The sequence below is a fragment of the Ambystoma mexicanum genome, chromosome 3q (genome assembly GCF_040938575.1).
Source record: "Ambystoma mexicanum isolate Mex_15411 chromosome 3q, UKY_AmexF1_1, whole genome shotgun sequence".
Classification (NCBI taxonomy): domain Eukaryota; kingdom Metazoa; phylum Chordata; class Amphibia; order Caudata; family Ambystomatidae; genus Ambystoma; species Ambystoma mexicanum.
In genome coordinates this window covers 880638220-881214935 of record NC_090926.1, presented here as the reverse complement: position 1 = coordinate 881214935, position 576716 = coordinate 880638220, and the positions used below count along the sequence as shown (strand labels likewise).

At 47.1% G+C, this 576716-nt stretch overlaps 1 protein-coding gene and 1 non-coding gene across 8 annotated transcripts; both read left to right on the top strand.

Annotated features, from left to right (window-relative positions):
- The first annotated feature begins 142304 nt into the window (after positions 1-142304).
- LOC138448132 (5.8S ribosomal RNA) lies at positions 142305-142455 on the top strand. Its single transcript, XR_011259991.1, has one exon. It is a non-coding gene; the product is annotated as a 5.8S ribosomal RNA (ribosomal RNA).
- A 37743-nt stretch (positions 142456-180198) lies between these two features.
- POLG2 (DNA polymerase gamma 2, accessory subunit) lies at positions 180199-547901 on the top strand. Of its 7 annotated transcripts, XM_069655005.1 has the most exons (11): positions 180199-180313; positions 216050-216663; positions 241783-241881; positions 316019-316148; positions 316315-316420; positions 355839-356012; positions 356805-356942; positions 439402-439482; positions 439737-439837; positions 544916-545009; positions 547698-547901. In XM_069655005.1, exons 2-11 carry the CDS (start codon positions 216165-216167, stop codon positions 547701-547703), a joined length of 1428 nt encoding a protein of 475 aa, XP_069511106.1. In that variant the 5' UTR covers positions 180199-180313; positions 216050-216164; the 3' UTR covers positions 547704-547901. The 7 variants fall into 7 exon arrangements, 6 of the variants coding, with proteins under 6 accessions (XP_069511106.1, XP_069511105.1, XP_069511108.1 ...); XM_069655004.1 differs by lacking the exon at positions 544916-545009; XM_069655007.1 differs by lacking the exon at positions 544916-545009 and having other exon boundaries at positions 439737-439864.
- Positions 547902-576716: the final 28815 nt, after the last annotated feature.

The window sequence follows — 576716 nt, the reverse complement described above, 5'->3', positions numbered from 1 at the left end:
GTCTTTACTGTTGCCACCATGAGTTCCTTACATTCACTCATAAAAGCTCTGAAGATGCAGAAGGACACAAAGAAAGATGTCCAGTCATGCATTCTCCTGCCACCTCACACTGGTTGATTTTGGTACTTACTGCCACGGTAGGTCCACAATGCAGCTGGAAGACTGTGTGGCCCCCAGAGCAAAACGTCGTCATACACAGCCAATGACAGGGCTATGGTGTCCGATGTTATCCCAACCGCCTCATCTCCCCTGCGTCTAGCTATTCGGAACTGATTATACATCTTATTGACTTACTGGCGTACGTTTCAAGACCTACTGATCGATTCCATTCACCTCGACTGACTGGCTGCACCCATCTGAGTTACTAAGACTGCTACTAACAGTCTTGTGTTTTGTACTTCCGTACTGTGCATTTTCTACCCTAGACATGGCCCGACACAATTTATACAGATTACCAAATGAATGACAAAACCACAGAACACCGCCCAAACCCTTTCATCTTGCCCCGTCTGTCCTCGAAACTACATAAAAATAAATTTCCTGTGTAAATCCAAAGGAGAAGCACACTTACTGTTAGCCTCCATCTGACTACCCCAATGGAGATTTAGAGCGAACACCTGCCTGTGGGATGAGGTGCCGCAGTGTGCAGAGGGAAGCAGCCTTTAACTCGGGCTCGGGCCGGGCCATTACCACCCGTTCCAGACCTGTGGGAAGTGTGCTTATGACTATTAGCACCCCAAGTTTGCAATCCAAAACCCGGGGTGCTTAGATCAATGTATTTTGTTTCAATGAATGGGACACCTTTCTTAAAATGGCCACCATGGATCAGGAAGGCATGGCTCCATATGGAGCTCCTCTTCCATTTCCATGCTGGCCAGGAGGGATACGGAGCAGCACCAGCGGAGGCTGAGGCTGAAGTAATAAGGTAACTGGGGCTGGGAGGGACTGGAAATTGAAAGGGGGGCAGAGGGGGAGAGGACGGGGGAGGCAGCCATTTGGTTGCTTGGAACACAGTCTTGCATCGGTAGATTCAGCCCGCAATCCAAGCAACCTGATTGGTTGGATCCCCTGCCCCAGGTGCTAATAAGCGGTCAATTCCCACTTGTGGTACCAACAGGTCCAGGTAACAGCACCAGATTGTGGAAGAAAATGGAGCCCACACTATAAAACGTGGAAGGATAGCAAGGAACAGTGACAGTTTAATACATTTCAATGAAATTCAAAATCCGTAAGCATGTTCCCTTCTAACCCTCGACACTGCAACCTACCCAGTACTCCTCAAATCACACTTTTCATACTGTTTTAAGATCGGACAAATGAACTTATCACAATGCCCTCATTTGGCCTCAAAGGAGTTATCAGTCCTGGGAAGATGCGGTCTCTTGATTCAAACACACGCTTGTCCATCTTTGCTTTCCACTTCAGCTGTTATTTCCTATGCATTTGTCCAACACTTGACATCCTGTACTTTTGCATCTGGTCAGAGTCCCATCATTATTCAACATAACGTTACCACTGTTCCACCTTGCACCGCCCTTTGGTGCCGAGACCTAGCAGAGTCTGCACTTTTCATTGCGCTTCATGGCTGTGGCCTTATAATATTTCCTGTTAAGTTAACAGCTTTATTTATGACTAGTCTTGATACTAAAGTGAAGTAGAAACATTAAACGAAGGAATGATTTTATAATTTCACACAATACATGGCTGTGCAATTAGGTTTTAGAGCCGGGTGCTTGGAAACACATAGCTGATAGAGGGGGTGCAACTCCTTAGAAAATGACATCAACAACATACTGATATCAATCACATATTTCCATTCGGGCCCAGGTAAGCGCTGGTGTCTCCGACGCCTCTGCCCCCACATGCCACCATTTTGGGGCTGCGCGACCCTCACTGCCTCGGCATTCATGCGGCTGCTTCCCCTTGCTTTTGTCCCGCATCCCATGGGCCCTGATTTGAAATCTCCAGCTACATGCCGGTGAGGGCATAACCCTGGGCATTTTGGATTCCTGGGCCATTTCCATCCTGGCCCAGGTAAGCGCTGGTGTCTCTGACGCCCCTGCCCCCACATGCCACCATTTTGGGGCTGTGCGACACTCACTGCCTCGGTATTCATGAGGCTGCTTCCCCTTGCTTCGGTCCCGCCTCCCATGGGCCCTGATTGGCCATCTCCAGCTACATGCCGGAGAGGGCATAACCATGGGCATTTTGGCTTACTGGGCCATTTCCATCCTGACTCAGGTAATCACTGGTGTCTCCAACGCCCCTGCCCCACATGCCACCATTTTAGGGATGTGTGGCCCTCACTGCCTCGGTATTCATGTGGCTGCTTCCCCTTGCTTTTGTCCCACCTCCCATGGGCCCTGATTGGACAACCTCATCCATATCCTGGACCTGAACTGGGCAGACCTCTGCCCGGCAGCCCCAGCGGCTAAGGTTCTCCTAGGCAAAGGGCGGCTCCAACAGATGCGGCTCCAGGAGGTGTCCGCAGGTGTCCGCAGGGGAAGCCAGTGAATCCGGCCGTCAACCAGCAGCAACCATCAAAGTAAGTGTGTCATGGGTGGGGAGTCGAGCAATTGCTCTACTCCAGAAAGCCCTGCCACTCTAAATTAACCTACATCTGAACTGTGAATGCTAACATATGCCACACTTAGATGGAGTTGTAAATGTCAGCATGTGCCACACCTGGATATAATCATGAACATTAGCCTGTGTCCACTCTAGATGGAATTGTGCAAGTTAGTAAGTGCCACACTTAGATAGAATTATGGAAATAAGCCTGCACCGAACCCAGACAGAATTGTAAATGATAGCAAATACCACATTTAGGTAGAATTGTGAACATTAGCCTGTGTCTCATCTAGATAGAATTGTGAATGTTACCCAACACAACATTTAGATAGAATTGTCCATGTTAGCAAGTGCCACACTTAGATAGAATTGTGGAAATTAGTCTGCGACGGACCTGGCCAGAATTGTGAATGACAGCAAGTGCCACCCTTAAATAGAATGGTGCATGTTAGCCGGCGTCGCATCTAGACAAGATTGTGAATGGTGGCCAGTGCCACATCTAGATAGAATAGCGAATAGTAACCATTGCCACATTTAGAATGCATTGGGAATATTACCAATGCCACATTTAAATGTTAGCATGTCCCACACCTAGATGGAATCTTAGACATTAGCATGCGTCGCATCCAGATAGGATTGTGAATATCAGCATGGTCCACACGTAGATAGAAAGGCGATTCTTACCATGCCCCACACTTAGTTAGAAACGTGAATGTTACCTATGCCAATTAACAAACACACTAACAACTTCATCCCTCTGCATACACCTCTCAAACTCTAACCAAACACAACCACAAGCCTATAAACACAACAATCCACACAAACCTCACTACACTGCAACAACAAAACAAACCACACATAGACTTGCACAACTGTACACAACGGCTACCGACCGGAAAACACCCCAAGTCCAGCCAACAGGTGTTAACCGGGTTGAGATTGCCAACAGCACATCACTGCTCTCTGGCACTTTTCCAGCCTATTCCCACTAACTCACCCCCCCCCCGTCCCCTTCCCCTTTTTCAGAGGTGGTGATAGTGTACAGTACAAATATCCTTTACCATTAACATACGTGGAATGCGTGTTCAAAAAAAATTTTTCTGGGTAAAGTGGAGACCACACTCTGAACAGCCATCGAGGAGTCACCATAGCATACAGACCCGTATCTCAATCCTTCTGCATAGCCCCACCAAGACACTCTTGGAGTGCCCTCATACAAACCTCCATACATTGAAAGTCCAGAACCCAGCCTGTAAAACCCCATTCATACCTTTTTCCTAATATCTAGTCTGATCACTTTGAAAAACCCCAAGACCGTGTTCAAAGCCGCTCTCAAATACCAGTTCAAAGCCTCAGCCAGCTGCATCTACAAAGACATACATAGAATACTCGACACAGCCAGGAATTAGCCAATTTGATCGAAAATCTTTGATCGAATGATTCATTTGATCGTTTTTAAGAGGTACACATTGACCTTCTGTTCATTTTTTCGATTTACAGTATACGACCATCACTTAGCATATTTACCTTGCTATGCTGGTTCTTCACTTTTTCAGACTTCTTTTATTTTACTTCTATATTTACTCATTATTAACTAATAAATGTGCGGGAAACAAAATGTAAGTAACTCCACCATAAACCCCTTTTTCATTATGCTTATAATACCGTACAAGGAGCAGGTTGCAGGGGTGTCCCCCGTTCCCCTGTGCGGTATAATGTGTTCGGGGACTGCGGGGTGCCCCCGTTTCTATTAGAAGGATTGCAGGGTATAGATGTCCAGGGATTCATTCAAATAAGTTGTGGCATAGCGAGCAAACGTTCCTCTCCGTGGCGAAGGGGACATACAGAATAAATGGGGTAATGGCGCCCTCGTGTGGAATTTGTCTTTTTGACACGCTCAATGATTTACTGTTTTACCATGTATGTACAAACGGTGACTTCGAGCAATTCAATTTCGGTCAGGTCACCACAACAAATCGTACGCACTAACAACCCAAATCCACAGCCTCACTCAGACTCCGTCTTTTCAGCCCTTTCCAGACCCCACTCGGCAAAATTCCAATCCATACAAAATCCAGGCTAAAAAAGCTGAAGTCACCCGAGACACCCTACCACCAAACACACCTACCATGTCAATATCTACCGCCCATACATTTGAATTCACCCCCGTTTCCACCACCGAAACTATAATAATCCTTAACAGTTTGAAGCCTTCCAAGGTGATATCTGCCCTGCCACCATCATTAAAGACTGCGTCAATGAGCGTGTGCCCTTCATCGTAACCTTGATCAATAAATTCCTTCTCCTATAGCAAAGTGCCAGATAACCTGAAAGAAGCCTAGGCACTCCGATTGCTCAAAAAACCAACATTGGACCCAAATGTTCCCACCAACTACCGGCCTATCACTACGGTTCCCTTCCTCCTGAAAATGCTTGACAAAGTAGTCTACTTACAGATACAAAAACTCCTAGAATCTAATAATCTCCTAGGCCTCCGCCAGTCTGGTTTCTGCCCTGGCCACGGAGCTGAAGCAGCACTTCTAGACCTCAAAATCCAAATTGACCAAATAAAAGACAAAGGGGACTTATCGATTCTCCTTCTACTCAACCTATCGACAGCATTCGACTTAGTTAACCACAATGTACTATGTCAACACCTCGCATTAGCTGCTCACTTCTCGACCAAGGCTATAGAGTGGATTGAATCATTGCTCTCTAATCCCCACAATGAGAGTTTTCTCAACTTCAGCAGCAGCCGCACCAGCCCCAGTCACCTACGGAGTGCCCCAGAGTCACGTGTCTTGCCAACACTGTATAAACGTATTCACCAAGCCACTATTTGACCTCCTACACATACTGGGTGTCACGTATACTAGCTACGCGGTTGACACACAAATACTCTTACCAATCACATGAACCTATGACACCGACTCCAACCTACGAATAAAATCTGCCTTACAATTCAATCCTGGATGGAGCAACATGAGCTCTTTCTGAACGATGATAAAACTGAACTCCTCATCATCGGTAGCCAATCTACACTGAATAACCTACCCCAACCATACAAATCGTTCAATATCGACAGCAACATCATCACGGTAGCTAAGGATGTAAAAACCCTAGAGCCCTGATTCATGGAAGTGTTTTATAATGGCGCAATCCTGTAGGAAAACGTTCCATGAATCAGGTACTAGGTGTTTACATTGACTCTTCACTCGCCCTAACAAGGCAAGTTAACTCCATAGCCTCTTCAGCAGCCTATACCTCCAAATTGATCAGAGCCAGCAGACCCTTCCTATCCACGGACAATTCCCTCACCCTTGCCAGAGCACTCATCCTATCAAGAATAGATTATTGTAACTCCCTCTTTGCTGGCTCCAACGCACAAAACATAAACAAGTTACAAATAGTTCAAAGCAATGCTTCAGAACCGCACTTCACATCCTTAAAAAGGAACACATCTCAGCCAGATGCAACATCCATTGGCTTCCGGTCCGAGATCATATCAAATTGAAAATCCTCTCACTAACGCACAAATGCCTCTCTAACAGCGCCCCGGCATACCTTGCTAGTCAAATCTCTAAAACCCATTCCATCAGACTCATCCGCTCAGCTCACGCTGACCATGTCGCCATCCCCAAGTTCAGATGACAAAAAGCGGGCGGCTCCAGCTTCCTGGTGAGTGCAGCCAAACATTGGAATTCCATGCCCCAGCCTTTGAGAACAGACCCATCACTATGGTCCTTTCGCAAAGGCCTCAAAACGTTGCTCTTCACCCAAGATCACAAATAACCTAAGGTTGGTTGCATCACAAGTAACTAATAGTTGATATCTATGCTAATCTATCTGTAATCTGTGTAATCTCTGCAAGCTATTATGTATGCAATTGACTCATGCAATGTCTGCAACCTTTTTCCGCTACCTGTAACTAACATAAACTACCAATATAATTTGTATTCTATTACCAGTGGGACCTAATTATTATTTTTTTATTTTTTTTTATTTACTTGATTCAATTGTGATACAATTTTTACACGTCACTTTCATCAAGTTCCATTAAAAAAACATTAAAGCAATAAGGGAGGGCTGATTATGTAGGTCAAGCGTCCCTAGTTTTTCTCAGAAATAGTCCAAAATAAAGTGTCTATAGTACTGGATCCTTGAGCTGAAAAACCAGTACCGTTGAAGAGAGCAAAATCAACAGAGGCATGGATAGACAAATACATATGGAATAACACAAGGAATTACAATACAAGCATTTCTCCGGCTGTCTGACGACCTTCCCCCCTGCTCATGCCGTCTGATTTGTTCTTTCTAGCTCGTATTCACCTCGTTTGTGAAGCTCCATGTTTATCAAAAACAGTGCCACTGCAATCACAGAAGTTTTTTCCACTCCCATTAAACTGTGCCACCAGTCTTCTTCGTTACAGATATGGTGATATTTTAAGAGGTGACCTATATGGATGTTCCTTGTTTTGTTCAGACCTGTCCAAGATAATAGCAAATGTCTAACTGTTTCCACTTGTTCCGCTTTATTGCAGAATCAACACTTACTAGTAAGCGAAATACCTCTAATGGCCCTGATTTCGTTGGTCAAAAAGAGGTTCAAACGTGCCCTCATAAAGGTGTTTCGTAAGATTTTGTTGGGAAGTATGCCGGAAGTTCATGTATTCTCTTCGCTATTGGTGGTACGTGGGACGTCAGTTTATTTCTAGATGCCATAGATATAGTCGGTATCCAGTCCCATTCCTTCAGTTTTTTCTTTACCTTAATTGGACATTGCTTGAGGTCTTCTCCCGTGCAGTTTATCTCGTCTAATTTGGTCTGGTTTCTATGTGCCCTGTCGGTTAGTGTTTTGTTCTTTTTTTCCTTCAATTTCAGTATTGATAATGTCAAAGATTTTGATACGGTCGACTAGAATTGTTTTTCTATATAGCATCAATCTGATTCTGTTTACTGTTGTTTGAAATGCGAGTAAACTTAGCTCTCTGCTTATTGCTGCCATTGGAGTTGACATTGGGAGTCCGAACACTCGACGCCAGAAGTAGCCTTCCTGTCTCAACCAGGTTTCCTCCGGGATCTTTGACATTGCTTCTGACCCATATGTCACGGTGGGAACAACCTTTGCCTTATAAAATTGAATGATCGGTATCATAGAGAATTGACCAAATTTATTAGCAATTGCTCTTGCTTGAGCTGATAATTTCTTGACTTTTTCAGGGAGACAGACTTACATTTGGGATTCCCGTAGGCTATTATTCAAAATCACCCCCAGATATTTAAATTATTTTACGCGTTCGATTTTTGAACCTTCCAAATACCACTGGAGTTTTTCAGTTTTCCTTGTTGATTTTCCAAACGTCATGACTTTTGTTTTCTTTTTGTTGATTTCTAAGTTGTTTCTTGTGATGTATTCCACCAAGTTGTTTAGCTGGCGTTGGAGACCAGTCGCTGTTTGATCTAATAAGATAAAGTCGTCCGCATAGAGAAGGCGTGTGACTTTGACCGCTCCTATTGCCAGAGGAAAAGATCTGACATCAGCTTCAGAATCCTGGAAATCCCATAAGTATGAGTTGCAGAGGGTAGGGGCGAGTGGACACCCCTGTTTTACCCCTCTTGCTGTTTGAATTACCTTAGACAGTGTGCCCGCTTGTTTCAAATGTACTCTCATTGATGTGTTTCTGTGTAGCGATTTTATTGGCTCCAGGATCTCGACGGGGCAATTCCTGTCTGAATGTTTTTCCCACAGAATTTCACGGTTGACCTGGTCAAATGCTTGGGCCAGGTCAACAAATGCCACAAAGATCCTGGGGCTGCCATCCATTATCCTTCCCTTCAAGGTGCTTAAAAGGAGGATGTTTGCCGTAGTTCCAGCGTCCTTTACAAAGCCAGACTGGAAAGGATCTGCACACCCAGTTGATCTAGCCCACGAATGAAAGCGATCCAACATTAATGAACCAAAAACCTTTCCAGTAACGCTATTGGGCTGAATTTCTTGCATTTTCTCTTGGGACGCTTTTATTAATTGGCACCACCGTTGACGTTGTCCACGATGTTGGGATGGTCCTTGTTTCCATACATTTCTTGATAACCTCGTGGATGAAGGTGGCCCATTCCCGTGGGTGCTCTTTAAGGTCTGCATTGGGGATTCCATCTGGGCCGGGGGCCGTTGAGGTGTTTAGTTTTGAGATTTTCTCCCTGATTAGTTCCACATTACGAGGCACATCCCAAGTGGTCTGGCTTATCTCTCTGCAGAGAGAGATATTCACACTTGGTTTTTGGAAGAGAGCTGAAAAATGCTCGACCCAGTCTTTTTCACCTACATTGTTCTGCAGTGAGTTGTTAGTGTCTTTTGCTGTTGTTTTTAATCAGGGACCAAAATTCCCTCGATTTCCTGCCACAAATCACTCGTAGCATTTCTTCGGCATCTGTCCGATACATTCATGCTCGCTGGGATCTCAGCCAGTTTTTATGTTTTCAAAGCTACATTGGCCATTTCTATATGTTCCGCGTTATTGGTTTTTGCTGCCAATAATTTTGCTGTTCTTAATTTTCTCCTTTCAGCAACCAATAATTTATCATACTGGTGACGGTTTGATTTAGATGTGACGTTGTTCCATTTTCTTCTTTTTGTTTGATATATAGTTAGAAGTGGTTGATATTCAATGTTCCCGGTGACAGTTTCATCATTGTTTGTAGTTGTAGTTGAGATGTATGTAGATGTTACATTTTTGATAGCACTTGCGGTTAAACTTAAACGAGTTCCGCCACTACAGTCCTCTACTGCTGCTGTCATTTTACTTCTTATCTCGCGCCTTGTGTTCCACTTCATTGTTAACAAATGATGGTCACTGTCTTTAGTCCAACCTACTTTGAATCTAAGATAAGAGGGAGGAATTTTCTGGATACAAATACATAGGCCCTCATTACGACCCTGGCGGAAAGTAACTGACATGACCGCCATAGCGTAAATAGCGTTTCCGCCACTGCACGATGGAGGAAAGTGCGGCTAATTCTGACCCATCGGGCACGAGCATTACGCCATGGCGGAAGTGCAAAGTCCGCGATGGCGGAAATGACCCCAAAACGCCCCTTACCGCCGTCGTACGTCGCCCTAGGTGCAATTCCGCCACCCATTTTACCGGTCACCGTAATGAGCGGTCAGCGCAAAATACGGTCACCGTAAATATACGGAAACGGAAGTAAAAACATGGGGCCGGAACGGGAAACAGCACGCCGTACACCTATAAAACCAGAATCCCAACACAACCATTAAAATCCGACCCTGAGACACATCCCAACCCGTTAGCCACCCCAGTTAAAAAAATAAATATGGGAAAAGTTGCTAAAAAAGCGTGCGACCGCAAGCGGCAGGTCCACTTCTCCCACGAGGAACTCACCGTGCTCACAGAGACCCTCCAGGAGAACGCTGCCGTCGTCTTCTCGACGCAAATGACCAGGACGGCACTTGCGAACAAGAAGGCCATATGGGCGCTGGTGGCACAGCGGGTAAGTGCGGTGGGGACCGCACCCCGCAACCCACAGCAATGCAGAAAGCGATGGGACGACCTACGGATACGCGTCCGGAGCATACTCTCTGCCAACCGGAACATTGCCACAGCTACCGGGGGAGGATCGGAATCACCCATCAAGTTGACCCCCTGGGAAGAAATCTGTGCCTCCACCATCGGAATGGAGAGCATAGAGGGAGTCGGAGGGATGGAGAAAGGAGTGCAGACATCAGAAGAATCAGGTAGGTGGCCCAAATAAAACTATGGCAAATCCCCAATTACCAACCATGTGAAGTACCATGTGTCCCCATAGTGCAATAGAAACACATGTTCAGGAGAACGACCACATACAATGCCATGACAGCGCCCCTTAAAAGTCAGATCAAACAACTAAATATTCAAAAAACCAAAAAACACACCCTACATGTGCAGCATGCACACCCTAACTGCAGACTGCAAAATAACTGCATCCCCAATGCACACAAAAATGAGACCACCTCCAAGGCCCTGACCCAAATCACCCCCAGGTACCACCCCAATGCATGTGATACAATTGCCATTACAATCCCCACAGACCCATGAATAACGCTCGCCCTCCTTTACTCCACCACAGGGTCCGATTCCAACGACGAGCTTCAGGACACCCCTACCAGCACACCTGCAAAGAGGGCCAAGACCAACGGCCAAAGACCCTCCACCTCAGCTGCACGGATCAAGGCACGGCAGCTGCACAAATCGAGTGGCAGCACACTGGAGGGGACATCAACAGGCACCCCAGCACCCAGCATGTCCACAACAGCAGCACCACAGGTCCCCCCAATGGATGCCACAGAAGGCACTGCTTCTGGTGGCAGCAGCACCATAGGTGAAACTGCTTTCATGCCAGCATGCTCCGACACAGAAAACGGTGCTGTAGATGTAGGATCCATCCATGACCTGTCCCAATCCCCCTGTATGTTTCATCCCGTACACCATGAGGACACCACGCAGGGGCACCCACAAGACGACGACTGGCCAACCCCAACAAGGCCTGTTGCAAGGCAACATGAGGCGTCCAGCCCCTCTGTGACACCACCGCAAATGGGCATGGCCCAGCAGAGGCAACAGTCCCTCGAGCAGATGATAGTGCAACAGCAGCAAATGGCCACGCTCCTCAAGGAGCATGCTGATGAATGTGGGGGTTCTAAGGCAGCCATTGAAACATCTACTGAGACACTTAGGGCAGAAATCGAGCGAAGTACAGAGACACTAAGGGCACAAATGGAGAGAAGTACCGAGAGCCTGAGGGGTGAACTGCATGCGACGTCCAAAGACGTATGTGGTGAACTTGCCGCTGTGCGCCGTGTGCTCACTGAGCTCTCACAAACCCTTAGGGACATGCATGGACGTGAGCAGGCAGAGACATCATCCGTTGCAAGTTCCGTCCAGGGCAGCCCCCAACGTAGATCTGGGAGGACCCGGCGCTCCACAGGCAGGGGTGCCCCTGATACCCGGAGAGGGGGCTTGCAATAGCGTCTGCCCACTGACAATGAGCGTCATTGGACACTGGTGTTCGGGGGGGAGGTAGGAGGGTGGAGGGGGTGTGTTGGGCTTCTTTGGGTGGCGGGTCGATTGGGTGTGTAATGTCTTCTCACATCTGCAATACAAATCTTCATATTCATCCTATGAGATGTGTGGACATTGATCTCTGTGTACGAGGCCTATCCTGGCGTACAGTCCATATTGTGCATGTCCCAGACACACACAGTGCCACAAGTCCCGTGTCCATGTAACAGCCACCAGGCGTGAGTGCTAGAAGCATGCATCTATGAGATTCTGCCGTAATTCACGGGCCTCCTGTGCCTCGCGGACCCCTTGAGGTGCTGCCACATCCCCACCCTCATCATGACCATCTTCAGGTGCTAGCAGTTCTGCGTCGGGGGGCATGGCCACATTCCTACGTACGCACATGTTGTGTAGCATGACACATGCCATGACCATCTTTGCCACCCTCTCATGGCGGTACAGGAGTGCCCCGCCAGACCTGCTGAGGCAGCGGAAACAAGCCTTCAGTAGGCCGAATGCCTGTTCTATGACCACACGGGTACGTGAGTGGGCATGGTTGTAGTCCTCCTCATGCTGGTCCTGTGGGTTCCGGATTGGTGTAAGGAGCCATTTCTTCAGTGGATACCCGCAATCACCTGTATGTGGACAAGAAAGGATGTTTGTGGAATGTCATTGCTACGTACGCACCCCCCCCCCTTCCTGCCAGGTCATTCACGCATCACCTACCCCACATACTCATGCATTAAATGAGACTCACCGAGTAGCCAGGATCGGCGCCCTGCGTGTCGCTCCATGTAGTGTGGTATTCTAGAGTTCCGCAAGACCATAGAATCATGTGTTGATCCCGGAAATCGGGCAGAACAATGTGTAAAGATCCTGTTGGAGTCACACACCATTTGCACATTGATAGAATGATATTGTTTCCGGTTGCGGTACTGGGCCTCCATGGCATGTGGGACAACCAATTCCACATGGGTGCAGTCGATGGCACCAATGCAACCCGGTATGCCGCTAAGTGCATGGAATCCCACTTTTGTGTTTGTTAGCTCCTGCTCCGAGCGTGGTAAAGTGATGTAGTCGTCTGAGTGCTTCAAGAGGGCATCAAGCACTTGGAATAGTGTCTGTGAGAATAGTGGCTGTGAAATGCCATGCAACTGTCCGACTGTGTGCTGGTAGGTGCCTGTGGCCAGGAAGTGGAGTACAGACACCACCTTCAGTAGGGGTGGGATGGCGGTTGGGCTATCTATCATGCTGACAAGGTCAGCGTGTGTCATGTCGACAATGGCGGTTATGGTGTCCCGGTCCAAACGGTAGAGGGTGTGGATCTGCTCAGCTGTGAGGTTGAACGGATTAGCTCGGAGGCGTGGGATTGCGGGCTGCCTGCGTGGTGGTAGTGGCTGTGCTGGTGGGGCTTGCTGGCCATGCCTTGCCCTCCTCCTCCTCCTCCTGCGTCTCCTCTGTGCGGCCGGTTGTTGCAGTCGTTGGCGTTCGTCTTCCTCTTGAAGTTGGAGTACTTGCAGTGCAATCAGGTCCCCCAGGCCCAACATCGCTAGTCCTGCCGGTAGCATTCTGGAGTGGGTGTGGTTGTGGGAGGGGTTTGGGTATGCAATTTATGTGTTTTCAGGCTGTATAGCCTTCACCTGTGGTGATTCATTCCACCTGTGTCAGCTGCAATGCCTTTCGTGCGAGCACGTCCCGCACACGACGCTGCAATTCGACGCATGGCATCTTGCATTTGCAATCATGTTCTTAATCCCGATGGCTGTGGAATATTGGTTTATATGTTAATTCTGCTATGGTCCCATTGTTGCACATACTATATTTGCATTCGCGAGCAGACTTGTGAAGGGTCAGTGGAATGTAGTGCTCGATCAACGGTGGACCCTCATGCAGTACTGTACCGACGTCCTCCGGCGGCGGGGAGTCCCATCAGTGATTGAGGCCAGTTACCATTTTCACACACAGCCGCACTGCATAGATGTATTTGTGAATACAAGCGTTCACAGATGCCTTTTCAACGTGATGTTGCAAATGAGGAATTCGAAGGACAGCGCTTTCGGTTTTCAACTAGCGGCGTGGAGACGCCCACAGGTCTGACTGGAAATGTAACGTTCTATTGTTGAATGTCCTTGGGACAGGGCCCATGACGGGAATGCAATGATTGATATGGTCTGAATGGGATGCGCCATGGCGTAGTGGACGATAAGGCAGGACGTTCCCAAATACATGTGACTTCACTACACAAGGAATCCGGGCAGGAGCACAGTGGATTTTGAAGGCTGCATTACGCACAGACTCTATGGAAATTTCGAATGTTATGTGAGTGAATATTCAGGCGTTTTCATTACGGGATGAGGGAATGATGAATGGATGCATGGAAAGATGATTTAATTGGGAGTGTGCCATGTACATGGCTATTTGGAATCTGTCCCCTTCCCCTGGGCTATGTGATGCAAGGCTGCCATAGTGGGACCATCGTCTGTCTGCCCTTGTTGAACCCTCCCTGTCTCGACGCGCCTTCAATCACTTGTGTCTATGCACGTTGATGATCCCATCTGATGGATCCTGTTCTGACAGGCGCATGCACACAGACACTCGTTTGGAATAGTGTATTCACCTCGATTTGTGTCGTAATGATTCGCAAGTGATTTTTGGGTGCAATTGATCCTTATGAGTGGGCTAGCATGCATATGGTTGTAGGTTTGGTGTGTTGAATGAAGTGAGTAATGCATATGGAGTTCGGATGCCCATACTATCATTTTTTTCTTTTGGGTGACAGGTATCTCCTCCCCTTCTGCCGCTGCCATTTGTACGCCACTCCTGCAGATGGCTTCTACAGTCGACACCTGCAGCTTTGAGTTAATCAGTGGAGCACCATTACGATCTTATGGGACGATCGCCAATGGCCCACATGCCCTTACGCAGTACTAGTGGCTAGGTGCAGCATACCTAGCTTCCAGCTGGACTAGTGCCTACTTCATGGGACGGCCCTGCGGTCATAGGCGCTTCCATGTTGCCTTTTTGGACGTTGATGTAGCCCCTGTGTGCCATGAAGGTACAGGGCGTCACACATGGGGAAGCTGGTCATTTATTGCGGATGCAGCCCACAGTAATGCTGATAATTTGTGATTTTATGTTCTAATGGCTGTATGGGCTTGGTGATTTTGATGTGCATTAAATTTATATTCAGATATTTACCGTGTAGCGTTATTCTTTGCTAGTAATGTGGCATATTCCGATTTGTGGCGCGATGTATTGTGAGGTGTTCTGCATTGGGTTCCGGCTTCTGGGTACAGTTGTGTGGTACGTCCTTATGCTGATGGTTGGTTTGACTACTGGCATGTGTACAGGGCTGGTGCAGTCTCCCTCAGGTTACTGCTTTGGATGTTGATTTGCACTGGTGGCAAGCGATGGGGGACTGTAGTTGTTTTGTGTCATGGAATTTTCTGTTCGTTTTGGTGTACTTGCACCTTCAGATGCCTGTGCTGCATCAGTACGGCAATGGTGTGTTGCCAATTGTGGATGGCCACTCACAGGGCACTTGGGGCCCCTGCATGCATTTGTTCGTTGGCATGCATGGGTGACTTGTACATTTCGCTGGTTGCATGGTGTGACTGCATTGCGCCTACGAGGAGTTGTGCAATGTGGCCAGGGAGTGGAGTACAGGCACTCAGTAGGGCCATTACGGTTGGTTCGCGATGCCGTAGTTCTCGCCATGGCGGAATGGTACTTTCCGCCATGCTTGATGGCGTTAGGTGAATGTCCGCTGGGGTCAGCATTCGCGTACCGTTGCGCCATGGCGGATATTGCGGTTTTGCAGGGCGCGCGTGCGCGTACTTGGTGCAGTTAGCGTTGGCGTTCGCTACGGTGTCGCTAATGGCATCGTACTTTACGGTGACGGGTCATGATCGCAACGGGCGGTATTCGATGGCGGTATTACATTTCCGCCATCGTTTTTCGTATTCCGCCAGGGTCGTAATGAGGGCCATAGTCTTTTACAGCTTTGTGACTCTCTCTCTCCCAAGTGGGTACTGAGTCCGGGTCCTTCTCCCATATCGTGTGGAGATTATGTAGATCACGAGATGCCATCAGTGATGACCACAAAGTGCCTCTCACTGCTGTAGGTGTCATATTTTTGCAGTTGTCTAGACTCCCCAGAGATTCGAACAGGTCACATTCAGGTCCCCACACAGTACTATATGCTTCAGTTGAAAATCTATGTATCTTTCATCCATTATATTCTCTGCCATTTCCAAGTATTTCTTATTACTCATGGCTAAAGGGTTTCAGTATGTATTGATTATTATCATGGTATCTCCCTGATCGGCCTTTTCTTGAGACTCTTCAGGTCTCCAATTTAGTAATGGCGCTTGAAAGAACAGGTTTGAAACCAGGGTCTGGACGTGGTGGAAATCACTGCCAGATCGTATCGCTGTTAACAGTCCTGATGATGGTCGTCCTTTCAAGCCTTTTGAGGCTGGTGAAATAAAAATGTCATAACCAATCCAAGGAAGGTTTTTCAGTAAGCCATGTCTCTTGGAGACATAGGAGGTCGAAATCACCTAGGCTGACATCACTAGACGTCAATAAATGGCTAAAGCCTCTTGTGTTCCAAGAACCCATGGTTATTAGCTGTTGCACCAGGTGTTGACCTTCCCCCTCCACCTTGTTTTCCTGGTAGTTTTTGGCAGCTCTGAATGGCTATCTTCTGACTCCGTTTACTAAGGCTTCTGAAATCCATGCCCATTTTTGATGGTCTGAATTTGCAATCCTTTATCAGGAATGTTACTTTGTCTGTTTTGATAAGTTAAGTTTGCGTCTGGTTTAAAGGCCACTGTTAATTTTGGGAGCTGACCTTTTGGCTCACGGCCAATGTTCAGCGGGTCTTGGAAGGTCTTGTTTTCCCCTCTCTTCCTTCTCCATGGATCGTCCTTGAGAGGCCGTAGAGATGAGAGGCAGTCCACGTTTTCCTGCTCTTCCTGATTTCTGAGTTTTTTGCTCGCATGTTGTGACAGCTTTCCTTTCTCGTCTTTGGATTTTCATTTTGTCACATTTTTTGGGATGAAGGGATGGTGAAGATATATTCTATCCAATCTCTCCCTTGATCCGAACTCTACGATTTTTACATCTTCTGAGCGAATCTGCTGCAGATTAGGGATACAGTGGAAGAGAGTCATGATGTTTTTTCTGTTTAGGATTGTCTCTTCTTGTTTGTTCGCTATTTGCTCTAACTTAAAATTACGCTTGCTCTTGATCTTTAGGCTATAAGGGACACAACGCCCCTTTTGAGGCTCCTCTGTTTCATTCAGTCTCGAAGCTCACTCCGATATTCTCGGTCTATCATTTCGAAGCGTAAACTTCTCTCTCTTATTTTGTTTCGTGGTCGAGATGTTTCCAGTAGGCCCGTTGCACCTTCTTCTCTCGGGACTTCTACTCAGCGTGGACTGGTTTGACTTCTTCCTGAATACTCTAGACTTTACTGGGTAGGCTTCATTCGTTCTTTCCCCTGCCAATGCTTTATCACTCAGCCCCTGCTCATGGGTTCTTCTTTCCTTTGCCAGTTTTTTGTACCTATTGGCCAAGGTCAAAAACACAGGTGAGTTCATTTTATTAAAAGGTTGGTGGTTTCCCCCCTGATGGTAGGGCGGTCAGTTCAGATTCTGACACTTCCACTGAGTATTGAGTTAAATACATTAAGTCTATACTCTCTTCCCATTCTTCTATAATTATCAGGGGTGTATTTAATTTTTCTGAGCCCTGATATTTGGATGAAACATCCAAAGCTATGGGAATAGTTGTTACTGCCATTTTCCCTGGAGCAGGAGTAGGATTTGTAACTTTTGTCTTTTCACTCTCTTGTGCCGTTGATTATCGTTACGAGTCTTGTGTATGTCTGTTTATTGCACCTTGTTTTGGAGAACATTGGATAGGTATCTCTATCACTTTGAATGCTGTTTCCATCTTGCTTAGTTAAGTGAGATAGAGAATTTGTACTTGCTGCTTATTCCTTAATTTCCAAAACAATGCAGCCATTATGGGGTTTTCTTGGTCTATTTGAGAAGAGGTTCACGCCCTCCCGTGATATACTTCTTGTAGATTTTTCCAATTGTTTCTCTATTACAGGGTCCTTGTTTATTTTAAGTCCAGACATTATTTCACCGTTAACATTGCAAGCATCATCAAGTTGTGAAATATTCATCATGCGAGGTCTAAGATATTTATTAGACTCTGATGCTGTCTGAGTACCGTTTGTCGAAGTACCCGCTACTCTTGGTGCTTTCGTTACTTGTAGAGTTTCAAGGTCCGGCACTTCTGGTGTAGCCTGTTTACCTATATCCTGTACAGTCCCCTTTTTAGCATCTAGGGCTGTGATGTACCCTTCCAAGTATATCAGCTTGGTAGGCATCATGGCAGCCAGCGTAGTATGGTTCTTCAAGGTATCGTTTAAGGCCTCATATAGTTTACGGGACGGGGCCAATGCATTCGTTACTGCTGACATGATGGCAAAGAGATCTGATTTTTTGGTTGGAGTCTCTTTGCTACTGGGTTGAGATGTAGCTGTAGATCTTCTATTTAAGGTTGGGGATAGTACCAGTAATTGTTAGTTTAGAGGAAGGTGAACGTTGTTAATGTTGGAGGCCAAGTGCTCCTCTGAGGGACTCATTTGTTCATCATTTCGCAATGTTGACTGATTGATTATTGCATCTAGTGTCACCATGGCTGGACCTCTATTATTCCGTAATTCGGCGACCAGTTCCTTGCTTACTGGATTCGTTGCACAGACTGGTACTCCCATGTTGATCGGGGAGAAACCCTCTGTAGGAATAATGAGGTCTTCCTGAATAGCCTGAGCAGAGTTGGGGAAAGACAAAATGTCCCTCATCAGCTTTGGACTGTGTTGGAAATTGTTCTTCGACTTGTGATGAATGTCTTCTGTGATGTTTTCAGCTGCTTGTAGCGGGGGTAAAAAGTAATTATTCTGCGTTTCGAGATGATTTCCCCAAAACTTAGTTAATACAGATCCTCTGGTTATGGTTTTGTCCTGGTCGTTGAGTCGATCCAAGCTCCTAGGTTCTGTAGACATCTTCAGTACGGGATAGATACCAGACCAGGTAAAACCCTGTTTTTCAGGTGTCTCTTGATTAGGTCGGATATGCACTTCTTCCAGGATCTCCATGTCCGAAAGTTTGGCTAGGTTCACCCGGGCGAGCTTATCATTTTTTGGGAAAAAGTTTGTTAGTGAGCCTGCACTATAAGAGCTCATCGTTTTCTGAGAGGTGATCTTTCTGTATGTCCTAATTTTTTCATGCACTGTTGCTTCTTTGGGCGCTTGTTTGATCAGTATGTTTTTCTTTTGGATGGTTTTTGATTTAGGTGCACCCTTACCTTTCCCAATTTTTTGCAAAACCTTTGCATTGCCCATCCCCTTTGCATGAAAACGCTTCAATGGGGTTACCTTTTACCCCCTTTGGGTATTCACTTCCCAGATCTTTTGAATTCATGGGGTTGCACAAGTCCTGGAGGGAGTCGCTTAAACCCTCAATATCAACGCTGCAGTTCATCGTTGATACTTGGGTGTCCCTCGTCACATCTTCTGTTTGTAATAAGTCAGGAGAATTCAAACAGAGGGCTGGGCTCATCAAGTCTTTCTGTGAGGTGTTGCATATATTTCAATTTGGACCTGTATCGATGGTAACCTCATGTCACTATTTTTCAACGTCCATTTGCCCCACATTACGTTCTGTTTGCTTTGGTGTTATTTCAAGTGCATTTTTTGCTCCAATGTCCACGTGCAAGTATTTCAGGTCTTCTGTAACTATTTGAGAGGCCTCCATCCCTACATTATTATCAGCGGTTTGTGTAGAGGAGTAATGCTCGAGACTCGTCCCGCACTATGATGGGAGTAATTCCTCCAGTTCGTCTCCAACACCCCCCACCATCTCCTTGGTTACTGCAGGGAGAAGTTTGCTCCTGGAGGGGGAGGCGGGGCCAGCATGTCACCGGCAAGCCAGCTCCGCGGAACTTCCCACCGTCATGGACTGCCCCACCTTGGACACCAAGACCGCCCTCCTCGCCCCCCTCGGCCACATCGACATCCAAACAACTCTTCCCTCTGGGCACTTCAAAGAAGTCTGGTAAGTTTTTGCTAGTGTTGCTTTTCATTGAGAGCTCGGTCTGGGAAAGCGTGAGGCATGTGGGCAGAGAGGCAGGCGCATGTAAGGGGGCGAGACTGTTTGACCAGAGTTAATTTCTCTCCTACCTGGTTCGGAGTCTTCCCTTGTCCTCCTTCAAACACACCAGCAATCACCAGGAAACACTGTAGCCGAGAAGGACTGCCGCAGACTCCAACTCAGCAACCAACTCTGCAGCCGCTCCACGGCAGAAAGGAGTTTTTAAAGGGTCTCCTCCTTTACAATGTAGAAATGGTGGATAGACTTCAAACACACCAGGAATCACCAGGAAACACTGTAGCAGGGTTGAAAGGATTCCTGCAGACTGCAACTCGGCAGCCAACTCCACCTAATTATGTAATGACCTCCACTGCTGCAAGTAACCACTGTAACCAACTTCTTAAGCAAATAGCGCCTAGATTTCTCTGGGTTATTGTAGTGATAAACAGTACCAGCACCTCCCTGGGATCCAGCCCTTTGTGCAAAGTAAATCACTCCTAATTACCTTCCCACACAAATAAGGTTTAAGAAGCACGATGAACTCAGTCTGGAAAAAAGCCAATCACACAGAATATGATGCTTGCATTTATTATCTACAATGACTAATGAAAACTAAGCAGCAATTTATTATAATGTGGAAATAGAGAGTGCAAGCTATATAATGCCAATTATCAATCACAGATGAATATGCAATTATTTGGTCTTACGCTCCTAATGAAATGTAGATGAAGGTACGATCTGATCACACCCAGGACCCTCGCCGCTACAGGTGCCCGGCACTCCTCAGCAGAGGAGGGGAGGACTGGCCAAGCCCTCACAGTCCTACACCAGAGCGGGGATGTGATGTTAGGAGCCTCGGCCCAGATAGCGCACAGCTGGTCGTCCAGGCACTGTCCTTGATACGCGCGTCTTCCCAACAGTCCAGGATGAGTCCCCCCTCCCAGGTCCAAGTATAGTTCTCTTATTAGGAGCTGCACGTCAATCATCATGACGTGTCAGCTCTTCGAGAAGCTTCTAGGCTCTCCCCTCCTGGCAGTAAACATGTTTTTTGCTTGGAAAGTTACAAGACTGGAAACAGCCAGCCTTGGCTCCCAGGCTTCGGGCACTGTGTTTTGCATTCTTGCCTTATCAGTGCACCTGACTCGCAGAGCGAAGACGAGCAAAGCTATGCCTGACTCCCAAGGGCTGCACAGAGCCTCTTGTGCTAGGATGTTTTATGTCTTCAGAAAAGGCCTTTGCAATTAACCCCTTGCAAGCATGCGGGCTCACCCAGTTCGAGAGTCCTGGTTGATGTCAGCATTTTCCTCCACGCTTCGAATAGGCTCTAGTACACACAAGATAGCTCAGTGGGTTAGTGCAAATGCAGGTTACTGCAAGCGCCTAGCAGCTTATCACGACATTCCACCCCTTTCGAAGTGAGGCCTGAAAATGCTGACTCAGTTCCATGATCTGGAAGCATGCACAGTGTGCTGTAGGCCAATTAAGCGTTTCTCTAGCACAGTCATTCTAGTATAAAGGAAAGACCTTCTGCGCAAGAGCCCAATGAAGACGATAAGTATGAATATTAGGGAAATCAGCAACCACAGCAATGGGTGCAGTATTATATTAAGCAGTTTAGTGGAGGAGGGAGACCATCCAGTGAATATATCCCACCAGTGGTGAGTAGTAACAGATTGCAGATGGTCAGCAGTTTTGATTAATTGGTTTCTGTCTATTATTAGCTTGTACTCTGCAGAAATAGCTGAGGTAGCTAGCGTCTGGAAATCTTTCCAAGCAGTTTGAGCAAACTGTCTAATAGCTTGAAGCCGGGCAGTAATCACTCCATAGGATAGAGTCCAGTTAAGCAAATGCGTGAGCTCAGCATGCAGAGTAGTGTGAGACCACTGGGTTAAAGAATATAGGGTATGAGTAACAATGTCTAGGATAGTCACAACTTGATCTACGCAAAATACTTGAGGATTCCCTAATAACCTATAATTGTTAATAAGCAAGGAATGATTAGTAACTACGCAAGCTGTATGCTGATCTATTTGAAAGATGTCAGTCCCATTTATGTGGTATTGCATCCAGGTGCACTCCCCTGCTACGGGGTCCGGAACCCTCCCAGTTAGGGGACACACCCACCCCTGATCCCAGGGCATGCAGGTGTGACTGTGGATGGTGTTGTTTTGGCTGTCTAACCATTCCCCTCGTATTTGCGGAACCCACAAGGAACCATTGATTTTCATAGGCAATACTATAAAAGGGCACCATATTTCTAGAGCATAAGCGGTCCTACTAACTTGCATTAACGCATGGCAGGTGTTATTCATGCAATCAAAAGCAAGCGGCTTAATCCATATGTTTGCTGGTAACTGTAGCTCTGTGTGCCAGTGGGTTGAAGATAGTCGCCCCCATTCGGAGCGGAAAGCCAACACCTGCTGATTTAGCAAAGTTTGCCATAAAATACATCGTGTGTCTTTAGCAGTTTTGTTGATCTGCCCTATGGCAGAGAAAATGTCTTCATAGCTGAAATTCTGCCATTTCCAATGGTTGCCAATACTTGTAGCAGTGTTGCGCAGGGTAGGACTTATCAATGGGCCCCACTGAGCCAGAAGTTTTATAGCGCCGCTGGCATCAGAACCCATAGTGGCTAACTTGTTGCGCACAGTTTCTATGTCAAAAGCATTTAAAGCCCCCGTTCCCACTCCCGCTGCACCCGCAATCAATGAATCTAAACCCCTAGTTACGCGCAATTTGGTGATGGGCCATAGAAATTGACTCCATTTATAGCAGCTTGGTAGTACTAAGGAGACATTGCCCCGTGACAAGTCTATGTCTAAGTGTACCTCTGAAATAATGGAAGCGTGCATCACATGTCTGCAATTTAAATGTTGTCTTACTACTGGAAAATCTAGCATGCTGCCTGTCTCCACTTTATGTGATTTGAAAAACACCATCCTCCAAGTGGGATGCCTACCATGTACAATATTGGTTTTTGATACAAACACCATACTACCATCTGGTAGAGGCTGTTTCAACGTACAATTGTATAAAAGGCATTTGGTTAAGTTATAGTCCAAAAATTCTTGGCGAGTACACTCATTGCAGTTCTTGGGGCAAAAGAAACATGAAACATCAAACAGATTATTTGATCCATTCACTGAAACTTTCGGACCTAAGATCTCGTAGGCGCCAGTCATATGAGTTAGTGACAAAAGGTGTCCGACAATGTGCCAATCTAGAACTCTTGCAGTTCCATGTGGATACTCATTTGTAACGCTTTTCTCACAGGTTACGGTGCGGTTGTAGTTATCACGCAGGACTGGAGCATCAGGTGTAGTGCATGCGATTCTCAGAGTCCATGTAGTGTCTTGCAATAACCCACTCTTTACAGAGAAAGCGTTGGTTTGGCAGGCCAGGAGCACCCACAGCAAGGCAAGTCCCATCCCCTTCATACTGCTCTACGTTTGTGGTGTGAGCCTAGTAGTGGGAATATAAACAGGCACATCAGAATTATGCAAAAGTACAACATAAGTACTTCCAACACCTTGACTTAGCACTTCCCCAGCCTCAGGCTTTTTGTTAGGATGGTGCACCCACACCTTTTTTCCTGTACTACCGAAGCCTCCTTCCCCCCTCAATGTAGTGTCTGGAGATTGCTTGCTTTCTACTACTAGGGGGACAACTGCTTGTTCACAAATCAATTGTGCAATTCGGTCATATTTGGTTAATGGTACTGCAGATGCACCAGCATTATGTAAAAGTACCGAAACAGTCCCTCTATAATCAGGATCAATCACACCTCCCAATATGCCAATGCCTTGTTTTGCCAGGCTGGATCGTGCAGCAATGCGTCCATAAGTGCCAGCCGGCAATTTGATGCCAATACCCAGCGAGATGGATTTGGTTTGCCCCGCCGGTATAACATCATCTTCACAGGTAGATAGATCAAGTCCAATGCTGCCTGCAGTGGCTTGCACAGGCAGCTTAGCTTCTTTGTCGGTTTTCCACACAACAAGAGTCTTTGTTGATTCCACTTTCTCACTTGTCAGTCTCACAAAGGGTGTCTGGCGATTTCCCAGTGGACGATTGTTCAGTTCAAACAGTGCATGTGCCAGATGTTTGGACCACCCCTTGAGAGTGTGAGTCTTAGTCAGCTTCTTTATTTGTTGCTTGAGCAGCCCATTGCTACGTTCCACCAGAGCAGAGGATTCTGGGTATCGGCTGATGTGCAGTGTCCACTTTATGCCCTGCTCTAGTGCCCAGTCTTGCACATTGTGTCCAGCAAAATGGCTGCCTTGGTCTGATTGGATTTCATCTGGGATGCCATAGTGTCTGATGAGGTATTCCATGCCTTGCAAGGTAGCCCGTTGATATGCATGGGCGGCTGGATAAGCTAATAACAGTCCAGAGTATGTGTCTACCATGGTCAACACATAATGCTTTCCATTTTCGGGCGGTAAAGGGCCAATGTAGTCAACTTGCCATACGCTAGCAGCTTTTTCACCTCTTCTCAAAGGGCCTTGAGGCTTCCTCTCCAGAGGGTAGTGCTTCCCTTTACTGCACACGGAACATTGGGAGGCAGCTTGTCTGGCTTGATCCATGGTAATGGGCAATTGTCTCTTTTTTGCCCATTGATAAGTTCCTGTTTGCCCTAGATGCCCTGAGGTTTGGTGTGCCCAATCCGCCATCCCTTGCAGCACCTCAGCTTCTTGCGGTGTTGTCACTGGGCGAATCTTTGCCATTTGGTCCACTTCATTGTTGAACAGGGCAGCCAGTGAGGTGTCAGGGGGCATGTGTGCATCGACATGCCCAATGCAGATTTTGCACCTCTCACCTTTGCACCACATCTCTTCCCAGATGTCTGGCCCTCCCCAGATCGGCGTGTTCTTGATCTGCCAACCATCTCTTCTCCATGCCGGTGCCCAATGTGTCAGGCCTTGATATGTGGCCCAACTGTCTGTGTATATGTATGCAGTCTCGGCTTCCTTCACCTGTTCAATCACGGAGGCCACTGCTTGCAGTTCAGCATACTGACTTGATCCTCCCACACCTTCTCTCATTAGCAGTGTTTCTCGATGGGGCTGGAATGCGACAGCTTGCCAGTGTCTTTGCCCTTTATCATACTTTGCCGTGCCGTCCGTGAACCATGCAGACTTTTGTTCTTCTTCTGTCAATGTATCATAGGCGGGTGCGACTTTGAAGGGAGATTCTGGCAACGCCACAGGGGTGTTTGGTCCAGGCATCGCTTCCAGATCTACCGCCTCCAGCATTTGTTCTTGCAGTCTGGAAACCCCTGTGCGGCCAGCTTTCGCACGTTGCTGTAAATACCATTTCCATTTGACATGAGTGGCGTCTTGTGCTCTGCCACTTTTCCCATTTGCAGCAGTGTCATGCACCCAGCCCATGATTGGAATTTCTGTGCAAATTGTCACTGGTTGCTCGCCTGTGATTCTTTCAGTTTCAACTAGAGCCCAGTACACTGCAGCAACTTGTTTCTCAAACGGAGTGTATCTTGTCATAGGATCTGTGAGTTTCCTTGACCAGAACCCCTGTGGCACTCTTTTATGTCCTTGCTTTTGCCACAAGCTCCACACAGCCACGTCATTGTAGACAAGAATTTCCAATTCAAAAGGATCAGTTTTTGTCAGGGGCCCCAGCGTGATGTAATTTTGCAATGCGTCTTTAGCCTGTTGGAAGGAAGTTGCTCTAGGCCCCATGTAAAGTCATGTTTCTTTCTGGTGACTTTGTAAATGGGTTTCAGTATCAGGCTTAAATGAGGTGTGTGATTTCTCCAAAACCCCATTAACCCAATGAATCTTTGTGCCTCTTTTTTATCTGCTGGTGGAGCCATCTGCTGAACCATATCAATTACCGGGTCGGGAATTTTCTTAACTGACCCAGACCAGATTGCACCTAGAAATTTCACCTCTTGAGCAGGCCCCTGTACCTTTTTGGGATTTATGGCCCACCCCCGATTTTGCATGTGTGTGATCAACTTTTCAGCAGCATTTTCTACATGTTCTTTCTCAACACTGGTCAGCATGATGTCATCAATGTAATGAGCAATAAATACATTATCCAATTGCACCATCTTTAAGTCTCTGGCAATCAATCCATGACACAGAGTGGGACTATGCACATACCCCTGGGGCAATTTAGTAAAGGTAAATTGTCTGTCTCCCCAAGTGATAGCAAATTGGTCTTGTGATTCAGTGTCAATATCAATGGAGAAAAATGCATTGGCCAGGTCAAGGACCACATGCCATTCACCCACTTCTCTCGTAAGGTTTTCAATCAGGGTGATGATGTCTGGCACCGCCGCAGCTAAGGGCGGCACCTTCTTGTTCAAAATGCGGTAATCAATTGTCAGACGCCATGCCCCATCCGGGCGGCGGACAGGCCAGATCGGCGAGTTGAATGGACTGACTGCCGGCCTCATTATGCCAGCTTTCACCAATGACTCAATAGTTTCACCAATCTCTTTATGTCCTCCTGGCAACCGGTACTGTTTCACACACACTGGGTCAGCAGGAGGAGGTAAATGCAAGGGGGACCATTTGGCATGCCCAACCACAACGGGGTTAATAACTCTCACATGGATTTTTCGATTGCCAAAAACAAATTCGCCTAAATCTGTAGTCACACTTTTGCCCAACAACACATCCATGCCAAGGATGTACTCCGGTATATCTGCAATCAAAACATTTGCTGTGAAAGGCAATCCCTCGCCAATTGACATTTTTACATTAAAGGCTTTTGCAACAGTTTCTGCTCCCCCATAACCATTGACCAATACTCTGGGACCAGACAATTTACTGGGATTGCCATTCAGAATGGTTACCTCAGCTCCTGTGTCTAATAGAGCCAAAACATGTTTTACTTTCTCATCCAAGTACAAGGTAAGTGGCACAAAAGGGCGTCTGTCTCTGGGACTAGTTCTCTTTATTAACCGTACCTCAAAGACAGAGCCAGCCCTTCAATCAAAAATGGGGTCTGGGACCTCCCACTTGTTCTTTGCCAAATCAGGGTAACCTTTTGCTCGCACTTTGGGCTTTAACACCTCCTCTTCAGAGGGTGCAGAGGGCTTAGTTTTTTCCCGTCCCTGTCTTTTAATTGTTTTCCATTTCTCCAGCAGCTCAGATGTGGGTTTACCATCTATCTCTTCCCTTGGAATTCCTGCTTTTAGCAGGTCCACCCACATTTGTTTGCGTGTGATCTCAACAGTATCAGCTTTCTCTTTAGACTTTACATTTTTACCACGCTTTTTTCCTGAATCATTGTTTGCAGCCACTAGACGCGCTGCTTTGCGTACATCCAGCCCTTCTAGTTGCCCTAACAGAAGTGCCACTTCACCAATGGCTTTGCCCTGCGCTGGACCAAGCAATGAAAGCAATGCGCCCTTCATGTGACTCGGTGCATTTCTTAACAAACGTGCGCGCATGCCAGCTGTAAACAACTCCATGTCAGGCCCTGCAAAATTTGCACTGTAAAGTGCACACTGCAAACCCATCTCTCTAAGCTGGTTTGTTGCTTCAGTTAGTGACTGCCAACAGCCCCAACTCTCTTCCATATCCATTGGACTCCCATACAGATTCATTAGGGCAGTCTGAAGCCAATTAAACAAGGAATGAGAACCTTGCTGTCCGAACGCACCGCGCACTATCTGTCCCAACATCACATTAGTAGTGAGTGAACCCATCTTTAACAGTTCCTCTGGGGTTAAGAAGATACTATCGGCACCCGTGTCCCAGATGCGAAGGAACCAAGTCAAAAGTGCTTCACCTAGCTTCTGTCTAAATAACTTAGCAATCTCTAAAAGCTCTGTCTGTGTATAATCACGGACAATCCTTGTATTTTGAATATTTGCACCGCCAGCTTGGCCTTTTGATTTGTTAGTGATTAACGGCCGTGCTGGATAAACACATTTCTTTGGAGCACATTCCAGCTCCTCTTCATCAGACCAATTTAATTCAGCAAGTCTAATTTCAACAGACTCATTCCAGTCATGTGCTTGCTCAGTTTCACTATCACTGACTTCACCCGACCATAAATTTGGGTCCCAGTTATCTTTCCTAATTAGCGCGCGAATCCTTATCTTTGACGGATTGCCCCGCCGCTGTCTGCGCTTGTGTGTGGCTACACGCACAGCTAAAGAGGCACACCTGTCCTCCATCTGATCAGCCCGTTTAACGGACGATTCAAGGGTCTCTCTCATAATAATTTGTTGCTCTTGGAGCAGGGATATCTCGTCTGTTAATTTACGAATCTGAGCATCTTTAAGCAATTCATTCTCATGCACCTTTCTGAGCGCCTGCAGGAATAACCAGCCTATGTTTCCTGCTGCCTTTAGCTCCTTTCTGCATTTCTCAAGCGGTAAACTCTCCAAGCACTTACTAATTACCGCCGGGGAAACATCATTTTCAAGCATGTCCCATGCCCTCGGTGCCGAGTACCGATGCAAAATATCTGCCACACCCGACCAAGCATTTGATGCCGGCCATCCTGGAATGTGACAGAGTGCACTATCTTCCCCATTGCATTCATCTTTTGCATGTTTTTTCCAGAAGGGCATCGTGCTCGTAAACCCTGCTCACAGCGCCAAATGTAGTGATAAACAGTACCCGCACCTCCCTGGGATCCAGCCCTTTGTGCAAAGTAAATCACTCCTAATTACCTTCCCACACAAATAAGGTTTAAGAAGCACGATGAACTCAGTCTGGAAAAAAGCCAATCACACAGAATATGATGCTTGCATTTATTATCTACAATGACTAATGAAAACTAAGCAGCAATTTATAATAATGTGGAAATAGAGAGTGCAAGCTATATAATGCCAATTATCAATCACAGATGAATATGCAATTATTTGGTCTTACGCTCCTAATGAAATGTAGATGAAGGTACGATCTGATCACACCCAGGACCCTCGCCGCTACAGGTGCCCGGCACTCCTCAGCAGAGGAGGGGAGGACTGGCCAAGCCCCCACAGTCCTACACCAGAGCGGGGATGTGATGTTAGGAGCCTCGGCCCAGAAAGCGCACAGCTGGTCGTCCAGGCACTGTCCTTGATACGCGCGTCTTCCCAACAGTCCAGGATGAGTCCCCCCTCCCAGGTCCAAGTATAGTTCTCTTATTAGGAGCTGCACGTCAATCATCATGACGTGTCAGCTCTTCGAGAAGCTTCTAGGCTCTCCCCTCCTGGCAGTAAACATGTTTTTTGCTTGGAAAGTTACAAGACTGGAAACAGCCAGCCTTGGCTCCCAGGCTTCGGGCACTGTGTTTTGCATTCTTGCCTTATCAGTGCACCTGACTCGCAGAGCGAAGACGAGCAAAGCTATGCCTGACTCCCAAGGGCTGCACAGAGCCTCTTGTGCTAGGATGTTTTATGTCTTCAGAAAAGGCCTTTGCAATTAACCCCTTGCAAGCATGCAGGCTCACCCAGTTCGAGAGTCCTGGTTGATGTCAGCATTTTCCTCCACGCTTCGAATAGGCTCTAGTACACACAAGATAGCTCAGTGGGTTAGTGCAAATGCAGGTTACTGCAAGCGCCTAGCAGCTTATCACGACATTCCACCCCTTTCGAAGTGAGGCCTGAAAATGCTGACTCAGTTCCATGATCTGGAAGCATGCACAGTGTGCTGTAGGCCAATTAAGCGTTTCTCTAGCACAGTCATTCTAGTATAAAGGAAAGACCTTCTGCGCAAGAGCCCAATGAAGACGATAAGTATGAATATTAGGGAAATCAGCAACCACAGCAATGGGTGCAGTATTATATTAAGCAGTTTAGTGGAGGAGGGAGACCATCCAGTGAATATATCCCACCAGTGGTGAGTAGTAACAGATTGCAGATGGTCAGCAGTTTTGATTAATTGGTTTCTGTCTATTATTAGCTTGTACTCTGCAGAAATAGCTGAGGTAGCTAGCGTCTGGAAATCTTTCCAAGCAGTTTGAGCAAACTGTCTAATAGCTTGAAGCCGGGCAGTAATCACCCCATAGGATAGAGTCCAGTTAAGCAAATGCGTGAGCTCAGCATGCAGAGTAGTGTGAGACCACTGGGTTAAAGAATATAGGGTATGAGTAACAATGTCTAGGATAGTCACAACTTGATCTACGCAAAATACTTGAGGATTCCCTAATAACCTATAATTGTTAATAAGCAAGGAATGATTAGTAACTACGCAAGCTGTATGCTGATCTATTTGAAAGATGTCAGTCCCATTTATGTGGTATTGCATCCAGGTGCACTCCCCTGCTACGGGGTCCGGAACCCTCCCAGTTAGGGGACACACCCACCCCTGATCCCAGGGCATGCAGGTGTGACTGTGGATGGTGTTGTTTTGGCTGTCTAACCATTCCCCTCGTATTTGCGGAACCCACAAGGAACCATTGATTTTCATAGGCAATACTATAAAAGGGCACCATATTTCTAGAGCATAAGCGGTCCTACTAACTTGCATTAACGCATGGCAGGTGTTATTCATGCAATCAAAAGCAAGCGGCTTAATCCATATGTTTGCTGGTAACTGTAGCTCTGTGTGCCAGTGGGTTGAAGATAGTCGCCCCCATTCGGAGCGGAAAGCCAACACCTGCTGATTTAGCAAAGTTTGCCATAAAATACATTGTGTGTCTTTAGCAGTTTTGTTGATCTGCCCTATGGCAGAGAAAATGTCTTCATAGCTGAAATTCTGCCATTTCCAATGGTTGCCAATACTTGTAGCAGTGTTGCGCAGGGTAGGACTTATCAATGGGCCCCACTGAGCCAGAAGTTTTATAGCGCCGCTGGCATCAGAACCCATAGTGGCTAACTTGTTGCGCACAGTTTCTATGTCAAAAGCATTTAAAGCCCCCGTTCCCACTCCCGCTGCACCCGCAATCAATGAATCTAAACCCCTAGTTACGCGCAATTTGGTGATGGGCCATAGAAATTGACTCCATTTATAGCAGCTTGGTAGTACTAAGGAGACATTGCCCCGTGACAAGTCTATGTCTAAGTGTACCTCTGAAATAATGGAAGCGTGCATCACATGTCTGCAATTTAAATGTTGTCTTACTACTGGAAAATCTAGCATGCTGCCTGTCTCCACTTTATGTGATTTGAAAAACACCATCCTCCAAGTGGGATGCCTACCATGTACAATATTGGTTTTTGATACAAACACCATACTACCATCTGGTAGAGGCTGTTTCAACGTACAATTGTATAAAAGGCATTTGGTTAAGTTATAGTCCAAAAATTCTTGGCGAGTACACTCATTGCAGTTCTTGGGGCAAAAGAAACATGAAACATCAAACAGATTATTTGATCCATTCACTGAAACTTTCGGACCTAAGATCTCGTAGGCGCCAGTCATATGAGTTAGTGACAAAAGGTGTCCGACAATGTGCCAATCTAGAACTCTTGCAGTTCCATGTGGATACTCATTTGTAACGCTTTTCTCACAGGTTACGGTGCGGTTGTAGTTATCACGCAGGACTGGAGCATCAGGTGTAGTGCATGCGATTCTCAGAGTCCATGTAGTGTCTTGCAATAACCCACTCTTTACAGAGAAAGCGTTGGTTTGGCAGGCCAGGAGCACCCACAGCAAGGCAAGTCCCATCCCCTTCATACTGCTCTACGTTTGTGGTGTGAGCCTAGTAGTGGGAATATAAACAGGCACATCAGAATTATGCAAAAGTACAACATAAGTACTTCCAACACCTTGACTTAGCACTTCCCCAGCCTCAGGCTTTTTGTTAGGATGGTGCACCCACACCTTTTTTCCTGTACTACCGAAGCCTCCTTCCCCCCTCAATGTAGTGTCTGGAGATTGCTTGCTTTCTACTACTAGGGGGACAACTGCTTGTTCACAAATCAATTGTGCAATTCGGTCATATTTGGTTAATGGTACTGCAGATGCACCAGCATTATGTAAAAGTACCGAAACAGTCCCTCTATAATCAGGATCAATCACACCTCCCAATATGCCAATGCCTTGTTTTGCCAGGCTGGATCGTGCAGCAATGCGTCCATAAGTGCCAGCCGGCAATTTGATGCCAATACCCAGCGAGATGGATTTGGTTTGCCCCGCCGGTATAACATCATCTTCACAGGTAGATAGATCAAGTCCAATGCTGCCTGCAGTGGCTTGCACAGGCAGCTTAGCTTCTTTGTCGGTTTTCCACACAACAAGAGTCTTTGTTGATTCCACTTTCTCACTTGTCAGTCTCACAAAGGGTGTCTGGCGATTTCCCAGTGGACGATTGTTCAGTTCAAACAGTGCATGTGCCAGATGTTTGGACCACCCCTTGAGAGTGTGAGTCTTAGTCAGCTTCTTTATTTGTTGCTTGAGCAGCCCATTGCTACGTTCCACCAGAGCAGAGGATTCTGGGTATCGGCTGATGTGCAGTGTCCACTTTATGCCCTGCTCTAGTGCCCAGTCTTGCACATTGTGTCCAGCAAAATGGCTGCCTTGGTCTGATTGGATTTCATCTGGGATGCCATAGTGTCTGATGAGGTATTCCATGCCTTGCAAGGTAGCCCGTTGATATGCATGGGCGGCTGGATAAGCTAATAACAGTCCAGAGTATGTGTCTACCATGGTCAACACATAATGCTTTCCATTTTCGGGCGGTAAAGGGCCAATGTAGTCAACTTGCCATACGCTAGCAGCTTTTTCACCTCTTCTCAAAGGGCCTTGAGGCTTCCTCTCCAGAGGGTAGTGCTTCACTTTACTGCACACGGAACATTGGGAGGCAGCTTGTCTGGCTTGATCCATGGTAATGGGCAATTGTCTCTTTTTTGCCCATTGATAAGTTCCTGTTTGCCCTAGATGCCCTGAGGTTTGGTGTGCCCAATCCGCCATCCCTTGCAGCACCTCAGCTTCTTGCGGTGTTGTCACTGGGCGAATCTTTGCCATTTGGTCCACTTCATTGTTGAACAGGGCAGCCAGTGAGGTGTCAGGGGGCATGTGTGCATCGACATGCCCAATGCAGATTTTGCACCTCTCACCTTTGCACCACATCTCTTCCCAGATGTCTGGCCCTCCCCAGATCGGCGTGTTCTTGATCTGCCAACCATCTCTTCTCCATGCCGGTGCCCAATGTGTCAGGCCTTGATATGTGGCCCAACTGTCTGTGTATATGTATGCAGTCTCGGCTTCCTTCACCTGTTCAATCACGGAGGCCACTGCTTGCAGTTCAGCATACTGACTTGATCCTCCCACACCTTCTCTCATTAGCAGTGTTTCTCGATGGGGCTGGAATGCGACAGCTTGCCAGTGTCTTTGCCCTTTATCATACTTTGCCGTGCCGTCCGTGAACCATGCAGACTTTTGTTCTTCTTCTGTCAATGTATCATAGGCGGGTGCGACTTTGAAGGGAGATTCTGGCAACGCCACAGGGGTGTTTGGTCCAGGCATCGCTTCCAGATCTACCGCCTCCAGCATTTGTTCTTGCAGTCTGGAAACCCCTGTGCGGCCAGCTTTCGCACGTTGCTGTAAATACCATTTCCATTTGACATGAGTGGCGTCTTGTGCTCTGCCACTTTTCCCATTTGCAGCAGTGTCATGCACCCAGCCCATGATTGGAATTTCTGTGCAAATTGTCACTGGTTGCTCGCCTGTGATTCTTTCAGTTTCAACTAGAGCCCAGTACACTGCAGCAACTTGTTTCTCAAACGGAGTGTATCTTGTCATAGGATCTGTGAGTTTCCTTGACCAGAACCCCTGTGGCACTCTTTTATGTCCTTGCTTTTGCCACAAGCTCCACACAGCCACGTCATTGTAGACAAGAATTTCCAATTCAAAAGGATCAGTTTTTGTCAGGGGCCCCAGCGTGATGTAATTTTGCAATGCGTCTTTAGCCTGTTGGAAGGAAGTTGCTCTAGGCCCCATGTAAAGTCATGTTTCTTTCTGGTGACTTTGTAAATGGGTTTCAGTATCAGGCTTAAATGAGGTGTGTGATTTCTCCAAAACCCCATTAACCCAATGAATCTTTGTGCCTCTTTTTTATCTGCTGGTGGAGCCATCTGCTGAACCATATCAATTACCGGGTCGGGAATTTTCTTAACTGACCCAGACCAGATTGCACCTAGAAATTTCACCTCTTGAGCAGGCCCCTGTACCTTTTTGGGATTTATGGCCCACCCCCGATTTTGCATGTGTGTGATCAACTTTTCAGCAGCATTTTCTACATGTTCTTTCTCAACACTGGTCAGCATGATGTCATCAATGTAATGAGCAATAAATACATTATCCAATTGCACCATCTTTAAGTCTCTGGCAATCAATCCATGACACAGAGTGGGACTATGCACATACCCCTGGGGCAATTTAGTAAAGGTAAATTGTCTGTCTCCCCAAGTGATAGCAAATTGGTCTTGTGATTCAGTGTCAATATCAATGGAGAAAAATGCATTGGCCAGGTCAAGGACCACATGCCATTCACCCACTTCTCTCGTAAGGTTTTCAATCAGGGTGATGATGTCTGGCACCGCCGCAGCTAAGGGCGGCACCTTCTTGTTCAAAATGCGGTAATCAATTGTCAGACGCCATGCCCCATCCGGGCGGCGGACAGGCCAGATCGGCGAGTTGAATGGACTGACTGCCGGCCTCATTATGCCAGCTTTCACCAATGACTCAATAGTTTCACCAATCTCTTTATGTCCTCCTGGCAACCGGTACTGTTTCACACACACTGGGTCAGCAGGAGGAGGTAAATGCAAGGGGGACCATTTGGCATGCCCAACCACAACGGGGTTAATAACTCTCACATGGATTTTTCGATTGCCAAAAACAAATTCGCCTAAATCTGTAGTCACACTTTTGCCCAACAACACATCCATGCCAAGGATGTACTCCGGTATATCTGCAATCAAAACATTTGCTGTGAAAGGCAATCCCTCGCCAATTGACATTTTTACATTAAAGGCTTTTGCAACAGTTTCTGCTCCCCCATAACCATTGACCAATACTCTGGGACCAGACAATTTACTGGGATTGCCATTCAGAATGGTTACCTCAGCTCCTGTGTCTAATAGAGCCAAAACATGTTTTACTTTCTCATCCAAGTACAAGGTAAGTGGCACAAAAGGGCGTCTGTCTCTGGGACTAGTTCTCTTTATTAACCGTACCTCAAAGACAGAGCCAGCCCTTCAATCAAAAATGGGGTCTGGGACCTCCCACTTGTTCTTTGCCAAATCAGGGTAACCTTTTGCTCGCACTTTGGGCTTTAACACCTCCTCTTCAGAGGGTGCAGAGGGCTTAGTTTTTTCCCGTCCCTGTCTTTTAATTGTTTTCCATTTCTCCAGCAGCTCAGATGTGGGTTTACCATCTATCTCTTCCCTTGGAATTCCTGCTTTTAGCAGGTCCACCCACATTTGTTTGCGTGTGATCTCAACAGTATCAGCTTTCTCTTTAGACTTTACATTTTTACCACGCTTTTTTCCTGAATCATTGTTTGCAGCCACTAGACGCGCTGCTTTGCGTACATCCAGCCCTTCTAGTTGCCCTAACAGAAGTGCCACTTCACCAATGGCTTTGCCCTGCGCTGGACCAAGCAATGAAAGCAATGCGCCCTTCATGTGACTCGGTGCATTTCTTAACAAACGTGCGCGCATGCCAGCTGTAAACAACTCCATGTCAGGCCCTGCAAAATTTGCACTGTAAAGTGCACACTGCAAACCCATCTCTCTAAGCTGGTTTGTTGCTTCAGTTAGTGACTGCCAACAGCCCCAACTCTCTTCCATATCCATTGGACTCCCATACAGATTCATTAGGGCAGTCTGAAGCCAATTAAACAAGGAATGAGAACCTTGCTGTCCGAACGCACCGCGCACTATCTGTCCCAACATCACATTAGTAGTGAGTGAACCCATCTTTAACAGTTCCTCTGGGGTTAAGAAGATACTATCGGCACCCGTGTCCCAGATGCGAAGGAACCAAGTCAAAAGTGCTTCACCTAGCTTCTGTCTAAATAACTTAGCAATCTCTAAAAGCTCTGTCTGTGTATAATCACGGACAATCCTTGTATTTTGAATATTTGCACCGCCAGCTTGGCCTTTTGATTTGTTAGTGATTAACGGCCGTGCTGGATAAACACATTTCTTTGGAGCACATTCCAGCTCCTCTTCATCAGACCAATTTAATTCAGCAAGTCTAATTTCAACAGACTCATTCCAGTCATGTGCTTGCTCAGTTTCACTATCACTGACTTCACCCGACCATAAATTTGGGTCCCAGTTATCTTTCCTAATTAGCGCGCGAATCCTTATCTTTGACGGATTGCCCCGCCGCTGTCTGCGCTTGTGTGTGGCTACACGCACAGCTAAAGAGGCACACCTGTCCTCCATCTGATCAGCCCGTTTAACGGACGATTCAAGGGTCTCTCTCATAATAATTTGTTGCTCTTGGAGCAGGGATATCTCGTCTGTTAATTTACGAATCTGAGCATCTTTAAGCAATTCATTCTCATGCACCTTTCTGAGCGCCTGCAGGAATAACCAGCCTATGTTTCCTGCTGCCTTTAGCTCCTTTCTGCATTTCTCAAGCGGTAAACTCTCCAAGCACTTACTAATTACCGCCGGGGAAACATCATTTTCAAGCATGTCCCATGCCCTCGGTGCCGAGTACCGATGCAAAATATCTGCCACACCCGACCAAGCATTTGATGCCGGCCATCCTGGAATGTGACAGAGTGCACTATCTTCCCCATTGCATTCATCTTTTGCATGTTTTTTCCAGAAGGGCATCGTGCTCGTAAACCCTGCTCACAGCGCCAAATGTAGTGATAAACAGTACCCGCACCTCCCTGGGATCCAGCCCTTTGTGCAAAGTAAATCACTCCTAATTACCTTCCCACACAAATAAGGTTTAAGAAGCACGATGAACTCAGTCTGGAAAAAAGCCAATCACACAGAATATGATGCTTGCATTTATTATCTACAATGACTAATGAAAACTAAGCAGCAATTTATAATAATGTGGAAATAGAGAGTGCAAGCTATATAATGCCAATTATCAATCACAGATGAATATGCAATTATTTGGTCTTACGCTCCTAATGAAATGTAGATGAAGGTACGATCTGATCACACCCAGGACCCTCGCCGCTACAGGTGCCCGGCACTCCTCAGCAGAGGAGGGGAGGACTGGCCAAGCCCCCACAGTCCTACACCAGAGCGGGGATGTGATGTTAGGAGCCTCGGCCCAGAAAGCGCACAGCTGGTCGTCCAGGCACTGTCCTTGATACGCGCGTCTTCCCAACAGTCCAGGATGAGTCCCCCCTCCCAGGTCCAAGTATAGTTCTCTTATTAGGAGCTGCACGTCAATCATCATGACGTGTCAGCTCTTCGAGAAGCTTCTAGGCTCTCCCCTCCTGGCAGTAAACATGTTTTTTGCTTGGAAAGTTACAAGACTGGAAACAGCCAGCCTTGGCTCCCAGGCTTCGGGCACTGTGTTTTGCATTCTTGCCTTATCAGTGCACCTGACTCGCAGAGCGAAGACGAGCAAAGCTATGCCTGACTCCCAAGGGCTGCACAGAGCCTCTTGTGCTAGGATGTTTTATGTCTTCAGAAAAGGCCTTTGCAATTAACCCCTTGCAAGCATGCAGGCTCACCCAGTTCGAGAGTCCTGGTTGATGTCAGCATTTTCCTCCACGCTTCGAATAGGCTCTAGTACACACAAGATAGCTCAGTGGGTTAGTGCAAATGCAGGTTACTGCAAGCGCCTAGCAGCTTATCACGACAGTTATGCGCGCTATATAAATGACAAAATAAATAAATACTACATGTTTGCCTTGCACTAATCATACATTTTTCTAAACCCTCAGCCGCAATCAATTTTTCAATCAAAATCCAAACGGCCTCTAAAAATGGTACATCCAGGCACCCCTTCAAAAAAGGCCCACCCAAACCGCCTCAACAAAATTTCCATAGCCCCCAGAAAGGTCCTATCCAGGCCATTTCCACAAACTCGCATCCAGAGCCCGAAACAATTTCCACTGAATCTACATGGGCACCTCCAGATCCCTCATTTTACAAAGCCCAGTTCAGTTTCTTTGAAAAGCCTCATTCCGACCTATCAATAAAACCCCATTCAAAAATACTCCATCAAGGTCTAATATTATCCTCTGAAATACAGAGCCTCTTCCAAAATGTATAATTCAATTCTAAGACCCCTCTACAAAACCCCCGTTCTGAAAGACCTCTTAAAAGGACCAATCCTGGTGTCCTCTACAAATTCCTACCCAGAACACCTTTAAAAGATTCCAATTATTCAAAAATACACTTGTCGAGGCATCAGGTGAGGTTGTAGGTTACTTTATTTAGGTCTTTAGGTATAACAGTTTAAGAAACAGTGAAGGACAGGAGTTTAAATTATAAATCTAAGCAGGAGTTACTGAGCCCACTGGCTCCCACCACCCTGGCTAAATCATTCTAACTGCCAAGGCTGGAACACACACCTTCACATGAACACAGGTAAACATTCCAAGCATTCTGGAACATTCTCTCAGTGACATCAGGGCATGGCGTCATCAGACACAGCTAAAGGATCTAACAGACATCTCCTCTTCATCCACCTAAAACAGCCAGATCAAAAAAGGAACAATCTAATACCTCTCCCTCTCTTGTAAAAGACACAAACGTGTACGCCCTGGAGATAAACGCAACAGATACAGGGTCTTCACACTCACACAGAGGAATGAAGACAGCATACTGACAGTCACAGAAAAATAATAGTGACAACACTTTGCTGCTCTGGAGGAAAGATCCTGTTATACAACACCAAGACGTCCTGGTCTGCTAGCCAACCAGACTAGACCCACTACATTCAAGCTTCAAGTAGCTAGACGACATGCATAGCAAGCTGCTAACGAAAAATGCAGCAAAAGGTGCTAAGGGATTGTCAGGGTGACAGTACGCAGGCGTGATACTCAGCAGGAACCAATAGCCATGTGGTGATGCGCAAATAAACACACACAAAAACACAACTTAAACTGGGCATTAATTATTAAGAGGGCCCGGCATACTCTGACATTGAAGTATCCATAAAGGCAAGCATTCCCAAAGTGAGAATTGCCAAGGCACATTCAAATCACGAATCTCATAATCAGTTAAAAAAAATACACCACCAAAAGTAATGGTTGAGAAAGGAGTGAGCCCCGTGTGAAAGTCCTCAACTTAAGGCGTAGACACCACCACAGGATAAGAAAATAATTATATCCTGAGAGAACACAACATACAAGAAAGATGCACGGGTAAAGCAGAAGTGTGAACATCATCGTTGACAGTCATGCCAGAATCAATAAGCACATTCACATTTAAAATTACAGAATTGCAAAGCAAATCCCAGGTGAAGAAGGCATCCCAACCTACACCAGAACGTGTTGAAATGTGATTCCGGAGGCGTCCCACCCTGCATCAGTAAGATTCAGCATACATGCATGTTCAAGGACATCATGCAAGTTACTAAATCACAGCCATTAGATGAAATTGCAGACATTGTGGGAAATAAGCACCAATGAAATGGTCAAAAATGTAGGAAAGTAAACATAACTGGGTAGTCGCCATAGAAGAACCGTTCTCCATAGCAGAACCATTATGAATAAAAAAAATCAATAATGGGCCTCATTACGAGGTGGGCAGCGGTGCCGGTAATCCCTTACCACCCTACTACGAGTTCCCTTTGCGGGTCCTTCCTTAACGCCTGTTTTTTTCAGGCGTTAAGGACGGGACTTGCAAAGGGACTCTAGAGCTAATAACGGTACCGCAATTTGCGGTACCGTTATTAGCGCCTTCCCCATTCCCATTGAACCCTATGTGGGCTCAAATGGGAATGGGGAATGGCCCTGGTGAATGGGGAATTACCGGTCCTGCGAACCTTGGAATGGAGCGGTAATTGCTCCATTCACCAGGGCGGAGTCGGAACGAGTTTGGAGGCAGCCATGGCGCTAATAGCGCATGGCTACCTCCAACCTCGTAATGAGGCCCAATGTATGTAAGATTTGAACACAGCTAATAATTTCAGCCATACCATTGGACAGGAATAAAGCTAAAAGTCCTAAAATGGAACAGCCTTTGTAATGCTGTAGCTGCAGTAGGTAAGCGTTCTGAAAAGGTTAGAGCTGCTACTGCGATGCACACATCAGCATGTCAGACAGGCACCACCAAACAGCATAGTTTGGTGAATACAATTCTAACACAGTGCCTAGAGTCGCTCATAAACTGGTTACTCTGTGACCCTCAAATTACTTATACGAGCAGCCCAACGCCTAACCATTTCTGTCAAACATGGCACGTTTCTAAAAAATCTAATGTACTCGAGTGATGGAGCGCTCCCAAGGGCAACATCACAGCGCTGCAAGTGGCAAAAGTCAAACAAAAACATGGATTCCCAGAACGGTTGAACACATGTGGAAACGACACAAACAGTACGATATAAACGTTCAAAGTCGCATTTAAACGGTTGCTGTCAAACATGCCAAAAGGTAACAAATAGAATTGTCTGGAGTGTTAAAGTGCACCCACCAGCATGAAAATACAGGGCTGGACTCCCACAGTTTAAGGGTTTATGGTCTTTCCATGGAAATGTAACCATCGAAAAGAAAATCCATCGCAACAAAACCAACGAAAAAACATTCATCGAAATTACATTTTTGCAATTAAAAGCGCATATCCGTCAAAACCTTTCCATCGACAATATGGAGAAGTTCGATGGAACCCTAACCCTAAAATCCATCGAAATTCATTCAATGAATATGCTTTTTGATGGAAAAGCGTTTCAATGAATACATTTCAATGGATAGTAATTCGATGGTAATTAATTCAATGAAAAGACCCGACACCGAATCTCACAAAGGAATCCTGGAAATGACACCGTAGTGACGAATGTCCCATCGTGGAAGACATCATGAGTCCAGGGAGAGGGGGGAATGCCCAGCGTAAATAAACACATGCACGTTCTGATCCCAGCAAAGCGTACTATGAATGGAACTGCCGCCGAGTTAGGAAACCTCGACAAACCTACATCCTTCCACCATCCAAAAACACCCCTACAAAGTCAACTACACCCCTTTATTAAAAGTATTTTGACTCCTCTACAAGGACCAACCAACCTACCCCCTTTATAAACACCACTTCCCCCTTTACAAAGCGCCACAATGCACTGGGTTCGCAGTTAAATCCACAGATCTCTTTATAGGCACAGGACACAATCACAAAATGCGACCTGACTTACTGCAAATCAGCCCTCTGCACAAGATTACAATAACAGCAGCTCTCTGCACAAGACTACAATAACAGCAGCCCTCTGCACAAGACTACAATAACAGCGGCCCTCTGCACAAGACTACAATAACAGCAGCCCTCTGCACAAGACTACAATAACAGCAGCTCTCTGCACAAGACTACAATAACAGCAGCCCTCTGCACAAGACTACAATAACAGCAGCCCTCTGCACAAGACTACAATAACAGCAGCCCTCTGCACAAGACAAATTCACCACTCTACACAGGATGACAAGACATTTGCCCTATGCACAGTTAACCCAACTCCCTCCCGCGCACATGACCACAAAAAATCTGCCAATCTGCATAGGACAAATTATTTATTTTGTATTTATCTATTTGTAATGCGCCAGCAGCCCGCAGGTATCGGGGCGCCAACAATAACATAGACAGAACACAAAGAGACAGGACAAGGAGACCTAAAAAAACATACTGAGTAGGGGCGAAATTCACTTGAAAAGAAAAGGTTTGAGTGCAGGTGGCAATGTGTTCCAAAAGGAGGCCGCTTTGACAGGAAAAGATCTGCCTAGGCCTTTGTACGTTAGCTTTTGGGCCCTGAATTAGACATTGGGTGGAAGAGTGGAGGCTTCTAGAGGGCTGGTACAGGGGTACCAATGGTTTGAGATATTCCAGAGTTGAGCCGTACAGGCAACGATCTACCATGATCCCTACTTTAAAAATGGACACGTTCCTGAATGGGTAGCCAGTGGAGTTTTCTTCTATGGTCTGATATGTGGATTCTTCTGTGAATTTTTTTAACAGTTTAAAGTTGGTGATTGAGGCTCCATATAATAGCTTGTTACAGTAGTCCAGTCTGGCCAAGATGGTGGCTTGGTCGATAATAGCGTAGTTCTTCTCTGTAATATAGGGTTGAATAGTTTTAAGTACCCGTAGAAGGTAGTTGCAAGTTTGGTTAATGTATTTTAAATGAGCGTCTGCATTTAGGGATGCCTCTAGTTAGACCCCCAAGGTTTATACCTTTTATTTGGAAACTGCTATATTCTGGACTAAGTTTGTCTCGGGCCTGTTGGGAGCCAAAGGTAAGAAGCTCCGTCTTGCTGCCGTTCAGACACAGCCAATTCTCTGATATCCAGCTTTCAATTTGGCAGTAGATGTTGGACAAGGTGGTCGAGTCTTTGGCGGGATCACCACAGAGTTCTATGACCATTTGGGTGTCGTCGGCATAGTTTGTAAAAAATGCACCCAAATCATCAATAAGCGTGCAGAGCAATCTAATGTAGGGATTGAAAAGTACAGGCGAGATGGAAGTGCCCTGAGACACCCCACAGTTGATAGGGGCAGAGGGAGAGAATGGCTGAGTACTCAGGTCCCTTGGGTATTATGGTTATCTGCTTCTTGTGTATGGGGGTACGGCTCTGGACTATTATCATTTTGTTCCTGGCATTGGTGATTTAGGCGTCGAAGGCTACTTGGACTGTGGCGCAGTCTAAGATGGAAGGTAAGAAAGAAGTCTGAGTTACCTTAGGTTTTTTGAGTAGCTTTCCTGTAGAGTTGGAGGACTGCTGATTTGAGGATTAAAGAAGTTCCTTTTGGTGTCTAGAATTAGTAGTTTGTATACTTTATCAATCTCCTTCCACGCTTTCCTGGTGACCTCTGAAGGATGTTTTAGGCAGAGATTCTACGGCCCGTTTTTGTTTTTTCAGAGCCCCTAGTTCTGGGGTGAACCAGGTTTGGTGGCCCGGATTTCCCTAACTAATTTGGTTTTGAGGGGGGCCGTTAGATCCAGCATCTCAGTTAATGAGTTGGAGAATGAGGACACCCTTTTGTCCACTTGGCCATAAATGAGTGTCTTGGTCATGATGGCATCCAGACAGAGCTTGAGATCTTGGAGGAGCACCTTTTTGAAGTTCCGATCAATGACTATTTTCATTTGGTTATTTGGCTTGTGTAAGGGGTCTAGGGATTGAATGGTAAAATTGATGACATAATGATCTGACCATATGCAGGGGGTGGTCTGGTTGATGTTAACAATAAACTTTATTGTCACAATCCAGTATGTTATTTTTGGCAGTGGTTGGTTTGCTGTTTTGGACTTCATGGTCAATGGATAAAGGGCAGATTCTAGTTTGATTTCTTCTTTATCCAAATGATTTCCTCTCCTGCGGTTCTAGTCCCCTAAAACGAGAGTAGCAGAGTTAGGGCTGGAAAGACTGTTTAGTAGTTTGGTGATTTCTTCATTGAAATCGGGCATTAACTTAGGTGGTCTGTAGACTAATACAATATTAATGCTGTTATGGTTGGTCGGGGTCATTTTAACATGTAGGATTTCGCAACCCGGACATGTAACTCAGGCCGAAAATAAACCTGGTTCTGTATTGGCAATAATTGCCACCCCGTCACCATAGCGATTGGTGCGATTTGCACAGAAAAAAGAAAAGCCTGTAAGGAACAGCCAAGCTGATTGAGTGACCACTTGTGTCCTGAATCAATTTTTCTGTGATACATAAAATATCAAGGTTACTACACACTACCAGATCATGATGATCACAGGCGTGTTTATTTAGAGATGTTGTGTTCAAAAGTGCAAATTTTAATTTGGTCACCTTTTTCGGGGGGTGGAGGTTTTTGATTCCCTTACAGTGTGTGCAGGAGGGACCCCAGCCGGCCCATAGGACTGGGGTTTTCCCAAACAGCACTTTAAGATGGAATAGCAGCACTCGTGAGATGGATGGGGGATGCAGATTAGTACTCAAGCATCAAATCAATAATGACAACTCAATGGTTTGGCAAAGGGAGTCTGTTTAATGACAAGTACAAAAAACAGGGAGTTATGAACATCAGCGGTTGCTAGATCTTCCTTCTCGCTTCAACTCCGATGAACTTCACAAAAATCTCATCCTTTATACTAAAAACTCATCATCGCTGACGTGAAACGCTAAAAATGTTGCATGCAATTCTATTGGTTATAGGAAGGTAACTTTACTATAGGTACTATATCTGTATATGGTAACGGGGAGAGGGGATTGGATAGACAATGTCAGGTGGGGCAACTAAGCCCTTCCTTCAAAATGGCTACTGTAAACGTCACTAAAAGTACGACGTATCATTAGTTCTACAGACTATAGGATCCTAGATTACTTGGTACATTGTGATTGGGTTGATACCACGTCACCTTGTACTTTTCCACTTTACTTAGCAGCATGCAGAATGGTTGGCCAGGTGCAGGGTGCCCGTCAGCTCCCCTAGCCTCCCACCTCTTTGATAGACGCTTCCCACGCCTCATCAACTTCCTTTCCGCTCCTGCTGTCCCCCCTCCTCTGTCCTCGGCTACCTTGCCTCCACCCTCCCTCCCTGCACCCTCTCGTGCTCCTTCTTCACCTCCGCAGGGCGTACCTCTGATCTGTACCCCTCCCCGGAAGTCCTTCAAGGTTGGCAACCGTCTCCACATTGCCACTCTTAACTCTCGCTCTGCCATCAAACATTCCTCTGATATCTGTCGCCTTCCTGAGGAACTGGACCTTGACATCCTCGGTCTCACTGAGACATGGTTCACGGCCAGCTCTGTCACCAGCTTTGACACACTCCTACCTGACGGTTACAAGATCCTCTCCGTGCCCAGGCCCAACCGTGCTGGTGGGGGTGTGGCCCTTATCTTCCCTGAGTGGATTCATGCCACTGTCACTCCTACGCAGACCTACTCCTCTTTTGAATGCCTTGTCTGCCGACTCTCTCTCTCTCCTAGCCATTCCCTTACCCTGGCTACTATCTATAGGCCACCTGGTCAAATGTCCTCCTTCCTCAATGAGTGGGCGGACCTCTCCTCCTCACTCCTGTCCTCAACCACTCAAATCCTCTTTCTTGGAGACTTCAACATCCACCTGGATGCCTCCTGTCCCCCGTCTGGACTCTTTCGCGACCTCTGTGACTCTGTCTCACTCTCTATTCTCCCGTCTGGGCCGACTCATTCTGCAGGGCACACCCTCAATGCTCTGATCTCTTCTGACCTTCCCCTCTCCGTCCCTCTCTCCACTCCTCTCTCCTGGAGTGATCACTTTCTCCTATCCTCCCACCTCACCTTCCCTACCCCACAGACAAAGCCACCCTCATCACTGCCACCCTCCTTCTCGGTCATCCGACCCATGAAGCGCATGTCAGTTGAGGCTTTCGCTGCCACCTTCTCGCCCCCCACCCCCTTCAGCTGACTCCCACCCTGCACAGCCCTCTCCACGCTCCACTCAGCTATATCTGATACTCTTGATATCTTTGCCCCTGCCATGAGAATCCGCCTGAAGCCCAAAGCCAAATGTAACTCCTGGTATGACTCGGATCTCGTCACCCTAAAACGCAAATGCAGGGTGGCAGAGAGGAAATGGCGTGCTTCATGTTCATCCTCTGACAAACTGGCCTTCCGCCTGCTCCAAAGGCACTACCGGCTCTCCGTTCTCACCAAGAAGAGAGCCCTTATCCAAGCCCACATATCTGCGGCATCTAACAATTTGGCCAAACTCTTTAAAATCTGCAAGGAGCTGGTCAACCCTGCTGCAGTCTCTACCTCTCCTGTCCACTCCCAGGCCCTCTGCACGGCACTGGCCTCTCACTTCATCTCTAAAACTCAGGACATCCTGTCCTCACTCTCCTCCTATCACCTCCCTCTATCCCCTGCTCTTCCTCTGGCCCTTCTGCAGCCACCCCTCCTCTCTCCTTCTCTGCCTTTCCCCTTTTCTCTGCTGTCGAGGTTTCCAGACAAGTCCGATCTATGAAAGTCTCGTCAAAACAGGTTCACACCTGTTTCTCCAAAACTATCAAGGACCACATCGACTCCCTGGCTCCTGCCCTGGCTGACTTTTGCAACCACTCCTTTGCCTCTGGAGTCTTCCCATCCCCCCTTAAGCACTCCCTTGTGCACCCTCTTCTTATGAAACCCTCTTCCGACCCCTCCTGCCCGGCTAACTATCGCCCAATCTCCATCACTCCCTTCCTGGGCAAGCTCCTGGAGAAACTGGCCATCTCCCAGCTTAATCAACATGCTGAATCTGTTGGTAGTCTTCATGACCATCAGTCTGGCTTCAGAGCTGCCAGAAGCACGGAAACGGCTCTCCTGAACATCCGTGAGGACCTGCTCTCGAACCTTGACTCCAACACTCCGTGTGTTCTCATTTTGCTCGATCTCTCTTCTGCCTTTGATACTGTCAACCATGCCATCCTGCTCAACCGTCTCCATGATAACCTGGGTATCACCGGTCAGGCTCTAGCGTGGCTGACCTCTTTCCTCTCCAATTGACCCTCCCAAGTCCAACTGGGATCCTTCCTCTCTGACATCTTTGTCTCTACCTGTGGTGTCCCCCAGGGTCTAACCTCTCTCCCTGGCTTTTCAACCAGTATCTGGCACTCCTTACCCACCGCATCGCCGCTCTCTGCCCCAACTTTCAGTGCTATGCGGATGATACCCAGTTCATTTTCAGGCTACCCTCGGCCTCCTCCTCTACTTCCCTCATCGCTGACTGTCTGTCTGCTATCCAAGAATGGTGTGCCGCCAATGACCTCTGCCTTAATGCCAGTAAGACTGAGATTCTACTCATCGGCACACCCACTCCCTCCTTCCCTGCAGCTCTCTGGCCAGCCTCTCTTGGCCCTCTTCCTGCTCCTACCTGCAAGGCAAAAAACCTTGGGGTCATATTCAACTCCACACTATCCTTCTCTCCTCACATATCTGACGTCTCTAAGAAGTCACACTACCAACTGCACCTCCTCAGAGGTAGTCCCTCTGCAACTTATCCAGAAAAGGACTGCAAGACTTGTCCTTGGCCTCAAGCCCAGGGACCGTATCTCTCCAGGACTGAAATCTCTACACCGGCTCCCAGTGGCTGTGAGGATTAAGTTCAAAACCCTCTGCATTGCCTACAAGGCCTTCTGGGGATCAAGGACTAAATACCTTTAACTCTCTCTTCCTAAATATCTTCCTTCTCGAGCTCTTCGCTCATCTGCCTCCATCTCCCTCAGGGTCAGCCGCTTCTCCAAGCAACGAGTCGGGGTTAGATCTCTCTCTGCGGCAGGGGCCTCCTTCTGGAACAGCCTTCCAGTCCAGTCCCGTCTGGACTCTTTCGCGACCTCTGTGACTCTGTCTCACTCTCTATTCTCCCGTCTGGGCCGACTCATTCTGCAGGGCACACCCTCAATGCTCTGATCTCTTCTGACCTTCCCCTCTCCGTCCCTCTCTCCACTCCTCTCTCCTGGAGTGATCACTTTCTCCTATCCTCCCACCTCACCTTCCCTACCCCACAGACAAAGCCACCCTCATCACTGCCACCCTCCTTCTCGGTCATCCGACCCATGAAGCGCATGTCAGTTGAGGCTTTCGCTGCCACCTTCTCGCCCCCCACCCCCTTCAGCTGACTCCCACCCTGACACAGCCCTCTCCACGCTCCACTCAGCTATATCTGATACTCTTGATATCTTTGCCCCTGCCATGAGAATCCGCCTGAAGCCCAAAGCCAAATGTAACTCCTGGTATGACTCGGATCTCGTCACCCTAAAACGCAAATGCAGGGTGGCAGAGAGGAAATGGCGTGCTTCATGTTCATCCTCTGACAAACTGGCCTTCCGCCTGCTCCAAAGGCACTACCGGCTCTCCGTTCTCACCAAGAAGAGAGCCCTTATCCAAGCCCACATATCTGCGGCATCTAACAATTTGGCCAAACTCTTTAAAATCTGCAAGGAGCTGGTCAACCCTGCTGCAGTCTCTACCTCTCCTGTCCACTCCCAGGCCCTCTGCACGGCACTGGCCTCTCACTTCATCTCTAAAACTCAGGGCATCCTGTCCTCACTCTCCTCCTATCACCTCCCTCTATCCCCTGCTCTTCCTCTGGCCCTTCTGCAGCCACCCCTCCTCTCTCCTTCTCTGCCTTTCCCCTTTTCTCTGCTGTCGAGGTTTCCAGACAAGTCCGATCTATGAAAGTCTCGTCAAAACAGGTTCACACCTGTTTCTCCAAAACTATCAAGGACCACATCGACTCCCTGGCTCCTGCCCTGGCTGACTTTTGCAACCACTCCTTTGCCTCTGGAGTCTTCCCATCCCCCCTTAAGCACTCCCTTGTGCACCCTCTTCTTAAGAAACCCTCTTCCGACCCCTCCTGCCCGGCTAACTATCGCCCAATCTCCATCACTCCCTTCCTGGGCAAGCTCCTGGAGAAACTGGCCATCTCCCAGCTTAATCAACATGCTGAATCTGTTGGTAGTCTTCATGACCATCAGTCTGGCTTCAGAGCTGCCAGAAGCATGGAAACGGCTCTCCTGAACATCCGTGAGGACCTGCTCTTGAACCTTGACTCCAACACTCCGTGTGTTCTCATTTTGCTCGATCTCTCTTCTGCCTTTGATACTGTCAACCATGCCATCCTGCTCAACCGTCTCCATGATAACCTGGGTATCACCGGTCAGGCTCTAGCGTGGCTGACCTCTTTCCTCTCCAATCGACCCTCCCAAGTCCAACTGGGGTCCTTCCTCTCTGACATCTTTTTCTCTACCTGTGGTGTCCCCCAGGGTCTAACCTCTCTCCCTGGCTTTTCAACCAGTATCTGGCACTCCTTACCCACCGCATCGCCGCTCTCTGCCCCAACTTTCAGTGCTATGCGGATGATACCCAGTTCATTTTCAGGCTACCCTCGGCCTCCTCCTCTACTTCCCTCATCGCTGACTGTCTGTCTGCTATCCAAGAATGGTGTGCCGCCAATGACCTCTGCCTTAATGCCAGTAAGACTGAGATTCTACTCATCGGCACACCCACTCCCTCCTTCCCTGCAGCTCTCTGGCCAGCCTCTCTTGGCCCTCTTCCTGCTCCTACCTGCAAGGCAAAAAACCTTGGGGTCATATTCAACTCCACACTATCCTTCTCTCCTCACATATCTGACGTCTCTAAGAAGTCACACTACCAACTGCACCTCCTCAGAGGTAGTCCCTCTGCAACTTATCCAGAAAAGGACTGCAAGACTTGTCCTTGGCCTCAAGCCCAGGGACCGTATCTCTCCAGGACTGAAATCTCTACACCGGCTCCCAGTGGCTGTGAGGATTAAGTTCAAAACCCTCTGCATTGCCTACAAGGCCTTCTGGGGCCCAAGGACTAAATACCTTTAACTCTCTCTTCCTAAATATCTTCCTTCTCGAGCTCTTCGCTCATCTGCCTCCATCTCCCTCAGGGTCAGCCGCTTCTTCAAGCAACAAGTCGGGGTTAGATCTCTCTCTGCGGCAGGGGCCTCCCTCTGGAACAGCCTTCCTGCCTCTCTGAAACTTGAGGAGAACCATCTCTGGTTCCGGAAGCACCTCAAAACCTTCCTCTTTGCTTCTGCTTTCTCTCCCCCTCTCCCCTGCTAATTATTGAACTAAAACTGCACTGAATCTGCAACTGTGCCACTCTCACCGATCTCGATCCTTGGCCCAGCCACTCTACACTTGCACTGTTTCCCTGTCAACCCCAGCACTGCAGAACTGTCTCTGTATCCCTACAGCCCCCTTCCCAGCACTTGTCTGCACTTACCTTGCACTTGCCACCAGCTGGCCCTATTATTTATCTATTATTCTACCCTGTACTGCACTTTTCCCCCCTCCCTTTTCCCCATGCACTTTTTCCCCTTCCCCCTACCCATGCACTTGCGCGATCTGAATGACACCTGGCCTAGTAGGATCGTTGTCTGTCTTCCCTCTGTTCCCCACTCCCTGCCTCGTCGCGCCTTGAAACACTTGTGTATAGGCGCGTTACAAATGCCAAATCATATCATATCATATCATGCCAACCAGTATCACCATCCATCATTGACCCACTGGCCATGTGTCAATTAGTTTCTAATGTGTAGGCCTCGATGCTGCCTCTCTGTCTGGGAGAACTCGGATATCTGTGTATGGCACAAGGCTGCACGTAGGTGTGAAGGCCCCAACTATTCTTGCTTGGCAGGTGACGTGTTTTAGGCACTGTGAAATCGTCTCCGTCTCCATGTAATTTGTGTATTTGATTTTAGCTTTCTGTCCACCAAATGCCTTCTGCTGCTTATCTCGACTCCTTTGAACAGGATACTCCGCTCTTGGCGTCATAAATTGTACCAGCCTGTGTCAGCTAAGATGACCTTGGTTTCTTTGCACGGGTCTCATGCATCTGAGTTTCGTTTCTGTCTTTGGCTTTCGATTCCCGTGTTTGAGGGCTTTCGCTCCTGGGGCCTCTAGTAACTTGTGGTTGGTTCTGCCCTTTTGCAAAGTGGACACATACGTCATATAAAGTGCTCCTTTTGAGGTAGATATGTGTATGTGGCGCTTGCCGCATTATAAATTTCTACTAAGCATAGCAAGCCGCATGATTTCCTCAGCTTTCTTGCATCTCCAAGCATATGTACACGTGTAAACTGGTTGCATATCTTCATCGCTCTTATGGCATAAGCTTCTTATGCTTGATATTGTCCTAACTTCAACTCAAGATGTCGCTTATCAATGGTGTTTCGTCTCTTTTCGTCATTCACAGGACGTCGTTTTCTTTATCTGAGAATCAGTCTGAGTTCTTGTGACGTCACCATTCATCTTCTTTTAGGACTTTCTTGGCCTCTTCAGGGACTGTACTCAGACAATCTTCATTCCCTTTCATTTGTTGATATGGTTTCCTCAATGGGTACTTTACTGTCCATGTTTTCTTTGGTGTCGGTACTTCAATAGGTGCTGTCGGTCTGATCTGTACCGGGCAGAGCCCCACTGCGGCTCTCTGCTGGTTTATTTGCTCATTGTACGTCACTTATCTTGGGGTGAACGTTCCTGGCACTTCAAAATGTGCGCTTTTAGTGCGGGTCGTGCTTGGGACCTCCACTACACTCCCCCCTCTGGGCGATTCATCGACCACTTTCACTTTTCCCTTGGTATCCACCTTTTCTCCATCTTCTGCATTTCATTTCACTTCATCGTCTGGGTCTATACATGACAGCCTGAAGAAATGTCTCTTTGGGGTCCATATTTTTATCACTCCCTTCAAGCTTCCTGCTGTTCTCACATGTTCATTTTTGTTCCATGTCATAAGTTGACATTGTCCATTTGGGCTGCAATAAATCCATTTCCCCACATAATTTCTATGTGTCCTTGGATATCCAAACTTCGTTCCTTCTGGTGCGTGAATGCTAGCTTTTACAAAGTCTCTTATTTCTTCAATAGTCAGGTCTTTGGGTTTCCAGTCTGACTCAACATCAATCATGATCTTCATCCCTATGGCTTTTTTCTCCGTTTTCTGGCATTGAGAGATTATTATCTTGATAACACAAAAACCGAGCAATATCATCACTAGCACGACTCCTAGGAATTTGAATGCGTCTGCCGCCATCCATTGTGGAACCCATGAAAACAGTGATCCAAACCAACTGTCATCATCTACTTCATCGGTTTCATCAATCATTTGATTCTGTAGTTTCGTCAGCATACCTATGGGTTCTGTTAGAGTTCCGTTTTCTTCATCATGAGAAGGTATAAATGTGCAATATGTTTCTCCGATTTTTGCACAAACTCCTCCATCCATGGCTGTGACCATGTCAAGGACGTATCGGTTCTGAAGAGTCATTAGTCGAATCACCCTTAATTCTTTCTTGATCACGTTGAATCCCTTTATGGTTGTATTGATTGTCTGTAGTAATTCCCATATGGTTATTTGTAACCATTTAATATTTGCTCCAACTTGGATTCTCAGCATGAAGATTGTCGTGAACACTGACAAGGTCTGACTGAACAGCCTGTGTTCATATGGAATTGTGTCAAAATCTTTTATTGATTTGGCACAGAAATAATTTTCTCTTTTCATTCTGCTTCTTACTTCTACAGATCTCTTCTTCCTCAGGTGAGCATTTGCTTTCAGGAAACTCTCAGTGTTCAAATCACAGCGCTGGACCATGGACATTTATTAATGTGCATATACCTCCCCAGTTTTTCGGCAGTCTTACATATGCTTTGGATCCACATTCCCAATAATGATCCATGGCCACTGCAGTACCGTGTACCATTCCTGGAGCGTCAAAGATTCATCCACAGTTCAGATTTTCTCCCGGTTTTCTTGTACCATTGTTTTTGAAGCACAGTTCCGGATTCTCCAATGGCACTATTTGTAGGGGTCCTCCTCTGTCTTCGACCCATGTCAATAGTTTTGCAAGTTTCGGCCATAATGGCGTGCATATCTTCTGCACATTTTCAATTGCTTCTTTGTAGGCTCCGGTGACCATCCATGCTCTGCAGATCACTACTCCTTTCTCCCATCCATCTGGTGAAAGCACTGTTCCCTATATTTGCATTTGGCCTCTGTTCTCCCATTTCTGGCCTCTTCTGCAGATTTTCCTTTGACATCAAGTTTTTTATTCACTTCCCATCTAATGCCAGCTCTTTTCACTCCTGGCTTCTCATATCTGATCATATGATTTCTCGTATGGACTCTGTTTCTTGTTTTTATATCTTGTATGTATTCATCTTCATCTGGATCTGTCTTTTCAGTTGCCCATTTAAGGGAAGCACCGCATAAATTGACCTCTTGTCTTGCACATTGCTACGTGTGATAGACAGTGTGCTATCTGGATGTCAATTTCTACAGCTACAAAGATCTTTCATGTGTTGGTACCATATGTTGTTTCCCAAATGTGCTGTGCTATCCAGGTAATCGTTTAGTTCACTGTCATCTCCTTGTATGCTTCTCTTGATTCTCAAGGTTTTCATGTAGTTTGCTATCATCATATCTTTAATACCATCCATGTAGCTTCTTTTCACTGGGGGATTCGCAGGCACTTCTATCCATGGTTCAGGCCTCTTCATCTGTACCAATGAGGTAGGCGAAAGTCTTGCAATTCTTTCCCTGATCTCCTGTCTTTCCCTGGCTCTGGTTATGAATGGCCAAATTGATTCTGCCACTATCTCTGCACGTGATAGTTTTGCGGGACTTGTGCTTGTTCTCTTCATTGGATCAGGTGTGTTTGTCAATGCTGTCTCTGTTGGTTCATTCTTCAGCTCTCTTTGTCTTTTTAAAAGTTCAGCTTTTCCCCTTTGTCTTTTCTCTTCACTTGTGGGGTAGCTTCTCAAAGTTGGTTGCCCTAACTTCTCCCCTTCTTTGGCCTGTGGTTCTGTAGTTATTGAAATTAGATCTGGTGTATGTGTTCTCGTCGTTTGCATGCGTGTGGTTGTCAGTAACCTGTTTTCATTCACATTTTGTGTGTGTGTCATTGCTACTCACATCCGTCAAAAGTTCACTCACTCCATTGTGAGACATTCTAGGGACTGGAATGACTACATAGCATCTGGGTGCCTTTGTGGGCTTCCTGTGTACATCATTAGGTGTGTGCATCATTAGGTGGGTGCACTGGACTCTGAACACATTGTCTATCAATAGAAAATGTAGTTCTAATCTTCAGTGACAATAAAACAATGATGAATATAATGCATAAGTACATGATACCCTTATAGGATAGCCTGCAACATTTACTTCTGGAAAAATAAGGTTGTCTCTCCCCCTGGGTGAGAATACAGCTGCTATTTTGATTTCTCATCTCGAACATTTTAAGGAAAAAGGCTAACGCTTTAATACAATCTTAGGCAATATTATTTCTGGATACTGCTGGTTCCTCTTGCGGGTTGCATGTACGGAAACATTTGCCCCTCTTGCCTGGACACTGGATTGTCTGTTATCTCTGGATACAGTTCTTTTTCTCTATGTATGAGGAAATGTCAAAATCGGGTAATGCGGTCAACACGTCTCTTTTACTGTGCATGTTCAAAGTACACAAGTTCCCAGTTGATGCCTCTTATTTGCTTCATCCCAGACAACATGTTGCGTCCTTGTCTGTGTAATAAGAGTGAGGTCTCTGGCAACACTTTTTCGATCTTCCGGAAACTTTGGTGGAGATTGGAGAGCTTAATTTGCACTACAATACCATGCAGGAGCATGCTTAGCTGGGTAGATTTTGCTGGGTCTCTGATGAATGTGAGGACGTCAACAGTGGCAGGTCTCCCTACAAGTTCTGAAAATTCCTCAATTAGGCGAAAGAAGACATTGTTTGTCAATCTGCTATCTTCTGGTGACAGGGACATTCACCTAGCCTTTGCTGAATTCTGGAACAGTTCGGTACTCACTGTGAGTAGCTTAAACGATCTAGGTTGATGTGGAGAGTGACCTGGATGATGATGCCATTCAAGATTATGCTCAAGCGTTCTGTGTTTGCCGGATCTCAAAGAAATGTTAATACATCAGTGTGTCTTCCGACAAAGTTTGGGTGCTCTTCAACTAGACGAAAAAATATCACGTTAATGAATGTATTTGCTTCTTCTTCTGCTTGGCACTTTTGTTTTTTTCCTCTCTGTATTCTGGAAGTCAAAAGAACTGCTCGGCGATCACAGTGAGCAGCCTTCTTAATATCTTGTGGTTTTCAGGATCTTGCAGAAATTCGGGGATGCTAGTGAGCCTTCCCACTAGTGATGGGTGTGACCTCAAGACTAGGTGAAAGTAGTTCAAAACGTCTTTAGTGATGCCACGATTGTGGGATGCCATTTGTGAGTCCAAACAATGTTTCTGTCTTGAACGAGTCTGGATATTGTATTTTCTTCCAACTCGTGTGTCTGCGATTGGGATTTGACATATTCTTTTCTCATCAAGGCTTCAGTGTGCCTCAGTCTAAAGTTCAAAGTCAATGACCTACGTTGTGGCTTGCATATGCACTTCTCTCCTTCACCCTGCAACTAGGATCCACAGAGTGTCCGTATTTTGTATGTCCTTATCCTCTTCTCTTTTTGCTCAGAGGGATGTCCATTTTTAAGCCACAAATTTGCACAAAAGTTCTTTGTCTTTGCTTTGGTGCTGGTCATGCGTCCTTCTTCCTCGTCATGGATCTCGTCTGCAGGCGCTGTGGTTCTTCCCCGTTGTCTATAGTCTCTTCACGGTGGGGTGCAGGCAGGGGTATTTCTCCGACGTAAGGCTTGATTTCACACAGGAACCTCCAAGCTCTTCTTCCTTGTAGCTTGACTGCAGATGGAGTGACGTCTTCAATTGTGAACGGTCAGTTGAACCTTGGCTCGTCCCACTTTTTTCTTGTGTGATTCCTCACCAGGACTGTGTCTCCAGGGAAGATTGAAGGAACACAGACTCTGAGCTGTGTCTGCAATAGCATCTCCTTCTGTGCTGCCCTGCACCCTTTTCGTCGTCACTGCATCTGGCCTGCAATTACAGTAAGACAAGATGTCATGCAGTTCTAGTAATTTTGCATTTCAGACGCTAAGATTTCACTTGTCGGCTGAGCATCACACGTAGCTCTGCCTCGAGGTGTCAGGGGAGTGCACATCCTTCTTCCTGTTGCTATTTCGTCCGGCGTAAGGTGATGGTCAGAACCAGGTTGGTTTCTGAGTGCATACAGTGCCAGTGGAAGTCAGTGCAGCCATCCTTTCTTTAGTGTAAACTTCAACATGGCTATCCTTTGCTTTAACAAGCCGTTGAGCCTCTCACATATCCCATTACTTTGTGGATGATACGCCGATGAGAACTTGTGCTTTATAGCAACCAACAAGCTAATCTGTTCAAAAACTTTGTTGACAAAGTGAGCCCCATTATTTGATCTCATGACTTCACATACTCCCCACCTGGGAAATACCTCCCTCACTAGAAATTTGGCCGCACAGGTAGAGTCTGGGTGTGTACATGGACCTGCTTCTACCCATCTAGAGAATGGACACACCACAACAATTAGATACCTGTACCCATTACATACTTGAATCATATTGATGTAATCGACATGCAAGTGCTGAAAAGGTCCATTGGGCCTTGGGATGACTCCTCTAATTACTTTTAGTGTGTGCCCAGCGGTGAACTGCTGGCACATCATACAGTTCATCATAAAAAATGCAACATGCTCTGCTAAATTCGATATAAACCAGTCTTCAGCAAGCGTTGCCGCAAGATTCTCTTTTGTTATGTGTTCTGGATAGTGTAACGGCTCCAGTGCTCATTTTAACAGGGCTATAGCCATTACTGATTTACCAGTGCTGTCTTGTCACCACAAGCTTTCTGAGGGGTTTAAAGAACACCCTCGCTGCTTCCAGAGTTTCTTCTCTTCCTGTGGTACCTCCCCTTGCAGTTCAATTAACTGGGTTTGTCCCATGTTATTATATCTCTCGGGTTCATTTCGTGCAACAATCATCTTTTCGTTTACATCAGTTATTTCTACGTCCATTATGCGTTCACCCTTGGACGCCATACGCTTGGCCTCTGCGTCTGCTGCTTGATTTCCTCGTGAGATCAAATCTGTCCCCTTCATGTGGGTGGCACATTTCACAACGGTTATGTTGACTGGGAACTGTAGTGCCTTGATGAGCCTGTCCAATAAGGCTGTGTGCTGCACTGGTGTGCCGTCTGCTCGGAGGTAGCCCCTCCTCTTCCAGCACGCTAGGCCTGCATGCACTGTTGATGCAACATAGGCGGAATCACTGTACACCGTCACTTCCTGGTCTGTGTGATTCTCAATCGCTAGTATCAACGCCAATAACTCTGCAGCCTGTGCTGAATAGTGAGATGGTAATCGTGCACTAAGGAGCAGTTGAAACTCTCCATTTGCTGTGTGCTTCATCATAGCGGCGCCTGTATATCTTTGCCCATCATTTTGATCGATTCTCGAGGAACCATCACAGACAATTTCTCCTCCTGCCGATGCATTTTCTTTCACTCTGGGAATCTTATAATAAAATTCTACATAGTTCGCGCAGTCATGTATTGGCTCTCCTTCATTGACTGGCTCTGCTATAAACATAGCAGGGTTCACCATCTTGCATCGAACAATCTTAATCGACAGATTCAATATGATCACTTCATAAGAAGAAGCTCTCTGAGATGTCAACGTGCCCTTTGGCTTCTCTAGAATGGCAAATAGCGTGTGCTCAACGTACAAAGTCATTGAGCATTCGATCACAATGGTTGTCGCTTTGTCTATGGCGAACGCTGCAGCAGCTAAACTGTTCACACGGGAAGTGGTCTCTCATCACTGGGTCCAAATTCCCACTGTATTATGGCAGGGGTTTGTACCCCAATGTGGTTCTCTGTGTGAGTACTGCCGTCATGATGCTGCCATTCATGTGTGGGAACAGGTAGAATTACTATGCATAGTTGGGAATCCCTAAAGCTGGTTCCTTGCAAGTGGCTTTCTTGAGGTCAGTAAACCCTTCCTCCATGGTCTCGGACCACACCATTTTTTTCTTTCATTACCTGTGCCTTCTTTAGGGCCTGTAACAAGGGCTTGGTATATGAGCTGTTGTCGAAGACCCACGCTCTGACATAATTGCAAAGACCTTGAAAGCTCGGCATCTGTTTTATCGTGTGTGGCTTGGCTATGTTCAGTATGGCTTCGGCCCTTTTCAGGTTAACTCTTTTCCCCTCGTGTGAGATCAGCTGGTCTATATACAACACTTCTTGCTGACAATATTTTAACTTTTCTTTGTCCACTTTATATCCTTCCTCAGCCATTATAGTCAATAGCTGAATAGAATAGTGTCTGCACTTTTCCTCTGTGGTGCTGCAAATTAAGATGTCATCTACATATTGCAACACAACACTCTCTAATGCGATATTGCTTAAATCCATCTGTAGGACTCTATTGAAAATTGAGGGAGACTCACAGTACCCCTGGGGTAACCTCGTGCTTTTCAGACACATCTGTCTGAAAGTAAATGAAAGTAAATGATGTCAGATCTTGTGAGTCTCGGTGCAATGGGATTGAGAAAAACGCATTTTTCAAGTCAATCACCATGAAATATTTTGCCTCAACAGGTATATCACATAGATTTGTGGCCGGGTTCGGGACTAAAGGGAACTCGGCCTCTAGAATATCGTTTATTCGGCGTAGATCTTGAATTAGCCTCCTAGGCCCACCCTTCGATTACTTGACAGGATAAACTCTGGTATTGCATGACGACTCTGACATCACTAAGATGCCCTGTTCCATCATAGCCGAAATGGTCTTGAAAATTCCCTCATCTGCCTCCCTAGACATGGGATACCGTTGTACCTTTGGTAAAATAGCTCCTGGCTTCAGTTTAATTTTGACTTCTACTCCTTTCAATAGACCTACGTCATAGGGGCCTGTGGTATAATGGGATAGCTCTTATGGCTGTGTGTCCTGCGTATGCTCTAATTATCTCGCATACGTTCAAATAGTGCATTCCTGGACTCGCGCATACTATGCCCTTCTCCGTGAACGAAATTGTCATGTTTAACTTTGTCATTAAGTCTCGTCCCAATGTTTACTGGGGTTTTCCTTGAATATAACAGTCGCACATTCATGTCACATTCTCCTGTAGAGACTGGAAGTGTGTCTGTAAAAGGAACACGACTTGTTGCTTCTGTGAAGCCCCCAGTGTTTATAGCATCACCGGACAAGGAAAACCTCACGAGCGCGTGTGACACCCGTGTCAACTAAGAAAGAATATTCTTTATCCCCTATAACAACATCCACCCTTGGTTCCTGGTGAGGGTCAGGTGTCACTGATAGGATAGAACACATCAGTTTCCCAGTGAGCTGTCCTAGTCCATATACAATCTTGTCCCATTTTGCGTGAATGGTCTTCCCCCATCACCAGTGTTAACTCTTATCCCATCGTTCACAGCCTGACCTATACTTGTTTGTGACATTTACATTGGTGACTGTTTGGACTGTCCCTGTGGACAATTTATCAAATTCTGGGGTTGTGAGCCTTGCTGTGCTCCTGCCGTTTGCAGTTGCATTGTGTGATTTTGCGCAACTCCATTTCCTCCCCGTTGTACTAACACAGGTGGATTCACCATACCTGCTCTGGTTCCTTGGTCATTTTGCACCATGCGTGGACTTCTGCATGTGCGTGCTAGGTGCCCGGTCATCCTACACACCCAACACATTGGCGGTGGTCTGATCATTTGCCCATTTGACATATCCCGACTTCCGTTTTGCATGTTTTGGAAACCTCTCTGATTACTCTGCCATCCTCTTCCTCGAAAGCCTCCCTCTCTGGGGTAAAACCCATTATTGCCCTGATTACCCTGCTGTTGATTATTGGCCTGCTGCATATTTGACCCGTCTGTGTTAGTTATCATTGCCCCTTCAATGGCATATTTTGACAATTTCTTCTGCGCTAACTTCACCTCTTCACCTTTTCGTGTAGCCTCTTTTTTACGATTCTTCTCTTGCAGCAGCCTACAATAGTGTGCTATAGTCAACTGTATTTCAGATCACGGTTTGGCCTCGATTCCTACTAATTTCCTGAGCTGCTTCTGTACCTGATCTGGCAGCCCTTGGCAAAATATATGGTAGAACACGGGTATAGATTTCCCCCAAGATTCCTGTGTTTCAAGTACCCACTCGTCTTGTAAATTCTTAATGTAAAGCAAGGGGTCTCTGACTCCCCCATTTGCCGTGATATAGCTCCCATGTCAGACGTATCCGGATATAGGGATCATAATGCTTTCCATACTGCAGCTCTGCAATTGTTAAACGGTGCTCCGTCATGAGCGGTATTAACTGTAGTCACACCAGAGTAACCTGCGCGTGTCCACACATAATCAGCTATATCACCAAGTGTGGCGATTAAAAGACCCTTGATATCCCCTATAGCTAACATGTTCCCTCCCGTCATTTTTTCTAACTCATGTATCCATTTTCCAGCTCCAAAAGTCAGCATTGGAAGTTTGTTTTTCAGGTTTTCCCGATCCATGTGTGGCCATGGAATACACTGCGGTCTCGCTCCTCCTTTCTCGAGCAACGGAAATTGGGAGGCATAGTCCTCTCTCTCTTCTCTCTTTGTTTTTCTATCTACTGAGGGAGTGATATTCTCGCATCGCCGCCTACCTGGTAATGTCCTCAGTCGGCTCCCATAGGGTGGTGGAGACAGCCCCATCTGACGGTACAATATTTCTTCGCGTCGACCTGCCTTTGTGGCTGATTCCGATACCCTCGGTGCAGACACACTAGAATTCAACCATCTTATCTCCTTTCCCCTTGAGAAGTGTCTTTCGCGTCTTCTCTCGTCTTCCTTTTCCTCATATACCTCTCTTTCTGCGTCTGACATTATCTGTGCCCAACTTGTGCAACTTCTCGCATACTCCTTGTTCTTACTGATTTCCAACCTATCTAGTGATAGCTCTCTATTCTTACTATTTAGGGAGATGTCCTCAGCATCATAAAGCTGAGTGCTCTCCAGGCGCTCGTCCTCCCCTCCCCTTGGGGTACTTGTTCTAGCCCCATTTCATCATATATTCTATTGATCGTTTCTCCAATGCTTCTGGTGTCGAAGTCATCCTCAATATTTGCCCTAGACATGCCTGGTACTGTATCGTACTCAGGAAAGAATACTTGGATATCTTCCCACTCTACTACTGGATCAGGTTTTTGAACCTCTCTTTCCAGATATTGAAGATTGCGTGCTGTCTGTCTTCACTTACGTTCTATGTCGTCATTGAATTCTCTAAGCTTCCTCGTTTCTTCTCTGACTCTATCCTCTTCCTCTTTCTTTGCATTTCTACGTTCATTTGCCCTTCATATTTCCTCATCCCTTCGTCTCTTTATTCTTATCTCCTGTATCTTTTGCTCATCTTCTATTCACCTTCGTTCCTGTCAGTCTTGATCATTAGATGCTCTCTGTTTATGATCTTGTTGTCTTCCTTGCTCTTCGCAATATAAATGCTCTCCTCTCTGCCTATCTTTTCTCCCAAGTTGTTTGTCTCTCAATCCTTTTTCCTGTTCCTTCTCCGTTCTCTGTACATCGTCTAACTTCTCTTTTCGATATGCGACATCAATGCTTTTACTATTAAGTTTCAATAGAATCTGACCTCCCATCCATTCGTTCTGTGCGAATGCTATCTCATCAGTTCTATCCTCATTTCCTTTCCATCTCTTGCCTTCTCTCTCTGTAATCGGGAGATGTACTTGTTTGTACCTGGTCTTTCCTCTCATTTTAGCGTCTCTCTTTGTCCCTTGGGACCTTGGAGGCGATATCTCTACCTCTGTCTTTGTCTGGGCTTTCGTCACTACTTTGCGTAGGTGACTCATATGCCGGGTTGCTGTACCACGTGGCTGCTTTAAGCTCTCTTAGCAGGTATAATCCTTCATCCTTACTGACTTCGATTTTTGTTTCAGACGGGGCAGGATGCGCGGAAGGCGTCTCACCCCCCTCTGTACATACGGTAAGTATCCAATCTAACGGTGGCTCCTCCTCCTTATCCTCTTGGTACATCTTCCAAAGATGTAAACTAGCTAGGCGTGTGTAGTGATACACAAAATTGCAAATTTGCCAATCAGGGCTTTAGATGACAGCATTAGCCACTGAAAGCCAATAGTTTATTCAAAGTATGTGCCAAAAATGCTGACAGTAGTCTGTTGTAGCACCTCCGTTACGCAGTAGTGAGCTACAAGGAATATGCAGACCTAGTAGGAGTGGTAGGTCACATTATGTATTGTAGATAGACAGGAAGGGCGAAGGCCCCAGTTCTGTAGCTAATAGACATTATTGGAGTGTTTGGAACATTATGGCACCTATATAGCGCTTAGAAAGCCAATCTTAAGCGCTATGAACACTAAGCTATGAGTGCATGCCTTTTAGAGATTGCTCACATAGGGTTAATTCATCTCGACTTCTCTTAGAATATTCTGCCTTTCTAACTGTAGCCATGCAATGTTTCGTAAACTAATCTTCTTTCTCTGGGAAGACACTGATAAGACATTCCTGAGCTTTCACGCAGATGGGCTCCAAGCAGGGAGGGGCACAGAAAAGGAGCACAGTGGAAATTCACAGAGTTGGGTTTTTCCATGAGCAAGCCTATATTTTGCACAGGGAAAGTTCTGGAACTGTGCGTCATGGACTGACAGCACGAGATTATAAAAATGCATGCCTACATGACTCAGGTGGGAGATCGATATGTGGACTTGGTTCGAGCAAAATCGAGTGTCCGGAACCTGCTGCTCTGTCGGCACTCTGCAGCGCTGTCCTCTGAGCGGGGCTTGCTACAGCTAGCTTAGGAGGGCCAGGGTCTCCCAGTGCTGATTGAAGGGGCGTAACACTATGTTTCTCTATATTTTGTATTTCTCTAAGTTTTGTGTTTTGTAATCTTCTCTAACTTGAATCCCAAGATGTTGCTGAAATTCACTGTTTAGAATAAATGCTAAAACTTTTTGAAGGTGTCATTTGTCACTAGCATGAGTTCACTGCACAGCACAATAGAACCTGTATTTTCGGCTGAATTGGCTAATTTTTGCTCTCAAGGGCTGGTCCCGAGGAAGATTTTCCCCATTTCAAGACAGCGTGTATCTAACTTTTTACCTTTGTATGTGGCGTGCAAATATGTCATCATGTGCTGTAGGACCGCTCTAGACAGCGATCCACCCTGGGGCCACGGCATAAACATTTTGTTTGCGGTTCCTTTAACCCATTCCGCACTGTAATTTTTCAGATTGGGTGCATGTTTTGGCAACTGTTTGCACAGGTGTACTAATGGAGTCATATCCGCCATGCTTAAATCTGTTCCCCTTTCCTTCATATAACACTTGTTATGCCCTTCTGTTTCTTTAAACAACTCCAATAATATGAGCGAGCACCAATCATCGCAAGCTCCAAACCCGTTTTTTCCACAAAAATTATGCTTCCTTCTTCAACCAACAAATATCAATTCGTATTCCACAACATCTCAGTTACTCAATCGAGTAATTTATTATGCTCGTTCCTTAAAGGAAAAATGTCATCCTATGACGTCACAACACAAAACAAATAAAACAGACATTAACGGACTAGACAAACTCCAGCTGGCTACACAGATTTCTGCCCCCAATCTTACCCCGACATGGGGTGTAAGCCCATCCCTTTCACAGCGTCTTAAACCCCTGTGGTCTCCTATTTATTCAGGACTATGGATGCCAGCTTCATCTAACCGCTATATAAAGCGTAGGAATGTGGGCGTATCCTTTCTCTTCTCGGGTGTCCTCCCCGGTATTCCCCTTTTTTCTCAGGTATCCTCCTGGTATCCCCCATTTCTTAGGTGTCCTCCCCGGTATTCTTATCCACTACTTGGTCACCCCTTGAGTCTCTATTTCCTTCTGCCTTTGTCACCGCCTCTCCTGCCGTTCACCCGCTCAGCTGCCCATAGAAGTGGGAAGGGGTTTGTAGGGGAAAGTACAGGTCCCTTCAGGCCTTCAGATGCAGGTTTTGCTCTTTACTAACCACTATCTACAGGGACCTTCACGGTCTACTTAGCTGGATGACAAAGGACTTGTGATATTGCTGAGGACCTAGGGTTACTTTATGTCGACGGTCAGTGGGTGTCTTATCTAATCGATAACCATCAATCTCTGCTACCAAGTGTGCAGGAGGTACCCCAGCCGACCCATAGGACTGGGGTTTTCCGAAACAGCACTTTAAGATGGAATAGCAGCACCCGTAAAATGGATGGGGATGCAGATTCGTACTCAAGCATCAAATCAATAATGACAACTCAATGGTTTGGCAAAGGGAGTCTGTTTAATGTCAAGTACAAAAAACGGGGCGTTATGAACATCAGCGGTTGCTAGATCTTCCTTCTCTCTGATGAACTTCACAAAAATCACATCCTTAATACTAAAATTGGATTGGATAGACAATGTCAGGTGGGGCAACTAAGCCCTTCCTTCAAAATGGCTACTGTAAACATCACTAAAAGTACAACGTCTCATTGGTTCTACAGACTATAGGATCCTAGATTACTTGGTACATTGTGATTGGGTTGATACCACGTCACCTTGTACTTTTCCACTTTGCTTAGCCGCATGCAGAATGGTCGGCTAGGTGCAGGGTGCCCGTCAGCTCCCCTAGCCTCCCACCAACCAGTACCACCATCCATCACTGACCCACTGGCCATGTGTCAATTAGTTTCTAGTTTGTAGGCCTCGATGCTGCCTCTCTGTCTGGGAGAACTCAGATATCTGTGTATGCCTCAAGGCTGCGCATAGGTGTGAAGGCCCCAACTCTTCTTGCTTGGCAGGTCACGTGTTTTAGGCACTCTGAAATCGTCTCCGTCTCCATGTAATTTGTGTATTTGATTTTAGCTTATTGTCCACCAAATGCCTTCTGCTGCTTATCTCGACTCCTTTGAACAGGATACTCCGCTCTTGGCGTCATAAATTGTACCAGCCTGTGTCAGCTAAAATGACCTTGGTTTCTTTGCACAGGTCTCATGCATCTGAGTTTCGTTTCTGTCTTTGACTTTTGATTCCCGTGTTTGAGGGCCTTCGCTCCTGGGGCCTCTAGTAACTTGCGGTTGGTTCTGCCCTTTTGCAAAGTGGACATATACGTCATATAAAGTGCTCCTTTTGAGGTAGATGTGTGTATGTGGTGCTTGCCGCACTATAAGTTTCTACTAAGCATAGCAAGCCACACGATTTCCTCAGGTTTCTTGCGTTTCCAAGCATATGTACACATGTAAACTGGTTGCATATCTTCATCACTCTTATGGCATAAGCTTCTTATACTTGACATCGTCCTTTTAACTTCAACTCAGGATGTCGCTTATCCATGGTGTTTTGCCTCTTCTTGTCATTCACAGGTCATGGTTTTCTTTATCTGAGAGTCAGTCCCAGTTCTTGTGACGTCACCATTCATCTTCTTTTAGGATTTTCTTGGCCTCTTCAGGGACTGTACTCAGGCGATCTTCATTCCATTTTTTTGTTGATATGGTTTCTTCAATGGGTACTTTACTGTCCATGTTTTCTTTGGTGTCGGTACTTCAATAGGTGCTGTCGGTCTGATCGGTACCAGGCAGAGCCCCAGTACGGCTCTCTGCTGGTTTATTTGCTCATTGTACATCACGTATCTCGACGTGAACGTTCCTAGCACTTCAAAACGGGCGCTTTGAGTGCGGGTCGTGCTTGGGACCTCCTCTACAAGTGTTTGTTGATTTGGTGGGTCTGAGCGGAACACATTCTTTGATCATCGATGTGTCTGGGGAGGGAGGGGAGCGAGTCTGTGGCTGTATCTCAAGCCAAGCTTATGTCATTTGTGCAAAGTGTTTTGCGTGTCAGTGCAGATTCGTGATTTCGAAGGCCTAGTATCCGGTACACCAGGTAGATCAACTGGAGATCTTAGTTTCAAATTCAGATGGGTTAGAGGCATTAAAACTTCTTCTTTGGTTGTATGCATTAGAGTAATTGAGAGAGAGGGCTTTGGGAGACTGTCCAGTTTAGTCAATTTCAGTTTGTTTACGAGTGCTAACCGGTTGGCTCGTAATGCTGCGACCGATAAAGGTTCTCTTGGGGTATAACCCATTTTAGCTACACAGGCGTCTGAAAGGAAATGCTGCAAAGGTAACATTGGGGCAAGGAATCCTATCAGCACTTACTGTCAGTGTTATTAACACTGAGACGCTGAGCACGTCGATGACCGGTGAAGACCGGGTTGGAGCTGAAGCGCCTGATGTATCAGTAAGTAGTGCCCAGTGTCACTTGGGAAACGTAGTTCCTTGAGCGGAGCATAATGCTCTCAGTTTTCGAAGATAGTCAGGTTCGAATTTAGGTGTGAGGAGCTAGGGGTGAGAGTGCTTTTTCTCTCTGCCTGGTGCAAACACCAAAACAAATGCTGAGCACGGCAGCTGCTCTGCAAAAGGCACGCTCGCCGGCAGCAGCAAACAAAGTCGAATCTCAGTACTTCAACAAGTTAATTCAATTTCAAACAATATCACACGTGTGCAATCACATCTGAAATGGCCCAAACTATCCATCTGTACAGAACATATCCCACCCCACCTGCACAAGGCAAACCACCGAATAACACCTCTGCACAGGACATTCCCACCCCCCTCTTTACAAAGGAACAATGCCAAACCCTATCTGCAAAAGACAACTTCGACTGTGCACATGTCAAACCCCTAAAAGTCCTCCTCTGTGCAGGACAACAAACAGCCCCACTCTCCTCAACTCTGTGTGCAGAACTAATAGCCAAATCTGCCCATATGCAAAAGACAAATATCCGCTCTCTTATTTATTTATTTATTGTTCTCTTATTAGGCGCTTATACAATTAGCAAAACTGTTTCAAAGCGTCCCCAGGGGGGACAGGGGAAGGTAATACAGCAAGTATAAATAATTGCATTAATAGTGCACAAAGAATGAGCAAAACGGGAGGGAGAGATAAACCTACTATGCCTTGCGAGTGTTCAGAACGTGCAAGGGTGGGGGGGGGAATAAGGTGCTTAGAAGCTCATGGTGAAGTGCTCAAGGTAAGTGCTAAGAGGAGAAGAACGCAAGTGCATAACGTAAGTGCAACCACACATGGGTACGGTGAGCCCAAGTAAGTGCAACAGATGAGAGCAGCTGAGATGAGGGATGTGGGGGCTCAAGGCCCTGAGGACATGTAAGGGCCCTGCACATCAGTCATGCTGCTGTGAGATTAGCAGGGAAGAGAGGAGGAGAAGGAAGAGGTAAAGAGAAAGGTCTTGAGGTTTTTTTTGGAACAAAAGGAAGTCTTGCTCAAGACACAGAGGGAGAGGGAGGCTGTTCCATAGGAGGGAGCCAGCCGAGGAAAGTGATCGCCCACCAGCTCTCGGTTTAGAAAAGCGCCTAACCCGCAGGGAGTTGGTGCCAAAGCAATGGAAAAGTCTAGAAGGAGAGTATTTGGTCAGGAAGCGTTGAAGATCGAGTGGTCCCGGGCCCCACTCCAGATTGCCTTATGATTGATACAGAGGGATTTGAATTTAATCTGAGCTGAGACCGGGAGCAAGTGAAGACTTTGTAGAGCAGGAGAGATGCGGTCGCTTGGCTTAAGGTCAAGGATAAGTCTTGCTGCCCTATTCTGGATTAGCTGGAGGGGTCGCAGGGTGGAGGAAGGAAGATTGAGGAGACTATTGCAGTAGTCTAGCCTGGAGAGAACCAGAGCACGGGTAACATTGAGTCTCTGGGGAAAGGTGAGGAAGGAAGAGTTGAAAGTGGGACATCTTGACAATGAAGTAAAGGGAAGTGTCAAAGATGACGCCATATTCCTAGCTAAAGTGGAGGGGGCAGAGAGTGCAGGGAAGAAGTAGGGTGCAGCGGACCCAATAAGGAGAATCTCAGTTATGCTGGCATTGAGGCAAAGGTCATTGGCAGTGCACCAGGACTGGATGGCAGAGAGGCAATCAGAGATGAAGGAGGGTGCAACAGCGTCTGAGGGAAGTTTAAAGAAAAGTTGTGTATCATCAGCGTAGCACTGGAAGTTGGGGGAGAAGGAGAAAATGAGTCGTGCCTGCAGAGAAATGTATATGTTAAAGAGTGAGGGTGAAAGAGTGGAGCCCTGGGGGGACGCCACAGGTAGCGGGGGAGGAAGGGGAGGAGAAAGGGCCCAGAATGCTTTTGGAAGAATGGTCAGTTAGGAGGGAGGTAAGCCAGTAGGGTGTCATGCAGCCTTTTTATGAGGATGGAATGATTCACTGTGTCAAATGCAGGAGAGAGATCAAGAAGGATGAGGACAGCAGGGGAATTGGAGTACAGAGATGCAAGCAGTTCTTCACGGGTGTTCAGAAGAGCAGTTTCCGTGCCTCTAGATGCTAGGAATCCAGACTGGTGGTCATGTAGACCGCCAACAAATTCGGTATGAGAGTTGAGTTGGGGAAGGGCCAGCTTCTCAAGCAGTTTTCCCAGGAAGGGGGTGATGGAGCTGGGGCGGTAGTGGGCTGGGCAGGAAGGGTCATCAGAGGGTTTTTATAAGGAGGGGTTGCACAAGGGTTTGCTTGAGAGAAGATTGAAAAGAACCAGTGGCAAATGAGTGGTTGCAGAGATCAGCTAGAGAAGGGGCGAGAGAGGCGATATTATCCTCAATGGTTCTGGAAAATCAAGGAGAAACCTGTTTGGACGAGACCTTCATGGAGTTGACAACTCTGGTGACTTCTTCAGGGTAGATAGGAGTGAAGGAGGGGAAGGAGGAAGGAGGCGGGTGAATGGTAGGGAGATGGAGGGTTGGGTTGGGAGAGTGCGTGGCAAGGCTGTTCAGTATGTCCTGGGTTTTAGAAGTGAAGTGAATAGCGAGTGCATTGCAGAAGACCTGGGAGGGAGTAGGGGCAGAAGATGCTGAGGATGGTTTGGCAAGTTCCCTGCAGATTTTGAAGAGTCAAGCCATGTTGTTGGATGCTTTGGACACTCGTGCCTGAATGCGGGCTCCTCTTTCGGCATGGGTGGAGAGTCTGTAGTGTTTCTGGATCAGGCTGCAGGCCAGTGTGTCAGAGGGTGAGGCCTGAAATGTGCCACCTCCATTCGGCAGTTCTGCAATTACGTTTTTGGTCTGTAAGATCGGAGTCGTACGAGGTGTTACGTTTGGTGGCAGGTTTCAAGTGGATCCTCATGACTGGGGCAAGGATGTCAAGGTTGTTGGTGATAGACAGATAGAGGTTGCTGAGGGCAGAGTCAGCGGAAATGTCTATGTTGGGTGGGCAAGGGGGCATGTAGGTGGAAGAGAGGGCATCAGCTGACAAACGTTTCATCGGACGGATGTTCGTGAACAAGGTTGTCAGAGCTTTATTAGGAGTTGTCACAGGGCCAAAGGGACCCAAATGGGAGGAGAGGAGAGTGTGGTCAGACCAGGAGAGAAGGGTGACCAGAGAAGAGAGATTGAAGTTGGAGTGGATGATGCCATCTAACGGCCGACCAACAGTATGGGTAGGGCCAGAGGGAAGAATAGAGAGGGATAGGGAGTAACAGAGGTCAGTGAAGAGGTTGGATGCTGTGCAAGGGGAGTCTACGTAAATGTTGAGGTCCCCTAGTAGCAGCAGGTTGGAGGCAGTAGAGAGTAGGGAGGAACAGAAGTCTGCCCACTCAGATAGTAAAAGACAAGGAGTGCCAGGAGGTCTATAGATGGTAGCAATGGCCAAGGTGGAGGAAGGAGAGATGATGAATTTGCACACTAGGCTCGCAAAGGATGAATAGTACTGAGTGGGTAGGACGGAAGAAGGAATCCACTCGTGGAAGATTAAGGCAACTCCACCGCCAGCACAGTGGGGTCGAGGTTTAGAGGTGATCTTATAGCCGTCTGGGAGGAGTGAGGCAAAGGAAGTAACTGAGCTGGTGTTGAACCAAGTTTCTGTGAGTATTTCCAGTTCAGTGTCTTAAAGGAGAAGGCAGATGTTCACAGAATGTTTTAGGGCCGACCGTGAGTTGAGGGTTGCCAGATGGAGACGATCGCTGCCTTTGAATGTTTTTTGAGGTGAAGTGTTGCAGCGTGGGGCATCCATCTGTAGAGTAGGAGTAGATGTAGTAGAAGGGGCAAGGGCAGGTGAAGGAAGGAAGTTGATGAGAAAAAGCAGGAGTCGGTCAAATAGGAGGAGGTTGGCCTGAGGGCCTTGAATCAGGACTGTGCCAGTAATGTAAACATTGATACAGCAGCGAGACGGGAAGAAGCCTGCAAGGAGGACTTCCCACTTGGTGCCGCCATTAATGGAAGTTGATGAATAAAGTGGGAGAGTGGCAGTGAGGTGAGAGGTCCACAGGTCAAGAGATGGGACAGAAAAGAGGATGTCAGAGAAGATTTCTCTAGAGGATGCACGGACATAGGTGTCTCCAATTGGGAGGCCCGGGTTAGCACCGAGGATGTCTTTCCAATGCTGTTTTCTTCCAGATTTAGTGAGAGAGGGGGGATATGTGTTGGTGTAGCAGTAGGTGAAGATGGAAAGGGCCATCTTAGAGCGAGGGAGGACGAGAGAGGCAGAGAGAAAGTGAGAGGAGAGGTGGGGGTGAGTATGCTGCAAAGCACAGTCCTGAAATGGATCCACTTGGCACAGTAAGCCAATGCGTATAAGGTGTGAGATCAAACAAGTAGGATGGGACACAGCAGCATTTTCACACACAAGCAGTTTCAATGCAGGAAGGGGACACATCTAAAACGATTTTCTAACACACAGGCAGTTTCAATTCAGGAAGGAGGCACAACTAAAAACGAATTTTCTAACACACAAGTAGTTTCAATGAAGGAAGGGGAAAGAGCTAAAAACGATGCCTAATGGCAAATAAACAAATATTCCCTCTACTCAGGACAAATCGTTCCTCTACAGTAGGGTGGCCAACTGTCCAGTTTTAGTGGCGCTTTCCTAAATTTATGGGCAGTTTCCCACGTCCCATGACAAGCCTGTCCAGTACGGGGGAAAGTCCCGACTTTGTTTGTCTGCTGCAGGAACAAAAGCATTGTCAGTGCTTGGAGCGCACACTTTTGTGTGATATTTCTCCATGTAGTCTGTGAAAAAGCTTAACATCTTGCTTTGTGTCAGCAGATGATGCAAATGGGAGCGATTAGGCGCTGATCGCCAGGGTAAATCAGCAAGTGGGGTGTGACAGAATGGCATCGGTTGAGAGTAGGATTGCCTGAGCTTTTTTGTTTTTTTACGAACATAAAATCATGCAGGCATTTCTGTTTCTGAAAGGGAGGACTGCTAACCATACCACACCTCCCTCATGTCAAAATTGTAGTGAACCCATGTGCCTTGCTTTAACCACTCTACCGTCATCTACAGTGGCAGTGAGCAGGTTTAAAGGTCATTTGTGCATCTGTGACAGCTACTTGGACATAAAGGCATGCCTGGGAGAGGTAGCATTTTAACTGTCTGCATCTCTGATCTAAATTCACATTATTGAGGAATCTAGACAGTCTGGTGGCATGTAAATCTTTACGTATATGCTGTGTCTGGTTTGGAGGGGTTGCAGGGTGGAGGAAGGAAGATTGAGGAGACTATTGCAGTAGTCTAGCCTGGAGAGAACCAGAGCACGGGTAACATTGAGTCTCTGGGGAAAGGTGAGGAAGGAAGAGTTGAAAGTGGGACTTCTTGACAATGAAGTAAAGGGAAGTGTCAACGATGATGCCATATTCCTAGCTAAAGTGGAGGGGGCAGAGAGTGCAGGGAAGAAGTAGGGTGCAGCGGACCCAATAAGGAGAATCTCAGTTATTCTGGCATTGAGGCAAAGGTCACACTTTTGTGTGATATTTCTCCATGTAGTCTGTGAAAAAGCTTAACATCTTGCTTTGTGTCAGCAGATGATGCAAATGGGAGCGATTAGGCGCTGATCGCCAGGGTAAATCAGCAAGTGGGGTGTGACAGAATGGCATCGGTTGAGAGTAGGATTGCCTGAGCGTTTTTGTTTTTTTACGAACATAAAATCATGCAGGCATTTCTGTTTCTGAAAGGGAGGACTGCTAACCATACCACACCTCCCTCATGTCAAAATTGTAGTGAACCCATGTGCCTTGCTTTAACCACTCTACCGGCATCTACAGTGGCAGTGAGCAGGTTTAAAGGTCATTTGTGCATCTGTGACAGCTACTTGGACATAAAGGCATGCCTGGGAGATGTAGCATTTTAACTGTCTGCATCTCTGATCTAAATTCACATTATTGAGGAATCTAGACAGTCTGGTGGCATGTAAATCTTTACATATATGCTGTGTCTGGTTTGGCATAGTGACTGCTAGAGTCACAACATTATAGTCACAGCAATTTGATATCACACCAATGTTAGTTCTGTGAGCAGGGATTAACTTTGACAGGTTTTTAAACATATTGGTATCTAGACTGCAGATGCCTCAGCTGCAGCCTGGCAATGTCTAACAATATCCAGGATGCTGCTCCTTTGACTCTTCCTTTGTAAGCTATATGACCTACAAACCCTTTCTGGTACATCTTTCTTATTTAAGGTATAAGGGAGCTGACCTAACAGTCCCCTTGAAGTTGTAACAACTTCTGAACCCAACATCGGTTTTATCAAGGGGTCCTTAAGAAGGATTCCCTTAGATCTAGAAGGGCCTCCATGGTTCCTCACCACCTCTCTTCTAAGAGCAGGTTGGGTCACAGGCATCCTGGTTGGAGGGTCAGAGGTCAAGCCAAGTACAGGCTTCCTCTTCTTCTGAGATCGGGTTTTACCTGGTGGAGGAGTTTCTTTCCTAACACTAGGTTTTCCTTTGGAATCTTCAGTAGAAGAGTCCACAGCCTTAAGGTTTTTAGGCTTTGGCCTATTGTTCCTGGATTACCACCAGCTTTGAGAATTACCAGTTCTCACAGGCCTAGAGAGGGGTCCAATCTGTCTATCAACCTCTTCCTCAGAAGCAGGGGGAGTCAAGGACTTTATAATTGGATGGTCAATGGTGGAGCTTGGTTGGGGCTCCCATATCCCTAACATTCTAGCCTCAGATTTTCCTGTGTTAGAGGTCAACTTACTAACATCTGGGCTTTCAGTGGGGGTCCCAGTAGAGGTTCCCACAGGCTCAGAGGGGTCTCTTAAGGCTGCCTCTCTAGCCAATTTAGTTTGGTCCTGTGTCTCCTTACTTGGAGGCCTGGGGGTACTGGATACTACTCCTAGAATTTTTAGATCATTCCCCAACAGGACTCTCCCTGTCAGAGATGCTCAGGTTCTAGGCGCAGGAGCGACGCTGTACCAACCACCCCCTCAATGGTTTTAGTGCCTGCAAGACAGAGCTTACACAGGCCTCTTTAACCAGAGCGGGGAAGGAGGGTTAGGGTCTCGATGATTGGATAGGTAGAGGGAGTTATAGGAATACCGGATAGAGGGTTGGGAAGGAGTTATGGATAGGACTGGGGATTTTAGGGTAAACGATGTCTGCACACTTTCCTCAAACTGGCTGATGGAACTGCCGTAGCACCTCTACATGTAAAGGTGCTGCCACCCTCACCAGATCCCTGAACAGAGATGAAGGTGCTCCCTGAGCCTTACAGCAACATACTCTAATTAGCAACAAACAATTGTTGACATTAGTCCTTTTACATTTTCATGAACACAGTCACATGCACTAGCACACTTAGCTTTGCTTTGGTCTTTAAAGTCCTGTCCTGCAAGGCTGTCAAGTCCTGTGCCACGTCCTTGCAGTCCGAGATTCAGGTTCGAGTCGGATTCAAACTAAAAGAAAACAGAGGACAAGCATTAGCGTTTTGTCTTTCGTTCTGCTGAACACACACTCTCTCTCAATCACTCTCAACACGCATCCAGCGTTCGTAAAATAAACAATCCAGGAATCTAGGAGTGCGCTGCCGCACGTGGCTTTATCAAGCTCCAATGGAACTTTCTGCCCCGAACACGGTCTTCCCTCAGACCGGGTGTCGGAATGCGGCCTTTCCTCAGACCGGGTTCCCCAAGCTAGTGCTTCTTTATCTCACGCGCCCTTCCGGCGCTTTTCCCAACGATTAATGCACCCAAAACATGCTCAGTTTAGCAACACAACTTTCCCGTTAAATCCGCCCACTTAGCTTTTGCGTGGTGCGCAGGGGCTCAGAAAGGGGTCGGGATATGCCCCCTGCGCTTTCCCCAAGATTCCAAACTCTCCCTGGGATAAGCGGCACTTATCTTGTGTCTGCGAGGGGCCGGATCGTGGTTCCTGTGGGCGTTGGCCCCTCGCGTATGGATTCCGGGGAGCTGCTGGGCTCACGTCCTCTCTCCTCGGCGTCTCGAGCACAAGCCCCGTGCCTTGGAGCTTGCGCATGCGCATTCGCCGCGCGCCACACCCAGCGCGGCTTCCTATTGGCTCGCGGGCCCGCGAAGCCTGCTGGGAATTGTAGTTCCGGCGGGCTGAATACTGGATCAGTCTGCAGAAAGGGCACAACAGCCCTTTAAAGTATGGAAACCCTTTGGGTCCGGGTTTCTTCATGGTCCCTGGCCCCACAGTCCCAATAGTACCGGGCCTTGGGCCAGTCTTACCCCTGACAGCACTCCCCCTCCCACGGAAGGCAGGTCCCCCAGGTTTTTCAGGGTAGTTTTTGTGGAAGGTGCGCAGCAATCGTGGGGCATGTACATGGTATGAGGGTTCCCAGGAGCGGTCTTCAGGTCCGTACCCCACCCAGTCGATTAAGTAATAGACTTGGCCATTCTTTTTTTTAGAGTTCAGAATTCCCCGGACTTCATATTCTGGCTCCCCCTGTACAAGTACCGGGGGTGTTTTTTGAGTGTGTACCCCAGGCGGGGCTGGTTTCAACAATGACGTATGGAAAGTTGGGTGGATTTTCATCTGAGGGGGCAGGGCCAGTCGGACCGCTACTGGGTTGATTACTTTTTCAATGCTGAATGGGCCTAGATAGCGAGGTTGTAACTTTTTGGGTCCCTCTAATCGTAAATTACGAGTGGACAACCATACCAAATCGTTTTTATGGTATACAGGGCTAGCACGTCGATGTTTATCGGCGTAAGTTTTGTACATTTTTTTGGCTTTTACGAGATTGTCCTGCACCTCCTTCCAAACCTGCTCCATTCCGATCCGTTGTCCTGCTAATGTAGGCAGTGCCGCTTCTGTTGTAGGGACGGATGAAGGTAATATCCGTGGATGTCTTCCGTACAAGCAGAAGAACGGGGATCGTTTTGTGGAAGAATGAACAGCATTATTATATGCCATTTCTGCTAGCCAAGTATGTTGAACCCATGTTGTCTCCCGTCCTGCGGCTAAGCAACGCAGGAACTGTTCAAGCCCCTGGTTCACACGTTCGGTTTGGCCGTCCGTCTCGGGATGATATCCCGAGGATAACCGAACTTCCATACCAATGATGTTACAAAATTCACGCCAGAACCTGGAGGTGAACTGTGGGCCCCTATCTGTGATTATACGGCAGGGAAGCCCATGTAGCCGAACCACGTTTTGCAGGAATAATTCAGCGATTTCTTTAGCTGTTGGAACCCCTTTACAGGGGATGAAATGGGCCATTTTTGAAAAGGCATCCACTACCACCAGTATGGAGGTAAACCCCTGCACTTGTGGAAATTCTACTATTAGGTCCATGGTTACTGTATGCCAAGGAGTAGTTGGTGTTGGCAGGGGGCGTAGGAGGCCTGCCGGTTTCTGGTGATCGGCTTTGTTCCGAGCGCATACTGCACACTGTCCTACATATTGTTGGACATCAAGCCGCCACTTTGGCCACCAAAAATGTCTCCCCACCAGTTCTAGAGTTTTTGTCTTACCGGGATGACCCGCTAGGGAGGAATCGTGACACCAAGACATCGCCTGTTCTTGTAGCTGGGGCGTAGGCAAGTACAATGATTGCCCATGATATGGGAGCCCGTCCAGAATGGTGTGCTGTGGGTCTTGCTTGCACCATTGGTGAAGATCATGCACAGAAAGTTCTTTTTGAATGCTTTCAAAGATGCTGGTAGTTAAACCCAGTATGTGCTTCGGAGAGACTATTGGCCGAGACGCGATTTTTATTTCCTCAGAGACCTTATCAGGATAGCGGGACAAAATGTCAGCTTTCCGATTGTTTGTTCCTGGTCTGTATGTGATTATAAAATCAAATTCTGCGAAATATTGGGCCCAACGCAATTGACGTGGACTCAAGGTCTTGGCAGTCCTAATAAACTGAAGATTGCGATGGTCTGTAATAACCGTCACTGTGTGACGTGCCCCCATTAAGTAGTGCCGCCACTCGCCAAAGGCTGCCTTTATGGCCAATAGTTCCCTGTCTGCGATGATGTAATTGACTTCTGCTGGAAGCAGTTTCCTTGAATAATAGGCCACTGGGTGTAAAAGCCCCGTCTGAGGATCACGTTGGGACAGAACAGCTCCCAGCGCATGGCTGGAAGCGTCCGTTTCCACCACAAATGGTTGGGACAAGTCCGGATGTCTCAATACCGGTGCATCGGTAAAGGCCTTCTTGAGCCGTTGAAAACCCTGCTCAGCCAAGGCGTCCCAAATAAACGGGCAGCCCTTACGAAGAAGTCTTGTGATTGGTGTTACCAACTCAGAGAAATTCTTGACGAACCGTCTGTAGAAGTTTGCAAACCCTAGAAAGGATTGTACGTCTTTGACATTGGTTGGCGGGGGCCAATCAAGAATGGCCTTCACCTTTTTAGTATCCATTTGTACGCCTGTCGGAGTAAGGTAGTACCCCAAGAATTCCACGGTAGTACGGTGGAATTCACATTTCTCGAGTTTGGCATATAGATGGTATTCCCTTAACTTTTGTAAAACAGCGCGTACATGCTGAACATGATCTTCTAGGCTATGGGAATAAATGAGGATGTCATCGATGTACACGACGGCACAGACGTCTAAATATTCCCGAAGAACCTCATCTAGGAAATGCTGAAAGGCAGCAGGTGCGTTACAGAGACCAAATGGCATAACCTGATATTCATACAATCCGAATTTTGTTCGGAAGGCGGTTTTCCACTCGTCACCTTCGCGCACCCGCACAAGATGGTATGCCCCACGAAGATCCAGCTTAGTATAGATAACCGCGTCCCTAACCTGATCTAGAAGGACGGGAATGAGTGGAAGTGGGTAACGGTTTTTGATGGTTATCCGATTCACCCCGCGGTAATCTATGCAGGTCCTGAGTTCTCCGGACTTCTTCGGTACGAAGAACAAGGGAGAAGATACTGGAGAGTTAGAATGTCTAATAAAGCCATTTTGCAAGTTGGCTGTAATATATTCTCGAAGGTGTTCGTTTTCAGCCTCGGTCAAGGCATATATACGGCTGCACGGTAAGGTTGCCCCAGGCTCAAGATCGATCCGGCAATCAAATGGCCGATGTGGGGGCAGAGTTTCAGCGGCTTTCTTATTGAAAACATCTATAAAGTCTGAGTACTCTGTGGGTAGTTCTTCTAAACGCACTTCCGGCTGGACATTAGTAATGCCTGCGAGTTGAATAGCCGCAGCCACCGGCTGTTTACAATGCTCCCGACAATAAGGAGAGGAAAGGTTTATCAAACCGGAGGTCCAGCAAATCTGAGGATCGTGTTTTCTCAACCAGGGTAACCCTAAGATAAGGCCGAACTGCGGGGCAGCAATTAAGTCAAAGGCAATGTATTCCCAATGCCCAATACCACAACTCAGGGTCACTAAATGAGTGTTATGTGTGATGGGTCCCGAGCATAGAGGTGTACCATCTACCGCGCGTACGGGCTCAGGTTTTGCCTTTTGTTGGATAGGAATACCCAACCTGGCCGCAAACTGGATATCTATAAAATTACCCGTTGCCCCCGAGTCAATCAACATGGTGACCTCTTTTGATAGACCCTGAAAACCAAGACACCCCCTTACCGAAATGTGTGGGGCAAAGTTGGGACTACCTTCTATTGGGGCCCTGCAATGAGTCAGGCTCGACCGGATGACCCCCACTACCGACGAGCCGAGGCATTTCCCTGAGTCTTGGGCTTTGTGGGGCATTCGCGAACAAAGTGTCCGGACTTCCCACAGTACATGCATACACCATCCTTTCTCCTCCGTTCTTTTTCTTCTTTTGATAGGGGACCGCGAACCGACCCAATTTGCATCGGCTCGTCTCCATCTGACTTGTCCATTGACCCTCGTGCCCCTTTAAATTGGTCAAACCTGGCTACTGGACGGGTCTCTCCTTTTTTCCTATCCCCCCGTCGCTCCGCTTGACGATGATCCAATCGCATCGCCAAATCGATCATATCCGAGCATTCCCGGGGTTGGGGGTCAACCTGAGCTATAAGATCTTTCAAATCATCCCTCAATCCCTGATAAAATAGGGACATGCATTTGTCGCGTGGCCATTCGGCTTCGGCTATCAATCGATTGAACTGAGTGACATAGGTCACTAGTTCCTTATTTCCCTGCCTCAATGTCAGCAACTCCCGATCCTTACACAGGGTAGCAGCCCTACGATTGAATATTTTCTCAAATTCACAGAGAAACTCGTCCCAATCATAAAGGATAGTATTGTCCTTTTGGACTAAAGGATTCGCCCATGCTGCTGCATCTCCTGTGAGATAGGAGATAACAAAAGCAGTCCTAGACTGATTGGATCGAAATGCTGTTGGTTTCGTAAGGAAATGGAGGCGGCATTGCGTAATAAAGGTGGTGAATTTTTGCGTATCTCCTGCATAACGCTCAGGTGGAGCCAAAGGGATCAGGGGCTCTGGGGTGACTTGAACCTGTACTGGTGCGTGACTCGGCAAAGGTGCTGTTTGTGCGGCCAAACTTCGTACCTGCGCTGACAACGTGGCATAGTCCTGTCTGGACGCCGCTAGCTCGCTTTGCAGGTCCTGCAACACCTTGGCAATCTCTTCCATTTTGATAATGGGGGGGTGGCTACACCACTCAGGTGCCTGAATATACGTGGGCTTGTGCTTCTGTCAGAGATGCTCAGGTCCTAGGCGCAGGAGCGACGCTGTACCAACCACCCCCTCAATGGTTTTAGTGCCTGCAAGACAGAGCTTACACAGGCCTCTTTAACCAGAGCGGGGAAGGAGGGTTAGGGTCTCGATGATTGGATAGGTAGAGGGAGTTATAGGAATACCGGATAGAGGGTTGGGAAGGAGTTATGGATAGGACTGGGGATTTTAGGGTAAACGATGTCTGCACACTTTCCTCAAACTGGCTGATGGAACTGCCGTAGCACCTCTACATGTAAAGGTGCTGCCACCCTCACCAGATCCCTGAACAGAGATGAAGGTGCTCCCTGAGCCTTACAGCAACATACTCTAATTAGCAACAAACAATTGTTGACATTAGTCCTTTTACATTTTCATGAACACAGTCACATGCACTAGCACACTTAGCTTTGCTTTGGTCTTTAAAGTCCTGTCCTGCAAGGCTGTCAAGTCCTGTGCCACGTCCTTGCAGTCCGAGATTCAGGTTCGAGTCGGATTCAAACTAAAAGAAAACAGAGGACAAGCATTAGCGTTTTGTCTTTCGTTCTGCTGAACACACACTCTCTCTCAATCACTCTCAACACGCATCCAGCGTTCGTAAAATAAACAATCCAGGAATCTAGGAGTGCGCTGCCGCACGTGGCTTTATCAAGCTCCAATGGAACTTTCTGCCCCGAACACGGTCTTCCCTCAGACCGGGTGTCGGAACGCGGCCTTTCCTCAGACCGGGTTCCCCAAGCTAGTGCTTCTTTATCTCACGCGCCCTTCCGGCGCTTTTCCCAACGATTAATGCACCCAAAACATGCTCAGTTTAGCAACACAACTTTCCCGTTAAATCCGCCCACTTAGCTTTTGCGTGGTGCGCAGGGGCTCAGAAAGGGGTCGGGATATGCCCCCTGCGCTTTCCCCAAGATTCCAAACTCTCCCTGGGATAAGCGGCACTTATCTTGTGTCTGCGAGGGGCCGGATCGTGGTTCCTGTGGGCGTTGGCCCCTCGCGTATGGATTCCGGGGAGCTGCTGGGCTCACGTCCTCTCTCCTCGGCGTCTCGAGCACAAGCCCCGTGCCTTGGAGCTTGCGCATGCGCATTCGCCGCGCGCCACACACAGCGCGGCTTCCTATTGGCTCGCGGGCCCGCGAAGCCTGCTGGGAATTGTAGTTCCGGCGGGCTGAATACTGGATCAGTCTGCAGAAAGGGCACAACAGCCCTTTAAAGTATGGAAACCCTTTGGGTCCGGGTTTCTTCATGGTCCCTGGCCCCACAGTCCCAATAGTACCGGGCCTTGGGCCAGTCTTACCCCTGACACTCCCAGGCACCTCAGTCTGAACACTGATAGGAATCCTCCCCACTGTCATGTTATTGCACTGAATGAGGGCTGGTAGAATAAGAACCAACAGGACAGGACCTCCATAAAATTTAGTGGGACCTTTGGGTGCCTTAGCAACATCCTCAGGCTTGAAAAAGCTTTCATCCACTTCTGTTCTGCTGGCTCCAGTGTCTCTCCTGGCAGGAGTATCCTGGCAATTGACAAGAACACTGTCCATGTCATATACTTTAGAGTTATCAGGAAGGGAGTCATACACAGCCCTATTCTGTTTGCTAACCAGACCCATGCACTTTAAGGATACAGCTTCTTGAAGACCCAAGGGTGCTTCAGCAAATAATTCATAATGGGCACTAGCCATTTGTACTTCTTCCTGTGGGGAGAAGGCTAAGGAGGCTATGCTGATCCCTGCAGGTTTACCCTTGCATCTGAGCTCACCCTTTACATAGTCACTAGACCCACAAACATAGCATTTTCCAAATGCTCTTAGGAATGGGGGTTTCTCCTGACCTACCTCTGGTTGGGCCCCAGAGGGTTCACTAGCCCTATTTGGTTTCCCAGGTGGCTTACCCAGGCTATTTTGTTGTTTGTGGCCCTCTTTGGGATGGGAGGTATTAGAATTCTCTTGGTTCTCTTTTGGTGGCTGCTTTCCCTCATCCTTCTTCTGAGTTGCCCCAGATTCTTTGTGAGTAGCCCTGTTGGCAAACCACAAATCAGCAGCCTTGCCTAAATTCCTAGGATCCATTTCCTTAGAATCAGCCAAGTGCTGTCTGCGCTCAGGAGAGCAGGCATCATAAATAGACTCAAACATAACAAGATTTCTCATTCCCTCATAAGTGTTAACTCTGTAACCCGTAATCCAACCATCTCATCTAAGTGTTTCAAACATTCACACACCCAGGTAGCCCAAGGGGTACCATCATGCTTTTTGAGGGTCCTAAACCTCTTAAGGTACTGGGAAGGGGTCTTCCCAAATCTAGCAATTATAGCTGGCTTCACACATTCATAGTCCATCCTATCCACCTCCCCCCACTCCATTACCACATCAGATGCAACAGGGGGAGCCTAGAGAATTACCAGGGAAGCAACTGATTCCTTGTGATTTCCTGGAGCCCATGATTGTACTCAAACATAGCTAACCAATCTAACACATCCAACTTAGGTTCATACATACCCACAATCTCTTTAGGCATCCGGGGTCTCTTTGGACTGAAAGATCTAGAGGATCCGGGGAGAGAAGAATTTTCCACAGACAATATCTTCATATCTAACTCATGATTGAGCTCCATTTCTCTGAGACTTAGTTCTTGGTGCTTCTATTCAGATTGGGCACTAATTCTTTTGAATTCAAGTTCAAGCCTCATTTTTTTCTAGCGAGATAAACTCAGGACTTAATGTGGGACCTGACAATGGTCCAGTAGACAAAGCTTGAGGCCTTTGAGCAGGCAGAGGGCCACAGGGGGTTATATTGTCAACCTCCTCTTCCTCATCCACCTCAACAATAACATTATCATCCTCAATATGTTCTACAGTTGCTGGAAGAGTGGGCACTACAGCCCCACTCTCCAGACTTTGTTTTTCGAACAGTCTTTCAATCAACTCTGATTTCTTTGCTTTGACAGGAAGACTTATCTGTCTGCAGAGATCCCTTAAATAATCAGCGGTATTTATAAGGAGGGTCTCCTGGCTATAGCTTTCCATATTTGACTTTTGTTTTAAAATAAACTTTTAGTGATTGTTAAGCTTTGTGGTTAGTTGAACCAAGGTACTAGCAGCACTCATGTAAACTCAATACTTTATCCTCACTGCTGTACACCAGTGTTAGGCAGAATCCTATGCAGTTCCTGTTAGGGAGAATTCTCTTATAAGGCTAATTTCCCAAACCTAGTGAGTCCCCCTTGATTTTTGGGGTTTGTTTTTTTCTCCTGCTAAGAGCGAGACTCTTTTACTCCCGCTCTTAGACATGATTTGAGGTATGTCTCTGACTTGTTATGTGCTTATGGGCTATGGGGTTTTCTTTTTACTCCATAGGGTATCATCTATTTTTTGTGTATGTGTTACACAGCACCCTCAGTGCAGTAACACAGGGGTGTCATAGTGACCCCCAAACATAGATTCCATACCCTGGGACTGACTATTGTCTCCCAGGGCATGCAAAGTCACCATTGACTTTACTAGTCCTAAATTGTGAACAGAACCAGTACAAACCATCATATTGTGGAAGTACTGGAAGGGGTTAATTATATTGCCCCTGGGTCTGTTTGCAAGGGGGCACTGTCCAGTCCCCCCTTGTCGAGTTTCTGGTTGGTGGCAGTGGTTACCATGCAAAATATTCCACCAGAATATTTCCTATGGGATTTTCCCATTGATTTTAAACACACCACTTTTTGGTGCAATGTTAAAGATACCGCCGGTTTATTTATTTAATATTAAATCCACGGTTGGGTCTTTTTGCCAGAACTCTTTTCTAAAATGGCGTTCGTGTCCGTCTCTGTAACTCTGACCAAGGTTGAGCCCTTTGTTCCAGTTTTTGGCGGGCTTCTCCACAGAAGCCCTCCAAATGGTGCCACTCGGTCTGGGTTCCACAGGATGTGTGGGGAGGGCAATTGGCACCCTGGACTGCGTTGCCTTAGCAACTCAAGTCACACTCTATTCTGATTGGCCCAGCGTGTGTGAATGAAAGATAGGCTGTTGAATGGGGTTTTTTCTGCATAAAAGCAGGGCTTTTGGGACTGGAACTTCAGAAGTCGCCACAGGACCTAAGAATCCAAAGAGGGAAGAAGCTGAGCCATCTGCAACGACGACACCACCGGTGAAGCTCCGCTGCAACTAACTCACCACTTTCACAACGACAAGAGAAGATCTTCTGCTGGACGAGTCTTCTTCCTTTGAGCTGGTGGATCAACCAGTTTGCCCCTTTCGCCTTCCAAAGATGTCTCTTGGTCGAATCGCCTGTGCCAAGCACCCCGGCGACCGGATAGCCAAGCTTCGCCACTTTGACCGCGAATAAAAGGAACGCACCTTTTACCGACGAACTCCGCGGCTGGTCTCTTCCCTGGGCAGTGCAATGACTACAAGGTTCACCCTCGACGAGATCTTCTCTTCCCCTGGTCGAATCCACGACTTGTATCCACTGCCAGGAACAACTGCCGCCACTGGAGCTTCCTCTCTCTTTAAGGTACTGTGTTCCACCTGCCCTCCCTTTCTTCGGATTGCTAAAGGTGACCCTTGGCTTTCCAACTGGGTTGGCTCCAGACCTTCTAACTTTACTTCTCGAATCACCCCAACCTCTTTTGAACATTCTGCAAAGACTTTTAGTGTATTTTAAACCGTGTGATCCTGGGCACATTTCGCTTTGCTCCATTTAAAGTGGGCCTGGCCTATGAACTTTGGCTCTACAGTGTATACTGCCTTCACTGACTTGCTTTGGACTTACAAAAGTGTTGTGAACTTTTTTATTTTCATGCTCTGCCTTTTTCTCCCCCTTTAACCTAATTATTGGAGTACCATCGAAGTTACGCGCTCACCTCTGTTTTGACAAAAAGTGGTGATTTAACTTAGACTTGTCTAATAATTGCTAGGGGAGGTGTAAATACTTTTCTGATTGTGTTTTGAACTTTCTTTGACTTATAGTGCTAGTGTGTTTTCTAAAGTGTGTGTTAAATAAATAAATATATACTTTTGATACAAAGCTCTAGTCAGCGTTTGCTTGTTCCACTGTGTTTTTAGCCCTATTGTGCATACTCTATATACTGCCTTACTCTTCTTGAGAGAAGTCTGACTGCTCAGCCACAGCTACCAGGTAAATCTGGGTGGTACAGACTGCTACCAATTGGGTTTACTGCTTACTCCTGTAGTCTTAATCTTTTTGCAGTGGTCCCCAAGGGAACTGCACAGGATTCTGCCTAACAGTTCCCTTAGGGAGCACCACAGAAGATTAGAACTACAGGTATATGCAATAAATCCCCTTTGGTATCAGTCTGTACCACACAGATTTAGTTGGTAGCTGTGGCTGAGCAGTCAGACTTATCTCAAGAGGGAGATGAGCAGTATTCATGATTTACACAATAGGACCACAGTGCTATGGAAAAAGGAAACACTGACCAAAGCTTTGTATCAAAAAGAAGATATATATTTATTTTACACACTCTTAGTTCTTCACACAAATCACTATTATTAAAGCAAGTTGAAACAGTCAAGAAAAGTATACACAACTCCCTATTAAATTGTAGACAAGTTTGAGCAAGAGTGAAAACTGAGCAAAATGGCACAGTGTAATACAAGCAGAAATGGCACTCTAACAATTTCTTCAGAGGGAGGGAAAGGTCAAGTTATACAGGGTTAGACTCCTAAACGCACCAGCAACACTTCCCAATTGGATTGTGAACAAGTTAGGCAAGGTAGTACTTTAGCATAAGCAATACTTAGGTGAAAACCAAGCAAAATGGCACTCCAACAATATATAAAGGGGAAGGAAAGGTGGTTATAAGAGATTAGGTGCACCAACACATTTCTTGATGAAAAGCAATCTAGAGAAGGCAGTTGTAACTGAATTAACTAGAGTCAATAGACCTGTGCCAGAGTCAATGGTACAAGGCAAAGTGCCCAGGATCAAACGGTTCTAGTAGCTGCAGTCAAGTCTTTGTTTAACGGTTGAAAAGGAGGGGGCAGAAGGTAAAAAGACAATGTTAGGTGATAGGGACGGCCCGCCCAGAAGGTAAGTAAAGGATTTAAAAAGCAGTACCCAATGAAACGGGAGGCCTGGCGGAACAATGTACCTTAAAAGTGGAAGAGGCTGCTGTGGTAGTTCCTGGCAGTTCCTGCAGTTCGGGAGATCCAGCAGAGGAAGAGAGGCTCTCATCATGGAGGAAGGTTCGAGTCACTGCACTGCCCAGGGAAGAAGCCTAACGCGGTGATGCCAAAACGGAATAAAAGGTACGCTCCTTTAAATCGCGGTCGTGGTGGACGGGTGCCTGGCTATCCAGTCTCCTAGGGCTTGGCACTGGCGATTCGACCACGGCAGGTCCTGGAAGGCGACTGGTGAACTGGTTGGCCCCACCAGCTGAAGGGAAGAAGGTTCTTGCAGGTAAAGATCTTCTCTTGTCGTTGGAGAAAAGTGGTGAGGATCTGCAGCAGGGCTTCACCGGTGGTTCAGTTGTGGCAGATGTCTTTGGCTTCTCTCCTCTTCGGATTTCTCAGTTCCAGTGGCGACGTCCATCTTCCAGTCCGCAGGGCCCTGCTTCTATGCAGAAAACCCCCCATTCATACAGCCTAGCTGTCACTCATACAGTGGGGTGGCTATCCTGGCGGGATAACCCCCCAGCCTATTAGGGTACAGTGCGACTTGGGTTGCTTGGGCAAACCTGCCCAGGGTGCCTATTCCCCCTCCCACACATTCCGTCTACCCCAGACTCACTGGCGCCTAAAGGAGGGCTTCTGTCCAGAAGCCCGCCAAAAGGACAAACAAAGGGCCCCGAACTCGGTTTGGATTACAGAGAGCGACACGAGAAAGAAATATTATTAAAGATCTGGCAAAAAAAAAAATACCAGAGTAAAATTAATATTACAATAACCCAGCAGTACGTTAGAGGCTGTCAGTAAAAGTGGTAACCTTGAACAATGGGAAAATCCCATAGGAAAATATTTGCGGTCGAATTTTTATGGTAGTAGCCACTGCCACCAGCCAGAAACTTGGAGAGAGGGATTGGACATTACCCTCTCGAAAATGAACACCAGGGAAAAACTATTAACCCATCCCAGTACCTCCATAGTAAGATGGGTTGTACTGGTTTTGTTCATAATTATTGACTAGCAAAGTCAATGGTAACTTTACATGCCTTGCGAGACAGTAGTCAGTCCCAGGGTATGGAGTCTATGTTTGGGGGTCACTGACACCCCTGTGTTACTGCACTCAGGGTTCTGTGTAACACACATGTAAAAAGATGATACCTAGGGAGTGAGAAAAACTCTATAGCCCATAAGCACAAAAATAGCCTGAAACACACATCATACATATGCCTAAGTGTGGGAAAATGAGTCTCACTCTTAGCAGGAGTAAAACAAATAAACCCTGGAAATCCAGCAAAGCTGCTGGGGGACTCTATAGGTAAGGGAAATTAGCCTTTGAAGAGAATTCTCTCTAACACCCCATCAGCGGACACAATCAGTTGGCAAATGCAAGTGCAGGCTCTTGGTCATTGCCACAACTCATCACCAGTTCTTAAGGAAGTGAACCAGGACACAGCCAGTATGTGTGACTTCTTTATTTCCTTTTAGTTCATCTTAATGCATTAACGACTCGCTCTGTCCTCATCCTCGCACAAGCCACTGTGCTATTTGCCTTGCATTCTCTTCTAGTGTTCTCTTTTCTCATTCCACACGGTTAACATTCCTTTCGTGAGGAGGCCCCCTTTCATCTAGAGTACTTTATTCCTTTCCTTTGTCCACTTTCCTTATTCTAATAATACTCGTCTTGGGTTGTATTGCTCAATGTGAATGGTTCAGTCAGTCCCCCTGTAGTGCTCCAGGACACACTTAAATGGCTCCTCACGACACTCTTCTATATGAGCATGGGTTGACCCTCCTAGGATTGACGACACACTGGCCCAACTAGGCATGACGATTTCTTTGCTCTCCTGGACAGAATGATCATGTGTCTGTCCTGGGCTTGAAGACACACTGACGCTCCTGGGGCTTGAAGACAGAGGTCAGAAACTGATGTGATGCATCGGCAGGTCCAAAAACCGAAGAGAGGCACCACTCACCTTGGTGTTGAGAGTCAAACTACGGTCAAGTTGGTTTACTCAGGGTACTGCGCTCCTCTTCACCTTTCCACTACCTCGCTCTGCTTTTGACTTCTCCTATGGGATAGTGATTAGGTTACGATGTACAACCAGGCGCCAGCTAGCATGCTTCTTACCCGACACAGGCCTTCTTCCACGGTATTTACCTTATTTTCAGGACCCACCTTCTGCACTTCTTCCTTCCTTCACTTCCCTTTTCTTCCTCCATGGGTAGCCCTCCTCTTTGTACAGCCATTTTGTGTGTACCTTTCAAACTGTTCTCCAAGTAATTTCCTCCTTCCTCTTGTGTCCCCCCCTTCCTAGATTTTCCCCTCTTCATGCTGCTCTCCACATTGCCTTCTTTTCATCCTTCTTAGCCTTCCTCTCCCTTCACCCTTCTACCACCCAACTCTCTTTAGGTCTTACTTTCCTTCCACTCCTTTCGCCTTCCTTCTTCCTGACCTCTTTTACTCTGCTCTTTACTGCAAAACTTGTTTCCAAACTCCAATACTCAGACTTCAACCCAAGCCTCCCTTTATAGTCCTGCCTCTTTTGAAACTGAAAAAGGAAGGGTGTTAATGAATGTACCCAAGTCCTTGTGTGGACGTGACAAAGGGATTGGCTCTTCTGAGTAACTCATCACCTTGTCAGATCTAGTGGTTTGGATCAATTATTAATCGTCAGCTACCAACTTGAAGTCAAGCAGCACTGTCATGGTAGCTGCCTGACCTGACCATGGTGCCTCCTGCAGGTAGCTGCACATAACTCTGCCAACCTTGAACCCATTAACCTGCCATCTTCATTGCATACTCTCAAGCTCAAGTATGTCTTTTTCACAGTCCATGCTGCAGACTGGGTAGTTAAAAGTACTTTTAGTTGTATCAAAGGCGATACCCACAGACCTTTTGGCATTCTAATGCAGAGTTGTTCCTTCTTCCAAACTCTACCAGGTCTTGAATTACAGACTGGTACCTGGCAAAGGAGAAAGTGGACAGGGTAGACAGCTTGGGAATACCATATATACTGGCTATTACCTTTCTGAAGGTACGGGGCCCGGGTCTCGTCGCTCCATTCGCACATGTCCACCAAGAAACATGGTCACAGTTCTATCCTTTTTTTATGCTTTCACTCATTTCATTGTTGTACTCAATATGCAATTCATTTAATTGACAGTTTCATATTTTCAGTCATTTATATTCCATGAAAGTATTTATATTGTTAAATTAGAACTTATTTTCATGTATTATATTACTTGCGTTATCAGTTCATGGTCCTTACATAATCATATTCAAGATTTATTATAACCATTTAATTGGACCAACATGTAAGATATCTTATCCATTGGCATCATTATGGATCTGTGCGTTCTAATTGAAACTGAACTAGTTGCATTTTTTCCCAAATGTTTTTCACCAAATGTAATTTTATTTCAGAATGTGGGGTAGTCAACCTTACACCATCCGCCCTCCTCCTCACCCCTTAACCAAACCAATATTACCTGACCCCAACTCACCATCTCCCTTTTGGTGGTAAAAACAAATTGTGGGGCCAAGCGGTGGGGAGGGAGGGGATTTCAACCAGTTGGGAATCAAAGAAAATACATAAACCCATAATTATACGGTTTACTGGTGTTACGTTCACTAATATTCTTAATAAAAACCCACACAACTTCAAAAAAGAAAAACAAACAGTAACTTAAAGAAATCAGACAATTGGGTAATGGAAGTGTTTTTATTATAAGTATTTACACTGTAAAGTAACAAATGCATGCGCAGACTGGATACATACTTTACATTTGGCAATTGCCTTTTAAAAACCAAAGTTCGAATTGGTGGAGCCATATGGAGTGCATCTGCTTTACCTCAGGGGATCGGAAGAAAAAGAAGCATAAGAGTAACATTTGCAGAAAAGCTGTTCTCAGAACTGCACAGGAAAAGATGCAAGAATTTGATAACTGAAAAATGTTAACTTTATTATTGCAAATGTTCACAATCTTTTATGAAAACATTTCCTTTAAGGGATCAACAGCTAACACAACTTCACTCCTTCAGCAGGGGCACGCTGATACACAGTGCCTGAGGTTTGTGGTGTGAGGCGATGAAACTATCAATTTATAAATTATTTGCTTTGAATAATGGTGCTGTAGCGTGAACAAGTACGGGTAAACTATAAACAACTAAAGATCTCAAAGTTAAAAATGTCACTTGAACTATGGATTTATATGATACAGAGTAAAATAACATGAAAAGCAACTCACACTGCCTACAATTAAAAATGTGATTAGAGTGCACTCAGAAACAAAACCTTACTCTTTGACCACTTCCGATGTTTAGGACACCTCCCACCCGACCTAACCAGCATAGCGAATGGTGAGGCATACAGTTTTTCACTGTAGAGACACCTTTACTCTTAGTCCAAAGACACTTTCCTCTATAATCTTGGGATGTTCCACAGAATGGCATCAGAGCTTGTTGCCATGCTCATCAGTCTCATACACCTCTTAATAAAGAGCGTTAGTAATTGGCAATAAGCTACTATTTTCCAAAAAATGATCTTTTACATAGGTTTTCTGCCCTGAGGAAGACAAGACACTGAGCTCATTGTCAAAACTAGCCAGTCCCTTGTCTATATGATGGATAGAAAGGGATTGTAGTCAGAGTGAAGGCTACAAGATTTAATATGGTTTTAGCTAGTTGGCACTCAGCACTTTTTGAATGGCACTTGGCAGGGCACCTTTTCAAACATGGGGCACTTGACACTTTTCTGAAGGGCACATGGCACTTTTTGAATCTGCTATACTCTTGGCACTTTAGACAGGCATTTCCAATATTCACAATTTGCCTTGGTGAAGTAATAGGGTTCAGCATTGATTTTTCTATAACGCATGTTGCCCTCATCACTTTTATATGGATGTATATGCAAGTACAAGGTAGTTATGTCAGTATTGAACAGGCATTTATGTGTTTTGACAAGTAGTCTTGTGTTTATGAGGAGCTCTACGTTAGGTATGCAGTTAGTGTTTTGGAACAGGTCATTGTGAGCAGGGACAAATGAGTGGTATGTATTTCTACATTACCTTGCACCTGCATATATTTTGCTGCCATTACATGCATAGCGCTTTTATGCATTTATTTTTGTCCACAAATAGGTCACTTATTTATGCTCCACACAGTATCTGAAGTATTGAGGAAAAGGACTAAATCTCAAAGTAAATTAATCTATTTTTCAGCAACATTTATGGCTGATTCAATAAAGCTACTAATGTTTATTTAGCAAATTAGTGAGACCATACCCACAAAATTCTTTGTGTATTGAGTTTTGTTACTACGCAGCACACACTGAAATTTTGCAGAAATTGGTAGTGCCATTTCTTTTTTGATGTGGAAGGCAGAAACCACCTTTGGCCGTAAATTGGGGTGCATTCCGAGAACCACCCTTTCCCTGTAGAAGATAATAGAAGATTGTTCTGCACAGAACACTTGAAGCTCAGTTATCCGGCAATCCTAGGTGACAGCAGACAAAAAGGCCACCTTTGTCAACAACCAGCAACAATTAGCAGTTCAAACTGTTTTCACACAAGCGCTGACAGAACCACATTGAGATCCCATTGGTTGTGCAGTATTCTCCTTGAAAGGTAATCTCTGTAGACTGTTAAAATGTCTCCAAATTATTTGATTTGCTAATGACAGCGTCCACAGTTAGCTGTTCTGATATGGCACTATTGCTGCCAAATTGTTATACACGAGACTACAGACACACCACTTTCCACTAATTGTGTGCTGAAGGAGTTATCATCCCGGCTTGCCTGTAGTGTGTTTTTGTCACTCCCTAAACACCAGTGGGAAAAACACCTCCTTTTACTTGCATACTGTGACCTGGTGGAATCCTTCCTAGTGACCCTAATGCTCCCTATGTTCTTTTGAGAGGGTCCCAGGTTACTGTCACCAAGGTCCTGTAACGATTCTTTAGATGGCGCAACTTTGCCCCAAGGGGGGGGACTCTTTCCAGGAGGCTAGGGAGGCGGGGCCACTAAACTATAGTCCCCCTAGGGGTGATAACATGGGAGGGAGGACCTCATAGGGAGGAACTCCTCACCTGGGGATAAGGATGAGAATTTGGGATACGGTACCATTAACTGCAATTACAAGGGGTGATAACACCAACTCTTCCTTACACATGATCAAATCAGAGACAATGTATTACTGTAATGTGTCATACAGTCTCCCTGTAATAAGGACTGAGAAGAAGAAACCAAGAACACTACGGTCAAGCAGGAAGTATTCAACCAGTTGCTCTCAATCGGACTGACGGTACGCTAGGGCAGTCCCAGTTACTTAAGACAAACAGTAAAGAAGGATTAGGAAAACCACCTCCAGAGAGAGCTACCTCTGGGAGTAGAGTCTGACAAGTGAGGATGCCACCAAAAAGCCTGCGAGTTGTGAGCAGGGTGTTCTGAGGCTGTAGCAAGACAGTCGTCTAAAGGGCTGCAGTTGAACCAAGGGACGCAAGGGAAGCGTCTCATCCATCTGTGGAGAGCCAGCAAACCTGAAGTCGAAGGTCAGTGCGGATGGTGGCGTGGCCTGCAGTGGCTGGATCATGCGATCCAAGTATGACACCCTGACCATCAGAACTTGCCTACGGAACAGCCGCACAGGAGATTGCATTGGAAGTACATGAAGCTGTGGTGGTTTAGAGACCTGGTTCGGTCCGAAACTTGTGCCCTGACCACCAGTCATAACAGACCGGAAAGTCAAGCAGGCCGAAGAAGAGAGTGACAAACCACAAAGTCGAGCAGACAGGAAGAGAGTGACAGGCCACAAAGTTTCGCCAGCCGAAGATCGAACCCACTACCTCTAGTGAAACATGTGAAGAATTCCCTGAGAGAAGGTAAAGAGAACAGTGATAAGTCCAGGAGGGGGCTGGGACAATTATGAACTGAAAAAAGACAGAAGTAAACCATTTTGTGAAGCAATTCCCTGGTCAGTTCCATAAGACTGTGGTATTGAGTAGTTGAGAAAGACTCAATAAGCCTCTCCTGTGCCAGTGGGGCCAAGCTGAAAGACAGTTCAAGAGAACAAACCATTGGAGGGAATCAAACACATTGATGAAGGATTTAAAGCTAAAGTATACTTAATAGGAATCTGTAAGCTGGACATTAGGTAGATGGGGCCATTCTACTCTAGTCTGGTTGCTTTCCTTCATATTTCCTGACAACCTATTTGCTCTGTCTGAACCTTTGCACACAGGTTCACAAGGTGTAATTGAATATCCCTCATGAGAGCCATTCTCCTCATGGATGGGTAAAAGGCATGCACATAGTCTGGTTGCTTCCCTCCATTTACCCTGCATTTCCCGACAACCTATTTGCTCTGTTTGAGCCTTTGAACACATTCTCACAAGGTTCAATTGTAGATCTGTAACGCTTACTTTGTCTATGCAGGAGTGCAAGTTGCCTGAAAACTCTTTGGGCTGCAAATGCCGGATAGAAAGGGTTCACCCTGTGTCAACGAGAGATAAAAGAATATGGAATGATTCTAATGAGAACTTAAAGCTCCAAGGGGGCTCCACCCACCCTGCTGTGAGTCCTTACAATATTCTGGGTGCCTGCTTCCTTTCTCACCTGCGATTCTGTTTTGGGGAGCTCTCCGTCCTGCTATCGTGCAAGGGTGAGTTGATATTGTGGCAAGACTTCTCCAGAATAAAGATTGCTGAGGAGCCTCTGAAGTGGTAAGGATCTTGAAGTTCTGAGCCTTGCTGTAATATTATTTTGTGTGGAAGTCTCTGGGGACAATAGTGTCTGAGGGATGGATTCTCTTGTAAAATGTCTAATCTCTCTCTTTTTGCAGGTTTGACGAGAAAAAAAACGTCAAACGTGAAGATTTGCAGGTGTCTTTAATGAACACCTCGAAGTCTTGTCTTTTCCTGAGGGTAGGGTGCGCGCGTAGCGTGGAAGGTGCACGGTGAAGCTGGACTTTGCTGCGTGGCCGGGTCTTGGGAAACTCAGAACAAATATGTTCTTCGAAGAATGCAGTAAGCGCGTAGTTTTTTATTTTCGCGCGTTCTGTGATTCAAATGTCTCTGACCAAAAAAATACTGTGTCTTGCAGGTTAACGGAATGTTGCAGGTTGAAGAAGAACGTAGTGGTCTGTGACACGGAACTCTGAGAAGAGCTCAGCTTACTTGAAAGCTGCTGATGTGATAATTCTTATCAGGTGCGTAGAATCTTTGGTCTGTGAAACTTTCCAGTAACTCGATAAGTTCATAACATTACTTTTCTTTGTTTTGACAGGTCCGTGAACAGAGCGCCGGTAAGCATTGCACCGCTATCAGTGGAACCAACGCAAAGTGCGAGCTAAGGCGCGGGTGGGACTTACATAGTGCTCCTATACAAACTACTAGTTCCTTCATGCTACTCTGTCCGCGACCCACAAGGCGGCCATCTTAGAGGAAACCTTCTACCATTGAAGCTCTTGGGGGCCCACTGTGGATTCTAACACTGATGAATGGGAGGAATGCCTGGCACACCATGCTACTAACCATCTAGTCCCCGCAGGTCTACACAATGAACCCTTTGGTAGCCTACATAAATGGTTCCAGACCCTTGACCCTAGAGGTGATCATGACAATATCCCTCGTGTGCTAGGTTATGTTACCAATACTTGTAAACTGCAGAATAAACCCAAAGGCATCTTGGCACTAGCTAGCGCAACAAGGATGGAAAAAGCTAGAAAAGATAGTTCTCAGTGGCATGTAGAGCACAGGGAAAAGAATTCCAGAGCTGGCCCTTCGGCATCGGTCGCCAAAACGAGTGGCCTAGAATCAGGGGACAGAAACAAGGCAGGCATTGACCAAGCGGAGTGTCCGAGCAGGAATGTACAGACAGAATTTGGCCTGTAGATATTCTGCCCAAGTTCCATAAAAGGCATGATGAACTTCACATAAGGCCTTGAACTGAATGCATTTGGGCACGGGTAGCCAATGAAGATGGCACAGAACCGGTGTAACGTGAGCACATCTAGGTGTGGAAGTGGCTTCAGTGTTCTGCAGCACTTGAAGGAACCATACTAGGTAGACAGATGTGCCAGAAACAGGGCGTTGCAGTAGTCCAAACCTTACTAAGGGTTGTCAGTTGAAGGTAGCTCCTTTGACATACTGCACTCATCCGAGATTCCGCAGCCAGAGCTGCTGATATCTTTATCCCCAAAATCCTCCACTAGTGGAACAGGAGATGGAGAAGGGCCCAAGGAAGATGGCCAAAACGAGAGGGTCCAAAAGGCAGTAGAGGAAGGAGGGCCCACCACCAACACCTCTGTTTTTCCCCCATTCAACTTGAGCCAGTTATTACACAGCCATGCATCCACAGCTTTGAGGCAGGCAGTGAATCTGGTTTCTATCTCGACAAGAAAAAGATCTAAACGGACCAGAATCTGTGTCATCAGCTAAGAGTAACAATGGAAGCCATGAGAGCAGATATGCTTGGCAAGAGGCTGCATGTACATGTTATAACACAACTGGGAAGATGGTGGAACCCTGAGGGACTGCACATGTCAAGGCAGTGGGCACAGAGTGAAAAGGAGGGAGGGGATAAAGACCGTTAGATCAGAGAGAAACAAGAAAAAAGAGCCGTACCAGAAAAGCTGGCCCAGTCAAGATGGTAGACGGTATCAAAGGTGGCAGATAAGTCAAGTAAAGCACCAACGCCATACGAGTCATGCAGCCGACCCAGATTGTCAACGGAGACCAGCACGCCCTCAGTGCCGCATTCTGGACAAAAAGCGGATTGCGAAGCGTGGAAGAAAGATTAAACCAGAAAGGAACACAGGAGATGGCAGGCCAAAGCTTCAAGATGCTTCGTAAGAAATTGATGAAGCAAAATGGGATGAAAATTTGCACGGGTCAGAGGGTCAAAAGAAGGCTTTTTCAAAAGTGGAACAGCCAATATGTGTTTGAGAGAAGCTAAGATCTGTCCAAACAGCATGTGTGACCAGAGAACCAATCAGGGAAAGACAGTCCTTCAAGAGAGTAAAAGGATCTAAAGTGGATGCCGATTTCAATTTATACATAGCCACTGTGATTTCCTCGGAAGTAAAAGACCAGCAATGACCAGAAAGATGTATAGTAGCCACTACCCAGCGAGAGGCCAAGGAACAGAGTCCTGAGGATTTGTTTTCTATTTTCTTGAATTTTGAGATTGGGACCAGTGAATAGGATGAGATGGAACCATAGATAGAGGAACCGTAAATAGAGAATACACTGAGGATTTGTTTTCTATTTTCTTGAATTTTGAGATTGGGACCAGTGAATAGGATGAGATGGAACCATAGATAGAGGAACCGTAGATAGAGAATACACCATTTTTAAAAAAGGTCTTTGGGCTAGTTATTAGAGTGGTCCACGCGATAGGAGCAGCGGGATCATAATTTGAGCGCCATTTGCGTTCGACTTGCCTGCGTTGGAGACGAAGTGCATGAAGGTAATCTGTAAACCAGGACTCTGAAACCAGAGCTTTAGGTTTATGTGTTTTTAGAGGGGCAAGAAGGTCAGCGGTCAGAGTCTGTGCTAGAGCAAGGGTATTCTAATCAGGAGTCACAGAGCAACAAACTTCCAGCTGAGTCGAATCATCACAGGTTAGAAGATGCCAATTCCGGCAAGGAGTAAGGCGAGGCTTAGATACAGACTTAGAAGGGACCAGTTTTCAAGAGAATGGGATAATGTAGTGGTCTGACCAGGGGACAGGGAGTGCAGAGTAAACATGAACATCAGATTTAGAAGCAAATAAAAGATCCAGTGTGTTACCCAATCAATGAGTAGGGCCACTTACCAGCTGTGCAAAGGCCAGTTAATTCATGGCTGAAATAGATCCAAGACACTTAATGCCAGCAGGATCATTAACTTTAAGATTACAATCACCAGCAAGAAGAGGAAGGCATGCCAAAGTTGTAAATCGGCCGCTAATTCTAGAAAAGAGTCACACAAAGTAGAGTCTGGCCCTGGAGGACGATAAAACAAAAAAAGTAATGGACAGGGTGGAGGAAATAGTTAAGCAGGAAACAGTGCCACAATTTGAATATTATGATTAAGAGTCAAGTCCCAGTAAAATGAGAATTAAAAATAATATCTACTCCGTCACAAGGGAAGGGCGAACTACAGTCCACATGGAGAATGCTAACCTTGGTGGGCAAGAGCTGAACAATGGCAGGACCAGAAGACTCACAGTTTCAGTGACACACAAAATCAAGAAGATGGTCACGTAGTATAAGGTGGCAATGGTCGGCGTGTGCAAAGAGTGAGCGGGCATTGGAAAAAAACATTTCAAAGAATCAGAGGGAGAAGGAAGAATAGATATCCTCACTAGCAGGAGAGAAACCCATAGGAAAATGAGTCGAAGATGGGGCGAGTTGTGAAGGCTGTTAACGCAGCAGGAGTAAGAACATTGGCAGAGGTTTCCCAAGGCGAAATAACAGGTGATGCAGGCACATACTGCCTGCCTTTAGTGTGGCTTCGGTTTCTTCGTAATGTCATGTGCAACATCACAAAGGTGTGCGAGTCCATCAAGTCCAAGAGACGTTGACATTTTATTGCTGCAAAGTGTGTACTGCTCAAAAAACACCTGTAGTGTCGATATTGCTTCCGTCAGAAGGCACAGAGCAAAAGACAGCAGGACGACAAGATGACAGTTTCACTACTTGAGGAGTAGTGGATGCACAAATTGGCCAATTTTCCAGGCAAGCATGGATCCCCTGGAATAACAGTTGGTAGATCACAGCATCAGTCACCTATGTAACCACGCTCGGTGTCGAATTTAGGCCGAATTAAAGGACCAAGTGCTGATAGTCTGTGTATTGTGAAAATTGGAAATGTAGACATTTTCTGTGGGCCTCCAAATAGGTTTGTGCATGTACGCATCCAAGTCCAGATAGCAAAACCACACTCACTAGATGAGGGATGTCAAGATTTGGCCCAGGGTAACCATCTTGAACCTTTCGGCTAGGATTGGTGGAGGTTTGAGGGATAGAGGATGGTCCTCCAACCCAACATGTCCTTCTAGAGCAGAGCAAAAAGAAGGAAATAAAATTAATACATTTTTTAAAACACGTGAAATAGCTGTTTGGTGGGATTAGACATACCAATACCATCTCTATTGCATCCAACTTCAAGAGTTTCTCAAGTCCATCTTCCAGATTTGATTAACATTCTTGAAGGGGGTAGGGTGGTGAAGATGGTATCAGCGTGTCCAATGGGCCAATCGGATTGTCCCCCACAACCCCTGTGCTGAAAAGTAGAGGGATACCTGTACACCCACTGGAATTGCATGCTGCTTGGACTGTTGGGAGTGGGAGAGGAGGGGCTGTCAATCGTGTGCTTGTCAAACTGGCTCGACATGGTGCTGAAGAGCATTTTTCCTGTCCAAGGTATTTTTTACTTGGAGGTTCTGAGCTTTAGCTTGGTCTCCCCCGACATTGAAACCGTGCCAGGAACCCACCAAAACGCGATGAGGTCCTAGGGTCTCTCAGCTGTTCCAGTGCTTCAGGTTTAGAGCAGGCTAAAAGGCTTCTAGCCGTGAGAGAGTGGGCTTTCTCTTTAGTAAGCTCTTCAGTCCTCCAGTGAAAAAAAATCAGGCAATCTGAGGGCAATGCCTTGACCTTTTCCTGCACTTCTGGTAAGAGCTTACTGCTCCCGAGCCAGGCAACTGTGACAATCCAGGCCCGATCGAATTCCTCTCGCTGGGGTGTCTACGTGCCCGCGGCTGACTCCGGAGTGTCAGGGGCAACCATACTAGCCTCCCGAATACCTGAAAAGAACTGTTGCTGCCGGTTATCATTTTGATTGGATGCAAACTTACATCTCTCTACATAGATTATTGCACGCTGCTAGTATGGTGTCAGAGTTTGCCTGCCTTTGATGTGCGCTGTACAGGTAAATATTTGTGTCATCCGTGTCAAGGGCATTCTCCTCCCAGCATGAAAGGATAAGAGAGGGGGTGCCAGACCATGATAGACCTGCAACAGAGCAGCCGAAACATAGCCGAGTATGGCAGTGGATTGGTGCCAATACACAGAGTTTTGGAAGGAGTCAGTAAAGGGCATCCAATGCCTTACTTATGGGACGGACATTGCAAGGCTTCAGGCAGTGTTGCTTTGCCTCAGCAAGAATATCGGCTGTTGAGGAACCCCAGTTTTTTCTGGCCCCTTTGTGGGGAGCTCAGCCAAAACCCTGGTCTAAGGCATGGCCTTGGGTATGGGTAGTTTGAGAAACTTCATGATGTCACCTACTTTCTTGTGGAATGCACGGATTGACTGAGGCATGCCATCATGTCCCTCTTCAAGGTCAGCAGAGTCTGGCAGTTCAGTGGGCTGTTGTTCTTGGGGATCCAACAGCCTTGTTAGGTCTGGCTGTCCAGTGTGGACCGGCTGTCTGGAAGGGCCAGCTATAGGTGAATTAGTGGGCATTTTCCGTAGTCCCATTTATGAGTCATGCTGGGAGGTGCCGAGGTGGTTGGTACTGTTGGTGTAATGGTAATATTCTCTTGCACTGAAACTTGTGGAGAATCTGGCCCTTTGGCCATTGTGTGTCCTTCCTGCATGGTTTCCCCATCCTCTTTACATGCATGCATGCATGCGCAATGCCGTTTTAGCAGAATTAGGGGATTCCTCTGGCTCCTCTCCCAGCAACTCCACCAACAGGAGACAAGTGTCAGTCCCATTTGGTTTGGGTCTTGGCCAGGGCTTTAAGTGGGGTAAGAAATCGAGGGGGGGCCCTCATTTGGGGGCGTGGCTTGCGGGGGCGTGGCCTAAAACTTACGCAAATCGTAAGGTATGCACACACATATATATGCATGTTATATATCTGTGTGCGTACCTTACTATGGTTTGTGTACTTTGCAAGCCATCTTTTCTAAACATAGAAATATGTATTTCTATGTTTAGAAAAGATGGCTTGCAAAGTACACAAACCATAGTAAGGTACGCACACAGGTATATAACATGCATATATATGTGTGTGTGCATACCTTACGGTTTGCCTACTTTTCAGGCCATTTTTTTAAAAAACATTTCGGTTTTTATAAAAGATGGCTTTGAAAGTACACAATTCAAGCCATCTTTTATAAAGCTTTGACTACGGAGAAAATTGTCCGTCGGCAAAGCTTTATAAAAGATGGCTTGAATTGTGTACTTTTCAAGCCTTCTTTCATAAACCTCGAAAAATGTCAAGGAATCCCCAGGTTCGCCGAGGGTTAAAGACGCCTCGGCGACCTGGGGAAACAAAGGGACAGTAACTGCCTCTGGTGACCCCTCGCGCGAGAGGTCACCAGAGGCAGTTACTATGATTTACAGAAGTGGAAGCCAGGCACAGCATCGCTGTGGTTGGCTGCCACTTCTGTCAGATCGCCTGACTTCATGGCAGGCGCATCTCCCGTCGCGGCTGCCGCCGCGACGGGATAATGCATCCCGCCAATGTTGCGTGTGGTGGGACGGGGGCCCCGGCAGGGCCCCGGCTCAGTCCCACTTTTTGGAGACTGCCGGGGTCCGGCCCCGGCAGGCCCCGGCCCACTTAAAGCCCTGGTCTTGGCACACCCAATCCACCCAAGGCTCCCACTGAGCCCTCCCATGTGCACACACAAAGCAGATTAATTTATTTTTGTGTTACCTGTGTCTTTCTGTGGCATTTATGCAGGTAGCTTAGTCACGATGACCAACCTTGACACTGCAATGGGTGTGCCTTCCCCTCCTGGGATCCAAGTAGTGGCAGCGGTGGCTGGTGTGCCAGTGAAAGCTAGTAGTGTCGTCTCCTCTGTACCTCTGCTGCTTAGTTTGGGGTCCGTGGAGCGTGCTGCCTCCCATGTGCGTACTCCTCAGAACCGGCCTGCAAACCTTTTCCAGGAACACAGTCCTGTATAGTGGTGCCGGGGGCGCAGGAAATATGCAACCCCTCCCACGCATGTCAAACCCCCAGCAGGGTGTCCCCCACATGAGATACCCCTGAGAAGACGTTTCCTTACCTTTCCTTGGCTTTTAAAGTGGCAGTCTTCTACTTCTCACAGAGGTGGCTCTCCAACACCTCCCACCGTGAAAGCCTCCGAATGTGAGTGTGTTCCGAGAGTGCACCACACAACAGGAGTGCCTGGTGTGTGACCACCCTAAAATGCGGGTCAACAGAAGAAAAGCTCCATGGACAACCCAAAGTGCAGGGAAGAAGAAAAAGAGAACGTATGTGCAACTTGCCGCCACTGTAGCGGTTGGTTCCGTCCCGTCCGACGAAGAGAAAGGGACTGATGGATGGGTGCCATGCGTAGGGGAGGTGTGCGCAGAGGTGTAGTCGGGGTGCACTGTGCTGGTGCTAGCATACAATTCTCAGTATGGACATCGCAGAAACAGTCTCTGGCTCCACCACCTTTCCGTGGGACATCTGAAGAGAGTGAAGGAAAGGGGACTGGACTAAGAGTATGGAAGTCGAAGTTAAAAACAGAAGAGCTGCAGGTTGCAAACCCCTGCCCTGGGCAAATCGCTTAAGTCAAGACCTAATGAAATAAAAGTTAAAGTAGAGCCAATTTTACTTTATGGATTGGATCTGTGTTTGATGGACCTTGGTCCCTTGTTGAATAAAATTCAAGGTAAAGTGTGGAAATCTGTGTTGGGGCTTCCAGGTTATCTCCCAAACGCCATTCTAATGCACAAACTTGGCCTCCATTCCTTTTGCAGAAAGATCGTAATGGCAAATGCTAAGCAACTTTATTTGGATGGTCTCTCCTCCTCTCAATTATTTATATGAGGACCTCCACGCAATGCTAATTGCCGATCACCCTGCATCAATTTCTATTTTCCATGCACCATGAACAAGGTCATCCTTTCTCTCAATCTAACAAAGCAGGATATCATTGAACGTCCAGGGCTTGTGAAAAAACGATTTTTCTTGAATGCCTGGGCTAGCAACTCCGATCTCATTGCGGGGTATGGCACATTTACTAACTATGCTTGTGAAAAAACGATTTTTCTTGAATGCCTGGGCTAGCAACTGCGATCTCATTGCGGGGTATGGCACATTTACTAACTATGCTTGTGAAAAAATGATTTTTCTTGAATTGCCTGAGCTAGCAACTCCGATCTCATTGTGGGTTATGGCACATTTACTAACTATGCCAATTTTAGACATGCGCAGAAGCCTCGAAATCTTTATCTCTTGTGCTTTCCAGGCAATAAAGCCAGGGCCGCTTATATGAGATTTCGACTTGATCTAATTCATACGGGCTCTCGGATTGGCAAATGGCAAGATGGCGCATGTGATCTTGGGCATTCATGTCGGTTTTAACTCAAATGAAACAAACTCTTCAGCATCTGTTTCTTTATTGCCCATTTTTTTAAAAAGAGAGAATCACATATCTTGGTGCCTATATGGGAAATGCCTCTAATCTCACCTGTCATGCTGTCTGGGCACGTTGCATGTGGGGTAGCACAAACTCATTAATACTTTCCACGTAGCGTCTTGTGGGGAAGATATAAGTTTGTCTGAAAGAAAGAAATGTAGGGTTAGTAGATGCAAATACCTGAGCGCTAGCAGGAGTAATGGTGTTTGGCACCATATTTGGGAAAGGTTCCTGTGTAGGGTGTTAATTGTTGCCAACTTCTTAGCTGCTTAATCAAAACATGGAAATTGTATACCCAATGATTCTAGGTAGCTTTTAGCTAGTTTAACTTCTCATCTCACCTGTGACTGCCTTGACTGGATAACATTGATGGAATGCATCCTCTCTATATTGTTTTTTGAGGGGTTTAAAAAGTTTAACGCATTAACTATCTGTGGTATTACTCACTTCATGCTAGTAATTGGAGTATTTACGTTTAGTGTGTAGTATCTCCTGTTCTATATCTTCTACTGTCTGGCACAGTCATGACTGAATATACTGAGCGTCGGGCGGTTTACGCCGTGTAAAAGTTGTTACGGTGCAAAATGATTGGACCTATGGGAATTCTATGTGCTCGCTTCGAATGTCTTAGTTTGGGCGTCGATATGATTTTCATCATATGTTCATGAAGCAGCAGGTTGAATTGTGAAATGAATTTTATGTAATTTTATTGGTTGAACTATGCAATTCATTTAATGTATTTTTGTGTTGGATCCAAATGTGAAATGTATCCATGCTAGTAATTGGTGATACATTTAATGTATTCATTTTAAAAAGTGTTGGTAATTCCACTGTTTAAAAAATTGCAATTTCTGGAAAAAACAACATTTATATTTTTATATTCTTTTGACGTGTATTTGTAAAGGTGTAATTAATTTTATATTTTTTCCACCAAAAAAAATTAAAAATTAAAAATATAAGGAAAAATATGTCAATGCGTGGGCCACCTCTACACCTATGGAGCGAAGAAAAGTGTAAGGAAGCCAGCAAATGCAGAATAGAAACAGCAAAACAGATATGTAATCTCAAACCTCACAACAACAAACCTTTAAAAAGAATACCACCGGCCATGTGCCTTTAATTTGTATTTATTTGAAGAACAGGGATGTCATCTTCGATGAGAAATTACTTACAATAACACATTAACAGATGGTGGAGGCATTCCCACGAAGTGTGCCTGTACAATAAGCGGTGAGTCAGTTTAGGAGGGTGTAACAATAGTGGGACATATAGCAGGGACAACACAAAGCAAACATAAAAAATATTTATATACAAGAAAGGGGACTTACAAAGGTGTATTAACCTAAGGGGGTAAGTGCTTTAAACTAAAGAGGAGTACTATTTAAATTCACACAATGCAGTACAGAAAAGCAAATTGGCCCTTTAGCAAGCACTGAACTCAACCGAAGGAAGAAACTTAGAAAGAGTCACAAATAAAAGAATAGATCACAAGACTCTAATAGCTAGGAAGAAAGCTGTGTTTAACTAAGCTCCCTGGGTGTCCCCTTTCGATGCAGCTAATACACATAAAGGAAAAGAAGTTTGGTATATTGTATGTTCTGGGGTAAGACCAGAGAGTGATTGCATAACCAACAAAATTCCCTCCCTCACGCTCCCCCCACGTCTGGCATAACTACTTCCAGTCTTTGTATTATACAGAGGATTTCTCCTCCATGCCTCAACAGGAAGCCCTCGAGAGACATAGGCAGGAGACAAAGAGGTATTTATCGGCACAAACGATAGCTTGGTTTTCTCTACTTCTCAAGTTGAGAGGGCAATCTGCTCACAACATTCTGGCCAACCCCCCAATCCTGATTTGATCCCATCGAACCATTTTAAGAGCAATGTGGAAATGTGGTTCCCTTTTTTAAACAAAGCTTTTAAATGAGGTTGTCAGTACACACTGCCCCCCCTCCCCTAAACACCACATAGTTGGAGGGGGTGCAATTACAATAACAATAAACAAAAAGGGTGACCGCGAACTATAGACAGATTTTTCCAATTGACTTTCTGGTTAAAATATATTGTAAAATTCTGTTGTATCGACTTGAAGAATGGACAGACTTAATATAGTCTCAATAGCCTTGGCAGGATTTCACAAAGGGGCCACTATAATAGAACATGCCTTTCCAATGTTATCTAATTCTGCAAAGGTTCATGCAATTGAAGTCCCAAGCGCTCGCTTCTATAGACTTGCAGACGGATTTTGACACCGTCCCAGGAAGGTTACTGTGGCAGATTTTGGAAGAGCTCCAGGTAGCCACTAATCTGTCTTCCAATCAATAGGCTCAGGCACCAAAAACATAAGCAACACAATTGCTGTTCTCAAAGTCCGATTTGAAAGCCATTACACGACTATGGTATCAAAAGCCACAAGGAAGCAGTTTTAAAAATGTAATATATTACTAAACACCTGGTCAAAACAGGTCACAGGTGTGTGACGAATCGAGCAACATAGTCACCAATTCTCTGGAGACGAGCTCCTCTAACGTGGCCAGGGAAAGGCAGAAGCTACCTGACTGACCATAGGGGTGGCAATCTGCGGGAGGACCATGCGGGGGGAAAAACTGCAGAGTGACAAGAAAGTACTGGACTGAAATAATCTTGCAGCCATCATTTCTAATTACATCCAGGTACCTTTACAACAAACCTATATGCTTATTGTAATGTAGATGAAGAACATCCAGGTATTCCCAGTCAATCCTCTTATATGCCCCCCACCCGCCTTTTAGTACTGAAACAAGGAAGAGGGAGGGAGCAATGAAGATGACCAGAAGCAGTAAGCGAATGCTGCAGTCTGATCCTTGGAAATTGTTCAGCAATGCCAGGAAGTTTAAAGCTGACAGACAATTGAGAGAGAGGCAGAGACTGAGTTGTTTGGTAACTTGTTCTGACTATGGTCAGACGAGCAAACCGTAAGAAGCAGCATTGAGGCTACCCCTGTACAGCGTGCAGAGAAGACGGAATGAACGAAGCTCAACGCTTGGGAGGCTACAGCAGTGGGAACTGTGCACAGCAGAGGAAGGCAAAGCGAGGGATAATTAGCTAATGGGACTCACACAGCGCCAGCAAACCGAAGAGGACGAGGGCAGAGACGGACAGATGTGAGAAACACCAAAGCAGCCGTTATGCCCAGGGAAAGCAGGTGGGTAACCAGGGCACCTGAAAGAGTATAAAGTGAAGCCTTTGAGGAAACTGAAACATTTGTGAACGATAACCGGTTGATGACCCAATGCCTCAAAAGAGAAATCAATGTGAATGCGAATAGTATTGGAAAAAAAGGGCAGAGACCCAATGTTTGAAAGAAGAGTGACTATTGAAACGGACTCTGCTAAGCAGAGTTAGTGACCCGGTATTGGACAAATATTATTTCATGGATTAGAGGAAAAGTGATTAAAGAATGAAAAAGCCCTGGCAGGTTAGTGAACCAGGCAAGCCGTGAGTCTGGGACTCACATCCAAGAAAGAGAAATAAAGAGACTCACTAATGTGATACCATGACAGCAGAGTAAACCAGGAGTGGGAAGAGAAACAAACAACTTTGGGGAATAGTGGATTGATATTCATACAAGAGTAAACCAGGAGTGTGAAATTGTGAGAAACGAATATTAAAAAGGAAAGAATCATACACGGGCCCCAGGATAGAAGATTGGCGGCACGATTTACATAAATGGGCTTTAGCTGAAACAGCAGTATAGAGGCGAGTGGTGCACCCTAATTGATCAGGAACTGAGGAGGGCATTGCGTCTTGGAATACACAGACACAGACCTCGTTTGCCCCCAAGGACACCCATCCTGAACCTGTATGCTCGCATGTGGTAGCACTCGTGTGAATATAAATACACAAGCACCTTAGTAGGAACGTACACACTCTCACAGCTCTAGGGATAAAGGCAAATGCAGTTAAACAGGGAGAAGAGGGAGGGAAAGTTGTGGGAAATGTCTAGATAGGCTCTACAGTATGGTTCGTCAACCTTATTATAAGCGCATATAAAATTGGATTGCGCCTACACAGTTGTAAATGTGATGGTAACAATTACTGACAAAATACAATGTTTTTAAAAAAAGAATAAAAATGAGAAAAAAAAGAAAAAACATATACCCCTTCTTAGAGGATTGTTAAGTAAGTGGCAAACACACTGGTAGGAGAGTATACCAGGAGTATAAAGAAGAATAACAATGGAAAAAGGGAGATCCATGACCCATTAAAGTCAATGGAAATATATAGGATGGACATTGCTGAACATTGGAGAAAACTGTTTAGAGGCTCAAGGGAAGGTTCATGCCCCTGAAAACAATCATAAGTATAGCTCAGTGGCAACATGCACGTCTCGGAAGCACGACGACGCAGAGCAACACGCTCGTTATAAAAAAAAATTATAATCGTGAACTGTGATAAAGCACACTTTCAATTACTAGAAGAAAGCCAAGGGAAGCGAGACCCCTTGTCTGGTGGAAATTTATTCTTCTGTTCTACACCATAAATACTTCTGTTTTTGGAACCCTGGGGGGAAAAGGCTAAAGTGTATAGCTCGCAAAAAATCCCCTTGTATTGAGTTTAGAGTTTAAGGGTCATAATATAAAGCCATCACATGGCAAAGGTAAGCTGTAACAAAGTCTATTCAGTTACAGGAAAGCAAACCCCTCACAAGACCTTCACCTCCAATTTCAAGGCTAAACTGACAGCCTTGGAATCCTGGGCTTCGTTCACGCTCCAACACTCCACACGAGAGCTCCAGCTATGACACCCCTCACATTCCACACTAGGCCACCAAAGCGTTTACAACAGGTCAGTTTAGGGTTTGGACACAGGATGAAGGAGGCTCTTTTGTTTAATATCCTAACACAGACTTAGTTTAGTTGTAGCAGGGAAACCCCTCTTAAGAGTTTAGGGCTAGAAAGGATTTACCCCAACCTTCTTATTATTTTGTTGAATAAAAGTTTATAACCAATATCTAAAATGCCACTCTGAGTCTTTTCTTGACCCCTTACAGGAGTCTTTTGTGACAGGAGGCCAGGTCATGGGTCTCTGGTAACTATGGATGGTTGCCCTGGAGGCATGCATCCAGATAAGTGTTGTACCAGGCCTTTTCATGAAAATCTTGTAAATACGACAGCTTTATTATTTTCCTGCGTACATTTACGCACAAGTTTAGAGCAGAGAGCAGTGCAAAGGTCAGGTTGCTTGACAGAAATCAGAAAGCTTCTTTTGGTTTTTATCTACATGAATGTAAGTGCAAGCCATTGAGAAAAGCCTCTGAAACAAAATGTATTTTTCCGAAGCCTTTAAAAAAAAAAAAAGAAACTGCACACTGTGATAAAAGGAATTGTTTCTTTCCGTTCAGCTTCTGCTGTGCTCTGGGTAGATGCTCATGAAGTAAACAGAAGCATTGTGCATATTTATTTTCCTAGCATTTTAGGACTATATAATTAATAAGATGAAAAACTAAATTGCAGCTGAGAATTAATCTTTTGTAACAAATTATGCTTTTTTTGGCAGTGATAGCAAACCAGTATTGCACAGAGTTCCTGTGCTGTGTGCATAATCATGTGGAGGCAGATAATGTTTAGACTTATACTTTAATGTACACTCTAATTTTAAAAAGTGTGTAAAATGATGACTATGCACAGTCTAGTTTTCATCCATTCAACCTTGCAGTCAATGGGGTACATTACTATAAATAGTCAGTGGCAGAAGAGTCTCTGCTCAAGGGTGAGTGATTATCATTACACCAATCACAGGTGTTATAGCCTCTCAAATCTTCAAGATTACAATAAAAAAATATAAAACCTCACCCTCCAGGAAGTGCAAGCGCTGTCAAAAACAAACAAAGTTACATTTGTAATTGAAATAAAAATTCTGCAAAACCTGTCCATGTGATAATCTAGATGGGTTTTTAACTTTATGCAGCGCTTCATACATGGTTCGTCCAACAACTAGGCACTGTGATTATTATACCTCAGTTGATACTCAGTTTACCGACCTCTGAAGGTTGTTAACCAATAAGATAGCTCAGCCAGTTGAGCGCTCGTTGCCGCAATCTGTGCGTAATCTGTAGGTTACAGGTTTGAATCCCGCCAAGGCCAACTCAGCCTTTTATCCTTCCGAGGTCGATAAAGTAGTATCAACTTCGGTCTAGTGATAAAATATTTTCTATGTACAGTGCTTTGCCAAAAGCACTATATAAAAAACAATTTGACCATGAGATTAGCTATAGAATTTAGAATGGAGTGCACTGTTGTATCATAACATTGGCATACCATTAGGTAGTAATAGCTCCTGGAAAGGAGGACTTTCATTAAACACCGAAAGCCAATTCTGCTATCGAACCTCAAAACACACAATACAATTCATGTTTGCTTTACTATGCAATTGGCTAGGTTTTTGTGTTTTCAATATTTAAATATATACAGGAGAGGTCAAATGACCAGACCTTGCAGAAATAATGAAAGGTGTATTCTGTCAAAGTTCATAAAGCTGCTGCATGGTAATGACTTCCATACAGTTTGATCAGACGTCGGCTGGATGTCACATTTTACTCTCTTGCAAAAAGTAATTTTTACTCTCTTGAAATCACATTAACTCTCAAGTTTAAAAATGGGGTGCAAAATACTCCCACCTCAAAATCTTATCTGGAGCACTGCCTGGAGGTGGTACACCAAGAATACCTCAGTGATTTGAAATGCGGCTCCCCACCAATTGCAAACAGACACATGAAGGAATTGTAGATCCAACAAGTGCCAGTTAGTGGGGAACTCCAATCCCTTTGCCAACTCCGGTGCTCCCAATTTCGCAGTCAATATCCCATTTATAACCTAGGGAGGAGTATAAAAGTATTTATAACAAGAAATGGTGTGGGAGTTAAGAGTAGGTTGGCAATACGGCAGAAGAGCAGGAATTGAGGGAAGGCAGAGCAGAAAGACGGGAAAGGGCGGAGTGGGGAATAAGAGGGGAGAGAAGGGAGAACATGAAGAGGTGAAATGAAGGGAGGTGAAATGAGAAGAGAAAGGGAAACCGAGGGAGGAGAGTGAGAAGAGAAAGGTGAAAAACTGGCGGGAGAAAAAAGAGTGAAAGAACATCTAAAGGGAGCGAGAGAGTAGAGATGGAGAACAACACTTAAATGAGGGAGAGAGTGCAAGGGTAAAAAGGAGAAAGTATCAAAATGAGTAGGGAAAAAGACAAGAAAATACATGGAAGGGCCATAAGAGAGACAAAGTGAGGAGAGGATGCAAGAAACTTCCTGGAGGTAGAAGAGGAGCAGGACAGGTGGGTGGAACACATGGAGTGGTAAAAGAGAGTGAACAGGTGGGAAAAGGACATAGGAGGAAATTAGGAGGAGGAAAAGTGAAGGAGGGAAAACAGGATGCCGAGATCAGGCCAAGTCTATGTTAAGTAACTGACAGCTCTCATACTAAGGCTCTTCAGGGGCAATGTAGCCCAGCGAGGAGGTGACAAAATACTACCCTCTGAGGTTCCATCTTCATGTAAGAGTCTAATGCCTGAGCCTGGTCAAGATAACCTAAGGCACCTGGGTGGTGGTACCATGAAGCAGTAAATCCCAGGAGATCAACTTGACAATGAAAGATCTCATGAGGCCAAGAAAGATCACAGCAGTATCCTGACAAAAAGATCTCATTGGTTAAAAAGATTTCACAAAAGTTACTGGAAACACTTGAAACATCATAGGATCTGTGACGGTTTAAAGCACACAGGGCGACAGACCTTATCCGGACTAGACTGCGTCAAATAAGAGAATAGAGGAACCACATGAAACGTCACTATTTTTATTTTACTCCCAAACTCTTACGGTTTCTTTAGTTGAGTCCACCTTTTATTTTATTGCATACAGAGACCTCCAGAGGCCTTACTCTTTCCTTGTTTCTGCAGTGATAGAATTAAACACACAAGCAAATCAGGAAACCAGTTTTGCGTATTCTGTTAATCCCTTGGCCATTACAGTACTCACCTTTCCCTCAAAGGGGAAAAAAGGGGTTTAGTGATCTGGAAAAGCAGGGCATTCTTTGAGTGGAGGACACACAATACATGGCCAATACAGTAGTCCGCCATCTCTCAAAATGGAGAACAAAGGTTCAGTGGTATGCTACAGCACAGTATTTTGAGTGGAGGATACACACAATTATTGGTTTAGATTCTAAGCGTTAACTGCAAGGGTGTCTGTTCCAGGTAGGAAGTCCACTACAGAGGTCAAAAGAAGAATAGAGAAATGCATCACCCAATAGTAGTTGAACTATTGTAAACAGACTTCCTTCTATCATTTATTTCAACACGGAAAGCAAAGCGTGCAACAACTTATAGCTAGTATTAATTGAAACAATGAGATATTTGCACATCACAAAAGTGACTGACAGTCAAAATTGTGCATTGTCTACTAAACACAATGGGCCTCATTACGAACCTGGCGCTAAGTGAAAAACGATGGCGGTAAATGGTTACCGCCATCGTTTTCCGCCAGGTCCGATCATGACCCGTGACCGTTAACTACGATGCCATTAGCGGCATCGTAGTTAACGCTGGCGCTAACTGCGCTAAGGGTGCGCGCACGCGACCGCCCACACCGTACTTAGCGCCATGGCGGAAAGGTATGCAAATGCCGACCCAAGCGGACATGCACCTAACGCCATCACCCAGCCCGTTAAGTACCTTACCGCCATGGTGCAAATAACGCCATCGCGAACCAACCGTAAAGGGCCATGTTAAGTGAATGCAGCTGCCACAGGTGCACAGAAACAGCACAGGTGAAGGCAATACAGACTCAGGGAAGTACAAAAAGAGCACACCCCACCCCTTCCCACACCCAGTCACACTCCACAATGATGCCAATACGACTAGCAATGTTGGGGCTGGAGGACCTGATAGCAATGCATGTGCTACAACAGCAACAACAACAACAGGCAGCACAGAGGAGACGCAGGAGGAGAAGGAGGGCAAGGCAGGCCCAGCAAGCCCCACCAGCACAGCCAGTGCCACCACGCAGGCAGCCCCCAATCCCACGCATCAGAGCCAATCCATTCAACCTCACTGCTGAGCAGATCCACACCCTGTACCGTTTGGACCGGGACACCATCACCGCCATCGTAGACATGACACACAACGACATCGTCAGCATGATAGAAAGTCCAACCGCCATCCCCCCCTACTGAAGGTAGTGTCTGTACTCCACTTCCTGGCCACAGGCACCTACCAGCACACAGTGGGGCACCTGCATGGCATTTCACAACCATTATTCTCACGAACACTCATCCAAGTGCTCGATGCCCTACTCAAGCACACAGACGACCACATCTCATTGCCACGGACTGCCCAGGAGATTGCAAACACCAAAGTGGGTTTCCATGCACTAGCCGGCATACCCGGTTGCATTGGTGCCATCGACTGCACCCATGTGGAATTGGTGGTTCCACGTGCCATGGAGGTACCGTACCGCAACCGGAAACAGTTCCACTCAATCAACGTGCAAATGGTCTGTGACTCCAACAAGATCATCACACATTGTTGTGCCCGATTCCCCGGATCAACCCATGATTCAATGGTCCTGAGGAACTCCACAATACCACGCTACATGGAGCGACATGCAGGCCCAAGATCCTGGCTACTCGGTGAGTCCAATGTCATGGAAGTGGGCAGGTGAATGACGTACCGATGCATACTCCACCTGGCAGAAACGGGGGGGGGATGATGCATACTCCACCTGGCAGAAAGGGGGGGGGGATGATGCATACTCCACCTGGCAGAAAGGGGGGGGGATGATGCATACTCCACCTGGCAGAAAGGGGGGGGGATGATGCATACTCCACCTGGCAGAAAGGGGGGGGGTGATGCATACTCCACCTGGCAGAAAGGGGGGGGGATGATGCATACTCCACCTGGCAGAAAGGGGGGGGATGATGCATACTCCACCTGGCAGAAAGGGGGGGGGTGATGCATACTCCACCTGGCAGAAAGGGGGGGGGATGATGCATACTCCACCTGGCAGAAAGGGGGGGGGGTGATGCATACTCCACCTGGCTGTGAGTAACACAGAGAACGGAGACAGAGGATGGGCACTCACAATGCACACAACCCCTCTGCATACATTGGGTGATGGCATGCAAAACAGGCCATGGGAGCCATGAGAGCCATGAGCATATACTGGTTGCATTGTGTGAAATCAATCAGTGCATGTAGAAGTGAGCCAAAGTAACAGTTGGATGCGAGCCATGGTGGAACATCATGTTCCTGATCAGACAACATGACTGACACATACATTCTCGCCTACATACAGGTGATGCAGGCTATCCCCTGAAGAGGTGGCTCCTTACACCAGTCCGGAACCCGCAGAACCAGCACGAGGAGGACTTCAACCGTGCACATACACGTACTCGTGTGGTCATAGAGCAGACATTCGGCCTATTGAAGGCACGGTTCCGAAGCCTCAGCAGGTCTGGTGGCGCACTCCTGTATGGCCATGAGAAGGTGGCAAAGATCGTCATGGCATGTGTCATGCTACACAATATGTGCGTCAGACGGAATGTGCCCCTGCCCCCTGACGCAGAACTGCAACCACCTGACGATGAGGATGAGGATGAGGAGGGTGCAGATGGGGCGGCACCCCATGGAGGAGGCGATGCACAGGAGGGGCGTGCAATGCGCCAAAGTATCATCGACCACTGCTTCTAGCACACACGGCTGGTGTTTATCACAAAGGGGGGGGGGTTGATGCATACTCCACCTGGCTGTGAGTAACACAGAGAACGGAGACAGAGGATGAGACTGCACTTGGGGCACTGTGTGTCTCTGGGACATGCACACTGTGGACTGTACACCAATAAAGCACACATACGCAATGAAAATGTCCACACATTACTTTTTTTGAAAGAAAAAAGTGCATTGAAACTATGAAATGTCGTGTCACACCCCCTCCCACCTCCCCCCTGCACACCCCAACACAGCCCCTCCCACCTCCCCCCTGCACACCCCAACACACCCCCTCCCACCTCCCCCCTGCACACCCCAACACACCCCCTCCCACCTCCCCCTGCACACCCCAACACACCCCCTCCCACCTCCCCCCTGCACACCCCAACACACCCCCTCCCACCTCCCCCCTGCACACCCCAACACACCCCCTCTAGGTGTCAACAGATGCCTGTGACAGTGGCCACAGGCTGTTACAAGCCCCCTCTCCCGGCCCCCGGGGCACCCCTGGCTTTGGAGCGCAGGTTACGTCCAGAACGTCGCATGGGGCTGCTCTGTGCAGAACTGGCAGTGGAGGATGTCCCTGGCTGCCCCTGTGCATGCACATCCTGTAGGGTGTGGGTGTGCCCAGTGAGCGCACGACGCAAGGCGGCAAGTTCCGCACAGATGTCCCTGGACATGGCCTGCATGGCATCCCTCAGGGTGGCAGTGCTCTGTGCTACTTCGGCCCTTAGGGTCTCCGTGGCCTGTTCAATGGCAGACCTAGCCCCCACACATTCCGCGGCATGCTCATTCAGCATCGTGGACAGTTGATGCTGCCGTTCTGTGATGTCCTCGAGGGACTGCTGGCCCTGATGACCCATGGCCAGTGCTGGTGGAGTGATGGAGGGGCTGCTCCCCTCCTGTGGAGTGTAGACAGGGCATGGGGTGGAAGGCCACTCCTCTACCTCTGTGTGCCCCTGTGTGTGATCCTCATGGGGGCTGGCGTCTGAGAAACAGGGGGAATGTAGTAGGTCAGTGGGGCTTCTGACCTCGTGCTCCATGTCTGAGTCTGAACATGCAGCTGTTGCAGCTGTTGCAGCTGTCTCACCGATGTTGCTGCTGGCAGCTGACCCCGTGCCTTCTGTGGCAGGCAATGTCGGTGGAGGTGGAGCAGCTGCTGCTGGCCTGCTGCCTACAGGGGTGCTTGCCGGTGGGACGTCAGGTATGCTTGCAGTGGGACCTGCTTGTAGTGGGGTCTGCCTCACTGCAGCTGAGGTTGAGGGTGCAGGGACGTTATTGATGGCCTTCTTAGCTCTCTTCGGCGCAGGGGTGTCCTGGGCCTCTGGGTGTGAATCTGTGCCTGTGGTGGAGCAAAGGAGGGAGGGCGTTATTGATGGGTCTGCGGACTTTGGAATGACAATGATTGACATTATTCTGGTCAGTAGATGAGGCAGATTTCAGGCAGTGCCATGCAGGTTGTCTCCTATTAGTGTGGAATGTGGATGCAGGTATGCGGGTGCCAGCAGTGCTTACAGGGTGGTGCTTGCATGTGGCTATGGGCAGTGTTGATATGTGTTGCATTTACACTCTAGGGCAACCTTGTGCTACACATGATTGGACTGCAGTGACTATGGCATGTCTTGTTTGAGGCACCTACCTTCATCGCCTGATGTCGGAGCTCCCCTTTCCATCCCTCCGACGCCTTCAATGGATTCCATGCCAATCGTGGTAGCACAAATCTCCTCCCACGGTTGGAGTTTTAGGGGGGATTCCGACCCTCCACCGGTACCCAGGGCAAGGTTGCGGTTTGCAGAGATGACGGCTCTGACCCGTATGCGTAGGTCATCCCAGCGCTTTCTGCACTGCTGTGGGGTGCGGGGTACGGTCCCCACCGCGCTAACGCGCTCAGCCACCAGGGCCCAGATCGCCTTCTTCTTCCCTATCGCTGTCCTGGTCATTTCCGGGGAGAAAACGACACCTGCGTTGTCTTGCAGGGTCTCCGTAAGCATGCAGAGTTCCTCCCGGCTGAATCTCTCCTGGCGCTGGCGGTCACATGCCTTTTTCACAGCTTTTGGCATTTTCGGGTACTTGGATGGGTGGGTGATAGGTTGGGACAGGTGTCAGGGTTGGGTCTGGTGTTGTTCGGTAGGATGGCAATGGATTGTGTTTTTAAAGATGGCCGACGGGCTGTTTCCCGTTCCGGCGCGATGACGCTATTTCCGGTTCTGCTTTTTACGGCCGCCGCAAATTACGGTGGCCGCTACTTACGGTGGCCGCTACTTACGGTGGCGGAAGTGCACCTTGCTCGCTTTACGATGCCGGTAGGGGCCTTTTCCGCCATGGCGTTAATTGCATTACCGCCATGGCGTAATGCTCGTGCGCGATGGGTCGTAATGTGGCGCTCATTACGCCATCGGCCCACGGCGTAAACGCTCATTACGCCATGGCGGTAATGACGGACGATTACCGCCTGGGTCGTAATGAGGCCCAATAACTACTATTCTTCAAAACATTTGCATCATCAGTAATTAAACAAAATAATTACAGGTTTAATTTCTCTGTCCCTTGCATTTTTCCTTTTCTTCACCAATTTGTGCTCTGTGAGATAAGGCCCAAGTTCAGGCCTTGTCGAAAGGGGATGGGGAGGAGCACAATGCCTACCATCCCTTCGTGTTGCCTGGTGGTGTGGCAGGCCCCATCTCTGCCCCAGCTTGCCTGCGGCGTCCCAGTTACAAAGAGGAGCCGGAACCCCTCACACTGCCAGAGAGGAGCACTGCTGGGCTCATGACGACACCAGCAGCACATGGTGGGAGACATGCGATGACTTCCTTGCCAGAGAAGATTTGGGTGGAGACCCCGAAGGATCCCGGAATCAGATGGAGGCCTTGTGGGACGCAATTTATCTGGCAGAGGGTTGCGCTTGACTGCCGCGAGTGCACCCACACCGGACACTGACCGGAAAAGGAGAGCTTGAGTGGGTAAAGCAAACCACTAACCCACCAGGGAATAATTTTTATGGTTCAAAGGCGTAATAAATCCCACTAAACGAACAGGGATTTACAAATAAAGGCCTTTTAAATGGCCTCATGGAAACCTCCAGTAGCCCACCAGGGAATCAACATGAATCATAAATGAACGCATCCATACAGGCAATGACCCACTATGCCAGCAGGGATATTTGGGGGGTGGGGGCGGATAAGGGTTCCCTAAGGGCCAGTACATGGTCCAGGTTGAAATGCTGCAAGACTGCCTGGTGAAAAGGGGGCGCGGCTTACAAGCCCCCATCAGCCATCACCAAGCTTATCCCCCCTAACAGACCCCCTAGAGCAGGGTAGGTGATTCGCCACAGTAAGCAACCGGTCATGGGAGAGGGTGGGGTATTTACGGTGGAATGTGAATGGCTTAATGTGGGTACATTAGGTGAGAAAAGGAGGCGGAAGAGAACGTCAGAGACCAGAGAAGGCGAGAGCGAAAGTAGTGTGGAGGCTGTTGGAGAGAGGGGGGCCAGTGGAGTGTTTGTGTGTGAGATGTGACAAATCCAGGGAATTCATCCCTTCTCCACAAGGGGGAGCCCACCCCCCTAATGTGAGACTAGGGAGGTGAACCCGCTCCACAAGACCGTACCTATGGGTCGAGCCAAGTTGGACCTCACCGGGAGAGATTCACCTTTGGGGAAAAGGACTCCCTAGAACATTCCCCTTAATGGCATTTATGGGACTGTCAGATATAAAGTACATTATGGAATCCAAAGACTAGGTTAAAGACAAACCCATAATATCGCACTATGAGCAAGAGAGAGGATCTGTCTCTTTAAAGGGGAACCCTTAATTTTACTAAGATGTGTACGCTGACAAGGGGCAAAGCAGAGTAAGTAGGAGAAGCCCCCTGCGACAGCGTCACAGCTGAGAGAGGTGGAGCCAATGAGCCCGCAAATTTCAGAAGCATTCCGAACGAGAGACTCAAATGCTGGAGGCCCAGTGTTTACATGCAAGGGAGAACCAAGGAGACGGGCAGCCAAATCCTGGTGGTGGCGTGACCACCACAGTTTCGTGGTGGGCAGTGTGCCCGTCCAATGACACAGACCACCATGTTGGACTAACAACAAAGTATCCGGTGGCCCAAAGCTAAACCAGGTCGAGGATAAGGAGAAGACAGACGGATGCCAGCAGTGTTGAAGAGGGAGCAAACCGGAGACAAGTAGAAGAAACCGAGTCAGCACTGGTCCCGGGGACGTCCCCCTACCGACCCTGAGGTAACAGGAAGGGCAGGAGAATATACATCAGGAAAAACTTGTCCTAACACGAGATAAGGAATAGAAAGGCAATAAACAGAACTGTAACAATGCGAGGAAGTGAATCCAGCGCAACCCTATAAGAAGCACAGGTCAACTACCTACAAAAAAACTCAGCTTACCATCTACTGCTAATGAAGGCCATTAGCCCTTTCCTGGATGAAGGCAACACAGCCACAATAGGTAGGGCTATAGTGCTATCAAGACTGGATTATGGCAATGCTCTTCTTGTTGGAGCAATGGCAAAAGACTTAGGGAGATGTCAAGTTTTAGAAAACGATGCTGTAAGGATCGTAAAAAAACTAAGAAGATGCGAACACCTCAGCTAGACAATTACTACATTGGCTCAGAGTTGAGGAGAGAATTAAGTTCAAGACTTTGACACTCGTCCACAAGTGTCTTTTTGGCAAAGCTCCCAGCTACCTAAAAAACCGATTGGAACGGTACATTGCACAGAGATGGCTAAGATCAGAAGGCAAAGGACTGCTTATAGTGCCTAAATATAAGCTGAAGAGAGGGCTGGGCAGATCATTTGTGGTGTTTGTGCCACAGCTGTGGAACAGTCTTCCCCAAGTCCTAAGATTGGAAGAAAATAACTTAAAATTTAGGAAAACCTTGAAAACTTTCTTGTTCAAGTGAATTACCTCTCACTTTTTTGGACTATTCAACCATTGAAGAGTTAGAATTGGTAGACACTGTGGCAGTGTAGGGATGTATCAATGTTTGTTGAATGGTTTTGTTTGTCAAAGCTCCCTGATGCCCTCGGGCTGCTGGCGCTATAGAAGCAGACACATAACATAACATAACATAACATAACATAACATAACATAACATAACATAACATAACATAACATAAAAGACAAATAAGCATTGGTACAAATAATCTGGGAAGAGAGTAAGTACAGTGTAGAAAAATAAGAAAGGGAAACATATGAATGCAAAGCGAAGGCCACTAGAGCCTATAAGAGAGAATGGCCAAGTAAGCTACCTCAGGAGAGGAAGAACATTAATTACCAAGAAAGTCTATCCAATTTAAGAAACTATGTGTCACAGGAAACGGTATAGCCACCTTGATCAAAGGATAAGAGAGAATAAGAGATCATTTGAACATTGACCAGGGAAAAGAGAATAAATCAGAAACTCTACTGAAGGAGTTACAAGATCAGGTACAGAAGGTGACGAGTGACTATATAAAAATATTCTATTAAAAGAACTTTGCTGTAAAGACGAAAGTCTTTGAGAAGTGACAGTAAGGAGAAGGGAATCAACCTTTGGTTGAAATAGTGGTAGGGTCAGATAGAATTAGTTGTTTTTGGACAGCGGACTATTTTTTGTTTGTTTTCGAGAGTCACAACGACATGATTACCTTTGTTATTTATATAGGCAGGGAACACACTGATAGCAATCGGGATAGATGGGCATTATTCTTATAGTTTAATAAAACATTCTCTGAAGTATAACAGAAGAATAGCGAGAGGCAAGAAGGAGGGAAGAGAAGATAACAGCCGAGTTAGACGTAGAGGGGAAGTTTGGAGTAAGAAGAAAAGATCATAAAGGTTGGAGGTGGAAAAGGGGAGTGAGAGATCAGAGAGATTGGAACATGGGAGGAGGTCATTGTGACCCCCAGTGCAGAGGGGGAGGGGTCAGGTGAGACTGTGTGCAAGGAGAGCAAGTGGCACTGAGCTGTAGAAGCCACCATCCCCATCTCCCCAGAAAACTAAGCAGGATGGGCCAGGGGAAGACTAGAAGGCCCCTAGGGTGTCAGTCAGTCATCAAATTTGGGAAACCGCCATCAGCCTGAGTCAGAACATCAGACAGGTAGGAGCCACCAAGGAACATACATTTAATGACACCTGGGTAGGGAGGTGGGTAAAAGTCTGGGGTAGCAATAGCGAGAATGGGACCGCCCTAGAGCCAAACACCCCATAAGAACCCGATAGACCCTAAAGACCATTTTTAAGAACCCCAACAACTATTTGTTGTACAAATCACCAATAAACACCATTCGACTATCCGACAACTAAATAGCAATGGAGCCATTTGCAACTAACAAACTCATAGATCACTACTTAATAGAACAGACACGCCATGATAAACATTTGTTTTTTCACCCAATAAACTCTGGATGTGACGTCCACCTGTACATCGGGTAGAGATGTTATTTATTATTTTAATTATATGCTTATGTAACTTTTCTTTACATAGCATTCAATAAGTAAGCTTCCTAAAGTCATAGGCGCAGATTCACAAATACGTAGTGACTCCACTGACAATGAAATTACCAGGAGTGGTGGTTGAGTCAAATGTGCTGCAAGGTAGCCACTGGGTCCTGAAGCTCTGTATGTGATTACCATATGATGTTGGGAGGCAAGGGAAGGGCAGTACTGTCACACACTTCCAAGCATCTACATTCAGATCTACACACACCTGCTGTCATACTAGCATGCGCGCTTTCACTTTCAATCCAGCTCTCACACACAATCACGCGTGCACACATACCTTCAATAGACCTTACCTGCGGTGCGTGCCCCAACATCTTTATCCTCGCTGGCGTCTGCACCCAGCAAGGCCCACAAGGTTTGGCTGCCCACAGATGCAGATCTCTCCAGGGCGCAGCCATGATCATTTCACTGCACATGTGTGTTGGTCCGGTTCCCGGTCACGCGCAGTATATGCCAACCTCAGGGGTCTCCAAAGCAATGCTGCGCCGCCGGCCTCGTTTTCAGACAGGAATGGGTATTAAACCCTGCTCTCCCTCTGCTGAGCGCGTCTTAATGTGCTCAGCCAGTTCCCTGTCTGCAGTGTCCCGACTTCTACTTGAATGCCAGCCTTACTTTTTGTCCTTTCCTGTTTGCCTGAACTAGTCTCCCCTTTTCATCTATTCCTGCCTGGTCTTCTCCTATTCCCTCCTCTCCTGGCACCCTGCTCGCACCTGGGTCTTGCCCCTTCCTTGTCCTTGACCCTCCCCCACTTCCTGTTGGTACTAGTTCCTTTCCACATCCTTATTGTTGCACATCTGCTGCCGCTTCTGTTGTATTCCTGCTACCATCCCTCAGAGCCTCCACCTCAATCATCTGGCAAGAACATTCTGCTTCCCCAGTCAGTGTTCGCACTGTCCTTGCATCACAGTAATCAGGGGAAGCAACCACGTGGTGTGAGAAGTTGGTCCGGTATCACCAGGTAGCCATGGTCTTGGGCTTCCGTGCCGACTTCCCGTATCGCCAGCTCACTTCGGGAACAGCCCCAAAAAAACTTGAGACGGACAGAAAACGTGAAAAAGGGTATGCAGTTAAAGTGAGACGTGGTTAGAGGGTTGGGAGATGCCAGGTATAAGGGTGCAGAAGAAGGAGACTGGCACAAAGGTGGCATGATTGGGGTTAAAGGTTTATTTAAGTAAAGGGAAAGAGAAAACCTGCCAAACCCTATATTGGGGGTGGACTTCCCTACCTCATTTAAAGAGATATGGTGACCGTCAAGGGTGTCTGTCAAATCAAAAGTATTCACCGTTCTGTGCCAAGAAAACCTTGCTTTTATCCTTTCCAATACAAACTATAAAATAAAGCATCCGTAGTCTTGTCCCGGGAGAAGAACTACCTTCTCCTGGGTTTAGGGTACATGGCTTGTCAAAACCAGTTTTCACAGTCTTGTTTCTCAGACGTTATCAGGGGGAATTACTTGCTTCCCCTGATGGTAAAGTTCTCAACAAAACTTTTATTCTCCTTCTGGATGATCCAGGAGAATGCCTCCCTTCTCCTGGTATTTGGTTTAACACAGCCAAGGGGAATGTTTCCCGTCCCCAGGCTTGGTAAAGTTCTCAACACAACATTTTATACCCTTCTGTATGGACCACAAGAATGTCTCCCTTCTCCTGGTGTTCGGTTTCACGAAGTCTGGGGCATAGGTCCCGTCCCCAGACTTCTGGACTTTCCTACTAGTCCGGTTTACCAAGAGAATGGCTACATTCTCCTGGTATCAGTTACAAGGGGGAATGACTCCCTTCCCCTGGTCTTCTTTTTCTTCAACTTCACTCTTTTGGAGGGGTCCATGACCCTTGCTACTCTCCTTCTTTGGTTTGCCTTTCTTGGTACACCTCCCTGACAAGAACTGCAGCAAGGAAGAGGACTTGTGTTGCTCTCTTATTTTTGGTTCCAGACCCTGGTTTCTCTTTTTCTTTGCTCTGTCCGACTTGGCTCACTCCCCTACAAATACTGCTACAAGGAAGGGAACTCGTAGTTTGGGTGTCTAACCCTCCTTTGGTCGTCAGTGGGGTTCGCTCTACCCATGTTGTGAGGGACTCACGCTCTTAGATTCTCTTTGCGGGGGTATCTAGCCCTCCTTTGGTTATCAGTTGGCTCCTCTCTGCTACTGTTGTGAGGGATTCTCCCTGCTTGGGTCTCTTTAATATACTTGTAGTCTTCGCCCCTTCCCAGGAGGTCAGCAGGATTTAGTCCGCCATGGTGACGAGGAAGAGGGGATTTGTATGCCTGCTCTGCCACCCAAGCGTAGTGCTTGCCCAGAGGCTGTGGGACAACGGCTTGCACCCTCTTAGTGAGCCGCCCAGTATCCCCTCCAGATCTCCTGTACCAGCCCTTACCCAGTCAGGTGTCTCGGCACGTCACCGGGGAATTCCTGGGCCAGTGAGCATTCAATTGTGCAGCGGCTTGCTTCCTCTGAAGCTCCATGATGGCGTCCCCGGTTGTCGTCCACGTTCCTCTTTTCGGCAGCACCCATCAAAGGTCTGCTCCTGCAAAGCCCCCGACCATAAGGTGCAGCCAACCACCAGCGTCCTTGGAGTGCTCTCCCTCCGGATAGGTAACACAGATTTGAATCTCTTGCGTTCGCTGCGCTAAGTCCATTTTCTATCTTTAGACAATGTTGCCCGCTGACCCTATGCTCATTAGTCCTTTGTTTCTTTCTTGTGTCCTATCTTCATTACTCCACAGGGTCCGCTCGTCCCAGCATTTAATATTCATATTAATATTCATTCCTTTAGTCACACACTGTTTGAATAGTACCCGGGGGGGGTTGTTAAAATGTAAGCAAATTGTGATATTTAAAGAAGATTTATTCAGCCGAATGGTCAAAACTACTAGCTGCATAGTGAAGTAACTCATCAAATTGGCCCACATTGGCCAAAAAAGTGGACCATTTTGACTGGCCTACACTAGCATTTTTGGTACGGGCATTTCCCTATTGGCCAGTCCGAGTCTGGCAGCTCATCCATAACGGGCGAGGGGGCGTCCACCCAGTGGCCCCCTCTCCCATTATGAAGGAGCCAGCCAGTGAAACCATGAGCACTCCCTCAGCTGCTTTTTCCAGCTGAGGGAGTGCTCCTGGGCTGGCTTAACTGTCAAAGGGGAACAATGTTTCCCAGCCGCACATGCTCATTGAGCCATGAAAGGCTGGGGGCGTTTTGCTTCACCAGCCTTGCATAGCTCATTTGAAATACTGGCTGGGGCACTGCATGTCTATATGTGCGAGGGGGAGCTCCTGCGCCTCCACGCACATATGAACAGAGCAACCTGGAACGAGGCATTTCTGCATTCACGCGCACGTTCATTTATTTCGTATTTAAATATGTGTATGGATGTGTGTATGCTTGTGTGATGAGTGAGTGTATGATGATGGGTGCTTGTATGAATGATGAATGATAGTGATTGCTGTGTGAATTGCTGTGTGAATGTGTGCGTTTTGGTCCGTTTAGCTGATTTTGGTGAGTGGGTAGTAGAGGAGGGAAGAAGGGTTGTACAACAAAGGCATCTTTAAAATGTTGCTTTGTTGCACAATCCACCTGCCAAAATCAGCTCTCCTTCTGAGGCTGTGGAGCCCAGGGGACAGGGATGGTATTGTTTTTTACTGGATATCTACCATAGATAATTGCAACTGTTTGGCTTTTTACCAATTTTTTTAAAGTATGCTCTAAAAAGCAACATTTGAACCCATTATTTAAAATAAATTCACGCGGGGGAAATCACCCCGACCCCTGCTTGATTGGTTCGGGCTCCATCGCTGTGCTCGGTCGCTATGGCATTTTTGTGGGAAATATTTATGCCCAAGATTCTCTATAAGGTAGCTATGGTCGAGCAATCAAGGACTAGCTTCTCAGGACGTGATGCGGGCTGGTTCTTAAGTACAGTGCAGTCCCCAAGCACCCACAAAGGAATGTTCACACGCTGTATTAGTTAAAACACAGTTTTTAATATAAATAAGGTTCAATGTTACATACGCTATCACGATAATACACTTTGTGCTCCGACAATACTAAAATGGTAATTATATGCAGTTCTAGGTGGTACCACTATTACTCTGATTCCATTCAAATGCATCCACTGTACTCAGTTCAAATAGCATACGAATCAACACAGCAACACAATATCAACCATAGACTTAGGAGGAAGACAAGTTGGTTAAATAATTGGCAGAATACTGCCCCCTACCGCTTGGCACAGTTCGTATGAGGATCCACCCACCTGTGCAACCTGTAAATGAAGATGCACTACCAGCCCACTCCAGATATTGTCTATCAGAGTCTTAGCTTCTTCTATAGTTCTGCAACCCAAATGTACTTTGTGTTGTAGAGTTCTTTGTCGGGGAATCGACGGGCCCTTCTTGAATGTGCTCCCTTTCAAGGGGGAGCCATGGGTCGTCGAACTTCCAAGATGAAGAAAAGGTGAAAGTTGTCATTGAGGCAGCAGCTTCGGTCCTTGCGGTGCTCGTTGATTGATCGAAAAACATCCTGCAACAGGGGAGGCGTGCGGTGTACCTCGAGGACGATGGTTCATTGCTGCAAAGAGTTAGTGAAGAACTTTGGCCCAGCAAGGGCGTTGGGTCGTCGGGGTCTGGAAACGGGACGTGACCACGGCTGGATTCAGTAGCTTCGTCAGCATCTCTGAGGTCTTCAGGTGGTGGGAAACCCACCGGCGGATTCTCCTCGGTCGCCGGCGGCCTTGACCTTCTCTGGCAGGATGAAAGCAGTCGACGATGCTGAACAAGGGAGTCCTTGGATCAAATTTTCTTAGGCAAACCGCTCCGGTCGTCGCCGGTGGATGGCTGTCCGGTGCTTTTCTTCGTTCTCCTCGGCGGTCTCCTTCTCCCGTCGGCAGCCTTTCGTAGGTCTGTCTACCAGGGAGCTTTGGCAAAGATCAGCTGGTGTACGATGGTCCCTCGTAGCTCAGGAAGAGGTCTCCTTACCAGGTCCTCTCTTGGATCAGTTCTTGAAGACACAGCAGCTTTCAGATTACAAGGAAGGGAACAGTGGTTCACCTTCTTCTTCCGGCTCGGCTTCGAGAATAAGCATCAAGTATCAACTTGAGCTTCTGAACGATTTCTAGCAGTGAGAGGCCCCCAGATATACTAGTTGATCTCCCATAGGCAACCAATCACTCAGAAAGGCATTCAGGCAGTCAGTCAGCCAATCAGGCGCACGGTGCATTCAGGCCATTCTTCTCCATCCAGACACTCACAACACAGAATGTGAATTCGGACAAGCACTCTGCCATTCAGCACTACATACTGCATTCATACCAGTTTCTGGCAGGGCTATCTCAGTGATTGTGTCAAACACCAGATACTAGACACCCATAACACAGAATGCATATTTGTTACACACTCCATTCACCCAGGTCCCACCCCACGGGCGTACCCACAACATACGGTCGTTGGGAAGGCTCCAGCCAGTCTGGTCGGCACTTCCCCACACTACCATATATGGAACTTCCACCCAACAGCCAGTCAGGGGGAAGGGACAGAGTCTTGGCTTCCCGGGACTTCGGGAAAATCAAGGTAACAGGCGATGGACGGCAAGAGGCCACTGGAGCCATCTTGTCTCCATCAGGAATCCACTGATTCCAATGACAGGGCCTGGGCATCCCAAAATGGAGGACGCTCAGGGCACATGTCAATTCAGCACGGAGCTGCCACCAGCCCGTACCCTGCGCTGTGGGCCACACAAAGGTGCCCAAAAACATACACTAGGAGTACAGGGTCGTACTCCCACCCATGGGTGCCATAAGGGTATCCCAAGGGTCTGTTCACCAAACCAAATACAGGAAGAGCCACACCGCCAGGAGTTCCACATGAACTCCTGCACAAAAAACAAGACAGAACACATGATAAAAAGCAATAAAAGGACATGGATTCAGAGGCCCTGTCCCTCCCATGCATTTCAAATAATTCACCAATTCCCACTGGCCTTCGGACTGTGTTGGGAACGGGGTAGGGGAGCCCAGGGTCTGTGGTGGGAGCAGGATGGGCAGGAGCACTGGGATAGTGGTGGGAGCAGGATGGGGAGAGCCCAGGTCTGTGATGGGTGGGGCGAACCCAGGGACTGGGTAGGAGTGGGATGAGGGAGCCCAGCGACTAATGGGAGCAGGTGGGGGAGTCCAGGGACTAGGGTGCAGTGACGGCGTGCAATAGTTCATAGCCATTTGTCCATATCGTCCATTTGGCATTATTGGGGGGGGGCAACCTGCCTGCCCAAATTTTCCTCAGGGGGCCAAGGCAAAAAGTTTGAAGACCACTGCTCTAGACCCCCAGTGCCATACCTCCAGACAAACTCGCCCTCTGCCCTCCATCCACACACATGCCCCATCCTTCCCATCAGACCCACCTGAAACCAACCTTCCCTCTAGGCTCACAGACCCCACCATTTAATTCACACCAAGACGCCCCCATTTCTTCCTCCAGACCTACATGCCCCATCCCTCCATTCACACCCAGATGCTCCACCCTTCCCTCCAGACCAATTCACAGGTGCTGTAGTGCGAATGTGTAAATGAGCCAAAAAACATGGCGCTGATGCGTGGCCATATTGGACATTCACTGCCATTTACCACAATGAAAGCCTACGTTTTCATGGGCTCAGCAAGTAAACATGTATTTCTGCAATGAAGACAAGGTCACATATTAAAGTCAGATGAACGAACCATGGAGAATAGTGTTGTATTGTCCACCGAAGGACAAGTTAGAAAGAGAGTCGGAGTGCTCTGCAGGTGCAGTGATGAGGGGTAGTGGGAGCGAAAGCAAGGAGAGAAGTTGGGTTTTTTCCGCTTCTAGCTGGAATATTACACTCTTTGGTCCTCTGGATTATTGTCTGCTCTTCGGTCGAGGGCAATCTGTTAACCCATGAGGGGCAGGGATCGAATGTAGCCCCATAAAGAGAAGAGGTATCCCTCTTGCGGAAGCAGATAGAATCCGCACCCTGGGTGATGCATGCTCACTGAGAGGCAGGATGCTCAGCTCCAGACCCAGTTAGGACCAGTGATCTACCTGCTCTGGGACTAAGCAGTGTTAAGGTGGCTGAGATGAAGGAGTCTTCTGCTGTTATCCTAACGGTGCCGATATCTTTCTATGTTTATGTATAACTGACTATGGCCCTCATTACCACCATGGTTGGTGCCGGTGTTGTAACGGGTCCGCCATGGTTCAATGGGGAATTACCACCCCATTCCAAGGTTGACGGGGCGGTAATTCCCCATTGAACCATGGCCCTTCCCCATTCCCATTTTCGCCCCATAGGGCTCTATAAGAATGGGGAAGGCGCTAAGTACGGTACCGCAAAATGCAGTACCGTACTTAGCACCAAGGTCCCTTGCGGGTCCCTACTTTAACGGCTGTTGTAGACCAGCCGTTAAGGTCGGGTCCCACAAAGGGACCTCGTAGTAAGGCGCTAAGTGTTTAACGGCGCTGCAGCCTTTTACGGCGCCATTAAACACTTAGCGCCATGGTCGTAATGAGGCTGTTTTTTTTTCTTCATGTATGTTATGAGTGAATAAAGGGCCTTTTTTACGAGCCATTTATATTATCATTATAACCCACGTTTTAGGTGCATTTCATTGCCTACCCGAGTCCAATTACTGATTTTGCAAAGGTCCAGGGGGAGGGGTAAGTACGATGTCTCCCCAGGTGGTGAAGATAAAGCAAAAAAGTTGCTGCAGCCCTCCATCCACGCGCAGATAACCCAGCCCTACATGCCCAATCCCTCCGTTCACGTACAGATGCTGCCTAATTTCCTCAAGACCTACATGCCACCATGCTTGCATTAAAACAGATACCCTCATCTCTCGATTCACATTCAACTGCCCCCAACCCTCGCTTCAGATACTCATGTCCCCATTGCTTGATTCACCTGCAGGTTTCCCAATCCCTCTCTCCTCAGACCTACATGCCCCATCCCTCCATTCACGCAGATGCCCAAAGCTCTACATGCTCCCATCTACACCCAGATGCCCAAGCCCACATTCACACAGATGCCCAATCCTGCATTCAAATACAGATCCCTATCCCACATTCTTCCTCACCTTGTCCATCCATACCCAGATGCCCATCCCTCCTTTCTCTTTAAACACAGGCTGAACATTCACATGCCACCAATCTTCCCACCAGGCCCAAGTGCCAAATCCGTCCCTCCAAGCCCAGCCACCACCACCCATCTCCCGGACTTGCATGCCCTCCCCCATGCCTCCACTCACAAGCAGATACCCCAGCCCTACATGCTCCCATTCACAAACAATTGTGTACAGCCGCTTTATAAAATGACATATATATCATATCTGAGGCCCCTTCTCTCCTTCCAAACACAAGTTCTGGATTTAAATGCCACCAACCCCCTCTGGACATACATGTCAGCGTCCCTCCCTCCGCAGCCACATGCCAGCATCCCTCCCTCCATAACCCACACAAATACGCCAACATCTGTCCCCCCAAAACTACACCAAGATGCTCCATCCCTCTCTCCAGAGCCACACCCAGATGCTTTTCCTCTACTCAGGTGGCGCCTCCCGCCCTGTCTCTAACCCCACACCCAGCTTACCCCATCCCTTACTTGACACCCACAGTGCTCCCATATACCAACATCCTTCTCACCAGACATACACACCCCATCGCTCCATCCACACCCAGATGCCTCCATCCTTCCCACCAGAGTGCTCCAGCCCTCATTCAGACCCACATGCTCCATCATTCCCTGACATGTCCCCATTATATGCCTTGTCCCTACATTCCAGATCCACGATGCTCCCCCTCCGATCCCGACGCCACCAGGATGCCCCATCCCTCCCCCTAGACCCATACCAGGATGCCCCATCCTACCTCCGCAGAGCAAGATGCCCCCATCCTGCACTCCAGTCCCACACCAATGCCCTTATCCCTCCCTTCCGACACAGACCGATGTGCCACAGCCCTCCCTCCAGACACAGACCAAGATGCCCCCTTCCCTCTGAGCCAGTCCCCAAGATGCCCCATACCTCCAGACCCATACTAAGATGCCTCCCTCCACACACTCAGATGCCCCCATGCCACTCTCCAGACCCCACCAAATGGCACCATTCATCCAATCCAGACCCCAAGACGCCCCATCCATCCTCTAGACCCATTACATGGTGTCCCCATCCCTCACCCCAGATGTGCACCAAGATACTCCCACCCTAGACCCCAAGATACCTCCATAAGAGACACCACCAAGATGCCCCCAACCCTGTGATCTAGACCCCTAGATGTCCCATCTCTTCCTCTAGACTCATAACACAATGTCCCTGTCCCTTGAGACCCACACCAATGTGCCCCATTCCTCCAATCCAGACCCCACCAAGATGCCCCACCATCACATATCTCACCAAGATTCCCCCTCCCTCCAATCCAGACCCCACCAAGATGCCCCATACCTCCTTCTAGACTACCAATACCACAACTGCCCTTCCATCCCTCTCTCCACTGCCCATCCTGCCCGTCACTCACGCCTAAATGCCCAACCCTTTCCACACACCAAGCCCAATACCACCCTTAATACCCACACCAAGATGCCCCATCTCTCGATCTAGACCCATACTATGATGCCCCTCCCTCAACATCCAGATGCCCCATCCTGCCCTTAAAACCAACACCAAGATATCCCACCATCCCTCCCAGAGCCCACCAAGATTTCCTGTGCCTCTGATCCAGACCCCACCTAGATGCCACCAACCCTCTCTACACACCATGAAGCCCCATGCCGCCCTTCATACCCACACCAAGATGCCCCATGCCACCCTCCATACCATGATTTCCCATCCCTCCCTACACACACCATCCTGCCCTCCATTCACACCTAGATGACCCACCCCTGCATTCCAGACCCACACCAATGTGCTCACATCCATCCCTCCCTCGAGACCCACACCAAGATGCCTTCATCCCTCTCTCAAGATCCCACCAAGATGTCCCCATCCCTCCAAGCCAGATCCCACAAAGATGCTGCAACTCTCCCTCCTCTAGACCCAAACCATGATGCCCCATCCTCCCTCTGGCACACCAAGGGGCGCCCACCAGACCAATGTGCCCCATCCCTCCCTCCAGACCCACACCAATGTGCCTCTATCCCTCCCTCCAGACACACATCAAGATGCCCCCATATCTACACTCCAGACTCCCACTAAGATACCCCATCCCCCTGTTCCAGTCCACACCAAGATGCCCCTATTCCAGATCCCACCAACCCTGCAAGCCAGAACGCAAGATACCCATCCCTCCCACTAGACCCGAACCACGGTGCCCCATCCCCACACCACTGCCCCATCCTACCTCAGAAGAAAAAAAAGGATTCTCCCAACCTGCACTCCAGACCCATGCCAATGCCCCCATCCCGCCCTCCAGACCCCACCAAGATGGCACCATCCCTACAATCTAGATCCCAAGATGCCCCATCTTTCCTCTAGACCCATAACATGGTTTCCCAATTCCTCACCCAGACCCAAAGATGCCCTACTCCCTCCATTCGAGACATCACCACGATGCCCCCCTCTGATCTAGACCTCAATATGTCCCATCTCTCCCTCTAGAACCATAACATGATGTCCCGTCCCTTGAGTTCCCACACCAATGTGCCCCCATCCCTCTAATCCAGACCGCACCAAGATGCCCCACCATCACATCTCACCAAGATGTCCGCTCCCTCCAATCCAGACCCCAAGACGCCCCATCCATCCTCTAGACCCATTACATGGTGTCCCCATCCCTCACCCCAGATGTGCACCAAGATACTCCCATCCTAGACCCCAAGATACCTCCATAAGAGACACCACCAAGATGCCCCCAACCCTGTGATCTAGACCCCTAGATGTCCCATCTCTTCCTCTAGACTCATAACACAATGTCCCTGTCCCTTGAGACCCACACCAATGTGCCCCATTCCTACAATCCAGACCCCACCAAGATGCCCCACCATCACATATCTCACCAAGATGCCCCCTCCCTCCAATCCAGACCCCACCAAGATGCCCCATACCTCCTTCTAGACTACCAATACCACAACTGCCCTTCCATCCCTCTCTCCACTGCCCATCCTGCCCGTCACTCACGCCTAAATGCCCAACCCTTTCCACACACCAAGCCCAATACCACCCTTAATACCCACACCAAGATGCCCCATCTCTCGATCTAGACCCATACTATGATGCCCCTCCCTCAACATCCAGATGCCCCATCCTGCCCTTAAAACCAACACCAAGATATCCCACCATCCCTCCCAGAGCCCACCAAGATTTCCTGTGCCTCTGATCCAGACCCCACCTAGATGCCACCAACCCTCTCTACACACCATGAAGCCCCATGCCGCCCTTCATACCCACACCAAGATGCCCCATGCCACCCTCCATACCATGATTTCCCATCCCTCCCTACACACACCATCCTGCCCTCCATTCACACCTAGATGACCCACCCCTGCATTCCAGACCCACACCAATGTGCTCACATCCATCCCTCCCTCGAGACCCACACCAAGATGCCTTCATCCCTCTCTCAAGATCCCACCAAGATGTCCCCATCCCTCCAAGCCAGATCCCACAAAGATGCTGCAACTCTCCCTCCTCTAGACCCATACCATGATGCCCCATCCTCCCTCTGGCACACCAAGGGGCGCCCACCAGACCAATGTGCCCCATCCCTCCCTCCAGACCCACACCAATGTGCCTCTATCCCTCCCTCCAGACACACATCAAGATGCCCCCATATCTACACTCCAGACTCCCACTAAGATACCCCATCCCCCTGTTCCAGTCCACACCAAGATGCCCCTATTCCAGATCCCACCAACCCTGCAAGCCAGAACGCAAGATACCCATCCCTCCCACTAGACCCGAACCACGGTGCCCCATCCCCACACCACTGCCCCATCCTACCTCAGAAGAAAAAAAAGGATTCTCCCAACCTGCACTCCAGACCCATGCCAATGCCCCCATCCCGCCCTCCAGACCCCACCAAGATGGCACCATCCCTACAATCCAGATCCCAAGATGCCCCATCTTTCCTCTAGACCCATAACATGGTTTCCCAATTCCTCACCCAGACCCAAAGATGCCCTACTCCCTCCATTCGAGACATCACCACGATGCCCCCCTCTGATCTAGACCTCAATATGTCCCATCTCTCCCTCTAGAACCATAACATGATGTCCCGTCCCTTGAGTTCCCACACCAATGTGCCCCCATCCCTCTAATCCAGACCGCACCAAGATGCCCCACCATCACATCTCACCAAGATGTCCGCTCCCTCCAATCCAGACCCCAAGATGCCCCATACCTCTGTCTAGACCACCAATACCACAACTTCCCATCCATCCATCCATCCTGCCCTCCACTCACCCCTAGATGCCCAACTCGCTCCAAACACCAAGCCCCATGCCACCCTTCATAGCCACACCAAGACACGTCATTTCAGATCCCACCCTACAGACCCATATCATGATTCCCCATCTCTCGCTCCACATACCATCCTGCCATACACTCACACCTAGATGACCCACCCCTGCATTCCAGACCCACACCAATGTGCCAACATCCCTCCCCCAGACCCACAGCAACGTGCCCCATACATCCATTGCAGACACCAGCAAGATGCCACCATCCCTCCCTCCACAGCAAGATGCCCCCACGCTCCCCTCCATACCCACACCTACATGACCCATCCCTCCCTCCCCACACTGTGCTCCATCCCTCCCTCCAGGCTCACACCAATGTGCCACCACCACTCCCCCAGACCCACACCAATGTGCCCCTATCACCCAGACACACACCAACGTGCCTCTATCCCTTCAGACCCACACCAAGATGACCTATCCAACCATTCAGACCCCACCAAGATGCCCCCATTCCTCCCTCTAGACCAATACCACAATGACCCAGTCTCCCTCCACATAGCAAGATGTCCCATCCCCCTTGCAGACCCACAACAAGATGCTCATGTCCTGTGCCTCTCCTGAACCGCACGCAGATCGCCCCAGCTGACCGGACCCCCTCTGAAACCACCCATCCCAAACACACTCTCATCAAACATTATATTCCCCTATTAGCCCCCTGTGATGTGATCAGTTAAACACCACCATCCACTGTCCCTTTTCTTAGCCCTCCATACCTTTCGCGAGGAATAGAGAAACATGATTCTTAAAGTAAATGTCATTTTCAGATTCCCCGTCTCCATCTGGTGTCTGGCAAGGAACTTTCACAGTATCGGGAAGTAAATGCCCATTTGAATCTCAGCCAGCCAAGAACACAGTCTTCCCGGTTCACGCTCACAAAAGTTTTGTCGGACGCTCCACCAGAAGTGGCGTCGCCAAAAATCAAATTTAGGAGGGGCACAGAGGGGGCCAAAGCCAAAGGTTGGGGGGGGCACAGATTGCAAGGAAATGTGTGACGTCACAAGCACTCCTGCAGAAAGGCTTTTGTGCACACCAACCACCCACACCCCACTGCACCTCCCCTCCCATCAGAATGCAGGCACGAATGCATTCAGTGACTAATGGGCCATCATTAGCAGTTTTGTGCCCTACATTCTGATGGGAGGGGCTGCAAGTTGCTGTTCACACTTTGGAGGTCGTTGTGCAGAAGCAGGGCAGGAACACCTGAGAAGTAGCTCGTGCTCATGTTCAGACCGATGCCAGAATGCATACCAAGATCACTGCTAGCTTTGAGAAAAAAGGAGAGTATTTGCCGTGTGATATGCAGACATGTACTCTGTTGTTGTGTCCGCCTAGCGTCCCGCTACGCGGTGACGCAAGGCGTCTAATAAAAGCCCCACCCCCGCGGAGTGGGAGGCAGTTCCGGGGCAGAGAACCCAGGGAAGCGCGTCTGTGTGTTATTTCGCTCCTGTTGGAGCTTCGTCACTGAGGCCTACTCCCACGGCCTCGCTCGCCCTGTCCCAGGCCGTCGCAGCGCTGGGACAGGATTCTACACTGGCGACGAGGACGCGAGAACCACGGAACACGCACAGGGCACCATCAGCTGATTTGCCGCACACGGCACAACTAAACATTTTTGGAAACCTGGGGTGGGGGGAGGGGGACAAGGGGCGATTACACCAACCCCCGCCTACCCCAAAAAACAAAAAACAAAAAATGTCTTTTCTCTCTCAACCACAATTCGACTCTGAGATAGAGAAAGTGCCCTGTTCCAACACGTGGCCACAAGGACCATCATAAGATCCCCTGACAGCGTGGGGTCAGAGACATGCTGCACAACGCTGGGAAGGCCCTAACACAGAAAGAAACTTCAACTGGACTCAACAACCCTGCACTTCGACACCTGACAGGGGTGGCACCTCCATATACGCTCCACAAGGGAACACACACGTAAGGGAGAACGCGGATCCCTGTAGAGACACACCTAGGTGGGCCAGTAGACTTCGCTAGTGGCAAGGTGAGGCCCTGTCATGGCCACCGGCACATCCACCCCAAGGCCAGGCACGCCATCTAGACTAGCTGCAAACCTATCGGTGTCCACACCGCAAGCCCGCCCACAAGGTGGCTCGTCAACAATGATACATCCTTTTGACCCTTACACTGATCCGTCGTCGGTTGGCCCCAGATGGCAACTATGGATCCAAAAGTTTGAAATGGCGATGGAATGCAAGGACATCTCTACGGCTAGAAAAATGAGATCACACCTGCTGTTGAATGTGGGGGATGAGGTGCTGCGTATTTTCAACTCGTTAACCATTGATGATGGCCAGGACATTTACCAGCAAGCAAAAGATGCCCTAACGGCCCACTTTCTCCCACAACTCAACCCTGATTACGAGACATTTATATTCTGCACTACCATTCAAGCGGAAGAGGAGACCTTAGACGCCTACCACACCCGGCTCTGAAAACTGGCAATATCATGTGAATTCACTAACATTGAGAAAGAAATTCGGAGACAGCTCATCAATGGCATCCAATTTGAAAAACTGAGAAGGATGATACTGAGTGAAAAAGGCACCTCATTGACACAAATTCTTGAATTGGGTCGTCAGAGGGAACTAGCACACGCCAGGGCAGCTCACATGGACACCACACTCCAAAAGCTACAACCAGCCCTTACGATAGCCACGGTAGCCCAGATCACCAATCGACAATCAAGCAGGGAGGAAACTGGTGGAAGCTACACGCAGGCCAGATGGCAGCCCCGGGGCCCATGGAGTGCGGATGGTGTGGAGGACCGACACATGGACGGCGGAACTGCCCGGCACAGGGGACCACATGCGGCGCATGTGGCAAGAAGGACCATTATGCCAAAGTGTGCCGGTAATCAGGTACCCAACAACAAGCTCCGCAAGGAGCCCATGAAAAGAGTGGGGGTAAGAAGAAAAAACAGGCTAGCGCCCGACGAGTGGGGACCACGAATTCCTCGACTGAGGACTAAGGTGGTGACACAACCGGGGCCCAACTTGAGCCTGTAAACAACCGACAGAGAAAAGGAAGGAAAGTCTACCTTGTGTCATCCCTCAATCACGGGCAGGCCACACCAAGGAAAAGACTCAGGAGACGCAAATGCCAAGTCACAATCCAAAACCAGCAAGTATTGATGACCGTAGACACCGGGGCATCCGTGAATGTCATGACCACCTTCCAGACACTGCAGCCACAACCTAATCTGAAGGAAACGGACACACTGCTGTTCGCATACGGGTGCAAGAAACCATTACCCGTGATTGTCAGGTTCCGCTCCACCCTGAAGCACGGTGAAACCGTTCTACCATCCAAAATCTATGTGGTAAACGCGGGGATCGAATGCCTCCTGAGTGGCGATGCTGCAGAAGATCTGGGGCTGGTGAGCTTCATCTGTGAAGTGAGGGACTCACAAGATGTCGAGAGGGTCCTAGGAAATTACCCCAACCTGCTAAAAGGGATTGTATGCCTCAAGGCGAAGTCGATCAGACTTCATATTGACGGGTCGGTCCAACCAAGAGCTGTACGACACAGGAGAACCCCATTTCACATGCACAAACTAGTAGAAAAGGAGCTCAGAGCGTTAGAAAAGGCTGGCATTATAGAAGAAGTAACTGGACCCACGCCGTGGGTCTCCCCTATGGTGGTCACTAAAAAGCCTAAGCAACCTGGCAAAGTTCGATTCTGCATAGACATGCGTATGCCAAACGCCACCATCAAGCGGGAGCGCCACATCACTCCCACACTGGACGAAATTGTGGCTGACCTCATTGGGTCCACGATATTTTCAAAAGTAGACCTGAAAGCTGGCTATCATAAGCTGAAGTTACACAGGGACTCCCGATACATTACCACCTTTTCTACACACATCGGTCTACAAAGGTACAAGCGTTTAAGTTTTGGGATCTCCTCAGCTGCCGAGGTGTTTCAACAGACAATACAAAAAGTCATTCGAGGCATACCAGGTGTCCTAAATGTCAGCGATGACATCCTGATCCATGCAAATAACAGGGAGGAACAAATGAAGAGGCTCCACATGCTCCTCAACAGGCTAGAAGGGGTAGGACTAACCATTCACAAAGAAAAATGTGAATTCCTGAGAACCGAGATATCTTTTTTTGGCTATACATTCAGCAGTACAGGTATCTCACCGGATCCCCAGAAAGTTGCTGACATCCGGGCCGCCAGCCCTCCCACCACGCCAACCGCAGTGCGCAGTTTCCTGTGGATGGCCACATACTGTGGGAGATTCATCCCAAATCTGGCCGCACTGTCAGAACCCCTCCGGGAGCTTACAAAGACCAGCACAAAGTGGGAGTGGGGAAATGTGTGCCAGGAAGCTTTTGAAAGCATAAAAGCGTCACTATCAGCAGACACCACGATGGCATACTATGACACCTCACTCCCAACGGAACTATATATGGATGCTAGCCCTGTCGGCCTAGGGACAATCCTCACGCAGGTGACAAAAGCGGGTGAACAGAGGCCGATCACATACGCCTCCAGAGCACTCACGCAAACGGAGCAACGTTACTCCCACATTGAGAAGGAGGCGATAGCCGTACTGTGGGGATGTCGCCACTTCCATCTCTACCTGTATGGCAGAAAATTTACAACATATACAGATCATAAACCACTGCTGTCGATATTCATGGGCACATCCGCCCACCCACCAGCGAGGATTGCCAAGTGCTTATTACACCTCCAACAATACAACTTCGAACTGGAATACCAACCGGGAAGTGGAAACCCGGCAGACTTTCTGTCAAGGCACCCCCGAGCGGCAACTCCACAGGAAACTCAGGTAGCCGAGGAGATGGAGGAGCATATCTGCCAGGTAATACGAACCATGAGACCTAGGGCCGTCAGTTTGGAAGACATTGTGGAAGAAACACACAAAGACCTGTGTTGCAACCTGATCAAGGATACCATTATATCAGGGGAATGGAAGTCATTCCTGAAGAACACCCACAACAGGACAGCAGATTCAAAGGACTTCCTCACAGGGATGTTCACCATTCGACAAGACCTCTCTATCACGGAACAGGGGCTCCTACTCAGAGGAAATCGGATCATCATCCCAACAAGCCTCCAGGACAGGATAGTAGCACTAGCACATGAGGGATGGTGCGGACTAAAGCTCGAATCAGGCATCAAGTGTGGTTCCTGCAGATAGATGACAAAGTTGAAAGACTGATCAACACCTGCCTACCATGCCAAATAACGGGGGCTCTACCAGACCCCGAACCGATCCAATCGGCTGCATGTGGACTTGGCAGGTGGGACGCAATAAGCATAGACGTTTGCACGCTACAAGAAGGCCTCTACCTCCTAGTGGCCATAGATGACCACTCACGCTACCCTGAGGTAGAGATTGTGAACTCCACGGCAGCGGAGGTGGTCATTCCCACGATTGAAAAGATGTTTGCGACGCATGGACTGTCCCCAAGAAGAAGACGACCGCCCGCCAAGTGATGTCGAATCCGAGCACCTGCACGAAGCAGATGACCGAACCCTGGAGCTGTGGAACGAATCAGAAATGGGAGACTGAAGGTGATACACCCAAAGAGACAATGGGGCCCAGGTCCAGGGGTGGGGGATACAGGTTGAGAAATGCCACCAATCCGCCAGCCCGGCTCAAAGACTATGTATGGCAGATAGTTCCGCAATGACTCTAAAGAAAAGGGGACACGCTGTTGGGTAGTTTAAGAATTGTAAGTGGATGTCAATGTTCTGTTTTGGTCTAAAGTTATGATAAAGGAGGAATGCTGTGTCCGCCTTGCGTCCCGCTACGCAGTGACACAAGGCATCTAATAAAAGCCCTGCCCCGCGGAGTGGGAGGTAGTTCCGGGGCAGAGAACCCAGCGAAGCGTGTCTGTGTGTTATTTCGCTCCTGTTGGAGCTTCGTCACCAAGGCCTACTCCCACAGCCTCGCTCGCCCTGTCCCAGGCTGCCGCAGCACTGGGACAGTATTCTACATCCATGAGTGTCACACATAACATCACAAACAGAGAACACGGTCACTGCTCGCCTTAGGTGGGGGGCACAGGATTTCAGAGGGGGAGGCACGCCCCCCCACCCCCAGATACCCCCTAGTGACGCCACTGTCCACCAGGTGTCTTGCAGACATTTTCCCGGATCTTGAAAAACATGGCCACCTTCATCTCAGCCAGCCAAGACTACGCAGGCTGTTATGTTTCATGTACATTCTCTAATAATTTCCCAATACCAAATTGGTGTCTTGCATGAACTTTCCCGGTATTCCGAATAAAATGCCCACCATCTCAACAAGTCAAGAGCAGGCATATTCCAGTTGCCTTCCGCTCCCCCATTTCCGTGATCATCTTGCAGAAACTTTGCCGGATCTTGAAGAACATGGGCACCTTCATCTCAACCAGCCAAGACTACGCAGGTTCCGGCTGCTTTCCGCTCCCCCATCTCTATCGGGTCTCTTGCAGGCACGTTCCTGTTATTCCGCCAGCCAAGAGTAGGCAGATTCCGGTTGGGTACGACTAGTTCCCATCCGAGAAAAAGACCATAGCAACGGCCTGCCCCCTCTTCTTCACGTGACTCTGATGTCATCCCTGTGATTCCGGCCGTAGCAGTGAAGCGCTTCCAGAGCACGTTCAGTGAGCGGGCCGGGGCTGAGCGGCAATTCTGAACGCTCTTGCTGCCGGTGCAAGTGCAACCGGACCCTGGCAGCCTTTTGCTTGCAGCGGATGGGGTGGGCATTTTCTCTGGCGACCCTGCCAGCCTTTTGTGTGCAGCGTTTAGGTTGGGCATTTTCACTGCGAAGGCGGGAATTTTTCTACGGCTCTGGCTGCCAGGTTGCAGGAACAGCAGCAACAGCAGCAACCCGTGTGCTCTTGGCTGTAAATACAATTGCCATTTTCTTCCGGATACCGTGAACGTTCCTGCAAGACGCCCGATTTCGATAGGGGAGCGGGAAATTACATTTATTCTAAAAAAATCATGCTCATCTATTCAACATGAAAGGTATGGAGGGCTAAGAAAAGGAACAGGGAGACAGTGTATGATGGTGTTTAACTGATCAACGGGGGCTAATAGAGTGATTTAATGTTTCATGAGGGTGTGATTATTAGGATGGGTGGTTTTAGAGGGGGTTGGCTGGGGCTATCTGCGTGTGATTCAGGATTGGCACACAGGCATTTGTTGCAAGGGGGAAGGGGCATCTTGCTATTTAGAGGGAGGGATTGGGCATCTTGGGGTCTGAATGGTTGGATAGGGGCATGCTTGTGTTGGTCTGGTGAGATGGGGCACATTTGTGTGGACCTGGAGAAAGGGGCACATTGGTGTGGGTCTGGAGGGAGTGAAAGGACATAGTGGTGTGGGTCTGGGGAGGGATAGGGACAATGGTGTGGGTTTGGGGAAGGGTTGGGGTACATTGGTGTGGGTCTGGGGAGGGATGGAAGACATGGGTGTGTTTCTGGAGGGAGAGATGGGGCACAATGTGTCTGGAGGGTGGCATGGCTCATCTGGGTGTGGGTTGGGAAGTTGGATACGGCATCTTGGTGTGGCCCTGGAGGGAGGTGGTGGGGGCACATTGGTGTGGCTCTGTAGGGAGGTGGTGGGGGCACATTGGTGTGGGTCTGGAGGGTGGCATGTGTCATCTAGGTGTGGGTTGGGAAGTTGGAAGGGACATCTTGGTGTGGCTCTGGAGGGAGGTGGTGGGGGCAAATTGGTGTGGATCCGGGCGGAGGGATGGTGCACATGGGTGTGTTTCTGGAGGGAGAGATGGGTCCCAGTGGGTCTGGAGGGTGGCATGGGTCATCTACATGTGGGTTGGGAAGTTGGATGGGGCATCTTGGTGTGGCTCTGGAGGGAGGTGGTGGGGGCAATTGGTGTGGCTCTGGCGGGAGGTGGTGGGGGAACATTAGTGTGGATCTGGGCAGAGGGATGGTGCACATGAGTGTGTTTCTGGAGGGAGAGATGGGGCACAGTGGGTCTGGAGGGTGGCATGGGTCATCTAGGTGTGGGCTGGGAAGTGGGACAGGGATCTTGGTGTGGCTCTGGAGGGAGGTGGTGGGGGCACATTGGTGTGGATCTGGGCAGAGGGATGGTGCACATGAGTGTGTTTCTGGAGGGAGAGATGGGGCATAGTGGGTCTGGATGGTGGCATGGGTCATCTAGGTGTGGGTTGGGAAGTGGGACGGGGCATCTTGGTGTGGCTCTGGAGGGAGGCGGTAGGGGCACATTGGTGTTGATCTGGGCGGAGGGATGGTGCACATGGGTGTGTTTCTGGAGGGAGAGATGGGGCACAGTGGAAGTGGGTCTAGAGGGTAGCATGGGTCATCTAGGTGTGGGTTGCGAAGTTGGACGGGGCAGGGAGGTGGTGGGGGCACATTGGTGTGGCTCATTGGTGTGGCTCTGGAGGGAGGTGGTGGGGGCACATTGGTGTAGCTCTGGAGGGAGGTGGTGGGGGCACATTGGTGTGGATCTGGGCGGAGGGATGGTGCACATGGGTGTGTTTCTGGAGGGAGAGATGGATCACAGTGGGTCTGGAGGGTGTCATGGTTCATTTAGGTGTGGGTTGGGAAGTGGGACAGGGATCCTGGTGTGGCTTTGGAGGGAGGTGGTGGGAGCCCATTGGTGTGGCTCTGGCGGGAGGTGGTGGGGGCACATTAGTGTGGATCTGGGCAGAGGGATGGTGCACATGAGTGTGTTTCTGGAGGGAGAGATGGGACACCGTGGGTCTGGAGGGTGGCATGGGTCATCTAGGTGTGGGTTGGGAAGTGGGACAGGGATCTTGGTGTGGCTCTGGAGGGAGGTGGTGGGAGCCCATTGGTGTGGCTTTGGAGGGAGGTGGTGGGGGTACATTGGTGTGGCTCTGGAGGGAGGTGGTGGGGGCACATGGGTGTGCTTCTGGAGTGAGAGATGGGGTACAGTGGGAGTGGGTCTAGAGGGTAGCATGTGTCATCTATGTGTGGGTTGCGAAGTTGGAAGGGGCATCTTGGTGTGGCTCTGGAGGGAGGTGGTGGGGGCACATTGGTGTGGATCTGGGCGGAGGGATGGTGCACATGGGTGTGTTTCTGGAGTGAGAGATGGGGCACAGTGGGAGTGGGTCTAGAGGGTAGCATGGGTCATCTAGGTGTGGGTTGGGAAGTGGGACGGGGCATCTTGGTGTGGCTCTGGAGGGAGGCGGTAGGGGCACATTGGTGTTGATCTGGGCGGAGGGATGGTGCACATGGGTGTGTTTCTGGAGGGAGAGATGGGGCACAGTGGGAGTGGGTCTAGAGGGTAGCATGGGTCATCTAGGTGTGGGTTGCGAAGTTGGACGGGGCAGGGAGGTGGTGGGGGCACATTGGTGTGGCTCTGGAGGGAGGTGGTGGGGCACATTGGTGTGGCTCTGGAGGGAGGTGGTTGGGGGCACATTGGTGTGGATCTGGGCGAAGGGATGGTGCACATGGGTGTGTTTCTGGAGGGAGAGATGGGGCACAGTGGGTCTGGAGGGTGGCATGGTTCATTTAGGTGTGGGTTGGGAAGTGGGACGGGCATCTTGGTGTGGCTCTGGAGGGAGGTGGTGGGGGCACATTGGTGTGGATCTGGGCGAAGGGATGGTGCACATTGGTGTGTTTCTGGAGGGAGAGATGGGTCGCAGTGGGTCTGGAGGGTGGCATGGGTCATCTAGGTGTGGGTCGGGAAGTTGGATGGGGCATCTTGGTGTGGCTCTGGAGGTAGGTGGTGGGGGCAATTGGTGTGGATCTGGAGGGAGGTGGTGGGGGCACATTGGTGTGGATCTGGGCAGAGGGATGGTGCACATGTGTGTTTCTGGAGGGAGAGATGGGGCACAGTGGGTCTGGAGGGTGGCATGGGTCATCTAGGTGTGGGTTGGGAAATTGGACGGGGCATCTTAATGTGGCTCTGGAGGGAGGTGGTGGGGGCACATTGGTGTGGATCTGGGTGGAGGGATGGTGCACATGTGTTTGTTTCTGGAGGGAGACATGGGGCACAGTGTGTCTGGAGGGTCGCATGGATCATTTAGGTGTGGGTTGGGAAGTGGGAGGGGGCATCTTGGTGTGGCTCTGGAGGGAGGCGGTGGGGGCACATTGGTGTGGGTTTGATGGGAGGGACGGGGACATTGGTCTGGGGAGGGATGGCCGCATATTGGTGTGGGTCTGGAAGGAGGGGATGGGGCACATTGGTGTGGGTCTGGGCAGATGGGGGCATACTAGGATGGGTGGTTTTAGAGGGGGTTGGCTGGGGCTATCTGTATGTGATTCAGGATCGGCACATGGGCATCTGATGCAAGGGGAAGGGGCATCTTGCTATGTGGAGGGAGGATGGGCCATTATGGTATTGGTCTAGAGGGAGGGATGGGGCATCTTGGTGTGGTTCTCAGAGGGAGGGATGGGACATAATTAGGTGTGGGTCTGAGAGGAAGGGATGGTGCACATGGGTGTGGGTCTGGAGGGAGGGATGGGGACATTGCTGTGGGTATGAAGCGAGACATAGGACACATTGGTGTGCATCTGGAGGGAGGGATGGGGCACATTGGTCAGAGGACGGATGGGGGCATCTTTCTGTGTGGAAGGAGCATGGGCCATCATGGTATGGGTCTTGAGGAAGGGTTTGGGCATCTTGGAGTCTGGATCGGAGGGGGCATTGTTGATCTGGAATGGAGGGACAGGGCATATGATGGGGGCATGTCAGGGAATGGTGGAGCATGTGGGTCAGGGCTGGAGCACTCTGGTGGGAAGGAAGGGGGCATCTGGGTGTGAATGGAGGGATGGGGTATGTTTGTCTGGAGAGAAGGATGTTGGTTTATTGGGGTGGCAGGAGTATGTGTGTCGAAGGGATGGGGTAATCGGGTGTGGATAGAGAGAGAGAGAGCGAATGGCGCCATCCGAGTTGAGTCTGGAGGTAGAGGTGAAGCATATGGGTCTTGCTCTGAGGTGTGGAGCATCTTGGTGTAGGTATGGAGGGACCGATGTTAGTGTCTTTGTGTGGGTTCGGATGGAGGGATGGTGGCATGCAGGTCAGGAGGGAGGTGGCATTTGAATCAGGAACGTGTGTTTTGAAGGAGAAATGGGGCATTTGAGTGTGAATGGTATCTGGTTGTGGGTGGGGGCATGAAGGATCATTAACAGCGGAGCAGCGGGAGGGAGAGCTGTGGGCCCAACCTCGGTTGCATCCCAGACATGCAAACCACAGCCCTGGGCACCTCTCGCAGAGTGGTCCGGTGCGCGTGGTCAACCAGGCGCCAGGGAGCGGGCATTCCCTTCCACCGGAGAGGGGTCAGCGACCCAGCAGACGGCTGGGGATGCCTGGCAGGGTTGGGTTAACCTGCCGGGGATGTCCCTAACCACGCACCGCAAATGGAGCCGTGCGCAGCCCCCTCTCCTCACTGAGCCCGCCTCTGCGCTGGCCGGGGGCACGCACTCCTCTCTCTGACCTGCCAGCAGGTGGGCGTTGGTGGGCAAACCCCGGTCAGCAGGGAAGCCCCGAGTGGGGGCAGCCGGGAGCCAAGGGAAACCTGACTGCTCTCAAGGGGCGCCTACCCAGGCAGACAGGGGCCCGGCATGCCAGGCATGAGCCCTGAGCCATGGTGTAGCTGGCTTAGTTGACGGTGGGCGCCAAGGTTCCGGCCGCCAACATCTGTGGGTGAGCGATGGCCAGGCCCGCTGGCACAGTGGGTGACCTTCCCTCTTGCCCAAGTACCTGGAGCTGGGCCCTATGCGGCCGGGCTGGGGTTTAAAGACTCCAACTGTCCCACCCGACCCCCTGTCTGTGCTGTCTCTGGGCTGCCTCGCTGTCCGTCTCCCACCCCCCCAAAAGGGAAGCGGAAGGGGTCGGGGAAGGATGAGTGGATCGGGCCGGGTGGGCAGGTGGCGGAACGGCCTACCTCCATCCCCCTGGGAAGTGCTGTGCTGCTGCAGGTGGCGTTCAGGCTTCCCAGGCTGAGCACCTGGATTCTTTTTTTTTTTTAAACCACAATGGTTTCGGCTGAGCTAGACAGGGCGCTGGGCTGTCCTGCCAGAGGCGGCGCTACCTCCCCTGACCTTTCCTGCACTGGCAGGGTCAGGCTGACGTCTGGAACAAAAAAAATCTGCCTGTGACTCTTGGCGGTGGATCACTCGACTCGTTTATCGATGAAGAACGCAGTTAGCTGCAAGAATTAGTGTGAATTGCATGACACATTGATCAACACGTTGAACGCACCATGTGGCCCTGGGTTTTTCCCGGGGCTACGCCTGTCTGAGAGTCGCTTGTACATCAATTGCCCCGGGGTTCCCTCTCACGGGCATGGCTGGGGCTGTCGCACGGACCCCATTCCATTCATCCCCCTAAGGTCAGACCCCGATCAGCACCGTCGCTGGATCCTTGGATCTGGCGTGCAAGCTCATTGCAGACGCGTCCTGGCCTCCCCAGTTTCCCCGCCTCATGCTGGTTTCGGGAGGGGCGGGTGGCCGACGCACCCCGGACGTGGTGGCGGCAGCGGCAGCAGGCTTTAAAAAAGCCTGGCGCACCTTCACCCTACCCCGGGGCACCTGGCCGCACGGCCGTCTTTGGTGTCCCACGGCTGCCGATGCAGGATGACCATGGAGCGCGGACCTCATGACCATGTGGGCTTCGGTCGCAGATTGGGACAGAGCACACTCGCCTGCGCCAAAGGCACAGAGCTGGGGCAACCCCCCGTACGGGCCCGAGGCCAGCTGCCCTGAGCTTTGTGCTCCCTAACCATGGCCTCAGATAAGACGTGGTGACATGCTGAATTTAAGCATATTACTAAGCAGAGGAAAAGAAACTAACCAGGATTCCCTCAGTAACGGCCAGTGAAAAGGGAAGAGCCCAGCACTGAATCCCCATTCAGCGGCAGGTGTGAGAAATGTGGAGTATAAAAGACCGACTCCCCGGCATCGCTCTGGGGGCTCAAATTCTTCTGATCGAGTCTCACCATGCGGATGGTGTTAGGCCGATAGCAGCCTCTTGCACACTGGGATCAGGTCTTCTTGGAGTCAGGTTGCTTGGGAATGCAGCCCAAAGCGTGTGGTAAACTTTGCCTAAGGCTAAATTCGGGCGCGAGACTGGTGGCCAACAAGACTGTAAGGGAAAGTTGAAAAGAAGTTTGAAGAGAGTTCAAGAGGGTGTGAAACGGTTGAGCGATAAACTGGTGAATCCTGTGGGCAGACTGCACAGACCCCAACACGCCAGGCAGGTTGATCACCTGGAACGGTGGAGGCCCTTTCGTGTCTGCGGCCCGGGCACATGCAGCCCCAGCAGGGCGCATTTCCTCTGTAGCGGTGCACCACGACCGGCTGGGAAGGCCCCAGGGGGCAGGTGGCTCTCTGCTCCAGCAGAGAGTGTTACAGCCCCCTGACAGTTTTGCTGTGTCCACAGAGCTGAGGGAGATAGACCGCCACCGCGCCCTTATCCGGCAAACGTCCTGGCCCCTCTTGGGGCTCGCTATAGTGGCGACGAGAGGCGGGGCTCCCGATATGACTGTGATGGACTGCCCTCAACACGCCCCGACCACATTGTGCTGCCTGGCAGGGAGGCCCACGAAAGGCACCAGGGGTCTGAGGTGATGTCGGTTACCACCCGACCTGTCTAGAAACACTGACCAAGGAGCATAACACGTGCCCGAGTCAGAGGGCCGAATGAAACCCAGTGATATAATGATGTTGAGGGCCGGTGCTCGCCGATTGCAGTGGCATCCTGTCACGGTGGGCCCTGCACCGACACGTCTCGCCCGCTCTGTCAGAGAGATGATGCATGAGCATGTGTGATAGGACCCGAAAGATGGGGAACTTGGCCTGGTGGAGGTCTGTAGCGGTCCTGATGTGTAAATTGGTCATCCGACCTGGGTATAGGGGCAAAAGACTAATCAAACGATATAGTAGCTGGTTCTCTCCAAAGTTTCCCTCAGGATAGCTGGCGCACAGAAACCCCAGTTTTATCTAGCAAAGCGAATGATTAGAGGTCTTGGGGCCAAAATTATCTCAACCTACTCTCAAACTTTAAATGGGCATGAAGCCCGGCTCGCTGGCGTGGAGCCGGGTATTGTATGAAAGTGCTCAGTGGGCAACTTTTGGTAAGCAGAACTGGCGCTGCGGGATGAACCGCACCCCGGGTTAAGGCGCGGGGGTGGTACCTAGAGCCTGTGCCCCTGGATGGTGGGGTCGGGGCAGGCCCGGCCGGCCACTGGGCCAACTGGCCTGGTAGTAGGCCCAGATGGCCCAACTTGTGGCTGGTGGACCAGATGGGCCGAGTTGCGGCTGACTCCTGCATTTGTCTCCGGTTGGGTTCCGTAGGCTTAATAGTTGGCGTGGAAGTGTCTCCCCGGCCCGAGTGCGCAGTGGTGGTGCCTTAAGCCCAGGGCGAGGAAGAGAGGCAGCAGCTTAAGCACCCACCCCAGAGCACGGGGGTGGTACCTTAAGCTTGTGCCCCTGGACGGTGGGGGCAGGCACGGCCGCCGGGCCATCTGGCCCGGGGAGTAGACCCAGATGGCCCGAGTTGTGGTTGCCACGGCTGACTCCTGCATTTGTCTACGGTTGGCATGGAAGTGCCACCCTGCGGCCTCCAGGGCGGCCGTGACGCAATTACCGGCTTTAGTTCAATGGCGTTCGTGGGTTGCACCCGGTCCTCGGGCAAGTATCAACCACGTGTGATCAGGTCCAAGATGAGCTGCATGTGTCAAGGTGTGCCCTGAGCGGGTCCATTTCCTCCGTGTGGGGGTAAACGCGCTCGCAGAGGCCAGCCCTGAGTTCCACAGTGTTTGTGGGTTAGTCCTGGAGGGAAAGGCTCTAATGTGGTGGGAGAAGCTCTGAGGGGGGGCCCAGCCAGAGCTCCAGGGCAAAAGCCCCCGTACCCAGTGGTAGTCGCAGGGAGCCCTGGTGGGGTTCCCATCGCTCCCCACAGGGAAAAGCTCTGAAGGGGCCCTGCTAAAGCTCCAGGGTGGCTGGCGAGGGGGGGGTCCTGGCCTTGGGCGCTTGTCTTACGTCTGGGTTGACTGTCCCCAAGCCCGGTGGTGATCGTGGGGAGCCCTGTCCCTCTCGGAGAGTAAAGCTCTAATGTGGCAGGAGAAGGTCTAAGGCAGCCCGGCCAGAGCTCCAGGGTGGCCGGGGCTGCTGCCCCCACTGGCCTTGGGTGCCAGCCTTGTGCATGTGGGGCGAGTCCCCAAGCCTTGCGGCAGTCGCGGGGAGCCCTGGATGGAGAAGCTCTACAGGGGCCCTGCTAAAGCTCCAGGCTGGCTGGGGGTTGCTGGTCCCCCCAAGCACCCAGCCTTGGGTACCTGTCTGACATGTGGGTCGACTGTCCCTCCCCAGAGGGATAAGCTCCAAAGTGGATCAAAAACCTCTTACGTGGAGGGGGGGAGAAAAACTCTAAGGTGGCCTGGCCAGAGCTTGAGGATGACGATTGGTGCTGGCCTATGCCTTTGGGCACCTGCCGGTCCCCTGTCCTTTGCCAGGTGGGGGGGCCAAAGGCCCTTCCCGTCCAGTCCCATTGGAATGCATTGACCTACCAGATAGCTGCTCTCCGAGCCCGGCCATCTGGTCATTGGCCAGAGAAATGTCTGCAAGGACCAGACGGCTCGGCTGCTCACAAAGTCCCGATGGGTGTCAGTTTGAAATTTGTCTCCAGTTGGGTCTATAAGGAGCCCAACGCTTTTGCCGAGAGGTCCCACTCTGTCACTCTGGGTACACAGATGACAAAACTTAGTCACCTTCCTCCGGATTACTATAGACTGGATGAGAGGGACCTGTCTGCACTCCCCTTGGTTCTCGCTGCCCAACCCGGGCTCCATGGTGAAACCCCGGGCCGGCCGGGGGGTGTGCCCCACGCAATGCACCAGCAGAGACTGGCCTGCTGGGGGTGCTCTTCCGAGCACTCCATGGGATCGATTTGGTGCACTTGGTCCGTCTAGGGTTGGACTGCTTGTCGAGCCTCGGCTGTTTCAAGCAATTTGCTTCCACCCGGGACCGTGTCAAGGGTGTACTTCCCTCGGGGAGGGCCACCTCGTGTGGGCGGCTCTAGAGAGAAGGGCGAGCAACCCGGAAACTCCCCAGTGGTTAGATCAGACGGGATCCCCTCTCAAGCACCAACGCGGCCCCTCCTCCACCAAGCATGTTTCTCCAGCAGTTCGGAACACACGTTGGCTGCTGACCCCCTCTGTTGCAATACCAGTGGCAGCGTGCTGGCAAGCCCCCCTACCGGTTCATGTTGTGCCTGGCCTCTCCCTCCCACCCTATGGCATGGTGGAGCAGGCCCGGCCGCCAGCGCCCACGTGACCAACCTGTCCACCTGACCTGCACATGTCTAGGGATGCTCTTTGGCGCTCGGGTCCTGCAGACAGCTCCAGGGGGTGCGAAGGTTGACTCTGAGGCAGTCGTGCGGCTCCCCCCATTGCCACCCTCCAGCAGGTGTGGCTACTTCATTGATCCTGCCAGTAGCATATGTGTGTCTCAAAGATTAAGCCATGCATGTGTAAGTACAAATGACTGGTACAGTGAAACTGCAAATGGCTCATTAAGTCAGTTATGGTTCCATTGATCGCTCCATCTGTTACTTGGATAACTGTGGTAATTCTAGAGCTAATACATGCTGACGAGCGCAGACCTCCCGGGATGCATGCATTTATCAGACCAAGAACAATCTAGGCTCGCCCGGCCGCTTTGTTGACTCTAGATAACCTCAGGCCGATCGCACATCCATGTGACCGCGACGATGCATTCAGATGTCTGCCCTATCAATTTTCGATGGTACTTTCTGTGCCTACCATGGTGACCACGAGTAATGGGGAATCGGATTCTGGAGAGGGTGCCTGAAAAACGGCTACCACATCAAGGAATGCAGCAGACGCCCAAATTACCCAATCCCGACTCCGGGAGGTAGTGATGAAAAAGAACAATACAGGACTCTTTTGAGGCACTGCAATTGGAATGAGTACACTTTAAATCCTTTGAGTACCCATTGTAGGGCAAGTCTGGTTCCAGCAGCCGTGGTAATTCCAGCGCCAATAGCATATATTAAAGTTGCTGCAGTTAAAAAGCTTGTAGTTGGATCTTGTGATTGAGCTGGCGGTCTGCTGCGAGGCGAGCTACCACTGCCTGTCCCAGCCCCTGCCTCTTGGTGCCCCATGATTTTCTTGACTGAGTGTCCTGGGGGTCTGAAGCGTTTACTTTGAAAAAAGTACAGTGTTCAAAGCAGGCTGGTCGCCTGAATACTTAAGCTAGGAATAATGGAATAGGACACTGGTTCTATTTTGTTGTTTTTCTGAACTGGGGCCGTGATTAAGAGGGACGGCCGGGGGCATTTGTATTGTGCTGCTAGAGGTGACATTGCTGGACCAGGGCAAGACAAACCAAAGTGAAAGCATTAGCCAATAATGTTTTCATTAATCTACTGTCGTTTTTGGTTGTTGGTCTTCAGGTCTGCCACTCTGTCAAATTCCCTAGGAGTGATGTTAACCTCCGGAGGGAAGTGTCCATGTCTGTTAGCACGACCAGGAGGTCGTCGGCAAAGGCCATTGCCTTATGGTCTTCCCCACCGAATGTAATCCCTTTTATTCCCCTCTCCTGTCTAATTCTAGCTAGGAAGGGTTCGAGAAGGTTTTGCGTACAGGAATGGTGACATGGGCAGCCCTGCTTAGTACCCCTAGTGATCCTTATCGCCTGGGAGACATGCCCATTGATAGCTAGCCTGATAAGTGGTGCTGACCACAAAAGTGATGGGTGGAAGGTTTTGAATGAATCTAAACCACTGGCAATTGCTCTGGGCAACCTTCCACACCACCGTTTTTTAGCCTGTCTGCGCCATTGCAAAAGGGGACCAGCCATGTGCAAATCAGTCAGCAGCTGCTGCCACTGAAGGTAGCAGCCCAGCCCGAACTGCTAGGCCAGGTCCCCTCTGCACAGAAAACCAAACAACCCCAGACATGTTTCGGCCTTGTTGGACCTCCTCAGTGAGGTGCAGCCTGGTTCCCTGTGGCGCAGCGAGCAAGGGACCCACGTCTGGGCATACCCTCTCTCACAAGGAGAAACAAACTGACCACAAAAGTGATGGGTGGAATGTTTTGAATGAATCTAAACCACTGGCAATTGCTCTGGGCAACCTTCCACACCACCGTTTTTTAGCCCGTCTGCGCCATTGCAAAAGGGGACCAGCCATGTGCAAATCAGTCAGCAGCTGCCGCCACTAAAGGTAGCAGCCCAGCCCGAACTGCTAGGCCAGGTCCCCTCTGCACAGAAAACCAAACAACCCCAGACATGTTTCGACCTTGTTGGACCTCCTCAGTGAGGTGCAGCCTGGTTCCCTGTGGCGCAGCGAGCAAGGGACCCACGTCTGGGCATACCCTCTCTCACAAGGAGAAACAAACTGACCACAAAAGTGATGGGTGGAAGGTTTTGAATGAATCTAAACCACTGGCAATTGCTCTGGGCAACCTTCCACACCACCGTTTTTTAGCCCGTCTGCGCCATTGCAAAAGGGGACCAGCCATGTGCAAATCAGTCAGCAGCTGCCGCCACTGAAGGTAGCAGCCCAGCCCGAACTGCTAGGCCAGGTCCCCTCTGCACAGAAAACCAAACAACCCCAGACATGTTTCGGCCTTGTTGGACCTCCTCAGTGAGGTGCAGCCTGGTTCCCTGTGGCGCAGCGAGCAAGGGACCCACGTCTGGGCATACCCTCTCTCACAAGGAGAAACAAACTGACCACAAAAGTGATGGGTGGAAGGTTTTGAATGAATCTAAACCACTGGCAATTGCTCTGGGCAACCTTCCAAACCACCGTTTTTTAGCCCGTCTGCGCCATTGCAAAAGGGGACCACGCATGTGCAAATCAGTCAGCAGCTGCCGCCACTGAAGGTAACAGCCCAGCCCGAACTGCTAGGCCATAGTTGACTTTGACCAGGTGGAGAAGGCCCGGGCCAAACCCCATAACCACCATGGAAGCAAACAAGAATGACCGTTTGACTCAGTCAAATGCCTTCTCTGCATCTAGTGCTAACACCCCCTGCCCTCCGGACTGCGCTGTTTGACTTCTCTATCAGGTGGGATATTTGCCTAATGTTGTCAAACGTTTGTCTTCCCTTGACAAAGCCTGCTTGATCCGGGTGGATCAGGTCGGTGATTACTTTATCCATTGTAGAAGTTAGAATTTTTTGTAAAGATTTTGGCATCAAGGTTTATTAGGGCAGTAGGGCGGTAGGAGCTACAGAGGGTTTGTTTCTTGTTTGGCTTAGGGAAGAGGATTACCTTGGCCTCCTCCATGGACAGGGAGATGCGGCCCATATCGGAGAAGGAATTGAACAGAGATGTCATTAACGAGACTAATGTGGTATGGAATGCTTTATAGAATGTGGCGGGGTACCTGTCCGGGCCTGGGGCTTTATTTGGTTGTAGCGATTGGATCCCTGCACGCACCTCGTCTTACGTAATCGTCCCTTCTAAAGCGTCACGCTGGCTCTGTTCTAATCTTTTTAGCCAGCAAGATATTAAGAAGGCCTTTTGGAGGTCACTCTCCGGTGCCTCCGTAGAGTAGAGGCTCGTATAGAACTGTGAGAATGCCTGCAGGATCTCTTCTGTACGTGTGGTTTCCTGTCCCTCCACCATCTGAATGTGGCGTCTTATACCTACCGCCTCCTTCTGCTTAACCTACCTGGCTAAGAGCCGGCCTGTCTTGTTTGCCTGGAGGTAATACTTCTGCCTCAAGGATAGGAGCGATTTTACTGCTTGTTTAGCTGGAAGGATATTGATTTGCCTTTGATATGCCTATACTTCCTCCTGATCATTACCCCCCGTGTCAGTCTCCATTACCCTTGTTCTAGGTCCACCTGGAGGGCCTATACTCCCTCCTGATCATTACCCCCACCCCCTATCAGTCTCCATTACCCCTCTAGGTCCACCTGGAGGGCCTGTACTCCCTCCTGATCATTACACCCCCTATCGGTCTCCATTACCCCTGTTCTAGGTCCACCTGGAGGGCCTATACTCCCTCCTGATCATTACCCCCCTATCGGTCTCCATTACCCCTGTTCTAGGTACACCTGGAGCGCCTTCTCCTGTTTGGCTCGAGATGACTGCTTTGCTATGAGCATCCCCCGCCTGGTTGCCTTGAAGACGTCCCATACTACATGTTCCTGCACCTCCGGGGTCTTATTCTCCCCAAAGAAGTTGCGGATGGACTTGTGGATCTCGTCGCAAATTACTGCATCTCTCAGCAGATGTCAGGGCAACCGCACTTCCAGAGGTCTCCCCACACACCCCCATGGATTTCTAGCTGCTGGGGAGTTTGGTCGGGCAGGGCTATGGTTTCCCTTTCTATGATCCGTACTTGGCAAAGCAGTGTCTCCGAAACCAACATGTAATCAATTCTTGAGAATGTTCGGTGCACATGTGAGTAGTAAGTATACCCCTTGGAGTCCCCTTTTAGTTCATGCCATGTATCTGCTAATGCCATTCTGTTATGCTAGCCTGTACTTTACAAGATGGGCCTTTAGATGTGGGTGTCCTGTCCGCGCTTCTGTCCGTGGATGGGCGCCACGCCAAGTTAAAATCCTGTCAATATTAGCAGGCTTGTTGTTAACTGGTCTAGCTTCTCCAAAACCCCCTGCAAGTATTCGTCCTGCCCTGAGTTGGGGGTGTACAATGTGGCGATTGTGAGAGGCCACCCCCATTGTAGCGGGACGAAGAGGAATCTACCTTGCTTGTCGGCTTTTGTGCCTATTATTTCAACGTCGGGTAGGTGTCTAAACGCTATGAGAACCCCTCAAGCTTTGCTCTTGTCGTTGGCCTGCAGAACCTGGGGGTACCCTCTCAACTTCATTCTGTGTCTGTCTTCCTTACGGATTTGGGTCTCCTGGAGCGTCACAATGTTGGGCTTGGTATTCTGGAGGAGGTTCTCCAGTTTCCATCTCTTAAGTCGGTGTGTTTAGTTCTCTAACATTGAGTTTTAGTATTTGGATCCCTACCCATACCCCGTTACATCCTGAGAGTAACCATGTCAAAACGATCCCCCTCAATTTAAGCCCCCCACCCTCCCTATCACCCCTCTCCAGCTGGACTCGGCTCAACTTCCCCAGGCCGTAACGTCGTCCTAGGTTGCTGGATCTCGTTCCCATCCCAGAGAATAACTGTGCGGGAGAGCCATTCCTCTGCTCTCCCCTATTTCCAAGATCCGTCACCCCTCCCCCACCCTTGTCCCGGAGCCGACCCTTGGGCTGACATTCCCTGTGTAACCCCACTGGGTCTTAACCCTTGTCTCGTGATCCCCCACTGCTGCTGTTAAGTGAACAGCCTATTCAGCCTGGGGCTTCGGTTGCTGCCCCCCGCAATTGTTTGTGTCTTTTCTTTGACCTCTCTACTCTTCTCCACTCCCATGGCTTCTCTTGGTGGCCTTCATGTTCTGGCCTCCTATTATGTCCTCCCCCTGCATCCCCTTCTTCTTCAATATTCAGGATCTTGGGTCGCTCATCCAACATAATGATGTGGTGTTGGCGCCCTTCCCACTTGAAGACCATTCCAAAGGGGAATGTCCACCTGGATCTTATCTGGGCTTTGGTCACCGGGCCCATTTTAGTATGGATTTGGCCAGGTCCTGGAAAAGTTCTATGACCGCGCTGGTCACTTATCAGGGTTGCTTTTCTCACCGCTCGGAGGATACATTTGTTTTGGTCGTATCGCTGTAAAGCCATCTCCACTTCTCTTGGCCTGGCCCCGGGTTCTTCCAGCAAATCTTTGTACACGTGCTGCATTGTTTCCCTGAGGTCGGCATCGCTCACACTTTCTGGCAGCCCCTTCACCCTGATGTTGGACCTTCCTGAGCGGTTCTCCAAGTCCTTGATTTGGAGCTCCAGGTTGTGTCGCTACCGCATGCTGCTTCTATCTTCCAGGTGTTTTCAATGAGTTCTTGAATGGCGTTTTCATTTGTATCAATTCAACTGTTGCTTTTGATTTCATGCAGGGATTATGCAAGTTCTGTGCGTATTAGGCTTAATTGTGTCTGAAGGGTAGCAGTCATTTGGTCACTGAATGCCTTAAAGCACTGTTGCAGCACCTTGCTCGTGACCTCTTGCCCCTGTGGCAGCGTCGGGGGTTCCTCCAACTGCTGTCTCTCTGTCACCGCTGGATCCTCTTCCTCCGGGGCTTCCCCCTCATTTCTCCATAGCTTTTGGAGGGTCCCTTCCTGTTTTCTTGAGATCTTGGCCCTTGAGGGGCCTTTTTTGGCATCCTTGACCTTGTTGTGCAACATTGCCTGGTGATAGCGAGTGCCTGCCTGCACCTTACTGTAGGGGGCTTCTCCCCAGGCCTCTGAGGTTCCTCTTGACCCCGGGGTATTGGCCAGTTGTTCTGTATGAAGGCGATGCTTCTCTCTCCCTCCTGTGCGCAGCTGGGGTCTAGCTCTCCGTTAGAGCCTGGGTTAGTTGCCCCCTGGGGGCCGTGGGGCTAGAACGCTCAAAGGTGAAAGTGGTCATGGTCGCAGTGTCACACTGGCCTGGAGCCTAGGAGCTTCTTGAATTTCTTCCTGGGGTGCCCCCGTGCTCCCACCGCTCCTGAGCCTCTAAGTATGCTCTTGCACCAGTGGAGGTTCCTTCTCGATTAATCTTGCATGGCAGGGTTAGTTTTCATAAGGGTGGGTGGTGGAGCGAAGCAGCGCTCTCCTGCGGAGACAAATGCTGGGGGTTGGGAGCACACGCCTCCCCCACGCCTCGTCCTCAGGTTCCTTCCCTGGCCATTAGCCGGGGGGATGCTGCAGGAGACTTAGTGCTGTAACTCTTATATTACTGCAGTTTGCCTCTGATGTTGCTGAATGGTATGGGCTTGGGCTTTTGCCTGGGTCCGGGTATGCTGCGGGTCTCCTGCCGTAGGGGGGGTCCCCTTCCAAGTGCAGGTTATGGTGCGCTGGGGCAGATCCTTTCATAAACCTCCATGTCCGTTGTTTGGGAGGGGAGCGTCTTGCGTGTGCCTGATTCATGGCTGCCAACTCCCTTAGTTATGCCTACTTACCCTCCGCCAGCTGGGGCGCATCACAGCTCATGGGGCCCCGGCGCGCGTGGTTCGTGGAGGCCCTGCACTGCGTGGAGCCGGGCTTGCTGTATGGGGCAGAGGCAGGCGCAGGATTTCAGGGGAATACTAGCCGCTCCCTCTCATTTGTAGCTGGGTGTCCGGGTTGCCCCGGCTCTGCTGTATTGCCGCGCTGCAGTGCTTGCGCCAGTGTGTCCCGGCAGGCGCGCTGGTCCAGCAGCCTTGTCTCCCCCAGGTCGGCACCCGGGGATCCGTGGTGGTCCGCTCACACTCCCCACTCTCACCTATGTTGCCTTAGCTGAACGGGCACCCTGCGTCTTCAGCACCAACCGCGTGGGTTCTCTGATCTCCTCCGGCTCGACTGTCAGTCCCCACACAGGCATCGCTGCTGATGGTCTCAGGTCCACTCACTCTGCCCCCAAACGCTCCAGTTGGAGTTTTCTTGGGGACCACTCGCTTCACGGGTCGTCCGCTTTGCTTTTGCTGCCCTGGGGTCTTTTAACGCTGCTTATTGCTGTCATGATGACTACTCCCGGAGAACCAGTCCAGGACCATCGTCCCCGGAAGCAGACATCATGTTCCCGGGGAAAAGGCCAGCAACCCCTAATAGGGGCCCTTTGGTGACTATCCTGGCACCTTTGGCGCCAGGCTCATTTTGGACTTCAGTCCTGGCGCCATAGGTGCCAGGCTCATAAAGGGAGTGTTTATGTGAACTTACCTGATGCAGACCGTGCTGCTAGATCCAGACCTCTTTGAGGCCTGAAGGGACTATTTTACCTGTGGGACTATTTTGCCACTCGGGCGTGGCCGGGGAAGAATACGTACCTGGAACTACTTTGGGGGCTATTTAAGCCACGCCCAGACAGCAGCTCACGCTTCGCGTTGTTCTGCACCTAGCAGCTGGACGCTCACCATGTCTGCTCCTGCATCCTGACTCCAGCCACGCCCGCCTCCATCCTGGAACACCTGAAAGGAAAGAAGAGAAGGGAAAAGGTGAACAGAAGAACATTACCTGCTTCTACCCGGAGTCCGGAGTCATCACGCCGGCGATCCTAAGGGAAGACATTTATTTTAAAAAACGCATTGCGTTGCTCGCTGCAGCGCCGCGTTCCACTCACCTGTTCACGAGGCATCTCCGTGCTTCTTAGCGACCATCTGCACGATCCGCCGCATACCTGCGCCTAAGGGGGAAGAGAAGAACAAAAGGTGAGCAAAAGGAACATATTGAGGAAAGCCAGATTTTCGCCATAAAACTTACCTGATTATTGTTGGGAGAATCTTTCCTCATCTCGGGTCGGCGCCGCTTCTTCGGCAGTACCGTACCCCGGCCCCTATGGGGAAAAAAGACACACGCATTAGTGGGTGAATATAAGGACATTAAAGGAACCACCCATCATAAACTCACCTGAGTTTACCTTCTGCAAATTGGCCAACTCTTGAACTTTTACAACAGTATACTTACGGCACCTTGCAAGGAAAGTCAAGTAAGCTTGGATCCTCACCAATCCGAACACCAGTGAAGTAACTGGATATAATCGCACCCCTGCACCAGAAGCAGGATGGAGAGCTCGTCCTTTCAAACCTTAAGGTGAGAGTTAACGGGGAATTTCGGAGGTGGTCTGAGGAGAGTGAAAGAGGGAAGTGGGAGGCCGATGCGCTACTCCGCAGGTAGTTAATCCCCTTTCTCCATCTGCAGAAGGATTCTCCTGCGAGTCAGACAAGCGAGATTTGGGGGTCCTGTCCAGTCGGTCTTCCGAGTTCTGTGCATCACCTTAGAAGAGGCCGCAGCAGTCCAGACCTGGTCAGCGTCTCCGTGGGAGTCAGGTGAGCGTTACAGAACGTGAAGCCTTCCTACAATTTCCCACCCAGGCGCTATGGAGACTTCCGAGACTGATCAGTTGGCCCGCCTATTTGGGGGAATTACGGGCCGAAGTGCATTCCGCTCGTCAGGAGACTAACGCTCTCAGGAGAGAACTAATTGTATCTAAGGAACGAACTGATGACCTTGCCAGGCAGCTATTGCAAGGTCAGGCTGGACAAACTCCCCTACCAGGTTCAGGGGGTATTCCCGCCCCAGTGGTTTCAAGTAACCCAGTGCAAATTAATCTACCTGGAAATATGCCGTTGGCCCCACCTGAACGTTTTGCCGGGGACCCCAAAAGATTTGCCGTATTCATGAATCAATGCCGATTGCACTTCCTCTGCAGACCTGGGGCCTTTCCTAACGACCAAACCAAAGTAGCTTTTGTATTATCATATCTCAGCGGCTGTGCTGCTGATTGGTCAGTTCCACTGGTTACTCAAGATGACCCAATACTCCGGGATTTTCAAGCCTTTCAGACGCGCATGGAAAGATTATTTGCTCAGCACTCTCAGGGACAGGCCCTGGACAACGAACTTCTGTCCCTACGACAGGGTAACCAGGATCTCTTAGCCTATATCGCAACCTTCATTAGGTTGGTTGTGGAGACTGGGTGGCCAGAGGATAAAAGAATCACGTTATTTCATCGAGGTCTACGTGGAGAACTTAAGGATGTCCTGGCCCAAGTTGTAAATCCGCCCCAAGACTGCATGGAATATATAGACTTAGTGGTCCAATTAGATCACAGGCTTCAAAACAGAAAGGCAGATCGATCCAAGTTTGAGACACGTGTGTTGGTCAAGACTCACGTTAACCCCAAGGGTGCCGATGTTTCTGAACCTATGCAAATTGGAGGGGTTAAAGGACCTTTAACTCAAAAAGAACGTGAAAGAAGACGGCAGATGCGATTATGTCTTTATTGTGGGGCTTCTGGACACTTTTTACGAGATTGCCCAGTAAAACCGCCCAAGAAGGCGGTAGGAGCCGCGGATAAGAACCATTTGGAACCTGATTCGGGAAACGACCACGCCCGACAAGCGTAGGGGTCCGCTTGCTGAGCCTGAAAACTAACTCTCAGACCTCGCACTTCATCATGCCAATGGATCTCGTAGATCCGGAACAGCCTGGGAAGTTGCATGCAATAAAAGCATACATCGATAGTGGGGCTATAAGAAACTATGTGGATCGTGAATTGGCTTCCAGGATCAACCTCCCTCTTCGTCCTAAAACCATCGCCTCTGGGCCGGTAACACATTCCACTGCAGAGGTGACACTAGTGGGTCAGGACGGGCATCGGGAGGCTGTTGTGTTTGACGTAATCAAGGCTCCACAGTTTCAGGTAATTCTAGGAATCCCTTGGTTAGAAACACATAATCCTCGAATTGACTGGCGAGCGAAGAGGATAACCTTTCTGGATTGTGCACAAACCTGTTATCCAGGAAATCCAAATATAGGCCTGGCTACAGTAACCCCTGCCACTTTGCAAATACCGCCTGAATACCAAGAATTTCAAGACGTCTTCCAAAAGGAACAGGCCAACACGTTACCCCCTCACAGGTCGTACGATTGCCAAATCAATCTGATGCCCGGTGCACAACCCCCTTGTAGCAGGATTTATGCTCTTACTGAACCCGAGAATCTTCATTTGCGACAATATTTAGATCAGTACCTAGCCAATGGTTTCATTCGCCCGTCAAAGTCTCCTGCATCCTCGGCTTTGTTCTTCGTGCCAAAAAAAGAAGGCGACCTCAGAACTTGTATCGACTACCGCGCATTGAACCAGATAACTGTTAAAAACCGTTACCCTTTGCCTCTGATCCCTGAACTTCTTGACCAGGTGAAGGATGCCTGCATATACACCAAGTTAGATCTCCGGGGGGGTTTACCATCTGGTGCGAGTAAAGGAAGGCGACAAATGGAAAACTGCCCTTCGCACCAAATATGGACTATTCGAGTACCAGGTGATGCCTTTCGGATTGTGCAACGCACCTGCTGCCTTCCAAAACTTCATGAACGATGTCCTTCGGGAACTCATCAATGTTTGTGCTGTCGTATATATCGATGACATTCTTGTGTACTCCTCTTCGGAATCTGATCACAAAAAGCACGTCAGGGCAGTTCTTGAGAAATTGCGCCAACACAAACTGTTTGCAAAACTTGAAAAGTGTGTTTTCCATACCACAGAAGTCGAGTTTCTTGGTTTCATCCTGACACCTAAAAGAGTCCGAATGGACTCGCGAAAAGTGGATGCCATCCTCAAATGGCCATCGCCTAGCTCTGTGAAAGGCGTTCAAAGCATGCTTGGCTTCCCCAATTTCTATCGCAGATTTATCCCGGAATTTTCACGTATTGTACAACTCATCACTGCACTCTTGAGGAAAAATAAACGCTTCGAATGGTCTGAGGAAGCCGAACATGCCTTTCAGGAAGTAAAAGCTAAATTTACCTCCGCACCTGTATTGAAACACCCGCGTCCAGATCTCCCATACATAGTCGAAACCGACGCATCCAGCTTAGCCATGGGAGCTGTCCTGTCTCAAAGAGATCCCAAAACGAACCAACTGCACCCCGTAGCATTTTGGTCCAGAACATTCACGGCACCTCAGGTCAATTATGCAATCACCGACAAAGAGTTATTAGCCATTAAGTCTGCTTTTAAGGCTTGGAGGCATTATCTTCTTGGCGCTAGACATACCATCACCGTGATCACTGACCACCGGAACTTACAATATTTGACAACTGCCAAAGCTCAATCATCACGTCAACTCCGATGGGCTTTGTTTTTTGCTGAATTCGATTTTGTAATTACCTACCGTCCTGGCAGCAAGAATGGCAAAGCGGACGCTCTATCCCGAATAGGAATGGGAGAAACAGATACAAACTCAGAACCTGTACCGATAATTCCCGAACAAAGAATTCTGGGCATGGCCTCTTTACAAACACTGGAAGACATTCAAGCTAGAGTTAAACAACTCCTGGACCCTACAGCCTTGCAGGATTGGATTCAAAAGGGGTCTTACTTTACTGTCAATGATGATCTACCTTACTTCCAAGGGCACTTATTTCTACCACACAAAGAATTACAAGAACTGGTTATTTCTCGTTATTATGATACTCTAATAGAGGGGCACCCAGGTATTGCCAAGACGGAAGAAAAGGTTAAACGACAGTTCTGGTGGCCCTCTTGGCGAAAGGACATTAAATCCTTTGTGATGTCCTGTGGTGTTTGTGCCCAAAATAAAGGTAAAAAAAAAGACCAACCGGCCTTCTTCAACCCTGAGACATTCCACCGGCACCTTCGCACACCTTGTCGCTGGATTTTATTACGGACCTGCCTCCTTGTTATGGATATAACACTATTCTTGTTATTGTGGATTTATTTTCCAAAATGGCCCACTTTATTCCATTAAAAGGTTTACCTTCAGCTTCCGTCCTAGCCAAGGAATTCCTTGAAAATATCGTTCGTTTACATGGATTCCCGTCCATACTAGTCTCTGATCGGGGAAGCCAATTAATTTCCCATTTTTGGAGAAAGTGTTGTCAGCTGGCACAAATCGACGTAAGATTATCAACCAGCCACCACCCTCAGACCGATGGTCAAACAGAGACGACTAACCAGACCCTTGAACAATATTTACGGTGTATGTTGCATCAATCTGAAAGTAATTGGAAGGATATTCTTTGGATTGCCGAATATGCATATAATAATTCGGTACATTCTGGAACTGGGCAAAGTCCTTTTTATACCTTATATGGGCATCACCCTCGAACCTCAGAACTTGACTCGCCTCAAAGCCTCGAAATGCCCACAGTAGACCATCTGCATTCTACAATAACTCAAGCTTTCAAAGAAGCAACTACACATTTACAGCAAGCCAAGAGAAAATACAAGAAGAATGCTGATCTCCATCGAAGTGAGGCCCCCCTATACCAAATAGGAGACCAAGTATGGCTGGCTACCAGACACTTATCGCTCAAAGGACCTCAAACTTTTAACCCAAAATATTTGGGTCCTTATTCAATTACGGCCATAATCAACCCGGTGGGCGTCAAACTCGACATACCAGCTAATATGCGGATTCACCCTGTTTTTCATGTATCACTTTTGAAACCAGTACAACCTGGAACCCGATTAATCAAGCCACCAGAACCTATCCAAATAAATGAAGAACCTGAATTCGAGGTGAAGAACATTTTAGATTCCAAGGTGTCAAAGTCAAAACTTTTCTATCTAATAGATTGGAAAGGATACAGGCCTCAGGAAAGGTCTTGGGAACCTAGTGACCATGTACATGCACCTCGGTTAATAAAAGAATTCCACTGGAATTTCCCAAACAAACCGAAACCCCCGGAGAGAACAATCTTGGGAGGGGCCTTGGGGGGGGACTGCTGTCATGATGCCTACTCCCGGAGAACCAGTCCAGGACCAGCGTCCCCGGAAGCAGACATCATGTTCCCGGGGAAAAGGCCAGCAACCCCTAGTAGGGGCCCTTTGGACACTGTCCTGGCGCCTTTGGCGCCAGGCTCATTTTGGACCTCATAAAGGGAGTGTTTATGTGAACTTATCTGATGCAGACCGTGCTGCCAGATCCAGACCTCTTTGAGGCCTGAAGGGACTATTTTACCTGTGGCACTATTTTGCCACTCGGGCGTGGCCAGGGAAGAATACGTACCTGGAACTACTTTGGGGGCTATTTAAGCCACACCCAGACAGCAGCTCACGCTTCGCGTTGTTCTGCACCTAGCAGCTGGACGCTCACCGTGTCTGCTCCTGCATCCTGACTCCAGCCACGCCCGCCTCCATCCTGGAACACCTGAAAGAAGAGAAGGGAAAAGGTGAACAGAAGAACATTACCTGCTTCTACCCGGAGTCCGGAAGTCATCACGCCGGCGATCCTAAGGGAAGACATTTATTTTAAAAAAACGCATCGCATTGCTCGCTGCAGCGCCGCGTTGCTCGCTGCAGCGCCGCGTTCCACTCACCTGTTCACGAGGCATCTCCGTGCTCCTTAGCGACCATCTGCACGATCTGCCGCATACCTGCGCCTAAGGGGGAAGAGAAGAACAAAAGGTGAGCAAAAGGAAAATATTGAGGAAAGCCAGATTTTCGCCATAAGACTTACCTGATTATTGTTGGAAGAATCTTTCCTCATCTCGGGTCGGCGCCGCTTCTTCGGCAGTACCGTACCCCGGCCCCTATGGGGAAAAAAGACACACACATTAGTGGGTAAATATAAGGACATTAAAGGAACCACCCATCAAAAACTCAACTGAGTTTACCTTCGGCGAATTGTTTCCTCTACGTGAAATCTTCACTCAGCACCTGTGATAAAAGGGATAAGAGAGGGACTACTGAATATAAAGGCAAATAGAAAAGGAGGCCAACTCTTGAACTTTTACAACAGTATAGTTACGGCACCTTGCCAGGAAAGTCAAGTAAGCTTGGATCCTCACCAATCCGAACACCAGCGAAGTAACTGGATATAATCGCACCCCTGCACCAGAAGCAGGATGGAGAGCTCGTCCTTTCAAACCTTAAGGTGAGAGTTAACCGGGAATTTCGGAGGTGGTCTGAGGAGAGTGAAAGAGGGAAGTGGGAGGCCGACGCGCTACTCCGCAGGTAGTTAATCCCCTTTCTCCATCTGCAGAAGGATTCTCCTGCGAGTCAGACAAGCGAGATTTGGGGGTCCTGTCCAGTCGGTCTTCCGAGTTCTGCGCATCACCTTAAAAGAGGCCGTAGCAGTCCAGACCTGGTCAGCGTCTCTGTGGGAGTCAGGTGAGCGTTACAATTGCTTCTTTTTCAGTTGGCCGGGGAGGAGCGCGCTCCTCATGGTGGGGTGGTCACGGGGGCCATTTTGGACTCTTCTTATGAAGCTTTTTGAAGCCTTCGTCTGCCCTTTCTTGAGTAATCTTTCTTCCACACTTCTCAATCCATTTTGCGTCCAGGATGTGGCACAGAGGGGGTGCTGGTCTACAAACTTGATGATGTGGCTTGGCTGCACGACTCGGGCAGCGTCGGTGCTTATTACTTGACTTATCTGCCGTCTTTGATACCGTTGACCATGCCCCCTTGCTCGTCTGGGCCGGCCTTTCTGGTGCCGTTCTTTCCTGGTTTTCTTTGTTTTTCTCTAACCGAACAGTCAATTTACATCCCCCTTTTCACTCTGTACCGTCTGCCTTGAGATGTGTAGTTCCTCAGGTTTGCTCCATCTTCCAGGTTTAACATGTAACCTCTTACCAAGCTTATCAGCTCTCACGGCTTCCACTGTTATTCTTAACAGATGACACAGATCCTGGTCCGTTTAGATCTCTCTTGTCGAGACAGCGACCAGATTTAGGTCCTGTCTCGAAGCTGTGGGTGCATGGATGTGTAATAGCTGGTTCAGGGGGAAAAAATGAGGTGTTGGTGGTGGGCTCCCCTTCCTCTACTGCCTTTTGGACCCCCTCGTTTGACCATCTTTACAGGTAAATATGTTATCTGAGATTCCGCAGACAGAAAAGCTAAGTCCAGTATGTCAAAGGGGCCATCTTCAAATGAAAACCCTGTAGTAAGGTTCTTTGTTTACTCCTTTCTCAGTTACGTGCCCCTGTGGTGTCCTTACTTGTTATGTCCTCTATGGACCACTTCAACACCCTATTTCTGGCACAAACTGGCTACTTCCTATGGCACCTTCAGGTCCTGTAGAACTCTGCAGCCGCAGCCAGAGTAGCCACTTACACACCTAGTTGTGCTCAGATTACTCCATGTGGGCACCATCTTCATTGGCTACCCACGGCCAAGCCCATTCAGGTCAAGGGCTAACGTCTAGTTCATCATGTCTTTTATGGAACTGGGGCAGAATATCTACAGGCCAAATTCTGTTTGTACATTCCTGCTCGGCCACTCCGTTTGGTAAATGCCTGATAATAAATACTGACAAAACTGCCTGGTACATATAAATCCATTATACATCCATATAAAAGTGCTGTGTGCAAAATGCGTCATAAAGTGAAAGCAGAACCATATTACTTTAAGGCAAATCGTAACTATTGGAAATGCCTGACTAAAGTGCAAAGAGTATAACGGATTCAAAAAGTGCCAGGTGCGCTTGAGAAAAGTGTCAAGTGTTTCCGAGTTCCTTCCACTCTAATCGCATTTTTAATTTTAGGCAGTGTGAGTTGTTTTTAATGTTATTTTAACTCACTGTCCTATAAATCCATATTTGGAGTGACATTTTTCATTTGGAAATGTTCTGAGACCTTTAGTTGTCTATAGTTTACCTGTACTTGTTCACACTACAGCACCATTATGAAAAGCAAATAATGTATAGATCTATAATTGTCTTACAAACCTCTGGCACTGTGTATCAGCGTGCCCCCGCTGAAGGTGTGAAGTTGTGATATCTGTTGAGCCCTTACAGGAAATATTGTGACAAAAGATTGTGAACATTTGAAATAATAAAGTTTTCTTTTTCTGTTATCCAATTCTTGCAGCGATTCATGTGCAGTTATGAGAACTGTTTTTCCATAAATGTTTCACTATTCGGCTTCTTTTTCTTCCAATCCCCCAGTTAAAGCAGGTTCACTCCATATGGCTCCACCAATTTGATCTTTGGTTTACACATGTATATGTATTATTTGTTGCTTTACAGTGTAAGCACTTGTCATAATAAAAACACTTCAATTACCTAATTGTCTATTTCTTTAAGCTAATGTGTTATTTGTTTTTAACCCCTTAACTGCCAATGCCCCCCCACGCGCCAAGCCCTTTCTTGGTGGTTTCGGTATGTCGCCATTCAATCCCTTGTAACTTTTTATTTACATGTGATATCTCGCTCAAATTTGGTCCCCTTTCTTCCCACATGATCATAACACCACCTAGGAATTTTAGTTTGCTGTATGGGGGGTGAGAGCAAATAGCCGGAAAGGGAGGACATTTCGTGTTTTTTCAGAAAATGCCAGTAAAATGATGTACAAAGAAGCCTGTGGTTGTTTCCTTGTAAGAGCTAGGAACAAATGGTTTGCTGTGCTGAATTTGCCATTTTCCAGGGTTTCAAGAACAGGTTGAGTGGAAACCAAAAAAATAAGGTTACAATCAATTTTGTGAGAGCTATGCGAGTTTATCCCATTTTTTCTCCAATAGTCCATGCGTGGACGGAATGGAAGAGGAGGGTAGGAAAGCTGAAAGGGAAGACCAAGGCATTCATTTCTGAAAAGTGACAAAATTCCACGTTTAGGAAAGGATGATTTGCGCAGGTCAGGCAACATCTATGTAGGGAAAATGCCCATAGTTTGGTGAAAGATTTGAAAAATGACAGTTAAAAAAGGTATGTGCTCTACGTGGTTGGACCTGTAAGGTAATGGCTTCTGTGAATATTGAGAAAAGCAATGCCCCGCTACGTTCCCCTGACTTTTCCAGTTAGGAAATCGCATATACCACAAGCCAAAAACGGAGCCATAGTACACAGGAATTTTATGCTGATGGCCTAAACAGACATACTTAGCATGTGTAAATAAGGAAAATAAATGTGAGGAATGGCAAGCATACAATTTTTGAAAGAGCACAGGCAGACCTTTTGAAGGGTAGGTGACTTAAGCAGGTTACAAAAGAATACAGTGCCTAAATCAGCAACTTCACATTTGGGAAATTAAAGGGTTGTGTAACAAAGTGCAGTAGCAAATGTATGAAAATGTTAAACCAAGTGAAAACAACAAATGTCCTACCATCCCACATTCCCAAACGTGTCCTGACGAAAACTGTACCTCATGTGTCGGTGTACCTACCTGGGTGCAAATGGAAAAGGCTAAACCACTGGTAACCCAAGTGTTTCAGGAGAGCAGACTCCCGTAGGAACCCACAGAGGTCTGACTTGCGCAAATTGCCCTAGAATGTATTACCCAAAAGCCCAGCAAAGTCTGAAATTTAGCGAAAATAAACAACCTGGAAACTACTGAAACATATCGCCAACAACACATGGCCTACCTTCCCACAGGTGTCTGGATGAAAACAGTACCTCATGTATGGCTGTACCTACCTGGGTGAAAAAGAAAACGTGTTGACCATCCCCAAGTCCATCAGCAGTCCCAAGGAGCACCAGCAGGGACTCCATCTGTTCCCTGAGGGGAAATTCTGTAATGCTGCCTAGCCAGAGCTCCAGGATGGTCTGGGGTGATGTCCCCGGCCTTGGATGACTCTACCATGTGGGTCCACCATCCCCAAGTGCAGCGGCACTCCCAAGGAGCCCTGGCAGGGTCCCCAACCTTTCTCAGAGGGAGAAGCTGTAACACGGGCCAGCCAGAGCTCCAGGATACTTTGTTGCTGGCCTTGGGCAGCTGTCTCCCATATGGAGTGACCATCTCCAAGTGCAGCGGCTGTCCCAGGGAGCCCTGACCGGGTCCCCTTCCCTGAGGGAGTGGGACCCTTCTGTGGCTTCCTGGAACTGCTGCTGGGTTGTGGGATGGTCAACCCACATGGGAGACAGCCGTCCAAGGCCGGGGACATCACCTCCAACCATCTGGAGCTCTGGCTGGCCTCTGTTACAGCTTTCTCCAACCAGGGAGCCCCGGCAGTGTGCCAATACCTCCACGAAGCGAAAAGCTGTAATGTAGCCCAGCCAAAACTCGGCATCTGTCTCCCATGTGAGTCCAACATCCCCAAGTGCAGTGGCAGCCGAAGGGGGCCCGGCAGAGTCCCCCTCATGGAGAGAAATTGTGTAATGCAGGTCAGCCCAGAGCTCCAGCATGGTCCGGGGTGCTATACCTGGCGTTGGGTGGCTATCCGTTGTGTGGTTTGACTGTTCACAAACCCAGCAACGGTTCCAGGGAGCATCGGCAGGGTCCACGTCCTTCCCAGAGGGTGAAGCTGCAACGAAACCCAGCCAGAGCTCCAGCACCGTTGGGGGTGCTGTCCCTGGCCTTGGGCATTCGTTTCCCATTTGGGTCTACCGTCCTCAAGCACAGCGGCTGTCCCAGGGAGCCCTGGCAGGGTCCCTGTCCCTTGCCAGAGGGAGAAGCTGTAATGCAGGCCAGCCTGAGCTCCAGGAAGATGGCAGTAATGCCCCTGGCCTTGGGTGGCTGTCTCCCTTGTGGGTTGACCGTCCCCAAGTCCAGCTGCAGTTCTGGGGAGCCCTGGCAGGGTCTCCATTCCTCCTTGGAGGCGAAGGGTCCCCATTTTTCCCCAGAGATGAAATCTGTAACACAGCACAGCCAGAGGTGCAGCCTGGGCTTGCGGACAGTCAACCCACATGGGAGACAGCAGCTCACAGGGAAACACCAATGTTTTGCTGGCATGGTGGGAATTTGTGGCCTGACCCTGCATTTGTGTCCCAGCCCACCAAAATACCTCCCCAGACTGCCCAATCCCGTAGAATAAAAAACGACTTGCATAACGTTGCAGCTCCTTGCGTAAAGAAACCTGTAAACAGAACAAAAAACATGAATTACCTATGTTCAGCCCAGCAAAAACAAATCATAACTATCATGCTCAGATCACCGTCCCCCCCACCTCCCTCAAGCCATCCCTGGTGGTCTAGTGACTCTCATACCCCAGTAAAAGCACATTTGCTCCTTCCTAGGCTGATTTTTATTAAGACTATTAGTGACCATAACACCATTTAACAGTATAATTATAGGTTTATGGATTTTGGTCGACCCCCTCCCCCCAAACTGGTTGAAATTCCTCTGCCCCCTCCCCTCAATTTCTTTACATTTTTTATACCACTGATCGTAGATGGTGGGTTGGGGTCAGGCCACATTGGATTGTGTAAGGGGTTGGAGGGGGTGGGTGGTGGCGGGGCGACCTACCCCAAAATCTGGCATTTAAATATATTTGGTACAAAACATTTAGAAAAAATTCAACTACTTCAGGTTCAATTTCAACGCATAGATCCATAATTATGCCAACGGCTAAGATATTTCACACTTTGGTCCAATTAAATGGTTATAATAAATCTGGAATATGATAAATATGTAAGAACCATGAACTGATAACTCGAGTAATATAATTAATGAAAATAAGGCCTACATTAACAATATAAATACTTTCATGGAATATAAATGACTGAAAATATGAAACTGTTAATGAAAAGAATTACATATTGAGTACAACAAGGAACTGAGTGACAGCATAAAAAAAGGAGAGATCTCTGACCATGTTTCTAGGTGGACATATGGGAATGGAGCTACGAGACCCTGGGGGGGCTGTACCTTCAGAAAGATAATAGCCAGAATATAAGGTATTCCCAAGGCGTCTACCCTATCCACTTTATCCTTTGCCAGGTACCAGTCTGTAATTCAAGACCTGGTAGAGTTTTGAAGAATGAACAACTCTGCATTAGAAGGCCAAAAGATCTGTGGGTATCGTCTTTGATCCCACTAAAAGTACATTTGAATTCACACTCTGCAGGATGGACTGTGGAAAAGACCTACTTGAGCTTGGGTATGCAATGAAGTTGGCAGATGAGGAGTTTCAGGGTTGGCAGAGTTATTGTGCAGCTGCTTGCAGGAGGCACCATGGTGGGGTCAGGCAGCTACCATGACAGCGCTGCTTGACTTCAAGTTGGCAGATGACAATTTATAACTGATACGAATCACTAGATCTGAAGATGGTGAGTTACTCAGAAGAGCCAATCACTTTGTCAAGTACACACAAGGAGTTGGGCACATTAATGAACACCCTTCCTTTTCCAGTATCAAAAGGGGCAGGACTATACAGGGAGGCTTTGGTAGAAGGCCTAGTATGGGAGTTTGGAAACAAGCGTTGCAGTAAAGACCAGAGTGAAACAGGAAGAAGGAAGGTGAAGGGAGTTGAAGGAGAGTAAGACTTGAGGTGAATGTTTGAGGAAGGTGAAGATGCGTCAAAAGAAGGGAAAGGGGAGAGCAGCGTGAAGAGGGGAAAACTAGCAAGGGGGAAAGGAGAGATGGAAGGTGAGACACAAGAGAAAAGAGGAAATTACTTGGAGAACAGTTTAAAAGGTACAGACAAAATCGGTGTAGGAGGATGAGGGCCACTGATGGAGGAACATTTTTGGAAAGGTACTGAGGAAGAAAAGGAAGGTGGAGGAAGGAAGAAGTGCAGAAGGTGGACCCTGAAAATAAGGTAAATGCTGTGGAAGAAGGCCTGTGTCCATTTAGTAGTATGCTAGCTGGTGCCTGGTTGTACATCTTAACCTAATAACTAGCCCATCAAAAGTAGAGAAGGGTATTGGAAAGACGAGGAGGAGTGCAGTACCCTGGGTAAACCAACTTGACCGTGTTTTAACTCTCAACACCAAGCTGAGTGGGCCTCTCTTCAGTTTCTGGCCCTGCCGATGCATCACATCATCAGTTTCTGGCCCCTGGAAGTGCCTATCTTTGTCTTCAAGCCCAGGAGTGCCAGCACATCTTCAAGCCCAGGACAGACAAATGGTCTTTCTGGCCAGGAGAGCAAACAAATCTTCATGCCTAATAGGATCAATGCATCGTCAATCCGAGGAGGGTCAACCCATGCTCATATAGTGCACTAGAGGGGGACTAACTGAACCAGGTTATAGGTGATAGGAATGAATCAAAAGGATCCAAATGAAATAGGGTCGAGTCAATAGGACCGAAAATAAAAGGGTCGTTTTTTTATTTATTTATTTTAAACCCCCCCGTTTCTGGTATAAAAACCACTTTTTTTCCCTATACGAACCTCAAAAAAAAAATAATAATATTTAAAAAAAGCCATTCGACCCTTTTGCTTTCCGTCCTATTGACTCGACCCTATTGTATTCCATCCTTTTGTTTTCGATCATTTGACCGGACACTACTGAACCATTCCCACTTGGCAATACAACTCTAGTTGAGTAATATTAGAATACGGAAAGTGGCCATGGGAATAAAGTCCTTTAGAAGAAAGGGGGACTCCTTACAGTGTTAGGAATGTCAGCAGAGGGAATGTTATGGGTGTGGAATGTGAACAGAGAACACTAGAAGAGAATGCAAGGCAAGTTGTATGGTGGTTGGTGTAAGGGTGAGGACAGAGAGAGTTGTTACAGCATAAAGATGAATTTAAAAGAAATTAAGTCACACATATTGGCTGTGTTCTGGTTCACTTCCTTAACTGGTGATGAGTTGCGGCAATGCCAAAAAGCCTGCACTTGCCATTGAGTGAGGTTGCCCTGGCTAAACAGGTACAGGGTTAGTTGCATAGTCGAATGGTGTCTCAGTGGGACTCTCCAGGCATGTATTGGGGATTATCTGGGTTGTGCGTGAGCCTATGAGGACACAGGAAGCACCCTAGCAGCATAGCCGTGCATGCAGACGTCAGAACACGTGATCCAAGCACGCATTGTCCGGTGTTGCAAGTTGTTACCTGGCAATTTTAGACATGATAAGGAGTTTGACATGTGTGTTGCTTAGCTATGTAACAAGCTGAAGGCCTTCACTGTGGGCACTGCGCTCCGTGCTGTGCCCGTTCCACATGCACTGTAGCGACCGAAAGAAGCACTGTAGTGACCGAAAGAAACACTTGCACACATAAAGAAGGGAGCATGGTGTAGCACAATTGGCTGTTACTCTGAGAGTTTTTTTTATTGCACCTTAAAAGGGAGATTACAGACATTTGTCCCTGTGAACAAGGTGACAAATATCAAGAGCACGAAAATAGGGAAGCAACAGAAACAAATTCAAAGATTATGGCAAATATACCAGGCACTGGGTTATTCCTAGGTTATTAAATCGAAAGAAAGATTCCAGAAGTATATGTTAGCAGTATATGGTTCTAATTATTTGAGTAAAAAGAAAGAGGCACTGTTTCTTTGTCAAGGTCGGGCTGGACAACAATTTCTTAAAACTAGCTGAATGCATCAAGATGGGCAACCAGTTTGATATATGCATAGCCAAGACGGACAAGCATTACGAGGTGAAGGGGAATAACATTTTGGCTTGTTATCAATTTGCCATCAGACAACAGAAATATTGTGAGACCATTGAGGAGTTTGTTACAGCACTGTGAGGGTTGGCTATAAAGTGTTGTTTTGAACATTATCAGAAAGAGTACATTCGGGGGGGCGCTGTTGAGCAGCCGACAAGATGGCCGCTTAGCGTCTAAGCTCCGTGACCCGCGAGATTCAAATCCGCCGGAATCAGCGGTTCTAAAGACAAGCTATCGCCGAGACCCCACGCATCCTACTGCCCATTGCCACTGCTACACACAGCTTTTTTTCTGGGCGAAAACGGACATCTGGGGCCATCACTTCCACCTCTGAAGGACTCCGGCCCGCGTGACGCTGATTGCGGCCTATCCCCCATCATCGGCCCGCCGGGGTGGACGCACCTGCGGCTCGGGGTCCGGCCGCCTGGGCCGCCCCCTCTCCGCCCTCCGGCCCTCTGTGTGCCATCGACACCTGCGCGCCGGAGCCGTTGGCCGCCCGCCGAGGCACCGCTTCCGAGCACTCCTGCCTCTGGCTGATAGGGGGGCGCCGGCCCCTGACGGGCGGGATTACAGTGTGGGCTGCCGGAGCGGTCCCCGTGCGCACACCACCCGAGCGCCCCGCGGCCTGTGCCACTGGCCCCTGCGGCGGCCCGGTTCGGCTGCCTGCTCCGAATCGAGGCCCCCGCCCACTGTTCTGCTGGTTCTGCTGGGGCCTTCTGCCGGCTGCTGCGTGGGGCCGACTGGGGCTCGGGGCCTTGATCCTGCCTGGACACACTGCTAAGCTGGGGGCCCTGCTACGGCCCGGACAAACTACGGCTCTTCGACCCACAGGGTCCCAAGGTGAGAGAAGCGAGGGATCTGTCCGCTGCACATCAGGCTCTACTGCTCCGCCTCGTCTCTGGGCTGCGCCTCCGCCATTTCGGGGGAGGTAGGGACCCCGGACTCAACTCGCCCCCCTGTGACCACTCTCCTGCTGCTGGTGCCATCCTGGGCGCCCAATACTCTGTGCTAAGGGGGGCTCCCGCTCACTACGCCTTAGGGTACCCTGCGCCCCTGACTCTGCTGCCTGCCACTACTGGCCGCCTCGGCCCTGGCCACTTGAGTGGACTTGTCGTCCCGGAACACACCAAGGCTGGGTGCTGATCACGGCCCGAGCCCCTCTCCAAACCTCTTGGGGACCATTCCTGCCTCCCCGCGGAAAATACGCACTCTCTCCTCAAGGCGCTCCCTGAGAATGTCTGGCAAGGCACGTGGGGCCAACAAGGCTGGGGCAATGGACAAGTTTGCTAAAGCCCTAGCAAAGCAAGACCAAGCTCAGGCCGAGGCTGCCCTTCCTCCTGACGACTCGGATGTTTCCTCTTGCCCCCCTCAGCCAGACCTTACGTCGCTCATGGAGTCTATGGCCAAAAACTTTGCGTCATTTCACGAAAAATTAGTCGACATAAATGCCAACGTAGCCTCCCTGCGCACCAAATTGGATCAGCATGGCACCAGGTTAGGTGAGGCCGAAACTAGGATTGGAACAACCGAGGATGAGGTGCATGTGCTCTAGAATATGGTCTCAGACTTGGTGCGTGATATGAAGCAGGTCAAGGCGAAGTGCGATGACTTGGAATCTAGGTCCCGCAGGAACAATATCCGCATCGTCGGGGTTCCCGAGTCGGCTCTCAAGAGCAAAATGGAACTGGCAGTCGAGGCCCTCCTGAGAGAACTCCTGGGAGATCCTCCACTTTCCCCCTTCTTTACTATTGAGCGGGCTCACCCCTCACTGGCCCCTCGCCCCAAACCGGGCGACTTCCCCAGACCAATTATTGCCAAAGTTCTCAGCTACAGGGATAGAGACCACATCCTCCGGTTGGCCTGCGAAAAGGGGGAACTAAGACTTGAATCCCAGATCATTTGCATTTTCCCAGACTTCTCTGTCAGTGTCCAAATGGAGCGAAGGCAATTTAATGGAGTGAAGAAGATGCTCAGAGAGAGGAAGGTAGAATATGCCATGTTATTCCCCGCCAGGCTGAAGCTCAATCACCGTAATAAACTGTACTTTTTCACTGTCCCTGAGGAGGCGGTGAAATTCATCGAGGCTCACATTCCTATCGCGGGCCCCGGGGCCGACCCTGGTGATGAGGATTGAGCTGGCCTGTTACACACCTGATACCTGCCTCATTGTGGTACTGGTACCACGCCTGTTCTTTGTGATCTACTTGTTATTTCATGTATCCTCCTGTTATGAATGCTCCTATTGTCGCAACTCATTGTTGAATGTTTAAGACATGCTATGAGGGTCGCAGATGTGTTGTCCACGATATATGTCACCTTTACATGGACTATATACCCCTACAACCCTTGCTCACTGGGCCCTGCTATGCGGTCTCCTCTCACGATTTAATTTAATCACCGCTACACACTGTTTGGTGTACTCCACCGTTCAACTATGTTGACCGGGTCACGGCAGCAGCTACCCCCGCTGCAGTTGCAACGCCGAGTTTGGCTTGTTCAGTTCATGGGCTGCCCCCTTGTTTGGTTTGGGGGTTGAACCAGCCACGTTGGCTTTGGTACGAACGCCATGAGAATTTGGGTGGGTCACTGGGCACTGCTAGGTTGGGGGTGGCAGTGAGGGTGGGGGGAGGTGTTATTCGGGGAAGTTATATTAACAAAAAAGGTGAGACAGTGGCAGCTTCTGAAATGACACATCAGGCCACCGCACTAGTGGCCGGCATCCATTTGGCAAGGTTTGACACACACTACTCGGATCCCCCCTAAATTGCTATAAATGTCCATTAGGCTAATGTCCTGGAATATCAGGGGGCTTAGCAACTACACCAAGGCACGAAGGGTCACGGCCTACGTCCAGAGGCACGGGGTCAAGATACTCTTCCTACAGGAAACTCATGCCCTTGCACAATTATCGTCCTCGCTCGCCCCGGCTTGGGGCCCTAATAAATATTTCACTGTGTTCTCCTCCCAATCCAGGGGTGTCCTCACCTTGATTCACAAGTCATTGGAGTTCTCCCTTCGCGCCAGCCATATCGATGCCCAGGGCAGATATGTGATCCTTCATCGTTTCCTAGCCAACTCAGAGTGCCTTTTGGTCAACACATACGCTCCATGCATTGATACACCCAAATTCTTTGACCATATCCTTAATATCCTCCTTGGTTATGTTGGGGTTCCCATCATTTGGGGGGGAGATATGAACCTCATCCTGGACTCTGACCTGGACAGATCCGGGGTTGCTCCCAGAACACTGTCCAGGGCTGCCCGTCGCCTCCACGCACACATGCTCGCCGCTGGTCTGGTGGACGCCTGGAGGATTCTCCACCCGGTGTCGAAAGAGTTTACATTTTACTCCTCCGTCCTGGGGCGTTGCTAGGGGGGGCTCAGGGGGCTATAGCCCCTGATCTTTTGGTTGTAGCCCCAGATAGAATCTCAGGAGCTACAGCCAAAAGACTAGCTAGCCCCCAGTCCCAACAGTTCTGACATCAGCTTAGCCCCGGGCCTTTTCCAGACCTATCAACTCCCCTGCCTCCGTCCATGACAGTCACTCCAGGATTGACCTGTTCCTTCTCTCTGCGGGCCTCATGGGCAAAACACTCACCTCACAGATTCTCCCTCGCACACTCTCTGATCACTCCCCGATCACGCTGGATATTGCCCTGCGCCCTTCCCTACCTCCGCATTCTAACTGGAGATTTAAATCTGACACACTACACAATATTGTCTTCAAGGCTGACATTCTTGCAGATATCACCTCGTTTTTTGACAGCAACAAACGCCATGACACTACGGACGGGGTAAGGTGGGAGGCCTTTCATCAGGGGCATGTGCGTCTCTAGGGAGGCCGGGGTACTCAAAGATATTAGAAACTCCCTGCACCGCTCTGAGACCAAGCTTGGAGACCTAGAGCGCCCATACTAGCACAGATTAGAACCGAACTAGACACGTTCGAGTCCCTTGCCCATAGCGAGATAAGCTACCTCGCCCGCCCCGTCGCGCCCGGAAATACGGGGAGGGGGAGAGACCAGGCCGAGTGCTGGCCCGTCTCGCCCGGGCCGAGAGTGGTAGGACACGCATTGATAGCATCATAGATAGCGATGGAGTGCGACACTGGTCCGACAGCCCCATCCTTGAGACCTTTGCAGAGTTCTATACAACCCTTTATGCTCAGCAATCGGAGCACAGCCCACAAGACCTGGACGACCTCCTAGAACGCATCCCAATGTCCCTATTATCCCTGGACACCAAAGAACAACTAGATGCTCCCTTCACCCTTGACGAGATAACCGCAGTCATCTCGGCCCTCCCTAAGGGAAAAGCCCCCGGTCCGGATGGCCTGACCGCTGAGTTCTATCAGGAGCATGTTGCTCTCCTCGCTCCACGCCTCCACGAGCTTTGGGAGGAGTCGCTGCGTCTTGCCACCCTCCCCCGGTCCCTTTGGGAGGCTGTCATTACTGTGCTTCCTAAGCCGGGCAAGCCCCCAGATGAGTGCGGATCCTACAGACCTCTATCCCTCATCAACACTGACACCAAGATTTTCGCCAAAATCATAGCTAACAGGCCCCGCACGACCAGAACATGTGTGCGTGGTCCGCATCGCTAGCCCTACATCTCTGACATGGGTGCGATTGATCTCGGGCAAATTTTTCAATCTCATAAGGGGTGTAGTACAGGCGGTTGAGGGCCGTTTCTCTAATGGGAAATAGCTGCTTCAGTGTGAGTGGGCTAGTTCCCATTAGACAAGAGGACCTTTCTGCCTCTGCAGGTCGGAGGGCCGTTTCTCTAATGGGAAATAGCTGCTTCAGTGTGAGTGGGCTAGTTCCCATTAGATGAGAGGACCTTTCTGCCTCTGCAGGTCGGAGGGCCGTTTCTCTAATGGGAAATAGCTGCTTCAGTGTGAGTGGGCTAGTTCCCATTAGACGAGAGGACCTTTCTGCCTCTGCAGGATCGGAGGGCCGTTTCTCTAATGGGAAATAGCTGCTTCAGTGTGAATGGGCTAGTTCCCATTAGACAAGAGGACCTTTCTGCCTCTGCAGGTCGGAGGGCCGTTTCTCTAATGGGAAAGAGCTGCTTCAGTGTGAATGGGATAGTTCCCATTAGACGAGAGGACCTTTCTGCCTTTCCAGGTCAGAGGGCCGTTTCTCTAATGGGAAATAGCTTCTTCAGTGTGAGTGGGCTAGTTCCCATTAGACGAGAGGACCTTTCTGCCTCTGCAGGTCAGAGGGCCGTTTCTCTAAAGAAAAATTGCTGCTTCAGTGTGAATGGGCTAGTTCCCATTAGACGAGAGGACCTTTCTGCCTCTGCAGGTCGGAGGGCCGTTTCTCTAATGGGAAATAGCTGCTTCAGTGTGAGTGGGCTAGTTCCCATTAGATGAGAGGACCTTTCTGCCTCTGCAGGTCGGAGGGCCGTTTCTCTAATGGGAAATAGCTGCTGCAGTGTGAGTGGGCTAGTTCCCATTAGACAAGAGGACCTTTCAGCTTCTGCAGGTCAGAGGGCTGTTTCTCTAATGGGAAATAGCTGCTCCAGTGTGAGTGGGCTAGTTCCAATTAGACGAGAGGACCTTTCAGCCTCTGCAGGTCGGAGGGCCATTTCTCTAATGGGAAATAGCTGCTTCAGTGTGAGTGGGCTAGTTCCCATTACACGAGAGGACCTTTCTGCCTCTGTAGGTCAGAGGGCCGTTTCTCTAATGGGAAATAGCTGCTTCAGTGTGAGTGGTCTATTTCCCATTAGATGAGAGGACCTTTCTGCCTTTCCAGGTCGGAGGGACGTTTCTCTAATGTGAAATAGCTGCATCAATGTTAGTGGCCAAGAGAGGACCTTTCTGCTTCTGCAGATCGGAGGGCCGTTTCTCTACTGGGAAATAGCTGCTTCAGTGTGAGTGGGCTAGTTCCCATTAGACGAGTGGACCTTTCTGCCTCTGCAGGTCGGAGGGCCGTTTCTCTAATGGGAAATAGCTGCTTCAGTGTGAGTGGGCTAGTTCCCATTAGACGAGAGGACCTTTCTGCCTCTGCAGGTCAGAGGGCCGTTTCTCTAAAGAAAAATTGCTGCTTCAGCGTGAGTGGGCTAGTTCCCATTAGACGAGAGGACCTTTCTGCCTCTGCAGGTCGGAGGGCCGTTTCTCTAATGGGAAATAGCTGCTGCAGTGTGAGTGGGCTAGTTCCCATTAGACAAGAGGACCTTTCAGCTTCTGCAGGTCAGAGGGCCGTTTCTCTAATGGGAAATAGCTGCTCCAGTGTGAGTGGGCTAGTTCCAATTAGACGAGAGGACCTTTCAGCCTCTGCAGGTCGGAGGGCATTTTCTCTACTGGGTGTGAGTGGGCTAGTTCCCATTAGACGAGTGCACCTTTCTGCCTCTGCAGGTCGGAGGGCCGTTTCTCTAATGTGAAATAGCTGCATCAGTGTGAGTGGGCTAGTTCCCATTAGACGAGAGGACCTTTCTGCCTCTGCAGGTCGGAGGGCCTTTTCTCTACTGGGAAATATCTGCTTCAGTGTGAGTGGGCTAGTTCCCATTAGACGAGTGCACCTTTCTGCCTCTGCAGGTCGGAGGGCCGTTTCTCTAATGGGAAATAGCTGCTTCAGTGTGAGTGAGCTAGTTCCCATTAGACGAGAGGACCTTTCTGCCTCTGCAGGTCGGAGGGCCGTTTCTCTAATGGGAAATAGCTGCTTCAGTGTGAGTGGGCTAGTTCCCATTAGATGAGAGGACCTTTCTGCCTCTGCAGGTCGGAAGGCCGTTTCTCTAATGGGAAATAGCTGCTTCAGTGTGAGTGGGCTAGTTCCCATTAGACGAGAGGACCTTTCTGCCTCTGCAGGTCGGAGGGCCGTTTCTCTAATGGGAAATAGTTGCTTCAGTGTGAGTGGGCTAGTTCCCATTAGACGAGAGGACCTTTCTGCCTCTGCAGGTCGGAGGGCTGTTTCTCTAATGTGAAATAGCTGCATCAGTGTGAGTGGGCTAGTTATCATTAGACAAGAGGACCTTTCTACCTCTGCAGGTCGGAGGGCCGTTTCTGCAGGTCGGAGGGCCGTTTCTCCAGGTCGGAGGGCCGTTTCTCTAATGGGAAATAGCTGCTTCAGTGTGAGTGGGCTAGTTCCCATTAGACGAGAGGACCTTTCTGCCTTTCCAGGTCAGAGGGCCGTTTCTCTAATGGGAAATAGCTGCTTCAGTGTGAGTGGGCTAGTTCCCATTAGACGAGAGGACCTTTCTGCCTCTGCAGGTCAGAGGGCCGTTTCTCTAAAGAAAAATTGCTGCTTCAGTGTGAATGGGCTAGTTCCCATTAGACGAGAGGCCCTTTCTGCCTCTGCAGGTCGGAGGGCCGTTTCTCTAATGGGAAATAGCTGCTTCAGTGTGAGTGGGCTAGTTCCCATTAGACGAGAGGACCTTTCTGCCTCTGCAGGTCGGAGGGCCGTTTCTCTAATGGGAAATAGCTGCTGCAGTGTGAGTGGGCTAGTTCCCATTAGATGAGAGGACCTTTCTGCCTCTGCAGGTCGGAGGGCCGTTTCTCTAATGGGAAATAGCTGCTTCAGTGTGAGTGGGCTAGTTCCCATTAGACGAGAGGACCTTTCTGCCTCTGCAGGATCGGAGGGCCGTTTCTCTAATGGGAAATAGCTGCTGCAGTGTGAGTGGGCTAGTTCCCATTAGACAAGAGGACCTTTCAGCTTCTGCAGGTCAGAGGGCTGTTTCTCTAATGGGAAATAGCTGCTCCAGTGTGAGTGGGCTAGTTCCAATTAGACGAGAGGACCTTTCAGCCTCTGCAGGTCGGAGGGCCATTTCTCTAATGGGAAATAGCTGCTTCAGTGTGAGTGGGCTAGTTCCCATTACACGAGAGGACCTTTCTGCCTCTGTAGGTCAGAGGGCCGTTTCTCTAATGGGAAATAGCTGCTTCAGTGTGAGTGGTCTAGTTCCCATTAGATGAGAGGACCTTTCTGCCTTTCCAGGTCGGAGGGACGTTTCTCTAATGTGAAATAGCTGCATCAAGGTTAGTGGCCAAGAGAGGACCTTTCTGCTTCTGCAGATCGGAGGGCCGTTTCTCTACTGGGAAATAGCTGCTTCAGTGTGAGTGGGCTAGTTCCCATTAGACGAGTGGACCTTTCTGCCTCTGCAGGTCGGAGGGCCGTTTCTCTAATGGGAAATAGCTGCTTCAGTGTGAGTGGGCTAGTTCCCATTAGACGAGAGGACCTTTCTGCCTCTGCAGGTCAGAGGGCCGTTTCTCTAAAGAAAAATTGCTGCTTCAGTGTGAGTGGGCTAGTTCCCATTAGACGAGAGGACCTTTCTGCCTCTGCAGGTCGGAGGGCCGTTTCTCTAATGGGAAATAGCTGCTGCAGTGTGAGTGGGCTAGTTCCCATTAGACAAGAGGACCTTTCAGCTTCTGCAGGTCAGAGGGCTGTTTCTCTAATGGGAAATAGCTGCTCCAGTGTGAGTGGGCTAGTTCCAATTAGACGAGAGGACCTTTCAGCCTCTGCAGGTCGGAGGGCATTTTCTCTACTGGGTGTGAGTGGGCTAGTTCCCATTAGACGAGTGCACCTTTCTGCCTCTGCAGGTCGGAGGGCCGTTTCTCTAATGTGAAATAGCTGCATCAGTGTGAGTGGGCTAGTTCCCATTAGACGAGAGGACCTTTCTGCCTCTGCAGGTCGGAGGGCCTTTTCTCTACTGGGAAATATCTGCTTCAGTGTGAGTGGGCTAGTTCCCATTAGACGAGTGCACCTTTCTGCCTCTGCAGGTCGGAGGGCCGTTTCTCTAATGGGAAATAGCTGCTTCAGTGTGAGTGAGCTAGTTCCCATTAGACGAGAGGACCTTTCTGCCTCTGCAGGTCGGAGGGCCGTTTCTCTAATGGGAAATAGCTGCTTCAGTGTGAGTGGGCTAGTTCCCATTAGACGAGAGGACCTTTCTGCCTCTGCAGGTCGGAAGGCCGTTTCTCTAATGGGAAATAGCTGCTTCAGTGTGAGTGGGCTAGTTCCCATTAGACGAGAGGACCTTTCTGCCTCTGCAGGTCGGAGGGCCGTTTCTCTAATGGGAAATAGTTGCTTCAGTGTGAGTGGGCTAGTTCCCATTAGACGAGAGGACCTTTCTGCCTCTGCAGGTCGGAGGGCTGTTTCTCTAATGTGAAATAGCTGCATCAGTGTGAGTGGGCTAGTTATCATTAGACAAGAGGACCTTTCTACCTCTGCAGGTCGGAGGGCCGTTTCTGCAGGTCGGAGGGCCGTTTCTCCAGGTCGGAGGGCCGTTTCTCTAATGGGAAATAGCTGCTTCAGTGTGAGTGGGCTAGTTCCCATTAGACGAGAGGACCTTTCTGCCTTTCCAGGTCAGAGGGCCGTTTCTCTAATGGGAAATAGCTGCTTCAGTGTGAGTGGGCTAGTTCCCATTAGACGAGAGGACCTTTCTGCCTCTGCAGGTCAGAGGGCCGTTTCTCTAAAGAAAAATTGCTGCTTCAGTGTGAATGGGCTAGTTCCCATTAGACGAGAGGCCCTTTCTGCCTCTGCAGGTCGGAGGGCCGTTTCTCTAATGGGAAATAGCTGCTTCAGTGTGAGTGGGCTAGTTCCCATTAGACGAGAGGACCTTTCTGCCTCTGCAGGTCGGAGGGCCGTTTCTCTAATGGGAAATAGCTGCTGCAGTGTGAGTGGGCTAGTTCCCATTAGACAAGAGGACCTTTCAGCTTCTGCAGGTCAGAGGGCCGTTTCTCTAATGGGAAATAGCTGCTCCAGTGTGAGTGGGCTAGTTCCAATTAGACGAGAGGACCTTTCAGCCTCTGCAGGTCGGAGGGCATTTTCTCTACTGGGAAATATCTGCTTCAGTGTGAGTGGGCTAGTTCCCATTAGACGAGTGCACCTTTCTCCCTCTGCAGGTCGGAGGGCCGTTTCTCTAATGTGAAATAGCTGCATCAGTGTGAGTGGGCTCGTTCCCATTAGACGAGAGGACCTTTCTGCCTCTGCAGGTCGGAGGGCCTTTTCTCTACTGGGAAATATCTTCTTCAGTGTGAGTGGGCTAGTTCCCATTAGACGAGAGGACCTTTCTGCCTCTGCAGGTCGGAAGGCCGTTTCTCTAATGGGAAATAGCTGCTTCAGTGTGAGTGGGCTAGTTCCCATTAGACGAGAGGACCTTTCTGCCTCTGCAGGTCGGAGGGCCGTTTCTCTAATGGGAAATAGTTGCTTCAGTGTGAGTGGGCTAGTTCCCATTAGACGAGAGGACCTTTCTGCCTCTGCAGGTCGGAGGGCCGTTTCTCTAATGTGAAATAGCTGCATCAGTGTGAGTGGGCTAGTTATCATTAGACAAGAGGACCTTTCTACCTCTGCAGGTCGGAGGGCCTTTTCTGCAGTTCGGAGGGCCGTTTCTCTAATGGGAACTAGCCTTCTCAGTGTGAGTGGGCTAGTTCCCATTATTATGCAGGACTTGGCCACCAGGGGAGCAAAAAGGGCCATTTGTGTAATGGGAACTAGCCTTCTCAGTGTGAGTGGGCTAGTTCCCATTATTATGCAGGACTTGGCCACCAGGGGAGCAAAAAGGGCCATTTGTCTAATGGGAACTAGCCTTCTCAGTGTGAGTGGGCTAGTTCCCATTATTATGCAGGACTTGGCCACCAGGGGAGCAAAAAGGGCCATTTCTCTAATGGGAACTAGCCTTCTCAGTGTGAGCAGGCTAGTTCCCATTATTATGCAGACTTGGCCACCAGGGGAGCAAAAAGGGCCATTTGTCTAATGGGAACTAGCCTTCTCAGTTTGAGTAGGCTAGTTCCCATTATTATGCAGGACTTGGCCACTAGGGCCGAAAAGGGCCATTTGTCTAATGGGAACTAGCCTTCTCAGTTTGAGTAGGCTAGTTCCCATTATTATGCAGGAATTGGCCACTAGGGCCAAAAAGGGCAATTTCTCTAATGAGAACTAGTCTTCTCAGTGTGAGTGGGCTAGTTCCCATTATTATGCAGGACTTGGTCACTAGGAGCAAAAAGGGCCATTTATCTAATGGGAACTAGCCTTTTCAGTGTGAGCAGGCTAGTTCCCATTATTATGCAGGACTTGGTCACTAGGGGCAAAAGGGCAATTCCTCTAATGGGAACTAGTCTTCTCAGTATGAGTGGGCTAGTTCCCATTATTATGCAGGACCTGGCCACTAGGGGGCAAAAACACAGAAGCAGCTATTTCCCATTAGAGAAATGGCCCTAACAACCGATGGTCCGTTTCTCGGACGGGAACTAGTATCAGCCATCCCGGTTGCTCTTCTAGCTGAAACCTTTCCCGTTCCCACTCACCAAAATCACAACGATGACGTCAGACGTTAAGTGAATGGAAGGGAACGTGCCACAAGTCACGTGACGAATAGTAGGCGGGTGTTGCCTATGGTCCGTTTCTCGGATGTGAACTAGACGCCACTACCGTGGGTCCAGGTGTGTAATTGCAGTTAAGGGGTTAACCGTAGTAAATAACGTGTCTTCAGATGTTTGTGTTCTGCACGTCTGAATTCAGGGGACCGCAGGCGAGTGTTTGGGGCGGGCTTGATACTTTATTTTTAGTGATTATGTGTACTTTCTGCGGGAAAGCTTACTGAGGCAATAATAGTCCCCCCGCCCCACAAAAACGAATGCTATGTTGTCCACATGTGCTATACAAGGATTGGGGTATGTGGCGTTTTCGATGAAAGCGTTCTGATCGGAGATTGCAATCTGGTACTTTCGTCTAATGGTTTAATCTGAAGTGTACACAAATGCCAGATTGCATTCTTTGTCATGAGGACCCAATGCGGGATATTGTGGCCCGGGTGACACTAGTCCTCTTGTTATATTGAACTAATATTCAGAAATTGCATCATCATTCAGAACGGTGTATAGATGTGAAAGGGCACTTATTTGGCCCTAGTTTTACCGTCGAAATTCATTTCAGTTTTATATTTTGATTATTCAAGGCGTTTATCAGCTCCTGTGCATTTTGAATAAAAATACGATTTATCTGCTTTGTATTGTAATGCTACCCTCCTTACCTAAGTTTCGACAAGTAACCATTATGTATACGCAGCCACAACGTCTTAAGAAACGTTTACTGTACATGGGTAGGTTCCTAGGCTATTTGTATGTGCTTATACCTCCGACTGAACTTATAGTAATTTTGTAAACTAGGCGACCGCGTTCTTTCACTGGGCCATCCGCTTGTCATGTATTCCTTTAGTTTTAATTTTTTGTCTTCTTGCAGTCCTCTTACCTGTTCACATTGTCGATTTCTTGCTCTCCTGGCACTGACTGCATTGTCCATCACTTGGGCTACAACACCTCATTTAGGTGGGTTTTGTTTTCTTTACTTGCTGCAAGTAATCTGGAGATGCAGTCTGCTTGGCAGTTCTGCCATCTTGGAATGTGCTTGATTTTGTATGTGTGCTCCTTTCTTTTGCATATTCGTCTAGCTAGTCTCGGAGTTTGAACTCGTGTATTGTTGGACCCTGTGGTGTGTGGCCCATTTAACTGTGGGCCCGTTGTCCCTTTAAGAAAGAGTGTCTTGACTATGTCATGACGCTCCTCAATTAAAGGGCCTCTGCTGGCATGAGAGGGGTGGGCCCGTAGCGGAGCCTTTTACCAACGACATCCTGACAGATCTCCACAAGACAGACTTGGCGCTGTATGCAGACAATGTTGCAGTCATCTCCCAGTCATTCAGCGAAAAGGAAGTGGCGAAGAACCTGCAAGCTTCATTGGATACCATCGCGAAGTGGTAGAGCGACTGGCGGATAGAACTCAACACCAGCAAGACAACTGCAACGCTGTTAACCAGAAAGAAGATCAAGGAGCACCCACACATCAGCCTCAACGGGGAGACCATCAAATGGGAGAGCAGCAGCCGCTACCTCGGTGTGACTCTGGACAGCAAACTCAACTGGGAAAGCCACATCGAGAATACTCAGCAGAAGGCAACAGGAAAGATGGCAGCGCTGTACCCACTCCTGAAGACCAAGTCCATGCCCCTCCGGACAAAGATCAACATCTACAAGGCGAATATCAGACCAACCCTGAAGTATGCCTCCCCAGCATGGATGACCTGCCATGAGCGACACCGGAAGAGTATTCAGATAGTCCAGAACAAGGCCCTGCGGATATTGTTTGGAGCTCCAATCTTCACAAGGATAGCAGACCTTTACAGAGACGTGGACATCGATATGTTGGACGAACATCTTGCGAAGCTGAGTAAGAACTTCTGCCAAGGACTTGATCAGAACCCTCTGATCAGAAGACTGTGAAACCAGCCCTACTGTGACAAGACCACACAGACCAAGAAGAACACAAACCCACAACTACATAATCAACCTGAGAAGATGGAGTAATGAGGCTCAAGCCTCGGTATCCAACAATCACTGCTGATGGATAAAAATCTATCAGCAAGAAGAACAACAAGCGCACGAGAGGGGCAGTGCAGCGGGTTTCCCCCAGAGCCGAGGCTGCCACATGCTGGGTGCCCCCAGATGTTGTGAGCTGTCCGGTGATCCAGACTTTGCAGGGTGATCCCTGCAACCTGTACGCTGCGTGCCTGCAGCATTGATCTGAGTCGGGTGATCCCGACACGTGGTGTGGCCCGCCCCGGTGACCGGAGGTGGGCCGCTACATTGGCGACAAAGTGGTCTGATTCCCCATGCACTTTCCGTGTGCAAACGCCAGAAGCGTCCGTGGAGGAGACAGCCACTTGGATATAGCTGCGTGTGTGGAAGCAACGTCGGCTGCTGCAGGTGGCCCTGGGCTGTACTGCGGACCTGCATGGGCTGCCTGGTGCCTGTGCATTCGAGGCGCTGCATGGAGAAGAACAGTGGCGGCGGTAGCCGCGAAGACCGAGGTTGCCGAACAAATTAGTGGGCGGTGCCTAGGTGATCACTGGGCCCGTAGTGGAGCCAGTGAGGTACAGCTGGTCCTTGCGTGCCGGCTCACCAAGCAAAATTGCTGCATGAGGGAGCTGGGGCGCAGTGGACAGCTGATGCCTCCATGCGAAGACCGGGCTGCAGCGTTATTAAAGAAAAGTATTTCGCCCACAATAACGGAAATAGGGAGGGCGTGTTCCATGACGCCCGGGCCGTGGCAGTGAAATACAAACACATGTCGGCCGCATATAAAGAAGAGTGGGCGTGGCCCACGAAGTCCGGGCCGCAGCAGTGAGGACATAAGTGCTGTTGGAGCAGCGGCAAGGAGAAGGTGGGCGGGGATCACAAAAACCGGGCTGCGGTCACAAAAAAGGGGGCAGTGAAGCCGGTGGTGGCCCTGGGCATTAAGGGGTGTGTCCCCATCGAGTCCCGGTCCTCCCCGGTAGGAAAAAAAGAGACTTTTTTTTTTCTTTTCCTTCCTAAAGTTGGAGGAAAGAAGAAGGAAACAACCGGGCCCCCCTGGAAATTGCTGCAAGGCCAGGTGTGGACTGCTTGGGTGACCCAGTGAACCGGAGGCCCGGCAAGACTGTGGGGGGTGGGAGTGGGGTGGGAAGAGGACACACCAACTTCCCGATGGTCCGTCACCAACAAGACCCAGAGGGTAGCGGCTCCACAGGGAGTGCTTGTGCACCTTTAGGGTAAGGGCCCATCAAACCCTTGTGACGGTTCCACCACCCACAATACCCTGAGAGGGCAGCGGCTCTGCAGGGAGTGCCTGTGCGCCCTCCGCCACCCACTAAGCGTGCAGCCCATCTGCAATAAGCACAGACTGCGACCTGCCCACTCACCATCATGGGGAATGCCAAAGAAGAAAACAAAGGGGCATACCGCCAGAATGTGCAGCTAGCGCCGCTGTATCCGTTTGATGTGGTGGGGGCTCTGGCTAGTCTAGGACCCTGGTGGACAGCGTGGGTGGAAAATCTAGAACTGTACTTCGAAGCCGTTGAGATGAAGGACAGAGCTAAATGAGCAACGCTTCTGTATTCAGACGGGCCTGGTCGTCTTGAGACTGTTCAAAACCTTGCGGCCCAGGGATCAAACGTATGGCGCAGCCATTGCAGCACTGAATGAGTACTTCATGCCCATGGTCAACCGGTATTCTGAACGGTTCAGGATGAGATGTGCGAGACAAAAGGAAGGGGAGAGCCTCGACACATTACAGTGCAAGCTGCACGGAATTGCACTTTCCTGCGCCCTGGGCAACTTCGAGGACGATGAGATCAGAGCTCTGATAATATGCTGCTGTAGCTTGGCAAAGTTGCGAACACAGGTCCTCCGGGAGCCAGGACTGGGGCTCGACCGGATCCTGGAGCTGGGCTGCACCCAGTTAGCATAGCGGGCGCCTCAACTTTGGACATCCCCAGGCAGCAGCTCAAGCTGGAGTGCCCCATGCAATGGGTCAAGTTGGAAGAGGTGTCAGCTGTCAGCAAGTGGCAAGGAGGTAGGCCAACGAGAAGAGGGGATTGGCCACGGAGAGACCCAGGCGCCACCATATGCCATCAGTGTGGATGGGATTTCCCGCACACGCATGAGTGCCCGGCCAAAGGACACATTCCTAGGACGTGCAGAAAGGTGGATCACTTCACACTGGTGTGCCCAGCTCCAACGCTGGCCAGCATGGTGGGGCCATCAACAGGAGGTGCATCAAAGGAGGGCACAGGGAGGAAGACCCCCAAAGTGGCAGCATCCAGGTGGCCGAAGAGCAAAGGAGGGGACTGTATGGCTATGTCGAGGAAGAAGATGAGGACAATGTGCTCTTCTTGTCCTGCAGCAGCGCAAGCGCCCAGTTTAATCCAGGCGTTGTAACGACTATCATTTCAGTAATGTTAAGCAGTGAGAAGTTGTTACTCGCCTCTTGTTTCAGTGTCCTGAGGTCGATGCACATTCCCAACTTATCTCACCCATTTCTTCTTCTAATCACTAGTGAGCTCAACCATTCTCTCGCTGCAACTTTTAAAATGATTTTTCTCTCAACAAGTCATCTACCAATTTCTGCAATTCTTCTTGTGCCGTTAAGGGAACAGTCCTTACACTTTGACACTGCTCCTTCCCTGACAGGTTTCCAGGGGGATCGGGTACTAGCACGCTTTCTCATGCCACCAAATCACGCTTATTTTACAGTCAGGGAACTCATTTTGTAAAACCATGCAAAACTCTAAGTATACTTTCCTTGCACAACAGGATCAGGCTCTATTCCCCTTTGTGCGATTCACGTTGCAAGACACGTAGAAAGACTCATTCAAGACATTACAACACACGCTATGGGAAGCAGTGGAAATTGCCATGGAGACTGTGGCACCCACGGTAGTCTTCCGCTCACGTCACACGCATGTTACGGGTCATGTGATCTTGTGCTTTTAAGCAATGCCTTGTCAGACTGGCGGCGCTTCTGATTTTGCTGAAGTACATATTGTTAATTGCCTCAATTCCCTTTCTATCTCGTATTTGGATTTTATGCCACCCTACTGGATTTCTTTGCTCAACTCTTGTCTGCTACCTCACCTCGGAAGTCTCGTTTTTTCTTGTGGTTTTTCCTTCGACTCTGAACTTTGTACCTGGACTGCCTTTGCCTGCTCTCCTTGGATTCCACGCTGCCCGCTTTGTTGCCGACTTATTTTGTTCTACTGGATTCCCTCACCAAGTAAGTCAGTCTTCTCCCTGCTACTCGCTTCGTACGGACTAGACTTCCAGTGTACTTACGCAGTAGCCGTGAAGCGTCCTCATTCCGTTGGGTTAATTAAACTAAAGACTTCCTTCCTCTTAGGCGTCCGCGTGCCGTCTGGTTTAGTTCGACCTGTACTTGCGTATGCTTCTTGGGCTTACTTCCTCCGGAGACTCCAGTACCCTTGTTTCCTCATCGCTTCCAGTGTCCTTGCTACCTCATGTGAACGGTAAGCTCCAGTTCATTTTATTAAACGCAACTGTTTCTTTGCCTTTCACTAAAGTTAACAGGGTTAAATATATTTTACAGACTATCACAAAGGCTACATTTCACCCAGTAAGAAGGACCTTATGGCCAACATCTGTTGCTAAGAGCCTTCACTAACCAATCTTCCAGCCAGAGGTTAGCCATTGGTTATGGTGGGAAAAGCTTGCATGCATTGAAGAAGGATCGTACCTAATCTGGTTGTTCCTTTCCTTTTTTAGTATTCTGGTGGTTCGTGTGGGTCCTTTCTTTTAAGGAATAGATCCCTCTGTATTGGTTTTCAATTCCATCCACAGGGTTATATTGTTAGGAAGAACTAGTCTACTGCACTACTTGGACAACAGTAAAGCGAATTCTGACATAATCAGAAGCCTACATAATGGATCCTAACGAAACATTACCTCAGATCATGCAAGTGGTCACAGACTTGTGTGCGGACATGGCCACGGCTCTGCTTCCACGCAAAGACGTATTGATGAGCTACAGGCTGAAATGCAAGCTGTTGTACCACCAGTCCTTAATCCTGCAATTGCTTCAGGTTCTGGATTAGGTTTACCTAGACAGGAGGAAGGGCCTGTTTACATGACAGCCCAGTTCCCTTTGGCTCCCCCGGATAGGTTTAACGGCGACCCTAAATCCTTTCGCACATTTCTGAATCACTGTTGTCTGCATTTTCTTTGTAGACCCACTTCCTTCCCTGATTCCACAACGAAGGCCGCATTCCTGTTGTCCCATTTAGGTGACACAGCCGCTTCCTGGGCCAATCCTTTACTGTAACAGGGTAGCCCCTTGTTGTACGATTGTGGTGCATTAATCGAAGCTATGAGTCGGGTCTTCGATACCAGGTACAAGACCCAAGCCACGGACCTCGATTTATTGGGGTTACAACAAGGTGACTCCACCTTATTATCGTACCTGGCTAAGTTCAATCAGCTTGTAGCTGAGACGGGTTGGCCAGAAGATAAGAAAGCGTCCTTATTCTATAAAGGGCTTTCTAATTCTTTAAAGGATACCTTAGCTACCATGCTTAGCGTTCCCACTGCCTTTCTGGAACTCTTGGATATGGTGCTCCAAATTGACGCTCGAAAGGCAGAAAGGAACAGCGAAAAAAGGATGCTGGTTCCATTAGCTATGACTTCTGCTAACGCTGCTACAGGGAGTAGCGAGCCTATGCAAATCGGTGTAGTAAGGGGTCCTTTAACCTCTCCTGAAAGGGAACTAAGAAAAAATAACAACTTGTGTTTCTACTGCGGTTCTTCGGAATGCCACCTTAAAGCATGCAACAAGAAGCCAAAGAAGTCGGGAAATGCCAAAACCCAGCAGTAGAGGGGGTCGGATTGCCGGGCTCATCACTTCCAGACTCCAATGGGTCAAACCCTTTCACCATTCCCACTAGATGTTCGATTCTAGACAAACATGAATGGTCTATAGATGCAGTGCTTGATTCTGGAACTACTGGCAACTATATTGATTACGATTTTGCTAAAAAACTAGGCATCCCTACCGTCCCAAAACCTCGTCCTGAATTGGATAACACGGTAGATGGCAGCACCTTGCTTTCAGGTTTGGTCACACAACAAACCGTGGACCTAACTATGACCACTGCTAGCGGTCACAAGGAAACTTTCTGGTTTGATCTCATTGCAGCTCCACAATATCAATTGATATTAGGTTTACCTTGCCTGATACTCCACAATCCTATCGTGGATTGGCAATCAGGGGAGGTGGAGTTTGTGTCTGATCACTGTCTACGTCCTGACAATGTGACCAGCAACTCTTGTCACCCGCTGATGAGCGTTACATCATCTATAGGGGCCATCACCTTTACTCCATTACCCAAAGAATATGAAAGCTCTGAGGATGTTTTCGACGCTAAAGGGGCCGATGTCCTCCCCCCACATAGACTCTATGATTGCCCCATTGACTTGGTCCCTGCGGCTAACATACCTTCAGGTCTGATTTATTCTTTAATGCAGAGTGAGGACCACATACATAAGGATTATTTCGCTAAATCCCTGAAAATGGGTTTCATTCTCCCATCACGTTCTCCTGCAGCATCTCCCCTATTCTTTGTACCAAAGAAGGAGGGGGATCTTCGGCCTTGTGTTGACCGTCTGGCCTTGAACGCGGTTACCATCAGAAACCAGTACCCCATCCCTCTGATTTCTGTTTTGTTGGATCAGCTGGGCTCTTTGGTAATATTTACCAAGTTAGACCTCTGTGGGGCCTATAATTTGGTAAGGATACGACAGGGGGATGAGTGGAAAACGGCTTTTAAAACCAAGTACTTCTTGTTTGAATACTGTGTGATGCCATTCTGACTGTGCAACGCTCCAGCGACATTCCAGCACTTCATCAATGATGTCTTTAGAGACATGATGGACCAGTTCCTAGTGGTTCACCTTGACGGCATCTTGATTTACTCAGTTTCTCATGAGATCCATATACAAAATGATCCATATAAAACATGTCACACAAGTCTTGCAACGGCTACGTGAACACTCGTTATATGCCAAGTTAGAGAAGTGTATATTCCACGTAAACAGGGTCGAATTCCTTGGTTATGAAATCACCGACCGGAGCATTCAAATGTGCACTTCCAAGGTTAGGGCTGTCCTGGACTGGCCGGTTCCTAAAAGCCTTGCAATTGTTTCTTGGATTCGCCAATTTTTATCGACAATTTGTGAGGTCTTTTTCTGCCCCTCTGACTGCACTTGCAAGTAGCAAGAATCCATTTCTGTGGAACCCAGCAGGCGATCGCGCTTCTGAGGCTCTTAAAGTGGCTTTTATCACAGCACCAGTATTACAACATCCAGACCTAGCATTACCCTATTTTTTTTTCCAAAGTATTTTATTGGTTTTATGATAGAAGTGAGATAATACAGACTTATGGATTAAAGTAAACAAAAGGAAAAACAACTTAAACAACAATAGTCTTTGTGTGATGTAACATGTGGGGTTCGAGATGGTGGTTCAGTCCAGGGTATGACTTCTCAGGGAGTAGAGGGGAACAGTTTCAGGGGACATCTGCATAGTGTTGATAGGAACCTGTTACTGCAAAACACTACAAGTGTTCAGGGGGGCTTATGGTCCGCGTCGAAGTGCATGTCCATCAGAAGAGCCTTCCAGGCGACCAGGGTGCCGCTTGTGGCGTCCCCACTGGATGTAGTTCCTTCCTGCCAGGCTCTGGTTTCTGCAGCTGTCCATCTCGCCATTTCGTTTAACCAACGTTCGTGCCTGGGGCCTGCGGGTGTCTTCCAGGCCATCGCTATGGTCCTTTTAACAAGTATACATGAAATGTCCATTAGCTTCACAAGGTGTTTGAATTTGCTTGGTCTGGGGTATGTACCCAGTAGGCATTCTCCGGGTGACCATTCATATCTCTCCATTCCGGCATCTCTACAGGACTGCTTGGCTTTTGACCAGAGTGTCATCGCTTTGGTGCAGGTCCAGAACATGTGAATCATGTCTGCCCTGTCGTTCCCGCACCATGGGCACACCGGTGGGACCTTCGCGTTGAACGAGGCAACTCTGTGGGGAGTCATGTAGGTTCGGTAAAGGACATTCAGCTGTATTTGGCCAAATCTGGAGTTTCTTGACACTTTCTTAGGGAACATTAATGCTCTTTCCCATTCTTTATCAGTGAGTGGGGCTACGAGGTCCGCTTCCCATTTTGCCCTCAGCGCCGCTCCCTTAGGGTTAGGTTTATCGATGAGCTTGTTGTACAACCTGGAGACCGGTCTCCAGCCATCGGAGAGGTCATACATTTCCTGTAGTAGAGGGTCAGAGGTAGGTTCCTCTGGCCAGGAGTGCCACTGCTTCTTGGCGGTTTGTTTGAGCCTATGGTACCAGAGGAACTGGCCTTTGGATAGTCCTTCAATATCTTGTATCGATTCGAAGTCCCTGAACACTCCATCTTCAAACACGTCTCCCCATGTATATATTGCAGCTTCCTCCCACCTCCTTGCTATGGTGAGGTCTGCCTCCGTTTTGCACACATCTGCCATCATGGGATGGTCTGGAGAGTACGGGTGTTGCACCTTCCTAATGTAGCAAGTCCTGGCCCATATCTGTCTGGCAATCTCCACAACTAAAGGGGTTTCCGGGGAGCGGCAAAGGGGGCTCCATAGGATTTCCTTGGGAATTAAGTTGGTGTGAGGTTGCTTCAGTATCCCCAGTTCAGCTGAAGGTTCGTCTGACAGCCACCTTGTGATGTGGCTGAGCTGGGCAGCCAGGTAATAGAGCTGGAGATCTGGAAGTTTTATTCCACCTTCTTTATGCGGCAGGGTTAGTGTAGCTAGTGACAGTTTGTGCCTGTGGGGTCCCCACAAAAAGTCCTTAATGATGGCCTCCAATTTCTTGAAGAAGGGAGGCCGTACGTAGTGGCAAATGTTCACAAAGAAATACAAGAAGCGGGGGAGGATTATCATCTTGACAATCGCCGCTCTCCCCACCATTGCCAGTGGGAGTTTGGACCAGAATTTTATAGATCGCCGGAGGTTGGTGACAGCGACTTCTGTGTTGTGCTCATGTGTGAGCTGTGGGGTGTGGCTGACATCAATCCCCAAGTACCTGAACTTCTCGGGTTGCCATTTTATCCCTATACTTGGGAGGTCTTCTGGTAAAACGTCTCTCAATCTGGCCAGGGGGAATGCTGAGGATTTGTGTCTGCTAAATTGGATTCCGGAGTATCTCGCGTAGTTGTGGAGTACCTCCAGTGTTGTCGGTGCATTGATCTCGGGGTCTTTTAAATACAGGAGAACGTCATCTGCGTACAATGATATTATGTTATAAACGTTGCCCACCTTGATGCCGGCGTCGAAGAGCTGTTGACGGAAGTATATGGCAATCGGTTCCAGTCCCAATATGTACAGCATGGGCGAAAGTGGGCATCCTTGTCTCGTGCCCCTCTGTATTTCCCAAGGTTCTGAGACTATTCCGCCTGTCTTGACCCTGGCCACTGGGGAGTTGTAAAGAACCTGGACCCATCTGATGAAGCCATTTCCGAAGCCAAAAGCCTGCAAGGCCTCCACCAGCCACTCCCAGTAGATGGAGTCGAAGGCCTTAATGGCGTCAAGCGACAATATCGCTAGGTCTTCCTCAGAATCGTGAGTTTCGGCCATGATGTGTTGAAGCCTCCTCAAATTAGCTGTGGTGTTGCGCCCTGGAACAAATCCGTTCTGATCTTCGTGAATTATAGATCCTACCACTCTAGCAAGTCTGCTGGCCAGTATTGAGGTGAGGATCTTGCTATCGTAGTTGAGCATGGCTAGGGGTCGATATGAGTCACAATCAGTGGGCGGTTTGTGGGGCTTAAGCATGGGGATGATTATAGTTTCTCTCATGGTGTTGGGGAGGATCCCGTTTGCGTAAGCTTCCTGGTAGACTTCGTGTAGGATGGGGGTGAGGATGGGCTCGTATGCTTTATAAAATTCCGGTGTGAGTCCGTCGCTGCCAGGGGTCTTGCTGGCAGCGAGCGACCTGATGGCCCATCTTACATCGTCGAGAGTGATTTCCATGTCCAGTTCGGTTCTCTGTTCGCTGGATATTTGGGGTAGTCCAATCTCTTCCAGGGTATCTAATATTTCTGTGGTGGGGATTTGGGCTTCATGAGCGTATAGTTTTGAGTAGAACTCAGCAAATGCTTTGTTGATCCCCATATGTGTCCTGTGGGATGCACCTTCCGTGTCTATTATTTCCGTTGGTAGGTGTTTAGGGTGCTCTTTTCTGCACAACCAGGCCAACAGCCTACCTGGTTTGTCTGATTCCCTGTGGGATCGAGCGATGTACGTGGCAAAGTCGAATTTTTCCAGCCTGTCCCAGGAGAGCTGACATTTTTCTCTGGCTGCTTTCAGTTTCGTTTCGACCTCTGGGGAGGCGTCAGGAGTGGACTCTAGACGAGTGATCTCTGATTCTTGGGCTTCAAGTGACGTCTTTAGTTGCCTGCGGGTGCCACCAGCTCTTGATATGATTTCTCCTCTGGTAACCACCTTCATGGCTTCCCACAGTGTGCTCCAAGTGGACACTGATCCTTTGTTGATTTCGACGCACTTCTCTAGTCTCTCGGCAAGGTCTTCTCTGAACTGTGAGTCCTCTAATGTCGCGGAAGGCATTCTCCACATGGGGATCGGGGGTCTGGGTCCCCTCTGCCGCCATTGCATGATTAACGGAGAGTGATCGGAGATAGATCTCCCCAGGTACTCTGTGGCTATCGTCAGCGGGACCTGGTCCCGATCAATGAACAAATAATCTATTCTTGTGTAGACGCTGTGTGGGGCTGAGTAATGCGAGTAGATCCTGTCAGCTGGGTGTTGTATCCTCCAGATGTCCACTAGATTGAGTTGGTCCAGTGTCTCCACCATAGTACGGGTTGCGGGATTGCTTGATTGGGGGGGGGAGGGAGTGATCTGTCCATAGTTGTATCCATGACACAATTAAAATCTCCTCCCCATATGAAGGTTCGGCCTCGGTGATGTGCGAGCTTGGGACTCAGTGTACTGAGGTAAGACGGGATTCCATGTTGTGGGAAGTATGTGTTAGCCAAGCAGATCGGGGTCTGTTCTATAGTTCCCCACATTACTACGTATCTTCCGTCCTTATCAGATTCACATCCGTGTAACTGGAAAGGCACATTTGGGTTTATCCATATTAGCACACCCCTTGCGTATTTGGAGTATGGGGATCCCCTCACAGTCCCTTCCCATCGGTCTGCCAATTTGGACAGAGCGTCCTCGGTGAGGTGCGTCTCCTGTAACATCGCAATCGAGACTTTCTTCCTCCTCAGATAAGACTGTATGCGGTTCCTCCTGAGGTACGAGCCCATTCCCCTTACGTTCCATGTCATCACATTGAGTTGTGATGCCATTGGTTCGGTGTTCTGGGTTTGGCGTGAGGGACAACTACGGTGGCCTGGTGCGGCATCAAAGCGTGGTTGGTAGGCTGTGGGCGATGGACCTCTGATTCGTCAGTTCCTGGAGCATATCTTGTGACCATCTCGATATTTTCAAGCATCAATGGGACGAAGACTATGAAACTAACTAAACTAATAACATAACTCAAACTGGTGCGCCCAGCGACTACAACTCTGTCGCGGTGCTCAGGCGCTCCCGCGCCGTCTAAACCCATCCGGGAATCGGGCGCGAGTTGGGTCGGGCAAAAAAGACCAAACTAGCCCGGTTGGATCTTCCGCTGGGGGTGGGGCTGCTGCGAGGCGGCGAGGCCGAACGAGGGTCGTTTCCATACGATATACTGTTAATTGGATTACCTTCTTGGGTCCGGCTGTTAATGCTTCATGTGTGGGTGGTGCGGAGGGTCCCTGGAGTCCAGTTTTCCTCCCCCGGGGTTCAGTCTTCCTCTCCTGGGTTATCCCCACCGTCGGCAAGGTTATTGTCCTCTAGCCACATATTGGCTGCTTCCGGGTTTTCGAGAAATATTGCTCGCCCTTTGTGGATGACTTTCAGGCGGGACGGGTACAGTAACCTGTATTTAAGGTTCAGTTGGCGAAGCCTTGCTTTAATCGGAACAAACGAGTTCCTCTCCCTCTGCACTTTCTGGGTATAGTCAGGGTATATGGAAATCTTAGAGTCGCCCTGTACGATAGGGCCTGTTTCCCTGGAGTATCTTAGTATAGTTTCTCTGTCTTGGAAATTTAGTATCTTGGCTATTATTGGCCGTGGATGTGAGCCGGGGGGAGGTCGTTTCTGGAGGGACCTGTGGGCCTTCTCCACCGCAAATCCCTGGGTCAACTTGCCGGCCCCAATCTCCTGTAGCAGCAGGGTTTCAACATATGACGTAGTATTCAGGCCTTCATTCCCCTCCGGGATACCCAGGATCCTGATGTTCCCCCGTCTAGCCCGACCTTCGGCTTCCTCTGCCCTTTCTTCTAGGAATGCGACCTTCCTTTTCAGGTTCGAGATTTCGGATTGTAGGGCTGCTGTGGCCCCGGACTTTTCCTCTGTAGATTTCTCCATGGCCGTCACCCTCTCCGTTAAGTTGCGGGCATCTTGGCGGATGAGTTGTATGTCTATTTTGAACTCATCTATCTTGGAGTCTTTGTGAGTCTTTAATGAGGCAATAGCGTCCATTATCTGGGAGTGATTATCATTGGACTCCGTCTCGTGCGAGCGAATGATTTCGGTGGAGCCAGCCCTGGCTTGGGTGGGAGTTTTGCCCGGGCTGAGACAAAGGAGTCCATGGTGGCAGCTCTAGTTTTGTTTTTAGCGGCCATGCTAGAGGCGCAATAGCGGTTTCACTGGAGCCCTGAAACTGGTGGGGTAGGAGTCAGGGCCACTCGCTTATGTGGCCTGGAATGGAGTTCTAGAGTGGACTGTGCCCTGAAAGATTATTATTGTCAGTGGTTAGGAGCTGTCCGGGGCGCAGCGCTCTGGAGTAATGTATTCCACTATGCGTTCAGATGCTTTATCCGCTACCTTGGCGCCTGTGTCGCTGCCCCTGGACTCGGGGGTGATAGTGTTGGGGCGCTTAGGGCAGGAGTTGTCACCTCTTGGTGTGTGAGTCCAATTGGGTGGCCCAGCCGCGGAGATAATGCAGGCTGTGGTTGGGGAGAGCAACAGGGGCCGCACTCACAGTTGTTCCGTGGCTTGACGCACCTCGTTCCCCAGGGCTCCGCCGTCGCAGCTTTCCGAGGCGTTTCTGGTTTCTGAGCCGGAATCCGATCCTTTGGGTAAGGTGGCGTACCACAGCGACCCAGCAGCTGTTGCTCCTCCGGCTCCGCTTCCTGGCGGCGGCCTCGTTGTAGATGGATGTGGGCCCGGGGGGCAGAGGCTGGTGTTGCCTCCGCGTGATCCCGTCCTCGGGATGTGTGCCGTGCTTATTTTTGGTAGGTCGCCGGCGGAGGGGAGGAAGAACGAGAGTCTGGAATGTTCCTCGGTCGGGCGTTGCGTGGAGACCCTCACCGCCGTCTCCGGGATGTGTTTTGTGCCTCGGTGGAGCTCCGGGGATAGAGCGGCTCTCGCTGTGCGAGACTCCGGCACGTAGTGTCGGCCGGAGCCGTCCGGCGTGGTGAGGGGGGAGAAGGGCGAGGGTCTGGTGCCGACCACAGTCGGATATTGCAAGGAGGCCAGCTCCGCCGTGGCACTCCACCTCAGTGTTCCCAGCCGAATGTGCTGGCGGGGTACTCCGCACGGAGGCCCCGCTAAGCTGTGTGGGGCGCCATCTTGGATCCAGGCTCGGCAGGGGGAGGGAGCGCGTTCCAAGACCTGCGCTGCCGTCCAGGGGGCCGGAGAATCCGACCTCTCGAGCAGGTTTTGTGCGGGATCGCCTCACGCACCGCTGCGTACTTCTCAGCGGGCTGCAGTCCCACTTAAGCTGGAGAAAAAAGATTCGGAAACGGCGTCTCGGCCGGAGCTCGGCGAATCAGCCTCTGCTCGCCGTCGGCTCCAGGCCACGCCCCCCTAGCATTACCCTATGTGGTATAGTCAGACGCTTCGGATGTTGCCTTGGGGGCTGTATTGTCACAACATTGCAAAGACGCCAACGTGCTCCGTCCGGTGACTTATCACTCTCGGAAACTCAACTGTCATGAGTAAAACTATACCATCACGGAAAAAGAACTTCTGGCGGTCCGTGATGCATTCCTAGTCTGGAGACATCATCTATTGGGCTCAGCTGTGCCAGTTCATGTATTTGCAGACCATCAGTCTCGTGGCCATACAGTCACTGCAATGTTCTACAGCCCGTCACGTGCGTTGGCATGAATTATTTTCGAAGTTCCACTTTGCCATCACCTATCGTCCAAGTTCTTGGCATTCTAAGGCAGATGCGCTCTCTCACATTCCTGGTGATCCTGCTCCACGTGCTGGACAGAGTGCCTTATTGCTTCCAAATAGGTTATATGTGGATGTACTCTGAAACTCACCATGAAATCCCTTATTCAAACCTGGGTTGAAGAAAATCTGCAGGCTATCGATGACAGTAACATTGACATCATACAGTCCATGCCCTATGTTCATGGAAGGGTGTTTTTGCCCAACATAGCCACTCGGACTATGGCATTACAGTAGTTTCATGATTCCAAGATCGCAGCTCATCCAGGTACCAGGATAACTCAGGATTTGTTGCGTCGTTGGTGCTGGTGGCCTGACATGAACAAGGACATCACCCTCTATGTCGCCGCCTGTGCAGTGTGTGCTCAAGAAAAAAACTTGCATACAAAGCCTGTGGGCCTCCTACAACCCTTGCCGGTGCCTTCTCATCCATGATATCCATGGATTTTATAGTGGAACTACCCCTGGGACAAGGTTTCGATATGGGTGGTCATAGACTACTTGACAAAGATGGCCTTATTTATTCCATGTCAGGGACTACCATCGGCTCCTGTTTTGGCTGATTTGTTTATGAAACATATCTTCCGGGTGTTTGGTCTGCCCTATGTTACCATCACGTTTTTGGAGAGCTCTGACTCATTCCTTTGGTATTGAAGACAGATACCCTAGTGCGTACCACCCCCAAACAGATGGGCAAACAGAACAAGTTAACGCCGCCCTAGAACAATACCTGAGGGGTCTCCTTATTCAACATCAGGGATCTTGGCTCACCGTATTAGTGTTGGCGGAGTTCACATACAACAACTCTCTACACACAGCCACAGGTTCTACTCCTTTCTTTGCTTTGTATGGGCGTCATTCGCGTACACTAAACATTCCTCATGAAGTATCACCTTGTCATCTTGCGCCCCTTGCTTGTGTACAAGACCATACCAAGTTACAGGTGGGTATCAGACAGCATTTACTCTAAGTTCAGCAACGTACTAAAGCCTATGCCGCTGCCCACAGGTCCAAAGCCCCCCTTTATAGTTCAGGTATGAAGGTCTGGTTGTCCACCAAGCATCTGCATTTACCGGGCAGGAGATCTTTGCTACCACCTTCTGACATAATTAATCCTGTGGCTGAAAACTTGTCCTTACCTGATGCCTGGAAAATCCACCCTGTCTTCCACGTGTCCTTACTGGAACCAGTGCATGATGCAACCAGATTCACCGTCCCAGAACGACCTCTACCGGTTTGTGGCTCAGATGAATACAAGGTTAACCAAATCCTTGCTACGAAGGTCCAGAACGGGGTACGTTTGTTTCTCGTTGACTGGAAGGGATACGGTCCTGAAGACCGAACATGGGACCCCGCTGCCCATATCCATGCCCCAGATCTGCTGGCTGATTTCTAGTCTTTCCTTAGGGTGAGGCGCTCTTTGGGGAGGATACTGTCAGGTTTCCAGGGGGATCAGGTACGAGCACGCTTTCTCATGCCCCCAAATCACGCTAATTTTACAGTCGGGGAACTCATTCTGGAAAACCATGCAAAACTGTACGTATACTTTCCTTGCACAACAGGATCTGGCTCTATTCCCCTTTGTGCGATTCGCGTTGCAAGACATGTAGAAAGAAGCAGCAAGACATTACAACACACGCTATGGGAAGCGGTGGAAGTAGCCATGGAGACTGTGGCACCCACAATAGTCTTCCGCTCACGTCACACGTACGTTACGGGTCATGTGATCTTGTGCTATTAAGCACTGCCTTGTCAGACGGGCGGCGCTTTTGATTTTGCTGAAGTACGTTCTGTTAATTGCCTCGATTCCCTTGATATCTCGTATTTGGATTTATTGCCTGCCTACTGGATTTCTTTGCTCAACCCTTGTCTGCTACGTCGCCTTGGAAGTCTTGTTTTTTCTTGTGGTTTTTCCTTCGACTCAGAACTTTGTACCTAGACTACCTTTGCTTGCCCTCCTTGGATTCCACGCTGCCCGCTCTGTTGCCAACTTATTTTGTTCTACTGGATTCCCTCACCAAGTAAGCCAGGAAGCGTCCGTCTTCTTCCCGCTACTCGCTTTGTACGGACTACAGACTTCCAGTGTACTTACGCGGTAGCCGGGAAGCGTCCTTGTTCCGTCGGGTTCATTGAACTAAAGACTTCCTTCCTCTTGGGCGTCCGCGTGCCATCTGCTTTAGTTCGACCTGGACTTGCTTATACTTCTTGGGCTTACTTCCTCCAGAGACGCCAGTACCCTTGTTTCCTCTTCTCTTCCAGTGTCCTCGCTACCTAATGTGAACAGTAAGCTCCAGTTCATTCTATTACACACGTAGCTGTTTCTTTCCCTTTCACTAAAGTTAATGGGGTTAAATATATTTTACGGACTATTGGACTATCACGAAGGCTACGTTTCACCCTGTAAGAAGGACCTTGTGTCCAACATCTGTTGCTAAGAGCCTTCACTAACCAATCTTCCAGCCAGAGGTTAGCCAGAGGTTATGGTGGGAAAAGCTTGCGCGCATTGAAGAAGGATCGTAACTAATCTGTTTGTTCCTTTACTTTTCTAGGATTCTGGTGGTTCATGTGGGTCCATTCTTTCAAGGAATAGATCCCTCTGTATTGCTTTTCAATTCCATACACAGGGTTATATTGTTAGGAGGAACTCGTCTACTACACTACGTGGACAGTAAGGCAAATTCTGACATTCCCGCAGCTTGCTCTCGTGCATGTAGTTTTTCAGCATTCCTATTGAATCTTGAAAGACTTCTGCGTATTCTTTTATTGTGTCTGTGTCCTCTTTTATCCTTCCTGTCATTACTTGTTCCTCTGTGTTTGTCTGCCTGGTGTTGGCATCCTAGTAGAGTGCCTCCTTGCGTGAAGCATACCTTGCCATTGATTTTTCTATCTTTGAATGTCAGCTCTGAAGTACCCTTTAAGTTTGATTTGTTTCCCTCCGTAGGCTCCCGTTTTGATCTTGGTCCTTTTTAGCATTTTCCTTCTCTACGTTTCATTAAGTACTTTTCTTCTGACACTAGTCTGAGGTCTGACCCCGAATCAGCCATCATCCTTATTTTACATCCATCTATTTCTACTAAGCAGTAGGGTTTCTTCCTTTTTTGTTTCCCTTGTAAGTTTCTTACACTCAGTATTCGTATTGCTTTGTTCTCGTTCAGATTGATTCATTTTTGTTGCATTCTTCATTTTGTCTTTGCTTCACTGTAGTGCTTTTGCACACTCTGGCAATGTTGCCTATCTTTTGGCATTTGGTGCATTTCCTTCTGGTCTCTCTGGGCATTCCTCGTCATTCGCTGTGTAGCTGCGTGCCTCACACCTGAAACATTTCCTTTTGGTTGTTGGGTTTTTCGCTCTTGATTGTACTTGACCGGTATACAGGGATAAATCGCGGCAAAAATGTTGCCTGTAAAAAAAAATTGCGGCAAAATTGCTGTGGTTTGTCCTGGTAAAGGTGTACCCCATCATACCATTTAAAGGGAGCGGGGGTTGCGAAGGTGTCCCTCAGTCCCCTTAAATGATATAATGGGTTCAGGGGTTGCGGGGGTGTCCCCCGCATCCTTTACATGGATTGCGGCGGCAAAACCACTGCCTTTTTGCCGCAATATTATGTAACCACGGCCATTTTGGCTGTGATTTTAACACATGGAACCACTTGACCAATCTTGATTCTGTGGTTTCCTCTCGTTCTCCATTTTACTTTTATTTGCACCGCTTCCCTCTCTTGACTGTGTCTCTGTTCCTTCTGTCAATGCGCGTACTTGCTTCTACATTGTGCGCTATCGTCAGCACTTCTTCGAGCATGGGATCTTTTTGCTGCAAAGTATGGTCTAGCATTTTTATGTTAGTCTTTTCAGTGTTTCTTCATATGGACTTTCTATGTCGGGCCATCTGTCTCCTTTTATAATTGCTGCTTTTCTCTCTCTTTCTTTGGCGGCATGAAACTTCCATGTCCACTTGGAAGCTTTACAACCATTAGTGCCATTATATGTTTGGCCTACCTGGGGTCTGCAGGAAGCTTGGTGGTGCTGTTAACATCTACACCATTCTTCTCTTGTCTTGATCTCAAGTTATGTGGTCGAGGCCACACAGGAGTTGGATACTTTTTTTGCACTTTTCCCAGTCCTCCTACCCTTGCACTTGCGCGATCTGAATGACACCTGGCCTAGTAGGATCGTTGTCTGTTCTCCCCTTGTTCCCCCGCCCCCTGCCTCGTCGCGCCTTGAAACACTTGTGTATAGGCGCGTTACAAATGCTATATCATATCATACGGTGCTCTGTGTCTCTCCCCTCTGTGTAGGTTTTCTCACCGCGCACTACCTCTTCCTGTCCCTCCCCTGTGTGCTGTCCTTGACATGATGCATCCGCTGCTTTTGTGTTGCTTCAGTATCCCATGAAGTAACACTTACTGTTGCAAAGAAAATTCAAATTTCATTTATAAACTGAAACATAGTGTTGTTGAACTGCTAAGTTTACACTGCATGCAAAGTGAACGTTTATTATCGCCATGCCTCTCTTGCTCAACCTATTACTTACATTTGAGGCACCACCCTCCACGACGGGAACCTTTCTAGTATTCTGTCCTTCCCTCTAGGAGGTATAATGCTTTCCTTCACCCACAATCCACAGTTAATATTTTCCTGTCCTTTAGACAGGCACTTCAACCACTTGCTGCAGGACTTTGAGGGGCAACGTTGGTAGGACCCCCTGCTAGTGACATCCTTTATACCAGAACGAAGGCATGTGGAAGTGGGGGGGGGGCTCCTAAGATCCCTGCTTGGTTGAGTGTTCCCCAGTCACCATGCAGTTTATACATTGTGGAGGAGCTTTTTTTTTCGTGCAGTGTATCCAGCATCCGTACTGGCACACAGTCACCCTGTTCCTGGGGAGCTGTGAGAGAGGATACTGGGGAGGCTGTGATGGATGTGACCATCAGTTTTTTTTTCCTTTGTGCTTTTCGCTATATTGTGCCCCAGCCTGTTCATAAGTAGTATGCAGCATTGAAAGCATTGACTGTTGTAGTCCTATTTAGACTGGGGCTGATGTGGCTACTTCTCGCTCTGGAGTGTTTCAGGAAGGGGCTAGTGCCATTGTAGGAGTGGCCGTTTTAGTGTAGTGCGCAGTGGCTCTGTACCTGCTTTTGATGGTCTAGTGGGCGGGGTTCTAATTCTGTCTTTTGGCACTTGGTTGTGGTTTTGGTAGGTTGTGTGCCTTTTAATTCTCACTCGGGATCTGTCCCTCCCTAGGATGGGCACATGTGCAGCACATATGTTCATGCCGGCTGGTAATGTCTTTATTAGGGAAAGGCAGCAGGAATCGAGTTTATCAATTATTCTCTGGTGTGTGCTGCCTTTGTGTTTTTAAAAACAAAAAAAAAATCTTTATTTTAAAGTTTTAAAAAAAGGTACTTGCTCATTTTTTTCGAACAATACCGCTTTTAAAAACCGACCAATGTGCCCTCTCCCGAGTGAAGGCATTAAATTAGATCTTAACTGAGTCAAACGTCAGTCAGTCTCAGGGTTTTTCCTTTTATGACTTCTCATTCTAGCCCATCCGAGTCTCAAACCCTCTTCAGTTTACAACGGGATAGTGGGTGGACCCCTTTCTTTCACATTGTGTTCTATTAATTGTAATTTCGCAAAAGAGCCAGCCATTTGCCTTCTCTTGAGGTTTTTACATCATGCAAGGAGGCTGTGATATTTTCCATCAGATATATTTCTTTTGCTTTACATATCCATTCACTTTGAGATAGTAGTTCACTTTTCCACCCAATCCCCAGGCAAACTCTAGCTGCCAACAATAAGAAGTGTACCATATGGGGGAGAGGCTGCCATACCCTTAACTCTTCCGTTAACCCAAACAAAGCCAACATGTGGTCAAGTGGTCTTGTGAGCACTTGCACTTCCTACCAGAAGGTTTTCACTTTAACCACCACATGTGGCAGTAAGAGGCTCTCTGGCCGCTGCCTCACCAACACCGGGGGTCTACCGTGAGAAACATTTTGGATAACCTCACTGGGTCATATTGCCATCTATGCAAGAGCTTAATCCCATGCATCTTGTACTGACATGCAATAGATGTTTTGTGTGCACGCCTACACATTGCCCCTACAGTGTATTATCCACCTCCCTACCCATGTCTCGATTCCATCTATTCCGAAGGGTTGCAGTGCCATCTCCCTTTGTCATCCCCAGTGCCTCATAAAGGGCTGAAATCAAACCTTTGTTCCTCCCGTATTTATCCATAACCACCTCTACTGGGGTAAGGTCACGCTGTACCATGTCCTTCCATTTTCCAGCAGTCAAAGCCCCCCTTAGTTTCAAATACAAAAAAACATAGTTCTCTCAAACCTAGCGCTTATTCCAATTCCTGTACTCTTTCCAATCCGCTTCGTACCACTCCTGGAATTGCAGGGCTTCAAATAGTTCACCCCTCAGACGTGGCGCCCATAGATGGCTTGGTGGAGACAGCCACGACGTAACACCTTTCATACCTGAGCCTTATTTTCAGATATCCCTCTATATCTCTAATTCGTCTCGGGATCTTATTTCACGGGGCCCATAACCATTCACCAACAGTAACCGGTCTCAACAGAAAATGCTAGAAAAATACCCACTGTTTCTGAGAATCCATCCGCAAGTAGGGGACCAACAACCTCAATTGTGAAGCATTGTTATACATGTCCAGGTCTGGGAACCCCACTCCTCCCACCGTCCTTCGGCAGTATCAACGTTGCATTAGATACTCGCCTGGTTTTCCCCTGCCACAAAAAGCGCAGCATCCGCCCCCTTGCTTCATCTACCATTCGTCCTGGTATTTTAATTGTCAACATTTGGAATACATATAGGACTCTAGGGAGAAGATTCCTTTTCAGGGCGTTCAGTCGCCCCATCCATGAAACTGTTGATTTACTCAATATTTCAATTTCCTGATATAAAAATTCAAAGAGTGAGGGGTCATTTGCCTCCAGGAGTCCCTCAAGCAATCGCGTCACCTTTACCCCAAGGTACTGGATAGCATCCAAATGGAGTTCCAATCCCATTGACTCCAGAACGGCCACATCCCGTTCTGACTCCTCACTAAAGGGGAAGAGAACCGACTTACTCTGGTTAATTTTAAATCTAGAATATGCCCCGTACTCTTCGATATCAAAGGGTTCCTCAGGTGTAGCAGGATGTCGTCGGCGTACGATCGCAGTTTGAACTCTTTATTCCCCACTCGTATATCTTCCACTCTTGGAGATCATATGATTCTTTCCACCAAGGGTTCTATCGTGAGGGCAAACAGCATCAGAGACAGTGGGCAACCCTATCTGCTCCCCTGTATAAGTAGAACTGTCTTGAGAGCTTCCCGTTGACAGACACCCTCGCAGTAGGGTCCCTATAGATCATATGCCATTGAGGAGTCCGTTCTCAAAACCGTCCTTTAGAAGGACTGCATACATGTACCCCCATGCCACCCTAACGAAAGCCTTCTCTGCATGCAGGGCCAAAAGGGTCGGGTTACACCCATTTCCCCTCACCAAATCCATAAGTTTGAGGGTCTTCTGCAACCTGTATGCTCCCTGTCTTCCTGCTATAACTCCCACCTTGCCAGAGTAGACCAATGCGATGCCAGCAGTCTCATAAATATCTTAGCATCAACGTTCAAGAGTGAGATTTGCCTATATGATTCACACACACATTTTACTATCTTTACCTGCCTTTGGAATGACCGTGATCAGCGTCTGGCCAAATGTGGGTTGGGCTAAGGGGGGTAGAATATTTTTGTAAAATCCCACCGTAAAGCCATCCTCCCCAGACGCCTTACCAGAGGGCATCCAAGCAATCGCTTTTGAACCACCTACTGAGTAAAAGGGGCCTCAGGATTCTGTACCTTTTCGAAGCTCAACCTCGGGATAGGAATGTCATTCAGATATTGGTCTATGCGCCCCCCTCCATTTCAAATTCTGGTCTATAGAGGACCTGATAAAATGCCGAAAAGCTCTGGGATGTGTTGTCAGGTTCGTAACTGAGACCACCTCTTGCTCCTTTCCAATTCCTTAAGTTCCTTTCTCTTGTCCTGGACTCCTGCCATATGGTCCCTTTGATCCCCCACTATATTAAACAATTTTCCTTCTAGCGTTGCTATTTTGCTACAGAACCTGTCCCCAATTAACTATATCCTTCTTCCTCCTAGCTCCCTCTCCCTCCTAGTTCCCTCTCTAATCAACATCCCCCTCCATGTCGCCTTGGCTGCCTCCCATGCCATACATACGTCCACTTCACTCGTGTCATTGTATTAAAAATAATCCGTTCTACCTTTTTTCAACTCTGATTCAAACAACGCGTCCTTCCAGAAGGATTCATTGCACTTCCACATCGTGTCTCATGAGTTCAACCCACACATGTCTATTTCCATGACCACTATATTGTGATCTGACCACCCCATCAGGATCACTGCACAGGAGAAGACTCTACCCAATATTCCTCTAGTAATGCACAAATAGTCTATCCTGGTGTACGTTCCATGCGGCGGGGAGGAAAAAGTACACCCACCCAGCTGTGGATTTTTCCATCCCCATGCATCCAGTGGCTCCCTCAATGTGTTTCGACCCTGTGCTGTCTTTTTCACCCCCCCCCCCCTTTGTTGACATCCTATCCTAGACCGGGTCCGTGCACATATTAAAATAACCTCCTAAAAGGATCGTGGTTAGGGCTTCTGTACAAAATGCTAATTGACCCTGGTTGGGGGAGTATAATGTTGCGACTGTAATATTAACCCCACCTATACAACCCTTCACCACCACCACTCTGCCCTCCATGGTCTTCATCACCCGTGGCTCGGTCATCCTGAGTTGCTTATGGAATAGTGTGCCCAATCTGACCTTTTTGTGCATCCTGAGGCTCAATACGAGCACCATATAAGGACACAAGGGATACGTTTTTCCTCTCCCACCAAGAGCCGGGTAGCATCATTATGTCCTGAGTCTCCTGAATTGCCACGCCACCAACGACCGTTATGTTGGGGAATTTAAACCTTTCATGTTTAGGGTCCCCACATTAAGGCAGCCCCTCTCACGTCTCCGTCCTTGGGCTGGTTCCACCATTGCGGATGTACTGTCCTTAGGACAACTCCAATGTTATTGCCCAGTCCGGAAACTGCCTGACTCGCTACCTCACCTCTTCTCCCCCTCATTCCTTGCCTCTCTCCCAAAATGCCACCAGAGTTGGGTATATGCCTCCCTCAGCCCCTTTATGAAAAGGTTCCAGAACTATTCAACTGACAAAGCAACACTCAAACCGTCAAAACACTTCCCGGTACATCTTGCTGACCCCCCCCTCCCCCCCTAACATCCCGTCCTCGCGAGCCTCCTTCAAGTCTTGGGTGACTAGGTATTCAGGCATTTGTATTTCCAGCTCCCGGGCCTTCTTTCTCTGTGTTTATGTCCACTCTCCATGGGGTCCTGATGAGATGGGAGCACCTGGCACTCTTCCTGAAAATGAGCCAGCGCCTCTTGTGCTTCCTCTTTGGTGGTAGTACGAAAGTCCTCAGCCCCCTTCTCGAATGTAAGCAGGAACCCCCATCAATATTTGATCTCATGGTCTCTCAACCATTGGGTGAGGGCTCTGCATTCACTTCGCCTCACTAAGGTAAATGCGGACAGATCTTGGAATATCGCAACCTTTGCGCCTTCAAAGGTGAGATCTGGCTGCTTTCTGGCTTTGTCAAGGATGGCCACCTTGCCCTTACAATAATTACGCTTTGCCAATATTGAGCGTGGGACCCCAGAGGTCCACCCGCTCTAGGGATTATATCAAAACTAAAGTCTTGATCCATCGTGCCTTCTCTGGAAATGAGAGATCTTGGGATCGTCTTGACCTTGTGTTCTAAGCTCGGGGCACTTTCAACATCTCCTTCCTTGACCCCTAGGATGCAAAACGTTGGACCTCCTTTTTCGATTTTCCAGATGATCCACTTTTAAGTGTAATGTCATATTCGTTAACTTCCTTTAGTCCGAGGGTCCATCCTTGGTTTCAAGGGCTTCAATCTTCTCTTCCACTTTCTTTACTCTGCCGCTTAATACCTGCATTGATGCCTGGATGTTCCCTCTCATCAAAGTGTTGATGTCTGCCTTAGTAGCTACCTCCTCCCCTTCCTTTCCACACTCTGGGGGCTTGTCCTGAATATATTCAGATGTGTGGCTGCGCTCCCAGAGAGCATGGGTGTCCCAGCCCTTTAACCTTCTTCACCTGCAGTCTCTGCACCTAATCCCTTCTGTGGCGAGTAACGTTTGCACTGTGTACACCAATGATGCTCTCCTCCCAGAAAGCTCTGAGCATGGCCTCCACGTCGCTTGTCTCCTCCGTGGTCTGGGGCCTCTTAGGCCATGTCTCGTGTCTCCACACAACGCTGGGGGAGGGGCAGACAAGGACTTCACTTCCCTCCTGCAATACCACACTATGTCTCCCTCCTTGTGTAAATGCAGGCTGGGTCGGCTGTATGCTTCTGGCTGGTCATCTGCACCTGCTGCTTCCGCGTTCCTTAACCAGGCACTGTCCTCTACACGGTCTGGGGCCTGATCCCTCGATCGGAGCAGTTACATTATCTCCAACCAGCTCGATCCATGGGGCGCCAGCCCACCATTGTCTGCAGCCTGGGGTCCGTTGCCTCGATTATGGGCATTGCCCAAACCTCCGGCGAGCTTGGTCCGGGTGGCACTGGCCCGCTATTATCATTCAGCCTCGCTACGGGAACATTTTCCATTGGCTGTGCTGAGCACTGTCGCTGAGTAAACAAAACATCTTCACATTACTATGTACTTTAATGTTATTAAATTTGAATAAAAGGGATTCCAACAATACTGAGTGTGTTTTCGTCCCCGCCTTAATTCCTTCATACAAGGAAACCAGGATACAAAGTACTTGATTGAATTATGTTAGGAAATATAGGAAATCATCCGGGCCCTTCTCCAGTCTATGGTTGGTCTAAATGTCTTAACACTTCTAGGCTCGTCAGGAGCCGGTGTTGATGTATATGATGGCATAGAGAAATCAGACTACTGTGATTGCTATCGTGGGTAAATCAGGTGGCCTATCTAACAGGCTGGAATCACTACTTTGATTGGTCATGGAGGATTGCGAATCAATATCCGAAAGACTGACTGTACCCCCACTGGGACGGTGGAAGAATTCCTTCAGAGGGCGCAGAGCTCAGACAGCCTACAACTGAAGATCCTTCTAGGTCTTTATTAGTAGCCAATTCCTTGTAACTGGAGGTACTGCAGGGAAGAAAGCTGTGATTGTTCCCAGCTGTGTGGCTTTCACCTGCTTCTGCTTCCTGTGAACACGTGCCTTTGCTGGACCTTCAAAGGTAGGAACAACAGCACACTGGTCCCCACTCGCATCCAACAGGCCTTGCCCAGGAGAGGGGGGCAAGGGCAGACTAACTATGAATAGCATTTCTTGATCTGTTATATGGCATTGTTCAAGAACAGAGCAGGAGCAGAATCCATACCGCTTTTACCCGCTTTGTTGCTCCTAAAGGTGTACATTAAGTGCAGTCAATTTAGGCGTTCGCTTACACTAATAGCGAATTGTGGCCGATGCAAGTTGGTTATCAGCAAACTCAGCGTTATTGCACTCGCTCACCACTGCTTAAGCTCCTGCTGCCAATGTCACCAACCATGTTAGACGCAGCATGCGTGTCCACATTTCACTTTACTTCAATTTCAGGCTCCACTACAGCTACTTCCACAACTGCAGCTTCTGCAATGTTTTCCAAGCAACGTCCACCTCGTTCCTGGCTCCTTGCCCCATGACCCACTAAACTGCAGATCTGCTTCTCGCACTGCGCACGCTTCGTGCAGGACCAGAGTTTTTCAATGCTTCACAGTAGCAATAGTAGAAATGGTCAACAACTCTTGTGAGGCTCCCAAACAAACAGTGACACTGCAGAACTGCTTCTCACGATGCACTCACACTGCGCTCACACCGCTGGTCAATTTGCGTTTAGGTTTCTCTTCTTGGCGGGGGTCACTCAGCTATCTCTTCTCACTTCTTTCTGGCTCCTTCTCTTTGGACTACCTTTGCGCTCCCATCAGCCTCCGTGCACGGCGTCTCCTGCTGCGGTCCCCAATTCACCGGGTCAGCGTCTCCCTGGGTTTCCTCGTCGGAAGATGGCTCACTTCATGTTGGTTTCCCTTTGCCGTTTTGTATTTCTCTTGACCAATCAAATGCAGTGAGAGACTAGACCGTTCACTCTGGTTCTCTGGAGTGATTTTCATATTCCAGTACTTGTATTGGAGTTACATGGGGAAACAGTTGGTATTATCAGGGCCGCTAGTCAGGTGTAATGTACCAGGTTGGTTCACCTCAAAATAGAAAACAGTTGCACTAATTTGGAACAGGGAAGGAGAGTTTGGCTTGCGGAAGGAGTGAAGGTCTAATAAAGTGGAGGAGTACTGCTTTCTCTGGGAATGATTGTCCCTAATTCCATAAGGGGCTTCCTCTCCCATGTGATCCTCCCCTGGTGTACCACCCCCAGGGGGACTATTGTACTTTGGATGCACCGCCCTGGCCCCACGAGAAAGGTCACCCCCTAGGGGAGAAGGGACGACATCCAGAGATTTGTCACAATATATATGCATACAACCACTTTTTGCCTCTTCAAGACTGAGGATTAATTTTGTGTCTGATACTTTATCAATTAATTTTATACTTCAGTGTGCTTTGTCGCACTAATCGTGTAAGCATGTGGCATTGATGCTAGTTTGCCTCAATCTCTGGTCTTGGTTGTTTCTACCTAATTGTGCTGGTTGGGTTGCCGCAGTGTACCTTGCAATATTATTAAATGTTCTATAAGAACATACTGTCCCTCCCACACATCTTCTACCCATTCATCTCCTTTTGTTCTTTTGGTTCCCACCTCTTTTCCCAGAGAGCTGGGAGTGTGGAAAGTTCCTTCTTGTGGAAAGAATGTTGGCCTTACAGGAGCAGATGCAGAGGGACGAGAGGCAGATTTAGAGGAAAGAAGCTGCATTAGCAGAGAAGTAACAGTGGGTTATGATGGAGGCACAAAAGGCTGCAGCAGTTTTAGCTGAACTGAAACAGGGATCTGGTAATTCTCAAATTGCACAGATTTGAACTGGAGAATCGGCAGGAACGCAGAACATCTATTGGGGCGGGAAGTATCTCTAGTAGTGACACTCGAGGAAAGCCTAGACACAACATCCCCAAGGACTTGGTCTAACCTTATTCAGTGGGGAAAGACCTCTTTGATGGGTTTCAGTGGCTGGCTCTTGCCGTCCGCCTCCAGGAGGTAGAAGAAGAGTTAGTTGTGTGGGACCAGCCCTTGTGAGCCGATAACAAATCACTGGGACTGAGGTGATTATTCAGTTGACTCCTAAAGAGAGGCCCATTTATGAAAAAATGAAGTTGCCATCCTCTGGAAGTTCTGCAAGACCACTGAGCAGCACCCCAGGAACATCCGAGAGCTCACAAAGAAAGGAAATCAAACCTTTGAGTAGTTTGCACATCAGTCCTTGACATATTAGAGTGGATGGGCCACAGGTGAGGGCATGTACAATTTGGTTGCACGTGAGAATATCCTTCGAAATTGTTTGATAGAATTACACCAGCATTTAGTGGACAAGAGTAGCACAGCACCTAGAGAGCTGGCGAAAGCCACAGACTGGTATGTGGGCACTCAAGAACAGAAAAAGGCATAGGCGAATGCATGCATGCTAGGTGACGGCTACACTGATAATGGTAAACACAGAGGGAAAGGACACCGGTTCTGACCCTTCTTCCAAGAAAGGTCCCCAAAAACATAGAGGGAAATCCCAGTCCCATAGTTGGCCTTCCTCCACAGAAAAGAAGAGTGAGGGCACCTTTAGCAATGAAGAACTTTTTCTGTTTGGGCAGAGTACACCTAGAAAGGGAGATCCGGCCTGCAAGTTGTTACCCCAACAGGCCATAGTCAATGTTTGAATCTTGGCAGATGAAATCCCACTAGGTCACGGAGTGGGCACAAGTCCCCTTCAATTGGCTGTCAATACTTGTAGCAGTGCTGGGCATATCAATGGGCCCCACTAGGCCAGAAGTTCTATAGCAGAGCTGGCATCAGAACCCATAGTGGCTAGCTTATAGTGCACAGTTTCTATGTCACAAGCATATAAAGCTCCTACAATTAATGAATCTAGCTCCCTAGCTACGCGCACTCTAGTGATGGGCCATAGAAATGGACTCCATTTGTAGCAGCTTGGTAGTACTAAGGAAACATTGCCTCATGATAAATCTATGTCTAAGTGTAGCACTGTAATAATGAAGGTGTGCATTACCAGCCTACAATTTACATGTTGCCTTACTACTGGAAAATCTAACACGTTCACAGTGTCTACCTATTGTGACTTGGAGAATACCCTTCTTCAAGTGGGATATCTACCATATACAATATTAGTTTTTAGCCACAAACACCATACTACTATCCGGCAGTGGCTGTTTCATCACACCATTGTGTAAAATGCATTTAGTCAAGTTATAGTTCATAAGATCTTGGCGAGAACACTCGCTGCAGTTCTTGGTCAGAAAAACATCACATTAGACAAATTAAACAAATGGTATCCATTCAGTGACAAAAGATGCCTGACAATGTGCCAGGCCAGTACACTAGCAATTCCATGTGGATACTCATTTGTAGCGCTTTTCCAAAGAATTATTCCAAATGTTTACAATCAAAAGGTGACTCTTTGCATTAGTGTGCTGGAGACAGCTGTCCCCACAAAAACATGAAACTGGTTGGTTTAACAAAAACCGTGTCACACTCTGTGTCATAAAATCAAACATCAAGTCAGTCATGGTTTCATTTACCTGCCTTAAGCTGGCTGTAAAAGTATCCAGTGTTTCAAAGATTACCATTTCAAATTATAGCTCATACACTTGGCAGCATTACTTCAATTAAGAATCTTAACCTACGCACAGGTGACTTTGATGTGCGCACTCATCTTATCTCAAAATTAATTACACTCCTGCTTGCATAATTCTGCTGCCCCAACAGTTCATAAATCATTCTCCTGCCTACGTGCAATGTAGAATATTTTTTTTTCAAAAAACAAAACATCTCTGGTTAAAGCCATTCAGTTGGAAGAGTAAAACCATTTGGTTTTTTCAGATTCATCTCAACAGTGCATTTAAAAACCATTTTTCAATGTGTTAGCATTCAATTGCTGTGTCACACAGCTGTATGTGGTGCCTGATGTTACAGTCCACAATTCATTGTCCATAGTCCTTTAAACAAGAAAGGGCAAAACATGTCATTTAAATGTGTAGCATCAAATACTTGATAATTAGCCAAGTCTGCATCGTGCCAGTTCAGCAAAAGTTATTACTCTGTTGGACACTATTCGCAGGTTACAGCATTGAGTGCGGTGCAGGGCACGTTAAAGTTGAAATAGCATGTCGCAGTGGCTCGCTTTCTCTGAGAATGCGTCTGACCCTTCTTTGATCAGTGTCACCCACAAACTGCATATTAATTTCTGATATTATGAAATGTCTTGTCGTGCTTTGCCTAGGCAAAATACAAACAGAAATGTTAGGATTTCATCAAAACTTCAATATCAGCGTTATCCACCCCTTCCCATAATACCACCCCCATCTTCAAAAAGTCTCATCAGGTAACTACACACTTTGTCATAGCTACTGCAATTATTTATCACCTTTCTGCATGTTTCTGGGGGCTTATTTACACTCAACCATACGGGGTGTAACTGCCTAATCACAAACTCATTTGTGCAATGCAATCATAGCTGGTCAATGGTACCTCAGACTGATCTGTGCTTTTACAAAGCCATATAGTAAGTACCCAGGTCGCACAATGCTTTTCTTTTTTCACCAAAGCGATCACCAATGCCAGGCGCCAACTTGCTTCCAGTGTCCCATGATCTTGGTTTAGGTTGCCCTGCTGGCATCACTCCATTTTTCAAAGGTAAAGTCTTTCAGTCCAATACCGCTTGCAGTTGTACGAGCAGCTTTGTTTATTTATCTTTCTTTTCTTAGCAGTGTCTTTTCAAGCCTCTGGTTTTTTCACTTGTCATTTTTTCAAAGGGCGTTTGCTGTTTTTGAACCACCCCTTTGAGTGCGATAGTCTAAGCTAGTTTCTTTTGTTGCTTCAACAAATCATTCATTCTTGCACTAAGCCGTGTGGCTTCTGGATCATGGCTAATGTGCAGTGTTCATGTTGTACTTCAAAGCCCCGCTCTGCATGTTGTCTCTTGCAAAACGGCTAAGCACTTTTGTCAGTTTTGCTTCCATCTGGAATGCCATAATGTCTTTGTCAGTTACTCCATCCCCTGGCAATGTAGCTTGCAGTTTGCCAGATGTGTATTTTCTCTTCTCAAAGCGCCTAGAGGTTTCTTCTCCAGTGCACAGCGCTTTACTTCAGTTCACATCACATGGAGCATTGGAATGCAGCTTGCACAGCAATAGCGCTTTACTTCACTTCACATCACATCACATGGGAATGCGGTTTGCACAGTAATGTCTGTTGGAATGGGCAGCTGTCTTTTCTTGGCCCATTCACAGATGCATAGGTAAATGTTCAGATGTGATGTGCCCGTCTGCCATCCTGCATGAAGCCTTTGCTCCGTACCACAGTTTACTGGGCAAATTCTTTACTTTTTGAACAGCTCTCTGTTTTTGCTCCCCCTTCCTCAGGAATGCAGGCATGTTTATCTTTCGTGTGCACCTGGCAGCGCCATTAGCACGCAGCTTATCTCTTTTGCCTATAACTCTTATACTGTGGCGGCTTCACTCGTTTCAGACAATTCATCCAGATTAACTCTTTCTTGTACTGTTTCTGCTTTTGTTTGCCTTCACGCACCTCGCCCAAGACAGCTTCAAGGCACAAGCTCTGCACACACAGCAAGACTCTTGTTTTCAAAAGCGGCACTTTTCTTGTCATTTTTCTACTCCATGTAATTTTGCAAAATGTCAAAGCGTCTTTTTTTTTTCTTGTAATGTGCGATCTTTCAAGAGAACTCACAACCCATTAAATCTTTGTGCTATCTTATCACACACAGATGTTTCATTCTGTTGTACCATTGCCAAACTATAACCACTCAGTTCAGTGCATTTAAAAAATAAAAATGCCATATTTAGTGCAGCTCCCTGCACGTTTTTTTTTTCTGCAAGAACAACCCACACTCTATTGCTTGTGGGCTGTTTAATGTGTCAACAACATTTTTCCCCATGTATCACAGTCAACAGGACACTATTTCCAAAGCATACATCACTTATAAGGCAACAGCACAAATCCATGGCATAGCATAGGGACAGTCAAAAATACTCCAGGGGCAATTTAGAAAAATATAAATTGTTTTTCTCCCCAACCGTTGCAAACTGATTCTGCAATTTCAAATCAGTACACAAAAATCGAAAATCCAAATAACATTCACTCACTTTCCTTTTTAAGTGAGTCTCTCACCCAATATAAGCATGGCACAGCCTAAAATGCAATATAACCATTTTAGTGTGTTTCCTTTAAACAGAATTTGCCACCATTAGCACATGGAATTTTACAGTTGCCAAAAGAAAGAAAAAACTCTTTAGGCTCTCAGCACAGATGTTACTCATTCTCCTAAGCATGGCTCATTCCCCTTCCTCATTATTCAGGAATGCCAACCCTTCAAAAGCATATATCAAAAAAGCGAACCTTCGCCTCCGAACATTACAGCCCCCACTCGCTAGCACACTGGGGCTGAGTCAATGGTTAAATCACTATTCACAATTTGCATGTCAAATTCTTGCAATTATTTTTCCTGCCCTCATGACAGAATGGAGATGAGAAATCCGTCTCATTATGCATTCCAAATTACAACTTTAAACTGGGAAACCACATGATAAAATTCTTTTTCTAATTGAGCATACATCTTTCTTAACCATTCATCGGAGTGCTTTAAACAAAGCCATTTCCCGCTCGTTTATTGCCTTGTACTCCCTGGCACCAATCCCATGCAATAAGTCAGTCACGACTGATTTACTGAAGGGAGTCTTAACCACACAAGCTATCGGCCACGGCAAGCCGACACAACATTGCTGCCTTTTGAAGTCTCAGAGCTGCAGTGAGACCATCAAGGAAATGCGACAGCCTGCTCCCCACTCTACACTGTGTTCTCTCACACCATTTGTCATGTCAGCATGGCACTGCTCTTCACAATCCCACAAAGCTGCCACCAAATGTCTTGATATTGGGCAAAATCTTCCTCGGGGCCAGCCCTTTGAGAGCAAAAATACCCAATTCAGCCCAAAATACAGGTTCTATTGTGCTGAGCAGTGATCTCATGCTAGTGACAAATGACACCCTCAAAGCTTTAGCATATTTATTCTAAGCAGTGAATTTCATATACATTTGGGATTAATGTTAGAGAATATTACAAAGCATAAAACAAAGAGCAATGCAAAATATAGTGAAACATGGAACTTAGATAAACATAGAGAAACATAGAGAAATATAGAGAAACATAGAGAAACACAGTCTTACGTCCCTTAATCTCAGCCCTGGGAGACCTGGGTTTCTCATAGAAAAACAAGGCTGGAGGACACCGTGAGAGCCAATTCCGGGCACCTGACTGTACACGAATCAAGTCCACAGGCGATCTCCCCCTGATCCATGTGTGCATGGATATTTTATAACCTCTTGCTGTCAGTCACCATGACGCACAGTTCCAGAACTTTCCCTGTGCAACTGGCTCATGGAAAAAACCCAGCTCTCTCTGAGATGCTCCCTGCTCGCTCCTACCCCCTCCCTTGTTCCCATCTGCGCTGGCTGAGGAATGTCTTATCAGTACCTTCCCAGAGAAAAGGAAGATTAGCTTGGAGCCAGGGCTAACGTTAGTGAGGCTGAATATTCTAAGGGAAGCAGGGATGTATTAACCCCATCTGCAAGCTCTAAAAGGCATGCACTCATAGCTTAGTGTTTATAGCGCTTAAGACTGGCTATCTAAGCGCTATATAGGTGCCATGATGTTCCAAACACTCCAAAAACCTATTAGCTACATAGCTGGGGGCCCTCCCTGCCTGTCTATCAACAATGCTTAATTTGACCTATTTCATACTAGGCCTGCATATTCCTTGTAGCTCACTACTGCATAATGGAAGTGCTACAACAGACTACTGTCAGCATTTTTAGCACATACTTTGAATACACTATTGGCTTTCAGCGGCTAATGCTGTCATCTAAAGCCCTGATTGGCAAGGTTGCAATTTCGTGTATCACTACACTCTCCTGCCTTCCTGTCTCCGCCACTTCCTTTAATACAAAGCACTTTGAGTACAATGTCGGAAGGCACTTATCACAAAGCCTGTAATTGGACCCTTTAAAGCAGGGTTGCTTTTGTTCAATCGCCTGTGGACCGTTGCCTTTAAAAGAGTGCGTCTCCCTCCCCTTCTTTGTTTCATCTTTGAACTTCAAGAGTTCAAGCCGATTTAATTTGGACCTTACTGGGAGATCAGTCCTTGTGAGATGAAGGCAGGTTTTCCAATGCAGAGGCAAGCTCTGCTCCCTATCCATCCCCAGGGCACATTAGGGGAGGCCTGGTGTTGGAGCAAGACCTGCCTCTCTTATCCCTTTTTTCTCACAAGGCATATACTTTTACAAACATTGTGGTTATTGTTCTATTTAGTTATTTTTGCATATGGTCTGTTTCATTGAAGTGTGTGTGTACATATACAAATATATTTATAGAATCTTGATTGGACATTCACACGCTTCTTGTGAGTATAGCCTGCCCTTGCCCTCGCTTCCACAAAAGGTGAAGTGGGTATATTACTTAACTGTGCCCTTTTCTGCTTTATGATTGGGTTTTTAGAATTGTGAGGGCTGAGTATGCGGTTTAGCCATTACTCACCTTTGTACCCCTGTGGGGCAGAATTAGTTTCATCACAGCAGTACCTATTTGAATGTTTTGCATTGCATTTGTCTCGTGGCCTTGTCGATTTTCTGCATGAATTTAACATATTATTTGCTAATCTCAGTTTACTATTGAATGTTCTTCAATCAAGTTCTCAAACTCTACATATAGAAACATGTTGCATTCATGTTTTCGTTGCATTTTTGGTTAAGTGGTATGTGCCTAAAAGAGCTCATATTGGCACCCCTATTACTTTTGTGTGGAGCAAATGGCTCTTCAATTATGTTGAACTTTCTCAGAAACCAGCAGTATACTTTTCAGGGGATGGGAGGGATGGTTGGGCTGGTGATTTAAAGGGACATTTCTAGAGAATAGGACACCCAGTACCATTTTTTCCTATGGGTTTGTTGTGAGGTAAGCCATGCATTGGTATTTGAACATTATTTTCTCAAAGAATGTTTTATAATTTCTTTAGTTCTTAACTGTTTCATAAATCAAATCCTTGAAATGGGTAATCAAGGCACTCGAATATCACCTCTCATCTTTTAGCCATCAGTTTAAATTGTCATGCTAGATTAAGTATCTCACTGAAAATTTGCGATTTGTTGCTTATTTGTTCGTTTGTTACACCCATTCTTTTAGATGTATTATTGTCTGTGTCCAAGAAAATCGCCAAGCTTTGGATCACACAAAAGCAACGCGTGAAGGAGTTTCCTTTTTATTTTTTTTAAAGATGAAATCTACCTTGGACTGAATAATGTTAATCACAAAGTGTTTTGGGCAATCACACTGGATTTTTCACAGGACAGTCAGAAAGTCAAAATTATGGAATCTGTATAATCTATGGTGGTTAAAACAAAGAAGTTATGTTGTGCCTGTCGAGGAGCAGTGTGGCATCAGCAAGACACTTTTGGAGCTTTGCCAACAAAGGCACTTTCTCACACCAGGAAAGCTTACAAAGGACTCCCTCTTGAATGGCTGTCATGGCCTTGGACCACTTGGGATTGAGCTGAAGAAGAATTTAATATCCGAATGGTGGAATTCTGTTCTAATATTTAGGGAGCAGGTACTTGCAGTAGGTAGCCACCATCACATATCAAGAACCACACATCTAGGAGAAAGAACGCTGATGGCAGTTCCATGTGATACACTGAAGAAAATGGGCCAGAAAAAGGAATTAACGAAAGAGGAGCATGTTTTATTCTTTCACAATCAACAGAAGTCTTCCGGAACACTACGTGGAAGCCTTCTGCACGGTAAATTTATTTACCTAATGTTCATTTTATTGCCAAATTTTGGCACGCTGTCCGCCCCTTCACTGCTTTAAAGATGAAAATAATACTCTTCTTTTTTTGCCTCATCTATACATCCATCCATCTAGCGATCTCTCCCTTTTACCTTTCTTCCTTTTGTTCCCCTTTCCTTCCAGCCTTTGCAAAACTGGAACCTAGGTCCAGTTTGAATACACCTGTGCAGCTGAGGCCCTAAGCCTAGGCCTTTTCCCAATAACTGGGAAACTTCCAGTAACCCAGTGAAAATAATTGACTATAGTTGGGCCATTACCCTAAATTAACCTGAAACCCAGGTCAGGTCGTCTCTCCCACCCCCAACCGACTGATCACCACTGCGTTGCTCTCTCTGCAATGCTTAGAATCAGACACCACCCTGTTTAGACCCTTTATTCACAGGAAAGAGGAAGACCAAGACGCTAACCCAAAACTTGGGCAGACTCCCTGGGACCCCTAGCGAACACCCACACCCCTAGAATCATATCAAGCATGGAGCCGCCCTACCACTTCCAACTCATTCCTGCTACAGAATAAAAACACCATAGTCAATCCCACAAAAAGCAGTCCCCCACCATCACCGCCACCTCCGGATTCTAACCCACGTAAAAGTTGCAAGGCCATTGAGAGTACACAGTTATAGCTATAATCACAACACAAGAGGATGAGAATCGCCACATCCCAAACCCTGCAAGGTCCTACAGGTGGACTACTGCCCCTGTGACCCAAGCTCCAAACCAACTTACCACTAAGGACCACAACATGCCACGACACAGAACAGATCAACGCCAAAGAAAAAACGAACAAGGAACAAACCATATGGAACCACACCCTCTTCCTGTAGAAACTGTCATGAATACAGAACACACACATGCCTACAAACACACTGGCCAACAGAACAAACATCATGAGAAGAGAAAAGTTCCTATATCTAACGCCGTAACTCGCAACTGACCACGCCCCACAACACCACCGACATGACTAGGTGCGACAAGAACATACTGGAATCACGCAGAAAAAGAAGAGGAACTCCAAGAAGATAAAAGAACTAAACCAACTACTTCACTCCTTATATCACAAAAACAAAAGGACACTGCCACCAATTACAACAAAACATAGAAGTAGTAGTAGCAGGAGAAATCTGCAACCCAATAATTAATTTAAGATCGTTTCAACGATGAAGCAGATTCCACGGAACACCATCACATCCTGACAGCAACATGGAAGCAAACCAACCAAACCACCGCAAGACAAAACCAATATTAAAAAATAAACCAAACCACATTGAAAGAATCCACTGCAACCTAATCAATGCAAGATCAATGTCTAAACATGCCACAGAGATTTACGACCTACTGTGCGACTGAGGTATCGACATCCTATTCATAACAGAAACATGGCTAGACAACAACTACAAAATCACACAACACAACTGCCCCCATGACAACTTCAAGTGCTCACAGGCAAACAGGAAATACTAGAGGAGGAAGACTTGCAGTAGCATACAAGGAACACCTAAGAACAATTAAAATGGATGAACCACTAAACATCAAAAACTGCAAATCCCTAATCCTTCACCTGGCAGCGAACCCCAAAACAAGCCTCAAATTCGTTCTGGTTTACTGACCGCCGACATACAATGCGACTTTCTTGGACCCCTTCACAGAAGCCATCAGCGACTCAGCAATCGAGCAGGAACATCTGATTATCTTCGGGGACTTCAAGATCTGGTTTGAAGAAGAAACTGCTAACTCACGAAAATCACTAGCCAAACAACTGAAGACAATGAAACTATTATCAGTTGGTCAAAGGAGCAACACACACAGTACCCTCACTGAAACTGTGCAACAACCTTGCAGACCACTTAAAAAACAAATCAGCGCCAGCCACCAAATCATACTAAGCAGACCGGTCAACCACAACACACAACCCACCCTCCCAACCAAGGCTCGTTAGAACAAACTCCAAAGTTTCCCCCAAATATCAGCAGAGTCATTCGTCAACCTGGTAAGAAATGGCAACAAAGCAGGCTCCCCCATGGACCCCTGCCCTCCAGACATAAATCAATCCTCACACAAGGCACACCTCTGGAATACTACAGAAACCTCTTCAACTTATCACTCTCAATAGGTAAACGTCTGCGATCTTTCAAATCTGCGTACATCAAGCCACTCCTCGAGACAGCAGGTAATGTGGAAGACCTCTCCAACTTCAGACCCATCTCCAACATCTCCTACTCCGCAAAACTACTCAAAACCTACGTCTATAGAATAACACAAGAACATATAGAAAAACACCAACTGCCGGACTAGGCACAAGTCGGCTTCAGACCTATGAGCGGAACAGAAACAGCACTCCTCTCAATCTGGGACAACCTAGAGACAAATGCAGACTCCAACACAATCTCAGCTCTGATACTTCTGGACCTCTGCGCAGCATTCGACACAGTCAACCATGACATCCTCATCAAGAGACTGGAAGAAATAGGAATCACTGACCTAGCCCTACTCTTGATTAAATAATTCCTAACTGGTATAACGGAAACCGTTTGAATTAAATCTTTTAAATCCACTCCGAGGGAAACCCTGTGGAGTACCACAAGGATCGTCCTTATCTCCACTGCTCTTCAACATCTACCTGACTCCACTAATTAAGGTAATTTAAAAGAAACAGCTTCTCATGCTACAACTACGCTGATGACACACAAATCATCTACAAAATACAAGACCACAGTAAGAAAACACAACGCTGGAAGACTGTCTACAAGAACTCTACGGTTGGATGAACACAAACAGCCTCAAACTTAGCCCAGGCAAAACAGAAATAATGGTTGTACCCAAAAACAGGGAAAACAACCACTGTATCCCATGGCTGATAGAACTAGGAACGGCACCAACACCGTCGCCAACAGTAAAAAAATGTAGAGTCCTGATGGACAACAAACTAACACTAGAACCACAAGTAAACACAATAATCAAGAAATGTTTCTTCCTCCTGCACACGGTAAAAAGGATCCTACCGTTTCTTTCCTTCACCCATAAAACACTCACCATCATCTCCCTCATGTTCAGAATAGACTACGCCAACAGCCTATACCAACGCCGGAACGCCTTCTAAAGAAACTACAATGTATCCAAAACGCAGTGGCCAGACTCCTGCTCAGACTACCACGAAGGGAACACATCACCCCAGCGCTAAAAATGCGACATTGGCTACCCATCAAACAACAAATAAGGTTCAAAACAATGTGAATAAGGCACAGATCAATCCACGCCCAAGGAGCAGAATTCCTACAAAAGAAAATAACCATCTACCTTCCGGCAAGACCACTTGGATCAAGCAACGATGTTTGCCTTGAATCAAAACCACACAAGAAAAGAACATTCTGAGGGTCGTCATTCTCCCGCCTGGCAGCAAAAACGTGGAATTGCCTCCCAAAAAACATACGCAATACAATGAAATTCAGAAAACTACTTAAAACTTGACTCTTCAGATAAGAATCGGAAGAGAATGACTAGGAAAAACAAAGTCTCTGCTGAAAACAGAGCACACCTCAACATACCTGGATTTAAATAACAAGCCAAGGAGAAAGCCGAAGAAACAACTACTCCCAACAATACCCCACTCTAGTCAACACCCTGGAAACAGGATCCCAAGCCACAGACGGGGGGAACATTAACCATTACTGGCAATCCAAGAGGCCTTGGTGCACCCGATCCCAGTAGGTAGGGACACCGCACAACCCCAGAGGGACCAAAAAAGCCCCTAACTTAATAATCTCTAGCCCGGGGGCATTGGGAGGCCGCCACAATCACTCATGCCCAGAAACCGCTAGAAAACTACACTATGCAGTGCCTGTCGATTAAACTGCCACATAATATTCGACACACAGGATGGCCAGAGATGATGAGCACAGAAGTCCAAAGCAACGAGGTAAGAACATCCCCACTAACCCAACTCTAAAACCTACATTTTCTGCATACAGTTCTCTAACGCAAACATGCACAACCACATCTCTGCACAGCAATCTGCACGCACATCACCACATGCAACAACAAACAGATAGCTACGCACAACAGCACATGGGAATTGTACCAACCCAAAAATAGCACCTAAGCTAAGCGAACGGTGCAAACCAAACTGAAGCTGTCAACAGGAAATCACAACTCTCATTCCCGCTACACCCTACTAAACCCCTGCGCCCCTGTGCCCCCCTCCACACTCTCCTTTCAGATCCGCCAGAGCGCCAGGGGATCACTCCGGTTGTGATGGTGCGCGGTACAAGTACCCTTTAACATTAACATTTTGTTCCTTTTTCCATTTATACTTCCTTTTGTTACCTTTTGCCTTACTTTATTTCTGTTCTTCTTTACCTTCCATTTTTCCTTCCACCCTTCTGTGGAAGACAAATGCAGTTGTATGTAATGAGAATGTTAAAGAATTTGATCTAAAGTGCAATCGTAAATGAATTTGAACGAATATGAGAAAAGTATACCAATGTAAGAGGACCTGGCCTTCTGTTCTGCACACAGGCCTGGAGTAGCAAGATAGACTTATATTTTGGATCATATATGCTCACTGTCCGAATTGAGAATCAAAACTTGGCACACTGAAGCAACTTTCCGAAGCCTCAGCATGAGTTTTGTACCATTGCTTGCCTTGCCAGGAGGATGTTTGTGTATAAATTGCTTCAAATGGCAAGTGATAAGAAAGCGTTTGCCTTCATTGAATATGGAATGCACATCTGATTTTGAATGTGACTATGTTTATATTGCACATAGCTCAGAGGTACCGGTCAGAGGGGACTCTAAATCTGGCTGTCGATGTTGCAAATTGTTTACAGAAGTAAATACTGACATTTATGAGTGTTTGCGAATAAAAAGTAAGTCAGGGGATGAATTTGGCAAAGTGAAAGGTTTTCAGACATCCAGTGAGTCCAAGGAATGAAGAGGATAAGGATGCTTTTTTGCATAGTTGTGGACTGAGAAGCTACGATCTCCCCGGCATACTTGACAACATTCTGTGACCAAAAACCACTGAAGCATTCTAAAATACACAACCCATCAAACAGCACAACATGGAAAGATGTTCAAATGTTATCATTCTGACTGGTAAGTTAACACCAAATTCAATTACCTAACTTCACAGCTGGGCGGCAACATTTGCCACTGCTCTGTAGCAGCACCCTGGGCAATAGATATGTATTCCTGCTGTGCAAGCATTACATCGGCTCTGGGGGATAGTATGGAGTAGCGTGTGAGAGGAGCGAAGAGAGCCGGCTGTTGGTATAACTTGATTTTGTTGGCTAGATAGGGCAGGTGAAGCCTGCAGAGACATGTATACCAGACACAGGATCTTGAAACTGATGGGGAGATATATAGGTAGCCAATCTAGACTGTGTCGAGGAGGATATGGAAGAGTCTCTGGGGAGTTTAAGAATAAAACAAACTGTAGCATTTTATGCAGCCTGAAGGCGATTTACCCGATAATTCAGGAGTTCAGCAAACATGGCATTTGCATAGTCGAGTATGGAATTGACTATTGCTCCAACTAATGTAGTATGATCACCATGTGGTGGATATGGAAGAGCGTGTTTGAGTAGCCGAACACAAAAAAACACATCCAACAGATTCATTGATCTGCATGGATAAAATAATCTCAAAGTCCCAGATAAAGCCTCAGTTTCTTTCCTTATTAACTAAAGTGAGCGGGAGAAAAAAACAGTGAAGGTGATGAGGAGAGTTGTAGAGGGTCCTGCAAGAAGTGTAAGGAACCAGCTTGATGACCTCTGTTTTGGAGGGACTGAGCTGAACGTGGTTATTGGTCAGCCATGATTTGATGTGAATAAGACATGACTGAAGCAGACTGATAGATTTGTTGGGACTAGAGTTAAATAGAGCTGAAGGTAATCAGCATATGAATGAACAGAAATACCAAAGCCCAGAATGATAGATAATAAGGGCTAGGTATGAATATTTTTTACAAACATGTTTTTATTGAATTTTAAAATGGAACACCTGCCAACCGCCCTACACTTTCACCCTACTTCCCGCCCCCCCCGTTTACCCCCCTTCCCCGGATCCATTGTGAGAAAGTCAAAATTAAACACAATAATATAAGTTTGTTATGCCTAGAGTTCGCAGTGTTTGTGGACACATAGACTCTCTGCAGTCATTATGCAAGAAAGACAGTATCGTTCCCCGTTCCGTGCTGAACCCAAATTGTTCCCCCTGGAGAGAGTAAGTCATTCATTTTAACCAAACAAAGCGCCACGTTTCCGTAATCCAGTACTGCTCTCCCGGAGGGTAGGCTGCTTCCGCCTGTGGGCAATCGCCAGCAAAGCTGCAAGAGACATGATTGTATATGCCTTCCTATGGTGTTGTGCCATGCCTTTCCGCTCTGGACCTTTAAGTCCCAGAGTGCATTGCTCCATATCCCGAGTCCCTGCAGACCAAATATTTCCTCTAGCCTGTCATTCACATCTTTCCAAAACTGTGTCAATTTGGGGCAGGCCCAGTATATATGTACCCAGTCTCCTGCCCCCTCACATCCCCTCCAACAGAGGCTGAGCGAGTAAGGTGAAAATCTATGCAGTTTAACTGGGGTGTATGTTAGGGAGAATTCTCAGAAATGTGCTAATTCCCTCCACCGTAGAGACACCCAGCAACTTTGCTGGATTTTGAGGACTTGGTATTTTTAACCTGGAGAGAGTGTGACCCTTTTTCCCCACTTACTCATGTATTTTAATGTGATTTTATACACTGTGTTTCTTTTGGTTGTGGAGTCTGACAAACTCCATAGGCATCATCTTTTACATTGTGTCACAAAGCACCTTCAGTGAAGTGGCACAGGGAAGTCTTTCAGATTTCTCAAAGGTTTAAATACATATTCTTGGATAAACTACTGTTTCTGAGGGCAGTAAAGTGAAATTGACTTTACTTACCATTGGAACTTTCTAGAACTAGCACACCCTATCTTACAATAGAGTGCTGGAGGGGTTACCTAATATCCCCTTTGTCTAGTTTCCCATGTAAAAAAAACCCTTTTCGCACTGAATGGCTGGTGGCAGTGGTTTTGTTTGAACTACCATGGTGTGCCTTTACCACGGGCTGCGTTCGCAGCTACAGTAAAGCACCCATGGGAGGCATCTTTGTCAAAAAGGCCCCCGACCTTCTTTTCTCGCCATTTCTTTGTGGAAAGGTCCTTCTTGAGATTTGCTCTGCGCGCCAAACCAGGTTTGGTCTCTTTGTTCATTTCGCCTTTGGCGGGATTCACGAGTGAAGCCAGCCTCTGGCTCCAGAGTGTCTGGGGTAGGCAGGAAGATAGGGAGGTGCCCGAAAATCCCTGTGCTTAGTCTCCTAGGAGACCCAAACACACTCTGTGATGATTGGATGGCTGACTGTCCGGCAAGGACAGCCACCCTGCTGGGTGACTGCCAGCTAGGCTGGAATGAATGGGAGACAACTGAATAAAAGGCGAGTCTTTTGGCTTGGAAGGCAGTCGACCACTGGACGAAGGAACGGAAGAAGAACTTGAAGAGGATGCCTGCTGCAACTCTTGGACCATTGGTTTGCCCGGTGAAGCCCTGCTGCAGTGCCTAAACGCCAAGTTCGCATAGATAGAGAAGCCCCTGCAAGGACGACTTCTCCCCTTGAGTTGGTGGGATCAATCAACTCCAAAGTAAGCCACTTGGACATCCCTCTTGGAGCTGGTTGAATTTCCACAGAATTGCTGCTGGAAACCGTATAGCCAGGGAGAGGAACACCAGATTTTGTGCATTGCTTTTAAGCTGGCCTAGAGCTTTTGGAAGATCCTCCGGACTCCCAAGAAGCAGGACTGACCGAGCCTGAGCTCCCTCAACCGAGTGCGGGACCCCAGAAGCAAGGAAAGTCCATCTCGACAGCCAGGATCCGCGGTGTTGCTATTTGCGTTAGAGCTGAAACACTGAACAGCCACTGAAAGTGAACTTTGCCGGTTGCGAGTTTTGACCGTCCCAGTGCACTGCAGGAGTCCCCTGACGTCCTCCCTCTTGTCCCCACGACTGAGGCCCAGGAACAGGGAGATCTGCAGAGCTGCACAGGAACTGAGCTCATCAGCTGCATCTTTTTCTTCATTTCTAAGGTACCGTAAAAAGTCTGAGAAAACTTACCTCTTACTGTAGAGTGCTTGCAACTTCTACAACTCACAAGCCTAATCAGCTTGTGGCCCTACATTTGATTCTTCGTTTCATCAAAGACTCCTAAGAACGTCTGCAAAGACTTTTCCATTTACTTACCAGAAGTGCTTCAGCCTATACAAGACTTTTGCCCATTGACTTTGGCTTAGCCTAGTGAATTGTATGACACTTCTTCGAGGATCACAACGTATTTGCCTGCTTAAGAATATTTGTGGTCTCTTGTTGTTCTAAAAATCTTTGCCTTTTACCAACTTCTAAAAGGTTCCTAAATGCCAACAGTAAGATATTAATGTCCCCAGCACCCTAGTTATTGGAGTCACCTGTGGATGTAGGTTGTGTCTGTGGGCCATCCCAAAGGGGTCTTTACTGATCTAGAAACTAAGAGTGTACAGTATTGAAGTGCATTTGTGTGTTACTATTATATGGCCCCCTTCTGAAGAATGCTTACTAACTGATATATTAATAATTGTTTATGCAAGAAACCTTGAGTGTAATAGTTTATTTGAAAACCTGTAACTGTAAATCTCTGTAACTCCACTACAGCTCTCATTGACCCCTCATTAAGATAAGCCTGGCTGCTCAACACGCTGCCAAAACTGTATAGTACAAGCTTATACCAAAGGTTGGGTTTCCTCTACATGTGGTCAGAGTTGTGTGTGGTGGTCCCAGAGGGTACTGCATACAAACTTTGCCTAATAGTGTAGTGCCACATCACCATCATTTTCAGCCACATATCCCTGATCTGGTTAGTTTAGGAATATCTTCCCAGAGACGCTCCCATTGATGTAATGGAATCTAGTGTTCCAGGGATGCTTCCCACTGTATCGTATATGGCCATGTCTGGGTCAGCAAATGACAAATTATGTAGCACTGATATCATTTTTCTATGCCATGGGTCAGTGGTGATGTATTTTTCAAATGAAGTTATATGTCTCATGACCGTCTTTACTTTGGTCAAATTGTTGTATACCCTGCCCACTGACCGTGTCTCGTAATCTCAAACACCTGTTTCCCTCCCACTGTCTAAATGCTCCCGGATCTACATCAGAGGAGAACTGCAGGTTCTGGAATAGCAGGGTGAAGGGAATTGGGTAATCCCTTTTCATTTAACATGATTATCCCAAAGCACCTCCGCCAAGGTCGTGATAACGCTTTTGTGCATATTCTCTTGTCGGTCTGCATGTGGTAGCCACAGGACTTTATCTAGGGGTTTCCCCACTACCGCCCTATCCATTCTGCACCATATTTTATTCTTGCAGTCGACCAGCCATTCTTTAATTAATCTGAGTTGGGCCGCCACGTAGTAAGTGTGAGATTTTGGGAGGGCCAAACCCCCTTTAACCTGGGCCGCCATCAGTGCCTTTGTGGCGACTTGGGTTTTTGTTTTCTCTAAATAAATGACAGTATTAATTTCTGGAGCATTTTAAAGAATTACTGCAGACGCTTGACCAGCAGTGCCTGGAAAAAGTATAGTATTTTTGGAAGAATCGCCATCTTTATGGTGTTAACCCTACCCAGCCATGAGACCGTCAGTGGGGCTCCATATGCTCAATAGTTGCTTCACCTTTTCCAAAAGGGAATATTTGCTGCATATAGCGGTGGTAATCTGGATGCCCACATAAGTTAGATGGTCGTCTACCATAGTGAATGGGGCGCTACTTTTTAGTGTGGATACCTGGAAGGCACTTGGGGACAAGGTTAGCATTTCTGATTTCTTTGAATTAATTTTCAGGCCCGCCACCGCCCAGAACACTTCTAGATCTTGGAATATCCATGGTATGGATGTGTCTAGGTCTGTTACTGTAAGAATCAAGTTGTCCGCAAACGCAATAATATTGTGCGCCCCCCCCAAAAGGGACACCTTTTAATGCAATCTGATATACGAATTTTAGTCAACATGGGCTCTAAATATATTGCATAAAGTAATGGGGATAGTCGGTAGCCCTGTTTTGTCCCTCTTCTGATATTTATCGGTTGGGACAGGGATCCATTCATGCGCATCTTAGTTATTGGGTTAACATAATTAGCCTGTATCATGCGCATTGATCCGGACCCAAACCCCATGCGTTCCATCGTTTGAAAGAGGAATGACTATTCCACTCGATTGAAGGCTTTCTCTGTGTCAACTCCTAGTAGAAGGGCAGGGCATTGTTTCTTGGAGTCCTTTTCTACCAGATGATAGATTTTCCTGATGTTATCAAAGGTTTGTCTATTTTTTATGAATCCGATTGATCGGGCTTGATCAGATCTGGAAGCATGGGATCAAGTCTATTTGCTGGTACCTTGGTGTATATTTTGGCGTTTAAATTAATCAACGTGATAGGCCGATACGAACCACATTGTGTAAGATTCTTGTTCGGCTTTGGAAACGGCACCATTTTTGCCTCCTCCATTGTAGATGATATTTTGCCTCGTTTCCCTTTTTGATTGAACAGGGCTGTCATTTTAGGAGTTAACGTAGCCCTAAAAGTTCCCTGATGACCTGGGATACCTCTTCCTCTGTTATGTCTGCTTCTAAGCGTTCTCTGATTAGGGGTGTAATTTTATGAAGGGTAAGGGATGAAGATATGCATTTTGTTTTTCCTGGTACGGGGAGTCGGAGGAGTATATACTTTAGGAAAAATCCACAAACTGCCTAATTATGTCTGGGATAGTCGTAAGTATGTCTCCTTGTTGAGTTTTGATCTGCGTAATGGCTTTATTTGCTTTTACAAAATACAGTTTTGTAGCGTGCAGGAGAGCTCTTTCTGCCTTCCTAGTATATAATGCATCTAGTTGACCTCTCGCACGTCTGTCTTTCCGTTTAAGGAACTCCCGGTGGCAACAGTAAAGACAGACACAAGTGACCACAGTTCAAGGGTGTTTATTAAACTGTATAAATGGGTTGGAGAAAAGCCTAATGTAAACCTAAATCTAAGATGGGAGCGAGCTACGACCATCAAATAATAATAAGGCAGTTCTAGTGGCGTCTTGTCAAATAAAAGGGGTCTATACTAAAATAAAACTATTGCCAAGCCTTACAGCTAAGTACAAACACAAAGTGTAGGATAGTGTTTAACAAGAAAATGAAGAAGTGTTCCTAAATTATAAGTCAGGATGTTATAGCTGGGGTCTCCTTTCCCCACGTTTTTAGCACGGGACAAGGCAGGACTCCTGAGCACAGCATACCTTTGGCATCCTCAGCACAAGGCTACAGTTCCTTTCACTGCTATCGGGACCTTCGGTGGTTAAGTCTCTTTTCTATAAAAAAAAGTCACTTGCCTCTGAGGACCTGATGTGTTCAAAATCACAAAACAAAAAGTAATTTTCCGTATCTACGTTGGGTGATGTCTTTTCACCACTGGGTCCCCCTCTTCCAGGCTCAGACCCTTCTCGCATGTTAGCCTCCCTCCGTCGGGTTCACTGCAGCTTTTATCCACAAGATTGCACTGGTCACATTCACAAGTCTCAACGTCCTTTTAAACAATCCACTGTGGACATCCCTCAGTTGGGTCCACTCTTGTCAACACATTGTTCGTGGGGTTATCTGTCACGCTCAACTGGTCTCCACGGGGGCGTGCTCGTGTGCGAAGGATGATGTCTGCACTGGTGGTGTTCTGCTTAATGAGGGCCTGCTTGCGTCTTCCCTTCTGTCTTGCCTCAAGAGATGTTCGTCTGCAAGTTGAAACAAGATATTAGCCAACTGTGTGGTGCTGGTTTTGGTTTTCACCTCCTTCCGTGTTATCCTTCTCTTTCCCTGGCTCATCTTGTCTATTATATTGGTGAGCTCTCCGTCCTGCACACTCTCTGGCAGGGGCGCCGTTACTCTGTAGTTCCATGATCGAGTTACTTCACTGATCCGATGGAGGTTGCTGAAGTGGATGGACCGGAGTAAGCAGGTAAGTCTCTATTCCAATAACTCCTTGAAATAGCCGCCTTAAGTCCTTGCATGCAAGATATCTAATGTTTGTTTTTTTGTCTTTCAGGTGCGGCACAAAGCGGTTTCGGATGATGGAAGACTCTCCTGACAATGATGTGCAGGATTCTTGCCGGTAAGTAGAGCGCTGTGCGAGATGCGCTAATAGTTCGCTTTATTTTAGCCTTCTTGTTGTGTGCGACTAACCTGCTTTGTCTTTTCTGTTCGGCAGGTGCGGCGCTTTTCCAGGAAGAAGATGGAAGGTCCGACTGACGTGTCGAGATGCGGTGCAATGCAGAATGATGGAGAACTGCTAGCTGGAGTTCCTGGAGGAGGCAGAGTCAGGTGCTTCGCTACCCGAGAGGGTACCTTCTGTTCTGATCTTCTACAGATGCGGCGGCCCTTGTATAAGCGTGAAGGCGAGGTCCGGATGTTTTGCAGGTAAGGCCTTCAATGCGTGAATAACTCTTGTTGTTCTATTTTCACAGGTGCCGATGGATAGAAGACTCTGGACGGGCGTGGCAGAAAGGAAGCAAGAACTGACACGGTGAGCGTTACGCTGCAGGAGTGCAGTGTTCAGTTTGTAAGGTGCGGTTTAAATAGCCTTTCAAGTAGTTCCAGGAAAATAGTCCCCTTCATCGTATCCTCTCTCTCAGAAAATGTAGTCCCAAGCCACACCCTGTACTGAATGGCTCAGCATCTCCGAGCCAAATAAATGGACCATGTATTTAACACTTACCATGAGCCTGGCGCCAGTGGCGCCAGGACTGAGCCCAGGAGAGCCTGGCTGGGGCCTGGGAAGTCCCAAAGGGAAAAAAAAAAAAAAAAAAAAGTAACAGGGTAAATTGTAGCTCAGAACTGGTGTGTCTAACATGCCCATGCCACGTTTTGCACTGAAAAGACGACGCAATCTGAGAGACGCCCTCGTCAAAACGGTGCAGCCAGATACGGACACTGCCAAGAATACACAGGCCACCCTATGGAATCAGACCAACCCTGTAGGCCATAGTCCCTGTGGCCTTTGCTCAATGTGTATTCAGACAGTTCGGAGCACCAGTCTGGATATTGGCTGGACCACTGCCTGGATTCAGAAATTTTTCACCAACTGCAATACCAAAGGAGTAATTTATATGATCACCTGTCCGTGCCACCTGCGATATATTGGGATGACAGCCCGAGAAGTGAAGAAACGGATGATTGAACATAGCACCTATGGTTTCGCATTTAGTTTTTCCTCGCGCTCTTTTCAGCGTCCCCCCGACTCATCCAGTCCCTTATCAGCCTTGCTTTCCCCGCAGGTATGCCACTGGAGAGAGCTTATTTCCTGCTCTCAGCCGACCTCCTGGATAGCTCAGTCACCCTTTCCAGGTAGGTCCCTCTCCTTGCACACCCCACGGCTTTCCCCTTACCCCCCCCCCCTTTTTCTTCCCCTTTTTCTCACGTGCACAGGTCCTGTCTCTCTTCCTTTCTCCTTCCCCCACGTGGTTGACTTGTCTATGTTTTTAGCCACCATTACATTGGCTCCTTGCTCTGAATTGGCGAGCACCTTGTCTGTGTTAGCATTCACTTGCCTTGCAACAGGTTTTTAAGCTGTACTTTGGATGTACCACTGTTGCGATTTTGCAGTTAGAGGCCAACTCATGCCCTCTCTGCAATTATGTTTCTTGTGTCTCCCATCCCAGGATCCACTTGCAGCCTGCCATCATTGCCCTACTAAGAGGACAGACACTATTCAGTAGCACAGGAAGATCGATTTTGTCCTGAAGAAGATGGTCGGTAATCAGTCACGAACCATCGAAACCGGTCGACCTTACCTGTTGTGGCTCCACCACAACATTTTATGATACCCCCAAGACCAACTTGTGGCTCCACCACAACATTTTATGATACCCCCAAGACCAACAGGGGTTACTGCATGAAATTGAGAGAAAACCCAAAAAGCATGGGTTTTCCTATCCCACAACAAGTGGGACAGTGCATTTTTTAGTGATAATTTGGTATCATGGCAATCACTCTCTGGGCAACCACCCTTTTGTAAGGACCTCTTTAGTTATTAGTGTTAAAATAAAGTTAAATGACTATTCCAATGCCGCAATCTTTGCAGTTGTGACTACTAGCTGCCTAGATTTAAGAATACGAGATTGAATTCCCCTCTCGCGCACTCATATATTTGTGCTGGTTGCCCTCACTCCCACCCCGCATCAGACCAGCTCCTTACCCTGTGTCCAAGAGAACAGGACCACGGTTAATATCAAATCATTAGTTGTTTGGTCTTGCCCTCATCGGCAAGTTGATGAACCTTTCCCCCAGTAAACCGTTCTCTGTGTACCACAAGTCCCAAAGGAAGCCAGGGTCTGGGCTGGGCTCGCGGGTTTCAGGGTTTTGGGGGCATACACCATGACATTATCTTGCATCACCCGTTCTGCAGGCATCCCTCAGCCGGGTACACGATTGCCAGTTACACACTTCCCTCTGCTTTATTACGATACAGTATTTCCATCCCTTAGCTTCCTTTTGTTCAATGGCTGAAAGACTCTCAACTGTACAAGGGATTTTACTCGAGCCTTTTATGGCCACTTTGACCAACTCTGTGAGGCTCTCCTAGGGCCTTCTGGTATCAGTAATTTCATCAAACATAAAAGGAGGACCAGCCAGAGTCTTTCGAGTTAGAACCCACATGGCACCAGACCACCCTGCAGCTGATCTTTCCCTTGTGCTTTCAACAGTTCTTTGATTCACCTTATGTTGCCATTCCCAAACTTTGATGAACGCAGTTCGGTTTCTTTATCAGTTTTCCCTCAGACTAACCGGCTGTGATGAACCGGTTGGTGTTTCTTGTCTCTGGAGTCAAGGACGGTACCACGGTAGTAGGAATCTCTCCCTACCTTGATTATCAGCGTAGGAGGGCTCTGCACACTGTTGACCTCTGCTACAGCACACTCGAGCTAGGCTTTGCGGGACTGGGTTGAAAAGGACAAGGGCTCTTCTTTCCTTGCCGTCCTTTCGGTTCCCGCCTTCTTTCGTCTCTCTTGAATTGCCGTCCTGGAATAGCTGTCTCGTCGTGCGGTCTGCCTTGCTCGTAGTGTGTTCCCATGCTCCACATGTTATCCTCGTGGGGAAGAGAAAGGGCAGTCAGGTGTGCGTAGTTATTGTAAATTGCCTGACTCTGCCTGACCCCTGTGTCGGGACATGTCAGGTAAATGGTTCTGGGGTTAGTCTGTTGTCTTTCACAGTGTAAGAAAGAGTTTGTGTCGAAAAGGGGGGGATCCAAGTTTGGTAGGGTTTGTGAAATGAATAGGGGGATTGTGGGAACGGTAGTGTTTTGTCAAAACAGATTAGGAGTTCAGGAAATAATAATCAGAGGGATGTGGAGGAGAACGACTGGGAGTATTCGGGTAGAACACAGGAAAATAGGGATTCTGGGAGAGATAGTTTCCAACTGCAACAGGGTTTAGGTTTCTAGGGGATTTGTCATATTCAGAGGAGTCGTTGGATCTGGACAAGAGAGATTCATTGGAAGGAAGGGAGATGGGTGTGGTACAGCCTACAAAGGTCTCGGGGATCTCGTTGTCCTCTCCTTCTTCTCCGGTATAATACTGCGTCTTACCTGGGGTATTTTCCCAAGCACAACCCCAGGCTCCATTACCCAGGTGATCCTCCCTCGCTTGTCCACCCCCAGGGTTGGGATCTGAGAGCGCCAGCCCTTCCTAGGCCACCTGAATAAGGGATTCTCAAGGTCTACTTTGGAGAATAGCCTTGGGTTTCTCACGTAGTCTAGGTTTACCACTTTGGTCTCGTACCATGCGTGTCATAATCTCTTTTAATTTTGCTTCCAACTCCTCCTCTGTCCCCCTCAGTTGCTTGTTCCTAGCAGCTGTGGCCGATATAAGGCACCCCCTAGTTACTACATTGAATGCATCCCATGCTTTCGCCATCTCCACGTCCGGGGTACTGTTTATGGCAAAGTACTCTCATCTTATCTCCATTTTCTCTAGTTGCAACCTTGGCTTTTAGTATCTCTGAAGGGAATGACAACCTCCACAGAAAGTACGGTCGACTCTGCCGGAGTATTCTGAAAGAACAATGGGCCCTGCCTCTATTCGTGTGGTCCTGCACATGAGAGCCGCTGACACTCATACATAATCGATTCTCGAAAAAGATGCGGTGGACATGCAAGTAGCTTGTGTACCCCTGGGAGTCCTCTTTTAGCATCCTCCATACGTCCTTTAGTGTTAAATTATCTATTTTCCGATTCAATAATTTAGTGGGTGACACTTGGCCATGGTAGATCTTTACACTAGTGTCTTTTTGTGGGTCCCATGCCATATTCAAGTCATTAGTATTACATCCCCTGTTGCAAAGGTCTCCAAGGTGGCCAGAGTAGATCTGAAGAGACTATCTTGGCCAGTGTTTGGCACATATATCGACCCTAAATTATAAGGTGTGTCCCTGACCTACATTTAACAAATATGCATTTACCTCCCTTATCGCATTTCGCCTCTAGGACTATTAGATCCTGCGACTGTCTAAATGCTAGAAGGGGGCCACCTGTTTCCCCTCTGTGTTGGATTGATACATACAGGGGAACCCCCTTATTTTTAAATTTTTTATGTTTAAAATATATTTATTAGGTTATACCCTTATTTTTAACCTAAGCTTGTCCTTCTTACTGATTTGTGTTTCTTGAAGGGCTATTGTGTCTGGCCATTCTTTGGCCAGATATTGTTCTATTTTCTTCCTTTTGGTGGGGGAGTGTAATCCCTACATGTTGTACGTTAGAAGCATGAAGTGTAGTCCCCTTAATCTTTTGTTTTATACAAATTTGCGTAACCATCCCTTGTGTGTAGCGTTGTGGCTGTACTGAATATGGAGGGCCCATACACCCACCCCCCTCATAAAATATAAGGCATACATTCTCACAACTGCGGATCGTTGTCTCCCACATACCCCGAAATCCCCCTTGACCCTTCACCTCTGGCCTGAGCCAAAGTTCCTATTGAGCCCACGGATGCCATATATTCGGAATTGGCTCTACTGCTGAACCCAGAGATGTTGTGTAGGGACACCACTACTCCCTACCGAGATCCAAATGACCCCCATGCCTCCGCTCCCGTGGATCAAACACTTTTGTAATCTTGTCCGAGCTTCAGGCCCTCAAGGTCTTAAATCCAACATTATGTTTAAACTCTCTGTTGCTCATTGTGTTCCTTCATGATAATCTGCGGCTTTAACTCTGTTGTGCTAGGGCTTCAGTCCTGTCCATCCCTCAAAAGTGCTAATATTGTATTCCCATACAACCATTGTGCCCTTCTCTGTTTGGCTATTGAGATCCTGCCGGGTCGGGCCCCTTATCTTTCCGGGATAACTTTGGCCAGCCCAATGGTTTCCTCCTAGGTGGTCCTTGTTGCCGCCCCACTCTGGGCCTGCTCGTCCATTTGTAACACCGCCATCCCCTCCTCACATGTTGTAACTCAGTGCTGTTAGTCTTCCCAGGTGAACAAAAGCCTGAATGGAACAGTGCATTTTTATTTTATTTTCTTTTGTATGAGGGCCCTAGTGACTTGGTCCCATTGCACAGCGCTTAATCAATGCTGGTGGGGCAATGTCCTGGAAGAGGAGAATTTCCACACCATTCATCTTTGTGGAACTGGTCTGTCTGGCGACATACAGGATTCTTTCCCTCTGATTATAATTTGCCATCGCTGCCAACACATCTCTCGCCCTTGAGACAGTTTCCCTCCTCTTGGGTCCCACCCTATGTATTCGGTCAATAGGAATTGCCACTTTCTGACCCTCTCCTAAGATTTCCCTGAAGATGTCTTGCACCACCTCTTTCATATCCCTGTCTTCAATGTTCTCTGGAAGGTTCTTAAGTCAAATATTTGATCTCTGGGAATGATTTTCCAGGTCTACACTGAATGTTATGCTACTCACAAGACGTTTTCCAGCAACTCATTTTTCCTTGCGTCATCTGCCTATTAATCTACCTTGGTTTCTGAGGTGTCTCTGTACGTGCTCCCAGACTGGCTATTTCCCCTTCCTCTCATGCATGGTTTGCTTCATATCCGCCTTCAAATCTGCGAATTGCATTTACAGGGATTCTCACACCTTAGTTTGTAGGTCCTGGAAGCATAGCAGCATTTCTTCCCTACTCATTGCCATATCTGGGGAACAAGCTGGTTCTTCCTGAGTCTCCCTTGGTGTGGTGCTGTTGTCCCCTCTGCCCTCCTGACTCCAGCACTTTCGTAGGCTTCCCTCTTGTCGCCTTCTCGCATGTTTCGTGCTTGCCGACCCTTCTTTGGCCTTATTTCTGGGGATTGAAGACTGGTGGTGATTCCTTCAGGACTGGTCCCCTGGGATCGAACTCCTCAGTTTGTGGGATTGTCCCCTTCACCGTGTGCTACAATTACCACAGGTGGTGGGGTGCCTGAGGCGCCGCCACCTCACCTGTCCCCTCCGCTCCTCAGGGGTAGTGGGTGCTGCTTGATCAATAGGAGCTTGGTGCAGTGTTATGGGCTCTACTCCCAGGATGCACTCCCACTCTCTTCCCCTAGTGTCCTGAGTTACTCTCTCAGCCCGGCCAGCTGACCTTGTTCCTCACGTTGCCCTGGGGTTCCAGGCCCGCACCCTCACACTTGCTTCTTCTGGTGTAGCTTTAAATGGGAGCCTCACCCTGTATGTGTTGTACTTGTATGGGTGTTCTCACCCCTTGCCTCAGGAGGGTCTGATTCCTCCTTGCCGCTCCTGCCATTGCCTTTGTTTCTGCTTATGTGTCGCTGCCACCCGGCGTCACTAGTAGGCCTGCGTCTCTGCACAGTGTCCCAGGGGGCCGGCTGTGACCCCGGCCCAGCTTTCGTGGGCTCTGCGTGTGCGGGTCACCCAGTCTCTCTGCTTCACTGATGCGACTGCATTACCTTTTGGGGACCCCGCGGCCGTCTCATTAATGATTGCGGACCCGAGCTGCTCTCCCTCACGGATGCTGGAGGTCCCCGCCAACTCTGGTGCTCAGTGGCTTATCGGCCTGCCGCATTGCCACTGTTGCTGGCGTCAAGTTGTTCCGACTCTGCCCGAGCTCTGGTGTCTTCCAGGCTGCTTTCGACGTGTCGTGGAGTGCCGTTAATGAGGGCCACTGCACTCCATACTCTCACCACTGAGAGCCGACTGTCTTCTCTTGCAGGATCGCACTTTAAAGGACCTGGATTACTGTTAAGCTGATTTGTTTGGCCGCGGGGGAGATGAACACCATCACTCAGTGTTTTCTCCCCAGAGGCAATCTTGGATCTTCAAATCAAAGTTTATTGACATTTCACTTATGCAATATACAGCCAGGACATTTTACCACATAACAATAATTAAACGAAATCATGTACTGGGCATTAACCAATGCCATATACCACTTTTAATCCTTACCACCCTCTTTACTCCTCACGCCAATCATCAACAATAGTATGAACAGGAGAATTTCAACCTCCGTTAGGGTTAACATTCATATCGTTCTACCTTCCATACATGTCAAAGAAGGGCAGTCAAGCCCCTTATATGTCTGTCTTAGGCTCATCTAGTAAGTGTGTTAAATACTCCATGTGATAGATGGCCCTCACCTTTTGAAGCCACTCTTTCTCCATGGGGGCCTTGTTTCGCTTCCACAGTTGAGCCACGCAGCTTCTAGCCGCCACCATGATGACTCGTACCATATGTCCCAAGTCCCTCTCTTCGTTGTCCTCATCACCTCCCCCCAAAAGTACCAGTAACGGCGAGAGCACTCTTCTTATGCTGTCAACCCCTTTAATCGATGAGTTAACCTCCCCAATATCTTTGCATGTGTTCTCAGCTCCACCACATGTTAGTAGGCCCCATCTCTCTGTCCGCATTTCCAGCATTGAGAGTCCACCCTGAGTACATCTTTGCTAATTTGGCGGGAGGGTACTGCCACCTATGAACCAATTTGGGGGTGTGCATTCTGTACTGCAATGAGACTGTGGAGAGAGAGAGAGAAACCCCCCTACAAATTCTTGCTCCTAGATCGTCCGGTAGCCCCATCACTAGATCCTTCGCTCACTTCTCCCTAGCCGGCATCTGCTCTATGGGCTCTTTAGAAGAAGCATTCTCTCAAAGGATGTTGGCTCCCAATTTAGATTTCCCCCACCTTGGATCCGATAGGGCCCCCTTCAACTTTGGAAATCGGAACAACGGAACACTGACAGCTGGCCTATCTGTCCCCCAACTGCTCCAGCATCAAAAGCCTTCAATCAAGCAATAGCTGACCTGCTCTACTAAGGCCCGCCTCATACCATGACTGAAATTGGAGCGGCTCCACTATAAGATTCCATAGTGGGGGAGCCCATATGCAGCTTAAGGGTGAGGGCCAGATTGTCAACTACCTTGTGCTACTCCCTTATTTCCAATGAAGTTAAGAGAGTAATCATTGCCTGTGTTTAAATCTCTTGAGGGCAGCTGGCGTGACCCTGGAAGATTAAGGTTTGCCTGTCTCTTCATAGATGTCTATTGTATTAATTAGAATAATCCCTAATGAAGTCATAACATCTTCCTTTAGGTACATTGGAGACCATGAGCTAGAAAACCTATATAAGTTGTTGTACATGGGGGCGGTAACCCTGCTTTGGGATTTTTTGAAGCTCATGTACTGTCCATTTTAAATTCACAGAGCAATGCTACTAATAGTACTCTGTTACCTTAAATAACTGGCTATTGGTCTCATCGATGTTTGAGAGCTGGAAGCAGCACTCCTTCACTAATACACATAGTCATGCATTTGAAATTTCGAAGAGAAATTCTAAGAGAGCAATGCATATGGATATGATTTGGGGACAGTTCTATTGCCACTGAGGTTAGAGGAGTGGAGAGCAGGAGGATTAAACAGAATTACAAAAATTGACTTTAAAGTGCATAACATTTATATCTATATAAAGGTTAATAAAAAATGGTGTATCTTTTAGTTATGAATGATAATAGAGACATTTGGCGCCTTTTGAATGGGCATGAAATTACACAAATTTCAAGTCAAGCAAATTGCATCATGGAATCCTCCTGGACACTGCACTTTTTTTTACCTCTTTGCCAAAACAAATGATTTGCTTCATACCAGTTATGATAGCCCAGACTCCTTCAGACCTAACTTCGATTTAGAGGATTTGGAGCTTGTCACAGGAAGACTGAATCATTCCAGAGCATGCGGGCCAGATGGAGATTTTAAATATGGTTTTAAAAGAAAATGCAAACTTTGCTACCTGTCTTTAGTCAGTTGCCTTCCTATCTGACTATTGCAAACTCCTGGCACAGTGTCAGGATTTGCCGTCCATGTATGTATGTATGTATGTATTTATTTTTTGTATAGCGCCGATAGCCCGTGGGCATCAGGGCGCTTAGGCAAACAACGAAAAACAAAACAATACAATAGGAATGTCTGCGCTAAGCCATGAGGTGGTCATAATCCCCCGTATCCCAGTTCATCATCTGGAAGATATGGAATGTCTGGCGTTTATAATTCCATGCAGAAACAGGCATTACGGTCTAGTCCTCATCCAACATGGCGGCAGATCCTATAAATCATAACCACGCCCACCTCTCGGCGTGTTGTATTTGTTTGTTTTCTGAACTTTCAATGCTCCTATACTCTGCTGAGTTTTCTCTCCACCTTGAACTCCACTTGACTTTGTCTTTTCGGTTCCTTCCCCCTTCAAGGAAACCGCCTGCTTGATTCTTACCTACGTTCTGTTTACTTTGCCTGTTATGCCTTCTGTCTTTTCTCCCCGGTACCTCGCCGGTGTTGTTTTCCTCTGCTTTCATTCTGTCCTGTCTGTCCGTTTCATATCCTTTCCGTTCCCTGGCTGTGTCTCCTACACGTTACGCGGTCTTGTCCTTTCGGTCTCCTCTGCGATCAGGCTTTCAGATTACGCTTGTGCTGCGGATTAGGCACGGAACTCCTCCTTGTCTCTTCCACGAGCCTTTTGGTACGCTTACCTTATTTAGCACTCGTGGTGGTATCCAATTCTCTCAGGTACGTGGGTTCCTATATTCTGCAGCTTATTGCAGGTCTTCTGTTCCATTGTTTTATACTTATACTTCCGCACGACATTTGCTATTGTTCTACTGTGGTTCTATACTTTCTTCTCTGCAATTTCTGCTTAACAGTGACCTATTGGTCCTATTTGTAGACGTTCAATCTTTTGTTGTGCAGTTCAAGTTCGTATCTGCACCCAGTCCTTATCTTCCTTGGAGTTCCTAACTCATCACCTATTCCATAGCTCATATCTACCAACTTATTGGAACCCTTACAAGCTCTTCTGAAGATTCTATTCCATGCTTCACCAACCATTGATCTTCTGTCAAGAAAGAAGGACCAACTATACAGTTTAATTCAACCAGGGTTTTTTATTGCCCAGATGCTTTTTCCCTGTTCGTTGGTGTCTAGTTCCTCGGGGTTCCCCTTAGGTAGGTTCCATTCCCTGCCAAGGTGGCCTCTGGGGAAGTTAGACCCTACTTGCACGACAAGAAGAATACACCCAAGGAAGGACCGATATCAGACCACAAGAAATCTAGGAAGAACACCATCACAGATTCCAAGGACAGTTCATCTGAAGGCCCAGGTGAGGAGGAGGTTGTGGAGGTACGACCTTTATTTGACACACAGTGCTATAATCATACAGAATGCTCCCAAAATGTTATAGGCCTATACCCTTATAGATACTTCTAGTAAGTTGTTAGCAGATTTTGTGCTAAGCCTTATTCAGGTGGATAGAACGTACTAAGAGACTGAGCATTTATCAAACGGCTTCCAGAACGGTATGGGGACCTTTCTAAAAGTTTTACATCTCATGTCAAACCAAGTCTTGTCGGAATTTGGGGCAGATACTCTACTCTGCAAGCCTGGACCTGCCCTCAGCATTTCATATGGTGGACAGAAGCCAGCTTTGGTCTAAATTATCTAATTTGGGCATTCTGCCACGTCTTTTAAATATGCTATTGCTCTTTTATTCTGATAACTTAGAGTTTGTTTCAACTCCGATTGTGCGCTCTCAAGGGAGGTACCAGTAGAGGTATGCTTAGCACAGGAGTGGTTGTTATCCCCTACCTACCCTGTTCAATTTGTATGTTTTGGGCCTTCAGAATACACTACAGAAATCATCTTTGTTTTCACGTAAGCTAGATTCATTAGCAGTAGGATGGATGGCCTGGGATCAATGAGAATTACTACCTGGGTCCTTTTCTTTAAGTAAGGACATCGAGGTTTAAGCCATCCTATCAATGTTACGTATCTGGTTTTCTAAGGGGGAGTTGCATAATATTGAGAATCCTCACAGACTGTGAACTCCGGACGAGACAGAGTAGGAATATCAATTTATCGTCCTTATATATACTACAGCACTTTTCAATCACTCCGTGACGGGTTGTGTAAGATGTGATAAGCCCTATGCTTCACCATTGGTTAACTCACTTCTGTAAGGGGTAGGAAATGTGAACTCTTTTTTGAGGCAGAAACTTTCTACGACACCAACAAAATAACCGGTTAATTTACAGTATTGTATTAATTATGTGAAACATTATTATATTTACCCTAGTAAGGGATATTTGACACACCCTACATATCAATCTGGGTATCTGCAGCAGTTGCCCTTACACTTATTCACAGAGATTAGTCCCATGGACTCTTTAGATTTAGCAGGTTAGTCATAGGATAATTTTTATGAGTTAACGACTACTTACCTTAAACGCTAAACCTGTACAACAGCTATTACCTCTTAGAAACATCACGCATAGTTAGTATGCATGGTCATGGTAGGCATTACTTCTTTCCTGATACTCCAGTATTTTGGTAAATACACATTTTTCCCTCCAGCTAACAAACGCATATCTATGATGATTTGTATCTATAACGGTCACCACCCTAGTGGAGGGACCATTAACATTTTAGCCACCGGGTCTTTAATATGTAGCTCCTCATTCTACATATATTTCGATACCCGCTTTTTTCATACTCAAGGTGTTCTCTGTGGTCTATCATTTGACAGACAATGGAGCCAATTAGAGTTGCATCATTTAGCCATAATCTTGGCTTGTAGATTACAGCTTGCAGACATTGTTAGTTATTTTTTATTAACATTTTTTAACCTTTTAACACCGCACTCATACATGACCGGGTACGGACCAATAAGGGTTTGTTTACCTGTGACGTCACACCTGCTACGGCTTGATGATGTCACGGGTAAACGCCGTGATGAATGGTGGCCATTTTCTCTGAGCAAAGCAGGCAGCAAGGAGAGACCTCTTCGAACTGGCTTGTTTTGTGCTTCCACTGGACCAGGTCTTAATGTAAGTTCTAACCTTAGCTTACTTTCACATGTAATTTTGTTATTTAGGCTCTATACACTGACCTTGGAACAATCTGTTAAGGATACTTACCCTTTCATATGTAGATAGACTGGGTCCCTATTGGACACATATTCGATTGCCAAACTACTCCAAATTACCTGTAAGCACTGAAAACGCAAATGGATGCAGATGGTAAGTACCTCTGACTTTGCTGAAATGGGTTATCACTAAAAAAAAAAAAAATAGTAGTTAGCTTTAGAGTTGGACACTAATGTCATCAAATATATTCTTTACAGAACCGATTTTCTTTTATTTGTACATGACGGTATAACACTATTGTAATACTGGACTGGGAACCATTAAAACCCCAGCATATTTTTCATATACCTATTTCATTTCTCCATTATAACAAGTACTTATGTGAAACCATGAATATTGACTATCTCACTATCCTCAGATTAAGATCCAGGATCATGATGAACCTTGTGGCTATTAAGGAATCTGGAGACTATATTCAACCTATAATTGACTGAGCATTCTACTAGTCTTACTATGTTCAGAATTGTACCCTCTGGTGATCCATGAAAATTGTTGTTTTTTAATCTATAAATGTTTGTATATATGAACTATTTATAATGTATTGACCTTAACATTAGACTTATCGCGTTCTGTTTTTACTTTTTTGTAGATTTAAATTGCATCTATCAGCTCCTGATGAAGAGTTGTATTCGAAACGCGTTGGGCCATTTGTATAATACATTTCTGTATTTATTTGAACTATTGAAAGGTCATTTGAATTACTTGTTGGATTGTTTGCACAGTTTTCAACAAATCATTGATTATAATTGAAGAGTTATTAAAGTATGTTCAATATGTATTCAAGTTGTGAGGTTGTTAAGTAGGCTACCATCTGGTACCTTGCTCAACCACTCCAAAGCGATTGGCTTATTCAGACCACAGACAGTGGCTTATTCAGACCACAGACAGTGTGCAGGGGACGCAAGTTCCCTAAATAGGGAACTTCTCACTTGTTCTCACTTGTTCTCATTGGTTCACAACCTATATGCCAAGGTTTTTGGTTTCTCCCTCCCCTGCACCTAGAAAATTAGTTGTAATCACTTTATCCAACTGAAAGTTTATTTAACTAGGTGTGCTTGGTTTAAACTGAGGTTTTTTAAGATTTAGGTGCCATTGTCTTCACACATTAGAAGTGGTTGGACCTCGACTAGGTCTTCCTCAAGTTAGTCATCCCTGTCGACTTTGTAAACATTATAAGGTGGAAACACTTCACCATCTAATCCTGGGATGTACATTTTTATTACATAGAAGATTATTTTACTTTGAAAGATTTATCGACACGCCCTCAGCTGTGATTTCCGAAAACCTTTGGGGGCGTCTAATGACTGGTAATCATTATCCCTGTCAATAGCACTTTTTTAAAGGAGATATTTTCCCAACTAGGTAACATTTATTGTTTAGCCGATTTTCTGCCGAGCCTACAGGACTCATTTCTTTTAATCCCTTAAGTGCCAAGGACAAGTTGCTTGTCCTTTTTGCATAGACTTGCATAATAGCCTGGCACTTTAGGAAGGATTGGAGTTCGCTATTTTTGTAATACTTTTAGTATGCTGTGTTAGTATTGTATTGAATATTAAGTTCTTAATTTGCATGTTGGTACTTTACCTATATAATATGTTCCTATCTAATATTTATTGCATAGAGTAAGAATTTTTGTTTTTTATGTTCATGGGATTGTAATATCGATTGTCAGTATGGTATTTTACTGGTGTATTCAGTGTTTCTATCTTAAGTGTTTATACCCCTTTTTGATGAGTTGAAATTTGATTCCATATATTTCCTCGATTTCTACTCTTGACAGCTGATTTAAGTGTCTCAAACAAGCTGTTTGGACCAACTATGTGTTTTTATAACTTGTGCATGCAATATTTTAATCACTTTATGTGAATCATGTTCTAAGATTATGAATTCAATTGTTTAACTCTATTTCTGCATTGTCTTTTAATGAATTTACTAGTTTTAGTTGGTAATATTGTTGTCCTAAGTGAAAAGATCTTTTTAAAAGATCTTTTCACTGAAAGACCGATGTAGAAAGACCGCTCTGTGATCACACGGAGCAGTCTTTCTAAATCGAACTGTCACGCCCCTGCTGCACACGAGTGCGTTCAGGGGCTGATGGGCAGGTCTGGACCCGGAAGCGCATGACCAGGAGAACGGGTAAGTGTGTGTGTGTGTGTGTGTGTGTGTGTGTGTGTATGTATGTATGTGTTTTGGTTTGGGGGAGTGGGGATGGGGCTGCTGGGGAGGGGAACTTGTGAACAATGAGGGACTTGTGGGGTGATCCCCCCCCCCCCCCCCCGGAATATAGAAAAAAGGACAACCGCATTTTATAGGTCTCAATAGAAAAAGACCTTTACAATGCCGGTTTTCCGATAAAAAGAAAATCGGTCAATGTAAATCAGCCATTTCGATCTTATCCGTATTCGCGACTTCAATAATATTCAAATCCCTCTGTATGTTGTCCTGGGTATTTCTATCTATTAAAAACCCTGTCTGGTCCTCGTTGTCCAGTCCTGGGAGGGCAGACATTAACCTTTGTGCAAGGATTATGGAGTAAATCTGTGCATCCTTATTCATTAAGGTAATTGGTCTGTTAAATTCACAACATGCAAGATGAGTTCGATATTAATATTGTTATGGACTTCTCCCTAGATGGTGTAATTTTACCCGTGTCTGAACACGAGTTAAATAATTATATCAAATAAGGGATCAATTGGAGCTGAAATGTCTTATAGAATGCTATAGAAAAGCCGCCAGGGCCCGGCCTTTGTTCTGAAGGGCTTTACTGGCCCACTCCACCTCTGATGCCAAAATTGGGACATCCAGATCTCGTTTAAGATCTACGGTTAGATGGGGTAGGTTCGCTCCTTTAATATATTGCTTCTGGTCCTCTGCTTTAAGCGACTCTTTAGACATCAATGCCTCAAAGTACTTGCAGAGTATTTCCATCTTTTCGTCTTCATTATAACACACTACCCCGCCTCACTTCTAATCCTGTGCATATTGTTCTGCGATTGGACCTTCTTCAGCATATATACTAATCGCTGGTGTGCCTTATTGCCATTCATGTAATAGTGCTGTTTAGTCTGGAGTAAGGCCTGTGCCGATCTATCCGCCAAATGAGCTTCTAGTTTAGCGGTAGTCAATTTCAGTTTCTGAAACACGGCCCGTGTTCTACTCGCCTTGTGTTCAGCTGCAGTCTCCCGAACTGCCTCTTTCATCTGTGCTTGACTTATTGCCTTTGCCCTTTTTATATGCCGCAATTGACTCAATATCTCCCCTCTTATTGTAGCTTTCAGAGAATCCCATACAGTCACCATAGGATGGGCAGACATAGTATTTTCTCGAAAGTAGTTTGGGATTGCTTCAGCTATTTCCTGACAGAGAACCCTGTCTTTTAAAATAGAATCATGCAACATCCAGGAATAATGGCCTCTTAACGTTGCGACTACTGATGCATGGTCAGAGATTATCTGGGGTGCTATATAGGTCTCACAAACACAAGGAAACTGAGAACTTGATACTAGTATATGGTCTATTCTCGACAGCCCTCCATGAACATGCAAATAAAACGTAAAATCTTGGGTGTCTTCGTTAAATAGTCTCCAGTCATCTACCACTCCCAGCTCACAAAGCAGTCTAGCAAATTAATTTGCATTCTTATAGTCCACCGTAGAGGGTTGTGAAGTCTTATCCGCCTCAGGGTTGGGAACTAGATTTAGGTCACCCCCTATTATCATTTGCCCTTCAGCGAATGACACTGCTCCGGGTCTGAGAGCACTCCAATATTGATCCTGTCCTCTATTGGGTGCGTAAAGTGACATTAATGTGAACATTTGCCCATACAGCAAGACCTTACATCTTCCCTGAGGATCCCTCAAGATTTGAGCATTGTGGGAGGGACATCTTTTGTGAACAATATCGCTACCCCCTTGGGAACTTTTCTCCCCAAGTACTTGCGTGTATACGCCCTATGAAACAATCTGCATTTACCCGTACTTCAACAGGTGCATTTTACTGTAGACATACAATCGTAGAAGGTGTGTTCAACAGCCTTCCCAAAACTGAGCACCTCTTCATGGGGGAATTTGTCCCCTGAACATTCCATGTAACTACACTGATCTTGTTCATCATCCCATCTTTAGTTGACCCCAACATGTCTCATACATGAAAATAACCAAGAACTTTTCATCCCATTCTTCGACATTTGACTCAGCCCATGAAATGCTGTTCCCAAAGTATAGCAGTAACTTTTCAACTCCAAACACCCAAGCCTCCTTTCCTCCCCCCAAGCCCAAACCATATCGATAACTATATGAATTCATAACCTGAACAGATATAGGATACTACACATTCGCTCCTCCTCCTTGATGTAATTTATGGACCATTTCTTCCCGTTAACTTCCATCTATAGGTAATCTTTTTTCCTTGTAGCAATTCAGCCATCGGATGCAACGCTGGTCTCTTCATCAGCGTGGTAGTAGCAAGGTCTTGAAGTAAGGATGTCTTTGAATCTCTAAAATAAATGTTTGACACATCTCTAGCAGCCCTTATTATTCTTTTCTTGACCGTAAAGAAGTGGACTGTAGTTAAGACGTCTGGAGTTTCACCCTGATGAGGCTGCGCCCTGGGCAAGTGGGATGCGTTCATTCTAGCTCCATAACCATGTCATCAGAATACTTAAGCAAGTGACCGAAGAGATCCTTCACGGAGCTTGAGAGGTCCTTCTGAGGAACCGCAGCTGCAATCCCTCTAATACGCACATTCTTCCTTCTGGAACGGTTTTCTGTATCGTCCTGTTTCTCGTCTAGGGCTTTTCAGCATAGCTCCAACACCTCTACTCTACTCGGGCGGCTCACAAATTCACTGCCACAGTTGGGCTCCCTTCTCTTGGTCTCCTCACGGCTCAGAGTTTGACAGGTCCTCGCTTCACTGCGCTGCATCCTCCGTTTGTTGGTGTTTCGGAGTACAGGAGACATCTTTGTCTAGTGCCAGTCGCAATCCATACATATCTCGGTCTGCACTAGCGATTCAGCATCCACAATAGCCATGCACATAGCTGTATCATCCAATGTAGTTTTCTGTTGCACCTGTCGTTACAAAAGGTGTCTGCATACCCTCATCTTCATGTCTGAGGCACTCACAGAGCCATCTTTACTGATGGCACTCCAGGCCACAAACACCCTTCCCTCTGCTTTCCCATGTTTTAGCTTTCTCTTTTGTGTGTTAAATAATATGCATCAAAACAAGTCCTCCAATTAAGGAAGTGTCTGGTTGAAAGAAATCTTGCCTGGGATTTGCATTGTTGTTTTTCTTTCTGCTTTTGAAGACAACATGTTCAGAATCCAGTCAATACCAGTAGTTATTGAATGCACTCTAAACATTGATTGCCCTAGAAGAGGTCAATAGCTATCTACATGTGCAAATGGCGCATATGCTTGTACTGTTAGAATATTTTATGCGTGAAAAAGAGGCCTTTACCTTGAATTGCATGTAACTCTTAATCCCTTCTGAATGGGCTGACAATGAAGGGCAAGAGTATTATGGCCTCTTTTCCTTGCACCAGTATGGGCTGCCGAGTTCTGTAGGTACTGTTTATTTCTTAAGGTATTGGCAGAATCCCAAATACATGCTATTAGCATAATCAATTTTTTGCTACCACCCAAAGCAGAACGGTCAGCACAGGGCAAATTCTTTCCAATAGGTGTAAAGAATCCCTCGTTTGTCATTGCTAGGGGATGCATCAATCACCACTGAAGTGTTGTTGTACCTTTTAATATTGGCAAATGTATGAAGTCTAGTTCTTTGGGTTAAAAGTGTGGCAGACTAGAGATTAGTGTTTTCTCGAGCCTCAACTATTAAGAATCCAGTCTTACTGGCATTGATTCCAAGTGTTACAGGGCATTCATCCATCCATCAATCATCTGTTAATGAAGGCCGAACATTTCACTGCTAAAGTCTTATCATTGTGTAAACTTATCATTAGCGGAGTATTGTTAGCACAGTTGGAGTATCGTGCTGCTGGTTAAGCATTTTCATCAAAGAGGAAAGATGAATCTTGAATAGGACTAGCAACCGTTCAGATTTCTTTGGGACCCACATTTGTTCTGTTTAAAGAACAACGTATAGGGAAGAATCGATATAACCTGAACCCTTGCTATCAGAAACGCTTGTAAGCAGCTTACAGCTGCATTCTGAACACCCATATGTTCCAGTATGATAAGTAGGATGTCATGATCGATGGTATTCAAGGCTGCAGAATTATCCAAAAGAATCAGGGCCGACACCACCTTCATCCCCCCCATACTCTGAGGTTGCCTATCATGGTTACCACGACCAGTGTTGTACCCTGTAGAGAGAGAAATTGAGCCTAGGTAGGTTGTAAAATAATGTTTGTTTCCTCCCGCTAAATGCCTGCAGAGTCACTACAAGCTGTTAAGTCGGTTTAACTGCATTGAATATTGAAATTGGATATGAGCCTAAAACTTGCACATTCTATGGATCTGCTAGATATTTTTTCAACAGGTCTATAACAAAGGCATGCTTAGAGGCCAACAAAACAGTGAATGTAGCGATGTAGTATTGGTAGCTAAACAGCAGGCGGGCAGGCTGTTCCCTGCTGCTCCATGCCTGGGACTCCTCCTGGGATACTGGGCTGTTTGTACTCTTATTGGACTCTGGACAGAAGATCTGCTTGGCATGTTTCATCGGAGTGGCAGAGTGAAGCTGGCCAGCGCAGGCTGCTAGCTGTGAAGGCAACGAAGTAGTGAAGGAAGTAAGAGGTAGTAAGTGGAAGCAGGTGGGTCGGCTGTTCTCTCTCTGCAGATAATCATAAATCATTTCACAATGCAGTGATCTTTACATTCTAGCCCCGGCAGCTGTGCATAATACACATATGGAAAAGAAGACCCTCAAGCGCAGAACATTTTCCCAAAAATGTTCAGCAAAGTCCAAAGTTGCTCTTTTGCGTAGTTACGGAACATAGGCTATCTGACGCCGGCGAAGCAGCTGGGCTGAACTTATTTACAATTTGTAAGTAAGCCATAAAGCCTTCTGTAACAACTTACCTCCTGCAGTGATAGTATTGTTGTATATACAACTGTGTGATCGCCGACTATTGGTATTTTTATAGCTTGAGCAGAACTCCAGTAATTATACCCACAATGGGGAAACTGAAGGCCAAAAGCAGCAAAGAGCCAATCCAAGGGAGGAGACCCAAACAAGGACATCAAACCAAGTACATGCAATTAATATTCAACCCTGGGACATAAAAATACAGGTTGTTGAACAGGAAATGCTAGGTTTAAAGGAACTTCCCTTACTAACGAAATCTGTGTCTCCCAGCCCAAATAAAGCACCCACGAACAGGAAATGCTAGGTTTAAAGGCACTTCCCTTACTAACTACATCTGTATCTCCCAGCCCAAATGAAGCACCCACTATCCAGGCACTGGAATGCAATGCACAATAAACTCACAAACATCAAACTTAATTGCTGAAATAGATTTTGCTCAGGAAACCTCGAAACAAGGGTCCAGTAACCCACTTCCCTATGTCAGCTGAGAATTTCCACACTGCAGCAGGGAAGATCAACTACATTTCCTGGATGCAACAAATGTTCTGACCAACTCATTACTTTGCCCCAGTATACCTCCACTAGCCAGAGCTCCTTATTCTACGGAAAAGATTACTCAAAGAGGTCTCTTTGGATCTATCCCCGGCAGCTAAGCCCTTGGTAGGAATTATAGTGGGTTTTGAACTATTGAAGAGTGGTGTTATGAAATCAACCAAGTCCCTCTTCAACAAATCTGTGCACTGGATCAACACAAGACTGATTGGGCCTTGTATCAATCACCAAGACTTACTAATGGGCAGACAGAGTTGATCGTCTGGCAAAATGACTAAATCCATTATCGGAGACTGTATAGTGCTTACTTCTCATCTATGAGCACAGCGGTGCATGTGCCCATTCTAACCTTGGAGTGTTTACACAACCGCAAGGGACAAGGATGTTACCCTTATCTTATTGCTATCCACCCAACTGAATACCAACTGAATACCGGGATAAGGATATCGATGGAAGTAGAGGTCCTGTGAGTTGGTCAAAAACTTCTAAGCAGCTTTTTGTCTCTAATCATTCATCGTCTAACCTCATGTGGGGGGGGGGTACCCTTTTTTACAGGTGGGAAGGAAGTGGACAAGATCCAAAATGGCAGAATGGAATCCACTCATATTAACGGGGGGTATTATGACACAAAACAGATTTAGTGCCCTCTCTTCCTTAGAGGAAATTGATTTACTAAAATGACCAGAGGAATTCGGAGCAGCTTATGATACACACCTGAGCTCAAACACTGCACCTGGTTTGTATGCTTAAGGAACTTCCCAAATGACTGGAAATGAATATATCTCAGCGGACACTTTGTATTCCCCGTACCTTTCTATCCTTTCCTGGAACATTCCGTGGGCCCAGGGGAAACTTGCTAATAATGATGCAATATTTTGTTTTAAATGTTTGACATAATACTTTTACAGGAAACATGGGCTGGAGAGGAACTGATTCTTGATGGATACTTAATCAAGATAAAGCAAACACTAAGGCTAGAGGGAGATGCAATGGGGGCATGGCAGCGTTTTTTCAAAACCCATCTAAATGTTAAAACAATGCCTTGTTCAGAAAATGATATCCCCTGCATCCAACTGTTTAACCATATATATATATATATATATATATATATAAAATAACCCACTTAGAGGTCACAGACTAAACTATCTTCCCAACATCAAATCCATTATAGATGATATATTTGCAGATCCTAACGAAGAGCGCATAATTATATGAGGAGGAGACTTAAACGTAAAATTAGGCAATGGTTTACCCCAGGATCTGATCTATCCAGTGAAGGATTCAGCAAGTGGTACACCAGAGCCGGATATGGTGGACCCCAGGGTATGTAGTGAGGGCGTAATACTTCATAACTGGCTGCTAGAATGGGACATATGCCAAATGAATGGCTGAACAGTGCATCACCGGCTGGGGGACTTGCCTTCAAGACCCTGCACGTGAATTCGACAATCAATCACATTCCCATTAGGATGACCCATTGGCACATCACAGAACAGTTAATGTTTTTATTAGATCTGTTTAGTGACCATCATGGCCTGAAATTAGTATCAACACATGATCGGGGGAGTAATCATTTTCTACATTTAAGGAACGTAGAATTATCAAATAATACAACAAAAAGACTCTAATGGGCTTCGATAAATAAAAATACGTTCACAAGCAGATTATAGCACCCTACCTACACTTGTTTAAAACCTTGAGGAAGGGACCACTAGCGGGTGCAGATAAAGATGGCTGCATGAACAGCTTGTTCCCCGCTCTGTGATTTATAATACAGCTACAGCATCAATATTAATATACGAAACAACCTTGCTCTACGAAGGCTGTGCTTCTCCCCGATCTCAGGTATCCCCATAGCCCGTACGGAGAAGCAGATTTCCTGCATTGGCTGCTCCTGAGAAAGCCTAGCATTTCCTAGCGGTGGTGCTGAAGCTGAGGCCTACGGGAGGACTGGCTTTGTGCGCTCTGAGGTCCTCGTTCATGCCTGGGAGCACAGGGCTGGCTGGACCCTGTTGGCTGTGTGAGGGGGTGCCCCTTGGACGAAGGACTCGCTATGTACCTGTAACCCTCCATAAAATTCCTGGTTTACCATTTCAACACTGGATACAGGATTAATGGAAAAAGGTAATCATTTTGTGCTTATTATTCTCACCATTGACCTTTGCATTTAGTCAAGAGCAACAAGTGTGTGGCACATATAGGTAGACATGCCGTATAAATATTATGAAAGTGGAAATGTGTGTTTGGTTTTCCGTGGCTTTACGCCAACTGTATATTATGTTTGTGTAACTGTGTTCTATCTGTTTCCTATCTAATACAAAAATAATAAACCCTCACAGCCCTTATGCAAATAAATATCACACATTCGTTCATCCATTTTGGCCTTCTGGTCGGGGCGTTGTTTATTTTTCAGGTATCTTAAAATGGAGGAATATGGTATGATCCGCCAATAGGGGGAGCCGTGGTGTTCCTGAGGTGGTTTCACCTCGGGTGCGGTTGGAACTTCCCTGTATTTAGATTGGGGGGTTGGACGGTCCCAAGGGACTGTGGTACGTACGAGGGGGCTGGAATGGGAGAGATGAGGGAAGGTGGTGCAGAGCAGAGAGCCGGTGCATGCTTCTACCCGTGGTGAAGACAGGCCTGCTCGGGGAGTTTGCAGGGGCACTTTGGCACGCTAGTCCAGCAGTGCATTTAGTGGCAACACGCACTGTCAGGGCTGGAGCGGCCCGCCTGTCAGAGGGTCGTGGTGTTCGTAGCAAGTTTACTGTTTGATATGAGGCACCCGAGAGGTCGGATAAGGGGAAAGCGTTCAGGGTGGAGTCAGAAATAAAAAAAATAAAAAATCCCTAGGCCTGTTAAGGCCCAGGATTTACTTACGCTAGCCAGCTTAATTCCAGCGTCAGCTTGGAGTGGTGGTTCGCGAGTGTTTGGTACGGGATAAGGAGAGTGAAATAAGTGCGGGGTCGCCATTTGGGGTTTTCTGTATAGGACCCCTCCCCAGATTCTGCTAGGCCGGGTTGGCCTTTTGGGCTTGATTTGTGCATCTCATCCCCCCGGAGAGCCCCAGAGAGGGGTGTAAGGAACTCATGGTGGCAACAGTAAAGACCGACACAAGTGATCACAGTTAAAGGGTGTTTATTAAACTGTATAGGTATGTTGGAAAAATACCTAATCTAAACCTAAATCTGAGATGGGAGCAAGCTACCACAATCAAATAATAATAAGGCAGTCCTAGTGGCGTCTCGTCAAATAAAAAGGGCCTATACTTAAAAAAAAAAAGAAAAAAAAAATTATCCTTACAACTAAATACAAATGGGATAGGGTTCACAAGAAAAGTGTTCATAAATGATAAGTCAGGATGTCTCCCTTCCCCACGTTTTGAGCATGGGACAAGGCGGGACTCCTGAGTAAAGCACACTTTCGGGTTTCCCAGTATGAGACTACAGTTACGTTCTCAGTTTTCAGGATCTTTAGTGGCTAAGTCTCTTTTCTACAAAGAAGTCTGTTGCCTCTGAGGACCTGATGCATTCAAAATAACAAAACATAATATTCCTATTCCGTATGTACGTTGGGTGATAGCTTTCACCACTGGGCCCCCCTCTTCCGGGCTCAGACCCTTCTCGAATGATAGCCTCCCTCTGTCGGGTTCACTACAGGGTTCTCTACGGCTTGTATTCAAGAGATTTCACCTGTTGCATTCACAAGTCTCAATGTCTTTTTAAACAATCCACTTTGGACATCTCTCCATCGGGTTCACTGTTCTCGACACACTGTTCATTGTGGCATCATGCTTCACCTCATTCTGCAGGCATCCCTCAACCGGGTTCACGTTTGCCAGTCACACTGCTCTTTCCACTTTATCATGATACAGGTTTTTTTCCTTAGCTTTCCAATTACTTGCTGGTCAAAGACATTCGACTGTACAAGGGGTTTTGCTCAACCCCTGCATGATCATTTTGACCTTTCCCTTTTGGCTCTCCTAAGGACCTTCTGGTATCAGTAGTTTCAACAATAAGGGGGATCAGCAAGAGTCTTTTGATTGAGCACCCACGTGGCACCGGACCCCTCTCCAGCTGGTTTTCCCCTGCAGTGTTAACAGTAGTTTGATTTTTCCTTAATTTGCTATTTCCAACTTACGCTCAACACAGTTTCATTTCTAATCGGTTCCCCCTTCGACTCACCGGCTGTGATGAACCGGTTGGCTTTTCTTGTCATTGGAGTCAAGGACGGGACCACGGTAGCAAGCGTCTCTCCCTGCTCTGGTTATCAGCGGAGGAGGGCTCTGTGCACCGTTGACATCTGCTACAGCACACGTCGGCTATTGCTCACGGTCTTATGATTCCTTCTACGCAGGCTTCGCGGGTCTGGGTCGAAAAGGGCAAAGCTGCTTCTCTCTTTGTCGCCCCTTCGGTTCTTGCTGCCTTTCTCCTCCTCTTCAACTGTCATTCTGGAATAGCTCTCTCGTTGTGCGCTCTGCCTTGCTCGTAGTGTGCTCTCATGCTCCTACTTTTATCCCTGTGGGGGAAGGGAAAGGGCCGTCCGGTGTGTGTGGTTATTACTAATTGCCTGACTGTGCCTGACCCTTGGGTTGAGACATGTCAGGTAAAAGGCTCTGGTGTTTTTCTGTTGTCGTTATTCTATTGTCTTTCGTGGTGTAAGAAAGTGTTTGTGTCGGAAAAGGGGTGGGAGTAGAGTGTCTGAGTATCCTGCGTGGTAGGATGGGCAAAAGGTGTTATAAGAAAGGGGATACTGCATCTTACCTGTCGGTGTCCCACCTCTACTCCCCGAGGACACCCCATCCAGGTGATCCTCCCGCACTGGTCCACTTCCAGGAACTGGATCCAATAGCTATGGTCGTGTCCTTGCCACCTGGATGACAGATCCCTGGGGACTAGTCAGGAAGACACCCTCAGGTTTCTCACAGGATACAATGTAAGGGTGTTCCGAGGTTCATGCTGTGTGTGCATTTTGTGAGAAACTAGAGTGTGTCTCACCCCCTAGTCCCCTGGGATCTCTCTCGCAGGTGGCCAGGGCACGGCCATCGCCTTTGGATCTCGACCCTGGGGTTGGACCAGTGCGGGAGGATCACCTGGATGAGGGCTATTCGAGGAGTGGGGCTGAGGAGGATGGGTATTCCCCCCTTTTTTGTTCATCTACCCATCCTATTTTGTAGGATTTTCCAAAGTTCCAACTGCTCCCCCCACCCCTCTTTTTACACAAACACAGGGCTGAGGAAGAGGGTGACTGAGAGTAACCAGAGTAACTCTCTCACATCGTACTGGACATGTCCTGTTAATCGGGTCAGGCAAAGTCAGGCACTTTACACTAAGCGCATACAGCTGATACCAGTTAGCTCTCCTCACACGAATAAAAGGCAACACCTAAAGACAAACTCTGAGCTAGGTGGAAAAATGAGTACGAGCAGAACTTCTGGGACGAAGGCACACCTACTGGAGCAGAGCAACGGACCAAGGAACGAGAGCAGCGGGCCGAAACCATCAAGGGTTCCCTACTGGAGGTCGATACCTCCAACATACCACGAAAGACATGTGAAGAAGGCCAGATCCCACAAGTGAAGATTGCAGTGTGTTTCAAGGACGCCAGTGACCCTCCCGGGTGAACGGCAGAGTTGGGGAGGCAAGGCCAAGCCTGTGGTACTAACCTTGACTCGTGAATATTGAAAGACGCGCACACATCCAGTGTGTTGGCAAGCAACCTGAGAAACCGGTGTGTGTGAAAGCGAATGAAGTAGCAACATTATATCACAAGTGAAGGCTGCACGCGTGTGGATGAGACGAGAAGAAAGGCAGACCTGTGAATGAACCTTGAAGTAAAAGACAGCTGTAAGATCAGCGATACTAAGTAACGCAGTGGTCCGGCGAAAGGAAGTAGCCCTTTCGAAAGTCTCAGTGAAAGGTACATTGTTTGAAGCTATAAAGTGAGCAAACAGCAAGAGTGAACTAAGGGAGAGTAAACGTGAACTTTGAGTCGAAGTGGTCCTGCGGTGGTCTGTAAAGAGATCCATGCACATTCGAAAGTCTTCGACATCCGAAAGAGGTCCGAGCCCAATTGAGGGAGACCCGAAGTACAATAAGCTCGGGGAAGGGAGCCCTGGCAAGTTCGTGTTGAACTGTTTTGTGAGAGATCTGAGCCAGACAGAGGGGGACCTACGTGATTTGTGTGCTGTAAGGTCCGAACCCGGCAGAAAGGCGACCTTTGTGAACATTACGTTGGAATATGATTTGAAATTCAAGAAAGAGACTTTAATGTAGAAGGCCAGGCAGGCCTCAATCCACGATTTGGACCTGCTTAGTGTATCAGTAACCGAGCCAGACTGCGTCATCCTGCCTACAAGGACAGCCTTACTCCGTGAGGTTTAATGTGAGGAGGAGAGCTGGTTCAACTACCTTTATTCTTTTGAACACTGATTTTTCCTTTGCATACATTTCTCCTTTTTACACTTTTTTGTACAAGAAATGGGGCAGGCATTAGGTTTTTGTTTGCATAGGCCATTTTGATTTGACTGACTTTCTCCGACCCCCAACATTTTCAATAAATGTTTTACAAATTGTATCCATTGTGCTAGTTTGATACTTGTGATACCCTGCCTTCCCTACAATTTTGACAACTGAGGCTTTCTCCCTCTGTATTTCAGGTTCGAGAGACCGGGTATTAAAAAAGAGAGAGTAAAACAAACTTGTCAGTAAACCGCACTAAAGAAATCCCTGCGTTCTTCGCAGCCGCCATTATCGAGGTGTCGGGTCTAATTAGATGACTGTTCAAAGCACTACGGTCTGGTATAGCTGTGGTTATTACCCGGGTTCTATCACACCGTGAACCCACGGACCTCGGATATAAAGGCTGATTAAAGGCCACCTCTTATGCTCGCCATACACAGGAAGTAGAATTCATGGCAAACAGGCAGATCGGGGTCTCAGTTCAGTTTACGGATGCCATATGTGTAATTCAGTTTTCATTTATTAACCGACCTGGTTCTTTGTTGGTTTGTGAGAAAAAAATAAAGCGGCAGACCTCTGTTTAGTCACATTTCACAGCACGAGATGGAACACCATAGGACCAGTCCAGCATGGAAACTAGTAGCGGACTAGCTTGGGTGTCATAGCCCCTCAGTGAGGTGGTGTAACCCATTTTTAGGTCATATGGTTCTTATTGTGTTTAGAGTATACCATTGTGGGAGAGAGTACATGTGAAAAATTGTGTGGTAGGTATATACTTTCTCATAGGGGGTTCTCCGTCATTGGCCTTGGTGGGTATCTATGTGCATCATTGGTTTAGTGGTGTGGTAGTCTGCAGCTACCATAGGTGTAATTTATTGGTTTCACTGTTGAGTCAGTAACAAGTATATGTCCCGCTGTAGTTCATTGAACCAAGAGATACAGTAACATTGTCAAACTGCGCTTTTAGTAACATATGCTTTCTGCTTTTGTATTTGTCGGGAAACTTGTGAGCACCCATACAGCTTAGGCAAGACATTGTATGAACATTTGTCACGTGAATGCCCGTGATTCTGCTGTCACCAACTGTAGTCATTAGTGTGTATGTATCTCAAGGTTAAGGATAAAGGAATGTATTCAAAGTGGTGGGCTTATGTTCACCCACACAGTGGGTTACTCATGGTTCTAATGAACGATCTAGTGTAATGAACTCACTAATATATATTTGTTTCCCCAAGGCATCTGTTAACAGAGCCTGTCCAATTATAAAAGTAGGGTTTAGATGTATTGCTATAGTGGTCCAGCACCCCTATAGCACAGGAATAAGCCAGGTATTACCACTGAGGAAATTTTACTCTAAAGATAACTGTGTTGAGCCATATTTATTTGCACCATTGTACATAGGACTTTGTTTTATGTGTTACCTTATTTATTTATGTTTGTCCATCATATAAAGCTGCCCATTGTTGGGCTTAAAACTTCATTGGTGCGGGTCCGTTATTCAACACAGGTGTTGTGGTTATTTTCATTTGTTCCACAGATACAAGGGTGGCCAAGGGCTATCCCCACAGTTTGCTCAATGGAGGCACTCCTGTTCATGGTATAGATATTGGGCTAATGAGCAGATGTGGTTATGATCCCCGGATTCAAAACTTGCGCATGCGCGCAGTAAAGTGTATGCCATTTCACTCATTTACTCACGGGTTGCTTTTCTTTTCTCTCTAATCACCCACTTCCCTTTATTTAGGGCACTACATAGCAAAGGCTGTGTCACCTTACATACCGGGGAGGTGACCAAATCGGGGAGACACTTGATTGCCAGAGCCAACACGGTGCATACTTGCAGCTCTCGGATCCCACGTACCCACCGAGGTGCGTGAGCCTTGAGGGGGTGTGATAAACCCCTTCCCTGTGTCTGTTGGACTGGCCGTGGTTAGCAGCAGCGCTGCGGCTGGGAAACTGATGGCTTCTGTTCGTGAGCCACTGGGAGCATGGGCAGGGGAGCACAAGAGAGGCACCCAGGCGCAGAGGATGTGGGAGGTAAAGTAACTTTGGGCAGTAGTATGGCAACAGAAGGTAGGAATATGGGCTGCCCATCGTGGCAAGACTCACGGTGCACAATCCGCCCGCCTCTCCTTTTCCCCCTGAACTAAGCAGAGTTCAGGGACACGTTAAGAGTGGTACTGATAGATGGCAGTAATTGAAACACGCTACACACCCAGAACTGGTGTAACAGAGGGGAATCGGCCGGATCTCGACTCTGGTCTGACCCATAGGCGGGATGTTCCCCAGAGCTGCATGGCAGAGACTACCAGCTGTGTCGTGGCTTCAGGACCCAGGCGGTAGTGGGTGCCTGAAGTGTAAGTTGAGGCCCTGACAGGAAGAGTTTGACTGACGGGAGAGTGCCAAAAGAAGGTATTGAAGCCATGCAAACAGACATTAAGGGGTTCCTAGCCGAAATCAATGCCTTTAGAATTGAGGTGCAATCCTCAATGACTATGATCAAGGAAAGGGTTGAGAAGGCGGAAGGCTGGCTTGAAGCCCTTAAGAGTAATCCACTGTCGGCAAATACCATAGAAGCCAAAATGTATTTATGGTTGTCAGAGCTGGAAGCACGAGAGAAGGAGGTGAGAAGTAACATCAAAGATATTGAAAAAAGAGAATGACAAACTAACGTACATTTTTGGGGGTGAGGAATTGCTAAAAGATCTCGAGAGGCATGTGGGAAACATGCTGAAGGCATTGCTAGGTGAAGACTGTGACAGGACGATTCAATTGACAGGATTTATCGGGGCCAGGATCCGGCACGGGCAACAGATCTGTTGTGGCAAAATGCCACTATCATATAGACGAAGACGATGTGTTGAGAAAGGCAAGAGATTTGGGTACTTTAAAATGGGAAGGTTCCCAGATTACGTTGTTCCAGGACCAACCGCTCTGCACGCTCGACCAAAGACAGAAATGCAGTTCCCCTGACATCCTGGCTCCAGTCGAAGGGCATACAATATAGATGGAGATATCGATTCACCCTATCTTTTGAAGTTAGGGGCGCACAATATGAGGTTAAGGATGGAGACAGGGCAGAATCGATTCTGCCGGAGCTCCAGGTAGAATCTCGACATCCATCCACAGAGGGCCAACAGCAGATTAGGGACAAATTCAAGAAGGCCTTTGCGCCACCTGGAGCTTAGTAGAAAGTGGCAGGGGCACAAACAGCCTGTAAATTTAACATTTCACAGCAGAAGTAAATGGGGAGATGACGGGTGATTGGGTCGGCCTGGGGAAAGCCCATCATCAATCACCTCCTATGTTGGGGGAGTTATATTGTTACTTCACTGGGGGGTTGAGGAAAGCATGACTCAATGCTGAAGTGTCCAATCTATCCATGGACCATTGGAGTGGGGAGGTTTCGCCCTCCGTAGCGACCGAGCAATGATTGAGAGTCTTGGGGAGATTGGAGTGATGTATACTACAGGGATTGTTGGGTTACTTTTGTTTGTTTGTTGGTAAGGTCCTGAGTTTGGTGCAAGGGTATGGGGCATGGGGGAGGAGGGCGAAGGGGAAGAAGGGGTTTTTGATGCGATGTAGGGAGGGAAATGTGGGAATTATAGGGTGGGGTATGATATAGGTATGGTGTCACATTACAAATGAAGAAGGTCCTGCTGTGCTTGGGGGCTGATGTGGATCCTCAGACTGAAGGGAGCATATAGGTGACATTAAGGTAGGCACAGTAAATATCAAAGGGCTCAAATCACTACACAAGCAGTTCCTATTGCAGAGAGACCTTCAGCATTCACACTTGCATATCATACAGGAAACACATTTTAGGCATGGGGGTAGTTCCCCGGTTAACAGGTAAATCTTTAAGACAAATGTTCTGGGCATCTGAAGGGGAGATAAAAAGAGTCGTCGTCTGTATTATACTAGGGAAGTCTTTTGTACTGAAAACCTGAAGGTGAAAAGAGTGGCCGAAGGGAGACTGTTTATGGTTTTTATTTTATTTATTTTTATTATTTTATAAACAACACTCCAAACATTACAAACAATGAGGACATTCTTCATTAAGCTTCAGGCTTTACATTTCAAAAGTGCACTCTTCGGTCCTCCCCTCTCCCACCCCTTTAACTTGAGCCCTCGTGTCCATGTCATCCGCCTGTGCATCCTCAAGCGTGACTGTTGCCAACGTCTCTTCCATGTCATCATCTTTGTGGTGGGCATGGGAGGGGCCTACCATTGAGGCCACCAATTGCCTCCATGCTATTAGGGAACCCACCTCTTCTTCCCCTCCCCTAGTGGCTGCGTTATACCAGGCAGCCGTTTCTGCCTCTGCCCATTTCAAAAGGTCTGCCCACCACATCTCAATTCTGGGCCGATGGGCCGCTTTCCAGCACTTAGCAATTCTCAGCTTGGCCAAGATGTAAGCCAAGTCCTTCATCCTACTGATGTGTCTCAGGTTACGTGGTCTGGTAAAGCCCCCAAGCATGCATGCCCAAGCCAACTCCACATCTAGCTTAACCCCTCTGTCTGCTAATCGTGTTTTCAGTTCTGTCCAAAACCTTCTCACCTCCGGGCAAGCCCAGAACATATGCAGCAACCCAGCCTCCTCCTCTCCGCACCTGGGGCATTTCTGTATCGCTGGGCCGACAAACCTGGCTATTTTACCGGGGGTCAAATATGCTCTATGAGTGACAAATAGTTGGATCTGCTGAAGTCTCGCATTTCGGGACACCTTCTTATGATACCTTTGGGCTCTATCCCATTGTCCATCCGTCATGGGTTCACCCACCTCCTCCCAGTCTCGCCTCATTTGGAGCAGCTCCTTCCCCGCCCTAGTTCCCAATAACTCGTATATACAAGATATTTTATGCCCACCCCCTGAGACATCATACATCGTCTCTATGGTGGCATCGGGTTGTTCCGCTAGCACTGCCCCAGGCCACCTTTCTCTCACCCGTTTAATGATTCTAGAATAAGTAATATGTTGGCCTATACGTACCCCGGTATCTTCCATTAATCTCTGAAAATCCAATCCCTCCCCCTCTTGCCATATATCTCCCAGGATGGCCACGCCCGCCTGTTCCCAGTATCTGCAGACCACTTATCAGTTGGAGGTCTCCCCCACATAACGACTAACGACACCTATAGGGAGAACGGAGCTGGGTCACCCCCTGTCTGGCATGCTCTACGCCACACCTCCCATCCAAGCATCAACAACCTCACATTTCTAGTATCTTACATTTAGGCAACCACACTGTCTCTCTGAGGAAGTAGGGAGCTGGATCCTTCTGCAGAAGCCTGGCTTCAGCTGTGTCTTCTTCGGACAACCACATGGCCACATATAATAGCTGTCCCGGCAAGTAATATAATTCAAAGTTCGGCAGGTTTATACCCCCCTTATCGCACGAGTTCTGTAGTTTCCAGAGGGCCACCCTATTCCTAGAATTATGCCATATGAAACCCCTGCACAGGCTGTGGAGCTTGGCAAAGAAGCGTCTTGGGATCAAATACGGGGTGTTTACAAAAAAGTGTAGCAATCTGGGCAGAACTACCATCTTAAGCAAGGCCGCTCTCCGCATCATGGTCAGGGGCAACCTGGACCAAAATATCATGCTATTTTTAATACCTTCCACTGCCTTCTCCGTGTTGTTTGTGTTCTGTCCCTGTCATGTGGTATATATCGATACCTAGTTATCGAAACGTCTCGGTTCGCCAAGGTATGGGCAAGATGGGCAGGCTGCTCAATGGGGTGCCTTTGTACCTCCCCAGGGGGAACACACTGGACTTCCTGGGGTTACGGAGAGGATAGCGTAACGTTCCATCACATCCAAGACATATTGTAGGTTCTCCTCCGGGAAGCGCAGATATAAAAGCATGTCATCAGCGTACAGAGATATAAGATGCGCACCTCCTGCAGTGCGGATCCCTATCTCCCTGTATTGTTGCCTCAGGCAGACTGCCAGCAGCTCCAACGCAAGGATGTATAACATGGGTGACCAGGGGCATCCCTGTCTTGTTCCCCTACTAAGTCGCCATTTATCTGAGATTATAGCGCCCGTTTTAACCCTTGCAATTGGGGAGCTGTATAGCATTTTAACCCATCTCGGGTACCCCGGCCCCATCCCATATTCTTTCAAAGTCGCCATCAACCAGGGCCATCTCACTGAATCGAAGGCCATGACCGCATCCAGCGAGACAATAGCCAGCTCGCCGGGGTCTTTCTCGGTTTGGTCAATAATGTGATGGAGTCTACTGACCTGGAATGTGAGGGGCCTCAATAGGTATTTAAAGCGTAATAAAGTAATGATGTACCTAAGAAGGATGAGGATAGATATAGCACTGTTGCAAGAAACCCACCTCACCAGAGAGAAACTCTGATTATCAGTTATGCTCCTGCCTGTGACGTAACCCGTTTGGTCCGGGTGTATTTGTCTGCCGATGACTCGCTTAAGCCGATTGGCCAGCACAGCTGTAAGGATTTTACTGTCCTGATTGAGCATTGATAAATGCCTATATGACCCACAGTCCGTACTTGGCTTGCCCAGTTTCAAGAGCGGGATGATCACTGCCTCCCGTCGGGACTCTGGCAACCTCCCGCGTTCATAAGCCTCATTAAGCATGGCCAGCAGCGGCGGGAGCAACTCTTGTTTATACGCTTTATAAAATGCACTGGGGAGTCCGTCCGACCCTGGCGCTTTGCATGTGGGCAGGTGTTGAATCACTGTCTCTAGTGCATCTGAGGTGATTGGGGCATCCAGGTCTGTCCGTTCCAAGTCATCTAAAGATGGCAGGCCTATGTCTTCTAGTGTTTCTTGGATTTCTTGATCCATATTTCCCCCCCGTCCTCATACAAACATTTATTGTATCTGAGGAACTCTTCGTTCACTCCCTCTTGGGTGTCCCAGATCTGGCCCTCCTCGCCCCTAACTTCTCTGATCACAGGTCATGGTGTCTCATTTTTATATAACCAGGCCAGCAGTCTGCCTGGCTTGTCACCACCCGCATGCTGCCTTTCCACATTTTTCTTGTAGTTCAGTTTACATAGTCTATCCCAGAGCTCACTGCTGGCTTGTTGTAGCGACCTCATCCTTACTCCATCCTCCCGGGAGGCTCTTCCCCTACTCATCATGTCCTCCAGCTCTCTTTCCGTTTCTTGCAATTCCTGTTCTATACCTCCTTGGAGCCCTCTGGATTTTAATATGGCTACTCCCCACACTACCACCTTGAATGCCTCCCATACTGTTCCTTCGGATTGCACGCTACCAGTGTTAATGTTGAAGTACTCGGTGATCCCCTCCCTCAGGTCCTCTCTGAATCCCGAATCTTGCAGGGCCTCCGCTCTGAGCCTCCACGTCGGGATCCGCGCACTAAGGGGTTGGTGTCGCCGTTTCAGAACCAAGGGGGAATGGTCCGAAAGCACTCTGGCCTTATATTCCGCGCCCACCATTTCTCCTGCAATCTCAGCCGTGGCAAACACATAATCCAGCCTTGTGTGCAGGTCATGTGGTGCCGCAAAGTGTGAGTACTGCCTATCTGCTGGATGCAGCCGCCTCCAGACATCCTCGGGTTTAAAGTCTGTCAACAGAGCCTGCAACGCCTTAGCAACCGGAGTGGGTTTGTCTAGCTTACTATCTGACCTGTCCATTTTAGGATTCAGAGTGCAGTTAAAGTCCCCTCCCCATAGGATCGCGTCACCCAACATGGGGCTAATCTTACCATATAGAGACCTAAAGTAAGCCGCTGTATCTTGATTGGGGGCGTATAGATTTATAATGCTCACTTCCCGGTTCTCCAGCAGCCCCTGCGCTAACACAATTCTACCCTCCGGGTCCGCCGTCGACCGGAGCAACTGAAACGGTACATGCGGTGCCACCCATATGATGACTCCCCTTGCATAAGCCGAATATGTAGCTCCCGTGACGCTCCCCCTCCATTTCCTCTTAACCACCTCCAGTTGCTCGCTGGTGAGGTGGGTTTCTTGCAACAGTGCTATATCTATCGTCATCCGTCTTAGGTACATCATTACTTTATTACGCTTTAAATAACTATTGAGGCCCCTCACCTTCCAGGTAACCACTTTGAGGCTACCCGACGCCATTTATTTGATATCCCACCTCCACTCCCCATTTCCCTTTTCGCTCCTGATGACATATAGTTTGCCTCATTCCCCTCCCGCTCACAACAAACTCCCCCCCCCCTTCCCCAACCACAACCCACTGCACACAACCCCTTCCCTCCCCCCTCCCCGCCCAACCCCAACAAGTTCCCAGCTCCATCCCTGGATCTCAGCCCCCCCCCCCCCCCTGTGTTTGGTCCTGCCTCGGAGTGTTGAGGTCAGGAACCCGGCAGGGTGTCACCGGACTACCGGTGACCTAACTAAACTGAACGTTGTGGGGGTGTGAGGGTTGGTTCTCCAGGGCTCCCGCACTATTATCAAGGTTACTCGGTTCTGTCGGATCCTACATGCATGCATGTATGGCCCTAGCCGCACCTTCCAATAAGCCATGTCTAACACTATATTCCGGTCCCAGTGTCACAGGCTATGTCACCATGGGTGCCGCAGCCGCATGTTACTTATCTTCTCCTTCTTCTGTATGGATACCCGATTCTTGGGGGCAGCTCTGCGTGTCCAACCACCCCATGGCATCCTGCAGGGTTTTGAAAAACAGAGTTCTGTTCCTGTGGAACACCTTCAACCTGGCCGGGTAGATCAGCATATACTTGTGGCCTGTTTCCCGCAATCTTCTTTTCACAGTCCCAAAGTTCATTCGTCTGCGCTGCACCTGCAAGGCGTAATCGGGGTATGCGGTTATCTTCGCTGCCCCCCTTTCTATTGTTCCGCCCTTCGGGAAGAATTTGAGAATTTTTTCCCGATCCCGGTAGTTCAGGATCTTGGCTATCAGTGGCCTTGGGGTGGTTGGGGGGGGGCTCCCGGCTGCGGCCTCCTCATCAGAGCCCTGTGCGCTCTTTACACCGCAAACCCCTGGGTCAGCGCTCCTCCGGTTATCTCCTGCAATAGCATAGATTCGACATACTCCGTGGGGTTAGACCCCTCAATTTCTTCCGTCAATCCCATTAAGTGAATATTATTTCTTCGGGCGCATCCTTCTGCCTCCTCCGCCTCATCGGGAGACTATGGTTCAGGGGCTTTTGGAGGGACGAAGAATTACTTTGGCGGCCATCTATGTGCCCAAAGTGGGTCAACTGTCATTTTTAGAAGATACATTTGCCATCTTTGAAAATTGGGTGAAAGGGTTTTTGATAGTACAGGGGAATTTTAACTTGATCTGGAACATAGGACTAGAGTAGAAATCCGGGAGGCCTGGAGCACAAAAGGACATTACTAAGGAAAAGAGAGGATGCTTAAGCTTTATAGACTATTATTTCTGGCTCGACTCATGGAAACACTGGAATATTAACCCATGGGTGTATATGTTCATTTCGCCTCGTCCTGAGTCTTACTCTAGGATTTATTTCATATTGGTATCTAGGGAACACGGGAGAGCGGGGGGTCGATCAAATCTGTAGTACTGGACACAATATCTTGGTCTGATCACAATATGACGATGCTCAGATTGACCTTGGAAAGTCCTAGGAGATGGGGTCGTAGATGACACTGTAATGACTTTCTGTTTTGAGACCCAGTCTTTAGAGACATCATGGAAAAGGAAATAGGACACTTCTTCGAGATGAATGATACGGGAGAAGTCTCACAGAGGTATGTATGGGAAGTGGCAAAGGCCACTTTTGATGCCTCCTTATAGCGGAATGCTCACTCAAAAAGAGAGAAAGAGGCTTGACGGAAAAGAAATTGCGAGAAGATATTGTACAGCTCAGAACCTCTCTAAAGGGTGATCAAGGTGACCATGCAGCTATGCAGCAGTCAATTTGGCAGATGAGACCGGAGCTACATTCTCAGCTCTTGGAGGAAATTGGCTGAACGATGAACCATAGAAAACTAAAAGTATGAGGAGGATAAGGTTGGGGTCCATGCTTGCTCATAAGCTTCGAGCAGCAAGGGAGGTGAGAAAGGTAGAGCTCCTACATTATAAATAGGGAGAGAGATTAGAGACCCAAAAGAGATAATCCAGAGGCTTGCAGAGTTCTGTGAAACCCTGAATATGGGAGAGGGGAACGCCTCTGATTCCGAGATAGACAGCTACTTGGATGGCATTTACCTCCCCTCGTCCGACAAGGACAGACATGCCCTGGATGCAGAGATATCATTGGGTGAGGTGAAAAGGCCCATCCAGCATATGAAGTCGGGGAAAGCACCACGGGTAGATGGTTATACGTCAGCCTTCTATAAACTCTTTGTGGACCGCTTGGTTCCCCCCGGTCAAACTCTTCAACAGTACAGGCCAACTTCTCTTCTGAATATAGATGCTAAGATTTTCACTCTGATGCTGTCATCTAGGCATCTGAAGCTGGTCCACACAAACCAGTCAGCTTTTGTGCCAGACAGGCAAGAGGTGGATAATCATAGAAAGACGCTAGATATCTAGAATCTCCAGAGGCTACACAGGGAGGTATGATGGTCCTCTCATTGGATGCCGAAAAGGCATTTAATCAAGTAGATTGGTCCTTTATGAGAGCAGTTTTAAGAAGGGTGGGCTTGGGAGCGACCTGGATGGGATGGATTGAAGCATTGTACTCTACACCCACAGCCAGAGTTCTAGCAAACTGGATGGAGTCACGCTCCTTCACACTCCACAGACGTACAAGACAGGGTTGCCCGCTCTTGCCGCTGCTCAATGCATGGGTAATGGAGCCTTGGGCCGCCTCTATTTATTTATTTGGCATTTGTAGAGCGCACCTAACCATGGGGCATCTGGGCGCTATACTTGCGGATTGGATTATTCAGGGGTCTCGATTCAAGGACGCACTAACAGAATCGCTTTATTCGCAGATTAGGACTACCCCTAGGGATTCGATCCCACATCTTCTGCAGGTTCTGCAGGAATATGGCAGACTCATCAATCTGTCAAAGTCAGGAGCAATGGGGAGCAAGGAGCAGAGCTTTCTTCGATCTCTGCTATTTGTGATTAGCAAAGAAGGTTTCCTCTACCTGGGAGCGCAGACAACCCGAAACCTTAGAGACCTGGTTGAGGCTAATTATATGCCTCTCTGGGCCATTCAAAATGGGACCTGGAAAGATGGGATAAGATGAACCTGTTCTGGATGGCCAGACTAAACTGCATTAATATGACCCTTCTCCCCAAGTTCTTATTCTTTTTTCCAGATGTGTCCCAGTGTCCCTCTTTTTGACGGTCAGACAAGCCATGGAAGGAGGTACATACCAGGATTGCCTATATCGTACTTATTCTACAGAGGGAGAAGGGGGTGGCGGGAGATACTCCCAGACTTGGCACAGTATTAGAGAGCAGCACAACACTGGGTGATAATTGATCTTCTTGATCTGTATACAAACAGTTGGCTCTCCTGGAGTTTTTTGGGGAGATTGGCTGTGAGTCTGCAAAATAGAATTAAGAGCAGGGTTCGGGACGATTCTGTGCTTTCAGTTCTCTGAAGTATATGGAAAGTGGGGAGACTCACACAATGGCTTACGCCATGGTCTTCACCTCTAAGTTGTATATGGGCTGCGAGATTGGATTGGTGAGCAATTGGCATTCCAAAAATATATTCAATTGAGGCGGGGCTTGAAAAAGCCAGACAGATGTGGGAAAAGGGGCAACTCCTCTCTATCACAAATATCGGGGAATGCCTACAGATTGGGGATCTCTCTGTATTTCGATATATCCAACTGAAGGAGGTGCTTTTGGATCATAGATGGGGGGGGGGTGGGGGATAATCTTTGCAGGGAAGGGGGACAGCCTTTGAAAAATTCCTTCTTCGTGGAGTGGATCTTAAGGGACAGGTTGCATGCGTTTATAGGGAGCTGCTCCTGGCCGAGACCCCAAATGAGGCTACTGCTAGGGTAGTATGGTGAAGTCACCTGCGTGGAGAATTATCACACACACAATGGGCTAATATGTGCCGGAAGGTATCGCAAGGGGTTGTGTCCACACAGTACAGGTGACCAGCGACTAAATTTATACATAGATGGCACTTCTCTCCCCGTGAACCAGCTAAGATATATCCGGTAGTGAAACCAAACTGTTGGAAATGCAACTACGAAAAGGCAGACTTCAGGCAAAAGTGGTGGGAATGTGACAAACTTCAGAAGTTTTGGATTAATATTATGGGTTGGCTTAGGAAACTTGATGGAATCCAAAGGTCTCACGCCCCCATTCTTACACTGTTTGCGGTGGAGGAAGAGGGGGAACTACATCAAAATGATGTGTCCCGTATCTTATTGATGGCTGCAGGAGCTGTGTGGCTCAGCAATGGAAGAGGGTGGCTACCCCTCAAAGAGGGAATGGCTTCCTAAAGCAGGAGACATTTATGCCATGGTATATTGCATGTACCTGCTAGATGAATCCAAATGCGACATTGAGGAATGGTGGCTCCCCTTTTTTTTTTACAAATACGGGAAGACTCCTGCATAGCTAGTATGGTATATTTTCTGCAAGTTGAGCTGTAGCGGGATGTTAATGTTGTTGTTGGACGCTGTACCTGGCGGAGGGCAAGAGGGAAACAGGTGTGGTGGGGGGGCAGGGGAGAAGGTGCAAGAAGGAAGGGATGTTATTTATCTGGCTAAAGTATTATAACATTATTTGGTACCTGCTTGCTTTTTTCATGTTTCAAAATTTCAATAAAACATTTTAATTTGAAAAATATTGTTAGAGGAAGGTTTCGACCCTGCCAGAACTTTAATGGCACTTGCTACCTTAGTCCCGAAATTCAGACATCTTCATCCTATCAACTCAACTCAAAGCAAAAAGAGGCCTAAGGGGCTGTTCGACCGCAAATGTAGAAAGGGCAAAAAAGATATGCTGAATTAATTAAAAACACGAGACCAGGGTTGGACTGGTTTATAGGTAACTCTGGAGATTTCCCGGTAGGCCTCGGCACCCTAGCCCTCTTTTGTGTGGTACCTATTTTATTTCCAAAGTTTCACATAGGACGAGGATTGAGCTTGCTGAAAATGTGAAATATGGGGCAACTGTGTATATTTATTTCCATGGCGTCTTTTGGTTCCCAGTCCACCCCTGCATGAGACCAATGCAAAAGTCAAATAAGAAACGCTAGAGCTGGCTATAAGAAAGCAATAGAAAGAAGGAAAAATGTGCTATTTAATATAGCATGGTTTGAGTTTTCAGTAGCTCAAAGTCTGGGAATCAATTGCCAAGGGACCCTCATAGGAACAGGGTATCACAGGTTTGGAGGTAATGATACCAGACTAGTTCTCGGTGGATCATTTTTCATCCTTCTATAATGCCACAGTTATAGTCATCGATTTTGCTTGGACTCTCTTTACCCTAAGCCCAAACAATACATTGCTTGAAGGATACACTGCCCCCCCCCCATCTTTCCTTTTCTTTTAAAGAGGTATTAGATGCCATTAATGCTGAGGCACATCGCCACTCACCTGGGTTAGATGGAATCCCGGCAGACCTATTTCAGGATTTATCTGAAGTCTGGGCCCCATCTTGATAATACTATTCAATGCTATCCTATCCACCTTCACTGTGCCGACTTATGGACAAAGTATATTACCATACCTATCTTCAAAAAGGGAAATGGGAGTTGCCCAAAAGCATATAGACCAATTTCCCTCCTGAATCCAAATACTTATATTTTCGGGAGATGTCTTTTAAACAATATGGAAAATGGGTTGCTGATAATGGTGTAATCTCGACCATACAATTGGGCATTGAGCCAACCCAGAGTACATTGGAAGAAGGTTTAAACCTATATTTGTTGGCAGCGCCCTCATTCTATGTTAACAAGGAGAATATCTATTTGGCTCATAGACCTGAGCACAGCATTTGACAAAGTCAATAGTGAAAAGTAGTGGCTTGTTCTCAGGTCCCTGAAATACCCTCAAAATATAGTGGATATTCTAGCTGTGTTACATGAGAGCAATTGAGGTCTGACAATGGACCCCCCTGTTTCCCACTTAAATCTGGGATGAGACAGAGCTGTGTCCTATCCCCATTACTATTCTTTATATATCAATACTCTGAACCACATTCTCCTGGAGTGCAAAGCTGATGTCTCTAGTTTTTGAGGAATGTTTATGCCAGTACTTAGTACACGGATGATACCGTGTTGATCACGCGCACACACCAATAGCTTTGCTGACATTAATAGACAAATATCCAGCATTCATGAAAACTCTAGATATGCAAGTCAGTATGGCTAAATCCGCATTACTGGTCTGTACAAGAGATGGGGAAAATAAATTGGTCCCAGCCATGACCAGTAATGGCCGTCCAATAGAAAGGTTTTATTATTTTGACTACTTGGGAGTACGATTCTCGAGTTCCTTGCTTCCGAAGGGTCATTGGGACAGACAAGTGGTGAGATTGAGACAGGCTATCTGTGCAATTTATTAACACACAAAAAAATGTAAAACACAACCTATTAAAATATCTAAGATCTATGCAGTAAAATCCAAAACGGCTGTTAAGTACGACTCTTCCATTTGCGGGTATTCAACCAACTCGGAGCAGCAAACAGTGGTAAATCTCTTTTTTAAGAGACTACTGAGTTTACCGAAATTGGCCCCAAACCTTTCCTTACACAAGGAACTGGGAATTTTCTATCTGTAAGATGAAATAAAGGTAGAATCAGGGCTTCATTGGTTATGCATATGGGAAACCCTCAGACTGTTTTAACACCATTTCTTATAATGTAATTTTCAAGAGCAGCGCTGCAGAAATACAATGGTTTAAGCATATTAAATGCTTACTCCATGCTATGCATGCTGAAGACTATTATTCTCATTTATTGCCCCTGACATCTGTGGCCCTTAAAGCTCTAGATAAACAACTGAAATATTCAGTTGTTGACAGTAGAACAACCATGGAACTATTCAAACCTTGCAATAGAAGGCATATGATCATTGTGAAAGATAAAGTACAAGAATAATTATTCTGGACTAATAAAATAGCTGAAAGAAGTCGGATCACAAGAGCTTGCTTTGACTGTCTAGAATTGGGGTTTATTGTAGACAGCTGAACTGGTAACCTTCAGCCCCAGAGAAGCTTTTTATTCAACGCTGCTAAAAAGACCTAGCACATTTTCTACTATTTTGTCCAGTATATTCCCAGATTAGATTAAAAACCTTGATGCCTGCTTTAATAGGGAAAGGCTTTACACAATATCGCCCTGACTTGTACTGTTTACTTACTGTGGACACTCAACTAATTGCATGGGCTCACTTATTATATTTGCAACATTCATGGAGGGCGCAACAGTTAACTAAAAGGTGCTACATTAACCCACCAGGAGTTGAAAAGCCTGCTGATATATTGATTTTTAATCATATTGGCATGTGTGATTTTATGCTGTCATCCTTTGATCAATTACCTGGAGTCGAAAAAGCATGCTTTTTTTTTTTTTTTAAAATCAAAATGTACGCATGATCCTACACCTTCCTCCTTTGACCAATTGTTTGTGTTTTTTTGTTTAATGTAACCTCTGTTCTGAATAAACCTGATTTTGATTTGATTATATATACTAATATTGTTAGTAGTCTACCATAAGTAGACGCAAGTGTACTGTCCAGGTTTCGATATATAGAGACAACCCCCTGTTCTGCATTGTGGGGGAAAGTAATGTTGGAAGGAGCCAAGAAGTCATCTGCCATCTGCTGTCTCTCTAATTGTCCTCACTGCTGTTTAAGATTGATGGTGACTGGGGGCCCATTAGCGTTTGAGTTGATGCCAAAAAGATGTCGGGATGTGTGCAACTGCCTGCCTGCTGAATTGCCCGGTTGCTCGTACAAAAAAGGCGTGCCATACATCTGTGGCACATGTTGTTTGAATGTAATCTGTAAAATCTAGCCTAGGCTGCAGTCGAAAGCTTTTAATGCTGAAGTGGTATTTTGCAGGTAAACTCTTGTTGGCTCATTTTCTGCTTTGAGTTCGTGCCTCTATGTGTGCCCTGAGGTTACTGACCCACAGCTAAAGCCAAGTATCCCTCACGCGGCTTATATGTTATGTTATGTTGATTTATACTGCGCACCGCGGTATAGGCCGATTTTACCGAAAAAAAATTGTCGCAATGACCAAAAGGTCTAAAAATGCTACCACCAAAGGTTCGAACACCAAAAGTTCGAACCTTTGATGGTAGCATTGCAAAACTAAAAACGGGGGCTGCGGGGTTGTCCCCTGCATCGCCTCGCTCACTATATACTTTATGGTATAGTGAGCTGGGGCTGCGGGGTGCCACCGCCGCAGCCTTCCGTTAATAAAAAGAAAAGGACCCTGTGGCGCCGGTTCCCGATCACGGAAGTGAAAGGGAACTGGCGCTGCAGGAACCCAGCGTGAAGATGAAGGTAAGTGGGGTTTATTTATGTTGGGGGTGTGGTTGGGTTGTGCTGAGGGTGTGTTGTGTGTGTGGGTGTGAGAATGTATGTTTGTTCGCATGAGAAAGGTGCAAACCTTTGGTAGTTTGCACCTTTCTCATGCAAACGTTTCGGCAGCGGTAGTTGCAGCCGCGGCTAAATCACTTAGATTCCGCATCACTACCATTTGCATGGTCTCCAGGCACTCATGTGGCTCTGTAAGAAAATGAGTGAGATAGGTTAGTGAGGGAATAGTGACAGGATAGAGGTTGTGTTCTTCTGTTAGTGCTTGCGGAACCAGCTGGAATTGGGGTCTGTGCGTGTTTGGTTTCTGAGTGTACTTGGATTGTGTACACTGGGGTTATTGTGTCCCGATGGGCAACGTCCAGTATCTGGGTTGTTTGTTTGCATCAGTTTGTCCTTTTAGTGAATATGTGGGTTGTGTGTTGTGTGTAGCAAGGCTGGACCATTAGGATCTTAACGGGGGGGTGGTATGCTGGAGAGGAGCGAGGAGCAGGGGGTGGCTATTGTTTCAAGGATCTGTTCTGTCCTCCGATTGGCTTGGGTCAGAGGTAAGAGTTGAGACGTGCCCGTTTTATGCTAGTCCCGGTGAGTTGAATCCAGGTTTTCAGTCATTTTCTAAATGTTAGGTGATCTTTTGCCATGCTTATTTTCTTTGGGATTGCGTCCCATATTTTCTTTAAAGAATGTCTTTATTATGCACTGGGGTACAGTCTGTCGAGCAAGAAGAGAACACAATGTAAACACGCACCTGACATAACATGAATTGGGGCAGTACGAAAATCCATTACAAACTCACGAATATCCCATGAGGCTCAAGGCGTAGGAACCCTGAATGAAGGCTCTTCTAGCAATGAGGGACAACACAGTGCACCAACCACACATTATCTTCATCAGTCATGAATAGCGTTTGCTAAATATGAGCGGAAGTCTTGTCATATATCCTTAGGGCAGTGAGTCCTTGGCATGGATTACATAAAAAGTTCTGCCTTCTTGTTAGCCCTGATCATCTCATGTAGCCATTCCTGCCCGTTGGGGGACACCTTCTTGTCCAACGTTGCAAGATTGTTCTTTTAGCCATTAGTAAGCCCATTTTTAACAGTTTACTCTGTACCTTCCCTATTCTCCCAGTATAACCCAGTATACACTGTACCTGTGTAAGATGCAATTTCTGCCCCACTATATCATCCAGTATATCCTTTACCTCTCTATTTTGGGGCAGTCCCATAACATGTGCACTATGTCAGCCCCTGGACTACATCATCTGGGACACGTCTTAACTTCAGAGGAGCCAAACTTCGACAGTATGGCCATAGTGTATTACAATTTATTTTTTAAACTTTATTTTTCGGTTGCAATTCACAATACACACGCATGAACCACTCCGTGGTAATGGATATACATGTTATACACTTTCTTTTCTCCCATACATATACTTATATAAAACAACATCACAATTTATGATATTAAACGTTTGTTGCTGGGGTTAAGGCACATATTTCAATCGGTATCGTCCTCTTCCGAATTAGGTGGGGTGGTGCATAGGTAAGTTCTGAACACTGACCAAATGTCTTTAGGTCTGCAAGGAGAGGGGACCATACCTATGTACGTTTATTCACATTCGTGCACATATGCCAGTGATTTTAAGAATTGATCTGCACAGGGGGCGTGGGGACTCTTCCATTTTTGCAAAATACATTTTTTAGCCACTACACATGCGAATAGCCTCCTAATTTTTTCTGGGAATTTTCCGATGTCGCCAAACGGATATTTTTTGGGGGTAAGTTGTGCGGAAATTTGCGTAATGTCTTCCAATATATTTGCTACTGTCTTCCAGAATACAATTATTTCAGGGCAGGCCCAGTACATATGTTATGAGTCAGCTTGAGGGTTATTGCATTTGGGACAGTTCGTGTTTGTGGACACCTTGATTTTAGCCATCTTGACAGGGGTATAGTGAAGTTTATTGAGCATTTTGAATTGTATGAGTCTGAGCCCCGCGCTGAGGGAGACCTTCTTTTTAAGGAGGCAGTATCTGGACCATGTTCCTTCCTCTATTGTACCCATGTCCTCTTCCCATGTGGACTTTATATTGTTGGAGGACTTTGTATGTGTTTGGACTATGTTGTACAGTATGGAGACACCTATATGAGTCTGTGAGTGAAGTGCCTGGTAACAAGGGTGCTCGGGCGGCTCAGCTGGGAATGATGGCCAGTGTTTCTTGAACGCCGCTTTCATACAATGATATTGTAACGTGACAAGTTGGCCCCTCCCCACTGTGTTAGCGAAATCTTCTGGGGTGACAAAGCTTCCACTGGGGAACATAGCCTTCATTGTAATGTCATAGGTCGGGATCTAGGCTTTCTGTATACCAGGGTCATACGAGGGGGCAATGCCCGGAAAGTTCCACAGTGGAGCTTGGGAGTCATAGGGAATATCAATGTGGAGGCACTTGCCAATTGCAGCCCAGGCTGCGATCGTGCAAGCTACTGGGTCAAATTTACAATCGTCTTTATAAGATGTCGCAAAGATAATAGATCGCAAGTCCGTTGGGCGGACCGAGTGTCGTTCAATGGGGACATGAGGTGCTTCTGTTGTAGGGTTCTGCCAGTATTTGGCATAATGAACCTGAGACACAAGATGGTACAGCTCGTAATCGGGCGCAGCGAAGCCCCCCGTGTCATAGGGTTCCACTAGTTTTTCCCATTTGAGCCTGTTAGCCCCACCGTTCCAAATGAAGGTGGTTGACAGGGAACGCAGGTTTTCAAAAAAGGGTCTGCCTGGCCATATCGGGACGTTATTAAAGATATATAGGAGTTTGGGGAGGATGACCATTTTGAGCACTGCTATCCGGCCAGCCAGTGATATGGGCAACCTGGTCCAGATCTGAAGTTTGGTAAGGATCGTCTGTAAAGTGGATTCGTAATTATCTATATATAGTTACTGTTTGTCTCTAGATACAAGGATCCCCAGATATCTGATGTAATCCGGGGACCATTGTAGACCGTGTGTGAGTGAAGGGCAGGGGGTGGACTGTGTCAATGGGAAGATTTCAGATTTGGCTGTGTTGATTTTGTACCCTGAATGAAGAGTGAAGTCCTGTATTACTGCCAATATGGGTCCTAAGTGGTTTTCTGGTTTACGTATATACAATAGAGCATCGTCCGCATATAATGAGATAGATTGGTAGCTGCCGGCCAACTTTATGCCCCTCAATTCTTGTTCTCTTCTGCTTGCAGCCGCCATTGGTTCGATAGTGAGTGCGAACAGGATGGGGGAGAAGGGGCAGCCCTGTCTGGTGCCCCGATGCAAGGTAAAGTGGGTAGAGAGGGTGCGGTTTGTTAGGACCCTAGCCTTGGGAGAGGTGTAGAGCAGGCTGACACAGTGTGTGAAGTGCGGGCCAAAGCCAAATTTTTTGAGGACCTCGAACATGTATGCCCATGAGACGGAGTCGAATGCCTTCTCGGCGTCCAACGAGACGGCCACTGCCTGCACATCAGGCTTGATCTGGGCCATAATTCCGAACAGTCTACGCAGGTTCTGGGCGGTGGATCTCGTCGGGATGAAGCCACATTGATCAGGGTGTATCAGGGAAGTAATTTTAGGGAGAAGTCTGTTTGCAAGCACTTTAACATATATCTTGGCGTCTGTATTTATTAGGGAGAGTGGACGATAGGACGAGCGGTCATGGGCCGGACGTCTAGGCTTCAATAGGACCGTTATGACTGCGTCTGTTATGGAGTCTGGGAGGGAGCCGGAGCTCAAGGCTTCCTCCCATACGTGAGTTAAAATAGGGGATAGTATTGTTGTGTATGTTTTATAGAGGTCCGAGCTTAGGCCATCGGGGCCTGGGGTTTTTCCAGCTGCCAGTGCTTTAATTGCCTCAGCGATTTCCTCCTTGGTTATTTCTTGTTCAAGGACAACATTGTCCTCAGGTGAGAGGGTAGGGAGATCTATCTCGTATAAGTATGTTGCAATGTCTACAGGACTCCGTGTATCATAATTTGCGTATAGGTTAGTGTAATATTTAGCAAATTCGGCATGTGTATTACAATTTTAAAAAGGATGTGTCTAGAGTTAATTGATACCCCTTTAATCAATTGACATCGAAGTTTCCACAATGTTTCGGAGATCTCAACCACCAAATTAACTAACCATTTTACTCTGTCCGGCCCATCGCTACTCCACATTGTTTGCGCAAGATTGTATAGAGTCGAGATGCTTTTCTTGCCACCCCCTTGTGAGAATATGTACTCCAAACATGCATGCGAGCTAGTTTCAGATGGGAACTGCGTCCAGCGCCCAGCAAAAGCTGATCTATTACGCAAGTAGTGCAATCTCTGGAGTGTCGTAACTCCGACTGACGAGTTCACCTCATCACATTCAAAAAACTTTCCTGCAATGAACAGATCTCGCATTACCCGAATTCCAGCTCCTCTCCTTACCCTCTCTATGGATTTGTCAGTGGTGGGTTTTACTGCTGTCATGCCCCAGATCGATAGATTGCTATCATACGGATGCAGTGTCTTCGTCTTCTTGTTCAGTGTCCGCCGGGCGACCCTTGTTGCGCCGATAGGATCTAGTGCGTGTGTATTACAGTATGCGCTCCCGGCAAGCAATAGTATTGCAGTGGAGGAACCTATCTGCAGTCGCTCTAATCGGGTATGAGGCACATCTAAATCGCCCTTTGACCAAAATGTAGCATAATGTAGCTGTGCCACTAGGTAGTACAGCTCGAAGTCAGGAGCTATTAGACCGACTTTCTCATATGGTTGAGTCAAACCTGCCCACCTACTTGTGCACTGCTCCCCATACCCAAACAAACGCTGAGCACATCCCCTGGAGTTCGGAGAAGAATGTTCTACCTGGCCACAGCAGAATATTATGGAAGTAGTACAACAGTTTGGGAAGAACAAACATCTTTATCAATGCGAGTTTCCCAGCGAGTGACATTGGAATATGGCCCCATCGTACCAATTTAGTCTTCAGCTTAGTCAAATAATCACCATAATTGAACTCATGGGTCAAAGCTTCATTGCACCCTACTACTCTGGTTCCCAGATATCGAAAATGCAATGCTGCCCATGATGGGCCTACCGCATCCAACGGTCTACGTGTGACCTCCGTCAGTGGAAATAGTATTTGGAGGAGTTCAGACACAAGCCAGAGTGTTGGCCAAACTCCACAACTGCTGCTAATATCATAGAAAAGTGTATTGTGGGGTCTCTGATGTGCAAAGGAATATCATCCGCACACAATGAGATGACTTCAGGCCTCCCACCGAGGGGTAATCCGGCCCCTCAGTACTGATCCCGGATCAGGTCAGCCAATGGTTCGATCACCAGTGCAAACAGCAGTGGCGACAATGGACATCCTTGTCTTGTACCGCCTTCCAACACCACAGTTGGGGAGCACCTACCATTAGTGCAAACATGGGCTATTGGGTCTGAGTACAGTAAACGTATGCATGAAACAAAGTAGGGACCAAAACCATGGTTCAGTAACACTTGAAATAAAAAGGGCCAAGACACAGTGTCAAAGGCCTTTTGCATGTCCAACGCCACAGCAACGGCTTGACTATCTGCAGGGACCCTCGCAAGAATGTACTAAAACCTCCTAATGTTTGCAGCTGTCAGCCTGCCAGGTATAAAACCAGACTGGTCACTGAAGCATGTGTGGCATCAGTGGCGAAAGCTGTGAAGCAATTGCTTTAGCGAAAACCTTGGCGTCAATATTTATGAGCGATGAGGGTCTGTATGAGCCACACTCATCTGCCTCTTTGCCTGGTTTCAAAAGTTAGATAATAATTGCTTCACGCATAGATTCAGGAAGCGTACCAGTTTTGAGCGCCTTAATCCACACATAAGGCAAATAAGGGGCAAATGAAGGGCTAGTGCATCTCCAAATTCCTTGTAAAACAATACACCAAATCTGTCCGACCAGGGGGCTTTTCCATTAGATAAGTCTTTTATAGCTATTTTGATTTCTTCCATTGTCAAAGGGGTTTCAAATAACTCTCTAGTTCCCTCCGACAATAACGTCGTCTGGATCGTGCCTAAATACTGGGCAATCTCTGCTTCAGAGGACATGCCTTTAGGTGAATATAATGATGTATAAAACCCGTGAGACATTGCATTTATGTCATCGTCAGTATGCACTATATGTCCATCAATGTCCTTTATGTGCCTTGCCCCTCTCCTTGTTTGTGGTCTGAGCTAACAACCTTTCAGGTCTTTCAGATTCCCCATAGTGTCTCGCTCTCAACGTTCTATCCATATATTTCAATTCCCTGTGAACAGCCACTCTGAACGCATCTAACCCAATTTTTACCTGTATTTTCACATTGTGCTAGCTCTTTTCTGGTGGTTTTTAGAACTCCAAACTCTGTGGATATTATCACTCCCCTTATGTAAGCCTTAAATTCTTGCCACACCATACCAGCAGAATCGACCGTTTCCACATTACTTTCAAAGTACAGTGCTATCTGGTCCCGCACATTATTAGTGAACACTGGGTCTTTCAGTGCCGCTGGTTTAAAGCGCCACGGTTGTCGCCTCCATCCCACTGCATTCAGATATAGTGACCATAAAATGGGAGAGTAGTCCGAAAAGGTGCGCAGACGAATCTGGCACCCAGTCACCCCCGTCATTAAGGTTTCAGACAACCATACATCAATCCGAGAATGCATGTCATGTACAGACAAATGGTATGTGTAGCCCCTCTCATTCATGTGCGCTGTTCTCCACATATCCAACAGATGTAAGTCCAACATGCGTGTATGAATAACCTTGGCGGCTCTGGTGAGAGCCCTAGTTGCATCAGAAATGCGATCCATTCTTGTACACAAAATTGTGTTCATGTCCGCCACACACATCACTAAGGGCATGGGAAATTTTCGAGCATAGGTCAAACACTCTCTCGTGAAACACTGGATAGTCAATATTGGGGCAATATCTATATATTAACTAGGAGATCCTCCCTCCCACAAAGTACACCATGTACCAAAACATATCGGCCATAAGCGTCATCACACCTCTATCTCTTGTGGAGTTTGTGGTGTAGTATTTATGGCTCCCCCAGCCTTGAGCAAACCGCTGTGCATGCTGCTCCATCGACCGTGCCGTAAATTCCGCCAGGTTACCGCCGGACTCGTATTATCATTCCGCCTCCGTGATTGGCGGAATCACTGGGGCATTACAACCCCGGTGACCCGGTAATTCCGGAGGCGGAAATCGGTAATTTCCCATTCCCATGGAGTCCAGAAGGACTGGGGATGGGGGACCATGGAAGCACCGGCTCTGTCTATGACAGAGTCGGTGTTTCCATGTCTGCCTGCAGGCGGGTGGCGTTACTCCCGCCAGGTCAGACCTGGTGGGAGTTACACCTCCCGCCTGCAGGACTCTAAATCAGCCTGTCCGGAAAGAACGGTGGTGGCATTTTTACCAGCACCCTTCTTCCCAGACCGGCAAAGTCGTAATGAGGCCCACAATCTTCCACGCTTTAACGTGGTTGCCCAACCCCCGGTCATTCCAGGATAATAAGGTAACATCCGGAGTCAGTCCGGTTGGGTTCGCCATTTGTACAATTGTTATTCCTTTCTGTCTGCCCTGATAAGTGTGCTTCCTCTTATCCTTGTACAAACCTTCTCCCAGTGCTGTTTTTAAATAATAATAAAACAAACCCAATCACAAATCCCCAAATTCCCCAACCCCACCATCAAAGCCCACCGAACTCCGGCCTTGGCACACACCCCCTGTCAATAAACAAGTGACCTCCTATTTGCACCTGCATGGGGTGCAGCCATTACCATGCAGACTGGGTGCCCAATGGAACGTATATTCAACATTGTATGAGCTTACTCTCTGCCCTTAGATAATACCATCTACTCGGAAATTCAATAGGTACACAATCACCATTGCCACAAATTCTACCACATTTTTCAGAATGGAGCCTCCACCTGCCCAGCTGGTAATGGAATCTGGGAGTCGATAAACGACACTGCCTCCTCAGGGATGGTGGGAAAATAAGACTTGTTGAGTTGGATCTTGAGGCGTGCCAGAAACAGCACAGCATGGCATATGGTGTGTCTTTCACGTAGTAACTTTATTTACTCCCATAAATGTGCGGCGTTCCTGTTGCACTGCAACTGTATAGTCGGGGTATATATGCATGATGCTTGAGCCCATTTTAAGTTCCCTCTTGTCTTACACAGCCTGCAAGATCAGGTCCCTGTCACAGTAGTTCAATATACGCGCTATGGTGGGACGAAGGTTGTCGCCGTCTATCCCAGGATATTCTGGGCCCCTTCTCCTCACCTACCTCCTTCTCCACTTGTGGTGTCCCCTAGGGCTCCAACCTCTCCCCTTGGCTTTTTAACACTTATCTTGCTCCGCTGGCATGCATCATTTCCTTCTTCCTTCTTTCCTTCCTCCTTGTCCTCTCCTCCTAACCCCCAGACTACTCCGAATCATCGCCCGACCTTCTATGTTAGTCTCCTGTTTGTTTTCTCTCCTACCCACTCTCTCAACTCCCCCTCCTCCCCTTCCCCCTCCCCCTGTATTCATGCACTACAACAATTGTCGTCAGGCATAGTAATGTTACTCCTGGTTTGTCTCCTTCTTCTCTTTCCTTTCTCCCCCTAACTGTTGTGCACTTGCAGTCTCAGAAATGTCACCAGGCCGATTATGATAGTTCTATTTTTTCACATTCTAATTTGTTTCGAGGGCGTGTGTGAATGTAACTGTATTTTCCCATGTTTCCTCCCTCCTTGAAGCGCTTTGAAACACGTTGTGTATAGGCGCTATACAAATAAACAATCAATTAAATTCAATTCATTTCTTCTCCCCCAACTTATAGTGCTACGTAGATGACACTCAACTCTTCTTCAAACTTCCTGCTGATACTCTTGCTTCTTCCATCATCCCGGACTGCCTATCTAACATCCAGTCCTAGAGCATTTCCAGTGATCTCTGCCTTAATGCCAGTAAGACTGAGATCCTTCCTATTGGGACCCCTGCTTCCTCTTTCTGCCCCTCACTCTGGCCATCCTGTATGGGCTTGCCCCTTTCTCCTTCATCCGATGCCAGAAACCTTGGAACCATCTTCGACTCCTCTCTCTCTCTCCTTCCTCCCTCACATCTAGGACATTACCAAGAAGTCCAACTTTCACCTCTTCCTTCTCGTAGGAATTTTCCCTTTTCTCACTTTCCCCCCAGAAGCTCAATATTAACAGAGCTCTGGTTCTCTCTAGACTTGATTACTGCAATGGCCTACTCCTGAATCTCCCCTCATCCTCGCTATAACTCCTCCAGCTAATCCAGAATAGGGCAGCAAGACTAATCCTTGGCCTCAAGCCCAGGGACTGCATCTCTCCTGCTCTAAAAACTCTTCACTGGCTCCCGGTTGCTGCACGGATTAAATCCCTCTGCACCATCCACAAGGCTGTCTGGGGCCAGGGACCACGCTATTTGCAACCTATAATCACTAAATATTCTCCCTCTAGACCTTTACGTTACTCTGGCCGATCTCTTTTCGCAGCTGCCTCCCTCTTGTGGAACAGCATCCCACTTCCTCTTCATCTTGAGCTGGACCACCTCAAATTCCGGCAGCTCCTCAAGACTTTGCTTTTCACTTCCTTCTTCCCTTCTTCCCTCCTCTGCTAACTTCACCGTCGCTGTGATTGGTGACCAGGGCCCTTATGAGTCCTCGGGGCCCTGGCCTTCCACACCCAATCGCCTCAGCTGCTACCTACACACAGAAGTTGCCTCGGCACCCACTGGCCTACGCCATTGTAGGCCTGCACTAATCCACTTCAGCTCACTGCTCTCTAGCACTTAATATACTTGCCACTTGCACCTGCTGCTCACCCACGAGCACGGAAACTCCAGCACTTAGCCCCCACTCCGTCTTCTCTCTCTGTACTTGCATGTTCTGAATACTCACAAGACCTATTATGTTCGTCTTTATCCTCCCGTGTATATATTGTTTTCAATCCCATGTTCCCTCCCTGCTGTCATGTGGGCGCTTTAAAACACAATTTTTGTATAAGCGTCTAACAAATGCACAATAAATAAATAAATACATTTTTCTAGTAGGGGTAGACCTGCTACAATGGAAAAGGACCAGGCTAATCAGATTCTCTTAATTCAATAGGCAAATCAATTAAATAGACATTGCTACTATGTATCTTCCACGTTCTACAGACGCTAACCTAGTAATCTAATAAGCGCGATGTCAAGGAATACTTGCATATAACCTCTATGCGTTCCAATGGCTAAGCAGTTATAAGCGCAAAGGGGATTGCTTACAAGTATCTTGGAGCGTCATCGATGGGCTGAACCTTGTAGGAGTAATGCTCTAATTCAACCACATGTGTTAGTTGCAGTTCCAAACCACCCACATGTTTTGGCCCAGTCCTATGGCATGTCCTGGCAGGTATTGTAAGGATCTCACCTATGATAAATTTGCCACACCCAAAACATCTGTTTAAGTACGTCACGTTTCATACCCCCAAGAACAATCTTAGTGTGTCATCATTCCTACCCCCATAAATCCATATAAGTGCATACCATATCCTATCCCCAAAAATCCATCTAGGCACACCTCATTTTCTACCTCCAGTGAACCATTGAGTCAAGCATTCTGAGTGCTTGGCCAAGCCCCTTTGATATTAGGTAGGATAATCCATCTAAGTGCATACATATCTTATCCCCATAATTCAACTATGTGCACCTCATTTGCTACCTGCAGGGCTCCATTTATTGAAGTATTTGGAGTGTTTGGGCAAGCCCCTTTGATATGAGATGGGACAGGAGGTACCGGTACAGGTCATCTAGGTATTCACCTGAGGCGGGAGTTAGAATGCGACCCCAGTGCATATTTCACGCACTGACCAGAAACTTTTGAATGGGAACATACATGCTACCATCAGATTGTCGGGTAACCAGAGCGCACCAGTTAGATTAAGGAAGTCCGAGGGTCTGATGTGTGATCGATCATGTGTGGGAGAGGATTGGGGTTGAGTTTAGCAGGGCGGGCCACCGTGAAAGCAGCTGGCATCCGCTGCACCGTAACTTGTTGATGTTTCAGTGAGTCTGAGGATGGTGCTTGTAGGAAAGTCATGGGAATGCGAGGGAGGAGGATTCAGGTTGTCGTAGGCAATAGCCATGTTTTGAGGGCCTTTCTGAATGCGAGGTGGTTGTCAATGCGGTGGATCTTTAGACGGAGAGGGTTCCAGATGGTAGGAGCTTGGATGGAGAAAGAGGATCCTCCCAATCTGGTGGAGTTTCAATGGGGGATAACGAGGAGAAGCGCTGCATCGGATCTGAGGTTCCTGGTGGGTTGGTAGCGTATGAGCTTATCCTGGAGGAATTTGGGTCCGGTGTTGTGGATGGCACAGTGAGTGATGCACATGGCTTTAAAGGTAGTCCGTCGACCAATAGGGAGTCAGTGTAAGACTCTGAGTGCGGGGCTAATGATGTGAGAGGCCAATGAGGAGATGGGCAGCAGCATTTTGGATTCTTTGGAGTTTTCTGAGCTGGAAAGCCGGTGCGCCTAGATAAAGGCAATTTGCATAATTTAAGCGGGATTGGATGATGGTGAGGATGGCAGACATTTGGTGTGTGTAAGTGAGGTACAGGAAGATTTGCTTGAGGATGTGCTGGTGGAAGAAGCAGGTTCTGGATACAGAGTTGGTGTTGGGAGAGGGATAGATTTGAGTCAGCGTGTATCAGAGTTTTTTCACAGACGTGGAAGGTGTTGGGTGGTGAGGGCGGCTAGAGAGTGAGGCCAGGGGATAGGTTGGGGGAGGAGAGCTGTTTTGCCGCATACCAGGATTTCGGTTTTTGCAGGGATGAGGAGGTTGTGGTTGGTCATCATCCAGTGGTCAAAATCAGAGATGCATGTTGGGAGATCCGGACAGGTGACCCCTAGCAATTTTGGGTATTTTGAGGATGATCTGATTGTCGTCTGCATAGTTGTGACAGATGAGTTTGAGAGCGAAAGAGTGGAGGGAGAGGGTTGAGATAGATATTGAAGAGGAGGGGAGGCAGGGATGCTTCCGGCGAGACCCTTTTTGGCACTGGGTGAGAGGTGGAGGTGAAAGGGGGAGGAGTATGATTTGCAAGCGATTCGAGATGGCGATCCATGTCAGAGCAGTGTCCTTGATTCCTAAGGTGTGTAGCCTGTCTAATGGTATGGTATAGTCAGTGGTATCCAAGGAGGCCAAAAGGTCAACAAAAGATGATCACTGTGCATCCTTTTTAAGTCATACCAAATGGACACCAGGGAGAACTCTGTTCCTCAGAGGGGTCTGACTCCTAATTGCGCTGGCTCAACAAGGTTGTTGGCGTCTGTGTGGAGAGCTGCTTATATGCTATGCGTTCCAGGATTTTGGCAATGAAGCAGGTGTTGGAAATGGGCCGGTAGTTCTGGGGAATGAGTGGGTTGAGCGTGTGTTTTTTGAGGAGGGGTTTAATAAGGTAGATTTTGAAGGCTTTTGGGAAGATTCCGAAGTTGAGGGATTGGTTAAGGATTGACAGTGCAATGCTTCCTGCGCAGGTTGAAGTTAGGATGTTCTTGAGAAGTGTGGGCAGGCCTGAGTCTCCAGGAGAACCCAACGGGCAGCTTTGCACTAGGAGCGTGAGGAGCTGCTGGTATGCGATGGGGGAGAAATAGGAGAAGGGTGGAATCGGGAGGGAATTGGGACTGGGGGGAGATAGCGATGTGACATTTTTCTGATAAGGCGTTGCATAGAGATTTTAGGAGGGGGAGGGGATGAGCAACCTGGCGACTTGAATTTAGAGATAATTTTGTGCAGTTCTTTGCTTGGGTTGAGAGGATTCAAGATTCTGTTCCCATAGAAGATGTTTTGGGTTTTCTAATTTCAAACCGGTAGGCCCTTGTCAGTCTTGCAAGGGAGGTTTTGTTTTGGGGGGGAGGGAGGTGAGGGTGGGATTGGTTCTACAAGTCCGCTCCAGTCGGTGCTTGAGAATTTTGATAGATTTGAGGTGGGTGGTGTAACATTTGGGGGTGATTGCGGTGTGATCTGTCCAGATTATGGGGCGGGTTGGAGAGTGGATACAAGGCTTGTGGCGCTGAATACCGCATCAAGAAAATGAGTTGTCAGGTGGAGAGCTTCTAGGTTATCTGTGAGGGAGGAGGTCATAGGGTTTGTCAAACCAGATGTTGAAATCTCCTAGTATGGTGAGAATGGGTTACTGATAGTTGATAGTGCTTCACTAAGTGAGTCTGCGAAGTTCCTGTTGTATCCAGGAGGTCTGTATAAAAAAGCAGAGGGAGATAGTGGGGAGAGATGGAATTTTACATGCAGAGATTCATAATCTGTGTTGCAGGCTAAGGTGTCCTTAGGTAGGACTAAAATCTGGTGTTTGTATAGGATAGCTAGTCCCCTCCTCTTCTGGGTCTGTTCTGAACAATCAGGTTGTATCCGGGGGAGGGGGGGCGGGGTGGTGCCTCCTGTGCAATAGGTTCTTAGTCGTCTGCAAACCAGGTCTCTGTGATGAAGAGAATGTCTGGGTTTTCATCTGAGATAAAGTCAAATATGTTACATTTGTTTTTAGAGACTGACCTGGTGTTGATGAGTATGCAAGTGAGCAGGTTCATGGGGGAGGGGGAGTGTGTTCCTGGTAGCAGTGGGGGGTCTGTCTGTCTGTCTGTCTGTCTGTGTGTGTGTGTGTGTGTGTTGGAGACGAAAGGTGAGCTGGAAGGCCTCAGCTTGCAAGGGTGGCGGGGTGTGTTGTAGGACAAGGGGGTGCTTGGAGAGGGGTAGAAGCAGGGGAAGGGATGGGGTGTCCAGGTGAGGGCGTGGGAGGGATAGATGGGCAAATGGGGTAAGGAGGTTTTGGGGAGGAGGGGATTAGAGCTAGCCCAGGGTTGGGGTCGGGTGGGGTGATTTGGGAGCTGTAGAGAGGGGGCAAAGGTTAGCCTGAGGCCATCGTCCTATTGTGATGGTAGTGTGGCCCACAGGGTGTGGGAGACTGTTGAGATTGGAAATTGGCAAGGGTGGCCCTTGCTGCACTTAGCGATGGGAAGTGTGAGTTGGAGGGATGAGTGGGCAGATGCGCAGGATATGTGGGATGAGTGAGCTGAGGCAAATCGGTAGAGGGTGTGAGTGGCTGGGTCGGAGGGGCTGGGCAGAAGAGATGGGGGAGAGGCTGGAGGGGTTGTTGTTTTCAACCCTAGCTCGCCAGTGTGGAGCTCTGGCTTGGGTGGAGGGAGATCTGCACTGAGGTTGGATGGGTGGGAGAAAGGGGTGGTTGGAAACGGGGTGGTGGGACGTTTAACTGTGAGTGTTGAAGGGGGAGGAAGGGGCATTGTTTAAGGCTGGGGAGTGGTGGGCTTGTCGAGGGAGAGGGTGGGGGTTGGCTAGGTCGGAAATCGATAGGCTTTCTGGAGCATCAGTGTGCTGCTCTGATTTGGGCGGTTTGAGGCATGGTTGGGAAAGATACCCCCGGATTCAAAGCTCAGGCAGTTGGGAAAGTGCACCTACATTAAAGAAGGAGCAGGGGGAAAATGTACCTAGATTTAAAAGCACGATGTAGGGGAAAAGATGCATCTACATTTAAAAGAACACAGCAGGGGAAAATGCATGGTAAATCAAATGTGCTTGGGAAATTGAAGGTCACCTGTGCATAGGTATAAATTTCCTATGAGCTGTGAGAAACCTGAAGGTGTCTTCCTAGCTAGTCACCGGGTATCGGTCATGCAGGTGGCCAGGACACGGCCATCGCTATTGGATCCAGTCCCTGGGGGTGGACCAGTGAGGGAGAATCGCCTGTATGGGGGATCCTTGGGGAGTGGAAGTGGGACACCGACGGGTAAGACACAATATCACCCTTCTTTCAACACCTTTTCCCCCCTCCTACCATGTAGGATATTCCGAAACACTGCCCCCACCCGCTTCTTTTCGGCCACTTTCACACACCACAGACAACGGACTAACACCTGAGCCATTTTACTAAAATGTCCTAATACAAGGGTTAGGCATAGTTAGGCAATTGACCAGAATCACACACCCGCCTGATGGCCCTTTCCCCTCCCCACAGGGATAAAAGATGGAGCACGAAAGCACACTATGAGCAAGGCAGACCGCACAACGAAACAGCTATCCAGGAACTGCAGTTCAAGAGGAGGAAAAAGGCGGTGAATATCGAGAGGCTGACGAGGAGAGACAGCCCTTTCCGACCCAGACCAGCAAAACCTCTGCAGAACGAATTGTAAGACTGTGTACAATAGCTCAAGTGTGTTGTAGCAGATGTCAATGGTACACAGACCGTGTCTACGCTGAAAAGCAGGACCGAGGGAGGCCCCTGCTATCGTGGTACCGGCTTGACTAGAGATATTCTGAAAAGCCAAGCGGTTCATCACAGCCGGTGAGTCGAGGGGAAGTACCGATTTTCTAAAAAAATAAAATTAAAAAAAACTGTGTTGAACAGAAGCCACAAAGTAGCACAACTTAAGGGAAGTTCAAAGAACTGTTAGAATAAAGGGGAGACCAGCTGCAGAGGGATCCAGCACCACGTGGGTGCTTACTCAAGAGACTTTGGTCAACCCTGTGTTTGTTGAGACTGCTAATACCAGAAGGCCGCAAAGCAACTGTCAAAGTGGTCATACAGGCGTGTTGCAAAATCCTCTGTACCGTCAACAGTCTTTGACGGACGGGTGATTGGTGATTGAGAAAGGCACGATTAATAAAGTTGGCAACAGGGAACCCAGCAGAGGGATGTTGGCAAAAAGGGGCAAAGCCTGAAGTCCCTATGAACAGTGTGTTGACAGAAGTGAACCCAACCGAGGGATGTCCACAGTGAACTGTTTAGCAAAAGTTGGAAAGAGTGAACCCGGCAGAGGGATGCTGACAGAAAAGGGGCGAAGCCTGATGAATTGTTTAAAAAAGACATTAAGATTTGTGAACCAAGAAAAAGCCGTAGTGAACCCAAAAGTGGGAGGCTGAAAATTGAGAAGGGTCTGTGCCCGGAAGAGGGGGAGCCAGGGGTGAGCCATTATCACCCTAACTACCGTATAAAAGGAACATTTTGGTTTATTTTCCGACCCCCGAAGGCAAGAAACTTTTTGCAGGAAAAGAGACTTGGCCATCGAGGTTCTTGAAGGTTGAGATCAGAACTGTCGTCTCGTGCTGGGGAAGCCGGAGAAGCGTGCTGTAATCAGAGCTCCCATGCTCAAAACATGGGGAAGAGAGACACTGACTACTGCATCCTGACACATTATTTATGAACACTTCTTTCTTTCTTATGAATCCTATCCCACACTCTTTTTGTAATTAGCGTAAGGATTGGCAATAGGTTTTTCTTAGTATAGGCCCTTTTATTTGACACAACGCCACTAGGACTGCCTTATTTTCATTTGATGGTCAAAGCTTGCTCCGATCTTAGATTTGGGTTTAGATTAGGCATTTATCTCACCTATATTTGCAGTTTTTATGAACACATTTGAACTTTGATCACTTGTCTGTCTTTACTGTTGCCACCATGATTTCCTTAGAATGCTCACGTCGACGGGGCAAACCTCAGACAACCGTGCTTGATCCAGCAGCATTCACATACTTACTTTAATCACAAGCAAAGTAGCATCTGAACCAGTTTGTGGGTCTTCATCAGGACGCAGTCACAATTCAGTGGATTGTTTTACGACTGCAAGGATGAAGAGCAATGTTATTAAATATCCAGCACCCTCACGCCACATTTAATGAGACTGAATTAAACTCTCTCGGATACCCTTTTCCTTGTAGGTTCACTCTCGCTTGAGGCAAACTCACCCACATCTTGGAAAAATCAGTGTGATGTGTCTGATTCAGTCTCCATTTTTTTTTACTCTGGGAAAAAGCCTTGTAATTATTTGGAAAAAGAGGCTGCATTAGTTGCAGTCCTACGTGCAGAGCACTTTATGCACCTGACTTAGGCTTCCTATTTAGTCAAACAAATGCTTTCAGTAATTAAGCCATTTTGGCTTGAACGGTTAACACTCCAAGGGGTTTTGCTTCACAGGTTGAAGGTAGTTATGGTGGATTATCATATTGTAATGCTATCTACCATGCTCTCCTTCCTGTTTGTTTTTTAGCTTGCTACTCCATTCTTAATTTATAAATAACTAGCAGTTTTACCCGTGCTTTGCAAAGTAGATCCTACAACAAAAAAAAAGAAATTATATAAAGGTATATTTATACTTCATACTTTTTACATTGTCTACACCGTGGAACCTACCCACATGCCACATTTCAGGTTTGTAGCATGTTATGAAGTATGCTGAACATTACAAACAGACACACACGCATATCCACAAATCCTTCCCCCCCCAAAAGAATTAGACAAAGGTATATTTGTATTTCATAACTTTCAAATGGATTGTGTCCACCACGTATTCCTTATCTTTCAGCTTCTGCTTCTTCGAAATGCTTTTTTGACAGTGCACTGTGTGTCGATGCAGTCGAATTGATGTTCCTTTGAGGGCTTGCATCCCTGACTCAACATCATTGTCGGTATATATAGCACGTTCAGTGCCTGTTGGCTACAGTTTTGTTTTTCCGCAATAGCTAACACTTTGTAGAATTATGACACGCTTCCGTTTTTTCTGTGAGAAAACTTTGTTTGAGTCCAATGGCATCATCTTCAGCACCTTTAACCCCGAAGACCGGGTTCAAAAAGTGCTACAACTCTGGTGCCAAGATGTTCTACACGGACCCCCATCGGGTGTGTCTGTGGTGCCTTGGCGTCGAGCACAGGACAGCGGACAGTAAATCCTGTCAGACGATGACTGGTAAGGTTCTGAAAGAGCATAAAGGGAAACTAGCGGCGGCTAGGCCCCCCTACTAAATCCTCTTTGATGACTTCTTTGATAAAATGATCATTCGACGCGTCGAGAGTTGACTCTCCTCCAAGGAAAAGGTAAAAAAAACCCTCGCGCTCCAGGAGCGGCTAACATTCCTCATCATTTTCGAGGAAGTCTCCCACTTCGAGTTCATCTGATTCCTCCTCGGAGAGGAGTATAACCTGTCCAACTAAATCCTCTACTCCAGCTCATTGGGAACACTTTAGGCAGGAAATGCTGAAAATCTTCGAGACAGAGCGAGAGAGAGGCACCGACCCCCTCGAAGGTAAAAAGCCATGCTCCTGTCGAGCCACCTAAGGCAGACAAGGAAAGGCCTAAGGTTGCATCCCGTGCACCTGGGATGTAAGCTGAAGACCCCTCGAGATCCTTCGACAAAACCAGAAATCGTTGAAAACTCTTTCGAGTCGAGGGTCAAGCACTTCGAGGGCTCTGTCGAAGAAAGTCATCGAAGGCATTGACGCCTTTAGCATCGACACAGTCAAAGCCGTCAACACCGTTAGTGTCGAGATCATCGACCCATTTGCCTTCTAAACCTAAGGAAATTCAGAAATCTTACAAACCACTACCAAAGAAAGATTTCTTTAAGTCTTTATCCTCAATGTATGAGGAATACGAACCCTCACACCGTGATACTCCACCATTTGGATTGGAATTAAGCACACCTAATGTCCCAGAAAGCCTTGTTTCAGAAGAATCCAGGCTAAAGGATTTATATGAAAATGTGCAGTCATCTAGTGGGGTCGACACTTCACCTGAGATGGAGTTTGGCAAGCTGGATCTGGCAGACCATACTGATGCCTCTTGTAGGCATCTGATGACTGGAGTCATTGATCTTCTGGGATGGGGCAGACCTGCTCCACCGTTTGAGCAAGATGACCTAACAGATATTATAACAGATATTCTGGATAAACGTCCACAAAAGGATCATATACTTGCTTTTCATGGAGCTCTCCAGAAAAGGGTTATGACAAATTGGGAGGTTCCTGAGTCGAGCGCAGCAGTGAACAAAACCCTCACCAGAAATATGGACCATCTAGTTGCGACCCTAGTGACCTGTCAAAACACCCAACACCTGAAAGCCTAGTTGTTCAGGCAGCGATGTCAACGTCAAAACACACTGCATACCCTAGCATCCCACCAGATTGGGATGATGAGCGTTTTGATCCTTGACCAAGAAAGATATTTTCTGCCGGAAGCATGGCGCTAAAGTCTGCAAATTCCACTTGCGCTTTAGCAAAATTCACATTCACCCTGTGGGACTGTGTAGCTATGGCGGCTGACAATTTTCCCGAAGGGGAAGAGAAAGGTGAATTCCTGAGCATTGTAAGAGACGGCAAGCAGGCTATGTCTGAGACTCTGCAATTAGGAGTGGACTCAGCTGATAGCATCAGCAGAGCCATGGCAGCAAGCACAGTAATTCACAAATTTGTGTGGTTGAGAAAGTCCGGTTTTGCACCGGACGTGCAGTCCAGGCTCCACAACATGCCCTTTGATGGCACCCAGCTGTTTGGCAGCAAAACTGACAAATGTTTAGAGAAGCTGCAGACCTCAAAGGTAGCGGCCAAGTCCCTTGGAGCCGCCATCAAACAGCCACAATCCTCTCATCCCAGTGGATCATCTTGGAGGGGTAAGTCCTTTCGCTTCTACTCAGTTGGAAGAGCGAGAGGACTGGCTCGTCAAATGGGTCAGAGAAGATTCCCACGTGGTGGCCGAGGGAGAGGTGCAAAGCCCGCCCAAGCAATGGATACTTTAACTTCAGATGCCTCAAAACCTCTCTGAGGCCTTAACCCACAAGACCTTGGTGGGAGGCAGACTTTCACTGCATCTGAAAGAATGGCAAGGCATTACTTCAGATGCATCAGCATTAGAAACAGTAGCCCAGGTTTACTGCCTTCCCTTTGTAAAGAGGCCTCAGTACCATCCACCGGAGAGCGACACATTTACAGTTCCAGATCCGTTCCTTGTGCAGGGAATTTTGAGTCTGCTAGAGAAAGGGGTTACTCTCCCTATTTCCTAATCCCCAAAAAGGACTGAGGTTTGAGACCCATTTTGGACTTTTTGGACTTGAGATGCTTGAACACGTTCCTCAGGAAGGACAAGTTCAAAATGATCACACTTTCTCAAATCCTTCAGGCTCTCCAGCTTCAGGATTGGATGCTGTCATTGGACCTTCAGGACGCTTACTTTCATGTGCCGATCCATCACAAGCACAGAAAGTACCTGAGGTTCGCAGTTGGCGGTTCTCAATATCAGTTTCGAGTTCTGCAATTTGCACTGACCTCCGCCCTGAGGGTGTTCATCAAGTTGATGGCAGTGGTGGCAGCAAGTCTCAGGAGAGGGGCGATTCACGTCTACTCGTACCTGGATGATTGGCTGATGGCCCTGGAACATATCAGCATAATCTGCCACTCTCTCCAAAGACTGGGCTTCTCCCTCTGTTACAACAGTGCCACATTATACCATCTCAAAGACTGCAATTCGTAGGAGCAGTCCTGGATGCATCCTTGGAGAAAAGCCTCGCCACCCGAGGTGAGGGCTCAACACATTCTGCAAATGGGTACCAAGTTCCAGAGTGCCCAACGTCTTCCGGCCTTCGGCTTTTTGAGGTTGCTAGGCCTCATGGCATCCTGCATTTTCCTGGTGCCAGAGGCTCGCCTGAGAATGAGATCCATTCAATGGGCCCCAGGACGCAGTGGTCTCAATTCTCAGGCAAGACGTCAGACCTACTTCAGGATCCAAACAGGGTCGCACAGTATCTTCTGTGTTGGGCCTCCGAGGCCAATTTTCTGAAGGGAGAATATTTTTGTCAACCATGGCCAGAGAGAACAGTAGTTATGGATGCCTCAATCATGGTGTGGGGAGCCCACGCCAACGATCTGACAGTCAGTGGGTGTTAGTTTCCATCAGAGTACAAACTACACATCAATCTTTTGGAGTACAGAGCAACCAGACTTGCGCTGAAGGCTTTTCTGCCCTCTGTTCGGGGAAAGAATGTCCTGATAATGACAGACAACACAGTGGCCATGTACAACCTCAACAAGAGAGGAGTTATAGGGTCACTACTAATGTGCAGAGAGGCAATGAAACTCTGATACTGGACAATTCAGAAAGGAATCTCGATGTCGGCCGTACACCTAGCCGGAGAGGAGAATACGGCGGCGGATGCTCTGAGCAGGCAGAGTACAGTCTCCTACAACTGGGGACTAGCTCAAGAAGTTCTTCAAGGAGACCTTCACCCTTTGGGGAACCCCTCGGGTAGACCTGTTCGCGACCAGTGTCAACCGGAAGTGCAAGCTGTTCTACTCCAGGGAATTTACCCCAAGATAAGCTCTAGAAGACGCGTTCGTAGTGTACTGGGAGTTTCCACTCCTGTACACGTTTCGTCCAATCCCCGTCATTCCTCACGTGATCAGGAGGTTGAGAAAGTTCGGGCAATCCATGATCCTAATTGCTCCGGATTGGGCCAGGATGACATGGTACCCGGACCTTCTGGACATGTCCATCTGCCCTCCAATACATCTTCCACAAAGAGTTGACCTTCTCTCATGAGAGGAGGGTCGGGCTCTCCATCCAGAGGTCAAGGCACTCCTCCTTCATGCATGGTTTCTGAGAGGTTGAGATATAAGCATTGGGACCTCCCGGACGACGTAATGGAGATTTTGCTTTTGACCAGAATGCCAGCAACGAAATCCTTATACCACTGCCGTTGGAACACATTCTTCAGCTGGTGTAGGGAAAAGGATGTGGACCCTTTTCAATGCAATACACCAATGGTGTTGTCTTTTTTTTGTTACCTTTGACTAATCTGGGGCTCCAGATTGGGACCAATGAACGATACTTGGCAACGCTGTGAATCTTTAACCGCACCTCGGAAGAGGCATCATATTTTAAAATACCATTGATTATACCATTTCTTAAGGGCTCACTAATGTGTTCCTACACCTTTTCAAGTCCCAATTTGGAATCTTAATCTGGTATTCACATTACTGATGTGTGCTCTCTTTGAGCCACTCCACTCATGTCCGTTAAGACTGCTAACATTGAAAACCATTATGTTAGTTGCCTTAACATTAGCCCAGGGGGTGAGTGAGTTGCAGGCCCTATCTAGCAAACCTCCATTTACCATGTTTTACAAAGATAAGGTTGTCCTGGTGGTTAAACCGTCTTTTTTTGCCAAAAATTGTGCCTGATTTCCATTTAGCCCAGAAAATTGTGCTTCCAACGCTCTATCCGTCCCCTCGTTCTGACAAGGAAGAGAAAAGGCTACATAGGCTTGATCCCAGAAGGGCTTTGAGCTTTTACATTTCTCGGATGTCAAAGGTACGCCAACACGACCAGCTTTTCATTGAGTACACTGGACACAAACTGGGTCTTCCAGTTACAAAGCAAACTTTGTCCAGATGGATAATTCTGGCTATTTCAGAATGCTACCGAGTGGCTGGAAAAGATTGCCCAGAAGGCCTAAGAGTCCATTCCACAAGGGCCATGGCAACATCTTCTGCTCTACAAAGAGGGGTGCTGATAGAATACATTTGTGTGGCAGCCACTTGCTGCACCATCCATGCTTTTACAAAGCTGTCTGGATTCATCCTCTACCCAGGAAGGAGGATTTGGGAAAGCAGTTTTATACTGGATCCATGACAAATCTTGAAAAAGAAAATTCTTACTCCCTCCTCCAAAACCTAACACTGCTTTGGGAATCTATCATAAGATGAGGAATACATGGGAGTACACAATCCATTTCAAGGACAAGTTACTTACCCCTGTTAACGTTCTTTCGACTGGATGTTCCTCCCACGTATTCCTCATTGCTCTTCCCAGCTGACCCTGCTGTAGAATTTCCAGGTATTATATTTCTCTTTCAGAGTCTATTACTGTCAAGGACTCTCTGAGGCTGTTGATTCTGAATCAGGAAGGCGTAAAAACAGAACTGAAACCAAAGGGTGCTGTGTGTGCTATACATACCGACAATGACGTCGACTCAGGGATAGAATCCCTCGAGCGACATTGAGTCGACCGCATAAAGGCACATCGCCCTCAGTCGAAAAAAAAATTCCGAAGCAGTTGAAGCTGGAAGATATATCATAAGATAAGGAATACATGAGAGGAACATCCAGTCGAAAGAACGTTACCAGGGGTAAATAACTTGTTCTTTTACATTGTCTACACCATGGAACCTACCCACATGCCAAATGTCAGGTTTGTAGCATGTTGGGAAGTATGATGAACATTTCGAACAGACACAGACATATCCACAAATGTCCCTTTTATATATAGAGATAATAATGATCTGTACTAATAGTTCTGCATCATTGATATCTTTAGTTTATTCATCAATTACTTACCCATCTGTATCTTTGAGTTAGCCAAACTTATGCACCATTTATTTTTAAATTCTTTTACAATGATTCAGGTTTTCAGTGTCCCTTTTGCATCTGTCAGCTTTCGCAAGTGACCAAGTAATGATAATTTGGGCTGCCTTTTATTTGCTCTTTTATTAGTTTATTTTGGTGTTTGGTATTGCACCAATATGTCACCTTAAGGCCACTTCAAAGATATCACACAACTTAACGCCAGTATAGCATAAATACCAAAGGGTTAAACCAAGATCTCTTGGTTCAAAACAAAGTCTCTTAATCTGGGGGTCCCATCATGCAAGGTTTTGCAAATCTCACAGTCTGGGGTTGTTTGAGGCCCCACACTGCTTTGTGTCCCGGATTTTCCTCAAGTAGTTGTCTTCTTCTCATGCTGGTTCTGCTAGTTGCAGGTGTAAGGGGTCAGAAATGTGAGGCGGACAACTTCGTAAAGAGTTTTCAACTTTAGCCATTTTATTAAATGAACAGATTGGATAAGAACTTCCCTACCCCTACCCTGATTTTCCTGCCTAAAATAAACTAAAGAAAACACTCTAAAGGACATCAGACCCTCACACTTGTACAACAAATAAAGCAAAAAGGAATACTCCTATGTCCCGTCCCCTTTCCTTCATACTTGTGGGACATTCCGTCCTTCGGGACGGACAGAGCACTTTAAAGCATCCAAAAATGTACTTTTTTGTCCTTTTATTTTTACGCAGGGCCACCGCACATGACTGTAGCCCCGCCTTCCTGAGCTACGGATCGCCCTTCAGTCCTTTTCTCCACGTGGTCAGGGTCGGACGCACTTGCATCACAGGGAATATTTTTCTTTTTGTTCCCTTGTTCTTCATTCCCGCTCTGGTTCCACAGTCATCTTTCTTCCATCTATGCCATAGTGTCTGGGGTTCATGTCCTGTTCATCGTGCAAATGTTGTTTCCTGAGGGCGGATCCCCACTCCCTTTGCCTGGAGTGCTTAGGCCCGGAACACCGTTGGGACTCGTGCTTCTACTGTGACTCCCTCTCCGTCCAGGCACTCCAGCGTTGGCTTGTCAGGTGGGAGGAGATGTTTAAACACGTTCCTCCACCACATTTATAGCAGTTCAATGAAGAAAAAAGGAAACGGCCAGTAAGTTTGTTCCTTTTTAGGGCACCCCGGCCAGGGGACTCCTTCCCAGGGTCTTCTGGTTCCGGGAGGGGCTCAAGCGGCTCTATTATCAGGAATCTCCATGAGATGTCCCGAAAGGGATCTAACCTGCGCTCCGGAGTTTCCTCTGAGGACCCCTGCAAAGGGGCTGCCAAAACCAGATCTTCATCCTAGGTTCCCCTTTTGGGGGATAAAGTTAGGCCCAGTACTTCTGGGGCTTTGTCACTGGGGTGAGCCCCAAGGTTTCCACATCTGGAACTAAGTGTACCAAGTCTCGGCTCAAGGTCCCTCTCACTGTGACTAAATGTACTGCGGTTATCCCAGAGGTTCCCCTTCTTGGGGCTATATCTAAGACCAGCAAGATTGAGGAGCCCCCTTTGAGACTTTAAGCCTTGCCACACTCAGACCTGCGGTGCAACCGATCCTGCTGAGGGGGCAAAGTAGCCGGTTAAGCACCTTAAGTCTTTGAGTACCGGCTCCATTGAGGTTCCCTCACTTGGGGCTAATTCTTCAGCAGTCTCTAAGGTGTCTCAGAAACACTCTAGATCTGCTAGCACCGGCTCTTCCGAGGTACTTTGTCACAAGGCTGAAATAGAACATAAGACTCCTGACTGCCCTGTGGTGACCACAGCTTCACCTACACCTGTGAGGCAGTTCGCTTCAAGCGTTAACAAAATGGCGGTCCAACCCCTGCGGTCCACGGTGGCCATTTTGACTACCTCTCTTACACCAATGTTCACCACGGTTGGTACTGAGGGGACTGTTTTTGGGGCAGAGCAGCCTTTTACACGTTTTGTGGATAATAAGAACCTGTTCCCTCCTCCAATGGATTGGCGTGCTCGGAATCTGCTGCAGCATACAGTCTCGCTTCCTCATACATCTGCGCCTTTGAATAACGTTGATCCAGTTGGTGGAGGACCATCCTGGCAACCATCCTCTTTGCGATCCTGGTGGTATGCCCCTTCCGAGCAGCCTCTACCCACTCCAGCGCCTAGACATTCATTGGAGGATGCGTGTTTTGGCAAGCTTCAGACATATGCATTCTGATCCAATGAAGGCGCACTTTAAGGATTTATTTAAGGAAATGTATCCTAAACCGCCTAAACCGGCCCCTGCTCTGGCAATCCCTACGCAGGTCCCGGTAGTGCCACCTCCTCCACCACTGCCTCCAATTTCCCCTGGAAAAGACTCCTGTTGCGTGGTCAACCATCACTTCGGGGCCTGAGATGGATTCAGACTTCTGGTCCTGCCCCATTGGGTGGGGACCAAGCAGACCAGGACAACTATGACCCGCCCCGTTCTACTAGAGCCTTTCACGACCGGGTGGATATGATGGCATTGCTAGACATCCCAATAACCGAGCCCTTGGCACCACAAGAAGGGTTACTTTCTGGAGCCTTTACTCTGTCGACACAGGAGCGCACCGGTCTGTTCCTTCAGAAGGACGTCCTGGCCGAGGCCTGTAAGGTCTGGTAAAAACCTCATTCTGGGCAACACCTAAACAAGAAAATCAACGCTTGCTACAAGCTACACTTGTCTGAGGACATATCCTTGTCTGCATGTCGACTCCCCTCATCGACGATGGTGGCAGCAGCTACGCTCCAGTCGAAGCTAGCCTCAACATCCTCAACTGCAGCATCTCAGATCCTTTCCAAAGAGGACAAGCTTCTTGACACCATTGGGGAAAAAGGGTTTTTCCAATTCGGCTCTTCAGCTGCATCAGGCTAATACCAAGCTTTTGCTGTCAGCTTCTAATGTCAAACTGTGGAAGGAGCTCGCTGAATGTGTTCCTCCTGATAGGCTCGAAGACTTTAAAGGCGGCCTATCCGATGCTAGGGTTTTGGCGCAGGATCTATTTGAGGCTGCGGCCCATCATGTAGATACTTCCGCTCGAGGCCTTATGGTCGAAATAGACATCTCCCGCCAAGCATGGCTGCATGCTACGAGGTTTTCGAAGGAAGTTCAGGACAAGGTGGTTGATCTCCGCTTTGAGGGTAAAGAACTGTTCCACTCCTCCACGGATGAGGAACTCACAAAGACCAAGGTAAGCGCTCAAACTGCTAAGTCATTGTCCTTGCAAAAGCGCCAGCAAAGGCACTGTATACTTGGAGGTCGGGGTATCAAACGAGATCCTTGTCTGGTTTCAGAGGCTTTCAGGACCGCTGTTTCCACACCGCGCAGAGGCTCCAGCTGGTGGCCCCCGCTGTAAACAGCAACGGCAAGGTGGCCAGTTTTTCTCTCGGCCAACAGCCTCCTCTTCAGCAACGGGTGGTCTCCCCACCGATAAAATATCTTAATTATATTTTCCATCAGTCGCATGAGACTCAGGTGGGAGGAAGAATTTGTCTCATCTGGAGGTGTGGCAGACCATCACAGAAGACTGATGGGGTTTGTCTGTCGCCCGGACACCCCACCCTCTCACCTTCAGACTGGATCGCCCTCCCTCATAACCGAGGTACAGAAACTTCTAGTCCTCAGAGCAGTGGAACCTGTTCAAGTGGGGGAGCTATTACTCCCGTCTGTTTAGTGCCCAAACCCAACCAGGCTGGCCTGTGCACTATCCTCGAACTCTGCAAGTTCAATCTCTTTCTACCCCAAGAGAAATTCAAGATGATTACTCCCTGCCAGATAAAGTCCTCTCTCCAGAAGGGCGATTCGCTCAGCGTGGTAGACCTTCAGGATGCATACATGCATATGTTGATCTGGAGCCCGCATCGAGAATAGCTGCGGTTCTTTGTGGGAACAGAACACTTCCAGTATCGGGAGCTTCCATTTGGTCTCGGCTCTGCACTGTGTGTCTTTACGAAGATGTCCGTCATCGCAGCATTCCTCAGACTGCAGGGGTTTCATGTATATCCATACTTGGACGATTGGCTCCTGTGCAGTCCTTGCCCACAGACAGCTACGGCCAATCTTCAGGCACTCCTTCAGCTCCTGTTCCATCTTGGCCTGTCGTTGAACTGGCGGAAATCTTCAGATTACGGTCTCTCAATACCTGATCTTTCTGGGTTTCCGTTGTTACACACTTGCACTATCTGAAACCCCTTCTTGTCTTGCACTAGTAGTAATGCTGTTGGGTCTAGTTTGCTTGGCGGCCTGGTGCCTGAGTTCTGATCATTAGCGCAGTTCAACCTCTCCGAGGACAAAATGCATATAATTCAAGCGGCACGAAAGCCCTCTATGAGGGCTCAATACAGGAGCAAGTGGCTCCTTTTTTGTCATTGGTGTCCAGCCAAAGAGCTTGATCTCAGGCATGCTTCTATTGACAGTGTCTTGTCTTTTGTATCTGACCTTGCAGCCTTTGGCATCCATGTCTTATCATGCAGGACATATTTGTCCGCCATTGCGGCTTACCTGTCTGTAGACAGTTGCCCTTTTCCACTGCCATCAAAAGACACTTTACAGGTCTTCTGCTTTTTTTTCCGCCGGTTCTGACCCCTCATCCGAAAGGGATTTTGAATGTGGTCCTCACCACTTTGTCATAAGCCTTTTGAAGATATGGCCACTACCGAACTCGATTACCTTTCTTGGAAGATGGCCTTTTTGATTGCGGTAACATCTGCAAGATGAATAAGTGAGCTTCAAGCTCTCTGTCAAACATCCGTTCCTAACCTTCCACAAGGGTAAGGTTGTGCTTCGGACTCACCCTTCCTTCCTAAAGTGGTTTCTGAATCCATTTAAACTTGTAAATATCTTTACCGGTCTTCTTCCCGAACTTGGTCTCTGATGCCAACAGGGTTCTACACAACCTAGACGTCAGGCGAGCTCTGAAGTTTTACCTCAACAGAACAAGGGAATTAAGAAGCTCTTCACAGCTCTTTGTCATGTTTGGTGACCCAAAACGGAAACCAGCCTCGAAAGCATCCATCTCCCGTTGCATAGCTTCCTGTATTTCCGAAGCCTACAAGATTCAAGGTCCTCAAAGGGCATTCATGCACATCTGGTCTGTGGCAAAGCGGCTGCTGTTGCCTTCCAAAAATGTGTCCCTTGGGAGTCCATTGCCAAGGCGGCTACGTGGGCCTCCCCATCGGCCTTTTGCATACATTACTGTCTTGACCTGAGCTCCTGGGCTGATGCCCAATTTGGCCAGACAGTTCTTAAGAATTTGTTCCAAAAAGGGAAATTTACATCCACCCGTAATGCCTATGGGTAGTGCTTGGGAATCTCCCACTAGTATGGAGGAAAGGGGATGGGACAATGGAGTATGACAAAGTTACTTACCACAGTGACTACCTTACTCCTAGTCCATAGTCCCCTTTACTCCACACGACTGCCCGCCGTCCCCTCTAATAAGTATCCTCTATTATTGCTAAATGGTCCTGGACCTGGCGATGTAAAAGGACAGAAGGGCGATGCGCGGGGCAGAGCTCAGGAAGGCGGGGCTATGGTCCGTGTGGTGGCCTCATGTAAAAACAAAAAAGTAAATCTTTGATGCTTTAATGTGCTCCGGTCCCGTCCCGAAGAACGGAATGTCCCACAAGTATGGAGGAAAAGGGACTATGGACTAGGATGAAGATAGTCACTATGGTGAGTAACTTTGTCAATATATGGCAATTCAATTCAGTAATGAATTGGCCAGTAAGATTGAGATCCTCCTCATTGGGACACCCCCTCCCTCCTTTCCTCTCTCTCTCTCAGGCCGCCCACTCTGGGCCCTCTTCCTGCTCCTTCCTGTGAGGCTAAGAACCTTGGTGTCATCTTCAACTCCACCCTCTCCTTCTCTCCTCACATCTCTGACGTCTCTAAGAAGTCAAACCATCCGCTGCACCTCCTCAGAGGCATTCTTCCTTTTCTCACTTTCCCCCAGAAGCTCACTGTCTCCAGGGCTCTGGTCCTCTCTAGGCTGGAATATTGCAACATCCTCTTTCTAAATCTTCCTGCTTCTACTCTTCGAGCTTTACAACTTATCCAGAACAGGACTGCGAGACTTGTCCTTGGCCTGAAGCCCAGGGATCGTATCTCTCCAGCTCTGAAACCTCTTCACTGGCTCCCCTTGGCTGCAAGGATCAACTTCAAGACCCTCTGCATTGTCCACAAGGCTTTCTGGGGCCTGGGACCACTCTACCTTCAACTTTCTCTTCCAAAACATCTTCCTTCTCGAGCTCTCCGCTCATCCACCTCCAACTCTCTGAGGGTCAGACGCTTCTTGAAGCAGAGAGTTGAGGTCAGATCTATATCCTTGGCTAGGGCCGCCCTCTGGAACAGCCTCCCTGCCTCTCTCCAACTTGAGCAGAACCACCTCTGGTTTTGTAAGCAACTCAAGACATTCCTTTTCGCTTCTGCTTTCTGTCTTCCTCTCCCCTGCTGATGCACCTGACTGCTCCGCGCACTGGTCACCTGGGCACCCTCTGAACTCGGGGCCAGGCTCCTACATGTCCAGTTGCCCTTGCACTGCCTCGGGGCTCCCCAGCACTTAAGGGTCTTTATCTGCAACCCTACAGTCCCTTATGCCTGCACTTATGAGCGGCCCGCTGGCTGCACTTGTGAGTTAACTGCAGTTCCACCTTCCCCACCCCGGTGGCACTGCTCCCCTTTCCTCTTCCCCGCACTTGCACGATCTGAATGACACAAGGCCTAGTAAGATCATTATTTTGTCCTTCCTTATTTCCCCATCCTTGTCAAACCTAGAAACACTTGTGTACAGCGTGTTATAAATGCCACATCATATCATGTATATCATATGATCTGATTCACAATATGATCAATGTCTCTTCTCACAACCTGGGTGCGTTTCCCTTCACCAGATCTGAACAAGGGTTTTTTCTCCACAGTTCAAAGGAAACAAGGAATTCTGGTTTTAGCACAAAGTTCCAATGCAGTTCTTAAGGTTTGATACTCAATTACATAAAGCTTTGTTGCTTCCATAAAGTATCTCAAGACATCACGAGTTCCCACTCCTCCTGGAATAAGAACGGTCTCACTTGTGTTTTCCCCAAGTAAGCAACAACAATTGTGTTTGTCAGGATAGTTGTCACGACTTTTGCTTTCAGAAGGAAATAAACTATTCCAACTCTTCCTGAAGTAAGAGCAGGGTTCACCTGTATAGTAACAACAAATGTCTTTGTCAGGATGGTTTACTGCAATTTTAATTTAAAAAAGAATTGGAACTTTTCTTCAACAAGCTTTCACAATTATTCTTCAAATGTTACAAGTCAATATGAGTTGTTGATAGAACCACAGTTCAGCACCTTCATCAACAATTACCTGGCCCACTCCTTTGCCAGGCTCTTTTAGGCAACAACTTCTTGCTCTACGGGTATACTTGCCTGCCCGTCTACTTCAACAACAAGAACAGAAAAGTTCTTCAGTGGTAACTTCCAACTTTAGAAAACAACAACTTCATTAGGCTTCTTTAACATCAAACTTTAAACAAGTTGGGGGGGAAAACAAGGAACTACATTATTGTTCGTTTAAGTCTTCTTGGCAGCTGTGATCCTCTCCCTCTAGATAAACTTCTCTAGAAGGGCGCCTGTTTGCCACCTTTCTTTACCCTCTGTACCAACAACCAGTTAATGACCAATATGTAGTCTCACGTTTCCTGTATCTTGGCTTTGGCAATATAGGTTTCTATAACCTGAAGATCTGTATTTCATGATATGATATATAGCACCTATACACAATGTGTTTCAAAGTGCTTCAAGGCAAGGGAGGGAACAAGGGAAAATACAATGACATTCTTACAGGCCATGAACAATAAGAATGTGAAATTAACTATCGTACTCGGCCTGGCAACATTTCAGATAATGCAAGTGCTAAGACATAGATAAGGAAGGGAGGGGGAGAGTGGGAAGGAAATGGAAACAGACATGCGACTACCCTACTAGGCCTGACGACATTTCTGGTAGAGCCGGAGAACAAAAGGTGAGTTAGAGGGGTGCAGAAAGGGAGTGGAGGAACAAAACAAGTGATTAACGTACTAGGCCTGATGACAATTCTGATAGTGCTGGAGAGGAGCGGAGAGGGGAAGGGGGGGACGGAGCAACAAGTAAGGGGAGGAGGAGGAGACAAACAAGGTTTCTATCATACTAGGTCCAGGACAATTATGATAGAGTAAGTGCATAGAAGAAAGTAAGGGGAGGAGGGGAGGAGATAGGAAAAGGGAGAAAGGGAGAGGAGGAGAGAACATATAGAGTAAGCAGTGAAAAAGAGTGGAGAAGCAAGAGGGGAGAGCGAATACAATTGCAGAAGTCAGTAGTAACACATAATGTTGGGAGAGAACAGCAAATGCAAGCCAGGATTCAAGATGAAGATGGGAACAACGTGATTCAGGGCCACCAAGAGTACAAGATGCAGGGGAAGTCCAGCATGAGAGTTGAGAAAGGGTGACGCACCGTGAGTCAATGAAGTCCATAAAAGTCAAATCCAAGCATTGGACACAGGGCAGTGATGGTAAAACCAGAATGTATCAGAACAGACTCCTGCAAGGTAAGAAGTAGGGGGGGAGCAGGGGACTAGAGGGGGAGAAGGGGAAGCAGGATAGAAGAATCAAGAACGGGCAACACCTGTATGCAAGACAGGGGGGCACAAGGGAACATCTCGGGGGGACCAGAGGGGTGAGAGGGAGGCACAAGGGAACATCCAGGGGGACCAGAGGAGGTGGGGGCACAAGGGAACATCACGGGGGGAGCAGAGGGGGAGTGGGGCACAAGGGAAAATCACAGGTGGACCAGAGTGGGTGGGGGCACAAGGGAACAAAACAGAGGGACCAGAGGCATTCATTCTCACAATCATTAAGCCTCTCAATCTTCCCATCTTGCCTTGCGTACTGTTTGTTATATTAGTATTGCTGGTTGGTAACACACTCTTAGCTTGGGTATTGCTTGCACACTCTAATGCCCTTTTTTATACAGTCATTTTGTTTCAACAATCATCACTTGTGTTGGTTTTGTATAGACTGCCACTGTTGCTTTCACTCACTCACAGGTGAAATGGCCTGCTGTAAACACACGGCCAGCGTTGAGTGCTACGGAGTCACTTACAAGCTGTGAACTTACTGTAAGTCACTCGATTATGCTCTGCTATGTGTTCGCAGGTCTGAGGACTGGAACTTCCTCTGCTCTTGAGAGGGTCAGGTGCAACCCTGCCACTTCGAACCTCCAAAGAGGGAACACTCCCCTGCTACTGCTGCATCCCGCTGCGTGATCTCTGCACAACATTTCATCCGTTAAGCGTCTTCTCCTCACGTTTCCCACTGTGTGACCTCTGCAACAGGGAGAGTCCTAGGCAAAGGCTCTCTCAGGACCTGCAACGGCTTCTGGTGTTTGTGGTCCCCGTGGCTTTTCTCGCCACAGAATTTCCTCTCCGCTGCAACCTCGGCCCACACTGTTTCTTCTCCTTCCACTGCTCTGCTTCTCTCTCTAATGCCTGCACCCGAGGGGGCTTTTTAAGCCTCCCAGTCACCTTCAGGTGTAGGTCCTTTTCACTAACTAGGAGATCACTCCCACAGTAGTGTTCTTCTGCATCCCTTTTCCTCTTCCCAGTACTGAGAGAATTATGGGACTTGAGGTCCCTAGCAATAAAGTTTGTTTTTCTAAATCTTTCGATTTTACAAGCAGCTATCAAAAGACTAGGGCTTTGTGGGAAAAGTTACAGGGGGAAGGTTAAACAGGGGAACGTCCTTTTCCTTCTGACCTACTTCCTCCCTCATGTGATCCTCCCACAGAACACCACCCCTATGGTCGGAATCAGGAAGCGTCCGCCTTCCCCTATCGACATGAGGAACGTCCCAGGTTGAGGTTTTGGGAGGGGGGAGGAGGGGGGAGTCCGTACTGATTCATCACACAGGACACCTCACTGACTGGTTCTACAGGCCTGTGGGTGCCTGCACCCTAGTCCAAGCAGCCAAGAGAGGGCAGGCATTGTGTTTTCCAGGCCAAGCTGTACTGCTTCCACCAAGACCTGGGCTACTTACACTGGTTTGTGGTCTTGGTTCAGTACAACACCTCTATTGCCTGCTTGGGGAACCTAGCTCTGATTTCAAACTCCCCACCTGTGCCTACCTATTCAACTAGTAGGGTAAAGCCTGCTCACAACAGGATCTCTTCTACCTTTCCTCTTGTGGGTCCTCTTCTTTTTTGGACTATCATCACGATGTGCTGCCATGTGCTGTTCCTCTCTCCATGGACTTGTTGTGTGCCTGCTTCTCCTTTTCATTTGGCATAAGCCCTTCTTGGAAATGCTTGTCCGCCTATCCTTTTTTGGGCTCTAACTTAATCTTCCATTTCAGAGTCTTTCCAGTTCCTAGCTCAGTTCTGCGGCGTCTCAGGCTAAGAACGACTCATGCTTTCTGGTACACCGTCGCTCATAATACCTGCACTTTCTCTGGGGCACAGTATTTCCAGCTTGATCTGTGACCTGTGTGACGAATCGTGGGATTCAGTCACTTCTCCCCAGAGGGGACGCTTTCCTTGTGAGGCTAGGGAGGTGAGCCCACTATGCAATAATCCTGCTATGGGTGGCGGTATGCAGGATCTCATCGGGAGATACTCCCCTCTGGGGGACAAGGACTCCCATTCCTTAGAGGAACTTCCTAGAGACCTCTCCTCTAGAACAATAGTAACATCAGCCCTCCAGGGACACCCTTCAAACCAAGCCACTGGCTGTGCCTCAGTTTTGATCTTGGGTCGTATGTCACAATAACAATGTAGTAAAACTACTGTGAAGCAAAATGCTGGGCGAGTAATGGTGATTACTCTGTGTTTGGGAACCAACACTACTGTGATGAAGAATAATAAACAATGAAGAGAGATCAACAGAGAGAGAGACCGTACTATACTCTGTTGGGGAAGACCCAGCAGCACATCATACAAAGAGAAGATGGATTACTGTCCATGAGAAGTGAAACTTGGGCATTTCAAATCAGCCGAGATGGGAGTGCTGACAGAGACTAGGAGATCCTCTGTCGGGAGGAAACCACAAGGTGCTTTGGGCAAGAAGCACATAGGAAGCCGAAAGCCAGAGAGAGGGGCCAAAAACCCCTGAAGGAGAAGGGAGTCGAGATGGGTGGTGTGACCCTGAAGAGGCAGACTGTTCAATCTCGCAACAACACAGAGACTGCTGGAGCAATGGTGCCGCGGCCGCAGAGAAGAAACCGAAGGAGTCGGAGCGAAAACAAAATTCTATCCTGACAACAAACAAAATCCCAATCCTGCGAGCAGGCATGGTTACGCCAACCCGTAGAAAGCAAGGTAACAGGAACAGCAGGAGACCCGGGAAGGAAGAGTGGGATAAAGATTACCCTCTGCCTGCTCATCCCAGTGAGTGGCCCGAAACTAAGAAGAGTGTGCAACACTCTGGGACTCAGCATAACCGTCCCAGTTAGCGGTACTCCACCAAAAAGAGTGGGAAGCTGTCATGATGCCTATGCCCGGAGCACCAGGCCAGGCCCAGCAACCCCAGAAGCAGGCATCATGCCCTCGGGTAAAAGCCCAGCGGCCCCTGATAGGGGCTCTTTGGACTCAGTCCTGGCGCCTCGCCAGGCTCATGTTGGACATCAGTCCTGGCGCCTTTGGCGCCAGGCTCATAAAGGGAGGTGTTTTGTGCACTTACCTGATGCAGACCATGCTGCACGCTTCAGGCCTCCCTGAGACCTGAAAGGGACTATTTTTTCATAGGGACTATTTTTTCACTCGGGCGTGGCCAGGGAAGGATACATACCTAGTTGGGGAAGGATACATACCTGGGACTTCTTTGGAGGCTATTTAAGCCACACCCAGACAGCAGCTCATGCTTCGCGTTGTTCTGCTTCCTGCAGCTTAACGCTCACCGTGTCTGCTCCTGCTCCTGGACTCCAGCCACGCCCGCCTCGAACCTGGAAGACCTGCAAGAAAGGAAGAGAAAGGTGAAAACCCAGGACTATTTCAAACTTCTTACCTGCATCCAGAATCTTCTCGCCAGCATCCCTGAAGAAAGACTTCCATTTAAAAGCATCGCGTTGCTCGCTGCAGCGCCACGCTTCACTCAGCTGTCCTCGAGACATCTCCCGGCTCCATCGCGGCTGTCAGCATCGGACGCCACATCTCTGCACCTAGGGGAGAGTAGAAGAAACAAAAGGTGAGCAGAAGGAACACAGAAGGGAAAGCCTGATTAACAGCCATAATACTTACTGGCTTTTCTTCCACATTTCGGGTCGGCCCCGCCCCGTTGGCAGGTACCGTACCCCGGCCCCTATGGGGAAAGGACAAGAGACATTTCTGGGGAATAAGACATTTAGAGGGATCACCCTCATCACTACTCACCGCGGCAGTTTAACCCCTCGACGCATCGCCTTCATTCTGCACCTGAAATAAAGGACAGATCACAGGTTAGAAAGACAACATAAAGGGGGCCTCACTTGAACTTTGAACTTTCATACTTACGGCGCATCGCTCAGGAAAGTCAAGTGGATTTTGCCAACGCCATTCTGAAAACCAGTGAAGTAACTGGACGAACACGCGCCCCTGCACCAGAAGCAGGATGGAGAGTTCATCCTTCCAAACCATAAGGTGAGCTTAAACCGGGGTTTGGAGGAAGTTAGAGAGGAACTAGGAGGGAAGGGGGAAAGGGGGGAGCTAGCACACTATTCTGCAGACTGTTAATCCCCTTTCTCATCTGCAGAAGGATATTCCTACGGGCCAGGCAAGCACGATTTGGAGGTCCTGTCCAATCGGTGTTCCGGGTCCTGCGCATAACGCTAGAAGAGGCCACAGCAATCCAGACTAGACCAGCGCCCCCGTGGGAACCAGGTGAGCGTTACAGAAACAGTATGAAACCTCTATTACTCGTCTCAGTAATATAAGAACGGGATAAGAGAATAAGAATAATTATTGGGTCTGCAATAGATATCTCCAGGAGAAAGAGATGGAAACAGAGGAGGAGGTACAAGATGTTAAATGTCTTATAAGGATTTAAAGAATTACGGAAACAAGATAAGAATCACAGAAAGAGAAATTCAGTATCTCTAGGAATCTCAGAGAAGGAGAGACTTTCAAAGACACTTAGGAAAGACATTGTCAAGAATTTACAAAGCCAATAACCTTGAGTAGGAGAAGCCTACAAAGACTACGAATAGGGGAGCCAAAGACTTGGAAAAGTTCACTAGAGGAACTAAATAACTTAATACAAGAGATATCTCTAAAGTATCTCACAATTGTCTACTAAGTGTAAGGGTGCAGAGGAGGGATACTGATAAACAGGTTGCATGATTGTTGGCATAATTCTTTATTTAATCAAATTTAAGAGGAAGCCTATCTCTCCCTAACTCTAAGAGGGGTTTGACTGCCTCAACTAAGGAACTAAGGATTCAGTCAGAATGTCCAAGTAAATAAAAATAGTCCACCGTCCTGTGTCAAAATGCCTACGTTTGTCCCTCACGCTTGTAACTAATATGAAAGGGGTAGTGGATCTTCTTGGTCCAGAAGAGTGGCTCCCTTCTTCTGGACAATGGACTATCGTTCCAATTGCAGGTGGGAACTTCACCTGAGAGAATGCCACCCTTCCTCAGGTCTCAGTTTCTTTCCAAAATTCAAAACAAAGTTCCAGCTTGTGATGCTGTAAAGTTCTCAGTTCCAACTCAAATAGTAAAGCTCCAACTCAATCATCATTCCTTATTGACCAAAGTTTTCTTCACTATTCTGTTCCCCGAGAAATGTCTCCCTTCTCCAGTTATCTTCTCAATACGTTCACAGTGCCAGGGCAATGACTGCATTCCACGGGCTTTCTTCTGCTTGGCTTCACAGTACACAACACTAGGGGGTGTGGCTTCCTCCCCCTGATCTTTCTTGACTTCATGGTGGACAACACCAGGAGGTATGGTTTCATTCCCCTGATTTCTCTTAGCTTCACCGTGCAAAACACCAGGTGTGAGACTTCCTTTGCAGTTTCACAGTAGTAGTGGAAATTACTCCCTTCCCCGGGCCCTTCTCAGGCTCTTTACCACAGTTCACGAAGGCTAGGGGAATGCCCTTTCCAAGGCCCGGCTCAGGCTCTTTGTCACAGTTTATGTAGGCTGGGAGAATGACTTACTTCCCCAGGCATTTCTCAGCTTTTTCTTTTCTGGGTCGGGTCCTAGACCTGTGTTGGCAAACCTAGTTTACTTCCTTGCCAGGTACTGCGACGAGAAAGATGGTCATGGTCATTTTTCCGGCATGTTTACCCCCAGTTCTGAGCTGGAGGTAAACACGCCAGACTCGAGATTGGGCAGAGCTGTAAATCCGGTGGTAACACCGTTAGTGTAGTCTCATGGGTTTGCTCTAGCCCAATACATACTAAAGTCAATGTAATTAAATTAGCAGCAGTGGCATTTCTAATTAGACTCCAAGGGTATGTATTCAATAAGGTCTCGATCTATATGGTAATGTTTTTAACAAATATTATGGCTTTTCAGTAAACGTGTCTGACTTCAAATTTAGATCTAGAATGTGACATGAGGTTCTTTGGTTGTGTTCCGTATGCCATACTTCAATATATGAGCCAGCGTTGACAACCATTCAAAAGGATATGCTGTGGTTTTTGCTTTTCCACTCACACTCTGTTCTCTATGCTGATTCTGTGTAGCTGAGATATTTGTATCTTGAGAGAGTCTATATAGATGTACTCACTTGAAAGTGATTTTTTCATAACTGTATGGATTGAAATTAAGAGTTGAGATATGTGTAGTCTCAAAAGATCCACATTTCAATGTTTTCAAATGTTTGTTTAGGCGGCACCTGTTATTCAGGTATTTGGATTGAGTTACTTTGCAAATTGTTGGTCAGTGTGGGAACGTTCAGAGGAGTTGGCAATTAATATTTACTGGAACAATCCCACTGAAGGCAAGGTGTCAGTACAGTAGATGGTACTGTACGCCATCCCTGAACTGCGATGTCCCGAGCATCCCCATCAACTTCATTCGGGTTACATCATGTAACTCTGATAGCGTGTCTTTCTTTGATTAGCAAAGCCCTATCCACAATTGTATTGTCCATACTCTTACGTCTCATCCCCTTTCCTCCATACTGCATGGGGCGTCCCTTTCAAGGGACAGGAGACGGAACCTTTTTCATCAGAAAAAACCTTCTTCCCCTTTAAATTTAGAGGCGCGTGGGGTGCGGCCCTGGGAGCATGCTCTGCCCGGACTCGGCCCTCCGGTGCCACACCTAAGTTCCCTTTTCCGCGCTGACGGAAACGGGGCAAATTCACCAGCATTCCTTTAGCTTTGGCCATGTAATTCCACACACAGATACTTCTTCTGTCTTTTTGTATTTTGTCATTCAGGTACTCGGTCCTCAGGCATCACGCTCCTCACCGGCTTATGTCGACTACAACAGGGTTCAGCAGTAGTCCATCCTGCGACGGACTCTTTACAACTTCAGACTCCCATGCCCTCTGCCTACATTGCCTTGGCCCAGACTATGGCTGTACCGAGTGCAACATGCTTTCTTCAAGGTCTCTGAAGAACAGACTAGCCAGGTGGAGGGAGCTCTTCCAGAGATAGCCTCCAGAGGACCTGAAATACTTCAAGCATTGATCCAGGCCCAAGGTAGGGCCACTCTTTTCCAGCGCTCCCCGCAAAGGAGGCTCCTTTCCAAGGACTCACCCGCGCTGGAGGAACCTCTCAGGTTCTAATACTAGCACGAGTACCGAGGCTAATTCAGCTACCGGCTGGCAGGCCGAGAGGTCAGTGGATCCTCCCGGTGACAGTGCTGAGGGATCGGATGGTTCTTTTACCGGGTCTTCACTTGAGGGGCTACACCCTAGTTCCGGCAACATGTTCGAGGGGGCAGGTATACGCGATAATACCGGCAGATCCGCTGAGGGCGAAGCGCCTACCAGGCTTCGGCCTGAAGAAAAGGGTAGGCCTTGTGATCCACACTAAAGAGTCCTGGACGAGGCTGGGCCCAGTGAGCCAAGCAACACGACGCAGGCACGTGGAAGGCAGCTCAACAAGATGGCCGACGCGCCAAATGATAAGGGCATCCGTCCGATACCGCACCATGGAAGGGAGCAGGTGGAGGGGTGAGTGTCAAGGTGGGACTGGTGTCAACCAGGTACGTGGCCTACAGCCTATTCTTTTTTTGCGCAGGGCAGGTTCCCACTGCACCCATATGGGCAGGGCATGCTACGGCCTCAGCAGCCGCTTGCTACCCCGTCAATATTGCCTACCACCCCTCCGGTCTGTGAGCACAGGTTCTTTGAATGGTTAATCTGTCTTATGAAATATCCTCAGATGGGAATCATCCTCAGGGACACCATCGGGGACATGCTCCCCACCCGCCCCCAAGGTCTCCAGCTCTGCAGGCCCCAGTGCAAACTCAGCTGCCTGCTTCGGTCCCCCAGCCTATAGCGTAGGCAGTTCCGTACCAGCATCTGCCCCAGCCCCCAGCTCCGGTCTCCACACCCCAGCCATCCGCTCCCAACACCCCTTGACCGGTGCCGTACCTTCCGGACCCCCAGGTGGACGCGGATGAAGAAGAGGACCGAGACACACCATCGTCAGCCAAGGTCTTGCACAAACGTTTTGCAGGGCTGGCAGAGTACTTGGGCCTTCCTCAACCCGAGGTTCAGCAAACGGCAGAGGGGGTGCTCACCAAGGTCCTCACGTTACTCCACTCAGCTAGAACGGGGATCCCTATGCAGAAGGATGTTGTCGCCTTGGCCAAAAAGGGGTGGCTCAAACCCCACTCGGTCCAGCCGGTCAATTGACGTCTGGAAGCCAAGTACAGGCAAATGGAGGGGGATACACTCTTGCTATCGGCCCATCCTCAGCCACATTCCTCAGTGATTGCTGCAGCAGCACTCTACTCCAAGCCTCAGTCGTCCTCTTCCTCCTCGTCTGCGGCACTGCTAGGCAAGGCGGAGAAGATCTTGGAGGAGTATGGGAAGAAGCTGTATTCCAACGCGTCCCTGCATCTTCGTCAAGCCAACGCGGATGCCATGCTGGCAGCCGTTAACCTGAGGCTTTGGCGGGAAATTGCGGATTTCCTCCAAGAGCTTCCAGGGTAGAGCCAATCACAATTCAAGGTGAGACTGGCAGAGGCCAAGATGGTGGCACAAGACATCAGGGAGTCCACCGTGGCCCACATTGACACCTCCAGCTGGGCCATCTGCATCGCCACGGACATGAGAAAAACTGGCTGGCTCTGTGCTACTAAATTCAACCATGATGTCCAGGAACGCATCTTAGACCTGCCTTTTCGAGGGGGTTGACCTTTTTCACTCGACCACAGACGAGGAGCTGGATAACAAGAAAAACAGCTTGCAAACGGCAAAGTCTTTATCCATCCTTACAAAGACCACGGCCAAAGTGTACACCCAGTCACAGCAGCGCTCAGACAAGGGGTGAACATACGGAGGGTTCTGCAGCTTCCAAAGGTGGAGGTCCAGGCAGCTGGACCGCTCGCCGACTCAACATCGGTGCAAGCAGCAAAAAGTGGGGTAGGGGGAGTAAGGGCTTTTTCCAGTCCCCCTCCTCTGCAACAGCCTGAGAGGGAAAGAAGGCATGACACGCCCCTCTGGGTCCATGTGTCTCCAGTGGGGGGCAGGCTTGCCCTCCATGCACATGTTGGGTGCCAGAATTTCGCAGACCCCTGGATCCTCTCCGTAGTATCCACGGGGTACCGTCTACCCATCCCAGCCTCTCCTCCCTCTTCCCCTCCACTCCTACAGATTGGGACAGCAACTCTTTTGGCGGAGATCCGGTCGCTCGTCGAGAGCCAGGCAGTGGAGGAAGTCCCAGTCTCCCAGCAAGGCTTGGGTGTCTACTCCCAGGATTTCACCATTCAGAAAAAAAAACAGGCTGGCCTGAGAGTTGTGCGGGACCTTTCCACCCTCAACCTCTCCCTACCTCTACAAAAATTCAAGATGGTTACGCCTGCTTTAATATCGGAGACATTGTGCAAGGGAGACTGGATGTGCTCCCTGGATCTGAAGGACGCATACTTGCACGTCCCGATTTGGCATCGTTCTTTTTTATGATTCAGGATCATGGGCTACAATTTCCAATACAAGGTTCTCCCCTTCGGCCTCAAGTCGGCCCCCGCGGTCTTTACCAGGCTGATGAATACAGTGACGGCCCACCTGAGGGCTCTGGGCCACCACAAATACCCATACCTCGACGACTGGCTCGTCAGGGCTTCATCTCCGGAAGCGGTGCACCACACTTCCCGTGCTCTTATGAACACACTGCACAATCTGGGCTTTTCGCTCAATCTCAACAGCCCACGCAGAGGTTGACCTTCTTGGGGCTCATCTCGGACACGTGCTCCGAGAGAGTTTTTCCTTTGAAGGACAAGATTGTGGCCATCAGGAGGGCCACTACGCACTTACTCAGCAGGGAAGTGACATTGGCCTGGTGGTACAAACACCTTCTGGGTCTCATGGCAGCGGTCCTATTGGTAGTCCCCCAAACGATACTCTGGATGAGGAGGATAAAGCTGCATTTCGCAGAATCATGGAATCGGGAGCAGGGATCACAGGCGGAGATGATCAACGTTCCTCCTTCTCTTCACTCAGACTTTACATGGTGGTCCAGGGACTGCAACCTTCGGGTGGGCAAGCCCTTCCCGCAACCTACCCCACAGGTCACCGTCACTACGGACTCCTCCCTTGAGGGATGGGGCACCATCCTGGACAATAACTGCGTCCATGGCACCTGGACCCGGCAGGAACAGGAGTACCACATAAACTGGCTGGAACTGAAGGCCATCTGGCTAGCGCTCAGCCTTCCTTCCGGTCATCGAGGGCAAAAGTTGTTCTCATCCAGACAGACGACTCCACCAGCATGTTCTATGTCAACAAGCAGGGAGGCACCAGATCCCCTCCACTGTGCAGACTGGCAGTCGACATGTGGGAATGGGCCCTGGAAAACATCTACCTCAGGGCCGTCCACCTCCTGGGCGAATCCAACCTGGAGGCGGACAGGTTCAGCAGACTGGGAGCCGGCAATTACAAGTGGCAACTGAACGACCTCGTGCTGCAGGAGATCTTCAGCAGATGAGTCACCCGCAGGTGGACCTCTTTGCCTCCTGGGACAACAAGAAGTGCCAACAGTTCACTCCTGGCAGGGGCAGGGCCCAGGCTCCCTGGGCGACGCATTTCAGATTCAGTGGAACGGAATGACAGCATATGCCTTCCCGCCCACAACGCTGGTACACAGAGTGATATGCAAGATCAAGGAGTCTCGCCACCTCAGCGTCATTCTAATAGCCCGATGGTGGCCAGCCAGGCCATAGTTCTCGGAGCTGCTGAGCCTCTCGGAGTGACCACCCATTCACCTTGCGACGGGCCGAGCACATCTGCTGGCGCAGCAGGGGGGCAGGGCCATCCACCCCTTGCCACAGAAACTAGCCCTCCCAGCGTGGTTCCTGAGCAGGTCACGCTAGGGCACCTCAGCCTTTCCCAGGCTAATCTAGAGATCATACAGGGCGTAAGGAGCAAGGCTACCAGGGCCCAGTATAAGAGCAAGTTGACCAGGTTCCGTCACTGGGCGGACTCTAAGGATATCGACCCCCTTGCATGCCCGTTGGACGACATGCTCTCCTTCTCGGCACACCTTGCCCACTCGGGCATGCAGGTAGATACTTGCTGCTCGTATTTGGCAGCCATTGGGGCTTACAGAAACTCAGAGGAGGAGGTGTTCTCCTCCTCCATCCCGATTGTCAAGAAGCATTTGATGGGGTTCGCCAGACTTTACCCACCCATCAAGAAGCCACACCCAGTATGGGACTTCAACATAGTCTTGGGTGCCCTGGTGCACAAGCCATTTGAGCCTATGGCATCCGCGGACTTCAGGCTGGTCCCCATTAAGACAGCTTTGCTAGTCGGCCTCACCTCGGCTCGCAGAGTCAGTGAAATCCAGGCGCTGGTCGCCTCAAAACCGTATACTACTTTTCACAAGGATAAAGTCGTCCTGCGGACACACCCAGCATTCCTACCTAAGGTGCCTTCCATGTTCCATCTAAATGAGGAAATAGTGCTGCCTACGTTTTTTGCCGAACCTAAAGACGAGGTACAGAGGGTTTTGTACTGCCTTGATGTCAGACGTGCCCTGAAATTCTACCTGGACAGGACGAAGGGCTTCCGTAAATTAGACACACTGTTTATCACCTTTGGTGGATCAAGACCGGGGTATCAGGCCTCCAAGGCCTCCATAGCCCGTTGGATGGTCTCGGCCATCAAGGAAGCATATGAGGGTCCGCATGAGCCACTTTCGGCCAACATGCACGCCCACGCGGTTAGAGCCAAGGCAATGGCCATCGCATTCCAGCGGCATGTCCCCTTTGGCTTTCTGCAAGCATTACTGTTTGGACGCCAGCTCTAGATCAGACGCAACTTTCGGACAGGCGGTTCTTCGACACCTGTATGCTTAAGGAGGGTGACCTCTACACCATGGGGCTACACTCTGTTGTAATCGCCCATGCAGTATGGAGGAAAGGGGATGGGACGTAAGAGTAATAAGTTACTCACTGTAGTGACTAACCTACTCTTAGTCCTTAGTCCCCTTTCATCCATACGTCCCACCAGCCCCCCCCCCCCTAATAAAACTGGTGTCATTAGGCAATGTTAAATCTATTGTCAACGCGTCTATGGGGACCGAGGTGTGGCGTCGGAGGGCGGAGTCAGGGTAGTGCATGCTCCCAGGGCCGCACCCCAGCGTGCCTCTTAATTTAAAGGGGAAGAAGGTTTTTTCTGGTGAGAAAGGTTCTGTCTCCCGTCCCTTGGAAGGGACGACCCATGCACTATGGAGGAAAGGGGACTAAGGACTAAGAGTACGTTAGTCCCTACAGTCAGTAACTTTTAATTTATCATCAAGGTTTAGGGTGCAACAGAACCCAACTGTACCCAAGTATCTTGCGAGTTTAGAAATGTGCTTCTCTGCCACTACCTAAAACTATTGCAACCTAGGATAGCCCTTGATAACCTTTGAGTTGCAGTACCATTTTTCATCATCTACTGTGTTATGAAATGCTTCAAGTTCATCATTGTAAATGTTGTGTTTGTTCTCTTCCAGGTGCTTTGGAACAATATGTTCAATGTCTAGACATGGTGAACAGGCGACTGCCTTTTGGTCTTGCTGAGGTTGGAGTGTGTTTTCATCATGTTTCCGAATCGGTGTGTGAAAATCACCATATCTCCAAAAGGTACTTGCAATATTTTGGGTACACCATTTCTTAATTGTAAACTGATGGAGCAGAAATGCAAACTCATATCCTTGTTTTGATATTTAGAATGAATGTTTTCTTCTTGTGCTTTCTTTGGGTGATTCATGTACGATATTACATTTCAGACTTGCTTTATTGTTTAAAGAATAGGCGAAAGAACAGTGTCTTCACTTGTATGGTTTAGTTCTGCACGAACATCGGGACAATGGCTTGACTTCTGGCTGCGCCAGCGACTGCTTTGGTGGAGAAAGGTACAAGTTTTTTTCCTATTTTCATTGTGCGTCATTCATTTCATGCTCTCTAGCCCTCCTCCTTTCTCGCACTGATTGTTGGAAGGCTAGGGTTTACCAAATTTTAATAGTTAAGCCTGCTTATGTTTCTGTATCTAATGGTGGGAGAGCCAGGTGAGGTGTGGGCTGCCACGGGCCATGTAGCTGGCTAAAATTCAACTCAAGTGTACAAAGCCAGCAAAATACATGAGCGTTTTCACACTCATCCCCACAGAAAAATAAAACTTCCCTGACCTCCATGGTTCAAGGTTTTGTCTGGAGATGCTCTCTCCATTGCCACCCCCTTTCCATTCCTCCTGCCTTTCCTTCTCCATGCTTCTCTAGACCAGTACTCAAGTGAAGGTAGCAGTGAGTTTCTAGGTGGTCCAGGAGTTGTTTAGGGTAGTACCTGGTGCAGTGAGACCTGACCAGGTTGGTGGAGGTCGTACAAAAGCACCTTCAACAGGTGTCTTCGTTTTAAGCAGTGCATATCTATAGTCCTATTAGACGGCTCCCATCCCCAATCAAATCATATGGTGTGAGTGTTTTCTTCCCTAGGTTGCAGCTGACCTCATGTACTATTGGGCTATTGGTCCTCAGACGGGACATCACAGCTCCCCAATTGATAAAATAAGTAGCTTGTTTGATGTGCATGAGGTTAGTTTAACATTTATTGCTGCACTGCACATGTTTTTCATCATCCTTCACAGCAATCACCATATTCTCAGATTCTAAGACTGAGTCTTGGGGCCTATGAAGGCCTCTTCCTCTGTCTCCTCAGGTGTGTCTTCTGGGGACTCGTCCTTCTTTCTTTGGGTTCTTGTCTTCTTACTCTTACTTTTCTTATGGAAGAGATAAGGGCGGGCTCCCCCGGAGGCCACCTTGCGTATTAAACAATCTGCCCGGCAAAGGAGACCCCGGGGAGCCAACCCCAATCTAGGGAAAAGCCGTTAGGCAGAAAAACTCTAGTGTTGATGGTCTGATGCTGGCAAGTGGGCATGCAGGTTTGTAAACCAAGAGGAGGTTTCAAAGTATCCAAAAGTCAGACAGCGATTCCAATGCGGTGGGTGTTCCTGGTTTGTGTGGTTCCAGTTTACACAGATGGAAGATGGGTAGCAGGACTCGCAAGACCCAAGATGCACCAGGCGGGAACCGCAATGCCAGGTAAGAGAAAGGTAAGTATAGAAACAGGTCAGAGAGCAGACAAGATCGTGGGAGAGGCCAGGACTGTGAATGAGGAGGTAGGATTTCCAAGTAGCGGACAAAGCACAGAGTAAGTAGCCCTACGGGACTAGAGGCAGGACGCTGGGAGAACGAGAGGACTCCTCGTGCTAAGCAACCGCTGCAAGACGTAGAGAAGGGGAAGCAACAGCAGTGCGGGGTACGCGGACAGAGGGGATCTCATCAGAGGGGATGTACCGGGGGACCAGGATGGGGAACCACTGGAGGAAAACACAAGCGGGCAGGGAGAAGCAAACTTCGTAGCGTCTGACCAAGCCGGTAAGCAAGGGTTGCAACGCACATGCGCGATGCACTGCTCTCGGTATATACATGGCAGCGGCCATGTTGGGGGAACAATAGACCGCAGGTTCAGGCAAGCGTGTCGGGTCGTCAATGGAGCTTCCAACGGTTCCGAACTTTCCACGGCTGATTCATGACACACATGTGATTTGATGACTACAAACAGGAAGCTCTATCACACAGGCTCTTCTGTGATGTAATTTTGTCTGGAGAGTTGTTTAACCAGGAGAAGTGAAAATTGGGCTGCTCAGCAAACAAGCACCAAAGGCTTATGGCACAAGTTCAAACATGTATTAAAGAGCAAAATTGAGCAAGGTCATAGGATACCTGGCTGATTAATGAAGGGTGAACACACACCTATGGGGGTTACACCTTGGTAAGTGTGTACAAGTAACTGTGAATGCCTTCTGACAAAAATATATCAGGACAGTTCTGGGGACTGCAGTTAGATTTTTAATAAAACTGCAGTTTACGTGTTTTTAGATACACTCGATGGAGAGTAACACAAGATACAACAGTATTTACACATTTTGAAGGTATAGTAACCAGTTTGTGAGTGACAAATTTCAAATATTTAACGTCTTTTCAATGCTTACACATCCACTGAGTGGTCCTTGGGAAGGAAACCAGTGGATTTAGTGAGGTGATAGCATATGACAGTCAGCACATATACATCAAAACAATGAGAGGTTGAACAAGGACAACGCAGACAATATAATAGTCAACATGACAGTGTTTCGGCCAGAAAGTGAGCTTGGATGAGCTCTGATGGTGTGGCCTTCATCAGGACGAGAAATTCCAAGGCGGGAAGTATCTTGTGAGGTCTGTTGAAATAAACAGACGGGGTGTTATAGGAGTGGGCACATTCGTTGAAAACTAGCACAGGTAGAGGTATCAATACATGAAGGACCAGTGCTTACCGGAACTTCGGAGCGCAGTGGCTCAGGGAACTGCAGTGTCGGCAGTACACTGGAGAATTTTGAGGTCCTAGAAGTGGCCGTTCCTGTGGAAGTAGGAAGGACATGGAGGCTGTATTAAGCCATATGGAGTAGTGGAGCAACTAAGAGTAAAAAGGGGTAAGAGCAAGCTTACCTTGAGGGCCTGTTGCCGCGCATAATATGGGTAGAACAGGCTGGCGTGATGAGTACCCTAGAGTCAACCGCAAGCGTGAGGGGCTGTGGAAAAAAGGGGACACACAGGGCTAGGATTAAAAAGCCTCGGAGTATGTCAAGTGTGAAGGTGCACGTGAGGGTTGGTGAGACGTGCAGGTCACAGATGTTCACGAACCAGGTGTGGCTGATGCAAGCATGTGTGTTCCATGTGGAAGTGGGTCTGAGTGTGACTAATAAATGGACGGAAACGTCTGTGATGTTAAAATTACAACCTCAAGGGCAGGCGGCGGAATTACAGGATGGCCCGTGCAGGATAGCATGCTTGGCGAGGACGGTATAAAATGGAGGCTGGGCTCCAGTTTTAAAGTGAGACATGCAGCCGGGAAATAGGTGCACGATATCATAGAGCTGCGGTGGTTGCATGCGCGTGTGCTTACCTGCGGATGAAAGAAGGATGAGCGCTGCAGAGCAAGCTGTCAGCGGTCGGGGTCCCTGCCTGTGCACGGAGTGAGCTGTTGAGCGGACTGTGATTAAATGGGGTGAGCAGCCATGATGAGGTGCGCGAGGCCGGGGTGCCCGTGGGGGTGCCTGACCCAAACGAAGGGCGCTAAGTACCCAAGGCAAAAATCAGAATACAAGTAAGACTAAAAGGCCAAACAAAACTCTCAGCCAAAGTGGGGCATACTAGTGTGTACACAACCGCTGACGAGGATGCGTGGCTCAGGTAGGAGATCCATGTCTAGGCAGGCGGGTGGAGGACTCCTCACTGTTAGGCTGGATGCTGATTGGTCAGCGTCCAGCGGGTGGTGGTGATGGTGTCAGGAGCTATTAAAGAGGGGTAAGGTGAGCATACCAACATGTTTGGGTGATACATATTGTAGGTGCCTTTCCCCGTCTTACTACGTGTGAGAGAAAAAATAACATAGCAGACAAAACCCCTTGTCGGGGAAAGAGGCACTTGAGACCCGGCTGCAAGAGTTCAAAGGATGGTTTATTTCTCCAGCTAGGAAATAACCCAAAAAACTCTCCCAAATCTCATTACATCATTCTTGTATGTATATTAGTTAAAGTAACTCTAACAAAAATGCTAAATTGACCCGATTGGCCAGACGGTGTGGTGCTGTAGGTGTGGGTAGCATCTCTTCCTCCTGGTTGGCTGAGTAGTTGACGGACGTAAAACATCTTGTGCTCCATGCAGGTCAGGGGTCCGGTCACTGTGGTCACTACCTAAGCTAATATGTTACACACTAAATAACAAATGATTTAAAACATTTTATGCTACTTGTCACATTTCTACATAAGTCACACACAATGATCATTGTCAGTACAATTGGGTCATTCGTGGCTTTAATTGAAGGCCTTGACCTTCATTGTGCATGTAAAAGAATCCGGCTATGTTTCGCATCTCTTCTAGGTTTCAAACTCATTAGTACAAGTAAAAACATATATAGTAGTAAAAATGCTTAAGGTTAGTAGTGGGTGTGTTGGGTGGGTTTCGCAGCGCAGGCGAGGTGCTGGCACTTGAAAGAAATACCTTACAGGGGGTGCAGGGTCAGGATGGCAATAAATTGTTCTAATGGGGGTGGGTGGCTTGCACGTTTATGAGGACGAATCGAGCAGAAAAGTGCTTAGCTCATCCTGGTTCGCATGCCGGTTCTCAGACGAACAGTGATCTCAGAGGAAGAAAACTGTAGCATATTGATTGCTGCAACTTTCTCCAGCTTCAGCGTGAGAATGGAAGCGCAGAACTTTCCTTTGCAGGGGGAGTGCAAGGGTGGGGGCCAGCCAGCTGCCTGCGTGCCTTGTGTGTGTGTCTCTGTCCTTGGCTGCTGCGGTGGAAAGGGGAGCTGAGCATTGCTGTACTATCGCAGTGAGGCCTGTTTACCCAAGATGGAGTCGAAAGGGGGCACAAAAGATGGATGCCCCGTGTCTTGCTCAGTAGTCCCATCTATACAGCAGTCAACCATGGTTAACTTTACATAAGGGCAAGGGGCAATCCCACTACCAGAGGCACGTGGTCTAAGCCTTGTACTGAGGAGCGTACGATGCGAGGGGGCCTGAGGACCCCTCGCTCCCATACAATATCATGATACATATTTGCAGGAAATGCCCCAGTGATGGTGGTTATGTTTAGCATTGACACAGAAGAAGGCACATATTACCCCAGTGGGGTGGCATTTACAGAGTCCAGCAGTGCCACATGAAGTCAATTAGGAGTCAATTCCACTCTACACAGATGTTTAAACCTGACCTGACGGAGTTTAATTTGTGAACCCATTTCTGTTCTAAACGGGTCAAGATTCTGTCGACATCTCCCCCTCTGATGGTGGCAGAAACTTTCTGTATTACCACCCATTTGACGTCCATAATATTGGTGTGGTTTTTCTTGACAAAATGATCTACCAGTGGTTTATCAGGTACTTTGTTTTTTATGCACGAGCGGTGCTCGCATATCCTGGTCTTCACTGGTCTCATGGTTTTGCCCACACATGAGTCCACATGGGCAAGTTATGGCATATATGACCTGTTTTGTGTTGCAATTGGTGTGGTCCTGCAGAGTCCAATTGATGTCATTGTGTTTGAATATTTTGGTAGTCTCTGTAAATTGGCAGACGGTACATTTGCCACATCGGTAGTGGCCTTGTATGGGTGGAAGATTCCATAGAGTGCTTGTGGACTTGGTGGGCTCGATGAAGGTGTGTACCAAGGATTCTCTGATGTTCCGGTTTTTCTTAAACGCAAATAGTGGGACTTTTTGTAGTGATCCTGCGTTTCTGATGATGGGCCAGTGTTGTTTGACAGTCTTTTTGATGAGGTCGCTGAGTGGGCTGAACGTAGTGACGCATACCAGTCTGTCAAGTTCCTTTTTAGTTGTTTTGGTGAGACCTATCGTGCGGTCGGTGTTGGCGGCCCGCTTCTTGGTGTTCTTGATGGCTTTCCTGGGGTACCCCCTATCGGCGAGCCTAGTTTGGAGGTCAGTGGCATGTTTGACAAATGAGGTGCGTTCGGTGCAGTTTCTTCTGATGCGAAGGAATTGTCCGTACGGTAAATTGTACTTCATGCTTTCCGGGTGGTAGCTGTTGAAGTGAAGCAAAGTGTTTCTATCGGTGGCTTTGCAAAATAGTTCCGTATTGAGATGGTCGCCAGATCTATAGATGTGTAGATCTAGAAAATCGATCCCATGGAAATCCCAATGTATGGTGAATCTGATGTGCTGGTTCCGCTGGTTGAGCCATCCATGGAAAGCCATCAGATCTTCAGAGTTGCCTTTCCAGATGAGAAGAACGTCGTCGATATATCTCTTCCAAAGGATGATGTTCTGTTGGTAGGGATTGTGTGCTGACAAGATGTGTTCTGTTTCATAATGGGCCATGTATAGGTTCGCTATGTCGGGAGCGAATGTAGCGCCCATGCTGACCCCTTTGATCTGTATGTACAATTGGTCTCGGAACAAGAAAAAGTTTTTGGTCATGGCCAATCTGACACACTCCAAGATGAACTCAGTGGGGACTGCCGTGATGTTGCTTCTGGCGTTGAGAAAAGGTTTTGGTACTTCCAAGCTTTCTAGGACTTGTACCGGGTGTTTGGCTCCCAGAAGGAGATGACGCCAGTCAGTGAAGGCTTGTCGAATGGTTAGCAACTACTTCTTCAGGGCGGAATAATGAGTTTCACTGGGAGTGAAGGTGTGGGAGAGATAGGTAATGGGGTGTTCTATCTTGTCATCAAGTTCCTGTTTCAGAACTGCTCCAATGGCGTAGTTGGATGCATCAGTCTCAACAAGGAAAGGATGGTCTGTGTCAAGTTCAGCCAGGATGGGAGCTTGTGTGAACTCCGACTTCAACCGTTGAAACGCTGAGTCTTGGGCTGAGGACCACTGAAAGGGGGTGTCTTTCTTTAATAGTGTGACAATGGGATGTACAATCTCAGAAAATGCAGGTATGAATTTCCTGTCAAAGTTAGCGAGCCCCAGGAAGGATTGAATTTGTTTCACAGTGGTTGTAACAGGCCAAGATAGGATGGAATCATCCTTGGAAGAATCTATTCCAATCCCTTTTGGGCTAAGAACAAATCCAAGATAGTGGACAGTAGTACATGGAAAAGGCACTTTTCAGGTTTGGCCAGGAGCTTATGTTCTCAAAAACGTTATAAAACTGCCTTAACGTGTCCTTCATGTTCCCGAGGTTCCTTGGAGTAAATCAGTATGTCGTCTAGGTATACAATGACGAAGAGGAACGTTACAAAGACGTTACAAATATTTGAAATTTTTCACTCACAAACTGGTTACTATACCTTCAAAATGTGTAAATACGGTTGTATCTTGTGTTTACTCTCTATCAAGTGTATCTAAAAACACGTAAACTGCAGTTTTATTAAAAATCTAACTGCAGTCCCCAGAACTGGCCTGATATATTTTTGTCAGAAGTCATTCACAGTTACTTGTACACACTTAGCAAGGTGTAACCCCCATAGGTGTGTGTTCACCCTTCATTAATCAGCCAGCTATCCTATGACCTTGCTCAATTTTGCTCTTTTAATACGTGACTACCCACCTGGGTAGAGCAAGGCATCAACCAGGTGCCCTTTTTGATAAACATTTCATGAGTTCAAACATGGCCATCAGCCTTTTTAAGGCCACCTGTTGAGTCCTGAATCATTCCCAATTAAATAGTTAGAGAGAAACACAACACCACAGCAGCTAATCTGGGGGAGGCAGCTTGCCCCGGCTGTGTAAAGGAGTCTGATCCTTCAGTCTGGGACCTGTTGCGATTGTCAGCTGCCGTGAGAAGAGACTGAACGTGGCTCTCACCCCCAGTCCTTTTCTTGGAGTGGAGGAACAAGAGCGTGTAAGCGGCCCTGCAATTTTGTTTTTTTGGCATCACATTTTGTACTGTTATGCCAGCTGGGAAGGCCTTTTAGAGGTGTGTGTCATGTATGTGGCTTTCGCCCGAGATAGACCCGCTACACCTTTGCCGCCTGATAACTTTTTTCCTTTTGCATTTCATTGAGATTGTCTCATCAATATAGACTTTTCAGGTGGGACGACATATATCATTGACAGCCGCCACATGAGTTCACCATCTTCGTTGATGAAAAGGTAACATTTGTTCATTTTTCCTTTACTTTAGTGTACCAGATGGATACAAGAATACACCAACTCTCAGAAAAGTTTCAGCGGCTTTTATTGTTATTTGAAAGGGGGTCCACCTGATGGCTGTCCGTCTCTCCATGGACTTCTCCTCCCCTAACCCAGCCTTCTCTAATTCTGAAGAGGGCCCCTAGAGATTGGTAACCTCTTCCATCTACCAGGGTTCAGGGCCTACAGTTAACCGCTTGATCTATCCGACTTCCTCCTGAGCCTTGTAGGTGAATGCTAGCCGGGGATCCCACAAGAGCTATGATGGTATTAAAAGCAGGAATTTGTGACTTCCAACTGCCCAGGTCTCTCTGGTTGTTCTTCTCATGCTGTCATATTCCTTACCCTGGTGTTCGGTCCTTCCTTTCCATTCCGTCTACTCTTCCCTTCTCTTTCTCCTACTCTGTACTTTCTCCCTCTCCCCTTTGTCCCTCCAGTGTTACTCTGTCTCATCTCTACTCCTTACTTCTACTCCGCACTACTTTTCTCTCTACTACTCTTCCCGCTTACTGTTCTACACAGCACTAAACCCCTCCTCTCACACTCACCCTCCTTTCACTCTCCCAGTCTCCTTGCTCACTTTATCTCACTCCCCTACTCTTCCACCCGCTCACCTTACCCCACCAAAGATGCACCCTGACGCCCAAGTAGCACTTTCTCTCACCAACTAATGCCTCACCTTCAACACTCACTCTTAGTCATTTCAATGCGCTGCAACACCCTCCTTCCACCGCCTGGTATCCTGGTCCATCTCTTCACCACTTGGACTCACCCGAACATCCCACACAAGCCTTTCCTCTTTTGTGAAAACTGGTCCACCACTGCTTGACAATGGAGGTCCCGAAAAGTTAATGTCCATATCAATTTGCTGTTTTCCAAGAAGGAGCATCTTGTTTGCCGCTTCGTAATGGGCAACGTGCTGCTGGTTCTTTGATCACTGCGCCATCTCTCCCTGGGGTTTGCATATTCCATCCTCTGACGCAATTGTTCCTGGTCTTGGGAGTTTAGAGGCAGAAGACAGAAAACACTGGCCCGGATGTTGTATGGCAGGTATGGAATGAGAAGAGGTGGTACTTCTCACAGGCAATATGGCGCATAATAATTATAATAATTTAGCATTTATATAGCGCTATGAACCCTCAGGCATCTGAGCGCTGCTTATTATTGCCCACGGTGTGTGGTGCTCATTTATCGACCTCGGAAGGATGAAAGGCTGAGTTTGGCCCTGCCGGGATTCGAACTTGCGTCAGCAGCCTCTGCACAGATGTCAAAGCGAGCGCTCTACTCGTACAGGACTGGCTTCCATAAGGAAGGTACTGGGGCCCTCCCAACTCCCTTACCCTGCCACTGGTGCAGGAGTGCCCCTGCCAATCACCCTGGTAGGCCTTGTGCCCCAGGTTAAGAGGGGTTCCAATCACTCCTTGATAGGGCCAAGTTTCTGACCGTCACACACCTTAACTCTTTCTACCAAATCCACGTCTCTTCCCCCCCCCCATCAGGGCAGCTGACAACCAGTCTGTATTTGATTGTTTTGATCCTGCCATGTTTGTTACTGAAAATTAGTCTGGTTTAAGGGCTAAGAAACATCACAATATTTTAGGGTTGGTGTCCTTCTACTTCGCCATCCAGACCAAAGTGGCATAAACCGTGATGAGTCTGAATCGGCAGCCTAGTACAATATTTACTTTTTGTTAGATCATTCAGAAACTTCAAGGCCTAAGAATGACTATTGTATTCCCTTGCTCCCTTCCGCTTTGAAGCACTTCTCTTGTGTCTAAGCGCTGTACAAATAAACAATGAATATATAAAATAAATGTATCACTATGGAGGCCAGCGGAGTAGAAAAACTGTTATTTTAACTTAACCGCCTGACTCCAATTTCTCCAGTGACCACTGCTGGTGTTTCGGAATCCATTGAGGTTGTAATCTTCTGTGTTTAATCCTGTCGAGGAAGGCACAAGACAGGGCTTGTGAAATCTACTTGCTCACGCACATTGGCGACTAAAGTTTATGAAGGGCGAGTACCTTTTGCATGGTACTCGACCATGCTAGTGAGTACGCTTTGTTTGCAGTAAATGGAAAATAAGTTTTCACAGTGCATGGCTAGCCATTGGTAGGCAGCATTGCTCCAAATATGAAGTATGCTTACGATGATCTGCTTGTCTCTTGTCACCATGAGGCTAGTGCATGTCTCTTCGGTCTATTATATAAACTCAGGAACTCGCCCTGCAGGTAGGTTGACATTTTTAAGGATTTGCAAGGCATGCAGCAGTTGCAGGTGCAGATGTCCCTTTCGGACACAGGATTTAGTTTTGGTGGTCGCAGTTCTTGGGAATTGATTCCAGACAGCTTCCAGTAGAACACCCGAACCTCCAGGGATCGAAGGAGTGTTGCAACAGGAGTCACAGCAGTGTCAGGCGATCTTCAGTGGATGGACAATGGAGCCAGTCCAGCACACCTTCCGTTTATGCAAGAAGGTTGAAAATGTGGGAACAGACATCTTGTTACATAAGCTGAAGACTCCAAGTTCGAAGGATGCACTCAGAACGGCGATGGCTTGCAGTGGGGTTGAGGAAGAAAGAAGTGCTCCGTCCACTGGTTGGTCCAGAGACACTTCCGAAGGCACGGATCCTCAAGCAGGAGTCGAGATTGGATGTTTCCACTGGCACAGGAGTCGATGCTGGTCAGCTTCGGGGGTCGTCCTTAGGTTGTCAGCAGCCTCCCTTGTTCGTAGGGTTCTCCGGTTCAATGATGATTTGCCAAATGGCTGCAGGAGCCCTCCTTTTATCCAAGATTTGAGCTGGGAGCGAGCCCAAGCCCATCAATGGTAAGGATCTACACCATTCAAATTGTCAGTGGCTATCCAATCATGGATAGCCACTGGCTGCAGCATCTGCCCAGCAAGAGTCATTCAGGCACCAGGGATGTGGACTGGGACTAGACTGTTCCAGCCCCCTCCTCTGTCCACATTCACAAACCGTCTGATAGCCGGCACAGCCATAGCTTTCTCGAGTAAGGGCATTTCCTGACCTCAGAAGGTAGGAAGAAGGCCAACAAACAATAGGGCCAAGGAACAAGACAAAAAACCTTGTGGCACGGCCATTTTAGGGTGCTAGCCCCCTTGAGTTGCCATTTGCGGTAAGTGCACAAGTAAAATGTTCCAAAAACGGTAAAAATATCACTGCTGGGAGCGTGGCTAGCACCGCTGCTGATAGCCTCTGCATGAAGCCCTGGCCTGAAGCAGGATAATACGTTGATTTTCCTCCTGCCGACCTCGTAGAAGGAAGGAATATGTGTCACAATCATCGGAGATCAAGGGAATAAAGCAGCGACCCTTGATGTGAACTGTGAGGCAGGCGAGGGCCCATGAGCCGAGTCGCCCCGTAGCCGACGGAGCGTCCCAAAGATGGCGGCGCCGCTTTACAATCACTCCGGGCCAGCAATCACCCGGCCAGTACACACAGGGGAAGCCTTTTGACTGAATCAGAGCAGGAGCCCTCGCCCCACGGCCAGGAGCCACCTGCAATCCAGCCGGTGCAGAGGGGGAGGACCCCAGACCAAGCAGCAACATGGCAACCTAGCAAGTAAGTGGTTTCACCTCCCGGGGTTCCCGGCTCAGGAGGGAAGCAGGGGAGTACGGGCCCAGGGCGAGACGTCTCCATCCAGATAGAGGCTATCAATAGCCCTCGGTCCCACAGGGGTGGCAGGGCCGTGGAGCGCAGTCAACGGAGGCCCTTGGATATGGAGCGGGCGGCGGGGCACACAGAGAGTCGTGTCGGATGAACACCTGGTGCTAAGCTTAAAGCTGGAGAGTGCCCTACTTCATGAAATCCTTCTCAGCTAACTTGACAAGCTCCTTTTTAATAAGGTAGGAAGATCCGGGCCACAGACACAATATGTCTAGGCATCCAAAAGGCCAGAAAAACGTGGACATCGTCACATTGCTGATGCCTGCAGAGAAGGGGAAAAGAGCGGAGGCGGGGAAGGCAGTTCCAAAATCCCCAGACCACTCAGCAGCACAGTTGGCAACAAAAGAAGATATGCAAGCCTTTGCCATGGATATCAAGGCTGAGTTCTGTAATTGTATGGCTGGAATTTCAACCAGATTGGACCAGAGGGTAGTGGAGGCAGAGCAGAGGCTGGGGGAAACAGAAGACAAACTCCTGTATCACTCGACAGTGCTAGCTGACCTGCAACAAAGGATGCTTTCAATGGAAAAGAAGGACAAAGCTCGGGAAATGAAACAGGAGGACATGGAAAATAGAGCTTGTAGGAATAACATACATATCATGGGAGTGCCATCCTCCATCTCTGATCAGGCCCTTCCTGAATACATATACAGAATACCTTCTTGCCCGACATGGACAAATCACTGCTACTGCTGGATCGTACGCACAGACTGCGCTTCCGGGGAACCCCATCACTAAATGCCCCACCAGACGTGATCACTCGGGTCCATTTCTACACCACGAAACAGAAGATAATGGCAGCAGGGCGCTCACAGGGCAATCTAACCTACCAGGGTTCGGCTCTCCAAATCTATCAAGATCTGGCCACCACTGCGATCCAAAAACAAAGATCTCCACCCTCTCTCTTTGTTCCTGCGAGAACAAAACATCAAATACCGATGGCTTTTCCTGGCAACTCTGCAGTTTATGTACAAAGGGTCGACCCGCTCTATCGGCAGGTTGGAGGAAGCAAAAGGGATCCTGGGGAGTTCCTCCCCTCAGAAGGAAAGCATAGGCTCCGACTCACCGAGTCCTCATGATCTGGATGGCGTTGCAGCCCCAAAATCAAAAGGGGGTACAGGGGCAAGGGTTCTTAAGGCCCCTGCACACAACTGAGTCTCCGGTGATGGCCAGGGGGCAGGTCCCCTTAGAAAAGGGTGGACCTAGGTTTGACGGCATTGAACGCGTCACATGATAAAGTACTTAACCCGGCCTTCATGTGGCCCATGCCTGGCCCGGAGTGTTATGGCACTCGGAGGGCGACAGGGCAAAATGCCCTTTTTTGTTTTCCAGTTACCTTTTGTATTGTTCCTTTTTGGTTTTCTAGTTCAAATAAAACTCTGGTTGTCACGTGGTAGTGGTCCACACAGCGTAGGTAGTGCTTCAGGAGTCGTAAAAGGCCTATCCCCCCTTAGATGGAGGACCCTGATCCCAGCATAGCACCTCCGGCACACTGTAAGATAGAGTTTGTGTCCTTCAATGTAAAGTTTCTAAACTCCCCAGCAAAACGGAAATCAATCCTGCAACGCTTAAAAGACTTGAACAGCAAAGTGTTTTTTCTGCAGGAAACCCATCTTCTCCTTCCGGATTTCTCACGTCTCCGGAATAGAGACTTTCCGAAACAATTCCTAGCGTTCAGTGGCACCAAGACTGGCAGAACAGCTATCCCACTGGCGAGATGTGCCATTTAGGGAGGTGGACGTTATGCAGGTTTTGGGGGGAGGTATGTGGGCATTAAGGGGGAAATCTTTGGCCAACTATACTCCCTGGTCTCTGTGTATGCCCCTAATGAAGGACAGGAACAATTCTATAAACAATTGGAGGAGTCTATCCTCTCCTTTCTCTGAGATTTCAGCGGTGTTCCGGACCCCTTAGGGATAAGACCCATGTCCCATCGACGAGAGATAGCTGTGGGCATTCTACACTTGTTTAAATCCCTGGGAGTGGTAGATGCATGGAGGGTGTTGCACCCGGGGGAGCGGGACTTCATGTTTTTCTCCCATGTCCACCGTTCATCCTCCCAGATAGACTTGCTCTTGGCCTCCCCTCAGCTGTTCTCCTTCGTAGACTGGGTATCCAGAGCTAGAGTATTATCAGAGCATGCCCCGGTACAATTAACTGTTAGGGTCTGCGACCCTTCCCCAAGCTCTAGGCCACCCTGGCGCTTATATGACCCAGTCCTGAATGACATGGCGCTTAGAGACACTACTGCTAAAGCGATACAGAACTTTTTTCAGGAGAACCCTGCCGAAGAAATATTGATGGCAGTCAGATTGGATGCCATGGAGGCGGTGATTAGGGGGGAGTTGATAGCCCACACATCTGCATACTACAAACGCAAACGGCAAACCCAATCTCAGCTAGACAAGAAATTAGGGTGTTGGAGGGGAAATGTAAAGGGGGGTGGGCCCCAAAACTTCACTGGTCCTTACTAATTGCGAGAAACAAGCTAGAGGCTTAGTAGACAGAGGACACGGCACGCTCTCTCTTGGTGACCAGACAGAGCTACTATGCGAAAGGTAATAAAGCCAACCAGTTCCTGGTGAGGAAATTGGCCCATGTGAAGAGGCGTAACACAATTATTGGGTTACAGGACCAAAATGGGAAGGTCCGATATGATGGAAGGGCAAAAATGCGGTTAGCGGTCGATCATTTTATCGAAGCCATGTCGGCCGCCCCTCGCTCGCCCGAAAAGCAGAAGCAGTATCTGGGGAAGGTGGCTTTTCCGCATCTCTACTTAGAGAAAAATATGGCATTAGAGGCCTCAATTCAGATTGGGGAAGTGGAAGCAGTTAAGTCTCTAAAACCCAGGGCCCCAGGTCCGGATGGTTTCTCTCCCAAATTTTATAAAATCTTCAGACCCCAACTTTTGGCCCCACTGACTGCTCTTTTCAACTCCTTTAGGGATACGGGAACTTCCTCGTACAGGCCTCTACCACATTATGGCCGTTGAAACCTAGTAAAGACCCCAGGGAATCTGCCTCATACAGGCCAATCTCCCTTTTAAACATTGACACAATTATTTACTCTAAGGTATTGGCCAATCGTTTGGCCCCAACTCTCCCAGGGCTTATAGACTCTGACCAAACGGGGTTCGTCTTAGGTAGAAAAACAGGGAATATTATCCGGAGGGTTCTGAACCTGATAGAAACATTAACGGCTGACCTCAGGAAGTTAGCAGTTCTAGCCTTGAATGCCACTAAGGCCTTCAACAAGGTGGATTGGTCATTTATGAGACTAACCCTGGAAGCTTTCCATATAGGCCCCCTCTTTTGGAAGATGATTATGGCTAATTATACTTCACCAAACACTACATTGAGAGTGAACCAGGACCTCCCCCCCCCCATTCCTCTTAGGAGTGGGACGCAACAGGGGTGCCCCCTCTCCCCATTATTATTTGCATTAATCATGGAATCGCTGGCCCAACAGCTACGCTCTAACTCCGCCATCAAAGGGGTCAGTATTCAGGGTTCCCAACACAAGGTATCTCTTTATGCCGATGACGTTTTGCTTACTCTGACGAATGTCCAGGCCTCTTTTCCCCATGCTCTTCGGGGTTGATCGCGGGCTAGTAGCTGGCTTTGAATAAACTATAGCAAATCAGTGGCACTGGGGGGTAGGTCTTTCTTCAGAGGAGGTGGGCTCCCTGCAAGCCTCCAACCCGATCAAATGGGAGAGCGGTTCGGTGGAATATTTGGGGGTCCGGTTCATGGCCCACCCACGGGACGTGTTCGGTGCCAATTTTCCAACTCTCTTTAAGAACTTTGAGAAGGACCTATAGAGATGGGTGGCACAAGAAATCTCACTGCTGGGATGCATCACAGCGGTTAAAATGAACCTGCTCCCCCGGTCTCTGTACTTTTGCACTTCCATACCAGTAGACATCCTTGGATCTTCTCCAACGTAAAATCTCATGGTTTATCTGGTGGGATACAAAGGCTAGAATCCCCAGGAAGGTAATGCTAGGGGCCACCAGGGTGGGGGGACTAGGGGTTCCGGACCTCCACAGGTACTACATCGCTGCACAGACCTCCCATCTTCTGACCTGGGCATGTCACATCCCCCTTCCTAAGTGGGCAATGATTGATCAGGCTAGACTCTCACTCCCAACGCGCTTCCTCCCATTTGCCCCCCGCCCAGCACAGGAACAAGGAGGTGCCTTGCTGACCTCTTCTAGAGTGACATTGAAGGCTTGGAGGTGGGCGCTGTAACACAAAAAGATTCCTAAAGGTATAGGCCCTTACACCCTGACCTTCTACAACCCAGCCTTTTTCCTGGGGATGCAACTGGGGGCCTTTAAGTGGTGGAAACCGGGGAGCCTACAAAAACGATCCCAGCTCTTTGAAGACAGCCAACCATGCACCTTTGAAAAATGTAAAGCCACCTTCCAGCTTACTGAAGCAGACAGGTTCTCTTATGGACAGCTACACCACTGGATAACACAGCCAGCTGTCAGACAGGGAGCCACAAGGGACTTTGTGGCGATTGAACTCATGATCCAGGAAGGTAGTCAAGCCAAAGGGGTGTATCGAAGATATACAGGCTCCTTCGGGAGGATATGCTAGCAGACCGCCCTCATACATGCGCAGTTGAGAAGGTGACCTGGGTCGACCGTTAGAGGAACAATATTGGTTGGATATTTGGGCTAGAAATTATTCCTCCTCTAGATGTGTCACTAATAAGGATTGCACCCTGAAACTCAGGTTTCAGTGGTATTACTCACCGGTTCAACTACACCATTTCCAGGCATCTAGGGAACCACTGTGCTGGCAGAAATATGGGGCACGCGGGACATACCTTCATATGTGGTGGGACTGTCCACTCATTAACTCGTTTTGGGAACAGGTGGTTTCAGTAGTGAGGGATTTAGTGGGTAGCAGGCTCCCAATGACGCCATAGGTTGTTCTCCTGGGGGCCCCAGTGCTGGAAGTGTATCCTAGATCTGCTCAGCTGGTAACGCAGCTATGGCTGGCAGCATGAATCACGATAGCTCGCTGCTGGAAATCCACGGAAAGCCTGCCATTGGCTCTCTGGTGGGTTAAAGTATGGGATGTCTTGGTTGGGGAGAAAATCACTGCAGCCAAAGAAGGACGCATACATCAATTTACAGACACTTGGGAGCCCCTTTTGGAGTACGATCGTGAGGTCCCGGCCTTGTCATATAAACCCAAACTGGCAAAACTATTTTTGCAAGGCCACTGTTGGGTCGGGGGGGGGGAGGGAACCAGTGTGGGGGGCAGCTATTGGCATGGCATTCTGGGGAATAGTGTGAAGATCTGATTGTGTGTAAAATACTGCCTTTCTCTGTACTTTGTATATGCTTGTTATGACCATGTATCATGTTTCAAGCAAATAAATACAGTTGTTAAAAAAATATATTTCTGATGTTTGTTAATCTGCTTAGAATCACATGCTGTGCATAGGTCCGACATCCAGTGGTCACTGCGGAGTATTGCATTTTGTTTTTCGTAGTCGAAAAGGGGACGTCGACAAGGCGTGTCTGTAACACTATCCCTATAGTGACGTGCGTTGTACCCACAATCCCTCACGCGTCGAGGTCCCAGCTTCTGGTCGCCTTACGCGGAGCTCCTAGAGAGACATTGCAAATATTTACTACGGATCTCGGTCCTTAATTATACTTATTATATTGTTAAAGATCCCTCCCCTCGACGTTAGCTGTGAAGCTGTTTCTCCGCCGAGCAAGTTTTCGACGGAGGGGAAGAGACGGAGGAGATCCTTCGGCGCTGCCGAACACGTGGCCTGGCCTCGCCGGCCAACATACAGTAGGGAGAGTGGGGGTTTGAACTTTTATCTTCTCTTTGAGAATGTCTTTCTTTCTCCCCTATCTTTCCCTTGGGGTTGTTATCACCAGTTATTATTGCCTCAGCTATGGAGAAGACACCTTTTAAGTTTTGCCAAAGCTGTAGGGGCAAATACACTTGGAAGGACAAACACACGCTCTGTAATCGTTGCTTGCCCCTCGATCATAAGGAGGACAGCAGCGCGGCCTGTAAGCTCTTGAAACCAACAACTCTTAAAGAACGCAAAGTTAAGAGGTGGGCGGACTACGCTATGTCGAAGTCAGTTTCCTCACCCGCCGCCGCTGTTACAGAAAGTGACGAGGAGGGTGATAACTCGACGTCCGTTACGGAAGTCATTAACCCCCCGAAGGATCGCTCGCGCTCCTCGACGTCCGTCCCCGGCCCCGACGGGCTCGGCTCACGCCCTGCTTATGGGGATGAACACCCCGGCGACAAGGACGCACACAGACCCCATAGGCCTAAGCACACAACCCACGGCTCTTCTTCGTCGAAGACGAAGGATCCATCAGCGCTGAAGGGGACGCAGGGCACTCCGGCGTCTACCTCACACCGTAAGGGTCTCAAGCCCCACCCGCAAACGCAGCCGCGACCAGCGATTGGGCTTTCATCAAACACAGGTGCTACCCCAAAATCATCCGACGTAACGCTCCATAGAGTGGCCGTGGAGGAACAACGCGTAACGCAGGCAACGTCGACACCAGAGCCCTCTACTGACAAACTCGTTGTCGAGAGCCTGGCGAGAATTGTTTCCGAAGACAAACGTAAGCGGACGACCAAACAAACGTCGAATACCGCACAAAAAGCTATGGAAACGCCGAAAAAGAACAAGAGTAGCCAGGAACTGCCCCCTTCACCTAAGGGCACTTCTGAACTACCAGAGGGCTTTTCAGAGGGCGACGGAAACCTTTCTTCGACGTTGTGGGAGCGTTCTAAGCGGTTTGAAGGTGAAAACACTGATTTCCCCCCTCTAGACTATTCAGGGGTCCCCCACGAGACCCTTGAAAGACTCCATTCTTGTATGAAGAAAATGGAAAGGTTTTTGGGAAACCAAAACCCACCCACACCCAAAAGACCAAGAGAATGGCCCCAGGATGACCCTAGGGTCAAGATTCCTAGGCTGTTTCCCCCTTCTACAGACATATATGACCTCACTGAAGAGGAGCAATACCTCCAGGAAGATGAGGAGTGTTTGGGTGGAGAGGAAGAACATGAGGAAGAGGGGTTTGAAGAAGATCCTTACACTAGTGCAGGAGCTTTCGAAGAAGATACAGCTACCTCGCAGCCCTGGCAATCGCCATCAGTGCAGCCTTGGCAATCCCCATCAGTGCACCCAGACCCTGATGTCTTTCACCCTTCTCCTCCCAAGGATTCACCTATTGGAAACACCTCTCCCATAGATGACCAACCTTCACTTAATGCACTATTGCGCAAGGCAGCAGCACATTTTGAAATAGACACAGGGGAGACTCTTCCTGACATAGACTTTGTAGAGAAAGTTATTAAAGAAAAAGCCCCTGTTAGTCAGTCTATTCCGCTCCTGGCTTCTATAAAGAGAAGAATAACTCCTTCCCTTTCCAATCCTGCCTTAGTCAGAGGGGTCAACCCTCAGATAGAAAAGCTCTTCAGCCCTTCGTCCTCTCACCCTTTGTACATCAGAGGCCATTCTATTCCGGACTCCCTCGTAGTTACTAATACAAGAAAAAGAGCAGGGGTACCACTATCCACTAGTGAGGCACCACCTGACAAAGAGGGCAAAAAGCTCTATGCACTTGGGAAGAGAATCACGACGTCCGCCGCCTTTTCAACTAGGATTGCAAATAACAATTCCCTACTAGCTAGCTACGCAGATGCACAGTGGAGCAAGCTGCGCAGCGAAGCAGAGGACGCACCAGAACCCCTGCGTTCACGCCTGTTAGCTACAATCTCAGAGGGAACTCTTGTAAACCAGGGCATCGTAAAGAACTCCTTAGATGCCGCAGAGACGGTTGGCCGTTCCCTGGTTCAGGGAATACTTCTCAAACGCCATGTCTGGCTGCGCAATTCGGGATTTAAGCAGGAAACCCAGGCTTCCCTGATAAATAAGCCCATAGAACAAACACATCTGTTTGGGAAAGCAGTTGATGAGGCCCTAGAACATGCGAAGAAAGAGTTTGATACCATCAAGACTCTTGACCAAATTACTAGGCCCCCTAACAGACGCGGCTATGGCAATAGACGCTCCTTTCGTGGCCAACGCCAGCAGCAAAACCAACAACAATTTTACTCTGCTACCAACTGGCCCTCTAACCAGGGTAACTACAACCAGTTCAGTCAAAGAGGCCAATGCCGTGGTAGAGGAAGAGGTCGCGGCTCCAGCCCCAAAGGTTCCACGCCCAATACCAACAAATGACTCGAAGATTCGGGTCCCCTCCCATGCATCACCAGTCGGGGGCCGGCTAACATCATTCCTTTCAGCATGGGAGGGAATATCGTCAGACCGCTGGGTATTATCCACCATAGCCCACGGCGGATACTGCATCGAATTCAACGGTTCCCCGAAGTACAGACCCCCACGGAACCGATGCATGACACCGGAACACCTCACCATTCTTCTTCAAGAAGTAGAAGAGCTACTGAAAAAAGAAGCTATAGAGGCTGTCCCCCTATCTCAGGTAACAGAAGGTATTTATTCAGTGTACTTCCTTGTACCCAAAAAGGACTTAACCATGCGCCCTGTATTAGATCTGCGCCCAGCGAACAAGTTTGTCAAACCCCAAAAGTTTCGTATGGTGACCTTGCAGGAAGTAATCCCACTGTATCACAAGGGGATTACATGACAACACTAGACATGAAAGATGCATACTTTCATATTTTAATGTTGCCAGCGCACAGAAAATACCTCGGGTTCAAGATAGAGAACAAGCACTACCAGTTCAGAGTACTACCCTTCGGGATAGCATCTGCACCAAGGGTATTCACGAAAGTACTGGCAGTGCCAGCGGCCCACCTGCGCAGGTTATCCATCCCGGTATACCCTTACCTCGACGACTGGCTCATAACAGGGGATTCTTACGAAACATGCTTCTCCCATACCCAAAAGACTGTAGACCTTTTGTTCCAACTGGGCTTCTCCATCAACGAAAAGAAGTCCAGCTTAGACCCAAGCCAAATCAAACAATTCCTAGGGGCTCTAATTCGAACAAAGGACGGCCTCGTCTTCCCCTCCAACGAGAGGGTCCAAAACATGCTGTTTCAGATCCCCCATTATGTGGCAGGTCGAGAGGTGACGGTACGCAAAGCAATGCGCTTCCTAGGGATGATGGCGTCATGTATTTATTTGGTACCTCACGCGCGCCTGCGCATGTGCCCAATGCAAGAGTGGCTCAACAGCCAGTGGTGTCAGGCCAGCGGACAATGGGACGATCTAGTGGTGGTCTCGCAGGCCTTGGTTCTCTCGCTAGGGTGGTGGACAAAAGAAAACCTGTTATTAGGGAAAACTTTTGCCACACCCGCAGTGGAAGCCACTCTAACCACAGACTCATCCCTTACAGGATGGGGGGCTCACCTATCCCATCAGACTGCTCACGGAGCGTGGACTCCGAGCTTCGCATCCAAGCATATAAACCTGCTGGAACTACTAGCGGTGTTCAAAGCACTGAAAGCCTTTCAGGAACACCTACAAGGAAAGACAGTGATGGTCCTCACAGACAGCACCACAGCCATGTACTACCTCAACAAGCAAGGGGGCACTCGCTCTCCAGGACTGTCCAAGCTGTCCCAGAACAACTGGAAGTGGGCTCTCAAACACATGTTCCTACTATCACAACATTTACCAGGGGAACTCAATCTGCTAGCAGACAAACTCAGCAGAGACTTCCCCCTGCCCGTAGAGTACGAATGGAGGTTACAAGAAGACATCGTCTTCGACGTCTTCACACAGTGGGGTTTCCCAGAAATAGACCTGTTCGCAACTCTGGAAAACTCTCAATGCCAAGATTACGCCTCCAGGTACCCCCAGAACCAGTCCAAGGGGAATGGTCTATTGATTCCATGGTCAGGGAAATTTGTTTACGCTTTTCCCCCCCGACTCCCCTTCTCAACAAGATAGTGCACAAGATGCACCAGGAACAAGTTACCATGATACTGGTGGCCCCTATGTGGGCCCGACAGCCATGGTTCGCTCACTTGTTGAAGATGTCTCTATCTCCTCCAGTGAGGCTGCCCTGCCCGTACAACATGCTGTCACAAGACAGGGGCAGGACACTGCACCCATGCCCTCAGACCTTGAACTTAGCAGCCTGGCTCCTGAGGTCATAGAATTTGGACATTTACAACTTCCACAGAGGTGCATGGACATCCTCAGAGAGGCCAGAAAGCCTAACACCCGTCACTGCTATTTTAGCAAATGGAAAAGATTTGTCATCTGGTGTAGAGGGACGAGTATCAACCCCGTTGACTGCTCTCCCACACAAATTATTCTGTACCTGACCCATTTACTGGACTCTGGTCTAGTATTCAATTCTATTAAAGTACACCTGGCAGCGCTTTCGGCTTACACCACTTCACAACTCAAAGTATCGTGGTGGAAGATCCCAGTAATTAAAGCCTTCATGGAAGGGGTAAAGAGAATACACCCTCCATAGCAAACCCAGCTCCTGGCTGGGATCTAAATGTGGTACTCACCAGGCTCATGGGGTCACCCTTTGAACCCATGCACAAGGCAACTCTTAAAGATCTCACTCTTAAGACTGCTTTCCTAATCGCTATTACCTCCATTAGGAGAGTAAGTGAACTACAGGCCCTTTCGGTTTTAGACCCCTTTGTAACAGTTCACAAGGATAAAGTGGTTCTACGCACACACCCAAGGTTCGCACCGAAATTCATCTCCAAATTTCATGTCAACCAGTCTATAGAACTACCAACGTTCTTTCAAAATCCTTCAAATCTAGGAGAAAAAAGCCTGCATACACTTGATGTGCGCAGAGCTGTCATGTTTTACATGGAAAGAACTAGTCCACTGAGAAAGACTAATCAGTTCTTTGTCTCGGTGGCAGCAGCAAGAGAAGGAGATGCAGTTTCAAAATCCACTATATCTAGATGGATTGTACAATGCATCACTCTCTGTTACACTCTTGCTAAGAGAGAACTACCCTTCAAGCCAAGAGCACACTCTACTCGAGGCACTGGGGCATCCATAGCATTCATTGCAAATGTTCCCCTTGAGTCCATCTGCAAAGCGGCAACCTGGAGTTCTGTACACACCTTTACAAAACACTACTGTCTAGATGCCCACTCTAGATCTGATTCCCAGGTGGGACAAGCAGTATTAAGACATCTTTTCTCTACTGTTCTTCTCACAACCCACCTCCAACTCCAGGTACTGCTCGCTAGTCTATGCACAGCATGTGATTCTAAGCAGATTAACAAACATCAGAAGACCATGCATTACTTACCGTAAAAGCATTTCTGATGGTTGTATCTGCTTGTGGGTACAACGCACGTCACTATAGGGATAGTGTTACAGACACGCCTTGTCGACGTCCCCTTTTCGACTACGAAAAACAAAATGCAATACTCCGCAGTGACCACTGGATGTCGGACCTATGCACAGCATGTGAATCTAAGCAGATACAACCATCAGAAATGCTTTTACGGTAAGTAATGCATTGTCATATGTGTCACTGCTGCCACCAGCTTGTCTTAAGCACATTGTAACAGTAACCACAAAGCCATTATATAAAAGATATAAGAATACAGATTATCATAACTGCACTTCACTGTAAGGTGATGTGTGTAATTGTTAAAATACAATAAATTCACAAAGCGACGCATAGTCTCTCAATAGTGATAGTCTTGGGGACTATTCAGTTTCCCCATAACAATGAGCAAAAGGCAATGGATGTAAAGCATATGGCTGTACTTGCCTCCAAAAAACCAGGGAATGGTTCAAAACAAAGCAAAATGAAAGGGTGTCCCGTAGATGTCTATGGGAGGAAATCGGCAAAAAGAAAGTATTTACTAACCAGGACCTTATCCTAGGTTGATCTGTAAGGTGTTGAGAACATGTTTATTTCTGATGCTTGTTAATCTGCTTAGAATCACTTGCTGTGCATATGGTCTGACATCCAGTGGTAACTGCAGAGGATTGCATCTTGTCTTTCGGGGACTGAAAGGGGACGTCGGCATAGGCGTGTCTGTAACACTATCCCTATCGTGACGTGTAGTGTACCCAAAATCCCTCACGCACCGAGGTCCCTCAGATTGTTTTTTTCCGCTCAGATAACTGGTCGCCCCATTGCGGAGCTCTTCATAAGAGACATTGTTTATCCTTATTACCGACTTTGTCGGTGACTTTGGTTTATTTTCCTAAAGTCACTTCGATGGTGCTTCAAGATACTACGACGAAGACTGCGGGAACTTTCGACGACGGTGGACCTCAACGCCTCAGATCCGGCTGCAGAGTCTTCCACGTGGCCGGGCCCTCTGGCCGGCCTACACAGTAGGGAGAGTGGGGACAGGGTGGTCATATCCTTCGCTATGTCTCTCCTCTCTCCCCCTCTTTAACTTCTAGGTCTGGTCATCATTTTCATTACCTTTCGCTATGGAAAGAACACCATTTAGGTTTTGCCCCTCTTGCAGGGTCAGATACCCATGGAAAGACGAGCATGAGAAGTGCAATAATTGTCTGCCCCTTGACCACGACAAAGCGCGGCGCACGGCTTGTAGACTCCTTCGACCCAAAACTCATAAAGAGCACCGTGTTAAGTGGTGGACCGCCTATGGCATGTCGCGGGCAGGATCTTCTTCCGCCGCACCCACCGAAAGTGACGGGGGTACCAGTGATGACCAAGCATCTGTATCGGATGCCATTGACCTGAAGACGGATCCTCCTAGGTCTGCCACGCCCGTCCCCGACCCCTCCAGGCCTGACGCAAGTCACGCTACGGGGACAACAACCGGCGACAGTGGCCCACACTATGCACACAACCCCTTCCCCCAATTTCGACGGGTTCGTTGAAACGGGTGAAAGCACGAACAGGGCTGCCGAAACTTTCAACGGTTTCCTCTGATCTTGGAGATCCTCAGCCTTCCCCGCATCTGTAGCAGCATCTTGCGACTGGGCCTTTGAAAACTAAGGGCGCTACCTCTAAATCACAATCGGCCGGCAAAGCGCGCTCATCTAACGCTCCGACGCCCTCTAAAACCCCGGTAAAACAAAAAGCTACCGTTAGGCCTTCTGATCAATCGGTAGGTGAAAATCCTACCGTTAGGCCTCATTCTACCTCTAGGCCTCCTTCTACTGCTAGGCCTTCGGCACGCCCCGATTAGCTGGACATCGCCGAAAGTATTGTGAGGATCACTTCGACAGTGGGGTTGATGCCTAAAGAACCGCCGAAACGCAAGGAGCGTGCCGCGGACATGTCGGAAGACGCGCCACAGCATCCCGATGCTCGCGAAGACTATGAGGCTAGTCGGGAGCCTTTGTCTAGCGCTATTGCTAATACATTTCGGGGCCAAAGACAGGAAAATGAAGATTTTCCACCTTTTGCACCTTCTACTTCGTCTAAATGGACCATGGAAAAGTATGAAGGGTGCATATTGTCGCTCTCAGAGCACCCTACACCTAAGAGACCTTGTGTGGATCCTCTTTCTATGTCAACCTTAAGATTTCCTGGAAATTCCTCAGGACCATCTCATTTCTACCCACCATGAGGAAGAAATTCAAATGGACACATACCAAGATATTTATGATGAGTAAGAAGATAATGCCTTCCTACAAGACTATACTGCAGATGACCAGGTGGATGCCACAGACAATTGGAAGGATTCTCACCAAGTTGACACAGAGCCATGGGCACTCACTACTCACAATCAGGACACAGATATCCTATGTGTGGACTACCCTCCTTCCAACCCGGCCCGAAAAGCGTCACCAATAGACGATCAGATGGCCTTTAATACAATGTTAAGGAAGGCAGCCGATCACTTTCAGATCGCCACTCAAGAAGTCATACCTGAACAAGATTTCGTGGAGAACATTCATAAAGAAAAAACCCCCTCCAGTCAAGCCACCCTTCTCCATAATTCCATGAAGAGGCGACTGGCCCCTTCTCTTGTCACACCAGCCCAGACAAGGGCATCAATCCAAGGGTGGAGAAATTATTTCAGCCATCGCCTACGGACCCTCAATATATTAAGGGCCACGCCACCCCCGATTCCCCAGTGGTCACCACCACCCGTAAACGGGCGGGAGTACCCCTTGCTACAGGAGAAGCACCTCCCGATAAGGAATCAAAAAGATGATATGCTTTGGGTAAACGTGTTACCACAGCAGCTGCATTTACCACACACATACCGAATAACACCACTTTGCTTGCCAGTTATGCTGATGCGCAATTGAACCTTATTCAAGAAGGTCTCCAGGAGGTGTCTGAACCTGGAAAATCCAGATTTCTCGCCATCGTGGCTGAGGGCAGACAAGTCAATCCGAATGTCCTAAATAACACTCTGGATAATGCGGTGACGGCAGGAAGATCCCTGGCGCAGGGCACTGCTTAAATGGCGCGCCTGGCTCCCAAACTCAAGCTTCAAACCGGAAACCCAGGCTGCTCTCATAAACAAACCTATCGAAGAATCGAATCTTTTTGGTAAAGCATTTGAAGATGCTTTGGAGACTGCCAAAAAAGAGCATGAGACTCTTAAGTCCCTGCAACAGATCACACAGAAACCCTCCCCCCAAAGGGAAAGTGTTTCCCGCCGGTCGTTTCGAGGCCAATCCCGTTCCGCCCAGAAGAGCTACAACACAGGAAACAACTGGAACTCAAATCAAGCATCCAGCACCCCCGCCAACTATCCACCTTGAGGTCTGTGACTCGGGAAAGGCAGAGGCAGAGGCCCCAACTCCAGGGGTGCTGCTGCCTCCGGTCAGACATGACCTACAAATCCAGGTCCCCTCCCATGTCACCCCGGTCGGGGACGCTTAACATCTTTCCTTTTGGCATGAGAGGGGATTACTTCAGACCAGTGGGTTCTAAAGCCAGTCGCCCACGGGTACTGCATGGAATTCGCCCGGCCTCCACAGTTCAGAGCGCCCAAGACAAGACGCCTGACGCCAGATCTGAGAATACTGAAGCAAGAGGTGGAAGCACTTCTGGAAAAGGACGCCATAGAAGCAGTCACTTTTCTTCAGGTAAACAAGGGTATTTATTCAGTGTATTTCCTTGTAGCCAAAAAGGACCTCACCATGCCCCCTATACTAGACTTGCGCCCAGCGAACACATTTTTTAAACCTCAAAAGTTTTGTCTGGTAACTCTGCATGAAGTAATTCCACTGTTGAAACAGGGGGATTACATGGCAACATTGGACATGAAAGATGCTTACTTTCATATTTCAATGTTGCCGGCGCACCCAAAATACTTAAAGAGGACAAGCACTATCAGTTCAAAGTACTCCCCTTCAGCATTGCCTCAGCGCCAAGGGTGTTTACGAAAGTCCTGGCAGTGGCAGCAGCACACCTGCACAGACTATCCGTCCCTGTCTACCCTTACCTCTATGACTGGCTCATAACAGGGGACTCTTACGAGACATGTCTAAGAAATACTCAGAAATCAATAGATCTCCTGTTCAGTCTAGGATTCTCCATCAACAAGAAGAAATCCAGCTTAGAGCCCAGTCAAGCCAAACAGTTACTGGGTGCTATGATTCAGACAAACGAGGGTCTTGTCTTCCCCTCCAACGAGAGGATTCAGAACATGCTTTCTCAGATCCCTCAATATGTAGCCACTCGGGAAGTGACGGTATGCAAGGCTATGTGCCTGCTAGGCATGATGGCGCCATGCATCTATTTAGTTTCCCATGCGCGGCTGCGCATGCGTCCTATGCAAGAGTAGCTCAACAGCCAGTGGTGTCAGGCCAGTGGACAATGGGAAGATCTGGTAGTTGTCTCGCCAGCCCTCGTTCTCTCTCTGCAGTGGTGGTTGAGGGAAAACCTCTTGAAGGGGAAGACCTTCTCCACCCCCTCAGTGGAAACCACTCTCACGACAGATGCATCTCTCACAGGGTGGGGGGCTCACCTACTTCGGCAGACAGAGCATGGAGTGTGGTCCCCACAAGTAGCGTCCAACCATCTGTTAGAGCTATTAGCAGTATTCAAGGCACTAAAGGCCTTTCAGACCCAACTACAGGGGAAGACGGTTCTAGTCCTGACAGACAGCACCACAGCCATCTATTACCTGAACAAACAAGGGGTCACACACTCCCCCGGGATATCCAAGCTGTCCCAAAACATTTGGATGTGGGCTCTCAAACACAAGATGTTGCTGTTGTCCCAACACGTTCCAGGGGAACTCAATCTTCTGGCAGACGTGCTTGTAACACTCACCTGGTATCGACGGGGACGCCACTCAGCCTGTCTGGACTTCCGACCACTTCGAACCCTTCCTTGGAATCTGCTCAACCAAACACGGGGTCTGAAACACAGGATTGGCAGAGGTCAATTCCCTATTGGTTTTGCTTGTCTAACCTCCCCTTCTTCCGTGGGTCCCAACCTTCCCCCGGGTTCTCTCCTCACCTTGTTTTCTGATGTCGGGCGCTATCCGTCCTGCCTTCGGTGCAGGGGTGCGCTGGGTGATGCGGGCTGGATGGTGCCTAGTTGCTTCACTGGCACGGGCCTGGCGGACAGGGCTTGCTGTGACTTCAGCCCGACCGGTAAGTTGTATGAGCCTTGCGAAAAGTCTGATGGCTCTAGTCTCTTTAAACTACGTATTTCCTTCCTTAGGTGGTGAAGGTCTTGAGGATGGCGAGGCGCTGCTGAGGTGAGTAAGAGCGTGGAGCGCGATGCTAGTTGGTTTCCTTTGCACTAACCAATGTTTGTTTTTTCTTTGTCCTTTTAGGTGCCGCAGTAACCCAGCTGGAAGTGAGCTGAGGAGGTGAGCTGCGGTGAGTAAGCGCGATGTGCGGCGCCTCATAAATGTCTTTTGCGTTAACCTGATGTGTCTTTTCCCTTTTTCAGATCGGCGGAATGCTCTGGAACAGAAGACTTCTGATCGGCAGGAATTCAGGTAAGGAACTAACTCTCCTTGTAGTTTCGAGAGGGTAAAGGTATTTCTGAATGTTTACTAATGCTCTTCTTCTGTTCTCCCCTTTCGTAGGCGCGACGTGCCGAGATGAAGATGACACCGCCGGTGGAATCCGCAAGACTAAGAAAGAGCTGGACAGAAGCTGAACCCTCTTCAAGGTGAGTATTGTTAATGTTCTTGCAGGAGCGGTGGCGCGGAAGAAAGAAGTTGGCCTCTTTGAGAGAGATTTGAGCATGGTGAGTGTCACGCTGCAGGTGCAGAGAAACGCAAAGCGTGTTTCTTGTGCCGGGCATGGTTTAAATTGTCTGTAGGTATCCCAGGTATCCCTGGGCTGAGCCACACCCAAAAGGCTAGATTGCTCATTCAGTTCAGGGAACTCAATTCCATGGGGGCATCCATTGGCCCATAATACATTGCAAATCCAATGTTAAATGGATCTTGGGGCTATGTGTGAGATTGGTGCCAAAGGCCCTTAGAGGCCAACTAGGTGATCGTTGCCTGGCTCCAGCCAAATATGCAGGAGGGCTGGGGACAGGAATCGTGACAGCACTCCCCCCCCCCCCCCCCCCAGGCCCCTCTCAAGGTGGCTCTCCCATCCGGTACCGGCTTGTTTGGGTGGTTTTGATGGAACCTCCTAAGCAGGCGAGGTGCGTGGACATACTCACAGGGTTCCCAAGTTCTGTCCTGGGGACCGTACCCTTTCCAGTCCACTAGATAGTATAGTTTGGATCTGACATACTTAGAATCCAGGATGTCCTTGACCTCGAATTCTTGCTCTCCAGCGATCTCTATTGGCTTCGGTGCTGGTGTTACACAGGTCCCAGGTTGAACAGGTTTTAGGAGAGAAACGTGGAACACAGGATTTATAAGCATATTAACTGGCAAGGCTAGTTTGACAGCTACTGGATTTATCACTGAGGTGATAGTGAATGGGCCCAGGTATCTTGGACGGAAGGTTCGGGTCCCTTTAATGGGTATATGTTTGGATGCCAGCCAGACTTTGTCTCCCGCTTGGTAGTTGGGGGCATTGATTCGGTGTTGGTCAGCAAATTTCTTCTGGCGAACCTTGGCTCGGAGTAGGTGTTCCGCTGCCCTTTTGAAGTTTTGTAAAATGGTTGTGTGCAAGGTTTTAATTGCTGGCATTTCTAAAGTCGTAGGGGCGTCCAGCTCAGAAGTGCACCATATGTCGACCATATATGGTATAAAAGGGGGTTTGCCCAGTACTGGTGTGTAGGGAGTTATTGTAGGCATATTCAGCGATCCATAATAAATCTGACCAGGTCTCTTCAGCTTGATGGAGCATACAGCGTAGATACTGTTAGAGTGTCTGATTCTTTCTCTGTTTGACCATCTGTTTGGGGGTGGTGACTGGTGGATAGTCGGATGTCAATTTGAGCCATAGAGCAGCACTTCCTCCAGAAGTTGGACACAAACTGAGTACCTCTGTCCGAAACCAGTACCGAGGGGAAACCATGGAGCCCTATGATGCATTCCAGAAATACTTTTACCAGAGTGGAAGAGTTTGGGAGCCCCTTTAGAGGAATGAAGTGTGCCATTTTTGAAAACAGGTCCACGACTACTAGAATGGTGTTAAACCCTTGACTGGGTGGTAAGTCAGTAATAAAGTCGAGGGATAACTTGTGCCAGGGTGCTGGTGGAATATCCAATGCTTGCAAGAATCCAGACGGTTTCTGTTTGGATGATTTGTTTTGAGCGCATACTCCACAAGATAGGATAAATTGAACAATGTCTTTACGCCACGTGGGCCACCAATAATTCTGTTTCACCTTGGCCAAAGTTTCTGCGATTACCGGATGGCCTTTGATTAAGGAATCATGATAGCTGGACATGAATTGTTCTCGTAGTTCCTGATTTGGCAAGAATAAGCGGTTCCTGAAATAGGGCAACTGGTCCTTTATCGTGTAATGTTCCCCTTGTGTGCACCACTTTTGCGAAAAATGCAAGTTTTGGATATTTTCGTGCAGTTCCTTCTGAGTTATGGTTGCAGTGATTCCTAGGAGTTTGTCACATGGAATAATAGCTATTGGGTCTGGTGGTGTGTACCCCTGTTCTTCAATGCCCATACGGGAAAGGGCATCGGCCCTCCCTTTTTTGACTACAGGTCGAAACGTGATCACGAAGTCATATTCCACGAAGAACAGGGCCCAACGTAGCTGTCGTGAAGGTACTGGAGATTTTGGTGATCGGTTATGACATTGATGGCGTGTCTTGCACCCAGAAGGTAATGGCGCCAGGCCTTAAAGGCTGACTTGATGGCTAGGAGCTCTTTATATGTGATGGCGTAATTGAGCTCGGGGGGTGCAATTTTACATGACCAGAAGGCAACCAGGTGTAATTGACCCATTTCAGGGTCCTTTTGCGAGAGGACGGCTCCCATGGCCATACTTGATGCGTCCGTCTCCACCATGTATGGGAGGTCTGGGCGAGGATGACGTAGAATTGGAGCCGAAGTGAATCGAGCCTTAAGTTCCTGGAAAGCCCTTTCTGCTTCCTCTGTCCATTCAAATTTTTTATTGCTCTTTTTTAGTAACAAAGTGACGGGGTGCGCGTTTTGTGAAAACCCCTGTCTGAACAGGCGATAGAAGTTTGCGAAACCCAACATGCTTTGAACTCCCTTGAACGAGTTTGGTGATGGCCAGTTTAGGATCGCATCTACCTTGTGTACATCCATACAGATACCATTCGGACTGAGAATGAAACCAAGGAACTCCACCTCGGAAACATGGAACGAACACTTTTCAAGTTTGGCATTGAGCTGGTGCTGACAGAGTTTTGCCAGTACGGATTGAATGGGTTTGACGTGGTCCTGCTTTGATGCGGAGTGCACTGGGATATCGTCTATATATACCAAAGCACAGACATCAATTAATTCCCTTAAAACATTGTTCATGAAATATTGAAATGCAGCAGGCGTGTTGCAAAGGCCAAAGGGCATTACTTGATATTTGTACAGGCCATACTTGGTACGAAAGGCAGTTTTCCATTTGTCACCCTTTTAACTCGGAACAAGGTGATATGCTCCTCTTAGGTCTAGTTTTGTGTAGATTTGGGTTGCCTTGACTTGATCATGCAGTTCAGGGATTAACGGCAAAGGATAGTGATTTTTGACGGTAATCTGATTCAGTGCGTGATAGTCGATGCACGTTCTTAAGTCCCCTTCCTTCTTCGGTACGAATAATAGGGGACTGGCTGCAGGGACTTCGAGGGACGGATGAACCCGTTTGCCAGGTATTGGTCGAGATAGGACTTCAGGTGCTGGTTTTCTGGTTCTGAGAGTGCGTAGATTCGTCCACAAGGACTCTCTGCGCTGGGTATCGGGTCAATCTGACAATCGTATGGTCTGTGCAGTGGTAGGGTATTAGCTTTTTCTTTCTGAAATACATCTTGAAAATCCTGGTATTCTCTTGGTAGGGTGCCGGCCGCCACTGTTCCAAGCGTAGAGGTTCTAGAGTCAATTGGTTGTTTCTCTTGATGATAACGGGTTTGAGCACAGGTCTTGGAGAAGGTCACCTCCTTTGCTCCCCAATCTATTTGAAGATTATGAGCTACCAACCATGTCATCCCTAAGATCAGTCGGATCTGAGGCGCCTTGATGAGGTCGAAAGCGATAGATTCTTGATGCCCATCCTGGCACAGAAGGGTCAACGTTGCAGTGCAGTGGGATACTGGACCAGAGGCTATTTCCGAGCCATGGACAGTGGTTACAGTGTCTGTGGTTAACTTTGGACATAAAGGAAGTCCCATCTTTGCTGCGAGATCTTGGTCTATGTAATTCCCAACAGCTCCACTGTCTATGTACGCACTTGCTGCGTGCATTCGCGATGGTTCCTGGTGATTTATCAGGATCACCGACAGTGCAAAATGGGAGGTCTGTAGTTCACTTTCTTCACTCGACAAGTGGACACCCTACACTTGCCGGGCTGGGCAGTTTTCTGTCTCCTTTCCTTGTCCGTAGCTCCTACTGTTCTTCTCGGTGGCTTCACTGGGCACTCCTTAAGGAAGTGACCCGATATTCCACAGTACAAACATAACTGCTGCTGTCTCCTCTTATCTCTTTCCGCCTTAGTCAAGGGGGATCTGACGCCTCCAATCTTGGTTCCCCTGAGCCTTCTGTTGATCGAGAAACATTGTCCTTCGAACGCACATAAATAGGACGAGGGTCGGGTCTGGCTCGATCGGCTCTTCGATCTTGCAATCTTTGATCTAGCTGAACCACTAGGTTCATAAATTCTGCACAGTCTTGAGGGGGGTCCACTACTTGTGCGAGAACATCCTTTAGCTCTCCCCGCAGAACCCTATGAAATAACGTGGTTCTCTTCTCTGCAGGCCATTCAGCTTCAACCACAAGTCTATTGAACGTGGCGATGTATGTCAATAGGTCTTGGTTCCCTTGACAAAGGGATAGAAGTTCGTTGTCTAGGGCCTGTCCAGGAGTATGACAGGCGAAATTTTTTTCCATTTCCTGCTGAAATCCCCTGAAATCATGTAACAAAGGATCGTCTTGAGCCACAGTCTGCGGCACTTCCGCACAAATTGAGGCCAACTATGTGATCGTGGCCTGGCTCCAGCATGATATGCCGGAGAGCTGGGGGCAGGAATAGTGACAGTGCTCAGCAGAGATTTCCCACTGCCCTTGGAATACGAATGGCGTCTACACAAAGACTTCGTCTTCAACGTCTTCGCAGATTGGGGTTTCCCAGAGATAGATCTGTTCGCTACTTAGGAGAACGCCCAATGCCAAGACTACGCCTCCAGGTATCCCCAGAACCGCTCCAAGGGGAACGGACTCTGGATAGCGTGATCAGGGAAATTTGTCTACGCTTTTCCCCTCGACTCCCCTTCTCAACAAGATAGTGCACAAGATGCACCAGGAACCAGTTACCATGATATTGGTGGTGCCCATGTGGGCCGCCAACCCTGGTTCGCTCATCTAATGGAGATGTCCCTCTCCCCTCCCCCCCCAGTGAAGAATTTAGCGGCCAGGCTCCTGAAGTCATAGAGTTTGTACATCTTCATCTCCCTCAGAGATGCATGGACATACTCGGGGAAGCTAGGAAACCTAACATGCGCTATTGCTATTCCAGTAAATGAAACGCTTTGTCATCTGGTGTAATACCAAGGGCGTCAATCCCATCAATTACTCACCTACACACATTGTGCTGTACCTAACCCATTTGTTAGACTCAGGACTGGTCTTCAATTCCCCAAAGGTTCATCTAGCTTCTCTCTCAGCCTACACTACGTCACAACAGAAAGTGTGGTGGAAAATACCGGTTATTAAGGCTTTTAGGAAAGGGGTTAAGAGAATACAAACCCCCATTTCTCACTCAGCTCCTGGATGGGATCTAAATGTGGTTTTAACTAGACTCATGGGATCTCCCTCTGAGCCAATGCATAAAGCAAGTCTAAAAGACCTTACTTACATCAATGTCCGTATCAAATTTAAAACTCTGAACATTACACACAATTGTCTGAACAACAAAGCACCTGCATACCTCACAGAAAAATTCACAAAGCACACGTCCGGACGACCCATCAGAAAGGCCCTCTCTAACAGCATCAAAATCCCCAACTTCAAACTGAAAAGAACTGGTGGGTCCAGCTTCCCAGTTCTTGCAGCTCAGCTCTGGAACTCCATCCCTGACGTACTCAGAGCCACCCCCTCCTTCCATGTGTTCAAAGCTAACGTCAAACTGTGGCTTCACACCAACGACTGCTAAATGCCTCAACTGTACCAAATACTCTGTACATTTACTGTAAAATACTTGAAACTGTAACATATTCTATAAGTAAGTCATCTGACATTGTAACATAAGAAATGCTTGATATATGATCCTGTAACAGAAGAAATGTAACATTTATGTACCTGTAACCCAAGATTTTATTTTTTGCAAGCGCCCAGTTGTTTAACGGCCAGGTGCGTTCTATAAATAAATAAACAATACAATACAGTACAATACAAGACAGCCTTCCTAGTGACTATCACGTCTATTAGAAGGGTTAGCGAACTACAGACCGTTTCAGTCCTAGACCCTTTTGTTACAGTCCACAGGGATAAGGTGGTTCTGCGCACTCATCCTAGATTTGCGCCTAAATTCATCTCGAAGTTCCATGTGAACCAATCGATCGAACTACCCACTTTCTTTCAGAATCCCTCTAGCATGGCCGAAAGAAGCCTACACACACTAGGTGTGTGCAGGGCAGTCATGTTTTACCTGGAAAGAACAAAACCACTGAGGAAGACGAACCAGTTTTTTCGTTTCACTGGCAGCTGGTAGAGAAGGGGATGCGGTCTCTAAATCAGCTATCTTAAGGTGGATTGTGAAATGCATCAGACTGTGTTGCACACTTGCTAAGAGAGAACTGCCCTTCAAGCCTAGAGCACACTCTACACAGGGCACTGGGGCTTCCATAGCATTAATTGCAAATGTTCCCCTAGAGTCCATTTCCAAAGCGGCAACCTGGAGTTCTGTACACACCTTTTACAAAACACTATTGCCTAGACACTCATTCTAGATCTGATTCTCAGGTGGGATACGCAGTATTAAGACATCTTTTCTCTACTATTCCTTCTCACAACCCACCTCCAACTCCGAGTACTGCTCCTTAGTCTACGCACAGCATGTGATTCTAAGCAGAATAACAAGCATCAGCTTTTACATGCGCCCTCTATGCCTCCCCGCTAAGGGTGGAAGGAACATAGACGTCTTACTACTTTCTCTTTCTATGTACTCACTCACAAGTCCCGGGCTCCCTCATGGCAGAAAAAATACAATCGGAGGGACCTCAGCACGTGCCTATGCCGACGTCCCCTTTCAGTCCCCGAAAGACAAGATGCAATACTCTGCGGTTACCACTGGATGTCAGACCATATGCACAGCATGTGAATCTAAGCAGATACAATCATCAAAAATGCTATTACGGTGAGTAATGCATGTTATACTAATGACATACTTGTTTGTTCACTAAATTGAATTTCTTGGCCGATCCAGGCACCCTTTCTTGATACTGTTGCCATCAGAGGTATTCCTCCTTTTCTCTCCTTCCCCCAGAAGCTCACTGTCTCCAGAGCCCTGGTTCTCTCTAAGCTGGACTATTGTAACAGCCTCTATCTAAATCTGCCTGCCTCCACTCTCCGCCCTCTGCAACTTATCCAGAACAGGACTGCAAGACTTGTCCTTGGCCTCAAGCCCAGGGATCGTATCTCTCCAGGACTGACATCTCTGCACTGGCTCCCAGTGGCTGCGAGGATTAAGTTCAAAACCCTCTGCATTGACCACAAGGCCTTCTGGGGCCTGGGGCCTGGGGCCTCAATACCTTCAACTCGCTCTTCCTAAATATCTTCCTTCTCGAGCTCTTCGCTCATCCGCCTCCAACTCCCTCAGGGTCAGTCGCTTCTCCAAGCAACGAGTTGGTGGTAGATCTCTCGCTTCGGCAGGGGCCTCCCTCTGGAACAGCCTTTCTGCCTCCCTGAAACTTGAGGAGAACCATCTCCGGTTCCGGAAGCACCTCAAAACCTTCCTCTTTGCTTCTGCTTTCTCTCCCCCTCTCCCCTGCTTAATTCCTGCCTGAAACTGCACTGGTTACCTGGCCACCCTTTCTGATCTCGGGCCCAGGCCCCGCCAGTTACACACCTGCACTGCCTCCCTGGCAATCCCTGCACCTGGGGACGGTTTTCTGTATCCCTACAGTCCCCCTACCAGCACTTATGTCTGCACTTCCTTGCACTTTCCACCAGCTGGCCGTTTTATTTATCTTATTTATTCTACTATCTCATGTACTGCACTTTCCCCGCTCCCTTCCCCCTCGCACTTTTCCCTTTCCCCCTACCCATGCACTTGCGTGATCTGAATAACGCCTGGCCTAGTAAGATCGTTGTCTGTCTTCCCTTTGTCCCCCTCCCTTGCCTCGTCGCGCCTTGAAACACTTGTGTATAGGCGTGTTATAAATAATGCCATATCATATATCATCAATGTTTGGCGCTATCTGCTATATTCCTGCACTTTATATGCCATATTGGTGCCATCATTTGGCAGTACGTTGTACAGCTTAGCACACTCCATTTCAATGCCAGATACAAAAAGGTTTGGTACACTTCACCACTGGCAGTAACGTTCCATGCCATCTACAGAGTTGGGCACGTGAAAACATGATTGTGCATTTTTTCAAGGTAGTTACTATACCTAAAAGTAAACTTTGCCACCACCTGCAGGTCCTCCTTTTTTTTTAACAATGTCTCGGTTTGGTTTCTTGATGCATAAGGAGTTCCTCTTTACACATATGGGAAAGATTTGAAGCTGAGATAGACAATAAGAGTTTTTTAATGTATTTCTAGTTAGGGGCCTTTTTTGTATACTCATTGCCACGTGGATGATAAGAGCATATTCGGCTGAAACATTTAATGAATCTACTTAAGACTACACAGAATGTGTACACGGGGGTATACATTTTTGCACATCAAGATACATTTTGGATATTTACAAATGCAACTCTAGCTGCTATGCGAAGAAATTGCATACTGTGTAATATTCACACTGAAAATTTACTTCATGTAACACAAATGACGTACCTGAGTCGCAACAGTCATTTTACCACCATGTTCACTTAAGTATATGGTGCAAACTCACACTCTTGATAAGGGCTGGATACATTTATTGCACGGGCAAGACATCTCTGGTGTAGTAGTTGCATATAATGCCGTAGGGCAGAGATCATGTATTACTTTGCTATGGTGTTTTCAGGGTGAACATAAAGCTCTCACTGAAAGCCATTGTCATTTAGTATATTAAAACGACATGTGAAGGGCCAAAGATTGATACTCTCTCCTAGGGCCATGCTTTAAAATATTAAACCTTTTGGTGTCGAAATACCCTCCGTTTACCGTTGATTTGCAACTTCCTGCATTGATGGCCGGTGGGGTCCTTCCAACATATTAGAACACCCAAGTGGTGTTTCTGGAAAACTGATTTGTCAATCTGCAGGCTATACGCACTGATATAGCCCGCAGATTGATTACAGCCTGCAAATCAGGTGTTTGCAAAGCAAACAGCTTCAACGTTGTATTCTGCAATGTTGAAGCTGCTTGCTTTGGTGTATTTGAAAGTGTTCATATACACCCGTGGTACAGATGAGCACTGTCATACACACCAAAGTAAGCAGCTTCAACGTTGCAGAATACAACGTGGTAGCTGCTTCCTTTGGTGCATATGAAGGCGCTCATATACACCACATGGGTGTATATGAACACTTTCACATACATCAAAGCAAGCAGCTTCAACGTTGTATTCTGCAACGTTGAAGCTGCTTACTTTGGTTTATATGAATGTGTTCATATACACCCATGTTCTCAGCAGCATTTTTGTAAAATGACGAATATGTCGTTATTTTACAAAAATGCTGCTGAGATTTCAGGATTGCGCCGTTATGACAAACTGCGCAATCCTGAAGGTGCACTGTTGTGCACTACGAGGACGACCAGGCCCACTTGAAAATACTGGTGGAGCCTCGGCGTACTGATTTGGCGCAATGAATCCTGCTCTTTAGCACATTAACTGCTCCAAGTTCAGAATCGGGCCCTGAGGGTGTTCTAATAGCTTTATAGACAAGCAGCTTGGGCCGTACCGGGCGTTATGGTCCCTCATACCTGGTTAACTCGGTCTTCAGGGAACATAACGCCCGGTATGGCCCTCTCTGCAGGTCTATAAAGCTATATTAAAGATTTGGTCCACATAGCTATATGCTATTTAAATGATAGAGTAAGGTCATGGGGTCTAATGCTTCAGGATGATTAATATATAGATACCCGACATCCAAAAGAAGCCATGGTAAAAAGATCACTGAGTCCAATAATGACACTTCTATGCTGGTTTGAAGTCACCATTTATTTAGGTCTTTTTAATAACTAAGGGTTTTAGTACCTTTTGAAAGTCAACAATAATTACTGCAGACTTTGCGCCGAAGGCAAGGAATCAATGAAGAACGTAACGTATCCCTTAAATTAACCATCTAAAAGTTAGTTGCACTAGAACATCACAATGCATTACAACGTCTACGGACTTTGACCAAGTCCCTTGCCTGATTCAGTATCAGTTATAATTGTACCATTACTGAGACTGTTTTTATTCGAACGCCATCTCATTTTCTTTAAAAAATCCATTGAGATTTTCACATAAATTGAAAGACTTTTCATCCATTACTTAATACTGATCCTGTGACAGATGATAAGGTACAATTTGCACAATTTGGAGATACAAAGACCTCTTGGGCTTTAATAGTTAAGAGATTCCGCAAGACGTTTTATTACCACATTAGTGGACTTCATTCCCCAAAGCTTCCATAGCCAGGTGTGTGGTTTCTGGCATTAAAAGGTTCTGAAATGTGTGAAAACGTGGAAAGCAGGATATTGGACACGCACCATGAATCTTGCAAGCACTGCACTGTAGACCGCCATTCAGGTGCAAATCTTACTAATCCTAAGTCAATTTTCTGGAAGATATTTGGTCAGATTAGTGAGGTATACGCTGAACCTCACAACTTTTAAAATGATTGAAGTCTTTCCTTGCTGCAGTGTGTGAAAATGAGGACCAGAATGGGGAAGAAAGTATAAATTACTCACATAGAGACAACTATTCTCCTCTTTACATGACCTCATATTATCCTAACTTAATCAACCCTCTTGAAAACATTTGAATGCTTCCTTAATAACGCTTCCTTAATGAAATCTGCAGACTTATAACGGAAGAGAATAGTCACAATATGGCGCCAAGTAGGAGAAACTTGAACATGCACCTGCCTTACTCTTAATCAGCCAGAGCGTTTCTGTAACCTTTGCCCTGATAATACTGGCCCTCCATGCCTTGTTGGTGAACATGGACTAGGAGAACAGTAGTCACTGTGATAAATAATTTTAACTTTTACATTTCTCATAAATGTGAAATTAATTTTTGGTTGGCAGAGCTAGTCTTTGAAAGATGTTAAGTTTTATTGTGCTTTCTTTGCCTTTAGTTTGCCCTAGTTCCATCTAACATCAGCAGTACTGACTACCAGGATGAAAATGGCGACAAAGGATCTTGCTTGTACTACAGATTTCCCTGGGGAAAGGAGCCAATAGAAACACTGCAGGCAGTAGGAGAAAATGACCTCTTGCAGGTCCACCATGGAAATAAATCTAATTTATATGTAAGATTATTTTATTTTTTGTAGATATTTTCTCAAACTCTTGAAAATACAGTGCCTAGTACTTGATTGTTGTGATTAGGATGGACATTTTTGTGAGGAAGTTGTCAATTTTCTGCAGAATGTGGTTAGCTTCCAATTATGCTGCACTCCTTGCTGTCCTGTGACTGTTCATTGTAGTAAACAGAGCTGTGATGTATTGTTCTAGGACCTTTAGCAAGATGCCACAAACAGTGCAATGCCATATGGAAGCATACGTTGAGCTCAGGAGAGTCTAATCACTGCTACCTGGCTCTGAATAATCCTTATATAAACCAAATGATGCAATGATTGTAAATGATGCAATGATTGTTTTCAAAATTATAATATCACTTTTGCCTTTGCTTGTTGCCAAACATTAAACAAATACTTGTTTTAACTGCATCTCCTTGTGTAGTCTTTGTACTGCATTTCTGTGGAATTGTATGGCTCTCTTAACTACCCTGAAAAGCAGTACTATGTAACGTATGATTCTAGCCACCCTATTATTGGTGGCTTGTTTGGAGGGGATGGAACAAACATATTTTCAGGCATGACTTTAGTTAATTTTCAAATTCTTTTCTGATACCTTGTAATATTAGTCCTCGCCACAACAAGATATGCATATTATAGTGAAAGAAGACAGAACTGATGACTGTGATAGTCATTTTCGATGTGTACTTGTTTTTAGTAATCAACCTTAGAATCAATAAAATGTTGTACACGTCTTGTGCAGAATTAGGATGTTGGTAAATTCTCACTTGGTTCTTCATACAGGGTCGAGACGGAAGGAAGAGTGTTGTTCCTCAGGTTTTATCAGTGAGTGGAGATTTAGATCGTGGCATCCTGGCGTATCTGTATGACGCACTACAGTTGGAGCACTCATCAGCAAGAAAAACAAATCGAGAAAGAAAGGTTGTCCCTTCGATATTACTGATTGCCTCATTTTTATGTCTCTTGGTCCATTGAGGACTTTGCAACATTGCCTTTGGGTAGCTTCATTAATTGCACTGCATGTAGTTACAGGTATGTTGCCATCTTTTTTTTTTAAATATAAACTGTTGTTGGATGTTAGTTAGCAGTGTATTGTTTAAGGATGTCAAATGCTTGTTTTGGTGTGAGCTTATATGATTAATTTTCTAAATGTACATACCTTTACATCCTGCTCTTTAGTTTCTCTATCTAGGGAATTTCTGGCTACTGGGAACCATAAACTGTACCAGATCAGTTTATAAAGTTTGGGAACATGACAGCACAGCACACTCCCCAGTGGCCCTTGACTCCAGGTCCTTCTTTCATACATCTGTGCACCCCTCTCTATTGTTTTTCACTGAATGGCTAAGACGGCACTACGGTCCTTTGCATGGCACTTTTTAAGGATGGGATTTTCCATTTTGCTGCACTTGCATTCCTGTGTTTTCCACATTATCCCCATTTTAGCGACTAGAGGCATATGTCATGTGTTTATGACATTGGTATTTAGTCAGTTCTGTTTACTTTAGCTTACTGATTGATCGCTTTCTCTTGAGAATTGGACTCAGTTTTTGCCCTACATTTTGAGCTTTCTCTTAGGGCATTAATGTACACTGGCAGGTAACAAGCATCTAACGTAGAGTAGGACCAGTGCCTGCCCCTACTGTATTAATCTGACTTTTTTCAATTATTTCAGCAACATTTGGAAAGTCTCTAGCCCCCATGAGAGGTGCACCATCTCGCATACCACATTAGTGGCCTGCCACCTTAGCAGCAACTATCCCACTTGGATTTCTACTTCATGGAATGTTTTTTTTAACACATTTTATTGGCATTTAGTAAACAAACTGTCAAACAATAACAACAAACCCTCCTCTCCCAGAACCACTCATCCTTTCCCCCTTTTCTAATATTTCCCATTGTGGTCGATCAAGTGTCTTTTTTTTTCTTTCCCCTTGCATCTTCTCCTCCTTCCCCCATTTACCTCCCCCTCGCATATCCCTGCCCTGCCAATCTTCTTTGTGACATAGTATATAGACCGGTCATCCACGTCCATCTGGAGCCCTTCGCATTAACATTTCTCACCCCTTCTCTTCTCTCCCTGCTCCCCTCCAAGTCTTTGAGCCCTTCGTCCTATACCCCTCTTGTGGTGGTCTGAAAACCTTTGATATGCATAGGTCGTTCAACAATTGACCGCAGTCTGCTGTTACCCCGTCCAACCGGGCACCATTGGAGCATATAGTCACTTTGGAGGTAACCCAGTACGTCCTCCCTAGTTGGCTCTTTGAGCCACATGAGTAGCCCATTCCAGCGATATAACGCTCCAAACGTTCTGTAGCCAGTCTAAGTTCGTGGGACCTTGTTTTTGTTTCCCGTTGTGTGACTACTAGCCAAGCGGCTATACGTAGAAGCATGAAACTGCGTAGCTGTCTTCTGAAGTGTTTTTTCTGTTTTGGATCCCACATCCTACATAGTCAAACCCCTGAGTCCTTAGAACCAATATTCAGGAACATCCTATCAATTTGTTCCTGGATCCCTTCCCAGAATGGCCTTATTATAGGCCAGTCCCCTTTAACCTTATACCCCCTCCAGCATAGAACTGACGCCGTCGGGTACATTAGATGTAATCATTCGGGTGTGTAATGCCATTGAAACATTATCTTTTACCACATTTCCCTCGTTTGAATGGAGTTAGTGAATTTGGGTATCGCCCTCCAGAGATGTTCCCAATAGTCCCTCGATGTACTGTTGTCTAGTGTGGTTTCCCATTTCTTAATGTACTTCCATTGTACATTAAGAAATGTAGTAGTCTATACAGGTTTGAGATAAGTTTCAAACCTGTATAGACTACTACAGTTTAGTAGTCTATACAGGTTTGAGATAAGTTTCCTACAACCGGTATGGGTAGTAATGTAGTTCTCGAAGGGGGTCAGTTGTCGCATAGCCGCCGCTTTTGTCTTTGGATTATTCAGCCAGTGTCGTATTTGGTTATAGGTGTAGATCCTCTTAAGGATTGTTTCCCAGTAATTCCTTTTGTCTCTCTTATCTTTTCCTTTGTAATGAAGTGTCTTCTGTACTTCTGTAGCATATATTTCCTTAGCTCTGGCATTCTTTCTTGGTAGTTAAGGTTCCCCCTCTCCTGGGGTGGTTTGTCTGGCTTCTTTACTCTTGTGGGTCTCTTGCCTTTCCTTCATAGGATTCTCCTTCTGGTTTACAGTCTGTCTCCTAACAAATATAGTACTCTCTCCTCTTCACAGGGTATTTGTATCTCAATCTTACTGATTTCTCTTCCAGCATTTATAGTGATTTGCTCTCTTTATTATAGTTCCACTTCCTCAATTTACATGTTACTGTCTCAACAAATCTACTGAGATGATTTCCAGCTATTCCATAATGATCCACCCGGCGGACCTCCCGTTCTCCCCTTGGATTCTCTTGAGAAATGTCTCCAGGGCCTCTCTTTGTTTGGGTCTGTTCGTTAGCTTTTTTTTTCTTGTCGTCCCGCACTTCGTGCTTTCTCTCCCTACGAGCTGGTAAAGCTGCCGCTATCTGGACGGTTTGCTGCTTTCACAGCATAGTGGTTTTGGCCTTGTTCTGTGGGCAACCTGCCCACCACGAAGTTGTTGTGGCCACGCCACCACCGTCTGTTCCTCAGTCTCTTCCTCTCTGTGGATGCTGCGCGTCCAGTGCTTTGCTCTCGGTCCGAGAGCAGTTTCCAAACTCGCAGGCTCTGTGGCTCTCAGTGGCTCCTTCCCTCTCAGGTGCTGTGCTGCCAGGGGTGCTTACCTGCCTCAGTATGCGTCTCTCTGCCTCGACTTGCTTCTGCTTGTTCTCCTCGTTCTCCTCTCCAGTCTCCTCCGCCCAGTTAAATGGGTATTTCTGTTAAAAGGGATAGATCCTCTTTCTTGTTGGTAATAATAATATTCTTTAGTTTTCTCTTCAACCAGGTCTCTGGATTGTATGCGGATATTCCCATGTATGCCACCATGCGGTATGACTTAGGGAGCTGTCTCACAGGAACTGGAGTCCTTGTCCCTAAAGAGGGAGTCTCTCCCAGTGAGGACCCATTGGCCTCGACCCGCTAGACAGGGTGTTGAGGCTCACCTCCCTAGCCTCACAGGGGGTAAGGGAGGGCTCCCCCTTGGGGAGAACTGACAAATTCCCTTGAATCGTCACAACAAGGATCTGCTATATTCATCTAAAACCTATTCCCATGCAAAATACAGCCTTTTGGGCTGGTGAAGGTACAATAATGTAATGACATCTGTCCCCAGCAAGTCCGCTCCCGATGGTCGCCATGGAAAGGGAAAACAGACTCCGTTTTCCCTTCCCCGGCGGCCATTTTCTTCGACATTTTGTTTTTTCCATTTTCTGTTCTGAAACGCTGCAGCGCCATTACCAATGGCTTCGCTCGGGCCTGTAACTATGAGCCGCGGGGCCATTACCGAGTCAGGTAATGCCCCGGGCTTATTGCTTAATTATTCTCCTACTAGCTGTACAAAGGAACAGGATATGACCCTCTTCTCCGGCCACAAACGTGGTTCAATCATTTTGCTCATTAATACATTTGTCAGCTGGGCCAAGTATCTGAAGATGGCAGGGTTTTAACAGTTACACTGCTATAATAAGTAAGTACATTTACCGAACAATAATTTGCAGGTTGGCAACAAACAGAAATCTTGCATTTATAAAAATAAGCCAGCTGGAACCACAGCAGGCTCATTAGACATCCTTCTCGCACAGTCCAGGACTCGGTCCTGGCTCTACTGCTAGTGAGGTCGCATCTCTTCAGCACCTCCTTCTAGGCCTCCACACAATGGCCCAGAGCAGCTAGCGAGAAACAGTTTAGGGTGCCGCCAACAACATGTTGATCGCAAGCTATATGTTGGGGGATCACTGACCAGATAAATGAAAATGCATAGCTGATTTCTTTTATTCAGAATGCCTTTACCAAATTCTAAAATGACACAAGAAGGCATTGAAGAAATTGAGGAACACGTATGTGGCATAATAGAAGCTCTAAAAGTAGAGGACTGGGAAGAATATAGTAGAAAGGATGAATTGCTAAACAAAGTGCAACAATGGGTTTGAAAAGGATGGCTGGCGAAAGGTACCTTTTAGAGGAAAAGTATTAGGGGTATTTTGTGGTTAAGGAATAGTTGTCTTTTGAAAATGGATGGCGTATAAAGGGGATGTAATGCAATACCTCCTGGGCTGTTGAGAGTACAGAACATTCGTTTAACACACGAGGGTCCTCCTGGCATCACAATAACCAAGAGAAAGATGAGGGAAAGATACTGGACACTCAAATTGAAAACATTGTAAGATTGTGTGCACTGTGACGATTCATGGGATCACGTTATTTCTCCCTGGGGGGAGGGGGGGTGAACCCTTCCCTGTGAGGCTAGGGATGTGGGGACGCTATGCAACATTCCCCCTAGGTGTGGCAGAAAGCGGGACCTCACAGGAAGACACTCCCCTCGTGGGGACAAGGACTCCAGTTCCATGATGGAACTCCCTAACCCTTTTGCCCTTGAGTACTTTAAATCTATAAACTAAGAAACACTCTGAAAGCACTACTGTATGCTATTGTAAATCTCCTTCCATTCTTCCTGTAAGTATTGATACCACCAAGACCAGGATGATTAACATTAACTTAGTCTGCTCTCAAGTCACCTTTCAGGAATACTATGAAGAGGATTAATGGAGTTATACAGACTACTCCTTTGAGAAATACCGAAGGTACTGGGAAGAGGTGGCCTCAAGGAGGCATGGAGAGTACACAATGGAAACAAACAAAGGACTATGGCACTTTGCTGGGGAGGAAGCAGCTGAAGGAAATTAAAATGGAGAAAGGACCCCGTGATACGGGGAGAAGCTGGCGTAGAATGCAAAGTAGGCGTGAAGCCTGGCAGACCGAGAAGCTCAAACCGAGGAGCAAGAAGTTGTGTCAGGGAAGCAAACCTCCTGTTTGGAGGATGCCAACAGCAGATTGCAGAAGTCTTTTTCAGGCCGATCCACAGCAGGCCTGACTGGACGCTGGAAATTGACTGACTTGGCGTGACCTCGAGGAGGTGGACGCAGCGGTCCATTAACTGTGCCAACACTGTCTAGCTGGGGCTGCCACGGAGCTAAAACACAGCAGCGGGGAGCAGAAAGGGAAGCAGATAGACCATCTCTTGGGAGCGCATCGACCCAACACACCAGGAAAACTGGCGACGTGGCTCCAACAGACAAGAGGTAACGGGAATCAAGGGAGACCTGGTAAGGGCTTGGGTAAGGGTGCTGAAGTTAGAGATTGTGACAAATCTCCCTCATCTCAGTCATGGTGTTAAAAGCACTGAATATAAAGAAAGCATCAGGAGTAATCACCCACATCTCAGTACCTGTGCAAGAAGTATCAGATGGGAAGAAGACATTGGTAATCATCTTCTTAGTCTTCGTAATTGCGTCAAGAGTATTGAGAAGAAAGAAGGCTCTGGGAGTAATCTCCCTTGCCTAAGTAATTGTATCAGGAGTATTGAAGTAAAGAAAGCCTTAGAAGTAATCTCCTTTGTCTCCAGAGTTGGGATAGAAGTATCAAGTGTGAAGAGTACATCACTAGTGATCTTCTTCGTCTCATTTGTGTCAGAGACTGAAAAAGAAGATGGTATCAGGAGTACTCTCCCTTAACACTCGATCATCAAGAAAGACATTCAGGCTAGAGAGTGCCACGAGAATAATCTCCTTTGTCAGGATGTTCGAAGAGAGCAAGGACACTATGGTAACAGTTCCCCTTGTTTTCACTGACAAGAGGTGGGAAAAGAGGGAAGAGGAATAACTGTGTATTGGACTTTTAAACATGCCCTAAGAGAAGCCTGGAAAGAAGTGCAAAGGTTAATAAAAACTGTTGTCGGAGACTATCCAAAGTTAACCAATGGTTGAACCAACTGGCCTAGAAGAAGGGAGTCCTCCAGGTTATTTCACCTGAATTGTTGAACCAGAAACTAAGGCAAAAGGTTACTAAACGGCAACTTGGAGGCTGACCAAGTTGACCAGGAGGAGATACCAGTTGTTGAACTGTGGGACTAGGAGATGGGAGTCATTCTTCTGGTATTCTCTACAAGTGCAAAACATCAACTCTTATTAGAGACTAATAGAAAACACCCTAGGGCTAATCCCATTGCATCGGGAGAAGGGAGTCATATTCTTTGAGCCATTTATGTTAATGTCTTTTGTAAGTGGCAAGTAGGTTAGTTTGGTCAGAGGAGGGATATGTTGAGTTTGACAAGCACCTTGATGACAAGAACCCATGTTCTTCTTTTGTTAGGTAGGGTAAGCCCTTTAGAGATGGTGGAAGATAGGCCTTATTTCATTATTATTTAAATGAAGATTGTGTAAACATGCTACCCCTTTGTCCGACTTCTTACTCCAACATGCCAGAGCACCTTGTGCAAACTGTGTTTAAAATCTTGTGATGAACAAGTTGCCATTGAATCTGCTTCCTGCGCCTAAAGGACCATGTGTGGAATTTGGAATAGGTATTTTAGGTCCTTTCGAAGGTTTGGGCAAGGGACATAGATTCCTGTTAGTTTTGGTAGATAGATACTCATGTTGGCCGGAAGTGGCCACTACAGATGGGATGATGTCTAAGAATGTTATCAAATTTTCAGACAAGGTGTTCAGGTGCCTAGTGATAATGGTCCTCGGGTCAGATCCAAAGAAATGTAAGAATTCTGTGGTCAGTTATGGTTTAAATGGACATTTTCTTCAGCATATCATCCAGAAACAAATGGCATGGTGTAAAGAATGAACAGGGTGATAGGAAATTGGATCCAACAAACCTTAGCAAATGCATTGAAATGGAAAAGGGCTTTGAGCCATTTGATATGAAGAATAAGAGTAACACCCCATAGTGCCACAGAAGTTTCCCCATTCTGTTTGATGAGAGGCAGAGAACCGAATAGAACATTCTCTCCTGTGTGCTTACATGAAAGGATAAGGATCAAAAGGGGAGATAAAGCTTTCATTGCAGAAAGCAATGTTGACAACGCAAAAGAAATATAAGGTATACCATGATAAGAAATTCATGGGTAGTACTAAAAGGAATAGTTGCAAGGGGGTGGTAAGAGATTATGTGAAGATGAAATGGGGGAGGAAAAGTAGTGAGGAGTGGGTTATCCAAGTATGCTGGCCTAATGAATGTTACCGAATATTTTTAAAATGCTGTTAGAGGATGGGACTGTAAGGAATCTTGGAAAACAGAACCTGTTAATTGCTAACAGGAGACCCACTAGCACTCTCTTATAGGGATAAGAATCCCATATTAATTATCACATCGGTATTCTGGGATAAATTACCCACAAGACCAGTGTTAGGGTTACATAAACGGAGTTATCCCATTCAACATGCCTGTTCAATAATCGATGAGTTTCGAACAATTGTTTCCAGTGAACTGTAGGGGTGTGAAGGTGTCTCACGACAAAATGGACACCACACTAATTACATTTCGTATTCATTTTTTAGTGTTAAGAAAATAATTGTAAATGAAAGAGGAACGTCAATTATAATACACCATTGACAAAACGACTTCTCAGTTCAAAATCTATACATAATCCACTTAAAACGCAGTGATGAGGTGCATAATTGTGTTAATGTCACACAGAGATGTAATCCACAATCCAATCAACATTCAAAATCTGAAATCTGATCCTAATAGGCTCCTCAAGGTGTTGTGTAGTTGCCGACGCGTTTCGGATATAATCCGTCTTCGGGGCTAGGTGCCTATTATTCCTTGTAAAATTCAATTCTGTTTTCATTGCTGTCGCTCTTTAAAACCTGAGAATAATGGTTAAAGGGTCTCTTAGTATCACATTTATAACTGTTTATCTTGATATGCAGTTAGGTGTTTATCCTAAAGTATTACTGACCGTGGGGTCTTTGCCAGTACATGTATACCAATCCAAAATTGCTCCTCTAAGTTGCAAAAGGTGGCTGGCTGTCGGGTCTTGATAGAGGAACTGTACATAGAATGTGGCTGTAGGGCAAGAGAAGGAGCGATCGTAATCGTCCCGACAATCACCTAAAAGTAAAGTAGGTTGTGTTAGTAAAGAGTTTAGCGTGCCGTAGTTGCTAATGTGCTCAATGGGGCTCAACCGCACTAAATGTGCCCCGTGTAAGATCGTAGATGCATAATTACTCAAGAACCTTGACTAGTTATGGACGTTTGCTGCTAATATGCAGTAAGGGCCCCACCGTACTAGGGGAGCCCAGTGTTACAGATGGGTGCTGGATATAGGGGGCACCAATGTTCAAAGATCTTACTCCCAATGAAGGGACAACGCTTACCTGCTGGCTGCTCACACCGCTCGTCTGTAGTTGTGAAACCGACTCGATTGTATATCTTTTGGTTGCCGAGTGACACTGGCGCATGTGCGGTTCGTCGAAGGCATCCATCTTAGTGTGGGACCGTTGCTGTGACAACGTCCCACGCTGCCATTCCGCCTTTGCAGATCCTGATGTGTACATTATTACTCAGGTGTCATGCGGGCCGCAACTCCATGTGGTGCAGGTTGTGAGTATAGGTTCCGTAACTAGTGGCAGGGGATGGGGCTCGCAACCAAACAGTGTCGGTCGGGTGCCCCTAACCCTGTCTGATTCCATAATGTGTATGTAGTGCCCGTGAACAGCGCGTCATCGGCAATGACATAGTGAGCTCTGCACCTACTTGCCGCATGGTCATATATCTGTCTATATAGTAGCCTATATGTAGATGCTAACATGGCATACTAGGGCGGAAAGAAGACCTCAAATGTTAAATAGCATTACATTTGGAAAGCATTGTTTTTGAAAATCATGTATTCACGGTTGCATATACAACATAACACCGTTCAAAACACCTACTTTTTTCGGTAATTACATGGATTAACAGACTCATCCAGATAGTTCATCAATTGTTATTCGTTAAGGCAGAGCAGTTTCCTCCACGACCCATAGACGTATTAGAGTTCAAAGACTTGACGCTTTTCCAAGACATGCTGAGATATAGAAACTTAACACTGCCAAAGTGATACTGAACCACAGTACAAATGCATCTTTGAATCCACAACCAGTAGTGTAGAGACAATAGTAGTGAAAAGGCATCAAGTGTGAGAATGATGTGGAATGGATAATGTTGAGACATAAATGATATAGACAGAAACAACTGTGCATTGGTCTGGTCACTAGATATCCTCTAATCAGAAACATCCAAGAGGAGCATCAAGCAATTATGGACTGCACTAGAGCTTCGATTAAACATATATGCATAAGTCAGATCATCACATTGAGATAGTTCCGTAAAGTGTAACAACCAGTTGTAGACCATCATAGAATTAAAGTCCAAGGTGTCCATTGGTTCTGTAGGTCTAGGGGACTATTGGTGCTTAGTCCATGGGGTGTATCTGCAGTGTTGCGTGTCCCTTAACAATATAGCATATAAAAAACCTTGCCCAGAGTTTACTGTAAAGAAAAGAGGCAAATCAAACAAAACACATGAGATCAGATTCGCAATTCATTCCTCTTGGGTATATACAGTCGAGTAGGTCTATCCACAGTACTTCTCTTTGTAGAAGCTTCCTATTCAGATCTCCACCCCTGCTACCTAGTGTAACTTGTTCTAAGATTACACATTTAAGTTGTGCAATGGTGTGGCGGGCCTCCATAAAATGCATGGCCACTGGTGATTTTGAGTTTCTGGTCCTTATGTTGGACTTATGTTCTGTCCATCGAGTTTTTGCCTTCCTCGTGGTCATACCAACATAGTAAAAACCGCAGGGATATTTAAGTGCATAAATCACATTTTTAGAGTCACATGTTGATGAGTGTCTCAGTGTAATAGGTTTCCCAGAATGAGGATGTATGATGGTATTGCCCGTGATTATGTTGCCACAATGTTGACAGTTAAAGCAAGGTTGTGTGCCTTTAAATGCCCTCTTATTGGGTTATAATGTGTGTGCTTCTGCATTAATCAAGCTATTCCGCAGGGACTTGTTGTTTCGATATGCACATGTTGGTGGTTCCCTGAATAGAGCTTGTGATGTCGAGTCCATCTGCAACATGGGCTAGTTTTTTCTAATGATCCCTTTGATCTTGTGACTCTGTGTGGAGTGTGTCGTAACATGCACCAGTGCTTCCCCTTTTTTGGACGGTTTGGGTGTAAGGAGAGTGTCTCTCTCGATAGTATCTACTCTTGATGCAATGTCCGAGATAAGCGTCGGGCTGTATCCCCGTTTCTTGAACTTCAACTTAAGGGTTTCTGATTGTTGCCTGTATTCTTCATTCTCCGAGATATTTCTTCTATAATGAAGGAATTGGCTTTATGGCACACTTTGGATGGTCCGTTTGGGATGGAAACTTGTGGCCATCAGGAGGCTGTTGCGGTCGGTGGTCTTGGTATAGACTTTGGTTTACAGGGAATTGCTCTTATTGTAGATCTCGACATCAAGAAAATGTATACTTGTTTTGCTTGTGCAGGTTGTGAATTTAATACAGGGATGCATATTATTCATCATATTAAAGAAGTCGGTAAGCTCCTCGCTTGAACCAGACCAGACCAGATCCCGAACATGTCGTCGATGTATCGAACATAAAGTAAAAGGTGTTGTGCCCATCTCGGGGTGCTAAGAACATTCTCATATTCGAGGTAATATATAAATGCATTGGCATAAGTAGGTGCCATTGCAGCTCCCATACTTGTACCTGATAGCTGAAGGTAAAATTGATCTCCAAGTTTGAAGAAGTTGTTCATTAGAAAAAGTTTCAGGAGAGTAAGGATGAATAGTCTGTCACCTAGACAGCTCTGTGAACGTAGTGAAAGCCTCTCTACTGCTTCGAGGCCTGCTTCGTGCACAATGTTCGTATAGAGGGATGTGACATCCATCGTGAATACAGTGTGCCTCCCTTCCATGAACTCAGTGTTTTTCAATCGTTTCAAAAAGTGCATGGTGTCACGTATCTAGGTTTCTGTGTTCTGTATCAGTGGTTGCAGAACTCGATCCAGGTATGGCACTAAAGGTTCCAGGATACTATTGGTGGCAGCTATGATTGGTCTCCCAGGTGGTTTATTTAGCCTCTTATGGATCTTAGGTAGGATGTATAGTAACGGGATGATTGGATGTTGATTTTCCAGATACAATTGTGTTTTTGCAGAAATAACCTCACATGCTAGTCCTTCATCCAAAACTTGTTGAATTAGAGTACGGATTTGCTCAGTCGGATCATGTGGGATCTCCTTGTAAGTTTCGAGGTCTGCTAGTTGTCTCTGTATCTCCTCGAGATAATCAGATTTGTATATGAAGACCAGTGCTCTCCCCTTGTCCGCAGGTTTGAAAATTATGTCGTCGTTATTTAGCAGATTTTTAAGTACTTGTCTCTCCTGTTTGGAGAATTTGCTTTGTCTTCTAGTTTTGAACAATAATTTCTTAAGGTCCTCCAATACAGTTTTTTCAAATACTGTCCATACATGATTCTGTATGGGTGGGTTGAAAGTACTCTTTGGGTGGTATCTCGAGGAATTTGGGTGCTTCATCTTCTACCTCTTCCATGTTCAATCCACTAAAGAAGACTTTTAGTTTCAATTTCCTCATTAGTTTAAAGAAATCTATTTTTCTCTAAGGAGGTTACTGCTACATTCAGGGACAAAGGAGAGTCCTTTTCTCAGCACCCCTAATTCAAAGCGGGAGAGTGTGTAGGAGGAGATGTTGACCACTATGTTATCTTCGTTGGTTTTTTCCTTTGCAGATTTTTTCTTTTTTCCCCTTCTAGTGGGGCCTTTTCTAAAAAAAAAACACTGGTACCTGCTATCGCACCTGTTGCATTTGATGGTGAGGTGGTGTCTTCCTCGTTGTTCTCTGGAGTCACTTCGAGTTCCGCACTCGATGCTTCTGATGAGGTGGTATCTGTGTTGTTCGGGCCTGTCCATGGTGTATGTGATCTTGGGGGTCTATTGGGCTGTTGTCCGTAGTATTGCTGCCAGGTATATACTATTTCCAATTATTTGTAATCCTGCGTATCTCTTCTGAATTTTCTAATTTTCTTCGTCTCCAGTTCTTGCTTGTATCTTTCCAGTTTCTTGTTGGTAACCTCTGGAATTTGTTGTAGTTGTTGTCCGGTTATACCTTTACTAATGTCTGCTTTGATGGTTTCAATTTCTTTGTCTGATAGATCCAAATTGTTAGCTAGTTCTTGTATCGTAAGCAAGATAGATCCAAGCTGCACTTATTAAGTATTTGTTTCCATTGTTTCACGAATTCCGGGTTTTCCTTGCAAAGAGTGGGTTCAAGATTGACCCTTAAGTCCCGTGTGTTAGGAAAGATTTCGTAATTGTAAGTAATTTTCCTTCCATGTGGCAACCCCTAAACTTTTTGCTGTTGTTTTTCACCTTATTCCTGACTTTGCCAGAGAAGTGCAGCCTTCTGCCGCACTCCTCTGGGCTTTCGCTCCTTTTCTTACGGGGAAACTGACATGCCCTTAAGACAGACAGTACCGGGCAACGCTGTTTCCCGTAGTTTCTTTTATCATGTTGCGGCTTTAGTGCAACATGACACAAGAGGGCACTGTAAGCTAAGTTACAGCTCTCTTGGGTCTCTAGCCTTCTACAGGCCCTAAATACTCTTTTAGGATGGTATTTGATCGGTGCAAGTCATTCAGGGACTGGAATGGTGGCAGCGATCGTTTTGTTTATTTTGAGCTCCTTTTGGCGTTCTGAGCACGTTTTTCGCACTGAATCCAAAATGGTGGCCTGGCTCCCAAAATGGCCAGACCACGAGGCTCCTTTGTCCTGTCCACTGACCGTCTTGCTCCATTCACCTTCCCCAGGTTGGGCGACCCGGGGCCTTCCTTATTTGGGCATGTACTTTCCCGCGAAACGTGGTTGCTTTCGCGGGCTTCTACATGTCGTTTGTGTGCCTCCAGGGTGTGGGCTGGGATGTCTGGTCCCAATACACATCCTGGGTGCCAGAGAGTCTGGGGTGGTGTGAATGCCTGGGACCACCGTGGTCCGTGATTGGTCCACGTATGGGATGTGTGTTGATGTGCGGATCTCCCATTGGCTCCCCTCCGTTTTGGAACACCACTACCATGTCGATCTCCTGAGTTCTCACGAACGAAGGAATACAGGAGCCAAGTATCCTGCAACCAAGAGGCTGGACCGAGGAATCGCTGGTGACCCGCTGAAGGAATCCTCCTTTGCACTGCTGTCGTCCTGTGAAGCCCTTTCCTCCTTGGATCGAACCAGAAGGCCTGTACTGGTGCTTCGACCTTTGGAATAGCAGGAACAGCTATTCCCGGCGACTTCATCATCTCCTGCCAAGTAAGCCTTCGGAAGTGTCTCTGGGCCATCCAGTTGACTGACCAGCTTACAAGGGAGTCCTGCTCTGTAACCGCCGCCAGGTTGTGTTGTATTTCGAGTCCTGGTCACTCTCCCACGCTTCGTACGCTTGGCGTTCCCAAGTCTGAAGGGAGGAGTGTACATTTGGCTTGAATACACACGGCCGCTCCGTTGTCCTGCTGCAGCAACAAACTGTGCTGGTTTCGTCGATTGGGACGTCTTTTTGCTCTACACGACTACGAGGCGTTCCCTGCTCTTCTGAACCTGCCAGCTGCTGAAACTAACGTGGAGAAGCCTGGGTCTGCTTGCTTCGGGGACCGGTGAGTAGTTTAGCTAGGATCTGGTCGCCCTCCTGCAGTATCCCATTGCTTTTCACTGCTGTGTAAAAACAGCACCCTTTTAGCCATACTCGCGCTCTGCTTCTGCCCGCTGTGGAGGCTGCGCTTGAGTTGCGGAACCTGTTCCCCTTCTGCTGTGCACTAACCCGAACTGCCTGACTTCCTACGAAGAGCTTCCCCTTTTGCCCGTTGGCACCGGCGTGGCAGGTACTTTGAGCACAAGGCTCCACTCTTCGCAGGGCTCGGACTTCCATCTAGTTAGGTGCCTCTGAAGGCGAACTGAGTCTAAAGCATTATCGCACTGCCTGTTTTCCTTCCCTGGCAGGTGGACTACACATTTCGTGCCTCTAATGCTTAAGACTGTCGTATTTGTATTTCTGAGGCTTGTGGAATCTGCTTAGATCACATGCTGTGCATAGGCCGACATCTAGTGGAAGCTGCGGAGTATTACAGTTTGTTTTTCGAAAGTCGAAAATGGGCGTCGACACAGGCGTGCCAGTAATACTATCCCTAGTGTGACGTCCACTGTACCCAAGATCCCTCACGCGTGTAGGATCCTCAGATTGTTTTTTTCCGCCATACTGGTCGGAAGCATCTTGCGGAGTTCCCTGGCCTTAGCCATACTTTTGCTGTTATTATAATTTTAATTCTTATTCATTCCCTTCCCCACCCCAACGTCGACCCTCAACCTCGACGACGGCTGGAGAAGTCATCGACCGTCGACTGCTGCACGACGGATCTGGGCCTCGGTAGGCCGCTGGCCTCGGCCCGGGCCTAGTAGGCCGCTGGCCTCGGCCCTTACAAGTAGGGAGAGTGGGGGGTGGTACATACTCTTCACTCTTGATATATAGTTACATTTATATATATATTCCTACACTTAGCAGCCCGCTGCCTTAAGGTGCGTATGGAGGGTACCCCTTTTCAATTCTGCCCCAAGTGCAATCGCAAATACCCTTGGGTCGACAGGCACGCCACGTGCAATCTCTGCTTGCCGAGGGATCACCCCGAAGCGAACTGCAGAGCGTGTAGTAGGTTTAAACCTAAGACACTTAAGGACCGTTCGACAAAGCGTTGGGCCCACCACGCCAGGCAGGAGGCCATGGCAGCGGAGGGCGCCTTCAGCGATGGCAGCGACGCCGTACTTTCGGACGGCGAGGGCATTACGGCGTCGAAAGACAGCCGACGAGCGCAGGTCCCCGACCTCGGAAGGTCGTCCGGCAGGGCGGCTATGGGGAAGACCCCCGGCGACGCAAGCGCTACACACCTAACGCACACTAAACACACTAAGACCAACCGGACCTCGACGACGTCGACTTCCCGGAAAGAGGCACAAAAAGAACGGTCCGACTCGGTGTCCTCTGGGCGCTCTCGATCGAGATCGCCTCACGACGCAAGGCAATCATCCACTCTTGCCAAGAGTGCCTCGCTACACACATTAACGGAAGTTCGATCGTCGGGAGACGAAGACGACTTCCACCACCAGGCCGCGCTCCAAGATACCGAGACCGCGGTTAACACCAGTGAGGCCCCACGCCCGAAGCACACAGATACCTTTCCAGACCCTCGACGCCAGGCGTCGAAAGTCTCTGGGGCCCCCAAGGGACAGGGAAAACATTTTTCCACGCACGGGGAAGGGGGGAAACAGCGGAAAGCACAGCCTTCCACCCCTGTAAAGCCATCCTCCCACCCTAGGCAGAAAAGCAAACACAAGTCTACCCTTGAAAAGTCCCATAAATCACCTGCTAAAGTAATACCCTGTTCCAGGGAATGGTCCAGTGAAGACATAGACAGGGTTATGTCTAGGATGTCTTCCTTAGCTGATTTTTATGATAAGAACCCAGAACACTTTCTTTCATATAACCCTCAAGGGGCCACACCCTCAGGCTCCTCCGATCCCATCCCGCTAAGTAAAAAGCCCCGGGTCGAAAGACCTGAACCCTTCGAGGTTCAGCCTTACTCCACTCCATATTCTACTCCACTCCCCAGTTACCAGGGACAAGTTTTCCCTGGAGAGGACCAGGAGTTTGACATTATGGAAGAACAAACCGGGACAGATTACTATGCGGAGGATGAGGACCTGGAGGAGGGAGAAGATGAGCAGGAAATTTACAGAGTAGATTCCCCAGTACAAAGCGAAGCCCCAGTTACTGACTCTCCAGTTGATAACCAGCCCCTCCTTAACGAGGTTCTCGCTCGAGCAGCGGAACACTTCCACATCGACACCCACGGTGTACAGGAGGAAAGGGACTTCGCGGAGGAGTTTGTAGGAGAGAGAAGACCAGTCGCTCAGACCATCCCTATCCTCAAATCCATCCAACGAAGAATAGATCCTTCCCTGGTGAATCCGAACCTCACCAGAGCTGTCAACCCCAGAATTGAAAAGATTTTCCGGGCAGCCCAGTCTGACCCTCTGTATATAAGGGGACATCTTAAACCAGATTCCCTAGTGGTTACCAACACTAGAAAAAGGGCTGGCACGCCCTTATCTTCATCAGAAGCTCCTCCCGACAAGGAGAGCAAAAAACTTTACGGGTTTGGCAGGAAGGTAGCCTCAACGTCCGCCTACCAAGCAAGGATTGCGAATTCCACCACCCTGTTGGCTAGTTACAATTGCCATCAATGGGAAGAAGTCGCAGCGCTCATTGCCTCTGCTCCAGAACCATTAAAGGGCCAGCTGGCTCGGATCTCGGCAGAAGGGAGAGCCGTGTCTGGTTGCATTTTAAAAGCAACTTTCGACGCCGCTGACAACGCAGGGAGATTGATAGCAGAAGGTACTGTTATCAAAAGACATGCGTGGTTACGGCAGTCGGGATTCAAGACAGAAACCCAGGCTTCTTTAATAGACAAGCCAGTGGAACCCGACCTATTGTTTGGGAAAGCGGTCGAAGACGCACTTAAAAATGCCAAAGATGAATATGAGACTCTCAAATCCCTTGGCCAGCTTACCAACAAACCCCCTAACCAGAGGGGGAACAGTAATTTTCGTCGCCCACGCGGACAAAATTCACAAAGAGGCAACTATGCCCAGGGACAGGGTACACAATGGAATAACAACCAGCAGTCTACCCAGAGTTACGGCAGGGGTAACAAGAGAGGTCGTGGAAGAGGCAGAGGCAGCCCCAACAAGGGAGGTGGCACGCCTCCACCAAAACAGTGACGCTCAGTTCAGGGTCCCTTGCCACGCAACCCCAGTAGGGGGACGCATTTCCACCTTCACCCAGGCTTGGGAAGGGATCACCTCAGACAGATGGGTGCTGTCAACAGTATCCGCAGGATATTGTATAGAACTACTGCAGCGTCCCCGGAACCATCCTCCACGACAAAGAGTGCACTCCCTAGAGCATCAAAGGATCCTTCTCGAGGAGATCGCCATTCTGCTAGAAAAGGACGCGATAGAACTCGTCCCAGGACACCAGGTAAACAAGGGTATCTATTCAACTTACTTCCTTGTGCCAAAGAAAGATTTGACAATGCGCCCAGTATTGGACTTGCGGCCTGCCAACAAGTATGTCAAGCCCCAAAAATTCCGTATGACCACGCTACAAGAGGTAATCCCCCTCCTAAAAAAGGGGGATTACATGGCAACCTTGGATATGAAAGATGCTTATTTTCATATTTCCATGCTCCCAGCGCACAGAAAGTACTTGCGCTTCAAGGTAGACAGTCGCCACTACCAATTCAAGGTACTGCCCTTCGGGATAGCTTCTGCACCAAGGGTATTCACCAAGGTACTGGCGGTGGCGGCTGCACACCTACGCAGGGAAGCAATCCCGGTGTACCCTTATCTGGACGACTGGCTCATAACGGGGGAAACCCCAGGAATTTGCAGGTCAAACATTCAGAGGACTATCGACCTCCTCCACGAATTAGGCTTCTCTATCAACGAGAAAAAGTCAAGTCTGGTGCCAAGCACCTCAAAACAGTTTCTAGGAGCTATCCTAGATACTCAGAAAGGATTGACCTTCCCTTCGGAAGAGAGAATTCGGAATATACTTCTGCAAATTCCGCATTATCAGTCAGGTCAACAGATAACAGTACGCAAAGCTATGCGGTTACTGGGCATGATGGCGTCATGCATTTACCTGGTCCCCCACGCGCGTCTGCGCATGCGTCCCATGCAGGAATGGTTGGCGAAACAGTGGTCTCAGGCAAGTGGTCATTGGGACGATCTAGTGGTCGTTTCGCCAACACTCGTACAGAGCCTACACTGGTGGACAAGAGAGAATCTCGCAAAGGGGAAACCCTTTTACGATCCCGAAGTACAAGCCGTGGTGACTACAGATGCATGCCTGACTGGGTGGGGAGCTCACCATCTCCACCACACAGCTCAGGGTCTCTGGTCTCACTCAGTAGCCAAGAACCACATCAATCTGCTAGAGCTTCTGGCAGTATTCCGAGCGCTAAAGGCGTTCGAGCCCCATCTACTGAACTTGTCGGTGCAGATCAGGACGGACAGCACGACAGCCATGTTCTATCTAAACAAGCAAGGGGGGACTCGTTCGCCAAATCTGTCCAAGCTTGCCCAGAAAATCTGGATATGGGCACTCAGACGGAACATCTTCCTGTCATCGCAACATGTTCCAGGGGAGCTCAATTCCCTAGCGGATGCTCTAAGCAGAGACTCCCTCCCAGAAGAACACGAATGGGTCCTTCACAGAGACGTGGTAGAAGATCTCTTCTCTCAGTGGGGTTTCCCCACTATAGACCTATTCGCCACAAGCGAAAACAAACAATGCCCAGGATTTGCATCCAGGTTCCCCCAACCGGACTCCCAAGGGAATGCCCTGTGGATGAACTGGTCAGGGATGTTTGCGTACGCTTTTCCACCAACTCCTCTCATCAGGAAGGTGGTGTACAAGATGAACAAGGAATCGATGACGCTCATCCTAGTTGCTCCCATGTGGGCGAGACAACCATGGTTTCCACACTTACGCAGCATGGCGGTGTGCGAACCCATCAGACTCCCAGCCTGGTACAACCTACTGTCCCAGCAACAGGGTCAAACAGTGCATCAGGAACCCAACTCTATGAACCTAGCAGCATGGCTCCTGAAGTCCTAGAGTTTGGACATCTCAAATTACCACAGAGGTGTATGGACATTCTAAAGGAGTCCAGGAAACCAAATACAAGGCACTGTTACTTTGATAAGTGGAAAAGATTTGTTATCTGGTGCCAGAATAAACAAATCAACCCGGTTGATTGCACTCCTTCCAACGTTGTGACATACATGCTCCACCTGCTGGATGCAGGGTTGGTTTTTAACTCACTGAAAGCACACCTGGCAGCCCTCTCGGCTTACACCACATCCCATAACAAGGTCTCGTGGTGGAAAGTGCCAGTGGTTAAAGCCTTCATGGAAGGAGTAAAGAGACTTCACCCTCCTATTTCGAACCCACCGCCAGGATGGGACCTCAACGTGGTGCTAGCTAAGCTCATGGGACCCCCATTCGAACCCATGCATAAAAGTAGTCTCAAACACCTGACTTATAAAACGGCCTTCTTAGTAGCCATTACCTCCATAAGAAGGGTCAGTGAAATTCAGGCTCTGTCAGTGCAAGATCCTTTCTTTACTATCCACAAGGACAAACTGGTTTTACGCACACACCCTAGGTTCTCACCTAAATTCATATCCAAGTTCCATGTAAACCAGTCCATCGAGCTTCCGGCTTTCTTCCAAAACCCGCAAAGCTCGGCTGAGGTGAAACTACACACCCTAGATGTGCGTAGGGCGGTCCTATACTATGTAAATAAAACCAGACCGCTAAGGAAAACAGATCAACTGTTTGTCTCCGTAGCTACAGGCAGAGAGGGGGATCGCGTCTCTAAAGGCGCTATCTCGAAGTGGATTATCAACTGTATACAGCTGTGTTACTCTCTTTCTGAAAAGACTCTGCCTTTTACGCCAAGGGCCCACTCTACTAGAGGCATTGGTGCCACTCTGGCTTTCATTGCAAATGTTCCCCTCGACACCATTTGCAAAGCGGCTACTTGGAGCTCTATTCACACTTTTACTCAGCATTACTGCATTGACACTCATTCCAAGACAGATACACAAGTGGGACAAGCGGTTCTAAGACAACTGTTTGCTCATGACCCTTCTCACATCCCACCTCCTTCTTCTGGTACTGCTCGCTAATCTATGCACAGCATGTGATCTAAGCAGATTCCACAAGCCTCAGAAGGGATACATTACTCACCGTAATCGTATTTCTGATGCTTGTATCTGCTTAGATTCACATGCGACCCACCCTTCCTCCCCTCCGAGAGAAGGCGCATGATTGCTTGTAGTCTTACCTTTCTGTTTATCTGCTTGGATTATCTGTACTCACGCTACTCCTCATGCTTCCTCATGTCAGAAAAAATACAATCTGAGGATCCTACACGCGTGAGGGATCTTGGGTACAGTGGACGTCACACTAGGGATAGTATTACTGGCACGCCTGTGTCGACGCCCATTTTCGACTTTCGAAAAACAAACTGTAATACTCCGCAGCTTCCACTAGATGTCGGCCTATGCACAGCATGTGAATCTAAGCAGATACAAGCATCAGAAATACGATTACGGTGAGTAATGTATCCCATATATTGTGTTGATATGGTATGTGTTGGTTTAGTATTGTGATATTGTGATTTTCTCGCTACGGTCATTATTTTAAAGGCCTTAAAAAAAATGTGTATCTATTTTTGATATAACAACTGTTTGGAGTAGTTTGTAAGCGCTCTTGCTTTGTGTGCTCATTGCGGGCTTTCAGTCACCCTCACCCCTCTTAAGACCTAGTCTTGACCGCCGCGATCGCTACCTTGATTGGTCTGGCTCGTCCAGAGGTTACCCTGTTCCAAGTAATTAGGTTGGCCTTCTGAACTTCTGCGCCACCAGGACAGAGTTCAGAAATCCGTCTTAACACCGTGGGATTCTTTGAGCTTTGTGATACTGTGCCAATGTGGTCGCATGAAGTTTGAGGTTAATCGCACGTCGGATCTTCCATTCTAATTGTCCAATAAGGTTTTCTGGTTTTTATGTCGCTCGGAGTTTGTCGCCCGTGGCTTTAATTAAACCGAGGATCCTCTTTGCCTCCTCTTCACTGAACCCTAAGGTCTCAGCCCTGTTTGTGGTAGTTTGATCTATTTGTGCAAAGGACATTGCAAAGTAGATTAATTATTCAGCTTTGGGTAGTGTGCTCCTCCTTAGTGGTGGCCGTATATAAGGTAAAAGAATGAGCAATGGGGGTAAGGAATCTTAACAGTATTGTTAAGAACAGAAGAAAGGAGGAGAAGAAGATAGAAGAAAAAATGTGGGATCAGGGAGTGGAGATGAGAGTTTGAGTAGAAATCAGGCAAGTAAGAAATAGGGATGATCAAATGGTAATGAGTATAGTGAGAGAGCCAGAAACACTTAATGAGAACGGAGAAGACAGAAGTGTGAGAAGGAGTGAAAGAAGTCAAAAGTTCAAGACAAACTAAAATAATACAGTGGTAAAAGACAGCACTACAAGGGCGGGACACTGTGCTTGATTTGGTGGTTATGGGATTGCCCTGCTGCATATGATGGGGTTTTCTTAGGACAGTGCCCTATTGTCTTTGGCTGAGGTTTGGCAGAATTGCGTGTGAAACCCTTAACACATGCACTTGGTGATGTGCAGGATGTCTTCAATAACAATTGAAACGATTGTTGGTTAAGTTGGCGCAACCTATATTTATTTGTATAGCTGACACGTGTTTTGATCCTCCTGGGTCATTTTCACGGATAATCCATGTACATCCAAAGATGACAACATGGTGGATCACCCAGATAGTGAATGTTTAACCCGTGGTGAACAGTCCCATTAGATGTGCCTGGTGCAGTGCATTCAGGGTTAACAGTGGGAGGTCAGGTTCATGTGTTGCATTAAGCAATCATTGGTGGAGTAGTACGTTAAGTTGCAGTTTTATTTGATGAGAAAAAACGTTGGTAGCACGCAATAATGGCAGAGAATGTTGGCAATATTTCAGTTACATTGTGTTGTTCGGATCATTTAGGGAAAAGTTGGGAAGAAAGGGAGAGAGGAGAGAGTTGGGTCATATTTAGTTGGATTAGTGGTCCTGAGTTATGGGCCTGTGCATGGTCCTACATTGGAATCATGTCAAGGCATGGGGGCTGAGCTTACTGATAGTAATTAGTTGTAGTTCATTGATGGGTCTGTAATTGCGGGTCACGGTCCTTGATGGTCAAGGTCTGGAGCCACAACAGTTGTCGGCGGTCGCCCCTGGAGAACAATCCTCACGATATCTGTCGTGCAGGAATCTGCCCCTCAAGGGTTTAAGGAGATTGAGGCCAGAGCGTAGAGCTTCTATTCTGGGTCAATTATCCATCCAGTAAGGTGCTGGGGAGACCCATGGCGTGCGGATTGGCAGCGAGGTGCTGGGCATAGTGCACTCTGCTATGCGGAGCAAAGTGAGTTAACACTAGGCAGTGTGGTTGACCAGAAACATCCATTAGAACTAACAGTCAGAAGGTAACTGCCTCAAGGTGTGGGGTCGTGACGCGTTTGAGCATGAACTATCCAATTCGCATTGTTCCATAGCCCTGTGCTGGTAGGCACAGAGTTAATAATACGCCGCCCCACCCTCCCTGGGGTGGGCAGGCACTCGTCGAGTGCCAGCACCAGAGAGTATCTTGTGAGGCTTACCTGAGGAGCTGTCATGATGCCTTCCCCCGGGGATCCAGACCAGGTCCAGCAACCCAAGAAGCAGGCATAAAGTTATTTTGGGCAAGCCCAAAAACCCCTGCTAGGGGCTGTTTGGGTGCGGGCCTGTCGCCATAGGCGCCAGGCTCATAGAGTAGAACTTACCTGATGCAGATTCTGCTGCAAGAGCTCCAAGCCAAATGAGGCTTGGGACTATTTTACCTAGGGACTATTTTTTACTCGGGCGGGGCTGGGGAGGAATACTTACCTGGGACTACTTTGGAGGCTATTTAAACCACACCCAAAGAGCAACACATGCTTCGTGTTACTCCGCATCCAGCAGCGTAACGCTCACCGTGCCTGCAAGTCTGCATCCAGCCTTCTGCCACGCCCGCCTCGAGTTTGGAGCTCCTAGAAAAAGGGAGAAAGAAGGAGAAAAGGTTAGAACAAGAGCAATATCTTTGATCCTTACCTGAATTCCCGATCCATCGCGCCTTCGAGCTGGAATAAAGAAGTTATTTTATGCGCGTCGCCTCGCCTGCTGCAGCGCCGCGCTGAACTCACCGGCCTTCGCAGCATCTTCACATTCCACCGCATCCTCCTGCATGTTCCCGCCGCATTCCGGCACCTAAGGAGTAGACAAGAACAGCAAGGTGAGCCAAGGGAATACACAGAGGAATATTAGTAACCCCCCCATAGACTTACCTGATTTTACCACCGGGGGTACTATTCCTCTTCACGGGTCGGCGCAGCTTCCACTGCATCTTCGCCGAACCCCGGCCCCTAAGGGGAAACAAAAGGACAGCAAGGTGAAACAAAGGGACTATCAAGGGGAACCCTCCTCACCACATTAGACTTACCTGATTTTACCGCCGGAGGTATTATTCCCCGAGACTTCATACTTTCTCTCAGTGCCTGAATAAGGGAGAAAGCAACAGGTTACATATTGATATTATTTATCAAACTGTGTTGGAAATACAAATCCTTACCAGAATATTACCGGTTGCCACGAGGAACTCTTCGCTAGGGTCAAGCTGCAATCTGCAAGGAATCGGACAAGAGTGAAAGTCAGGCATTTGAACTCTTACGAACTACATACTTTTAGGAGTCAATATTGTTCTGGAACTCACCAATTCCTTCGAGCCAGTGAAGCAACTGGTTATCAACGCGCCCCTGCGCTCAATGCAGGATGGAGAGCTCATCTTTTCAAACCATCAGGCCAAGCAAACGAAGCTAGGTGGGCCAGTCCAGTCCGTCATCTCGGCCCTACGCTTCACATTGGTGGAGACCGCAGCTGTCCAGTTCAGATCGATGCCTCTGTGGTAGCCAGGTGAGCGTAACAGAACACGAAGCCTACCCACAAATTCCCAGCCGGGCGTTATGGATACCTCAGAGACTGACCAATTGGCCCAATTACTAGGGGAATTGAGGGCTGAAGTGCATTCCGCCCGTCAAGAAATCAATGCTCTTAAGAGAGAACTGATTTTGTCAAAGGAGCGAACTGATGACCTTGCTAGGCAACTATTGCAAAGCCAGGCTGGACAAGCACCCCTACCTGGTTCCGGGGGAAATCCAGCTCCTGTGTTATCGGATAACCCTGTGCAAATAAACCTGCCAAGAAATATTCCATTAGCTCCACCCGAACGCTTTGCCGGAGATCCCAAAAGGTTTGCCGTGTTTATGAACCAATGCCGCTTGCACTTTGTATGCAGACCTGGAGCCTTCCCAAACGATCAAGCCAAGGTAGCCTTTGTATTGTCATATCTCAGCAGCAGTGCAGCTGATTGGTCAATTCCACTAGTTACTCAAGATGACCCAATTCTTCGGGATTTTCAGGGCTTTCAAACGAGCATGGAAAGACTATTTGCCCGGCACTCCCAAGGACAGGCCCTGGATAACTAACTTTTGTCCCTACGACAGGGTAACCAGGACCTTCTATCCTACATCGCGACCTTTAATAGGTTGATAGTGGAAACTGGATGGCCAGAGGTAAAACGAATCACGTTATTTCATCGAGGGCTTCGAGGAGAACTCAAGGATGTCTTGGCTCAGGTCGTGAACCCACCTCAAGACTGCGCTGAATATATTGACTTAGTGGTCCAGTTAGATCACGGACTTCAGAACAGAAAGGCTGATCGAGCCAAGTTTGAGAATCGGGTGTTGGTCAAAACCCACGCTAACCCCAAAGGAGCAGATGCTTCAGAACCCATGCAAATCGGAGGGCTTAAAGGACCCTTAACCCAGAAGGAAAGAGAAAGGAGACGTCAAATGCAATTGTGTCTATATTGTAGAACTTCTGGGCATTTTCTACGGGATTGCCCTGTAAAAACACCCAAGAAGGAGGTAGGAGCTGCTGATAAAAGCTATATGGAGTCAGACTCTGGAAACGACCACGCCCGACAGGCGTAGAGGTCCGCTTGCCGAGCTTGAAGAAGGATACTCAGACCTCGCATTTCATCATACCAATGGTCCTCGTAGATCCAGGGCAGCCATCGCGTATGCACGCAGTAAGGGCATACATTGATAGCGGGGCCATAGGAAACTATGTGGACTATGAATTGGCTTCCAGGATGAATCTACCTCTCTGCCAAAAAACCACCCCAGATGTCATCACCACAGTCGATGGAACTGAAATGGCCTCTGGGCCTGTAACTCATTCCACCGCAGAGATGACACTATTGGGTCAGGATGGGCATCGAGAGACTATTGTGTTTGATCTAATCAAAGCCCCACAGTTCCAAATAATACTGGGGATACCTTGGTTGGAAACACATAATCCTTGTATTGATTGGCGAGCAAAGAGAATAACCTTCCTGGATTGTGCACAAACCTGTTACCCAAAGAAAAATCAGAACGCAGGTCTGGCCACAGTAGCCACAGCAGTCATGCAACTACCTCCAGAATACCAAGAATTCCAGGATGTCTTCCAAAAAGAACAGGCAAACACCTTACCTCCTCACAGATCGTACGATTGTCAAATAGATCTCATACCCGGGGCACAACCCCCTTGTAGCAGGATTTATGCCCTTACGGAACCTGAGAACCTTCACCTACGACAATACTTAGACCAGTACCTTGCCAATGGCTTTATTCGCCCATCCAAGTCCCCTGCATCTTCAGCTTTGTTCTTCCTTCGTGCCCAAAAAGGAAGGTGACCTCAGAACGTGCATAGACTACCGCGCATTGAACCAGATAACTGTTAAGAACCGATACCCATTGCCTCTGATCCCTGAACTACTAGACCAAGTGAAGGACGCTTGTATATACACTAAATTAGATCCCCGGGGGCATTCCATCTGGTACGTGTAAAAGAGGGCGACAAATGGAAGACTGCTTTTCGCACTAAGTATGGGTTATTCGAATACCAGGTGATGCCTTTCGGGTTGTGCAATGCACCAGCAGCCTGCCAATACTTCATGAACGATGTCCTTCGTGAACTCATTGACGTTTGTGTTGTCGTATATAGCGATGATATTCTAGTATACTCCTCTTCAGAATCTGACCATGTGAAGCACGTCCGAGCAGGCCTTGAGAAATTGCGCCAGCTCAAACTATATGCAAAACTAGAAAAATGCGTTTTTCATGCCACAGAAGTTGAATTCCTTGGGTTTATCCTGACCCCAAAGGGAGTCCGAATGGACTCACAAAAGGTGGATGCAATCCTTAAGTGGCCATCCCCAAGTTCAGTTAAAGGAGTACAAAGCATGCTTGGCTTTGCCAATTTCTACCACAGATTCATCCCAGATTTTTCACATGTCGTACATCCCATTACAGCACTCTTGCGAAAAAATAAACGCTTTATGTGGATTGAAGAAGCTGAAAATGCCTTCCAAGAGCTGAAAGTGAAATTCACGTCTGCACCTGTATTAAAGCACCCACGCCCTGACCTTCCATACATAGTGGAAACTGATGCATCCAGTCTAGCCATGGGAGCTGTCCTGTCTCAAAAGGACCCTGAAACTGGCCAGCTTTACCCAGTAGCATTTTGGTCCAGAAAGTTCTCGGCACCCGAGTTAAACTATGCGGTTACTGACAAGGAGTTATTAGCCATTAAATCCGCCTTCAAGGCTTGGCGGCACTATCTTCTCGGTGCCAGGCATACCATTACTGTGATCACTGATCACCGGAACTTACAGTATTTAAAAACAGCCAAGGCCCAATCGTCACGTCAACTCCGATGGCCATTGTTCTTTGCCGAGTTCGATTTCGTGATAACCTATCGACCAGGTTGTAAGAATGGTAAAGCAGACGCCTTATCCTGAATAGGGATGGGAGAGGCAGAAGTGAACCCAGAACCAGTACCTATAATTTCCAAACAAAGGATTCTTGGCATGACTACTCTACAGACACTAGAGGACATTCAGGTAAAGATCCAGCAACTCTTTGATCCTACAGCCCTGCAGGACTGGGTAAAGAAAGGGCCGGACTACTCTGTCACCAATGATCTGCGTTATTACCAAGGGCGGCTATTTCTGCCACACAAGGAACTACAAGAGCTAGTCATTTCCCGTTATCATGATACCCTAATGGAGGGGCACCCAGGTATTGCAAAAACTGAAGCTAAAATTAAAAGACAATTCTGGTAGCCCACCTGGCGAAAGGATATTAAATCATTTGTGATGTCTTGTGGCATTTGCGCCAAAAACAAAAGTCCAAAGAAAAAACCAGCTGGACTCTTACAACCTTTAGACATTCTGCCTACACCATGGCACACCTTATCGTTAGACTTTATTACTGATCTACCTCCTTGTAATGGATTTAACACCATTCTAGTTATTGTGGATCTTTTTTCTAAGATGGCCCACTTTATTCCTTTAAAAGGATTACCTTCAGCCTCAATCCTGGCCAAAGAATTCCTCGAAAACATTGTTCGCATACATGGATTTCCGTCCGTGTTGGTCTCTGACTGGGGCAGTCCATTCATTTCACATTTTTGGAAGAAATATTGTCAATTGGCGCGAATCGACGTGAGATTATCGACCAGTCACCACCCCCAGACCGATGGTCAAACGGAGAGGACCAAACAGACTCTTGAACAATACCTGCGTTGTATGTTACATCAAACTGAGAGTAATTGGATCGCAGAATATGCATACAATAATTAGTACATTCTGGAACTGGACAAAGCCCCTTTTATACCCTAAATGGGCACCATCCTCGAACCTCAGACCTTGACTCACCCCAACACTTAGAAATGCCCGCAGTGGACCATCTACACGCTACGATTACACAAGCCTTTAAGGAGGCAACTGCACATTTAAAACAAGCGAAGGAGAAATATAAGAAAGATGCTGATCGGCATAGAAGTGATACTCCACAGTACCAGATAGGGGATCAAGAATGGTTGGCCACAAAACACACACCTCTCAAGGGAACGCGGACCTTTAACCCTAGATATTTGGGACCTTACTCTATTAAGGCCATTATCAACCCGGTGGCCGTCAAGTTGGATTTACCTGCTAATATGCGAATTCACCCCGTCTTTCATGTGTCACTTTTGAAGCCAGAGCAACCAGGGACAAGACTAACCAAGCCACCAGACCCCATCCTTATAGAGGTTAAAGACATCCTGGACTCCAAGATGGTGAAGTCAAAACTTTTTTATTTAATCGATTGGAAAGGTTACGGACGACAGGAAAGGTCTTGGGAACCTAGTGACCACGTGCATGCACCTCGATTGGTGAAAAGATTCCATCGAAATTTCCCAGACAAACCAAAACCACGGGGAAGAACGACTTTAGGAGGGGCCTTGGGGGGGGAGTGCTGTCATGATGCCTACCCTCGGGGATCCAGACCAGGTCCAGCAACCCCGGAAGCAGGCATCAAGTTATTTTGGGCAAGCCCAAAAACCCCTGCTAGGGGCTGTTTGGAAGCAGCCCTGGCGCCTATGGCGCCAGGCTCATATGGAGAGTCAGTCCTGCCGCCATAGGCTCCAGGCTCATAGAGTAGAACTTACCTGATGCAGACCCTGCTGCAGGAGCTCCAAGCCAAATGAGGCTTGGGACTATTTTACCTAGGGACTATTTTTTTACTTGGGCAGGGCTGGGGAGGAATACTTACCTGGGACTACTTTGGAGGTTATTTAAACCACGCCCAAAGAGCAGCACATGCTTCGTGTTGTTCTGCATCCAGCAGCGTAACGCTCACCGTGCCTGCAAGTCTGCATCCAGCCTTCTGCCACAGCCGCCTCGAGTTTGGAGCTCCTAGAAAAAGGGAGAAAGAAGGAGAAAAGGTTAGAACAAGAGCAATACCTTTGATCCTTACCTGAATTCCCGATCCATCGCGCCTTTGAGCTGGAAGAAAGAAGTTATTTCATGCGCCTCGCCTGCTGCAGCGCCGCGCTGAACTCACCGGCCTTCGCAGCATCTTCACATTCCACCGCATCCTCCTGCATGTTCCCGTCGCATTCCGGCACCTAAGGAGTAGACAAGAACAGCAAGGTGAGCCAAGGGAATACACAGAGGAATATTAGTAACCCCCATAGACTTACCTGATTTCACCACCGGGTACTATTCCTCTTCACGGGTCGGCGCAGCTTCCACTTTATCTTTGCTGAACCCCGGCCCCTAAGGGGAAACAAAAGGACAGCAAGGTGAAATAAAGGGACTATCAAGGGGAACCCTCCTCACCACATTAGACTTACCTGATTTTACCGCCAGAGGTATTATTCCCCGAGACTTCATACTTTCTCTCAGTGCCTGAATAAGGGAGAAAGCAACAGGTTACATATTGACATTATTTATCAAACTGTTGGAAATACAAATCCTTACCAGAATATTACCGGTTGCCACGAGGAACTCTTCGGTAGGGTCAAGCTGCAATCTGCAAGGAATCAGACAAGAGTGAAAGTCAGGCATTTGAAGTCTTACGAATTACATACTTTTAGGAGTCAATATTGTTCTGGAACTCGCCAATTCCTTCGAGCCAGTGAAGCAACTGGTTATCAACGCGCCCCTGCGCTCAATGCAGGATGGAGAGCTCATCTTTTCAAACCATCAGGCCAAGCAAACGAAGCTAGGTGGGCCAGTCCAGTCCGTCATCTCGGCCCTACGCGTCACATTGGTGGAGACCGCAGCTGTCCAGTTCAGATCGACGCCTCTGTGGGAGCCAGGTGAGCGTAACAGGAGCTGAATCAGGCTCTTAACAGTTTGCCGGGTGGCTTGCACCAGTAATACAGTGCCGGTCACAATGTTTTCTTCTAAAGCCCTTGCAGGACAAGGCAGCGGTGTTGAGCAATGTAGGTACACAGGAAGACGCTGCCTGGCAATACGTAGCACGATTTGCTACGTCCACGCTTCTGTGCCTATAAGAACCAAGGTACGGACCCTCTGCGGCAAAGCCCTCGCTGGGCAAGGCTGCGGTGTTGAGCGACACTGGTGCGCAGGAGATGCTGCCCGACGATACGTAGCACGCTTCACTACATTCACGCTTCTGTGCCTATAAAGAACCAAGGTATGGACCCTCTGCGGCAAAGCCCTCGCAGGCAGAACAAGGCTGTGGTGTTGAGACACGCAGGTGTTTGGCGGTGATGAGGTAGTCGCGTAGGCAGGGAGTGCGGATGACCTCACCTTCCTGTCAGCAGCCGCCAGGTAAGTTGTTGCGGGAAGGGTTAGCTTGCTACACTCCACGCAAACCCCCTGACCTGGTGCCCCATCTCGCTCTGTGTTGTTTTCCCCAGCATCCCGTCCTCGCACCCCCCCGCTTAAATGCGCTCCCTCGCATCTTAGGCCACGTACACCCCCTCTTACTTTAGGTTGCGTTCACTCCCTCGCAATTTAGGCTGCATGCGCTCCCTCGTTTCTTAGGCTGCATGCGCTCCCTCGCTTCTTAGGCTGTGTGCGCTCCCGCGCAACTCTAGGGCATGTGCGCCCCCTCTTAGGCCGCGCAACCTAGGCACATGCGCTCCTTTTTTAGGCCACGTGCACCCCTGTGCATTTTTAGGTCACGTGCGCTCTCTCACTATGCTGCTATGTGCACCCCTCTTTTCCTCAGCCGCTGCGCTCCCCACACTCCCCTTAGGACTTTCTCTCCCCTCTTCTTAGCTCTCTCTCCTGATCTTTTGTGTATTGTTCTTGACATTTTGTTCTCCACAGTTGTTCGCTTACATTGCCTACATTCCTGCTCTGTTCATTATTTACTTCTAGGTTCCTGTGGTGATTGATCTGTTCCTGTCGGTTTTTGCTTACATTGTACTGCCTGCATTCCCTCTGTTCTGTTCCTGTTGTTTTTGTTTCTCCAGAGTTGTGTGGCTTACATTGTACTGTCTCTATCCCTGGTGTGTTTATTCCTTACTTCTAGGTTCCTTTGGTGATTGACTTGTCTATGCACTGCATCTGATTTTCTGTCCGTTGTTCTTCCTATCTGTGTCCCCTTAGTGTGCCCCCCAGCTAACTGCTTCCCACTCCTATCACCCCCCCCTTTAGGCTCGCCTTCTCCCCCCCTCCTCTCTGCACCCTCTATTGTGCTCTCTGTCTCACCTATCTCCTCTTACTGCTTTTCAATCGACTATGCTATCCCTCTCACTAAGTCTGGCAGGAAGAAGCTCAAAATGTACATCCTGGTCTCCCTATCGCTGATACCTACACCAGTGCTTCCTCCAGACAGACCCTCAACAACATCATATTTGTTGTTACCTCTCCAGGCCTATGGAACTCTCCCTGCCCCCCCCCCCATGGTCTCTGTTCTCTTTTTTTCCTTCTTTGCCCATTAATGGTGTCATGGCACCCTTCCACTCCTCTAAGACCATCAATAATGTTTACATAAACTGCACCGTCTTGGTCCAGGCCCTCAGGCCAACCACCTCCTTTTTGATAGACGCTTCCTGCACCTTATCAACTTCCTTTCTTCTCCTGCTGTTCCTTCTTTCCCCTCTGTGGCTGCTCTGCCACCTCCATCCTCATCCACCTCTGCGGCTGCCTCTTCTGCTTCTCAGGCCACCCTGTTGCCACCTTCCTCCACCACCCCTTTTGCTCCTCTGCTGCCTCCATCCTCTGCCACCTCTACGGCTGCCTCTGCTGCTTCCGGCCACCCTGTTGCCTCCTTCCTCCGCCACCCCCTCCTCCCTGGCTACCTTGCCTTCTCTTTCCTCCTCTGCCCATCCTCGGGTACCTGCAACACTTCGGCAGGGTGTACCTCTGACCTGTACCCCTCCACGGAAATCCTTCAAAGGGGGAAACCTGCTCCACATTGCTACTCTCAACTCTCACTCAGCTGTCAAACACTCCTGACATCTGCCTTTCTCCTGGAAGAACTCGATTTGGATCTACTCCGCCTGACCGAGACTTGGTTGAAGGCCAACTCTGTCAGAAGCTTTGACACTCTACTTCCTGATGGCTACAAGATCCTCTCCGAACCCAGAACTAACCTTCCCGGTGGGGGTATAGCCTTGATCTTCCCGGAGTGGATCTCTGCTTCTATCATTTCTATGCAGGACTACTCCTCCTTTGATTGCCTGGTCTGCAGGCTCTCTATCTCTCCTGGCCTTTCTCTAACTGTGGCTACTATCTACAAGCTGCCTGGCCAGGTTGCCCCCTTCTTCTCCGAGTGGGCGGACCTCTCCTCTTCTCTCCTCAGCTCTACCTCTCAACTTCTCCTCCACTGAGACCTTAACATTCACCTGGATGCTACCTGCCCTTCTTCAGGACTCTTTTGCAACCTCTGTGACTCTCTCTCTCTATTGTTCCCTCTGGCCCGACTCACTCTGCAGGGCACAATGTGGATGTTCTGAACTCCTCAGACCTCCCCCTCTCCAACTCTCTCACCAAATCTCTCTTCTCCTGGAGTGATCACTTTCTCCTTTCCTCCCACCTCTCTCTCTACCCCTCAGGCCAAGCCGACTCCAGCACTGCCACCTACCTTCTCCACCATCCGACCCATGACGCGGGTGTTAGCTGAGGCTTTCGCCGCTACTTTCTCTCCTCCTCCTTCTGCACCTTTGGCTGATTCGCACCCTGACACAGCCCTATCTGACCTTCATCTTTCTATCTCTAACACTCTTGATGTACTTGCCCCTATCATGAGGATCCGCTTGAAGCCGAAATCCAAGTGCAACTCTTGGTACGACTCCAACGTCGTCACCCTCAAACGCAAGTGCTGCGTGACTGAGAGGAAGTGGGGGGTTAAGTGCACCCTCTGACAAACTGTCCTGCCGCCTGCTCCAAAGGCAATTCAGACTCTCTGTCCTCGCCAAGAAGAGAGCCCACATCCAAGCCCGCGTCTCTGCGGCATCTAACAACTTGGCTGAACTCTTCCAAATCTGCAGGGAGCTGGCCAATCCTGCTGCAGTCTCTACCTCTCCTGTTCCCTTACAGGCCCTCTGTATGGCCTTGGCTTCTCATTTCATCACAAACTCAGGACATTCTGTCCACCGCCTCTTCCTCCTGCAATCCTGGCCCGCCTGTGGCTGTCTCTCCTCCTTCCTTCTCCTCCTTTCCCTTGTTCACCACTGACAATGTTCCTAGATAAGTCTGATCTGAAAGTCTCGTCAAAACAGGTTCTCCCCTCTTCATCCAGAACCATCAAGGACCACATTGACACCCTTGCTCCAGCCTTGGCTGATTTCTGCGATCACTCCTTTGCCACTAGAACCTTCCTCTCCACCCTTGAAGCACTCCCTTGTGCACCCCCTGCTAAAGAAGCCCTCTGCCGATCCTTCCTCTATGGCTAACTATCTCCCGAGCTCTATCACTCCTTTCCTGGGCAAAATCTTGGAAAAGCTACCCATCTCCCAGCTTAATCTGCACACTGAATCTGTTGGTTGTCTCCACGACCACCATTCTGGCTTCAGAGCTGCCAGAAGCATGGAAACTGGTCTTCTGAACACCTGTGAAGACCTGCTCTCTAACCTTGATTCTAACCTTCCTTCTGTCCTCATTCTTCTCGATCTTTCTTCTGCCTTTGATACGGTCTACCATGCCATCCTGCTCAATCGCCTCTGTGATAACCTGGGTATCACTTTTCAGGCCCTGGCCTGGCTGACCTCCTTTATCACTGGCCGACCCTCTCGGGTCCAACTGGGGTCTTTCCTCTCCTCTCTCTCTCTACTTGTGGTGTTCCCCAAGGGTTCAACCTCTCTCCCTGGCTGTTCAACCAAACCTGGCACCTCTTACCCACCGCATCGCCTCCTTCTGCTCCAACTTTGTGTTATGCGCATGACACCTAGCTCTCCTTCGGGCTCCCCTCAGCCGCCTCTTCTCCTTCTCTCATTCCAGATTGTCTGACCGCAATTCAGGAATGGTGGGCCGTCAATGATCTCTGCCTTAACGCCAGTAAGAATGAGATCTTCCTCATCGCAACACCAGCTCCCTCCTGTTAGGCAGAAACCTGTGCAGTTCCCTTTGGGAACACTGCAAAAGATTTAGGACTACAGGTGTTAGCAGTAAACCCACTTGGTAGCAGTGTGTACCACCCAGATTTACCTGGTAGCTGTGGCTGAGCAGTCAGACTTCCCTCAAGAAGAGTTAGGCAGTATGCAAAGTATACACAATAGGCACTCAGATACAATAATACAAGCAAACACTGACCAGAGCTTTGGTATCAAAGTATATAATTATTTATTTAAAAACACAGTTTGAAACACTCCAGCACTCTTATTGTAAAACACTCTAAACACAGTTACTATTATAATATATACAACCCTTATTCCTTATCAGATAAGTCTTAGTTAACACCACTTATTTCCAGACAGAGGTGAGCGCTTAGCTATAGATGGCACTCCAATAAGTTCAAGAAGAAGGGAGGGAAAAAGACAGAATATGGGAAGATACATCACTCTAAGATTTAGGAACACTTTTAGCAAGGCAGAAGAGCAAAAGTCACTTGTGAGCCAAAGTCCATAGGCTGGGCCCACTCTTAGAGGGAGCAGAGCACAAATGCGCCCAAGATCAGACAGTTACACTAGGCTTTGAAAGTCTTGCAGAGAGTTCGAAAAGAGTTTAGAGAGGCTCAGAAAAGTTTAGCCAGGGTGTCCCAGGCTAACCCATGTTCGAAAGCCGGGGGCTAAATGTACCCCGTACAGTCGGTGGCAAGGGAAGCCAGGCGGAACACGGTACCTTAAGTGGGAAGGATCCTCCAGCGGTGGCAGTTGTTCCTGGTAGCGGGTGCAAGTATCGGCGTCGTCCAGGGGAAGAGAAGATCTCGACTTGGAGGAAAGCTGAAGGTCGTTGCACTGCCAGGGAAGAAACCAGCCGCAGAGTTTTCCGGTTAAAGGTATTACCCTTTATTTCGCGGTCGTGGTAAAACGTGGTATTCCGGTTGCCGGGGTGCTTGGCACAGGCAAGGCGGCCACGAGATGCGTCGGGAAGGCGAAAAGACGGTGAAACTGGTTATCTCCACCAGTCAAAAGAAGAAGACTCCGGCGGGAGATCTCCTCTGTCGTTGGGAAAAGTGGTGAGACGGTCCAGCAGGGCTCCACCGGTGGTGTCGTCGTGGCAGGTCGGCTCAGCTTCTCCCTCGTCGGATTCTTCGGTCCTCTCCGAAGTTCCAGTCCCCAAAGCCCTGCGTTTATGCAGAAAACCCCCATTCACTCAGCCTAGCTGTCACTCAAACATGCTAAGTGGTGAGCCGGCCGGCTCACCACTTGGACCAATCGGGACGGAGTGCGACTTGAGTTGCCTAGGCAACTCAGTCCAGGGTGCCTAAATCCACCCCTCCTAAGTACCCCAGACAGAGTGGCATCACTTTGGAGGGCTTCTGTGGAGAAGCCCGCCAAAAAGTGGAACAAAGGGCTCGACTTGGGTTGGAGTCACAGAAGAGAACACAAACACCATTTTAGAACCGAGTTTTGGCAAAAAAATACCAACCGGAGAATTAATAATAATTAAATAAACCGGCGGTATGTTCAAGGCTATCGTAATTAAATAAATAAAGATAGTAGCCTCGAACAATGGGGAAATCCCATAGAGAAATATTCGCAGTTCAATATAAAAAGTAGTATCCACTGCCACCAGCCAAAACCCGATCAGGGGGGACGGAGACGTGCCCCCTCGACGAACAGACCCCGGAGCAATCGAATTGCCCCAGCCAGTACATCCACAATATGATGGTTTGTACTGGTTCTGTTCAGATTTCAAGACTAGTAAAGTCAATGGTGACTTTACATGCCCTGGGAGACAGTAGTCAGTCACACATGAAGCCCTATGGAGTAACAGACCCCATAGCCCATTAAACACATCTAGAGTCAAAGGAACACACTCAAATCATGTCCAAGGGTGAGGGTAAAAGAGTCTCACTCTTGGCAGGAGAAAAAAATAAACCCCAAAAATCCAGCAAAGCTTCTGGGGGACTCACTAGGTTAGGAAATTCAGCCTAAACAGAGAATTCTCCCTAACACCTCCTTTCCTCTTTCTCTCTCTCTCTCTCTGGCCGCCCACTCTTGGCCCTCTTCCTGCTCCTATCTGTGAGGCTAAGAACCTTGGGGTCATCTTCTACTCCACCCTCTCCTTCTCTCCTCATATCTCTGATTTCTCTAAGAAGTCAAACTATCAGCTGCACCTCCTCAGAAATATTCTTCCTTTCCTCACTTTCCTCCAGAAGCTCACAGTCTCCAGAGTTCTGATCCTCTCTAGGCTGGACTACTGCAACAGCCTCTTTCTAAATCTGTCTGCCTCTACTCTCCGACCTCTACAACTTATCCAGAACAGGACTGCAAGACATGTCCTTGGCCTCAAGCCCAGGGATTGTATCTCGCCAGATCTGAAATCTCTTCATTGGCTCCCAGTGGTGGCAAGGATCAAGTTCACGACACTCTGCATCGGAATCAGGTAATATTATCCCCATATATATGGTCGCCGTACATAATATCGCCGGGAAAAGGTTGTGGCGATATTATATGGTTGCCATATATATGGGGGACCATATATATGAGGATAGGGGCAGCCAAAAAATGTTCCATGCAATAATGTCCCCACAAAAAACGGCAATTTTTCGGCGATATTTTTGTGGGGACATTATTACATGGAACCGCATCGTCCACAAGGCTTTCTGGGGCCTGGAACTGCACTACTCCAACTCTCTCTTCCTAAACATCTCCCTTCTCCAGCTCTCCGCTCATCCTCCTCCAACTCTCTGAGGGTCAGTCGCTTTACCAAGCAGAGAGTTGGGTGCAGATCTCTATCTTCGGCTGTGGCCTCCCTCTGGAACAGCCTCCCTTCCTCTCTCAAACTTGAGCAAAACCACCTCAGGTTCCGGAAGCAACTCAAGACCTTCCTCTTCGCTTTCGCTTGCCCTCTTCCACTCCCCTGCTGATGTCCCGACTGCTCCACCACTGGTCACCTGGCTACCCTCTGAACCTGGGCTCAGGCTCCTGCATGTCCAGTTGCACTTCGCACTGACTCCCAGCTCCCCTAGCACTTGTGGGTTGCATCTGCAACCCTACAGTCCCTTCCCTCTGCACTTATTAGCCACCTGTTGGCTGCACTTTGTATTTACCTGCACTTCTCCCTCCCGGCACTTCTCCCCTTCCACTTAGCTGCACTTGCGCGATCTGAATGTGACAGGGCCTCCATGTTTCCCCCTCCTTGTCTTGTCGTGCCTCGAAACACTTGTGTACAGGCGCATTATAAATGCCTTATCATATCATATCCATTAAGCAGCCAAGGCACGTCAGGCGTAATGACGTTCCAGTAGCACATTGGAAACGTTTGAAATAGGACTCTCAATTGGATGGGCGACGTGAGCTGTGATAACTTATAGTTGCATGATGGCCCCTCATGTGGGCAAAGTAATGTGAAACTCGCAATTGTGGACCTCCCCACGTTGGTTTATGGGGGAGGCAGGCAAGGAGTCTGAAAATGATTTTTGCGGACCCCACTGTACGAGTGGGCATAATGGGTGGAGTGAGCCAGTCAAGACAGTTATAGGTGGCCAAGGCGGGGTTTCACAGATGAAGGTGGAGTGGCTCTGGTAAGAGCCCTGACCCATCTGGGAATTATGTGGTTGCTTACTGATGGGTTGGTGGTAGGGGCCCAGAGGTGAAAGTGTGCTGGCTGGCCCTTGTTTGTGGGTCCCAAGTAACCCAGTGACCTATTATTTGCTATATGATGAAAGGAGGCTTCACCAAGTAGGTCGGGGGGGTGACGAGATGTGTATGTGTATTTGCCAATGTCCGTGTCATCCGTGCTGTTTTTGATTAACATCATTTTAAATAACCATTCATAAAAAGACATGCAACTCTTTTACAAGAAAACATTAAATTCATGCTCCTTATGAAGTCCAGCTATCACCAATCTGTGTCTGCAGATGAGTCTTCCTTCCTGTTGGCAGAGAGGTAGTTCCCAATCCCAATCCAGAAAAGCGGATGTCCTTGTTGTTGTCCCATTGATGTTGCTCCTGCCAATGGGTGGCAAGAGGATACTTTGTGTCTTGGGAGCTTAGTATGTTCAGATACTCCCTAATCCTGATACGTAGTTATCTTATAGTGCTGCCTATGTACTTTAGGCCACAAACAGAAATAATGACATATACAATAAACTTTGAGCGGCAGTTGATGAACTGCTTTATGTTGTGTTTGCCGATACCTTTGCACGTGATTGTGTGTGGCTGGCATAGCAACACATAGTACAGGTGACACATTTGTGAAACCTTTTCGCTTGCGCAGTTAGTAGCCAGTTTGTGTTGGGCGTGGTGGTTGTTGTCATGAATGAAGGACTGAGGATGTTTTTGAGTGTGGGTGATTTAGTGAAAGAGAAAAGTGGAACTTCAGAGACCCATGTTTTGCTCTCTTAGTCAATTTGCAGGAGATGCAAGTGCTTCTAAATAATTTGCTGTATTCTGTGGCTGTCCTGGTTGTATCGTATCATAAATCTCATTTGGGCGTCTTGTGATTCCCTATTTCTTTCCTTCGGTATCAGGAGTATATTCCTGTTGATTTTGCATGTTTCTTTTTCTGCTTTAATTACTATGTTGGCCTCGCCTCTGGATATGAATCTTAGTAGTTTTCACTCATCCTGAAAAACTGGCCAATTTTTGCAGTTTCGCCGGCCACGTACGTGTTCTCCTTTTGGAATGTTGTGTATCACACTCTTCTTGTGGGAGCTGTTGGCACGTAACAAGGAGTGGACTTCAGTGGGCTTACGGAATGTCTGTGTGTCGAGTTTCCCTTCAGTCGCAGTGATACGGATGTCCAAAAAGTCAATGGTTGTGCTGCTGCATTTAAAGGTCAGTTTGATGCCAAAAGAGCTTGAATTGAGGTAGATGTTGAATTGGGCTAATTTCCTTTCAGTGGCAGACCCATTATAACATTGTCTATATAATGGTACCACTTCACAATGTTCAGATTATATTCAGGTTTAGTTATAGCATGTAACTGCTCACATTCGTTCATAAAGAGATTGGCTACCTCTGGGTATTGTATTTTCATAATTGTAAATTCTTTGGTTTCATGTTATGTTAGGAAAGGGAAGGGTCCTGAGGCCTGCAGGTTTGAGACGGTATACAAAAAATATAGAATATAATAGATGTGGATGTGCGGTATTAGTGGAGTGTTAAGCAGATCTAGAATGTGGGAGACAGGTGATTTTGGAGAAGACAAATGGAGTGAGAGGCTCTTGTACCGCTGAGCGAGAGCTGGCGGAGAGGTGTCAGCAGGGTTTGTCTGGAGTAATTACTTTCAAATAAACAACTAACTATCTCGATCTCTAACCATGTGTGCACCTCAAGATATTTCAATATCATTCTCCTTCAGGAAACTTGGGCACGAGAACACCTGGTATTGGACATGTTTCGTAGTTTTCAATTTATGGCTTCAAAGAAACTGTTTGGAGAGGCTATGGTGGTCTGGCAATATTTCTAAGGTTGTCACTATCGTGTAAGGTACAGTCTTTGGATTCCACCCTAAACTTTGTATAAGCCTTACATGTACAATTTGAAAATAGGGGTACTATGGTTAGCAATGTCTATAATAGTACCCAGAAACAGAATGGCACCTCTTCTCTTCTAACTTTTAAGGGATTTTTGGAGGACAGTATACTGATAAATGCCTACCACTTAAACTGATATTTTGGGTAGGGATTTTAATCTAAAACTAGGTAATGGCCCACCACAACAACTATTTCATGAGGAAGAAAATATAGTAATGGGCATATCAGTGCCCAATATGACTGACCGTCGGGTCTCTTCTGATGACCCAATTATTCAAAATTGGGTAATAGAGTGGGGGCTTTGTTAAAATAATGGTAGTATACCATGGGATAAACCTGATAAAACCACTTTTAAAGAACATCAGGGAAAGTCCACGTTTGATTACTTTTAAATTTCTGCCAATAAATGGCAGATTATCGAACACTTTTTTGTTGTCTACGAATGGTGCAGAGATCACTTTCCCATAGCTTTACACATCAAATGCTAGCCTAAATTGGTCTCAAATAATGAATTGGCACATTTATTGAGTGTTGAACTAAATACAACCAATAGTTGAAGAATTTAATGGGCAAAACTGGATAAAAGCACAATTGATAGTAACGTAATAGCTCCCAAGTTTCGTCACTTTTAGTCATACTGACTATGAATTTTGATCATATAATAAATTATGCGACTTTTCATATTTGATACTGTAAACTCACTCAAAAACATTTTTGGAGCTAGTAGCAAATGGACCTTTGCACAAAAGTAAACTATCGGGAATGGAAACTAATGTGGAGAACCATGCATGGGTAGAAAAAGTCACTCCGATCCTTTTTATATGTTTCGGAAACAAAGTTTTGTCTGAATTGGTTTGGAATAGACTTGAGAGTAAATTCTGGAGACGGTTGCTAAGATTATCCATCTGCGTACCTGCCTCATGGAATAGATACAAGCTGGGTCGCATCTCACTATGCGCCAGATATCTGTGGCAAAAAATTGCACTTTTCAGAAAATGCGTTCTGGCCATTGAATCTAGCTTGATTATAGGAATTCTGGCTAGACATGCCTTGCACTCCAAGGATGATTTTGTGCAAAAGTGGAGACTTGCTGTGGTTGAAGTCTTGGCTGACGCTGATGTTTCTTTAGATACACTATTGTACAATCCGGTCAAGGCTAAAACCAAGATATTTAACAGGACTGGATTAGGACCAAAGAGAAGTGTATGTGTCACCATGATTTTATGAATAACCCTTTTCTGCAAAAGAGATTCAGTAGTCTAGAGTTATACTTGCAGAGATCGCCCTCCTTTTTGCATTGTTTAGACTTCATGCGAGTTAGATTTAACCTATGGCCAACCAAAGATATTCAGTTGTGACCTAAACATATTCAACTTCATGAATGTATATCGATTTTGCAAACTTAAAGGTCAACCAGAAACCTTGTACCATTTACTAATAGAATGTGAGAAGTTAATGATAACTTGCATGCAATATCCCAAACCTTTGGTGCAGAAACATGAAGTATTAACTCCAGAATCACTTTGGCAGCTAATATTTAATGGTCATGTAACCTCCCTTAGACTTGGGACCATAAGGTTCCTGTATGTTCAGAAACTTGAAGTATGAGTGAATATATTCAAATAGTAGTCATACTCCTTGAGTGGATGTTTTGACTGACCCTTGAATTCCAACAGGTCAACTAGTAATTTTGCCTCAAAATGGTAGAAAGGAGTTTTAAGCATTTAATTCATGTCTTTGAAATTTGTTATGTATATAAATGAATTAGCAAATTATGAGCAAACAATAGTTTATTTGCGCGATAAACATTATTATATGTTTTTAAAATGTATTAATGATCTAGGGATACCAGTCGATTAACAATATATGTCAGAATGCATTAAGTTTAATTGAATTTTTATTTTTATATTTTTAGAAGTTTTTTATATTCCTTTGTCTAAATGAAATGATTCTGTTTACTTGTTTCTTTTTTATCTTTAACCATTAGCATGAATATCATTTAATTTGTGTTAGATTTATTGTAAAATTATTCAATTTATTGTAAAGTTGATTTATATCATCTGATTCAATAAAAAATAAAGAATATGTTTCAATACTAAACAGTGATATAGGGAAAACACCAAGGAAGACAGTAGTGCTGATGAATGCACATGCTGAAGATTTGGATCTAGCTCATGAAGGTACACTATTTCCTTAGACATTCAATCTGTCCCCAGGCCTGAATGGAATCCAGGCTAATCTCGTTTAGAACCTGCTAGATTTATAGGCACCATTACTAACCAACATTTTAAAGAAAAAATAAAATGGTTATTTGTGATTTGGTTTATACATTTAATCCTTACACAATAGTTTTACCATACAAACAAAAATTTGTATTACAAAATAAAACTCACAATTGCCAAAGGATCGACCAATATAGTAATTTATAATTCATCATTCCAAAGTGCAAGTAATCAAAACATTAAAGTTTCAATTTCCTTGAAGCCCAATACATAAAATCCAATTTCTATTTCCGTAAAAACCCCAGTTATCTAATATATACTGATTAAGAAGACATTTGTACATTTAGCAATTTAAAAGATTGGTTAAAAACCTATAAAGTGCCAGTAGTAAACTAAGCCTATTTCCTTCAATTGAACAAGGATTCTCCCCCATTTTCAAAGCAATAATAAACAACATTTTCAAAATTTACTTTTCTCAAAGGCACAGTTTCTTTGCAATATATCACTGAATGTTTTAGGGTTTCTTCTTCTTCACTATCTTTACAGAATCTACACTTTCTATGTGCAGCAGGTAAGCCTAATTTATGGCCTTCCCTATTCCAAAGTGGGTAACAAATTAAATTTAAATATCACATACATATGACAAGCTTTTCTGTACGGGAATCTATAATTATATTTTGATAAAGCGTTCCCTTTCCTTGTGATCTTTATATATTTCTTTCAACTGTAATATTGGTTAATTTGCTCAATGGTCGCTCGCCAGTCCCTATCATATAATTTTGTTTTTAATCATATTCGGGTTGGTGATCAGCTCCTCCTTCTTTGAATCGATCGCATTGAGTAATTTACACGTTACCTTCAAATACTTTTAAAGTCATCACTGATTTCTCTTAATATCCCATTTAGGTCCTCGAACAGAGATTTTTTTAAAGGGGATCTGCCATTTTAGCAAAAACACCAAGTTTCTTCCATAAAACCACCACCCCTTGGAACCTAATTCCAATTCATGTTGAAGTAAGCAGTTAGGAAGTGACAACGGAAGCCCCAGTGTTTTTTTCCACAAAATACCTTGTAGAACATTCAAAACGTCACCCAAATCTGTTAACACAATCTCCATACCGTAAGTTAAAGATGGTACAATTTTACCCAGTAGAACCTCAAGGACGACATAAGGTAGAATCTACTCAGACTAAAGTTGACTCTTTTGAATTGCGCTGCCAACACGTGTACTCTTGCTTTGAGTTGTTCTCTAATAGCCTGTTTGGACACCTTGCTTGAGATTGTAAATCCCATGTACCTTATCGACAGTGTAAACTCCAGTTTAGATTCACCTACTGTCCAAGTCACTATTTTAGGTTTCCTTTTATTTGTATATATTATAATTTGGGATTTAATTCCATTGACTAGCAGGTTATTTTCAACCGCATAGCGGGAGAAAAAAGTGATAGTTTCCTTTTCAGACCAATTGGTGTTAAATCAAATAATAAATTGTATGCAAATGCCAGCCAATTAAGTCTTAGCGAAACAAGTCTAACTGGAAAAGCATTAACCGATTTCCATAGCTGGTTGATGTCTGAGATGTACAAATTAAATAAAAGCGGTGCCAAGGACACAACCCTGTTTAAGAGCCACAAAGGTCTCAATTGGTCTGGACAATAAGCCATCTCTGGTCAGTCCTATTTTCAAATAGGTCTTTTAATGTAGTAGATTCAGCATATTAACTAAAGGAGCAGGTACTCCGCATTTCAGTAGTTTATGCCAAAGTTTGGACGGAACAACACGATTAAATGTATTAGACATATTCATTGTGACAATGCAAATTGGCCTCTTCCGACCTTGATTTGTTAGCTTCCATATGTGAGACATAATAGTGCTGTTTAAAGTTGTGCCTGCATATTTTCTGAAACCGGTTTGGAATTTCGACAAAACATTTAGATTGTCAATCCAAACATATAGCTCCTCTAGCAGCAAGCTCGAGAAGATCTTGTTTATTGCATACAACAGAATTGCCTCATGTCTATAATTGGTCGAGTCTGCGCAATCCCTTTTTAAAAAATTGGAATAATATGAGAGAAGTGCCAACTGGAGAGGAAAATATTTGTTTGTAGGATTTCATTGTAAAGATCTAACAATATGGTAGACCAAAGGTCTGAATCATTCTTTAGCGTTATTCATGCCAAGTGATCCGGGCCAGAGCGCTCAAAGGCTTACATTTACAGATGGAAATTCAAATCCTTTCTTCCGACAACGAGATCCTTTCCGTACTTGGGTTTAACTTATTTGCTCCCTCAAGGATACAATCATGTTTTACTTTTGCATATACAAGTTCAGAATGTCATTCCCATGTCTGTTCTGGAATAACACAGACCGTTTTTCGTCACCATTTAGTCATCTCCCAGAATGTACTTGTATTAGCATTTTGGAGAGATTTTAAAGTTTTCTGGCTATCTCTTATACTTAAGTGTATCCTTTGGCTCTTGATAAAGTTCTTGTACTGTTGCTTTTTTTCTTTCTAGCTTCCAAGAACTTCTCAGGCTCAGGATGACGGTTTCAAATTCCTCTCATGTCTTTTAGTCAAAGACATGAGTTAGCTGTTAAAACATCTTATATTTGCCCTTATCTGTAATTTCCTGAAGACATCCTGCAACTGTGCCATTCATTTTAGTCACCTTAAACAACTCAGTTATCGCCTTGCCTATATATTTTTTTCACCTTCCAGGTAAATTTAGACCTCATAATTTTGCTCCATTTAACCACCATATTCCTTCAATTGGGGAGACTAGGGGGTGGCTTTGGGAGGGGGGGGGGGTTCACAAAAGCCAAAGCTGGAACTGACACCAATGTAGAAATAGAGATTTTCCTAAAATGTAAGCATTGAGTGATCACTTATACCAGGATTCTGGATACTCAGAGGTGAACAGAAGGTTAATAGAAACATACACCTGATCAATCCATGAGGAACTTTGACCCCTTTCCCATGTACTAAAATGACTATTGTCATTTAAACCATTGGGTACGGTAAGGATGCAGAAGTAAAAGTCTGACACAATGGTGACATAGTGATTGGCAAAGACTTTTATTTAACCGAAAAAGAAGAGGAAACCTATCTCTCCCTGTCTCTAAGAGGGGTTTCTCGGCCTCTAATAACGAACTAAGGAGTCAGTCAGAATGTCCAAGTAAATAAAATAAAAAAAGTCCACTGTTGTGTCAAAATGCCTATATTATACCTCCCATTTGTAACTAAAAAGACAAAGGCTGTGGATCTTCTTGGTCCAGAAGAGTGTGTCTCTTCTCCTGGAAAATGAGCCACAGTTTCCAATTTAGATAAACAAAGTTCACAAGGGCTGGTCGGAATGACTCCCATTCTCGCTTTCAACAATTCTCAGCTTTTTTTTATTAACAGTTCAGTATTATCATGGGTGGGGGGGGGGGGGGGCTCGCCTTCCCCGTCTTTCCCGGATGGTCCTTCTGTATCAGATCAGGTAAGAGCCTCTCCGCCTGCCCGGTAAACTCTTATGTAGATGTAGTTGCTTTGATTACTCTTCCTCGTCTCAGCACTTCCTATATTGGTGGTGGGACAAAAACACATTGGAACACTAAGGAAAAGGAACGTGTTGATGGAAGGGGGGTAGTAAGGTGTGTTAGGGTTAGGTGGGCAATGGGGATACAATGTTCTCCCCAGGTCGTCACTAATCCCATAGGGGGCTTTCCACGCCATGAGATCAACCCACTGAGTACCACCCCCCATGGGTACTATCAGGTAGCGGCCTCACCTTGTGGTCTCATGGGAAGGGGCTTCCCCTAGGGGAGAAGTGAGGCTATCCGGGGATTTGTCACAGTACCAATATTTGAACATTCCATGCACTCGTGAACCTATCCCATCGTCTACTTAATGACTGCAGCAGACGTGGTATTCCCAGTCCTACAGCCTGAATACCATCCATCAAATCTGCACGTTAAAATCTCCACAAATACCTATATTATTCTCAAGACCTACATAAATTCCTTTGAACTTGGATCCAGTATAAATTCAGTAGTAACAGGTCACTCATGGTTTGATTACATCTCAATCCCACTGCCAAAATACTGTCATCAATAGTTTCTATTAATGTTGAATGCACCTTGAGTTTGAAACCTATGGCATTGGCCAAACCCCCATAGGGGTGATCATATTCTCTATCTGCTTGTTTAGTAAAGATTTCATAGCCTTCGATGAATATCAGGGACATCGCCATTGTTTCCTGTTAAAACAATTTCTAATGGATTGTGTCCTCCCACATATTCCTCATCTTGTGATGTGATGTCTTCCAGCTTCAGTCGCTTCAGAATGTTTTTTTGACAGAGGGCGCTGTGCGTCGATGTGGTCGACTTAATGTCCCTCAAGGGCTCCCATCTTGGAGTCGACATCATCGTCGATATATATATGGCATGATATATGATGGCATGTGCAGTGTCCGCTGGCTTCAGTTTCATTTTTCTGTGATAGCTAAGGCTTCGAAGAATTACGACGCGTTTCTGTTTTTTCTGTCAGTGAGTACAATGGCCTAGTCTTCAGTGCCTTCAACCTGAAGACCGTGTTCAAAAAGTGCAACAACTGGGGCGCCAAGATGTTCCTCATGGAACCCCATCGGGTGTGCCTGTGGTGCCTTGGTGGCGAACATAAAACAGTAAACTGTAAATCCTGTCAGGCGATGACCGGTAAGCCTGGGTAAGCCCCCTACTAAATTCATTTCAATGACTCCATCGAAGAAACGATCATCCGACGAGTCGAGGGGTGACTCTCTCGAAGGAAAAGGTAAAAAAAAATTCATGCTCCAGAAGCTGATCCCATTATTCCTCGTCATCTTCAAGGAAGTCGAAGAAAAGGCATTATAAATCGGCCACTTCCAGTTCATCAGATTCCTCCCCGGAGAGGAGTATAACCTGTCAACTAAATCCTCCACTCCAGCACAGTGGGAGAATTTCAGGTAGGAAATGCTGAAAATCTTCAAGATAAAGGCTCCTACCCCCTCGAAGGAGACGGTAAAAAGCCATGCTCCTGTTGAGCCAACTAAGACAAGCAAGGAAAAACCTAAGGCTACATCCTGCGCACCCTTGAGCCCGGGACGTAAGCTAGAGACCCCTTCAGATCCTTCGAGATCTTGACACAACGAGAAATCGTCGAAGACTCTTTCGAGTCGAGGGTCAAGCCCTTTGAGGGCTCAGTGGAAGATCAGATATGATAGGTTATTTATAACGCGCTTAATACCCAGAGATTTGTAAGCGCGGACCCGGGGATCAAACCTGTAGTGCTCTGTGTCATCTAGCTTCCAAGGCGAGCATGTTGCCCCTAAGATATCCTCCCGAGACAATCAACGGAAAAGTCAACGCCTTTTTTTAAATGTTTTTTTTATTGTTTAAAGTGCATTTGGTTGCCAAGCAACCTTTTCACACTAAGATAGTTAATAATTATTACATAACATCATACACTTTGCATACTTTTACATCTAAAAAAATCACATTAGAAAAGATAAAATACTGTTTAAAAAGTGTAACATATCACACAAATATAATCCATCTAATATACAATAAAATCACTGAAAACAAAATTAATTTCTTTGTACCACCATCAATATCCACAGGAACCTCATATTTTATCTCCAGATTTCCTTTCTTGCCTTTTTAAACTAGAGTTATAGGAGTATGCTTTCCCTGGGCTATTTCTCAGATATGCATAGCAGCAGCCGGAGTCACTGGTGATTCGGCCCCAAATAACATACTCCAGAACTGATCAGATGCATAATTTTGAAATTTTCCATATTCTTGTTTGTACAATGTTTCCAGTGCCTGGCACTGGGTCAAGACATGCCAGGCTGACTCAATAGCTCAATAGCTTTCCCGCAAAGCCTGCAGAGTCTCACCTCAAATGGAATCCCCATCCAGGCTCCTGTATATTCCAAGACAAATATGGTCTGGAGCCTGAGAGAGGCAATACATCTAATCAGTCCCAGACATTGTCTTCTTATCAGGTATGATTTGGGGTGCCCTATAACAAAAGCCTGCTGCGGATATTCCTGAATCTTGCTCAAAGTGTTGAGATGAGTCATGGCGGATGAAATATCATATGCCTTTGCTTTGACCGGGATCCTGGCTATATTGTATTCCAGCCAAGAGGTTGGGATAGGACCCTTATATCTTCTAGAAATTGCATCGTATGTTTTTCAAGATTAGCAAACCATTCACTCTTAGAATACCCCTGGGGGTGTAAACGGGACATAGTGAGCAAGGTGTCTGAACCACCAAGCTCAACCTTTATCCTGGCCCATAAATTAGCAAGAGCCAGTGACCAGGTAACTAACAATGATTGCGCTCCCAGTTCTAGCCTAAATGCCTGTGATCTTAGTATTCTACCATCCAATCTTCCCAAAGCGGCCACCCATTTCCATGGGAAGACCTCTAATGCAACTATGGAAGTCTGATAGCCACTATTTGCGCCTCCATTCACCTTCCTCCTTGCTTTACCTCCTCAATGAGACCAGCACTGGTGAATTTGGTCCTAATGACTGTTCCCAGGTACTTGTACTCCAAAGTCATTTCTACTTTTTCCCCCCAAGGAACCATTCGCGCTTTTTGTTATAACGGGCCCCCTTCCCAAAGACCATCATTTTTGTTTTCTTTATATTGTGTCTTAGTCCAAGAGTGCCTACATACTCTGCCAATGCTTGCAATGTCCTTTGCAGGCCAATTTTTGTTGTGTCCAAGACAACAACCTTATCCGCATACACAATGCAGACCAAGCCCTTCGTGCCATACTGCAGAGGTGGGTGGAGTTCAGGATTTCACCCAGCCTCTTTGTGAGGAGGGATAAATAGAGATTAAATAGCAGGGGGGCTAATGCACACCCCTTCTTCAAACCCCTCATCGTTGGAATGGTGTCTGCTAATTCCTCATCCTGCGAGAGATGGATTCTCACTACTGTGATGCTATAGAGGGCTTTAATGAAGTAGAGCAGCGAGGGATCAATTTGCCACTCCTCCAACATTTCCCATAGCTTGTCTCTCTGCACACTATCGAACGCAGAATTGAAGTCTTTAAAACAGGCATATAGTGCCATATCCGGGTTGAGCTGGGTATCTGAAATTAAAGTGACCAATGTCCAAATTCCATCTATTGTAGAGCATCCCTTCCTAAAAGCAATTTGGTGGTAGCTCAGAAGTCCCTTGTCCACCACCCAGGCTAGAAGAATCTCCAACAGGATACTTGCAAATATTTTTCTGCTACACTCCATAATGGCTACTAGCCTATAACTTTCTGGGAGCTCGCGCTTACCCTTCTTAAAAACAGGGATTAGTATAGAACCTGTCCAGGACTCTGGAATTCTCGCGGTTCGGCAGACTTGCAGAAACATCTGTTTTCGAAGGGTAGCCCACAGTTCAGGGTCTCCCTTAATACCAAATTTGAGAGGCCATCCGGACCAACTGCAGCAGATATCTTTAGTTGTCTTATTCTTGCCTCTAAATCTACCGTTTCTAGGTATTCACTGACTTGGTGTTAACCATAGGTCTAGGGTTTACCTGTATACTACGAGGGCCATCAAAGGCTTTCATCATATAGTCCACCCAATTACCTTCTGATACCGCCACTAACTCCCTGTCTGCATTAGTCTGAGCATTCCCTAGGCAGTGCCAACATTTCCTAGAATTATTGGTCTGAATCAATCTATTTATATATTTCCAGTCCTCCTCCCTCAACGAAAACCGGTGGGATTTAATCCAGTTCTTATACCTGTTTTTCAAAATTGCTGACTTGTCTCTATTCTCTACTCCAGTATGGAGGGTGTTTTTAGCAATTCTTCGGAGGGACAAATTTAGCTCTCTCTTTCTACTAGCAATCTCTGGGTCGTAACGCTGACCCGGTCTATGACTGGCACTTAGTGTAGTGACCCTTTTAACAAGCGTATTCTTTGCCAGTATTTCTTCCATCATCTGCCCAATCCTAACTTGAATCGGGGTCCTTATTCCTAGACTTTCTTGACCTCTCAGTTGGTCATTCGATCTTTTGATCCTGCTTGCTGGCCAACAAAGTCGATTACCACCAGCGTTGATCTCCAGCCTACCACTTTGCCTACTTCTGGCGGTTTGTGTAAGCTTGTTGACTGAAATTATCAACATGGAATGGTCACTAGCTTCAGATGCCCTGACCTCTAACTGCGGATTTAACCTACTCGCCTGAGGATTAATAAATACAAAATCAATATAGCTGTTCACCTGGCCATTTGACCAGGCAGTCGATTCAGAACCCACCAGGCCTTCCATAAATAACAAGTCAAACTCGGCCATGGCTCTCAGCCATTCCACCGCCTTCACCCTCCCTCCCCCCTCCATTTATTGCTCGAGCCCGGTCCCTGCCTTCTCTGTTGAGCATGCACACAGTCCACATTGAAATCCCCTGTAATAAACAACAATGTATTAGGATGTTTAGTTAGCCAGGATCTGAACGTTGATATCAAGGTATCCATGATTTCTAATGAATTGGATACCCCTGGAGGGTCGTAAAGTGTTGCCACTAATATTGGTGGGCAGGACCTACTCTGGTTTGTGAGGATGGCTACCAAAGAATTTGGATGTGGGGGACCATGGACTAATTCCACAAAATTATAAGGGCCTCGAGCACCAATGCATAGACCTCCTTTGGGTCTACCCATCACAGGTAACTTTGCTAATCTGAATATCAGAGTGTAACCATCCATCATAAAAGGCTCACATAGCCATGTCTCCTGGAGACAAAAAGCAGGACGTAGCTCTTAGGGCATTCATTGTTACCATGTTGTGGAGAAATTATCCATGCCCCCGTGAATTCCATGACAACAACAAATACTGAGTTGTATCGGGGCCCTTAGCTTGTCACTGGATTTGCTGCGGTTTATTCGCCCAACTTTCCCTATGCCTCCTGGGGGCTAACATTGCTTCCCATTTATTATTGCAAGAACCTTGTATCAAGCAATATTTCCCCTCCCCCTCCTCAAACTTCTGTCGTTAAGGCACAAAAACACCTGGATTTCAAATCCCAACTGGTTCAAGGCCCCCAAATTTTTACATATTCTCTCCACCACCACAGGCGAAACCAACGTTGCCACTGCCCAATTATTCCAACTGTTAAGTTTAGGCAGTTCAATATTTGAAATATCCATGGTTGAGATCAGAGCTAAATCAGGGACCATATGGAGTAATTCCAAAAGCAATGTTCTGTTCATAAAAGGGCTGGAAGTGGTTGTATTTTTCTCCACAAACTTGATGCGAGTCATATCCGCACACCAAGTTAGATCAGTCCATTGGGATTCGTTGGTCTTAATCGATGGTCTCAATTGCTCCACTCGATCTGCCCATGTTGATAAAGCTACCTCCTTATCGAGCTCAAATGCTACAGCTGTTTTATTCTTTTCAGGATTGGCATTGTCTGTGATTTAGTCACCTTCGGATTTACCAGCAGATTTCCTTTCATAGCTTTCGTCTGTGGCCCTAAAAAATTGCACCACTCCTGCTGGTTGCTGTTCGTCCCGGGTCTTAGTTCCTTCCCTGCTAAGTCCTTAGGCATACTGTTAGCTTAGTTTTTGTGACCCAACCATCCATCGGGCCCTTAAGCAGGACCTGTCTTCTCTGGCCATCAGTGAAAGTATTTGTGGCGACATAGTCCCCTTTTCCTCCTAGTTGCTGTTTTTGGTTGGGCCTATTCTCAGACTCTGCCTCCTTAGCCCATCCATAGGTGCTCCTGGCATACTTAGGTGCCCTTTTTATATGCCTTAATTTTGTAGGAGGAGATTCTGGGGCATTAAGCAGAGATAATTCGGCACAAATAGCTTCCAAGGCCCTGCTATCAAACTCCGCCACCACATATGCACTTTCTTGCTCTATTGTCTTCGCCTTCAGAGAGGATGTAGTAGACACTATCTGACCCATCTTGTGGTTTGTCAATTCCTCATCAACTGATGGCATGGACTTTTTTGAAAACGGCAGCAATTCCTCCAACTCATGCTTTATACATTTTTGTTCCTCTGCCATCTTGGCACATAGTTGGAAAAGGGCATCAATTTTTGCTTCCAATCTATCCAAGTCTTTTATCTTGTTAGGGGGTAAACTCCCTGCCTGTTACGCTCACCTAGTCTCTCTGGAGGCGTTGGGGCACGGTTGCAGCCCTCCCTGAACTTGAATACCCCTTCAGGCCTCTCCCTCAGTAGAAAAGCTGTGAGTGGTGGTACGTGGTGATACTGCTCCTGTGTGGAGATAAGAGTGTGTGAGTGCGCCAATTTGTGATTGTTGTACATCTCGAACCCTTTAATCCAAAGTACGGTTTCTGTGAGCATATGCCGGCCCATAAAGCTCACCTGTGAATTATGGAAGATAAGTTCTCCGTCCTGCTACTTCTGGTAGGGGTGTGTCGAATGGGATCTAGTTCCTTCACTGATCCCTGATAAGGATTAGTCCAGTCCAGCTGCGACTATGCTTCTCCTTATGATTGGTAAGTCTTTCTTGAGCTCTTGTGATGCTGTTCGTTCTGTTTAATGTCTTTATATGTTGCTCCTATTTATGCCCGCAATAATGTCTCTCTTCTGTTTTCTTCCCTTAGATGGAAATGCGGCCTCAATGCAGCTGTGAGACGTGAGACATGGCCGGATGGAAGATGGATGCTACCGCAATGTTCGACAGCAGGTAAGTGATGGTCTAAGGAAAAGCGCGAAGTATGGCGAAGCGCAACCTTAAACTGACTGTTTTTTCGATGTCTAACCTTGTCTTCTGTTTTTCCTTGCAGGCGCTGTTGTCTACGATGGAGCGTGTCGTACTGCGGTGCCAAGATGAAGATTTCGGCGTTCTGGAAAGTGTAAAGATGAATACTTGGTTTGCCGAAAAGATGAACAGGTAAGAACAGCTTCCCCCAGTTCGTAAGTATGCTGGCAGGAAGAAGGATGTCCAGAAAGCAGGATCTTCAAAGGTAAGTCTGATCTCAGGGGACGGTGAGCGTTACGCTGCTTGCAAGTGCAGAATAACGCAAAGCGTCTGTCTTGAGGATCGGGACAGCTTATATAGCTGAGATCGTGGGCACGCCCATTATTGCCGGCTTACCAGCTACACCTTGCCACTCCTAGAGAGTGAGCACGTGCGAAGGCAATCCATTAGCAGCCACACCCAAGAATACACTTGGGGCTGCTTAATGGATGGAATGTTCAAGGTTAATGCATCCTGCTTAATGGATGGAATGTTCAAGGTTAATGCATCTGAAGTGCTATGTCCATAATAAAAGCTTTTTGGTGTTAAATGGATGTTCTTGTTTACTTTTGTTCATGAGCCTGGCGCCAAAGGCGCCCGGACAGTGTCCACCCAGGTCTCCTGTGCATGCGACCACTGCATGCCTGTGCCCCTGACTTCATGACCATGACAGCAGGTCCCTCGGTATATCTATCTAACAGGGAGTACTTTTCTTCATTGTTATTGCAAAAATGTATAGCGAAACCATGGTGTAACAGTTCAATCATGTCTTTGCCTTGTTAAGAAGTTTGTTTTCTGATATTGTTCAAAGACCGCTGATAATTGTGCATGTCCTTGTTCCACCGATGTCAACCTTCTGGGAAGACAGTCCGTGAAAGATTCTAAAACTTGTTTTTATCTATATCCTATTAGAGTACTAATTCCATTCCTTCCTAAACTGATGAGAACCTACCCGGGGACCTTGAAAGGGAAGGAAGGGAAGGGGGTGCAGCTCCATACTCTTCAACCGAAAGAGGGAAGATGAGATGAGATCTTGGTGTACCGCTTCCTGATGAAAGAAGAACTCCACCCGATGAACCTCACTTTGCCCTAATCTCCCTCTACAAGAAGTCCCGGGAAAGAAGGGGGGGGGGAATTCTGTGGGGTACATTTACCAGCCCAATAGAAATCCCTGCATCACAACACTGCATGTTCGCAGTTATGAAAATAATGGCTGTGCACGGTCTTGTGGAGCACATATGGGCCGAGATGGAACAAAGACACCCCGAGGATGGCTGTATTTGTTTTCTTCATGTGAACCAAAGAGAAGGATTCCAAGGCGGAATGGCTCAGCGCTGCTATGCTGCCAGCTCAAGACTTCAATCTGAAAAAGAAAATGTTCTGTGCTTAAAATGACCTTGCACTGGTGCTATTTCCAGCTTCAAACATTACACAGTTTGGTTCCAGTAAAACACAGCCATGCCCCTCTATATTCAGGATGAACACCATCAAATGAGAGCCATTCCTCCCTGAACGGCATTGTTGTGTCACGTAAAATCTGTGAAGAGCAGAGAAATTCATTTCAGTCCGTATGGCCAGCGTTCACTGTTGCAACAAATTAACACACACCAAGCTCTTCAAAAGAAGCTCTCTCTCTGCCTTTGCTTGGTGTCAGTTTCAAAGAACCCATTTCTTGAGCATCTCCCTGTGTACAGAAATTGACCAGAGCTCTGAAAGCTTTCAGACAGCAAAATGCGAGGAAAACTGAATTTTGTTAAATGGACATAAAAATGAAATTAACGTGTTACCTAGCCTTGCAAATGAATTTAGGTATATTTAACTCTGTGTGTTTTATTTTTCATCACAGAAAGAATTTCAACAGCCTAACTGAGGCAGGGATTCCTGTTAGACCAGTTTGGCTTCAAGGCCAAATGTCGCACTTCCCCGTAATTTTGATACTGCCAGGGCAGGGGCCCTGTTCTATGCACTGCCACATGTGATAATTACAGGGCGCCTTTAGACTGCATGGCAGTGATGCTCCCAAGAACAAAGGGGGATTCCAACCCATTTGTTTGCCTCAGAAGTGTGAAATCCCCTACAATCAAACTGAAGGACTTCAAAAGATAAGCCATGCCAACCTCTGTGCGAGGTTGACCAGTGAAAGACATTTGGCTGGGGGGTTGGAAAGACTGCCTACATTTGGGAACAATGCCAGCCCATTTGATTTAAAATACTTTTTATATTCAGTAGCCTGAATAAGCAGTAATGTGAAATCATGACAAGTGTAATGTAATTTTTGCGCCATTAAAATGAGACTAGATGGGACGCGAATGGCATTAAAGAGGCATTTCAGAGGAAAGCGTACATGAAACAGATGTAAAAGTTGATGGAAATATGCCCAACATTGATAGGCTTGTGTGTAGCCATTTGTAGAATTTTAGGGGAAATATGTTCCATAGAAATGGTGAAAGATTGCCAGAAGGACAAAATAGCATTGCACAAACTTGGGATTTGGACTGGAATATTCCTTGTAAAATATGGGGTCTCCCCATCTGATTTTCAGGAGGATAACAATTGTAAATATAAGGGTTTTGTTTCATAACTGATTTTGGCTAATGTAACTGTGGTGTAACAAAGCACCATAGTATATAGGAGGAAACCCGGTAGACAACTGTCCAACAACCAGTTGGCAGAGTCTATTCAGTCTAGATCTGGGTGGATCAGTAACAATTATAAATAAGACAGAACTAAGGGAACAGGTACTGGTCACACTAAGTCAGACCTAAGAATTGGACCTAACGCATATAAAAAATTACCATACACATTTTAATAAGAATCAAGCAGCAAGTTAAAACATAATTAAATTCAGCGGTCCACACAAATCACAATACTTAGCAAAAGAAACATAGGAATACGTAGAAGGCAGACAAATGCTAGCTAGATCAATTACAGGAAATTACACAAACTTTATACACTTCAAAATACTTGTTCATGTATCAGTATCCATTTGGATTATTATGCCATTATTGCACAACTCTGTTTTTAATCCAGAGGGATGTGTCGACATGTTTCTGTTCATAAACGCAAGTCACAAACATTCATCAGGAGGAAGTGATTTCAACGAAAAAACCTATTTCTTAGAGAGTCACAGACTTGATCTGAGTCAATTTCATAGCACCTGTAGAATTAAAATACATAAAAGCACAGTGTAAGCTGATTAGTAGCTAGTTGGCTGTGTAAAGCTCAAAAATTGATGCACTAGAGGGCCGAAAGACAAATAGATTACCTTAAGGAGTGATCGTGGGGGCTCGCAACTTCAATATAGATCAGTTGGAAGTAGGAGGGAGACTCATGGGAAAAGCCACTCAGTAAGTTTAACTAAAAAAGCAATGTCTTTGCTCACAATGCAAGAAAAGAACGCTAAAGAAAACATTCAGTGGAAGATGAACACTCGAGTATGTCACGAAAGAACACAGACCTGCCGAGGTCGTAAGGAGACAGGTCATCAGGGTCGAAAGGTACGGGCGGGGTATCCACAGTACTCTGCAGATTAATTGCTATACAGGAAAGGAATCCTCCTTACAGAAAACCATCAGGTTCCTAAAAACAAGCAAGCAATGCTAGTTAGTTGGTGGCAAAATACCACAGGCACAGCCATGTAAATTATGTAGACAGAAGAAGGGGACAAACCTCAAGGGAGTGGGACTACTAGCACCACAGTATGTACCACAAGACAATCGCAAACCCGATAGTAAAAATAAATAAATAACTGAGTACAATCAAAAATGGTGAGCACAATCGAGATCAGGCAGCTAGTGACAGTGCAAAGAAAACCGAGGCTAAAAAGTACTCTAACCCATGTTCCAGTGCTCTCGAAGTCGCCATCGTGAGCTACCAAACAATCAACGCCATGCAGGTGGCCCAAAATCACACCTACAGATTCAACTCTGGTTACAGATGAGTCCGAAAAGCCTGAGTGTAAACTGCACCAATTATAATAATGCAAGGTGCATCTAATGTAAAGTATTAAGTATTGCACCCAGAACATACCTCTGTATCGACTTAAATGGGCACAGAAAAGGGCTATATAGCCGCCTGAAATGCGGGCGGCATCATCCTCGCATTCCTGATTTACAGAAATGTAAACGGGGTAGCGATCAGGTTCGGTAGCTACAAGAAAGAAAGAAATAAACTGTGTCAGTCAGTAAATACCAGAATGACACACAGCTAGATCCACACAACGGGACAAGCAAACCTGAATACTGCTGATGGTTCTCAGGAAAAAGTGCTGTGTCAAGCGAGGGTGTGCGGCGTCTTCAAGTGGAGAGTCCTACAGAAGAAAGCAACGGGCGCGTTGGCATGGAGACGGCGGAGTCCGTTTTCCATGTCTAGTCATCCGTAGGTAGGGTGAAGAGGAAGGCGTCAACTAGCGGCCATATTGGAATGATCAAGTACTCACGTAGAGAAGGAAAAAATCCCCAGTAGATAATCAACGAGCCTTAATAACACCTCCAGAGTATAACAAATGAAGGTGGGGAGCCACTAGACCTTGAGTTGGTAAAACAAAGGGGAGTCAGAGGGTGGCTACAAGCTAAGTCACGTGCTAGGTAAAATATGAAGCATAAAAAAGTTGTAAATAATGTATAGGGTGTCAGTACAACAGGTAAGTATAGTGTGTAGGTGCATCACAAAGTATAGGAAGTGAATTGAACCAACCCACACAGGTTGAAAGGAAGTCCCCGAAAGGACCCGCAACCCACAAAAGTAGGTCACTAGTCCCATCCATACGGACAAGATAGTCTAGAGTTTTGCACAGAGGGAGAAAAAAATCTCTCGCAGACAAGTCCAAGTAAATACTCGTCTGAAGACACAGGGAAGACCCTGGGAAAGAGAGGGGTGTAACAAGTATGGGACCAATAATGGAATAGACACAAAAGGTAACAGAGCACCAGGAGAGTCAAAGAGAATCAGGACCCCTAGAGTATTACGGCTGGATTTTATGCCATTCAACTGACTCATTCAAGCCTGTGACGTCACTACCCAGCATATAAATCAATTTTTGTTCACATTTAAACAACTTTTTTTCAAGTGTCGAGGAGTTAGACCCTTTCAGAGCAACAAGCACAGCCCATGTAAAGTCCTCGTAACCATGTTTAACAGTACAGAAATGTTTTACCAAAGGTGCATTCTCAGTTTTGTTTTTTAAATGGCTCCGATGTTCCATTATACAGATTTTTACTTTCCGGATGGTCTTCCCCGTATAATGTAAACCACATTTGCAAGTAATCAAATAGACCACAAACTCAGTATTACAATTGGATAAACTTTTCTGGGTCCAGGGTTTGGGTCCCCCTATATCAATTTCTTTACTCCTAGTGGTAAGTTTACAGACTCCGCAAGAGCCACACGGTTAATGACACGTGGCTTCTAGCAGACCCCACAAGGTGGTAAATTTGGGTTTGGGGGCAGTGACCACTTTCAATCTGCTGTTACTCACTCTATTCCCTATTGTCGTGCTTTTTTTATAAGCAAAGATAGGTGTAGGGAGGGGAGTGGAGGATGTGTTAAAGGTTTTCCAATGTTTTTTTATAATGCTCCTGATTTTCAGGCTCTGGTCCGTGAAAGTGTTCACACAGACTATCCTTTGTTCTTTTTCTTTAGCTAGTTTGGGTTCCAAAAGTGCATCTTCATTATTATTAAAAGCCCGTTTGGCAGCTTTCTTCACTAACTGTTTAGGATAACCTCTTCGTCTCAATTTCTTAGCTCACCAGCCTCTTTTTCATATGTATCTTTGTTATTACGTTTTAAATGAAGAAATTGGCCAAAGGGCAAGTTATCGCGTAAATGCTTCACATGGTGGCTGGAATAATCAAGTAATGAGTTTTTGTCAGTCGGTTTATGGTAGGGTTTGACGTTGAGAACACCATTATGGGAGTAGATAGTTGTCATGATGCCTACCCCCAGGCATCCGGACCAAGCCCCTCAGCCCCGGGAGCAGGCATCTAGACATTTAGTAAAACCTCAGCTGCCCCATTCTAGGGGCTATCTGGGTTCAGACCTGGCGCCTTAGGCGCCAGGCTCATAGTAGAAATCAGTCCTGGCGCATAAGGCGCCAGGCTCATAGTCATTACTTACCTCAGGCAGACCATGCTGCAAATGACTCCAATCCAACATGAAGCCTGAAAGGGACTATTTTTCTACAGGGACTATTTTTTACTCGGGTGTGGTTCTAGGGACTTCTTACCTGGGACTACTTTTGAGGCTATTTAAACAACACCCGACCAGCAACACATGCTTCACGTTATTCTGCATCCAGCAGCGTAACGCTCGCCGTGCCTGCAGCCTGCATCCAGTCTTCTGCCACAGCCGCCTCGAATCCGGAGCTCCTAAAACAAAGAGGAAAGAAAGGGACAAGGCTAGAAAACAAACTTATTTCTATTCCACACCTGATTCTGGATCCATCTCTTCTCCGGACCTGTAAAGAACATAATTTCTGCACGCGCCGCATCTCCAGCTGCAGCACCGTACCATACTCACCAGTCTTCACAGCATCCTTCGGGTCGGCGCTGCCTCCATCATTTCTTCGCCGAACTTCGGCACCTAGGAGACAAAAGAAAACCACAAGGTGAGCCGAGGGAACCAACAAATATAATTCTTACCACCATAGACTTACCTGATTTACCACCGGAGGCTTCCTTTTGTGACTCTCCATATTTTCATGTGCCGCATCTGTAAAGAGAGACAAAACAACACGTTTTCCACGTGCAACATTTACCGGACAACGCCGGGTAATACAGATTCTTACCTGAGCGCCACCAGCTGCCACAAGAGCATCTTTTCACGAGCAAGCTGCAAGACAAGAAAGGAAGAGGGGAACACGAGTGAACATCGGACATATTGAACTCTATGAACTTAATACTTACTGGTCCTCACCAGGAACCTCAGAGTCAATACTCTCGAACTCTCCCGAGCCTTCAAACCAGTGAAGTAACTGAAATCGACGAGCCCCTGCAAATCCCCGCAGGATGGAGAGCTCATCTTTCAAGAATATAAGGTGAGATTGCTGCAAGGGCATTTCGGAGGTGATTAGTTGGAGAGGACTGTGGCGGTGCCATCACTAGAATCCACAAGTGGCTAAATCCATCTCTCCACTTGCAGGAGAATATTTCTACGGGTTAAGCAGACAAGATTAGGAGGGAAGATCCAGTCAGTCATCGCTGCACTACGCATCATGTGGGTGGAGACCGCAGCTGTCCGGGTCCGAACGACGCCCCTGTGGGAGCCAGGTGAGCGTAACAGAACGCAAAGCCTATCTATAAATCCCCACCCGGGCGTTATGGAAACCTCAGAAACCGACCAACTAGCCCTATTGTTAGGGGAATTTAGGGCAGAAGTGCACTCCGCGCGCCAAGAGACTAATGCCCTCAGGAGAGAACTGATTGTGTCAAAGGAGCGCACTTATGATCTTGCTAGACAATTACTGCAAAACCAAGCTGGGCAAACACCATTACCTGGATTCGGGGGGAATCCAACTCCTGTTTCATCGAGTAATCCTGTGCAAGTGGTTCTACCAGGGAGCATTCCTTTAGCTCCACCCGAACGTTTTGCTGGGGACTTTTTATGCAGACCTGGAGCTTTTCCGAACGACCAAACCAAAGTAGCCTTTGTACTATCATATCTTAGTGGCAGCGGATTGGTCAATTCCATTAGTTAACCAGGATGACCCTCTTCAGGATTTTCAAGATTTTCAATTGAGCATGGAAAGACTATTTGCCAGACATTCACAGGGACAGGCCCTGGATAACAAACATTTATCATTACGACAAGGTAACCAGGATCTACTAACCTATATCGCCACTTTCAATAGGTTAGTGGTAGAAACCGGATGGCCAGAGGTAAAACGAATTACATTATTTCATCGTGGACTTCGGGGTGAACCCAAAGACGTTTTGGCCCAAGTGGTGAACCCACCTCAGGATTGTGCAGAATATATAGACTTAGTGGTCCAGTTAGACCACCGACTTCAGAATAGAAAGGCTGATCGAGCTAAGTTCGAGAATCGGGTATTGGTTAAACCCAATGTTACCCTCAAAGGAACAGATGTATCAGAACCGATGCAGATCGGGGGGGTCAAGGGACCCTTAACTCAAAAGGAAAGAGAAAGAAGACGGCAGATGCAATTGTGTCTGTACTGTGGGGCCTCAGGACATTTTCTACGGGATTGCCCTATAAAAAAAAAAGAAGAGTAGTTGGAGTTGCTGATAAAAATCGAACAGAGCCTGATTCGGGAAACGACCATGTCCGACAAGCGTAGAGGTCCGCTTGCCGAGCTTGAAGAAGGATACTCAGACCTCGCACTTCATCATACCAATGGTCCTTACAGATCCAAGGCAGCCATCACGTATGCGCGCAGTGAGGGTATACGTTGTAGCGGGGCCATATGAAACTATGTGGACCACGAGTTGGCTTCTAGGATGAATCTATCTCTCTCCAAAAAGACCACTTCGGATGTCATCACCACAGTCGATGGAACTGAAATTGCCTCTGGGCCTGTAACTCATTCCACCGCAGAGATGACACTATTGGGTCAGGATGGGCATTGAGAGACTATTGTGTTTGATTTAATCAAAGCCCTGCAGTTCCAAATAATACTGGGGATACCTTGGTTGGAAACACCAAATCCTTGTATTGATTGGCGAGAGAAGAGAATAACCTTCCTGGATTGTGCACATACTTTTTACCCGAAAAAACCCTTGAATCACGGCCTGGCCACAGTCGCTACTCCAGTCGTGCAGTTACCTCAGCAATATCAAGAATTCCAGGATGTTTTCCAAAAGGAACAGGCAAACACCCTACCACCTCACAGATCATATGATTGTCAAATCGATCTCATACCCGGTGCACAACCTCCATGTAGTAGGATCTACGCCTTTACGGAACCCGAAAACCTTCACCTACGACAATACTTGGACCAATACCTTGATAATGGCTTCATTCGTCCATCCAAGTCCCCTGCATCTTTAGCTTTGTTCTTCGTGCCGAAAAAGGAAGGTGACCTCAGAACGTGCATAGACTACCGCGCATTAAATCAGATCACGGTTAAGAACCGATACCCATTGCCTCTGATCCCCAAATTACTAGACCAAGTAAAGGACACTTGCATCTACACTAAATTAGATCTCTGAGGGGCATATCATCTGGTACGTGTAAAGAAAGGCGACGAATGGAAGACTGCTTTTCGCACTAAGTACGGGTTATTCGAATACCAGGTGATGCCCTTTGGGTTGTGCAATGCACCAGCAGCCTTCCAGTATTTTATGAACGATGTCCTTCGTGAACTCATTGACGTCTGTGTTGTTGTATACATAGACGATATTCTAGTGTACACCTCTTCAGAATCAGACCATGTGAAGCACGTTCGTGCAGTCCTTGAGAAACTACGCCAGCACAAGTTATATGCAAAATTGGAAAAAATGCGTTTTTCATGCTACGGAAGTTGAATTCCTTGGATTTATCCTGACTCCAAAAGGAGTCTGAATGGACTCTCGAAAGGTGGATGCAATCCTCTAGTGGCCATCACCCAGTTCAGTTAAAGGGGTACAAAGCATGCTCGGATTTGCTAATTTCTACCGCAGATTCATTCCGGATTTCTCACATGTTGTACACCCTATCACAAAACTTTTGCGAAAAAACAAACGCTTCTTGTGGACTGAAAAAGCTGAAAAAGGCCTTCCAAGAGCTGAAAGTGAAAATTCACGTCTGCACCTGTCTTAAAGCATCCACGCCCTGAACTTCCATACATAGTTGAAACTGATTCATCCAGTTTAGCCATGGGAGCTGTCCTGTCCCAGAAGGATCCTGAAACCGGTCAACTTCACCCAGTAGCATTTTGGTCCAGAAAGTTCTCGGCACCCGAGTTAAACTATGCGGTTACCGATATTATTATTATTAGCCATCAAATCCGCCTTCAAGGCTTGACGGCATTATCTTCTCGGTGCCAGGCATTCCATTATGGTAATCACCGATCACCGGAACTTGCAGTATTTAAAAACCGCCAAGGCCCAATCGTCGCGTCAACTTCAATGGGCATTGTTCATTGCCGAGTTCGATTTCGTGATCACTTATCGATCAGGTTGTAAAAATGGCAAGGCAAATGCCTTATCCCGAATAGGGATGGGAGAAGCATATGCGAACCCGGAACCGGTGCCTATAATTTCAGAACAAAAAATGCTTGGCATAACCACTCTACAGACACTAGAGGATATTCATGTAAAGATCCAACAACTCTTCGATCCAACAGCCCTGCAGGACTGGGTGAAGAAAGGCTCGGACTACTCAGTCATCAGTGACCTACCTTATTATCAAGGGCGACTATTTCTACCACACAAGGAACTACAAGAACTAGTCATCTCCAATTATCATGACACCCTGATGGAAGGACACCCCAGGTATTGCAAAAACTGAAGCTAAAATTAAGAGAATTCTGGTGGCCCACCTGGCGAAAAGACGTAAAGTCATTTGTAATGTCTTGTGGCATTTGCGCCCAAAACAAAAGTCAGAAGAAAAAATCAGCTGGCCTCTTACAACGTTTGGATATTCCACCTACACCATGGCACACCTTAATCGTATTACAGATCTACCTCCATGTAATGGATTTAACACCATTCTAGTTATTGTGGATCTTTTTTCCAAGATGGCCCACTTTATTTCTCTAAAGGGATTACCTTCTGCTTCAATTCTGGCCAAGGAGTTCCTCGAAAACATTGTTCGAATACACAGATTTCCTTCCGTATTGGTCTCTGACCGAGTTAGTCAATTCAGTTCACATTTTTGGAAGAAATGTTGTCAACTGGCGCAAATCGACGTGAGGTTATCAACCAGTCACCATCCCCAGACTGATGGTCAGACGGAGAGGACCAACCAGACCCTTGAACAGTACCTACGTTGCATGCTACACCAGACCGAAAGTAATTGGAAAGATATTTTATGGATTTCCGAGTATGCATACAATAACTCTGTACATTCAGGCATCGGACAAAGCCCCTTTTATACCATATATGGACATCACCCTCGAACCTTAGAACTAGATTCGCCTCAGCATTTAGAAATGCCTGCAGTTAGTCATTTGCATTCTACTATTGCACAAGCCTTTAAAGAGGCAACAGAAAATTTGAAACAAGCAAAAGAGAAATATAAGAACAATGCTGATCAACATAGAAGTGAAACTCCACAATACCAGATTGGGGATCAAGCTTGGCTGGCTACAAAACACATACCTCTGAAGGGAACTCAGACTTTTAACCCTAGATATTTGGGACCTTACACTATTAAGGCCATTATCAACCCGGTAGCCGTCAAATTGGAATTACCCTCTAATATGCGCATACATCCTGTCTTTCATGTTTCACTTTTAAAACCAGTTCAACCAGGAACAAGATTAACCAAACCACCCGACCCCATCTTGATAGATGGAGAACCTGAATTCGAGGTAAAAAATATCCTGGACTCCAAGATGGTAAAATCAAAACTTTATTTAATCGATTGGAAGGGCTACGGACCACAAGAAAGGTCATGGGAACCTAGTGACCACGTCCATGCACCTCGGTTGGTGAAAAGATTCCATCGGAACTTCCCAGACAAAACAGGGCCCAGGGGAAGAACAACTTTAGGAGGGGCCTTGGGGGAGGGGAGGGGAGTGCTGTCATAATGCCTACCCCCAGGCATCCGGACCAAGCCCATCAGCCCCGGGAGCAGGCATCTAGACATTTAGTAAAACCTCAGCAGCCCCGGCTAGGGGCTATCTGGGTTCAGTCCTGGCACATAAGGCGCCAGGCTCATAGTCATTAATTACCTCAGGCAGACCATGCTGCAAATGACTCCAATCCAACATGAAGCCTGAAAGGGACTATTTTTCTACAGGGACAATTTTTTACTTGGGTGTGGTTCTAGGGACTTCTTACCTGGGACTACTTTTGAGGCTATTTAAACCACGCCCGACCAGCAACACACGCTTTGCGTTATTCTGCATCGAGCAGCTTAACGCTCACCGTGCCTGCAGCCTGCATCCAGTCTTCTGCCACGCCCGCCTCGAATCCGGAGCTCCTAAAAAAAGAGGAAAGAAAGGGACAAGGTTAGAAAACAAACTTATTTCTATCCACACCTGATTCTGGATCCATCTCGTCTCCGGACCTGTAAAGAACATCATATCTGCACGCACCGCACCTCCAGCTGCAGCGCCGCGCCATACTCGCCAGTCTTCACTGCATCCTTCGGGTCGGCGTTGCCTCCATCATTTCTTCGCCGAACTTCGGCACCTAGGAGACAAAAGAAAACCACAAGGTGAGCCGAGGGAACCAACAAATATAATTCTTACCACCATAGACTTACCTGATTTACCACCGGAGGCATCCTTTTGTGACTCTCCATATTTTCACGTGCCGCATTTGTAAAGAGAGACAAAACAACACGTTTTCCACGTGCAACATTTACCGGACAGCGCCGGGCAATACAGATTCTTACCTGAGAGCCACCAGCTGCCACAAGAGCATCTTTTCACGAGCCAGCTGCAAGACAAGAAAGGAAGGGGGGAACAAGAGTGAACATCGGACATATTGAACTCTATGAACTTAATACTTACTGGTCCTCACCAGGAACCTAATAGTCAATACTCTCCGGAACTCTCCCGAGCCTTCAAACCAGTGAAGTAACTGGAATCGACGCGCCCCTGGAAATCCACGCAGGATGGAGAGTGCATCTTTCAAGAATATAAGGTGAGATTGCTGCAAGGGCATTTCGGAGGTGATTAGTTGGGGAGGACTGTGGGGGTGCCATCACTTGAATCCACAAGTGGCTAAATCCATCTCTCCACTTGCAGGAGAATATTTCTACGGGTTAAGCAGACAAGATTAGGAGGGCAGATCCAGTCAGTCATTTCTGCACTACGCATCACGTGGGTGGAAACCGCAGCTGTCCGGGTCCGACCGACGCCCCTGTGGGAGCCAGGTGAGCGTAACAATAGTAAGATCCAGAAAATTAGTTCATGTTTCACTCGCTGTCATTGTAAATTGAAGATGAGGGTTAAGGTTATTCAGCCATATGAAAAAATTGTCAGCCGACGTCTGTGTACCCCCCCAGACTACTAGAATGTCATCTATATAGCGGTTCCACTTTATGATGATTTTCGTGAACGTGTTGGTGGTGCTATATATGTGGGTCTTTTCTAAGGTTTCTACGTATAGGTTGGCCACGCTCGGGGCCATAGTGGCGCCCATGGCGGTACCCTCAATCTGTTGAAAAAAGTTCCCGTTGAATTCAAAGTAGTTGCGTTTGAGGGCCACCTCTATACACCACAAAATGAAGGAAGTTGGAACGGGATCTTGATCTTGACGTGTAAGTAGTATCTCTTCAATTGTGTCCAGCGAGGCCTGCTGTGGTATATTAGTATACAGGGAGATGTCAAATCGTAAAAGTAACGAGTTGGTAGGGTCGAATTTGAGGTTCTCAATAGATGTTAATAACGTCCCTAGAGTCTTTAAGATACAATTGCATTTTCTGTACATAGATTTGCAAATAGTGATCCGCAAATGTGGACAATGGTTCAAGAATAGAATTGATTCCCGCTACTATCGGTCGTCCGGGAGGGTTAACAAGAGTCTTGTGCACTTTGGGCAGAGTATAGAAGGTCGGGATACTGGGGTTTCTATTGTTCAAGAAATCCGCTTCCTGTTTCGAAATCCACTCTCTATCTTTGGCTTTGGAGATTTTTTCTGAAATAAGCCGCTGTAGTTCTTTAGTCGGATCTTCTTGGAGTGGACGATAGCAATGGGTATTACTAAGTTGATTCGAACACTCATTATTGTAGTCAGTATGGTTCATGATGACGACTCCTCCACCTTTATCAGCTTTCTTAAGGATGATAGTGGGGTTAGTAGAAAGAGAATTCAGTGCACGTTGTTCCATTTTAGTAAGGTTTTGGAAAGGTCGATGTTGGTTGGCTTCGATAGCAGCGATATCAGCAATGACATTTTTCTCAAAAATAAGGTATTCAGGAGAATAGCTGTGCGTGGGCGGACAGAAGGTAGAAGGGTTCTGTAGGTCCAGTACAGTTGGTTGATACATAGTCTGACCATTCAGACTCGAGTGCAAAGAATTCCCTCAAGTGAATCTTACGCATTAGTTTGTTAAATTCAATGAGGAAATCAAATGGGTCATGTTCTTTGGTAATTACATATCCCAGTCGTCCTTTATTAAGAACTTTTTCTTCTGCTTCTGTCAGGGTATAATTGGATAGATTAATCGGAAGCGATTCCCGCCCCTGGTTTGCTTTGCCCCTTCGTCCCAGTTGTTTCGATTCTGGGCCTGGTATAAAAAACGACCTTGATTACCTCTCCTTCCTCCATTGCCTTGGCGTCTCATGGGTTGTCCTCTACCTCTTTTATTGCCCGGTTTGGTGCCAACTGATGTTCCTTCGATGAGGTCATCTGGGTCATTGCTGTCGTTGCTAGTGCTGTATGATGTGTTACGGAACCTCACTCTTCTGTTGTTACTTGTGGGTCCATTGGATTGAAGACTTTTGTTGATATAATTGTCTTTGACGTATGGGAAGGCTTTCTTATGGGAAAAGCGTGACAGATCTTTTTTCAAGCGTTGGATACGTTCATTGGTATTGTTAGTCTTGTTTTCTTTCATCTCTTTTTCTATTTCTTCAATTCTTTTTTTATAATTATCCAATGAGACCAATTTTTTTAAGTTCTCTTCAATCTTTAATAGTTCTATTTCAATTTTAGTTGTTTCTTTGGCAGTATCAATAATCAATATGAGCGAGTCACGACCACAGCGGTTGGCAATGTAGCTCCACTGTACTCTGAATTTTTCATTATCTAGGAACAATCTGGGTTCGTTCAGGACTGTGAGGCTCTGAGGTAGTGCCTTGTTGAAGTATTCTAGCATAATAGCCCCATGTAGTTCCGTGCGTATGAGTCTTTTTTTAAGTTGTACTAGTTTGTTCCAGTCATCCGTGTCGGGGTTGGTGGAAACCCCTATGTCATCTTTACTAAGAATGGAGATAGCTTTCATAAGAGCTGCTGCGTAGTCATCACTGTAAGCCAGCGTTTTTTCTTCAGACATGGTAGAGTGATAGGTTGAGCGTTCAGTAGAAAGTGAGCAAAAAATATATACCCCACTAAAGAATAGTTTCCTTCGACGCTTAGCCACTGTGAACCATAGTATATAGAAGGAAACCCGGTAGACAACTGTCCAACAACCAGTTGGCAGAGTCTATTCAGTCTAGATTAACAATTATAAATAAGAGACAGAACTAAGGGAACAGGTACTGGTCACACTAAGTCAGACCTAAGAATTGGACCTAACGCATATACAAAATTACCAAACACATTTTAATAAGAATCAAGCAGCAAGTTAAAACATAATTAAATTCAGCGGTCCACACAATTCACAATACTTAGCAAAAGAAACATAGGAATACATAGAAGGCAGACAAATGCTAGCTAGAACAATTACACGAAATTACACAAACTTTATACACTTCAAAATACTTGTTCATGTATCAGTATCCATTTGGATTATTATGCCATTATTTCACAACTCTGTTTTTAATCCAGAGGGATAATCTCGACATGTTTCTGTTCATAAACGCAAGTCACAAACATTCATCAGGAGGAAGTGATTTCAACGAAAAAAACCTATTAGAGAGTCACAGACTTGATCTGAGTCAATTTCTTATTAAAATGTGTTTGGTAATTTTGTATATGCGTTAGGTCCAATTCTTAGGTCTGACTTAGTGTGACCAATACCTGTTCCCTTAGTTCTGTCTCTTATTTCTAAGTGTAACAAAGCACATCATAAAAACACCCTCACTAAAACTGATGTCACTTCCATGGGTCCAATTTGCTTACAGGGAGGCGGCGAAATCCACTGCCTGACCTATCATATCTTAGAGGTAGGTCCAGGTTATTTCCGTCCACATAGTAAAAATCCTCTGATGTCATCCTGCCTATAAAAGGAGGAAGCATAGAGAGAGTAAAGGCATTCAAAAATCCAACCTTCAAAATCCAGAGATCCAGACATTCCACACCCACCCTGCAAGACTCCAGATGCAGGCAGAACCTCCTATCCAGGCAGAACCACTATCCAGAATTAAACCCTACAAAAATCCAAATAATTCAGGGAGAAAGGGGGAAAGGCTGCTGACCCTTTGGGAGAATCCAGTGACCAGACCTGTCTTTGGCCAGCTGATGCACCCCGCTGTCCACTGTGACCAGACCCTAGTTGTCCCGCTGTTCCCTTAAAGGAGAGCCTAGCCGTTGCTCAGTGACCAGATCATTGTCCCGTCATCTAAAGACCAGGTTAGCTGTCCAAACTACCCAACTCAAGGGCTTTTTGTAAGTTTTACCCTGTCCAGTAACCAAAAAGAGCTGCATACACCGCTCTGTTAACTTGCATTCTGTCCAACCCCATACAAATCCTATAAATACCCTAGTAAATTCTTAAATTGTCAGAATCCTTTGTATACACTGTCCCTAGAAGAATCAGCGTTAGTCTCCATGTGTTAGCACAATTCTTTCCAAATCATTTCAGTCCTTTGTGTAAGTCCTTAGTACTATTTTAAATTAATTAATTTCCCATAGAGATGAACGCAGTGTTGAACCTTGCAAATTAACCTCCTTGCGTACCGCGTCTTTCTTTAAATATCTAGCCACTAAAATATAGTTGCAGTAGAATAAATCATTTTGCTAACAAAACCGAGTTTGCCCGTGAAAGTGTTTCCCTTTTAAAATCCTATTTTCCTTTCCTATTAAGAATCCCATACTGCCACCGATCCAGTCACCCTTTCACTTTAGTATCATACCTGTTATGTGCCTTTGTACCGCTTCAGTAAAACCGATTTCTGATTCTGACTGTTTAGCTCATTTTATAAGCTGTTTTAAACCCATGAAAACTAAGAAATTACAATTTTGCCACGTGTGATTCTTGCTTCGCTGTTTTTCCTTCCGAAAGGCGATTTTCTCACCTGTATGCATGTTGTTTAGTGCCTTCCCTTGTAGCTTGTAAGTTTTCTTACTTCTTTAGTACAGCCACACAAATTCCTGTCTTGCGCACACGTAAAATAACTATTCTGTGAATTCTGAGTTCCATTTTGCTCACTTTCAAGGGTTCAGTCCGATTTTGCCCTCCCATTCAGGGGTGGTAGGTCGGATTTCTAATCTGATTTCTGCCTCTTATACTTGACTACTTGCTACTCCTCTCCTTCCACACAAAACATGGTTAACAGGGGTTTAGGGGAGTGTTGCAGGGGGAATGCATAACAGTTGTTCCATTTAAAAGTATTATCAAAAGGGACCTTGTTTTCATTCATTTTTGCCTTTGTGTCTGATGTTAGTGTTAAATTAAGTTTATCCTATCATTTTACTGTGTAATCATCACCACACTAGTGATTGATGCCCTATATTGAATCCGTTTGATTTTTAATCGAATTCAAAAATAAATAAATATTTCATTATTACATACCGGCCTGGTTCATGGTCCATTGCGACACAGGGTGTACGTCAAGGGGGGTGTGAGACGGGCTGGCTGCCCTCTCAAAGCTGAATCTGAATTTCATAAACTTGAAAGCGTTTTATTGGGCGCCACATCCCTGGCCAGTAGAAAGAGTCCTGGTCTGGAGTGTGCCGTATCTTTAAATCCGTGACAAGGTCCCAGACCCCTTCTTATGTCTCCCCTTGATTAAGCCTTTCTCAGGCTTCCCTTGATAGTTCACTGTGTTTGGGGGGGGGGGGGAATCTCTTCCTCTTTAGGCCTTTCTCAGTCTTCTCTTCATTATCCACTGGACATCCCTAGTAAACTCTCCTTTCCAGGGACTGTCTTTCTCATGTGTAATCCAGACCCCTTCGTATGCTTCCTGTTGATTATTCACTAGGCAGCCCTGGTGTACTCTCTTGCCAGGGTCAGCCATCCTCAAATTCGGGTCCCTGGCCCCTCTCTTCTACTTCACATATACAGGTCCCAGACCCCTTTTTTCACTTCTTATTTGTGGTTCCTGGCCCCTTTATTCAGGCTTCTTAAATGCGGGTCCAAGACCACTTTGTTTTGGCTTCTTAAATGCATGTCTTAGACCCCTTCACATTGGCTTCTTAAATATGCGTCCCAGACCCCTTGGTATTGGTTTCTTAAACGTCTCAGGGGTCCCCAGGCAGCCCCAGTACCTTCTCTCAAGCAAGGTTCTCGGTGGTTTGCCGCCTTCTTGGGTCTCTGTAGTCTTCTTGCAGCTCTTCTCAGCCGTTTCCTGTTCTTGTTTCCGCAGCTCTGCCATTCTCCTATGGTGCCGCGCAGCATTTACCTGCTCGGACCTTCAGGCTTGCTTGTTCTCCGGCACGTCACACTTCAGCAAAGCAGGTAGGGACACCGGAACTCTCCCTATTTCGTCCCGGTAAGCAGCTGCAGGCTCGGCTCTTCCTGGTGCGGTCAAAGACCTCCCCTCACAGTGCCTCAGAGGTGGGACTGACAACATTCTTAGTCCCTCTTCCATCTTTAAACTACTTGTGACTGAACGACTAGACCGTTCACTCTGGTTTTCTGAGAGGTTGGTTAGGACTTTGGGTATCTTCCTTGTCTCAGTACTTTGTCGGGATGATTCTGTGGCGTTAGACCTGATCTTCCTTGTCCCAGTAGTACTATCACTGCTATAACAGAAATACATAGAGGAACCTATAGGGTCAGGGGAAGGCAAAAAAGATGAGGAAAGAAAGGTGGGTGAATGTGTGTTGTGCCGAGATGAATCCCGATGTCCTCCCCGTATCCCAGAGGGGGTATCCTTCCCTATGAGATCTGCCACTGAGTAGCAGCCCCAGGGGGACTATCAGGTAGCGGCCTCACCTCCTTGGCCTCATGGAAAGGTTCTACCCCTCGGGGAGCAGGGGCGGCATCATGAGACACTTCCTGCATGCAATCAATAGCCGAGATACACCCGTGGTCTAACTTCTGTTGTTATCATTCCATACACATTGATACATTGCGCCAGACACAATCTTGCATCCTTGGGGGAAATACTGGTAAGATATCCCTGATGAGTTAAACTTGGTGCGCTTTGCTATGCTAAACGCAACTCCTTCTGGGTAAAACACTTTCCTGTCTACATCCAGTGCTCTCACGTCTGACACTCTCCTACAGGATACCAAACAGAGCATCTTTGCCAGTTTGCCTGACAGCTGTTGCACTGAAAGCTGCTCATTACTCAGCCACTGAGTGACAGCTTCAGTACATTGTTGACGTCCCATAAAGATGAATACCTCAGAGTGTGAGGCTTACAAAACTTCAGTCCTCCGAGTAGCCGTGCCACTACGACCCGTCCGCATGCCCTGCAGAAATGGCTGATCTGTACACGCTGACTGTCCTGAACCCTCTTCCTTCATCTGAGAGCGACGCTACAAAATGAAGTACTTGCGCTATAGGGGCAGAAACGGGATGAACACGATACTGCTCACAACAGGCTTCCCAGCGTTGCCATAGGTCCTGAATGTAGAGGGGACCCATGATTCCTTATGAACTAAGCAGCCTGGCTCTAAATTCCCACAATGCTCCATCTCTGCCTGAAACTCTGCATGCGATCAGAGGGAGGCTCCCCACTTATACCAGGGGCTAACTGAGCCCCCACCGGACTAGTCAGCAGATCCTGTTGAAATTAAATCATTAATGGAAAATTCGAAGAAAGTTTCATCAGAACTGGAAACCATGCTTACGACTTCCAGGCAGATGCCACTATCACTACTTCCGCTCCCTCACTATGTATCTTTGGTAGCGCCTGGGCTAATATGACGAATGGGGGAAATGCATATTGTACTGCTTTGCCCCAATTCTACCTAGAGCTCCCAGATTTAATCTCCAGCTGAAGTATTTGGGAATCTGTGCCTTCAACCTGGACGCGAATAGGTCCATGTCTAGTGGACCCCATATTTCTCGTAATCTTGCAAATACTTCTCTGTGCAATATCCAATCGCTAGAGTCTTGCAGGTAACAGGAATGCCAGTCTGCCATTATGTTCTGCTCTCCCGGGAGATGCTCTGCTGTGATCGAGATCTTCCTCTTCAGGCAGTAATACCAAAAGTCCTTTGCCAATTCTACCAGCATCTTGTACCATGTGCCTCCTAAGTGGTTGATGTACTGTACCGCTGATGTGTTGTCCATCCTGAGGAGTAAGCAGCAGTTCACCTCGTCTTTCGCAAACATTTTCCCTGAGAAAGAGCTTGCTAATAGTTCCAAGTAGTTGATGTGCAGGTCCAGCTCCACCTCCAACCATTTGCTGCCCATCTCCAGCTGCCCGCATCTCAATCCCAAACCTGATCTGCTCGGATCTTATTCTTTGGGACGTCTCTGAAAATAGCTCGACCGTTCCACGCTTCAATTTTGTGCAGCCACCACTGCAGTTTCGTTCTACCCTCCTCGTTAAGCGGTACTAGCTGATGGTATCTCACTCCTCTTTGAAGATGTCTGATCTTCAACCTCTGCAGTGCTCTGTAGTGCAGCGGTGCAGGGAAAACGTCCTGTATGGAAGAGGATAACTGTTCCAATACTCGGGTTAGACTCTGAAGCGATATACTCATTTTCTTGAAGACTCCTCTCAATTCCTTCTTTATCGCTCTTATCTTCTGAGCGGGTCATTCTAGAGTCACTTTCCTGGTGTCTATCACAAAGCTAAGAACTCCATACGCCTGCTCGGAGTAAGTTCCGATTTCTCCCTGTTTATTAGAAATACTAGAGATGTCAGGAGTGCGCTCACCCACGGTACTTTCTCCTGGAGCGCTAGCTTGTCGTAAGCCAGGAATAGAATATCGTCTAGATACTGAATGATTCTAACTCCTCACTCTGTTATGGCCGCCACTATTGGTCTCATAAGCTTGGTGAACGCCCATGGCACTGATAACAGTGCAAAAGGCAGGCTCTTGAACTGCCAGAATTTCCCTTCCCAGATGAACTTGAAGTTTGAACGGTGCATGGACGCTACGGGTATTGTAAGATACGCGTCTTTCAGGCCCAAACTCGCTAACCAATCCTTTGAGTATGTCTCTGATATGTATCCCCTCTATCTTAAGGTGTCTGTACACTAGCCACTGGTTGAGATCTCTCAAGTTGATTACCAGCCTCATCTTGCCTTTCCTGTGCACTAAGAACATATTACTGTAGTACCCTAGTGAATGTGGGTCCCCCCTTTCTATTGCTCCTTTCACTCTCAGTAGCTCTAATTCTGCATCTAACAGCTCCTACTCTGCCTGCGAGGACATCAGTCAAGGAGGTATCCGTGCTTTTAGTGGCATGCTCATGAATTAAAGTTTGAACCCTGACAGTGTCTGTAAAACCCAAGAGTCATTTGATGGCACTTGTTAAGAACTCCACGGTTCTGCCTCACACCTGGAGGGTAACTCTCGCACAGGGCTTTTACTTGCATTTGCTCCCTGATGTCTGAGTAGCCTCTTCCTCTGTGGCCTCTTGAGCTCCTGCCGCGGCTCGTGTGAGAAAGTCCTCATGCCTGGTCTCCCAGTATTGTGCTCTCGCGCCCTGAGGTGGTCTTTGTGAGTTGTCAACAGACCTCTTTGCTTTTTCTAGTGTTGTAAATGTCCCCACAAATGTGTTCATTTCTTTAGCAAATGCTTTGCCAAAGAGTAGGCCCTGTGATGACTCTCCTGCATAATAGGAGGACAGGTCATCTAGCTTGTTATCTATCTTCACTAAAGACTTCTCCCATCTCCTAGACAACTCGCAATTTGCATTACCCAGCATGCACACTGCCTGTGATGCCCAGTTGGCCAGTATCTGGGCGTATACCGGTTCTCTGGTATCCTTTGCCATTTCGGCTAGGTCCATGATCTTAGCAATGGGCCTGGCTAGATCTAGGAGCTTATCTTGGTATCCCTTCTATGCCCTGGCCATAACTTTCCGCACATCTTTGGACCCCTTGTCATAAAAGGGAGCATTCTCGGGTCTAGCTCAGGCGTCTCCGCTACTTCCCTGATATCTCGGTTATTGGGCACTCTGCCTTCATGCAGAATCACGTCTCTTTCTCCAGGGGCTTAAGTAGCCTTTTTGCCATGTGCACAGTTACTCTGGGAGAGGGTAGCCAGTCGGTGGACCTACGATGCCTGATGCTTTCTGGTTTGAACATGTCCAAATTGTTCTTGTTCCCCTCTGGCCCTTTACCCTTGTTCTTACTGCTGTGGACCTGTTTGGCGGCACGTCTACCTGACAGGTCAATGTCACACTACATCAGTATCCCCTGTATTTTGCGCCCTGGGGAAGGGGCTGGGCATCAGCTATTTGAGAAGGAAAGCGCTTTTGAATTTATCGAAAGCATCGGCCACCTCCTGGGGCTGTCTTTTTTCCCCCCAGTCATCTGACTGAAGAAGGAGTAGAAGAGGACGTCGTCTTCTGGGTCTGCTCACTCCCCTGTTTATCAACTCCTCTTAGGAGGTGTCCAGTGGATGTCCCCTCTCCTGGACTGGATTTTCCCTGCTCTCCGCCCTTCTCTCTGCGTTATTGCTGCCCAGTAGGGGTTCCAGTATTTTCTGGTCTATCTGGCAAGGGCTTTACGCCCTGGGACACTGCTACCACTAGGCGATCCCCCAGCACTCTTTTAAAACTTAATGGCAGGCCCCTGCCCTCCTCAGCCATAAATTCACCTTGGCTGTAATCACTCCACCTACTTTGTTCTTCTACCACATCCATCTTGCAGATTATGATACCGGATTGGTTATGTCAGAATGCCCCTTTGCCTGAACTCGGTAGGCTGCAAGCTTAGTTTCATTTCTTTTCTGTTTTACTTCGAGAGGCCGAGGTGTATTGGTTATCTGCTCGTACACCCGAGACTTATGAGTGTATGCAACGTACACTGTGTGCTCTTAATCTTTGTTTCCCTGCTACAAGACCTCTCAGAGCTTGCTAGCGACTCGCTTATCCATGGGGGATCGTTCCTCTAGCAGACACACTTCTTATGATGTGCTGCAAAGCGACTAAGTCTAACACGGCAGTGAACGCCCCCCTGCTGGTGTAGCGGGGCGCAAGCTGGTGTCCCGGAGTGGGGGTGAATTCACTCACTGATCCGGCTCGCTCTCCCCCTGTGATGGAGCGTGCCGATGTGCGCTGTTCACGTGATGCTTACAATAACTGACTGACTGTGAAGCTATACAGTGTGCGATGCTCGCGAGACGCGTGTGCACACCAAAGCTGACAAACAGTCCTAATCTTGTGCAAGTCTCTTCTAGGTGTCCTGGTACATGTCGGTCTATTGTACAGTAAATCCTGTATACAACAATATACTGTACAATTCATCCTGTTAGCTGTATTTGATCAAATTATCTCTTTGAGTAGTGAAGGTACTTATCTGCTTGAAGAGCAGAAACAGACGAGAGGAAAGTACCTGGACAGGAAGTGACATACAGGGGAAGTAGTCCAGATTGGTTAAGACTGCAAGGAGTAAAACTACCCAAGAGAGGCTACTCATGAGGATTGGTAGTTCCAGTTCCATCTCTTGAAGTTTTCAAAGTTGTGTTGGAATAGAGTTGTGAAGAGCTGTTGAAGGGTGGCATAAAGAACTGAAAGCATAATGCTTGCCTCTGGTCTTGACCTATAATAGGTGCTCTAGGGTTAAGTTGCCACACATTTTGTAGTGATTTGAAATATTATTGGTGACTCCTTTTTAAAGATGTATGATACAGTGAAGTTTACTTGAGTGATGAAACCATTTATGTTAACACATAAACCGTCAAAAAGATTGAGTGGAAATTATTTACTGGCCCCGAGATTTGTCCCCCCTAAAAGGCTTGCGCATGCTCCTAGACTAAAGAACCTCGTTGCCTTTATGCTGTGCCCCACTGGCAGGAGGAGGAACACTATTAGGTAACAATACGTACACCCTTTACCAAAATTACACTCAACCACTAGAAAAATCTCATAATACAAAAAATGATTTTATTAAGACAATGGGTTAAAAATGTATTGAACAATCCATGATAAAAAAAACACACTATACAGATAAATGGTTACCTAAAATTCATACCACTCAACTCTAAACTCACAAAGTGCAATAGTGCTTCCTTTCAACCAAAACACCTTGCATACAAATTTTAGTACACACTCTATTCAACATACATTATTGTTCAGACACCTGTCGAATACACAAGATCGAGAGCTCATAAATTCTGAATTGCTCCCTCCCGACCCTTCGTGTCCTAATTAGGCGAATTCTTGTACACAAGGTTCTAATCAATTTGAGAATTAATTAATCAAAGTTGCCTAGAAATACAGCAACAACAACGCCCAACATGTTTCGTTCTCTTAACAATGTTAGGCCAATGACAGAACTTTTTCAGTGGAAATTCAACATTCAGGTTTTCTTAATCTTTCAAACGTTGTGTGAAAGTGTTCCTCTGTGACCCTATGGGGGACAACATAAAAAACAGCCATAGAATATGCTGTTACTAAATTAAATATTGCACCATCAGTGGAGTTCCTAGTCTCCTGTGGCAGATTTACCGTGGTAGCTTTAATAAATAATGCTGTCCACGGCATTGTAGGCGCGTCTTCAGAATAAAACAGCCCACCATTGTGGTAGACACCACGTACAATGATGCCGCTGTCTTTTAGCAGCTCTGGAAAAACAAACGACCTTAAGTACCAAATTTTAACCATCAAAATATGCTCATGGTTACCTCCAATATTATAAACTCAGTGTTAAATCCACTCTACGTTTGGGCAGGACTAGCGACCATACCTCCTTGGATGCCACCCTGCACTGGATGTCAAAGGACACATCCCGTGCCCAACCCAGTGTAGGGACGTATGGGGGAAGAACTAAGCACCTCCGGGACAAGACAACTGCATCCCTTCAGACTGCTCTGTGACCAACAACCCCCATCAAGTGCAAGTCTTCTAAACACTTGTGGTGTGTACCTAACCTGTTAATACATTCCCGCGCCTAGCACAATGGAGGTGTAAAACACCATTATTTAAATACTTAAATAAGCGAAAAACGATCCATTCATGACCATCACTAACTGGTTTCAATAAATCTCGAATGCGGGAACGCCCATTTCACCAGTCTGTCCAATTGCCACTGGGACAAGGCGTCACTAGCTTGGCTCTTCCTATTCGTTCTAATGGCTGGATTTTCTGCAGAACAAAAAGATCCCATTAGGTCCGTATTTATCTGAGGAAATACGTGATACGTTCGGACACAGTCTCGAGATACACACCATCTCTAAGGTGTTAACACTAACACTCCATAAGAAAGTGACAACGGTAGCCAAAGTTACTAAGATTGTATCCGAAAGGGTTCGCCACAACTTACTTCCTGTATGTTAAGCGTCCTCCATCACTTTCGCAGTCCTCGCGTAGGCGTGTCATCAGTCACCTGATACTAAAAATAACACGCTCCAGTCTTTCCTTAAATAAGGCGTTGGAGCAGCACCGGTGCCGTAAATAAACCTAATTAGGCTCTAAGGACCAAGTCGCCAGAAACATGCAGGCTGTATGAGCTAAGGTAAGAGATAAACAGCTTGCGTTCTAGCAGCAAAGTAAACGCCCATAAACTCACGTATTACCTACTGATTTTCCACCATTGTGCTACTTATGGCAAATTCAAACAGACAACAGTTTTAATATTAGTAAGAGTCGCCTCGCCGAAGTGGAAGGTGGCAGCTGTTATTAAACATTGGAAATATACTGCAAACCAGTCCGGTTCTGCTTGCATAAAGTGTTTAGCCTAATGGGCATATCCCGTATTGACATTCTACACCTCGCAATACTAGTCCCCTATACCGTCATTTCACACCACGCAATTCTAGTCCACGGGTTCCTTAAGTCCAGTGACTGCTGTATTACATAAAAATATGAGCCATTGTTCTTTCTCCTGTAGCTTTTTGGTTATCACAGCTTCGTTGCCTGGTTAAATATGGAGCAGAACTGTCCATTTGAGATCATTTGGTCCATGATCCATCATTAAAAAATGATTGACCATCGGAGCTGTAGAGACCTTATTCTTAATACAGCTCCTATGTTCGGAGATACAAACTTTAATTTTTCTTTTGGTCATACCAATATATAGCTTCCCGCACTGGCACCAGATAGGATACACCACATTACTTCTGTTACAGTTGCTAAAAGTCACTTGAGACCAGGGTTTGTCTAAGCCTAGTCAACCTGAGTCGTCCTACTAGTCAGGTGACAATTGACGCATTGACCACACAGTGCGTGGCCTGTTGCTTTTGGAAGACGCCATGTTTCTGTAATACTCATCTGTTTTCCTGGTCCTTTTGTGATGTCATTTTTTGTGAGTAGATCTTTAAGATTTGGGCCTCTCACTCACCTCCCATCAGGATACGCCAATTTTTCTTAATGATCTTAACAACCTGGTTCGTATGGGGGGTACATGTGCTTACAAATACTATACCTTCTTGCTCTTTTACTCTGTCGTTGTATTCTAACAGACCCGCACAATTGTTATTTTTAGATCTTTTGAGTGCACGATGCACTATTTTGGTTTGGTATTTTCTTGCGGTCAATTTTGAGCTCAGAGAATTGGCTTCCGTCAGGAAAATGTCTTTTGTGGAACTATTAATTTGAGCCGTAAAAATTCAACAGGGATGTTCTCCCTTGTGTGCCGGGGGTGACAACTGCCAAACTCTAAAAGCGAGTTGCGGTCTGTTGGTTTAAGGTATGGTCTGACCTGTAGGATGTTACGGCTGGTGTCAACCCAAATTGTGATATCCAGAAAATTAATCTTTAGATTGTTCTGTGTGGAAGTAAACTTTAAGTAAGGATTTTGTCAATTGATCCATAACATGAATTCTTTGAACAATTCACCAGAGCCATCCCACGCTATCGGAATGTTCTCTATATAACGACGCCACAAACTCAACTTCGAAAAGTACGGGTTAGTGGGGCTGTAGATGACCTTGTGTTTAAAACCCTCGACAAACAGATTAGCTGCCGACGGGGCTACTGAAGAACCCATTGCAGTGCCGTGGGTTTGGTGGAAAAGTTTTCCATTGAAACTAAAATAATTCTCAGTAAGCGACATTTCTGCACACTACAGAATAAAATTATTTGGTGTGTTCCCCTCTGTTCTTTTAGTGAGGAGTACCTCTTCCAACACCTGTAAAGTTTCCTGTTGTGGGATACAGGTGTAGAGTGACACTATATCTAAACTTACAAGCAATTGTGTGTTCGGGTCGAATTGCATCTCTTCCACTATATTAATGATTTCTATGGTATCCTGTACAAAGGAGTACATAGTATGCACAGAGGGTTTCAAATACCTGTCAGCAAATTTTGATAATGATTCAAGGATGGCACCAGTTCCGGAGACAATAGGACGGCCTGGAGGGTTAACCAAAGTCTTGTGAATTTTGGGTAAGATGTCGAATTTTGGTATGTGGGATTCTTAGCCATAAGGTACTCAATTTCTTGTGAGCAAATCCAGCCTCTGGCACAAGCCTTTTCGATTTTGTGATTGATCAGAATCGAAAGCCTATTCGTAGGGTCCGTCTCAATTGGTTGATAAAACTATCTGTCTTGCAATTTTGTCAAGCCTGTACATTTTAGCAACATTATTTTTATTTGATTTTGTTGGGTGCATAGTACCCTTGAGGTTTTTTTGTGGGATGTACGGGGCACATTCTAAAATTGTGCTTGATTAGCTCTGCGTTGTCCGATAGATGGTTTGGATAGTTAGGAACTCATGAGTGTACAAAAACATCTGGAGTTCTAAAGCTGGTTCATTGACATTTGTTTTCAAAATTAAACTTTATTGCCATTTTATTTAAAACACAGATCAGCAATAAAGCCTTCTCATACAACCAACACAATTGAGCCCTCTCTCCTCCCTTGCCCCACGCCCCTTTGCAGCAAAGTTTAATTGTCTCCTTGAAGTTCAAACAAAGGATGGTACCTCATTTCCATCCAGGTATTGCAGGGGCACGCTTGTTCGTGAATTGGAGAGCCTCCCCTGAAGTTCGCTTCATTCCGCAGGTCCCTGGGTGGTGCCAAGGACATGTTGAATTCCCCCTGTGGTGGCCGGCCCCCCTCATCTCACAGCCCACTCCTCTCCCCTGTCAGCCTCACTGCCCGTATTTTTGCAAAGAAAGGAAGTCGCAGGCCTTCAATGTCGCACCTGGACTCGTCCAGGAGATGAGTGAGGTATTACATATCGTAAATGGCTCGGCATTCGTGAGCTTTTCTACAGTCTGACCAGGCAGTATCAACCAGAGACCATCATGATCTTAAACATGTGCCCTGTTCCGGTTCCGGCTCTTCCTCTGTTCCTACCCCAAAAAGGAGAAGACATGGCGAAAGCTCCCTCTGGATCCCATCCACCGCTTCTATCCAGTACAGGACCTCCCACCAATACGCCTGTACCCTTGAGCAGCCTCACCACATATGAATATAATCCCTGTTTTCACAGTGGCACTAACAGGAGTGTGGGTCATATCCCTCCCGCATTCAAGCAATCATCGCTGGGGGGTTATGCCATCTATGCAGCAGCTCCAGTTAGGGCATGGTGTCTATACTGGAGTGAGGCCGTAGAGCGGTTAGCCCTCCTGCACATTTGTGCCCATAATGTGTCCTCAATGTCCCTACCCAGATCCTGTCCCCATTTGATTTTCGATGGTCCCCAGGGTTTGCCAAGAGGATCCTCTTATACAATCCGGCTATGAGCCCCCTGGTTCCTCTCTGTGTGATCAGGAACCTTTCAAAGCTCGTCAGCTCCCTCCTTAGGTTTTCACCCCACCGGCTCTCAATCAGGACCCCCTTCAGTTGCAGGAAGCAGAAAGGCGACAATTTGTGCATTCCCAGGGCTTCCTCCGACCTACGCAAGGATATGAAGGTGTCTCCTTCCCACAGTTGCCCTGCCCTGCTTAGTCCAGCCTCATACCAGGGCTGGAATGCCAATGGCTCTTCAATCCCATCCCTCAATAGGGGAACCCAAATACAGCTCAGGGTGACGGTCACGTTGTGAGCCACCTATTGTCCCTGCCCTCCCTCCATGTGGACCACAGGAACCCCAAGACCGGGTGACGCAGCACTCTCTTCAGGACACGGGCTTGGTTCACTGACATTTTAGCACATCGCTCAAATGCAGTCATTGAATTACTGGACATTTTACTACATGCCCTTATTAAAAGATATTTATTTTATATATTTATTTGTATAGCAATCAGACCCAGAGGTATCACTGCGCTTGTACATGGTTGGTGCAGTAGTGAGGCAGTAATATGGGAGTTAAAAGTGGTAACATTTGCAGTTATTTAAAAAACTCATACTAAGAAGATAATTGTCGGAATTTAGTTGAAATTCCAGCTTTGTCTGTACCCTACAGTGTACATACATACATGGTAAATGTACTAGTTTATTTGCAGGAAAATATTGTGAAAAATATTTTATGGAAACATCACTTTGTGCCGCTTAAGGAAGTCCCCTAACCAAAACCTACCTGTCATCCACACTGCTTCAGCCGGGTGTATGTTCTCTCTGTTTTGACTTTCGGTGCAGTCTTTCCCTACAAAGAAAAATATAAAAAAATGTGCCTCAATAAGTGATTGCCTCGCGTGTTGTTATATTTTTATCGCGGGATCACTGTGGTGACATTTCCTTATTGCAGCACAGCTGCAGTGTTACCTGCTTAGTACAAGGCCACAGAATTTAATTTTCCTTATTGCTGGTCAGCCATCACTATTATTGCAGTGCAGCTGTGATGCGATTTCAAATATTTCTTGGCAGGTGCAGTGTCACATTAATATTGAAGGAGTTTGCAATACTGACATTCCTTTAATGTTATTATTGTTGCAGTCACCCATAATGTGGTATTGTATTGTAATTTTTCATACTTTTATATTGTGTGCTCAGTTGAAAGTGATGCGTCTAACAATTCAACTTGACTTAACCTTCATTTTTTAATAGATTGAGATCCATGTAGACAAGTGAACTCAATACTATTATTGTTTCTTTATAACTTTCTGGCTTCTGACTTTCTAGCATTAGGATAACCTTTCTGCGGTCAAACAAAACTGTTTTTGTCAAATGTCTCTTGCATGTATTTCATTTGTTAGCGTTTCATGGTTGCAGGCCATATTTAAGGATTGGGTACCAGAACACAGTTCTACACTCTCATTTAACTACAGTTCGTTTAAGATAGATCTAATAATGTAACTCGTAAGCCTCTTTTTGCAAAATAATGTATGGTTTATCAATCGTAGGTGCTGAAACTTCACCCATGCTTGGCACCTATTAAAGTAGCTTTAGACACAGGCAAAGGACCAGCACAGGACCTCAGACAGGTTGGCACAATGCATTTATTTTTTCCATTTTTATTTCGTATAATGTCTGCATATTTCTAAATCAATGATCTATCCCTTTGTTAATGTTCTAAAACTGCTAAAACCCACCTCGTAATTCTGAAATGTGTCAAGTTTGTTTATTTTAAGGTTCGTTTCAGAACACCAAAAGAAAATGGGTTTATATACCTTAGAGTTTAATTTGATTTTGAAAAGACTGATCTCTTTGCTTATGCACCATTTGTTCTCTGTGACAGGTATGTCAAGGATTGTTCTGTGAACTGTTAGAAAATGGAGTTTCTGTGTGGCCTGGATATCTGGAAATGGCGCACACTTCACTGGAGCAGCTGTATATAAAGTAAGGATGAAAGGCTGGTATTAGAAGGTGTGAGATATACATTTATTCAATTCTTTTATAAACATTTGGTTTAAGAATACAGCAATTTATGATGCAAAAGTAAAGAAGAACTTTTATGGTAAATATGAAACTACTGAACATATAGCTTTGTAGTGCCTTCTGTACAATAGCACTCTTCTGTAAAGCAACAACTGGCAGCTGTGACCCCATTCCACGTATAAGGTTGAAAAGCTCCCCTGGGTATGGTTTACGCACCATTCACAATAGTTGTTTGTATTTCCTTTCTACATCTGATCTATTTTGCTTAACTGAAGCGTAAGCTGAATTCCTCTCTGCTGTGTAGCCAGCAGTCACCTGTTTTGGTGCTTTGACATGATCCCTGAAACATAGTTCTCTGAATCACCTTACTGACTCAAATTCAGTTTTGGAAATCTGCAAACCATTGTTATTTCTAACAGTGCCTTCATTACTTAACGGTAATCAGCATACCTTATTTGAGGTCACTTCAGAAGAAAAGTACCACACGGCCCCATCAAAAAAAAATTTGTTTTTTTAGCAAGCCTCCATTATGTTACTGGGTTTAATACCAAGCTCTGTTGTCATTTGCATTGCACACAGGCACTCTGGTGGGTCTGAAAGAAAAGGTTGGTCGGGGGAATTCGTTTTATGGGTGGGAACATTGAAAATGCACTTAAGCTTTGCTATTGGTGCAGACCTGAATTATGAAATACCCAGAGCTCTACATGCTGGCATGTTTCTAGGTGGTCCATGCCATGAGCATCAAGGCATTTATTTGTTCCTGGGGGGAACTATGGTGCTAGAATGCAATGATGGCACTGTTATGTATGTTGGATCTTTGCTGTTTGATTTCTGTTGCAGAGGATATTAAATTGATGTATGTGATTGGATTAGTTGGTTTGCATATAGTGTGTTTAGGAGTAGTGGTTGAGAATGTTAGTTAAGAGAGATTAGTGGAGGCCCCAGTGGTTAGCTTAGAGCATCCATCCAGTGTGTCTGTGGCAACGTATTGGTGCGAGTATCCCTTGGGCGTCGTCTCCCCAGTGGAGCGCTTCATGGAAGGTTCTTGTATAGAGATGTCCTGAAGCCTGTTGATGTGGGCTGGCAGTTAACAACGTGCAGCGACTGGACCTGGATGATTGGGGAAACACTACAAGGGGGAATAATTACTGAAAACATGGGTAGCATGCAGCAGTGGGTACCAAGTAGAGTGGATGGGAATAGTTTCCAAGATGAGTTCAGAGAAGTGATTAAAGAGAGAGCAAAATCCCATTGGGATCCTTATGAACCACCCGGCATGTCAAGAGGTCCAGTGCAATATCTAGGGGCCAGTCGTACAAGTTACTTTTGGCAGCATGAGCAAATAACTAACTACATCGGGCAGTGCGACACATGGAGGTAACACAGTGTACTTGTTACTGTGGGAGCAAAATCCCATTATAGCACAGATTAGTGGGAAGAAAACCAAGACCTTATCTTCTAATACCACTGTTGCACCATAACCACCTCTGTGATGACTTGCACTTATATCTTTTGGGTCGCTGAAGCAATACCGCAAATCAATCGAAGTCAAAATATCGCACACATTTGTGGGAAACAAGAGATCAAAACTATAGTGTAGCACAAATTATGGCAGGACACCAGTGACAAAATCACTAGGGTACATCTGTGAGCAAAATCGTAGTATAGCAGAATTACGAAGGGAGACCAGGGGAAGGGGCAGAGTTAATGTGGAACACCAGGAAGCAGAATCACATAAAACAAATTACAGTGGGGCACAAGGAAGCGAAACCACAGTACTGCCAGGTCTGAAAATGTGCATGTCCTACTGCTGTTGCCGGGTGATAATTCAGCCTGGGCGAGAGAGAAATGGTGTGCTATGTGCATACTATTACATACTATTACATATATACTATATACTGTAATTGCATTGCAATAGTATTGCATACTATTACATATATACTATATACTGGAAAACTGTAATTCACACCAGTAGGTTAATGACATTGATGATCTAGCTTAGTAGTATGGCTTTGCAAAACACTTTGACTCCTGAATTATGGTAACACACCTGTGATTACTTTTTTTTATTCAATTTTTATTAACATTTTCACTACAACAAAGCTAAAGAAACAAACAAAACCACAATAAAACCATAAATAAATAACATCATTCCCACTCCTATCCTTTTCCAAACCCCTCCCTTCCCCTCCACCCTAAGAAATGACACACTGTATCGTACTGCCACTGGTGCAATGACTTAATAGCGTGGAGCACATACTGGCAAGCAATCAAAACCTTAAATGCTGTACTACACATTCTGTGCCATAATGCCCCATTGAATTCAAAGCCCAAGTCCTGTTCCCACCTACTCCGAACTTTAGCAGTGCTCCCCTCACCCGCTTCTACAGAGCACCTTACAACAGTGAAAAGAATCCCTTAATTTCTGTGAGAGTCCTGAATTGTCTCCATTAGAATGAGATCCTGCTGCACCTCTGTCTTTCAGCCACAATCACCCCCTTCAATTGCAAATAAGAGAACATGGACAGAATCCCAATTCCCAGGGCTTCTTCCAGTTCCGAGATGAGGGGGTATACTGCCCATTCCTCCACCACTGTCCGACTTGTCAAACCCGCCACAAACCAAGTCTGGAATCTATCCACATTTGGGATATGCTCTCTCACCCCCGGGGCCCACAAATGACTCATCCGGGAAGGCCAAGTCATAACCCCCTGCATTTCCGGCCTCTTTGACCAAATATTCCAAATAGCTTGGAGTATGGGATGCTCCCTTATCCTTCACAGAATCAGATTCTGTGGTGCCCACAACCACTCCCCCACAGTTGCTGATCGAAGGAAGTAATTGTCCAACCCAACCAACTGACTCTCCACCTGTTCACTTAAGTGAGGTAGCACGACCCACAGCTGAGCAACCTTATAATACAAATGCAGGTCTGGGAAACCCACCCCATCTCTTTCGGAAGTTCCACAAAGTCATACGCCTCTGGCGCTGTCTTTCCCTGCCACAGGAACTTGAAAAGACGACCCTTCACTCCCCCAAGCATGTAATGGGGAACCCCAATGGGCAACATCTGAAATAAGTGCAATAGCCTGGGAAGGAAATTCATCTTGATGGTGTTAAGATGGCCCATCCATGATATGGTAAGTTTATCCCATTTCACCATGTCCTTGTATAACCTCTGCAACCCGTGCAAGTCCCTTGTAATAAGCACCCCAAGATAGTGCAAATGCTCCTCCTTTACCTCCATTCCCAATCGGTCCATACCCCGTGCATCCTGATCCCCCTCCTGATCAAATGGAAATAGAATACATTTACCCATGTTAAATTTGAAAACAGAGTATGCCCCATACTGTTCAATCAGCTCCACTGCAACCAGGAACAATCCCAGCGGGTTCCGAAGGTGCAACAGAATATAGGCTGCATATAACCCTAACTTATATTCCAAGTTCCCTGCTCATATACCTCTCACAGAACCTCCCTTAACCTTTTGGGCCAATGGTTCCAAAGAAAGTGCAAAAAGAAGTGGAGAAGGGGGACATCCTTGCGTGTACCCTGAGACTTTTGGGGAAATCACCCATTTGCCGCAACACACACTGTGAGGCTTGAATACCCAGCCATGATTCCATTCAGCACCTTACACCCAAATCCAAACTTGCACAAAACTGCCTCAAGAAAGGCCCAGTCAACCCTGTGAAAAGCCTCTTGTATTGGGGAGACCCCCGGCCGACCCATAGAGCCAGGGTTTGCTCCGGAGTACTTTAAGACGAGATAGCTGTACCTTTGAGATGGATGGGGGTGCAGGTTTATTACTCCAACACCAATAAATAAGGACAACTCAATGGTTTGGCAAAGGGAGTCCGTTTAATGACGAGTACAAAAAACAGGGAGTGATGGAAATCAGCAGTGATGCGATAGTCCGTCTCGCTTCAACTCCAACAATCTTCATACAAACAGTGACATTTATACTCAAAACTCGTCATAATTGACGTGTAACACTCAAAGGTTAACATGCATTTCTATTGGTTAGGAAAGGGTAACTTTAATAAAGGTGCTATATCTGTATATGATAACGGAGTGAGGGGATTGGATAAACACTATCAGGTGGGCGTCTAAGCCTTCCCTTCAAACACGACTATTGTAGACGTCACTAAGAGTACGACCTCCCACTGGTTCTGCTATCTGTAGGACCCTAGATTATTTGCACTTTACTTAGCAGCACGCAGAACGGTCAGCTAGGTGCAGGGTGCCCCTTGATTCACCCTGCCTTTCTTTAATCAGTCATTACTTTAGCGGCTATGTGTCAATTAGTTCACTGTGGTTGGCCTCGAAACTGCATCTTCTTGTCTTAAAAAGTTCTGATATCTCTGTCTGGGCGGTTGCCAAGGGTAGGTGTGAACCCGTGCTCCTTCTCGCTCGGATGGTCACGTGCTACCCTCACTGTGAATTTTCCGAGTTTCTCTCAATTAGTGCATTAAAATTCTTATTCGGCTTGCCACCTGCCTACACCTCCTTATCTCGACCTTCCAAAGACAGGATATTCTGTTCTTAAGGTACTGTTAGTTCTTTCTATTGGTCTGACCTTGGCTCTTGCTGGTGCAAGTTGCATCTGCTGAGTTTCGATTCAGCCGTCTCTTCTCGTTTAGCTAGAATACAAATCTTATCCTGTTTGGCCTCTAGTAACCTGAGTTGATTCTGCTTTTTGTGTAAAGTGGACTCGCACTTATAATACTGTGCTTCGTTTTGAGGTATATTATGTATAATGACGCTTGCCGCTCTATTATTCTACTTAGCATAGCAAGCTGCCCTGTTTTCTACGCTTTATTGCGGTTTCAAGCATATGTACAGGCGTTAGCTGGTTGAATGTCTTCATCCTGTTTACAGCTTAAGCTTCTTTATATTTCAACATCGTTCTCTTCCTCTAGGTCCATGATATCCTTATTCATGGCATTTCGTCTCTGTGTCATTTTCTGCTTGTCATTTCTTCCATCTGTGAGTATGTCTGGGCCTTCGTGACGTCACCATTAGTTTTCCATCAAGGCCTTTTTGGTTTCTTCCGGGACGGTGCTTAGGCAATCTTCATTTCGTCTTATTTGCTGGTAGGGTTTTCTCAATGGTTTTCTGGGTACTTCAAAAGGTGTTGTACTTCTGATAGACACTGGGCTGAGCCCTACTGCGCTCTCTGCTGGTTTATTTGCTCATCATACGTCACATATTTTGGTGTGAACATTCCTGGTACTTCAAAATGGGCGATGGGAGTGCAGGCTTTATTTGGGACCTCCTCTACACTCTATAGACAACAAAGTAGGATTGCCGCCCCTCCCCCGAGCCTAATTAATTAGGTGCAGCGTTTTCTACTTCGTGTCCGCCCCCTTACGAACCTCACCTGGTCCGAGTGGACGAATCTAGGAATATGCACATCCAACCGGGAAGCAAGGGCCTGTCTTAATATCTTTGCATCCACGTTAAGAAGGGAGATAGCCTATAGGAACCACAGTAAATGGGGTCTTTACCTTCCTTAGGTATCACTGAGACAAGGACCATCACAAAGGATCCCAGGGTGCGTTCTGATGACGAAATATGATTGGACAATTTCACCAAATGAAGAACCAGGAAGGCAGAGAACCTTCTTTTTATAAAATCCTGATGTATAACCATCCTCACCCGGAGCCGTCCACAACTGCAGGCGACCAATAACATTGACAATCTCCTCACTTGTTCTAGCAGCATCAATACCTGTCGCTTCCTCAGGTGTCGAGAACGGGAGAGAAACCCCATCCAGGTAGATCTCCACCCCGGCAGAGCTTGCCCGCCATCCTAGCCCCTGCATACAAACTCTCATAAAAAGAAGCAAACCTATCAACAATCTCCTTCGAATTTGTTTCCACCTTGTCATCAGATCCCTCTACTGCCACTTTCCATCTTTCGGCCAGCTGTCCACGAAGTCAGGCCGCAAATAGCACATCCGCATTGTCCCCTTTCCCATAATACTTTTGCCATGGTGTTTTCTAACAATCCTACCTTTCTCCAACAATTGTAGCTCTTACCTTTGACCCTAGACCTTTTCTTTCAAGTCCCCTACACCTATCTACAACTCCTGTATTCCCTTCTCCAGAACTCCAATCACCTCCTGCAATAGGTTTTCTAGCAGAGTTCTTTCCTTTTTTGCCACACACCTTCCCTGATCAACATTCCACGCCATGTTACTTTTGCAGGGTCCCAAACAGTGACCAAATTCACCTCCCTGTATCGTTAATCAAGAAATATCCCTGTATAGCCCCCTCAACTTCTTCCCTAAATTGCGAATCCTTCCAAAGCGACTTATTGCACCGCTACAGTGAGTGTCAGACACTTAACCCCAACAATGATACATATATCTAAACTGTGTCGAGGTCTGACCAGCTAACCGGGAGTATCTCACAACCCAACACACTATCCCATAAAACTTGTAACACACATACATAATCTATGCGAGTATACATCCCATGTGGCAGAGAATAAAAGGTGAAACCTCTATCGTGACGATAAAATAATCACCACACATCGCGCAAATCGTGAGAGTCGAAACAGCCCTGCAATCCACCACCACCAGCTGGGGAAGCCTTACCACCACCCTCACCCGGGACCCATCTATCAAGCATCGGGTCAGCCCACATATTAAGATCTCCCTCCCACTATCAAATGTCCCTTACAATCTCTACTGATTTACAATATCATCACCCTCCAGAAGCTCAATTGCTGAGTCTCTTATGGAGAAGAATCCCCATCTCATCCTTCCTGGCGTCCCCTGATGCCCAGAATACCTGTCCAAGAAGTCCTCATGGGATACTCCATTCCTCCCACTGTAAAAACCAGGTCTGCTGCAAAAAGAGGACATCCATTCCCCACCATCAAGCCACCAATGATTGTTTGGTCGGTGACTTCAATATCTTCACATTCAACGTACAAAACCGTAGGCAGTCCCCCCTCAACACTCCTCATTCACATCCTGCATCGCCATAGCACTAATGAGTCGTGTCCACAAATCAACGCCCCTTTGACAACAATAACTGCCCAGGTCACAAAAATCACATAAAACCGGTTCCCTATCCCAGTTCCCAACATCCCCCCCCCACCCCCTCAACGTCCCCAGGTTCAGACTCCCGTGGCGTCCAGCCCCACCCAGTTAACATCACTGGCATAGGACAGAAGCACCAGGCGTTCCCAGGAAATCACAATGCGTCCCACTCCCAAATAATCAACAACAATCTTTTTGAAACCTCTACCTTTGACCCTTGCCCATATTCAAGTCAAGCACAACTACCAGCCGTGATCCTGCCACCAAACATCCATTATCGCATGTGCGCATTGCTGATCACAAGAATGGGACCCCCCCCCCCCCCCAGACCCAAACTCCACTAATCACCTCACTGACTTGCTCCGGGGCGCTACCCAAGCCCCAGAACAAATTACCAAAAGGGAAACCAAAAAATGTTAGGGACACTCGGGATGAACTGTGCTCAAGTGCAGTCATACCACATAAGAGTCGCCAACCCCCCCCTTCCCATCCACCTCGGGGGAGTATTCAGCTTTTTAAACTTCCTGGAAAACGGGACTCTGCGTTTCCCACCCCCCCTTCAGTCTTTGGAAGCCATCACTGAGGGCTCCTTCTTTATCTGAAGCTTGCACATCAGCAGGACTCATAAATTCAGTGTTGACCCTCTGAATATCGTCCTCAGTGATTAGCTTGTATTTATGGCCCTCATATTCAAATGAAATAGAGACGGGGAATCCCCAGCGGTAGCAGACCCTCTTCTCACTGAGCCACTGGGTGAGTGGGCCACTCATTATTATTCTCGCCAGCGTAAAGGCAGAGAGAGCGTGAAAAACCGTTATCTTTGCTGAGCCGAAGGAGACTGGGCCCTCCCTTCTTGCCTTGACAAGAATTCTCATCCTATCCTTGTAATAGTGGAAGCACGCCAACACTGACCACAGGCCCCTTCCTCCTCCACCATCACGGTGCACCCTATCTATTTTAGGCTCAGACGTCATGTTGCTGCCAAATAAAAGCTTGGCCACGTCATGAATGGACCGCTTGATGTCTCTTTCCGTTTCTCCGGAAGGCCAAAAACCAAGGGCTATTTCTCCTCTCTCGATCCTCAAAAATCATCCACCTTAAGAGTAATTTCGGCTTCCCATCTTTCAAGTTCCGACATCCGCATGTCGATCTGGAGTTGAACCGTATCAATTGAGGACTTATTAGTTTCGAGAGTCAACAGGCTATCGTCCATTTGGTCCACACGTTTGTCCAGCGTGTCGAGACGGACTCCGATGTCAGCACGGATCCCTCGAATTGCCTCCGACAATGCTGCTATGTCCTTGTTTGTGGACACTACATCGGCTGTCGTCTGCACCATCGTTTTGGACCTAGCTCTTGCTCATGTCAGGGTTGGGCGATGCTGGTGAACGGGAACCTCAGATGGGAAGTTTTCCAGTTCATGATGTGAACGTAGACAAGCGGAAGCCATCTCAAAACAGAGGCATTCCCCCCAAGTGAGAGGGGCCGGGATGAGGAACCCAGCTAACTACGGGTTAATCCAAAGGAGAATCAAAATGCAACCCCCACAGAGTGTCTGCCAGCCCCAAGTGGGAGCAGCAAACCCAGATACCTCTAAAATGGATTAGAAGTCTCATCAACAATTCAAGATCTCAACATCTCGAGTCTCCCAGGAGCTTGAAGCGGGAAAGGGCACAACCTCTGTGTCCAGCCACACCTCAAAGCCGAGACCACCCCATGCGAGGAACCAGGATCTTCTCCTGTACAGCCCAGCCTCCAGGAAATGCATGCAGACTGTAGGAGACAGCCACAGGCAAGACCTCCCCACATCACATTCCCAGTGATCGCCAACGTTGGATGTCCAATACCTCATGACACAGTTCACAGCGGAAGTGGAAGGTGAGCCTGCACCGGCCACCAGCAGCACTCCCAATGCAGAAGTACCTGACCGCACTATGCACCCTGTACAGGCCAAGCAACCACCGGAGCACCTATGTCCTGTCCAGGGTTCCCCAAGTGGAAAGGCTCAACAAGCCACTCTCAAGTGCCAGCTGGATACTGAAGGGCCCGTAACAGCATGTATCTGCTACCCGAAATGGGGATCCCAGCCCCCTTTTTTCCCCCAGAGTCCATGGGCAGATGCAGCACTTTCCTTCAGTTAAGTGCCTGGGCCAGGGCCTCACACCTTCATATCCGCTGGAAGCAGCCTCTGACAGGGCCACCACAACGAGGGTCACCAGCCCGCCCCCCACTGTCACCCAGCCACTCCAAACACAGGGGAGCTGCGTGCCTCACAGTCCTACAGTGATCTGTTCCGGTGCCGCCTCCAATCCAAGATTCACAAGATAACTGGCAGCCATGCTGTTAGAGGCAACATGCCATAGGAATCACAGTGCCCCCAGGCACCACCTCCTCACTCTTCTTCTTCGCCAGGGGTCTGTGTCGCGGTAAAGGAGTCAGAGCCAGGTGCCTGCAGCCACTCATGACCACTGCTAGCCCACCTCCAGCCAGGCCCTGGGGGGGGGGGTCTCACGGGAGGACCCACGGCCTCGCAAATTCACGTGGGCATCGCTCGGTCCCTCTGTGGTACAGGATCGCGCCCCCTGCCCCGGCATAGTTGGGACTGCCTAGTAGGTCGTAGACTGCCAATCCCGATATTTCAACTCTCTGGGGACCGAATTGCTTAAAATCTTCACTCTGCTGTACCCTTAATGCTCGCACAGATGGCTCACACCAACCCAGGGTGCGGGGGTCCAAAGCGAGGGCTCAGATCACTTTTGGACCCAGTTCAGAGGGAGATCTGCACTCAGGCTTCCACCATCGGCGTGCCCCTTGGTTGCCTCGCACACCTGTGATTTATAATGACCTTAACTGCACTTCTTTAAGGCAGCTCCCTTTTTCTTTTATTTATGTATTTTTTATTGGGATTTAGCCAACATTTTTGACTTTACACAAATGAAAAAGCAACAAAAACGTATAAAAATACAAGGTATTAATTACTAAAATAATGAGAATACTACATTCACTTTTTCTTAACAAGAAAGTCCAAGGCTCTTAGTACTTCGAGGGCTTGTATGGTTAAACGGGTTTCATGCCCTGGTACTATTAAAATCAATGAGAATGTGTTTATATGTCTGTGTACCATTCTCCTGGCGCAAAGAACAATAACTATTTCCACTGAAAGTTTTGTATCTGAAATTTACCACTTCGAGGGGATTGGGTCCTCCAACGTATTCCATATCTATGACATGTAATCACCACAGCTGTGCTGCTTCGCAAACATTTTTCTGCGTCCTGCGTCGATGCGCCATCGTCGAGGACCTCCTCCGACGTCCAACGTCATCCGATGTGATAAGTAGGACGCAAGACGCCCGTAGCCTCAGTTCCGTTTTTTCCGCGAACGTGTTGCTTCGTGAATCTCGGTTAACGCCTCGACTCTTTGGAGTTCTGTTCTTCTCGGTTCTTCGAACCTGTTCGTTTTTGTGAAAATCCTTCGTGTGAAGATGTCTTCTACTTCGTCTTCGACCCCGCGTCCGGGCTTCAAGAAGTGCGGGGCGTGTGGGTCCAAGATGTCGGTGACAGACTCGCACGATGCCTGCCTCTGGTGCCTCGGGTAGCCCACGACACGGATGACTGTATCCACTGCCAGTCGCTCACGTCCAAAGCCTTACGTGAACGTAAGAAGAAGTTGTCGGTAGGTCGGGTGTCCAAGCCCCGGAAGTCGAAGTCTGCGGGGCTTTCGACGGATGATTCGAGAGGAGACTCTCCGCGTCATCGTTGGAAGTCTCGTGGGTCTCCTTCTAGGAGTCGGTCTCGCCACTCCTCAGCCTCTTCGAGGCATTCTCAGAAGCGCCGACACCGGTCGTCTTCCAGGTCCTCTTTGGAGGACTCTGCCCGGCACGTCGCTTATCCCACCAGCCGTGCGACGCCGGAGGAATGGGCTTCCTTCGGGAAGAAAATGCTGGCGATTCTCGAGTTGGGGTCGGTCGTGAGAGGTCGAGAGACACCGCTCGCAAGAGTGGTCGGCACGAGTCACGGGAGAGGTCCCGTTCGGACAAGGGGACTCGTTCTCGACGTGCCCGTTCCAGGTCCCGGTCCTCGACGCATTCGAAACCGTGTGCACCTGTGATGTCTTCGAGGAAGACATCGACGTCTGAGGCGTCGAGGGCGTCGACAGGGTTTCTCGAGGCTCCGGCTCCGAGGAAGCCGTCGACGCTCAGGTCGTCGAAGGACACGCTCGGAGCTCTGGCTTCGAGGACTGTGTCGACACCGCCGATGCTGGCAGCGCTGCATCTGACGTCGACGCCGATTTCGTCGACGCCGATCCTCTCGGCGCCAATGCCTGTTCTCTTGACGCCGGCGCCGATTCACTCGACGCCATTCGTGTCGGAGGTACCCCGTGGCACGGGGGAACCCCCTAGGAACGCTCTGGTTAAGAGCAAGCACTCTCGGGTGCCTTCTTTTCGCCACCTGGAATATATTTCAGAGGCGGATGAGGATTCTGATGGCCTGGTTCCTAGTCAGGTTCCAGATTAAATTGTCTCGGGCCATAGTCAGTTTGACGATTTGAGGCAGTCACTGCATGATGCCAGTGGACTGGACACCTCTCCGGAGGTGGAGTTTTGTAGGCCTGAGCCTGGCTCTCATGCCGATTCCTCGTACCGACGCCTTATGGCTAGGGTTTGAGTACTTGGGATGGTCTGCTCCCCCAGGGGAGTTTGTGCAGGATGATCTCACGGACATCCTTGATGTTGGTCCCCCAACTGACCCGGTACTGCCGTTCCATGTGGCTTTACAGAGAAGGGTGGCGGCGGCTTGGACTGCTCCGGAGAGTCTCCCGGCGGTGGGCAGGTCCTTGTTGCGAAAATGCCATCCAGCCAGTAGCGACCCCTGCTACTTGACCAGGCACCCCACTCCGGAGAGTTTGGTGGTGCAGGCGGCCACGGCCCCGGCAAAGCAGGCGTCGTACCCTACCATCCCTCCTGATAGGGACGACAAACGTTTTGATGGCTGGGCGAAGAAAGTGTTTTCTTCTGGTGGTATGGCGCTTCAGGCGGCCAACTCCATTTGTGCCTTGTCTCGTTTCACACACACTTTGTGGAACTGTGTTGCGTTAGCGGCTGAACATATTCCCGAAGGGGACGAACGGGATGGTTTCCTTGCTATGGTCCAGGATGGTAAGGATGCCATGTGTGAGTCCGTTCAGTCGGGTTTGGACTTGGCTGAATGCGTCAGCAGGTCCATGGCGGCGAGCACTGTGATACGCAGGTTTGCGTGGTTGCGGAAGTCGGGGTTTGCTCCTGATGTGCAGTCCCGGCTCCTCAACATGCCCTTAGACGTTGAACACCTTTTTGGCAGCAAGGCTGACGAGAGCCTTGAGAGGTTGCAGACCTCAAAAGCTGCAGCAAAGTCGTTGGGCGCTGCAGTTCGCCAACCTCCGCCTTTTCGTCCTAGGGGACAGCAATGGAGGGGTGGTTCCTTTTGCTATTACTCGTCCTTCAGTAAAACGAGAGGAGCTGGCAGTCAAAGAGGCCAACGCAGGGGTACCAGAGGTGGACGTCAGGGTACCCGTGGTGCCAAGGCCGCTCGGGCAGTTGCCTCTTTGCCCTCAGGTAAAGCCGCAGCCGCTACCACTCAGTCATGAGGCCATGCCCCATGGTTCACCGGTTGGGGGAAGGCTGGCGCAGCATCTTGTAGAGTGGCGTGCCATTACTTCAGATGTGTGGGTTCTGGAGATCATAACCCACGGCTACTGTCTTCCCTTTCGGCACAGGCCTCGCGACAATCCACCGGGGAACCTCTCTTTGCAGAGTCCGGATCCGCTCCTTGCGCAGGAAATTCAAGCCCTGCTGGAGAAAGGAACCATAGAACTGGTGCCTGTAGCGCAGAGGAACAAGGGATGGTATTCCCCTTATTATTTGATTTCGAAGAAAGACGGGGGATTGAGACCCATGATGGACTTGCGCGGTTTGAACAAACTCCTAAGGAAGGACAAGTTCAAGATGGTTACTCTCTCTCAAGTCCTCCAGGCCCTTCAGCTTCAGGACTGGCTGGTGTCTCTCGACCTCAAAGATGCTTACTTCCATGTGCCGAACCATCCCAAGCACAAGAAGTACCTGAGGTTCGCGGTTGGCGACTCGCACTTTCAGTTTCGGGTCCTGCCGTTCGGATTGACCTCCGCCCGAGGTTGACGGACAACACAGTGGCCATGCACTACCTCAACAAAAAGGGGGGGGCAGGGTCAATTCCTCTGTGCAGGGAGGCGATGCAGCTCGAGTTCTGGGCCATCCAGCAGGAAATTTCGATCTCGGCAGTTCATCTGGCCGGAGACGAAAACGTGATGGCGGACGCTCCGAGCAGGCAGAGCACGATCTCTCACGAGTGGGAGTTGGCTCAGGAGATTCTCCTGGAGATCTTCGCCCTTTGGGGGACCCCTCAACTGGATCTCTTCGCCTCCAGTGTCAACCGGAAGTGCGAAAGGTTTTGCTCGCGGGAATTTCCTCCAAAAGGAGCCTTAGGAGACGCGTTCGTGGTGGAGTGGTCATTCCCGCTGCTGTACGCGTTTCCTCCAGTCCCCGTCACCCCGCAAGTGCTGCGGAGGTTACGGAAGTTCGGTTCCCGGATGATGCTCATTGCTCCGGCGTGGGCTCGGAGAACGTGGTACCCGGACCTTCTCGACTTGTCCATCTGCCCTCCACGTCGTCTTCCCTACCGAGACGATCTGCTCTCACGGGAGGAGGGTCAGGTTCTCCATCCAGAGGTCAGATCCCTCAACCTTCACGCTTGGCTTCTGAAAGGTTGAGGTATAAGGATTGGGACCTCCCTGAAGACGTGATGGAGGTGTTGCTTTCGGCCCGAAGGCCAGCAACAAATCTCTGTACCGTTGCCGTTGGCGTAAGTTCTGCGACTGGTGTAGAGTTCAGAATGTGGATCCTTTTGCATGTGACATCCCCATGGTTCTGTCCTTTTTACTTTCTTTGGCCCACAGGGGCTTGCAAGTGGGTACCATTAAAGGTTACCTGGTGGCGCTGTCCATCTTTAAGCGCTCGTCTGAAGAGTGTTCTTACTTTAAAATCCCTTTAATTTCACAGTTTCTGAAAGGGCTCACTAATGTGTTCCCTCCATCACCTTTCCTGGTGCCCGGTTGGGATTTAAACCTTGTTCTTAAGTTTCTTATGGGTGCTCCGTTTGAGCCTTTACATTCTTGCCCTTTGAGGCTGTTAACTCTGAAAACTGTGTTTTTAGTTGCGGTTACTTCCGCTCGCAGAGTGAGTGAGTTACAGGCACTTTCAGTTAAGCCACCCTTCACTGTATTTCATAAGGACAGGATTGTCCTTAGAGTTCGTCCTTCTTTTCTCCCGAAGGTAGTGACGGAATTTCATTTGGCCCAGAAGATTGTTCTTCCGGCATTCTATCCTCCGCATCCTGGTAAGGAAGAGGAGAGGCTCCATAGGCTTGATCCTAGGAGAGCTTTAAGCTTTTATGTTTCACGCATGTCCCGGGTCAGAGTGGACGATCAACTCTTTATTGGTTACGCTGGAAAGCATTTGGGGCAAGCTGTGACGAAACAGACTTTGTCTCGCTGGATTATTTTGGCCGTCTCCGAGTGTTACCGCTTGGCGGGTAAGGACCCACCGGCTGGCTTGCGGGCCCATTCTACCAGGGGTATGGCTGCATCTACTGCCCTGCAGAGGGGTGTTCCTATTCGCAACATCTGTTATGCAGCCACCTGGGCTTCAGTACATACATTTGTACGTCACTATTCCCTCGATTCCATCCGAGGACAGGATCTGGCCTTTGGCAAGGCGGTCCTTTGCTCTGCTATTTGATTGGCAATTCTAAATTTTGTTTCTAAATTCTTTCCCTCCTCCTTGCTCTGGTACTGCTTTGGGAGTCTGTCATAGATATGGAATACGTCGGAGGACCCAATCCCCTCGAAGAACAAGTTACTTTCTTACCTGGTAACATTCTTTCGATGGGATGGTCCGACGACGTATTCCATATCGCTCCCTCCCTGCCTTCCCCGCTGCAGAATTTCTTTTGCGATTGCAGCTTACGTTCCGCAAGGCTTTGTGTCTGACTGGCAGTTGACTAATGTCACACGTTCTGGGGAAAAAACTACAACTGAGGCTACGGGCGTTGTGCGTCCTACTTATCACATCGGATGACGTCGGACGTCGGAGGAGGTCCTCGACGACGGCTCATCGACGCAGGACGCAGACGCCGAAAAAAGTTTCCGAAGCAGCACAGCTGTGGTGATTACATGTCATAGATATGGAATACGTCGTCGGACCATCCCATCGAAAGAACGTTACCAGGTAAGAAAGTAACTTGTTCTTCTGCTGTTAGAATTGGATTAAGGCACTTTCTCAGGAAGCAAAACAGAAAGGTGATGGCTGGAAGGTTTTGAATTAATCATAACCACGGGCAAAGTTCTGGGCAACCCTCCAGACCATCGTTTTTCAGCCTGCCAAGCCATTACAGAAGGGGAAAAACCATATGCAAATCAGGCTTGGTCCTACCCCAAAAGGGGCAGTCCAGCCCGAACTGCTAGGTCACATCCCTTCTGCATGAGACCACAAGCATCCCCAGACATGTTTCAGCCTTGTTGGGCATCATCAGTGAGGAGTAGCTTGGGCCTCTAGGCATGTGACCTAGGATGTGACTTAGCAGTTCAGGCTGGACTGCCCCTTTTGGGGTGGGGCCAAGCCTGATTTGCATATGGTCTTTCCCTTTCTGTAATGGCTTGGCAGGTGAAGAATGGTGGTCTGGAGGGTTGCCCAGAGCAATGCCAGTGGTTAAGATTCATTCTAAACCTTCCAGCCATCACCTCTTTGTTTTTGCTTTCTCAGGAAGGCCAGCCTTAAATTTTTGTCAGGGAAGCATGATCAATATCTAGGGAGATACCCATACCGTTGATCATGTAGAGACAATGATTTAGCAGGTTTTAAAATGTGCGTGTGGTCTATGGTGTCTATCCAGTTTAGCACCTGTCGGATTTGCGATGATGTCACCCTTTGTGCGATTACATTTACAAAGTAGGCTAATAGCTTAGGCTTCCAAGTTCGTAAGGACCAAACATGTTCCATTCGAGGGTATTGGGTCCTCCGACGTATTCCATATCTATGACAGGTAATGTCCACAGCTGTGCTGCTTCGGAAAATCTTTGGCGTCTGCGTCCTGCGTCGTTGACGTCTATGCGCCGTCCCCGAGGACCTCCTCCGACGGCCGACGTCACCCGATGTGATAAGTAGGATGCACGACGCCCATAGCCTCAGTTCAGTTTTTTCCACGAACGTGTTCGCTTCGTGAATCTCGGTACGCCTCGACTCGTTGGAGTTTGCTGTTTTCAATTCTCGGTTCGTTGAACCTGTTCGGTTTGTTGTGAAGACCTGTTCGTGGCGATGTCTTCTTCGTCTTGAACCCCGCATCAGGGCTTCAAGAAATGCAGGGACTGTGGGTCCAAGATGTCGGTCACGGACTCGCACAACGCCTGCCTCTGGTGCCTCGGGGAGGCCCACGATACGGACTGTGTCGACTGCCAGTCGCTCACGGCAAAGGCCTTGCGGAAAAGCAAGAAGAAGCTGTCGGTAGGCTGGGTGTCTAAGCCCCGGAAGTGGAGGTCTGCAGGGTTTTTGACAGATGACTCGAGGGGCGACTTTCCGCGTCATCGTCGGAAGACCAGTGGTCGGCACCGGTCGAGAGACACCGCTCGTACGCCTTTGGGCTCGGGTGGTCGGCACGGCTCGCGGGAGAGGTCCCGCTCGGACAAGAGTAGCCGTTCTCGCCATGCCCATTCCAGGTCCCGGTCCTCGACGCGCTCGAGACCACGTGATCCTGTGCCGTCTTCGAAGAAGACGTCGACGCCTGTGGCGCCGAGGTCGTCGACGATTTCGCTCGAGGCTCTGCCTCCGAGGGGGTCGTGGATGCCGTCGGCGCCTAGGTCGTCGAGAGACACGCTCGGAGCTCCGGCTTCGAGGCCTGTGTCGACGCCGCCGATGCTGGCGGCGCTGCAGCTGACGTCGACGCCTTTTCTGGTGACGCCGGAGCCGACTCGTTCGGCGCCCTCGACGCCTTTCGAGGCGGTGGTGTCGGAGGGGCCCCATGACACGGGGTTTGCCCCTAGAAAGGCTGTGGCTAAGGTCAGGCACTGCTTTGGTCCCCAGAGGTCTTCCTCTCCCTGCCTGGAGTACATTTCTGAGGGTGATGAAGGCTCTGATGGCGGTTTGGTTCCGGTTCCCGATGAACTTATCTCGGGCCATAGCCAGTTTGATGACCTGCAGCAGTCGCTGCATGATGCCAGTGAACTGGACACCTCTCCGTAGGTGGAGTTTTGTAGGCCGGAGCCTGGCACTCATGCCGATTCTTCATATCGGCGCCTTATGTCTCGGGTCACCGAGTACTTGGGTTGGTCAGCTCCCCCAGGGGAGTTCATTCAGGATGATCTCACGGGCATCCTTGATCTCGGTTCCCCCACTGACCCGGTTTTGCCTTTTCATATGGCTCTGCAGAGAAAGGTGGCGGCGGCTTGGACTGCTCCGGAGAGTCTCCCGGCAGTGGGCAAGTCTTTGTCGCGAAAATACCGTCCAGCCAGTAGCGACCCCTGCTACTTGTCTAGGCACCCCACTCCGGAGAGTTTGGAGGTGCAGACGGCTTCAGCCCCGGCAAAGCAGGTGTCGTATCCTACCATACCTCCGTATAGGGACGACAAACGTTTTGACGGCTGGGCGAAGAAAGTGTTTTCTTCGGGGGGTATGGCGCTTCAGGCGGCCAACTCCATATGTGCCTTGTCTCGTTTCACACACACTCTGTGGAACTGTGTTGCGTTAGCGGCTGAACATATTCCCGAAGGGGACGAACGGGATGGTTTCCTTGCTATGGTTCAGGATGGCAAGGATGCCATGTGTGAGGCCGTTCAGTCGGGTTTGGACTTGGCGGATTGTTTCAGCCGGTCCATGGCGGCGAGCACCGTAATACGCAGGTTTGTGTGGTTGCGGAAGTCTGGGTTCGCTCCTGATGTGCAGTCCCGGCTCCTCAACGTGCCCTTTGACGGTGAACACCTTTTTGGCAGCAAGGCTGACGAGAGCCTTGAGAGTTTGCAGACCTCCAAAGCTGCAGCGAAGTCGTTGGGTGCTGCAGTTCGCCAACCTCCGCCTTTTCGTCCTAGGGGACAGCAATGGACGGGAGGTTCCTTTCGCTATTACTCGTCCATCAGTAAAGCGAGGGGAGATAGCAGTCAAAGAGGCCATCGTAAGAGTGCCAGAGGTGGAAATAAAGGTACTCAAGGTGCCAAGGCTGCTCGGGCAGTTGCCTCTTTGCCCTCGGGCAACGCCACAGCCGCTACCACTCAGTCATGAGGCCAGGTCCCATGGTTCGCCGGTTGGGGGAAGGCTGGCGCAGCATCTTGTAGAGTGGCAAGCCATTACTTCGGATGTGTGGGTTCTAGAGATCATAACCCACGGCTACTGTCTTTCTTTCGGCAGAGGCCTTGCGACAATCCACCAGGGAGCCTCTCTTTGAAGAGTCCGCATCCGCTCCTTGCGCAGGAAATTCAAGCCCTGCTGGAGAATGGTGCCATAGAACTGGTGCCTGTAGCGGAGAGGAACAAGGGATGGTATTCCCCTTATTTTTTGATATCGAAGAAAGACGGGGGATTGAGACCCATCATGGACTTGCACGGTTTGAACAAACTCCTCAGGAAGGACAAGTTCAAGATGGTGACTCTTTCTCAAGTCCTCCAGGCCCTTGACCTTCAGGACTGGTTGGTGTCTCTCGACCTCAAGGATGCTTACTTCCATGTGCCGATCCATCCCGAGCACAAGAAGTACCTGAGGTTCGCGTTGGCGACTCGCACTTTCAGTTTCGGGTCCTGCCGTTCGGATTGACCTCCGCCCCGAGGGTTTTCACCAAGCTCATGGTGGTGGTGGCAGCGCATCTCAGGCAAGGGGGGATTCACGTCTACCCGTACCTGGACAATTGGTTGATCGGGGGGAGCTCTCCCGAGCAGGTCCTGGATCATCTGTCCGTCACCTGCCACTCCCTTCACAGGCTGGGCTTCTCCCTCAATTTAAAGAAGTCCCATTTGACGCCAACACAGTGGCGCCAGTACATCGGAGCAGTGCTCGACACTTCCCTGGGGCAGTGTTTTCCTCCCCAGGTGAGGGCTCTTCACATTCAGCAGATGGTGCACAAGTTTCATTTTTCCCAGGATCTCCCAGCGTCCGAGTTCTTGAGACTGCTCGGCCTCATGGCATCCTGCATTCTTCTGGTGCCAGAGGCTCGTCTGCGTATGAGATCTTTGCAGTGGGCGCTCAAGCTCCAGTGGTCTCAGTCCTCCGGCAGGCTGTCGGACCCTGTTCAGGTGCCGCCTTCGGTGGCCCGGGACCTTCTGTGGTGGGCCGTCGAGGGCAATCTGATGAAGGGGGCCCCATTTTGGCTTCCCTGGCCGGAGGTGACGATCGTGACAGACGCATCCCTCACGGGATGGGGAGCTCATGCCAACGAGTTGACAGTCAGCGGTCGTTGGTCTCCGTCGGAGTCCAGACTCCATATCAATCTGTTGGAGCTGAGGGCCGTCAGGCTAGCCCTGAAGGCTTTTCTGCCGACTGTGCTCTGTTAGGTATAAACCTCTGAAGTTCCCTTAAGCAACACTGTTAAAGATTTAGGACTACAGGTGTTAGCAGTAAACCCACTTGGTAGCAGTCTGTACCACCCAGATTTACCTGGTAGCTGTGGCTGAGCAGTCAGACTTCTCTCAAGAAGAGTTAGGCAGTATGCAAAGTATACACAATAGGCACTCAGACACACCAATACAAGCAAACACTGACCAGAGCTTTGGTATCAAAGTATATAATTATTTATTTAAAAACACACTGTTTGAACTACTCCAGCACTCCTATTGTAAAATATTCTAAACAGTTACTATTGTAATATATACACCCACTTTTCCTTATCAGATAAGTCACAGTAAAACACCACTTATTTTCATACAGAGGTGAGCGCTTAACTAGATGGCACTCCAATAAGTTTATGAGAAAGGGAGGGAAAAAGATAGAATATGGAAAAGGTACACCACTCTAAGGTTCAGGAACACTGTTAACAAGGCAGAAGAGCAAAAGTCACTGGTGAGCCACAGACCAAAGGCTGGGCCCACTCTTAGAGAGAGCAGAGCACAAATGCGCCCAAGATCACACAGTTACACTAGGCTTAGAAAGTCTTGCAGAGGGTTCAAAAAGAGTTGAGAGGCTTTAGGAAAGTTTAGCCAAGGTGTCCCAGGCTAACCCAGGTTCGAAAGCCGGGGGCTAAATCTACCCCGTACAGTCGGTAGCAAGGGAAGCCAGGCGGGACACGGTACCTTAAGTGGGAAGGATCCTCCAGTGGTGGCAGTTGTTCCTGGCAGTGGGTGCAAGTCACGTCGTCGTCCAGGGGAAGAGAAGATCTCGACTTGGAGGAAAGATGAAGGTCGTTGCACTACCAGGGAAGAAACCAGCCGCAGAGTTTTCCGGTTAAAGGTGGTACCTTTGTTCGCGGTCATGGTAAAACGTGGTATTCCGGTTGCCGGGGTGCTTGGCACAGGCAAGGCGGCCACGAGGTACGTCGGGAAGGCGAAAAGACGGTGAAACTGGTTATCCCCACCAGTCAAAGGAAGAAGACTCTCCGGCGGGAGATCTCCTCTGTCGTTGGGAAAAGTGGTGAGACGGTCCAGCAGGGCTCCACCGGTGGTGGCGTCGTGGCAGGTCAGCTCAGCTTCTCCCTCGTCGGATTCTTAGGTCCTGTGGCGACTTCTCAAGTTCCAGTCCCCAAAGCCCTGCTTTTATGCAGAAAACCCCCATTCACTCAGCCTAGCTGTCCCTCAAACATGTTAAGTGGTGAGCATGCCGGCTCACCACTTGGGCCAATCCGGACGGAGTGCGACTTGAGTTGCCTAGGCAACTCAGTCCAGGGTGCCTAAATCCCCCTCCACCCCTCCTAAGTACCCCAGACAGAGTGGCATCACAGAAGTTTTGGCAAAAAATACCAACCGGAGAATTAATATTAATTAAATAAACCAGCGGTATGTTCAAGGCTACCGTAAATAATTAAATAAAGATAGCCTAAAACAATGGGAAATCCCATAGGAAACTATTCGCGGTTGAATATAAAACTTAGTATCCACTGCCACCAGCCAAAACTCGATCAGGGGGGACGGAGACGTGCCCCCTCGACTAACAGACCCTGGGGCAATTGAATTGCCCCAGCCAGTACGTCCACAATATGATGGTTTGTACTGGGTCTGTTCAGAATTTAAGTCAATGGTGAATTTACATGCCCTGGGAGACAGTAGTCAATCCCAGGGTATGGAGTCTATACTGGGGGGTCACTATGACACCCCTGTGTTACTGCACTGAGGGTGCTGTGTAACACACATCACAAAAACCCCATAGCCCATTAAACACATCTAGATTCAAAGAAACACACTCAAATCATGCCCAAGAGTAAGGGTAAAAGAGTCTCACTCTTGGCAGGAGAAAAAAATAAACCCCAAAAATCCAGCAAAGCTGCTGGGGGACTCACTAGGTTAGGAAATTCAGCCTAAACAGAGAATTCTCCCTAACATGCGCGGAAAGAGTGTCCTGATTCTAACGGACAACACGGTGGCCATGCACTACCTCAACAAAAAGGCGGGGGCAGGGTCACTTCCGCTGTGCAAGGAGGCGATGCAGCTCGAATTCTGGGCCATCCAGCAGGAAGTGTCGATCTCGGCTGTTCATCTGGCCGGAGACCACAACGAGACGGCGGACGCTCTGAGCAGGCAGAGCTCGATCGCTCACGAGTGGGAGCTGGCTCAGGAGATTCACCTGGAGATCTTCGCCCTTTGGGGGACCCCTCAAGTGGATTTCTTCGCCTCCAGTGTTAACCTGAAGTGCGAAAGGTTTTGCTCGCGGGAATGTCCTCCAAAAGGAGCCTTAGGAGATGCGTTTGTGGTGGAGTGGTCATTCCCACTGCTGTAAGCGTTTCCTCTAGTCCCCGTCATCCTGCAAGTGCTGCGGAAGTTACGGAGGTTCGGTTCCCGGATGATCCTCATTGCTCCGGCGTGGGCCCGGAGGAAGTGGTACCCGGACCTTCTCGACTTGTCCATCTGCCCTCCACGTCGTCTTCCCTACTGAGACAATCTGTTCTCACGGGAGGGGGGTCAGGTTCTCCATCCAGAGGTCAGATCCCTCAATCTTCACGCTTGGCTTCTGAAAGGTTGAGATATAAGGGTTGGGACCTCCCTGAAGACGTGATGGAGGTGTTGCTCTCGGCCAGGCGGCCGGCAACTAAGTCTCTGTAGCGTTGCTGTTGGAGAAAGTTCTGCGACTGGTGCAGAGTTCAGAATGTGGATCCTTCTGAATGTGACATTCCCATGGTTCTGTCTTTTTTGCTTTCTTTGGCCCACAGGGGCTTGCAAGTGGGGACCATTAAAGGTTACCTGGCGGCGCTGTCCATATTTAAGCGCTTGTCTGAAGAGTGTTCCTATTTTAAAATTCCTTTAATTTCGCAGTTTTTGAAAGGGCTCACTAATGTGTTCCCTCCGTCACCTTTTCTGGTGCCAGGTTGGGATTTGAACCTTGTTCTTAAGTTTCTTATGGGTGCTCCGTTTGAGCCTTTACATTCTTGCCCGTTGAGGCTGTTAACTGTAAAAACTGTGTTTTTGGTTGCGGTTACTTCCGCTCGCAGAGTGAGTGAGTTACAGGCACTTTCAGTTAAGCCACCCTTCACTGTGTTTCATAAGGACAGGGTTGTCCTTAGAGTTCGTCCTTCTTTTCTTCCAAAGGTGGTTTCGGAATTTCATTTGACCCAGAAGGTTGTTCTTCTGGCGTTCTATCCTCCTCCACATCCTGGTAAGGAAGAGGAGAGGCTCCATAGGCTTGATCCTAGGAGAGCGTTGAGCTTTTATATTTCGCGCATGTCCCGGGTCAGAGTGGACGATCAACTTTTCATTGGTTACGCTGGAAAGCGTTTGGGACAAGCTGTGACGAAACAGACTTTGTCTCGATGGGTTATTTTAGCTGTCTCCGAGTGTTACCGCTTGGCGGGTAAGGATCCTCCGGCTGGCTTGCGGGCCCATTCTACCAGGGGAGTGGCTGTGTCTACTGCTCTTCAGAGGGGAGTTCCTATTCGTCACATCTGTGATGCAGCCACCTGGGCTTCAGTACATACTTTTGTATGTAACTACTCCCTCGATTCCATCAGAGGGCAAGATCTGGCCTTTGTCAAGGCAGTTCTCTATTCCGCAATTTGAATTGGGCATGCTAAATTTGTATTCTAAATTCTTTCCCACCTCCTTGCTTGGTACTGCTTTGGGAGTCTGTCGTAGATGTGGAATACGTCGGAGGACCCAATCCCCTCGAAGAAAAAGTTACTTTCTTACCTGGTAATGTTCTTTCGATGGGATGGTCCGACGACGTATTCCAGATCGCTCCCTCCCTGCCTTCCCCGCTGCAGAATTTCTTTTGCGATTGCAGCTTGCGTTCCGCAAGGCCTTGTGTGTCTGACTGGCACAAAACTGGTGGCACACGTTCTGGGAAAAAACTATAACTGAGGCTATGGGCGTCGTGCGTCCTACTTATCACATCGGATGACGTCGGCCGTCGGAGGAGGTCCTCGGGGACAGCGCATCGACGTCATTGATGCAGACGCCAAAGATTTTCCGAAGCAGCACAGCTGTGGACATTACCTGTCATAGATATGGAATACGTCGTCGGACCATCCCATCGAAAGAACGTTACCAGGTAAGAAAGTAACTTGTTCTTCTTCATCTCGCATTTGATATCCTCATACAGAGAGCCAAACAACGGGTTAACAATCAATCTGTATAGGGAAACCAATTCCCAATCCATGCTTGATTTTTAGAGAGTGCAAACCCAGCTTGTATCTTAAGCACACTATTGGTAACGACAGAGGTAGATGCAGAGTCTTTTTCCAAATTGCCCCTTCTATCCTGGACCAATTCAACGCTTGCGAGTGCAAGCATGTATCCAGACCATGTAGGGGGAACGGTATGATCTTCATTTTGTAGAATCTTACAACTGGTAAAGGGGGAGAATTTACAATACTTGCTATACACCTTCTTCATTTGGCTCACAAGGGGAGCAACCTTTAGCTCCACGTCCAACTCCAGAGGTTTAACCGTCTGGAGGGGGCGTGGTCTAAATCCTAAATGGGTGATATCCTTGGCTCGTGGGATATCTTCTTCCAATAACTGCCACTCAAAACGCAGTGAATGGCTCTGGGATCGCTTGAACAGCAAGATTATTGATTTTTCCTTGTTAACCTTTAGAGAGTTAAACCTAGCATACTCGCCGAAAGCTTTTGAAAAACGCTGGAGACCCACAGGTGTGTGGTCCAGCAAGACGATATCATCGGTGTATGCTATAAAGTTTATTGCAATTTTTGGACTTACTAAAGAGTGTTAAGAATTCTGCTAAATCTGCTAAATAAAGAGTATGGGAGCTACAATGCATCCCAGTCTTACCCTACCCCGCACCTTTCGGTACGAAATTCCCTTGACGTATCACCAGATAGGTTCATTTTTACTATTGGAGTAGTATCTTCATGCATACTCATTAGTATCCCAAGAAGTGATCTGGGGAGGCCTCATGAGTCTAACCTCAATTGTTCACGGTAGATGGTATCAAAGGCCTTTGATAGGTCTAACCAAGCCCCATATAATATGGGACCTTTTTTCCCCGTGAATTGTTTGCCATCATTGTTTTGTTACCAGGCCATTTAATGTGGTAGACAGGCCTTTCTGGAAGCCAGTCTGAAATTTGGGAATTTATCTTTTTCACCTTTATCCATTCTTCCAGTGCTTTCAGCATAACCCTGCCAAAGATCTTACCGTTTGCATCTAGGAGGTCGATCGGGCGATAGTTGGTCAGATCTGCCCGATACCCCCCCTTCTTATATATTAAGAATAATTATTGCCAATTTCCATGAGGGCGGAAGCATTTTCTTGTTCAGTACTTCTCTGAATAGTTTCATCAAAATTCCAGACCAAAGCCGTGCATTTCATTTTAGTATTGCATTACTTAGGTCATTAGGTCAGGGGCCCTTGAGGATGAATATTTTTTAATCAGATCTACAATTAGGTCTTAACTTAAGGTCAATTCCAATCTATAAGATTATAAGAGTCAGAACGTACATTTTATATAGATCACCAAAGTAATCACTCCATGAATTCTCTAACACAACATTGCTTTGTACATAGGATTGCAGGATTGTCATATTAGTCATCACTGCCCAAAAGCAACGAAAGCTTTTCTCATGCAATATCTTCAGCATCTCACTGCTCTCTAAGATATCTATTTGGACGCAACCAGCCTCAATGATTTTTTCATAATCTTTTTACTTCACTAATGTAATAAGGATACAGTATTATGAAGTCTATAGCCAGGTTGCGAACAGAGGCTCTCAACGGTTTAGTCATCGAAAACATGGTGGTGGCTAGAGGATTTCGCTTTGGCTGATTGACCTGGAGGATCCAGCTCCCAAAGAAAATCAACGAACTTTGAGGGCGAACATGCTCTGATTAATTCCTCATAAGCGGAGCTCTCCATAGAATCCATTAATTCTTTGTTTAAGCCTTTTCCATTATGTTTAAACTTGATGACCCCGTTACCTTATTGGTTTACCCATAATTTTGTGACAAAGGACCCCTCCTTTTGGATTTGTCGGCAGATAATATTAGCAGACAGCATTTTGTGATCACTCGAGCCCTTGTTGCATATTTCAACATTTGAGCATCCCTCAAACAGATTCCACGACAGAAACAGATAATCTGTCAAGGAATCAGAGGTGCCACGTGACCAGGTAAGGGCGGGGGGGAATGTCCCCCCTGATGTTTGCATTCACCATAATTAGGCCCCAACCTTTTAAGAACGACAGTCATCTATTACCATTTGCTGTTGGTTCCATGTCTGTGTGCTTGCCCGCAGGCCATGTGATGCCAATGCAATATGAATTTAGATCAGCTCCTAGGTTGATTCTGGCTAAGCCATATTCCTTTTTTTTCTTTTCGAAACAACAAATCCGAAAGGGACTCCAGAAAGTCTATTAGAATTGAAGAGGCGGGATTCCAGTAAATATTCACCACTGCTATCATCTATGTTTTGAGTGCACCCTTCACAGTTCCGAGCGGATCAAAAGGCCATCTGTTGAGGTCTTAAGGCATTCCACAATTAGGCTAATTGCAGAGCGGACAGCAATAAGTTGTCCACCCATCGGGCATCCATAGACCCCTTTCGACGCTAGTTGGTTAATTGTCAGAAAGCCATCTAAGTTTATATTCTGATTCAGGCAAGTTTCTTGAAATAGAATTACATCATGGGTGCAAAACAGATATTCTCTTATTTTCTTCATGGTGAAAGAACTGGAACCCGGCGTGTTCCAGTCCAAAATCCTGAGATCATTCCTAACTCTTAGAGTATTCTCAGACGCCCTTAGCTTCTCGACCACTTGGCCTATTATATTTGGAAGCAGGGACCACTTCTTGTTTTTGATCTCTTCCGACACATTTCCCATTTCAGTCACTGATGGTTCGAGTGAATTTCGCCCAGCCCTAAGGGGGACCGGAGCTATATCTTGTTGCGTATAGAGCTGATCTTCTCGAGATTTGTTTTTCTTTTCTTTTCATTCAGTTGGTTCTGAGGAAACGGTTCATAGTTAAAGGTTCGAATACAAAAGGATCGAATGCAATACTTTCGAACCAAAAGGATCAACAACAAAAAAAAATGTGAATGCCCGCTCCTTTTGTTTCAAACATATTGCATTTCGAAACTTTGTATTCGTAACTTTGGCTGGACACCGAGGAAACTACTAGACCCAATGTTCCAAGGTCCATGGTGGCTGCCCGTGATGCATCCGCACCTTAACCGGTTTTTGCGACCTAGTTCTACGATACTAAAGCATCCATTATGGGGGAATCGTACATACTCAATGTCCGATGATGCGAACAAGTATAACATTGGAATCTTTTTTAACATGGAGAGAATCCGGCTATGATTAAGGGCCCGTCTGTCCCCTCTCTTCTCCTGGATCTTTAGCCATATTTTTGGTATGGTGAATGTCTGATTCAGTGATATTGAGCACTGTTTGATAGTATTTATTTCTTGGTCCCCCCCAACCATATCACTGCCCTTGTCGGCATCCCTAGATTCCAGTGATGTCCCCACCACTGGCAAAACAAGAGGTGATGGCTGGAAGGTTTAGAATAAATCTTAACCTCTGGCATTGCTCTGGGCAGTCCTCCAGACCACCGTACTTCGCTTGCCAAGCCATTACAAAAAGAGAAAGACCATATGCAAATCAGGATTGGTCCCACCCCCAAAGGTGTGGTCCAGCCCGAACTGCTAGGTCACATCACTTCTGCACAAGACCACAAGCATCCCCAGACATGTTTCAGCCTTGTAGGGCATCATCAGTGAGGAGTAGCTTGGGTCTCTAGGCCCAGCAGGCACGGTTCTCACGTCTTTGCATACCCGTCCCACTCGGGGTGACAGTAGCAAAACAAAAGCGGTGATGGCTGGAAGGTTTAGAATAAATCTTAACCTCTGGCATTCCTCTGGGCAACCCTCCAGACCATCGTTCTTTGCCTGTCAAGCCATTGGACCTTTTGTTTTGGCCATTTATTTTACATTTTTAATCAGTGAGACACTTTGGGGATCCCTTGAATTTGGTTCGAGAGGCTTGCCAGCACCATATTTGGGTCAAAGTCCTTGTATTTCTTTCTATGATAATATATTGGTTCCAGTTTTTTAAAATGAATTATTTCATCAGTCTGAATTCCCAGAGTGACAGTATTCTTCCTTCCGCTGCTGGGCTCCTTATGCGAGGCTGATCTTGAGACCTATGGGCCCATACTATAAGGGGTAAATAATTGGTTTCCCTTGGGTTTGATATTTTTACCCCTATTGAATATTGGTGCCCAGTTCTCAGACGTTTGTGTCATCTCAGAGGTTTTTGGTTCGGTAGCCTTCAGATGTATCACATCACATTCTTGTTTTTATGGACTTTGATTGCCCCCTCTTAGCTTCTGGTCCAAGCAGACCGGCTTCCTTTGTCGATTTTCGTTGATGGGCTAACTTTCTTGGTTGGTCCGTTCTTTTCGGGCTCTCGCTTTGATTCAGAAGAGGCGTCTGCAGGCCATGTATTAACTTTGACTTCACAAATTCAAATTATAAATTCAGCGTTGGTCTCTGGCTGGGTAATACAAGTTTTGTTTAACTTTTTACTTTCCCTTTCTTTCGATTCCTGCTCCCAGCTTCCTTGGGGGCCATTGGGCACCTCTTGCGGTTCCGCTGGTGGACCTTCACCCATCAGTGAGTCATTAGCTGCGTGAGCAAGCCTTCTGTACTCCTCCAAAACAGATTCAGACAGGGGGTATCGTCCTGAACTACGTAACAGTAGGATGGGCCAACATCTCCTCCCCCCCCCCCCCCATGTCCCAGCTCTTCGATAGTCGCCACTCCCTCTGTTTCATTCTTCAAAGCAAGTGCATTTTTAATAGGAATTATCCCTTCGATTGCCTTTTGGATCCCCCTATTTTTGCAATTGTTTTGCCTCTTCAGCTTTGAGGTTGATTAGTGTTTCTAGTATAGTGTCATTTATTGCCGTCTTCAGCCCAACCAAAGTTGATTCAGTGTCGCTCATCTCTTTGGACAGCTCCAGAAGCGTGCACGATTTGGTTTGCACCTCGGTTTTCAGCATCTCGAATACATTCACTAATGATGTTAGTACAAAGTTCAAGGCAGAGAGAGTTGCAGTTGATGCCACTGTATTTGCTTGTTGTGTTTCCATATCCATTAATTCACCTGTAGGCGATGATTCAGACTGTAATGACAGTGCTTTTACAGAATTCAGGTTTCATTTTGGCCCCACATGGGCTAGATGAATAGATCAAAGGGCTCCTTTCTAGTGCATCCTTTTGAATAGGCATACTGCTGTTAGCGTTGTCCACTGCTTCAAAGAGGTTGCATCACCAGACTCCAGCACTTTCTTACATGAAAGCATTTGTAGATTTTTAGATTTTTTTCTGTATATTCCAGGCCACCTAACGTGGCCCTTAACTGAAAGGTTGAATTAGTTGGTGTCTCGGGAAGCAGGCGGTCCCTTGAGTTGCGATTATACACTGATGGACCTTTGTATGGACTTAAGCCATGGTCTCCATTAGTCTCCATGGTCTCCATTAGTCTCCATGGTCTCCGTTAGAGGTATAATGCAACTTCCCTTCTGAGTATAATTTTTTAGAGCTCTGTGAGCGCAAAAGCAGAGTCCAGCTCTGGAGATCTTAAAACATCAGTCAAAGCGCTGCTTCTTAGATTATAAACTTTCGTCATGTTGCTCAACTGAGATCAACACTGTCACGATTGATTAAGGTTTGCAGGATGCAAGTAAACTGTAAAGCAGAAAGTGTGCAGCCGCAGGCAGGTCTTCAGTCGGCCACTGTGTCTACAAACCCAGTCTCGGGGAAAGCAGGGGGAATTCTTTGAATTTCGATTCCTGTCAGGATGACCCAGGAAGAAAGTCTGTTATAAACACACAGCTTGCCTAGCAGGCTTACCGTGAGGAGATGTCTTTGCCACACTCCGCACAGCAAAATTGGTTTTGAAGATGCACAGGTAAAGAAGCTCCACCTCTCAAGTGTAGACATGGTAAAGGTACTGCTGCCTCCACTGCCGACAACACTCGGCTCCTATTTACCTCAGCAGAACTTCCTATTTACCTCAGCAGTTAGCACCATGAAACTGCTACCCCCATTATGAACTGCTTACTATCAGTTCATTTTGTAACTCCATTGTTGGAAAAACTACTTGCATATCCTTCCTGGTCTCATGAGCTCATCTGATGTGTCTCTGACATTACACGCTGGGGGTCAGTTGCTTGCAGACCTAGTTCTTTTGCAATGGTGCAGTATATTTATTTTTGGAGCTTGTGGATCTGCTTAGATCACATGCTCTGCATAGTCCGACATCTAGTGGAAGTCAGAGTATTACAAGATTTGTTTTCGAAACTCAGACGGCGACCGGGCATGTTTAGTAATACTATCCCTAGTGTGACGTGTACTGTAACCATGGTCCTTCACGTGTTGATAGTTTTTTTTCTGCCTGTTTTTTTCTGCCTTTCCTTTGTTGTTCACCTAGCCACACGGCTGCTCAACCCCTCGACGGCTCCTGACGAACACCCACATTGTCGACGACTGATCGATCAGCGACCAGACTCGGCCTTACGGGCCTCTTTGGGCTTCGGACCATTACAGTAGGGAGAGAGAGGGGAGGTTCTTTATACTGACCTATTTTTGACAATGTTTATCCCATCATCCCCTTTCTTCTATTTTTGCCCGTCTGCCTTTTTAAAATATAATGTACAAAAACCCCATTTAAATTTTGCCCCTCCTGCCACCGTAAATTCCTGTGGAAGTGTTCAATCACTGTGTCCCGAGGGATCACCCCGAAAAGCATTGTAAATTCTGTCCGCTTTTCCAGCCTAAAACCCTAAAGGATTGGGGAACGAAACACTCTCCCGCACACGCCATGCAGGCTGAGGCCTCCATAGACGTAACGGAAGACTCCGGCGAGGGCAGTGTCGGGGTCATGAGTGAGGGTGAGGATGAACGGGGTCTGTCGGAACCCCAAGTGTGGGCCCCCGTCTCTGAGAAGCAGGCCGGCAGTCCTGTGATGGAGAAGACACCCAGTGGCCAAGGCACACACAAATGCAAACACACTAAGGATATACCCCATGGCTGACTCTCTGGCACATCGTCGAGCGTCGAGGCCCATGCAGTGACCGGGGATAAAGCCTTAGGTTCTTCACTGTCATCTTGTTCATCACGCATGCTTTCGGCTCATGGCAGTTCCCAAAAGCCAAAAACGAAGGTTGGTTTGGACACTGCATATAAAAAAGCCCTCCTTTCACACACCGAAGAACAGGTGGCGAAAGGCATTTCGGCGTCTCTAAAGAAAACACAGAAAATACAAGCAATAATTAAGAAATACGTCGGTGCTTCATTACCTAAAGCAAAGTCACAGAAAAAAATGTTTTGATGCCCTTGACCCCAAAGAACACCCAGACAGTTTTTCTATCGCCATAGACACCCTCTCTGGGACTATGCGCCATAATGCTAACATTCCCTCCCAGCCCCAAGCATGTTAAGGATGTCACTCCCTCCCAGGTCCCTGCCATTTTACACCAGAACAATTTAATAAAATGTATTAGGGAGAATGTCCTGTTTCGTGGACTTCATGGACAAACGCCCAGACCAATTCGACATTTCTTAGAGACGCCTTACAGCCAGGGCCATCAGCAGATCCACCCCTGCCAAAAAATCTTGTTTTGAGCCACAGCCAAGCACCTCTGCTCTAGGCACTCAGGCCTCGGCATTCCAAGACACCTCTCAATATCAAGACCCCTCTCAGAACTCATATTATGACGACCAAGCAGACCCAGGGTCTGGGGGGGACCTCTATGGCCAAGACCCGTTTTATGATGACGACATTTACACAGTACAGTAGCCAGACCATCAGGAATAGCCGGTAGCAGATTCGCCGGTTGACAACCAACTCCAGTACAACAAACTGCTACTAAAGGCGGTGCAACATTTCAATATCAACACTCGGGGAAACACGGGTTGACAAAGAATCTGTGGAAGATATCCTGGGTGACAAGAAGTCTGCCACCCAGTTTATACCTCTCCTGCAGTCAGTCCAGAGATGTATCCAACCATCCCTACGAACTCCTAATCTTACAAAGGTGGTCAACCCGAGGGTAGAGAAGCTATTCAGACCCGTGCCCACTGACCCCCTGTATGTTAGGGACCAGCTCAGACCAGATTCCCTAGTAGTCAAAACCACCAGAAAAAGGGCAGGCACTCCCTTGGCATCGGCAGAAGCCCCGCCAGATAAGAAGAGCACGAAGATATATACGTTTGTGAGAAAGGTCGCCTATGCAGCATACCAGACAAGAATTGCTTACAAAACTACACTGTTTGCTAGTTACGGCTGCCACAAATGGAATGAGCTAGGACACCAAATAGAAACCGTCCCAGAATTACAAGGTTAACTGCTTAAAACTATCTCAGAGGCCAGACAAATCTCGAACTGCATCCTGAAGAACAATCTTGATGCTGCGGATAACGCAGTACGCTTCATATCGGAGGGAACGCTAATTAAGCGGCATGTCTGGCTTAGGTAGTCAGGATTTAAGCTAGACACTCATTCAACCCTCATAAACATGCCAGTGGAGCCAAATGTATTATTTGTGGAGGACACCCTTTTAGATTGCCAAGGAGGAGTATGACACTCTTAAAACCTTTGGCCAGTTAACTAACAGACCCTATTCCCAATGGGGTTCCCTAAACTAAAGATTTCGGGGTCAGGTGCGCACTGCTCCTCAGGCTACACTCTGGGAGGACAGTCCTCGTCCTGGGGCCAATCACAAGGCCAAGGTTCCTCAACCAAGTTTCAAAGAGGGAATAAAAGGGGCAGAGGTAGGGGCAGAACCTCACCTAGGAGAGGCTCAACCCCTCTCAGAAAATGACACAATGTTTCAGGTCACCTCCCATGCCACTCCAGTAGGAGGCCGAATCACTCAATTCACCCACGCATGGTAGGGGATAACATCGGACAAGAGGGTGCTGTTCACCGTTGCAGGCGGCTATTGTATCGAGCTGGTACAAAAACCACCCTACCAACTGCCGAGACAGAAGACAATGACAGCAGAAGAACAAAGAATACTGCTGGAGGAAATAAAGGCGCTACTCGACAAGGACGCCATAGAGATAGTCCCGGCAAATGAGGTAATCAAGGGTATTTATTCAACGTACTTCCTTGGGCCATAGAAAGACCTTACCATGTGTGTAGTACTAGATCTCCGCCCTGTGAACAGATATGTCAAACCACAAAAGTTCTGTATGACCACGCTCCAGGGGGACTAAATGGGAACGTTCGAAATGAAAGATGCATACTTTCATATTTCAATGCACCCTGCTCACAGAAAGTACCTGCGTTTCAGGATGGTGGGAGTACACCACCAGTTCAAAGTACTCCCATTTGGCATTGCCTCAGCACCAAGAGTATTCAAGAAGGTGATCGCAGTAGTGACAGCACACCTGTGCAGAAAGTCCATCCCAGTATACCCTTATCTGGACGACTGGCTAATCACCAGAATCTCCTTAAATTTGCAGATTAAATACACAAAAACAATACTACTTCTCCTCAATCTGGGTTTCTCCATCAACAGGAAGAAATCAAGTCTAGTCCCCGGGCAAATAAAACCATTTCTAGCGGCTATCCTAAACGCAAAAGATGAGGTGGCTTTCTCCTCAAACGAAAGGGTACAAAATATGCTGTTACAGGTACCTCACTAAAAGGTTGGTTGCCAGATAACTGTACGCAAAGCAATGCGCTTGCTCGGGATGATGGCCTCTTGCACTGATTTGGTTCCACAAGCGCCTCTGCGCATGTGTCCAATGCAGGAATGGTGGGCAAAACAGTGGTCTCAGGCAAACTGACAGTGGGACGATCTAGTGGTTGTTTCGCGAACCCTGATTCAGGCTCTTCGCTGGTGGTCCAAGGACAACCTGTTAAAAGGAAAACCTTTTTGCGCTCCATCAGCACAAGCAATACCAACTACAGGCGCCTCACTTGCCCGATTGGGGTGGGGGGGCTTCACTTCCTCCACCACACAGCCCACGGCCAGTGGACACACGATATTTCCCGAAGACATATCAACTTTCTAGAGCTCTTGGCAGTCCTCAAGGCTCAAAAAAGGAAAGAAATGAGTCAAGGCTGCCCCTCCCTTCAATGCACAGGTAGTTCAAAACAACCTGCAGGGGACAAAGGTGTATTTCCATTAGCCATTCATGATCAAACTAACAAGTTACGGTGCTGTTAAAAAAAAAAAAAAATGTATTCTGAATAATGTATCATAGTAAAAACAGAAACAAACATATGACTTTAGTTGTCATTCACAATACGAGAACATATGGTTCTAAAAGAGTGATGGTAGTAACAAAAAAGTGATTTAATGTACTGCAAACGGTGACAGCACATTTCCACTATCGACACTATTGCGTGTTTCCAGTTCAGAGTTCATTCAGAAAGGTATTTTCTGATTAGCACAGTTTGGAATATCCTCTGAACTTTCCTCAGGACACTGGTGCTACAGGCAGTGGGAAGTTATCAAACACGTTTAGGAGTAGATGTTACTTGTCATCTTATATGTCTTCTCTGCATCTTGGGCTGAGAATGGGACGGACTATCGTCTGTACAGTCCCATATTTCCAATTACTCTGTTGGCTACTGATTAGGGGCTTATGTCGGGTGACGTGCTGCAGAAGCAAAAAATCCTAGGGCTCAGCAGAGCTCGATCAGCTGGGCGCTGTAAATAGTTTGATCGTCTACACGAAAGAGGGCAGGAACACTTGTAGCGTCTTCTGCAGCACCCCCAGATAAGGAAAGCAAAAAGCTTTACACTCTAGGGAGAAAGGTGGCCACCTCAGCATCCTTTCAAACAAGGATTGCAAACAACACCACATTATTGGCGATTGAGGTTGCAACTCTAATGGCATCAACACCTGAACCCCTTAAGTCACAACTGTCTCTCGCAATAGCGGAGGGGAAGGTGGTATCAAGCTGTATCCTAAAAAACAATCTGGATGCCGCAGATAACGTGGGCAGAATCATCGCTGAGGGAACGATATTGAAACGCCATGCATGGCTTTGCCAGTCCGGTTTCAAACTGTAAACGCAGGCAACTCTATTAAACATGCCTATAGAACCAAATGTCCTGCTTGGAAAAGCCGTTGAGGATGCTTTAAAAACGCTATGACATGCTCAAATCTCTAGGACAACTAACAAACCTCCAGGTCAAAGAGGCGGAAGCAATTTTCGTTGCTTTCGAGGCCAAAACTCTCAACGGGGTTCCAGTTATGGACAAGGCCCAGCCTTATCCTGGGAAAACAATCAGGGACAGGCTTCGCATGGTTTCCAAAGTGGCCAGCATAGATATTGTGGCCAGGGGGAGATCCTCCACTTGCAGGGGTGGAGCAACACCTCCTAAACAATGACCACCTGCTTCAGGTCCCCGTTTTGCCTCTCCATTCGGAGGGCGAATAACAAACTTCACCCACGCATGGGAGGGAATCACCTCGGACAAGTGGGTGCTATCAACCGTAGCGGGCGGTTATTGCGTGGAACTACGTCAGCGACCCTCAAACCATCCCCCGTGTCAAAAACCAACCACGAAGAAGGAGCAATGCATCCTCCTGGATCAGGTCGCAACGCTGCTGCTCAAGGACGCCATTGAAATCATCCCAGTGAACCAGGTAAACAAGGGTATCTATTCAACTTACTTCCTTGTGCCAAGGAAAGATCTAACAGTGCGCCCAGTATTAGACCTTGTCCCTGCAAACACCTATGTGAAGCCACAATAATTCTGCATGACAACGCTACAAGAAGTAATCCCACTGCTAAAGCGCGGGGACTGCATGGGCCGGCATCAGTGAAGCAACTCAAAGAACCATAAGCATTCTCTTCCAATTGGGCTTCTCTATAAACGAGAAAAAAATCAAACCTTATACCAAACAAGACCAAACAGCATCTAGAAGCATCTAGGAGCTGTCATAAACACGGAGGAAGGCCTAGTCTTCCCATCAAAAGAAAAAGTACAAAACATGTTACTGCAAATACATCAGTATCAAGTTGGTCACCAGATAAGCATACGCAAAGCTACGCGTTTGCTAGGCATGATGGCATCTTGCATTTACCTGGTCCCACACACATGTTTGCGCATGCACCCCATGCAGGAGTGGTTGGCGAAACAGTGGTCTCAGGCAAGCGGTCAGTGGGACATACTAGTGTTCTAGTGGTTGTTTCGCGAACACTAGTACATTGGTGACGAAGGAAAATCTGTTGAAGCGAAAATCCTTTCACAATCCGGTGCAAGCGGTGGTAACAGACGCGTCACTCTCCAGGGTGGGGGGGCACATCACCTTCACCTCACAGCTCATGGTCTGTGGACTCGCATCACGGCACAGAATCACATCAACCTGCTGGAAATTCTAGCTGTATTCAAAGCACTTAAGGCATTCGAAGCACAGCTGACAAACCAGTCGGTACTAATCCTAACCGACAGCACCAACTACATCAACAAGCAGGGTTGCTCACATTCTCTAATTCTGTCCAAGCTAGCACAGAGAAAATGGAAATGGGCACTCAGGCGGGGGATGTTCCTATCTTCCCAACAGATTTCAGGGGAACTCGACACCCTGTCAGACTCACTAAGCAGAGATCCCCTACCAGAGGAACACGAGTGGCAGCTAGAAACAAATGTTGTAGACCACATCTTCTCACAATGGGGTTACCCCACGCTAGACTTGTTCGCTACAGGAGAAAACAAGCAATGTCTAGACTTTGTGTCAAGGTTTCCCCAACCAGACTCCTTGGGGAACGCCCTATGGATAAGCTGGTCAGGGAAATGTGCTTACGCTTTTCTTCCAACACCGCTAATGAGCAGGGCGGTGAACAAGATTCAAAGTGAACAAATGACGCTCATCCTAGTTGCTCCCATCTGGGCAAGACAACCATGTTATCTACATCTGTGAAAACTGGCGATGTGCGATCCCATCAAACTCCCATGCCACACCAATCTGCTGACCCAACACGGAGGAGTAACAATACACCCTCAACCACACTCTATGAACCTGGCAGCTCCTCAGGTAATCGTTTGGCCATCTAAATCTTCCACAGAGGCATATGGATATCCTCACGGAGGCATGTAAACCAAAAATCAGACACTGTTATTTCGACAAGTGGAGGAGATTTGTAATTTGGTGCCAGTCTAAACAAATAAACCCTGTAGAATGTACCCCATCCCACATTATTTTAAACTATATGCTTCACTTGTAAGACTCCGGGTTAGTATTCAACTCTATAAAGGTCCACCTGGCAGCTTTATCAGTTTACACCACCTCTCAGAGTAAAGTATTGTGGTGGAAAGTTCCCGTCATTAAAGTATTCATGGAGGGAGTAAAGAGACTCCATCCTCCAATTTCAAACCCACCGCCAAGCTGGGATCTCAATGTAGTACTCGCAAAGCTCATGGGACTGCCTTCTTAGTGAATATTATATCCATAAAAAGGGTTAGTGAGCTTCAAACATTGTCAGTGCAGGACCTATTCTTTGTCATACACAAGGATACATTTATTTTACAAACACACCCTAGGTTTTAAGGTCATTTACAAATTTCACATGAACCAATCCCTTAAGCTTCCGGCCTTCTTTCAGAAACCTACAACCTCAGTTGAGATAAAACTCCATACACTAGATGTAAGGGGGGCAGTCCTTTACTATGTAAACAAAACCAGACCGCTCAGAAAAACAGTTTGTCTCCGTAGCACCAGGCAGAGGAGACCACATTTCCATAAATGCCATCTCCAGATGGATAGTCAGATCCATACAGCTCCGTTACTCATTATCAAGCAAAACGCTGCCTTTCAGACCAAGAGCTCACTCCACAAGGGGTACAGGAGCTACTTTGGCTTTCATCGCAAATGTCCTGCTGGACACCATTTGCAAAGCAGCTACATGGAGCTCAGTACTCACTGTAGCAAGGCGGAATCTGTGTTCTATATATAGATCTATAATCTATATATATATATATATGTATATATATATACACACACACAGTTTGTGCATTATAAATTATCATGAGATTGTCTGTATTGAATATTACCTTTATGTGATGTGACTTAGGTGTACGCTATTAGCTATTATACTGATTACTGGATCTCATTTGGTTCTAGTGCAGGGGCAGTAGTGCTTGTGTGAATTATGGCTTCATGAAGGGTCCCTATCATCTCTGCACTCACACAATGTGAGTTAGATGTAAGTCTCTGGGTTAGTTTTAAATTCTTATTGGGGCCACTCTGTGGATTATGGTATTTTGTATAACTGGTTCAATTGACACGGAGAACTCAGCAAGAGCAATTTACCCTACAGGCCGCAGTGTTCTGCTATGATTGTTCTAGCTCTGCAACCATGCTTCTTCATCTCTTGCTGCTCGACTCCTGCCAGTTTATGGCCTCTATTAAGTTGCATTTTGTCTGTTCTGCCTAGGCACATACATTGTTATAACTCGGTGGAACATGGCTGTGGGAAATCAGTAAACCTGAGGCATCCTGGCCAATCATGAACAGTGTCTTGTTCTTAAACTCTGGGGCCTAGTATCTTTTCTTGTTGCTCTTGTGTGAGTTCACTACCGCAAACTATACTCTGGGAACGCTTTTGCCCCCCCTTGCATCAACCAATTATTGCGGCAGCATTCAACCTTTGACTGTGTGAATTGTTGCAACTTGGAATGTGTATTTGCCTTTCTTCGAGGGACTGGCTGATGTTCTGTGCTGAGAGGTGATGGGGAGGTTTTCATGCTTTGAGAGAAGCTGACTAGATCTTGTGGCCTACATGTATTGTAGTCGGCTAATGTAAAATAATGGCGATCGTTTATTCATCTCAATAGACACTTCTACTATATTTCCCTTCTGATGTTAGATGCTGTTGGGTTAGGTTGAGCGTACTTTGCTCATAAGAGGTGTGTTATGCATGGTTACTGGGGCCTTGTTGGCCCTATGCTTGAAACATTTCATTACACAGGGCTCCTCTTTGCTTTGCTACATACTGTTTCATAGGGACTTTTGCATCTTATATTTACGTGCACGTTTAGGACGCTGAATGTATTCACCCATATTTTCATATTCCCCATCATTCCCCCTGTCATCCCCTGAGGTATGAATCGTTCTCTAAATTCTTTTTCATAATCATCTTCTTCTTCTTCAGGCCATTCATAGACACTTCTGGGTATCCATATTTTACCTACATCTCTTAGGTCTCCCCTATACACAATATAATCTCATGATGTGCATTGCAGATAACTGTCAGGGCATTCTAAAGTGGTATCGATATAACAGTAGTTAGTGGGGCCTAGGGACTGTTACCAAAGTGCATTATCTGGGCAATATAGTCTACTTGTTGGTTACCTGCTTGCTTCTCCTACCTGTGTTTGCTCATCTGTTTGACTGCTTTCATCTTTCCAACGAGGAGTGGATTACTACCTGTCATAACTGTAAGGACATTTCTTTTATTTTCATGGGACACAAAGCAGGTAATGATTAAATGATACATGCACCCCAGTAATACCAGGAGGACGAGGGTGGGAAACAAAATGCAACAAAAATTCAAAAGCTAATGGGCCATCCACGATGTAAACATGGTCATCCAGTCGTCGTCCTTACCAATTCCTCCTTCCTTTTCCAGATCAACAGTTAATATGGCCATATCATTGGGAGAGTCATAGGTTCAGCAGGAGGGCCCAATTTTCCTACAGATCCCGCCCCCCCATTGCTGTAATCAGGTTGAGCACCATACGATTTTGGAGTGCTACAAGCCTGAGTGCGTGAAGCTTCTCGCAAATTGCATTCGGTCCTTTCTCAGTTGCTTTGGAAAGTTCCATCAAGTTCCAACGTATTAATTGTAGCCATTTTGAGTTGATGGCTACTTGTATTCCAGGTGCTAACAAAGGACCTGTGTCTTTGTGAAAAGGTGATATTGGATCTTTTCCAGTTCTTCTTCAGCTTCTTTTGAAAAATATCCACTCTGTTTCTTTCTTTGCACCCTAGGTGAGTCAAAGTGTCCATCATTCGTTGGGGGCTGTTCAGGGGACTGGGATTCCTTTCTGGGCATTTGCACATGCTTTGCAGGAATAACCATTACCAGTGCATGTAGGGTGTAAAGGGAGCAGAGGCCACTCCACGATGGCAGCAAATAGTGGTAGGCCTTACTTCCACATTGCCAGAGTATATCCATTATTGTGGATGTGCCGTCATTCAATTCTGGCATCTGGTATGTCCGGTTGCAGTTCTGATTGCTGCAAATAGGCACGCTTCCGTTGCCTCTGAAACAAAATGAAGATGGAGTGAGCTCCTGTACTTTTTCAGGTTGTTCATGTTAATGCAAACCTGTCAGCTTATTTACATGTAATGGCCACACATCTCTGCATAGTTCATCTGTGTGTTTTATTTCTTCTTCTGTAAATCCCATTAGTCCCTCAGCATTGAGTACTGCTTGCCCCTTAGTCCATTTCTTGTTCAAGAATGTTACACCTTTTATGATCACTAATGGTTTTCCTGGACACCGAGTACCCTCTTGCTTTCCCATTGTTTCACATTCATCTTTTGCTGTCTTTTCCATTTTTATGTACACTGTGTGTCCCTGAAATTGGCCCTGAACCTCGCAGGTTACAAAATGTGCCAAGCCCTGTGCCTCTGAAGTCGGCACTTCCTGTGATACGAACAGTCTGGTGGTGCCAACCGCATGTGGGATTAGCCCACATATATAACAGGATTCATTTACTTGGGCACTACTCAATTCTCTCATGAGATTACACCACGTATTTGTTCCTTCTGAATGATGTTCATCTAACATGCTACTTTTTCACTTGTCTTGTACATTTAATCATGATGTTATTTCTAAATGTAAATACATTTTCTATCTTTGTAACATTGGTTTTAGCATTTCTAAGTCCTAATCTTAGCAACTCTGTTAAAAGGATTGAAAGGAGAGAGAAAAATAAACCTATCCCTATCAACACATTTTCACATTTCTATGACTATTTTCTTGCGCTTTCTCCATATCAACTGTAGCACTTGTTCTGCTATGACCGAAGGGCTTCAGTTTCATCTTGTACTTGTTTTTATAGTCACTAGGTATACTCAACTATCGTTGCTTGTTCCGATGTTGGAGACGGTTGTTCATCTGAGTTGAGGTGATGTGCGTCTTTCCCTGCACACAAGTCAGTCAGGTGCATCCAGGCACGACAATCCTTAGGTTTCGCAGCTGTTGAGGTTGAGTGCTCGACATTGTGGGGACCTGTGAACTTCGGATCACTCTATTTGCACACGTGCTTTCTTGCGTAGACCTTGTCACTGCATTGTAGCTGAAGAGGTTCTTCTGTTTTTGCGCTTTGTTGACCCATTGGGGCACTTGTTTTTGCTCTGCGGTTGATCTGTGAAGAAATTAACTTTGCACAGGTTGACACATTCTTAAGATGGACATTAAATTCCTCTCCGAACAATTTTGCACTGCGATGTGCGTCTTACCCTGTTGGTGAGGGTACTGCTAGGGCAAACATTCTCTTTCCTGTTAACACCTTGTGAGGTTTAAGGGGAGTGTTCTTTGCTAGCCTGGTTTCTCAAGCTTAATAGGGCCAGGGGCAGGCAGTGTAGCCAGCTCTTTTTAAGGGTGTCACACAATTTAGCTAGTTTTAGTTTCAGGAGGCAATTCAGCCTCTCTTCCACCCAGTTTGCCTGCAGGTGATATGCAGTGCAAAGCTTGTGCCTCATTCCTAACAGTCGACTGACCTCTCCCAGAAATTAATTCACACAGTGGGGACCATTATCCAACCTCAAAGTCTCGCAGATAACCCACCTAGGGAATACTTCCATCACTAAGAACCTAGCAGCGGATTTAGCATCTGCATTGACACAAGGGTCTGCTTCGATCCAACGCTATTATGAGCACACTACCAATAGTACATACCTGTATGTGTTGCACCGGTTCACCATAGCTATGTAATCCATGTGTAGTTCTTTGAATGGCCCTGTGGGGCAGGGCAATGTTCCCTTCAGTGTCTTCAGTGTATGTCCTGGATGGAATTTGTGACATGTAGTGCAGTTGGCCACGAATTTGTCAACTTGTTTGGACAGGTGTGGCACAAACCAGTCCTCGCTTATGTTAGAAGCTATGTGCTGCTTAAGTGAATACGTAGGGAAATTGAGCTGTTGTAGTGCAATGTTCAGTAGCTCTACGGGCATCACTACTTTACCTGTGCTGTTTTTTCTCCATATGTTGTAGGTTGGGGATAGTTTTACGTCTGTGTCTGCAGCAGCATTTATGCATGACACCAAGTCTGGTCCTTTGGAGTGTGCTGGGAACTTCACTATAGCTATGTGTACAGGACCCTACAATGCTTCAATTAGTCTTGCTAATAAAATTGCATGCTGTACTCTGGACCCACCTACCCATCTGTATACTCTCCTCTTCCATCATGATGAACCTGAGTGTACTGTAGATATCATATATGCCGAATCCGTGTATATTGTGACATCTTCGAATGCTGGGATCTCTAATGCTTCAATGAGTCCTATGAGTTCTGCTGCTTGTGATGAGTAGTGTGAAGGTAATCTCTGCTGCATCACTGGACCTCATCACAAGTTTGACTTGAGCCCTTAAATGTGGCGGTAACGGTATTACCGCCACATTTAATGGCTGGCCAAATCACGAGTTGGGCTGAGTTAGCTGAATCACAAGGTTGTTACGCTCACTTGGTTCCACGGGGGCTCCACCCAGCATTTCGGGTTCAGATGTCCCTCCTTGCGATGCCCAGATGCGACCAGCGGAAGAGTTCTGCCTGGAATACAGGAATACAGGTAAACTATGTTCAGGGCTGGGCAACCGGGGTAAACAGCCTCCCAGCTCCCTGTAGGTCTGCAACCCTTCTGGACTTCTCCTCACCTTGTTTTAGATGTTGACGGGTTCTCCGTCCTGCTGTCTTGGCAGGGGCGCGTTGTGCTTGGTGGGCAATCGAGTTGCTTCACTGATGCCGGCCCGTCTTGAGTCTTTCAGGTAGGTCTTATTGCTGTGAATATTGCTGTTCTTGCATGCCTTTTAAACAATGTCTTTTTCTTCCTAGGTACGCGGAAGTCCAATATGTGGCAAGGTTTTTGGAGCGCCTTGATGCGGCGAGTAGACGCTATGCGCTGCGCTTTAGATTCCTTGCCTTTGCTAACCTGTTATCTTTTCCTCTCCACAGGTCGCGGTACTCGGGCGGAGTATGGAATTTCCGTAGTGATGCTGATTGAGGAGCGGCTGGCGAGGTAAGCCTTTCGGCACAGTTAGTTAATTGTACAATGGCTAATGCCTTGTTTCTTCTCTTTTACAGGTCCGTCGATCCGAAGGAGCGCTGGTTCCGGGATGATGGTCGGAAGAGCTGCGGACCCCTGGCGATGAAGTTCAGGTAAGCTGCTGCCTTTTCTCACAATGTCTTCTCCTTTCCTTTGCAGGTGCTGTTCTTCCGAGGTTCGTGGCTGAAGCTGAACACGGTGAGCGTTACGTTGCAGTAATGCAAACTAAAGCGAAGCGTGTCAGTCTATTCGGTTGTGGTTTAAATAGCTTCAAGAAAGAAGTCCAGGTAAAATAGTCCCCATGGTACCACACCCTAAAACACTACACTGCAAGCCTGGTTTCAAGAAGCTAGTTTGAGGATGCCTCCACATGACTGGCATTAATGAAACGTAGTTCCCAAGCACAAGTCCATATTCAAACATGAGCCTGGCGCCAAAGCCGCCAGGACTGGCCCGAAGAAGGCCTAGGCTGCAATTTCTTGGGTTTAGTGGGGACTGGAATCAAGACTCTCCCTGGCCCATAGGTTGGCCAGGGGGTCTTCAAAGAGTGGGTCGTGACAAGGTGGCATTTTTACCTCCAGCTTTTTGCTGGCTGTAAAAACAACCATTTTGGGCCATTATGTCGCTATTACCGCTGGCGCAATTGCCACCGGCGGTAATAGCACTCCCAAACCAATTGGGTCCTATGGGGAATGGTGTTTTACCACCCCCGCAACTCGTGATCCGGCCCACTATCTGTAATTCCTCTGCCTGGGTTTTCACATATTTCACTATTGCTGCTCCCATGTGCCTCTGGCCTATGCTAGATGACCCATCTACATAGACCACTTCCTCTGTCAAGGGGGTCTTCACCGATCCTGCTTAACTAGTCTAATTCTCCTTCATATACTGCACAATCATGGACTTTGTCTTGTGGCTCAACTGGCTTGGTAACGTAAGGTGCTAGGTCAACTGTACGGCACCTCACTATGGTGATAGCTGGATTTGTCAGTTACCTCGTACCCACTTGCTCTGTGTATAGTGAGTGTGGACTTGTTTCTCTCTAGAATGGAAAATACTGCATGCTCAACGTACAAAGTGAGTAGATACCCCATAATTATGGTGGTGGACCTCTGTACTGCAAAATGTGCTGCAGCCAATGCTTGCTCAAATGGAAAGTGGCTTTGAATCACTGGTTGTAGCAGGGACGTAATTTAGGAGTCGCCAGAGGTCTCCCTTGCGACCTCTGAGGTCTCCCTTGCGACCTCTAAAAATAAAAACAAAAAAAAGAAACTTTTTTTCCCTTTTCTTTGTAATGCAAGCTCCATGCACCAGCACCATGTGGCGCTTTACTTCTCGAGTGGCTTTCTTTTTCAGGCCCCTTAAGAAAAATAAGAACAGGAGTGCCACAAGTCTTAACACTTTCAGCACTGACCCTAAATAAGAAAGAATAGGAAAACGAAATAATGTCTTTCTGGAATTCTATACAATAATTGCTAGACTCATTAAAGGTTTATTTCAGGCATATTTCAGGGGGTGAGTCACTGATTTAGTCTGTTCTTAAATGCATCAACTCAGTCTTCTGAGGTTGATAAAGGAGTACCAACACAGGTTGGGTGATATTGGGTGTATATTTTTTCCATATAAAGGGCTTAAGCGTAAGTGCTATATAATAACATCATTATCATTCTGTCATCGACGTCTGCTTGCATTCACAGTAATTTGGTAATATGGGCCTATACACACTGATTTTAACGATACATATGGCGATCCATTCTTGTATGAAATGTACATCACATTATAGTGATATCGTAACAATATTTTTCGTAGTGTACAATGCTATGTGATGCCATTTCCTGTTTTGTCAATGGGCGAAAGGTCATGTTCCATCGCTTCCCGCATTATCACTTCGGGGTGGGGTCAAATTACATCACTTCCTGTGATGTCATCAAGGGGTCAAGGGTTGTGTGATGTCACTTCCGCTACCCCAGGCATTTTGGTGAAATGACGTCCCTGGTTTGTAGGAGACCACTGTAGAATGCCATGGGTTTGTGTTTCTGTGATGATCGTTGTGTGAGGACTGCTGTTATGAATTTGCCATTTGAATGTGAGAATAGGAGGACTGTTTTCGTAATTTAGAGTTAATACAGATTCACTGCTGATTGTCGGTTTCAGAACTTCAAAACATTCTGCCATTTCTTGTGTCCTTACAATTGTACCATTAATCTTTTCGGCTTCCTTAAGTGCCTGCAATATGGGGCTAACATGTGTTGCGTAATCGAACGGCCACGTGCTGCAATATTTGCACAACTCTAGGAATTGCTACATCTGTGTTGGGTGGTTGTGTGCTTCTCACGGTGTGGCTCTGTCTTTCTTATCTTTCTTCCTGTTGCAGATATGATCTCACCCAATACCACTTCTTTCTGGCAGTGCTGTAATTTGGCTCTGCCCAACTTGTATTGGCAGGAGCTATTCAGTGTATTTTCTGCACTGGTCTGTTGTGCTGCATACTAGTAAGTCATCTACGTACTGTAAAATGGTAATGTCTATGTTGATGTTCCCGAAGTCTATCTGGAGGACCCTGTTAAAGACACTTGGGGATTCACAGTACACCTGAGGCAACCTAGTGTGTTGGAATCTCTTTCTGAAATATGACAAAGCTGTCAAGTATTGTGAGTCTGGATGTAATGGTATGGTAAAACATGCATTTTTGAGGTCTATTACAAAGAAGCAGACTGCATTTGCAGGTATGCTGCATAATATGGATTCGGGGCTTGGCACTACTGGATATTCTGCTTCCAATATGTCGTTTAGAGGGCAGCGATCCTGAATGAATCTCCATGAGCCCCCCTTTTCTTTCTTCAATGGTTATATAGCTCTGTTGCATGGTGGGTCTGAAGGCACTTTGATGCCTTCGTCTAGCAATGCTTTGATTGTGTAGTAATTCCGTCATCTGCTTCTTTGGACAGTGGGTATTGCTTCACTCTAGGGAGAATGGCACCTGGTTTGAGCTTGAGTTTAACTGCCCCTATGTTGGTCATTCGCCCTACGTCATGTAGGTTGCTTGTCCCCAGTTGACTAGGCACCTGTTCGAAGTCTTCGTGTAGCTGTCGAGGTTCTGTTGTAGCAGTCAGTGGACCTCATTACGAGTCACCTGGTATGGAACGAACGGTGGCATTAAACCCGCCGCCACTGTTGTTTCCATACCGGGTGATCTCGAGTCCTGCAGGTGGAGGTGCCATTCCCACCAGGTCTGACCTGGTGGGTTTAACACCACCCGCCTGCAGGCGGACGTGGAAACACCGGCACCATCACAAGATGGTGCCGGTGTTTCCATGGTCCCCATTCCCAATGAGTCCTATGGGACTCGATGGGAATGGGGATTTACCGAATTCCGCCTCTGGAATTCCCGGGTCACCGGGGTTGTAATGCCCCGGTAATTCCGGGAATCACGGAGGTGGAATAGTAATACATGTCCGGCGGTAACCGAGCCGGAAAAACCGGCAGGTTACTGCCGGACTCGTAATGAGGCCCAGTATTGTCTGGGGGATTTCCCTGTTATATTACCAAATGACTGGCCATGCTGATTTCAAATATTACTTCCCCATCCGTTTTCAGGTTTGCATCTGTAATTTCTCTCAATGGTAGTGTAGGGTCTATGCATAACACACTTTTCCACTCCATCCCCTCCTCATCTGTGCCTGTTATGATTGTGTCATTCCTCATGATTACTGCATCAGTGTGTAGTGTGAAAATGGTTCCTGGGGCTTCCTCATGTGGTACTGCTGGTGTGAATATGAATTCTGCTGGCAGGCGAAATATCACGTTCTACATTCCTGGTAACCAACCTATCAGAATGGTGACTGCATATGCGAATAGTGCCTCATGTGGTGGTAATGCTTGAATTGTGTTGGTGTTGTATTACTGTGGCTATTCTGTTGTAATGCATGCCTGGTGTTGAACACACAATTCCCTTGTCTGTGAATGAGATGGTCATTTTGAGTTTTTTTTTAGGCGCTACCTCCCTAATAGGTTCACTGGGGTGTCGGTACTGTACAGCAATGGTGCGTCTTTTTCTAGAGTCCCTATAATAAGGGGTACATTTTCTGTGAAAGTAACCCTCACAATTGCCCCTGAAAACCCTTGAGTAGCCATGCTGCTGTCTGTTAATGGAAACGATCCTTCCCTTATGCAAGATCGGGTGGCTCCTGTGTCTACCATGGAAGTAAACATTCTGGTCCTTATCTTCACCCCTACTTTGTGTTCCCTGTCTGCGTTTGGATTGACCGAGAGAACTGGGCACATCAAGGCTTGCTGTGGGCTGTCCTATTGCGTATAGTGTTGGATCCTGGCAGAGGGAAAGTATTGTTGCTTATAACACTGGCTCCAGTGTAGTATGTTGCAGGGTATTCTGTTCCCATGGTACTGAAGTTGCCTGTGCTGGAGCTTGCTGTGCAACGTTCTGAATTGTATTTGGTGTGCGATACTGTATGGGTTATCCCTGCGTGGGAGCAAGCGTTTGTATTTGTCCTACATGTTGAGGCTGTGCAGATCCAGGAGCATACATTGGCATAGGAGCAGCAAAGCACAAAATCCCTGTGTTGTCCCTTGTGCATAATATAGGGATGGAGGTGCTCATGGATGATATTGCATGTGGGTCTGCTTTGATAATCCTTAGACATGTGTCCTGTCTTCCCGCATGTCCAACTAGATCCCCCAAATCGTGCCTCTAAAACGCCAGATCCTCCCCCTCATCCATTGTGTGGGTTCCCTCTTGCTCCTCAGACCACTCCCTTGTCTCATCTATTGTTAATGTCCTAAGTCTTGGGATGGTCCTGACTGCTGTTGCGCATCTGTGGTGGTTGTCGCCACTGCTCCCCCCATACTAACTTTCGCTAGTTTCTTCTGTACTAGTATAGCATCTGCGCGCTGCGCTTTCTCTTCAGTCGCTCTCTTGCCTTAGCACGTGTGCTGCTCCCAGAAATGCACTATATGTGCCTGTATTTCTCCACTTCTCCAGCATGGGGTCTGGCATGGATTCACATGCTTATGAATATTCCACTTAGTCAGTCTGGGAATCCTCATAAAAAAAGTAAGCAGTCTTGCTTTAAAAGCTTTAAAACTGCCTTTCTCTCATTAACCAATCAATGGAGACTGGTTCACACTGTACCCATCCAATGATAACTGTCTCCCTAAGCCTTACCCCTGGTGGCCATCTTCAGATTTTTACTGCACGCTTCAGTGCAGGGAGTCCTCTCGAGTTGCTCTTCGAGCAATTTTTTCCTATTTGTGATTTTTTTCATATGGATAAATGGTTCTATTTTTGTCCAAACCTCTCTCGTTCGCTGACTGTTGGTCAGTGCTGGCAGCGTTTTATTCCGTTGCTGGTGAAGACCGACCGCTACATTTATTTTTCCAGTTCGGAAGGCCTACTGGAGGTGAACTTCACGCCTTACCATGTCGGAAGAAGGCAAGAGGAGTCCGTTCAGGTTCTGTGCCAGATGTGGCTTGAGGAACATCTACGTGTTAGACCGGCACACGAGGTGCCTCTACTGTCTGCATCCTGACCATGACAAGGACCGATGCAACATCTGCTGTGGTTTCCCTGCCAAGACGAAGCCGGACCGGTACCGCCGGTTGGTGCCGTGGCTGAAGGAACAAAGGGCTCCACGTGGCCTCTGGGTGTGCACTTGCCCCTTCCAGGTCCGAACGACCTTTGGAGCGTTCTCCCTTGGGGAAGAGGTTGAGAACCGCTGAAGATGTTCCTCCACAGGATGTCCATAGAAAGGATAAGCGCCACGCTGCCGATCTGACACGGGCCGCCGCTGCCGCGGGGTCTCAGTTTGGAGCACACGCACTCTCCTTCGCCTTCCCCATCCACGGTAAGCCTGCCGGTGGGTGGTGTATCTCCGGAGAGACGTCCCTCTCTTCAAATCATAGGCCTTTGTCGAAGGATCGACCAAGGAAGGTTCATAGTGATAATACTGAATACCAAAATCTCGAAAACCAAAATCTCGAAGACAAAAGGCCGAAAAAAAAAATATCGAATTTTTTTTTTGACGTTTTTTTTTTCGAAATGGGGGGTTCCCCCCAAACCCCCCTTTTTTTTGTTTTTTTTTATTTTAACCATTTTTTTACTTACCTGACCCCAAAAACACACATAAATAAATTAATAAATAATTCGATATTTTTTTTTCGAGATTTTTGGCATTCGGTATTATGTATTCGGCCTTTTGACTGACCACCACCAAGGAAACATTCTTACAAGGAAGGCACTCCGAGGCCCTCGCCAACACCTACGTCCACGACTCCACCAGCAGTGACGCTGTCAAGCAGAGGCCCCCTGTCGGCGAGATCGCTGTTGACCACGGCCACGACGACCAGGACCCCGTCGATGGCTGCCCTGCCGACGAACGTTACTGCAGCCCCGCTGATGATCCCGTTGACGACCACAACAAAGTTAGCGGAGAAATCGCTGAGGGTTACACTGCCTCACTGGCCCACCACTACGACCGCTCAGGCCACGACTGCCTCGACCATGACTATCCAGTCTGTGAAGGCACCAGTCATTTCTTCTTTCACGAATAGGCAGATCAATGGAACTGTTGCCACCGACAGATTATTTTCCCCAGGCCTATGGGGGGTCTAAGGGAGGTAGCAAAGGGATCCTGTCATGGCGATCTACACAAGCTTGGACGAAGAGTCCTTGCAGGAAGGCTGATGCTCAGATCAGAGGACAGCCTGAATGGTCAGGAGACACCCCCCGTTGAATAGGGCCAGCCATATATCCCAGCAAGGCGCACTAGCCCTCCATCAATGCCGGCCCCGGTGGTCCCTCAACAGGACATAGACACATGTCCCTGGTTATTCTGACTACGCTACACACTTTTGAGTCGGAGATACAGCATCGTCTTCCGCCCCAATGGCACCACCCTGCAGGTCCAAAGTGTCCTCCAACCCGAGGCGGCCAATGATGCCCCCCACTCCAGCTGTACCAGTGGTGGATCCACTCCATACAGACACTGGAAATGACACAGGTACAGGAACCACAGAGATAGATGGCTTTGATGACGTTGTGCCACCGGATGGAGAACTGCTGGGTGCCGATAATCCCCCCCTGGACATTGGCTCCTGATGAGGTGGGTTCCTTCCACTCCATGCTTTTATGGGCATCTACCCTCTTCAACTTAGTACCTGAGGAAAAGGAGGAATTTCTTAACCAGAGGCGCGCATCATCCAGGAAGACCGTGATGTCCATTCCTCTGCTGGATGAGCTTTGGGATGAAGGCCTGGCTTTCATGAAGACCCCAAGCTCTACACCAGCAAAAGAGGACAGGCTTGAGAAGAAATACAGGGTGCCTGACATGGCCCCTTAATGCCTCAGATTGCAGCCATCCCCGGACTCTGTAATTTCAGCAAACGCCAGTAAGCGGTCAGCAAACCCATCCTCCAAATCCGAGGTTCCCTGACCAGGAAGGAAAAAAGCTGGACGCAATTGGCAAGCGTATAATCTATACCGCTGTCTCAACAGTGAAGGCTGCCAATGTCCTGGCCATCCTGGCCAATTGTGACCAGGAGTTTTGGTTCAAGCTGGGCCCGATCCTGGATTTTTTGCCTGATGACAAAAAGACAGAGGCTTTAGCTCCATTACAGGAAGGCAAGGTGGCCTCAGACCACTCCATCACTAATGTACTATTGTGATATTATCAATAAACACAAAGGATTCAAATAACCCTCCGAGTCAACTATACTCTTTCTTTCTTGAAGTCTCTACCAATAATCAAGGTGAAAGCGCAACTTTGGACTTTTACAAGTATTGAGCTATTCCAAAGCCCTGGTCAGCCATTGGGCAATTAGTCACCGTTAGCAGCGTACCTTCTGTATTCTTTATTTTGAACTAAAAAGATAAATACCATATAACCAAAATTTAAGGAGAGCGCCAGTGATTCCCTGGCTATTTCGTAGTTGCATTGTCCAAACACAGCAGGCAGCCTCCAGAAATGGATATAAATAAATTAAACAAAAAATGAAATTTTTCACAAAGAGATGAGGAAGCTGAACTCTTATTTTCTGGACCCAGCATCCAGATGGAAAATGCACCTGCAGCAACTCCACAATCATTGCGCAAATTATTTCTACAACAAGAGAGATTACTTAAACAGGAATTATCACGTTGCTGGGAGATCAAAACTTTAGTAAAGTATTCACAAGTAGTTTGAGTACCACGTGGACTACGCATCTGTATTTTTGCCACGTTTGAAGAGGATGATATTGAGGGGTTACAAGACTGGGAAGACCTGTTGACTAGCACCTCAAAAGAAATGATTCAAAGATTGATACACAATGCAAAAAAGAACATAAGCTCATCAAGGATATCCCTCAAATAAAGGAAGACGTAGAAACACTCAACATACCGGAAAAAACATTCAAAAACTACCAAATATTGGATGACATTATAGACCATTATTCAGAACAAATCAAGATAAAAAAACAGCAACAATTCTTATGTGACGAACTAGACTATAAATTCAAAAGTGTACACTTTTCATAAACGTCCAGACATAAGGACCAAACAGCTATCATCTATTCAACCAGCAGTAATCCAATCATCAACACCACTATCATCAGACACAGATAAAGTAAGCAATACAGACCAATAAGCAGTCTCTCAAGCATTACTAGAAAAACAAAAACTGGATCAAGTAATCCCCTCTCAGCCATCATCCTCAACCAAATCGTCTTTTTAGTAGAGTTCATACAACAAAAACAAATGCGAAATTATTCGACCAAACCCCAAACAGGGGAAATACCTCGACATTCATACCAAGTCAAGGACCAAGACAGGCAGAAGGGGGAGAGGGTCCAAAAACAAGTCAGGCAAAGGAAAACGAGTACAAACAAGATCCCAGAACCAACTGCCACAATGCAAAACCTAGGGGTCAACCTCATAAAAAATGACCTTTCACCACATTTTATCATTGCGTTAAACAAAGGACTCATTTTTTTCACACCAACCACTATGACTATTTCTCCACTACAGTAGACCTTTTTCAGTTCTGTAGAAAACTGAAATTAAAAACATATTTTGCACACATTGAAATGCTGAAACAACCATCAAGTCGAATTATACCATCAGATCTGACAGTCGAACATGTGGAACACACCGTTGACTTATTAAACCTACCGGACCCAAATGTTCCATACACATTGGAATCTTTCACACATGAACAAGAAATAACTATGGGTCTCTCAGAAACAACACTTGTTAAACCAAAGTCCACATTTCTACCTATATTAGCAGCTGATAATGTGATTGATATGTTCTTTAAGGCCACACAATCTGACCTACGGTCTATTTACCTAAATAGAACAAAGAAAAAGATTCACCACAACCTCAATTACTCTCAAAAACAGGCACTGAAGGAATTGCAGACAAGAACATTATTGTCAAAAAAGCAGATAAAGGAGGACATATTGTACTCCTAAGAACTGAGGATTACATCAAGATAGCAATGGAACACCTTGAAGACACTCCATGCTACGAGAAACTCTTAACAAAACCCAATTCCACAATTACAAGAAGACTGGAGAGACGATTACTCAAGGAAGAACATCATCTCTATATGAGTGTACCCTTCCCCACAATATCAACAATCCATTTTGTACCATAAATCCACAAAACATTCACAAATTTACATCATGTCGGCCCATCATTACCAGCATTGGAACTCTTACCGAAAGAATATCTGAATATATAGACCAACAATTACAACCATTAGCAGCTGCATTATCTTTCTACATCAGAGATACGAAACACATCACCCAACAGTTGGAAACCATACACTGGGAATCAAACTACTGAATAGTCACCATGAACGTTTCAGCACTATACACCAGCATTCTCCGCAATAAAGAACTTCAAACTACGGACTATTTCCTGAAAAGATCGATATCCTACTATGACCAAAATGTAATGATCCTAGAGATGTTATATTTTACTTTAACCAACAATATCTTTATATTCAATAAGCAACTTTACAGACAGACCCAAGGAACCGCCATGGGTGCCAAGTTTGCTCCTTTGTATGCCAACCTCTACATGGGGCACTTTAAACTTGAGCACGCATGGCGGCATCCAGAATTCACTGAGCACAACAATGTAATTTTTTGGGGGCGATATATTGACATTATTATGATTTGGAATGGTACCCAACTTCAGTTACAGGATTACTACAATTATCTCAACAACAATTCATACATTTTGAAATTAACTACGCATCGCAGTCAATCACAAATCAATTACTTAGACCTCAATCTCTACATTCAAGCAAATCTGATCCACACTACTCTCTACATAAAACCCAGTCAATGGCACATTACACGCAACTAGTAATCATCCTACCCTTGTCATTCAAAACATACCTTATGGAGAAATGCCGAGAGTCAAAAGAAACTGTACCACCGATGAAGAATTTGAGAAACGTGTATCTAATACCATGCAGAACTTTGGACAATGAGTATACAGCCAGAACCATTTAAATAAAAGTTATCAAAAAACTGTAACCAGGACAAGAGATCATCTCCTACAGGACAAACCCCACAATCTTAAAACAGCCAGTCAACAAAAAATACGATTTATCACAATCTACATAGCACAAACAACAATATCATCAAAAAAATACTTAGACCATATTGAAAGTGGACTCTGATCTTCAACACATACTGGATGATCAACTGAACGTTACTTTTCACAAAATAAAAAACTTGAAAGACGTGCTAAGTCCATCACACTTCCAATACAAAAAACCACAATCAATGGCGTCAGAATCAATGTGGCTAAAACCACCACCACAAGGTAACTTTAAATGTGGTCAATGCCAAGTCTGTAAATATTCAGAAAATGCCAAAACTACCATTCAAATGCCAAATGGAACACAAGCAGCGATAAAGCAACTGATCAATTGCAACAGCAAATACGTGATTTATGGTATAAAATGCTAATGTAACCGATACTACATAGTTAGCACCATCAGGGCATTAAAAACAAGCATTGGAGAACACATTAGAGCTATCATCAAACAACACTTCAGATTGCCCCTTGCTTTATATTTTCAGGAAAAACACAGTATGGAACAACTTTCTCAATTAACATTCTTTGGGATAGAAAAGGTATCCCTACCACCAAGAGGTGGAAACTTAGAAAACCTTTTGAGAAAACGGGAAGTCTATTGGATCAACACCATGGACACGTGCCTCTCTGGTCTTAACACAGACCAGGAGCTATATCATTTTTTATGAAGGATACTGTCAATGCATGACATTTTCATTTGATCTGACTGTCCCTCTATCCATAAATGTGTATTGTGAATATCTTATTAATCAATATAACACATTTTTTGATCACATGTTCTGTAATACAATAGTGATTAATTTCTGCTTCTCATTCTGTACATAAGGGATGCACAAAAAATCTTTAGTTGATTCTCTTATCAATAGAAACGAAGACAAATCAAGTCTCCAAAAAAATGCAACTTTCAAATTCATTTAGAAATTGAACCTCATTTCCAGCATAATAAGGAACATCATAAATACAATTTCACCAGGCTCGTAATCTCGAACCAAAATGGCGTCTGTAGATAAACAACGCATGACGTCATTGCACCGGTAGACACGACGTCGGTGCGTAGTTTAAATAGCGGACATTTTGTAGCATACAACAACATGACAATTGTACCATCCGGACTGAACGATTCAAGGCAAAGCAAACCACTTTCCAGGTAAGGTCAGGTCGCAAGTTATTATTCTTTAACTCTATAAAACCTGATAACAAGAAAGGCCCTTTGCAATCTATGGTCACAATTTACTAAAGGACTTTACTATATGTTCCACATTTATGGCAACCAATGACCCAAAAGCACTATTCAACATGTCACTGAACTGGAGCAACAAGCCCATCCAATTCCTTATACACAGCTACTTGTAGGTAAATGTATCTTTTTATGTGTGCTTCTAACATATATTGCTTAGAACAACAACATTTGAACTATATTCTTGTTATGATTTGGTTTTTCCTACGACAACATGTTTACTTTTTTATCAATAATGTGAAAACAAACAAAGAAGAATACGATTGATAAAATTGGGGGGAAAAAAAACATAATTTTCTTCATCTAAAATTGCGCCTCATGAAGAACTGCTAGACAAAATTAGCAGTGAAACGCATACACTAATGTTGAATGATGCAACAAAGATTTAATTTGGGGAGCCCAAAACGAGGTTGAATGTAGAAAAGTTAACTTAAATCATGGGAGCTTAAAACAAGGTTAAGTGATGTAAAGTGAATTCAAACCCTATCCTTTTTTGAATGAAGATAATTCAAGTTTTCATTTATATACTATTGTGACATCATCAATAAACACAAAAGATTCAAGTAGCCCCACAAGGCAACTATACTCTTTCTATTTTGAAGTCTCTACCAATAATCCAGGTGAAAGCGCAACTTTGGACTTTTACAAGTATTGAGCAGTGGCAATATATGTCGCAGGAAATGGCGTGGCACTCAGATGCCAGGGCTGGCTAAAGGCCACTAATTCTAGACCAGATGTCCAAGCCGAGGTGGTGGATATGCCCTTTGATGGGGATCATTTCTTTGGCAAGGTGGTGGACGAAACGGTACAAGCTTTAAAGACAGACACTGGGGACCTTGCAACAGCGTTGCTCATTGACCTCTCGATCCTCTAAAGGGAAGTTCAACAAATCCTCGAAAGGCTACGCATCCACATCATACAGTCAACTCTCCCGCTCCGAATTCCAAAGAACATACAGGGGCCGGTCGCAGGCCGTCTGCGGTGTGCACAACGCTGACGACGTCTGCAAAGCAGGGGGCAAACACCCAAGCAAGCCTGATCCAGCCCATTTCCTCAACGAGTGGATGAACATCACTGACGATTTGGTGCTGGACATACTTCGTCTGGGGCACATCCTGGAATTTGAGCACAGGTGCCCTCACATTCCCTCTGTGGCAATGAAGGAGCTACACATGGCCCAGTTGCTCTGAAGTGCAGGCCATTTTAAGAAAAGGGGCAATAGAACCTGTTCCTCTGTGCCTCCGGTGCTCCGAAGTGTACTCCAGACACTTTCTAGTCCAGGAGAAGTCAGGGGGGTGGCGTCTGTTCCTAGACTTGTGACGCCTCAGAATATACCTGAAGTCCCAAAAATTCAGGATGATCACGTTGCAACAAGTGCTCGGCCAGCTGGAGGAAAGGGATTTCCTGGTGATGTTGAACCTAGAGGACACCTACTTCTATGTGCTGTCATGATTCCTGCTCCTCATGTCCCCAGCGCTCCAAGATGTCAGGCTGGAGCCAGGCCACGATCACCTACATGGCCCTCAAGGGCCTCTCCATCCCTCCAAAGACCCACTTGGAGTAAGACTTGGCGCTTGTGGCACCAGACTCACTTACTCCCATAGGATAACATTGGGGATTGGACTTGTAGTGCATTGATGGGGACAAGATGGATGCCCCCACATATTTCGGTTCCCAGAATTGCATGTGTGGTCTAGTCTTTTGGGTGTGGTTCAGCCCAGAGACACCTGGGCTATCCAGAGACTATTTAAGCCACACCCAGGCTGAGAAACATGCTTTGCGTTTTCTGCACCTGCAGCGTGACGCTCACCGTGTTCGGATCGGTCTCCAGTAGGCCTGCATCTTTCTTCTGCGTTCAGCTCCTGCAAGAACAAGAACACCGTTAGGAACAGCCTTACCTTGTGGCGCTTCTGCCCATCATTCATTGCTCCTTCTGTTCTGCGGGCATCTTCGGCGGTGTCATTCCCATCCCGGCACGCCGGTTCCTAAGGAAAAGGGAAAAGAACAGAAAAAAGGCATTAGTAAGCATTCTGCAAATCTTCGCTTATTTTTAAATACTGTACGAGCTTCAAACGCTTACCTGAATCCCAGCCGCTCTGGGGGAACTCTTTCTCCGAAACTTCTCATCCATCTGCAAGAGGGAAAAGACACTCCAGGTTAGCGTGGAAACATCTAGAGGCGCTGCATACCGCGCTTACCCACCGCATTTGTTCTTCATAACCGGCATCCACGCTGAAAACGTCGTGGCACCTAAAAGACACAGAAAAAGAACTCAGTTCAATGCAAATATGAAAGGGGTGCATTGCGCATTGTGCTCTCGCTCACCTACAGCGCTACTCATCTCAGCAGCACGCCGCCATCCCCAGACGCTGGCCATCATCTAAGGTAGGAAAGGAACGAAGTTAGAGAACTGTTCAAAAGACTCATTATACTTACCTGTCGGACTCTTGCCAGTGAAGTAACTAGGCAGCAACAAGCCCGCATCAATCAACGCGCCCCTGCGCTGAAAGCAGGACGGAGAGCACACTATCCAAGTAAACAAGGTGAGCTGTGGATCAAAGGGAAGGGTTGGACCCCGGGGAAGAAGGGGTTCAAGCACACAGAGACAATAGGGAGTCAAACTCTACCAATCCTGTGTTTCAGGCCCAGTCTCCAGTCGAATAGCCTCCAGGGAAGGGTTCAAGGTCGTAAGAGGTCAGAACAGGCTGAGTGACGTCCCTGTAGATACCAGGTGAGCGTTACACATACCCATACATCCAAAGCATCGAATATTCTTGCGCGTTGTGGTTCTGGGATGTCACTATCAGTTAATGGCTCTGCCCTTTGGCTCAAATCGTCTCCAAGAGTGTTCACAATGTGCCTGGACCCAGTGGCAGCACACACGCATCTCAAGGCCATACACGTCTATCCGTACCTGGACTACTGGCTCATCCGGTCCCCCTCTCAGGCCATGGTGGTGCAGCATACCAGAGAGACCATACGCCTTCTAACAGAACTCAGATTCTCCATCGACTTTCCGAAAGCCATGTGTAGTGTCATCGCAGATCACTCTGTTCCTAGGCGCCTGCCTCAAAACGGTGGCATCTCTGACGTTTCCCTCAGTGGTGAGGGTGGCAGCTATTTTGGGGAAGGTGCATCGCCTAGCTTTGGCTCCGTCCACAAAGGTATATGCCATAAAGTCGCTGGTAGGCATGATGTCGTCCTGCATTAACCTGATTCCGTTTTGCAGGCTACAGATGAGACCCCTACAGGAGTTTCTGAATGCCAGGTGGCTCCAGATCATGGGCAAGTGGTCAAACAGGTTTGCCCTTAATCAAGACTTTGGATAAGCCATTCAGTGGTGGGAAGTGCTCCAGCACCTTACGCAGGGAACCCAGTTTCAGGTTCCCCCCCATTCCAGGCTACTGTCACCACAGATGGCTCTCTTGACGGATGGGGGGGGGGGCAAACCAGGCAGTCCCATGCCAGAGGCCTCTGGCTTCCAGAGGAGAAAAATCTACACATCAGTGTTCTGGAGCTGCAGGCCATGTTTTGGGCCCTCAAGTCTTTCCTACCTCTTCTGCGAGGACGGGTGGTGAGAATTTTAATGGACATCACCCCCACTATGTTCTAAATCTGGAAGTAGGGCAGGACCCGCTCTCTCCCAGGAGGTGCCGGCCATGTAGCTCTGGGCCATTCTTCAGCACATTCATCCCATTTTATCTAGTGGGCATCAAGAACACCATTGCGGACTCCCTCAGCAGGGAGTTGCAGTCCTGCCCCGAGTGGGCACTCCAGCAGGCACAGACATCCACCACTTTGCGACAGCAAGTACCAGGCTTTAGCCAGCAGGTTCCCCCAGCCGGGGAGCATGGGAGATGTGTTTTCATTCACATGGGAGGGCCTCTTTCTGTACGCGTTCCCTCCAATACCTCTGCTGCATCAACACTCGCAAACGCTGTCACGGCAAGGTGATACTGATCTCGTGCCAGATCTCGTACCCGGAACTGCTCTGCATGGCGGTGGCACCAGCCATCCGGCTGCCTCCTCTTCCCAACTTCCTCTCCAGAGAAGAAGGAAGGATACTACACTGTGACCCGTGTCACTGAACCTCATGGCTTGGCTCCTGCAGCCATCCCTAGAGTTCGGACACTATGGTCCTGGCCAAGGTTAGAGTGCCCTCTACACTATCGTGTTATGGCCACATATGCAAATGCTTCACTGTGTGTTGAAGGACGCAAAATATTACACCTCTGTGTGTCACAGCCCCTCAGCTAGTGCCGTAACTGTTATCCTTAGCCAAGGCCGGGTTGGCCCACACCTTCATAAAGGTGCTGCTGGTGGCAATTTCCCGGTACACACGGTCAACGGGCAGGCAATCGCTGTGGTCTCACAAGTTCGTCAAAGAGTTTCTGAAAGGCCTCTTCAGGACTTTTCCACTGGTGAAAGCTCCTGCCCCGTCTTGGGAACTCAATGTCATTCTTACTGAACTCATGGGGCCTCCATTCGAACCGCTGCTTCAGGCTCCGCTGAAATTTCTCTCCTGGAAGACAGCTTTCCTGGTGGCCATCACCTCGGCCAGGCAGGTCAGGGAGATTCAGGATCTTTCCTGCAAATGACCATACTTGTTTTTTCATGCTGCCAGTGTGGTGCTTCGGACCCACCCCACCTTTATGCCAAAGGTTCCATCTGAATTCCACCTCAAAGAACCCTTGGTGCTTCCAGTCTTCTTCCCGAATCCTTCTTCGGCCACTGAAAAGACGCTGCATATGCTGGATGTTGCTCGTGCCTTGAGGTTCTATGTGCCCGTGCAAGTGATTTTCGCAAGACATCACAGCTCTTTGTTAATTCTTGACTTGTGAATCACGGGAAGGTCCTGTCGAAGACTTCCATATTGAGGTGGCTCTCCGGCAGCATCATGCACTGTCATCGTCTGCCCAACAGACCTCTTCCTGGCGGGCCGAGAGCCCAATCCACCAGAGCCATCACGGCAACAATGGCATTTCTCTTTGGTCTTGCTGGACATCTGCAGGGGAGCTGTATGGAGGTCTATGCACACCTTCACGTAATTCTACTACGTCGACAGGGATTCCCGGGAGGAGTCCAGAGTCGACCAGGTGGTGCTACGCAACCTGTTTGTTTGAGGTGAGTCTGTTCCAGGAGTAAGTGATTGTACTTCTGTTGAGACTTGCCACCTCCCGTGGTTGTGTATATGTACTGCTGCATTATCATAGTCATGAGCATGTGAATCCATGCCAGACCAAATGCTGGAGAAGGAACAAGTTACTTAACTGTAACTGTTGTTATCCAGCATGGGTCTGGCATGGATTCACATGCAAACCCTCTCTCCATCCCCGCTCTGGCTCTTCTGGGTTCATACTGTCACTTTGCATGCTCTCAAATCTGAAGAAGACCATCAGGGGTGGGGCTTAGGGAGACGGTCGTCATTGGCTGGGTGCGGTAGACCCGGTTTCCAGTGATTGGTTAATGGGAGAAAGGCAGTTTTCAAGCTTTTAAAGCAAGACTGCTTTCTTTTTTGCAGAGGATTCCTGGTCTGACGACTGGGAATATTCATTAGCAAATGAATCCATGCTATACCCATGCTGGAGAACAACAGTAGCAGGTAGGAAACTTGTTCCATCCCTTTGCTTCCATGCCTGCAATTCTATCTAGCTCTATTTGTACTTCAAGTGGGTAGGCCCTTCCTTAATACATGGTAGAAGAATGGTATGTTCTGTTCCCACGTTTCCCCTGTCTCTTCTCGACACATTTCTTGATTAGACAATGCAGGGTCTTCATCATGTTTAATTGTTCGTGCCATTATAGCCTACATCAGGTTTATCTGGGTATGCCCCTCTCAATGCATCCCATACATGTGCTTTGCAGTTATTAAATGGAGCACCGCTGTGCGCATCGCTCTCTAATCGGACCCCTGGGTAACCTGCTCACTCCCAAATTGTGTTTGTCTGATCTCCTATTATGCTTGCTAATAAGCTTTTCATGTCCCCAATTGCTAGGGTGACCCCTGCCGCATGCTTATTTATTGCGCTAATCCATTTACCCGCTCCTCCTGTGAGAGGCGGTAGCATCTTAATCAAATTATTCATATCAATATGTGGCCATGGTACATATTGCGATCTACACACGCCTTTCTGTATCAGTGGGAACTGCCTTCCCAGTTTTAGGCTATGCCGTGTTCTAGCCGCCGCTTTCACTCTGACCACTGACACTGTTCTGCAGCAAGGTCTTAATCATCTTCCCCATGGAGTGCTCTCTTCCCGGTCCTCCTCTGTTTCCCAATTTTCCTCATCTTCCTCAGTCTCACTTTCCGTTTCATTTGACACATAATCTACATCCTGTGGCTGTAATTTTTCTGTTTCTCCTTTCACATCCTTTCTTACCGCCTTGTGCAATATCATTAATATTTCTCCCTCTGCCCACATTTCAGCATCTACCGTGAGACGTGGACCCTCCCTTTTCCTGGTCGCCCTGCGCAAGTCTTCCTGTCTTATATATCACTGCTTCTAGGTCTTCGTGCGCTTTATTCTCCAGCTTTACTATCGCTGGATCACGTCTGTAACATGGTACACTTGCTCCCTTTATGGGGTTTGTTTCTGAATAAGCAGGGGGTTTGTATTTGGGATTTGTGTAACTTGCAGCTGGCTTTAAAGGATAGTTGCCTGCTATATATGGGGCTGTCAGCTGCGCAGTCGTTGAAGCCTATGCCGACTGGGTGCCTTTCTCATTTGTCTGGGACATCAACTGCACAGGCGTTGAAGCCGGTATTGATTTCGTGCCGCCTGATGTGGGCAGGGCAGGCATGGACTCGGCATTTCCCTTTTCTTTTGGGCTACTTGCATCTTCCTCTCAGAGCTTCCAAAGCTCCAATATACTTTCTCTTGTTTTACTTTTTTGCCTTTATAAGTGGATAGTAAATGGGTATACACATGTGTGTGGTAATGTTTTTATCATGGGTACCCTCAGCTGGCCAGGCTCTGAACATGTTTCCTTCTGCTCCTACTTCCCACTGTTCGTTATACTTCCTAATTTGCTCCCTATGGGTTGGTAATTCCCTACACATATGATCTAAAGGAGTGCTCATTTTTCGTCTACGCCATGGTATGCAAACAGTACAGTATATTTTTGCACAAAATCCAAATGCAACAAAACCATGCTTTCAAAAATATCTCAAAGTGCTGCCCCTCTTTGGCACACTCCTAAACTGCAAAGGCACAATGCACTCTTGCGCAAAACCATCAGGTTTCCGAAAACCACACCCGTCTCCCAGCACAATCGATACCACAATCTTTTCCCCACTCATTTTGACCACCAGTTGGCTCTAATCTTTCACCACTATGTATAATACGTACAATGCAAATGAGAACTGCCTTTCACCACAATGGCCTGCACTCGAGGGGGCGGGCCGCGAGCCTGGAGCAGTTAGACAGGTCTGTCTGGTTTAACACCAGCGCCTGCTACCTGCCTCGTGGAATTTGCTCAGCCTTCTGTTCCCTCCAGGTATACCTTGTTTGTCCTCCAAAGTGTGGCAGAGGAGCCCACAGTTCTCTGAAAGAACCTGGATTCCCCGTACTCAGGCCACGAAAATGTCAGGTAGATCCTTTTTTGACAATAAAAGTAATCCAAAGAGCTAGAAAATGTGATACACAAGATATGAGAAAATCAAAAATGTATTGTAACTGCCAGGACAGGGAAATATCTGAAAGACATTCAAAAACAGTCAGCCAAAATGGCAGGTTATAATTAAAGAAAGGAAAAGACAACAGTTGTTGCAAACTTCATCACTGTTCATTGATTGGTATGATCAACAATAGAGGTACTTCTATACATTTGTACATTCATTGGCTTATTCTAATTACGTTGTAAGGTGATGTGCTTACTGGTTAGTTCATTTACAGTGCAATCATCTCTCTTCCTACGCACTACAATTGGAAAGAAGCATTAAAAACATGTATCAGTCAGAACTAGTTTCCAGGAGGTGTAGAAGTGTAGTTAATGATTACAGAAATGTTGACCAATCATCTTTGTGAGATGCGACAGTGTGACGCATAAAATATAACTCTTTAAACACCTCAGTGGTTGGCACCATCAAACTGCTCCCACCATTGAGAACTGCTTTCTATTACTTCATTTTGCAACTCCTTTGTTTGATAACTACTTGCATGTCCTTCCTGTTCTCATAGGCCCATCCGATGGGTTTCTGACCTTACGCGCTGGGGCTTAGCTGCTTGCAGACTTAGTTCATTTGCAATGGTGCAGATGTGTATTGTGGGATGTGTGCAACTTAGTGCCTACTGAGCCAGCATGTCTGGGTCAAGAGCACTGTACATTATGCAATCTCATTGCATTGCCCTTCTTTGATTCACCAAACTGAAAAAGCTCATGGCACATTGTCTCTAATCTGTGTCACCATCCCACAGTAGTGACAGTATAGTGAATGGCATATATGTATGTGTTATGGCAAATAAAACAGCCCTTTGTAGCCACAGTCTGAGCTTGTGTGTGTGTGTATGTGTGTATGTGTGTGTGTATGTATGTATGTATGTATGTACATTTCTGTGGCTTGTGGAATCTGCTTAGATCACATGCTGTGCATAGGCCGACATCTAGTGGAAGCTGCAGAGTATTACAGTTGTGGTTTTCGAAATTCAAAAAGGGACGTCGACAGGGTTTTCCAGTAATACTATCCCTAGTGCGACGTCTACTGTACCCATGGTCCTTCACGCGTCGAGGTCCCTCAGATTGTTTTTATTCAGCCATCGTAGACGGACTCTTATTTCGCTGAGTTCTCCTTTCGGCTCATCGCCATTTATTATTACCAATTACTATCCTTCATATTCACTGACTATCGAGACAATCCGACAGCGGTGAAGAAACGGCTGACCGTTGAAGACTCCCGTCGACGGATTCGTCCGGCCTTGAAAATCCGCTTTGGGCTTCGGCCCACACAGTAGGGAGAGAGGGGGAGGACATTTAAGAATGTATATACCCCTTTTCGTACACTACACTCGCCTAGCTGCTGTGTCATTCTGTTATGGATAGGACCCCTTTTAAATTGTGCTCTAAATGCAACAGAAAGTGCCTGTGGGTTGATAAACATCTTGTGTGTAACCTTTGTCTCCCTCGAGACCACGTCGAAGGTACCTGTCGAGCTTGTAGACTCTTCAAACACAAGACGTTCAAGGACTGCTTAATTAAACGCTGGGCCCACCACGCCATGCAGGTCGAGGCCACCATATACATGGAGGGGACCTTCAGCGACGGCAGCAACGCTGCGGTATCCGAAGGCAACGGGGTTACTCCGGTTTCCCAAGCGCAGGCCCTGACCCCTACTGACTGGTCGACGGCCTTGTTACGGGGACGACAACCGGCGGCCTAAGCGCTCTTACATCCCCCTCCGCCAAGCACACAACCCATGGCCGAGACTCGACACACATGTCAAGCAAACAGCAACGCACAACGTCTAGGGAGAGATCTGTTGAATTGCTGTCCTCTGGGCACTTCAGATCGCCACATGACCGGCCCCATGGGTAAAAATCCTTCCTGAATGTCATAAATCAGCTGACAAGTCTCTGGATCTGCCCATATCTGAGATTCGACGTTCTGTGTCGATATCGGTTTAAAAAAAACCTACAGGTGGAACTAGCCCATTTAGTTAAAAAGCATGTCCCAGAAGGCCTTGTTAAATCAAGGGAGTCTAAGAAGAGCTCTTCTAAGACCCCTCATAGAGATAAGTCACAGAAGGATAGGTCCCCTCACAAGAGTAAGGAACCTCAGGTACAGGATTCCCTGTCTTCAGCCTTAAAGAAAAAGGCTACGCCTGCTACTGTAGTCCCACCCACTCCAGAACATTTAGGTCTCCCATCTCAACCTGTGGTCATTCCTAGTTCTGCCCAATCGTCAGCTGAAGATATTGATGGGGTCATGAAAAGAATGTCCTTCATGGCAAACTTTTATGGAAAAGACCCTGCATACTTCACAAGCTTACACTCCATCCCACTAATCCCCCACAGCAGCGGCCTCTGTGTCTCAGAACCCTGTTCATCCCCCTGTTAAAAGGTCTCACCCCGATGAGCAAGTGCAAGATCCCACTATCATTGACCTATATGTCCCGGACTCTGATCATGAAGACCTCTATGTGCAAGAAGCTGCAGACCCTTATTATGGGGATAATGAGGGTGATCCAGATACAGACATGTGTAACATGGACTCCCCAGTTAATCAGGACCCCCCTGTTGTAGACTCACCCATAGATAATCAGCCTCTTCTGAACGAAGTACTCATCAAGGTGGCTGAGCATTTCCAGATTTCTTCCCAATAGGATCAACAGGACAAGGATTTTGTTGATGAAATGTTAGGAGATAAAAAAGGCTGTAACTCAATTTATTCCCCTACTAAAGTCTGTTCAGCGAAAGATACAACCCTCGCTGGAAACACCCAACCTGATGCGGGCGGTGAACCCCCGCATAGAAAAGCTTTTCAGACCTGCACCATCAGACCCGCTGTACATCAGGGGGGCAGCAAAAAGCCTCACTCACTTGTTACTACAACAAGGAAAAGAGCAGGTACTCCCCTAGGCTCCTTCAGACAAGGAAAGTAAAAGGCTGTACACAATGGGCAGCAAGGTTGCCTCTTCCGCTGTATTCCAGACCAGGATAGCTAATAACTCTACTCTATTAGCTAGTTACAACTACCATAAATGGGATGAGGTCTCGGCTTTACTCTCCTCAGCCCCAGAACTCCTCAAGACTCAATTAGCTGCAGAAGGAAGGGCAGTTTCAAGCTGCTTACTAAAGAGCAATCTTGATGGCACAGACAACACCGGCAGAAGCACAGCTGAGGGAACCATTATTAAATGCCAGGCTTGGTTACGCCAATCCGGTTTTAAGCCAGAGACGCAGGCCACTCTCATTGACATGCCCATTGAGCCCAATGTACTCTTTGGTAAGGCTGTCGAGGACGCCTTGAAGACAGCCAAGGAAGAATATGATACACTAAAATCATTGGGCCAGAATTACCAGAGAGGACCATACAGATCAAGCAGTCTGGGAAGGGGTTCTTCCTCCAGAGGTGGTACTCACCTCAGAAACAGTGAGAACCAGCTTCAGGTGCCTTCCCATGCCTCTCTCCAGTAGGAGGGCACATTTCTAACTTCACCCAAGCATGGGAGGGTATCACCTCAGACAGATGGGTGCTGTCCATAAAAAGTTCGGCATGACTACGCTACAAGAGGTAATCCCTCTACTAAAAAGGGGGGATTACATGGCAACACTGGATATGAAAGATGCCTATTTTCATATTTCAATGTTCCCAGTGCACAGAAGATTCTTGCGTTTCAAGATGGCAAACCAGCACTACCAATTGAAGGTGCTACCCTTCGGAATAGCATCTGCTCCAAGGGTATTCACAAAGGTACTGGTGGTGGTGGCAGCACACCTGCGCAGGGAGGCAATCCCAGTGTATTCTTACCTGGACGATTGGCTCATTGCAGGGGAGTCCCCCCTAATTTGCAAACAGAACATTCAAAGGACTATCAACCTTCTCTTTCAATTGGGCTTCTCAATAAACTAGAAAAAATCAAGCCTAGTGCCAAGCACAACCAAACAGTTCCTAGAAGCTTTCCTAAACACACACGAGGGGCTGGTCTTTCCATCAGAGGAAAGAGTCCAAAATATGCTGTTGCAAATACCACATTATCAGGACGGCTGCCAGATAAGGGTGCGCAAAGCGATGCGCTTGCTAGACATGATAGCATCTTGCCTTTACCTGGTTCTACACGCGCGCCTGCGCATGCAACCCATGCCGGAGTGGTTGGTGAAATAATGGTCTCAGGCAAGCAGTCAGTGGGACGATCTAATGGTCGTTTCGCCAACACTACAGCAATGTTTTACATAAACAAACAAGGGGTCATACGTGCCCCAAATCTTTCCAAACTTGCACAGCAAATCAGGAAATGGGCACTCAAACGGAAAATATTCCTCTCGTCACAGCACGTTCCAGGGGAACTCGACTCTTTCGCAGACTCATTGGGCACAGATCCCCTACCTGAAGAACACGAGTGGCAACTTCACGCAGAGGTCATGGAACACCTCTTCTCTCTATGGGGTTTCCCCACATTAGACTTATTCGCTACAAGCAAAAACAGACAATGCCCAGACTTCGCCTCCAGGTTTCCCCAGTGTAAAGACTGGAGGGGGGTGTCTGTACTCCTGCTCTCTATATGGCAGAGGAGAGGCACAGCGGACCCCAGCCAAGATTCACTATATTGGTAAACATGGCAAGCAATCAAGGGCTAGCTTCTCAGGAGGTGATGCGGGCTGGTTCTTAAATACAGTGTAGTCCCCAAGCCCCCACAAAGGAATGTACACACTGTGTTAGTTAAAACAGTCTTTATATAAATAAGGTTCTAGGTTATATACACAATCACGATAACACACTTTGTGCGTCGACAATTCTAAAATGGTAAATATATACAGTTGTAGGTGGTACCACGATTACTCCGATTCCATTAAAATGCATCAACTGTATAAAAATACATCAGTTCAAATAGCATACGAATCAACACAGAAACGATATCAACCATAGACTTAGGAGGAAAATAAGTTGGTTAGACAATTGGCAGAATACTGGGCCCCTACCCCGAGGCACAGTCCCGTATGAGGATCCCCCCACCTGGGCAACCTGTAAATGAAGATGCACTACAAGCCCAGTCCATATATTGTCTATTAAAGTCTTATTTTCTTCTATAGTTTTGCAAACCAAATTTACCTTGTGTTGGAGAGTTCTTCAACGAGGAATCCACAGGCCCTTCTGGAGTGCATTCCCTTTCAGGCAGGAGCCACGGGTTGTCGAACTTCCGAGAGGAAGGAAAGGTGAACGTTGTCATTGAGGCAGCACCTTTGGTCCTTGCGGTGCTTGTTGACGATTGGTTGAAAACGTCCTGCAACAAGGGAGGCGTGCGGTGCACCTCTACGATGATGGTTCGTTGCTGCAGAGAGTCAGTGAAGAACTTTGGCCCAGCAAGGGAGTCGGGTCGTCGGCGTCTGGCGTCAGCGAACGGGATGTGACCACAGCTGGCTTCAGTAGCTTCGTCGGCATCTCTGAGGTCTTCGAGTGGCGGGAAAGCCACCGGTAGATTCTCCTCGTTGACTTTCACCGGCAGGACGAAAGCGGTCGATGAAATTGAACAAGGGAGTCCTTGGATCAAATGTTCTTAGGCAAAGGGAGCACTGCGGCTCCAGGCGGCAGTCGTCGACGTTGGACGGCTGTCCGGTGCTTCTCTTCGTTTTCCTCTGCGGTCCTCTTAACCGGTCGGCAGCCTTTCGTAGGTCTGTCTACCAGGGAGCTTTGGCAACGATAAGCTAGTGCACGATGGTCCCTCGTAGCTCATGAAGAGGTCCCCCAGCCAGGTCCTCTCTTGGATCAGTTCCTTGAAGGCACAGCAGCTTTCAGATTAGCGAAGGACAGCAGCAACAGTTCTTCTTCTTCTTCCAGTGGGCTTCAAAGTTAAGCATCAGTTTCAGCTTCTGAACAGCGTCAGTTTCGATGTCAGTTTCTACTTCAACTTCTGAACGATTTCTAGCAATGGGAGGCTCCCAGATATACTGTTGATCTCCCATTCACTCTGCTGGGTCACACTCAGGCAACCAATCACTCAGAAGGGCATTCAGGCAGTCAGGCAGCCAATCGGGCGCACGGTGCATTCAGGCCATTCTTTTCCATTCAGACACTCACATCACAGAATTTGAATTCGGACAAGCACTCGGCCGTTCAGCCCTACACACTGCATTCATACCTGTTTTGTGTAGGGCTGTCGCTCTGTGGGCCACACATGGGTGCCCAAAACAAACACTAGGAGTACAGGGTCGTACTCCCACCCAAGGGTACCATAAGGGTATTCCAAGGGTCTGTTCACCAAACCAAATGCAGTAAGAGCCGCACCGCCAGGAGTCCCCTATGAACTCCTGCGCGGAAAACAAGACAGAACACATGATATAAAAGGTTGTATACGAATTGTTCGTTTTACAACTGTTCGAATTACAATTGACCTTTTCACAATTAACCTAATTGTGAAGGTCAATTGTAACATATATGTGGGGGGAAACCCCCCACAGCCCTCCACCCAACGCCAAAATCCCAATATATATATATATATATGGTCAATTGTGAAAAGGTCAATTGTGACCCTTTAAATTCGGTCAATTGTAAACAAACAATTTGGGTAATACCGATAAAAAGCAATAAAGGACAAGGATTCAGAGGCCCTGTCCCTCTGATGCATTTCCAGCATCACACCCAGCCAGTATCCGAGGGGGAACGCCCTATGGATGAACTGGTCGGGGAAATTTGCTTATGCTTTTCCCCCAACACATCTCATGAGGAAGGTGGTGAACAAGATATATAAGGAACAGATGACGTTCATCCTAGTTGCTCCTATGTGGGCAAGACAACCCTGGTATCCACATCTGCACAAACGGGCAATGTACAATGCCATCAAACTCCAGTTCCCGTACAACCTGCTCTTCCAGCATGGGGGACTAACCGTGCACCCTCTACTTCATTCAATGAACTTGGCAGCATGGCTCCTGAGATCATAGAGTTTGGTCATCTTAAACTGCCTCAAAGATGTATGGACATCTTGAAGGAATCAAGAAAACCTAACACTAGACACTGTTATTTTGACATGTGGAGTAGATTTGTAATTTGGTGCCAGTCTAAACAAATTAACCCCATTGAATGTACTCCTTCCCACATTCTGACTTACATGCTCCACTTGCTGGATGCAGGGTTAATGTTCAGCTCCCAAAAGGTCCACTTGGCTGCTTTGTCAGCTTACACCACTTCCCACAATAAGATCTCATGGTGGAAGGTACCTGTTATCAAAGCATTCATGATGGGAGTAAAAAGACTCCACCCTCCAATTTCAAACCCGCCGCCAGAATGGGATCTCAATGTTGTACTCACTAAACTCATGGGCCCCCCTTTCGAGCCGATGAACAAGTCCAGTCCCAAACACCTGACTTATAAAACTGCCTTCTTATGGCTATCACGTCCATAAGAAGAGTTAGTGAAATACAATCATTGTCAGTGCAGGATCCTTTCTTTATTGTACACAAAGACGAGCTGGTTTTATGTACTCACCCTAGGTTCACCCCTAAATTCATCTCCAAGTTTCAAGTAAACCTGTCAATCGAGCTACCAGCTTTCTTCCATGAACCCAACAGCTCAGCTGAGGTTAAACTCCATACACTGGATGTGAGGAGGGCGGTCCTCTACTATGTAGATAAGACCAGACCGCTTAGAAAGACAGATCAACTGTTTGTCTCCATAGCGCCAGGCAGAGAAGGTGACCGCATTTAAATAAATGCCATCTCTAGGTGAATAGTCAGATGTATCCAACTGTGCTATTCCCTATCAGATAAGACGATGCCTTTTACGCCCAGGGCTCAATCCACAAGAGGCACAGGAGCCACCCTGGCTTTCATTGCAAATATCCCTTTGGACAGTATTTGCAAAGCAGCTCCAGGGAGCTCAATACATACTTTCACTCAGCACTACTGCATTAACACTCATTCCAAGACAGATACACAGGTGGGACAGGCAGTTCTAAGACATTTGTTCGCTCATGAACCTTCTCACATCCCACCTCCTTCTTCCAACACTGCTCGCTAATCTATGCACAGCATGTGATCTAAGCAGATTCCACAAGCCTCAGAAGGGATACATTACTCACCATAATCGTATTTCTGATGCTTGTATCTGCTTAGATTCAAATGCGACCCACCTGCCCTCCCCTTGGAGAGAAGGCACATGGATGCTTATGAGCTTGTCTAATACGTATCTGCTTGCATACAGCTGTACTCGCGCTACACCTCATGCTACCTCATGTCAGAAAAATAACAATCTGAGGGACCTCGACGCGTGAGTGATCATGGGTACAGTGGACGTCATGCTAGGGATAGTATTACTGGCACGCCCTGTCAACGTCCCTTTTCGAGTTTCGAAAAAAACAACTGTAATACTCCGCAGCTTCCACTAGATGTCAGCCCATGCACAGCATGTGAATCTAAGCAGATACAAGCATCAGAAATACGATTACAGTGAGTAATGCATCCCATATATATATATATCTATATATATTTCTGAGGCTTGTGGAATCTGCTTAGATAACATGCTGTGCATAGGCCGACATCTAGTGGAAGCTGCGGAGTATTACAGTTTGTTTTTCGAAACTTGAAAATGGGCGTTGACACAGGGCGTGCCAGTAATACTATCCCTAGTGTGACGTCCACTGTACCCATGATCCCTTACGCGTCTAGGACCTTCAGATTGTTTTTTTCCGCCATGCTGGTCGGAAGCACTGAGCGGAGTTCCCTGACTTAGTCAGATTTTGCTAATATTGTTATATATTTCCCCGTTTATTCCACCTATACGTCGAGTCTCCGAACATCGACACTCGACATCGGATCGGAGAAAATTAGTAGTCCGACGGATTTGTGCCTCTGAAGGCCTCTGGCCTCGGCCCGGGCCTCGGAAGTCCTCTGGACTCGGCCCTGCAAGTAGGGAGAGTGGGGGGTGGCACATATCCTACACTCTGATTAATATAGGTACATTACTTATATTCCTACACTCCCAGCCCGCTGCCACAGGGTGCGTATGGAGGGTACCCCTTTTCAATTTTCAAGTATCCTTGGGTTGACAGACACGCCACGTGTAACCTCTGCTTGCCGAGGGACCACCCCGAGGCGAATTGCAGAGCGTGCAGTCGGTTTAAACCGAAGACCCTTAAGGACCGTTCGACAAAGCGTTGGGCCCACCACGCCAGGTGACAAGAGGCCATGGCCGCGGAGGGTGCCTTCAGCGATGGCAGCGACGCCATACTTTCGGACGGCGAGGGCAATGTGGCATCGATGGACAGCCAAGCGCAAGTCCCCGACCTCGGAAGGTTGTCCGGCAGGGCAGCTATGGGGAAGACCCCCGGCGACACGAGCGCTACCCACACCACTTAAAGCAAACAAAGGTCCAACCGAGACTCGACACACACGTCGAGTTCTCGGAAAGAGGCACGTAGAGAACGGTCCACCGAGCCAGTGTCATCTGGGCGTTCGCGTTCGAGATCGCCTCATGACACCAAGCAACCCTCCACTGTTGCTAAGAGTGCCTCGCTCCCCTTAGTGACTGAGGTTCGGTCGTGGGAAGACGACGCCGACCTCTACCCTCAGGCCGCACTCCAGGAGTCGACGTCTGCAGGCAGCGTGAAGGCTGCTACCGAATCCCTTACACTCTCCAGAGACAGGGACTCTACCCCCGAATTTCAGCGCCAGGCATTTAAAAGCTCTGATAGGGCCCAAAAATCGGGGAAACACTCTTCCACCCACGGGGAGGGGGGAAAACAACTAAGTAAGCAGTCCCAGCCTACTTCCACTCCTAAACTACATTCTACTCCACCTAAACAGACGGACAAGTCTCAATCTCTTGTCCCTAAGGCCCCTGTTCAGGCCAGTAGGTCTAGTCAGGATAAAACAGGGAAAGCACTCCAGGAAAGAGTTATTCCCAGTTCAAGGGAATGGTCCAGTGATGACATAGACAGAGTAATGTCAAGGATGTCATCATTGGCAGATTTCTACGCCAAAAACCCGGAACACTTTCTCTCTTATACCCCAGAAGGGTCAACTCCCTCAGGCTCTAAGGACCCAATACCCCCAAGTAAGAAGTCCCGGGGTGAAGCACCAACTTAGTCTTCAGACCCCTTCTATATACAGCCCTTTTCTCAATATCAGGAAGATCCATCCTTTGGTGAGGATACAGACGTGGGCATGTTCGAAGAACAAACTGGGACAGGCTATTATGGGGATGATGAGGACCAAGAGGAGGAGGAGGAGGAGGAGGAGGACGACGACGACGACCCAGATACATACAGGGTAGATTCCCCGGTAGAGAAAGAGCCCACGGTTACCGACTCCCCTGTCGACAACCAGCCTCTCCTGAATGAGGTCCTGTCCAGAGCAGCACAGCACTTCCACATTGACACCGAAGGTGCTCAGGAAGAGAGGGACTTTGCAGAGGAACTGGTGGGAGAAAGGAGACCTGTTGCTCAGGCCATCCCTATCCTTAAGTCAATACAAAGGAGGATAGACCATTCCCTTGTTAATCCCAATCTCACTAGGGCAGTAAACCCCAGAATTGAAAAGCTTTTCAGGGCAGCCCAATCTGACCCACTGTACATAAGGGGACATCTCAAACCGGACTCCCTGGTTGTTGCAAACACCCGTAAGAGGGCGGGAACACCCTTGTCATCGTCCGAAGCTCCCCCCGACAAGGAGAGCAAGAAGATGTATGGCTTGGGCAGGAAAGTAGCCTCCACTTCCGCCTACCAGGCAAGGATTGCCAACTCCACCAGCCTGCTGGCTAGTTACAACTGCCACCAGTGGGAAGAAGTCGCGGCTCTCATAGAGACTGCCCCAGAACCCTTAAAAAGCCAATTGGCACGAGTTTCGGCAGAGGGGAGAGCCGTGTCAGGTTGCATTTTAAAATCAACCTTTTATGCCGCTGATAACGCCGGCAGATTAATTGCTGAGAGCACGGTCATCAAGAGGCATGCTTGGCTACGGCAGTCTGGTTTCAAGGCCGAGATCCAAGCATCATTGATAAGCCGGTGGAGCCGGATCTATTGTTTGGAAAGGCGGTCGAGGACGCGCTGAAGAATGCCAAGGACGAGTACGGGACACTCAAGTCCCTAGGGCAACTAACCAACAAACCCCCTAACCAGAGAGGGAATGGCAATTTTCGTCTGCCTCGCGGACAAAACTCCCAAAGAGGCTCAAACTATTCCCAAGGCCAGGGTACTCCATTGAACACTAACCAGCAGTCTACCCAGAGTTATGGCAGGGGTAACAAAAGAGGTCATGGTAGGGGTAGAGGCAGTCCCAATAAAGGAGGGGGCACGCCTCCACCAAAACAGTGACGCTCCGTTCAGGGTTCCTTCTCACGCATCCCCAGTACGGGGACGCATTTCCATCTTCACCCAAGCTTGGGAAAGGATCACATCAGACAGATGGGTGCTGTCCACAGTGTCCGCAGGATACTGCATAGAACTCCTAGAGCGTCCGCGAAACCACCCTCTACGACAAAGAATACACTCCTTAGACCACCAGAAGATCCTACTCGAGATCGAAAATCTTCTCGCAAAGGACGTGATAGAACTCGTCCCGGGACACCAGGTAAACAAGGGTATTTATTCATCTTACTTCCTTGTGCCGAAAAAAGATTTGACAATGCGCCCAGTATTGGACTTACGGCCTGCAAACAAGTATGTCAAGCCCCAAAAATTTCGCATGACTACTCTCCAAGAGGTAATTCCCTTCCTAAAAAAGGGAGATTACATGGCAACATTGGACATGAAAGATGCCTATTTTCATATTTCCATGTTCCCAGCGCACAGAAAATATCTGCGCTTCAAGGTGGACAGTCAGCACTACCAGTTCAAGGTACTGCCCTTCGGGATAGCCTCGGCTCCAAGGGTATTCACCAAGGTACTGGCGGTGGCGGCGGCACACCTACGCAGGGAGGCAATCCCAGTGTACCCTTATCTGGACGACTGGCTCATCACGGGGGAGACCCCAGTAATTTGCAGGACAAACATTCAAAGAACTATCGACCTCCTCTTCGAATTGGGCTTCTCCATAAACGAGAAGAAATCAAGTCTGGTGCCCAGCACCTCCAAGCAGTTCCTAGGAGCTGTTCTAAATACTCAAGAGGGGTTGGCTTTTCCTTCAGAGGAAAGAATTCGGAATATACTACTGCAAATTCCGCAATATGAAACCGGTCGCCAGATAACAGTACGCAAAGCAATGCGTTTGCTGGGCATGATGGCGCCATGTATTTACCTGGTCACCCACGCGCGCCTGCGCATACGTCCCATGCAAGAATGGTTGGGGAAACTGTGGTCTCGGGCAAGTGGTCAGTGGGACGATCTAGTGGTCGTTTCACCAACACTTGTACAGAGCCTCCACTGGTGGACAAGAGACAATCTATCCAAGGGGAAACCCTTTTACGATCCCGAGATACAGGCAGTAGTCACGACGGACGCATGCCTGACAGGATGGGGAGCTCACCATCTCCACCACACAACTCAGGGTCTCTGGTCTCACACAGTGGCCAAGAATCACATCAACCTGCTAGAGCTTCTGGCAGTTTTCAGAGCACTTCAAGCGTTCGAGCCCCACCTACTAAACCTGTCGGTGCAGATCCGGACGGACAGCACGACAGCCATGTTCTACCTGAACAAGCAAGGAGGGACTCGTTCGCCAAATCTGTCCAGACTTGCCCAGAAAATTTGGATATGGGCACTCAGACGGAACATCTTTCTGTCATCTCAACATGTTCCAGGGGATCTCAATTCTCTAGCGGACGCTTTGAGCAGAGATCCCCTTCCGGAGGAACACGAATGGTGTCTACACAGAGAAATCGTAGAAGATCTCTTCTCTCAGTGGGGTTTCCCCACTATAGACCTATTTGCCACAAGCGAAAACAGACAGTGCCCAGGATTCGCATCCAGGTTTCCCCAACCAGACTCCCTGGGGAACGTCCTGTGGATGAACTGGACAGGGATGTTTGCGTACGCTTTTCCACCAACTCCTCATCAGGAAGGTGGTGAACAAGATGAACAGAGAGTCGATGATGCTCGTCCTAGTTGCTCCCATGTGGGCCAGGCAACCATGGTTTCCACACCTATGCAGACTTTCGGTGTGCGATCCCATCAAACTCCCGGGCTGGTACAATCTTTTGTCCCAGCACCAAGGTCAGAAGGTGCATCCTCTACCCAACTCCATGAACCTAGCAGCATGGCTCCTGAGGTCATAGAGTTTGGACATCTCAATTTACCACAGAGGTGTATGGACATCCTAAAAGTCTAGGAAACCGAACACGAGGCATTGCTACTTCGACAAATGGAAGAGATTCGTTATCTGGTGCCAGAATAAACAAATCAACCCAGTTGATTGCACTCCTTCCACAATCGTGACATACATGCTCCACCTGCTGGACGTAGGGTTGGTTTTCAACTCACTAAAGGTACACCTGGCAGCACTGTCAGCGTACACCACCTCCCATAGCAAAGTGTCGTGGTGGAAGGTACCTGTGGTTAAAGCCTTCATGGAGGGAGTAAAGAGACTTCATCCTCCTATATCTAACCCACCACCAGGATGGGACCTGAAAGTGGTGCTATCTAAACTCATGGGCCCCCCTTTCGAGCCCATGCATAAAACAAGTCTTAAACACCTGACCTATAAGACTGCCTTCTTAGTAGCCATTACATCCATAAGAAGGGTCAGTGAAATTCAGGCTCTTTCAGTGCAGGATCCTTTCTTTACTATTCATAAGGATAAGCTGGTTTTACGGACACACCCTAGGTTCTCACCTAAGTTAATTTCTAAATTCCATGGAAACCAGTCCATCGAGCTTCCGGCTTTCTTCCAAAACCCACAAAGCTCGGCTGAGGTTAAACTACACACCCTAGATGTGCTTAGGGCGGTCCTTTACTACGTAAACAAGACCAGACCACTTGGAAAACAGATCAACTGTTTGTCTCCGTAGCCACAGGCAAAGAGGGAGATCGCGTCTCTAAGGGTGCCATCTCCAAGTGGATTGTCAACTGTATCCAGTTGCGTTACTCTCTTTCTGACAAAACTTTGCCTTTTACGGCCAGAGCCCACTCGACAAGAGGCATTGGGGCCACTCTAGCTTTCATTGCGAATGTTCCCCTTGACACCATGTGCAAAGCAGCTACTTGGAGCTCTATTCACACTTTTACTCAGCACTACTGCATTGACACCCATTCCAAGACAGATACTCAAGTGGGACAAGCGGTTCTAAGACATTTATTTGCCTATGACCCTTCTCAAATCCCACCTCCTTCTAACACTGCTCGCTAATCTATGCACAGCATGTGATCTAAGCAGATTCCACAAGCCTCAGAAGGGATACATTACTCACCGTAATCATATTTCTGATGCTTGTATCTGCTTAGATTCACATGCGACCCACCCTTCCTCCCCTCTGAGAGAAGGTGCATGGATGCTTGTAGTCTTATCTTATCTATCTTCTATCTGCTTGGATCATCTGTACTCACGCTACTCCTCATGCTACCTCATGTCAGAAAAAATACAATCTGAGGGTCCTAGACGCGTGAGGGATCATGGGTACAGTGGACGTCACACTAGGGATAGTATTACTGGCACGCCCTGTGTCGACGCCCATTTTCGAGTTTCGGAAAACAAACTGTAATACTCTGCAGCTTCCACTAGATGTCGGCCTATGCACAGCATGTGAATCTAAGCAGATATATATATATATATAGTTGATGCTTGAGAATCTGCTTAGAATCACATGCTGTGCATATAGTCTGACAACTAGTGGAAATAGCGGAGTATTGCATCTTTCTTTCGAAGATCGAAAGGGACACCGACATGGGTGTGACTGTTACAATATCCCTAACGTGACATGTAGTGTACCCAAAATCCCTCACACGTCGAGGTCCCTCAGTTTGTTTTTTTCCGCCAACCTAGTTGGTCACCTATGCGGAGCTCGCAAGAGTTTTATATTGCTAACTTTGTCTCCACGACCTACAGTGGTCTACTCTCCCGACTAATCTTCTCGACAAATGCAGCGTGGGATTCCTGCCGCCACCGTCATCTATAACTGCTCGGTGACTGTCGACCGCGTGGCCACGGCCCTCCGGCCAGGCCCTTACAGTAGGGAGAGTGGGGCCGTGGGTTTATTAATCTCTAAGAATGTATTTCCTTTACCCTTCTCTTTTCTCTTCTTGGTCTGGATGCCGCTACCCTCTGCTATGGAGAGGACGCCCTTCAAATGTTGCCGTTGCAATCGGTGTCTTCCTCAAGATCACAAGTGCTCATGCAAGGCCTGTATCTCTTTCGACTACAAATGGTGAAAGACAGGCACACTAAACGGTGGACGGCCTACTCTATGCAGACCGAAAACCTTTTCCCCCATTGGCGCCGTTGCTTCGGACGTCGAGGAATCCGTTAGCCATGGCTCCGAATTGGAAGTCATTGACCTCTCAGCAGAGCCTCCAGGCTCCCAAATCCCCTTCCCCGGCCCGACAGGCCGACCATCGGCTCTGTTATGGGGAGATCACACCCTGGCGACAAGGACACCCACGCACCACGGGTACAAAAGCACAAACCCCTAAGGCCTCTTCGACGGAATCGTCAAAGAAGCACACAACGCCAAGAGGGCTGCCGAAAATTTCGATGCCACCTACCGAACCTTGCGGTTCAGCACCCTCCACGTAACCACTTCCAAGGAATGCGACTGGGCATCCTTCTGGAACGGGGATTCACCCTAAAATACATACTGTCGTTGACACACCGTCCAAGGGCGCACAAGCATCTAAGCCCTCGGTGGAGTCACCGGCTACGACTGCGCCATCAGGCGCGTCAAGACCTTCGATACAACTGCCGAAAATTCACGAAAGCCTTGCGACTATTATTTCGGCAGCCACAGAGCACAAGGGCACCCCCTCTCGTTGAGTATTCTGAAGCCCCCGAGGCTTTCTCTAAGGCCTTATTAGGAAAATCTCCTCCTCCTGAGCAACCTTTTCCACCTCCAGGCCCTTCTGCCTCTTCCCTATGGACTAGGAAGAGGTTTGAGCAATACATGGAAAATATAGCCCACTTTATTGACTTTTCGGACAGGTACTTTACACCAAAAAGACCCAGGGAAGAGGACTCCTGCCCCATTCCTTACAAACTGCAGAAATTACCCATCTCTGCACCGGGACACCGGGAAGATATCTTGGCTGTCCCAGAGGACCCAACACAGGAGGATACTTATGAAGACCTTAATCCTTTTGGACAAGACACGGCTATCGGGACACAGACTAGGATCAGGATCAGGCGGAGGATCAGTGCCCTTGGCTATGAACAACGCATACGCCTGATCCAGTCGTCATCTGCCTAGATCCCCCCTTTTTCTCCTCAATAGAGGGATTTGTTACCTGTTGACGACCAGATGTTGTTTAAAGCTATTTTAAAAAGAGCAGCCGAACATTTCCAAATTTCAACACATGAGGCAGCTCCAGACTCAGACTTCGTGCAGGATATTCTCATAGCGAAGGCTCCGACTAGTCAAGCCATTCCCCTAATAAACTCTATAAAGAGGCGCCTGGCCCCTTCCTTGCTGTCCCCGTCTCTCACATGGTCGGTCAACCCCCGTGTTAAAAATATATTCCGGCCATCACCTTCCGACCCACTTTACGTAAGGGGTCATGCTACACCAGATTCCTTGGTGGTTACTACCACTCTGAAGAGGGCGGGGGTTCCACTGTCTTCGTCGGAAGCCCATCCGGACAAAGACTGTAAAAAGCTTTATGCCCTGGATAACGGGGTCACTGCCTCTGCGGCCTACTCCACAAGGATCGTAAATAATACCACTCTCCTGGCAACTTACAGTGTTGTCCAGTGGGGCCTAGTTCAGGAGGATCTTCAAGATGTTCCAGAGCCCACCTGATCACGCTTCTGATGGTCGTGGCTGAAGGCAGACAAGTCACCCATAACAAATTGGAGAAAACTCTGGACTCTGATGAGACCACTGGACGCACCCTAGCCCAGGGGACCTTACTTAAGACACGCCTGGTTAAAGAACTCAGCCTTAAACCCGAAACTCAGGCCTCCCTGATCAGCAAGCCAGTGGAGGACTCCAACCTTTTTGGGAAGGCTGTTAATGACGCCCTGGAGATAGCAAAGAAAGAACACAAAACACGTTGCTTAGCCAGATCACAGCTAAACCTTTCCACCAATGTGGAGGCCTTAACTCACGCTGGTCCTTTCATGGCCAATCTTTTTCCCACTCTCCCTAAGGAAAATATGGCTCAGGGAATACCCCCTGGTCCTCCGGCCAAGGCTCATCTGATCGCCACCAATACCAAGAAGGTAGCCCTCGCAGGGGCAAGGGCAAAGACAGCAACTCTGCTCCTAGAGGCTCCTCGGCCTCCACCTCAAAGTGACTTGCCGGTTCGGGTCCTCTCCCACACTCGGGGGTTGCTTGTCATCATTTATTCACGCCTGGGAGGAGATCACATCACACCAGTGGGTACTAAAGGCCGTTGCCCACTGCTATCCTATTAAGTTTCTCTGGCCACCTCGATACCACCCACCGAGAAGCAGACGCCTGTCGCCAGAACACTGCGCATCCTGCTGGAAAAAGATCAGGTCCTGGTGGAAAAGGGAACTATAGAAGGCCTCTGGAGCAGAAGAAAGACCTAGGCTAATTAGCCTTCGGTGTGGGCCGCACACCCTTACTACCCACTGTGGGTTAAGCAATTTCCTGATGCTTCTGTATCAACTTCAACGTGGTTATCCTTGTTTCAAAGTGATTTTATTTTCCAAAACGTGTATTTCTCAAATACCAAATTTTAGATTCGATTTCATCTTTTAGGCTAATGCTGAGACTGTGGCAAACAGTAACCCATCGGGCTAATGCATTTCGGAGTTTTCCTTCATCAGAGCCTGGCTTATTAATACTAGTTTCGTGAATTATTAAATCAATTTATGCATTATGACACCACCAATCATATTTCCAAAATGCATGTGACAAATGTTTCAAAATACGTTTTCAATAGACAGGGCGCCCACGAGTACAAACATTAAACAATGAGTAGAGAAAACAAAAGAGAAAACATTGACTTGATCAATCTCCAATTTCAATTAAAAGCATGTCCTGCTACCTTTTAACGTTCGTGCCTCATGTCTAGTTAGCATGCGTGCAAGTGTTATAGTGCATCTGGCATATGTTTAAATATGGCTCTGTTCTGGTCACGTTCACTAAAGTTGTACTATTCATGCAATACTCCCCGTAATTGTGATTAATGACTAATACGGCTAGTGAACTTTCTACCTCTATATAGTGAATGAAGAGCGCGACTGTGCATTTTCTTGCTGACATTCACAGGGGTCACTGACCTGTCTGCTGTGATTTCAGTTCACACAGAGAATTCCGTGTAGTATGATCGTGTTGCACTGTTGGGCGATCAGAAAGTCAAGTTGGAGTATATCAATCTCATACTGATATCTTTTACCATATGCTTCTGCATTAATGTCATCTTACCTTGATGTGCAAAAAAGAGCCAGTTTGTGCTCCTGCTGCTGGTGAAAAAACGTTAGCGGTTCGCAGTGTTGCTATAGTAACGTTTGAGTACCAATATGGCTGCGCGCGTGTTGCCGCGTCGGCCATATTGGTGGAGGCAAAATAAGTTAAGTGAACTGCTTACTGTGGTCTATGTATTTAAGCCTATATGGTGCTGCAGTTGTGAACTCTTAACTATGTGTTGTTCGCGCTCACATGTTCATAATAGCATATGTATATGTCTGTTATTTGATATATTCGTAATTTGATTGAATCGTGTGTTCTTGTAAACATACGCTGGATTGATTCGTGCTACCCTAATCTTATCTATAAGTTACGGTATGTGTCACGGGGTGTTATAGTATGACGTAACACTTATGGTTAACAGGTGCTAAGGACTAGCATTCGTATTGTATTAATGAAGTTCCTTTGTACTTTGGGCAAAACAAAAACAGGTCAACAATGTTATTTACAATAAACAAAAGCAAATAGTCAAAGTTATTTACAAAAAGCAATTAAGATCGAACTCTTCATTAAGTCCTCGTGGGGATAGTGCTTCTAAGCGGTCTATCCAGTATACTTATTTTTGTTGCCTTCTCTTTTTGATGTCTGTATGTGAACCATGTGATTCAATTGTTTCCAACACTTGGAATTTGATCTGAGAGATGTTGTGCTTTTTCTCGTTGTAATGTCTTGCGACTGCAGTGTTTGTTATTGTTGCGTATACACGACTTGTGTTTGTTTATTCGAATTCTCAGCTTCCGTCCTGTTTCTCCTACGTAGTAGAGCACATACGGGCAACGTATACAGTAAATACAGTTCTCTGTGTTGCAAGTCGCATAGCATCTAACTGTTATTTTTTCTCCAGTATACGGGTGTGGTACTAATCCACCTTTCATGATGTTGCAATTACTGCAATTGAGGCAGGGAAAAGTCCCTATTTTCTTTGGTTTACTCCTTTTCTTCTTGGTATCTCTAGTGTTTGCTAGTAAGTCCCTCAAGTTACTGGATCTTTGATACGCGAATGTGGGAGTTTCAGAAAAAAGAGTCTTGGTTCTTTCATCACTCCTGAGTATTGTCCAGTGTTTGTTGATACACCTTTTAATCTGCATACTTTGTGAGGAAAATTTTGATACATACACTAAAGCTGGAGATTGTTTCTTGGCTTTTTGTGTAAGTGTACTAGCTCTTTTTTGGTCGACAACTTGTCCTTTGCTATTTGTAGATCTTCATTGGGATAGCCTCTTTCTTTTAATTTCTTACTTAATTTCTCTAGCTCTTGTTCACATTCTCTCTCGTCACTGATGATCTGTTTCAAACGTAGCATTTGACCATAAGGCAAGTTCTTCAAAGTGTTCTGCGGGTGAAAACTCATACGGTGTAGTAAATTATTTCTGTCAGTTGGTTTTGTGAATACGGAGGTTGTAATCTGATTGTTGTGTACATTGACCTTAATGTCCAGGTAATGTATGCCTGGATTACCGATTTCCGAGGTGAATTGAATCCGTTGGTCAATGCTGTTGATGTAAATCATAAATTCATCAAGTGACTCTTTAGTTCCTTGCCAAATACATCGTCGATGTAACGTACCCATTTTTTCAAATTATTTTGCCATTCCGCATTTTGTAGAATATGGGTGGTTTCAAAATGGTGCATGAATGCATTTGCGTAGGCAGGTGCCATTGTTGCACCCATAGCTGTGCCGGAGGTTTGAATATAAAATTCCTTTTTGTATTCAAAGTAAGAGTTCATTGAAATGAAGGTAAGAAGTGTCATGATAAATTCTTTTACAGCGCCTATATCTCCTTCTTGTAACAGTAGCCACTCTACCGCTTCTTGCCCTAGATCATGGGGAATACTTGTGTACAGATTAGTCACATCGATGGTAAAAAGAATATCCTGCTCATTAAGTCGTACATCTTCTATTATATTCAGAAACGGAGTGCTGTCTTTTACGTAGGTGGATGTCTTCTGTATTAAAGGTTGAAGGAAGTAGTCGATGTAAGTTCCTAGTGGTTGCAGGATACCACCTGTGGCAGCCACTATTGGTCTTCCTGGAGGGTTAATGAGACTTTTGTGTATCTTAGGTAACAAGTAGAAGTGTGGTATGTTAGGACTCAGATTAGCTTGTGTGCTTAATGGATGGAATGTTCAAGGTTAATGCATAATGGATGTCCATAATAAAAGTAAAAATCTTTTGGTGTTAAATGGATGTTCTTGTTTACTTTTGTTCATGAGCCTGGCGCCATAGGCACCAGGACAGTGTCCACCCAGGTCTCTCGTGCATGCTGCCCCTGCATGCCTGTGCCCCTGACTTCATGACCATGACACCAACAAGTAAGGGAAACCTAAAAAATTCAGGATGACAACACTGCAGGAGGTAATCCCACTGTTGCAGCAGGGGGATTACATGGCCACATTGGACATGAGAGATGCATACTTTCATATTTCAATGTTGCTAGCACACAGAGTACCTCAGGTTCATGATGGAGGACACCCACTATCAATTTAATGTTCTCCCCTTCGGCATTTCCTCAGCACCACGGGTATTCACGGTATTCATCTGTGCAGGCAGTCCATCCCAGTCTATCCTTACCTCGCCGACTGGCTCATAACAGGGGATTGGTACGGAACATGCCAAACAAATACCCAGAAGACAGTAGATCTCCTCTTCAACCTAGATTTCTCTATCAACGAGAAAAAAATCCAGTCTAGATCCCAATCAAGTCGAACAGTTTCTGGAGGCTCTAATCCAGACCAAAGACGGCACCATCTTTCCCTCCAACAAGAGGGTTCAAATCATGCTGTTCCAGATCCCTCACTATGCAGTCAGTCACCAGGTGACCGTACGCAAAGCCATGCGACTGTTGAGAATGATGGCTTCCTCCGTCTACCTAGTTAATCATGCTCGTCTGCGCATGCGCCCCATGCAAGAGTGGCTCTCGAGCCCCTGGTGTCAGGCCAGTAGGACGATCTAGTAGTTGTCTCGGCAGCCCTCGTTTAGTCTGCGCAGTGGTGGTCGTGGTGGTCAAGGGAAAACCTTCTGCAGCGGAAAACCCTCACCACCCCTGCATTAGAAGCCACTCTCACCACAGATGCTTCTCTGATGGGCTGGGGGGCTTACCTCCTTCAACAGGCGGTGCACAGCGTTGTGGTCCCCAGCAGTAGCATCCAATCACATCAACCTGTTGGAACTGCTAGCAGTGTTCAAGGCCCTAAAGGCCTTCCAGACGCACCTATAGGGGAAGACAATTCTAGTCCTCACCAACAGTACTAAGGCCATGTATTACTTAAACAAGCAAGGGGGCACTCGCTCTCTAGGGCTGTCCAAACTGTCCCAGAACATATGGAAGTGGGCTCTCAAACACAAAATGTTCCTCCTTTCACAACATGTTCCAGGGGAACTCGATCTTTTGGCGGATGTACTCAGCAGAGACTACCCCCTACCCGTAGAGCATGGGTGGCAGTTACAGCAGGACATTGTGCTCAACGTCTTCGCAGAATGGGGCTTCCCAGAGATCGACTTATTCGCCACTCTGGAGAACGCCCAATGCCCAGATTACGCATCCAGGTACCCTCAGAACCGCTCCAAGGGGAACCGTCTTTGGATAACATGGTCCGGGAAATTTGTCCCCCAGATTCCCCTGCTCAACAGAATAGTGCACCAAATGCACCAAGAGCCAATCAGGATGATTCTGGTGGCCCCTATGTGGGTCCGCCAACCTTGGTTCTCCCATCTCATGGCAATGTCAGTCTCCCCTCCCAAGAAGCTGCCGTGCCCATAAAACATGCTGTCTCAAGACCGGGGGAAAACACTACATCCATGCCCCGAACTCTGAATTTTGCAGCCTGGTTCCTGAGGTCATGGGCACCTCAAACTCCCTCAAAGGTGCATGGACATACTCGGAGAGGCACGAAAACCTAACACCAGGCATTGCTACTCCAGCAAATGGAAGCGACTTGTCATCTGGTGTAATGGCAAGGACATCAATCCTATTGAATGCTCACCTAAAGAGATTGTCATTTACCTAACTTGCTTGTTGGATTCAGGACTGGTTTTCAGTTGTCTTAAAGTCCACTTGGCCGCGATTTCAGCGTACACCACGTTCAGAGCAAGGTCTCATGTTGGATAATTCCTGTAATTAAAGCCTTTATAGAAGAGGTAAAGAGACTTCATCCTCCATATTTCCAACCTAGCTCCCGGTTGGGACCTGAATGTTGTTCTTACCAGACTAATGGGGCCTCCCTTTGAACCAAGCACAAGGCTAGCCTCAAGGCACTCACCTACAAGACTGCCTTCCTGGTGGCGATCACCTCTATAAGGAGTTAGTCAGATGCAGGCCCTTTCCGTTCAGGACCCATTCTTCACGATTCACAACAATAAAGTGGTTTTACGTACACGCCCACGCTTTACACCTAAATTTATCTCGAAGTTCCATGTAAACCAGACCATAGAACTACCCACCTTTTTCCAGAACCCCACTAACGTGCGGAAAGAAGCCTCCACTTACTGGATGTAAGGAGAGCGGTTATCTACTATCTGGAAAAGACAAAGCAACTAAGAAAAACAAACCGGTTGTCGTTTCAGTGGCAGCTAGTAGAGAAGGGGGCCATGTCTCTAAATCAGCTATTTCCAAGTGGATCGTAAACTGCATCACACTGGTTGTCTCTTGCCAAGAGAGATCTAACCTTCACACCTAGAGCACACTCTACTCGGGGCACAGGGGCTACCATAGCATTCATTGCAAATGTTCCTCTTGATTCCATTTGCAAAGCAGCAACCTGGAGTTCTGTACACACCTTTAAACAACACTACTGCCTAGATATACACTCTAGGTCTTATTCTCAGGTGGGAAAAGCAGTGCTAAGGCATCTCTTCCTTCACACATACAACCACCATCTCTGGGTACTGCTCGATAGTCTATGCACAGCATGTGACTATAAGCAGATTCACAAGCATCAGAAGACATGCATTACTCACCGTAATAGCATTTCTGCTTAGAGTCACATGCGCCCAACCTTCTTCCCCTCGTGGAGTAGAAGGAACATAGACCTCTTACACCTTCTCTCTTCTGTACTCGCTCACGCCGACTATAAGGCTCGCTCACGGCAGAGAAAACGGAGAGGGACGACGAGGCGCAAGGGATTTTGGGTACGCTACACGTCACTTTAGGGATAGTGTTACAGTCACGCCCATGTCGACGTCCCCTTTCAATCTTTGAAAAGAAAGATGCAATACCCTGCGATTTCCACTAGATGTCGGACTATATGGACAGCATGTGAATCTAAGCAGATACAATCATCAGAAATGCTATTACGGTGAGTAATGCATGACATATATATGCACACCTGGGTATCACTGGTCAGGCTCTGGCATGGCTGACCTCTTTCCTTTCCGGTCGACCCTCCCAGGTCCAAATGGGCTCCTTCCTCTCCGACATCTTTTTCTCCACCTGTGGTGTCCCCTAGGGATCCAACCTCTCTCCCTGGCTTTTCTAACCAGTATCTGGCACTCCTTGCCCACCGCATCGCCGCTCTCTGCCCCCACTTCCAGTGCTATGCGGACGATACCCAGCTCATTTTCAGGCTACCCTCGGCCTCCTCCTCTTCTTTCCTCATCTCCGACTGTCTGTCTGCTATCCAGGAATGGTGTGCCGCCAATGACCTCTGCCTTAACGCCAGTAAGACTGAGATTCTACTCATCGGCACACCCACTCCCTCCTTCCCTGCAGCTCTCTGGCCGGCCTCCCTTGGCCCCCTTCCTGCCCCTACCTGCAAGGCTAAAAACCTTGGGGTCATCTTCGACTCCACACTCTCCTTCTCTCCTCATATATCTGACGTCTCTAAGAAGTCACACTACCAGCTGCACCTCCTCAGAGGTATTCTTCCCTTCCTCTCCTTCCCCCAGAAGCTCACTGTCTCCCGAGCCCTGGTTCTCTCAAGGCTGGATTACTGTAACAGCCTCTATCTTAATCTGCCTGCCTCCACTCTCCGCCCTCTGCAACTTATCCAGAACAGAACTGCGAGACTTGTCCTTGGCCTCAAGCCCAGGGACCGTATCTCTCCAGGACTGAAATCTCTTCACTGGCTCCCAGTGGCTGCGAGGATTAAGTTCAAAACCCTCTGCATTGTCCACAAGGCCTTCTGGGGCCTGGGGCCTAAATACCTTCAACTCTCTCTTCCTAAATATCTTCCTTCACGAGCCCTTCGCTCATCCGTCTCCAACTCCCTCATGGTTACCCGCTTCTCGAAGCAACGAGCTGGGATAGATCTCTCTCCGCAGAAGGGGCCTCCCTCTGGAACAGCCTTCCTGCCTCCCTGAAACTTGAGGAGAACCATCTCCGGTTCCGGAAGCACCTCAAAACCTTCCTCTTCGCTTCTGCCTTCTCTCTCCCTCTCCCCTGCTAAACCTGCTTAACTCCCCACTGAAATGCTGCACTAAACCTGCATCTTGGCCACTCTCAGCGACCTCGGTCCAGGGCCCAGCCACTCTCCACTTGCACTGCCTCCCTGGCTCCCCCTGCACTGTGGGACTGTCACTGTATCCCTACAGCCCCCTTCCTAGCACTTGCTCTGCACTTACCTCGCACTTGCCACCAGCTGGCCCTTTTATTTATTATTTATTATTTTATTACGCTACTTACCGTGTACTGCACTTTCCCCCCCACCTCCTCCCCCTGCACGTTCTCCTTTTCCCCTTACCTCTGCACTTGCCCGATCTGAATGACACCTGGCCTAGTAGGATCGTTTGTCTGTCTTCCCCTTGTTTCCCTCCCTCCCTGCCTCGTCGCGCCTTGAAACACTTGTGTATAGGCGCGTTACAAATACCATATCATATCATATCATATCACACAAACACACACACGTGTTTGTGCATTATAAATTATCATGAAATTGTCTGTATTCGATATTACCTTAATGTGATGTTACTTGGGTGTAGACATACTGATTACTGGACCTCATGTGGTTCTAGTGCAGGGGCAGTATTGCTCGTGTGAATTATGGCTTCATGAAGCGTTCCTATCATTACTGCATTCAAACAATGTAAGTTAGATGTAAGCCTTTGTGTTGGTTGATTATTCTAATTAGGGCCACTGTGGATTATGGTGCTTTGTATAACTGGTTCTTTGACACTGATAACTCAGCAAGTGCAATTTACACTACAGGGGGCAGTGTTGTGCTATGATTGTTCTAACTCTGCGACAATGCTTCATATCTTGCTGCTGGACTCCTGCCAGTTTATGACCTCTATTCAGTTGCATTTTGTCTGTTCTGCCTAGGGACATACATTGTTAGATCTCTCTGCAACATGGCTGTGGGAACTGGGTAAAGCTGAGGCATCGTGGCCAATCCATGTAAAGTGTCTTGTCCTTAAACTCCGGGGCCTAGTATCTTTTCTTGTTGCTCTTGTGTGACTTCACTACCACAAACGAAACCCTGGGAAAGCTTTCGCCCCCTTGCATCAAGCAATCAGTGTGCTGCATTCAACCATTGACTGTGTGAATTGTTGCAACTTGGAATGCGTGTGTGCCTTTCTGCGAGGGACTGTGGTGTTGGGGAGGTTTTCATGCTTAGAGAGAAGCTAAGTCTATCTTGTGGCCTTCATGTATGGTATGCTGCTAATGTAAAATAATGGTGATAGTTTATTCATCACTGCAAACACTTCTATATTTCTCTACTGATGTTATTTGCTGCTGGGTTAGGTTAAGAGTACATATGTGCTTGTCTATAAGAGGTGTGTTATAGTCTAACTAAATCATGTTTACTGGGGCCTTTTTGGGCCTATGCTGGAAACCCTTCATTACACAGGGCTGCTCTTTGCTTTGCTACATGCTGTTTCATAGGGACTTTCGCAGCTTGTATTTACATGCACGTTTACAACGCTGAATGTATTCACTCATATTTTCATGTTCCTCATCACTTAATGAAAATAGAAGATAACAGGTTGCATGTGAATGTCTGTGACCATTCACAAACAACATCTACTGAAATCAGTTAATAAATCCTCCCAAGCCTCTACTCAAGAAGCAGCCATACTCCTGCTGGAACGACCCTTTCACCTCACTGGGAACATCAACCAGAGCTCAAGAACTAGCTAAAGAAATAATTGATCTGACCCTACTAGCAAGGGTCAACACAGATCATTTCATACCCTTCCTGGCCAGTCCAAAGTGAATTTACCGTCTGTCTGAACATTGAAAGGCCAATGATCTCAAACATATATTTTATTCTCTTTACATCAAAGGTGTGGAGAAAATTCCCCTCAGGAGAGGAAGCCTCCAGATTAAATATGGGCACAGCAGTCCCTTGATCCTTCTAATGAATGAATCTTGGTACAAAGATCATGTGATCTGGGTGAGCAATTAGATTATTTTATTGATTTTTTTTTTTATAACGCCCCTAATACCGTACCCGAGTTCGGTTTCTAAGCGCATATGTGGGATTCGAGCCGCTGTTGCTCTGCGCGATCTTGCTTCCACGACCAGCGCGTTTCCCCTGTTCTATCCTCCGTTCATTACATCTAGCAACTCCAAACCCCTGTTCTTCCTGGCGATGAGCTTGCAATTTGCGACCATGCGAAAACATTGTAAGAGGAGTGCTTTTGGGAAGGTTCTGCCAGTGGCATAAATGTTGTCCCATGGTGAGCCCCCAAATCCCAAGCAGGTGAAAAACAAGAATTATAGGTTTAGGTCTTTGCAGAGACAAAACATTGAGACGACTGATTGCATAGGGTTACATTGCTGCTAGGTATCCATAAAGGTGACTGAAGGCCCTCATCACTGGTGTAGGGGGGCATGGTATCACAGTTACGACACTGACAAAAAGGGTACAATTTTAAAACCTTTATTAAAGTTTCTGGGTTTGGAAAAATTCCTACTTTGCCCTATAACTAAGATGGGAGTAGTCTCGACCATCCAATAATAAATAAAACAGTCCTAGTTACATCCGTCAAATCAAAATGGCCTATGGTAACAAAACCTAAAGCCTGCCCTATCTCTTGTACAAAAAGTGTATAAATGAGATATGCATGTGAAAATCAGTGTTCAAAATAAAGAATAAATGTGGCTGAGTCAGCTCTCCTCCCCTCGTTGGACAGTACAAAGTAAGGCAGTCCCTGTAGGCAGAATGACACACTCTGGCTCAGCTTTTCAACACAAAAACAGTTCACAAAGTGGCTCAATGCTCACCTGGCCTTCCATGTTAAAGTCGCTCTCCAGTCTTGCAAACAACGTTTAACAAAAAGCTCACGCAGGTCTCCCTCTGTCAGGCTCAGACGTCTTCAAAACAAAAGTTCAACAATACTTGCAGGGGGCTCCCTTCCCCAAACTTGTTATACTTCAGGTCACCCTCAATCAGGCTCAGACCATTTTCCAGATGTCAAGACTTTCGAATGTGCGCAGCTTTCTATACAGACCTCTGCAGGACCACTTCGACACAAAGTTCATTGTTCAGCTTTTTACTCTCCCCTTCTCTCAGGGTTAATTTTGATCACTTCACTTTTACATATATTCACTTTATCGCTACAAACAATTCCCCTTTCAATTAGACATTCGAGTGGGCTACTTCTTTTCACTGGAACACTCTGTTACTTAGTATTGCTGGTTTCACAGCTGTCCTTACTTCAAAGATTTTTTACCGGTCTGCCTTTCATCGCATCTCATCCACACCTGTGCATCGTTCACTTGCGATATAATGTTGCAACTTCAATCTTTCTTTAACACACACACACACACCGGTGTCTCAGGTAGTTAGCCAACGCAAAGGCTGTGTGTGTTGCATTCTTGTCCTTCTAGTTTTCCGATTCATGAGTCAAGGTTAGTACAACAGGCTTGGCCTCGCCTCACCAACTCTGCCGTTCACCTGGGAGAGTCGCTGGCATCCTTGAAACAGTCTTTTGCAGACCTTTGGAGGCAACAACCTCCTGTAGGGAACTCCTGGTGGTCTCGACCCGTTGCTCTCGTCCCTTGGTCTGCCGCTCTACTCCAGTAGGTTGGCCTTCGCCCCAGAAGTTCTGCTCTTACTCGTGTTCCACCTTGCTCAGAGTTTGTCTCCATGTTCCGCCCTTTATCCGTGTGAGGAGAGCTAATTAATATCAGATGTATGCACTGAAAGTTAAGTGCCTGACTTCGCACTGAGGATGTCCCCTTAATCTGGTCAGGCAATGTATGAGTTAGTCTTGTTACTCTGTCGCCCTCTTCCTCCACCCAGTGTTTGTGTAGAAAGGGGCAGGTGAAGTTGGGACATCGTAGAATCCTGAAAGGTAGGATGGGTTAGGTGTACAAAAAAGGGGGGAATACAGCATCTCACCATCGGTTGCCTCACCCGCCCTCCCTGAAGACCCCTCACCCAGGTGATCTTCCCGCACTGGTCCACCTCCAGGGACTGGATCCAAAAGCGATGGCCGTGTCCTGGCCACCTGGATGACAAGTCCCCGAGGACCAGCAGGTGGGACACCCTTTGGTTTCTCACACTGGCCATTACATCGTATTTGTGGTGGGAAAAACCCTTAATGAAAGTTCTGATGGAAAATCTGAATCAAGCAGCAACTTCAGTCTTGTCCTGAAAAGTCTACATAAACACAGTCTTTAAAAATCTACCCTCTCAATTTGTAATGTTGATTGATATTGACATGGTGGTGTCAACAGTGTGAAAACCTTAGGGCTCTTGGGCACACTGGAAACACCATTTCTGGAGACCTCCCATTTCTCTTCAGATCAGGAACTAGGACCTCTGCAGAAATTATTTCAAAGAAGGTAGCAGGTGCTCCTCTCCAGAAAGAACATGGCATGATAACCTGTTCTGAGATGAGTTTGCAGCACACGCTTTTTGCTCACTGTACCTTTCACAGATGGGAAATATCCATTTGCATATCCGTCTTTGTTCCGCCCACATGGGCAGTCCAGCACCGAAATGCTATGGCAATTCCTCTCTGAACAAGAGTACCAAAAGCAACCCCATACACGTGTTTCAGCCTTGTTGGGCCTCATCAGTGAGGTGAAGCTTTATCTCTCTAAGCAACATTATGCACTTTAACCTGCAGCTCTACTTGGGTAATCTCCCTCCTGATCTTGGCTTAAAACCAGTACTGTGTGAAAAGCTAGGGAATGTGTACAGTATGCAGTATAGCCAGTGGCAGAATGGAGAAGCCACACCCCTACCTCTTTCCTTCTGGAAGTGGAAAAAAAACTGGTGAAGCAGGGCATAGCCTAGTTTGCATAGAGGTTTATGATGGGAGTCTTGCATCAAGAGCATAACTCTGCAAATGCTCACGGAGAACAGTAGGATGGCAAAAGAAGGAAAAATCTGATGAGTCTCTACATTCTCCACCACCTGATACAAATGGAAACCAGCACTAGCAAAGCCTTTCATTTTGGCATTTGCATTTGTTTATTGCATTTTACATTAATAAGTACGAATGCAGTAAATACTTGAGTTCTACTTAGCCAGTAATTCCAAACATGTCTTCAAATTAGTGCTTGTAGAAAAATAACATTTGTATGGCGCCTATACACAGGTGTTTCCGGGCACCACAAGATAAGATGCGGCGGTGGGGGTTTGGACAGGGGAGTCAAAAAAGTAGAGCAACGAAGACGGTTATATTGGCCTTGTGACAATCCTACCGTGCAAGTGCATGACAAGATGGTAAGTGCAGGGGAAGGGGGTAGAGGGAGAAGTGCAGGAGTGGGGTAACCCCCAAGGGTGGAGGCAGGCAAATACTGGGTGGGCCAAGGCGACAAGTGCTAGGGGTTATATTATATTGGTAATATACATAAGGGAAAGACTTCTGCAAGGTACAGAAGTCTTTTAACTATGTGCATTACAAATGTCACTTCTTAGCAAACGTTATGTTTGAAAATGTTACAGTATGCATGGTCATTTTAAGGGTGAGCTAGGCTTGCGATGGTACGGGTGTGTTAAGGTGGAAGGGGAATGATAAATATAAGGGGGGAGTTATGGCGGTATACTCATAGTAGATATGGATGAGCTAGGATTAGTGGGGGTAGGCAGAGGTGAGTGAGGGATAGTGGCCTAGCAGAGATAACCAGAGATGGGCTAGGATGAGTGTGTGAAGGGTGGTTATAGAAAGGTGGGTGGATGGGGATTTCGTAGGGAATGTTTGTTTGTTTGTTTATTGTTTGTTTATTTTATTTATATAGCGCGCCTGACCCAGCGGTATCTTCTCTTAGGTAAAGGAAGTGGTTACATGATACAATTATTCAGGGGTTACATGATTACAGATAATGAGTTCAAATAACAAATGAAAAGCAAAGGTAGGTGGGGAGCATAGGAAAGTATGTGATACGAAATAGGGAAAGATAAATACGTAAGGTAAGGGGAGTACAGGGTAATGTCAGGTGTAAGCTAAGTGGTGTTAGTTATTATTCAGTAACCATGTGATGACATGACTTCTGAAATTTTCAAAGGTTTGAATGGTTTTGATGTCCTGTGGAAGATGGAAGAGTTTTCATAATTGGGCAGCTAGAACCGGGAAACTGGTTCCGCCAGCTCTTTTTAGGTTGTACCTGGGCACCATCAGGCAAGATGTGTTAGTAGATCTTTTGATTCTGGTTGACATTTTCATAGTGAATTTGTCTGTGAGATATGGTGGGGCTTGGTGGTTCAAAGTTTTGTAGGTAAGGCAGATGGTTTTTAAGTCAATTATTTCTTGTATGGAGAGCCATTTGTAAAGCTTTCTGGTTGCTGAAATGTGCTCTTCTAGGTATGTTTAGTGCAGCTCTGAGCGCATTATTTTGCAGAACCTGCAGCTTGTTAATTATGGATTTGTTGGTGCCTAAGTATAGGCCATTGCAGTAGTCCAGTTTGGATTGTATAAGTGCTCTGACTAGTATGAGGCAGCTGTTAGGAGACAGTAGTGGTGTGCAAGCCCTGATCAGCTTGCCCATGTAGGCAATGGCTGAGGCAGTCATGCTAACCTGTTTGGTTAGATTGGTGTTGGCATTGTGGTAGAAACCCAGGGTTTTTACATCTTTGCCTATGGGTATGTTGTTCCCATGGATGAGGATGCTATTGTAGTTGGGACTACGTTTTTGAAGGTTGTTAGGTGACCCGACTAGGAGCAGCTCAGTCTTATCATTCAGGCAGAGGCAATGTGTGGCCATCCATGCCTGAATGATGGTGTAGACTTTGTTAATCCGACAGACATCTATGTCGTAGGTGCCTGATAAAGTTAGGAGTATCTGGGTGTCATCTGCATAGTTAGTGTAGGTGACACCCAGACAGTCTAATTTGTCGAATAGGGGCTTTGTGAAGATATTGTACAAAGTGGGCGATACACAGGAACCTTGTGGGACACCACAGGTGATGGGGATCGGATCTGCCGCAGCAGTGGGTGAGAAGACCCGCATGGTTCTGTTCGCAAGAAAAGATTGAATCCACGTGACAGCGGAGTTGGAGAAATGTGCTGCCAAAGACCGGTGGTCGCATAAGTATTTATGGTCAACCAGATCAAAGACTGCCAATAAGTCTAAGAGAAGTAAGATGGCAATTCCTTTTGTCTTTTATTTCATCAATCTGGCTTTTGATGTCAACAAGGACAGTTTCCGTTCCATGTAGGGGTCTAAAGCCAGATTGACGGGTTCTTAGTAGTTGATTGTTCTCTAGATAGTCTTGAATTTGCAGGTATTACCAGAGGAATTATAGCCTCTGCTGTTGCGTTTTTTCCTAGTCAGACAAGGTGGTGCAGTAACAGGTTTTTTAGGCTCACGGTTGTTGACATTGATTTCTAGGGATAGGAGATGATGATCAGTCCATAAGAGTGGTGAGGAGTCCTTAAGGGTAATGTTGCATGAGTGGGTTGGATACTTATTTGTATGAAGCCTTGTTCTGATAATACATTGGCTAAGGAGGTGGCTGGAAGGTCATTGGGGACATTATAGCCAAGGTTAAAGTCACCTAGGATAATGTTTTGCACCTTGGGTTTAGTATTCTCAGCTGCTAGTGATGTAATGTCTTCTTTGAACGATCCGGGAGGACCTGGAGGCCTATATATTAGGTGGATAGTGACAGTATTTTTAGGGGACGTTTGGAGCTTGACTGAGAGGAGTTCACAAGATGTCAGAGGAGAAAAGGTGGCTAATCTCTAGGGTAGATTTAAAAATGATGGCTATTCCTCCTCCTCGAGCGTTGGGTCTGTCAGCTCTGAGAATGGAATCGTTATCAGGGATAGCTAAGGTTAGAGAAGGACCAGCTGCATCATGCAGCCAAGTTTCTGTCACGGCTAGAAAGTCAAAGTTGTTAGTCAAAATGACATCTGCGATTTCAATAGCATGGGCAACAAGAGACCTGACATTTAGTAGTGCCCTTTTATAGGGTGTTTTGGGTACCCTTCTGGATGTGCCTGGGAATGTTGTCAACTAGGTTCTTTGGCATATTGGTATGGGAGTTTTTGCGCTTGCTATAGTTGGAGGCTGTGCGCAGTTTACTAGTGGTCTTAGTGTTACTTTTTGGCTGGTAGGTTGATGTTCATGGGAAATCTGGTACCTATTCTGTTATTTCGCTCTGTTGTGTCAGGCTTGGTGGTAGGTGTGCCCACTTGCAGGTTAATTTCAGTGGGTGAGAATATAGGCGTGCCATGATTAGGATTGGGTATGGTGTGACATAGTGTGCAAGATCTTAGACGGTGATACCTGGTCATGCCTGAGATGGGATAAGAAAGGTTGTTTGCAGTGTTAGAGTGGAGCCAGGTGTGCTCTGTTATGTGTGGCTTGGTGTGTATTTTAGTAGCATAAGTGAAGTAATTTGGGCTGCATATGAGAGAGTGGTTGTTGTCTAATGGAAATGGTGGCATGGAAGGCAGGAAAGGCGTAGGGCAAGTGATAGGGTGCTGCCGGGGGCAGACAAGTTTAGACAGTCCCTTTTTGCAAGCTACATAGTTGTTGCCAAGGCATGGTACATTATCTTGCATAATACAATACGGGAACATGATTAAGATGAGGCAGATTTGCATAGTGACAACAGCAAGGTAGGCTATTCCAACAGTATGTCAAAATGGCCAACAACAGCAAGGTAGGCTATTCCAACAGTGTGTAAAAAGGGCCAACAACAACAAGGTAGGCTATTAAAACAGTATGTAGAAAGGGCCAACAGCAAGGCAGGCTATTCCAACAGTATGTAAAAAGGGCCAACAACAGCAAGTTAGGCTATTCCAACAGTATGTAAAAAGGGCCAACAGCAGCAGGATAGGCTATTTCAGCATTAGGGTGTTGGGCAAGCAACAGCAAGGTGGGCTATTTCAGCATTAGTGCAATACATTGTCTGAAGGTATATTCTGCCATCATGAAAGCTGCCGGGCATTCAACATAGGGGCAAGAGTGTTCAAGTATGTTCATAATATGAGCAGGTAATGGGCTATAGTGGCTGGGGCAGAGTGGGGTGGGGTAGTATGGGGATAGGCAGAGGTGAGCTAGCATGTTGGTGGGCTAGGCAGGTGTTGGGTAGCGTGTGTTTAGTAGGGTGAGTGGGCAGTGAAGTTGATGGGAGAGGTCTGAGGGGAGGAAAGATGGTTTAGTGTGGGGTGAGGTGGGACTGCATGGGTATAGAGGGGTAAGCTATAGAGGAATGAGGAAGGGTCATAGAGAGAGAGATGAGGAAAGGTGAGTGGGGTTTAGAGTGGATGGGGTAAATTGGTGTGACGTATAGGTGGACAGTTGCTGGGGTAGAATGGGTGTTGGGGAAGCAGTGTAGAGTGTGGTGTGGAGTAGTTTGTGAAGTGGCGGTGTGGCGTGATAAAAAGCCTAACACACCTTCAAAGAAGTCAAAATAAATCACTTCATGTGTAAGAAAAGCTCAGAAACAAGCCACACAATGGTAAAAACTAACCCACATGAATATGAAATAGGCAACAGTAAAGGAAAATGCACACATTACTATTTTTCACTAAATGCTAATAATAAGAACACAGAATATTCAGATGACCACAATGCAGGCCCATATGTCTAAACTTAGTTACTGAATGAGACATGCTAACTAGGAAACAGCTTTGCTTACATTGTGGGAGGGGTTTTATTCATATGAAGGCTAAAAATATGAGCACATTGTTAGTTGTTTCCTTTACTGAAGTAGAGTGTTTATTGCCAAGTGATTTCCTGTGAGGACATATGTATATTATCAGTGGAACCTGCACCCTTTCTTCTCCCTAAAACCAGAGAGTATTTTGGGAACAAAGTATGACCACAGAATTTCCCATTTCAAATATGTATGTGATAGTGATTCAAGAATGAAACTCTTCTGACCATGTGATGCACACTGTGCTGCTGATTTAATTTATCACAACACTCACCTTAACAGCAACATGTCTGCAATACTAATCTAGATAGCTTGGGCTGTTGAATTTGTGAAGCTTTGGCTGGTAAGCTTGAACAGAGAATCACGTCTGATATTCCTAAATACTTCACAGCTTGTTCAATCACAGTCCCTTCCTCTTTTTAAAGTGCAGAGAAACATCACTGGCCTGCTTAACATATTTAATTTCCCTATCACTCAGTCCCCTCGCTTTATCTCCTGAAGAGAAGCGTACATGCTCATGACAGCGCAGCTCCGTAGACAAAGGTAAACTGCTTAATGCTTAACGTCTGAGCACTTTGTTGCCAAAACAGCGCATGCAGTACTTCCTGCGTCGTACATAATTCGAAGCGTATGCCTCACATTGGGTTGCCTCAGGCCATGAGGCTCCTGATTGGTCAGGAAACACAGAACACTGCCACCTGGGAAGTGAAGTCCACGAGCTGTATTTTCATGCAACAGAGAATCTAATTGGCTCAAATGTCGGTAAACAAGACAAGAAATAACCATTAGTAAGCCAGAAAAATTAATGCCACAAGTCTTGCCTTGCCAACCATCTATTCTGATTCAATCCTGTTCACTTTTCTCTGTAGCATTGATTTGTGTTTTATGGTTGTGCATCACTCCACCAAAAAGGTGCCAAATCCCAACAATTCTTTTTTAAAGATATTACCTAACCAGAGACACAACCAGAATGCCAGTTTGGAAAAGCCTCCTGAATGTGTGCCACTCCGTCTATGCCACTCTGTTTGTATATGACTTTGTTACTATATTACCATTCATACTACCACAGCAGGGTCAATTGGTACAGGAGCAAAGATTGTGAGTGGGGGAGATTGCATCTAGTTTCTTCCATTCAGAGGATTTGGATATTCCTTCTAATATCCAGCCCCATAAGTGGATACATATTTCAGTGTCACCCACATCCATAGCTGCTTGCTTCTGTTTCTATTGCCTGTAGAGAAAGGAGAAGAAAGCCCCCTTTGCCAAATTGTGTGGTTTCAGGAACCATTGCCATTCTTTCCTGATATCTGAGAACAATGGAACCAAGACCTGGTATTGCACGGGACAGCAGAAACCGAGAGCATGCTAGAGGAACCTGGTTTAGGACTGCCCAAATGAATTACACACATTGAAGCGGTCTGTAATAAAGAAAAGGATCCTTTGACATGGTACATCCCTGTGATGGTAGGCTCAAAGGAAGGTCTGCTTCTTATAGTTACGTAATGCCTTTATGACTCTGGATTGGATTATGAGCCGTTTCCAGGCAGTAACAGTGAATTGTTTAATTGCAGACCTTGCAGGCTTGAATATTTCACCATTGAAGACCAGCTGCTTAGACGGGGAAAGGTGCACCATATTTAGGTTTGAGAAACCCATGAGACATCCGAACTACCTATATGTGCAACAGTGCCTCTGTCCTTTACAATTTATTAATCATCCCTTCATCCATGTAAGGATACACAAGTTTCTCTATGCAGCATAAAACAGCCACCAGAGGAGGCCTTTCATGTGTGCCAATGGGGCAACCTTATGATTGGCACGCTTATCTAATATTCTTTATTCCCACCTGCGGCTGCTCTGCTTTGCATCACAAATGCAATACAAATCCTCATGTGAATTGTCATTCCCTTTGTGCACATAAGTCTTCTTGCATGCTTATGTGTAATGAGCAGCAGTCCCCCCTACTCTTTCAAAAGTGCAAACAATCATTGGAACTTGATCACAACCTCCAGCTAACCTTACTTCAAAATGTTTATATAGAGAATACACTGACCTTATTGTACTCTCTGGGTCTTGTGACGAATCTCATGATGTCATCCTTGCTCCCTGATGGTGAAACCCGTTCCATGATGCCAGGGAGGTGAGGCCGCTACCCGATAGTCCCCCTGGGAGTGGTATTCAGTGGGTGGATCTCAAGGAATTCCCCCTCTGGGATACGGGGAGGACACCAGGAGCCAACGCGGTACAACACACATTCACCAACCTTTATTTCCTCCTCTGCTTTGTATCTATGTTATAGCAATGATGTTACTGCTGGGACGAGGAAGAGGAGGGCTGACGCCACTTAGTTTTCCGTTCAAAGTACTTTGACTAAGAAGATAGAGTCCTAACCAACCTCTCAGACAACCAGAGTGAATGGTCTAGTCGTCCAGTCACAAGTAGTTTAAAGATGGAAGAGGGACAAACAATGTTGGCAGTCCCTCCTCGGAGGCACCGCGGGCAGAGGTCCTTGGCCGAATCAGGAAAATCTGAGCCTGCAACAACTGGCTGGGATGAAATGGGGAGAGTTCCAGAGTCCCTACCTGCTTTGCTGAAGTGTGACGTGCAGAGAATGAGCAAGACTGAAGGCGCAGGATAGTACTGCACGACACCAGCGAGCAGGTACGCCCTGCGCGGCTCCACAGGAGAGTGAGAAAGAGCTGCGGAAACAGGAAGCAGCTGAGCAGAGCTGCAAGAAGACAAACAGATACCCGAGAAGGAGGCGAAGAACCGGGTGCCCTGAGATAAGGCACGGGGGCTGCCCACGGATTCTCTGGGACACGTAAGCCAATACAGAGGGGTCTAGGACCCGCATTTAAGTAGCCTGAATGAAGGGGTCGGGACCCACAAATTAGAAGTGAATAAAGGAGGTTTGGGACCCACATTTGAGAAAGGCAGCCCCTGGCAGGAGAGTACACCAGGGCTGTCCAGTGAACGACCCGTATTTAAGAAATCTGTATGATAGGGTTTGGAACCCTCCTTTAAGAAACCAATTTGAAGGGGTCTGGGACCCACATTTAAGAAGCCTGAACAAAGGGGTATGGGACCCATACATGAGAAGCAGAAGAAGGGTCTCTGACCACATTTGAGAAAGGCAGAAGAGTAGACCAGAGCGGCCTAGTGAACACTCAATGAGGAAGCATAAGAAGGGGCCTGGGATCCCCACATGAGAAAGACAGCCCCTGGTAGTAGAGTATACCAGGGATGTCCAGTGAACTTCCAAGAGAAGTCTAAGTACTACCTGGGGAAGGGACACCCACCCCCACCCGAACCATAGTGCATTGCCAAAAGAAGCCAGAGTAAGTCCTGAGGAAGGGATACATTCCCCCAAAGACAGTGAACTATCAAGTGAAGCCTGAGAAGGGCCTAGGGAAGGGAAGCACTCCCCCAACCACATTGATTTGCCCTGAAAAGCGGAAGAAAGGCCTGGCGAAGGGTGACATTCCCCCAACCACAATGGACTGTCAACAGAAGCCTGAAGAAAGTGAGAGATTCCCCCTACTTTGTGAATAATAACGTCAAGAAGAAGGGGGTCGTTCTTCTGGACCCTGAGGAGACGAATCCATATTAGTTTTGTTGTACGCGTGAGGGTTAGAGGTAGAATTTTGACAAACAGACTTTTTAGCTATGGACATTCTGACATTTCTTTCGTTTTATTTGAGGCAGTGAAATTCCTCTTAGATTTAGGGTTAGATAGGTTTCTTTATTTTTATGTCATAGTTTTTTTTGCCCAGAAGCATACCTCCTTTGTGTGTCTCCTCCTTCCACACCTTCACAGTAATTTTCTTCAGCTATTCTCTTTTAGAAGCCTCTAGACTGTAATTGTAATTCTATATATTATATTGTATAGCGCTTATACACAAGTGAAGTGCTTCATAGCTCTTCAAGGCGGGAAGGGAACAAGGGAATACAGTAGTCATTCTTAGGCCTTGCAGTTTCAGAATGATCTAAACAAACATTAACTAGCATACTAGGCCTGACACATTTCTAGTAGTGCAAGTGCATGACAGGAGGGAAGGAGAGAAGGGGGGATAGAAGGGAGGAGCATACAATCATAGGCTGCTGACCTAGGCCTAACAACTTGTCAGATAGTACAAGTGCATGAGAAAGAGTGTGGAGGGAAGGAGAGGGGAGGGGAAAAGGACATACAGAACAATAAACTACCGTACTAGGTCTGAGCAACATTCAGATTGATTGATGATATGTCCTCATCAAATGCACTTATGCCGACGTGTTACATGCGCAACCAAGCTGGGGAGGGGCCACAAAGGGAGGGCGGGACAAACAATCTTGCTAGGCCTAGTGCATTGAAGATCGTGCAAGTGCGCAGACAGGAAGTGCGAGGAGGGGGAACAAGTGCACCCAGTCCATCAGGGGCATGGGTTAAGTGAAGAGAGGTTGCCCCTCACATGGAGCCTATTCCGAGTGCAGAGTGCAGGGGCCGGTGGCAAGAGTGGGACTGGCGGGGGAGCCTGGGACATTTGAGGCTCTGGGGGTGTACCAGGCGACCAGTCAGCAAAACTGAGCACAGCTGGGGTGGATAAAGGATTAGAGGAAACAGTAGGAGGAGAAAGGAGGTTAGCAGGGGAAAGGGAGAGATAAGTCTTAAGTAGTTTCCAAAATGAGGAGGTCTGGCCTCGCTATTCTATTAATCTTGACTCTTAACAGCCTGACAGGCAATCAGAGTTCAGTATCCACGTGCATTTCAGGGAGTTTGACACACAGCAGGCTTATAGGGGAAATGGGACTATGAATGTAGTGCTGTTGTTAAGCCTCAAGGCAGACACACCTTAAATGTCACTGAATGGAACAAAGTAAGGGCTGTGACAGGGTGAGTACATGTTTCTCAGAAGCTTTCCTTGAGTGAAAGCAAAACTACCTGAAATGTATCTTGGGATTTGTAGTTCGGCTAAGGTCCCACAGTTCCCTAGAACCAAAGATGATTCTCCTGTGTGCAAAATAAGTGACTCAACACCCTCCTTGGCCTTTGCCTCAACAAATAAAACCATTAGGTGTGGGCACTTTGTCTGTGAAAGACAACAACCATTCATCCGCAGCAGGAGGGTACTCAACTGTGCTTATGCCAGTGGGCACCATGCCTCTTCCATTAAATTATAGAAAGAAGGATTTGGCTGGACATTTCAAAACACCAAATGGGTCAATACACCTACGGCCTCTCTGGTGAAACATGTAGAGGTTTTATACATTGTTCAAAGTGGTTTTCTCTCAGGAATTGTTAATAAAATAGGTTTAATGTGATGCATAGCTCAAAGCCAGAGCCAGTAAGCATACGCTTGATTCACTGGGTTTCTTTGCTGACATGTTAAACATTTCATCTTTTATTTTTGTCTGTCCGTTATGAGATGCAAAGGGACAGGGTTGATGTGTTAGCCCATGGGATTCCTGCTGCACCATGAAAGGACAAAATCCCTTCAGAGCTCAGTAGTATTCAGAGAAGGCTAGACCAGTTTATGTTCTGCAGATTGCAGACTGCTCTCCTGTAAACCAGTATATGCTTCTGATTTGCAACTCGTATTCTTCTTCTTCAGTCCACAGTAGTTTAACCAACATAGATTGCAACAGTATATGCTATTTATATTGGTTTCTCACATTTACAGATTTCATGTATCGATGTTCAGTGTGTGGAATTTTTCAGATGATTCTTATTTAGTGGCTTCGGTTTCCCATCTTTGTTGACATTCTTATTGAGCAGTTTTCAACTTGCATGTTGATATCTTGCAAACATAGTAAATACATTTACTTATTCCCCCTCTACTCCCCCCACACTCCCGTCCTCTATTTGAAATGAATGGGTGACATTGGGGTCTCTGGTAAAGTTAGAAGATCTTAACCCGACTGCAGACAGTCTTTTATGAATTGTACGGCCCTACTGCCCCTCTGGTCGTCTCTCCCCAGTCTATCATCAATATGCTCCAGATTCCACTCCCAGGGTGGCATAGCGAGGCAAACTAGGCACTGATTAATTTTGCATCTCCTGCTGTTTCTTTGCTGTGTGTGTGCGCTGAAATGTTAAGGTCTTAATGCTACAAATTAACAGTTTGCTGTGACTTTCCCCACCCGCTTAGTAGAGGCAGTGGGAAATTTATACCAAAAGGCTATGACACACAAATTAGCACATTCCCAAAGCCCAGTTGGCATACAGTTATGGGGATCGCGGACGTGTGGGACCCTGAAGGTGTACCATTGTAAGCTGGAACACTAGGGGCTATGGCCATATGGCGAGCAAAGAGGGTTCAGCCTCACTACTCGCTAAAACCGATATCTTTTTGCTGCAAAAGACCTGGCTGGAGACCACTTTCAGTTTTGAGGGGTTTCCGATTTACCAAGTTATGGCTAAACGGAGCCCCCGAGGTAGACCATATTGGGGGCTTGTCATAGGTATTAGCCACAAACTTGATGCCTCCCTCTGGGTTCTGACCCCTACCAGAAGTGCAATGCTGGGAGTTGATCTTATACTTAAGAATTCAAATGAGGTGCTCAACCTGGTGGTGATATGTTATTTTGCATTTATATAGCGCCTTATATACCATTGGTATGGTCTGAAGGCGCTGGTAGTTTGAACGCCCTTGGGAACCGAAGTTCGGGTCAGTAGAGAGAGGTATGTGTGCAGCTGGTGCGGAATTCAAGTGGTAGCTGCTTCTTAGCGGTGGGTGTGGTGGTTGAGAGATCAGGAGTATGTGTTTGCTCTGGCCGGCTTTATCCAGGACGGGTGTGGCTGCGTTAGGCCTGAGGAGAACGCCTGGCTGGGGGGGGTGAAACCAGCAATGTTTACTTAGAGTGCTGTGGAGTGAGCGGGAGATGTAGATATGAGAACAGATATACCAAATGGTGTCATAGTATCTCTGTGTTCTAGTTGAGTGGTGGTGTAAGGGAGAGAGTAAGCGTGGGGTGAGTTATGATGTATCCTCTTTCAAATGTTCCCTGCATTCCAAAGCATATTATGTATGCCACGCAATTCCGTGCGGGCAGGTCCGTTCTATGCATTTTTGTTCATTTCAGGCATTCAGGATTGTCCTACACATTCATGTCTGCTCGACATATTCATGTACTCTGGTTCACCTTGCGTGATCAAGACTATCCTTCATTCTCCTGTGTGCCTGGCGCATGCTCTCATGTGTTCCAAATATGTGCACTCCTGATCTTCTTGCGCATGCACTCCAGTCTACCCACCGCATGTACTCTTGTCTGCCTACTCCTCCCGTCGGCATCCGTTTGGTACGCTCATTTGATCGACACACTCATCTGGTCTACACACTCATCCTGACTACACACTGATACACTCAACATACTATTCATCAGCCCCACGTAGTCATCCATTCAGCATGCTGCTCCGTTCAGCATACTCATCCGCTCTACAAATCAATCCGCTCCATGCGTTTGTCCGCTCCCCATACTCATCAGTTCCGTACACTCGTCCGCTCCACAGACTCATTAGCACCACATACATTCTTACGCTCCATATACACTCATTCGCTCCACATACACTCGTTCATTCTACAAACACTCGTCCGTTTCACACATTCGTCCGCTCCTGATACTGAATTTGTATATTCCACCAGACATCAGTCATTTGGAGGATATACAGGAATCCTTGGGAGAAATACTGACTGAGAACAAGCCAAGGGGATGAGCGAATAACTCTATTGGGGGAGATCTGAATGCCTGATGCATAATGACCAGGAATGCTCATTGTATAGCCACGTGTTAAGGTCCTGCCAAATGTTACAAAAAGTGGGTAACACTAAGGGTAACCAATGGGTGCAGTGTCTAAGAACATGGGACCTTACTTTGATGAATGGGAGATCTAGAGGAGATGTCCCAGGGCAGTTCACTTGGAGCTCAAGTAAGAGCAGAGCTACTCTCGATAATGATTTATTCAGCAATAGCGCTTGCATGTTGAAGACAAGCCCACTAAAAATTGAATTAAACACTTTTAGTGATCATGCCATTCTGTCTCTCAGCCTAGAACTCCAAAGTGAATGCCCGGAAATTAAGGGTGGCAGTGGGGCCTTTGCCAAGCAACGGGGTAATCGTATCCACTGGAAAGCCAGCCATGTAAGTAAAGCCAACTAATTGTTCAAAAGTGCATTGTCAAGGGACATGGAGTGGTTGGATACGGCCAATAGAAATGATATTGAAGGATGGATTAAAGGTCTGGCGTCATTAGCAGTTCTAGACAAGCGGGAAAACCTGGTAATAAAAGAGGCATGCCAACAAATTCAATATAGCCATACGTGAAGCAAAACGGGTCATGAGAGGTAAATTACGAAAGCTTAGAGGTGTCGGGATGCAATAGAGCAGCATGATCCAACAGACAACACTGATAAAAGCTGAATACAGGAATTGGTTCAAATGTTGGCGCACCTCGGTTAGTAATAGCCATTAGCAAGGTATGATCGTCGCCTTACGGAGTAAAAAAAAAAAAAGCAGCTCCATTTGACTGATCTTATCCCGTGCCAAAGGAGCCAGAATGATGCAATCGGTTAATCCCATACAGGAAAAAGATTGGTTACTCTATCTGGGAGACAGATCGGGGATGGAGGAGTTCATAAACAAGGGAACCTTTTTGTGCATCTGGTAGACATTCTCTGAGAGAATCTTGGAAATTATTAAAAACCTTAACAAATCTAGAGCGCCCGGCCCTAATGGATGGGCCAGTATAGTGTTAAAGCAAGATCCGGAGGGATGGACTAATCTTCTTTGTATATTGTTTAACATAGTCTGTGTGGACCAATGTATCCCCGAACCTTGGACACAATCTCCTACCTACCTATCTATAAAAGGGCTGATTGATTGTCCCCATCGAATTACAGACTGCTGTCGTTCCTTGATTTAACGGGTAATAAATTCTCCACTTTGGTATTGAGCCACCTGCAAGCATGGGCTGAGGAAAGAAGGCTGCTGCATTTTACACAAACATGTTTTTGGCCAGGAGGTTCCACTTCTCATAATTTGAGTGTGTTGGATGTATTGATACGGACAGCTGTAAAGAAGGGCACCGCCATATTATATATAGTATTCTTCGACTTACAGGCAGCCTTTGATGGTTTAAGTCGCTTATGGGCAAAACTGGCAGGCTGGGACTGCCCGAGATGGTTGTGGATATTGTGAGGAGACTGCATGTTGGTACAACGGGACAGGTAGGGATAAATGATGCAGAATTGCCAACAGCCCCGATCTGGCACATCAGGGGAGTTAAACAAGGGTGTGTTTTGGAACCGCTGCTGTCCAATCTTTTTATGTGGGACCTACCTGCTGCTTTTGCCAATCCCACAGGTTGCTGCCTGAGAATAAGTGGGGTGACAATCCCCGGCCTGATCTACGCAGATGATCTAGTTATATTCAGTCATACTTATAGTGGTATTGAGAGCATGTTCGAAACCCTGGTAGAATTCACAGCAAAATACGAAGTACCATTAATATGCCCAAAACTAAGATCATGCTGGTTTCAGCCAATAAGATAAATCGACCTAAGATCTCTACGAGTTTGGGCAACCTGACGTATGTCAATAAGTACCCTTACTTGAGCCTGGACATGAGCCAGAGCTTGAGCTATAAACACTTTGTAAAGGCCAACACGATCCGGGGACGCTAACTGGCAAATATGATCGAGAAGTTTGCGTGCCAAACAGCTGGCTATTCATTGGAGGAGATTCTTATCTTAAACCAACAAAGTTTCTGCCCAATTGTGTTATATGGGCTGGAGGCCCTAGTAATGACAGATTTAAGCTGGCTTGACAGACTAGAGGTCTGCTTCTAAAAACGAGTATTGAAATTGGTGAAGAATGTTTCGATGGAATACCTAAGATTGGAACTGGGACAGTATCATTGAGAGGACAGTTACGGATACAGTGGCGAGGGACTCTATCTCAAAGCTAATTCCAACCCTAGATGCAAACTGTTGACAATAGTGGGAGCTGATAGGGGGATACATTGGAGAGTGGGTGATGAATAGTTCTCGGATATGTCCAAACAACTATATGAGAACTTAGTATGGTACCCTGACTTTGAGCAGGGGACTAAATACAAAACACTGAAAAATCTGTTCAGAAGGAGATTGTTCAAATGTCGACACTAAAGTCCTATTCATACATGTCGTCTGTTGGACATAGGTATTGGAGCCCACAGCCCTATCTTCGGCAGAGCGCCTTGCCGGCGGTGCGCAGCCTAATCCTTAGACTCTGTAACATTCAATTCCCAGTCCTGATCTTTACGGGTGCCCACTGGAAAAATCTCTTTGGTACAAAGAGTGTGCCGAATATGTATCCAGGGTGCCCTTGAGACCCTGTCAAACACATATTCACTGAATGTATTCCTTTTGGACATAGTGCCTTAACTCCGACCTGGAGTCGAATTGCTGGCCGACTACAGATAGATAAAAAGGCCCTCTAATTTTATTGAGTCCGGAAGAGAATATTATAGAATGAAAGTAGAACTTGTATTTGCTCTCATTGATAAGGGGTTTTAATAGATGATTGATTATTGTATTTTAACCATGTGACAATTAAGTGTGTGTGCATTGAAATATTTGAAGTAACTATAACATGATAAATCTCTTTTAAAATTGTATTAAAATGAAATTGTTTTTGTAAATATTCTTTAAGAATCATATACAAATAGAGAATAAAAACTAAAATTACTTTTTCATGAGTCCCCACAGTTAGAAGAAAAAAAAGTCTCCCCATTCATCTCACTGTACTTTCATCTGTGCATTTTTCTGATGCTTTGTTTCTTTGACTCTAGGTATGATGAGATGGGCGTCATCTTTACAATCTTGATAAGTGACTCCACCCTTGAAAATGGAGTTGTCCAGCTGAGAAACAGAGATACCACAATAAAAGAAATGATGCACATCTCTAAAGTGAAGGACTTTTTAACAAAATATATTGCTTCAGCTAAACATTTATAGTCACAAAGCATGTTTTCTATTAAAACGCATAAAACGTGTTTCGTGTTATGTTTCTTCTTTGAGGCACAGGCATATAACACCCAATATTATCATGCACTGTGACTGATGAAGCTAAGTGTCAGCACATTACAGTATTTGAAACAACATTTCCTCTGTGATTTCATCTAAGGAAAATAATGTGGAATATATACCATTAATTTACAGATGTATTTCCTAACACCTTCAAAATGCAAATGTGCAGATTAACTGGTATGTGCACCACCTAGTTACACTTTAACCTGAGCTCCAAGTCTTCGCTCTGGGAGTAAGACCTTTTGTGTGAATCCATGGTCCCATGCTGCTTCTCTTGTGCCCTTTCTCTGCCTTCACCTGCTCCAGGAATCTGTGTATCTTCAACCTGCGAGAACCTATGAAGCCCGCCATTATAATTTCCTTCAGACCTGCATTGTGCAGGACACTAACCTAAATGCACACAACCATATACAACCATGCACCAAACGGCACACAACTTTGACCAACTAAAAACAAACCAACACAGAGGGCTTCATTACAAGGTTGGCGGTAATCCGTCAACCCATGTAACACCAAATCCGGCGTCTGACTTCCCAGTGCCACCAAGACATTCTTTGATATCCATTCCTGGACAATTGGATGGTCCATGCCGCTAGCAGCAAGAAGACAGCCAGCAACATATAGGAAGTGTTATAGATTCTACAGAAGTTCCAGATCCTGGAGACCGTCCTCCCCGATTCCTACTGTGTATCTTCAAATTTTAGGAAACAGGTTTCAGACAGACAAGGGGCTAGTTTGCTTGCTAGGGAACAGGGTTTGCAAGCTTCACCTGTATCTCCCGGAGCTCCTCAATCACTCGCAGGTGATGGCAAATGTTGGGAAGTATAAGGCAGAAGTCAGGTAAACAACTTTGGTGTTAGTCCTCTGTCCGTTACTGTGTAAGAAAGTGTTTGTGTGGGAAAAGTGGGGGTGGGTTCTAAATATCCTACAGGTTAGGATAGGGAAAAGGTGTTACAGGGAAGGGGATACCGTGTCTCAATCCTCAGTGTCCCACTTGCACTCCCTGAAGACCCCTTGCCCAGGTGATCCTCCCCTACTGGTCCACTCCCAGGAACTGGATCCAATAACGATGGCCATGTCCTGGCCTCCTGGACGACAGATCTCCGGGACTAGGGGGTTGGACACCTTCAGGTTTCTCACAGAGGGGATTACCCAAGGATGTTCAGAAAGCGCTCTTTAAGATAAATGGGCATCGAGGGGAAGGGTTGGGGCGAGATTCAGACCGTAATTATACACCACTACAAAAGAATTAAAGAACGAGAAAAGGAAATGGCTCAAAGGTTGCAGATGGAGGAAGGAAAACTGGTACAGAAGAAATTAGCTAAAATAGCAGTGGAGGGTACTTTGACGGCAAGCACTGAGACAGACCTAGCAGAGCAAACTGCAGCACATGCGGATCTGAGGATAGCATTTTGGCCAGATCGGAGGACAGGGACAGTGGGGCGGCGGACCTCAACATCAGTATCCTGAATGGCAGCAAGGAAGTCAGCAGCGAGGAACGGGAGAGTTCCAAGGGGAAAGAGGGGTGTTTGGTGGGATGGGGTCCAGGAGTGGTATGGAATCGTCACAGTGTTGGAGCTGTGGGAAGTGTGGACATTTTGCAAGTGAGTGCAGAAGCAGGCAGGGAGCAGGGTACAGTCCATACAATCAAACTCCCTGTACTTTCCCACCCCTGATGTTCAACTCCATACCCTATGAGATACATCAGACCTACACACATGTACCCCCTAGACCTCCGCAGATGCAGGCACCAGCATTGCCTAATGTGCAGCCCCAAGCGGCCCAGCAGGTTACCCCGTACGGAGGCCAAATGCCATCCTCGAATGCAGTGCCAAATTGCACGGTAGCACCTTATCGAGGGGTCAGCGTCATTGGAGGAAATCCTTTCACGTTCCCAGGTTCCAATACATACCCTTATTAGGACAGCCCACAGAAAGCTCTTGTGTGCCCAGTCCTGTCCATGACTACCCACCCTGACGAGGAACCCTTGGTGGATGCTGAGATGGGTAGTAAGCAATTCATCTTTATGGTTGACACAGGTGCCACTAAATCATGCATCATTGAGGTAAACTTCCCACTATCAGGTGAAACTCTCGACAAGCAAGAATTCTCTGGTGCTGTCGCCATGGTTCCCTACACAGAAGAGGTAGCAATAAAAATAGGTATTAGCATACTTGATTGTGGCCCAATTGACCTTTTCTGAATTGACTGAATATTTGTGTATGAATTCTGTATGAACTTTGGTCAATTTTAATGAAATTTAGATGTGGGGTAAGAGAATAGGTTAAGGTCGGGGGGAGCAGGGGGTCTTCCCCTGCATTTTCAAACAAAAAGAAATCAAAAAGAATTCGGTCAAAGGTCAATTTCTTTCAAACAAAGAGACCTAAACCTAAAATTAGGAGGAAAAGTGGTGCGTGCACCCTTATTGTACTCGGTCTTCCCTAATAAATTTGTTGGGCCGAGATTTGTTGAGTCAATTGAACATGAACATCTCCTTCATGGATCATGGGGTGCTTTATGCCACCCCAGGCATGTGTGCCTTGAAGGCGATGGTCATAATACAGACCTGGGGTGGAGAGGTGGTGGTTTGCGGCATCCCTGTGGATCCAGATATGTTTTTACGGGATCACAGTTTTACTTGAAGTTGTGCACCACATTGTTAAGGATTTCATCTTTAGACCCGTGGTGACCTCAGCTTGTGGCAGGAACAATACATTAGATTTGCAGGGCCCGGTTGTGTCAGCTAAAAGGATTGTTGTAGTGGGCAGGGACTTTGAGTGGTGCACTGTATTGTGCATTGACCCACAACAGTACCTCTCAAAGGAGTGACAGATGCAGGATTGTTTGAAGATCGGGTTGACGATGGGGAGATTGTGTTGGCAATCTGTTTCCCCTGTGACATTATGGTGCAATATAGAAAGGTGGAATGCTCCCTAATGGCCTGCTCTGCCCCCTTCAATGACAGCGACTTAGATCAGGTCCCAGAAAGATTATAGACAACTAATGCTCACAATGCAGGGCTCTTTCAATGGGTGGCACCGGTCGGAATAACACTCAAGCCAGGTACAGTGTTACCCCGAGCAAAACAGTACCAGTTGTCTGAAGAGGGCATATGAGACACCATTGCGGTACTTCTGAATCGGGGAATAATTGTGCCGTCTACCTCCTCATGCAACACGACCATCTATCTTATTAAAAAGGCAAAAGGGTGGAGTCCACTAAATGTCATTGTCCAAGCTGAATTTCCTGTAGTTCTGCAACAATACTTTGCATCATCCTGAAATAAGCGACCCACTTCATTGTGGTAGATCTTAAAAACGCCTTCTTCTCCATAACCCTGCACCCTGATTGGCACTACCTCACTGCATTCACGCATGGGGGGATGCATTTTGAGCACACAAGATTGTACCTCAGGGGTACTGTGAGTCCCTCAGCATCTTCAACATGATTTTACATGCTGATTTAGGGATCATCCAAGTGCCCAGTACCATCATTCAGTATGTTGATGATTTGCTGTTGTGTAGCAACAGAGAGCAGCAGTGCTGGAAGGTCTCTATCATTCTCCTGCAGCTACTGACGTACAAAGGGTACAAGGTTGATAAGGCGAAGCTGCAATATTTCCTTCACAAAGTGCTCTACTTGGACAAATTAATTTCTGTCCACGCTCCTGTCGTGATCTGGGCAAAATCTTCCTCGGGGCCAGCCCTTTGAGAGCAAAAAATACCCAATTCAGCCCAAAATACAGGTTCTATTGTGCTGAGCAGTGATCTCATGCTAGTGACAAATGACACTTTCAAAGTTTTAGCATATTTATTCTAAGCAGTGAATTTCATATACATTTGGGATTCAAGTTAGAGAATATTACAAAGCATGAAACTTAGAGAAATTCAAAATATAGTGAAACATGGAACTTAGATAAACATAGAGAAATATAGAGAAGCATAGAGAAACACAGTCTTACGTCCCTTTAATCAGCACTGGGAGACCCTGGGCTCTCATAAGCTAGCTCTAAACAAGCCCCGCTCAGAGAAACAATGCTGCAGGACGCCGTCAGAGCCAATTCCGGGCACTTGTTTCTGCACGAATCAAGTCCACAGGACGATCTCCCCCCGAGTCATGGGAGCATGGATATTTTATAATCTCGTGCTGCCCGTCCATGACGCACAGTTCCAGAACTTTCCCTGTGCAAAATATAGGCTGGCTCATGGAAAAAACCCAACTCTGTTAATTTCCACTGCTCCGTCTGAGCCCCACCCTGGCTCCCATCTGCGAAAGCTCAGGAATGTCTTATCAGTGCCTTCCCAGAGAAAAGGAAGATTAGCTTGGGGCCAGGGCTACCATTAGTGAGGCTGAATATTCTAAGGGAAGCAGGGATGTATTAACCCCATCTGCAAGCTCTAAAAGGCATGCACTCATAGCTTAGTGTTTATAGCGCTTAAGACTGGCTATCTAAGCGCTATATAGGTGCCATAATGTTCCAAACACTCTAAAAATGTCCATTAGCTACAGAGCTAGGGCCCTCTCCCTGCCTGTCTATCAACAATGCATAATGTGACCTATCACTCATACTAGGCCTGCATATTCCTTGTAGCTCACTACTGCATAATGGAAGTGCTACAACAGACTACTGTCAGCATTTTTAGCACATACTTTGAATACACTATTGGCTTTCAGCGGCTAATGCTGTCATCTAAAGCCCTGATTGGCAAGGTTGCAATTTCGTGTATCACTACATTCCACCCCTATTCAACGTGTGTGCGACAAATGCTGACTAATACCTATCAATATAGTATTTAGTTCAGTGATAAAGACCTTGGGGCTTTGCAAGAGGTTTAAGCAAACTACCTTCTAGCGGTTAGTTAGCGTGGCATGCAAGGTAAAACACTACCTAAACAAAAATATACACAAAGTGAACAGTGACATATACCCTTGCCAAAACCTGGCCTACACAAAAATACCTACACAAAGTGAACATGGACATTTACTCTAGCCAAAACCTGGCCTACACAAAAAATACCTACACAAAGTGAACATGGACATTTACTCTAGCCAAAACCTGGCCTACACAAAAAATACCTAAATCAATTTTGTATAACTGATTGTCAGTTAAAAAGCAGCATGCAGTTAAAATGTCAAGGCAATCCGGTGTAGTCTAATCTACAATGCACTATTGCATTTATGTATGGTTACCAATTCTAAAACCTGGCAGCCTTTCACTCTAAGGGCCTACCTCCCCCTGATCCCAGGGCATTCAAGCGTGACTATGGGCTGTGTGACTAGACACTTCCCCCATGTATGTGGAACCCAACCAGAAACCATCTAATTTTGTGAACAAGGTGAACCCATGGGCACCAGGTTATCTAAATAAAAACAATTCTACTAATTTACATCAAGCATGGCATGTGTTATTCATGCAATCAAAAGCAAGCAATTTGATTCATATGTATGCTGGTAACTGTAGCTCTGCGTGCCAGTGTGTGGAGGATGGTCGCCCCCCACTCAGAAAAAAGCCAACACCTGCTGATTAAACAATGTTTGCCATACAATGCATCGTGTGTATTTAGCAGTCTTGTTGACCTGCCCTATGGCAGAAAAAATGTCTTCATACCTAAAATTCTGCCATCTTCAGTGGTTGTCAATACTTGTAGCAGTGTTGGGCGTATCAATGGGCCCCACTAGGCCAGAAGTTCTATAGCAGAGCTGGCATCAGAACCCATAGTGGCTAGCTTATTGTGCACAGTTTCTATGTCACAAGCATATAAAGCTCCTGCAATTAATGAATCTAGCTCCCTAGCTATGCGCACTCTAGTGATGGGCCATAGAAATGGACTCCATTTGTAGCAGCTTGGTAGTACTAAGGAAACATTGCCTCATGATAAATCTATGTCTAAGTGTATCACTGTAATAATGGAGGTGTGCATTACCAGTTTACAATTTACATGTTGCTTACTACTGGAAAATCTAACACGTTCACAGTGTCTACCTATTGTGACTTGGAGAATACCCTTCTTCAAGTGGGATATCTACCATATACAATATTAGTTTTTAGCCACAAACACCATACTACTATCCGGCAGTGGCTGTTTCATCACACCATTGTGTAAAATGCATTTAGTCAAGTTATAGTCCATAAAATCTTGGCGAGAACACTCGCTGCAGTTCTTGGTCAGAAAAACATCACATTAAACAAATTAAACAAATCGTATCCATTCAGTGACAAAAGATGCCCGACAATGTGCCAGGCCAGTACACTAGCAATTCCATGTGGATACTCATTTGTAGCGCTTTTCCAAAGAATTATTCCAAATGTCTACAATCAAAAAGGTGACTCTTTGCATTAGTGTGCTGGAGACAGCTGTCCCCACAAAAACATGAAACTGGTTGGTTTAACAAAAACCGTGTCTCACACTGTGTCATAAAATCAAACATCAAGTCAGTCATGGTTTCATTTACCTGCCTTAAGCTGGCTGTAAAAGTATCCAGTGTTTCAAAGATTACCATTTCAAATTAGAGCTCACACACTTGGCAGCATTACTTCAATTAAGAATCTTAACCTACGCACAGGTGACTTTGATGTGCGCACTCATCTTATCTCAAAATAAATTACACTCCTGCTTGCATAATCCTGCTGCCCCAACAATTCATAAATCATTTTCCTGCCTACGTGCAACGTAGAAATTTTTTTTTTTTTCAAAAAACAAAACATCTCTGGTTAAAGCAATTCAGTTGGAAGAGCAAAACCATTTCGTTTTTTCAGATTCATCTTAGCAGTGCATTTAAAAACCATTTTTCAATGTGTTAGCATTCAATTGCTGTGTCACACAGCTGTTTGTGGTGCATGATGTTACAGTCCACAACTCATTGTCCATAGTCCTTTAAACAAGAAAGGGCAAGCCATGTCAATTAAGTTATTTCCAGCAACTGAATCATTTGAATGTGTAGCATCAAATATTTGATAATTAGCCAAGTCTGCACCGTGCCAGTTCAGCAAAAGTTAATACTCTGTTGGACACCTTTCGCAGGTTGCAGCAGCATTGAGTGCGGTGCAGGGCACGTTTAAAGTTGACTCGCATATCAGTAACTCGCATACTCTCTGAGATCAGTGTCACCCACAAACTGCACACATCTATTTCTGTTATTGTGAAATGCCTTGTCTTTTTTGCCTAGGCAAAATACAAACAGAAATGTTAGGATTTCATCAAAAGTTCAATATCATTATTCTTCATGTTAGGATGTCATCAAAACTTCAATATCAGCGTTATCCACCCCTTCCCATAATACCACCCCCATCTTCAAAAAATCTCATCAGGTAACTACACACTTTATCATTGCTACTGCAATTATTTATCACCCTTCTGCATGTTTCTGGGGGCTTATTTACACTCAACCATATGGGGTGTAACTGCCTAATCACAAACTCATTTGTGCAATGCGATCATAGTTGGTCAATGGTACCTCAGACTGATCTGTGCTTTTACAAAAGCCATATAATAAGTACCCAGGTCGCACAATGCTTTTCGTTTTCACCAAAGCGATCACAAATGCCAGGCGCCAACTTGCTTCCAGTGTCTCATGATCTTGATTTAGTTTGCCCTGCTGGCATCACTCCATTTTTCAAAGGTAAAGTCCTTCAGTCCAATACCGCCTACAGTTGTACAAGCAGCTTTGTTTATTTTTCTCCATACAGGCAGTGTCTTTCAAGCCTCTGGTTTTTTCACTTGTCATTTTTTCAAAGGGGGTTTGCTGTTTCTTGGACTACCCCTTTTTGAGTGCAATAGTCTAAGTCAGTTTCTTTTGTTGCTTCAACAAATCATTCATTCTTGCACTAAGCCGTGAGGCTTCTGGATCATGGCTAATGTGCAGTGTTCATGTTATACTTCAAAGCCCCGCTCTGCATGTTGTCTCTTGCAAAACGGCTAAGCACTTTTGTCAGTTTTGCTTCCATCTGGAATGCCATAATGTCTTTGTCAGTTACTCCATCCCTGGCAATGTAGCTTGCAGTTTGCCAGATGTGTATTTTCTCTTCTCAAAGCGCCTAGAGGTTTCTTCTCCAGTGCACAGCGCTTTACTTCAGTTCACATCACATGGTGCATGGGAATGCAGCTTGCACAGCAATAGCGTTTCACTTCACATCACATCACATCACATTGGAATGCGGTTTGCACAGTAATGTCTGTTGGAATGGGCAGCTGTCTTTTCTTGGCCCATTCACAGATGCATAGGTTCCCCAAATGTTCAGATGTGATGTGCCCGTCTGCCATCCTGCATGCAGCGTTTGTTTTCCTACCACAGTGTTACTGGGCAAATTCTTTACTTCTGAACAGCTCTCTGTCTTTGCACCCCCTTCCTCAGGAATGCAGGAATGTCATCGTTTATCTTTCGTGTGCACCTGGCAGCCATGAGCACCCAGCAAGCTTATCTCTTTGCCTATAACTCTTACTCTGTGGCGGCTTCAATGGAAAGGCACTCGTTTCAGACAGTTCATCCAGATTAACTCTTTCTTTGCCCAAGACAGCTTCAAGGCACAAGCTCTGCACACACAGCAAGACCCTTATTTTCAAAAGATGCACTTTCTCTTGTCATCAGATTCTACTCCATGTAATTTTGCAAAATGTCAAAGCGTCTTTTTGACTGTTTTAAACTGATTAATGTCTCATTTAAAATCATACGTTTTTTTTTCTTTTTCTTCCTCGTAACCTTGTAGTTTAGCTTCACAAATTCACTCCAATTCACAGTGCGATTTTTCAAATGAACCCACAACCCACTAAATCTTTGTGCTATCTTATCACACACAGATTTTTCATTCTGTTGTACCATTGCCCATATATAACCACTTATTTCAGTGCATTTAAAAAATAAAAATGCCATGTTTAGTGCAGCTCTCTGCACTGTTTTCCTGCATAAGCAACCCACACTCTATATTGCTTGTGGGCTGTTAAATGTGTCAACAACATTTTTTCATCATGTATCACAGTCAACAGGTCACTATTTCTAAATCGTACATCACTTATAAGGCAACAGCACAAATCCATGGCATAGCGTGGGAACAGTCAAAAATACTCCAGGGGCAATTTGGAGGCAATTTAGAAAAATATAAATTGTTTTTTCTCCTCCCAAACCATTGCAAACTGATTCTGCAAATTCAAATCAATACACAAAAATCGAAAATCCAAATAACATTCACTCACTTTCTTTTTAAGTGAGTCTCTCACCCATTATAAGCATGGCACAGCTTAAAATGCAATATAACCATTTTAGTGTGTTTCCTTCAAAACCGAATTCGCCACCACTAGCACATGAAATTTACAGTTGCCAAAAGAAAAACAAACCCTTTAGGCTCTCAGCACAGATGTTACTCATTCTCCTAAGCATGGCTCATTCCCCACATTATTTTTTCAGGAATGCCAACACTTCAAAAGCATACATCAAAAAAGCGAACCTTCGCCTCCGAACATAACAACCCCCACTCGCTAGCACACTGGGGCTGAGTCAATGGTTAAATCACTATTCACAATTTGCATGTCAAATCCTTGCAATTATTTTTCCCTGCCCTCATGACAGAATAGAGATGAGAACTCGGTCTCACTATGCATTTCAAATTACAACTTTAAACTGGGGAAACCGCATGATCAAATTCTTTTCTAATTGAGCATACATCTTTCTTGACCATTCATCGGAGCGCTTTAAACAAAGCCATTTCCCGCTTGTTTATCGCCTTGTACTCCCTGGCTCCATCCCAAGCAATAAGTCAGTCACGACTGATTTACTGAAGGGAGTCTTAACCACACAAGCTATCGGCCACGGCAAGCCGACACAACATTGCTGCCTTTTGAAGTCTCAGAGCTGCAGTGAGACCACCAAGGAAATGCGACAGCCTGCTCCCCACTCTACACTGTGTTCTCTCACACAATTTGTCACTTCACAGCACGGCACTGCTCTTCACAAATCCCACAAAGCTGCCACCAAATGTCGTGATCTGGGCAAAATCTTCCTCGGGGCCAGCCCTTTGAGAGCAAAAAATACCCAATTCAGCCCAAAATACAGGTTCTATTGTGCTGAGCAGTGATCTCATGCTAGTGACAAATGACACTTTCAAAGTTTTATCATATTTATTCTAAGCAGTGAATTTCATATACATTTGGGATTCAAGTTAGAGAATATTACAAAGCATGAAACTTAGAGAAATGCAAAATATAGTGAAACAAGGAACTTAGATAAACATAGAGAAATATAGAGAAGCATAGAGAAACACAGTCGTACGTCCCTTTAATCAGCACTGGGAGACCCTGGGCTCTCATAAACTAGCTCTAAACAAGCCCCGCTCAGAGAAACAATGCTGCAGGACGCCGTCAGAGCCAATTCCGGGCACTTGTTTCTGCACGAATCAAGTCCACAGGACGATCTCCCCCCGAGTCATGGGAGCATGGATATTTTATAATCTCGTGCTGCCCGTCCATGACGCACAGTTCCAGAACTTTCCCTGTGCAAAATATAGGCTGGCTCATGGAAAAAACCCAACTCTGTTAATTTCCACTGCTCCGTCTGAGCCCCACCCTGGCTCCCATCTGCGAAAGCTCAGGAATGTCTTATCAGTGCCTTCCCAGAGAAAAGGAAGATTAGCTTGGGGCCAGGGCTACCATTAGTGAGGCTGAATATTCTAAGGGAAGCAGGGATGTATTAACCCCATCTGCAAGCTCTAAAAGGCATGCACTCATAGCTTAGTGTTTATAGCGCTTAAGACTGGCTATCTAAGCGCTATATAGGTGCCATAATGTTCCAAACACTCCAAAAATGTCCATTAGCTACAGAGCTAGGGCCCTCTCCCTGCCTGTCTATCAACAATGCATAATGTGACCTATCACTCATACTAGGCCTGCATATTCCTTGTAGCTCACTACTGCATAATGGAAGTGCTACAACAGACTACTGTCAGCATTTTTAGCACATACTTTGAATACACTATTGGCTTTCAGCGGCTAATGCTGTCATCTAAAGCCCTGATTGGCAAGGTTGCAATTTCGTGTATCACTACAGCTCCACCCTAAATTTGTTAAATGCAGACGTTTCTAGGGTTGTGGAACTACTGCCGAGCACGCTGCATGCAGGAGGCCCTTATTGCAGGGCCTCAAAGGGGCTCATAAAAAAAGACCATTAGCTTACATGGATGGAAGACGTGCTCAATAGCTTCAATGGTCTCAAGGAGGTCATTTCCACTGCTCCAGTGCTAGCTACTCCTGACTACACCCAAGAGTTTTATCAGTTTTTTATTCCAATGGCCAACTAATGACTGCAGTACTGACACAAAAAAGCATGATGGGACACAAGCCATTGACCTACTACAGTGGGGTAGATTCTGTGATGCAGGTTCAATTCCCACGGGAACAGGCACTTGCTGCAGCTCCGTTTGAAATTGAGAAAACCTCTGCAATTATCATGGGGTGCTCTGCCACAATGTACGTAGAACACGCTGTGTTTGCCATCTTGGAGCGTTCAGATCAACCTTCACCACGCAGGGGGCATCCGCATATAAGATCATCCTGTCCAGTCCAAACATTCACATAGTGAGGTGTAAAACAGTGAAACCTGCCGTGTTTTTAACAGAACCATGCACGGACGAGGACCTTGAAAGGCACGACTGTGGAACATTTGAGGGAGAAGTAGACGATATCCCAAAAGCGAGTCACAGCCCACTCGAAGGAGGTGGAGGGGGGAGTGCTTTTCATTGATGGATCAGCAACTATTAAACAGGGAACAGATTTGAGACATACTGGCGTGGCAGTTATCCGCCTAGTAGACGGGGTCTGTGAGACATTGGTGCAAAAAAGGCTAGACATTCATTACTCAGCCCAGACGTCAGAACTTATAGCGCTCATTGAGCCACTTCTGGCATCTCAAGGATGCTGCATCACATCTATTCTGATTCGGCCTACCTCACCGCCACGGTGCACACAGGACTTGCACGTTGGAAGAGAAGGGGGTTTAGGAAGGCTGATGGGTACCCAGTACAGCATGCAGCACTGTTGGATAAATTGACGCACTGTCCCAACCCTCATTGACGGTGGTGCACCACCCATACTAACGACACAGACAAGGTCTCTCTCTCTGTACTCTCTCTGTAACGCTGCCACGGATGTGGCAGACAAGCAAGCAGCGTATTTACCACTGCTAAGTGTTTCTGGGCACCCAATAATAGCGCAGAGCAGAGGACAGCTGCAGGGACAGGCTCGACACGAAGAGAAGGATCTGTGGGCAAAGAGGGGGTGTAAACAATCCCCTATAGATTTACTGTGGCGACAAGAGACATGGGGCAAAGCAGTAATGCCGCACAAATTGCTGCTGGTCACCTTCGACCAGCTGCATCATCCATCCCATGTGTCAAAACAGCATATCGCTGCAGATATTCAGGAGGACTGGTTTGTCTCCAGTCTGCAGGAGGCAATAACTAAAATGGTTATTTAACTGTGCTACTTGTCAGACTTATAGCACTGTTCTCACCCTGTAGACAATCTGAGGTCTACTGCCCTGCCCTAGTGGGCTATTCTGTGAGTTGGATATTGGCGAAATGTGTAATGGGTCCCGTTACCTAATAGTAGTTGTGTGTCCTTTCTCACAGTAGGTGGAGGCTGGTCCTTGTGCACACCTTGATGCAAAATGTGTGGCCAGGTTTTTGGTCAGAGAGCTCTTTGGGCATGTGCGAAGTATTAAGGTCTGACAACGGCACACACTTCTTCAATGAGCTCTTCAAAGAGATCACAGCATTATTGTGTATTAAGCATCGGATGTGTACAATTTACCACCCCATGCCAACGGTGTTGTGGAAAGGATAAATGGTCTTTTAAAAAGCAAATTACCCATGCTTTGCACCACATTGAAGAAAAACTGGTGCCCCTTGCTCTGTTTATCTTGCGCATGCAACTCTGTAAGGCTCACCACTTATTGCCCCATGAGGTGGTAACGGGGCGACGTATGCACACGCCCCTATCTTCCATAAGGAGAGCATCTGATGCTCACAGAGCTGCGTATATTCTAGGGGATGAGTTTCAAAACTACTTGTGTGCTTAACGAAAGCCATAAAATGTATCTCTCAACCGATTGTGCCACCAATGACTGAAGAGACGACCAGCGCTGCATCTGATTCTCCACCTACTTCGCCTCCTCTCCAACTCTTCCCTGGTGTCTGTGTCTTTAGGAACTTTGTCCGCCGGTGGAACGAGCCTAGATATAACAGCCCCTTTCAGGTTGTCTATGCTACTCCGTTTGCGGTAAATGTGTGCGTGTTACGGTATTGGGTTTACATGGCTGATGTTTGCAAAGCACTTCAGGCCACACCACCCGCCCAAGTTCAGTAAAACCCTAACGGTACAAGTTGAGTACTGCATTCTGACCCTCTCCTTCTAAAAGTATTACTAAAAAAAATGTGTAAATACACATTAGATGCTGCTTCCTTCCCAGGGTGTCCTTGATTATATTTTTTGAAGGTCCTACAACGGACCTACCTCTGTGACACACACAAACAGCTGCCACACAATATTTTTTAAAAAAGAGCTCTCTTTCTCTTCCTCAATTATCTACTTTGCAATGAATGTACTCAGGTCTAACAACTCCATTTAAGTCTTCAAGAATATTCTCTCGTAACTTTTTTCCTCCACGTATATGTGTGTTATGCACTGGGTAGTTGGTATATTTGCTGTTTCTATGTTTGGTTTAGGAGCATGTGTAGGATGTCGTTTTATATGGGGCGCACATATAAAAGCGGGGGGATAAGAAATGTAGATGCTACTAATGGATCTTGGCTCTTTGGGTTCCTTATCACATGACCATGTTGTAAATATAACTGAAATTATTAATACTGCGGCCGCTGTCCATGATACACAACCTAATGCATCTGTTAATGCTTTCAGGTTACATTTTTGTGGCTGGCTAGTAGCTTGCAACTCAAATTTGTGCACCCTGCTTAAAATGACATTGTTAAATTGTTGGATTGTTAAATAATGAATGTTCCTAATTTATACTGAGACATATACATTTTTGTTTTTCCTTGATACACTATCCCATCTGGGGATTGGGATTCCTTCTTTAATGGTTTAATGCCTTCACCCTCAGACAGTAAACTGCTCATGGGGCTAACACTTGGCACTTTGATAATTTGTACAATTCATTGTTTTTTTCGATGATTTGGGGTCTGAAATAAGAAATGTTGGCCCATTTTTGCAACATATTTTTCTAATGGATTGTGTCCTCCCATGTATTCCTCATCTTAGATATATCCTTACCTTCAGCTTTGCTGCTTCGAAATGTTTTCTCTCTCCACTAGAGGGCGCTCCACTCGAGGCGACGGCGTCGATGTCCCTCGGCGGCATCCGTCGAGCACCGACGTCATCCGTTGTATAAATGCCTCGAGCGCACCCATTGGCTTCAGTTACGTTTATCCGTTAGCTTTGCTTCGGATCAAAATAAAACGGCGCTTCAGTCACAGCGAATTATGTCTTCCTCGAACCCGTCCACTCTGAAAACGGGGTTTAAGAAATGTCTAAGGTGCGAAAGAAAAATGTCGCAGACCGACCATCATCGTAACTGCCTCTGGTGCCTCGGGTCCGAACATCGGATAGACGACTGCGGTTCGTGTCAATCTATGACCCATAAGGCCTTGAAAGCATGACTCCCCTAAAAAGTGGGAACATTTAGAGAATCGATGATAAACAATTTTGAGAACGCGGCCCAGACCCCCTCAAAAATGTCTGTTGAAAGTCATGCCTCTACTCACAAAAGAAGTGACAGAGGAAGGTCTAAAACTAGAAAATCTGACAAGAAATTGTCGAGGGTGTCTTCTAGGGACTCTTCGCAGACACCTAAAAAAGCAGACCTTAAGAAAAAGACTTTAGACGGTGATGTGTCATTAAAAACCTCGACGAAAACATCTTCAAAGTGTAACGCTCACCTGGTTCCCACGGGGGCGCTGGTCTAGTCTGGATTGCTGTGGCCTCTTCTAGCGTGATGCGCAGGACCCAGAACACCGATTGGACAGGACCGCCAAATTGTGCTTGCCTGGCCCGTAGGAATATCCTTCTGCAGATGAGAAAGGGGATTAACAGTCTGCAGAATAGTGTGCTAGCTCCCCCTTTCCCCCTTCGTCCCTCTCTAACTTCCTCCAAACCCCAGTTTAAGCTCACCTTATGGTTTGGAAGGATGAACTCTCCATCCTGCTTCTGGTGCAGGGGCGCGAGTTCGTCCAGTTACTTCACTGGTTTTCAGAATGGCGCTGGCAAAATCCACTTGACTTTCCTGAGTGATGCGCCGTAAGTATGAAAGTTCAAAGTTCAAGTGAGGCCCCCTTTATGTTGTCTTTCTAACCTGTGATCTGTCCTTTATTTCAGGTGCAGAATGAAGGCGATGCGTCGAAGGGTTAAACTGCCGAGGTGAGTAGTGATGAGGGCGATCCCTCTAAATGTCCTTATCATTCCCCAGAAATGTCTCTTGTCCTTTCCCCATAGGGGCCGGGGTACGGTACCTGCCAACGGGGCGGCGCCGACCCGAAATGTGGAAGAAAAGCCGGTAAGTATTATGGCTGTTAATCAGGCTTTCCTTCTGTGTTCCTTCTGCTCACCTTTTGTTTCTTCCTCTCTCCCCTAGGTGCAGAGATGTGGCGTCCGATGCTGACAGCCGCGATGGAGCCGGGAGATGTCTCGAGGACAGGTGAGTGAAGCGTGGCGCTGCAGCGAGCAACGTGATGCTTTTAAATGGAAGTCTTTCTTCAGGGATGCTGGCGAGAAGATTCCGGATGCAGGTAAGAAGTTTGAAATAGTCCTTGGTTTTCACCTTTCTCTTCTCTTCCTTCCTTGCAGGTCTTCCAGGTTCGAGGCGGGCGTGGCTGGAGTCCAGGAGCAGGAGCAGACACGGTGAGCGTTAAGCTGCAGGAAGCAGAACAACGCGAAGCATGAGCTGCTGTCTGGGCGTGGCTTAAATAGCCTCCAAAGAAGTCCCAGGTATGTATCCTTCCCCAACTAGATATGTATCCTTCCCTGGCCACGCCCGAGTGAAAAAATAGTCCCTATGAAAAAATAGTCCCTTTCAGGTCTCAGGGAGGCCTGAAGCGTGCAGCATGGTCTGCATCAGGTAAGTGCACAAAACACCTCCCTTTATGAGCCTGGCGCCTATGGCGCCAGGACTGATGTCCAACATGAGCCTGGTGCCAGGACTGAGTCCAAAGAGCCCCTATAAGGGGCCGCTGGTCTTTTACCCGAGGGCATGATGCCTGCTTCCGGGGGTGCTGGGCCTGGCGCGGTGCTCCGGGGTTAGGCATCATGACACAAAGCCTCTGTCGAAGGCTGTCGAATATAAGGGGTCGACGGCCCAGCCGAAAAAAAGTCACGTCGAGTGCTTTATTGACGACCTCAAAGACTTCTTTGACTTCGTCGATTGTATCGAAGGCTCCTTCGACAAAGTCGACTGCCTTGAAGATTCCTTCGACAGCATTCGTAGTGCCTTCGAAAACATCGAAGAATACCTCGATAACATCGAAGGTAACTGCCACAACTTCGATGCCATCAACGCTTCTGTCGACGTCAACACCAATTATAGGGTTGAAACCTATTCCCGAGAAAGTATTTCACCCAGAAAGCAGACATGATTTTTTCCAAACTATGTCAGCTGTGAATGGAGAAATGTCCTCAGAAAATTCGAAGGATAAAGAAGAAGATGAACCTGAAGTTTCATCAGCAGGAGTAAAATATGGTACAAGAGAAGTTCCTGAGGAATTAATCAATCCTCAATCAAAAATGCAGGACTTGTATGAATGTTTACAGTCTGCAAGTGGACTAGATACGTCCCCTGAATATGAATTTGAAAGACCAGATCCAGCAGAACATGCTGATTTTGGGTTACAGAAAACTTATGAATAAAGTAACAGAGTTTATGGGATGGGGTAGGAATTCACCTGTATACCAGGATGATGATATGACAGATATTTTGTCAGGAGGTCCTCAACCAGATCCCATACTTCCCTTTCATATTGCCCTGCAAAGGAGAGTAAATGCTGCCTGGGAAAGACCAGAATCTATTACAGCAGTGAATAAAAAATATGTGGCAAAATACAGACCTTGTAACTCTGATCTAGAGTATTTGAGTAAGCATCCTTCTCCTGAGAGTCTGGTAGTGCAGGCAGCCACATCAACAAAAAATGCTGCATACCCTACAATTCCCCCTGATAGGGATGACAAGAAGATAGATACATGGTCGACAAAAGGTCTTTACATCGGGGGCATGGCTCTAAAGTCCACCAATGTATCTTGTACGCCGGCTAGATTCAATTATACTCTGTGGGACTGCATGTCAGCGGCAGCTCAACGCATCCCGGAAGGAGAGGAACGTGATGGTTGCCTGTCCATAATTAAGGATAGTAAAGAGGCTTCGGGAGAATGCCTTCAAGCAGGTTTGGACACTGCTGACAGTATCAGCAGGTCCATGGCATCTAGCGCAGTGCTATGCAGATTTGCGTGGCTAAGGAAGTCAGGTTTCGCTCTCCATCTTCAAGACTGGTTGGTATCACTGGACCTTCAGGATGCTTACTTTCATGTACCAATCCATCTCAAGCACAGAAAGTGCTATCAGGACTTAATGGTCCCAATTTTCAGGGGAAATGACAAATCTTTAACAAGTTCCAACCAGAGTGGCACAGTATCTACAATGGTGGACTTGCAGACAGCACATCCTCAGAGGGGAATCTTTTTGGCAACCATGGCCGGGGATAACAGTAGTGACGGAGGCCTCACGGGGTGAGGAGCTCACACCAACGAGTTGACAATCAGCGGTCGTTGGTCTCCATCGGAGTCCAGACTACACATCAACCTATTGGAGCTGAGGGCAATCAGACTAGCTCTGAAGGCCTTCCTGCCCTCTACGGGGAAAGAATGTCCTGATAATGACGGGCAACACAGTGGCCATTTAGTACCTGAACAAGAGAGGAGGAGTAGGGTCACTGCCACTGTGCAGAGAGGCAATGCAGCTCTGGTTCTGGGCAATACAAGAAGGGATCTCTCTATCTGCCATTCACCTAGCAGGAGAGCAAAACACAGCTGTAGACGCTCTGAGCAGGCAGAGCTCAGTCCCCCACGAGTGTCACGATGCCTACCCCCGGGGACCCAGACCACGTCCAGCAACCCCGGAAGCAGGCATCAAGTTATCCTAAGCAAGCCCAACAACCCCTGCTAGGGGCTATTTGGGTCCTGTCCTGGCGCCTATGGTGCCAGGCTCTTATGGAGAGTCAGTACTGGCGCCATAGGGCCAGTCTCATAGATTGAAACTTACCTGATGCAGACGATGCTGCAAACTTACCTGATGCAGACCATGCTGCAAGAGCTCCAAGCCAAAAGAGGCTTGGAAGGGACTACTTTACTTGGGGACTATTTTTTACTCGGGCGGGGCTGGGGAGGAATACTTACCTGGGACTACTTTGGTGGCTATTTAAACCACGCCCGAAGATCAGCACACGCTTTGCATTATTCTGCATCCAGCAGCGTAATGCTCACCGTGCCTGCAAGTCTGCATCCAGCCTTCTGCCACGCCCGCCTCGAGTTTGGAGATCCTAGAAAAAGGGAGAAAGAAGGAGAAAAGGTTAGAACAAGAGCAATACCTTTAATCCTTACCTGAATTCCCGATCCATCGTGCTTTCGAGCTGGAAGAAAGAAGTTATTTTATGCGCGTCGCCTCGCCTGCTGCAGCGCCGCACTGAACTCACCGGCCTTCGCAGCATCTTCACATTTCACCGCATCCTCCTGCATGTTCCCGCCGCACTCCGGCACCTAAGGAAAAGACAAGAACAGCGAGGTGAGCTAAGGGAATACACAGAGGAATATTAGTTATCCCCCCATAGACTTACCTGATTTTACCACCGGGGGTACTATTCCTCTTCATGGGTCGGCGCAGCTTCTACTGCATCTTTGCCGAACCCCGGCCCCTAAGGGGAAACACAAGGACAGCAAGGTGAAACAAAGGGACTAACAAGGGGAACCCTCCTCACCACAATAGACTTACCTGATTTTACCGCTGGAGGTATTATTCCCCAAGACTTCATACTTTCTCTCAGCGCCTAAATAAGGGAGAAAGCAACAGGTTACATATTGACTTTATTTTATCGAACTGTGTTGGAAAATACAAATCCTTACCAGAATACTACCGGTTTCCACAAGGAACTCTTCATTAGGGTCAAGGTGCAACCTGCAAGGAATCGGACAAGAGTGAAAGTCAGGCATTTGAACTCTTACGAACTTTATACTTACGGCGTCTTGCCGGGAATCTGAGTCAATATTGTTCTGGAATTCCACAATTCCTTCGAGCCAGTGAAGCAACTGGTTATCAACGCGCCCCTGCGCTCAATGCAGGATGGAGAGCTCATCTTTTCAAACCATCAGGTGAGACAATACGAGGGAACATCAAAGGCGATCTGTGGGGAGAACAGCGGGGGTGGGGGATTTACGCTCAACTCCACGGGTGGTTAGTTCCCTTTCTCCATTTGCAGAAGAATATTCCTACAGGCCAAGCAAACGAAGCTAGGTGGGCCAGTCCAGTCCGTCATCTCGGCCCTACGCGTCACATTGGTGGAGACCGCAGCTGTCCAGTTCCGATCGACGCCTCTATGGGAGCCAGGTGAGCGTAACACGAGTGGGAACTAGCTCAGGAAGTCCTTCAAGAGATCTTCACCCTTTGGGGAACCCCTCAAGTGGATCTGTTCGCGACCATTGTCAACAGAAAGTGCGAACTGTACTGCTCATGGGAATTTCCCCCGAGAGGAGCTCTAGGAGACGCATTCGTAGTGGAGTGGGAGTTTCCTCTTCTATAGGAGTTCCCTCCAGTCCCTGTGATCCCTCAGGTAATCGGGAGGTTGAGAAAGTACAGGAAAACCATGATCCTAATTGCCCCAGATTGGGCCAGGAGAACGTGGTACCCAGACCTTCTCGAAATGCCATCTGCCCTCCAATACGTCTTCCAAAAAGAGAGGATCTTCTCTCGCAAGTGGGAGGTCACGTTCACCATCCAGAGGTCAGCACACTCAATCTTCACGCATGGCTTCTGAGAGGTTGAGATACAAGGATTGGGACCTTCCGGATGATGTTATGGAGGTTTTGCTTTCGGCCAGAAGGCCAGCAACAAAATCTTTGTACCGGTGTGGTTGGAACCAGTTCAGTTACTGGTGCAGGGATAGTAATGTGGATCCCTTTGAATGTGATATTCCAATGGTATTATCTTTTCTGTTACACTTAGCTAATCTGGGGCTCCAGGTTAAGACAATAAAAGGATATGTAGCAGCGCTATCTATCTTCAAGCGCTCGTCAGAAGAAAAATCTTATTTTAAGATACCTTTTAATAATACAATTTCTAAAAGGTTTAAACAATGTTTTTCCACCAATACCTTTTCAAGTTCCTGTGTGGGATTTAAATTTGGTACTAAAATTTCTGACAGGTGCACCCTTTGAGCCTTTACATTCTTGCCATTTAAGGCTTCTTACTTTAAAAACTATACTTATAATTGCATTGACATCAGCCCGCGGAGTAAGTGAGTTACAGGCACTTTCGAGTGGTCCTCCTCACACCACCTTTCATAAAGATAAAGTTGTCCTTCAAGTCAAACCCTCTTTTCTACCAAAGATAGTTTCAGACTTTCTTTCATCTGTCACTGAAAATAATTCTAACTACGTTCTACCCTCCTCCTCACACAAGTAAGGAAGAGGAAAGACTACATAGGCTAGATCCTAGAAGGGCTCTTAGCTTTCACATCTCAAGATTGTCGAAAATACGTCAGTGTGACCAACTATTTACACTGGTCGTAAGTTAGGACTACCTGTGACTAAACAAACATTATCAAGATGGATAATCTTAGCCATAACAGAGTGTTATAGGCTAGCTGGAAAAGATCCCCCTGAGGGTTTAAGAGCTCATTCAACTAGGGGCATAGCAACTTCAACAGCACTTAAGAGGGGTGTCCCTGTACAAGACATTTGTGCAGCAGCCACATGGTCATCCATGCATATTTTCGTCAAACATTATGCTTTGGACTAAACTACCTCTCAAGGAGGTCTATTTGCCAAATCTGTACTACATTCGGTACATGACTAAAAAGACATCTGTATTCCCGCCTCCAATAGAAAACTGCTTTGGGAGTCCATCTAAGATGAGGAATACGTGGGAGGACACAATCCATTCGAAGAACAAGTTACTTACCAACTGTAACGTTCTTTTGATTGGATGTTCCTCCCACGTATTCCTCATTAACCCCCCACCATCCTACCCCACAGTACAGTTGACATGGTTTACACTCTGATTTCTTTTAAGGCTTGGGTCAAAAGAGGCACGCCCTTAATTATAATCCATGGGCTCAGAAACACGAAAAAACAGAACTGAAGCCAACGGGCGCGTTCGAGGCATTTATACAACGGATGACGTCGGTGCTCGACGGATGCCGCCGAGGGACATCAACACCGTCGCCTCGAGTGGAGCGCCCTCTAGTGGAGAGAGAAACATTTCCGAAGCAGCAAAGCTGAAGGTAAGGATATATCTAAGATGAGGAATACGTGGGAGGAACATCCAATCGAAAGAACGTTATAGTTGGTAAGTAACTTGTTCTTCTCTTCCATAGTTACCCATTAAGAGACAACACAATGTATTTTATTAGGTAAACCTTTCAGAGTTCCCTGTACTGGTGATACACTGCTATTAGCATGATACCGAGCATGATACTCAGTTTGGGCACTGCACTGAAGATATCCTGGTCAAAGAATTAGAAGGGGCTCCATAGGCTAAGTGGATCCATCAAAACACAGAGAAAGGGTGAGAGTAATCATTGCAGGGGGTATTACTTGTGAAGCCCTGAATAACAGTATTCCGTTTAGCATCAACCAGCTCCCCCTGTAAGTGGATAACTCTTTCTTGCAGTTTTTGAATTGAACTCACGGCACGCCCCCCCCCCTTGCTTGAGTTGACCAGTTTAATGCCTTGCTTTTGGTCCTAGAGTGTTTTATGGTTGTTAATTGTGGTCACTTTTATCTTGTGCTCTATTGACTGCGCTATTTCCGTTTAGTCGTTGGCTAAACAGGGTTGATCCGCAACCCACAGGACTGTGATCTTAGAGCATTCTACCTTGCAGGTGTAATCTGGCAACAATGTCCTGCAGCCTACTGGTTAGGGATACACCTAGACCTGCAGAAAGTTTAAACGTGCCAATCTATAGAAGAAAGGCAGTGCTGTGCATTGATTGGCCCATTGAGGACCTTCTCCCTGAAGCCGAATTTGGTGAGGACTGTGAATAAGAAACCCCATCCCACCCTATTGAACCTTCTTTGCATCAAGGGCGAGAAGCGTTGGGTTCCCCCTCTTACCTCTGGCCAAGTCCTTAAGATACAGAGTTTTCCATGCCCCTTACCTCCCAGGTAGGAACCCCACCTGGACCGAGTGCACCAACTGATGCATGAATTGTTGAAACCTGTAGGCCAGGACTTTTGTCAGAATCTTCATTAAGGATCAAGATCGGTCTGATTGACGTACAGGACTAAAGGTTCTTCCCTTCCCTGGGAATAACTGATATTAAGGCCTGACAAAATATCCAGGGGAGTAAGTTCGGTGTAGAGTATTGAATTATACAGCTTCACCATATGGGGAGTCAACATCCCAGCAAGTGTTTTAGAAAAAAAAACAATAGTAAATCTATCATCCCCAGTAGCCTTTCCCGTGGTCATCCTCGCGATCGCCGACAGGACGTAAGTGGGGTATCCATCCCCGAGGCCTCTTCCCTATTCAACTTTGGGAGCTAAACCCCCCCTCCGATAACAATCCAATTCCTCTACTTCCACAACCTTCTCTCTTGCGTAAACGTTTTTGTAAAAAGTTGCGAAACTCATTGCTACATCCTCGTTGCTAGCATCAAATCCACCTTGTCCCCCTTCACATAATATTTGTCTCAAGTACTGCAGTTTCCTTAACACATTCGCCATCTCCATAGCCTTCAACTCTTGTAATTTCTCTTTCACTTCCGGCCCACATGTTAAAATTGCCTTCAAGTACTAACTGACCTCGACTCTCAAAGAGAATCTGATCCAGAGTTTCCTTAGAAGATTTCAGCTGTCCTTGATTTGGACAATAAACCATTGATAGTGACATCATTACCCCCTATGCTGTTCCACACAATCAACACTGGTCCGTCCCCCCACCTCTATATGATAGGATCTCCCAGTCTAAGCCTTTTATGACAGAGTAAGGCCACCCCTCTTTTTTCATCTGTCCTGATGCCCAGAAGGCCTGTCCCACCTGCCTGCTGGGTATACATCGTTGTTCGTCTGCTTTGAGGCTGGTTTCCTATAAAATGATAATATCCAGACCGGACCTCCAAAACTCTCTAGCAACAAGAGCCCGCTTAGTGGTTGAATTCAAACACTTGACATTTAACGTGCCTACAGTGAAGTGGACTGGCCACTCGCTTCTTATTCGCTTTTTCAACCAAAGCTGTATCCACCGGTACTGAGCCAACAAAGCTGTAAGATAATGTCCCCTATCAACAACATGTACACCCCCAACCAGCCTCATCCAACCCCGCTGCTCACACTCACCCCCTCCCCTGCACAACCCTACCTCCCTTGAGAAGAAACCATACCATCCTGGTCCCCCTCTGAGACGCCCATCCATGATGAATGGGCCACCAAGCGCAACTCACTCCCGCACCTGCCCCAGCCTCAGCCTCAACCAATATTCCTCTCCCGTCCCCCCGCTTTACATATAGACTAGTACCCCCAAAAAACAAATTGAAACCCAAAGGTCCTTTAACCCAATTTTGAAGAGGCCATCATTTTACTGGCGAGTGTGTATTCAGATGCAGGTATTTTCTACTGCCAGCTATCCTCTTTCATGGTCGAAGTCCCTTTGGCCAATCATAATACTTTGCGCCCAGTGATCCCTCTGTGAGGTGCTGCAATACCTGTTGCACCTTCAACCTATTTGTGATCCTGTAATCCGCGTCTTTAAACTCAAATATTGGTGCGAATGGGTAGGCCCATCAGTATCTGATTCCTTTTTCATTCAGTCATAGCATCAATGGCTGATAGTCTCTCCAGCGGGCCAACATGAGGTTGGAGGTGTCCAGGTAATGTACACCTCATCCCTATCGAACTGGACATTTCGCTGACGTTTCGCTGTGTCCAACCCATGGGTCTTCTCACCGTACCACCATCGACCTGGGCTCTTTCCCTGCACCAACTCCACCTTTGTGGTCTTTGTCAATCTCTATATCTTTACCCCCTTCCTCAGTGAACAGGGAATTCACTAGCACCTTGACCTTTGTTACGACGTCTCCAGCCATCTCACCTTTTTACTCCTCCTTCATCTTGAGCCTCCAGGTCCAATAGTCTGGCATCATACTTCCTTTCCAGCAAAATCACATTGAGTTTGTTTTTATTTGACACCCATAGTCTTATGCTGTAGTGCGTCCACTCTTACATGCAAGTTCGATATTGAGGCTTGAATGTCTCCTCTCAATGATTAAATCTCTTGCAGTATACCCAGAATATCGTCTTTGGTGGCTGTAGTTTGTGACCCATCCTAAACTCCCTCCTATGGTGTACCCTTCATCTCACCACTCTCCTTTGTCAGACTCTCCGAAATTACTGCAGGGCCTGGATAGCACGGGTGGACTTCCCTTCCAGCCTGCCAAGCCTCTCCCCCTCTCCATCTGTTCCACAACATAACCCCACTGCGTTTCCCTCACCCTTTGGGCTACACCGCTTCTGGGCTACTACCCTCGGCCCGCAGCTCCAGCCTCCAAGTTTTGCACTTGAGAGGGTAAGGGGGCGCCCTAGACGATGTACTGTGCTGGCAGCCCATCAGGGTTTCCCACTCAATTCCTGGCCACTGCACTGTCACACAATATTTTCTCAAGTGGATTGTCCTCTGCTTAAGCAACTGCTACTCAGGCTTTGTACAATGTTTGCTTCTAAGCTAGGTTTTAGTATCCACATTGTTTGATAGACAGTGGCTGAACTGAATGATGATTTACCTCCCCACGCCAAGCAGACGCATCCAGCAAGGCCATCTGTAGTCTCACAGGGGTCAATAAGTAGCACTGTGTACTGCTGTGCAAGTTACTGCATTGTCAATTTGTCCATCTGTAGGCACATTAAAGCAATTGGTCCTTCAGCAGGGGAGATTGAGACCTGGGTTCACCAGGGATAGGCGAGTGTATACCCCACACTTTATTCAGCTATTGGCCCAACAATGGTGCCTCCTCCTTTACCCACATGGAGGTGATCGCTAATTTAGCTGCCAGGATTATGCTTCTGATAAATTGAGCCTGTGTCTCTAATCCTTCACATTCCTCCTCTTCCACGAGGCATAGCAGGATAAAGGCCGGTCTGAGCTCACAACGCTTGCCCCTTCATATATTACTTCCTCTATTTCTTTCCATAGAGCCCCCAGTTTCTGACAACTACCTCTGATGTGAGTTAATGTTTCCACCTGTCCACACTCCCTCCAGCACAGATGCCCGGTTTGTGGTCTACATATGTGAAGCTTGTCTGGGGTGCAGTACCTTCTGTATAGTATTTTAATCTATCTGGGTCTCTGTGTTGTGTACATAATGTGCTTTTCCAGGCACTACGAAACACATATTCAGTTCTATGTGATTATAACGAAAGAAATTACAGAGAATGAAATAACAGAAACATTAATAAACAAAATAATATCGATTTGTTTCATTTGGGGGGGGGGGGGGTTCCCCTCCACAACACCCCATTTCCCCATGCTGATATTGATCCAGGTAGTTTACTGACTTTGTTGCGCATGCAAAGGGCACCAACCTTTGGATTTCTTTCATTGTGTAGTCCAATGAAGTTATATTAAAAATCTTACATTTGTGCAGATTGACCTTGAACCCGGAGACTTCCACAAATCATGGAATATCCTCCATGACAGTCTTTATTGAGACTACTGGGTTCATAAATGTTGGCACTACGTCCTCTGCAAATAGGCTTATTTTATATTCCCCTCCTCCTACTCGTATCCCTTTAATTCTATCATTAGTTTGAATCCTTTCAGCAAATTTTTCCATCTACAGTGAGAACAGGAGAGGCGATAACGGATATCCTTGCCTCGTACCCCTTCACAGTAGGACGGGCCCCATCATGTGCCCATTTAGTTGATTCTGACCTTATGGGAGGCATGATTAGTCATCATATTAATGAACCCTCTTCCCAGTCCCACTTTGCCTAGAACTTTCCTAAGGAAGGCCCAGTTGGCCCTTTAAAATGCTTTTTCCGCTTCTAACGTTGATAGCAGAACTTGATCCTCTCCCCTGTTTACCCTGTCGAGCAATAAATAACTTTCCTAATATTATCCCTGTTGATCTATTCACGATAAATCCTGTCTGATCAGGGTCGATTAGAGATTGCAGAAGAGTTCCAATCACTTAGTAAGTATCTTGGTGTACATTTTCGAATCCTGGTTGAGTAGGCAGATGGACCTATTGTAACGCTCACCTGATTCCCGCAGAGGCGCCGGTCTTGACTGGGTGAATGCCGTATCTTCAAAGGTGATGTGTAACACACGGTTGGCTCTTTGGGCTGGACCTCTGTGCACTGTATGTCTGACTCGAAGAGTAAGATGTCTGTAGATAGAAGATATGGGATTAATGAACTGGGGTTATTGGGTGCCTCTCTCTCCTCTTCTCCTGTAGAACCCCAAAGGTTAACGCCCTCACCTTAGGTAAGTGAACGCCGAGCTCTCCATCTGCCTCGAGGCAGGGTGCCGTAACCAGTTTCTTCACTGGATAAGGGTGCAGGCCTCTTGACCTCAGAGGACTGCTGTCCGTCGTTAACTGCACGAACGGTAAGTTCTGGGCACTTCAAATGTCTTAAAGTCTTTTGTAATGATATCTCTTGTTTTGCAGGGTTCCGGCGATGGCGGATGGCGGGCTGATGACCTGGCCTACACAAAAAATACCTAAATCAATTTTGTATAACTGATTGTCAGTTAAAAAGCAGCATGCAGTTAAAATGTCAAGGCAATCCGGTGTAGTCTAATCTACAATGCACTATTGCATTTATGTATGGTTACCAATTCTAAAACCTGGCAGCCTTTCACTCTAAGGGCCTACCTCCCCCTGATCCCAGGGCATTCAAGCGTGACTATGGGCTGTGTGACTAGACACTTCCCCCATGTATGTGGAACCCAACCAGAAACCATCTAATTTTGTGAACAAGGTGAACCCATGGGCACCAGGTTATCTAAATAAAAACAATTCTACTAATTTACATCAAGCATGGCATGTGTTATTCATGCAATCAAAAGCAAGCAATTTGATTCATATGTATGCTGGTAACTGTAGCTCTGCGTGCCAGTGTGTGGAGGATGGTCGCCCCCCACTCAGAAAAAAGCCAACACCTGCTGATTAAACAATGTTTGCCATACAATGCATCGTGTGTATTTAGCAGTCTTGTTGACCTGCCCTATGGCAGAAAAAATGTCTTCATACCTAAAATTCTGCCATCTTCAGTGGTTGTCAATACTTGTAGCAGTGTTGGGCGTATCAATGGGCCCCACTAGGCCAGAAGTTCTATAGCAGAGCTGGCATCAGAACCCATAGTGGCTAGCTTATTGTGCACAGTTTCTATGTCACAAGCATATAAAGCTCCTGCAATTAATGAATCTAGCTCCCTAGCTATGCGCACTCTAGTGATGGGCCATAGAAATGGACTCCATTTGTAGCAGCTTGGTAGTACTAAGGAAACATTGCCTCATGATAAATCTATGTCTAAGTGTATCACTGTAATAATGGAGGTGTGCATTACCAGTTTACAATTTACATGTTGCTTACTACTGGAAAATCTAACACGTTCACAGTGTCTACCTATTGTGACTTGGAGAATACCCTTCTTCAAGTGGGATATCTACCATATACAATATTAGTTTTTAGCCACAAACACCATACTACTATCCGGCAGTGGCTGTTTCATCACACCATTGTGTAAAATGCATTTAGTCAAGTTATAGTCCATAAAATCTTGGCGAGAACACTCGCTGCAGTTCTTGGTCAGAAAAACATCACATTAAACAAATTAAACAAATCGTATCCATTCAGTGACAAAAGATGCCCGACAATGTGCCAGGCCAGTACACTAGCAATTCCATGTGGATACTCATTTGTAGCGCTTTTCCAAAGAATTATTCCAAATGTCTACAATCAAAAAGGTGACTCTTTGCATTAGTGTGCTGGAGACAGCTGTCCCCACAAAAACATGAAACTGGTTGGTTTAACAAAAACCGTGTCTCACACTGTGTCATAAAATCAAACATCAAGTCAGTCATGGTTTCATTTACCTGCCTTAAGCTGGCTGTAAAAGTATCCAGTGTTTCAAAGATTACCATTTCAAATTAGAGCTCACACACTTGGCAGCATTACTTCAATTAAGAATCTTAACCTACGCACAGGTGACTTTGATGTGCGCACTCATCTTATCTCAAAATAAATTACACTCCTGCTTGCATAATCCTGCTGCCCCAACAATTCATAAATCATTTTCCTGCCTACGTGCAACGTAGAAATTTTTTTTTTTTTCAAAAAACAAAACATCTCTGGTTAAAGCAATTCAGTTGGAAGAGCAAAACCATTTCGTTTTTTCAGATTCATCTTAGCAGTGCATTTAAAAACCATTTTTCAATGTGTTAGCATTCAATTGCTGTGTCACACAGCTGTTTGTGGTGCATGATGTTACAGTCCACAACTCATTGTCCATAGTCCTTTAAACAAGAAA

What these genes read in the sequence shown, in the direction of transcription:
- POLG2 (XM_069655004.1), top strand. Translation starts at nt 216,165, where the DNA reads ATGTTAATCACAAAGTGTTTTGGGCAATCACACTGGATTTTTCACAGG. An exon ending in AAACAAATCGAGAAAGAAAG is followed by an intron (nt 356,943 to 439,401) that starts GTTGTCCCTTCG and finishes TATCAATCGTAG; the next exon opens with GTGCTGAAACTTCACCCATG. An exon ending in CTGGAGCAGCTGTATATAAA is followed by an intron (nt 439,838 to 547,697) that starts GTAAGGATGAAA and finishes CTTTGACTCTAG; the next exon opens with GTATGATGAGATGGGCGTCA.